The sequence below is a fragment of the Electrophorus electricus genome, chromosome 20 (genome assembly GCF_041902795.1).
Source record: "Electrophorus electricus isolate QZ-2024a chromosome 20, ASM4190279v1, whole genome shotgun sequence".
In the NCBI taxonomy this organism is placed as follows: Eukaryota; Metazoa; Chordata; class Actinopteri; order Gymnotiformes; family Gymnotidae; genus Electrophorus; species Electrophorus electricus.
This window is the reverse complement of record NC_137516.1, coordinates 12,945,782-13,490,174: the sequence shown is the minus strand read 5'-3', so window position 1 is coordinate 13,490,174 and position 544,393 is coordinate 12,945,782. Positions and strand designations below refer to the sequence as shown.

At 42.0% G+C, this 544,393-nt stretch overlaps 24 protein-coding genes, 2 long non-coding RNA genes and 2 other non-coding genes across 81 annotated transcripts; 18 read left to right on the top strand and 10 right to left on the bottom strand.

Moving 5' to 3' along the window:
* Positions 1 to 4,345: 4,345 nt before the first annotated feature.
* LOC118242950 (uncharacterized) lies at positions 4,346 to 8,217 on the bottom strand. 4 transcript variants are annotated; one of them, XM_081702960.1, is made up of 8 exons: positions 8,104 to 8,217; positions 7,307 to 7,570; positions 6,859 to 6,929; positions 6,608 to 6,784; positions 6,432 to 6,502; positions 6,283 to 6,339; positions 6,135 to 6,197; positions 4,346 to 6,022 (listed from the first exon to the last, which is right to left on the bottom strand). In XM_081702960.1, the coding sequence occupies exons 2-8, from the start codon at positions 7,465 to 7,467 to the stop codon at positions 5,897 to 5,899; spliced, it is 726 nt and encodes a 241-aa protein (XP_081559086.1). In that variant the 5' UTR covers positions 7,468 to 7,570; positions 8,104 to 8,217; the 3' UTR covers positions 4,346 to 5,896. The 4 variants fall into 4 exon arrangements, with proteins under 4 accessions (XP_081559086.1, XP_035392194.1, XP_035392196.1 ...); XM_035536301.2 differs by lacking the exon at positions 8,104 to 8,217 and adding an exon at positions 7,751 to 7,845; XM_035536303.2 differs by lacking the exon at positions 8,104 to 8,217 and adding an exon at positions 7,751 to 7,845 and having other exon boundaries at positions 6,862 to 6,929.
* A 113-nt stretch (positions 8,218 to 8,330) lies between these two features.
* Positions 8,331 to 20,967, top strand: sgip1b (SH3GL interacting endocytic adaptor 1b). 2 transcript variants are annotated; one of them, XM_026998343.3, is made up of 23 exons: positions 8,331 to 8,576; positions 9,343 to 9,406; positions 9,931 to 9,955; positions 10,084 to 10,140; positions 10,665 to 10,722; positions 11,516 to 11,688; positions 11,891 to 11,902; positions 12,689 to 12,700; positions 13,059 to 13,083; positions 13,257 to 13,332; positions 13,544 to 13,620; positions 13,985 to 14,065; positions 14,156 to 14,230; positions 15,288 to 15,995; positions 16,249 to 16,358; positions 16,698 to 16,851; positions 17,833 to 17,944; positions 18,100 to 18,255; positions 18,405 to 18,537; positions 18,773 to 18,975; positions 19,511 to 19,575; positions 20,133 to 20,297; positions 20,467 to 20,967. In XM_026998343.3, exons 1-23 carry the CDS (start codon positions 8,567 to 8,569, stop codon positions 20,487 to 20,489), a joined length of 2,574 nt encoding a protein of 857 aa, XP_026854144.2. In that variant the 5' UTR covers positions 8,331 to 8,566; the 3' UTR covers positions 20,490 to 20,967. The 2 variants fall into 2 exon arrangements, with proteins under 2 accessions (XP_026854144.2, XP_081559863.1); XM_081703737.1 differs by lacking the exons at positions 8,331 to 8,576; positions 9,343 to 9,406; positions 9,931 to 9,955; ... (5 more) ...; positions 13,985 to 14,065; positions 14,156 to 14,230 and having other exon boundaries at positions 12,708 to 13,083.
* A 2,040-nt stretch (positions 20,968 to 23,007) lies between these two features.
* On the top strand, positions 23,008 to 27,588 carry dynlt5 (dynein light chain Tctex-type family member 5). The gene is made up of 5 exons (XM_026998369.3): positions 23,008 to 23,085; positions 23,391 to 23,528; positions 23,993 to 24,084; positions 25,096 to 25,220; positions 25,446 to 27,588. Exons 2-5 carry the CDS (start codon positions 23,416 to 23,418, stop codon positions 25,647 to 25,649), a joined length of 534 nt encoding a protein of 177 aa, XP_026854170.1. The 5' UTR covers positions 23,008 to 23,085; positions 23,391 to 23,415; the 3' UTR covers positions 25,650 to 27,588.
* On the bottom strand, positions 26,896 to 27,763 carry insl5b (insulin-like 5b). The gene is made up of 2 exons (XM_081703842.1): positions 27,592 to 27,763; positions 26,896 to 27,029 (listed from the first exon to the last, which is right to left on the bottom strand). The coding sequence occupies exons 1-2, from the start codon at positions 27,761 to 27,763 to the stop codon at positions 26,896 to 26,898; spliced, it is 306 nt and encodes a 101-aa protein (XP_081559968.1).
* A 14,694-nt stretch (positions 27,764 to 42,457) lies between these two features.
* Positions 42,458 to 48,873, top strand: bcl6ab (BCL6A transcription repressor b). 2 transcript variants are annotated; one of them, XM_026998383.3, is made up of 9 exons: positions 42,458 to 42,770; positions 45,019 to 45,190; positions 45,497 to 45,718; positions 45,814 to 46,542; positions 46,660 to 46,766; positions 47,086 to 47,244; positions 47,336 to 47,466; positions 47,567 to 47,704; positions 47,793 to 48,873. In XM_026998383.3, the coding sequence occupies exons 2-9, from the start codon at positions 45,030 to 45,032 to the stop codon at positions 47,904 to 47,906; spliced, it is 1,761 nt and encodes a 586-aa protein (XP_026854184.3). In that variant the 5' UTR covers positions 42,458 to 42,770; positions 45,019 to 45,029; the 3' UTR covers positions 47,907 to 48,873. The 2 variants fall into 2 exon arrangements, with proteins under 2 accessions (XP_026854184.3, XP_081559310.1); XM_081703184.1 differs by lacking the exon at positions 42,458 to 42,770 and adding an exon at positions 42,810 to 44,363.
* Positions 48,874 to 50,486: 1,613 nt separating this feature from the next.
* Positions 50,487 to 57,251, bottom strand: cmpk (cytidylate kinase). Of its 2 annotated transcripts, XM_026998376.3 has the most exons (7): positions 56,978 to 57,118; positions 56,340 to 56,434; positions 55,372 to 55,518; positions 52,362 to 52,514; positions 52,178 to 52,254; positions 51,826 to 51,922; positions 50,487 to 51,408 (listed from the first exon to the last, which is right to left on the bottom strand). In XM_026998376.3, the coding sequence occupies exons 2-7, from the start codon at positions 56,391 to 56,393 to the stop codon at positions 51,367 to 51,369; spliced, it is 570 nt and encodes a 189-aa protein (XP_026854177.2). In that variant the 5' UTR covers positions 56,394 to 56,434; positions 56,978 to 57,118; the 3' UTR covers positions 50,487 to 51,366. The 2 variants fall into 2 exon arrangements, with proteins under 2 accessions (XP_026854177.2, XP_026854176.2); XM_026998375.3 differs by lacking the exon at positions 56,340 to 56,434 and having other exon boundaries at positions 56,978 to 57,251.
* A 72-nt stretch (positions 57,252 to 57,323) lies between these two features.
* On the top strand, positions 57,324 to 59,711 carry fam78ba (family with sequence similarity 78 member Ba). Its single transcript, XM_026998250.3, has 2 exons — positions 57,324 to 58,580; positions 59,179 to 59,711. The coding sequence occupies exons 1-2, from the start codon at positions 58,252 to 58,254 to the stop codon at positions 59,699 to 59,701; spliced, it is 852 nt and encodes a 283-aa protein (XP_026854051.2). The 5' UTR covers positions 57,324 to 58,251; the 3' UTR covers positions 59,702 to 59,711.
* A 1,718-nt stretch (positions 59,712 to 61,429) lies between these two features.
* Positions 61,430 to 66,847, bottom strand: slc35a3b (solute carrier family 35 member A3b). 7 transcript variants are annotated; one of them, XM_081703698.1, is made up of 11 exons: positions 65,694 to 66,844; positions 65,571 to 65,601; positions 64,967 to 65,080; positions 64,641 to 64,719; positions 64,064 to 64,320; positions 63,594 to 63,748; positions 63,279 to 63,401; positions 62,960 to 63,134; positions 62,581 to 62,699; positions 62,287 to 62,420; positions 61,430 to 62,200 (listed from the first exon to the last, which is right to left on the bottom strand). In XM_081703698.1, exons 5-11 carry the CDS (start codon positions 64,263 to 64,265, stop codon positions 62,110 to 62,112), a joined length of 999 nt encoding a protein of 332 aa, XP_081559824.1. In that variant the 5' UTR covers positions 64,266 to 64,320; positions 64,641 to 64,719; positions 64,967 to 65,080; positions 65,571 to 65,601; positions 65,694 to 66,844; the 3' UTR covers positions 61,430 to 62,109. The 7 variants fall into 7 exon arrangements, with proteins under 7 accessions (XP_081559824.1, XP_081559823.1, XP_081559825.1 ...); XM_081703697.1 differs by lacking the exon at positions 65,571 to 65,601; XM_081703699.1 differs by lacking the exon at positions 65,571 to 65,601 and having other exon boundaries at positions 64,641 to 64,697.
* Positions 66,848 to 74,978: 8,131 nt separating this feature from the next.
* On the top strand, positions 74,979 to 81,118 carry imp3 (IMP U3 small nucleolar ribonucleoprotein 3). Its single transcript, XM_026998370.3, has 7 exons — positions 74,979 to 75,192; positions 76,488 to 76,595; positions 76,760 to 76,834; positions 77,209 to 77,288; positions 77,905 to 77,956; positions 78,205 to 78,277; positions 78,735 to 81,118. The coding sequence occupies exons 1-7, from the start codon at positions 75,056 to 75,058 to the stop codon at positions 78,759 to 78,761; spliced, it is 552 nt and encodes a 183-aa protein (XP_026854171.1). The 5' UTR covers positions 74,979 to 75,055; the 3' UTR covers positions 78,762 to 81,118.
* A 511-nt stretch (positions 81,119 to 81,629) lies between these two features.
* zgc:55943 (uncharacterized protein C1orf21 homolog) lies at positions 81,630 to 86,747 on the top strand. 4 transcript variants are annotated; one of them, XM_026998337.3, is made up of 8 exons: positions 81,631 to 81,976; positions 83,284 to 83,336; positions 83,490 to 83,527; positions 83,804 to 83,933; positions 84,517 to 84,602; positions 84,706 to 84,770; positions 85,402 to 85,462; positions 85,563 to 86,747. In XM_026998337.3, coding segments are annotated over exons 2-8 (420 nt in total). In that variant the 5' UTR covers positions 81,631 to 81,976; positions 83,284 to 83,335; the 3' UTR covers positions 85,602 to 86,747. The 4 variants fall into 4 exon arrangements, with proteins under 4 accessions (XP_026854140.1, XP_026854138.1, XP_081559476.1 ...); XM_026998339.3 differs by lacking the exon at positions 83,490 to 83,527 and having other exon boundaries at positions 81,630 to 81,976; XM_081703350.1 differs by lacking the exon at positions 83,284 to 83,336.
* Positions 86,748 to 86,910: 163 nt separating this feature from the next.
* Positions 86,911 to 89,142, bottom strand: tsen15 (TSEN15 tRNA splicing endonuclease subunit). The gene is made up of 4 exons (XM_026998336.3): positions 88,999 to 89,142; positions 88,665 to 88,746; positions 88,448 to 88,583; positions 86,911 to 88,176 (listed from the first exon to the last, which is right to left on the bottom strand). Exons 1-4 carry the CDS (start codon positions 89,050 to 89,052, stop codon positions 88,008 to 88,010), a joined length of 441 nt encoding a protein of 146 aa, XP_026854137.1. The 5' UTR covers positions 89,053 to 89,142; the 3' UTR covers positions 86,911 to 88,007.
* Positions 89,143 to 96,188: 7,046 nt separating this feature from the next.
* On the top strand, positions 96,189 to 110,093 carry abi1b (abl-interactor 1b). 2 transcript variants are annotated; one of them, XM_026998373.3, is made up of 11 exons: positions 96,189 to 96,398; positions 100,238 to 100,405; positions 102,195 to 102,371; positions 103,632 to 103,646; positions 104,009 to 104,115; positions 105,164 to 105,304; positions 106,133 to 106,230; positions 106,619 to 106,831; positions 107,430 to 107,516; positions 108,112 to 108,297; positions 108,700 to 110,093. In XM_026998373.3, exons 1-11 carry the CDS (start codon positions 96,282 to 96,284, stop codon positions 108,873 to 108,875), a joined length of 1,485 nt encoding a protein of 494 aa, XP_026854174.1. In that variant the 5' UTR covers positions 96,189 to 96,281; the 3' UTR covers positions 108,876 to 110,093. The 2 variants fall into 2 exon arrangements, with proteins under 2 accessions (XP_026854174.1, XP_026854175.1); XM_026998374.3 differs by lacking the exon at positions 103,632 to 103,646.
* A 561-nt stretch (positions 110,094 to 110,654) lies between these two features.
* On the top strand, positions 110,655 to 117,748 carry si:ch211-252f13.5 (uncharacterized). 2 transcript variants are annotated; one of them, XM_081702958.1, is made up of 5 exons: positions 110,655 to 110,839; positions 113,300 to 113,660; positions 114,178 to 114,686; positions 114,920 to 114,986; positions 115,074 to 117,748. In XM_081702958.1, the coding sequence occupies exons 2-5, from the start codon at positions 113,468 to 113,470 to the stop codon at positions 116,609 to 116,611; spliced, it is 2,307 nt and encodes a 768-aa protein (XP_081559084.1). In that variant the 5' UTR covers positions 110,655 to 110,839; positions 113,300 to 113,467; the 3' UTR covers positions 116,612 to 117,748. The 2 variants fall into 2 exon arrangements, with proteins under 2 accessions (XP_081559084.1, XP_026854070.3); XM_026998269.3 differs by lacking the exon at positions 110,655 to 110,839 and having other exon boundaries at positions 112,434 to 113,660.
* Positions 117,749 to 119,409: 1,661 nt separating this feature from the next.
* Positions 119,410 to 125,004, bottom strand: anxa13l (annexin A13, like). The gene is made up of 11 exons (XM_026998393.3): positions 124,849 to 125,004; positions 124,081 to 124,156; positions 123,554 to 123,648; positions 122,838 to 123,008; positions 122,436 to 122,469; positions 122,214 to 122,293; positions 121,841 to 121,909; positions 121,664 to 121,765; positions 121,260 to 121,335; positions 120,727 to 120,839; positions 119,410 to 120,589 (listed from the first exon to the last, which is right to left on the bottom strand). Exons 1-11 carry the CDS (start codon positions 124,861 to 124,863, stop codon positions 120,470 to 120,472), a joined length of 951 nt encoding a protein of 316 aa, XP_026854194.1. The 5' UTR covers positions 124,864 to 125,004; the 3' UTR covers positions 119,410 to 120,469.
* Positions 125,005 to 127,158: 2,154 nt separating this feature from the next.
* Positions 127,159 to 133,403, top strand: ap2m1a (adaptor related protein complex 2 subunit mu 1a). The gene is made up of 13 exons (XM_026998281.3): positions 127,159 to 127,307; positions 128,173 to 128,291; positions 129,527 to 129,792; positions 130,144 to 130,226; positions 130,373 to 130,378; positions 130,519 to 130,654; positions 130,960 to 131,104; positions 131,275 to 131,289; positions 131,656 to 131,778; positions 131,855 to 131,990; positions 132,187 to 132,284; positions 132,420 to 132,531; positions 132,776 to 133,403. The coding sequence occupies exons 2-13, from the start codon at positions 128,218 to 128,220 to the stop codon at positions 132,908 to 132,910; spliced, it is 1,329 nt and encodes a 442-aa protein (XP_026854082.1). The 5' UTR covers positions 127,159 to 127,307; positions 128,173 to 128,217; the 3' UTR covers positions 132,911 to 133,403.
* A 108-nt stretch (positions 133,404 to 133,511) lies between these two features.
* On the bottom strand, positions 133,512 to 140,601 carry pcyt1aa (phosphate cytidylyltransferase 1A, choline a). Its single transcript, XM_026998283.3, has 9 exons — positions 140,392 to 140,601; positions 137,588 to 137,711; positions 137,389 to 137,488; positions 137,095 to 137,211; positions 136,529 to 136,680; positions 136,135 to 136,213; positions 135,717 to 135,859; positions 135,059 to 135,247; positions 133,512 to 134,964 (listed from the first exon to the last, which is right to left on the bottom strand). The coding sequence occupies exons 2-9, from the start codon at positions 137,693 to 137,695 to the stop codon at positions 134,740 to 134,742; spliced, it is 1,113 nt and encodes a 370-aa protein (XP_026854084.2). The 5' UTR covers positions 137,696 to 137,711; positions 140,392 to 140,601; the 3' UTR covers positions 133,512 to 134,739.
* Positions 140,602 to 140,631: 30 nt separating this feature from the next.
* On the top strand, positions 140,632 to 142,759 carry LOC118242937 (uncharacterized). Of its 3 annotated transcripts, none has more exons than XR_014118788.1 (3): positions 140,632 to 141,123; positions 141,520 to 141,666; positions 142,284 to 142,759. It is a non-coding gene; the product is annotated as an uncharacterized LOC118242937 (long non-coding RNA). The 3 variants fall into 3 exon arrangements; XR_004777108.2 differs by having other exon boundaries at positions 141,520 to 141,777; XR_014118789.1 differs by having other exon boundaries at positions 140,632 to 141,127.
* Positions 141,290 to 141,428, top strand: LOC113570160 (small nucleolar RNA SNORA13). Its single transcript, XR_003409865.1, has one exon. It is a non-coding gene; the product is annotated as a small nucleolar RNA SNORA13 (small nucleolar RNA).
* On the top strand, positions 142,058 to 142,191 carry LOC113570162 (small nucleolar RNA SNORA13). The gene has a single exon (XR_003409867.2). It is a non-coding gene; the product is annotated as a small nucleolar RNA SNORA13 (small nucleolar RNA).
* Positions 142,760 to 143,264: 505 nt separating the features above from the next.
* dvl3a (dishevelled segment polarity protein 3a) lies at positions 143,265 to 154,315 on the top strand. Of its 2 annotated transcripts, none has more exons than XM_081703616.1 (15): positions 143,265 to 143,774; positions 145,898 to 145,967; positions 147,555 to 147,673; positions 147,843 to 147,958; positions 148,458 to 148,602; positions 149,712 to 149,805; positions 149,898 to 149,967; positions 150,137 to 150,276; positions 150,390 to 150,466; positions 150,596 to 150,663; positions 150,897 to 151,046; positions 151,463 to 151,594; positions 151,722 to 151,889; positions 152,212 to 152,409; positions 152,942 to 154,315. In XM_081703616.1, exons 1-15 carry the CDS (start codon positions 143,614 to 143,616, stop codon positions 153,247 to 153,249), a joined length of 2,016 nt encoding a protein of 671 aa, XP_081559742.1. In that variant the 5' UTR covers positions 143,265 to 143,613; the 3' UTR covers positions 153,250 to 154,315. The 2 variants fall into 2 exon arrangements, with proteins under 2 accessions (XP_081559742.1, XP_026854181.3); XM_026998380.3 differs by having other exon boundaries at positions 152,212 to 152,415.
* Positions 154,316 to 156,985: 2,670 nt separating this feature from the next.
* On the bottom strand, positions 156,986 to 190,295 carry gpr158b (G protein-coupled receptor 158b). Its single transcript, XM_026998267.3, has 11 exons — positions 189,025 to 190,295; positions 180,473 to 180,578; positions 172,487 to 172,589; positions 170,318 to 170,529; positions 168,896 to 168,964; positions 166,089 to 166,198; positions 165,051 to 165,289; positions 162,657 to 162,795; positions 161,314 to 161,419; positions 161,018 to 161,164; positions 156,986 to 160,759 (listed from the first exon to the last, which is right to left on the bottom strand). Exons 1-11 carry the CDS (start codon positions 189,888 to 189,890, stop codon positions 158,996 to 158,998), a joined length of 3,861 nt encoding a protein of 1,286 aa, XP_026854068.2. The 5' UTR covers positions 189,891 to 190,295; the 3' UTR covers positions 156,986 to 158,995.
* A 3,065-nt stretch (positions 190,296 to 193,360) lies between these two features.
* Positions 193,361 to 203,825, top strand: prtfdc1b (phosphoribosyl transferase domain containing 1b). Its single transcript, XM_035536470.1, is given in 9 exon segments — positions 193,361 to 193,392; positions 196,218 to 196,401; positions 198,469 to 198,514; positions 198,517 to 198,530; positions 200,556 to 200,573; positions 201,765 to 201,847; positions 201,994 to 202,040; positions 202,210 to 202,292; positions 203,778 to 203,825. Coding segments are annotated over 9 exon segments (555 nt in total).
* Positions 203,826 to 208,431: 4,606 nt separating this feature from the next.
* Positions 208,432 to 253,860, top strand: arhgap21b (Rho GTPase activating protein 21b). Of its 11 annotated transcripts, none has more exons than XM_081703863.1 (25): positions 208,432 to 208,533; positions 209,637 to 209,834; positions 222,136 to 222,312; positions 222,787 to 222,808; positions 226,410 to 226,502; positions 226,608 to 226,686; positions 226,771 to 226,825; positions 232,348 to 233,923; positions 241,292 to 241,438; positions 241,656 to 241,755; positions 241,868 to 241,904; positions 242,257 to 242,382; positions 242,501 to 242,800; positions 244,532 to 244,593; positions 244,710 to 244,849; positions 245,107 to 245,246; positions 245,364 to 245,522; positions 245,816 to 245,894; positions 246,263 to 246,336; positions 246,442 to 246,531; positions 246,986 to 247,111; positions 247,202 to 247,243; positions 247,481 to 247,646; positions 250,461 to 250,492; positions 250,839 to 253,860. In XM_081703863.1, the coding sequence occupies exons 2-25, from the start codon at positions 209,760 to 209,762 to the stop codon at positions 252,369 to 252,371; spliced, it is 5,430 nt and encodes a 1,809-aa protein (XP_081559989.1). In that variant the 5' UTR covers positions 208,432 to 208,533; positions 209,637 to 209,759; the 3' UTR covers positions 252,372 to 253,860. The 11 variants fall into 11 exon arrangements, with proteins under 11 accessions (XP_081559989.1, XP_035391986.1, XP_035391984.1 ...); XM_035536093.2 differs by having other exon boundaries at positions 208,441 to 208,650; positions 247,481 to 247,586; positions 250,842 to 253,860; XM_035536091.2 differs by having other exon boundaries at positions 208,441 to 208,650; positions 247,481 to 247,586.
* Positions 253,861 to 254,203: 343 nt separating this feature from the next.
* Positions 254,204 to 354,698, bottom strand: dpp6b (dipeptidyl-peptidase 6b). Of its 10 annotated transcripts, none has more exons than XM_026998353.3 (26): positions 354,297 to 354,698; positions 281,707 to 281,821; positions 278,619 to 278,717; positions 275,944 to 276,038; positions 275,617 to 275,691; positions 275,313 to 275,365; positions 274,533 to 274,614; positions 271,407 to 271,527; positions 266,510 to 266,664; positions 265,502 to 265,599; positions 265,159 to 265,285; positions 264,393 to 264,431; positions 264,021 to 264,128; positions 263,805 to 263,896; positions 263,578 to 263,625; positions 263,379 to 263,491; positions 260,648 to 260,701; positions 259,576 to 259,674; positions 259,407 to 259,476; positions 258,418 to 258,612; positions 257,860 to 257,914; positions 256,366 to 256,483; positions 256,202 to 256,260; positions 256,042 to 256,114; positions 255,846 to 255,919; positions 254,204 to 255,634 (listed from the first exon to the last, which is right to left on the bottom strand). In XM_026998353.3, the coding sequence occupies exons 1-26, from the start codon at positions 354,351 to 354,353 to the stop codon at positions 255,485 to 255,487; spliced, it is 2,424 nt and encodes an 807-aa protein (XP_026854154.2). In that variant the 5' UTR covers positions 354,354 to 354,698; the 3' UTR covers positions 254,204 to 255,484. The 10 variants fall into 10 exon arrangements, with proteins under 10 accessions (XP_026854154.2, XP_081559999.1, XP_026854152.2 ...); XM_081703873.1 differs by lacking the exon at positions 354,297 to 354,698 and adding an exon at positions 339,932 to 340,127; XM_026998351.3 differs by lacking the exon at positions 354,297 to 354,698 and adding an exon at positions 330,733 to 332,088.
* A 39,381-nt stretch (positions 354,699 to 394,079) lies between these two features.
* kmt2cb (lysine (K)-specific methyltransferase 2Cb) lies at positions 394,080 to 475,202 on the top strand. 7 transcript variants are annotated; one of them, XM_081703750.1, is made up of 61 exons: positions 394,080 to 394,882; positions 397,892 to 398,074; positions 412,051 to 412,139; positions 413,642 to 413,789; positions 416,382 to 416,555; positions 419,427 to 419,524; positions 419,789 to 419,898; positions 421,943 to 422,105; positions 422,520 to 422,691; positions 423,004 to 423,118; positions 423,373 to 423,548; positions 423,878 to 424,161; positions 431,327 to 431,407; positions 431,596 to 432,647; positions 434,229 to 434,348; positions 436,750 to 436,842; positions 437,019 to 437,126; positions 437,283 to 437,387; positions 437,732 to 437,913; positions 438,763 to 438,927; positions 439,019 to 439,128; positions 439,421 to 439,504; positions 439,605 to 439,817; positions 440,068 to 440,193; positions 440,496 to 440,615; positions 443,552 to 443,694; positions 445,197 to 445,374; positions 445,667 to 445,771; positions 446,072 to 446,119; positions 447,707 to 447,844; positions 447,958 to 447,990; positions 448,094 to 448,243; positions 448,455 to 448,584; positions 448,758 to 448,996; positions 449,084 to 449,157; positions 449,518 to 449,724; positions 451,249 to 453,096; positions 453,736 to 454,049; positions 454,169 to 455,808; positions 455,919 to 456,030; positions 456,173 to 456,251; positions 456,360 to 456,423; positions 456,544 to 456,776; positions 459,228 to 460,778; positions 461,138 to 461,338; positions 463,311 to 463,475; positions 463,700 to 463,841; positions 464,125 to 464,272; positions 464,424 to 464,602; positions 465,637 to 465,773; positions 465,908 to 466,190; positions 467,166 to 467,305; positions 467,765 to 467,863; positions 468,074 to 469,232; positions 469,483 to 469,619; positions 469,771 to 469,901; positions 471,540 to 471,711; positions 472,231 to 472,347; positions 472,483 to 472,556; positions 472,812 to 472,920; positions 473,048 to 475,202. In XM_081703750.1, exons 2-61 carry the CDS (start codon positions 397,893 to 397,895, stop codon positions 473,138 to 473,140), a joined length of 15,042 nt encoding a protein of 5,013 aa, XP_081559876.1. In that variant the 5' UTR covers positions 394,080 to 394,882; position 397,892; the 3' UTR covers positions 473,141 to 475,202. The 7 variants fall into 7 exon arrangements, with proteins under 7 accessions (XP_081559876.1, XP_081559874.1, XP_081559875.1 ...); XM_081703748.1 differs by having other exon boundaries at positions 436,750 to 436,866; positions 463,314 to 463,475; XM_081703749.1 differs by having other exon boundaries at positions 436,750 to 436,866; positions 463,703 to 463,841.
* A 2,845-nt stretch (positions 475,203 to 478,047) lies between these two features.
* Positions 478,048 to 514,966, top strand: prkag2b (protein kinase, AMP-activated, gamma 2 non-catalytic subunit b). Of its 6 annotated transcripts, none has more exons than XM_026998252.3 (16): positions 478,049 to 478,566; positions 481,643 to 481,714; positions 485,518 to 485,773; positions 498,525 to 498,769; positions 506,895 to 506,946; positions 507,179 to 507,288; positions 507,984 to 508,065; positions 508,566 to 508,624; positions 508,715 to 508,760; positions 508,987 to 509,041; positions 509,162 to 509,288; positions 509,486 to 509,651; positions 511,881 to 511,918; positions 512,498 to 512,644; positions 512,802 to 512,895; positions 513,707 to 514,966. In XM_026998252.3, exons 1-16 carry the CDS (start codon positions 478,480 to 478,482, stop codon positions 513,733 to 513,735), a joined length of 1,665 nt encoding a protein of 554 aa, XP_026854053.2. In that variant the 5' UTR covers positions 478,049 to 478,479; the 3' UTR covers positions 513,736 to 514,966. The 6 variants fall into 6 exon arrangements, with proteins under 6 accessions (XP_081559415.1, XP_026854053.2, XP_081559416.1 ...); XM_081703290.1 differs by lacking the exon at positions 478,049 to 478,566 and adding an exon at positions 478,574 to 478,634; XM_081703289.1 differs by lacking the exon at positions 481,643 to 481,714 and having other exon boundaries at positions 478,048 to 478,566.
* Positions 514,967 to 518,555: 3,589 nt separating this feature from the next.
* bcl2b (BCL2 apoptosis regulator b) lies at positions 518,556 to 543,868 on the bottom strand. 4 transcript variants are annotated; one of them, XM_081703292.1, is made up of 4 exons: positions 542,583 to 543,868; positions 539,909 to 539,996; positions 539,498 to 539,555; positions 538,030 to 539,376 (listed from the first exon to the last, which is right to left on the bottom strand). In XM_081703292.1, exons 1-4 carry the CDS (start codon positions 543,114 to 543,116, stop codon positions 539,331 to 539,333), a joined length of 726 nt encoding a protein of 241 aa, XP_081559418.1. In that variant the 5' UTR covers positions 543,117 to 543,868; the 3' UTR covers positions 538,030 to 539,330. The 4 variants fall into 4 exon arrangements, with proteins under 4 accessions (XP_081559419.1, XP_026854062.1, XP_081559420.1 ...); XM_081703293.1 differs by lacking the exons at positions 538,030 to 539,376; positions 539,498 to 539,555 and adding an exon at positions 518,556 to 519,766 and having other exon boundaries at positions 542,583 to 543,849; XM_026998261.3 differs by lacking the exons at positions 538,030 to 539,376; positions 539,498 to 539,555; positions 539,909 to 539,996 and adding an exon at positions 518,556 to 519,766 and having other exon boundaries at positions 542,583 to 543,832.
* LOC145652587 (uncharacterized) lies at positions 521,653 to 523,287 on the top strand. Its single transcript, XR_014118816.1, has 4 exons — positions 521,653 to 521,741; positions 522,014 to 522,145; positions 522,550 to 522,619; positions 523,161 to 523,287. It is a non-coding gene; the product is annotated as an uncharacterized LOC145652587 (long non-coding RNA).
* Positions 543,869 to 544,393: the final 525 nt, after the last annotated feature.

Sequence of the window (544,393 nt, the reverse complement as noted above, 5' to 3'; positions counted from 1 at the left end):
GCGTTTGGCACAAATGAAGGGCATTTGAGCCAGTTGATTTGATCTGTTTCATTTATCTCTTAAAACAGTTCAGCCTTTTGCTAATCCAGTCTTAAAATGACATTGCCGTGACTCACTAAATATTAACGTTAGCAGAGCCATATCTAATAGCCTCAGACAACTGCAAATACACCTTTTGACGCAATTGTTTTTGCGAAATGAAAAGCTGCAGAAACTAACAAACAACATCACTGTCCTGGCTACGACAAGCTTTAACCGTGAACTGCACTCTAAGAAATTATGTCCATTTTCCCATACGATGGCAATTTATCCCTAACCCAAATTATTTCAAAACGACCGTACACAGCTGTTTTGGACCGCTGTAGGGCTAAAGTCTAACCGGGGCTGATACAAATATGTTCGGTCTACAGGTGTTATCGATTTCCACAAACGTCAGAGTTGTATTGCCCATTTTATGTGCATTTCCAAGAAACCGAGGAATAAAAACGGATTCAGAAATTTGTCTGTCTTTCCTTAGCTTTGTAGTTTGTGATTTATATGCTTTGGGATTTTCTAACCCTGTTCTCAGATGTTTCTCAGATGTCACCCATTGAGACACTGATGCAAAAACACAGGCTATTCCCTCTATGCGTGTATAATAAACATCCAACGCCAACCTCTAAGCATTACAATGACGTCTTTTCCTTTAGAAAAACGTTACCCAGAAGTGTTATTATTGATGTGCAATCACATTCTATCAAACCGCCATGTTTTGTTGTAGTTGTTATTGTAGTTGTTGTCACTTTAACACGTTCTGCAGGTTACCGTGCAGAAGGAGCAGTGAGGACAATTGTTTTCCATGCAGCCATCTCTGCACCTTTAACATGCTCATGACTGTAACCTTTTCAAGACTCAGTCAGAATGCATCACCATGAAACCAGCCTTGTGAAACTGAGCAGCCTGTGACTGGCTTGCATGCACAAGGGAAAAGTTAGTCAATTCCACCTTCTTGCGTTGTGTGACAATCCAGCTGGCTGATGTGTTGGGAGGGGGGGGGGGGGGAGTACAGACAGCAGAGTAACCAATAAATGTGTCCAGTGAATTTGTATATATTAGTCAAGAAATGAACAGAGAGAGAGTTATACAGTTATATGACGATAATTTGATTTGAATGGCTGTCCTATCCCAGCACACACCTGGACACCTGGTGCATAAAGGCAACAACTCAACTGCTAGGAGCCTGAATCTCTGCCATCGGAATCAGCCTTATACAGTAAAACCACAGTATCAGCCCACATACCTTCCATACACATACACAATACAGTACAGAGAAGTGTGTCAAATGTCTGTTGATTAACCTTGGCTTTGTTAACCCTCCAAAAGTGTTATTGAAATGTCTGACAGGTTAGGTTAAGCTTACTTACTTCCTTAGTAGAATTTATTGACCTCCACCCAGAATACACTGATGTAACCTATGCTTTAATTCTCAAAAACTATGCAATGAAGGCAGGTTTAAGTAATTTCTGAGAAATGACCAAGGCAGAGAACATACAGAGCTGTGTAACTCCAGAATGATGGGAAATGTAGTTTTTGCTTCACATGTGCCTTTTGACTGAGATCAGAGCTGTGGACAGTTGAGCGGGAGAGAGAAAACAAAAGATTTGAGTGGCAGGTGGTGGCCTACGTGTAGTGCAGAGGGTAGGCATACCTGACAGCCTACACATCCCCTTAATCAGTTAATCTCTTTGGCTATCTCTGATCTACATGTATACTATAAACAATAACCACATCCCCCATCAACTGCACACACACACACACACACACACACACACACACACACACACACTGTAAATGATAAATAAAACCAAAATAAATCAAACAATAAAGTAAATAATAGAGTAAGGAGTGATGTTTGGTGGCTAAAATTTAATTCAGGTAAAGTCAAATTATTTTTTAAAATTAATAATAAGATACACATACATTTTGTAGATGCACATTATTAAGATACACATCAATTTTGAAGCCAACATAATTGTGTATTGAAATTATTACTTAACAATATTTTTGACACAGTCAAACTGACCTCAAAGAAGTGTGTGCCTGAAAATAGACTATGACTGCAGACTCAGATGTTTCAGACACACCCATCGCTAGGTGTATAAAATGTAAACCGTTGAAGAATCTTGGAATCAAGAGAACAGTCCACACACAGTGGATATTTGGCGCCCTCATGTGGTTTCAAGGGAAATGTATCTTGACGGTTAAAACGGGTATACGCCTTGTCTGTGTGTAATTCCCGGTACTTACATACTGGTCAGCAGCACGGTCCACCTTTAACATTCCAAAGCTAACCATGTGAAACCACAGAGAACCTAAATGATTGGCCGAGTGGTAAATATTAGCTGTTTGCACATTTTGTCCAGAAGAAGAAAAGCCCAATGAACAATGGATACATTTGACTATCACTGTGTTGTGATAACATTCAGTGGTGATCAGTTTAGTTTCTTTATCTTGAATGCCCAAGACAAATGTAGTTAATTATTATCCTCTGAGTTGCAAAGAAAGAGGAAAGAGTAACAGGGTACAAAGAAAAAACACCTTTTTCCTTCAAGAGAAAAGCACTCAAAAACTCCTATGAGTTTGCTTTAACTGTGTAAGCCTTGTCTTTAAGCCCTTCTGTCAGCCATGGTGCTTATGTTTGATTATGAATGTGGTTTAAATATATTTAATAATGCACCTTTTTTCGTTGTCCATGTCTCTGCAACTCCTGAGAGTGCCCTCACCCTCCAATCCCAGTAACTGGAAGAATGACTTCGTCTAAACCCAGAGGCATTTTGAAAGAAATTAGGCTGAAATGACTACAGCTATTACCCATCACAACTACACATAGTTTACATGATAACTCAATTGCTTTGTATTTGGTCTTTAGTAGAAGAAACTTGGAATTGTAGTCCTGTAAGATTTTTTTTGGCTTTTCCTTTATATAACTGGAGGCTTGTCAAAGTTCTCTGCAACAAGAGCTGCTTGCTTTTCTACACCCGTGGTTCATTTCCCCAACCCTGAAACTTGATGCCCTGGTTAGTGTTTTCTGTGTTATGTCACATGCGAGCCAGCTTATCAACTAATTATCACAGCCATGAATGCTTGAAACAGGTGTTTGGAGCATGGATGTCATTTCCCCAGGCAAGTCAGTACTTCTTTCAGGACTGGTGCTAATAAGTCAGTACTGCTTAAGAAGTTGCGCTAAAAAGGCTAAATCAAGATGAAAGCTGCCATAATGTACATGTCTCTAAAGCCACTACTCAAGACAGCATTATTCAAAGTTCAGTTTAGGTGGAGTGGATATGCTAGATTTGGTTCTATGGGATAAAGAAAAAGACCATAGGTGCCTAAACTATATGGCGAAAAGTATGTGGACATCCCTCCTAATTATATAGTTCAGGTGTTTCAGACACACCCATTGCTAGGCTTTTAAATTTAGGTACAAAGTCATGCACTCAATAGAAAAACAGCAAAAGGGTTCTAACTAGAGTAGCTGCGCACAAACCTTATATCATTATTATAATAATAATAATTAGCATAACACCAAATGTTTGGTGGAGAACGGTCTGGGGCTGTTTTATAAGTTTTGGGTCAGACTCCTTAATTCTATTGAAGGGTAATGTTAACACCACAGCATATGACATTAGACAACTGTAGGCTTCCAACTTTGTGGCAACAATTTGGGAAAGGCCCTTGCCTGTTTCAAAGTGAGATCCACAAAGACATAGTTTGAAAAGTGTTGTGTGGAACAACTCCAGTAGCTTGCAGTCCTGACCTCAACCCTACTGAACACGTCTTCTTTTTTTAACTGAATGGGCACAAATTCCCACAGACACACTCGAAAAACGTTGTGGAAAGTCATCTCAAAAGAGTGGAGGCTGTTATAGCCACATAGGGTGGTGTTGGGGCAAATTCATATCAATGCCCATGCTTTTGGAATGGGTCATCAGACAAGCTCCTATTGGTGTGACACACAGATGCCCACATACTTTTGGCCACCTAGCGGATTTTGTCTTGGTCACAGTGTTACTTCTGTTCTTCTCTGCTCAACTGATGTGGTTTAATAGTTGCTTACTGCCATCATTATAACATGAAAAAAATGGTCAGTTAGCTTAGGTTTAATTAATATATAATAAGTTTGCTGCATAACTAATGAGCTTAGACTCAATAACTGACCCAAATATCTGCATGTTTTTTTGAGAAAGCAAGATTTTCATCATAAGAGGAGAACACATCTGCTTATCTATTGGAGAAACAGTGCTTCATGAAATACACTGAGAACCAATAAAATGATACACAACATCCACAGGTCTTTTAATAAAAACAGCAATCAAAATAGCTTTATTGGAAACTCATGGATGAGTCTGTAAACATGGACAAAAAGAGAGTTGAGGTACTAACCTGTTGCTTCGAAGCCTCCTTATGGTGTTTTACATATATGGAACATATAAGTATAGAACATATATGAGCACATGCATCAGCAATGATGTCAAAACACTGAGATGCGCGGCCCTGTAGCGTGGATCAGACACAAACGCACCTCGGCTCTCGCCCACATGCCCCTTGAAGGATGCAGCACAGCAGGCAGAAGTGCAGATCATAGCATACATGACCTGTGCATCATACAAATTCACTGGGTCTTTACTCTAAACCATTAATTCATTAGGTCATGAATCACCTATATTTTTTCATGTCACAGGAATCAACTTCATTATAGCATTTTTGTCCAATTATATTACCCAGGTCATAATTATAAACATATTTATTAGTTAAAGTACTCAGAAAAATGTAATAAGTCTATATACTCACTACCTACTTTATTAAAACTTCTCACCACCTTGCTCCTATAACTTACTTCCACTTTAGCTACATATATTGGATATTGTTCACTTGAAGAGTGTACATTTTCGGACTAAAGCAAAAATACATATATATATAGCTATGCACAATTTGTCAACATCTACATATCGTTTTGACCACAGCTGATTCGAACCGCATCAGCATTTTCAATACTGGCGCAAATATTTATTTCCTTTAGTTCAATTTTTTGTACTTTTATAGAATAGAATAAATTTAAATAATTTTTATTTGGGGATGCTGTTGCACTCTTTGGATTTGATCAAAGGTGGGGGTTATAGTGTACTCATTAACAGCAGCTACTGACTGCAGTGATACCAGTTACTTCCTCTGAACCAAGAGAAAAGTTGTACTACGTTAGGACATGCTGATCACATTTTAGCATGCAGATAAAAATAAGGTTTTAGATGAAAGCCAAAACTGTAACCACATCTACCGCTGTTTTACTTAGCTTTATATCTTTCATTTTAGGATACACTATAGTATCTTAGGGGAAATTCTGATATATTGACCTGAATGAGAAGCCCTTTAAAGACAGTCTGACGACTATTTCAGTTTTTAAGAGCTGATTAACAATGTGCACTGCTGATACTCAACGCTGCACCACAATCCCAAGTCATTAAATCCACTTAGAAAAGGGTTTCCCATTAGTCCTCCCTGTACACATTTCCTTGCCCAAACACACCTGATCCTGCTCATAACTTTATTAAGTTCCTCATGAGTTGAGTCAGGTCTGTTCAGGTAGGTGATAAACTTGAAATTGTGTAGGACAGTGGTTCATACCCATCTGCTCCAACACACCTGATTCCAGGCACCAATTAACCCTCAAGATAAGTCGCGTGTGCTGCAGAGGGCCGAAAACTAACGCAGGCAGTGTTGCTTGAAGCTCTCGAAGATTTGAGTTTGAGAAGCCCAGTTCACGGGGAGCTGCTCCGAGGACCATGGGACCATGGTCCATCAGGAGTGGACACGCTTGGTGCTAGGTTACATTTTTCCAGGGAACACAACCTCGTGGGGTCTAGCTTACGTCCAACTGTTTATCAAGCAGCTGTATCTCCTTTTCAAGCTTCTTCATCTTTAGCTGCCGGTACGCAATCTCCTGCTTGAGGTAGCGCTTGTACAGGGAGGTCACATCGTCCTCTCGCTGAAAAGACAGTACTCATGACTTACCGCAGCATGTTGTGGCGCCAAGGTGGGCATTAAAAAAAATGCTCTCACGGACAACTTGGCTGCCAATTGTTTTAATGAGAAGGTACCTCGCCATCAGCAGAGTGACATGGACCAGCCAGATCAGGTTCCTCTTGGCGTTCCTCACTTCCCTGAAGATGTGAATGAGTTTAGTCTATCATAATTCATAGGGAAACCACAGCAATAGCATAAAAACTTTAAAGAATTCAATTATACCTCTTGAGGATTCGAGCACACCACTATGTTCTTCTCGTCATGGTCTGAATCAGAGTGCTGGACCAAGAAGTAGCACATTATCTTGTTAAGTTCACAGTCTGCTTTTGTTTGACACTCAATATAAACAGAGAACAGCAGTGTTTCCTTACATCCGTGGGTTCTTCTGCGTTATCAAAAACCGTCACTTCTGGCAGTGGAAGAGTGCCTGAGCTTTCAGGCTCTGCAAAACATTTAAACATTGAAGATCTCTGATGGTTAGGATACATGCAACAGTGATTAACCTTTACTTTTGTGAAGGCCAAAAGCAATGAGATGAATCAGCTACCTGTGGAACTGGGGCTCCTAACGCTAATGCCAGCCTGCTCAGAAGAACTACCGTAAGTAATGCCATCTTTGCTGGGATGCCCTCTGATCTGCCACAGGCCCTGTTCTTCAGCACGGGTGAAACCGATCATGGCTAATCCCCCTCCAAGTCTCTGCTTTTGTGCCCTCTTCCTGTTTGCTAATAATCAGAGCACACGTTTCACATACACTGCTGTACATAGTACACCACAAAAAAGTAATGGAAACACCTACCACATTGAACAATGTTTTTGTATTTGACTTTGACCTGTTGCCATGTTCTTTTGACGTTACTGGGATTGGAGCTGAAAGTAAAAGGTAAATAAATATTAATGTAAACGTGACAAGTGTGAAATGTACATTCTCTTATCTGCTATAACAACCAATTCACGTCTGCCTTTTTAATGACTGCAACAAGAAGAATACATAAATAATTAAATGCATCCATTTTAACTTTTCAATATTCAAGGTCAGAAGGCTGGGGATATTTCATGGAACAAGTTTCTCCGATATCCAGGTCTTTGTGGTTTAATTTATCCAGCTAACAAATAAATTCCGTTTCTTGACATGGGTCACGAAACGTTTTAACCAATTGCTGCTAGACAAAACATTGACTAATTAAGCATTGACTAATTTAGTTAAACAGATACTTAAAATATATTAAAATCCCAAATGAACTTACGCATTTAATCTCTCTGCTATTTTTTGCCACGCCTCCACTCTCGATTTGGCGGCTGCTGCCGTGTTGCATTTAGCCGTTATGATAGCCTTGTATTCCTCAAAAGTCTTCAAAATAACCTCTTGTTCAAACTGGCTAAAGAAAGCTGCCCTTTCTCTGGCCATCGCTGGAGATGATCATCGCTGAATTTCACCTCCTTTTGACTTTGGAAGCAGAAATCAACCATCCGGATTACTTGAGTCTGAATCGAGTTATCGAGACCTCCTCCTAGAAACGGAGACAAGATATATCTTGTTAAGTGTATTTGACTGAGTGCGACTCTGAATGTCTACACAAATATGTGCTCCGCTTTTTTAGCGACGGTATATCAGGCAGTGCGTTTTTAGTATTTACCAAATCTGAGCAACGTTAAATAGCCACATTACTCCCAATTGTTTATGCACTTACCCGGGGCGAATTGGGCAAAGGTGTCAAAGGACTAAGACCACGTGACGCGGAGCACTATTTCTCCTATTGGTTTATCCACGGTATGACATCATCACACCAACTGGGATTACTAGATTGAAAAATCTGGAGACTAGACGGACTCTTTCACCCAGGGACCGTTTTTTTTCGGTGCACTGAGTTTGCGCACGCACGCGCAGAAAGCCATGTCTGAAACGCATCCCATACCTTACAACAACCTCGTTTAGGTAAATGGACAGTGGTATTATTTGTTTATTATATCTGATAATAATTACCAGAAAAATATAGTAAATTATATGCCATCAAAGTTGCAATATAAAGGTTCAGTTTATTACCTTAGACAGTTTGGTTTTTGTCGTTAAACGGATAAAGATATGCTTTATTTGTAGACTATAAGTAAGTATTCTTTTATAGCTAGTAACTAGGCTGCGTTAATATGTCTCACTTTTAGCCCGGCTGTGTTATTCGGCAATGAGTAAACACGTCCTGTCCTCTCTTCGCCCTGCCTCTCCTACACCCCCCCCCCCCCCCCCTACCCCCACTCCTCCCATCACCGCATCTGTCGCCAGCATCCCCTCTGTGATGGCGTGCGCGGACGCTGCTTCGTTAGTGACCGCGGCCTATCCTTCTCGCACAGTTAGCCAGCCAAACAACATGTTGGAAGTCCGCTGAAGGCAAAACGAAAGAAGAAAACCACATGATTTTGGATTATGAACTGTTCCTTTATCGGCCGGGTTTTACTATATCCCTCGTCGGTCTTCCTTCTCCCTTGATACAGTGGAATGAGAAACTGCAACCATGATGGAAGGTAAAAAGACTTGACTTCACCATCCCCATTCTTCTTTCCTAACCCTGAAAACCTTTGTTTTGGGAGGAGGTTTTTAAGTAACCACCTATTCACTCGTATAGAAATAACCTTTATTCCCTTGTATAAGGCACTGGTACCGGTATGCAGCTGGAGAGCGTTAGCTAGCATACTTTGCGGTGCACGCTTGATGTGCACCTATCCTTGGCGGAGATTATTGGTCTCACACGTTGTGTGGCAGATGACTAGTTTGTTTGCAATGTATTCTAATGTTTGTGCTGAAGACATCCCTTATACGTTCATTTTTCTCTTCAAGCGCCCAGAATAGAAAGCGCGACTTATCTACCCTGTAGGTTTTTGGCCCAGTCATTCCTTCAAGGACTGTTGTCTTCACAACAATTGTTTTCACTTTTTTTGAATATTATCCTTATTTACTAGATTTCAGTAAAACAGTAGGAATTTTCAAATCCTCGCACTTCAACTGCTCTTTTTGGGCTGGCGCACAATTCCTCCTGTCTGAAACCTTATACCAAACTGGTGCTCGTAGTGAGTATACAAGATATCTTAAGGTTCTGATAGTTTTATCACAATAGAGGAACAGAGCAAATTAGTTGGCAGTTTACCTGTTGTTGGTGTCAGTTTCAGACTTGTACTCATTATAAACTACTTTACAGTATTTAGAGTGAAAATTAACACACATTTGTTAATGAAGAAGGGAAAAAAACTTTGACGGCCACAATTCACAACTCTAACTCCATTTCTTTCTCAGGACTGAAAAAGCGTACCCGAAAGGCCTTCGGGTTACGCAAGAAAGAAAAGGACAGTGACTCCACGTGAGTGATATGGTCGCACCGCTAAATAAATAGGACTATTACTAATACTGAAACAACTGATTTTTGCAGATGAATGTACTCAGTATGTGAAAATCAGTACTGAGAAGACTGATTTTACTGGATGCGGTACATTTTTAGGGCACTTGAATTCATAGTACAAACCACACTTTGCGTGTTGTGGGTAGTCTGTTCACATCAACAATGCAACAATGTGCGGATACTCTAAAGTGTGTGGTTTTTAATGTAGACCTCAGGATACACCAGATTTTTTTTTTTTTTTTTTTTGCTCTATCCCAACTATTAGCACAACTGAGCACCTGAACCAGCCACTGAATACCTTGCACACGTGCACTGGGAGCTCAATTAATGCAAAACTATGAACCATGTAGTGGGTTCTGTGATCTGGGTTGCTCTAAAGAAACACTGCTCTAATTGATCAAGTAAAACTTATTTATACATCATATTATATAATAATGTGTTAAACAATGTACCATATACTGACAGTGCTTTTTATTATATTGTAGAGGATCACCAGACAAGGACAAATCCGTAAGTTTAGTATAGCACTCTCAAGATAACAAACTTCTCCATTAGACCTGTTTGAGACTGAACAATCCTGATTTATTTTGATCCAGTGTAAACACTAATGAACATGTTTTGCTTTCTGTAACTACCAGAAAAAAGCCAATGGAGCACCCAACGGTTTCTATGGTGATATAGACTGGGATCGATATGTAAGCACAACTCTTTGAACTTCAGTTTGACATAACTCAGTTGTTTGTGTGTGTGTGTGTGTGTGTGTTAGGCTCTATGGATTCTAACCTCTCAAGCATGTGGTCAGCTAGCTCTATTAGATTTCTGAAGGACAATCTGACAGATTTTGGATTTGCTGAAATCACATTGAGTAAGGCTTTCTAAATCAGCAAAATGACCCCAGAAGATGTACTTAGCCTTGAGCACATCCACATACTGTATAACCTTGCTGTGGTTTCACATCATCCTCAAACACACAGCAGCCAAAAGGAAAAGCAGTCGCACTCTGCTTTTCTTAGTCGACTGTGAAGCTGTCATTTTAAGATATATTTAATATTTAAGTATTTGAATCATTCCCCTTATCCAAATGCTAGTACCCTGATATGGGAGAACCATGGGGAAAATGTAATGAATGTTTGTAAATAAATAAATAAATAAATAATTTCCATATGGGATGGAATAGATTTATCCTGCCTAGCCCGGGACCTTCTCTCCTGTGTTCCAGAACTCACCGGATGTGGATGATGAGGGATACAGCATTAGGCCTGGAGACCAAGGAGGAAATATCCTTTTTAAGTGCAGAAGCTCAATACTCAGCCAGTTAATTAAAGCGGAATACACGGAACATTTTCATGTTCTCAGAACTGTCAAACCACCTGTTATGTGAAGTGGTGCTGTACAGGTTGTCAGGGTAGAGATAGTCATTCAATGGAAATCATGTCTTTATGGCTTCCTATGCTGTATGAATTTGAACAGCCTGTGCAGATGTCATTCTTGTATAATGAACCCTTTTTGTACTGTGTTAATTGGTTTGTCAATTATACAATACCTCCTCAAGCTCTCTGGGAGTTTTTCCTTGCCACTGTTGGCTTTGGTTTGCTCTTTGGGGGCCTGGACCCAGATTCTTTGTCAAGCAGTCTGCAATCTGTTAGAAAGGCATGATGTAAAAAGCATTATACGCAAAAACTGAATTGCGTGGAATTGATCAAGTTGAGATCACTTATGTAAATGTGACACTGCACTCAGACATATATGCCTCGGGTCAACAAGTCCTGGTGTTAATTGGTCTCCAAGGTCCAGTTACACTCTAAGGTGAGCGTTTCTCACTTCATGCCTGGAGGAACACAGCACACATTGACAGTAGTCTCCTGCTGTCCTTGTTTGACTATGAAGGAAATATGCAAGCACTGACATGACCCATTATTCAAGTTCTCTGCCATGTTACTGCTTTAAAATACTTTGCCTAACTGGTCAGTGTCCATGGCTTGAATCAAGCATGTGACAGCAGGCAAAAATCCAGAAACCTGCAGATTTCAGGAACACTCTCTGAGGCCTTCTTCCTTAACCACGGACCACCCACCCTGAAACCGAAGGCCTACTTCTCGTCCAGCGAGTCGGAAGGCGAGGACGAGCCAGGAAAGAAGTTTAAGATTAAGATTAAGCCGCTGGCGCCTGACAACGGCACTGTGTCCACCATGGATGAACTGAAAGCCTCCGTGGGCACCCTGGCCATCTCACCCTCACCCCTGGTAAGGCTGGCAGGAGTCTCTCTCTGTCTTTTATATTCTTGTAACAATTATTTTTTTCGAACCTATCAGTGAAGTCCATGCTGCTGGTAACGTACATGAACTGTACAAAGTGGGCGGGGATTAGGAGGGTTTTATGGGCCAGTGTTTTGGTACTCTTATGTGATAGTACTTTTTGCTTTCTCCTTTTTTTCACTTGCGACAGAGGAGAAGCCCGGTGAGTGGGTTGGTTTGCGACCAGAGCCATGTTGTTTGTGACTTTAAAGTTCCATTTTTCTGCCATGTTTGTTTTTATATGTGCAGTTGATTTCAGAGAAGCATGGTTGTGTGTGTGTTTTTGTGTGTGTGTGTGTGTGTGTGTGTGTGTGTGTGTGTGTGTGTGTTTTCACTGACAAACACATTTTGGAAGAGTTTGTGCCAGGCTGCGTGTATGTTGGAGGTGATGTTTGCTTTTGCCTTTAGCAACTCTGTTGGGCAACACCTGTTCCTGTGAACACCTGTAACCTGTCTATTATATTAAATGTAAGGTTTATTAAATTAGTTGGAAAATCAGAAGTATAAAATAAGAATTTTAAAAAAAAAATAATGAGTGTCCTTCTGCATTACATAAGAAATTCACAGGAAGATCAAGATTCCCTGTTATTTGCACTATAACAGTATAATAGATTGTATAATCAGTATAATAGCTTGGCTTACAAGGTGAGAGAGAGCAGAGCCAGCTGAAGTACATACTGATTTAGTAATAGATCCTTAATATTGCTTTTTTAACTACTGTTTAAGGATATGGACAATATGCCACAATTCTTTCCCATTGCTATATGCTTATACATGAATGAAATTAAGGGGGTTTATGGTGGGGCTTTGGTCCTTAAAGCAACTAGTTGCACATGTAAATGACTGTAGTCCTGATCATGATCACGGAGCAATCTCACTTGTTCATTTAACTCATTTGTCACCTGCTCTCTGACCAGGTCTCTTCTTTCTTCCCTTTTGCTGGTTACAGAGGCGCAGTCCGGTAAGTTGGTGTTTTGCAGTTAAGAGTTGAGGGGACAAACAGAGTATCTGCGTCTCTCATATGCTATAAGGTTTTATGTGAAGAAGCTTGCAGCTGGATGGCACTGTTTTAAAGAATCACTTAAAGGACATACTGCTTTATAATGTTTTGTATTAAAAAAGGATTTGGAAAGTCTATAGCATATAATTGGAGCATTAATTTTTTTTTACTTATCAAAGGTCAAAAATTTAATTGAATCTTGACTTGAAGAATTATCTTACCTGAAAATGAGTTTATTGTTCAGCTCTGCTACATGGTGCATAACTATCTTAATTATCTCACACTTGTCTTTTACCTACTCCTCTATTCTTCTTCACAGTGCCCACTGAAACGAAACCTGTCGAGTAAGTTTTTTGCTCAGAGATGTGTATGTGTGGAGCCTATAATTTAGTTGTAGTAAGCTGCCTGTTTGGTATAAGTACAGCAAAATTTTAAGGTTACTCCTCGACCTGTTACTCCTCGTTGTCATACTATCTATGTTCAGACTACATTTAACTTTGTCTCTCTTGATCTCTAGGCGATGAGATCGCCAGACCTAGACGTTCCACTCCGACGCCCATTGCAGCCCCAGGGCCTGGTCCCGACACGCCCAGGTTAGCCTGCCATTTGGTAGCATGCAATACAGCTGTAGACATATTATAGACTCTCAGGTTAGCCTGAATCTTGCTAGCATAACCCATAAGATTTGTGCACTTCTGAGACGGCAAGGAAATCTATTCACGAACAGGTTATGTTGGTAGGATTAGAGTTCAGCCCTTCATCTCACATCATCTCCTCTTTCTCACTTGATGTTCTTTTCCTTAGTAAAAGGTTACCAGACAATGCCACGGCTTTCTTTGGCTCACCATTTGAGACGGAGTTTGAAGTACGCAATTCAGAAGGTAAAATACAACAACCTAGATTAAGCCCTGCATAAAGATAATTACACAAAGATTACAAAATGATAACAACATGCATAAAATATTCAATAATTAACAAGTACGCTACTAAGTCAGCATGCTGCATATCCAAGACAAACCCAATATAGGACCATTTTCTATCTCTGCAATTAGATATAATTTGCAGACAAAACCAGAATTATTCATAGATAAGAAATGTACTGTGTAATTTACCCAGTGTAAATGGGTAAATTATACAGTAAATGTATCTGCTAGAACCTCTGACAGTGTATTAAGATATTGAATTGTCTTGGTAAATATTTAAAAGTCTCATAGTCCACCCACTATGTCCTCTCCCTACATTTAGTTTTCATAGTGGAGCCAGAGCTATGGCGTCAGTCGACTCTACGTGCCACTTCCCCTTTGAACAGAATGTTCCCCTCGGGAGGTAACACGCCACTGATCGAGCATTCTCATAGCACTCCTGTCTAGGTTATGAAGGTGGCCATGTTGTCTGATAACGAACCTGTTCCTACAGCTCCACCTCCTCTTCCTCCAAAGAACTTTGCTGCCACTCTACCCTGCTATAGTACGAGCTCACTGGAATCTTCTGGTCAGTTCTGCTGATTTTGTAATTCCATAGTAACAGTGTACTATGAAAAAAAAGAAATAAGGAATAAGTATATGGGTTTCTGGAAACTGTTTGGCTCCCACCAATCCCCAAGTCCCTTTATACCTCACTATCAGCCAATCATAGCTAAGGTGGGAAGCATGTTCAGATGTTCCTGATTCAGAGAGTGACCTTTCCAAACTTCACCCTCCCCAACATTCAGAAGTGCTTGTCCACCTTTTTGGCTGGTTTGGAAGCCTGTTTCCGAAGGAGCTGTCATATTCTCATTCAGTGAGCATGGTGGGTCTCTTCCCACATACACCAAGCTCTGGGTTTCATCAACCTTGGTTGTGCTGAATTTATAAAAGATGTGTTTTGTTGGTCATGAGTAATTTGCAGGGAGCCACAGTCTTTTGCCATCTTGAGATTCTCACAAGTTGCATTTTTTGTGGTTCCTTGTCAGGCCTTCTGGACAAACCTGATTTAATTCCCCAAGATATTGTTTTAATATCCAGGATATTGGGGAGTTTGTCATATACTGCATGTATTATTACATACATATTGTGTTATGAATGTTTTATGAGGTTCTTAAGGTTCTTATAGTGTCCTTAAAAGAGGGATCCTAAAAATAAGTGTTGCTGTCCTTGGTCATGAGGTTCTTGGTTCATTCTGAATGGGCAGAAAAAGTGTTTGCCCTATAATCGTGGGTTTGAGCTCCAGTAATGCCACTGCCATATATGGCTCAGAGTCCAAGAGAGCAAAACTGGTGCTGCTCTCTGGGTGGTAGGGAGGGATTTCCTCAGTCCCTTGTCAGTCACGGTGACCCCAGTCGTGGACATCTGTGTGCTTACGCTTTCCTCTGATGCGTTCAGCTGCCTTGTGTTGCAGCAGGGGGCAGCAAATAAGAGAGATGTGGTGCTTGGCTTCACATCTCGGAGGAAGCGTATGCTCGCTGTACACACCACAGTTGGTAGTGAGTAGTCAGTAGTGGGTTGGAATTGGTAGTTAACAAGTCTGACTGCCACTTATTTCATGTCTGTGCTTATACCCCTTTGGACAGGTTATTACAGTGTTGTTCCCAGTGTGAGAGGGGAGGGATCAGCCTCTGCCTGTCAGGACGTTCTGTTATCGGACACTGTAGGGGTGTCAGCTATGCATGACTTGGACAATGTCTTTGGCCCTGCCGATACCCCCAAGTCTGGAACAGAGATAATACAGTCCAGCTGGGTCAGTTTCAACGATGGGCCTGATTCCAGGCCACCACCACCTGATGAGCCTGCCCCCTCCCCACCTTTTTCATTGTCCCCTGTAGACTCGCCCTCCCCCTCACCCCTTAACCTCCCACCTCCGGACTCATCCCCTCCCCCGCTACACTCCATCCCCCCACCTGACTCTCCTCCACCCCCTCCTCCCTCCACTTCCCCACCCCCAGACTTGCCCAGCAAACAGTCAACTGAGGACCAAGGCCTGCCTCCACCTTCTACCTTTCAGCTTCTAGAGCCCATGCTTTCCCCCAGTACCCCTCAAACCCCCACAAGCCCTGGTCTGCCCCCACTTCCCATTGAGCGGTCTCCACATGGCCCCATTCCACCTCCTCTGACCCTACGAGATGAGGCGAACCCCAGGAGAACCCCAGACTCTGTTGGACTGAGAGAAGAACTCTTCACATACTCTTTTTCACCCAAAGAGGTAGGCCCAGGAGGCCTACGGGGCACCCCACCCCCACTGCCCTACAGGAGTATGATGGCCTCGCCCGGTCCTGGCAGTGGTGAGAGTGCTTCCTGATTCAAGTCAGTCATAAACATAGTCATCAATAAATCTTCTTTTAGGCCCACTTACCAGCAGGTGGAGCAGTTTCTTCAAACTTGTAACACACACCACCAATACTGATAAATAGTCCACATCTAAACAAATATGTATTGATTGTCATTTAGCACTATTAATACATTAATTTATGGAAACTGAATAAGGATATGATTTTTGACATCTTGGGGAAGGTAACTGGTTTGGGTTCTTCTCAGGGCCTTCATCACCTGCTCGCCCTGCCACGCCTCTGTCAGCAGGCAGTCCAATACCACCGCTGCCACCTCGCCCGTCCTCGCGACCTAAACTCCCACCCTGCAAACCCAACGTGAGTGACCTGGTACCTCACCCCTGGTTCTTCACACTATCTTAAAAGTTTTAAAAGAAGCATTATGAAAGGAACAAAGAGCTCCACATTCTATAATGTCGTGCCCAAATTTCATTCATTTCATTGTTATGCATCAACAAGGTCGCAAGTTTAATGTTTAAAAATGAATTTGGCTGGCTATATACACACACACACACACACACACACACACACACACAAACACATACCTCATACATACCTTAGAAACACTGAGTGGATCGATTATTTTTGGTTTTCTGAGACAGCATTGTTTGAGGGCATTGGGTTGAACTGTTACTCTAGTGTGGCGCTCGTTTGCAGGCTCGGCCCTTCAGCCCCCCCATCCACTCATGGAGTCCTCCGCCGTTTGCTCCTCTGGCCCGAGCAGAGAGCAGCTCTTCCATCTCCTCGGTGACCTCACTGAGTGCTGCCTCAACACCGACGCTGGGCCGGGACCTTAACCTGTCCATCACGGGTGAGCCGCTGGTCACCTGCTCCTGGGACAGCTGGCAATAATGCAGGGATGTCCATCCAGAGGACTGGAGTGCCACAGCATTGCAGAGTTTAGGGTTTATCCTCTAATACACTCAGATCAACTTACCAAGGACTTGGCAATCATATGACCTGATGAAATGGGTGTTGCAAATTGGGGTAGTGTAACACAGCAGCAGGTAGGGCTGGATGCAAGTGCGTAGTCAAAAGTCCTTTATTTTAGCAATAGGCAAAAACATAATCCTCAGACATGATACTGAAAAACTAAAGAAAGAAACAAAACCTAATGTAGAAAAAAAAACAGGAAGGGAAACAAGGAACACAGGCATGAAGCCAAACCATGGGTAAATAAACAGGCAAAGTGAGAAACACAAGCACAGTGTCAGGTAAGTCTACGACACAATGGCATACATTCAAATACAGACAAACGAGACACAGGAACAAGGGGTGTAAATACAAAGACCAATGAACACTAAGGAGACATGGGTGTGAACACCTATGAACACTAATTTTCACAGGAGCAAACCAAAAATGAAACTAAGACAAACTCAAAACACAAGGTACATGGAAAGCATCGCCATGGGAACCACAATGCCAGAGAAGGGGCAACCATGATGGGTAGAATGCTAAATAGTGAAGGGCTATGTCCCTCCTGGTCTTAAGGCTGACATCCTGCACTAAGGCCAATCTAAACAGAAGACCTTCACTTTTGACTGAAAGTTGATCTATGTGAAGTGCTGGGACTTTAGATGTGCAATAATAATTGACCCCATTGCCAATACACTGCATACAAGCAATCCAGGGTACTCAATACCTGGTACATTTTTCCTGGGAGCCGTGGTAATGTCGAGTGCACAGGAATCACTAGGCATTGGATTGGCAAACACCAGACTATTGTAGTCATAGGAGAATGGGATCTAGGCCTGTGTGCGTGACTGCGGATGTGCTGTTGTGCGTGTTTCAGCCTCCTCCCGAGGACCAAGTCCACTAACCATGGGACACCAGGACACACTGCCTGTGGCAGCCGCCTTCACCGAGACCATCAGCGCCTACTTCAAGGGAGCTGACCCCAGCAAGTAGGCACCACACAGCACAGACCCAGACCAGCATGCTAACTTTACTGACACATGAGATGTAATTGAGTGGTTTGACAATTACTTGTACTTGAGTGGTTTGACAATTTCCCGTGACTGTGTCTCTAAGGCTTTACCTGCACTCCTGTCTGTCACAGGTGTGTGGTGAAGATAACCGGCGAGATGGTGTTGTCCTTCCCAGCAGGCATCACCAGACACTTTTCCAACCAGGCCAGCCCACCTGTCCTTACCTTCTCCATCAGCCGCTATAGCCGTCTGGAGCAGGTGCTCCCCAACCCTCAACTTCTCTGCTGGTAAAATAAAAACTAACAAACAACAAAAAAAAAGCCCTTAGTGCTTTCATTTACTGTAGAAATGTACTGAAGTAAAATTCAGTGCCATGGGATGTCAGAGCACATGGCCAGAGGGAGTGTTCACAGTGAGACTTGTGTCTTGTGTGCAGTGACACCCTGGCAACCATCTCTGACTGTAAGGAGTTTTGGGTGAACATGCCCAACCTGATGTCACATCTGAAGAAGGTTGCAGACCAAAGGCCTCAGGCTACATACTACAATGTGGACATGCTGAAGTATCAGGTGAGTTGAGCCTTAAGTGCAGCCAGAAATTTCTAAATTTCTACCCAGCCTCTGCTGGGTAACTTTTGACTTTGTACTCAGACATCATTCATGTGTAACAAAGATCTAGGATTTACAGTTAATTGGTCACTGTATTAGCTGCCAGGTGGGCACTAGTCCTGGCCTGTTGTCTTTGTGTCAACCGTGTAATGCGGTCGTGTGGTGCTTGACACTTTGAGCGTGCTTCCCTGGCCAGGTGTCCACACAGGGCATCCAGTCCACTCCGCTGAACCTGGCTGTGAGCTGGCGTGGCGATGCCAACAGCACCGACCTCAGGATAGACTACAAGTATAACACGGAGGCTATGACCACCCCCACACCCCTCACCAACATCCATTTCATGGCACCCGTGGGCGGCGGCGTGACCAAAGTTCAGGCCATGTTACCTCCAGCCATCTGGTGAGGGCACATCATCAATAAATATGTTTGTTTATTAATAATTCTGTAGTGGAAAACTCTTTATTTACATTTAGATTAATTCACCAGCTCACTGTTATAAGAATTTCAAAGTTAAATGACTACTTTTAAATGACTACTTTTAAATGACTACTTTTAAATGACGTGGCATTGGCAGCTGGACTGCTGTGTGTGAATTTGGTATGACCAATCAGTGCTGATTTTTTCCCTTCACACACAAACAAATGTGTCCTTTCACTCATTTTTACTCACTACTCATTAAAGAATTCCAGAAATTCCAGCAGAAATGGATGTGTCTTTTGTACTTTTCAAAATTCTGTATCCCACTTCCTTTTAGCTGTTGCCTATTGGTTGTTTCAGCTGGATGATAATAGTTGTTTGTTCCTCAGCAAACAAAAATAAACTTTGAGGTTTTTCTCTACTGATGTGCGAAAAACTTAGAACAATAATAAACAATTTGTCATAAATTAAATGTGACTGTAGTTTTTTACATTTTATTGTTGCATTGTGTGTTAAGGAACCCGGAAACACACAAGATACTGTGGAAGATACCTGAGCTCTCACAAAAATCTGAAAATGGAGGTAACAAAAATAATTTCCTTGCTTATTTATAAATGTTTTATTTTTTATTTCTGTTTTCTGTGCACAATGAGTACTGAAATGAGTCCTTATTTGAATTACATAAGACCTACTTTTGATTGAAAACTGTTTAAAGTTGCTACCAATGTTCAAGCAAATGTCATTTTAAAACAGTTTATCAATCAATATAAACACTTTCAGATTTTATATTTGTAGTATTTTATAATTAACTATTTTGGGGATTTGGGGATTATTACAGAACACTTGAAGTAATCCTGATATTAACCTGATGCCAGCATTCACGCAATGTATTGCAAGAATACAACATTTCTCAGGAAGGAAATATTTCTCAGTTTTCATTCTGTATGGTTTCAAAATGGAGACATGTCACCTCCAGAGGACGAAAGCAGCAAGGGGTGCATTGATGTGTATGTGGTGTGTCAAGTATAAACTCCTTTTGAGTTCTCTCTCTCCTTGTCCCTCTCTCTCTTTCTCTATCTCTCTCTCTCTCCTTCTATCTCTTTTTCTCTCTCTCTCCCTCTCCCTCCCTATGTTCTCAGGAGTCGGGGCACTTCTGGGCCGCTTCCAGCTAGCAGAAGGCCCCACCAACCCAGCTCAGCTGACTGTGCAGTTCACCAGTGAAGGCACCACACTCTCTGGCTGCGACTTCCAGCTGGTGGGAGCAGGCTACAGACTTTCCCTTGTGAAGAAAAGGTTCTCTGCGGGTATGTTTGCTTAAGTCTATGTTTAAAGAATCACATTTTTTAAATCAAGGGAAAAAATACACTTTGTCTTGTCCAATATCCTCTGGCTTCCGGTTTTATTTTGTCTGCCTTATTCTCATGCAGATTTTCTCTTTTTTCTCTCCTTTTCTTCCCTTCCTCATTGTAACAGGTAAATATTTGGCAGACAACTGATGTTGCTGTTGTAACGACAGCCATAACAACTTTTGAACTGAACTGAGGTGGGGGAATGAGGGTGCTTTCAAGTTTGCCACTAAAAGTGACTTTTAAAAACATTTTTAATCTTTGAAGAATAACAACCGCAACAAACACCCCCGAGATTCCTTAATCTGGAATTTCTTTGGCATAGAATATCATCAGTGTGTGTGTTTGTATATGTGGGTAGTGCGTGCATGCACGCTGGTGTGCGAGTGTATGTGTGTGCGCCTGTGTGTGTGTTTGGGTAGTAGCAAAATATGTGTATACAGTAAATTTCAGGATAAATGCAATACAGCAAATTTTTGCTGGGTTTATGCAAGAAGGCAGAGTTTCCTCTTTAAATTCAATGCACCTCCTCTCTGCCCATGATTCTACGTGTGTGGTTGTACACACTCAGCAATGTTCTATACTATTAATCCCAGGGTTCACTTAGCAAATTAACAATAGCAGTGGTGAGGCCATATATGTATATATATATATATATATATATATATATATATATATATATATATATATATATATATATATATAATTTATGCATTTGGAATATATTTGGGTCCTACTCCCCATCCCCCCCAACCCACCCTACTATAAAACTGCATAAGACATAGTCTCATGGAAAGCTGCTCCTGAGTTTGAAGTAATTTATCCTGTGTGAGGGAAAGGCAAGGAACAGTGATGATTTGCCTTGCAGGGACATTGTTCATTGGCCAAAGACCTGAATGCCTCGGTGCCCAAGCAGTTGACAACACAGTGCTCAGATCTCATAGGCCAGCTGGACTTAAGGAACCTATACTTTTGAATAAATATAGCCACGACTTCTACAAATGAACAGGAAACATAAGAAAACAAAAACAATAAAATTGTTACAACTTTTTAAAGGACTGCTTGTACTCAAAAAGAAGAAGGAAAATCTAGGAATCTTTGACCCATTGTCTTTGTTTGGTAACAGTATCAGATTTGTTATGTATTCATTTTGACATTGTTGTAGGTTGTTCTCAGATATTGTTGAGTTCAGCTTGTATGTCGAAGGACAGAGTGTTCATTTGGTTAGACTGTATGGTTACTAAGGTAGATATGACAATACATAGCTAAATGTTGATATGCATAGTTACAACCCCAGAATTAATTTTTCATGCAAAAAACAATGCCTGTTCAATTTCTTATTGCATCTTAAAACAAATGCTAATAATTTGATTACCATATCTGGATAAGAAGACACTGAAATTGAGTCAATAATGAAACATCCCTGAAGCTTACACTCACTGTATAAACCCTTTTCCATTTGGTTTTCCACAATGTGGATTTTTTTTCTTGTAGCAATATTAAAAATTATGTATAAATGTAACATAAGAATTGTTATATGTATATCCGAAAGGATATAGACCTTATATGTATCATAAGACTTTTTTAATGTTAAATTTTCATTGTAAGTCTTCAAATTAATGACAGCACTTTATTTTTGTTTATTTGTTTCTTGTCAAAAACTGTATTTTATCATTTGACACATTATATATTTTAGCCATTTAAATGGAAAGTCCAAAGCACTTTCCAACCTCCACTGGCTAGTACTGTATAATACTATGGCTATATGCTATATTTTACGCATATTTTACTTGTTGTTTCTCAAGTATTTTGGAAATTAAGAAATTGGTTGTGTCTATTTACCGCGCTTTGTGACTGCAGTGTTCTGTAGACATTACAAACCCGTACCCTGTTTATATATGGATCATTGCTTTCTGAATACTAGATATTGTTCATTCATTGTATTACGTTCACTCTGGACTGAATTTTTTTCATTTTCGGCATGAGTCAGATTCAAAGGGACTAACTTGTACATAGAAGCCTCCAATAATCAGTGAAATAATGAATGCTAATTATGTTGGTATGGATAGTATGTTCCTACTTAACGATGAATCAGGGTTTTGCGTTTGCCTCGCTGAGAACTGTAGACCAATGCTGGGCTTCGATGAATTAAAGGGACTTGATTATTTTTGCGTTTTTGAAGGCCTTACGGGACCTGAAAAGGGGACATAACAAGTTTTCCTTGTGAATGATTCGTGCCGCTCAAACCATGATGTAAGGCGACCATTTCACAGAATGTCCGGTGTTCGTTGCATTTTTATCCTCATGAGTGGAATATTTGTATTTGTCAGTCGGTTAACTTGCATCTTGTTCATCACAGAAAAAACGCAATATGCAAACATTTCATGTGTAGGATATGGCCTTCCAATGTTTAAGAGAATATAAAGATTGAAAATGATAGGTATATACAAAGTGAAAAATGTATCACCAAAAAATAAAATAAAAAATACAACAATACGTACATAAAACTCTTGCTTTTCATTTCTTCATAATAGGGTTTGCAACTTTGCATCTAAGATGGAACTTCAATATATTGCGCTGTCCAGTCGACTCCACAGCCGTCCAGAGACGCACATGGGAAGCCCTTCACTCCACCCCCTCTTTCAAAATGAAAAGTAATCCCGGTGTTGTCATGACAACAGCGCAACAACATTAGGGATAACTGAATGCACTGAATATTTCCGGTTTGGCTACCCGAACCAAAACGGTAGGTTATTTTTGATATATTGTACGTTGCTGTAGTAGGAGGTAACGGGACTGTTTCCATCAGTTGTTTGATTTATATATAATTACAAATAAGAATTTTAACCTGAGCTGTACATCACTGACGACAGATAAAAACCCACATTGTCTGTCCAGTAGAACGCTGTCAGGTTTTTGGGACCGAACTGAGTGGATGATGCTCGCGCTACTGTGTAGTCTGAGTTCTAAACTAGCCTATTATGGAGCGTTCAATGAGATGTGGATACTAACGTTTAATAGTCACTGCTAAAGTTTATTTCTGAATTGCAGTGTGTGAAAGGAATATATTAGGAACATGTCAGACTTGGCTAAAGAGAAAGCCGCGCGGCTGCTTAAGAAAAGAGGGAGCTTGTCTTCGCTTGGCAGTCACGATGTGCGAACCAAAGAACCCGCTTGGAAAGCCAAGGAGTAAGTCCCTTCCTGTGGCTTTAAAATGTTATGATTGAACTACTTATTCAATAGTTCTGTCATTTTAGAGTAGGATCACATTCTCTTTTTTCCCTTCTTTTTTTTTATTTATTATATTTTTTTAAAAACTGTGTAATGGATTATTTGACAATACTCTTTTAAAACTTCTCACTGTTTATTTGTTTTATCCATCTACTAGTTTAATCTATAGCTAAAACAAACAGATGACTTTTACCCATCGTAGCCAACTGTAACCATTGGCATGCTTAGCTACATTTTCGTGATTCAAGCGTGTTTGTCAAGCGTTTCCTGGTTCAAGCGTGTCTGGATAAGAGCGTCTGCCAAATGCTGTAAATGTAAATCTAAAAGTCTGCAACCAATTTGTCAGACAGGTCAAGTGGCCAGTGTCAGCGCGAATGTAAACTAGCGCTATTTCTTACTGCTGCGAACCCACTGTCTTTTAGCTCTATCAGTACTGTGTCCTACATTGATGAACCCGGTCACCATGACGATATTCCACGACCTGCAATGCAGATGGAGAACACTTACCAGCTTGGTGAGTCCCATTATTTTTGCTATTTATCTCAAAATCTTGGCTGTGGCTTCATTAAGTGTTTTACTACCTACCTGATGGTAGGGCAGGTGAGTAAGTCAAAAAATATTAAAAAATTGTAAAGATAAAGAGATGTAAAGTTATTCAAAATTGTAGTGTACACTGAGTTTCCAGAGAAACAGGATGTTTCGGACAGAGGTCCTTCATCAGCGTTGCAAAAAAAGTGCCTCTGAATTAGTAGTAGGAGGAGTCCGTTTATATATGAAAAAGTAGATGTAATTTCATTGCTGCCATAGCAACAACTGGCGATGCAAACAGATATGTCAGTAAGGCAGTGTCCATTAGTTTTAAAGTGCCTTGGCCATCAGCAAACCTTCTCTTGGTTTCTCCAATATAAAAGCTGATTACATCTCTTACAAGTAATACAGTAAATTTTGATGGATGAGGAGGAATGGGTGATGACAATTCCTTTTCTGCCAGTTATTTTAATGGCTGTGTTAAAACATTTTCATAATCTATTGTTAAGACTACAATCTACTGTTAAGACTACAAGATTCTGACTTATTATCCTACAAATAAAACAGTAGCTGATAGTAAACTTAAGCACTTCTGAATCCTCCACGACAGAGCAGAGACAGCATCCTTTTTTAAGGATCCTCCACCAATCTCCTATATATATATATATATATATGGCAAAAACATCAAACATATGCTCATCTAGAGTGAGATAAATGATCATTCAAATAATGGATGTGGTACTGTAGCCTGCAACTGCTCTAAATGTGCTACATGTATATTTATTTTCAGTAATGAAATTAGGAAACTCAGAGAATAAGAACTCATCTACACTCTTGGAACTTTAGAACCCAATGGAAAGAACATTATTTATTTGTTACTCATTCAGAAGCACTTTACTTGCACAGCTGATGAAGGACCTCTGTACAAAACTACAATATACTGCAGTAAGTTTCAGAAACCTTTTTATGCCCTTCTGTCTCTCTGTGGCTTGGGAAGGACCCACAAAGCGTTTCCCCGTTTTGACGGTGCAGGACATCCTGAAGGACGTGCTGGCCAGCTACCTCCAGGAGGAGAAGTATGAGCCAGAGCTGTGCAGACAGATGACCAAAACCATATCGGAGGTCAGCCGGCTCCTGCTTGCTATCAACCAGCCTCTGAATTTGGCACATAAAAACGCAATAAGGTGGAAATGATAGTGATGCACAGGCCCAAGTCTGATAAAAAAAAAAGATCCAAGGAAGATTCAGATAAATGCCGTTTTGTTCATACTGGTTGTGGCCTTTGGAGATGTAGGAAATGCTGTTGACCTTTCAGCTGATGAGGCTCTGCTGACTCTGTGTGTGCAGGTGGTAAAGGCGCGAGTGAAGGACATGATGATCCCTCGGTACAAGGTTATAGTGGTCATCAGTATTGGTCAGCTGACGGACCAGAACATGCGTATGGGCAGCCGATGTCTGTGGGATGCAGCCAGCGACACCTTCTCATCACACACATTCAAAAACAGCTCGCTCTTTGCTGTCGCTAATGTCTACGGTGTCTATTTCGAATGACACCAAATGCTGACTCGCAGCAGAATTGAACTTACGAAGATTCTGTCCTCACTGCGAATATAGCATTCCACCACCAGGATTCCACCTTTACAGAGTGGGAGGTTTTTAAAGATAAGCAGCAGAGATGGAGAGCCTTTGCGAACAGGGAGATCTAGTTCTGGTGGGATGGAGCCTTCTTCCTGGACTCTCAGTGCACACTTCCTAGTAACTTGGGAAAAATATTTTTGGTCTATAATGGGTTCATTAGTGGCATTATCCTTTATAGACTACCTACAAGTTATAGAGAATGAAAGTAGAAAATAGTATGGGTGAGGTTTGGGGGTCTTTGTTGTTGGTATTATTTGTTTGCTTTTTGCTTTTATTTGCATGATGGAAGGCATCAGGGCCCAGGACTGCCCCAGTTGGAAAGTGGGAATTGCCCCAGTAGGCAGTGTGAAAATACAGACCGTCTTTCCCAAGTAGTTATTTGACCAATGTAGCATGTAGTAAATATTCCAAGAAAAAAGACAAAAGAGACTTTTTTTGTGGAATTGTCAAGTTGAACATTGGTGCAGTACAAGCTGTAGAGGGTTTGGTAAAGATGAGCAACTCTGAAGCATAAATAAGATTTAGAAAGTGGGAAATAAACCAGTTTTCACAGCTGTAATAATTCAGTAGCATGGCAAATCTTAAAAAGCTTGTAAAACTTTAAAAGTTACATTTCTTGTACAATGAGGCAGGTGTAGGTGTTCAGCTATTATGTACAGTTTGTTCACATTACTGAAGTTAATTGGTAAAGGGTAATAGTGTAAATGTTATCTATATATTAATTTCAATACATCTGGGAGTTCTTAGGTCATTATTGTTTAAATAGACATTCTTTAACAGAGGAACTATATGACAATCATAGACTATATCCATTTTCTTTTCTACTTCATTTGAACTAAGTGGCGCGAAGTTTACATGGGCGCCTTTTGTATGCCTTCCGTGATTATTCTATGCTTCAAGCCAAATATATTTTAGTAAACTTTGAAAATTGTGGGAAAAAATTACTTTAAACGTGTGTTAATAGTAATGTAGCCTACCTGAGAAAGTGAAAGTGAAAAGTACCTCACACCTTTGGAAATCGGTTTTGTTTCTACATTCAAATGAAATGGCGACAGCATGTGCTCTCTTTAGCCTAGCAAAGTTTAGCGTTCTCATTAAAACTTTGAACATCAAGTGCGCTCGGCAACGAGAGTTGCTTTACGTGGAGCGGGGAATCCTTTCAGCACAGAAGCGTCAGCTCGTGCTTGCCGCAGCCCACTTTGCAGCACTTGAGAGACACATCGGTGTCCAGACTTCTTATCTTCTTCACTTCCGTGCCGACCACGAAGGACCACGCCCCATCCATCTCGGCGTCTGTTCACAGCATAAGAGTAGACAGAAATATGCAGAAAGTAGAATTTCTTAGTAACCGGCAATCAGATATTGCAACAACTATATTAGTGGCTTTTTAATGCGTTAATGCATTAGTGACCTTTTAGCGTCAGCGGAAATTTGGGCTGTGCAATATACCATTTGATTACTACTGTCGCAGTTCTGATCTTTGCAATACTTGTATCGCAAAAGTTTAGAATAGACTATAATTTGTTAGACTGCAAAAGTGCATATCAAATTACATTCTTTATTGTGTGGTGTGAGTATCCTAATTCTAGATTAGTGTTCTTTGAATGTAATGTCTTTCATGGGCTCCTGCAGACAACAAATAACTTTGGGCCAAAAATAATTAAGACCTAATTATTTCTACACAGGCAAAAATGCTATGAAATTGTTCCATTTAGCCTTGTGATACAATTTAAAGTTGATTGATATGAATAAAAAATAGGACCTATCAATCAACTCCAAACTGTATCACAATGCAAATTGGAGCAATTTTGCCTGTGTAGAACAGCCTATGTCTGGCAGTATATCAATTACTGACCGTCCGTGGTTAACTCAGACAGGTTCCTCCTCCACCTCGACCCTCCACAGGTGTAGACAATGGCACGTACGAGCTCTCGCCCACACAGCCTAACGGCATGCTGGGATTGAGCTGCACTTGCCCATGACATGCATGCCAGCAGCAACAGTGACGCCATCAGCAGGGCCCTCATGCCTGGATGGATTCTCCACGTCCTTCACGCGCACCAGCAGAAGACCTTGAGCCACCTTGTTTCTTTGGCAATGTCTGACGTGTCTGGGTGTCTCTGGGTGGGTGATGACTGAAGTCCTCAGGTCCTTGGCGTGTCCATTTGTTCTTTTTATACTGGACACAGCATGCTTTGCACCACCCCTCTTGACGTGTTTTCCATGACTTCCGAAAAGATGTTTTGTTCATTTGTTGCTCGTGTAAGATCAATGAATTGGAAATTTAGTGAGTGGCCTCTCCTCCACAGTGTCATGATTGCTTTTACAAAAACATCGTCCACAGACGATCCATGTTGAAAGATAATTGAAGTGACATTTTTCTAATGAGGGTTTATTGCCATTGCATTGGGAGAGTGGGCCATAATGACTCTAAAGATTAACGCTGGCCTGAGTCCATAAAGCCGTATGTGGGGAAAGCGCATTTGCAAGCATGGTGTTGTTTGAGCATAATGGTGGCACTTACCTTGTCTTAACCATTGTCAACATCATCTAAAATGATGATCGCCTTACAGAATGACACAGGGTGGCACGGAAGACCTGCCTGTCATTTCATGACCTAACATCATTTCATAAATACTGAAAGGCCTGTTTGTGGTGTTGCATGATGAATTGAATAAGCAAATAATTGAAAAGATTCATTTGTTGGTGCAATGTGGACCATCATTCTTTGCCCTGATGGTGCCTTTGACTTAAAACCTTCAAATAAACTCTGTTGCTGTTTGCCGTAATTACTGATTTGAGCCAATTCATTAGAAAAACCTTCTTTCTGTCCTCAGCTACTTCCTCTGGCTCCTCCGAAGGGAAGCCCAGGCATTCACAGGCCAACCAGGAAACGTGATCCCTCTGGCCAGTCCTAGGTCTACCCCAAATCCTCTTCCCACTTAGTCGTGCCTGGTAAACCTCCAGGGGAAGCAACCAGGGAACATCTTTACCAGATGTCTGAACCACCTCAATCGGCTCCTCTTAACGCTGAGGAGCAGCAGTCCAACTCTGAGCTCCTCTATGACAGCCTTTTTCCACCTCAAAAAGATTGCAAAGATTAGGAACATATTATCTTTACAGGAAGCACAAACGCTAGTCCTTGCATTTATCATTAATTGGTCTACTGTATTGCCTTAGGAAGTTTGATCACATTACCCCATCATAGCTACATTACAGTGGCTCCCAGTAAAATTTTATATTGATTAAAAATACTTTTAATGAACTGCAAAGCACTGAATGGTCTTGCCCCACAGTACCTTAAGCAAACTCCCGGTGCATTATCATCCTCCATGTCTGTTTAGATCAAAAAGTGCAGGCTCTTTACTAGTACCAAGAATAAGAAAATCTACCACAGGGGACAGTGCCTTTTCCTATAAAGCTCCCACACTATGGAATAACACAGTCTCAATATTTAAGGCTAGGCTGAAAACCTATTGGTATAGCCAGGCATTTTATTCAATACCTCCCTTCTAAGGCAAAGGTGTAGATCTGGGGGTCCATGGGAATTGAGAGTTTTGGTAAACTGGGATGTTATGATACTGTCCCCTGCACCTCTTTTTGTCATTCAAGATTAACTGAGAGTGGCGGAGTGCTGATGTTCCAGGGTGCCCTCATGCTTGTGTTTCCTTCTGAGTCCATCCTTTTAGTTGAGCTGCCACAGCTAGATCTGCTGATGTCCATCCCTTCGCATTTTATAGTTCCACAATTTACATACCTTTGTACTTGAACATGCCTAATAACCTATTCTCTCTTTCTGCCGAGGTACACCTACTCCTGATGCCAGATTGCTGGTGAGTCTCAACCCATCTCAGCTGCTATGGCTCCTCCCACCACCCCCTGATGCCTCCCTGCTGTAGCCCACCACTCCTCCATCTCCGTAAACTACTCCATTGCCCTGGTGGATGTTCTCGTGCCAGATGGGTTTTGGACACACCTACACACATCGAACCCAGACTAGGATTTTTTTTAGAAAACTGGAATAGAAATTCATTGCTTATTTTCTCTCATTACGCATTTATTATTATTCTCATTACTTGTTTATATTATTGCTATTGTGGTGTCTGGTGTCAATCAAAGAAGGATGCCCCCCCCCCCCCCCCCCCGCCCTTTGAGTCTCGGTTCCTCTCAAGGTTTCTTCCTCATGCTCTAGGGGGTTTGTTCTTGCCACTGGTGCCTTTGGCTTGCTTACTGGGGGCTTGGACTCGGACATGTGTAAAGCTGGTTTGTGACAACAGCTGTTGTAAAAAGCACTATTTAAATACATTTGACTTTGACCTTTGACTTTATTCTATGTTTTGTTTAATACATTATAGGCTATTATTTATTAATCTCATGCATTAATTATGATTTTACTTCATGACTAGATTTTGGGCCAAATCTGTGTGGTTAATAATTTTCTATAAGTAATATCTATATGTCTTAAAGTCAGAATTAGAGCTAATTCCATTGCCAGGGCCATTTGATAGTTGCCTGGAAATCAAGGTGACGTTTATTCAAGATGATATTTCATTTGTGGGCACAGCATTTCTACTGCCATCTAGTGGCAAAAGCTTTATTTCATATTCTGTATTCACTTCAGCGATATCTCTGTTGCTTTTAGAACCTTGGTCATGTATCTGCTTATCTGAATACAGTTTTGCTTATATAATCCTTTAGTTTTATTTGAAGTAAATTGGCACAGCACATTTGCATAAGATATTTTACCCTTTAATCATATTTTGTCTTTTTTGATATTATAAATGTAAATGTAAAGACACAAACTAAGCTATTGTGTGGCCAGCTACAGATGTGCTGAAGTTATTGCAGCAAGATAGCTTAAACACAATTTCTAAAACAGAGTTTAACAATTCAGTTTTTAACATGAGCCTGCTGCCAATCTGAAGGCACTCCTTCATTAGCAAGGAACATAAAATGGCATGCTGTTTGAGTAAATGTTGAGATTTGTGAGTTTGTGGGTGTTTGAGGGGTTGTATTTTCATGTTTTTGAGTTCTTGCTATTGAGTTTTCCAACCTTTTCATCATGTACCCATGTGATTGCTTAATGATGGGAACAGCAAACATCCTTCAATCCCAGGTGTCTGAATGAAACCGATTTGATCTCTGTGTGTTGTCTGACAGATCTACTGACATTACATTTCTTCGTGTCAGTAAGGCTTCTGAAAACATAATTTAAGGAACTCCTGCTGATTCAGCATGCATTGCATAAATCGTTACATAAAAATGGAAAACTGATTATTATATTCCTATGTGACTTGGGTTTTGCTACTGTTCCTCTGACTCCACTTTAGTGCCTCCCTGCTAACTGTATACACTTATCAGACTAACCTGTGCCGAATGACAGCCCTGTGAGAACTCTGTGTGCACAGAGTTCCCAGTTTTTTTGGGTACTCCCCCACCATCACACTAATTTTACATTCATATGTCACATGACTGTGATGAACACCATAAATCAGGTGTACCAGTATCCCTTTCATGTCCATAGCCAGCTATGACATCAACGAGGTCCTGACCTCGGTAATATTTAGAGCTAAAAATAAACCTTGAAGCTAAATACAACTGGATTTTAAAAAATCAGTGGTTGATAGCTTCTCTTCTGAGCTGAGTGCATGCTTAATTCAGTTTAGACCTCTTATTTACTGTGAGCTGTGTGACAGTGCAGCCCCTTACATCATTTGCACTTTCACTGACAGCAACTGTAATTTACGCATGTTGGCAGCACTGCAATAGATCGCTTGTGTGTGAACTGGCAGGCAGTATACCATTCAGTAATATAAAGCAACGATGATTATGGCATTAAGGATTTTTCAGTGAGTTTACGGCTTATGCAGACCCAGTATCTCTTCTGAGTAGACGAGGGGGAATGAGGTATTTGCAGCAAGACGGGGACTGAATTAGCCATGACAATGTCTTGCAGAATTTTGGCATTTCTGGGCAGTTCCCTGTGCTTGAGTTATCAGTTCCTATCTCGCTGACTTTGGAGCTGTTCCATGTGTTTTGATTTAACATATACGAAATGCCAACAATCACCCTGTCTGACTGTATTTTTCACCAAGCGACTTGTTTTGATGATGCTGCCCAGAAGTGACAACTCCTCCCATGTCACCATCTCCATTATCCTGCTATGGCTGGCAGTCTCTTATGCCAGACAGACAAAGGGGGCACAGCCTATGCATTTCAGAAAAGTATGGAAAACACATTTTCCTACTTCCAAATAGACTCACTCAGAAATGACACCTGTGCTGTGGTCTTCGATCAGGTTTTGATTTTTGTTATAAATCAGTTGTTAAACCATTAGTTCTCAACCCAACTCTCAGACACCTCTTATCCATCCACCTAGGTTTTCAGCATTCCTAATAACTTGGATCAGGTGTAATGGAAACTGGGAGAGAGCAAAATGTGGACCAGCTGGTTTGCTGAAAGAACTGGGTTGAGAAACACTGGCAAAAACAATTTCTAGAATATTTGGTGTCTGCCTGTAAGTCTTCTGCAGTTCCTTTACTGCCCAGAAGGGGGCTTTTTAGAGGCAGATTTCCATGCTGAGATATGTCTTGAGATACGTCACCGCAGTATCACACTGTAGGCCTACTGCACATGTCTCTTCAGTCTTACACTCCTTACACTCCTTACACAGGTTCAATAAAGTTCATTCTACAACAAATTCCTCAAGAATTAAATGTCAATGCAATATGCAGTTATTACTAAGGACATTTTTCTTTTACATCAGCTTTATGAAATACTCAAACTTTAAACCTTTTTCCAGTTGTGTGTCTTTGTGATGTAAAAGGCTTGATATCTGAGATGTGCTGCTGCCATACAATCAAATGTACATGAACCGCACAGAGCTGTTAAATGTGTTTGTTGTTGTCAGTGATTTTGTTTTGTGCAGCATGCAACCACACCTTCAGAATTCTAGAGAACTCAGATCCACCCTTATAGCTCAGAAATTCCTGAATGTAAAATGAAGGGTGGAGGATTTGGTTAGGACTATTAACCTGCAAATCAGGAACGGGTGTTTTTCTGGAGGTTTTCTAAATGATTTCTAAAGGATTTCTAATGAGAGGTTATCTTCAGCTCCAGATTCCGATAGTGACTGGTACTCATCCACGTCGCAGCATGGAGAGGCATGTGGTGGCGCCTGTTCTAGTGAGGCAATTTTGTGGCCCACATAGAGCTGCCATGTTTTTACTGGGAATCTGGAAAAGAGAAGTTCAACAATCTCACAACTGCACTCGGGCCCATTACATTTAAGGCAATAATAATCAGAAGCAATTGTTTTGAAAGGGCACAACCCCCCTTGGATATTAGTCTCAGCTCACATGCAAGCAGCTCATGTCCTGATTCGCTAAAGCAACTGATCTGTTTATTGTGGGAAGATCTGGAGTTTGGTGGCAGGTTGGAGTGGAAAATCTGTGTCACTCTCCCTTCAGCTTAAATGGAGTAACCCACATTTTCAATAATATGTAAATAAATGGAAAACATTTAAAGAGTGGCAAGAAATAAAAAGGAGTTACAAGAAAAAGTGTAGTTTCAAGCAAACTGCAGAGAAAAAAACATTTTAATTTGCTGAAACAGGTTGAAACAGGTTTCATTCTGCTTAGAGACACAGATGTCTGTCAGTTTAGTTTTCAGTCATCAAATATTAATTATCCAGATGAGGAATTTGGGTTGCGGAATATGTGTATAACAAAAACATATCAGACATGGCTCAACATAAACAGGCATATCAGATCTGACTCTGGCCAAAACAAGACAAAATAAGGACAAATCAGCTTGACATCAAAAACATAACACATCAGTCAACAATAGTTAACTAAACAAAAAGTGAAATACAATGAAGCAGGGACTATGTCAAAGTGGTAAAAAAGAGTCACTACTCTTTTAAAAATGAGTATAAATGGTTAGCTTATCACGTCTTAAACAACAATGTTAGTTCAATAAAGTTAATCGACTATTTTCAGCGGCCTTGGTTAAAAGTTTAGTATGTGATATGCTGAAACTTTTTTACTGATACTTCTTGGATATTTTTAGCTTCAAACTGTAGTTGGCTTTAGTTTGCATCACTATTTCCTACCTGAAATGATTCCTAGTGTTCAGATGGGGGTACGTTAGCTTCTTTGTTGCCTGCAGGTGGGAGCAGAGGGGCGCAAAACATGACAAAACTGCTACCTACTGAAAGGCGCTTAAGAATAAGCTCTTCATGCTAAGATAGGATATCTCTGGGCTAAAGATAACTGAGGTTTAAATGTCCTAATGCACCAAGCACTGCTCTCAGCCCCATCAATGCTTACAGACTACCAGGTACAGAGTATCTTTAGAATGATATGATGTGAATATGATCACTATAGCACTGCATTTTATCCCTTGACTTTAATTTTTTCAGAATGAAAAATTGGCTTTTACAGTAAATGATATTTGTTTGTCAAAGTAAACAAATATGTGGATTTTATAGTAAATGATATTTTGTTACCAAAGTAACCAAACCTGTTGTTCCTGATCTCTGTGACATATCTTTCAAATATCTGTTTCTAAAAACTAACACAACAGCCAGAATTCCAAAGTTGTTGTTTCCTTAAAGAACAGCCTTGGTGTACTCTAAAGGGCAGAGTGAAGGATGGTGGTGGTGGGGGGGGAGGTTTGGAGCTTTGATGGGATCAACATTTTGGAGCTTTATGTTTAGAATTCTAAAAAGGTTTGCAGTTCAAGGAAATGCATTCAAGGAACTGAAAAAAAAATGAACAGTGCATGTGTGTGTGTGTTTGTGTGTGTGTGTCTGTGTGTGTGTGTGTGTGTGTGTGTGTGTGTGTGCATATTTGGCTTTGACTGCAGTATAAGGTGATCATTTTAGTCTCATGTCTTGAAGAAAGTTGCCTAAGGGCGGTTCACCTTTCCTCCACATTCTCAGTTGAGCATAATGTTGAACTTGTGCATGGAAATCTTCACTCGTGTGTTTCTGGTGTTTTTGGAAGTCACTCTGGTTATGAGCATTTCTGCTAAATGCCAAAAATGTAAATACAAATGTAAAAAGGTTTGAATCTGTAACATTGTGCAATGTTATTTGGCTGGTCCTGTAGAAACTCGCCCTCATGTGGAAAACCATAATGAAACAATAACAAAAACATCATAGCTTGGGACAGTGCTCCAAAACAGCAGGAAGGCATCTCCAAAAGTAGTGAGTATGGTCTGATTAATGTTAGGATCCAAACCTCTTATATTTTTTTTAGATGAAGTCAAACTTCAGAATGACCAATAAATATCACATCTGAGTAAGACCATTATAATTAAAGTTATATTATTATGTGGCCGTTTACTAAAAAACACCACGTTTACTAATGTTTATGAGGCTCATCTCAGTATTAATCTCATCAGGTAAATGAGTATCATTTACTTATGTTTTTATTTAGTGATTTTAATTAATTAAATTGCTTAATTTATGACCATTGGTGGGCAACTAAATACTGGCTGTGAGAAGACCACTCAGGCTGCAGTGAGAGGGTAAAACTGCCCTTATGTGGTGGTTAACCAACAGAGCTCTAAGAGTCAGTCAAGACTAGGACATAGACCTGATAGCTGGACTAAATCTGATAACTAGATAATCCAGTCATGTGAGCTTTAAATAGACAAGAGGAGACCTCAGGAAATAAAAAAGATCTCATTAAGGGAGTAGCTATTTTATGTCAATAAGATTCTTTCACATTCCCTCAGAGCACTGTCATCCAGTTGCTGACACCTCTTAAACCATTGAACAAGTCTGAAAATGAATTACCAACTGTGTGCTCCATAGTAAACATTTTTCAGACAGATGTGTTATGCTTCCTCAAAGACTGAGAACAAAGGCTGTCACTCAACATACAGAGTTTAGACCTATACCAAGATAAAAGAAGGATGCACCACCCATTCTGAAGAACACATACCAAAAAAGAGCAATATAATGCTTTGATTTAACTTTGTTTGTCAGATGAATGCATCTTTGTGACATTGTGATACCATAAAGTGTTTTTGTCAGTGATCTGAGCAGGCATCTATACAAGAATAAAAAATAAAAATCATTTGTGAATTACCTGGCTACATGAAACGTGATATTATCATCATATTAGTCATGAAAAACAAAGACGCAAACACACAAAACATTTACAGCATGTGATATCCTTACTGAGCAATTAGTTTCAACATTTACGATTTAGTGGTATTTTTGGCAATAACTTTAACAAACTTTCTATAACAAGTTGTCAGTCCCACACAGAAGTTAGGAGATATTCTGACAGATTCCTTCCTACAAAACTGCTTTAGTTTATGCACAATTATGGGCTGTCCTATTTGGACAGCCTGCTTCAAATCCCATGGCATTTAAATGGGACTGAGACTCTGACATGGCCATGCTAAAATGCATAATTTCTTTTGATTGAATCACTCTGTTGTTAATATTGCCCTTTGTCCTGGATTATCATCATGCTGTATGAACCTCTTTTGAGTTGTAGCCCACAGTCACATCCTGACTTGCTGCTATCAGATATCTTCATAAAGCTTGGAATTCATTGTTTTATTCTGCGATGGAAAGCCATACAGACATAGAGGCAGGCTAGTCTTTAATATACTTAAGATGTAGCAAGATTTCTTTAGGAGAGCAAAGTTTTCCTCAATGGTAACCTTCCACTGAACGCCATAGAACAGCATTCTTCTTCAGTGCTTTTAATAAGGCAGGCTCATGAACGCAGATGATATAAAGTACAAGGGATGCCTGAAGTTCATTATCTATCACTCTAAGGACCTTTACTGCTTGTTCGAGTGCTCTGGTGGCACTGAGTAGATCACCCACTTCAAGGAAGTGTGTAGACAGTCCCAAATTTCTTCCATTTATCTGTATGACTCTGAACACATGAGGCCCAAGTCTTTATAAATCTTTTTATTACATTTTACAATTGTAAAAGGTTTTTTAGAAAGCTCTCTCAGATGTGTTTTGATAAGGCCATATTGCAACATGATGCAGAGTGCAGGTAAGTAGAATGGTGTTGTTATAATATGGCAGGTCAGTTCAAGCCCACACCTGAAGTGAATGGAACACTAGACTCCACTTATTCACTCATACACAGGTACCCTTCCCAGAGGTCACAAGAGGTTGTTTAAACTAAGCTTATATCTCACATAAAATGTAAATAACATACTGTGTATGTTTATTACTATAATTATGAACTAGAAGAATATCAGAAGAATATCAGATCATATTTTAGGAACCAACTTTTCGTTTTTTTCAATTTGTGTGTATGCACGTTTCTGTGTGACTGTGTGTGTGTGTGTGTGTGTGTGTGTGTGTGTGTGTGTGTGTGTGTGTGTGTGTGTGTGTGTGTGTGTGTGTGTGTGTATTTGAACAGCCTGTCCTTACCTCTATTTCGCAATGTGGAAGGCTTCATTACCAAACAGCTGCATGTGAGAACACTGTCCTCCATCCTCGTGATGTCCCAAGCACAGTATGTCCTATGTTTCCCGAGTCTGAACCGATAAGGCCGCCTTCCTGCTTGCCAAAACTCGCGTTCACAGAGTGCAGACAAGACAGGGCTTCTGTGTTTCCCCAGAAGCATGGGAACAACAGGTAGGTATCAAAAGTTCAAAGTAGGAATGAACATTTTTATTAGGCCTGCAGATTTTTTTTACGCTCTAGCTGCTGTATCAGTTGATATGACTGCTCCAGAACAAAAAGAACAAGGCAAATTCAGTCGGTTCAGGCACTTTGAAATTATTCATATTTCAAAGGTTTCCCTTTGTTGTTCTAAAATAGTTTTGATTGATATCTGATTGCATATTTGAGTGTTCATTAGGTAATTGATCCCATTTATTGGATCTATCTCTGATACCTGGAATAAAGCAGTAAACAAGACATGTGCCCACCTTATAAAGGTGACTGTGACAAATTTCATGCTCAAGTTCACATAAGGGTATGAATATAAGATCAAACTTCAAAGACCAAATGTGCAATATTTATGAGTTTTTCCCATACAAGGTTTGGTCTCTGTATTGATCCTAACCTGAGATCACCAGGGCATGTGGTTCTCAAAGCATGGAAACACAGGTCCAAAATGAGTCAGCCCTTGTGTGTGTGTGTGTGTGTGTGTGTGTGTGTGTGTGTGTGTGTGTGTGTGTGTGTGCGTGTGTGTGCGTGTGTGTGTGTATGTGTGTGTGTGTATGTATGCACACACACTTAAGAGGAAGAACTCCAATTTATGTCTGTTAGAGATGTGCCTAACAGATCCTGTCCTAAGTGGTCAGACACATGGATCAAGAAAAGTCAACACACTGGCAAGTTCTGCCAAGGCCAGGTTACAGTTAGTTGGCCCTGTTTATTCTGACAAACCACAGAGTATATAGGAGCCCCAGTGCCTATTGGTTTAGTCAATAGGAAACCAGTTCATGGGTTTTGGACATGTTAAAACTTAAGATCCTTAGGTATACAGCCAGGGCCAAATGTACAAATTTACAGTTGAAAATTCTGAAGCACTTGTGGGCACCTTTCCTATTACCCATTTCTTCCATTGTCTCTGGGCTTCATGTAATTTCTCCATCATACATGAGTCAGTCTAGTCCGTTGTTTTTTGACCATTTGGGCAGTCTGCCCACATGTCCTGACTGACTGGAATAACCAGTCCTTCCCAAGGAGAGAGCCACTGTCCACTGTCCTTGAACCTAAACACTACTCCCACTTCCAGAAGCAACTGTCAGACTTTGGGGAAAATCTGCCACATTTCAAATATATTTCGATTTAACTAGTCAAACCTTTTTTTTAATTTATATTTTGACTGAGGTGAATAGCACACTAGAAAGCAGTTCCACTTCTTAGAACGAAATCCTGGGTAAAAACCTTGAATGCAGAGGCAGTAGGAAGAGCAAACTCAACAGTAAACAGTAAATTTGTAGGGGTAAGCAACTAAACCCTCACACAATAACTTAGGGACACTCTATATGATAGAGGTCAGATCACATGGGACACACACTTTGACTTGCATGAATCAAGCAAAAAGAGAACAAACGTATCATCTTGGACCAAAGGCATTGACACACAACTTCAGCTGCCATATCAGCGAATAAGAATATCAGCGATTCAGTGACGGATGAGAGAATACCCCAACATCCTTGTATTTGGTGAGTTCTTGAGCATCTGCTGGTAGTAATTATCCATTAGTGGTTAATAGAATTGATGGTCTTGCATATGTGCCTTAATGCTGAATTTTGCATTTCATGAAGTTACATAGTGTATTCAACAAGATATGAGTTGGGTCTATGCAGGACAAAGATGTAAACTGCACATGCAAGTTTTGCTTTGTCCCTTAAACGCTTACTTTGGACCACAATTGTTTGGGTAATCTCAGTTGCTCATTTCTGTTGTGCAGGGCCTTGCTTAACTCATCATACCTCATTTTTAGTGACAAGTAAAATATCAAAATATAACAATATTTAATTTAATATTTTGTTATTGTCAATAACATGCTTTGACAGTTTCACACTACCATAGCTCTTTGTAGGTCACTTTTCCTTGTTAGACATAAGTCCCAAGTTCTAATGTCTAAATGTACAGCCATGCATTTAAGGGTTAAAACCCTTGTCCACCTTAAGCCTAGTTATGACAATTAATCATAACACCAAGGATTGCAAAATATTGTAAATTTACTGACCATGTAATTTGAAAAAAAGTCACTGGTTTGCAATAAATTATAAGGAAGAACTGATTCACAGATCATATGTGCATCTAACCACCTTGGTGAAAGGATCAGTCTGTAAATCAGACAGTTGTGAGGAATCTTAGAGCTCTGATCTCCCCTTATACTGTGAATGGGCAGTCTTCATTAGCTTATTTGCGCTTGAACAGAAAGTATATAAATAAACATCTAAGCAGATTTGCAAGGATTGTGAATTTGTTCTGATCTCTATCCGCCTCATCATAAAGTATTGTCACGATGTGGAGTTAGAGCGGGATGCGGGGACGAGTTTCGTAAAAGATAGGCATACGTTTATTAACACACACAACGAAGACGTAGCACGCAGGCTATCAGGGTTAAACACCGACAACAATCACACATAAACAATACACTTTTATACACGCATACTAACGACACACAACGAGGAGCTAGTGTGAAATACAGGGAGGGCGTGGCCACACGGACGAACACACACAAACACACACACACGCACACACACACACACACAAACGGAGAAGTTTGGGAGGAGGGGCCGTATCGTGACAAGTGTGTTTGCAGATTAACATATATACACTCCATTAGCCTCAAGGTATGTTTTTTGAACACAGACCATGATGATGATATAGTCAGAGGCCACACATAAGCTAAGACAGATGCTGAAAGAAATGATCAGATAGACGGTTGCAGGCTAATCAGTGCTGCTTTTATCAAGCATAGGGAAAAACGGTTCAAGTTAAGTCCTTTTTTCACCAAAAGCCTCAGATTTCAGCACTGTCTGTATACGGTTGCGAGAAGAAACAGGTTCAGCACACATTTTCATGGAAAAATAAATTCTGTCGTTTCCTTCATTCTTCCTTCAAATGTGTAATGCACACTATTGTTGGTACAACATGCAAATTACAGTGTTTGGTACAAGGGAGCAAAGGTCCGGTATTCAGCAAAATTAAATTAGCCATGTAAACGGATACCTAATGAGAAAGTGCAACCAGGTGAATTAATGAGAAGCAGGGTTAATTTGCAATTAATTAATTAAACCAGCTATACCAAATCAATCCACACACAGAGAGAGACAGAAGAAATACTAATCAAAAAAGAATTTATCAGTTGTGACATTCTCTGATTTTCAGCGTATAAGGACGCTTCCATGTATTCATTATTTTTAGAAAGATCCCATATATATTTTGCACAGTACCTTTGACTGGTTTCCTTCTGAATTACATCTTTGCAGCTGTCACTGTAGAACAGTCCACAGGAAGTCTACTTATATCCCAGTTACCATTGCTGTTTTAAATAAGACTGGTGCTGGTATATCGCCATCCATCTCAGGAAACTAGCTGCAGCGGACTATACAGTCTACGGACTCATGCTGCTTGGGTGAGGTATCTTGTGCATTTTTAACATTTATGTATGTTGTGTACTATGACTGCTTGTTGTCACTAATTGCCCTTTGGGAATTGCCTGTTGGGGATTAAAGTTTTATTGAATTGAAGTCCCCATATTTATTATGAACAAAAATATTGAATTATGAACAAAAGCATTACCAACAAATATACAAAACCAAGCATAGCTACAAAAATATTTAGAAAGAGTTTACCATTGATGAGAGCTCATGTGTGGAGTGTTATAGGTACATGCCACCTATATACACATATGTACACATGTACTGAATGAGCACAACAACATAAAAAGGCAAAATAACAAATGGAGACAACAGGCCCTACAGTCTGCCATCCAAGAGCATAAGAGCGAAATAGCAAACTTTACTTGAGAAAGTGCTTCTCTCCATTTACAAGGAATGAGGAAGTGTGTGTCAGAACATGTGGGAGGGGACAGTTGCACAATGAAACAAAAGAGAAATTGACATTCTAACTTAGAAAGAAATTGCTTCGGAATGGTCCCCAGATGCTGAAGGTGTCTGTGTTTCAAGGTCATGAGGAAGCTTTAATGTGCATGGACCTTGCTGGTGATGGGCAGAGGTTCACACATAGGAACAGGGGAAAAAAATGACTGACAATAGGAAATCCCACCTCATCTTTTTTGATTTCCTACAAGACAAGGACCGACTTGCATTAGAATAGCAACATGTGCAGGCAACACTGCTATTAATTGCTTCAACTTATTAAAGTTGGGTATTTCTAGCTTACTTTGAGATGCTAAGCACCCAGAGTATCTCAGAAATATCAAATATTAAAATAGAAGATCAAAATATATGTAAATAATTCACAATATAAAAAGGTGCTATTGCACAGAAGGACAGGACATTATTGTCCTGAATGATTGCTTTGTTGACTAAGTTAGGCTCTTCAACAGTCATGTATCAGAGGGAGCGATGTCGGGGGAGGTTATGCTAAACTTGTTCTGAAGACTCTTCTGTGTCAAAGAATCTGTTCCAAATAAGTAGCACCCACAAGAACATAAATGAGGCTAAGCCTGAGACCAAAACTAGCCTTACATCAGCAACTGTCATTGTTTGAACTGTATCATATATACAGTTGGGGAATCAAAAATCAAAATAGCAGTGAAGTACACAAGGTTTCCAAAGAAACAGGACGTTTCAGAAAGAAATCTATCAACTGTGTAAGCAAAGTGCTTCCTCTCTCTCTCTCTCTCTCTCTCTCTCTCTCTCTCTCTCTCTCTCTCTCTCTCTCTCTCTCTCTCTCTGTGTGTGTTATGATGTGACATGACAGAGCAAGAACAAACTTGCCTGAATATGTAACTTTGCTATGCAATATCAAGTATCTGCGTGTATATCACACGGTTCAGTATAAATTACAAAAAAACATTTAAGTATGTACTTTATGCGCATTAGGCTACTGTGCTACCCTCCCATAATAAACTGTGAAACAAACCAGTCAAACCAGTGAAACAGGCTCGTTTTTAGACTTTCGCACTGTCAGTTACCTTTTCGCGGCAGCTAATGAAATCTCATCATGCGCGATGAGAGACTTTTTATGAATCTGTTGTTTGACAAAGGTGAATTTACGTAGTACTCGAGCCACGGTCTGGAGTAGACCATTACAGAGGGAAAACAAAGGATGGCATACTGCTACAAAACAGTTCAGTAATCACAACCGAAAGAATCGAAGTGACACCTTTAAAATATATTTAACTGATATGACTGTTTTTTATATAAAACCGGCGACCCGATACGGTTAAATAACATAAAGTCCGATATAGGAAGAACTCCCTCCCCTACGGTGTTGAAGTGGTGCAGCCAGATGGTGGAATTCCGAGAACTAAGTGCTGAACGTTCACAGAAGTCTGGTTCCAAGAACTGCTTTCAGACGGCACTTCCAAGAAAATATACCAGGTGATTATCTAGCTACTACCCGTCAATAATACCAAACTATATTGAGATGCTTTCTAGATATTCAGTAGGAGCTGCTTTTGTATGGTTGATTTAACTTGGCTATATTTACGCTTTTTTAAACCTACATTTGTTTTAGAGTGAAACTTGGTGTCAGTGGCCTAACGAAACATTCTTGTAGTAATTCATTCAAGGTGTTCATGTTAGTCACATTAAATTAGGTTACATAGCTAAATAAATCGATACGTGTTTTACGAAGGCCGTTGTCAACTTTTGTGAAATGGCGTTTACACATATTTGTGTCGGCTACCTATGCGCGGCTAATTGGCACAAACGTCGCTTCAAGTTTCTTACATGGATGGCTAAGACATATGCTTAAGTTTTTTAAAAACACTTAGCTAGACATGTATTATTAACTTGATTCGCCAAATGTGTTTTAATTACATAGCATCTAATACAATAAGACAATACATGCAGTATTTGCTTATTCTGAATCTTTGATAAAGTTGGCAGCGAGGTGTCATTATGTTATAAATAAAGTAGCCTTAGTCATACCTGGTTTGCGTTAGAGTCGATTTAACCCAGTTTAGTCGTGAGGGGTTGTTGATGTATTGTGGACGTCCACATGACGCGCAAAATTTATTTCATTGTTATATTCACATCATTATCATAGCTTATTGTTATATGCACAGTGTTATAGTATTGTTATGTGCGCTTAAAATACGAATCTATGAATTCTGATTATACTGTAGGCTATGTAGGCAATGTCTGATGGTTTCACTGTAACTACACTGTAACTACCTGGTCAGAATGAGCTTTAAAAGGTCAGAATGGCGAAAACGAAACCAGTGAGTGAAAGTGCGCTTGAAATGTTAATTCTATATTACACCGATCTTCTTAGCTAGCTGACTGGCATCCACGTTTGGTCTTTCTTCACAGTTTGTTCAGTTTGCAAATTCATCCAGGCAATTTTGTTAAGTAAATGACATATTACCATCAAAAAATATTATGTTTTTATTGAGCCGTGTGTTGTTTGAATGAAAGCCATTGTGTCTTTCAGGGCCGAAATGCAAATAGTCTAGTCTGAGGGATATGTAGGTTAGCTTGCCTACCTTATTTCTGCGTTAAATGTGTATGGTAAAAGTTGGAATAATATTTTATAGTAAGCTAATGTTTAATACACCGCATCGTTTAACTGGCGTTTTACACCATACATATAAATAAACAGCATAATTTTGGTTTGACGTATTAAATGACGTTGCTCTGTCATAAATACACATATACTAAAAATTGTTTTAAAGAAAGCTGCATTTTGAACATTGTACTGTCATCTATCGGTCATTCTGGGAACTTTTCGAGGTTTCTACAGCGGGTTAGTTTGCCCCTTAGAGGAGGACTGTTTGAATTACAGTAGAAGACTGCTTTGTGTTTCAGTAAAATTAGACACTTTATGAACGGTATTTATGATTGTTACTTCCCTGCTTCGTGTAAACATGGTAGGCGTCCCAGACTTCACTAGTGAATCTTGTGTGGCTTTAGCCTGGTGTAACCTTCAAATACAACTTTTTACTCTGAATTCAATCTCACATCCACCCGGTAAGGCGCCACTTGTGCTTAAGGACAATATTGTAAATCTAAGGAGCCTTTGCAATTGCTATGGCTTCTTCTCTGATTTCACCACAGTGTGTTTGCGCTTTCAACTGCTGTTACTCAACTGACCTGCCCATTTTGTTCATCAGACCACATATTTGATTGGTCTAAATAGAAAATAGGTGGAAAAAAAACAACTCCCAGCTGGGAGAAAGACAGAATAAATAAAAAATAAATGAAAGCCTGTGAAATTTAGGCTGGCAACACCACACAGCACTACTAATTCTCACAATGACTGAAGACTGAATTTTTAATCATATTGGGTTTGTCAGAACAAATGACAATATTTCAGTATGAATTAACTTTCAGCCCTGCCTTAAATATGTTTGCAAAGGAAATGGCCCGAGGGCTTAGAAATCTGGGCCACACTCTCCTTTCAGAACTCATATGATCTTTCAGACCCTGAATAACCTTTCAGAACTCGTATGACCTTTCAGAACTGGTTTGATCCAGCAAATCCCCACAGGCCTCTTACAATTTTAGAACATGGGACTACGTTAAATAAAAGTTGAAAGACAAATTTATCTTTGAATATCCAGTAAACCAACAAGTGCATGTTTTGAAGTGATTGATGTTGTTGTCACCTTTCCCTTTAATACAGAGTGCGTCACCATGAGCGGCGCAGATGATGGCTGCATCCAGTTCACCCGCCATGCGGGTGACGTGCTCTTCAACCTCAACCGCCTACGAAGCAGGCATATCCTCACCGATGTCAACATCCTGGTTGGGGGACAGGAGTTCCATGCGCACAAGACCGTGCTCATGGCATGCAGGTGAGTTAAGTCAAGGGAGCTGGAGCCTCCAATTAAGTTGTTAAAGGTTAGCAGCGATGACTGCTATGATTGTTGCTATGACTGATTTTTGGTTGTTGTTGTTGTTTTATTGTGATTTCAACTTAGTAATAGCAAGTGTAATACATCCTGCCATCACTCGCTGCTCAGATTGTACTTCCCTAACCATGAAAGCAAACAAAAATGGATTTCCTGGTTTGTTGCTAGGAAACCCACCTAGCAACCCCAAATAATGGTTTGTGTGTGATAACTTACCATTGTCATTCCCTCTTTTTTTTCTTTTCACAGCGGCTTCTTTTACACTATGTTTGTAAACAATCAAAAAAGCGATCAGACTGTGGTTAGCCTGGATCTGAAGGTAGACCCCAATGGCTTTGCCATACTCCTGGACTTCATGTACACTTCTCGCCTGACCCTCAACGAACACTTCATCCTGGCCACTCTGACTACAGCCATATATTTGCAAATGGAGCACATGGTGGAGACCTGCGAAAGGTTCATGGAGTCTAGGTAACCTAAGGGTCTAGTCTTAGTGTACAGACTTTTAGCTATTCACTCCACTGACATGTAACAACAGACAAATCGTTCTGATCTCCATCCCACAGGGGCTTGTGTGTAAAACAGCACAGAGCTGAAGCATCATCTAGCCCTGAGCCCTTACCTCAAGATATCATCTTCAACCTCAGAGAGGTTTCAAGGAACGCTTTGGCCGACATCATGAGCCTCGGCCCTCCAGTCTTGCACTATGCAGTCAGTACCTCCACCAGCAGCCCCATGCGCTACTATGGCCGCCTGCCTCTTTCTGTGGGCAGACCCTCTGACGCCAGCCCACTGTTCCAGCAGGGCCTGGACACTAGTGCCATAACCCAGGGACGGCCTTCTCCCCCAGAAAGACAGGACTACAAACGAATGAACAGCTCCGGCGTCTTCCCTGCCCACCAGCCCAGCCGTCCCTCGGTGGTCCTCCAGATCCCGCCCTCCATGTCCCGGCCGGATCAGGGACACCCGAGGGGCCTCGCTGGGACAAAGGTGGAGGAGGAGGAGACAGAGAGCTTTGGCCATTCGCAGGCAGTTGGGCCGCACAGCCCGCTGAAGTCAGACTGCCAGCCCAACTCGCCGGCGGAGTCCAGTGGCTGCAGCCGGGAGACGGTGGACCCTCAGAGACTCGTTGGTGGGTCCAAGGTCCACAACTGGAAGAAGTACAAGTTCATCACACTTAACTCATCTGAAGGAGAGGAGCACCATGGATCAGACAGCCCCTCCTACACTGTCCTAGAACCCACCACCAAGTGTAGGGAACACCTAGCCATGAGCCTCTCGAATGCTACCAGCAGGTACCCGAATCACTGTGCTGTACATATCTGTGCTGTGAATGTTAACAATTAGCATGTTCTACATTTTTAGTATTTTGACAGTGAATGCTTTATGGTGTCATTTGCTTTTGTCTGTAGCTCTGGGGAAGAATGCGTTCAAAATGCTCGGGTTGATAGCTCTCTCTGCATAGCCACGCACATTCAGGGAGAGGAAAGCAATATTGACATCTCTCAGGCAAACCACGGTGGGTGTTTCCTATGAATTTTCTATACCACATCCCTTTACGTCTGCTCTGGATGCTTTCATTCAAAGGTTTATAGTTCAGGTTCTGGATGCTCTCATTCAGAGATGTGTGGTTCAGGATTTTGTATCACCTATCTCAGTGTTGTTTTTTTTACCTCAAACAAGCAGATAGCGGATTTATGAAATCAACTAACTAATGCCTACCTACAACAAGAGTTTTAATTTTCTTCTGCAACTCTGCTCCCACTATATGCTAGATTCAAACTGATGGATAATTTAGGTTCCAGAGCAGAGTGGTAAACCTCTCCGTTTCTCCACAGAGAGCAGCAGCCTTGTCTGTAGCCAGTGTGGTTCCCGATTTGGGATGAGCTCTGAGAACCACCAGCGCCTCCAGCGGGGCAAACCGTACAGGTGTGACCATTGCCAGACTGCCGTCACCTATAAAGGCAATCTCAACAGCCCCAAGTCCACCAGCTCAGGTAGTCAGACACCCATCCACATGCCTGTATTTCCCTGCTGTAGACAGGGTGGTTTGAGTGACAGTGTGGTGTCATGTTGTGATTGTCCCAGGTGAGAAACCTTACCGCTGCGGTGTGTGCGGCGCGCAGTTCAACAGACCGGCGAACCTCAAGACGCACCTGCGCATCCACTCAGGGGAGAAGCCATACAAGTGTGAGACGTGTGGCGCGTGCTTCGTCCAGGTAGGCGCTTTGTGTCGGCAAAAGGCCAGAGCGTCACGCTGTGGTTTCCGTGCAATGACTCGGCTGTTTACGTTCGTGTTTGTTTATTTGTCTGGGGCAGGTTGCTCACCTGAGGGCTCATGTGCTGATCCACACGGGCGAAAAACCGTATGCTTGCAACGTTTGTGCCACCCGCTTCCGGCACCTGCAGACACTCAAGAGTCATCTGCGCATCCACACAGGCGAGAAACCATACCGCGTAAGCACCATCTCCCTCTACCACGTTCGGCCCCATATATGGCTATCTCCACTTTGCTTCAAGTGTTAACGGGCTTCTCTGTCCTCAGTGTGAGACGTGCGGGCTGCACTTCCGGCACAAGAGCCAGCTCCGCCTGCACCTGCGACAGAAGCACGGCGCTGTGACTAACAGCAAGGCCCTGCACTCGGGGCCCCAGCGCTAAGCTGCCCTGGGCCTCCACAGTCAAAACAAAACCAAAACAAGAGCACAGTGTACACAGACTGAAGCAAAATACACTTTGCATAGTGCAATGTTCACGGTAGATGTATGGAGTGTTAGGGATTTCAGTGTATTTCTCCTCCACACACCTGTGCTCATCCATCCTTCACTTCACCTGGTACATAAAGGTAGAGGGAATCAGGCTCTGGTTCAGTCAAACCTTTGTTCAATATTGTAGATGGGTTTTCTGCACATTTTATAACTGAGTGGCTCTAAATATACGTTACATTCACCCCCCGGGTAAACCAGACCACAGCTGTATGTATTATAAAGGTGATGTCCCATAGTTATTTTTCTGTACATGAAATCAAATTACATTTATTTTTGGAACTGTTGAATGTGGTACACATTAGGGGTACTCAAAATTTATATATATATATATATATATATATATATATATATATATATATATATATATATAAAATTCTATTTATAGGCACTTGACACTGTACAGTATTTTGGTATTAAGGGCCAATGAGTCTTGCAATAAAATGTTTGATATACATTTTTGCTCACCTTCATTTATGTCCCTGCAAGTACCTTAGAATGGTGCTAATAAGTAAGTTGAATATTATTAGTGTTCTGTCTGGATATACAGCATAGCTGTACCATAAACAGGAAGTTGCTATCACCTACAATGACAATGTTTTGAAACTGCTGCAACAAACCTTCAAACAACTAGCTTCAAGGATGCAGTCACTTAAGTAAGTACCATGTTCTCACTTACCATGTTCTCTGTTATTCAGCATAGTTCATCTTGGTTTCTCTATGTAGTTCTTGATTAAGCACATAATATTTTAGAAGAATAATAATGCTAGGTTTTATTTAAATAGAGGCTTTCTCTGACTCAAGTTCACTTAACAACAATCTTAACAGGCAGAGCAAAAAAGACAAGACACCTGAGGAACAGGTAGACACAGGTAACTTGGGACAGACCAAAAATACATAAGATGGTTGCGGTCCAGGTAAAACACTGCACACGCAACGAAACAATAAGCAGGGAGGTGATGGAGTTAGCACTGGAGGTGCGTTTTTAGTTTTTAATTGTGATTTCAATACTGAAATTAAATGTCAAAAAGGAAAAGTCTTTGCAGGAGTAAATTCCAGAGTATTCCAAGTTGTAATACTATTGTAATAAGAATAGAACATACAATACTATATGTACTATATATATATATATATATATATATATATATATATATATATATATATATATATATTTATTACATACAGATTACTATATATTCATTACAACAGCAAATGATAACTTCTGGGGGTTAAATTTACTTGCTTGTGAATATTTAAGAAATCAGCCAATTTACAAATGCAGTGGTAAGTTGCTGACCTCAAAAGTACATGTACAGTACAAGTACATGTAAACTGACTTGCAGCCTATTGTGTCATTTTAGCTAGTTGCCTCCTTTAAATGTCCCATTTTACAAGGTCACACAGGACGATGGAAACAACACTATTACATCAATTGAACCAATATTACTGATACCAGCGTAATACTGCAGTGACGCTCCCTGGGTCTTATCTATAACGGGATGCTGGTGATGGTACATCTCTAATGAAACATTTCATGTTAAATATTTGTCGTCCGCACTGGCGATATTGCACTGAGAAAGATAAACCAATGGACGCAGATGAAATCCAGTGTTAATTTTGGACTAACCACTCCCCAAATACATGCAGGTAAATGCACAGGTAAATCAGATAAAGACGGTGTTGGTGTTGTCTGTGAAGAGCCAGCTAAGACCAGTTATAGCCCATGATAAAACTGACATCAATTTCCCTGAAGGCTGGAAAGTGGTACACTTAGAATCACGACTGAAATGGCTTTGACAGAACTGTTGCTGAATACACGAAATAACAGGAAGTCACCACTATCAAGGGAGCAAACAGAATTCTGGCTGTGAACCCTAGCTTTTCATATACAATTTGGTAACATAAACAATAAAAATGTTGCAATGTAATAGATGATATAAAGGAACATAGTGTTTGGTAATACATTTTCAAACAAGTGACATGGACCAAAACTTCTAGTACAAAAAAAAAAAAAAAAAATGAATCCCACATGCAAGAATTCACGAGATATTTCAGTTTACTATTTGCATTTGTATCCTAGTCTGCCCTCTTTTGGTCTACATAAGACTGCCATTAAAACGTTTAAAATGTTATTAACAGATCTCACTGCTAATCCAGTAACACCCTTTGACATTTTTGAGGTTTTTCTTATGGTTAATTTAGGTTTTTCTTATGGTTAATTCCCGTTGCAGCAAGTTACACTGCTTGTTTGATTCCAAATTTAGTCAGACAGCAACAACAGTGACTGTTAATGAGGGAGAAAAGAGAACTCAGGTTGTGTATGTGGACTTTTCAGAAAATAAATCGGACATATAATACTTACGATAAATTACCTGCAATAAAACTCTTATTGCATACTAAGTGCTATGTAGAAAACTGCAACACATACATAATGTATTAATACATAATACATAATTTAGACTAAATTATAACATGATTAAAAAAAAAATTGTTTATTGTTTTTAGAGTAGGTGACAGCTTTTTACTGCAACATCTGTACATGCAATTAGACCACTGGATTTCTTCCCTAACAATGCAAGCACAGCTACATGTTAAAGCTTAGTTGTAGTATAAACAACCGATACTGACTACAATCTGGGTGGAGAAAGACATGGCTGAAAAACATTTTAGTCAAAATGAATCAAAAGCCATAATGATTCTAAACCTAGAAAGCCTAGTTTTAGTAGCTCCTAAGTTAAGAACGACAACAGGCCACCCAACATGTAGGTGTACTGCTTACATACATGTACTGTGTATACATCATCTGTGTACAGCAGCTTTCTGCAATCGGATTTTGGCCTCCCTCTTTTGGTGTGTATTTGGTGTATATGGTGTCTGTTTGATATGGTTTATAATGATAATGATAACAGGCCGAAATTTGCAGAAATGCCATACGCATGTCAAGCTCTTGCGCCTGGTTGAGCACACTTAAGGCTTCAAGTGCCAGCAACTGTGCAGTTACTACCATACACTCCTGTAAGGACCCTGCATTTAAAACAGGAACCTAATGCTCTAGTTCAGCTGGTATTTTACTAAAATAAAATGTTATTGTCAAGCTTTTTTTTTTAACTAAGCAAGAATGGATGTGGAGCAACAGAATGTCCCCGTTTCACAAATCAGCGCACCCCTACCAAGAAGACACCCACGCGTACACACACACACACACACACACACACGCACCTGCGCAGACACACACCAAAACAAAAATGCACATAGATAAGGTAAAAAGAAGCACTGAAGTAAATTAATAATGTTGCTGATATCAATAAAAATACAGGAGGATTCCAGCTGCTGGCAGTACAGGTTCAGGTCCACCACTAACCCTCTTTGTCAAGAATTTTCTTCACGTTGTTAAACACCTGTGCAAAGAGAGAAAATCAGATAAATAAGAAAAAAAAATATTAAAAACTATTCTGTCATATCTATTATTAAGCAATGCTGTATTTAATCCCTTCTCAAATGAACAGCCAAAGCCAGACTTTTGTTGATGCTCCCCACCCAACTAACAACTTTAAACAAAAGCATCAAAATTAAGAGAAAAAAGAAAAAGAAAAAGAAAAAAAAAAAAAAAGAGGCTGAACAGCGTTGAATCAAAATATAAACAACGAGTTAACATGCCCTAAAATATCCATTGCTCAACATGTCAGCTGCTCTCTCCCATCACTGTAAGGGGTGCGTTTTCTATAAGAGGCGTCAGGACCTTGCCCCCAGCGGCTCCAGGCTCAAACTGAGAGCCCGTGCCATCAGCCAGATGTTGCCCCGCGTGACAGCCTCACCTCGTCCACGGAGTGCGAGGCGTCGATGGTGCGCACTTTGCCTTGCCGCTCGTACTGTTCGATAATAGGCCGGGTGCACTGCAGGAATGTCTCGATCCTGCGCAAGAAACAGAGCAGAAGTCAGTGGTCATGCCAAACACAGTCAGCCGGGCTGCGGTCGGGGCTGGAGCGCAGCCCAGTTTGGCCATTTCCCACCAGGCACGAAGGCTGGACCCGGGGAGCGAACGGACGCAGCTCAATCAGATGCGCTCAGGCAGGGAGGTCGGCAAACTGGGCTGAATTCTGGCCGTGCCGAACCAGAGCCCGACATGTGCACTATTCCGGGTGCAGAATGCAGAGATGAAGGGACAACCTTTTATTCAAACTCTCTCTGTTGTCATCGGTCCGGCCGCTGCTTTTTCCACGTTCTAGACACCTGTCGATGCAAACCTGCAACAAGCAACATGAGACACTTTCAGCTCAGGCCAAAAACAAAAAGTGCCAAACACTGTTAAGTTCGGGATTTAATACAAAGAAAAGACCGGAAAATAACTCACTTCGTTACTGCAGTCAAAAAACAGGACAAATTTGACATCAGCTTTGCCATCCATGTCCCTCGTCCAACCTTCGAAGTTGTCCAGGTTCCGGGGAAAACCGTCAATGAGGAACCGAAACTTGTTTTCGTTTTCCGTCATGGTCTTCTCCATTGCCTGGACATGATAGAAAATGGGTCACTGGCAACAATGGTCCTCCTCTGGCTCACCCGGTAGAGCAGACAGAGCAAAGGTGCTAACACCAGGTTATGGGTTCAGCTCCAAAGAAGCACACATACTAACAAACTAATAAATATCTATGCTCTGGATTAGAGTAATGCTGAAAATGTAAACGCACATGTATTCGAACTAATTATGCATACAAGAGTGACGATGCGCCAACACACAACCTGAGGGACACGTCGCACAAACACTGCAGACTCCCAGTCCCCTGATTATTGACTGTATTCACCAATGTTGCCAACTGTTCCTTATTTATATTATTTTTATATCTTTATTTCTATGTATATTGCAGCCTATAAGACAATTAACATCTTATAATTTCAGAGATCTATTATATTATTTCAGAGATAAGCATCACGAACACGTTTCTATATGTGTATATTGCTAAAATATAGTACTATATATTTGCTAGCAGTTATCGAAAGGTACAATTAAGTAATAAATTTTATGGGGCAAGGCAGGGGAGATAGCAAAAGATAATAGCTCAAGGGGTGTAGCAAAACTGCACAACCGACAGGTCCAAACAGCATATATTCAGCGGCAGCTCCGCAATAAACATCTGGAACTGAAGAAAACCCCAAAAACAACAGCTCTTCAGGTGAGGGATTTTAAGTCTGATTTGCTCTAACGTAAAAAAAAAAAGAAAAAAAAAAAGCTTGAGATATTTAGTGTTGGTTTATGGCTGCCAACCACCGGAATCAGTTTTCAGAGTCAGAAAAGGAAGCCAAGTCCTGACCAGTAAGTAGCTAGGGTCAAAGTGCAGTTTATTATGTCCACCAGGCCTATGAGACTGCCCATAAACAAGACCTTGAACATAGTCATGAAGACAACTGTGCATTTGATTCCAGCAGCAGTAAACCGAAACAAGAAGGGACCCGCAGAAGAGCTCCCATCTTCCCACATGTTTGAGCTTCATATGGAGCATATGGGACTAGAGAACAGCTAAAACTCTGGCTGTTAGCAGGGCTTAGAACCCTGGCTCTAAGCCACTTTACAGAGAATTTCTGGTATAATTCCCATACCCTCCTTTTAATGAATAACTGCTGGATAAATAATTATGGTTTTCTGCTTTTAAATATTTTAATAGATTCTCTTCGAACTGAGTGAAATATACCTCCCACTACAGACTGGGTACAAATAGCAGGAGAACGGCCTTTGTTGTTAGTACTTGGTAGTAGAAGTCTGCTTCTGCTGATATTTACTGGGCATTTGGTGAGTGGACACTTTATTAATTACACTCCATGTTCAATGGCTGCATCTATAAGGTAGCAGTTCTTTTTTTATCCAGTTCTACATACTCAGAAGTTAAATAGTACTTGACCTGTTCTCTGCCCAATTGTGCCAGGTTTTCCAGTGGCTTCTTTCATGAATGACTTGTTTTTAAAAGAAAGCAATCTGTGTGTGTCTGTATATGTCCAAATATTTTGTGAATTTATATGTATCTCACACACACACACACACACACACACACACAGAGTCAGTTTCTGGCCTGACCACTGACACACATTACAAATGAAATGAAACACAGGCAATGGATGACTAAGAGGGTTAGCAGTATGGTGCTTATCTTTCTTTATGACTACCCTGCAAAGCTTTGTGTACACTCACCAACTGTACAGAAATTTCTCTACACATATATTTGTTCTCTGCCAACACACTGATTTTTACACTGATCATCTAAGCGTTGTTTTGGGATTTTAACCCATTTTCCCATTGTCTGCTATACCACTAAATCATGAATCAGTTTTGGCTGTGAGTTCCTGTCACATTCTGGACACAATGAGCATGACTAGTATCACTGATATAGAGCTGTCCGATCAAAGAATGGCATGGCTGAAGGTCTTTATTCCAGCCAAGCAGGAGTACATTTACTTATATTTCTTTAAATCAACCCTGAGTCTTTAAACAACTGATGAGTTCTATAAGGTGCCTGCTAGCTTGGCTGGATCAAAAAGCTGCTGCCACACTGGCTTATTGAGAATTGGCTTATTACAGTCAAACTAGTTACTGAGCACAGAAAGTATTGTTCCTGTGCAATTCTTGTGTAGATCCTAGCAACCATACTACTTTTTAGTTCCATACACTAAACAAATACCAGGAGTGGACAGATCCCTTCAAGCACATCAAAACCTCAGCTAAACATCCATGTGTGGCGCATATACATCTGAGCAATCATCTGGCTTGCCAGTGTACATATTAGTTCATGCAGTATTCACAAGAGCTTGCTTGTTTATAAGGGAATTTACAATACCAATGCATATTAAAAGCCCTTTGATCACAATCACGCCATTCATAAAAGAGATGTGTAAACAGAGGACAGGTGTCTGCTACAGTCAGTCAACTTATTGAGTCCAATAGTGGTACATGCAGTAACAGGTTACACCCTGATTCATAAATGTAATGAGGCCAATTAGGCACAACTACACAGTGCACCTAGTAAAGTGCTCACACAGTATAGATCAAGCACCAGCACTTATTCCTTGATGATCATTTCAACTGGTGATATGACCTTCATTCTCTACAGTGCTCCTTTCTTTCACAAAAGGCACCGAGTTACAGTTAGGACTCTTGGAAATTGTCCATGGTGCAGAACAAAGTGAAATTTACTTTGCTCTGACTTCAGACTCAGTTAGTGATGTAATTGGAGCTTCCACAGACTCCCTCACTCTGCACTCAGTTCGGTCCCAAACACTCCCAGATGAACCACACAATCAGGACTCCCGCAGGGGGGGGGGGGTGTCTTAGAGTCAGCGCTCTGTCACGGTGCACAGCTACACAGAACCAGAAGTACCTTCCTCAGTAAGTTGATGGTGATCTCCACAGGAACGATCCTGCCCTCTTTGATGTAGCTGTCGATGAGCTGGCCGAACTCGGAGTCTGGGCGCTTGCGCTCGTATCTCAGTAGGTCTCCGGCAGACAGGTGAGTGTAGCCATAGTGCTGAGACAGAGAGGCGAGGAAGAGTAAGCACGGCAGGCCTTGATAAGACCAGTTAGGACTTCTGGATCCTCTTCCCCATAATTAAAGACAATTTCAGAGATTAGAAAGTGTTGCAGCTCTCTGGTTGCAGCTAAACTTTGTAATTAATTCTAAAGTATTTTAAGTGCTGTTCCCCATGTGGGAGGCTACTGTTAAAAAATATTTATGAGAGAGACAGATAAAAGGGGTGAAGTTTAAGTGGGGCTTCACTAGTATGAATGAAATTCATTGGCTCACTGTTCGTCTTTAAATACACAAAACACACTGTGTAGTTCCTGCAGCTGGGTGCATGACCAGTTACAATTAGATGAGTTTTGATTTCCACGCCTAACTTGACAGCGGAAAATCCCACTGTATAAATAAAAAGTAGTGAATAAAGTAGGCCTATGCATGGAAAAAAACACAGTTGATTTAAACTCCATTCACACTATGGCCTGCTATATAATATTTATCACTGGGAGCAAGAATACCGAAATACAACATCTTATGTCATGACAATACAGTTAAGATGCAAAAAGCTAAAGGAGAAAGGCAGTTGCTCTGGTGAAAATGGAACTTTAGAGAAACTGTTTAAATAGGCATTACCAGAATGTACGAGTACGCTTTAAAACACCAGCATTCGGTTTTGGGGATTAACTAGATTACTTTGCTGCAACTTTCACTTTCCTTTCAGGATTTATCTGATTGCATCAGACTTCCAGACACTTGCACCCAATATAAAATGTGTGTGCGTGTGTGTGTGTGTGTGTGTGTGTGTGTCTGTAGTCTTCTGTATAACGTACATTCAAGAAAAAACTGCCGAAAAATATAAAAACAGGTGGTGGGGCCTCTCGCATCCCCCCAGCCTTCTACTGCTCTCGTGCGTTGCGACGCCTCACTAGTAACAAGAGAAATTTACACACTTAACGGGTCAAACGTACGTGAGATGTCGATCTCACCATTTTCACATGGGCATTATTTTAATAATAAATACCACTGTTGTAGAATAGACACCCTGACATCGTCAGGTAGGCTAAGCAGAACAGACGGTTTTGACGGACAAAGAGGGTAGAGGACATATGCAGCAAAGACATGTAAAGGAATTAAATTTTGAGCAACAGTAAGTTGGTCGAACAATAACCTACTCCGAATACACAGAAAGTCAAATGATTGGTAGGAGAGAACATTAATTAACGCTCCTGTTGAATAAGAAGAACACCTAAAGGCTCCTCTCATTAAGAAATTAAAATTATGCTTTAGAGGACACGCGGAAGTGCGTCAGATAGAATAAGAGTATAGCGGCAGGGCTTCTGCACAGAAAAGTAAGACAGGGTATGATGCGTAGCTAGCTGTCTTAGGACAATGCTGTCTAGATCCGTTTTATTTTGGTACCATCCCTTACTTATATTCACAGCAAATGTCTGATCTCCATCTTTTTTACCTCCACAATTTTAGTGCATTGGGTTCCTTTTCCTGCGCCAGGCCCGCCCAGAACGAAAATAACTTGCGGCTTCATAGTGAGAGCAATCCTAGGCACAGCGCTTGGAACTTTCGCAGACAAGCTCCGAAGTAGCCCAACAATCATAAATCAAAAAGACAGAAAGACTACTTCCGTGAACGAATAACGACCGAGCCCAGTCAGTCGGCTACAGATTGTTGAATGACCGATAGATGCGTGTCAAGGAAGTGCATTCCATTTCTTCTACACGTCACAACTAATGAGCGAGCAGAGGGAGTGTTCATGTGGCGTAAGACACGCACACGCACTTAGCCCCTCCCCTCTTGCGTCCCTAGAATCAGCACTGAACAGCGACCATTCTCGGGAAAACGGTAGCTTTTCCAAAACCCACGAATAATCGAGATATAATATTGGTTTTGTTTCGCCAGATTAATCAGTCTGTCTTTAGGAATTATTGCATTCTTTAAAATGCGTCTGGAAGATTCAGTAGATTTCAGTTCACCAACACGCTGTGCGTGTTTGTCTCACCTTTCACTTGTGCAGCATCTCTTCGCTATGGATATAGAGGATGGAAACACACAAAGGAAAAACAAAAATATATACCTTTGATTCACGAAGAAGGATGTCTTTTTAATTTGTTCTCTGCTTTGCAACCTGCCTTCTATATATTAAGAAGGAAAGTATAACTGCGTGAGCTAATGTCTTGCCTGTACTACCAAGCGCATATTTCCAAAAGGAGCTGCATCAACAAAATACTGGGTATGTCGCTCACTTCGAGGAAAGCTACCCGAACACCCTCCCTGCCGCTCCGTCTGCCTCTTCACCACTGACATGACAGCGCCCAGCAAAAAAACAAGGATCAAAGGGCTCAGACCTACAGTCGGACGTGGGAATTGGAACAGAAGACAATACGGGCTGCCACCGGGTGTCCGAACTGGGGGAGGCCGTATCACATCTGCTAGGGACGAACACCAAGGGCAGTGCGGCACTCCGGCTCATCAGGGAAGGGCGAAGAGAGGTGTCGGTACACCTTTACCCCCATTTCGAAAAATCGCCTCATCGCCACTGCAGTTCCGATTTTTTCCTCAAATATGTCTTAGTCCAGGCCACAAATATTTGACCATATATCACGATATATATTTCTACATGAACTATGGTGTTTATTTTGCACTCCGGTGATTTTATCGACCGCACTGTGAGTGGGGAACAGAAACAGGGGTCTGCGTTTCGACAATAATTGATTATACAAGGGTCCAATGAACGTTAGATATACTCAAATTCTTCCGTCGCTGGTCATACTGACACTCCTTTTAACCAGGGCAATGGGTTGCATTCAAAGTATCGCCTGTAAACCGCGCATCAGACGGGAAAACATCGTGGTATATGAGGTGTCGGCCTCCATTGACCAGTGTCCAACAGTGATTGAGGAGAACTCGCCGATCGTGTTGCGTTACAAGACGCCGTATTTCAGAGCGTCGGCCGGAATCGTCATGCCGCCGGTTCCGAGAAATGAGACGTGGACCGTGGGATGGATTCAAGCTTGCACCCAGATGGAATTCTACAATACGTACGGCGATATTGGCATGTAAGTAGTGAATGTTGACCCAAATACTTGAATCGTTAAGCAGTCTTTCTGTAAGTAAGGCATTCTAACTACCTGACATTTCATACTTCAGCAGCGTAAAATGACGAGGGGCAGAAGTTTAAAATGTTTGAAGAAAAAAAAAATCCTGTCCTGTATCTGCAAATGAATGTTCTTTTTTTAACTCTCTATCCTTCAGTACTACCTAGCTACTCCCTGCAAATTTAGGACATGGTGGTAGTTAACAACTCTGTGAAAGATTTAAGATAAGTGAAAAAATAAAAATCACATCCATTTGTTTAATAGACCAACTCCACATCCAGTCTTTTACAAGTGTTTGAATGAAACATTGATATTTTACATTTAGCTAACACTTTTATCCAAAGTGACTTACAGTTATGACTGAGTACAGCTTGAGCAATTGAGGGCCCAACTGTGGCAACTTAGCAGAGACTTGAACCAGCAACCTTCTGATTACAAGTCGAGTACCTTAACCACAGAACTATTTCACTCCCATGATACATCGCTGCAACTCTTCAACTGAAAAGTTGGGTTAATCTTTTGGCTTGTCCTACCCCCACCAACCCCCACCCTGCTGCAGGTCCAGCTGGGAACTGCCAGAGCTCCGCGAGGGCCGTGCGAAGGCCATCAGCGACTCAGACGGCGTCAGCTACCCTTGGTACGGCAACACCACGGAGACGGTGACCATCTCCGGCCCCACATCCAAGCCGTCACGGTTGACAGTGAGCATGAATGACAACTTTTACCCGAGTGTGACGTGGGCTGTGCCGGTGAGCAACAGCAATGCACCCATGCTCACACACATCACACGTGACCAGAGCTTCATCACATGGCTGGTGGCACTCAACAGTGCCACCAAGGAGCGAATCGTGCTGCAGACGGTGCGCTGGCGTATGCACGTGGATATCGCCGTGGACCCCTCCATGCCACTGGGTTCTCGTGCCTCCCTGGTGGGCCGACCGCATCAAGAGCAGCCCCACATCCTTGCCAACAACGAGCCCATCCCTCCCAATGCTCTGGGAAGGCCCAACGCCAACGATGCCCAGGTGCTGATGTGGAGGCCACGGCGGGGAGCACCCCTAGTGGTCATCCCCTCCAAGTAGGCGTGGTCCACAGTGCCTCCAAAGTAAAACACTGAAAGGTGGTGAAAATTCTTGCTGTACACAGCACCATTGGACCATGAGAAATGTTACCATGGAGGTATGGGTCTGCTCTTTCTGGCTGTCAAGATGTTTTTTGGGTGGGTCCTCCAAGCTGGACTGCTTTGGGCGAGGAATTCTCTTAGATCTGGACTTATCCAAACCACATGACTGCCTTTATCCGGTGCTTGATCAGAACTGCCTTGTGCTAGATCGTAACTGGATTTCACTAAAAAAAAGCCACATACTGCTTGAGAGACACTGTGCATTTGGTGTCATATGACATGAAATGGACTAAGTGGTACCAGCCCATGGTCATTATATCAACCTGGAAATTCGCTGTTTAGAAATTTCAGGAGCAGCACAAACCCTTCGAAGCTCCCACATGATTTGACCAAGACCATGCACGAGGCTTTAGCTGCTAGATGTTAGCTCACATGTTGGAAGCTGTTCGCTGAAGACAAGCAAAATGATACAGGAAGAGCTTGAGCAGTTAGCAAGGCCTGAATATTATGACGCCATGCGTCTGGTCTGCTGGCTTCATCCACTCGCACACATGTTGACATATGAGCACTGGTAGGAGTTTGTTTATCCTTGCCCGTGAGTCCAAACGAGTCCATGCGCTCGGTGGTCACCACACCATAGGCATGTTCAAGATTAGTCACATGCCGTACGCACTCCATCTGTGCTGGTCGGCCACATGGCCTGTCAAGCTGTCTCACCCTTTCCTCTCCTATCAAGACTCCATAGGTTCTCATTACATTTCTAAAAAATATTCCATCACTAACGTCTTCTTGATCCCAGCCTGGCACAGTTTGGCTAATTCTGAAATTGTTTATAAAGACTGAAATCTTGATGCAAATTCAATGTCATAAATATAGGAAATCTAGCAAGACAGGTTGGGGAAGAAAAAGGGTGTGGTTAGTTAGCTGCATGACATTTTGATTTATCTAGGCTAAAAGCTTAACATTTAATAAGGAATCAAAGTGTTCGCAAAAGTTCAAGGTGACACGAAGAGTAATTAAAGTTGTGTCTGAGACAAACATTATTCTCTCTCCCCTACCTCAAACAGGAAAAATATCTTTTTCGCTTACCTCAAGTAAAGGTACAGAAGAAGATACTGATGAAGCCATTAAGGAGTCTAATATAATTAATCACTCCTCTCAGCTACCCTCTAGCAAACATTTCTCAGCTGCAGCCAGTGTGAATCCAGAGCATTCTAAGCTAAGAGTCTCATCCTTTCAGGCTGTTGAGATGATCGTCTGTATGTTAAGCATATGCAGTATTGTACTAAGCATTTTCTGAAGAACCAGGGCCCAGAACACCAGCAGTGTGTGTGGTTTGGATATATACCTGAAAAGCATTTATTCCAGCATTTTGAGCTTGAATGATGACATTTCAACATATGACGAAAAAATGTTTAATTTAGAAAATGTTTAAAAGTTCAATTTTTGATAAAGAATATTATGAGGTAAGATTTACAAAGATCAACTCTAATTCCATAACTATTGATTCCTTTAAAAATAGCTTGTTCATATTTATATAGTTTCCCATTACAAAACAAGTCTATGCAATGACAGAGTACTAGATAACTGTGGAGGGCAGTCTTGGCCTGTGAGCATGGAACTTAGGTAACTGAAGAGAACTTTCACAGATTTCTTTTCCTGCATGCAAATGGGTTTTGCATAAAACAAACTGTGATGTGACATATATTTCCGTTGAATGCCCAAGCTAAGAGCAATGAGCTCAAACCGCCTTTCCCGCTTGAGCTTCTAATAAAAAAAACACTGAGCATCTCTGAGAAGTTTGATTTCTGAAGTGCCAACTTTAGCAGTTCCTACAACTGCCACTAGAGGGTCTACTTTGTCATTGGATGAGTGGTTTATTGTGACATATCTGCTTACTGAGGCACTTCTAATGTCCTTGAAAGAAATTCCATTTTTGACCTTATTTAGGCATATGATAAAGCTACAGATAACACTGATAGCATTCCTTGATTCTTCCTTCAAGAGCCTTCCTTGATCATTTAATGTAATCTAGATGTTCATATAAGATACTAGCAAGACACGTCACACACACACACACACACACACACACACACACACACACACACAAAAAACATCTGAAGTGTTTTCCTTGAAGTTCCTATGAAGGAGAACGATCATTCAGGTCATAAAATCAAACAGACTTCACCAACACGTTGCTGTCTGAGCCTGATGAGGTCCTCCTTAATGTCCTTTCCCACTGTCTCAGCCCACATACATCCTTGTATTCTCCTGCCCTCCTTCCTGTGCCGTCCTAGATTTTCCCGTCCCCTCAGAGAGGCATCTTGTAGTCCCTTGATGTAATACATCCATGTGGCCCTCCATTCCCTAAGCTACATTAGAGCTGACAACAGGCTTCTGGTCAAACCCATACAGAAAGGTAGCTGTAATCACCAGCACTGATCCCAGGAAGAACAGCCTACGAAAGATTTGGGAAAATATTTTAGGAAAGGTTTTGGTAATTTTGGTGCAGATTAACAAAATAGGGCTCAAAATACCAAATACCTGGTAGGATCAAAGTCCTCTAACCAGAAGTATGAGATCAAACTAGATAAAATGATAGAGATGGATGTGGCAAAGCCTTTCAGGATGTTGTCTGCATACTTGATGACAGCTGCAATGACCAACCCACCCAATGCCTGAAATCCAAAGGGGGAAAAAATACAAACATCTAGTTTAAACACACATTAGGTAAAGACATTGGCTCTATGTGCAACTTTGTCATTTATTTACTTGGTCTATTTTGCTTTATAAGATTCTGAACACAGAAGGTGAAATGAAAAAGGAAGGGCGATCCACCTGCAGAAGTACAACTATCCAGGTGATGCTGTTATAGCCCTGGAGAAATCCACCTGTCAACACCCTGTCTCCATCATACGCAAACACTCCCGTTAGTCCGAAAGCCAAGCCGAACAAACCTGTAGGTGGAGCCAGAGCCAAAGATGGAGAGAGAGAAGACTTGGCTAAATGTTATCCAAGGTAAATGTAAAGGTATTTCTAACACATTTTTGCTCACTTTTGCGCACATTACTAATGGTGTTTTTTGTTTTGTTGATCATATATAGATAAAGGCAAATACCCCACCATGAGTGAATATTAGTTCTAGCCTGGTTATCCTTCGTTAGCAGCAACAAAAACCAGGCAAACAAGCAGAAGAAGAGTAATACACCTTGCTGACCTAACTGAATGTTACGGATCCATACGCATTGTTTGGACTCTTTGAGGATCTTCTCAAAGTAAACACCTGCAAAACCACTGGAGAAACAGGCCACTAACACAGCGAGTAACCCCATGAACTGAGTTCCTGCAGAGAGATTCTCCAGCTCCGGGACCAAAGTTAAGTCCGAAGGCCACTGTTGGTGAGGGCAGACACATATGCACACACAGAGGAGACAGAGAAAAGAAGGAGTTTGAAAGCTATTGTGTTGTCTCCTATTGCAGCAGCTGGGCAAAAATAACACCAAAATATCGCTATTGTATCATTAGCAAGTCATTACCTGTACAAGCACTACACCTGTCATTAGAATGAGTAAGGATAGCCACTGGTAGTTTCCAAGTCTCTTGCCAAGCAGAGACACAGAAAAGAGAGCTGTGGTGAGGATCTTCAGCTGATATGTGACCTAGAAACCCAACAGATGAGAACAGGGTTCAAACACATACGCAACAGCAGCCAACATCTACTATATATGTCCACCAATGGTAGCCAGATCATGTTGCTATGGTGCTGGAACTGGCCTGACGCTCCTGACTACCCTTTTACAGCTTCACAGCCAGTGCAGGGCAATTCCTAAGCGCAATTCTGCTTCCTTCACCTGGTAGGTGGCAGCATCCAGGTGGGAGAGAGCCACGTAGAGAAGATTGTTCTGCAGGGTGTAGATGCCTGAAGGGATGGTCAGCTTCAGGGTCTCCAGGGGCTTGCTCACAATTTCATCCCAGAGAGTCTGATTCATCGCATGCACACTGAACCCTGAAGGTGAAAGTGCTGGAATCATCTCAAGTCTGAAGAGCTACGCTGAATTGTTTTCCCATGTTTTAGGGAGAAGGCAAAGAGACCTTATCAATCAATCAATAAATAAATAAATAAATAAATAAATAAATAAATAAACAAACAAACAAACAAACAGGGCAACCAAATGTATTTTGCCCTACAGTACTGGTTAAAATGGGAAGACGTACAAGGTAGCACAGAACTTCGTATGAGGTAGCACAGAATAGACTAAACAATAGTTCTCAAAAGACAACCTGAGCTACCTAGAGAGACTTGCAGAGGACAGAGACTTACTGTTGTCCCTGAAAATGAGTAAGGTGCAGGCAGCGATCTTCAGCAGCTCAGTACAGACCACAGCTGATGAAGCCAGGTAGCGAGGGCCCTCGGCCTGCTGCGTGCGTGAGTATCGCATGGTCAAAACCAAAGTGGTGGTCTGCAGCACCAGCAACCCAAGAGACCCATACTTCTGGTGGGTGGACACACTGGACCGCAACATGCTGGAACCCTCGGCAGGACCAGGTTTAAACTGGGGTTTAGAGAGCTGGGCGGGGCTGGGCGGGGCAGGGCGGGGGTGGAGAAATACAGCATACTTGAAAGGAGCAATCCCATACATTCTGCTGAATTAAGAGAAATTAAAAAAACCTCTTTTTTTTTTTTTGCCTTGAGTACACTAAAGTAGCCTAAACAGCATGCTAGAAACCTTTTTTAATTTTTTTATGACCAAACTTCAAATGACTAAAAGGATTTACTTTTAGTAAATCACTAGCTACTCGTGCATAATTTACAGAATGGAAACCACATAACAGAAACATTCAAAATTCACTTAATCCAACCACTGATTTTTTTAATGCAGACATATTCAGCTCCTCACCTGGATGGAGAAAGTGTTCAGGAAAGTTTCAGGTATGTGACACACCACAAAATAACACTGGAATCAGAGCGTCAAACCACTGAGTAAGGATTAGAAATTAGTTAATATAAGTAATCGCACTCAGCCCTGTGTAACATTATCTGCACATTGCCAATGCTTGTGGTAGTCATCGGTTGTAAACCAATTACAGCAAGTAACAGCACATACAAAGACACATACACAAATAACCCAGAATGCCAAAATGTAATAGATCTGTGAGAGAAAAATGATCTGATTAGCTGTTGTTTACTCCTTTTTCGGTTTTGAAAAAAAGCATGAAAACCTACCTGCACCCAACTATTCAGCATGACTGAGGGTCTAGTGTTCTTAGGAAGGTCCAATTTCCTTCTAGTTCAAAGTATATTTAGCAAGATTCCATGAAGATATACAGGCTTCTCCTTCTACAGGAACAAATATGGAATTCTCATAACTGAGACATTTACATTTTTCCAATCCAGCATTGCTCCTGAGTATCATTAACCTGAGTAACTAGATAAACGGACTGTCATCCACAGAACACAACGGGTACAGACAGATGACACACAAGGGAAACATTCAAACATATCTGAAAAAAACTATTTTTATTTCAACTGAAACCAGCATGTGGGTGGGATTAAATATCCTGAGGCTTTGTGTCCTGATTGCTGTTTAAATATTATGCCAAGTGCTTTCCCATTATAAGACATATTATCCCAAAGTAAAATGTATATAACGAGTATAACAAGTAGGTGCAGTATAACGAGTAGGTGTGCACCAGTCATATATATATATATATATATATATATATATATATATATATATATATATATATATATATATATATATATATATATATATATATATATATATATATATATATATATGGGAGAAAGGGCAATGATGAATTGAAACCTGGCCAAACAGAGTTTGTAGTATCTTTCATCTGAGAGAGAGAATAACATAAAAATCTAATGAGATTGGCAGCATTTCTTGAAAGTAAAAAAAACAAAACAAGAATGACCGGTCATCACTCACTATGGTAACTGGCATCATCATCACCATAATCATCCAAGAGGCACCATGGCCGAATCTTCAGAGGTCCAATATCTTCTACACACGTTGATTCACACCTCCTTTAGTCCTTCTGGAGCCCAGTTGATGTGCCAGACTTATTCATGTTAGGTGAGCAGACTCCTGTAGACTGAACCCAGATTTCTATCAAATTGGCAGTGCTCTGTGGAGCAGCTGGCAGTCACACCCACTGAAAGGCTTGCTTGGGAGGGTGGGGGGGTGGGGGAGGGATATGCTGTGGATCCCCCAGCCCGCTGTCACTGTGACACAACACCACCATAAGAGTGAAGACGCCACTTCTTCCAGCGGAACGTCAAAACTTCCAATGCAAAGAATCCATACATGTGGCTGGTCTGACTTCACGTCATTATAAGAATGGTTATGTGCTGGAGCTGATGTTCTGGGATGCCCAGGGAGTGAAGGAAAAAGTAGTCCAGCCTGGCCAATAGCCTGGAGAAGTCCAGTTAGAACACACAGGATGCCTTCTGTTGGCAGATCTCTTGGTGGGGGAGGAAGGAGTCTAGACAATCCCTCTCTGTGTACAGGATTCAGTAATATGAGCTGTAGCCAGTCAAGGAACTCACACTCTCCACCCACACACAAGTCTGCCACATAAGCATGAGGGAGAACTGCACTCTGGCAGCCTGCCTAAAGGACCTACCCTGAGCACACACTCAGGGGTGTGTACGCCCGTGTGAGCTTATGCAGCATGCTGGGCAATAAATGTGAAGGGGATGCATACTCTGCCCTCTCTGCTGAGAGTAGTGTTTCCCAAATGCATTCAGCTGTATTCAAGTGGGGAAGCTAATGTATGCTTGTTGGGGCTTTGGCACTTGAACCGGCAAGTAAAGAATGACAAGTGTACACAGTGCTTCTGGGTTTGTTACTGCTCATATATTTGCCAGATATTTTAGGTTCCACTTACATCCTGCCAAAATGACAATCCTTGTCCAAAAGTAAATTCAATACCAGATACCTCTTTTGTAGTTGGGTGTTTATTTTTAGTAAATTGGAAGAGCACCCTTGTCATATTATGCAATTTGTTACTTTAGAACAAATATACAAATATACATTGCATATTTATATTTACATACATATAAATGGGTCAACATGGTTATATACATAAGGTTGAGTTCCACTGTCAACCAGTTCTCTACTATCCTTGCCTTATATGCTCTTTATACCACAGTATATTGAGAAGTTACTTTTTATTCTTTTATAAATACTTTAAAGTTGTTTTAAAATCCTTATTTATTTTTATTCTCTTTATTTGTTATTAACACTACTGTTAATTGCATGCTTTTATTTTGACTACTTCTTATTAAACTTCTTTTGTCTTGGTTAAAAACGAAATTTTATATATTTATTTAAATCTCTCTTTCTGTAGTAGTAGCATTCCGTAAGTCCTCTATTCTCCTCCATGAGTGTCTTGTATTTGATCCAGTAGCCCACTTTTCATCAGATTTCCCCAACATCTGATGCAGACATCATTGGCCTAGGCGACGTCCGAGTTGGTATGATGTTAGCATTAAGGACCTTGCCTAATAGACCACACTGGAGACACCCTGGTCAGGATTTGAACCACCGACCTCACGTATGAAGTCAGTGGTGTAACTGTGCTTCATGAACACCTGGCAGCACAAATGAGATGGCACACGGCTCAATATATGAGTGGGGCTCAGAAAGGCATTGTCAACTACACCAGAGGAATTAAGCACCAGCTACTGGTGGATACAACACTTGAGACTGTAGGACCAGACAGACCAGCCTGTTCAGTGCCTAGATTGACTACAAGAAAGTCTAGGATTTAATGCCCCACACATGGATCCTGGAATTATTGAGGCTATATAACATCATCAGGACCCTAAGGGCCTTCATCAAGAACTCAATGGGGCTGTGGAAGACAACCCTATAGGCTGACTTTAGACCAATAGCATGAGTGGATGACAAAATGACTCCTCTAAATGGGTGACTATGTCAGAGTTGAATGACACATCAACTCACTAATCCAGCTCGCCGGGATATACAGTAGTGACATCAGAATGTCATTCGGACTGGATATGCTCTAAATTAAATGTACCACTTCACGGTGTGCCAGGCACTCATCCAGAAGGACATGACCACTGATTCTCACACATACCCACCTCAAACACAATTCCCAGTTTATTGATCACCACCTGTAACTTGTTTGCGTTTCTCCCTATTTAAAGCCCAGAGGCGCCTGCCTCCAGCGTTGTGCAATGGTCCATGACTAGCATTCCTGTCTCATCCGAGCCTGCGGCTCCCGAGTCTACTCTGAGAGATTACTGCCAACACTAATACTTCTGCTTTTTTTAAATTTGCTTTTGCACCCTCAGTGCTGAGCTACATTGTTTCTGTTATGGAGAATAAAGAAACACCATTGCTACACCCAACAGGGAGTGTCTTACTCCCTCCCTGCCTCCGGCATAACACTACAGATTTTGTTTTTAAACAGTACCTAACTAAATACATGTTGTGGTAAAAATTAATAAATAAATAAGTACACCCTTCATTTTGATAAAAGTAGCCCACAGCAGAATAACAGACATTTCTTAATCCTCAAAGACTTCTAGGTGTACTGGCATAATATTGTCTTAGTGCCATTTGGACAGAAAAAAAATCAAGAGTTGACTAGCAAAATCATATAAAGCTGAATTTTGTGGTATGGTCATACCAGTTTGTATCAGGGATACAATATAAATATAAATACATTTACATACATAAATACTTTTACATATATATTTAAATCCACACCCCTAGTCCACTTTACCTTTTCTTACCTGCTCAGTTTATGTTAGGTAAGGACTTCCTAAAAATATTTGCAGTGACAGATAGATGATTTTTTTTAAATATTCTAATCAGTTTAAATAGAATACATATTGTCTTCTGTAAATTTTAAATACACGTACATAAGTATCAGGTATAATGACAACACAGTATATGATACCATCTACTGGGAAAAGCTAAAAGAGAACAATGGGAGAAAACAGACTGAAAGATTGAACAGATAAGACTGAAGAGTTTAGGATTCAGTGTACACAGACAAAAACAAAATGATCTCAACCTTCTTTCTTTCCACCCATTCACTTGACAGCTTCAGTATAACAAGTTGTGCTGTACAAGGTCTCAGGACTGTATAGGGGTTTTTCCATTATAACCCACATGGATATAATGGATATGCTCATGTGAAAAGCTGAATCAGCTGTACTGGTGTCATATTGCGCAAAGCTAAGCTCCGTTTGACCCAACCCTCTTTTTAAACATTGCTTTAAACGTGTCACTTTGTCCCTGTCCCTGACATAGACACGCCAGTATTACCTATGTAAGCATTAAAAATACACATAGAAGCATTGCTTTTGACATGTTGACACAAATCGGAAAAATAGTTTGTTATACTAGGCCCAATCGCTTCATTATTCTAGCTACTATACTCCAACACTAACTTTATTTGCTTTAAAGGTATAGGGAGAATGTCACGGTACGCTCCGCTTCCTGCTGATCAGGTAGTACGGTCCACCGCATGACTGGAAGTTCGTTGTCTTGCGTGTAGCCACGCCCACGTTTGCACAGACCTGTACGTGGTTTATCGCGTAATGTCTTTGTGTATTTAAACTGTGTGGTTGTCGGTCGTTGCCTTTGTTCATGTTTCTATCATAAGCAATACTATTCGCGTTCGGTGTTTATATTGGCTGCGGGGCATTTTAATAAATGTGTCACCGTCGAGGGAGTCTGTGCGTCCTGCTCCTTGCCCTGCGACACCCGGGCTGTTTGCTTTTTAAAAGCTCACTAGCTGCCGCAAATGGCTTGCTCTGTCTGGTTATCCTCTTTCTCTGCTCTAAAGAGAAAAAAAAATGACATAGTTGCCTAGCAGATCCTTTTTGTGACAAGAAATTATACAGAGCATGGTCACAAGAACCTTTTTCAGTTTGGCTTGTAACAAGTACTTTATGTTGTGCAGGACTTGGTCAGACAAACACACAAGCAGATAGAATTCCTAGTAGGCAAGGCAGATACTACTTATTGGGGGGGGGGACTTGGATGAACTTCTAAAGTGTTGGCCATCAGTATGTACCAATAAGCTTTGGCATACATTGTGTCACAACTGTTGAGTTCCTAGTACGCCAAAGGCCATACAGACCCTCTGTTGAGAAGCAACACGTCATCAAGGAGGCCATTGATATGTTATAAAATGGGATCATTAGGCTTTCTACCACCCCTTGGGCTGCACCTATTTTCATTGTGTTTTCATTGTAGGCTATTTGCCTCCAAAGCTTTCATTTCAATGCCCAATACAGGAAAGGCAAATGTAACACCATTCCTGACACACTTTCTAGTGGGGTCCTCCTCACCCATTTTACCCTTCCACAACCTCCTGGTGACCTGACTGAGAAAAAACTGCCCTGGCACAAGTGTCTGATGCTTTTCTTCAGTCCTTGGAAAAAAAGGCAAAAAAAAACAGATCCACATTCAGACGGAATCCACTATCTATGGGTAATCCCTAATAAACAGCTGGGTCAAACATTGCTAGTTTTAGTGTCAGCAAAGTACAAAAAAGCTTTTTTACTTTTTGCCCATGCTAATCCAATGAGTGGACATCTGGAACAATTTAAAACTACTATGTCTTTTAAACTGGCCTCCATCTAGAAACACGTGATCCTACTGCAAAGAATATGAGACCTGCCAGCAATACAAGCCTTGTATATCAATATTGTCTGGCTTGAGCCTGGGTACATGCTAGGGCTTACCACATGGATCTCTTGCCCAAGAGTCCAAATCAGAATGAATAACATTTGGCTATTGTGGATTATTGTACCAAATGGGTTGTTTTATCTCCTCGATATACCTCTGCTTAAAGGTCTTTTCTAAGGATTCTTGATTCAACCACCTAATCCAGAGTTTCTGTGAAGATAAATGGACTTCAAGATACTGCCCATTCGACCTAACTAAGGATCCTTGTTGGGAGACCATGGACTCTATAGCTGTTTACTGTTTTTTGGCAGATGTTTATATGGTATAGTGTACAATTATGCAAGTGTATATTAGTTTTTTAACTGTTTATTGACAAATTCATCCAGTTTAAGCAAAGACTTAATATTTACAGTGCTGACCCTTCTTATTTAAGACTTCTGAAATTTGTCTTGGCATGCTGGATATCAGCTTCTGGGCAAACTCTTGACTGATGACAACCCACTGATCAGTTTCTGTGTTTTTGTTTGTCCACCCTCTTTTTGAGGACTGACCACAGGTTCTCAATGGGATTTAAATCTGGGGAGTTTCCTGGCCATGGACCCCAAATTTCAATGTTTTGTTCACCGAGCCACTTGGTTATCACTTTTGCCTTGTGACATGGTGCTCCGTCATGCTGGAAAAAGCATTGTTCATCACCTAATTGTTCCTGGATCATTTGGAGAAGTTGCTCTTGAGGATGTTTTGATATCATTCCTTATTCATGGCAGTGTTCTTAGGCAAAATTTTGAGCAAACCCACTTCCTTGGATGAGAGCTTGCTCAGGAATGGCAGAAGGCAAGTGTGAGTGCATCTGCAAGCACATAGAGGCAAGTGTTTTTGGAAGATGGCTTGGTATCAAGAAGGGCAGCAAAGAAGCCACTTCTCTCCAAGAAAAATATCAAGGACAGACTGACATTCTGCAGGAAGTGTACGGATTGGACTGCAGAGGACTGGAGCAAAGTTATTTTATCTGAAGACACCCCCTTCAGACTGCTTGGGACTTCTGGACAAATGATTGTCCGGAGAAGAGTGAGCGTTACCATGATTCCTGTGTTATGCAACAGTGAGGCATCTTGAGACCATTTATGCATGAGGTTGCTTCGCATCCAAGGCATTGGGATTAAAAAAAAACAAAAACCTGAGGCAGTAAACTTTGTGAAAACCAAAATTTGTGTCAGTCTCAAAACTTTTGGCCACGACTGTAGAGCACAGGAATTTCTACCTTGTGGGGTGATTAACTCTCGCACGCACGCGCGCACACACACACGAAAAGACGATCCCGTGAGCCCTTAATGGACTATTAATAATGAGTTTGAAGCTTTGATGTATGATATTAACAGGCTGTTTGCGTGTGGCTGTTTTGAGGGGTTTTGTGTGTGTGTGTTTCAAATGAGAACATTATAGCATTAACTACCTGGTCTCAAGCTCTTTTCGTACTAGTTCTACAGCTCATTCAGATTTCTGTGAATCTTAAACATTATATTCACAAATGCAAGCTGTAACCTTACCTTATAATTTTATGTAGGTGACAATATTAGAGTGTAGGTTACAGTGTAATAAATGCAGACAAACCTGTAGGGCATGCTGCGTAGCTAGCCACACACTCTTTTTTTATTTGACTTTTCATTTAGCATAGAATGTTTAGTGTAAGACTGAAAATGACTTCTTATGATGGCTGTAAAACTGCTTCTTAAACAGGCTACAGAGAGAAATTCAAAATCGCAGAGATGTTTGCTCCCAGTTTCTAAGAGGTAAGTTTCTGTGGTGATGCATGACACTCATTTTTGTTCATCAGAATATAGCTGAAGGCATTGGCTTTTACATTATGTAAACAGATTTTACATATTTGTTTTTGTATTGCTGTATTCCAAAACCTTTAGCAAGAAAACTAGTTTCCCTACATTTTTTTATAAGCCTATAATTTTGCGTCATGATCATAAAGCTTGTCTATGTTGCATTTCTAGTTCTAAAAAAAAAAAAAGCAATTAAAGGAGACACGGTATCAAGTTATGATAATGATATAGAGATAGATAGAGATATATATATATATATATAAAATGTAAAACACTATATAAAAAGACAGGATACTTCCATCTATCATCCTTCATCTTTTTCTATGCTTAATCCATTTCAGCATGGCAGTGGTTATAGGTTTAGCAAAAGAGCCTATAGTTTCTGTCCTCAGCTCCTCTTGGGGGATCCCCAGGAGTTCCCTGGCCAGCAGTGAGGTGTAACCCCTCCAGCAGGGAGATAGCACCCAAGCCAGCTCAATTGGTACCTCGCAACGTAGAGGAGCAGCAGCTCTACTCTGAGCTTTTCCCATATAGCTAAGCTGCTCACCACATCATGGAGAGTGAGCCCCAAAACCCAGCAGAGAAAGCTAATTTTGGTAGCTTATATCTGCACTCTCATTCTTTCTGTCATTACCCAGGGTTCATGACAATAGGTGAAAGTGGGGAGATAGATATGGGTAAAGAGGAGCTTTATTTTTTTTTTTCATTATATTTTAGCTTTTAGCTTTTTTAGCTCAGCTCCCTCTTCTCCATACAGTCCCATATACGGCTGAACCTAACCCATCTTTGAGCTCACGATCTTGCTTCCTGTTGCTTGTGAATAAAACAGATAAGGGAGGTTCTCACCCTCTACCTGGAGAACATATGCCATCCTTTTCCCACCATAACCTCAGATTTTGAGGTGCTGACAAAAAATGTTTTTCAATATAGGCAACATAAATGGAAACTGTAAAATTCTATAGATATCGACAATATGTTCTTCTCTTCAACTTCAGCAACTACATTTTTGTTGATGCCTGAGATTTTCCAAAACTCTGCACTGGAAACACATTTCATCAGGGGGGAAAAACAAATTTTAAGCATTAATGTCATGTCCTGTGACAGGATTTCCTTCACACAAGCTCTTACAATAAATGTAAATAATGTATACCTGGTCTTGGACCAGTGTTCATCGAAATAACTGTCACTTCTTGATGGGAAATGAATGCTGTCACTTTTCAGCACTTACAGATAGATGGCCAAGAAAGTCCATGGCACATTCTGCACAGTAAATGGCAAATGTTCAAATATCGCTATAATTCTGTAGAAGGAATTGCACAGTTGAATCAAAACCATTTGTTCCTTTATGTATAGTTCCCAAGTAATTACCTAATGATTTAAAGTTTAATCAACACAATCTGTTTATTTGGGGTTTTTTTAGATTAACATCCTGTTAGAAGTAGTAATTTAAGTTTACAGCCATTCATCTCAATAGATTCATTTAGCTTCCCTCATTTGGATATTAATAATTGTACTAATTGTTAAGTTGCAGAGCCTCTTGCTCCTCCCCAGTTGAGCGGCCTCCTCTCTCTGTCCTGTTCGTTCTCTATACCGACTCTGAGCGCAACCCTAAATCAGGAGACCATAGTCAATGGTAGTCAGAGAAGCTCTAGTCCATTAGTAGCAAAAGGAAGGCATTGATAGGCTTGAGGTGTATGTGTGAAGAGCAAGAAAGTGGTTCAAGGAGGAGAAAGCAGCGTGTGTGTGTGTGTGTGTGTGTGTGTGTGTGTGTGTGAAAGATGGCATATTCACTGGCCAATACTTAGCAGCTGTCTGAGTCTGTCCATTTAATCTTGAGACCCTTATCGGTTGTTATGAGAGAGTTATGTATACCCAACGTATACAATTTGCGACGTTCAATTTAGAGATAAAAACTTGGCAAACCAAAACTTGTGCTACAAGTTTGGGGTGGGTTTTTGCCTTCAGGAAATGATATCACACAACGCATTTTATCGTTAATAGTCAATTTGATGGAAAAAAGATTCTGAACAGCAAAATAAAATCCTAATCGTTGTATCGCTGGCAACGTGCGCAGAAGGTCGATAGAAACGTACCTTGTGTGTGGTATGGCCTACAAGGTGTCTGCAGTGGGCACACCACACATTCTAGCCTTGATCCTGGGTCTCGTCATACATTGGACTAGAAAAAGCAGGACAAAGTAAGGTGACATAAAGGAAAGCAGACCATGCCATCCTCAATCCAAAAGCGGTGAACAGTCTGGTTTATATTAACATGGAAGGCAACGGCATAATTTTCATCCAATCATCTGTGACTTTAAACCGGAATTTAAGATATTCCAAAGGTGACGTGTCGTTTGCAAATGCGTTGCATCCTGCAATGCTGCACAACAACCTATTATTTTGACAGAGGAGACCAGCAATTGAAATGAATAACTTATTAGTAAGATCAGCCGATTGATACAAATAACTCACAATGTCCATCACTGCTAAAAAGCAGATAAGATTCACAACTTACGCTGCCCTAGCATGTAATCTACACTCATTATTAACTCGGTTTTTGGAACGGAAAACACAAGTTTTTTTGCAAATTCAGTTAACATGGATTAAAGTGAGATGGGTCTGCGCCCATCCGAGGCTCTAGAGGGCAATGTTTCAGTATATGGGGCCTAAGAGGGCTGGCGTAGTTCCGCAGTGAGTCACGTGCTTCCGCTGTGTAAGGACCAAAAAAAACCTAAGCATGGTTTGAGGAAGTTGACCTTAAGCAGAGTGAAATTTCAATTGTAAAATGGTTCGTAAATTAAAGTTTCATGAGCAGAAGCTCTTGAGGAAAGTAGATTTCATTAATTGGGAAGTTGACAACAATCTACACGAGGTAAAAGTATTACGGAAGTACCACATTGAAAAGAGAGAAGACTACACTAAGTAAGTAGCGTTAGCTTGGCTATCTTATTGCCCGTGGTTAGCTGTGCAATTAGCTGAGCAGTTTCAGTGTTGAGTGTAAAAAAATCTTAACATTTTACTAACGTCAGTAAATGATTAATAAAAAGTACGACTTATATCATAAACCGAAGGACACTTTACGCTGGGAGAAAAACAACGAAAAGCTAAATAAAGGGGAAAGTTTTAAGATGAGATTTGAAAGAAGACGATGACTAGCAAGTCACGGAGAGTGGTAGAGAGTTCCAAAGTTTGGGAGCAACCGCACGGAAGGATCTCCCACCCATGGATGAGAATCGAGTTTGGGAACAATAAGAAGTCCAGGGTCATAACATCTAAATTTACGAGAGGGACGGTATGGGAAAATAAGTTCAGAAGGTTGGACAGGACTCAGAACATGCAGATCTTTGGAGGTTAGAAGTTGAAATTTTTTTTCTCCTAGAGATGAAGACAGTGCAGTTGCTGGAGGACAGGTGTTGTATGTGCAGTGTGCTTGGGAGATGTGAGAATTCTAGCATTTGGTCTTTTTTTTCTAGTTTTAACCAGCACAGAACAACTAGCCATTATACACTGTAACTCAAGTATGATTTTATTCGTTTAATTTCCCATCTTTGCTTCGTTTATAAGTTAATTTAAATGGGCAGCACATTTCACTAAGCTTATCAAAATGTATAAGACCAAATGTCAGCAACTTAAACCTTAACTTTAATAAATGCAAATATTTCTTAAAGAATACATGACCTAAGAAAATTGGTGTCTGTGAATTTTAAATATTTAAACTTGGATGTACATGTATTTATATTCCCATTGATCATCAAGATGCCAACAGTTGTGGCTATGCTACAGAACTTGGGGTTACCTGAATTTATTGCTCATCTCTTAATATATAAAAATTCCTACATAAATGGCCATAAAACTATATGGCAGAAGTGAAAAGACATCCAGGATTATTTAATTAAACTAAATGGATTTGAGGGAAACCTTACTCTCATTTGATCACTTCATTTTCACTGTGCCCATTTAAATAGCTTTTGAGGTGACATTTATGGAAACAAAGGCACCACCTGATTGTCCTTCATGCCTAACAGATGCTCCTAATTCCAGCCATCCTCTCACGAAATGCATAAGGGCCGGAACAGGGGGACTGCTGGGATTAGGAGCCTCAACATTGTTTTCAAGCCGACGGTTCAGTGTTTGGGGGTTTAATGATTTGCCTCCAAAAATGACACATTTTATACGCTTGTGCAAGATTGTCATTTCATACTCCATTGTTTCTTGAGGTACAACAAGCTAAGTCGCAACATTAGAGAAGTGGCACAAAAAATACGCGACTTGGATGAGAAGGATGGCTTCAGAGCTCAAAGCACCTCTCAGCTCCTGGAAAAACTGTAAGTTTGAGAACAAGGCTCATCTGTGCCTTCACACAAGTGCGGTATGCCAGAAGGTTGCTGAATCCCACTGGGTTTTATCATGCCATATATAAATTAACGTGACGTTCATTGCAACATTTTGGGACTAGAGGAAGGGAAAAAAAAATCTCTTATTTTAACAGCTACAGCGTTGGCTTGATCCCAACCAAACAGAGTCTCTCTCTTGCAAATGAAGTCAATGCATCTTCTTTCTGTAGGTAAGTGACTACACCTTTTGTACAGTTCTTTATGGAAATGGAGTAGCATCTATAAATGTGTTTACATGCCTGCAGTAATTTTATAATGGCAAGAAAGCAGATTTTTCATGAGCGCACTAATAATCAGACATCTGCAGAAATTCAAGGATGATCGGATTATTGAGTGCATGCAAGCTCACTTTGATGCAGAGTCATAGCTATAAAATCCATGCATTAATGTGGAAAATACATTTTTCAGTTTCATGCATCATCATGGGCTTGTCATTATAGAACTGCAGATTTGTTTTATTATGCATTGAATTCTCAAACTGTTGATTTTTATTTTGCTTGGAGCATTGACCTCTTTAACCTGGCCTGTTTAATCTGACCTCTAGGCGGCGTCTGCCTTCAGTTATGCTTAAGCTGCGGATGGCTCAGAACCTGAAGACTGCCATCACTTTCATCGAACAAGGACGTATCCTCCACAAGGATATCTTAGCTGTCTCATGTCTTAGGTGACCGAGCATAACCAAGCATGGGTTATAATGTTAACTAGGGTTACGAATAGAACTGTAGGCTTCAAAGGCAAGTCAAATATATGTAGTGCTTTTTACAACCCATATTGTCTCAAAGCAGCTTTTACAAATGTATGGGGCCAGATCCCTGATGAGTAAGATGATGGTGACAGGGGCAAGGTAAAAGCTCCTGGGCAGGAAAAACTCCCCAGGAAGGAAAAAGTCCCAATTAGAAAGGCTTGGGATATTGGAAGTTTAAACTAATTCAGCCTTTCATGTAAAAAGAGAAAAAAAAACTGTCTGGTCACCACAGGTACTTTTGACAGATTATTTTGTTTAGCTACCTAGAAGGCATCATACTGCCAACTAAGCTATATTTAACTGTTCCTGTCATGAAGGAAACCTGAATCCCTGGATCTACACACATGATGAAAATATATCAGATGGAGCCCAAAATTCTGTTATATTTGCAAAAGGAGCTCTCTTAATAACCAGTTATTGATGAGTGTGGGGTGAAAAGCCTGCCCCACACGCCTTTTTTGCTGCATTTGTTCCATGTCCTTCACTTTTCACCAGATATTCGTGTTGGGCCAGAGATCATCACTGATCCTGCCTTTATTGTTACAAGGTCAGCTATGAGTTTTAGTTCAACAACTGTGAAAAGTACAGTTTGCTAAATATTTAGCCTCAGGTGTAATAGCGATATAGCCTATACTGGAGTCCCACTCACTGACATGGGTCTTTTGTCTGAACTTTGCTTTTCTGTGAACAAATCCCAAATGTCTGCTTATGAATTTATAATATTGCTGTATTCTCAATTATTTCTGATTGAAATGTGTTATTTGGTCATATTATAACTCCATCATCTACAAACAGGAATATGGAGGACTTTGTGACCTGGGTGGATTCCTCAAAGATCAAACAACATGTCATGACTTACAATGAGGAGGTAGGACATAGTGCAGACAAGGGCCTTGCTAATGGGATTTCTCTGAGGATCTTTGTGCAGGTGTTTGGGCAGAATGCTTTGTGGTCTAGAACGGTTTCATTCAAACAGTGCTCCATAATCATGTTATGGAGATCAGGTCTAGTAGGCAATTGAAGGGCTATTTAAGGATCCCCATTTTGGAATTGCTAGTGTTGAAAAGTGAAACTAGCTATTTTAGAATCAACAGCCAAATACAGGCCTACCCTTCACTGCTTCCTCCAAAGCTCTGCATAAAGAATATGATTGATAGGGCCAGTAGACATTCCTCCTTGCCATTTGCTAGACATTTTGTCCCTTATTTGCATATTCTCACCTGATGCACAAATGTATGGGCAGATTTCAACATTGGTTATATTTATGATGGTAATATTTAAGCACATAACTCATGGTTTGTCTCCCCCACCCCCTTCCCTCCCAGCGCGATGACTTTGATCTTGTGGTTTAAAGTGGGTGGAATTAAGGGCAGCCCATCTTCAGAAGAGCCAAAGAAGAATTCAGGCAATACTTGGCAGCATATGGAAGACAGGCGAGAACACCATCATCTGTCAGAACATTTGTGCTGATAAAACATGTATCTGACCATGACATCAATCTCCATGCACATGAAGAAAACACAGCCTTGGTACATCTGTGAAATGAGTGGGTTTGTTTGTTTTTGTTTTTAAAGAACTGTACAATTTGTAAACAATCTTCCATTTCCCTACTGTAAATTTTCTTCCCTTTAATGCTCCTCTAACAGCTGCCTGCTACATAATATTAAAATAAACCTCTCTGTTATTAGTGCCACACAAAAACCTAAAGAATTGACTAGCATAAGCTAGTTCTTAGGAACTTTCTGTAAACATGACTAGTGCTTTTTATGCCATAATGTATGTGCCATAATACCTGTACATTTTTTGCATAGTCTAGTAAGGCCACTTTTTTTGTAATATCCTGCAACTTTGGGAAGAGAGGTCATCCGAATTTCTAAGGACGTTGTGACATTCTGAATTTCACAAGGGAAAACATTCACAGAACTCTGCTTGCATGTAACTCTATCCCCCTGCCCTTCCCTAACAGGACATTCACACAGCCCTAAAAATGACTGCACAGTCACAGAAATTACTGCCTTAATCATTAGTCACAGCTCGAGCAGTTTTTAGCCAAAGGGGTGGACTGAGTCTTTCAGAGCCACCAGATGCAGGCATATATGACAAGTGTGAGGAAAATGATTGCACTGGTGGCCACTTTAGCGTAGGTGGAGTGAATGTTGAGGTACTTGGTGTTACTGCCATACTTCTTTGAGGTTTGACAGAGTGGTAGCTTTGGAATCCAAAGCTGCAGGTAAATGACGGAAAGAAAAGTTTAGCCGTGCTCACTATTTGGCAGACCTCATCCTCAATAAGCATAATTCTCATACTAGGAAGTAAAGCCATTTGGAAAGCCAAAGGCTTTTAGATTACCCTAATCCAAGAGAACTGTATTAATGCTGAATGCACTTTTTTTTTTTTTAAGATGTTTACCTGTGTGAGTAATCACTCATTAAACTTATTTTTTAATTATATATTTAAAGGTAATAGAAGAACACCGATGTGAGTGTAACTAACTCCATCTCACTTCCTTTCTTCTACTAGAAGTATAGTAGCTCTGTTTGGCAGTAGCGCCCCCAGGTGGATTAAAATATGTAAGGCCTAATACAAAATACACCACAACATATTCATAGTCAACCGATTTCAAAGTGTGCATTCAGCATCACTATAATTCTATAGATTACATGTCCTGAAAGGCAAACTCTATATCTTCCATCCTTTTCATGGCCCAGCAAGGAAACTTACTAATATACTCGGCTGTAAACGTACACACCTATGTCTGCAAAAGGTTGCTCCAACTTGACATAACACCCTGTTTAATGTGCAAAATGTTTAGTTAAACAGCAAACGTTTCTGAAAACGAATGAAATTAAGCCTTTGGTTACCAAACAGAGTCTTTCCTCTTTGCAACACTTCCTCTATATTGGCAACCATGATCCTTTGCACATCCTGCAGCTCTGTGTTAATACTGCCCAGGTTCCTTGGAGCTCTGCCATCGATATAGGACTTTTTGGTTTTCTGTATATATGTGTCTAAGGAAAACAGCACACAGTTAGGAAAGGTGTGTAATGTCCATTAACAGTCTTCCATAATAGTCAATACGTAAAACACTCAAACAGATTTTCTTTGTGACTGACAGATATCTTAATCCAAATCAGACACTCACTGATAACGTCTTTGAAAACATCTGCTTTGAATCTATGTATGTTTATAAAGTGCATTTTAGTTACTGTGTAGTTACTGATTGTAGTCCATCTGTTAAAATGTACAATATGTCAGACACCCTCTACCACAGTAATCAAGGTTTAGTTACAGATACCTATACCAAATTACAGTATTACTCCCTAATTTATCTGTTGACACATTAAACTCTGATGTTTTTAGGTCTTTAGGTTTTTAAGTTCTTGACATCATGCACACCTTAACTCCTACTGTGTTCTGTCTGGTGGTTGCCATCTCAGGCACTTGATGTAATGTTTTGTAGGTGTCTTTGTAATAGGGGGACGTGTAACTAGGTCTGTCTATTAAGTGTGTTTGACATTTTACTGCTATACCAATGCATCTATCCATTTATAAGGTGTACTTACAAGCTAGACTTTTTTTTTCATTACAGTGGTCAGTGCATGTATATGTAAACACTTTTCACAACAAAAGATGACACACCAGGTGCATAATCAGTTTGTTCTGCACTTTAAATGGTCTTAACAAATTCAATAAAACGGTAAGGACGTGACACTGTAGGCATTTCCCCCATATTTTCTGTTCAATTCTATTTCAAGGTCCTCCCGAAAAGCAAATGCAAGCATTTTGAGAAATCCAGTTTCACACAAAGTCAAGTAACATACCCCTTTCTCAATCATATGCTAACATCCATGGTCAACAGCATTATTGTGTCGCTTCTAACTAACCACACTTGTTCCCCTTAAAGTGACATTTAAAAATGACAAGAAGGCGCCTAGCTGTCATGGAGAGGTTGGGTCACAATTCACACTCCCCGGCGCTCCTGCACGCCAAAAGTTCCTTTCTGCTTCGCCTAATAACTAGCAAACTAGTTTCCTTTTTATGTTGTATTTTGCATTCACGCTGTCAATCGTTCTTTACATAAGACGGATTCATATCTAAAGTAACTACGCCTGTAATACGCTTATATTACGAATCGATGGAGTTTTACGATAATTAGCGTTAGCTATATGTATGTCAAGGTACACTAGTAGTTTAAAGCTAGCTGAATGGCTAGCACGGTGGTAGCGGTTACGGGAACATCGACTTTGCTTACTGATCATCGTATAATTAGCTAGATTATTGCATTTCACAACCCTCGGTTTTAGTGAAGATATGGCGTGGGATAAACCAAGGCTGCCGTTCCCCAAAAATGTATACGGAAATATTGGCATTGGTTGTCTTTGTCCTATCGACTAGGCTTCCTTCCTCTCGATTACTCATGGCTCCTTTACTCACGTCTGCTGCTGGAATTCACATGCGAGACACGGACGACAGTTTTGTGCGAATACTAGAAGCTCCCGCTTGTCCGACTTAAGTGCTTGTTAGCAACTAATGTCCAAAATTACTCATTAACTTAGAGTGCATAAAGGTAAGACTTAATATATTTTGTATATATGTAACGCAGGGATTTCAGTGCTGTGTTGATTTCAGTGTGTTCGAGGCATTACACCCCAAAGGCTTTTTTTGTTGTAGTTTTCCGTTGTTGTTTTCCCGTGTTACGATCGTTCAACGCCTTTCTTACACAAGGGACGCAAGTTGGATTGCTACCTGGTATATTCATATCACACGTTCAAGCACTCTTCCTGTATATCGCGGGAATTTAGCAGATATTTGGTGGTCACAGATCACTTGTCTGCCAAGTGTTTTTGTTTCGTTTTCCGTTCATCTAGCTCGGAGCCAGCTAGGCCCGTGGGTTATTATTAGCTGACAAAAAGCAATTTGTAGTGGGTTTTTAAACACGTGAATGTTTAGTCGTTAAATTAACCAAGCATTACGGTCGCGGTTCGTGTGTGTTGATCGTCGCGAACATCTGGGTGCAGGCGTGTGTCTACCCCTGCAATCTGGGCTTCTTCGCTCTTTCCGATGGGCCACGATGACACGGATCATGGGCACCGCTGGCCGAGCTGTTCTCGAGTTGCCGTGGATTTTTCTGTAGTTGGCTAGCTTCGCACTTTTTACTTGTCTAACAAACTTGTGTGCGAGCTTGTCATACAAATAAGGATTCTTATTGTATGAAATATTATTTGTGTAGACCAGCGCTGGTTCAGCCTGTCTTTGTATAAGGACTGACGTCTTAAAGTAAATAAGTACTGGAGTACTGGGCAGCCCACTACATTTTGGGTTGTCCAAAAAAAAAAACCCACAAAATGTTTCGATACTCATTATAAGCGCAATTGAAAGAACTGCTTGGCATATTTTTACGCGCGAAGGCGTATATTCGTATATTTTTTCACGTTTATTCTCTTGCTATATGTACTATCATGCACGTCTCCCTGCAGTTAAAGGAAGATTCGCTATTTTTCAACCTAGTCCGTTTAAAATGGTTGTATTGTCGTTTACAGTTTAACAGTATGTCTTGTTTGATGACTTCAGTATTGATAACGTCACCTCTGCAAATTCTCGGTGGGCTTAAACACTGTCCATTGGGTGGACCCCCTTTCTAAATTAGAAACTCGGATGTATTTTGTGCATTATATGTTTATTCAGAACGTTTTGAATAATAGTGATGTCAGTTTTGAACAAAATTTCCTACTTTAGCCCGGAAAATCGATTTGCTGAAAAGCATATATAGTAAAACCTGATCTAGTTTGTATACATTTCCCATAAAGCATACAAGAATGTGTGACTATGGTATAGGTTACCCAATTTCAAACGACTCTTTCATCTTCACCCCAGTGGACTGTAGGACCGGTGAGGAACTGCAGAGGAGTGGCAAGTTTCTTAGTGAAGTGAGCTTGTGCATTATTCTAAATGATGGGAACGTACAATTTTAAAAAGATACAGTTTAAATTTTAGTGATGCATCAGCATGGCCCTTTATAATACTGCTTAGGGAAGTGATATAACATCTTGCATCATATTTTTGCCTGGGATGAAAAACAGTGAACCCATTGTTTAATGCTGGAGTGGACCATGGAGAGGTAAATTAGTAGTTAAACATATATCAGCAATGCTTTGGTTATTAGCAACATGTGTAAGTGTTAGCTTGGGCATTTCTGGACAGTGTTAAACCTGAGCCACCTTATTTCAAAAGTAACAAAGTTCAGCAACATCCTGTGCATTAGCTTTTGTAATAAAACATTTAAGCTTAATCTGCTCCTTTGAGGAGACAACAAGTGCCAATTCACTGTGCTTTTTTTTTTTTTTTTTTTTCCCCTGCTCTGACTTCCCTCTGTCTTTCTCCTCGGCTGTGGTAGAGAGTGCCATGCTGGAAAACAAGGTCAGGGAGTGAGGAGATGGGCTGCACCTCGGCCAAGCAGCTTTCGGCTGTCCCCGGCGATGAGGAGGGGCGGGGCAAGGCCTACGGCAACGGAGAAGCCTTGTCTGGTCAGTGTTGGTCGCCTTCTGCAGTGTTACACATTGATTGGACCAGGGGCGTCTGACACTCGCCCAATATGTTTACATGTGGATCGAATATTATTTGTGAGTATAAAAAATCAATTTTGTTAAGGATAGTTCTAGAAAAAGGCTAAAGAAAGGGGACTGCATTATAGAGTTTCTGAAAATTAACAAAATATTCACTTTGCTTAGATCATTGTTTTGGGCAAATGGTACTCAGCAGGAATGGGTATATCGTTTTTGTTCGGGAAAATGCCATATATACATCAGCTTCCCCAAACATCTGAGCTGATAATACATGGCCACAGGTCATACAAGTGCAATGAACCTGTAACAAAACTTTCACTTTTGTGGTATTACAGGCCAGTTAAAACTGTTTTCCTGTAGAACAGTAGCTTAACTATAATAAGCTTTTGCCTTTGATCTTTTTTTTTTTAGTTAGAAAGTAAACTAACTAGCCTTAATGGAACATCAAAGTAATGTTGAAAACCACTGAAATATTTATTTCAGGGACTGACTCCCAGGGTTGCCAGCTGATTAAAGTTATGGCATTCATACTTCTTTTGTGTAGATGAGTACAAAATGAAAGGACTTGAGAAGGTGAAATATGTGCATGGAGAGGAGGAGCGAACGAACACACGCAACCAGGAGAACCTGGTAACGCGCGCACAGGCACACGGCAGTTTTCATGTCACATTCTTAAAACTTACGGGAGTGTCAGCTTTTATGCTGAACTCTAGTTGTCCGTCATGTGTTTCAGGAAAAGAACACATTGTTCCATAAGGGCAAACACAAAGATGCCAGTGGTAACAGTAATAAGATAAGGTGAGTGGGGAGTAAGGTTTGAAGCTGCACTCAGCACTCATATACTCTAAAACTACATTAATATGTAGTGCCTCTCTTTTCTTTTGTCATCTTTACAAGGGATCCTATGGAAGCGGCTTCTCCGCAGTGTTTTTGGCAGAGTGGAGTACCTTGGAAGTTGAGAACCTAAATCAGAGACAGATAATGTGATCTCTGTAATCCACCCTTTCTGCCGAAACTTTTCAGAAAAGCGCAGACACACTTAAAAATCCTTGTTTAATCAGCGTACCAATGACAGAGAGAAACAGCTGCTTGGAGGGCTCAGAATTTCCATTTGAAAGATTAGTTTCATTAGTGAGCTATAATAGAACATCAGATTGGAGATATTAAGGAAACCAGTCTCTTCCTCACTATTGAGGATAAAATCTAATACTGGGTAGTTAGCTAGAGAGCCAGTATGAGCATATACAAAGGAGAACTAAGCAGTCTGTTATGATTACATTGCATGAGTTTCTTTTCTCACATCAGCAAAAAAAAAACAAAAAAAAAAAAAGCTCAGTGGGAATGTGTGTGAATGCACCCGTGGTGTTCCACTGTAGGTTTCATAATTTCAGCCTGTGCACACTAAAGGTTTTCTATTTGCTGTTGGTAGCATCCACTCCTCAGAGAGCCAACAGGAGTTCTTCAGGATGCTGGATGAAAAGATTGAAAAGGTGAGGTCACATGTGGTACAAAGGCAGGTCTCACATGCACCCCCCTCCTTAGGAAGTCACCAAGCTCATATGCTGTTTTCCCCCCCTTTAACTCTCCCAGGGACGGGACTACTGCTCGGAAGAGGAAGATGTGACATAGCGTGGCACAGTTGAGATCAGGCCAATGGAGAACCAGTCCTGCCCTAACGTTGCTGAGATGACTCCTTTCCTTTCCAGTTCCCTAAAAGAACTCCTCTGTTTAAACAAAAAGTTTTAACCCCCTATTCCCTTTGTTTACATTTACTGCAGCACAGCCAGTGGCCTTGCAGGTTAGTGCTCAAATGGGCCCCTAGAACTGGCCCCCTGGAAGACATTTTGGCAAGGAAAGATTGAAAGGGAACTGGGACGAGTGCCGGATTTCCACTGCGAGAACCGCTGTCGGACTGTACTTCAGTGCCCTGCCTTACACTACACAAGCCTGTAAGCCTTCTGCTTCCCACAGACGAGCAGGAATCAAGAGAACCAGAGGGAGGTCCTGGACTTCATTCACCTTTTGAAGAGGACATGGAATGAACAGTGTGTTGAAATAAGTGACTTTGTTCCCTGTTTAGTGTCTACAGAACCTTAGCACATCTTCTGTCTTTGCTGCACCGAGAGAGAAAGATGAATGGGAGTTGGCATGAATGACAAAGTAAGAGAGTGCGAATGAAATTGAGAAGGACTAGTTACTTCTGAGACCTAGATGTTGGCATTCTTTGCGGGAAGTCCTACACCATTTGGTTTGTTTAACATTTTGACCTTAAAAAGTAGGTGGACAGAATTCCCCACCCCCCACCCCCATGTATTTTTGAGTCTGTTATGTGTCACAAATTTCTATTTCAGCCCTTTCTTTTGGATTTAAGTGTAACACTGCTCAGGATGGTTGTGCTGTTATTTTTTTATTGTTAGAGGCAGTTCTCAGTGAATGTCCTTGTTTGAGAGAAGCATTGTTACTTTAGAACTTAAGGAGGTGCTGTCATGTTGACTTAAGTCGAATGACAACAATAGTGTCAAGCATAACCAAGTATAGAGGGACCAGTTATAAAGCATCATTATGGGACTGTGTAGTTTCATGACACAAAACATACTTTTACATTCTGTAAAATGATCAAACAATACAGGTTTGCTGGATTTCAAAAATAAGATTCTTAGTCTGATGACTTGGTTTGATTGTGTAAAAGGCTCATGTAGGTTCAACTGTATTTCTGTTCATCGGAAGAGAAAATGCAAATAAGAACCTGAACTTTTTTTTAATTATTTTTATGAATTATTGTTGTTGTTGTTGTTGTTCTTACATTACCATCAAGTACTAACACATGCATTTGTGGGGAAATAGTCACATCCTCTTTTCAGTGAGTCTTTTGAAATATGTGAGAATTGGGTCCCCCTGTTGGACAGTATCTTTGCTAAGTAAATTAAAAGACCAGTCATTGGTATTCCGATTTAATCGGAAAAACTTTTGATAGAAGATAGAAAATCAATATTTGGCTACTTATGAAAGCTGCAAGAAACAGTCAATCAATTCACTGTTGAACCTTGCTAAAACCACACCCTGACTAATTGCTGGAATCCATACATACAGATCCGTGTGGTAGAAATGGCTGATTATATATCTTGCCAAACAAGTCTTGTTGCTATAACGAATAGCACACCTAGCTGTGCATGGTGTCATCTAAAACAGCAAATCAAGCCACAGATAAACTGATTTCTTCAGTAGTATTCTCCAGTATTCCACTTATACAAAGGGATCAAATAAAATGTTAAATGGCAAATATTAGTTAATAAACATAAAAACACATGCAAGTTGCTTAGAAAATTGTAACTGGCCATATTATTTAGATATTAATATTATTGACATTTGGGTATAAGTGAGCTTTAGTTCATTTCTAAAGAAACTCTTGCAGTGAGCTGCTAGAGCTTTGGTCTTGAATAGGCTAAACAAATTCCAGCTGACAAAAAGCAATGTATGTTGACAGTGGTATAGTTTCTCTGCTCCACACTGACGTCTGGAATGAGTACCGCTCCACTGGGGAACTAAGTAGATGTGACACGGACACCCCAAAGAGGCAAATGTTTGACACTCATTTTCTAGAAGGCATTGTAGAGAACAATGGTTAAGTATCGCTTGTTGCTACTCAAGGTCTCATTTGCTTTCCGATTTATGGTTCATATCTTCCTCATTGTAAGCAATAACATCAGCCCAGTGTATGAGTAAGCTGACAATATCAATCAAAATGTAATCACTGGAAGAAGAAAAAAGCTGGTTCAACAGTTTTTGTTTGCTTTATCATATGTAAGTGCACATTAGTGTTTGGCCAAAATATTGCTAGAATTAAGTATTGATGGTCTTGAAGGAGCTCCACTTTTCCCCTAGGTGCACCAGGTCACTGTTAAAAGCTAATTTCACTCTAATTTCAGTGCTTCATAAAAGTTCTAAGGGGAGCTAGTTTATACCAAATTCAGGCCAGGCCATGCTATTCGCAGCAGACAGCATGTGTATTTTTCAAAATGCCCATTTCATTCGTCTTCACGTTTGGAGTCTTCGCTTGCGGTGCTGTCGGTGACCCTGGTCCTTTATGTCCACTGGAGGATCAGGGGTCAGCAGGCCATCACACAGTCTCTGGTACACCAGAGTGGAGTCGGATGCAACTGCACACAGAAGCATGGGGCTTCCTCTGTCTAATACACACCTGAAGCTGAAACAAAGAGGGGTTTACTTCAAAGAGCAAGTTGTGAATTTAAAGAGGCATTGCTGCATGTGGCTGTTATATTGCAGGGAATCCACCGAGTTAAAAAATAGTCCACCATTTCTCTTATAAGTGGTTTTTAGATGGAACTGACAATTTGTTGGTTTTTTTTTCTGTTACGTAACTGATTCAACAAACTAGAAACTGATATATTCCTCTATAACAGACTAATAATCAAAGAATACATGTTAGAATCAAAGCTTTCCGTGTATTTACTTACTCTTTATGGCTGACAGTTCTCTGCGCTGGCAACGGGAAGACCATGTGAACAGACTCATCTTCTTTCTCGCGACCTTTCAGCAGAACCGCCTGCAGTTCATGGCAAGGTATTCCGACCACATCTTTCCATTTACGAACTACAACACAAGGTAGTTGTGACATTCTTGTCGTTATGTAAATAAGATCACATTATTGCAGTAATTTGCGTTGTCTCTCACCTTCCGTCAAATCCAAGTAAACTAGGAATGCGGCGTAAACTTGAGCACTGTCACCTACATCCAGGCGCATCAGTTCTTGGTACTAAAAGGGATTACCACAGACTAAAGCCAGCAGGAAAACAGTAGCTAGCTATGTCGTATTGTGTCATTAACAAAGTTGTCGCTAGCTAAGCTACCTATTAACACCTAGGTTAGGCTGCTAGGTTTCCGTTTCAACTCGGGCACCTCCTTCACTGTTCAGTAGCGCAATATATGCTAATTGTTAACGCTATCTTAGGTTTAAGTGGGTACACGAGTAGGTTAATCAGACGTCTAAGTCGCCGTTAAATCTTACCATGGGATGCTGCGTTATCCATTCAGATAAAACCTCTCGATTGTCATCGCCCATCGTTATATTCACTTCCCATTAAACAGGAATAAATGTATCTTCGCTAGCAACAACAACCCACGCTATCCTACTCTAATAGTACTTCATTCAAATCCTACCGTGAGGAATTATGAGTAGAGTTCATGAGTTCCGTATTAAAACGTAAGCGCTAGTGAAAATAAGAACAACGCACGGAGTGAAGTGCTAAATGTATGCAATTGTTTATAACTGTGATTACGAAAGTGTTATCTCCAAGATGATTTTGTAAAAATATTATTAATTGTGAAAACAAGTGACATTTTGCGGTCTACTTTAAAACAGCATAAAATATACTACTTTACAAAAAAAATACCACAATATACTTTACAAACGGCTTTACTCGAAGTAAATACACCGCTGTTAACAGCGGTTATAAACAATGTTATCGAATGTCGACTACAAATTTGTGTTGTATTCTATTAAACAAATGAAACAAAGTCTACTGAAAAATTACAGCCCTTTACTCTCTTTTTCTAGCCTATACGTCTGTTAACATTAGGAATAGTCTTTAACTATAGAACTTTTAAAAAGCTTATTTAAGACTATAAACTATATAAAGTCCCAAGGAACCTGTGATTTCTTTCTAATTAAGTTAATCTAGTTTGTGTACACAATTTACATATCCAACGTGTGTCCTATAAATATTGTTCGGAAATCGAATAAATTATCGGATGTAAAACGGCTGGTCACATTGGTGAGGTAAGGCTTACATTTAGCTACAGTATTTGGCAGAAGTCCTTGTCCAGAGCGACTTACAGAAGGCTCACGTAAATTTTACCCAACGAAAGTTACACATGCATTAAGTACAGAAAAGCTCCAAGAGTCAATGCAAGATTGATATTTTACAGCCGTTTCTATCTAAACCTATAATTTTATCCTGATAGAAAACGGTTTTTTTAAACCCTACCTTTACGTCAGCATAATGGTATAGATTTTGCCAGAATTTACGAATTAAACTAAATCGTTAGGTTCGTATAGTTGCACCATTCTAATCGTGTAATATACAACGTAATATTCAGCTCTGCTCGAGGAACACAAAACAGCTACAAGTCTGTCAACACTTTAATAAAGTTCATTATGGATCAAGAGTTGTCAAACAAACATGCTCATTGGACTATTGAAATTGGAATATTAGTATTTCTCAGTCATTTATCAACATGCTCATTGAGATATTAAACTCATCAGACCCTGAGGCTGGTTAGCTTTTCATATTTCTGTTTTGTTTCTCTGATGGAACATTTGCTGAATGCTTAAAAAAACACTAGTGTCATACTAACATTTTCATTATTTTAAAAAGGGGTCCGTGGATCTTTAATTAAAGGGCTGACAAATGTAGTATGTAGTGCACACTCTTTTGCAGACTTCCAATAGTGCTTCCTTTCCTTGGAAGAAATCATTATGATAGTATATTAGACTATGATCTAAGGATACCATTCAGCTAGAACCTGCCAGAGGAAATACACACTATATATATATATATATATATATATATATATATATATATATATATATTAGTCATATGCTTTCTTGTAGTCGATCCAAAGGGAAGAATATGAGAAGTTGGAAAAATTAGGATTTTGAAAAAAAGAGGATTTAGAAGGTTAACATCATGGTTGTCCCAGTAGTGATAAGCTATGACCCCTAAGTTGGATGAGTGGCTCCAAAAGATCCCAAAAATGACATCAGTTTCAATGGAAAAAAACTGCAATTTATATATATATATATATATATATATATAAAATTATTATTATTTTTTTTTTATTTTGCTGTTCCCAGTATTGCATTTTTTTTCCCACTGAAATTGATGTCATTCTTGGGCTCATGGGATATATGTGTGTGTGTGTGTGTGTGTATGTGTGTGTGTGTGTGTGTGTGTGTGTGTGTGTGTGTGTGTGTGTGTGTGTGTGTGTGTGTGTGTGTGTGTGTGTGTGTGTATGAGGCTCACTTGAGTTCTGATCTGGGAAGAACATGACACGGTTTATTATGAAATGAAGATCCAATGTATGCTGTTGGGCATTAGCTGACAAAAGATGTGGTAACCTGATGAAAAACAACAAAATATGATCATGCCCTTGCTCCCACTACAGAACTGATACGCTTTGATTTTGTATAAGTTTCTTGATGGTGTATAAAGATCTCTTCCAGAAGTGAGGCACCACTGATCCTTATTCTAATTTCTTAGAGGCTAAGGCAAGAAGTAGTAGTAGGCTATTGATCTTAAGCCAGTAATTAAAGCTGATATGTGTGTACTTTGGCAGAGTGTGCCCATCCAGCTGGCAACATATATGTAAAATACTGCTACATGTTAGCAGCCCACGGTGCACTGATAAACATCAATACATCGTATAATGGAAATGGTCCATGTATGTTATAAATATATCAGTGTATGCCCCATGTATGTGATCAATTCTTTGTTCTTCTGACCTGCCACCTCAGTGGTCTTCTTGAACTCTGGATACTCTTTTCATGTTCAGTGCATGTGCTAAATTTACAGTGTACCAATCTGGATTTTGGTTAGTATTTTTTGAAAATGCCTGAGTCTTTGTGGTCACCATTTCCTTGAGAAATGCCATCGGAGTTTCAAAACTGCCTGTCAGGGAAGTGGCTTGGCCAAGCAGCTGGAGGCTCCGCCCCCTCTGAATAGTGAAACCTCTAGTGACAACACCTATTAATGCTTTCATTATCTGTGGCATACATATGTCCAGGTTGACATATTGTCACTGTGGGACCTGTTTTTCCAGTCATGCTTGCTAAGCCTTACAAGTTCTTCATTCTGTACTCCTGAAATGCATATTTACCCATGTATTTGTCTTTGTTAATTTATAAAAAAAGTATTTTGAAGCATTTGTATCCATTCATGTACTGAGTCCTGCTCTGACACTGGCTATATAATATGAGTTACAGATGAGTGCAGGGTCATGTGATTTGTGTCCTGATGAATACACATGGGCAGATGGCCTAATTCAGCATCTGCCCTGCCTTCTCGCTCACCTGTGATGTACCCCAAGCCTTCAGCGCATTCATTCTCCACAGCATGCTCTGCATGTTGTCCTGTAGCCCTGACAATTGTGTGGTCACCTGCAAGTTCCCCTTATGCTCGTTGCACACTGGCCCTATCTCCACATTTTGCCTGATGCCATGGCAACACATTGCTGTCACATCATCATCACAGGTTATAAGGTCATTCCAAATTAATGTATGTACTGAAACAAGGGCAAAGGTTATTACTTGGAATATTGTGAATTCTGGCACAGTAAATATGAGAAACACACAAATGCAATTTTGAGAGGAATATGTGATGGCTAGCCTATGCTATATGTTCACCTCTGAAAAAACTAACATCGTGAACCCAGATTAAATCCCAGTGAGCAGATTACTCTGTGTCTCAATTGTATACTAGAAATTAAGATCACAGTAATAACATCTACAGTTTACAGTGTACTGTTAATACCTACATTGCTCATTTAAATCCAACTGGATACAAATAAACACTGTATTTGACACTGGACATTTTGTTGTCTACATAAGACATTGAACCCTTGGTTTCTGGCTGAGGACATACCACATGGGAAGGCTGCCTGTTGCTCTCCTAATGTTCTTGACAGTGTCAACCCCCTCTTCTTCTTACTGAGACTCTGTCAGGCTGGACTATTCCAAATGCCAGTGGCCTGGGGAGGAGAGAGGGTGCTCCCTGTGGTTTTCCATCCTGACTCTCACACTGAGCCTCTCTGTTCCCCCCTTGTTCCTCCTGCCTCTTGGCTCCAACCATCTCTGGCCCTGCCAAACAGGCCCTGGGAACTCCTGAACCCTGGTGAGAAAGTCACAAGCTCTCATTTATATTGCTTTGACATCCTGCAAAGTTGCAAAACACATCACTCTCTCCCTCCCTCTTTCTATGCCTCGCAAAAAGTCAAAAGAGCTTCATCTCCCAAACCTCTTATTCTGCCAAGCATCACATTCAGACCTGTACTAATGTACAGGGTATTAACCCTGAGTGACCTTTATGTGAGAGATGAGCACTAAGGAATCAAGTAAATTCATAAATCTCAAGCCACTTGTTTTTAAATTGAGGCAGCTTGAGAGCATGTTATCAATCAACCTATGAGACTCTAACAAGGACTCAAAATTCATATGAGAGAAAATCCAAACAGCCTCTGATAATACTGAACAGTGGTGTGTTCCACACCACCCATACCTCTATGGATACTAGGTGCTCCAGTGAGTCACTGTATGCTTTACTGTTGGAGTCATCACCCATCTTCTGCTCACTGACCTCATAATAATTTCCCTTCATACTTGTTGCCCTTTACCATCAGTACGGCGTGGAAGGCAGCTGTCCTGGGCTACAGGGTCCAGATCAGCAGCACTTATGTGTCAGCGAAGGGATGGAGCTTCTGAGTGGGAGTTTTACTGTGGGGAGAACATCTACTGCAGTTCCGATATAATACAGGGCAGCAAGTCCAAATGTAATGAACAATATACTAACTGAATTTCTTGAGCATACTCCTTCATGGCTTGCTCGTTTGACATGTTGCCCAAAACACGCCATGCCTCCCTATGAGGAAATATGATTTTTCAGTATTACAGTACAAGCTACAGGGTTACAGTTACAGAGCAAACAAGGTCTATAGCCCCTTTTAATATCATCATCATTGTGCATCAGTTGAAAAGCTTCATGCTTTGGTGTTTTTCCATAAAAATGGGAATTATAACTGAAAGAAAGTATTTAAGGATTGTACAGCAAGTGGGGAGGCTGACCCTCCTATGCTGTGGATTTTCTCTGAATAAAAACACAACCAACCCTAAAGACAACTGAGAAAGGAAAGTCATTTCCAGTTGTTCTGCATAGATTTATCACATCTGGAAAACGTGCCCACTCTGAGTGTACTCTGAAGTGGAGCCGTTGTGTCATGGGAGATAAAAGTATTACTCTGTTTTTCCCTGTAATCCCGCTTTTCAGTGTAATTAGACATGATTGCAACATTTCTTTAGAGCTGTTATCCGCTCAGGGCATTTCAAAGGGAAGATTTAATTTTGCAGCCCCAAACAGAATTCTCTCAGCTCAGCTGATAAATTAACTGCAGTGCAATTGATGTGTGATGTGATTGTAAATGTGCCCTATGTGGGGAAGCAAACCACAACAGCACCTGAATAGATATGCACTATGTCTACACACATTAAAAAAAGAATGATTTGATGAGATGGGAATGATCACATTTGGCTTTGCTGACTGTGTCCCAGGCATTTTTTTGTAGTATTATATGGCCTTACTGTTGCTTGTTTGTAGTACCTGTAAAACATCAGCAGCATGTCACTGGAGAGCTCAAATCAACCTGTGGACTATGGAAAGGTTAATTGCACCAGTGACTTAACCAAGATCGGTAGCTGAGTCAACTTTGGCCATAAACAGTCACAGACACTTATCACTCACCAGCCACTTATAAAGAAACACTTATACTACAAGCCAAAACTGTAAAAATGAAAGTTTAATTTCTTCCCATCAAGAATTATAATGTAGATGTTCCAGTTAAAATATTCTTAATTTGTTTTAATCCTACATGGATCCAAATATTCTTTTAGCTTTAATTACAGCCCGACATGCTTGAGGGATTCTTGCGTGATATTTCAGCAGATAAGTTTTGGTATAGAATTTCAAGGCTTAGAAGTTCTTCTAAAAGTAATTTTTGATTTGTGGGATGTGCTTTTCTCATAGAGCAGTCAAGTTCATCTCATAGGAGCTAGACTAGTGAGATGTCCTTTGACTGTGGTGCAATACATTGAGCAGAATACTGATATTCTTTCCTGACTAAATAGTGCTGACCAACTGTTACCAAGTGACCACTGCGGTAGACGTCCCCTCTCGTCCCCTCATTAATACACTGACATGACAGAGGTGTGGTTGTGCTCTTGTTTACAAATGTCAGTGTCGCTGCTATCTTGAGAGATCTGCCAATTTTGAATATCCCGGGGTGTAACCATATGGGTTTGAAGACCCTGTAGTCATAGACGCCATCAGAAAACATCTTCTATTATTACCTACTTCATCATCTATTATTACCATCTTCAGGCAAACTCATCGTGTCACTTCAAGAGCTGCTTCAAACCTTCTGCCGGTAATGGATTTGTCATTTGCCATTGCAACCCCGTGTCACGCTGTAAAATATATTTGACGGATGCTCTCATCTAAAACATAAGGGATGCATCATTGATACGTTGCATATCTCGTAAACAAACTAAAGCGATGAGTTTACAGTAACTTAAAGACGGACGTACATTTCAGAAGCTATTTCTGATTCGATTCACACAACGTGCAAGACAAGTATAGCTATCATGCGTGAGAAACCTTTTTTTTACAGTAATTTATAAGATAGGATTTCAGTTAATTGAAACAACTCCAAAAAAATAACACCTGAACAAAAAAGAAATCTGAGATTTACATGCTAATGGTTTAATGGTTTAGTCTTCTTATAAACTTTAAAAGCCTTATAAAGAACTCAACGTTTGCATGTTAATTGTTTAATACAATCCCTGCAGGCTATGTCGTAAGTACTCCTTGCAATAAACATGGGTTCTTGGAAAATGTAGTTTTATATCGCATTAAAATTGCATTAAGTACAAGAAAATAACAAGTTTCTGTCCTACAAGATCCACAATGCCTTTCGAAAGGGTATTTAAAATATATGACACGATAAACGTGCCGGAGCTGTCCAACAAAAAACTCTCCTAAAACGTGCTTCATCCAAAGCCGCAGCATCGCCTCTGTAAAGATAATAACAAAACAACCGAATATATTATTCGGATAGGGAACATATTTAATATAAACGGTAAACGAAAGTGTGTGTTTCTTTTCAAAACGGTCTACTGTTTAGAGTTATAAAAACATTCTTAAAATGAAAGGCAGCAGATATGTTAGAAATACATCACTAAACTGTTGTACAAAAATCCGATCTGTAGAGAAATCCATCAAATTTGCGTCGAGTCTCTCATCACTCGGTAAATCGCATTCTTTTCCTATTGGGCCAAAACCACTGATTTCCGCTAAGCAGCGAATCACAGAGCAGCACGAAGAGTGCTAAGTTGCGAATTGTCGTAGTGGTCTAAGCGAGGCCAGGAATCCCACAATACCAGGCGAGGGACCTCCTGTGGCGGGGGTGAAGCTCGGTTGCTTTCAATGAAACAAGGGGGAGAATAGTAATGCGTAGGGATGTAAGATGGCAGAGCTACAAATGTTGTTAGAGGAAGAAATTCCAGCTGGGAAGAGAGCCTTAGTCGAGAGCTACCAGAATCTTTCAAGGGTTGCCGAATATTGTGAGAATAATTATGTGCAGGTAATTACAAAAATGCAATTTTTTGTGTTCGGTTATTGTCCATATGTCAGAGAATGTTGATGTTACTAGACTCTGAGAAGCCGGACATAGGAAACGTAGAAAATTGCTGTACGATGCTGCAGAGAATAATGAGGAGCGGACTTCCACCCAGCTGGAAACCAAATTCGGATCACTTGCGTTCATGTAATTATAATTCTGTCGAATTTACGCTCAGAGTTGTATAGCTTTAGGTGAAATTTCGCGTGTTGCGAGGGGTAACACGTTCGGTATGCACTCATTCACTTCACGCACACAGCTACAGAGCTACCCGGAGGGTGTGTCTGTTATCGCTATTTCATATTGCTTTCTGGAATTGATGGACGCTGAATCTCATGCGCAAAATTTGTGCATAAAACGTACTGCTGATATGTGTCCAAATTTGCTTGAATGTGTACGCGATCGGGGATTTGATAGCACGGTTGACAGCACGGTTCATTCCGATTAACATGTATGAATTTTCTGCAAGTGAGCCTTTGCGTCATGATAAAGCTATACAATGTGCTTGTCACTTTTCCGTGGAGTTAATGTTGCCGATTATCATTTCAAATAATTTCGAATATCACGGGAAAGTCTGGCTATTTCGTATCTAATACATTGGATCATATCCCATCATATGCCAGCATGGATTTAAACTAGAGTTGGGGAATATCACACGTATCAGACAAGCTACGTTGAGGGAGTGATTCCTCTTCTCCCTTATACACCTTCATTTCGTTATAACCTCTCTGATGACATCTTTAATAACATATAGCGTCAGAGCGCTAAGATGTAATTTTTATGGTAATGCGCGTGACTCCTTTGCACCCGTGTGATTAGTCTCGCGCCTTTCACTAAATAGTCTACCGTGCTTGGAGTCGCGGTGTATTTAGTCAAATGACGGACACGTCTGTGTTCGACGATCACATATGTCTTCCTGGACAGATCCGTGCAAACGCTTTTTATAAGATCAAAATCCACAAGATGCAAGGATGGGGAGTGTTGTTTGGCGTCACAGACGGAGTTCTGGTTCTCCTGTCCAGCAGACTTGACGCAAAGATACAGGCATGTGGTGCAATTTTGTATGTCTTCCATGCATACGCATGCAGTTCCATACGTAATATGGTATCGTTAAACTATGGCCTGTCTTAGGGCTTTGCTGTAAGGTACGCACAGCACGCTCGTGATCCGGGTTACACCTGTCTGGATTTGAAATGCTCCTGCAGCATTGAGAAGAGGTACTCGTGACATGGTGCTTTTACAAAATCGCTGGAATTACACGGATATACTGTCGTTCAGATAGGGGATCTGAACGAATAGATGTCGGCCAACGAGCAGTTAAAGCTCCTTATTCAAAAAGCATAATCTTTGCACATTTAAGTCGATGAGAGCAAGAAAATAAAATGAGTCAGATCCCAATCACTGTGAGCTTTCTTGACCCAGATTTTCATTTTGGAACTCTCTGAGACTCTGAAATTGCAGAAATTAAGAGATTAAAAATATCTTTAAAATAAATGGATAGATGCAGAGAACATGGACGGACTGTGTTCCTCTATATAGCTATTTACTGTCTGTGTTAAACATTTACATTTATTGACACGTATATGTATTTATGCATAAATACTTAAGCGATGGGTGGGCATTGCAGCCGGCCTTTATTGTGTTAACATTTGTGATCATGTTGCTGTATCTGGGAATGCAGTAGTAATATAGACACCTAAGTAGTATGGTGAACCTAGATATCAAGCCACTTCCATTTCAGCAAGGAGAAAGAAGTATCAAGATTGTCTGGTATTATGTACAGAGCTTTAATATAGCCCTACCAGTGCACCAATGGGAAATTTTACTGAAAAGGATGGGAACGGTGTTAAAACAGGAGGCCATTCTGATCGTTGTCCCAGAGTTCGCATTTTGCCTGCTTCCAGAACAGCTCAGTAAACAAAGGGAGAGTCAGACCAGAGCATGTTGCATGGAGTTATAAGATGAATTATTTCAACCTTGACATGGAGAGCAGTCTTTCTTTTGGACCATGTTCTCTACTCTGGAAAAGGCCACATTTACTATTCCTTATTCCTCATCTGCTTAGGTGGAAAAGGCAGTATTCAACATAAATCTCAGCTACTCTGACACATTTATCTTGATATTCCAGCAGAAATGTTGAGCGATGTGTGAGGAATCTTTGTCTGTAGACTTCTTTAGTTGAAGTTTTTTTTGTGTTTTTTTTCTAAATAAGGTAACCTGAAAGTGATCAGTACTGAAGTCTGGAAATAAATCTACTGAACTGCCTCACCCAGATGTCGATTGCAGTTCACTCAGAGTAATTCTATCATTGTTCTACAATAATCATCTGAGGTTGTATTCAGGGCCACTTCAACCACTAACATGATATGCATAGCTCATAATTTCCTGTCATGCTGAAACCTAAACTTCTCATGGCAGCCATTTTGGCATCTCAGTCATCTTTATATCCTTACTTGTTATAATTTTTGTTTTTAATCTTTTTAAAGTTCCTGTTCAGATCTATATTGCCTATACCAAAATAATGAATAGAATGAATGTCTGTTACTTTTAATTTACCTATTTTGTTTGTAAATAATTTATTTAAAACAACTTAAGTGTTGTCTGCACTTACATTTCTGCACAGTGTATCAACTTGGGTGATCTCATTCTTTACTATCCAAAATATCAATTTTCAAGATATTGATTGTACTATTTATTAGCTAATATCTGAACTGAGATGTGGTTTATATACTGTTTATATATACTTGCTGGTAGTTATATATGGATATAATAACCAAGATATTACTCACTAAGTCCTGCTCAATGAGGCTAAACATGACTTTTACTGCCATGGAACTGGTATCAGTGTAATTTCATGTCTCTTTATCTGGTGATTTTCAAAATGATATAAGAATTTTCATTTTGCCAAACATAACAATCCTGACCGACCGTTTAGATGATCTGTGAATGCACTGTACACAGTGCATTGCAAGACTTAATTTCCTGACTAAACCTGAAGTTTGGAAAGCAGAGCTTATTAAACAGCACAGCCCACTGAACGAATCACATCGTTTCCAAGACTCATTCGTCACGAACAAAAAAACAACTCTAAGTGATCCATTTACTCACTGTGCTTTCCTTTGAGCTCCAAAATCATGAGAGAAGAGTGGAATACAATGCTAGTATTATCAAAGGAAGAGAGGGCCAGGTTATTTTAAGGCATATGTTTTAGGTTACAAAATAGAATAGTTATTCTATTAGTTTGCAGGTTGGGGTTCCTGATCAGTGAATCTGTTAGCTTCTGCAAATACAATCTTCATTCATACAGTGTGTGTGTCAGCATAACCTAACTGGTTTACTGTCCAGGTCATATTTAATTACACTGTTAATTTTTGTTTGGTCAAATGTTAATTGTTTCGCTAAATATGTAACACATAAGTTCATGGAAGATATTTACTGACTATTAAAAGATTTAAGGCAATTAATCACACATATTAAAAAAAAAAAAATATTGTGCCACAGTACGATTGACTCAAATAATGATTATCATAAATTACAGTGTTTTTGAACATTAAGTATTCGTGTTAGTACTTGTAGCTACTGGATGTGAGAAAGGTGGCAGGGATTTTCACACAGAAAAGTTCAGTGTAGTTAAGACATTTTTGAATTTCAGAAAAGGGGAAGCGTTTCCCATTATGGACTGTGTGCCTGGTGTTAGCTGCCTTTAGGTTTACAATGATTTCTTACCGGCCACATCCTATGGATAGGAATTACAAAGATATCTCCTCAACCTTCCCACTCTCCCTCTCTCCTTCTGCCCTCAGGCGCCAGATAAGAAGAAAGCTTTGGAGGAGACCAAAGCTTACACCACCCAGTCTCTGGCCAGCGTGGCCTACCAGATCAACGCCTTGGCCAACAATGTCCTGCAGCTGCTGGACATCCAGGCATCCCAGCTGCGCAGGATGGAGTCCTCTATAAATCACATCTCCCAGGTCAGTCTGCCTCCATCAAGCACATCTTCCACCAGCCTGCTAATGCTGTCATATCATCCCAATAGTTCTTTCTTTCATGTTCTCTCATATTTTGGATTCACACTGTCAGGGGAACTGGCAGAGTAGGTGGCAATTATGGGGGGAGTTTTAATTTGTGAGATGTTTGGCTCCTAGTCTCCCCTAGGCTTTACAAAGCTCTGACACACTTGTTTTACAGTCTAAATGCAGATCATCCCAACCAACTTATCAGTGTGAATTAAACTTTGTCTAAATCAGACTGTAGTGGATCATTCAGCTATTTAATTACTAAGTAAATTGAAAGAAATGTTCATGTTTTTTAATTAGCTCTAAACCCTTTGACTTGGGGAAGTTTCAGGATTTCTTTCTTTCCCTAGTGTCTTAATTAATTTATTCATCTCAACTCCATCATAGCCTAATAACTAAACAAGTAACTCCTTATAGCTGACTGCAAAAAATAGTGAAAACTCTACATTGTTTAATGTCTTTTCCCAACCTCTTAGTTTAATAATATAATAATGTATGTCTATTATAGAATGAACAGACTGCTGAATTTTGCTACATTAGGGCATTATTACAGGTGATCTTAAAAAAGCAATACAAAATTAAGTATTATGTTTAAATGCCATTTTCCATTACTCGTGGGAAAACAACTTGCTAATGGATGGTATTTCAATGGTAGAATTAACAGCTTCCATCAAAAACAAAATGACTCATTTTGACTCAGTCTGGACACCTCTCATCAATCATCTACAACAATGGCCATCTCAGTAAAATCAACACCACAAGGAAAAGCAAGCACACCAAGATCAAGCCCGCAATATCATGCCTACACCCTGTTTACACCACAAACAAAAATCCTTTGGCACAATTACAAACAAACAAATAAATGTGTGACGTATCTGTGATTCATGACTGCGTTAAAACAGTTTGGCTTATTATCAGTTTTAGTAGTCCTAGTAATCCTAACATTTATCTTTTTAAAAAATCCATTAATGTTTGAGTGGAAAACAGTGGACCAAGATTAGTGATTTAATTTGACTGAATTCCAAACACTAGGGACCAGATAGTGGCAAAGAGCTTGCTGGGTTCCACCAAGAACTGATCCAAGAACAGAATTGGCTGTGACATTTCCCTAGAGGCCTCAGTTGACATTCCCCTGTGCCCTCCAAGCATGTCTAGACATGGCTAATCAAATTGTAGCAGACGCTCTCCAAATGTGTGGTGGAACCTCTAGGTTGTTCGGTGATACTTGCTTGACATTTTCGCCTGTGAATTCAGGAAATGGTGGACAAGTGGTTTGTGGGAACAAACCATGAAGTATTTAAGCATAAGGTAGCAGAGGTGCAGAAGTGATGGGTAAACCAAGGAGTGATGGGTAAGTGGAGGTAACAGCTAGTCATGTTCATCTTGGGCCACCCAGTTCTTCTGCAGCTGCACTACAGTGTGCTGTTTCAACACACAATTGTTCCTGTTTACAAAAACTAATTTCTCATAGCAAACTGTTAATTGCTAGAATATTTACAGCTGACTCAGGAGGCTGCCGGTTGAATTAGTATAAGATACTAATACAGCAGTGTTATATTATTTCAGAGAATGACACGTTTTTACAGGTGTGCTTGCCCATGACATGACACATCCTACAGTCTGATGCTAATTTTGTAATCATTATGTGCATATATCATACACACCCTTTAAAGCTTTATACTGAAATTTCACTCCTAAGTCTATATTAGAAAGTTTTCTATTACTCTTCCTTCATGTCTTATAGACTGTCGATATCCACAAAGAAAAAGTTGCCAGGCGAGAGATTGGCATTTTGACCACCAACAAGAACACGTCCCGGACCCACAAGATAATTGCCCCTGGCAACATGGAGCGGCCAGTGCGTTACATCAGAAAGCCCATAGATTACACGCTTCTGGACGACGTGGGTCACGGCGTTAAAGTGAGTATGATGTGTAGCCTTTTGTGAATTTGGGATCTGTAGCTGTTCAGAAATAGAAATACAGTCAGGTTCAGACCCATTCCTAAAATCTAATGTAGATTTCTCATAAACTTCACATGGCGTGCTTGTAAGTATTGCATAATATAGTGCATTTTATGTGCAAATAATGAATTCCAACATAATTGTGGTTTTCTTTGTCGCTTTAATCCGTGTTTGACTCAGGTAGACCTAGTTGAGATTATGCTATAGAGTTCTTTTCCAACTCCCCCTACTGTACATGTGGTGGTAGTGCACGCTGGACACACATGAACTCATTAGGCTTACATGGGTAGGCACTGGCCTGTTTCCCTTTCAGCCAGGTGAAGCACCTGAGGGCTGTTCTCAAACTGCAGGTGTGCCATTAGTGTGTTTGACCTGGTGGTCATTAAACATGGCTCTCCCTGCTCAGCATCCTCGTCTTCATACTGCCACTCCTGAGCATAACTAGTCTGGTCAAGCTGTGTGACTTTACTTTCCACACTGCAAATAATGACCAGATGTTATCATACATAATTGAGTTATTAGCTATGACTCCTACGAAAATGTTTTCAGTATACAATTACTGTTATTGGTTCTAGTGCATCTTCCAGAATAATGGGAACCTGGGGCTGGCCATGGTGCATCTCAGGGATTAGTTTTATGCCCATCATATTTAGATACCAGAGAACAATATTGTTTTGACATTGATTTGGTGTTCTGATATTGATTCTTAAATAGCTTTCAGGTACAGAAATGTTTTTACTCTGTACTATACTATGATTAATTGGTTGAAAATAAATTTTTTTGTAGAAGTATCATGCAGACACCCTCATACTATTTGTACAGTTAATCTTTTATTAAATAAAGCCTATTTATGTGCTATTAAATTAAGACTGCTCGGTGAATTTGTTGATCAGATGATGGAAGCACATTTTTCTCTTTGAGAAAATGCCAGAGTTTTAATTGACCAAAAATAATTACATAATTATAAACATGTCACAAACATGTTAGCCGTGCAGGTATTTAGAGACTATTACAAGTAAAATGTATGTGACTATCTATTCATTTTCTTTCCAGTGAGTTATGGCCTTCCAGCCCAGTTGGAGAAGGTCTTTGTACCTTCTCATGCTGTATTTTTAATTTAAAACCTTTTGTGTCACTATTCCTCACGTACTTTTCCTCATTTGGTAGAAGTTAATCAATTAACATTTGTCTCCTTTGTTTCTCACTGCACTCGCTCAGTGGCTAAAGGCAAAGGTAAGTGCATTCTTACATGAGCCGTAAGTTCTTTGAGGGTTCATCTGAGGTTCCACAGCAATCACCAGTTTTGAAGTCTTATCCTCCCAGTTTGCCTTGGTTTAAACAGTACAATGTATGACTTTATATGACACTGTGTGATCTTTTACACAAGACTGCAAAGGTATTTCCAACATTACTTCTCATAAGGCCCGCATGGCTTGTGATACCATACTGTATGCTTACTGTGCCCAAATATAGGCTACGTAAAATAAACTTCTATTGAATATATTGATTCTGATGACTTTGTAGCGTTATCTTCTGGGACAAACCTGAAGGCATTACATCTGTTTTTACATTTTGTTTTTTTTTTCTCTTTTCAGCAAGGGAACAGCCAGCCTGCCAGAGCAGGGGGAGGAACTTTATCGAGGACCAATCCACCAACACAGAAACCTCCTAGCCCGCCCATGGCAGGGCGGGGAACCTTGGGGTAAGTCTTCTGCAAGACTGGCTAACTGTGTGTTGTTGCATTTGTGTGTATTAAAGGTGCCCCAGAATATATTTATTAGTATTGTAAATTGTTCTCTGATGTCTATATAGTAAGTATTCATCTTTGGCAAGGTGTGGCAAATGTCTAGTTATGGGTTTACATGCCCGTTCATAACCCCATGAGTTGGCTCTAGAATGAAAGGAGCGGTTTTCTTTTTACAACCCTTTTTCTGGTGGGCTCATGAATAATTGATCAGCTCTGCTGTGATTGTGCTCTGGACTGATTACACATATAACTGTAAATGTATGAGCCTGCATCCTGGATATTTCAGTTGCCAGATAAAACAGATTTTAAAAGATTGACTAGATGTCTTGTCAAATGACAACCATTTCCACTTAAGTGGTGGAAAAACTAGTGTTAGCTGTGTTAGCTAGAAAGAGTGAGCTAGCTAGCTAGCTATAGAGTGGATATCTCTAAACAACATGCTACGTCTTGTTCATTTTAAGTTAAAGAATTGCCCGACAAGGGGCTTACCAAAGGTGAATCTTTTATTGTAGATTTATATAACAGCACAGACTTTTTGAATGGGGACAGAAGTAGGAAAGTTTTACCAGTAACCATACCTGTACTACTAGCTAACAATACCTCTACTAGCTTCTTTCTTTCGATTGTGACAACACCACAAATTGAATAAAATTTGTTAGCATACTATGAAACTTTCAATGTAAGATGATCTGACTTTAAAAAAAAAAGTGGATAGGTGGAAATGTTGCAGTTGGGTTTGTGATGCCAATTAACTAGGAACTGCCCCACTTCTCAGTGAGCGAAGCTTTCTCAGTATTGTCTAAGCTTGAGAAACTGTCCAGAGTGAAATCTGCAGAGCAAACTAACAACTTCACAATACCTGCAGAACATTTGAAGATTTAGCTGTGCAGTTCCATGTTAATACTGCGTGGGGTAGAATGTAGGCTGGTGTAAACTTCAGGAGTGGAAATCAGACAAGGCTGTTACATAACAGTCTAGGATTTTTGGAATTGGTACCTCATAGACGGAACACACCCTACAAGACTCTGGAGCCTGTCAAGCCTCCCGTGGTGCCTAACGATTACATGACCAGCCCAGCACGACCGGGCAGTCAGAACAGCCCCGGACGCACAGCATCGCTCAACCAACGGCCAAGAACACACAGGTACATCGTATGTACATATACATATGTACACCTGCACAGTTTGGCAGTATGGACATAGGCACCAGGATCTAGCAAGCGACAGTATTTGTATGATATTTCTGCTGGATCCAATGTTACAAAACAGTTCATCAATCAGTTTTTGTCTAGATTTTATTCTAGGTCATGTCTAGAGCTTTAGTGCAGGCAAATGACATTTTGTACCCCATGGAGTTTATTTACTGGTTTTATGCATCTCATATGCTGTAAGTTATGTGATGTATTTAACAATGTCAGCCTGAGAGGTCCAGGCAATGAGTATGTGCGGGTTATAACTGCTTGTCAGAGCTTGTGGCACTCTTCCAAAATCTCCTCTTTGTTACAGCTAAGTGCTGGCCCTCAATTTCATTCAGTACTGATATTCTATCTCTCTGTGGACACTTTCTGGACACAGAGAGAGCAAAGAAAGCAAATTTGACTACATTTACATTTATGGATTTTGCAGACACTCTTATCCAGAGCGACTTACAAAAGTGCTTTGTCATTTACTCATACAATACATCCTAGCTGGTAGAGTAGGTTAGAGTAGGTCTGGTAGAGTAGGTTAGAGTAGGTCTGGTAGAGTAGGTCTGGTAGAGTAGGTCTGGTAGAGTAGGTTAGAGTAGGTCTGGTAGAGTAGGTCTGGACTTCAGTCTTTGTCCTTCACACACCAGCTTGTTCAAAATGGTTTCCTGTTTGACTGGTAGAAAAAAATACAGCAACCATTTACCGTTTACATGTTTATGGTGTGTTTACTTTTAAGAGTTAACCTTTTTATACTCCTAGTATTCTGACTGCCTCGTTTCTCTGCAGTGGAAGCAGTGGAGGCAGTGGGGGTCGGGAGAACAGCGGTAACAGCATGGGAATCCCTCTGGCTGTTCCAACACCTTCCCCCCCCAGCATGGCACCAGGTGAGAGTGGTAACTATGGCTCATACTAACTGTGCTGAACATATTTATTTGGTTTTTTTAAATTTGTCACAAGGATTTGTATCAGTGGAATGGCAGAGGTTATGCAAGAAACTGAATTTTGAAAGAGAGATTAAAGTCCCGTTGATAATTACATGGCCACTAATTGACCAATTTAGTTAATTTGTAGCTAGTTAAATGTCTAAATGACATTACCTTCACAGTCATTTTAGAGTTTCATCTGTTACCCTCCTTCTTTTGCTCAAATGTGCAACGTAAGCTCAAATACCTTTTAGCTTCATTCAGTGTGATCAGTATTAGTAGTACGATGTCCGTATTTAACTTTTAGCATGTTTTTTTTTCTCTTCTCTCTCCCTTCCTGACTTGACAGTGGTTCCCCCAGGTCCAGGTCTGGGTCCTGTTCCAATGTCTCAGTTTGGTACCATCTCTCGGCAGATCTCCCGACACAACTCCTCCACCTCTTCCTCCTCTGCCTCCATGGTGTCAGCCACTGGCACCTACCGCCGCGCCCCCTCCAGCTCCTCCCATTTCTCCGTGCCCCAGCCCCACCTCAACGGAGGTCCCACTTATTCCCAAACCCCAGGTGGGCACGTACCACCTTACAAGGCCAGAGAATCAGACTACATTCCAGCTTCTTGCTTACTGTATCAGGGAACGTGTTATCTTAAGAAAAAAAAAACAACCTTTTGCTAGCTTCCCACAGAAGCCATTTTCAAAACATGACACTTTTCCCACAAATTTTGCAAACTGAAATTGCAGGTTTTTACCCCATTGCTTGTAACGTCAGCTTTGGTGTGTGCAGCATTTGAACATGGTATTAGGCATGTTTCACAAAATACTTAATAATGAAACTGAATTAAATATGCGATGGTGTGCTTTGAAGGGGAACTACACTAACGCCACAGTTAAATTAAAAGGCTAACACTTCATGTCATATGAAACAAGTAGTTGAATGAATGCTGGGAGCTTTGAGTAGACAGAATGTCAGTTTTTTCAAAGCACTGCAGTGGGTGTGTATGTCTTTTTTGTGTAACCTGCAGCATTGGAAACCAAAGCTTTGTGCTCTGCCTTTTGGTTGTACAGATTACTGTACATGTTAGTCTGTTTTATCTGTTATGTCTTTTGATATCTCACTCCGTGTGTGTGTGTGTGTGTGTGTGTGTGTGTGTGTGTGGCTCCAGTGCCTGCCGCTGCTCCACCCCCTCCTGTAGTACAGCTTACTCCCCAGATTCCTCTCACTGGATTTGTGGCCAGGGTTCAGGAGAATAGTGAGTATTCTACAGCAGCGCACACACACACACACACACACACACACACACACATACATACACACATACATATATACATACATACATACACACATACATACACACACTCAAACTCACTCACTCATACTGTCATATGCTATGGCATATGTTTGCTTTAATCTCATGCTACTAGTTTCCATTTGCATATATGAATCGCAGCTGTGAAAAATATCCTTCAACCTCTGGGAATTTCTTTAGTTATTGTGTTTAAATGGTAATGTTTTACTCACGGACACACATCTTTAGCTCATAACAAGGACTTTTTCAACCATTTCACTGATTAAGATGTACAAGGTGTCCTACAGAAACAATTACTGTATGAAATAAATGATCTGAAAAGCCTTTTTTATTGACTGTTTGGAGCTCTCGGTTTACAAGGCCTTAATGTGGATACGATGATGTACAATCTTGAAAATAATCCAATTAGGAGTGTATGAACTGAGCTCTAGGAATGAAGTGGAACTGATTTTGCTTACCTTTCTGAATTTTTGCCTCCCTCCTAAAATGCTGACGGCAGATCTCTCTCTCTCTCTCTCTCTCGCTCCTGTTTCCCTAGTATCAGACAGCCCCTCCCCTCCACCGCCCCCGCTCCCTGAAGACACGCCCATCTTTGAGGAGGCAGCTCCGCCTCCTCCCCCTCCGCCTGTCGATTATGAGGAAGAGGATGGCGCGCTGGTGCACTACAATGATCCTTATGCTGACGGAGACCCTCACTGGGCCCCAAAGTCCTACATAGAGAAGGGTGTGTGTCCCTGTTCTCTTTGGCAGAGCACTTAAAACTAATACTGTGGAGCAAGGTTTTAATTAAGATATGAACCTTATGTATACTATATATTCTTTTTCTACTACACATGACTTAGACAGAATCACTTTTCTGTTCTCAGTCTGTCATCTGTTCACACCTAGTGACTCTTCACCTGCATATGCCTGTCTAGGTCCGTTCAGCTCTGTAGCAGAACATGTCCTGATGTAAGAAACAAAGCAATTTGACTCTCACCTACCGTACTGGCTAGGTCAAATTCCACGAGTAGATGACAAAGCACGTTTTAAAGTCGCTCCGGATAAGAGGGCCTGCTAAATGCCGCAAAGGCGTTGCTTTGAGGCTTGACCGATTGTCAACCTGTTCACCTTTTTTGACTTCCAGTGGTGGCCATCTACGACTACACCAAGGACAAGGACGATGAGCTTTCCTTCATGGAGGGCGCCATCATCTACATCATCAAAAAGAACGATGATGGCTGGTTTGAGGGCGTGTGCAACGGCGTCACCGGCCTGTTTCCCGGCAACTACGTTGAGTCCATCATGCACTACGCCGACTGATGCCATCATAAGACAAATGTTACAAAAGTGCATTAGCATTATGACCGAATGTTCGTTTTTGTCCAAATACCAATGTATTTAAGTATTTACTATGCTCAGTGTATTGAGGGACTGGGTGTACATGAGCACAGGCAAATGTGGGAAGAATAGGAACAGGTTTTCACTTCTTTCTGGTTAGCTCTTTTTGTCAAATATTTTGTACATACAGTACTGTAAGAAGCCTGTAGGTTGTTACTAGTGTGCATTTTGTGGGTGTTTTGTCAGTGTAACAAGGCCAGTATGCCACTGTGCCAGCTAGGGCCTGTTTTTTATTCAAAAGTGCTCGTTGGCTTTTGTTTGTTTTGATTGATTTTGTTTTTAATCGGACTGCCAGACTCATCTCAGTCAAAATGCTCCTGAAATTGAAATGTGATTCATACCTGGCTAATGAATAGGCACCCTCACTCCTCAAAAAAACCCAGGAAAAATTATTCTTACCATTTCCCACTTCGATGTTTGCCTGCGTTGTTATTTTGCCTTTGTCAGGCCAAGGCAGAATAAGGAGGCAGGATTACTCTGAAACTCCTCTTCAAATGTCCTTGTTTGTGTAACATAACACCAAACTAGCAGTGGCCAATCAGCTACACCCCTGAGTGATGGAGCTTCATGGTAATCAGGCTCAGTGTTGGGAACCATTTTATTCACTCCCCAAGCTACTCAAATATTAAAAGGTCTAAAGAAACCATCGAAAGATATTAACATGCACAAATGTCAGTTTAGTTACACTTTGCATCCCAGTGATCTTTGTGGATCACTATTTGCATTGTTGAATTATTTTGTCCATTTTTGTCATTGGTTCCTATTATGATAGGTCTGAAACAAAAACAGAACATGGGCTTTAATCATGCCTGCATCAGTTTCAGCCAGCTCTGGACACAAACTTAATTCCTGCCTTCACTTGGTCGAAACAGAATCAGAAGCAATGTCTCAGATGCTGTTGAAGGCTGAAAAACAATGTGAGGTTTTTATTGTACTAATTAAATCAAATTAAATATTCATGAGAATGTTAGAACTGTGTGAATTATGACTAGTCATTGGCAGTAAGGCACTGCCAGAGGATGTGCAAACAATTGGTAAGGCCTCAGAGACGATCTTATCCCTCATCATCTTTTATATAATGTTTTCTCAATTTATGTACAGTCTTTTTTATAATAAAGCACTGTCCTGCGTACCATGGTGCTTATGTGTAGATGTCCCACTAAATTTAGTTTGTGAACGTTTACCACAGCATTCAACACAGAAGTGGAGGGTTGAAGTAACTGCGGTTTATTTTGTGTGTTCATTGAAGAGCCAAATATACAAACATAAAGAACACGTGTTTGTGTAAAATGTGCGTATAGTGTGCAAAAAGGGGGGAAAAAATTCTATAGCTCTAAAGATGCATACCTATGAAAAATCATTCAATTCGTTTAAACATTTTGCCAGAAGGTGGCGTTTCAGCCCTCATGTCACTAGAGGACTAGGGAGTCAGTGAGAGGACATAGTGGTTTTTAAAATTATTTACTTTTAAAAAGTTTCAATCTTCCGCCAATGATCATTATTTCGAGATAATTATCTCCACATATTTTTCGCCCGAAAATGTTAATACTGACTCCGCCCTGTAGATGGCAGCAATAAGCTATAAAGTAAATTGCGTATCCGTGATCTGACCTTTTGTAACGGGAATTGACCACTATATAACACTTTTATTTTGAACTCGGTCTCAGATACAAAGTCATTGTTTCAGTTCTCGCCAGCAGACATCGTTATACGGACCACTGGAGATTGCTCTGTTGCGAGAATGAAATTCGCTCTGTGTGTAAAGCAAGTTGGCTAATGAATAAAAAGGGATACTCGTGACTGGTGCGCCACTAGAACGAAATAACTCATTTCCAGTTGGGCCGAGGATTCAGTGCGACGGAATATCAAAAGGCTTGTAACAGTCCGTACGTGAGCAACAACTCGCAGGACATTCCTATCTGAACACAAACAGCAGAAAAAGGAAATGACGTGAGAAATGCGATCACAAGCGGTCACTCGGCAGGCGTTCAAAATGAACGGCACATGTTAACGCCAGGTGTGAACAGGGCCTTAGAGACCGTGAATTCTAACGGAATGGCTTGTTGCTACCATCTAGTGTGCGGAATAGTGGTAAAACATCTCAAGCTAATTATTTGGAGAAAAGGTCTCGAGAAAGGGCGACAGTATATATAAAAATATCGTTCGGCAGGCAAGAGGCTTTTTTTTACCTAATGGCCCATATGTATATTTGCTTTTGTTCAAGGAGTACCCCAGTGATCTGTCTTTGGACAAATCCCTTTCCCTTTATATATTTCTCCACTAGGTCAGTTCATTCGTAATCATCAGCATTAAAATCCACTCTTATACTGATGACATTCAGGTTGATATTAATACTGCTTCCTCCAGAGCTTCTGTCCAGGCACTGAGTTCATGTATCACAGATCTCAGATTTAAAACTCTGGTTGAACAATTACTACTTGATATCTAATGCTGGTAAAACGGCAATTTTTCTAATATGGCCTAAACTGCTACATTCCAACCTCACTGTTGATGTTGATAATATTACTATTAGGTTAGCTCAAGTTCTTAAAAACCATGGATGTCTGATTGACTCATCATCTTTTAGTCCCATAGCAACTCACCAAACTGCATTTTATCTGTACAATATTGCACACTTTTGCCCTATTCTTAGTGATAATTATGCAAGAATGTTGATAAATGCATTCATTTATTCCCCCTGTAACTGTAACTCAAATTTTTATGGTCTCAACCATGTTCAGTAAATCCAAAGCTCCTTTCATTTAACACTCGTACTGCAGATATCACACCTGCCTTTAGGCGGCTAAACTGGCTATCTGGTATCACCCAGGTTAAGTATAAAATCTAACTTTCAAACCTCGTCATGTTCTTGATTCTACATATTTCTTAGAGCTCATCCATTTATGTTATCCGTCTCGCACACTTAGATCCTCTAGCTCTGGTCTTGCTGTCCCACAAACGTGACTTGCAACCATGGGATGCAGACTCTTCTGTGCTGCTGCTCCTAACTATATTTGGAACTCTATGCCATAATCTCTTTGTAACTTTTCTGTTCTGTCTTCCTTTAGAATTCAGATCAAAACGTTCTTCTTTACTGTTCTTCCTAGACCCCCCCCCCCCCCCAGGGCTTGTGAACTTATATATCGGCACTATACAAATTGAATGTATTAGTAAGTTTTTATTATTTTGCAAGTGAGTAATTGTAGTAATGCGGCAATTGGTTCCAGCAGTAGTAGACATTGTGCAGTTTGACTTCCACTACCAAACAAACATGTATGCGCTATGGTACGGGACACTGTACAATGTTTTTTAGCTGGTAACATTAGGAAAGTGACAGATTATGACACAAACCTTTCATACTAGCAAAGGGTATACACATAATACATATTTCATTAAGATTTTCATGAATGTACTAGAGCACATGCACACACAGAGCATTTGGGATTAATACCCCCAGGAGAAAGAATGTTGCTGAGGGGTCTGACTAAAGAGGTACTATTTGGAAAGTTCAAGGGACCAAGCGAAACCATATCAGGGGTAGCCTTAATCTACATTAATTTTTGAATGAAATGCAGGGCATAAGAATCAATTATAAGACAAACTTTGAATAGAACACATTGTAGTTTCTGATTCTTCTTCTTCTTCTTCTTCTTCTTCTTCTTCTTCTTCTTCTTCTTCTTCTTCTTCTTCTTCTTCTTCTTCTTCTTCTTCTATGGTGTTACTGAAAATCTGCACCACAAAGATCTTAAAAGTCTTGGGGAATCCATGGGTTAACATGGGATCTTGAAGAAAACCTGTTGCCAATTATGCCAATGGCACACTGACATTACTTCAGGACAGATGCGTAAGAGCGCTCGGAGAAGAGACTCACTTTTTATTCTTTTATACACAGAGGCGATCTCGGGGAATTGGTTTTAAATTCCTCAATCAAGCAATTCTCAAATGCTAAAACATCACACGGGACGTGTAATGCAGTCCAGTGGTTAATTTGCATTATAGGGGGTCCGGGATGCTCAGATTTAGTGGCATTGAAAAGTTGCGAGAGCAGTATTTTCCTCTGAAGAGCGTGGATTAAGATGCCCAACGCTGTGCTTCTGTTTGTGATTTGGATGGCGTGGTTTGTGGGAAACACAGAAAACACCTCCGAAATTTGCAGGGGAAGGCGCTGCGTTGGCGCGGACAACAGACCGTGCGGCGGTGGGCATTGCCGGGGTGCCGAGGGGTTTGCTATCCGCCACTTTACGCGTTCGGCACAAGTCGGTGCCGCGCCACACACTGTTCGGAGTGATTACCGCGTTTCCCCCCAAAATCGTCACGCTGTTTCATACACAATTATCCCTCCACAGCATGGAAAAGCTGACAGCCCAAGAGAGAACCCAAGGACCATAACGGCGGAGGTTTACAACCCAGGATGCAAGACTACAGGCTGCCACAGTCGTGATCCACTAAAACCTAATAATGCCACAAAAGCGTGCAAAGGCATCGGATGTAAACTGCCCTTCATTGTTCGTCCAATGCCTAAACCAAATTCGTGCGCTGGCGGCGACTGCCAGAGCGGAGCAGGTTTTGTGGTACGCAATCCGACAGTCGTCCATATGCAGGACAGGGCAGAACAGGCACTGGATGAATTGCCAGAGTTCGGACACGTCGGTTCCGAGCGTGGAGAATCCCCGTTCGGCATCCAACTCAGATGCGACGTCAAGCCGGGTGAGTCCGAAGAAATTTTTTTTAATTAATTTTGATTACCCTTTTTGTCTGCTGTTGCAAGCTAAATATTGTATGAATATTCTATGCTGGTAATAATAATAACTAGCACTGTGCATCTGAATCGTTTAGATTTATTTAAGCCTTTATTTATAGTTTGTTGTTTGTTTTTTTTAATAATTCATTTCACACATTCTGAAGCCCAGTTGTGGACCTCCTTCCCTACACATTTTTGTTTGTTTTCTCTTCTCTAACAGAGTGATTAAAATCATTGGGTTATTAACTCATTCATAAGACGAATCAGGAGTGCTAGAGCAGATAAAACAACAACAACAAATTCAGTGCAGGTTATTAGGACTGAGTATAACTGAGTGCGCAATATTTGTTCAAATGATTGTTATATATAAACCGTTCGTCCGTCCGCCAACTTTGCTCTCTAATTAAAAATGGTGACACATTTATCAGGAGGTTTAAAGCACACGTGAGTTTTCATCCTTCTTGCTTTTGCCAAACCGTCCAGGGTCTAATGAGCTGCCATCTGAGGATGCGCTAGTGCTGCAGCTTCGACTGGGGCAGGGCCAGGAGAAGCTGGCGGAGGCGCTCAAGGAGCAGCAGTTGCAGATCGGGCAGCTGCAGGGCCAGCTGATGGAGCAGCAGAGGGAGATCATGGAGCAGCAGCGGCAAATGTTTGACCTGATGGAGCAGGTGAAGGCCCAGTACAGCTTGCTCCTGGACGGCGTCCGGCACATGCCCTTTCAGGGTGGCACGCGCGGAGATCCGGAGGCTCGCCCGGAGAGTCTCGGGCCGCAGGAGGAAAGCCGGTTCCAGGAGGCTTACACCATGCACAAGGTGGACATGGAAGCCAGTGTGATGGAAGAGGGCAGGCCCCTGCAGATCTGTGGCTCCTGTGGGGATGATGAGTACTGTGATTACCGCGGCAACTGGCCACGCTGCGAGAAATGCACTGTTTGTCCTCCTGGGTTCTTCCTAGTGTCCCAGTGTTCTTTCAGTGCAGACAGGATCTGTCAGGTGCTCACCTACAAGTATTTTAACCCATTTTAAATGATAACAGAATGTGAGCTATCTTGAAAGATTTATTTTACTGAGAATAAGCTAATCTGTTTATATTCACATGTTCAAAACCTTGACTACAAAATAGATGAATGCAGTTCTGAGTGTTATAAAATGCAATGTCTATACTTTTGATAACAGTTGGGAAACCTTTCAGATATATCTCTTTATGACATTAACATGTCTCATAGGACAGAGATGAATGCCTGGAGATACCAAACCTTTGCAGAGAGCATGATCAGTGTCTCAACATGCCAGGTGAGTTGAGAACATCTCCATCTAAGCACCTCTCCTCAACCAGATGTTTTCATTGGGAATCCACTGCTGTGTGTGTCCTTGAACCAGGTGGCTTCAGATGCTCAAGCATGTCAGTGAAGGACGCAGCGACTGGTCTGTGTGGCCCTGGTTACTTTTACAATTTGGAGCTACAGGAGTGCCAGGCCTGTTCCGAATGCGACTCCCAGCCGACAGCATCCCCCTGCTCGGCCCTGAGCGATACCCTGTGTGCTGGCCCATCTGGGGCCCAGATGTCCCTCTCCTGGTCTGGTGATGTGACTCCGCCTCGGGGCGTTGGGTTCTCCAACATGCAGCTTCCCCTCCAAGGTGCTGATGACAGCAGCTTGGCCTCTGCCACCACCGATGGCTGGCTGGTCCTCCACCAACACGGTCTGGTCTGGGTCGACAACAACCTGGCTCTGCGGCACGGGTGCCAGAGCTTTGTCCAGATGTGCCTGCAGCTAAACGCCAGTGAAGCGGCCGGCAGTGCTGCCTCTGTACGGGACCTGAGTGGAGTGCGTCTGGAGCAGCGAGAGGGTGGGCCCTTGCAGAGCGCCAGTATGAGCGGGGCATTTGTGGCAGACCCGGGTGACGCGCTCGCCCTGGTCCTCAGGAGCGCCAGCCATCGGTGCGACGCCGAGGGCGAGCCGGTGCGCCTGCAGGGTGGCCTCGTTTCCGCCTTCAGCTTGCTGTGGCTGTCTCACGACACAGGCGCTGTCGCCATGGCCGCCCAGGCTGTGGCCTCATCGCAGTTCTACACCAATTACCGGCCGGCGTTCCGCATGTCTTTTGTCTCCGATCCATACATAGTTGGGCTGACCCATGATGGCCGCAGCGTCCGTTTTGCAGAGAGGGGCACGGTGAAGTTTGTCCTACAGCAGGCTCTGTACTCCATGGGCCAGGCGTGCGTGTCTGAGGGCTTCCACCTGCTGGCGTACATCGACCGCAGCGGTAACAGCAGCGAGCTGGCGCGTGTCTTCAAACCTGGTGCGCACTACCGGGACATGTCCATATCACTGTCTGCCGTCACTACCGTGGACATCGGTGATTCGATCAGTTTCGAAATCCTGGCCCCGGTGCAGTGCACTGTGCGCTACTTTGGCGATGATTCTGGGATCAGTGTGCTGAGCCTGGTATGGGTCCCTTCCTCTGTGTCCTCTGCTGTGTCGGCTGCGGTCTCACGCACGGGCCTGCCAACCGGTGCTGTGCGCAATAAGGCGCTGCTCTTCCGCCAGACATCTACGCTGGTGCCACAGCTGGGGCTGGCTGGCACCAGGGGTCGGCACCCTTTCCGGAACTTCATCTTCCGGGCGGCGGGCGTGGCGAGCCTGGCCCTCGATCTCAGGCTCATCCACTCGTGCGGCACAATCAAGCTCGCCCTGCTAGAGCAGGTCGGGCCACAGGGGGCACGACCCACAACCATTGCCCGGCAGGTCGGAGGTCAGATGCCAGAAGGGAGTGAGTGGGCTAGCATGGGCCTGAGGGTGTCCTTCTCTGTGCGCAATGGCACTGAAGTGTTTGTCACAGTGGACTGCGTACATGGACGCCTCAACCAAATTTCCCACGAGGCCGGCAGTGGCATTTCCATCCTCTGGACAGCTGCATGATTTAAGTCACAATTTACAGCATGCCATAGCATGTCTTAGCAGTTATCAGGAGGCTAGAAAGCTAGCTCACATGGTGATACTATCTATATACCTTGGTTCAAATTATAGCAGTCACTCTCTTATAATGGTATACTGCAGTGCAATTACAGGAAACTATGACACTCTCCAAATTTACTCATTGATTTTTTTCCTGTAGTTTTTTTTATTATTGTACCACTAATATTTTAAGCTCCATTAAGAAAGTTTTATTGGTTTCAAGCTCTGTTAACAAATTTTTGTCATTAGTGCTTAAATGAACAGTACACATTTGGGTACATAGCCTTAATACTTGAGTATTGATGAGTGAAAAATATACTCCCACTTTGTTTTGCATTTTAGCTCATGCTTTACTTGTTTTACTTAAAGAAATGGTTTTTATTTTTGATATTAGCACTTATTTAGAAATGTGCCAATATTTTCTAAACTAACATTGCATCTTTATTACTTTATGCTATTCATAATATGTTTTAAGTGTTTGTAATTGTTTGTCTAGTTGTCCAACATATTTTAATTATATTTCCTTTTGGATTACTTTTGGAAATACTGAAATATTCATTTATGAAATATTCCTGGTGCCCAAAGTATGGCTGTATTTTAATTAATTAATTAATTGAATAATATTATGCAAACTTAAAAAGCCCAAGGCTTATGGGTCACAGCAGGTACAAGGGGAACGACAAAAGTAATTAAATAAATGATTTTTTTATCCTGCCAGAGTTTGTAGCTCATTGTTTGTGCTTGCTCCTATTTTTACAGCATGGTTTTGAACTTTGTTGTAATCTCAGACCTGGCTATGGTCTGATATCGCAATGTCTCTAGGTAAAGAGGAATAGTGAATGTCTCCGTTTGTGCTAGTGGGAATCTAATGCAGGTGCACCAGTCCCACGGGCGCACGTGGTTTTCATTGTGGATCTGAAGACTGCTCTGTAAGTGGAATTTACGGGAAACATCGGGGTTATGGCCATTCTGACTCCTTCATCATAAAGTTACACCGAAGCCCCACTGTTTTTGTCTGCAGCAGATATAATGTACAAAAAACATGAATTGGAGGTTTTAAGGTGTCCTTTTTAATAAACTCAACATGGCTGTCTGTATACAAAACTGGTTTGAAAATCACATTTGTGGTCTTTTTAATTATACTACAAAAAAAAAAAAAGGGATTCGCTATGCTGAAGCAGCCAATATATGAATAAATGTTATTTGCAATGAATTGAAAAAAATATGATTATTTTTGTTTTTAATTATGTGCACAGATTTAAACTTTAATAAAAACATCTGGCAAACATTAGTGCTTCTTGGAGCGGCGCGTGACATCAGGCTGGAGCTATTCTATAAGAAAATATGCCAGGGGAGACATTTGCAGACTTAATGTAAAACACAGTTATCTGTCTGGGGGTTAAGGCTGATCTCACCCCTTGCCATCAGCTTACAGCTTTCCATCACATTATTTCTCTTCCCTAACCAGGCCCTTGTGGAAATAACATCTTTGTTCCGAGGGAATTAAAAAAGTGAATTTAACCCAAAGGGTAATGGTAAGAGGAAGCACTTTTGAACTTACTACGCCTTTAATCATGTTGCATGAAGATGGAAGTAAGTCAGGATACTTTTGTCTTGAGCGTTGTTAATCTCTCTCCCGCCGACTTCTCAGGTTTCAACATCCACTCCCAAAGGCCTTTGTAAAACTCTTTGTTCTCAGCACATCATCTATTTTTGGACATTTTGACAGTTTCCATAAAACTTCTTGAGACCATTGACTGATGCCTCACACATGTTGGGAAAGAGACATACGGTTCAGCTGTTGAAGCAATGCATTCCTCTTATTCTTTCCATCTTGGTGACTTTTAAAACTGACCTGCACCCAGTTTGAACTTCAGTCACCATATGACATCCTTACACATGGTCTAGTATTACAATCTTTGTGGGGTACGTCCATACATACACTGGCTTGTGTATTACAGTATCTAACGTTATGCTGCGACCTAATTTCAGTTTCAGAAAGCTTTTGGTCCTTTAGTTTTGCATTTAAAAAAAAGTGGATTTTTCCTCATGGCGATCAGTTTTGTCCTATTTTGCCATTTGATCATTGCACAAACTAGACATGAAACATACACACGTACATACAGAATGCCACCATCAAGCCTTCACCAAGGAAACAAGCAAAAATGGCCCTAATATTGGCACAGTTGCTCCACTTTTGTGGGTGAACACACATGTCTAATCTTGGCAATGCATATATGTGTGCACATGTGTGAGTATGCACGTGTGTTTGTGTATGGGAACAGTACGGGCCCGACGTGTCTCCAGGAGCCTCAGAAAACAGCCTTAAACGTCTGTAGTTCGGCCCCCTTCTTACATGCTTGATGACTGTACCTTCCGATAACAGCTTGACTCTCATGATTAGAGTGTCGCACTGGCAGGGCATTCAAGGTAACGGTGACATAGGATGACTGTTCTCCCAAAAGGTCTGAGACGAAACCAAAGGGTAACATCTGGAAGCATTTCAGATGCGTGAGGAGAGTCGGTACTTAACTCTCTCATTGTAGAATCTAAGCATTTTTAGTTCAGTTTGTTCGCTTAAATAAACAGCAGATATGATTCACCTAAAACATTTAAAAAACTATCCTTTCAGTAAGTACATTGAATGTCAGTGTTATCAAGACCACCAGAATAAAAAACTAAGTAAATCAAAACAGTAAACCTTATATGTTTAAACATGATAAATATAACAATCATAAGATACAAAAGAGGCCGGACCCAAATTCAATTCAAATGTTTTGTTATTTATTAATACTCATTAATAATGTTTTGTTTGGGTGCTATCATATGGGACCCCAACATTCCTTTGGTTATTTTATTTTATTATTGTTGTTATCTATTTATTTATTTATTTTGCAGACTCATATTTCCACCAAATATTGAATGTAGAGCGAAGGTCACATGGGTTACACCAACACAACATACAATAAATCTTCAATATCTACAATATCTGTCTCCATAAGGCATACAGGTACTCCAGGTCCTACTCTGAAGAGAGCATGTGTAAGGATGACATGATTTTCCAATTACCAAATAAACATCTTAAATAATAACATGGTCTGTGGTTACTGAAAGGCAGTATCGAAAGAGTCAGTACTAAGAGTCCTAGAGAATTACAGGTTTGCTACATGTTTGCCAGGTACTAAAAAGTAGGTACTTTTGTATTAAGTATTCAAGACACTTTTTTCACAAAGAATAAAATGTTAAAAAGATATTAAGTTTTGTGCTCTAAAACACATTCTGTGATTGAGATGATTTTAAAATGCGAGGCAAGAATATTTGTATAACACTTTTCATATATGGTGGCAATTAAAAGTTCAAATATGAAGTTATGTTCAGGGATTATTTGGTGTTTAATGCCCTTATCTTTTTAAGAACAGAATTACAGCAGGAGAGGGAGATTTACTGACTGATGCTGTAAAATTGGCAGTTTTGTTGTCTTGATATGTAGACAGACCTTATGTGTGTCTTAAACACCACATTGCTCTGAGGCTGACAACATGCTGGTAAGATCTGATATCAGCCACACCTGGTTTGCTATTAAAGGTCACTAGAAAATGCTTTGTGAATTGAATACTAATAAATGTGTACCATTTGTTGTTTTAAAGTAACCCAGAAGTGGTATGGAAAGGAATGGCTGTATAGGCAGAAGGAGTGAATTGTGGAGTGTATTCAGAGTGGAATTTGGAGTGGAATCATAGTTAGTGGCATTTCACTAAGCAGTGTTGGTGAGAGGGTTCTGTTACATAAGGCTGCTGTTGGTATGCTTTGCCTTGTCTGCGCTCAGTGCAGTATCGCCACCAGGAGGCGCTTGAAGTCTCCCCCACATTCAGAGTTCAGGGCATCCTTCAGAGTCATGTCGTATTTCTCCAGATACATGTCCTTTATGGTCTCCAAATCAACCTGTAAACCGGGGGGGGGGGAATGGTATTAAGGTAGAATTATATTTATTTGTGCACATGAAAAAAAACAAGCTTTAAAATAATAAAATTAACCTAAATTTCTAAATTTGATTTGAGTATTTTTCCCTTTAAGATCACCTCAGAGCGGCCCACTATGATGCGTATGAGTGTGTCCTCATCTGTCCCTGCCCCCTTCATTGCTGCATTCAGGCGACGAGCAAAGTAGAGCTGAGGACTTTTAGCACACCGAACTGATCAACCAAGATAGAAAAACAACAAAACAGCCCAGTAAAAACAAGATGACAAAACAAGTGTAGTGATGACAAAACAAGTGAAGTGATGACAAAACAAGTGTAGTGATGACAAAATAAGTGAAGTGATGACAAAACAAGTGAAGTGATGACAAAATAAGTGAAGTGATGACAAAACAAGTGTAGTGATGACAAAATAAGTGAAGTGATGACAAAACAAGTGAAGTGATGACAAAATAAGTGAAGTGATGACAAAATAAGTGAAGTGATGACAAAACAAGTGTAGTGATGACAATACAAGTGAAGTGATGACAATACAAGTGAAGTGATGACAAAATAAGTGTAGTGATCTTTCTACAGTGATCATCGTAAGGATCCAAGAGATTCACTGAAGGCCGTACACAACAAGAGAGATGTTACCCAGAGTAATGTAACAATCCTTTAATGTCCCTGTTGCCTCACTGTCGATGGAATCGAGAATGTCTGTTCCAGAAAGCTGCATTGGCCGAGAAACACATTAAAATAACTGTAGGTTGTTTTTAATAGTCAAAACAATACACATGTTTTAAATTGCAGTGGAAAACATATTGAAAACTGTACTCAAGTCGCGTAGACAAACTACCCAGAAATAATCTACTTGAATGGAGACCAAAGTAACTCCTTTAAGAAACTACTGGCATTAGACTAAAACAGAGTGAGTTTTAATATACTCAAATGTTTATGGATAGATGTGGACCAGCATGATCAAACATATCTGTAATATTCCTCTTATGACTTATGACACAATTATGACTGTTTTTATCTCAGCAGGGACCAATTCTTACCGATTCGTAGGCCTTAAAGGTGGCCTGAAGTTGCAGGTAGTTCCTGTGGGTGAGGATGTGGGTGAAGGTGGACTCGTCTGTGCCAAACCGAGCCTCCCCAGCCTGGCAGAAACCAGCAGAACGCAATGCCATGAAGGAACCTGTTGCGTACTAAAGAAGGGGAAAGGTCAAACTCACCTCGATCAGCGCGGTGGCATCCTGTTCAGCCAGTCCTTCGTCCACTTCATAACTTTCATCCCTGCTGGCCTATGGATGGAGAAGAGCTGTTGCTTAACAACTCATACTTGGAGGAACCTCATTATGACCAGTAGTTATAATACAATTCTGCTATGCCAAATTACTCTGGACAGCTCTGAAGGTTTTTTTTCTGAAGGACCAATAACTTTATATTTGATAAGGCAGCTTGAATATAATCTGTCCAAAATATTTATATGTATTCTAATAATTTGTCCAAAACATACAAATTTGTTCCAAATGTGCTCTGTAGGCTGTAGGCCTACATATGCTAAAAGACTCTAGGAGCACTTAGTAAGGTATATTGCCATCTTACCTCCAAGAGGGAAACTAGCAGGTTTCTTACATCTCCACTTGTGTCATCCTCGATGTCGGCTTCCAACTCCTGTCCATGTACTATATGGATGACAGTACATGAATGGTGTTTAGCTTTGTTGTTGCAATGCATTTTCTTACAGTGGTAGCAGTAAAACATCAGAACAAATGATGGCGCTAATACTTTGTCATATTTCCATATTTACGCAAGTTCCAGACTTACCCTGGGCATAGGCCTCTTTAATGTTCACAATATCCTGTTGATTAAATAAATAGCAAATGTTATATTGTTCATTTCTATAGAATAGTGCCTTATGAAAAGTTGCTTAAACACACATTTTTTTGGATTCTTGTGAAAATTCTGTAAAAGTCACATAGAACAAAAATCAAATTGGTTGCCTTCAACAGAGAAAGCATTGAAGACACTGTAAACAAATGAGGCACAATGTTCAATACATAGGAAAAACCTTTAAGATAATGATTCTTAGATGTACAACTGCTTAAGAAATATACTTATATTTTACATCTTAAAGCATTTTAAGATTTTTAAGACATCTTATATGCCTGTGGTTTGAAGTTTGAATGATAATGGTCCTTATGCAAAATAATATAATCACAGAAAGACCTGATTGGTGCTGGTGCACAGAATCTCCACCAGTACGTCTTCGTCAGTCCCCGCCCCCTTCATGGCTTTCCTCAGCTCTTTGGCAGCGTACACAGGCGCAGGGTCCAGCATGGCTATGATGGCCTTCTCAAAGTTTCCTGTCAGCTCACTCTTTAACACCTCCTCCAGCTCCTATGGGAAAGCATTCTAGTCAGGTCATGTTTAGCATGGCAGCTAATCTCATTGAACTCGGCTGAGATGAATGCTCATGTTAGATAGTGATTGAATTCCCTTTTGAATTCCAAATGACCTGAGGAGCTTTTGTCAAGCCTGGAACATTGAATACCAGCACTGCTCATTATTTTTTATAAACGCTTTATTCTTCACTGTCATGAAGGAAAGATGGATGCAGGCAAGAAAGAAATCTGGCAACTATTCAATATCATTCACTGACCATGCAAAAGTGAAAGGAAAAAAAAATAGCTCATGACGTCTCACAGGAATGGAGTATTGTGTACAGACTATAACAAGCTCTTGTTATAAGCATTTAGCTCAGACTGTGCTCTGTATATTACCTGAACTTTTATAAAAATATAAGCAGATATCCAATGTGGAAATTGCTAAAATAACCACTATCCAAGCAAAATTACTTAACAGCAGAACTGTTGTGTTCAGACACTGGCTACTTGATGACTGTGTGGTTTTGTAAAGAAATAAATGAAGGACACCTTACTTACATCATCATATTTCTCAAAGTATGCCTGCTTGATCTCCACTCGCTGGGTGGTGGAGCGATTTGCTAAAATGGAGATTATGATCTCTTCATCTGTACCTGCAGTCAGGAAGAAACCCCATTTTAACTTGACATAATGCTCAGCATGTTATTACTGCATAAATCTTAGTTTTCCATTTTTCTAGGATGACAGTGCAATGCTACTTTCAAATCAAGGTTGCACAACTGGAGCCCTGGAAGATTAGAATCCAGCAGTTTGGTGATTTCACTGATTGACCTGGACTCCAGTCCTCCAGGACTAGAGGTTCTCAATCTAGTGCTTGCAGTCCCCAGGCCAGGCCAAGATTTTGCTCTATTCCTGGTCTTTATACACCTGAAGCAAGTAATCAGATCCTGAAGATCCGTTGAGTTTGGCTCTGGTGTGTTGGGATCTATAACACAACAAACGTGCGGCCTGGCAGAGAGTTTCCAAGGCTTGGATTGAGAACCTCTGCCTTAGACAGGTTGCTGTTGAGATTTGTCTAGACCTACCCATGCCCTTGCAGGCTTTACGTATTTCCTTAATATCTGCCACCACATCAAAATCCTCGTACGGAACAATTGTTGGCTAAAATGAGAGCAAAACACAGAATGAGATACACCACAATAAAGACAATATAATATTGTTCCATACAGATGTCATGGCGCCAGTGAATACTTGAGGATAAAATCACCAGGATTTGATGGTTTAAAAAAATTATGAAAATATATGGTTTGAGCTTGACAAACTGTAGCTAAACCCCACAAAGGGTGCAGTCATACACCCATTGCTGAGTCATTGGCTGACTGAGTGCGCTGTAGCGGCGACATATTTCCTCTGCCACGCCCACTGCCTGTAATGGCAATTATAAAGCGTATTGATGATAAAAAGGGAGTTTCGAATTGAGAATATTCCAGTAGAATATGCGGCGGATTTTAAACTAATATTATTATAGATATAAAAAGTTAATTTCTACGCAATCTTCTCGGATTTAGACTTTAATACGCATGTTTATAAAAGAGAGAAAACGGGAAAATTATAAAAAACAAAAATGAAAAATGAGAGAAAAGTTGTTGCAATGCTAAATCCTAAAATCACTGTCCAAATAGCAACCACGTAAAATTACGCAGGATATTAAACAATAATAAATTACACATACGGCAAAGCATACAGTAATATTGCAGTAATCTGTAATTGCACTTGTTAGTACAATAATCTGCAATACAATACAATAACGCAAGAAAAAGACCCAAAGAAATCCGGTATAGAACTTTACCCACTTGAACGTTGCCCATCTTTCGATGATGTTATTAACCGCACAGCCGCTCCGGTCCTACTCCCTTCTCGCGCTACCCAGCAAAATACTCCACTGCATGGCTGACGTCACCCGATTCAATGGCCCACACGTCGATAACCCATTGCTCATGAAAATCAGCAAAGCAATACTGGAAAAGTAGACGGAGCTCTATAAAAACAGTAGGCAGCTGGGCTACCTTTGGCGTTTACTTTTACGCAAAATGCCTTGAACATTATGCACTCATCAATCAGCAAATCTATCTATCTATCTATCTATCTATCTATCTATCTATCTATCTATCTATCTATCTATCTATCTATCTATCTATCTATCTATCTATCTATCTATCTATCTATCTATCTATCTATCTATCTATCACTGCCTGTCTATCTGTCAGTCTGTCTATTATCAAAAAGTGTAAAAAAAATAATTAAAAAAAAAATATATAAAAACTATATAAACTGACACTTGAGTATAGAGAAGCAGTGACAAATCTGACAACAAAGATTGTTAGAATTTGGACAAAACAGTCTTTGTTTGACCAAATAGCATCATCCCACATGCTCCTTCCACAATGTTGTGACCTTCTGATGACCAGAATGGCTCGCTATGTTTTGTCTTTCTGTCATTACATGAAGATCTGCATTACTTGCAGAACCTGCATTAGAACATTTGTATAAGCCAGGTCACTGCCACATAAAGATTACGTTTATTACATTAGTCTATTCTTTGGGAGGTTAAGCCTGTTGCCAACTTTGGACATCAGTTGTCGTTCGCAACTCAAGTTTCAAATGTGACCAGGGCACACAGATTTCTCCTTTGTAACAGAGGAAGGGTTCGGCCCTTTCTCTCCCAGGAAGCTTCTCAGGTACTTGTGCAGTCTCTTATCTCAAAGCTAGACTACTGCACTCGCTACTTGCTGAATTTCCTCTAAGAGCCACCAGAACTTGTCCAGAATGCAGCAAGACGACAGGTCTTCAATTTTCCGAAGTTCACACATGACACTCCACTGCTGAGCACCCTTCATTGGTTTCCAGTAGCTGCCCGCATATTTAAAACCTTGATGCTTGCTTCCAAAGCAAAATGGAGCAACCCCTACATGCATGATGTCAGTGGTCAAGCCCGATCCGTACCTCGAGTACTTCGAACCCCAAGTACAGCTCGGCTTGAAACACCATGCTTCAAGTCTCATGAAAGACAAGCATCGAGACTATTCTCTGTCCTGCCTCCTAGATGGTGGAACGAACTTCCGCTCGCTGTCCGGACAGCACAATCCCTTGCAGACTAAAGACCCATCTATTTGTAGAATATTTAAATGACTACCGATCCTGTTCCTATGTTGACTCACTGAAAATCTAGTACGTATTGTTGATTGCACCGATTGCACCTATCTGAGATAGAGCCTATGTATTTTGCACTTCTAGGCATCAGCATTGATTCCTGTATTTCAACAGCATTCTAGTTTATTGGTATCTTGGACTCTAACCTAAAGTACTGGCTAGGATGTATTGTATGAGTAAATGACAAAGCACTTGTGTATTTGTAAGTCGCTCTGGATAAGAGCGTCTGCCAAATGCCGTAAACGTACACACGTTTTTGAAAAACTTGAAAATTGAATACAAACCTTTCTATGTTTATTTCGTTGCAAATAAGACTTTATACTAATAGAACTATAAATTACATTCAATAATAGTTGTCCAAATTTGAATGTAGGCTACCAAACGCGACCGTTCTGAACAATGCGGAGCTGTCTAACCCTCAATATCCATTTATTTGTTTAAACATCTTTCTGGGCGGGATCATATCATTTCAAATTAATAGTTTGACTTCATTTTATAGAAAGGATCACCAACTCAGCAGTTCAGCGTTTTGCTTCTCTATAGTGACTGAATCAGTTTCAATAAGTTAGCTGTGTTGAAACGATGTACGGGGAACAATACTGTACTGTGGACATGGAGTTTGAAAGATCTGGGTGCTGGAATAATTGAACATTTCAGGGAAGTGAGTTATAGCGAAATAAACTTCACTGACCATCGGTAATTGAGATCGCATGTTGTTGATTCACATGCTGAATATGAATAAACAGTAATGACCTATATCTGAATATGTGAAAGGTAAAGCGTTGAGGCTACTACTTCGATCTATAGTGCAAATGCCTTTGATATTATACATTTAAATTTTGTAGTGTGCAGAATGGTTCGTATAAACTTCAGGATGCTTTTTAAAGGACACGCCTTGACCTGCCCTTTGGGACGATCACCATAAACACGACGCAGCTTGCATCTTGCACGACGCATGCGCGAAGAAGACTGTCATCTGACTTCCTGGCCGAGGGAGGGGCTAATTTTGGTGAGGCGAGTCTAATGTCCCGTTAATCCTTTTGATCCCGAAGAACACCAACGCTACAGTAGCTCCACGCTGGCTGGAGTGGACCATACCGAGGTATGGTCATTTTTATTGGCGATGCACGTTAACTAAGATCTGTTAGTTCTCGCACGTTATGATATGTCAGGACTATCCGCAATTAGAGTAAAAGCAGATTTCGGTCAATGCGTCTCTCGAATGAAGCAGGAATACATTGCAAACCGTTGGATACATCTAAGGATTTAGGACGGAAAATGTTGGGCGTAATAAGGGATCTTCTTGCGGTAGGCTAAATTTAGGGTGTTAGCAGTCATACATTAACATTTCATGAACTCGTCTTTTCTTTAAGGCAAACATCTTTTACAAATTATGCTGCGATTAAACCGGTGGATTGACACTTCCTGTCTGGCTCGTAGTCAAGTTTACAAAATTGTTTATTTTGTGATCAAGGATTGTGTTACGACGAAACGTTTAATATTCGTGAAATAAGTATATTTCTTTTTCGTCAGCAGCAGGCCAGGTCACTGTGTTAAGATGCACGACCGGGTTGCTGCTTTATTTTTAAGACGTATTTTTCAAAATGGGTTTTTGTAACAAATGCAGATACCCTCCTGGGGAACTTGGGTGTGTTTTGGCCGCGGCATGGCGCCGTCTTCTTTGCGAATTCCATTCCTGGGCCGGGAGTGACCTGGTGGATATTAAAACCACCACTAAAATGTTCGTTCTTTTAACGGAGTATAAACAAGGCCTGTCCTTCCTGAGGTGCCCGCAGACAAGACAACACACTCTAGATCAGCTTGAGCGTACTACGGGCTAACCTTCTCGGTTTCTCGTTATCACCAGACACCCCAAAGACACTGTTCCATACACGGGACGGCCGTGCGCGTAGGACTGTCACACACCTGAGTCTTAGGACAATGTGCGTTCTCCCGCCTCCTCGCAGGAGTCGGACACCATCATGGAACGTGAGGTCTGAGGAGCGGCCACCATGATTGGAGGACTGTTCATCTACAACCACAAGGGGGAGGTCCTGATCTCCCGCGTCTACCGTGATGACATAGGGTGAGTGCGTCCGGAATGGTAGTCGCTCGATTGCAAAGGTGTAGAGGCGCATTCATACGTTTTACGGGGTTAATCGGTTTCTCACAGAGCCGATTGCTTTTGCTTCTTGCCTTTTTACGTAAGCCACCGGGGCTGTTGTAGTCTGGTGAGGAGGAGTCATTTAGCTTGACGTGTTCAGGAAGGTGTGATTATGGTTTGCAAGAAAGAGACTGGTCTTTTCCCATTGTTCTTATTCAGAGAGGCCAGCCTAATGCAGCAGCCATGGAGGAAGAAGCACAGGATGTGCTGAGTGGAGAATCTATGCCTTAAATTTCTGCTGCTTTGGGCTTTTTCTTAACTGTGACATTCCACTTCTCTGGAAGGGTAATTGCCAAAGACAAGGGATTTGTTTTGCAAATACTATTTGGGATGGGTAGGGACAGTTTTTGTTTACTGTGTGCGGTGTGATGTGTTTGTGTACCTGTTCTGTGTGTTTCCACTGTTTTATCCTTTGCCTCCTTTTAAATCCTCTACTCATCCTCTTCTTAATGTCTATCATTTCTCCATCACCATTTTGCCTACTGTAGAAGTAGGTAAGAGCTGCTGTATCTAGAGAGTGCAAAGCGTACTTCTGGATGCCCAAGAACCAATCAGAAATGAATAGAATGCATGCCAGTGTCCATGGCGACCACCAGGTGTGGGTGCCCTGTGGTCAAGCAGTACTGTGCTCCTGTTCCTTAGTAGCATTTCCTGGGTTTTATTTCAAGCATGAGACTACACAATGCAAGATGTTTGAGAAATCTAAAGTTCATTGTAGAAGAAACTGAATAAAATGTAAATATTTGACCCTAAAATGAGTAGAATATTGCTTTCTTAGTCAAAAAGAGTAACATAACCTTTCTAAGGATCATTTCCCATAACTTCATGACTTTCTACTTTGTAATTAAGGTATTAGTTTTCAGTAAGCCGGTAGCCCGTTATTACATGTGATTAATGTTTGTGAAGATCTTAGCAGGAACCTTTTTAAAATTACAGCTTATTTATAAAAGTCAAGTCAGAACTGCTGTTCTACAAGCACTAATAACATGTTAGGGGTTCCTTAAGTCAGCCAATCGCCATAGCGCTCAGCATAAAGGACCACCTCAAAGACGTACAGCAAAGGGAGAGGTGGATGGTGGTTAAGCCCCTCCCCCTTTCCTGTGTTCTCTGCCTCCTGTTCTGATCTCCAACCCCCACCCCCCGGTTCACATTTGCAGGAGGAACGCGGTGGATGCGTTCCGTGTGAACGTGATCCACGCACGCCAGCAGGTGCGCTCACCCGTCACCAACATCGCCCGCACCAGCTTCTTTCACGTCAAGCGGTCCAACATCTGGCTCGCCGCCGTCACCAAGCAGAACGTCAATGCCGCCATGGTCTTCGAGTTCCTCTACAAGATGTGTGATGTCATGACTGCCTATTTTGGCAAGATCAGCGAGGAGAACATCAAGAACAACTTCGTGCTCATTTACGAGCTGCTGGACGGTGAGTCAGCCTTGTTCCCCCTCAACGGACACCTCCGTGCCTCTCAGAGCCTGATAAATTTTGGAGATCTTTGTCCTAGTTGGCTTTCTACGCCTGCCATATTGCGGCCTTCTGGTCTTGGGTTCTCAGATTGGGTTTTCCTGGCACACAGCCACCCCTGCCAAAACTGCCACCTGCAAATTGATGCACGTGCTGTCCAAGAATCCAGCCTGCCGCCTAAATAAATAACTGGAGCTCAATTAATGGTGCCCATGCTGTCTGTGATGCAGCCAGTGAACTGTTGAATTTTCTCTCTTGCGCTCTCACTCTCTCTCTGCCCCTCCCAATGTCCACACATGCATCCTCACGCAGAGATTCTGGATTTTGGATATCCTCAGAACTCTGAGACCGGCGCCCTCAAGACCTTCATCACCCAGCAGGGCATTAAGAGCCAGGTGGGGAACGAAGCAACAGAACAGAAACACTCTCATCCTGCACTGTCCTGGACAGCAATTGCTCCGTCTGCCTATATAAACCCCATTTGTAACTTTGGTCGTCCTTCTTTTTCATGTTTTTCCGTCTCCTTGGACCTGGTGTGCAGCATCAGGTAAACAAAACCCACCTACACCCTGCAGATCTTTGCATTCTGGCAGAATTGCGCGCCGTTTAGCTGCTGTCGGCCCGGCAGGGGGTGTGATGGCAACGGTGGATTTTATGGCAATGATGGGTCATCTTTTGGATCCGCAGACCAAGGAGGAGCAGTCCCAGATCACCAGCCAGGTGACTGGACAGATTGGCTGGCGGCGCGAAGGGATCAAATACCGTCGCAACGAGCTGTTCCTGGACGTGCTGGAGAGCGTCAACCTGCTCATGTCTCCACAGGGTGAGGTGGCGCCCCCTAGGAAACTTGAGGTGTAATATGTTATGAATGCTTAATGTGATGTAGCACAAGATTTGCATGCTGTGACGTTAGCACCGGCCCCTTTGCTGCAGTCACCTTCACTGCGGTTGTCTACGCCAAAGTGCACGTGCAGTCACCACATGCACTCACTGACCTCATGAAAGCATCCAGAAGTGTTTTATCTGGTTCCAGTGAAAGCATTTAGAGCGACTGTGTGTTTGCTTGGCATTGTGTTTGTGTATGTGATTGTTTTACACCTGTTTTGTTAAAGAGACTCTCCGTTCCAGGCCAGGTGCTGAGCGCGCACGTCTCGGGCCGCGTGGTCATGAAGAGCTACCTGAGCGGGATGCCCGAGTGCAAGTTCGGCATGAACGACAAGATCGTCATTGACAAGCAGGGCAAGGCTGGAGCCAGCGACGAAGCGGGTAAAAGGTGAACGGTGTCCCCTGTGGTATATTATAGGGGGCATATTTCAGACTTCTGGCCTTTTGTTAATCTTCAGAGATGTTGTTTTTTTTTAAAGGTGTTAAGGTTAAGCTTGCTTTGACTTTTAAGCTTTTGTTGCATCCGCTTTCTCTCTTTCTCTTTCTGCCGTGCCTCAGTGAGTTAGGCGGAAGGTACTGTGCTTGCGATATTTGACTTCATGTCCATTCCCGAACATGATTTTATTTTTCTCTTTATTGCCTAATTCCCGTAGAACTCGCCGTCTTGCTGTTATGCCCCTAGATTGCCTAGCAGTTAGTGTGTGTGTGTTTGTGTGTGTGTGATCCTCACATGAACCAAATCAGCCATTGTTGAGCAGTTACATGTCCATGTGTATGTAGGGGGAACGGTTTAGCATCAGCTGGGCCCAAACACCTTTGTTTTGGAGGGTACTGTCGTCATCATTTTTTTAAAATTAATTAATTTTTTTATTTAAATTGGACGTCAGGTCATAGCTTGCTTTGCCCTAACGCTGCCTGCGTATTTTGTGCGAGCTCCAGCAGCGGGAAGCAGTCCATCGCCATCGACGACTGCACCTTCCACCAGTGCGTGCGTCTCAGCAAGTTCGACTCGGAGCGAAGCATCAGCTTCATCCCGCCAGACGGAGAATACGAGCTCATGAGGTCGGTGCCCCGCCCTCCGCCACCGCCGGGCCACCCTTGGGCCGCGCGCTCGCTCACGGTGCGTGTCGCCACGCAGGTATCGCACCACCAAGGACATCATCCTGCCCTTCCGGGTCATCCCGCTGGTACGTGAGGTCGGCCGCACCAAACTGGAAGTGAAGGTTGTCATCAAGTCCAACTTCAAGCCCTCGCTCCTCGCACAGAAGATAGAGGCAAGTTTAAGCAACGCACCAACTTAAACTTCTACCATTTATACCTTTTGCTTTTCTCTTCGTGGGATTCTGAAAGCTGTGCTTTAGTGAACTTATCTGTTCCTTTAAAATGCGGCCTGACTTCTGTAAGGCGGGCAATGAGCTGTGGTATGTTCGGAGTAAGTTTTATAAGTGCTGCCGACTCTATGTTGATAAGGTGCGCATCCCGACCCCTCTGAACACGAGCGGTGTGCAGGTGATCTGCATGAAGGGCAAGGCAAAATACAAGGCCAGCGAGAACGCCATCGTGTGGAAGTCAGTCACATTCTCCCACCTGCTGGTTATCGTTCCTTATCAAGTTATTTCTAAAAACGAGTTCTGTGTTTTACAAGCAAGCTGTGTTTTGAAATGCCAGCCCATGGAGTTAGTTCCTCCCTCTCTTGCGCGTAGGATCAAACGCATGGCTGGGATGAAGGAATCTCAGATCAGCGCCGAGATTGAGCTGCTGCCCACTAACGACAAGAAGAAGTGGGCTCGGCCTCCCATCTCAATGAACTTCGAGGTGAGCACATCGTTTTTTTTTTGTTAGCCACACCTTCACTATAGTTTTGGCTCCAGGTACACCCATTTTGGTTGTGCTCAGCACGACAGCATGCATTAATGGTGTTGTCATTCGATATTTTTGATGCGTCCCAGCACTGACCGGATATTCTCGTTTACCCCTGTGGCACGTAATGGCAGAGAATACATTTTTTTGCCACGTATCGTATAGTGCTCCGCCTTGTCATTTAATCCTGGGCCCCCAGGTCCCGTTCGCGCCCTCCGGACTGAAGGTGCGCTACCTCAAGGTGTTCGAGTCGAAGCTGAACTACAGCGACCACGATGTCATTAAATGGGTGCGCTACATCGGCCGCAGCGGCATCTACGAGACACGCTGCTAGGCCCCCCCCCCCCCCTCCCAGCTGAATGGAGGGACCAATCGCATTTTGTCCTCAAACTCCATGTATATCTCACCTTCCTTCTCATAGGTGGATGAATTGAATTAAAAACAAAACAAAAATACAGATTTATGAAGAATGTGAAATGAGTCGCGTGGATCTGAAAGCGTGCTCTACTGAAAGGCAGAGGATTTTTCTGGAGCCTGCAGTGTTTGTGCGTGTGTGCATGCTGTTCTGTACAATACTGGCACCCAAGATTCTTGAGCTGTAGTAGTTGTCCATGCAGGAGTGCTGGTTTCAGGTCCTGGAGGGCACCGCATTGTGAAAGGCTTGGAAATCGTGGGTTTGATCAGGTTGTGAAAATCAGGAAACCCTGAACAGTAGAGGGCCGTGGCCTCATGCTTCCGAGGTGTAACTTTAATCTGTGGTTGCTCTCCAGTTACTTAGTAGGTAAGGGTTACGTTCAATAAAAATATAAAACCATAAAGCAAACAAACATCTCTTTCCTGTCTGACATGCTGGAATGGGAGAAAGGAAGTGAAATTGCTCATTGAGTTTTACCAAAACAAAACCTCAAGTATACACAATGACTATTCATTAACTCTTTACATTTAGAACAGTATTTTTTAATTGTACTCGTTTGTACTGGTTGACAGGTGAAGGAAGGTGAACCTTCTTGAACCATTCATCTTTAAGGTAGAGGCCCTTATTGCAGCTTTTATATATCACAGTGACCAGTGATTGCCAGCCTGCATGAATTGTAACAGTGCAATCTTAGCATGAGCACAGTAAAGTGTCAAACGTCTCTACTGCGGCTGTGCGTCATGCGTGTGTGGTGAAAGACTGGCTTCAACACTTTCGTGCTTTTAACGCGTTTCAGATGCTGACAAACCAAGAGTGTCCCACAAACATGGACAAATAATTTCTCAGGACGGTGTTAACCAATCCGTCATGGAAACGCAACAGCATAAAAAGACAACTCCCATTCACCAAGCCCCATCTGATTCAATTTATGATAACTACATCCAATAGGAGTTTAAAGTGGCATCTGAGAAACCTTGAATGGGTGTTAAAGAAAAAGTAACTTAAATTTAACTCGGGGATAAATAAATAAATTTTTTTTTTTTTTTTTTTAAAGTGTCCCCCTTCAATTCAAGAGAGCTGAATAGTTTAAACACTCCAGGAGAGCCAAGAGGCGGTGAACATTCGGATTCAGTCAAGCAGCTGTAACTTATAATGTGCAAAACTAGGAACTGTGCTTCAAGCTCATCTGACTGGCCAGGTCAACCTTGATTCAGTACAATCTCAATCCGATTACGCAGACAAACGGGTTTTGTAGGACAAGACATGATGCACTGACAACACACGGGTTAAAATATTTTTGTCCACCAAGCCTGGGACCCTTTCCATATGTAAAAGAAGCAATGATAACAGGTTTGTAGAGAGGTTTGTACTGAAGTAATACACCAGCAACAAACACCCCCACCCTGCTGTAGTGTAATAATAGCTGAAACAAGAAAAATGCGGACTGATTTGCTTAAAATGATTAAAAACAGCATTCCTTCCTCGACCGCGCTGACCCATCACAGCCCCTAAACGGACCATCACGCACTGCAGCCCAACACCTATGACCTGCCCGTCACCTGCACAGGAAGTGGTTGATTCTTTCACGTGTTTGTCATCATGCCTTTTCTCCCCGGTTTCCTTTTTTCTTTTCTTTTTTTTTAACTTTTTTGTTTTTGGTTTCATTCCCTCTTTGAGGGACAGAGCCGGCAGGGCGGAGTGGACGCGTGCGCTGGGTTACTGCCGTTTTCGTTGCGCCCCCGTCGCCTTTAATCTTCATCACCGTTCTCCTCCTCATCGTCCTCGTCCACCTCGTCCTCGCTGATGCGCCACTGACGGGCAGCCCCGAAGCCGGGCGATGTGGGCGGCGAGGCCTTGTTGAAGAAGGGCAGGCGGAAGGCGGGTGAGGGAGAGGGAGAACGCTCGTGTGCCGGGCTGCTGCTCGGGCTGATGGCCTGCAGCATGCGACCTTTGCCCTCCTTGAGCATGTGCTTCTGAGAGAAAGCGCGTGAAAGAGAGAGGCTGTTGAGGAGGGCTCGCATAGCATTAACACCAGGCACCAGTGTGCGATCACAGGCTGCCACTCACCAGCGCCCCCTCTGGGCCAAACATCTGCAGGAAGTTGCCGATGAACTCGCGCGACTTCTCTTCCCACTTCTGGATGAGGTCGATGCTCTTCTCCTCTACCCTCTGCACAAACTCCTTGCTCTTCTCTTCCACGTCGCGCACCTTCTGCTTCACCTTGTCCACACGCTCCTGCAGGTGGTACTTCTTCTCCTGTGCAACACCACCAAAAGGACAAGCACGGGTTGAACAGCTGCCGCCCTTTCATGTTTTGGATGCGGGGCATGACATTTGGACTTGCATAAAACACAAACACATATGCCCCAGACTGCAACACGTATGGAACACGCGGGGCCCAGACTGGAACACGAATAGAACCCCAGCCACATTTCACTACACAAATTCAGCTTTGCCTTCACGCATATCTAGCACAAATTCAAGGACTGCACACACTCAACTTAAACAACCAGCTCATTCAGAACTGTTTTTTGTCAGTAGTATTTTCTAACACTTTTTTTATGCAACAACTTTTAAATTGACTTAATTCTCTTTTTATTGCATGTTGCTTAACAGGACTAATGAAACGAGACCTTGGCCTTGCTGGGTTAGTCCATGTCTAGATAGATGCAGTGGAACAGTGTGCCTTCGCACGTTACAGCTGGAGGTGCTGAGCGAGACTGACGTTGATGAAGCTGACGTTGAGCTCCTTGGCCGTATAGCCACGCTGCAGGTTCCGTCTCACGTACACATCGTAGTCCCTGACGATGCGTGTAATGATGTCTGACGTGGAGATACCTTCCGTCCGCTGGGTAGGGGCGAACATTCCTGGAAAAGCGCAAACTAGATGAGGATTCACTTCTATTATGTTTCACCTGAAAAACGCCAGCCATTACAGACTGGCGCAGGAGAGGGAAAACAAGATGTATATGATTGGCTAATGAATTTAACAATCAGAGATGATTACTAGGTGAAGAATAGCAAATGGTTGCCTGGTATGCAACTTCGTAAAGCATAGTCACCTCCATAACCTTACAAATTGGGTCAGACAGCCTCTGCTGTTCCAAGTTTAAATGGGAGAATCCGGTTACCGTGGCACCCACCTGCCTCTTTTATGTGCTTGTAAACATCATCACTGTCTTCTGAAGAGTAGGGGATGTCATCATGGGCTACAAAGTCAATCTGAGGGGCTCAAAACACAGACCAATCATTTTTTCTGTAATAGCATCACATTTTTTTCATTGTTCTTGCAATATTGACCTGATCCCAAGGGGTCACGATATGTAAATCCAGCCTTTAACAAAACAAGATTGCAGTATTATGTTAGCGTACTGATTAATCTCAGTATGTTTCTGATGAGTCTTTTGTGAGAGTTTTGATGAAGGCATTCGTTTAAACTTGCTTAAAATAACGCAAGCCCCTTTTTAAACGTTCACGTTAAACGTTCACCAACGGGCACCTTTCATTCTACGGACTGCCCTCTCCGGCGCCACCTACCCGGTGTTTAGCCAGGAACTCGGGCGTGAGGGTCCATGGAGCGTCGCGCACCACCTCGTCCACGTAGCGGCAGTGCGTCACGGCGTCATAGCGCTCGTCCTCGCTCATGACGGTGAAGCCCTTGAGTTTGTGCGTGAGCTCATCGCTGCACACTTTGGAGAGAGAGAGAGACGGGGCCAGCGTGAGCCACGGCGCCCCCTGCTGCTGGAGGAGAGAAGGCGTGCAGCATGCAGCCTACAGCTCTGAGCTTCCGTGTGGGAATTAATGGAATGTAAGCAGCAATCAATGAGGGGGTATAGTACAAGGGAACCTCTAATATTTGTAAAATTGTATTCAAGATATTTGCATCTATACTTGACTTTTCTGAAACGATTTATGGCACAAATTTTGCAATGACCAGCCAAAGACATAATTTTGCCTTAATAAATGACATTAAATTAACAAAGCTATGCCGACTCACGAAACCAAGAGGGTATTTTCAAAGTGCACTGCTTTACATACTTTAAATACGACCCGACGTGACGTCTAACATCAGTTGGAGATCAGAGCGTTAAGCAAGAACATACCGCCCACAATGAGGTGGGTGTTGGGGAAGAGTCCTTTGGCCTGCATTAGAGCACGTGCGTGTCCTGAGTGGAAAATGTCGAAGATGCCGTCGGCATACACCCTCACTGGCCTGTCAGCTGAGTGATGTGAGGATGGCACAACAACAAAACCCCCAAGACAAAACACATATAAACAAGTGAGCAGCATGCAAATGACAGTAAGAAAACATTGGGTGCGTGAACAAAACTGCGCATGTGTATTGGCGTGTGTGCGTGCGCATGCGCAGATGTGCAAACAGTAGGGGAATAACTTACGAGGTGTGCCTTTCTGGGCTTCTTCCAAGCTGACGCGTTTATAGGGTCTCTTTTCCGGTGACACGAGCTGGTCGGCGTAGGGAGCAGGATCTCTCAGACCCTACGGGGCAAAAGGCGGCGTTCCTGTCAATCAGGAACGCTCACACGTTCGCTCGCGCACACACACTCACTCACTCACTCACACCCTCACCCTACTTACCGCTGTGTAGCACTGTTGCTTCAGGGGTCTCTCACCCTCCTCCGTCTCTCCGTTGGAGCCTCTCCTCCTCTTCCTGGAGAGGACCCGGCCCGACGCATGCGCCTCCATGCCGTCTGTACAGCTCCTGGAGTCGTGTGGAGGTAAAGGGGCACCACGTTAGTGGCATTGCAGTGCACCCAATGCATAATGGATTCTGGGCACACGCTTTCCCGTTGGAAATTGTTTCGTGATATGTATTATGTGTGGTATATTTCTATGGTGTCTTTAGAAATTAGATTTCTAAGATACTGTAGAAATATAGTATCTACATGAGAAGATATCATTATGCAGACTATGGTATAGATGATATTTATTGCCTTGTTCATCATCTGCTTGTAGCACATGCAAACATACACTGCTCTCAGCTGCCTCACTCGCTGACTCCTGAAATTTACACTATAGATCATCTGCTTTTTTTTTCTCATTACTGAATATGCCTAATTCCACATCAACTGAATATTGACCTATAGTTATTCTTGTGAATCTCAGCAGTAAATCGCAGTTCTACCTACTACATTCCTCCCACACAGCAGGCACTGTGAGCAGACAGCGAGGGACTACCTGTACTATGAGTCTCTCTTCACCTGACGTCTGCTTAAAACCAATAGAAATGTAATCCTATAACAATTGCCACATGGCTATTCTTGCTTAGCAAAAAATAAATCAATCCATGGACAGAGGCATCTTAAATTAGCTTATTCTCCAGCTTCTCATTCAAATTTTCCAGTTCTCTCAGCAAGGCAACAGCAAATGTTGCAGTTTTTCCCCTCATTCTCATGCGGTCTGAATGTACTAAAGCCATAGTAATCAACTTCATGAATTTAAAGGAGAATCCTTCACCTCTGCAGTGCCGTTTCAACTTATGCTTCCCTGAACTGCCTTTACTTCACGGCCAAACTAGAAACAACGTCCTTAGTTTTTTTTTAATGGATTATATATAAATCACTGTTGGTCAAGGATCCGTGGCAGCCTGCCACTGCATGGATATAAATTTGCATTTGAACATAACTGTTTTAATTGTTAATGTGAAGACAAACTCTACAGTTGCATATAAACTGTGCTCCAACTGTTATCACACGACCTGCTCAAACTAACCTGGCAGGTATCCAGACCTGCAGCTATTTTCAGACTGGATTTGTGACTGTATAGGATCGGCTTCATTAAAAAACATTTTCTCCTGATAGCCGGTTCGGGTTGTAATAGTCGAACTCGGGTAATCGGCAGCCTCCTCTGTCACATTTCAGCTTCATAGGTTCACCCTGCATTCTCACTTGGAAATAAAGAGGATGTATGAGTTGAGAGTTGAATTCAAACCAGGCAGGGCACAACTGTTTCACTATATGTTCCTGGTGTTGCAGCAAAGCAGACAGAAACCATACAAGAGTTTAAATAGCTTATACTCTATTAATCTGCCTACATATGGGTCTGAATGCTTGCTAACTTGCATCACAGTATTGGCCTCTGGAAAACACTGAGATCACAAATTGTAAATTGCAAAGAAGCCTTCCGACAAATCATATTTTTTATTTTTGTGCTGTAAGCATCCTGACAATTCTCAGGAGTGGTCTGTGGGTGCTTTGATGAACTATGGCATTCACTTGACCCAACAAATCTCAGAAAGTGCATAACAGATGTTAGTCATGACACATCAAGGATAAAATCTTTTTAAGCATCCTGCAATTTGTAACAATGTAATCACAATATAGTACTCTAGATACGAAAAAACGTCGTCTTTAAGGTTTTAGAGGCCTGAGACGTCACAGGAGACAGTACACAGCAGGTTTCATACACAACAGGAAGGGAAGGCTGACAAGAGGACTGTAATCCAGATATGCTAGAAAACAATAACGACCAGATTTGGAGAAAATAAAAAGTGAAAAAAGTGGAAACCTGTTTTTTTGTTTTGTTTTTTTTTTTTTTCTTGTAGCACTTTGAGTACGCGATTCAACTTGGCAGGCTTTAAGGTGCAGCACCTCTGCCAATGACTTCATAATGCACTGGCAGACCTGAACGCAACCTCGAGTTATACTTAGTTTTCAAACCTAGACCTCTCGCTGCACGAATAAGAAAACGGCAGATGGTTCACATTGAGCGTGACAGGATTGGATTTCCGAGAACACGGGGACCGTAAAACCGGCTCCAGAGGTTGGGAATGTTTGTCTCCTTACAGCTATTAAGATTAATGAGTCCCCGTACACATTTCTAACCATAATCATTTTCCAATGTGACCAATGTACTTATAAGAGCGCACATGGAGTTGCGAGTAGCTAGTCTTAATAGTCTTAGGACAAGGCTTTCTAAAAGTAGCCCCGGCAGCTGTCCAAACACGTAAGGCAACTGAATCCAAAATAGCAGTTAGCTTTGTTAGCTGGCATGGAGAAGTTGGCTGGCTTGACACCTAGATAGCTATTTAGTTAGCCATGTAACCTGTTACTCTGATGCCTGCTTGTCGCTTGTCCCGATAACCCAGCGGGCGACGACAGCTGACGATCGCTAGTTGCTTTATGTCCACGTAGCTATTTGGACAGACTGAGTAGGGGGCTGTAACTTTCAGCAATCAAATAATCAACGGCAACCAACATCAACTACAAATGCCAAAACATTAACTTGATCCTAGCTAACCGGTCGATTATAAATACGATGGTGAACTACCTTGTGTTAGCATAATTACGCGTTATCTAGCTAACATCTAACTAGCTGGCTGCGGTAAAAGCAGCTAGCTATATTAGCCAGATCGCTAGGTTAGCTAACGTAGCGTTACTTACCCTTGTTCTATTATTCACTCGTAAAACGTTGAAAATCTAGCTAGTTAGCTGCAACATTACTGAGTTACACAGATTCCAAACTGTAGTGCCACAGACTCGCCACGCTAGCTAGAGAGGATCGCAGTTTGAAATAGATCACAGAGGCAACTCGCTATGTTGGCTACCCAGCTAAAGCTACGTCCAGTCCTTATGAAAGTTGACAGAAGACCGCCTCACATTCCCTAAGAGCGGCAGCTAGGGAACTTCAACGAGGATGCGAACAGCTAATATTACCGGTGCCTGAATTTGAGACTACTAGTCATGTGTAAACACTACGGGAAAAAATAAAAAATATAGTTAGGGTTAAACAAAAAATAAGCGTGTTTAATCGTGGAGGATTTTCCCAAAAGAAAGCGGCAAGGGAAAGTGAAGGAGGATTTAATTCTGAATTCTGAAACTACAGACAATATATCTTCAAAATGAAAAAATACAGAATTATCTTTATTTGATGGCCGCTTTCTATTGTTCTCACGAAAACGTGTACATGGGGAAATAGAGTTTATATTATACACGCCACAAACACTACATCAGGACTCCTTTCATTCTGGCACGTCGATGGCCATCTATTGGTCCTTATAACGTTAGACCAAAAAAGTTCCTATCTTCGTTAAAAGCTACTCACATGGAGCGGCACTCGAGGAGGATGAAGTCATTTACAGCATTTTATATTCTGTATCTCGAAATGCGTTATAGGTAGGTAAGTTTGTGGCAAAAACATATTTACTACAATAAGTAAATTCGCTAAAACTGGCGCAGCTGAGAATATTTAGTCTTTCGGAAGCATTTCACAATTTACTACCGAATAGCAAGTCGGAAGTCTAACCAGAACGCGGTAATTCAAGCTCGTTAGCTAATTATTTGCCTTTATGTGTTGCCCGTTCATTTTCAACTAGATGAATGTGGTGTCAAATAAGGCGAACAGTAACTCTTGTAACAGCATAAACACGGAAAATACACTATCTAGTAATTTCTGTAATAGGGCTGTGCCAAGAACATGTTAAACACTAATTATATATAACCCTGTTTTGTGTCCACTGTGTTTCCTCAGGTTGTTGGCTAAATTAAACTGTCTTTATCTTTATTTTGCAGATAATGTAAATCTAGTGGAAAATGTGGCCTGTGGCCACATTGGCTGCGGCCATTTTAATCCTCATGGCTGGCGCACGGCCCGTTGCTGACACTGCTATCAAGAGGAAAGTCCACTGATCACAACTAGTGGACAGTTATCCCACCACGGCAAGTTGCCACTGTTGGGGCCCCTGAGCAAGACCCTTAATCTCCAATTGCTCAAGTTGTATTCAGTCATAACTATACGTTGCTTTGGATAAAAAGTGTCAGCTAAATGCCGTAAGTGTAACGTAAATGTAGTTTGACATTTATTTTTGATTGCCTTGTACTTTTAAAAACTTCACTGTATTCTGTTCTTGGGTATTCCAAAATTAGTGGTTATGTGCAAAAAGTAAATCCAGATAAATGTTCAGGGCCTTGCTTCCCAAAAGCATCTGATGTTATGGTCATCTTAAATGAGTGTGTTGGTGTGTTTGATGTGATACTCTACCATTTCACTAATCTTTGTGTTCCAATACGTTTTGGGGAAACTTGGCCCTGCATGGTAGCTGCCCAGACTTGCCTTTGTGTTGCCTGTTCATTTTTCACTGTGATGAACGAGGTGTCATCTAAGGCACACAGCAAATCTTTTCACGGCATGATGCAAGTCTGGATTTCTTAATTCCCATTGCTTTTGCTGTGACAAGAACATTTCCCTGTCGTATAAATGATGTGCATGAGATGCATTATATCCTGGCTTTTTGCACAAGAAATGTGGTATCACTTTGCTTTTTTTCTTATTGCAGGTAGCTGAGCAACAGATACATTGGATATAAACTTTGCTGCCTATTGTCTTGGACTACAGGATGGTTTTACTGACCAACACTGAACTCCTGACAGGATGCTAGTTCTTCCCAGTTCAGCGCCTGTAGTTTCCAGCGTACTAGGCCGAATGGATATTTCCTTTGGGCATTTTCTAATGTGAATTTGGAGGGGGGGGGGGTTTCTATGACTAGAAAGAAATTCACTGAAAGTTCCATTTGTATAACTATAAAAAAGTATCTTAAGTGATTTAAGATGAACTTGAGGGTTTTCTTAAGTGTCCACTAATGTCTTTCATATGTCTACATCAAAATTCTTTGTCCCTTTCTAAAGAAGTTTGTTCATTAGTCATCAAATTTAAATGAAAGATTTCAGGATGTCTTGAGTAATTACCTATGCATTGCCAAATGCTGTAATAGTCTGTTTTGATGTCTGAATAAAATAATCTTGCATTTAATTAGTTTGTGTAGTCACTGAGCATTGTTTTGTTCATATGTAGTTTGAAATCTTGCATGAACCACAGTATTATGAAATGTTTTAACCTGTACCTTAAACTAAGGTGCCTTTTTCAAGTAACACTTTAAATTGAACGATAATGTGATAGTCAACACTTTTGCAATCTATGTGCAGTCTCATATTTTCAATGTTGAATAATCTAATGTAATTTACAAAAAACTTACATGGGAAAAACAAACAATTTAAGTCGGGTGCACAGTTACATCACAGCTAACATGTAGGGCAACGGAAGTATGAAGGTATCTACTAATTAACGCTTTGGATAGCACACCTACCTAAATAGAAGACTGAGCTTTGTGTAATACTTGTAGCAAACCATAACGCAACTTGATGAAACGTAAATTAGGGGTCGCTGTGTTCAGCGGACACAATGACACTTTCTTTCTCCCACCCCTTTCCTCTAGAGGGAGCACGTTGCCCTTTCCAGTCGGTTTTAGATCAATTAAAGCAATACAAAACCTTCTGTGAGAATACCAGACAAGCTTCCTGGGAACCACGGGTTTCCAACACAAAGTTAATCGTTTATTTTCCGATTTTCGTCATTTTATTTTCTTTTTCAATAGGAAATTAGGAATAAGATACGATTATGGAAGACCAAAAGCATTTTGGGATATAACTGTGAGTGGGAATAGTTGTGCTTGCGTGTTTAAGATTCCTGGGAACTCCCGAACGCAACGGAAGAAAGGGATAAACAAAAGTCCTTTAGCGAAGTGAAGAGGCACGAAGCCCATTTCGGAGGGGCACAGTGGGAACCCCGGGGCTGGATGACCACCGTCCATTTCTCCCCAGCGGTCTGCAATGGGGGAGACCAAAGTTATCTACCATCTCGACGACCAGGAAACTCCATACCTGGTCAAATTGCCCATCCCTGCCGAAAGGGTCACACTTTTAGACCTCAAAAATGCTCTCAAGAAACCAAATTACAAATTCTTCTTCAAATCTATGGACGATGACTTTGGGTGAGCTTATTTATTGATCGTTGTTTTCCATCTACCGTGTTTTAGAGTCTTATTTCACGTATATTTGAGTAGTTTGTGGGGGGGGGGTTTCTTCTTTTTTGTAGCTAACGCTACGTGACTTACGGTCTTCAACTGCTTTCATAAAGATTGCGCGAGGGCGGCCGTTACTGCCGCGTTTGTAGCCTAAACTCGAATCCCAAAGACTAAAAGTGTTAGAGTGAGAAGTTCATTTGGGGTGAAATGGAGTGCAGATTTTGCCGACGGCATCCATTTTAAGATTGGACTACCTTCTAATATGGCTTTTGAACTGACGGCACAAGGTCGGGTGCAGGCTACACGGCAGTGCAAATGAGTGCTGTATAAGGCTGAGAGCAAAAGAACTTTCGGATGAAGTGGTCGTCGGAGGAGAGCTCCTTGTATGTTTGCTTTGCTGCTTGGCGTGTGCGTGTCAATTGCCATGACTACATAAAAAATCTGTCTTCCTGAGATTTTCCTTAAGTGTGGTGCTATAATCTCAGCACTAAACTTAGTCTTAACAGTTGTAATTGACAGAAGCATATACATCGACAGTCGTTTTTCAATTATAAGTGATCTTGTCCATTCATGGTTAAGCATCAAAGTAGGAGGCTACAGTGTATGGTCCATTGAATGTGCTCTTTGTAATTTGCGCCTGCGCAGAGCAAATGCCATATGTCTCCAAAATTACATGTAACAACCCCCCCCCCCCGGGGGGGGGGGGGGAACCTAGGCTTGGACAATTAATTGGAAAATTTCCGTTCAAGTTAATCATCATCATGGGTATCTCAGTAAAATATATTTTAAATATATTTTTTTATGACATCATTGGTTTAGACCTGATTAGGGTTAATTAACAAAAATATGACTGATTTTTTTTTAAATAATAATAAATACCAGGTTATGGATTTTTAAAATTTATTCTAAGGCATTCTTAACTAGCTAGTGATTGGAATTGTGTGTCCTTCAGATTTCACAGCAGGATCATAAGCATTACTGAACTGGATCTTCACCCCTCTTTCAACATTGCTGTTGTAACGCTTGTCTCATCTGTGTGTTGCGTTAACAGCATTATGGAAGGCTGCCTTGAGACAACTGCGGTCAGGAATGCCGTGGAATGCTGTGAAGCACACTGTCAGTTTTACAGCCAGAGCTTCACCATGAAATATGTCCCGAGTTTGATCCACCCTCTCCTGCTGCCTTAAGCTCCTCCTCGGAAAGCTCATTTAAGAACACGAACATGTTTTATCTCCTGCCATAGATGTAAATCAGAAAAAGAGTTGTTGGCAGTTCCTGTTGGCCTTTTTTGCCAGATAACAGGCCAACTCATAGGGACCATGTTGCAGAAGCATTAGAAAACAATAGTTTTATTTAATAAATCTGTGATTAATCACAGCATTTCTACAACATCTTAAAGTACAGTAAAACAACTGCTGTCATCTTAGATCTGTTCCACAAAATAAATAATTAATTTAAATGACTCATAATTACATAAATAGCCAAAACTCTACCTATAAATGGTAATTCAGTTTGAGAAGTTTGGGCCAGGTTCCTGAGGTCACTCTTTCATGTCTCGCTCCTGTAGTCATGTTTGAGAGATCCCACATGACAACTTTGAAATGGTGTGTCTTGTCAGTTCGCCAGAGCTAGCTGCTCATGCCAAGTGTGGACATTCTGTTTAGACTGCTAGTTTATAGAGTTCTAGCTTCCTCTCCTTGTTATTTGGACAGACCATTTCAGTGAAGTAGACTGGTAAGGGTGGAATTTTGGAGCACGCTCTCCCGCTCCCTGTGGTGTCCTGTATGCCTCTTGCCTAATCAATGACCCACATTTCTCTGTTCTATTTGAGCAAGTGCATTTTGCTTTACTTGCATGCTGAAACCTTTTTTTTTTTTGGGGGGGGGGGGTCTACAAAGCATGTCTGTGTGTCTTTCTATCAGTTACCCTCCTTTTTTTTCATCTTGATTACACTTTCTTATTCTAATGTATTCACATAGACTTCTCTCCTGGGGTTAAAGCCAAGCTGCTGTTTGATTGATGCCGTGATAGGCGGGGTTTGATGATCAGATATGCTTATCCAGCCAAATGTCTTCCACTTTCATCTGCAGGGTGGTCAAGGAAGAGATCACAGACGACAATGCCAAACTGCCCTGCTACAATGGACGTGTGATATGCTGGGTGAGTGCGCACACGCACATGCACCTACCTTCCTTATATGTCAAGTTAACTGTGAATGATATGGGGGCCAAACACAACATAATCTTTTGTTGATTGTATTTCCGTACACACACACTTACCTCATTCAGCATACTTCACAGGTCCTTTTAGCATAATGAGGTAAAGAAGCACTAAATGTCACACTCATCCTGAAGATATTGCCAGCTGGCCAGCTGGGTTTCCCTCTGGCTCTAGAGACCTCGGTGCATATCATGAATATGGAAGAGTTCAGAGAATTGGAAACTCTGCACAGCAATCTTTTTTTTTTGGAGTATGCATTCACTGGATATACAATCGATTCTGTCACAGGTTCAGTTCCCTGTTCTCATATGCACTCTCTTATACAGGTTTTGTCATCCTGCTATTTCCAAACCCTTCAGATGTGTAGATCCCCCTCTGGTTTGTATGTAGATTAGAGTTATTGGCAGGTGCACTGTAGTAAGAACAGCATTAAAAAAATAATTCTTGAGAGAATTAATTTGTGCATCTTTCCTTTCCTGCTATTGGTCGGAGTTGTGCCATTTTGCAGGCCTGGGTTATTTTTCTCAGTATTTGCACTGAAATTGCACACAGTTATTTCTGATTTTAGTAATCATCTGCTCCTAATCATTTTGTACATTCAGCAGATGAAACAAAACACATAAAGGATATTTGGATTGTTCAATATTACTTCTCAGGATTTTGTTCCACATGTACCACAGTGAAATACTGCATTGCTGAACTCATATTGCTGCCCTGCTATATTCCTGCATTGCCATAGTTCCAGTGTGGTGCTTACACTGCACACTTCCCAGAAATTTGCAAGGACCCCTACTGATTAATCAAATCTTTGCTATTCAGACCAATCAACCAGAAATAACGGGACTCCACACAGTGCCCTGAACTAGTTTGAGAAAAAGAAAACAAACAATTCTTCACCCTGGAGCTTCAGCTGTCCTTGAAAATATCAATTTTTAAGTGTTGCATATTCAGAACATAACTACATATGTTGCATAACTTTTTAAATGTTTTGTTTCTAAGTTCAAAGGACTATAATATTAAAAGGACTTTTCCCCCTCTTCAGATGGAGAGCCTTAAGTGAGCAGTGACTTCTGGCAGTGATCGTCCAGCCTATGAAAGTGCAATACAGTATTAGAAAAGCAGTTTTACTTGGCAATGATTTCATTTGTGCACCAGTTGAAGACATTAATCATTTAACTGGGACTTTTGAAAACTTGAAACCAGCACATTTTGAGGCTGGCTTTAAGGCGTTGTCTTCACATAAAAAAAAAAATCCTCTATAGACTTCTATTCCAGCTCCACCAGAAATCCAACCACACCTTTTTCTCAAAACATACATAAGATGTTGGGGATGTCCTTGTAGATTAGCAAAAGGCCTCAGTTTAGTGTAAGGGTGATGTTCACACACTTTAGGCCGGTGTTCTACGGCCTCGAACCCGGACACCGAGCTGATTTTATCACATTTAGCCCTGTTAATTTGGAGCTGTCCTGATAGTGGCACTGTATGACAAACCTCTACTCCATGTTCTGTGAATTCCTTCTTGGAAGCTGGTGTCGGCGGACGGATCCCACTCAGATGGGTGTTCGGTGGTGGAGAGTCAGTTGGAGCGGCCTCCATCCGGGGAGAGATCCCAGGGCATCGGAGATTCCAGGCCGCCATCGTTCCAGTGAGTATCCAGAAAGCTGGAATTCTGAAGCTCTATGGCTGTGGTGATTTTTTTTTTTTTTTGCCAGCTGTGAAATGGAAAAAGTAACCTTTTTGTGTGGTTTTTTTTTAATTATTATTATTTATTTATTTATTTTTTACATTTTTGTTCTCATTTCAAATACACACAGTCCAAAAGCTGCAGGCAGCCGGCATGGCATAGATGATGAAACGGAGACGGATTCTGTGGTGTCGCACAGGAGAGAGAGGGAGAGACCCAGAAAGAAACAGTCTCACGATCATTCCGGTATGTCTTCCTCTGCACACATCTGGAGATTTATTTATTTATTTAGCTGTTTTGGCCTATTAAGTCTTCCTGGGTGTCTTCCTGAGTCCTGTATATGCTGGCGTTGATCATTGTTACCTGATTAGGACATATAACACAGTGTGAAGTTTGTCCCAGTTCAGTCACCATAATTCAGGCATATTACTGTAACGATTGCATGTACTCCCGATGTACTCTCATAGTCAGTAATGTGTCAAGGTTTTTTTTTTTTTTTCTGAAGCAAACAAAAAGCAATGGGAGAAAGCTACTGACACAAAGAAGGATTTTCTTAAGGTATTAAGAATACCCATGAATGACTGTACGTATCAATTTAAGTATGTAAACTTGACAAGTAGTGAAGTAAAGAATGTACATTGGAAGTGTACAATTCCAGTGTTTTGTAATTGCTGGTGTATGTATTCAGTATGAATTTGATCATGACGTCTAAGCGCTGCCGTCCACGTTTTGCTGCCCCCTACAGGTAGCAGGCTGAATGGCTACTCACGGGTGGGCCGGGGGGCCGAGCTAGGGGGCTACAGCGTCTGCGACAGCCGCTCCTCCCTCATGAGCAGTGAGCTGGAGTCCAGCAGCTGCTTTGACTCAGATGATGATGGCTCCACCAGCCGGTGAGTCTCCACCCTCTAAATCCTCCGGAAGCTTCCTGCTGGACTAGTATTGTACATAACTCATATTTTCCAACTTACCTCAAATATTGTGAATCGTCCAGTATATTTTTGCTTCTTTATTAATTTGCAGCTCTGAGGGAATGTAGCTAACAACGGGGGGCATCTTAGGACCACCATGTAGGTTAGAGTGCCAGGTACGCCATATGGCATCTGTGGAGGTTTTTCTGCTATGACGAGGACGTTGGACTGGGATGAACCCATTCCTGGGCTCAGGAGCAAGGACTGGAAGTTCAGGAGTTATGCTCTTAAACATGTTGAGTTGGCGAAAGTGTGTGTAGTCTTGTGCCAAATAAGTAGTGCTTAAGAGAACAGAGTCCAACAGTAATTGGCAGTTAGTCTGTGAAAAATTGGCACAAAGTGCTAATTATGAATATAAATATTACACTCGCATTCATTTGTCCCTGAATATAAAAATAATATTATTTAGTACAGTAGAAATTCTTAAGAATGAATAGTTAAATATGATTCAACTGCCAGTGAGGGTCAGAGTCTTTGTGTAACAGCACTTTTGCCAGTGGACAGTGTGGCGAGTATATGGTAAATCCTGAACATTTTATTTTCAAGAGCCAAAGAACTATCGGATGTGTGGAAATAGCCTTAAGGTGAATGTCTATAAAAGTCTGGGTTTGGTCCTGTGAAATATTTCCTCCTAGAGACTCCTCTGTTTAGTAGTAAAAACTAAAAAAAATGTTGAGCAGGGCATTGTGATGAGGCCAGTGTAAAGTATATGATTCGGCGGGACCACACAAAGGCGTGAACGGGGAACCCATAGCTCCTCTCAAACAAGGATGGTATGCGTTGATAAGGTGACCTTACGCAAGTGCTCTGATTGGACTAGATGACCTCATGTAAGATGATTCCAATTGGTCTAATTGGTGGATTTCAGAAAGCATCCTGGCTCTCCGCTGTCCCTAAACAGACATGGACAAAGTAAATCTTGAAGGCCAGGTACTCAGGATGAGAATCTCTGTGATTGCAGTAATTAATTCAAATGAGACTAGGGCAAATTCTTTTGATGTCATGTCAGTAATGCAATTTGTGTCTGTCAGTTTCAGCAGTGTCACAGAGCAGAGTGGCTCGTCGCGTCTGATGAGACGACATCGGCGCCGGCGCCGGAAGCCCAAGGCTCATCACATGGAGAGGGTGAGACGACGGGCGAGGTTAAGCAGGCCTAGAGGTCAATTTCAAACTGACGCACTGATGGATTCTCTCTCTCTCTCTTTCTCTTTCTCTAGTCCTCCTCTTTCAGCAGCATCACAGACTCCACCATGTCCCTGAATATAATCACGGTCACTTTAAACATGGGTAAGTTTCTGCCGGTGGCTAGACACTTAAGCGACAGTCAGTGTGACCAGAAACAAACAGTTTAGTCTGTCTCCCACATACTTATGGTGTCTTGCCAGCTGCTTGGTCTCATTCTGTCTCTCCATTTCTTTTTATTGTATTTTGTTGTTACTATTTTATATTATTATAGAGAAGTATAACTTTTTGGGCATCAGTATCGTGGGCCAGAGTAACGAGAGGGGTGATGGGGGCATCTACATCGGCTCCATCATGAAGGGTGGAGCCGTGGCAGCCGATGGGCGGATCGAGCCAGGTGACATGCTTCTGCAGGTGAGGGTGGGGCTTGCATTTGATGTCAGGGCGGGGCATTTAGCTGGAGCAGAATATTCTTTCGGATGCGCTGTTCGATCACTTTTTTTCATTTATTGGTTCCTTATGTGCAGGTAAATGACATCAACTTTGAGAACATGTGCAACGATGATGCAGTCAGGGTTCTGAGGGACATCGTGCACAAGCCTGGGTGAGTCCCAGCAGGCCACAGCTTGCATCTAGACATTTTGTATATCCTGTTTTGTACTAATTTGTGATTTTAAGTGTGTGTGGGTTGTGTGTGTTTGTGGGTTGTATGTATATTTGTTTTTCTTTACAGACCTGTCTCCCTGACGGTTGCAAAGTGCTGGGATCCAAATCCCAACAGCTGCTTCACGCTTCCCAGAAGTAAGCACGCGCACACACGAATGCATGCATAATCATGCAGCCGTTAATACATTCCCACCGAACATTCTTTTTTATTATTCAATATAACTTGGATAGACTGGAAAAAAGACTTTTCAAGCATTATTTTTGAGCAGACCTGCTTGAATGTGAAGCCATTTGCTTGTGTGCATGTGTGGATGGCTGGAGGCTTTCTGTGGAGCTCTGAGCAGAGTCCCTCTCCCCCCACTCCCCAGGTGAGCCCATCCGGCCCATCGACCCCGCTGCCTGGGTGTCCCACACGGCAGCCATGACGGGAGTCTACCCCGCCTACGGCATGAGCCCCTCCATGAGCACAGTCACCTCCACCAGCTCCTCCATCTCCAGCTCCGCCCCGGATACCGAGCGTAAGGGCCCCGAGGCCTTCGTGGGAACAGCCGAGTTTTTGATCCTCGTGTTAAACTTCAGTGCTTAAAGCAGGCAGCTTGTTTGTGAAAATACTTTTTGCACCCATTTTTGATTCCAAGTTTTGAGTTGATTATGATTTTGGTCTTTAGTTGGTTTAGTCCTGGTGCTCAGAAATAAGTGAAGATTTAAAAGCTTACCCGTTTTGCAAAGTTTTCAATGTCATTTTCCCCTTGTAATGGTAACCAGTAGATGGTAACTGGCTATGTTCAGCACTAGATTTCCAAACGACATAGAAAAATCCCAGATTGAGCTCACTTTGCAAGCATTTCCTTTGTCAACTTTTGCTTTAGAGTGGTTGTCTAGATTTAGCTGGACTATCTTCATTCTGAACTTCCATTGTTTTTTCTCTCGCCAGGTTTCGATGACTACCACCTGTCTGTCCACAGTGACATGGCAACGGTTGCCAAGGCGATGGCCTGTCCTGACTCAGGATTGGAGGTTCGTGACAGGATGTGGCTGAAAATCACTATAGCCAACGCCTTCATAGGTAAAACCGGTCCTCTGGCACTCTGCGTGTGTGTGTGTTTTTTATTTCAAGGTGTAAATCACCGTGGGATATGACTTCTTCTGAATGGTGTCTACGCGTGCATGTGCACTTCTGTTTGGTCAATCAGGTTCTGATGTGGTTGACTGGCTCTTCCACCATGTGGAGGGCTTTGCAGATCGGCGGGAAGCTCGCAAGTACGCCAGCAACTTGCTGAAAGGCGGCTTCATTCGCCACACTGTCAACAAGATCACCTTCTCTGAGCAATGCTACTATGTGTTCGGAGACCTGTCAGGCAGTGAGTCACTGCATTCATGCAAATACATGTAACCTTTCTGTGTTTATCACTAACCTTTTTTTTTAACTAGTAGTTTTAATGTCCCATATGGACAGTTTATGCTCACCGAGTAGTTAATGTTACCTCATGGAAGTCCAAAGTAACATCCAGCACATCTTGTGTGTACACAGTAATTGGTACCTCCACTGTCAGTCTGTGTTTAGCACGAAGAGAAACGGTTTCTTCTTCCTCCATTTGCCAGTAAAACACACCTGCGTCTGTGTGCACACGCTCCCGCGTACCGATGTGTGTTTAATAAAATCCCTGCCATTCTGTCTTTAAGACATGGCCCACCTGACCCTACATGACCACGATGGCTCCAGTGGGGCATCCGACCAGGACACTCTGGCCCCTCTCATCCACCCGGGCGACGCCCCCTGGCCGGGCTTCCCTTACCAGTACCCCGCCCCTCTTCTGCTGCACGACGCCCCCCACGCCTGCTCAGAGGCCGGAGGGGGCGGGAGCGCTGGCAGCCAGCACAGTGAGGGTAACGCCCCGTCTCCTTCAGATATGTTGGTCTCACAGTGTTGGCTCAGCTTCCAAGCTGGCCCAGGGGTTTTGGGGTTGACTTGCTGGTCACCATTAGGGTAGCATTCTCAGAACAGGAAAGAGCCTGTTCATCAGACATCACTGTCCCGTTTGTGGTGACCAGGACAGGCCCAGCATGATGAAGCCATAAAAAGGAGTCCTGTTAGATCTGTGCATAGGCAAGGCAAGTTAATGCATAGAACATCTTACAGATGTCAAAAATGTGCTTTACACAAACAAGAATTAAAAGCTTACAGGACATAAAACAATAAATAAATGTAATATAAATGTAATAAGATGGCCTGTATTGTATGGGTTTGTCATGTCATTTATACACAAGTGTGCTTTGTTAATCTCTCACAGTTCTTGGTTTCAGGAAGAGTCTCAGGATGTTTCTTTGTGGCTGAACCTTCTGTTACAGTAATTTCATGTGGAAGCCCTTACTGTGTTAAAAAACTGAATCCACGTGTTCTCTGCTACTGCAGGGAGCAGCGGCTCGAACTGCAGCTGGAGCCGGGTGGAGGGGAAGGCGGGTCCAGCAGACTTCAGACCGGGTGGGTGCCCTGAGCCGCCCGATGCGCCAGACTTCGACGTCCGCCGAGACCGCTCTGCAGCGCCCCCTAGTGAGGGCAGCGTGCGCTCGCAAGCCCGCGGGACGGCACGGGGTGCGGCGGCGTGGCCGGCGCCCGGCTCGCCCTCAGGCCGCCCCCTCGCCCACGTGCCCGCCGAGATCACCGGCTCCCGCCGCTCCTGCAGCACAGCCAATGGGGAGTTCTTCGTGGACATCATGTGATGGTGGATGGTGGCCTGTGATTGGGTGTAGCAGAAGTGGCCAAACCTTGCGATGCTACAAAACATGGCCCAGTAGAAGAGCTAGGATCAGTTTAAGAGTAGGTTGTGAAAAATGACCTTTGTGTAGGTAGCATCTAAGTAACGTCAATATTCACACTTATCAGTGGATTGAAACGGGCCGTTGAGAACACGCCGTTCCCTCCCTCAACCCCTAACTCTGGTATTAATTTCTTGATTAGATTTAATGGTGAGATTTAATCTACTGATAGGACTGGGACTTGGAGAAGTAATCATCATTGAATGGGATTTGATCATAGATCATACAGGGCACTGCAGATGAGATGAACTCCTGATTCAAGTTGAATGTAGTCCAAACAAGGATGCAAGTGTCTGAATGTTTCTTGTCTTCTGCCCGACTGTAGTGTATTTTGGGAGGTCTTTGTTTTTTTTGTGTGTGTTTTTTTTAGCTTTGTTTATACCTGCATCAGTAAATTTCTCCTTCATATGTTTCTCACAATGCAATTTTTTAAAATCAAGAATATAATTTTTCAAAGTTTGTCAGCAATAATAATTTTACAAGGACAGAGGAGAATTTGTTCTTTTAATTTATAAATAGTTTTATTATGCTGGGAGAGTCCCCATGTTTGCGTGCATGCACGCATCTTTCTCTAGACAGATTCAAGCAAAACCTGAAGCAAGCCAGCATGTGGGTTTGAATCACAGTGGTGCCATGCACCCTCCGTTAGTGAGGGCAAAGTAAGGTGTAATGGGCTGTGTGCTCATTGGCTGGTACACCTTGTGCCCACCAATCTGGTTTTACACTAATCTTCCTGGACCTATCAGCCATTCAACAGTTGGGGTGCCCCTTCAAGCATGCTACCAGAAGATTCATGGTGCTGCTAGTGGATGCAGCATGGCTGACCATTGAAAAAGATATGAAAAGGGTTTGAAAGAAGCCTCTACATTCCGTGATTACCCCAATAACAAACATGGAGATTGGCTATAACTAGCATAGGGAGATAATTAGGCAAGAAATTAATAAAAAATGAAATAAAGTCTGGAATGAGTATGAGTGTCCATGCGTTTTGCTCCTACATTTATCCACACATCTGCCTTTATTTATTAGGCTATGTCATTGTTTTCAGCTTCGTTATCATGGCCCTTAGTTAAACCATAACTGCCAAATAGGCTAAATTGGTTTACTGCTAAATCGGTGCAATCTCAGTGTGCGACACTAGAGGGCGCGCCCCACAAACTTTTCTTATCCGTCCAGTCATGTTGGAAAAAAATTTAAATCTCCCCAGGGAATATAAAAATGATCAAAAGGGCTGTAGAAAATACAACAACAACAAATAACTTACTGATTCATCTGTACTATAGCATTAACATGAGGCCCATGATGGCAGACTGTCCTTTACAACCACAAGCAGAGGGCCCCATTGATACTTGCTCTACCATTTAAACCCCCCCCCCCACCCCCACTCTTCCCACCCAAAAAACCCCCCATCAGTAAGGATTTTTTTTCATCAGTTATTAATATCAATATTAATCATTTATTAATATTCAGTGATTACTTATCAGTTGTTATTATTGTTGTTACTTTTAGTTAGACTCAATGCAACCACTTCTAAGTATTTTGTACAGATTATAACTGGTGTTATCGGCACCTGAAATGTTCATACAGTAATGCGTTATCACACACAAACACCTCACTCAAAGAGAGTTATTCTATTAACCCATTATACAGCTGTATAATATGCTATTATGTTTTATATATGGAGTCAGGTTGCAAACAAGTTTTGAATAATTAGAATTGTTCAGTATATGAGTGGTGAATTCAGAACTATAAATATTACCGGTATAACTGGTGAAAGAAAAAAAATGGAGAGCACCCACTGACACCCTTTTTTGGCTGTTGGGTAGATTTGATCTGTATTTGTATTTCTCCCGGCCTTATTCAGTTTTATTGCACTTCTGCCAGTGTTTTATCTAACCACAAGTGGGCATTGCTGCACAATAAATAGGAAAGCTGTTTCTTTCATTGGGTTTGCACATTCAGTTTTATGAATTGTCAAGTGAAAGGTCCATGAAATGATTTTTAGATCGACCGTAGATCCACATGAACGTCGTTCAAATCATAAGCAGGAATTCTTCAACTTTAACCGCTTATAACCATTTCCCTGCTGTGTGTATCTTATGAGCAGACCACACAGGAATCTGGCCTAACAACCTTCAGCGGGTCATAAAATATCTTCTTATGGATATTCACTAGCTAAGCCATATGTAAGTCCCCCTTTGGAATAATTTAGTTATAAAGAAACCTAAAGTAGAGAAAAAAACATAGTAGTCTTTGACAAACAATTCTGGCCATAGTTTTGTGGGAGAGACTTCAACAGTGATTTCATTTCAGGGAAGAGTTCAAATATGGCTTGTTTCCAAGTTCAAGAATGATGTCTCCTCTGCTATATTTGGAGTTTGAATTGATCAAAGCAAACTGTTCCCTCAATTATTCCAACAAAATAGTAACATGCCAGCTGCTCATTAAATAGACTTAAGGCTCCAACTGTTTACAAAATTGGCTGGTAACACACCCCTGGCACCCCATAGCCATTCGGTTTTACACTAAACCTTTGTCTAGAAACTCACAGATCTCTTTAAGGTTATACTGCCTAGCTATTGAAACCAGACAATGTAAGCACTGAAACCTTGAAACCTTGCTTTCTTGGCCGGTGCTGTAAGCCCTCTCGCCGTAGATTAACCAGTGTAACCCAATGCAGTGCTGCAAAGTGAAATGCATTACAAAACATGTTTTAGGTAGACATTGGCCAGCCCCTGACTAAATGCATGAGTCTCCTCTGTTTGCCATCAGAGCAACTCCAGGCTGAGTCTTGGGATCAATCTACTAGCGAATAAAGCTGGCAGTGAACAGTCAGATAAATTCATTATTTTGTGGAGTCCATACCCGATACTCTAATCTTTGTCTGGTGTAAGATACATTCATAATCACATGCGCTAAAAGGGTTGATTAAACAGTGACAAATCAATGTTAGTCATTGATTTAAGATTCCAAAAGAATAGCCATCTGCATCTGATAGAATCACTAGATTACACCCAGACTTATTTGGAACAGATGTGGGCACCAGTCATTTTAAAAGTTGGCTGCGTTTTTGCAGACATTAAAATTTGGGATTGTAAAGCATTCTTTCAAGTGTATTCATACTGATTCCTCACTAGATACTTTATCTAAATCTGAGAGCCATACGGGTTTAAGGAACTATAACTTTTGTTCCCTACACTTATTCATCTCCCTTCCCTCTGTAAACTCACTGAACTCACTGCAAACCTTCAACACTACAATAAATTAATTATTATAATAGGCAAATTGCTGCAAGGTATTAATTTGCAAAGGATCAACATGCACAAAGTTGAATATAGAATATTCTAAATATAGATTTAGTGTATAATGTTAAAAAAAAAAAAAAAAGATTTTTAAAAGATTTACCAATAGGGAAACTTTCACTCATAGGATGGACCCGAAAGTCAAATATGAAACGCTGGTCCTTTTGCTTTCGGATCAAAGCAGCTCTGAGCCGATCTAAATCCAGTACACTCAGCATACTCCAGGAAAGTTCACAGTCACCAGAAAAAAAAGTCATTTCTGTGGAGAGATACAGTGATTTGAAGGCGGTGCTGACACGGCATGCTAGTAAAAGTCAGAACTTGAAACCAAAAAGTTTATTGCAGGTCAGATTATTTCATGTCCATACCATCACAGAAGAGTACAATATTAATTTGACAATAGGATGGGCTCAGGCTAGATGCAACAGCTTGCTATTTAGGATATGCCACAATAGGAAAGGATCTTTTCCACTGGACACTCAAGGGAGTCTCTTAATAGTCCAAAAGATCAGGGATTTTGTGTGCTATGCAGAGAGACAGACCTACAGATTCACTGTCATACAGAAGCCACTGTAACTAGCATACAGCAATCACTGGTTGGAGGACACATGTTATTACAGTAACTCATACTGATGCAAAAATCACCACATCACAGTATTCAAGTAGACGTTGCTGAGTAAGAGATAAAGCAATACTGTATCAACAACAGCACAACAAATCAGTGCATTCATGCAGTTCCTTAATCAACATTAACAAATATTCCACAAATATTTCTTTGTCCTTATTTGCCACTAAATACTCATTGAAGAATATTAAAAGTACTTGACACTATTTCACCTTTGAAGATTTTTTTCTGTTATGTGGAATAATTTTTGAGCATAAATAAAATGTTCAGTCTATTATGGGAAAAGCAAATGTGGACATTTTCCAGATATTCACCAGGTTGTTTTAAAGATGTAATAATTATTTGGTTACATAAAAGAAATGATCAAATGTTGAGGCTACTAGATTACTTTTGTTACCAAAAGTTATTTATAATGAAACAAAAATGTATATTGTGCACAGTGTATTACATTTTGTTTAATTTCAATAAAATAATAAGCACTTAATTTGTAACGGTAAGAACTTTTCATTATTCTGATATTTCAGATATTTTGCTCTTGTGTTTTGCAATGTAATTTTCAATCAAACAGCTTACAAGTAAAGTTGAGGCATACTGAACATAGCATCTCAGGATGTGTTTGGAATCGTTCCCTGCTGAAGAGATGCACTGTATAGACTGTAAGCCATTGTGTATTGGTGTTCAAATTGTTAGGCAGTAAAGTTCCCTGCAGATTGTAATGTACAGATAAACCATATTCAACATAGAGGTGTTGAATCAAAAAAAGAGGAGTCATAATTTGTAAACTCTGAAAATGGCACATTCAATTAAGTAGGCAATGAGGCTACTTAAAATATGACTAATTTTAGGGGCTTAACTCGTTCCATTTTTGCCAATTTAAACATGATATCTTGTGGGTATGTAGCTAATTTAATTTGCTCTATAGCCATGAAGTTTTTTCCTCAGTCACTTGATGTTAACTGCTAGCTGGTCAAAGCCTTCAGCTGTCAAATCCACTGCATTCATTAATCCTAAACTGCTGCTTTGTTTGACTGGCCAATTCTGACTTAGTGAACTACATAAATTCTTCTCTGAGCTATAGGGTATGCACATGAACTATTCCAAACATAGCATCAGTCTGCTATTAGTCCAAGCCTGAAGGACCAATGATGGGGTCTCATTTTGGAGACTTCCCAAAAACCATCATCTCAACACCATCTCGAGTTTGTTCATGTTTGCTTGGTTGGAATGGAAGCAGCTTTAGATTTAAATGGAAATTGTGACATAAGTGCAACAACACGGTGACCCTACCCAAGATTCAATATAAAGCTAAAGGCCCCTAAAATTGCTTTGCTGTTTAGAGAGTATAATTATAAACAACATGCTCAAACACTTCCATATTGGCTTGTAATGGTCTGAGCTTGAATCAATAACTTAATATATCTCAATTAATATCTCAAAAGGAATGTCAACAAAGTGACAATAATAGGAGTTTGTTTCAAGTGTTTATGATGCAACATGTTGATAAACACAACACAAAGATATTTAGCAACGTAATATTTCTGAATGAATCATGTTTTTCTTTAAAAAAAAAAAAGAATCAATCAAGAGTAAACAGAAGGCAGTTCCTCAGATACACAAACCATGACCTTCCATGACCTTCAGTTATCACAGGGACAGACTCAGTAGAGCTTTTCAAGAATAATGAAATATCCTTATAATGTGTGTAATATAATGTGCAAACGTGTCATGCGCTATTTTCTAATGACTCGTCAAAATCCCAAGGACACACCTCCGCCATGCTGACATTACTGGCTGCTGTTGTTTGAGAAGCTGTGTAGTTATCCCTTGCTGAGTAGCGTTGGTCCTTTGAGGTGACACTTGGCACGCACTCGCTCTCCCAGGGGCACACTTCAGCAGGCTTACTATCAGTTATCTCAGCCTCTCGTGTCGAGCTTCTCCTCCTGCCAGATGCTGTCATGGTAACTTGGCCACTATCTGATGTTTGGCTGATCCGCCGTTTCTCTGAAGGTCTGCCTGAAGAACTTCTTCTCTCCCTGCTTTTGCATATTTGCCCACTGTCCTCTTTAACCTTGCCTTTACCCTTAGATGAGCAGGAACCTTTCCTTTTTGAGCCAGAGTCCCTTCTCTTTGACTGCTGTGTGGGGCTAGAGGTTTTCTCCTGGCTAGGGGATGGTAATTGATCATATTCCCAAGGACAAATGTCCACCATTAATGCTGGGGGTTGCAGAAGGCTTCCAGTGGACTTCGAGATGTCTGAGAGGATAATTTTGGGATTTCCATCTGTGGGAGTGACACTTTTCTTGCGTCTGGTCCTCTCAGGGGACAGACCTGCAGACTCTATTGCTTTGGAAGGCGTGTCCTCGAATTCCCAAGGACACACATCTGCTTTGTGGGCCATCAGGTTAAGGGGTGATCTGGGTTTCCTTCCTTCATGCCTGTCGCACCCTTCCTCCCTACTGCCACCCTTGTCTCTGGAGCGGCGACGATTTGACAGTGACTGGACCACTGTCCTCTGTCTGTGTTGAGACCGTCCACGTTTGGAGACACTCCCATGGACTGTGGTGCTCTCATTTGGGGCGATGGAGACATGCTTTTGGCTTTTCCCCTCTGACAGAGTGGCCAGTTCCTCCATCTCCCATGGGCAAACCTCAGAAAGGTCATACAGGTCCTTGCTCCTGCTTGGTTCGGAGCAAATGGAAGGCTGACTTCCACTCACCTGCTGTTTCATGATCCCCATTTTGCCCGCAGTCTTGGTGTACTCAACCGACTGGCTAATGATCATCTTTGGGAAACCTTCAGGGGATTCATCCACTCCTGAGAGCATCCTGGTGTCTCTGGCCTTGAGCCCCTTTTTGCTAGCATCCTCGATGCTGTGGGTCTTCCCTGCAAGACCCAATGTCCTCTCCCTGGCACTGGCAATGACACTCAGAGACTTCTGCAGCATTGAAGTTCGGAGGTGCACAGGCTTCTTGTCTGCTGCCAGGTTGTGTGCGCTGACTGACTTGCATACCAGGGGGACGGACTCGGCAGATTCAGCAGGTTCAACTTTGGGCACCTCAGGGTTATTCTTTGTAGACCTTCTGCCCATCAGAGTGTCCAGCAGAGACATCTCGCTGGTCAGGCTCTCCGTTTTGCCAGCAGGAGCTCTGTTTGCGCCCTCCCCCTGGTCGCATGTGTGGTCGTAGCTATGGGATCTCTTCAGAGAGAATACCTTGCTCTTCAAGGATTCTTCCCTGGACTTGCCACCGTGGGGAGGTTCACACAGGTTTCCACGCAGGGTGCTGCGATTGCTGCCATGTTCACTGACGTCCCTGTCCTCGCGGCTGTACTGACGACTCACTGTCTCGGGGATTTCAGTAATGCGTTTCATGATCGAGCGTCCAATGCCCTTCTTGGAGCTACGCTTTTTCTGCAAATGAGGGTTGTTGGCCAGCATCTTCTTCCCCTTGTAGATCTCTAGTTGAGAATAGAGCTTCTTTAACTCCTCCTAAAAATAAACCAGGTAGATTGATAATTGTATACTCCACTGAAAGAATATTTCAGCTTGAGACCTTGCTTTTTACACCAAAATTCACTACCAAGTGACTGAAATTCTCTAACCATCACATGGAAATTCACTAACAGTCGTGTGAACTACAGCCACTTATACTGGAAAAAGTTCTCAAAAAGTGGTTTGTGTCATCCATGTAAATACACCTTGGTAAGACTTTTTGAATGAACAGGAAAGGGCAAAGAGCAAGCTCACTCGTATGTCCTCAGGGTTCAAACTGTGCTCGCTCCAGGCAGAGGTAATGCTGTTGTTCAGGTAGGAGCCAGATCGACCCATGTCCAGCTCCTCCTCATAGGGCTCGGTAGTGATATCCTCCTGCATGTGAGTCCCAGAGGATAGAAACTGCCACAAAGGAAGCAATCTTTACTTTAGCATGTTTGAAACATCTCAATCACTGACAAATGACATTTAAATTGCAGGCTATGTGAACCCTTTTCCTAGATATATCGAAAAATGGCTGTGGTAGGAAGTACAGTGCGTAAAGAAATCACCTTTGGGAGAAGTAGCAAGCCAAGTGTCACTGTCACAGTCAAATGAGTATGGACAAAAAATAACATAAGCATCCAATCTGGATGCAGTCCAGGAGCCAGTGAGAACCTGCAAAGTAGATCAAAAGAATTCTTAAGAACACATCTGATATGTTGCCTACAAACATCTTTCAGCGTTTGTTCTTTAATCTGTTGCAAGTAATACAATATAATGTTAATGACCAATTAATTAAAGAACACTATAATGAAATGTGATAGGTAGCATTAAAGAAGCTTAATTGAAGCACCATTATTCACTAGCAATGGTTTATGGGCCCTAAAAGATACAACTAGTTTCTTATAGACCAGAATAACAGGATTCTTCCCCACTAAGAACATTGGTGAACCAGATTCTGCTTTGGAATAGCTCAGAACTCCTCATCTTATCATCCAGTCCCAGCAGGAGCTGAAGCAACACTGCAAAGGCGGGGCGGTGGGGAACCCATGACTTTCGGAAAACAAAACACACAGTGGGAACAATGGCTCACTCTCCATGGCACCTTCAAAACAAATTGATGTGGTTTGCTTCTCCTAAGACAACGAAGGAAGCAGCATTTCCCCGGCTGCATCTATACGAGCACGCTTCCATCTACAAGCAGAAATGCGGCCGCCTTTCTGAATCTGCTTTCACGGCTTATCTCGTCTCTCACAAGTGGAATAAATTTGACGTGATTTGCTCTGTAGCTGGGAAAGAAATAGGGCAACAAGGAGCAAAAAGGGCAGCTGAAGTAGAGTATCAAAGTTGGACTATTCTGTGCGAGATGGAAAGAGGGAATGACGGGTTAATTTTAAGCCTTGGCATACTAATGCGCCAGATCTCTTGAGCAGGCATGTTTCATTCACCCACTTTCAACTGGCTTATCTGTGCTTAGTGACAGAAGTCATTTAGCTGACGCTGACTTCGGCCTCCCCCAAACTGTTCACGGCAAATTTCTGCTGATGTGTGACTGTGTGGAAATTTCATTAGTCTTAGCTATGATCCCCTTCACATATGCATCCACCAATAGATAGTGTGAGCTTTCCAGCACTGTCCTCATTCGGTTGTAGGTAACACTACCAACACTGTCTAAGCTAAGTAGGTTAACTACACTGCCTGTAGCGGACATTACTCATTTGGGAGCCGCTGCAAGACCGTAAACCAAAGATGATTTTAGAGTGATGTGCTACAGGCCTTTAAAGTATCACTGAATCACTGAAGAATGAATTGGAAACCAACTACAACTCTGAAAAGTATTCACAGTGGATTTTGGTCTCTTGATTGGATAATGCCAGCTGCAGCCTGCTAACACCGCATGTGTGTGACTCACCTAATGATGTGGAAGATTGCTGAGATGAGGAGCTCGTTGTAGATGGCGACTGCCAAGTAGCGTGGCTCGTGGAAGGCGGAGGGCACAGTTCGCACGGCGTAGCACAGGTAGGCGCCCCATAGCAGGAAGAGGAACTCCGCTAGACCAGTGAAGCAGATGGGGAGAGAGAGCATCAAACAGTCCTGGATTGTTCAGCCTAGTCGGCAGTTGGGGATTCCCATCTGCTCTGTCCCTGTCACAGGTCTTCTCCTTCCTGCCTCCTCTGGCAATTCAGCTGGCACGTTATGAATGCTTATTCGTTGGCCTTTGATCAGCCGACTCATCAAATCCAGCAGAATTTGTTCGCTTAATCTGCACCTTAATTCAGTACTCCAGGCTTTGTCAAGGCTCAAAAAGCCTTTTGTTTGAGTACTGGATCACAGGAGTAGGCCTTCAGATTAATATCTCAAAATATGACATAGAGACTGCACCAGCACTTTTTAAAGACAAGTTAGTGCTAACGGACCACATTTTAGATAGAGAAGACGTGAGGGTGTGAGAGGGACAGAGTGAGAAGGACATTGTGGATGAAGAAAATCTGAGGGGCAGAGTGAGAAGGACATTGTGGATGAAGAAAATCTGAGGGGCAGAGTGAGAAGGACATTGTGGATGAAGAAAATCTGAGGGACAGAGTGAGAAGGACATTGTGGATGGAGAAAATCTGAGGGACAGAGTGAGAAGGATATTGTGGATGAAGAAAATCTGAGGGACAGAGTGAGAAGGACATTGTGGATGGAGATCTATGGGACAGAGTGAGAAGGACATTGTGGATGAAGAAAATCTGAGGGACAGAGTGAGAAGGACATTGTGGATGGAGAAAATCTGAGGGACAGAGTGAGAAGGACATTGTGGATGGAGATCTGTGGGACAGAGTGAGAAGGACATTGTGGATGAAGAAAATCTGAGGGACAGAGTGAGAAGGACATTGTGGATGGAGAAAATCTGAGGGACAGAGTGAGAAGGACATTGTGGATGGAGATCTGTGGGACAGAGTGAGAAGGACATTGTGGATGAAGAAAATCTGAGGGACAGAGTGAGAAGGACATTGTGGATGGAGAAAATCTGAGGGACAGAGTGAGAAGGACATTGTGGATGGAGAAAATCTGAGGGACAGAGTGAGAAGCACATTGTGGATGGAGAAAATCTGAGGGACAGAGTGAGAAGGACATTGTGGATGGAGAAAATCTGAGGGACAGAGTGAGAAGGACATTGTGGATGGAGATCTGTGGGACAGTCGGAGTGCATACGAGATACACAGAGGCAAGGCCATGAAGGGCTATGAAGGTTAGGAGGAGCAGTTTGGACTGGAACCAATGGCTACCCAGTGAAGGTGTTGTAGTGATGGGGTAATGTGAGTGTTATGAGTGGTATGAGTGAAGACTCTAGCTGCTGAATTTTGGATAAACTGAAGCCGGTTAAGCAATTTATCAGGGAGACGAAGGAAGAATTATAGTAGCCAATGCGCAAGAAAACGAAGGTGTGATATTCTTGCATCACTAGCCCTGAGCAGAGGACAGACGTGTGCTATAAAGCAAAGATGAAAGAATGCAGTGTATATGAGTGACTACCGAGGTTTTTTATTAACTGGAGCTGAGCTAATAAGAACACTGTCAACATATCCCGTTCTCTGCCCGTGGTCTCTGCCAGCTCTCGCGTCACTCTACCAGCTGCTCATGCTCATTCATAGGCACGCTCACTGTCAGGATATACACCGCGCTTCCCCGGCACCTTATCTCCACAATGAGCCCCCTCTCACTCTCCGCTTCCTCAAGGCTGTCAGCAGGAAGAAGGGAAAGAGGGCGAGATGGCGAAAGAGAGACAGGGAGAGAGAGGGAGAGAGAGCGAGATAAGGGGGGAGTCAGAGAAAGAGAGAGATGAAGAGAGACAGCATGCTCTGTCTCACAGCTGTGTGCTGGTTCTCTACTGCTACCGGAGAATTAGGTTCCACATCCCAAAGCGGCGCCCTTGAGCCCTGAGAGTCTAATATATTTTTCTTGCTAGTTTGGAACTGCTGGCAATGCTGTGTGTGCAAAGAGAGAATTCATAACTGGGAGTTGGGCTGGTGAGGGGGGGCAGGGTGAAGGGTGGGATCAAACCAAATGGCACTCATGTGGAATCCTGCAAAGCCTCCGTCTTTGTTTGAAGTAGTTTCCAAAACCTTTTCCTCATTTATATCTCCAGTGCTGGCAAATCTTAATTTGATGCAGACCTCAAAACACAGGAATAACTGAAGAAGCCACACATGAATTCCCAGAAACTAGCGGACGTTCTCTAAATTTGTCTGCTCGTTTCACATAAACCATGTCAAAGAAATACTTATTTCAGGTTTGACCGCCAGTGCTAAAAAGTACTTACCCACAGCCATCATGTAGTCCCAGCAGTCGAGCAGGCACATGCTGAACTGAAGGCCATCTGGCGTCACCCCCACGGCAATGAGGGCAAGGTGGGCATCGCGGCTCTGGCACATGGCCGAAGTCCAGGCCACAAGGAACCAGAGAACCACCAGCAGGATGGCGCCCAGCAGCCGCAACACGCGCCAGCTTGTCATGTATGGGACCCTCTGAGCTGTACGCGACAGGAACACCTTCAACACCCTGGATGGAAAAGATCACCATTCTTCTGAACGGGTGAAAGGAAGGCATCGGATAAAACCTGAAAATGAAGCCATTTTTGCCAGGAAGGGTTATATCATACGGGATAGGATTGCAGGCACCGGTATAATATATCTGGGAGAGTTTCAGAGTGGGAAGAAACAGTTGTCTGGCTCACATGCCAAGGAGGAACTCTGTCTTTTTTGCTACACTCTTTCTTTGTTCTATTTGCTAGAACAAAAATGATTAAGAAGTGGTGGCAATTACTCCAAATTTAAGATTCAAAGGTGTGTGGCAGGTGTAGAGCACAAATAATATTAAAATATTCAGAGGGTCTTGAATTTGTAGAGTGGTGATCACATCTTGAGGCAGATACATTGATGAGAAATTACTCTAGATAATTAGATGCAGTTTATTATTTGTAATTAACAACTGCTGGTTGTTTTTTTTTACATTTCACAAATACTTGAAATACTGCATCTGTCATTCCATTTTGTTACTCAGCGGTCTTCTCCACCTCCGCTAATGCTTTTGTTTTCTGCCGAAATCTTGTTCTCTGTTGTGCATGGGAAAGAGCCAGACTAGCCAGCAAGTTTTCTCTAGACGAAAGCAGTGTGGGTGGCTCGAACAGCCTGTCCGATTGGATTTATACACGATTAGCATGCCTCGCAAAGAACAACTATGTGGGTCAGCCGTTCATTTGGAAAGTAACGCAACAGTATCTCTTCTTTCCTCGGTCCTTTAGGTGTGCAATTTGCATGCATGGAGCACATGTTTACCGCGCGGTTGTGTGGAAGCATACCGGTACAGTTTGAGAATCACTGTTCCATACACGGTTGCAAAGCCCAAGAGGCGCAGCCATCTCAGCAGAATGCATCGCAACACGCTTGGATGAAAGTAAAGTATCATCACCTACGAGAAAGGGATAGCAAATAAACGTCACCCCATAACGTAGAGGGTAGTAGGTGAGTTGGTTGTAATGTCTGCCCATGTGGGAAAAAAAAATCACACTCCATCCATGTGGGACACTTCCTGACTTGCTCACATTTCTGCTAAGATTCTGATTTATTCTTTTTTTTTTTCTCTTTTTATTCAGCTGAGTACTCCTATACACCAGCTGGGTGTCCAGCTCTCCTGCTGTTAGAATCCACCAATGCCGATTTGTTACAGGACCAATCCACCAGAGGCCAATCCGCCAGGGCAGATCAAAGTCAGTGTAAACACAGTTTCATGCATGGAGAGCTCTACATGGGGCTGTGGAATGAAACATCAGGGTGGATATGGGCAAAGCATATTCATACCTCTGATGATACTGGTATACTGGTATAACTGTATCCTTATCCTTAAAAGGAAAGCTTTGGTATAATTACAGTACGCTGTTATAGTCCCCCCACAAGAAAAGTATGTTACCAAACATAAAAAGCAAGCATGATATTACTTTTGCTTGGCTGATAGTTCGTGCCCTCAAATCGTGTAAGCCTTTGAAGGCACTGCAGATTTTTGAACCTCCCTCATCAAAATCCTCCCCGCTCCAAAGCTCCTCCGGCACAGTTTGTACGCTCTGGAATACATCGTCTGCTAGCCTGTAGCTGCCAAGAAAGCATGCAAGCCCCTAAAAATATGCCCTGTCTTCGTAGACTGGCCCCTACCCCTTTCTGTTCTCATGCTCCTTCTCCAAAGTAGCATCAATGGTTCATAAAAGTGGCAAAAACCAAATCTCCATAACAGAGGATGTTGACAGACGCATCTGGGCTTATCTCTCTGGAGAGCTCTGGGAACAGCTGCATGATCCGCTGCCAGCCTCCCAATCGCACTCCTCTCCGGGGTAATCAAACAGCACGGCTGCACGCGGTCGACTTCTAACCAAAATGAAAAGGCGTTTAGCTGAGGCTTTTGGGCTTGGAAGACAAAAGAGGCAGACGCACAGGGCTTCTCCGCCCTCATTAAGTTTGGAGACGTGCGTGATAAGCATTATGGAAAGGCATTTCCTCAATGGCGTGGTATTCGGGTGGCTGCATCACAATCATAAGCACCCAGAGTGGAGCTGTGATAACTGGCACGCATTTACTTCATCTCAGCAGGCCCCAAATGATGAGATGTAGTGACCATGTGCTGAATACAGTGTAAACTGTCACACTGCCAGTGAATGTTAGCTAAGTGAATGAAAGTCAAGAAACTGAGAGTAAAGCAAGTATAGTGGTTTAGGCTCAGCTCAGCATGTTGAAACAGTGGATGTTGTTTTTTTTTGTTTGCTTGTTTTTTGTTTTAATGACAGCATTTATTGGTGTGACCTTTGTTAAAAACCAGGCTCCTTTCACAATTAGAGGTTCACGACCTGGAGTCCTGGACAGCTAGTGTTTGGACGGCCAGATTGGAGACAAGAAAGTGGGCCACGCCCCCACGACACCTTGACATGAATTAATCAGTGTGTTTATTTTTAAACAAGTGGCAGTAGTCCTTGATGGACTCTTTAAAATTGCATGGAACTGCAGAAGAACTTGGCAGTACATGTCACATTAGTGAGTGGGGAAACACACACGTGCACACACACACACACACACACACACACACACACACACACACACACACACCCTTGACTGGGGATACCTTAGATCATGCTCATATCTGTCTGTTTCTTTCTGTCAGAGCATGACATCATTACAATACAATGCCCTAACAATGCTAACAATGCAAAGGAAGAGGAATGTCAGGATCCATGTCCAGTGATGAAACACCCTGCCTCTCCTTCTATCAGACAGCAGGTGGGCTAAAGCTTACCGCTGTGGATGGGAAAACGCATCAGGAACTGACCCCAGCTGCGTCTGGGAAACACCACTGTCATCACTGACTAACTCACAAGGAAAGGATAGTTTACAGATCATGCATTACCCTTCCAAAATGCACATACGTTTGGAAATGGCTGAAACAATATAGCATTTTATATGTCTTCCTTATGCAGCTTTTCATACAGTAAATCTACAAAAAGAACAACTTCTCACTTCTGATATTGAATAACATTCAAGCAAAGAAGTGGCAGGAGAGGGGAAACTATTTGCGCAAGAAAATTAGAGAACTGTGGTGTGTCACCCAAATGTCTGTTCATGACATAACTGTGAGTAATCCAGTTATTATGCGAAATTCATCTCCTGCAAGGCCACTAGAAACTTCAGAATTAAAGGACATTAGAATTTGAATCAAATCTTTCTGTAACTGGGAAGGACAAATTTATTCTAATACTAATACTAATTCTTGAGCAGAAATTCTAACTCATCATGTGGTGATAATACAGTCTCTGTATAACAGGCTTACACAATGCACTAGGCAATACATTATACATGCACTCTGGAACCAGCCAAGCCAAACACCAAGGGAAGGCCTTGGTGGAATGAAATACATGGTGTACATCAATAAGATTTTCATGCTAGGATGAAAGCATCTACATTTTTATGTTTTGAGGCAGTTGGGTCTTAAGAATAATCAACAACTAGTGTGGTCTAAAGTGTTGTATAGCATGATGTGTTTATATTGCATGATATGTTTGCATTAGTAATGGACTGAACAAAAAGAGTGAACATGTTTGTAATTGCGACTGTAAAGATTTTTACTTACAGGAAGATAGAGAAGCACAGCTCCAGACTGGATGGTTTCCATTAGAATAAGACCAGAGGCTTTAATTCTCTGATAGAGAGAGAGAAAGAGAGGGTTTGGGGAGAGAGAGACAGAGAGAGAGAGAGAGAGAGACAGAGAAAAAAAGAGATCACAAAGAAAGCAGGAGCGAGGAAGACTGAGAGAGAGAGAGAGAGAGAGAGAGAGAGAGAGAGAGAGAGAGAGAGAGAGAGAGAGAGAGAAAGAGAGAGAGATGAAAAAGTATGAATCCTTCAAAGACTGCATGGGACAGCTGTCCTGTGTGGGGAGCCAGTACTAATCCCCTGAGCTCAGAGAGCTCTCTGCTGTCACTCCACAGGGACGACTATCACTGCTGTGTCCTCCACGTCTAGGGCTTTTACGCCCGGCACATCAATCTGATGCAGATTTTAACAGCTGTACTCCTTATTCACACAATGAGCCTGTCACTACACCATGTCAAGACATTAAATTGCATTAATAAGATTACAAATGTTCCCTCTGTAGGCGCTTTAATGTATGGGGACCACCCTTTACGTGAATTAGAATGATTCCTTTGTGGTTGTCTTTATGAACGAGCACTGCAACAACAAATGAGCTAGAAGGAATCCCAAAATGGTTCCGGCTTAAGCTTCACCTGAAGCAATTTACAGCTGAGACATTCTATTAAGAGTGAAAGACACCAGTGGGGGTTCATTTCCTGGAACTGCAATAGCATTAAATATCATCATCTATCAGAATTTCACAAACAGCTGTTTTGAAGTTCTCCAGTGGCTTCCAGTACATTGGAGTTTCTTCACTCATATTATTTTTTTTTTATCTAGGAGTAGAACTACCTAAAAATACGGATGGTCTGTATTAGGGTCTGGGGATAGAAAAACAAGCTAATTTGAAGTCCCTCCAAAACCCAACAGTTCTGCTGTACTCTGAATTAAATTCCCCACCCTCCTTTACTAGAAACGTCTAGTAAAGTAGTAATAGATTACAGCCCATCTGACAGCCATTGTCCATCACGCACATAACATCTGGTCAGCTTCTGTCATGCGTTCAGAAACTGACCAATGATATGGTAGAGAAAGCTGGACTAGACGTTCCAGTAGATGCACTACAGTCTATAATTCTACATCTATAGTGTCTAGTGAGAATAGATGCAGAGCAGGTGCTTCTACTAAAGTTGTTGGTGATTGTAAATTAATAATGTATCTATAGATTTTTGATATGCTATCTTTTAAAAAGTGAGTGCTTCAATTAACATTTTTATATGACCTATATAAAAATAATATGTGTTAAAATACAATCTGGCAGCCATAAAGAAAACACACTTTATATAAAATAGCTTAACTATAAATAACATATAATGCAGTTATTATAGCTTATGTAATTAATTTTTTTTGCCCACGTTCTGACCTTATTCCGTCGGTAGTGGTAGACCGTTGCCATAGTGCCAAAGGTCATCAGCACGCAGAGGCCCTGCGAGGAGACGACGGCGAGACGGAGGATACCATCCTCCTGCGCCAAGCAGGGCGTGTCGTCCCGGCAGAATGCACAGCCCTCGCGGCAGGGCAGGCACCTCCCGGACACCTCCGGCTCTTCATCACTGTGGGGACCCTCGTGGGCCTCTGGTGAGCACGCACACACCACACAGAGGCCAGCAGCAAGGCTGATTTGTTGTATGAGCTGAAGGGGTTTGCTCCTTAACAACCCCATGAAATAAAGTTAGAACATATTCATAACTTGTTTATTAAGTCCTGCGTAGACGCAGGGGTCATGAATGAGGTTGCGGATATTTTGGATCTTGTTTTTAGCCTGACCTAACACAGAGGGTTATAAAAAGTGCAGAAAAAGAACAGATTTATAGAGTCTACATAGATGAATGGCGCTATAAAAATCTCATGTATTATTATTATTATCGTTATTAATATTTTAAATAATTCAAGATTGTCTCATTATCAGATGCAGCACTGTAGACAGATGATGCACGGGGCTAAGAAGCACTCCTGCTCCCAGCACAATAGCTCATATTGAAAGTGAATCTACACCTTAAAGCTAAATCCCACCGTATTACTACCCTGACCTGCAACGTCTCATCTCCCCCTAATGCAGTATTTGAGGGCTTTGCAGGAGCTACAGGCTGGGATAAAGTGGTGGATCTGGCTGACGGTTGTAGAACTGCCTTATTGTGTCAAAAGTCTTTCTTCTCTTGTATGTAAATCAGGCGATGCATCTGTGCACTGGTATCACTTCATTAAGAAACACAGTGGATTCACTGGTGACTCATGAGCTAATTTTAATTCTGTTAATCTGTGTGTGTGTATGTGTGTGTGTGTGTGTGTGTGTGTGTGTGTGTGTGTGTGTGTGTGTGTGTGTGTGTGTGTGTGTGTGTGTGTGTGTGTTTGTGGAGAAGATTCAGTAGATTGAAATATCACCCATAGCAACTAGGTTTCACCGTAAAATGTGTTTGGGGAATTTTTGTTGGGAGTACTCTGCGTGTGAGGCAAAGGTCTAATCTCCTGCTGTGTTTGTGTATGTCAGAAGGTGACAGGATGTGTAGTCCTGTTTAATGTTCCTGTGTCATTATCTCCAGCAAAGCTTTTAGATGCCCAACTGTCATGATCATTCTGCATTTGGAAACTCCAGCAAGCATCCAGGTATTTTCACACACATGCAAACAACACAAACACACATGCATGCACGCGTGCACATGCACACACACACACACACAAATACACACACCCTTTGCTGGATACACCTTAGATCATGCTGATATCTGAGTATCTTCCTGTCCTGACTTAAACGCTGCATAGGGAATGTTTCATACAATTCATCATTGTATGCATGTGTGTGCATACCGTATTTCTCATCCCCTTTAATTACTTCATGGTGTCATAGAAGTAAAGTTGAAACACAAATAAAACAAGGCGCACATCTGAAGTAGCCTGAGAACTGAAAAAATGTCAGGTAATAAAAATGTAAATAAGATTGAACAGAACCTGAAATGTATGTCTCGTTCTCTGTGCCCCCAGGGGATAGAGAACAGAACAAATTAGATTAGGACGATGCATGGGGAACAAATGGTTATTTGATGCTCTGCATCTGTAGTGCACCAAAGGGAAGATCAGACAATGCTGCTTGGTCCATCAAGGGTGTAATTACCGACCAATGGGGTGAGGCAAAGCACGAAGGTGCTCGTTCGGTGAGTTAACATCGCCGAGGGCTAATTATGACTACGCAGATAGATGCCAATGCTCAGAAAGGCAGTGATCTGGATACAGGTGCTGTCCATGGGAAAGTGATTGTTAGCCTTTCCCCATCTCCATGCAGCATAAATGTGCTCATTCCGTGCAAATGCCTTGTCATTAAAAAGCCATCTTAGATGATGCCCCAACACAAATACTTCCACCCTAACCCCGAAACTACAATACGGGCCAACCCACGCCAACTTCACCCATGTCTGACGTCCCTCCTGTGTTTTTGGGTTGGTCACATCTCATCTAGGAAGAAGACCTATGCAAAGAAGTGTGGCCACAAGGTTCTAAAAGTGACCCATCCGGAAGGCATAGAGGAACTTCCACTCACTAGAGAAGCTGTTGAGCACCACTCTGCTGGGGTGGTAGAAGCCTCTCCTACACTGGCATTTGTAGTTGTCCAGCACGAATCCGTGGCCAACGACGGGTTTGCACTGAGGAGAAAGGACATGGAAGAGGGACAGCATCAGTCCTTGTGGTCCTCCTGGGTTGGACCTGCGAAACCGCGTGTTTAGAAAGTTATATTTAAGCCAACCGTCTTGGTGAGATGACAGTGCTGATAAATGTGGATACAAGAAGACATGTTACTGTTTGTTTATTTGAAAGAAGCATCTGGTTGCTTTCATTTACATTTTTCAGCATTTGGCAGACACTATTATCCAGCGTGAGTTACATATTTATCACCATCACACAGTGTTTGCACTCTGGGAATCAAACCCATGACCTGGGTGTTGCCAACACTCACTCCACCTACACTATCAGGGAAGCTACCTGTTTAATCTATTTAGTTCTCAAAAAACTACCCGAGCAGCCAAACGCTCGGTTATATTACCAATACAAAAAGAAAAGAAGATTGTTAATCTGGAGAATTCAGTATGTCACATTTGTCCAAGATACCCCAATAAAACCAACATCACTCAAGGCATTTTTTTTGCTTTGTGGCTCATTCACATGTGTTGTTTACTCTCCTCTCTGTGAAGCAAGAGTGAATGACCCCATTATTATATTAGGCCTAGTTACTTGTGTTCCCTGAGCCTGCTAATAAGTCTAAGCTCTGCTTTCAAGGGACACTGGCTTACTTTGTTGTGGCATAAAATTCTAATTAACATCCAAATTAGGAATTAGGCTTCTCTGCTCAATTAAAATGTGCTAGAAAAATGGACGTCTCCCAGGTGTGGCTATTTAGCAAACATGTAGTTGGTCTAAATTGAGCCCAAACACAGAAGTATTTGTAAACAAATACTGGTACTACTAGCACTAGTAGACAATTTCAGTATTAAAAAGGCTTCAGTTATCGTGGTTCTGTAGCCGCAAAAGAGGGAATGGTGCACCTATCGGAGGTAATATTGAAATGTTTGCATATAATAAAACAGTTCTTCTAAGAAAGTACCAGGTTTTCTTACCTAAGGTATTTGCCCTTTGGGTAGTTTGAGCAACAAGAACAAAAAAAAACTAACAAAAAAAAACACAACCAAACAACAAAACACAAAATGGGACATGGGAGTTGTATTCTTTAGCTCACTTGAGGTTCTGTTTGTTGCAGGGATAACTTGGTTTTGATCTCATTATTTGATTGAGAAGATCTGGTGTGGTATGAATGAGAACTCAAACACCAAAGCCAGCACAGAAAGGTAACAAACACAACCCAGAAATGCACTTGGGAGAAATGGCTAAGCTTTGCAAGGGGTGTGTGACTGCTCATTGTCTCAGATAATGGGAGACAGGGGTTTGCCTTTGAGACAGAAGGTGCCAGGAGTTAATGAGCCAGAGAAGTCAAGCACTGATGGGTGTGCCCAGAGGGTCTGAGATCAAAAGGATCAAAAGGAAGTTGTGACATGAGAAAGAGAGATGAGAGACCAAATCCAGTATTAGTCCTCATTGCTTTACACGAGGACAAATTTCACTCGTGCATTCCAACCATGGAAATCATGGGTAATCGTCACTGACTGATTTTGTGTGAAATTCAGTCTCCCTCCACCCATCACCCCAATCCGCTGACAGATAATAGCAATTTAAAGTTCTAATCTAGATGTTGTCTTCCTTCTCTGTTTGATGAATGATCATGAAGTTTAGCTGTCTAAATGCCTTCTGTAGAGTTCAGGATGGACTCAAATTTGAGGTTTGTTTCATTCCTCAAATATGTTTCAGCCAGCAGTTACACAACTATGTCTCCTTGTTGAACTGAGCATGGTGTGTCTGTTAGATTGCACACACCACACACAAAGGACGAAGACGGTAAACATGACCTCAGTGTGTCTCTGCCATTATTTCATGAATGTGAAAATAAAACACAGATTTGTATTAGAAACCCACTTCACGTTCACTTTTATTTCAACCAGGTGGGTCTGACAGTGCAGACCATACAGAAAGGAAAGCCAATACCTCGTCATGTTTTATTGTTGTGCTTTCTGAGGACAACAACAGCTCAAAAAAGAACCCTCATGAGGAAACACAAGTCTGGACCGCCTCTCAGCAGCTTTGTAGCAGTATATGCTAAAGCGGTCATGTTGAGGCTGATGGCCACTCGGCATGCAGACACTAAATTGTGGGTTACTTTGTCTTTAAATAGCATGATTTGCCCCACCCACTGTACAACCAGCCCTCTGACTGGTCTGTCCAGCATTGCTGCCGCCCTACCCACCTGTCAATCTAGGCATTATGTGTCAGCGTCTCAGCAGGCAAGTCCAAGCGGCCTTGGCGTATGAAGTGCACTTGAGTGGATTTAATTAACAGAAGGCAAGGCTCTGATTAGGGCTTGATGTTAATTCATGCTCTGACACACCTCCCTGTCTCCCTGTGGGAACACACTATGTTTATGGGATCTTCTACATCCTAGGCCATGGGGGACCAATTTTACTTAGTCTACATTTATTATCACTGGCCATGCTTGTCATATACACTAAAAGATTAATTTATTAGATACAACTGTTGTATAGCTCTAGCTAACAGACCACCATTACCTTTTCAGTATATTCAGAAGATCATAACCTCTCTTTCTCTGCACTAATATTTGTCATCTTTACAGTGGCACTTTTCATTAATCACCTTCTTTTAAGGGCATGGGGTGTCTGGATATTTTGTGAACGCACATATAAATACAAACAACAAATCAGGCCTTTTTTCATAAGTGTTTGCATAAACAATGTTTTTACATCCTCTTACAGTGTACATATATATTAAAACCATCCAGCCAACACCTGCCCTTTGGGTACACTCTGGATAAAAGCTGTAATCTGTTAGCTGACTTCACAGCACAATGGTAGTGTCAGCAGTGACAATGTATGGCAGTCTATTTGGTACAGCTATAAAGTAGATCATGATGATGTTTGAGTCTACTGCCACCTGCGACCTGAGGTGTGAAAGTTTTAAAAGCAATTCATTATCAGGGAAATAAACACTTTCTCAATTTCCCAAATAACTGCAAACCAAGTGAATAAATCAGGTGAAGTCATCTGATTCAAGACACCCTTGCAAGACAGACTTATAGTTGATAGTGACTTCACTGAAAAAAGGGTCTGCTGAATGTACTATTGTTTTAAACTAGAATGCAATGAGTTAAGTATTGAGCCAAGCTGTTGAAGCAAAGCAAATGTATGTTGCACTGATAACACAAACCATTCATGTGGAACCAATGTCTACAATTCAAGTGAGTAAATCCAGTGGATTTTTTCTTTCACTGCGGTGCTAGGGCCTGTCTGCAGGGGAATATATTTGGACGTGTATGTGGATGCGTGTGTGCTCTTCTGAGTGTGTGTGTGTGTATGTGTGTGTGTGTGTGTGTGTGTGAGTATGTGTATGTGTGCATGCTTGACTGTGCCAGCACACCTTCAGGGACTTTGACCTGTGCTGACCTGGCCATCTCCACTGTACTAATAAATAAATCAAAGAACACTCCATTGTCTGCTCCCCTGAGTGCATGCTGTCAAATTGCAGCTGTGCTCATGTAGTGAATGCTAATTCTGTCTACCATGTTTTCCTTTATTTGCTAGACATCATACAATACGCGTTTAACTTGCCATGGGATATGTAATGAACATCATAAAGAAATGCTTGAGCCAGCACACATATATTAAACTGGGCCGCTTTTCTTTACACAAGGACAATGCAGAACATGGGGACATTCTGTCCTCATACATGGACATCGGATTTTTATTTATTTTTTAGTCCTGTTTGAAGACCCTAGTCTAACCTTGAAGTTCCTTAGATCCTGTAGGTACCTGTAGGTGCTAGTAGGTACGAACTGCAGGGAGAATGTACACAGTGACATAGCCTGCTTTTGTGGGAGGTGACTGCATCGCTGAAGCTGTTATCTGCCTGTGTGCTATGTTCTCTCCATATTCCCTCATGCTAGGCTCCACGTGGCTCTCCCGGAGGGTCACACGCGGGTCCCGGCACCAGAACTGGGCCCTGCTGATTCTTGAGGAAGGAACGGAGTGAAGGAAGTAGTCGGAGAGGTAGGGATATAAATATTTACAAGCCACTGCCAACAGGCAGGCGGTTCAGTGAGGCAAGAAAACATGTCATCTCCTCCTGCCTGAGGCGACTATTTTTAGTCATGTGGGACATACGTGTGCATGTAGGTGGGCTCTGCTTCCTGGGCGGTGTCTTAATCGGGCTTCTGTGAGTGAGACTGGCTGTTGGACCGCAGGTGTCTGGAGCCAGCCCTGAAGGGCAACAGCCTGGCACTGTCTGGTGCTCGAAGACACCAGATTCCTCAGGTGCATTAACGCAAGGAAACCACAACAACCAGAGCTGGACTCTGCTCCTATAGAGTACATGAAACTATGCAAGACTATCACAACAGCTATAGTAATAACTAAGCATACGATCTGAATATGCGTAAAAAAAAAATTGGACGGGGGTGTAAAGGGGTAGTTCATCATTGTGATAATAGAACCTTTTTTAGAAGTTTCTATTTTATACACATTCCCATATAGTGGGAGGGTACAAGGTTTTATGTTTGTCCTATTCAGATATGGCCACTTCAACCTATCGACTAACCTTTAAGTGCTTTATGAGGTCAGTCAGACATGTTAGAGAGCCTAGATCAGGGAAAATGAACTGTTATATACAGTTATAAACTGTTTGTGTAAGGCATCCAACTGATTTGGTTGGTGCTCACTGCTGAACGTCAGTGCTGAATACTTCCACTGATCCCACCTGAGTGCCCTCAAGTAAGAAGTCAAGCAATGAAATTATTACTGGCATCAGAATGCCATCTCACTTCATCGTGGTTTGAACATCCTGAACCTCCAACCTGAGAACAAATGTAGAAACCAAGTAAGCCAGGATACAGGAATAGTGTTTTGAGTTGTTGCTACACTTGAACTCTATGAAATGTCTGAAACTGAAGATGTGCTAAATTAAATCACCCCAGATTGCAAAAAAAAGTACACCACACTCCTGACTTCACTGCCATTGGTAATGATGGTATGATGTGTTTTAACTTAGCAACAATGTCTCTCAGTACAAAAATCAACAATCAGGAATGTCCTCTCAGACCTTTCATAATTGCACACACCCACACATAGCAATCACTTACATCTGTCCCTGGAATTCAGAAAACAGGCTTAATAAGCCTTATTATTGATTAAAAACAAAACATACCAACTCATACTACTTATAAGACCAGTGTGGTGTGAGTTAATCTGATCAGCGAGTATGAATAGACTTTGATTTCATTATCTTTGACTGTCAAAAAGTCCTAAATTTGGAAATGGCCTTGCACTACACTTATGAGCCAGTCTTCCATTTATTTTTGTTGGCTCACTAGTACACAGGCATCGGGTTTTAGAATGGTTGTGTAACATTGAGTTAGATGAGCAGGGTCATACGCAAGCGTGTAAGCGATGCTATTTATTTATGCATTAGGCAGACAATTGAACGAAACAATGGATGAACAAAACTTGCAAAGGGGAGGCAAGCTAAATGGAAACAGAAAATAAACTATAAGAAAACAAAATTTTGATGTAGAGAAAAACAAGCAGGTTAACAGTACAACAACAAACAAGGAGCTGAAGAAAACTAAACCAGGAACAAAAATAAGAGACATGTGGAGGCGTCAGAGGTCGGGGGTGTGGGGCATGACAGGATGAAGTCTGTATGGATCTAGACAGGGTACTGAGTGTTAGAAACCTACTATTATGAAACTATACCTCTTACTACACTCACAGTATTTTGCATTATGTAATTATTGGCATTTTTCATTACTTAAAAGATTACAAGTGCAGAGAGCCTCCTGCAGTTGATCTGAACAAACTGACTTTTAGCACATCCCAGAGTTTATGCTCCAAAGCTAATCATCTGGTTCATAGTTATGTCTCCTATACAAAGGTCTTTGGGTGATAGTGCTTTTGGACTATGCAGTGGGATCTGTGATTATTTTGCATCTGCAGTGTTTTTGGCAGACACTCAGCTGCCCCAAAGAAGGGAAATGTTCGTATCATCCATTCCAGGCAGCTTGTGGGTAAATGCACTGTCCGTGAAGTTCATGAAGGCCAGACTACCACATTCAAACTGGGCTGGGCGCTCCCTTCGAAGTGGCAGCCGACACCAAGTCTTTTTTTTTGCGCTTATCTTGAACAACAAGGCACAGACTGAGCACCATAGCTCTGTCATCTGATTTAGAGAAGTCGCTATATTTGGAAAAGTGCACATGGGCACACATGCGTGCACAAAGGCGCACATGTGCGTGCGTGCTCATGCGCACGCACACACACACACGCACGCACGCATGCACGCGCACACACGCACGCACGCAAGCACACACGCACACACACACACATACATACACACACAAACACAAATTCAGTTTCTTTCACACTTCAGCCAGATGGAGCCTTTTTCCAAACTGTGAATTTACTTAGTGGTCCGGAACAAACGTTTCCCAGTGCTTCCCTCTCTGCTTCTCGTCCAGCGTTCCCGAGAGACGGACCACACGTGCAAAGAGGCCAGTGAATAATTCAGGGAGCGCACTGCAATCCATTACCCTGTATTTATTAAGGATTATATCACACAGGCAAGCAGGTCCCCTCCCGCAACACACGCTCAGCCTTAACAAGCATTCCATACATAATCAAACCAGCTCTACCCACCTCACTGAGGCCCTGGCAACAGACATCTCTGTCAGTCCCCTTATAGATCGGAGGACCAAGTCATACAGAGGGCAAACACAACAGCTAGCAAATACATTACGAATATCAGGTTTTTATGCACAGCATTAAACAGTTATCCGAAACGATTATGAGTATGATATGAAGTTACACTTATATAGCGCCTTTCTCAATAGCCAATGACACTTTACGATCAACACAGTGCAAAATGTTTTCACATCCTCGGCCAGAGGAGGATAGGCCCCTCTCTGACTCTTGACTCCACTCAAGGTTTCTTCCTCATGCTCTTGGGAGTTTTTCTTTGCCACTGTCGCCCTTGGCTCACTGGGGGCTTGGAAGCAGACATGTGTAAAGCTGCTTTGTGGCAACAGCTGTTGTAAAAAGCGCTATAAAACTAAATTTGACTTGACTTGACTTGACATCCCGTCAACACGACAGTGGGAAGCGGCAGCCAATTGCAGTTCAATAAGTATCGATAAGCATCCATAAGAATTACAGATGGTCACCAGACTTCTTATGGTTTTCCTTTCTCCAGCAGCAGAGATAAACGTCAGTCTTTTGTCCACTGCTGCTACTTTTTTTTTACCCAAGCATGGCGGTGAGTCTGTGGTTGCCTGTGTCATCTCACGTTCCGCCTGAATGAACATTCGAGCAGGCTCTCCAAAAATAGCCGGTCTGATCTGAATTCTGACCGGTGCAAATGCAGAAGAGCGCGGCTAATTAGTGCCGTCAGAGCGATTTCCAACACAGCACGGTGGAGCGGGCGGTCACCAGCCATGCGGCGGTGCAACACCTATGCCCAATCTCCCCCTCCCAAAAATAATGAGCTCCTAAGCGATTTAGAGAAAGAATATATCAATTCAAGGTGAAAGGAAGCCCAGAACACCACCCTGGCAAATCAAACTGAGAGTTACATCTTAGACCCTTATAGCGTAGATGTATGGCAACTGAATATTCAGGGACGTGAAGAGTGCATGGGGACATTTCCAGTAAAAGACAGTTTTCCCCACAAGGCAGACACATACCTTGTACCGTACCGTATTTTACAAGTCACTGCTAAAATTGAGAGCCTGCCGGAGAGCATGTAGGCTTTTCAGCACCAACTGGTCGTGCTCTGAAATTTGTCCTAGCTTTAGGCTTTCGTTGTTTGTTGGGGTCGCTTTGTTTTCATTGTTGTGCTATGTTTTGTAGGTGGAGCCACTCACCTCCATGGTGGTCAGGTTGCAGCGATGGGTGCCTGAAAACCAGCCGTTGCTGGAGCACTGGTCAATGTCCACATCTTGCAGATTCACATCGACTCTCACTACTCCCCTATAGGCAGAGAGGGAAATAAAGAGAGAGAGAGAGAGAGAGATGGAGAGAGAGAGAGAGAGAGAGAGAGAGAGAGAGCGAGAGAAGCAGAAAAGGTGAGAAGGTGAGAGAGAGAATCAGAGAACAAAAAAACATTTTATCAAAAGGGAAGCTACGTCCTCTTGGAAGCTCCCTTAAAGTCGTGAACATTAAGCATTGCTGTAGAATGTGACAGCAATGTCATTTCAGGTCCATCCTGAGCATCTCAGTCATTTCTCCCCAGGGGCACGGAGACGTGCCTTCATTAGTCTGCAGGCCGGATCTAACATACCTCATTGCTAAGAAACACAGGGAGTGTTTTAACTTATCCTTAGCTTCTCCATACCCCATACTGACATATTCTTTCAGACTGACATCTACCGTCTGAAAGTATCATGGGAGTCGTTGGGAAGCCATCTCCACCCAGCATCGTCTGGTGGGGTTTTATCTGGCCGAGCTACACTAATGTCACCCCGTGCCTTGTTCACGTGGAACAGAAGATCAGCCCTCAGGTCAGAGAGCTGTCCATTAGAGCCTATTTCTCTTATTTCATCCACGGAGGGCTCATATGGGTCACAGAGAGCTTTGCAAAGAGGAGTGTACTGTGATCACTCATGCTTAGACAATGGTACATTTCAAGGCAGCTCTGTTTTGGCTTTGCAGTGGTAAATGATAAAGGATATCAGCCCAATGGTATTTTAATTATATTTGAATTGATCTACTGTGATAATCAGTGATTTTGTAATGTTTTGCGAAACAGTTATTTTATTTAGTATCATTACATTATTATTTAACACTGCATGGTGTGAGCTGGACTCAAAAGTCAATGTCACATCAAAATGTATTTAAATTCTTCTGGCTAGGCTACACAAAGTAAACAAAAGAAGGACAGAATAAAACTCATACAGAAAAATGCAGCTATATTGACCACTACACTAGATTATGAATAGATATAAAATATGCAAGAGTGTAGCGTATTCTATTAGTAGCACTGATATGTAAACAAATCCACATGGTAACTTGAGAATTGCTGCAGATGTGGTACGCAAGTCTGTGTTTTATATTCGGAAACCTCTGTTATTTTTATCCAAACATATAAGTCCTAACAAATGGCCTAAATGAACAACTGAATTCCAAAGGATCCAAGACATAACTCCATCATTGTAGGAAACCTGATCCCTTATTCTGGAATTGTCTGTTTGAATACACCACTGCCAAAAATCCCTGACCTGAAAGCTGAAAAGCTTCCCTCCTGATAATGTGCTGCATGCCTAAGTGTAAACATGCGTTGTCACTAGACTTCATACCCCATAAAATTGCCTACAGGCTACGAGGCATCACTCAAAACATCCGTTGCCCTCAAGCTAGCTCCATCTGTCTGATTTCAGCGTCCCTTTTCTAGCTTCTTTCTCCAGCCCAGGAATATATAAAGTTTTTCGACCTGTGACGTGCCTGAGGTATTAGATGTGTAGAGCACGTGGGTCGCTGGAGGCTTGGGAAGAGCGTACATGACGGCTGTTAGCCGAGGATTCACTCCTCTCATCGCCTTTGATGTGGCTCGCAGACAGTCTTGGCCTTCGGGAGCTCGCTCACCCATCCACTCTTTCATTCACGTCAGTGAAAGTATGGATTCGGAAAGTTCAGCGAGCGTGGGTCACCACCACTAAGTGAGTTTGCCATGTCTGGAGGTCGGGCGTGCTGCACATAAAAGTTTAAGGTTGTCTTTTGTGAGGAGACCTTAACTGCTGAATTGGCTACGCTACGTTCCTTCCTGTGATGTAGTCCAAAAAACTGTCAGCAATTTTGAAATGAAGATCATGGGACTTGACAGCAATTTCATTTCACGTTGGGTCCACAGCCTGACACTCTCGCCATTCCTTTTCTCTTGCTTTCCATTAGCAAAAAGTCGGAGAGTGTTTCAGAGGCAGGAGAAGCCCATCTGTCAGCTCGGAATGGGGACAAACACACGGGGCTGTCATTTTCCTTTCTGTCTCTCAGCACAACGGAGAGAGAGAGAGAGAGAGACCAAGGAGTGGTGGGGTGGCAATGCTGAAGGACATCTAACTACAAACACAATTATTAGGCAACTTGTATTTTTGAGGATTCATTTTATTATTGAACAACTACAGTGCTCTCATCAATCCTAAATATTAATAAACCAAAAACCTGAATATTTAAGAAAGGAAAAGTGAGGTTTTGGCTTTCTTAGGCAAATATCTATGTGTGCATGATTATTGGGCAACTGTTAGTGTGCAGAATTTGTCATGGTACGGCCCCTCGTCCCAAATGTCTCCCTGTGTGTGTGTATGTGTGCGCGCGCTTTCGTCTGTATGGCCACGCCCTCCCTGTGTTTCACACCTGCTCCTTATTGTGTATTGTTAGTGTGTGTGTATATAGGTCTTGTGTTTGAATGTGAATGTTGTCGATGTTTGAACCCGGTTAGCCTGCTAGCCACGTAGTCATCTTTGTTTTGTGTAACAATAAACATTTCGTTGTGTTTGATATGACCCGCCCCCGCATCCTGCTCTGCCTCCTCTTGTCACAGAAACATCAAGGATGTTGGGAAAGAAAAAGAACAAAAAGAAGGGGATGAAGGCGCATAATCGTTCCTCCCCAGCCCTTATGGGATAACCCTCCATACTCCTGGGCACTCTCTGTACCGAAACAACAGGGGAGAGTGCTCTTGGAAAATTCTGGGGGTGGGGGCTCTGGGTGTAGTTCAGGGGTGGACTCTGCGGAGTCCTACAGGCCCTTGACGGACTATGAAAGCTGGTACAAGGGAGACCAGTATCTAGGTCCGGACTCCGCAGGGTCCTAGTACCCCTACTGGGACTATCGGGAAAACTACTGGGAGTCTGAATAGGGTGAGGGTTATATGGACGTCAGCCTCTGATCAGAATATACCAACATCAGCTTCCGATCGGACTTGGAGGTCCATCAGATGAAGGAGGTCCTCCATAGGGATTCTCCCTCGGAGATGGTTACTGCGTCAGCAGATTCAGAGAGTGAAGGGCCTCCGGCACTCAAGGTACCACCCAAGGCTCCGCCCAGGAGGGGCCACTCCGGAACAAGTAAGCTGCCCAATGGGGCTTGCAGGGAGGTGTCATCAGATGAGGACACTCCCTCCGCTGAAAGCTCGCAGCCCCAGAGCTCAAGCGCCTACGCGGAAGCCTCGGAAAGGCAAGAAAGCTGCATCACCAGTGCCTGCCCCCGAGACGAACAAGTCAGCTGGTGCATCTCTGGATACACATGCGCAGAAGCCGGAGCAGCCGGAGCAGCCGTCGCCACACAAGCCGGCGAGATATTTTCCCATCTCACTTATTTATTTTCTGAGAATAATGAGAATAATAAGAAGCAACTCAAAATTTACAAATAAACATTGCTAACCTTTAAAAAAAAATCAGTGGCCAATATATAGCCACCCATCTTTTCAGTAACAGTCGTAAGCCTTCCATTCATTGAGTCTGTCAGTGTCTTAATCTGTTGACGATCAACTTTTTGTGCAGCAACAACCACAGCCTCCCAGACACGGTTCAGAGAGCTGTACTGTTGTCCTTCACCATAAATCTTCCATTTAAGAAAGGCCCACAAGTTCTCAATAGGGTTTAGGTCAGGTAAGGAAGGGGGTCATGTCATTATTCTTTCATCTTTTCTTTTCTTTCATTTTTCTTTTAAGGCCTTTACTGGCTAGCCACACAGTGGAGTACTGCGATGCATGCGGCAGAGCATTGTCCTGCATAAAAATCATGGTCTTCTTGAAAGATGCAGACTTTTTCCTGTACCACTGCTTGAAGAAAGTGTCTTCTAAAAACTGGCAGTAGGTTTGAGAGTTGACTTTGAGTCCATCTTCAACCCGAAAAGCTTGAAGCTCATCTTTAATAATACCGGCCTATAGCAGTACCCCACCTCCACTTTGCTGGTGTCTGAGTCGAAGTGGAGCTCTATGCCCGTTACTGATCCAGCTATGGGCCCGTCCATCTGGTCCGTCAAGAGACACTCTCATCTCATCAGTCCATAAAACCTTTGAAAAATCTGTCTTCAGATATTTCATGGCCCAGTCTTGACGTTTCACCTAATGAGTCTTCAGCGGTTCAGTGGTAGTCGGGTTTCAAGCCTTCCCTACCTTGGCCATGTCTCTGAGTAGTGAACACCTTGTACTTCCGGGCACTCCAGGTAGGTTGCAGTTCCGGAATATGACAGCACTTGGGGGTAATGGGTTCCTGGTCACTTCACATTGGATTCTTCTGAAATCTTTGGCAGTTCATTTTAATTTGCGTCTTTTTTTCTCAACACATTTCTTGTGACCCTGTTGACTATTTGCAACAAAACATTTGAGGGTTCTGTGATCATGCCCCGATGTCTTAGCAATTTTAAGAGTGCTGCACCCCTCTGAAAGACTTTTCACAATTTTTTCCTTTTCAGAGTCAGTTCAATCTCTTTTTTGCCCCATTTTGACTGAGGAAAAGAAGCTGCCTAATAATTCTGCACACCTTGATATAGGGTGTTGATCTCCTTAGGCCACACCCTCCCTCATTACACAAACACACCTCACCTGATATGCTTAAATCTGTTCACGTTTATAATTCAGAATTCCATATATTTAATGCTAATATAATGTTTGCCAAAATTACACTACCTCCTCATATCTCTGAACTTCAAGATTTGATTCAAATCAAATGTATTTTGATGGCTTATCTTGGAATCTAGGTCATACCATAGGAAGCTTTTTTCTGTAAATTTATCAGCAGGAAAATATTAGTTTAAGTAGAATTTTGACAGTGCTGTTTTGATGCCTGCCAAAACTGTACTCCCCCTATTATCTCAGGAACTGCAAGGTTTGATTCAAATCAAATGTACTGTGGTGACTTATCTTGAAGTCTAAGTTATACCATAGCATTTTTGTCTTAGTTCATCAGGAGGGATAATAATAAGGGGAGTAAAATTTTGGCAGTGCTACTGGTGTACTCCCCCTAATATTATCCATCATGATCCTGAATCCTGAATCCTGAAAGATGCTACCTAGTATATATCCTACACACCACGATAAGTAACCAAACTACATGTAATTTGAATCAAACCTTGCAGTTTCAGAGATAAGTATAATTTCAGCAAAGAAAATTAAGAGAACATTTAATCATCACAGTAGTCAGTTAAACTACATGGATATCAATCTGTCCAGTTAAGAAGCATAAGCAATTGTGAATCAGTTTCACCTGCTTTGGTGCAAATGAAAGTCACAACAGGTGCCCTAGAGAGGCAACAGCAAGACAACCCCAAGAAGTGAATGGTTTTACAGGCGGTGGCCACAGACAATTATTTTCTCCTTACCCTTCCTGACTGATTCTTCTCTACGGTTTTGTAGTTTTGTGTTTTGCTGGTCATTACTGGTAGCATGAGGTGGTATCTGTAGCCCATTCAGGTTGCACAGGTAGTTCAGCACCTCCAGGATGGCATATCTATACATACCATTGCAAGAAGGTTGGCTGTGTCTCAAGAGCATGGACATGGGCCATCACACAAGGAGAGCTGGACAGGGCCTTAGAAGGGCATCAACTAAACAGCAGGAAAGGTAGACACCTCTAATTCCCAGTATCTGCTCCTTTGTGTGAGGAGGAACAGGAGGAGCACTGCCAGAGCCCAACCTAATGATGTCCAGTGGGCTGCTGGTGTAAACGTGTCTGATCAAACTGTCAGAATCCGACTCCATGTAGCTGTCATGAAGGCCTGGCATCCGCTAGTGGGACCTGTGCTCATAACTCAGCACAGAGCAGCCTGGCTGTTATTTACCAGAGAACACCAAAAATGGCAGGTCCGCTACCAGTACCCCGTTCATTTCACAGATGAGAGCATGTTCACATTGGGCATGTGATAGACAGAATGTGACAGTCTGGAGACACTGCAGTGAGCATTATGCTGCCTGCAACATCATCCAGCATGACCGGTTTGGCCGTGGATCAGTGATGGTCTGGGCAGGCATATCCTTGGAGGGTTGCACAAGCCTCCATGTGCTGTTAGGTATGGGGATGAAGTCCTCAGAGCTACTGTCAGACCTTATGCTGGTGAGGTGGGCCTTGGGCTTCTCCTGGTGAAGGATAATGCCCAGCCTCATGTGGCCAGAGTGTGTAGGCAGATCCTGGATGAAGACACTGATGCTATTGACTGGCCCTGATTTTCCCCAGCTCTGAATCCATTTGAGGAACTCTGGGACATTATACACCACCAAGTAGTGCTCAGATGTTGTCGGAAGTGCATACAGCCACATGGGGCGCATACACACTACTGAGTCACATTATGACTTGCCATGATGAAATTCACACAAATAAGATCAGTCTGGGATTTAAATTTTTTATTTTGATTTTCCGTGTCATTTTGAATCCAGCCCTCAATGGGTTGATGACTTTGATTTCCACTGAACATTGTTTTGGCATTTTGTTCTCAACGCAGTACACAATGTATATCAGTAAAGATTTTTAAATGGAATCTTTTGTTCATAGAGATCTAATGTGTGATTTAAGTTTTCCCTTAATTTTTTAGGAGTGTATTATCCCTCCTGATGAACTTATAGAATAATGCTTCCTATGGTATAACCTAGACTCCAAAATAAGTAATTAAAATATATACAGTTCAGAGATATGAAGCAGGAGTACAATTTTGGCAAGCATAATGTTAGCAGTGCCAGATCTGAGAATTAAAGCTGAAAGATGTATTCCCTGTTCATAACGCTCTTAGAATACCCATCATCAGGTATACGCATTCGATTCACCGAGTACTAGTAATACTACTGTCTTATTTTTTGTTTGCCTTTACACCATGGTCTGGTGTTTATCGATAAGATCATTTAGGTGCACTTACATATACCTAAATACAGCAGAAAACGCGAATACAGTCTTAAGCGTCCACATGGCTGCGTGAAGCGCGTGCACGCGAAGGGGGGAGACGGAATTCAGCACAACAACGGTTTCTGCGCACGCGTCTGCCCCACAGGTTTTCCTGATGCAGTGGAGACGTTTTTCGACATTACTTCGACAGTCAGAGGCCGTCGCACAGACAGGCCAACGGCAAAGTCTTAATGCGATCAGGACTACTGGTCCCGAATGGACAACGTGAACTTTATGAACAGCGCTAGGGAAATAAAACAAGAACCGAAAAACCTGGCCCTCTCTGTTCCGTGTCGCCTGCCTGTTATTCTGTAATTTAGTATAAAGTTTAAGTGGAAGACAATCTAACACTCTTCATAAACGGCTCATTTGCTCCGTTCCACATCACACTATCCATGTGGCCGTGAATCAAAATACCGGTCCGAGAGCTCAAGAAGAAAAAAAGGCTACCCTGCTTTGTCTTCAGGATTGTAGAAACAGCCTCCCGTTTTCACTAAGGAGAAAAAGATTATGAATAATATAGAGTAATGTACCGACTGAAATGCTATTCACTGGACTGCCCAAATTCCACCTGACAGAATGCTGTATTTTATTACTATGTTTTAACTTGAGCTATTTTGAAATTACGCCACAAGAAGTTTCACAGTTTCCAGTCAAGAGCTAAGGGCCCCTAGACGAAGGAGGTCTCAAGTAACCACCTTATTAGTAGGCGGCATATTTTATTATTTATTAATTACTTTATTGATTTTATAACTTGGATAGGAGCCTTTAAGGGGATACCCAAGAAATGTTGAGACACAAATTCGTCTGTCTGTATTACTGTCAAAGGCAAAAGTTTTCATCTGAAGGCAAAAGGTATTACCTTTGGATTATATCTATCCTTTCGGTTGGCAAAAGCTGAGAAAGGAGGCTGTAGTATGTGAAGGCAAAGTGAAAACACGTATGGAGATTATTGACATACTCGTGTTAATAATCATCCTTAGTACCTGTCAGCATGACTCCCTGAGCCCCGAGTCAGCTTTGGGGTATCAAGTGTGCAAAAAGGTTTGAGTTGGAGAGAACCGACAGATCATTCTGCGATTGCCTGTGCTTATGCAGACCATGCGCAAGCTGTCTTATCCTTACGTTAATACGCGCATTTACAAATGCGAGCAGAGCATGAGATGAATATTTTAAAGTCATCCTCTTATTCGCAACTTTCAGACTTGATCCTATATGAAATCCAACGTGTCCTTGTCGCATTACCATTATGTTCCTTTAAATGAAATGAAAGAAATTAAAAATATTTACTGGGAAGGACATTGGGCAGGGAAACAGCCGCACGATTTATTTTTAGAGCGCAATAGCCAGTAAGTGATCCAGCGCACGGTTTACGGTGGCCTGAGGGGAACAACGCGTTTTTCATTAAAAATTAATATAACGACAACAAAATAACGACAAGAAAACCAACAATAACAGAATAATACATTGGTTGTGTATTATATCAGCTTGATGTACATACGTTTCTGTGGGATGGAACAGAATAAACAGGTACTGGAAGTTGCGATTACCTGAACTCTGGCGCTGCGTTCGTCCTTAAACCGTAAAAACCCGTGGACAGTGTTAATAGCCAGTGCGGAACGAAACTCCCATGGTGGCACTCAAGGTAAGGTGCCGACCACTTTATGTGACTTTTATCAATAAAGTATCTGTCTTGTGAGTTCTCAAAGCCGCGTACCGGTGCGCTTTTGATCAAGTTGTGTCTTTTGCGGTCCCTAAACTCATTGAACCACTCTGACTCTGGCGTCCTGTTTTTAAGGCGATGGGAAGCGATGGCAGAAAGGTCTTGGAGTACGATGTCCTTGTTGGTTCTGGCTGCTTGGAGGAATACCTGTGGGCCAGGCGTCGTAGACTCCGTATAAAATGTAACTACTGCGCGGTGGATTTTAGGGTCCCCCTCCAGCATGCTCCGTACTAGCGCGTAGTACCACGGGATATCTCGCTGCAGGCTTTGCTCCCGCGTCTTGTCCGTTTGCAGAAAGACGTTTAAAAAGTTCGCCGCGTGTGCCACTGTGTCGAGCACGGCGTGAAGGGAGTAATGCGAGGCGACGTGAACGCCACCGCGGAGGCTGCTTAGCTCATAACGCCGCGAACAGTTGACATGTTCGAGGGTCGAAGAATCTCCCGTGTGCAAGAAAGCCGTGACCACCCGTGGCAGGTCCTCTTCGATTTTATGCGCCACCACTGTGCGCTCGGTGGAGGGATTGCTAGGCAGTGTCGGGTGGAACAGCAGCTCGGTGTCATCGGGAGTGCTGTAAACATCATATTTCGCCCTGATTTCAGGGTCCTTATCGTTGTCCGACCATTCCACATAGCCGTAATTCGACCCGCTGGCAAGTCCCGTTTGTAGAAGGAGGCATAGCAGAAATACACCCATACCTCGACGGCCAAGCGTAACGGTGCACAGCCAACTCAATTTAAATCCATTTAACAATCGCAATCGTTCTTGAATCCAGCCACGCGCGTCTTCAAACAACTGCTAGTTATGTATTCGCAAAAGTTGCCTAACTCCATGTTTCATTTGCTCTTTTTTAATCCTCGCGTCAATCTTTCTGCCCACGTTCAGAGGTGTTAAGTGGCATCCTGTGGAACCGTGTTCGCAGCCCAGTCGTTACCTCGTGTGCCAATCCTGTCTGTTGCCAAACCGGGTATGCAATTTGCTTGACGTCTTCCCATAATGATCGAACACTTTACATACAGGTAGGTCGGAGCGCTCTGAATCGTCCTCGCACTCCGCTTGTTTTAACGACTGCTGCCTGCTCGCACCACTCTTCTGCGTTTAGCATCGATAAAGGCTCGGTGAAGATGGGAGGCAGCCGCTTTCAAATTCCCACTCCCCTCATTAAACTACATAGGACTCATAAATGGCCACGTCCTCTGTCAATCACATAACGGGGTGGGGTAAAGTGCAGGGGATGGGAGCTGTCCAGTGCTGAAGGCAGCACCGGAGGACTAGTCAACGGTTTTACCATGAATCCGTGGGATTTGAACAATGGCACGGCGGAACAGCCATAAACAAAACAATTGGGCTGCAGAAATAATAAACAAATTAAAAAAATATCCCCGCGACGATACTCTACTTTTCATAGAACGAGTCCTTTTAGAAAACTGTCCTAAAGTCTGTACTGACATTACAAATGCACGATATTTCTGGTTTTTATTTATTCAATAATTAGAAAGGAAAAGCTTTTGAGCATGAGATATGAATTTAGAAAAAGCAACGAACGCTCCAAGGAAAATGTGACCATCATAACATTTATGAATTATGTAATATATAAAAACTAAAATATGTAATTAAAAATCTTATTGCAAGTATCATCACTGTTGTGTTTTCACAGATATCAGACATGTTGCAGACAATTTGCTCTCCTACCTTCTGCTCCCCGTCATCAGACAAACAGCTGATCCTAAAGCAGTTCTGTTGACAGACCAACAGCTGGAACTGCATTCAGCAGGAAACACTCGCAGCTGATCCTAAAGCAGTTATTTGGACAGACCAACAGCTGGAACTGAACCACACAGGAACCACTCACTAATAAAATTAACAGAAATTACAATCAATTGTGCCTGTCTATTGTTGAATGTCACACAAGCTTTAGAGACTTTGATAATGTTCTTTATTCCAATCTCAGCTCCTTATTCTGATCTCAGGCCAGTTGCTTGGTGCGAGACTGACACTTTCCTCTGCAACCTGCCTTCTGACATGAAGGTTAGTGTGTTGTATAAGCAATAGTCCCATCATCATCTTTCATGGTCTTGTGAAACCTTCGGCCACATTGGGCAGTGCTCTGTCAACATGTTTCAGGTGGAGGCACGTTCACACTAGTCGTGAGTGCAGGTGTTTCTTATGCCACTATGGCTATAAGTCAATTTCTTTAATGGGTTTGTGTTTTATGGGCCAATGATTAAGGCATAAGAGGGCAAGCTAGTTCTTGTTCAGTTATAGGCATAATTTCTACCTCAGGCTGGTTTTTTTAATTTCTTTTTCTCAGCAGAGCCGAGGTGTCTGGCCTTCTCGATTCAGGAGAGCAGAAACTGAAGATTTTATCTTACCATTTGCTTTGGCAGGAGACAGGAAATTGATGGTATGAAAGCAGAGTGAGTCTGGGACACTTTGAAGCATGGCTTATTATTTGAAAGGGAGAGATTGAGCTTTAAGAGTGTAGCAAGGAAATGTTTTTTTTAAAATGCAAATATGGTGGAAATCTATGGAGAGAGAGAAGATAAAACTTACTTTAGGTCAACATGTCAAGAATCTGATAGATGCTGCTGTCCAACACTATAAATTACTCCGGTATGGAAAATTAGCTTTGAAGGCATGAATACAATTTCTCACCCTGAATTATAGTGAGTTGAAATATTAGAATAAGCTTTATTTTGACTTTCTAATTGCTAGTGATGAGTTCCATCCAGACTTGATCATTCATCTTACCAGTACAGTTTCGTAACATCATGAAGCAGAAGCAAGGAACTCAAAAAAAAACAAAAACCATGTCTTTAGAGTAGTAGGCTTGGCAAAGCATTTAACTGGTGGCAAGAGCACATCAATGCAAAGCACAAAATGTGGCCACCTGTGGGAATTAAATGGAGTGAAGCAAATGAAAGACAGGTGTGGGTGATTAATCAATAAGTGGGTGATTGGGACCAGGGGAAGTGAATGGTGGATGTGGCCTTTGAGGGCTGGCTAGCTACAGGATAGGTGTACTGAAATGTTACCCCTGAAATGTTAGAGGGTTGAATTTTGGTAAAGCTGTAAGAATTTTGATGTTTCAGTTGACTTAAGGTTTAGCAAGGCCTCTCATCTCTATATTAATTTTATGCAGCTGCATTTTAGTATAAGACTCATCGCTATGAAAATTTCAGAGGTTTTAGTTTTAACTTTGGCCATTAATTACTTTGACCATATTAGAGAGCTCAGAGTTTTATAATAGCTGCTCATCACAGTCATAATATGCATTTAGGATTGTGTTTTAGCATTAGCACTCAATGCTGTGATTCTTTACTAACTCCACCATTTGTGCAGATATCTGTCCATTTACACAGCAGGAAGGACAGATTTCCCACAGTGTTTATAAATGAAGCCCATAGCATCTGTGCTTTTGTCTGCTGCTGTAGGTGTGAACAGCTAGGTGCCGATCTCATGGCTTAGTGTGGGAACTAAGAAGCACCCTTTCCCCCCTAGAGTGCTAACACTCATGCCTTCAAAGTACCTGACCTACAGACACCCCCACACACACACTCCCCCCCCCACACACACTCGCTCTACCTTGTCTGAGCAGCCTGTCAGCTGAGCTGCAGCAGAACACTGTGCACAAAGATTGGTGTGGGGCATGTGATTCAGCTATGCCATAAAGATGTGAAAAGGGGAATACTGCTGTTTCCTTTAAGCCTTCAAAGCCCTCAGATATGCAGTAAGTTTTCCAAAAGTGATGATAAATATGAAAAAAAAATCAATCTTCCCAGTCAGACAATGTCTTATGTATTTACAAGGCAGTGTTATACAAAGTGTTATGCAAGACAAACTGGTATTTAACTGCTTAAACTGGATTTTCATTTGAAAGGGCTGTATAGGTGCTTTGTATGAGTAACAACATTAAAATGACAGAGGCCAATGCATGACAGTTTATGATAAAATCAGATACAAACAGACAGACATGCACACTACATCGGCTTCTCTCTCACACAAATACAAATGGACATGTCCTACAGACATTCTAGAACAATCTTGTTTGGCAAATCCCACTGTTTTGCTTTCTCTCGACAAGCCTTAAAACTCAACAGAATGCAATTGTTTTTAATGTCATGTCGAGGTAGTGTTTAAATTGCGGCTCCTGCTTTTGAGGGCACATGGCCACAGCAACACATCAGTCAGTGCCCAGGTGAGGCTGTCTCCGGCAGTGTGTGCTGCAACAATGGGATAACACTCAGAATGGCTAAAAATAGCTATGGAGTTCTCCTTGTCGCCCATGGAAACAAGATCCAAGCTGTATTGCCTTAGCAGTTTCCTTAAATTATTGGAGTGTATCAGAGGAAGCCAGTAATTGACATCCCTTTATTAGAGATATATTGAACTGTGAGTTCAGGTAAGGCCTGGAGCATTACCCACCAATGTATTGGCAATTCTTAAAGAGACATATTTTCTTGTAGCCATGGTGCGATGAATGTGCAGTGATGTACATATATAGTGAAGAAAGAATGACATTTTATATTCAAGCAGAGAAAGTCCAGAAATGTAGGCCTGTCTTCACGACTAAACCTAAGGCTGCCCACCTACTTCCCCGGGTTTGAAAAGTAAAATTAAGTCACACAGTTTGAATGGTATTGCCAGGAAAAACAGATGATTCTGGAACAAAAAGGTCCTAGTCTTATTCTAAATATCTTAGCAAAAGAAATGAAGTGCAACTGGTTTACCCATTTGTAAACTGCAATGTTTAAGTTAAACTTCGTACAATGGACTGGAATGACACATAAGCCACATAAGACAGTATAACTGTCAAATCCATCATATAATTTACCGGGGAAGTGGGAGAAAGAAACGATCGGTCCTGACCTAAAGTTCCTGACCTAAAAGTCGAGCTAAAGCATCACCTGCATCACATGACCGTGGATTGCGCATAACATTTTCGACATTGTTAACACTGGTAAAAAATAAGAGCTACAAGGAGTCACCTAGAACCTTGTGCCGACAGCGAATCCATTCATTGCGCAGTGTGTTGGCAGCTTTGCTGCCATCTTACTGACAGTTCTAGTACTATTCTAATAAAACAGTACTCCCACTATAAAGTTTCACATGAAATAATATACTCAGTGGGGTCAAGGTTTCAAGTAAATCATTTTAACAAACCCCTTTCACTTTTGGTCTGCTAAATTGCTGCGAGATCGAAACAATAAGCGTTCCTCAGACCGTTCCGCCTGTCTGTTACATGAAATTTACGAACAGAGACGAACGTTAACGAGGATGTCCAAGATGGCAGAGCCGACCGAAAACAATTAAACTCCTACTGGCGGAGACAGGGTAATTGTTGTAAATAAATACGCATCTTCCCCCAAACAGCGACCTTTTAATCGAAATTGTTGAAGGCTACCAACGACTTAGTAAGTGTACGTTATACGGAGCAATGCAAGTTTTAGAAGTTTACCGTGATCCTGAAACTTTTGTTGCCTAACGTGGAAATCAGGCAAGGAAAGGGGGAATTATATATGTAAATTATATAGAAGAAAACGAAATTGGTAGCCTTATTGATAAAAAAAAAAAGTAGAAAGTTAGTTATCTCTAGTGTAGTTTAGCATTTTCGTGTTTCAGTGGAAAAGGCCCAGGCTGTTACCTGAACATCGGGGCGTGCTAAGGGAATAAGCATTTTTACGCATAACTTGAAATAAAGAAGTAAAAACGAGTAAATTAGATTTTTTTTAAAAGAAAAAAAGCTCTGAATACAGATTATCCTGCCTGTTTCTGATCTTTTGTTTCCTCATACGTACACAGATATTTTCATGTCTTTAAGCAGCGCTATTTCCTTCTCCCAATAAGCCCCGAGACAAGCTTTCTGTTATGATTGGGCGATACAAAATTTGATTGGCAGGTAATATCTGGCCCTAAAAATATTAGTGGCATGATTTGGTACTATTTAGAAGCATACACATAACAGTGCATTTGTTAGGCTTCTGGTCACATCCAAAAGCTGTACAGTTTGTTCTGCTGAGAAACTACAGGTGAACAATAATCGGACATAGATCCGACTTTGATTCTTCATACGTTCATCCATTGCTAGATCCCAGATGACTGGCCAGGGTATCGCCTCGACCTGCTCGCTTGTCTGTTGCACTGCTCCAGGGATTTGGACTGTGTTGCGGGGACATTCATCAGTCGCTGTTCTATATTCTGCTCTATATACTCTATATCGCTGCCCTATGATGCTGCACTCCAGAGCCAACATATGCAAACCCCCTCTGTGTTCAGGGAGATGTGTTAGGAGTGTTAAAGCTCAGAAACAGACAAGTGAGTGGACTCGGCATGGGGTCTCCATGACTGGGAAATATGGTGTTAGCTGTTTGAATCATCAACAGATTTTGTAATAGTCTAATAATTTTGGTTGTTTATTGCTAGTGTTTGTTAATCTGTGTTTGGTATTTGAAAGTAAGCAGAATATTTGTAAATGATAAATAATTGAAATACTTAGGTTCAGTTACTTCTATTCAGGAGTTAATGTTGCATCAGAGAGTAAGTGGTAGGTAAAGAGATTTCTGTAACATTTGGCATTTTTCCTGTTTGTGTGGCTGAAATTCATCTTAGTTTGACAGAAAATACATTAGCTTGGATAATATTTGTAAGAATTTCAAGTGAAGTACATATTAGGTTGAACTAGTATGTGTTCTGAAGTTTCGTTCATTTCTGAAGCATAACCTATCAAATCTCAATGAAAAGAGACTCCTGTGGGATTGAAACTTGGCAGCATTTCTATGCTGTCTGAACTAAAGACTTGAAAAGTAATGTCAATTTCTTGGTGTTTTGTTGCTAAAGAAAGAGAAAGCAGCAGTTATTAGCTTTTTCTATGTAGGCCATGTTTCAGCCAGCCCTCCAAACAGAACCCCCTATCCCTTAGAATGAAATATGCTCATGCACACAGAACTGCGGTACCTTCTCAGTTAGGTTGCTGTGTGAATACCATCCCACGCCTTGAATTTGGACCGTGCTGTGGTATGTCAGGACTGAGAGGTTGGTGAGGGACATCGTGGTAGACTTGGATGACCATGACGTCGTGATGCTATGCGTGCTGAAGGGGGGACACCAGTTCTGCCCTGACCTGGTGGAGGCCATTCCGACTCTGACATGCAGCTCCACCAGGTTCCTGCTTGTCAGGGTGGTCTTTGTACAGCTGAAGAGCTTCCTGGTATTCTGAGATATCATCTAGCTATCAAATTCATTGTTAAAATCTAAAATGCATTTTTGATGGTCCTTCCGGTGTTCCTTTTTAAAAAAAGTAATTTATTTTGAAGTATGTTACACTGTATCTGCCTCCTTGTTCCCCACAGAATTTATATCAGGCCAATTTTACATTGAGTACCTAAATGGCATGTGTTTGAATTGAGGGTAGTCTTTCTCTTTATATCTGAGATTTGAAAGATCATTATAGTTTTTGCACTTCTAACTTACTTTATTATGGAAGTTGCTCTATATGTTAGACTAGATATGTCTGCTCACATACTCTAATTTTCTCTTGTCCTACAGTAACTGCACTTTATGCCAGGTTAAAATTAGACATAGTGCTATAGCGAGGATACAGTATGGTTCATGTCCCAGTACTACCCTCCTAATACAAATACAGCATTCCTGCTATACGTGATCTACTGAACATGAAAATCAAGAGATATTATGACATTTGCAAAGGAAGACATGTGACAGCTTCTACTCTGTGTTGCTCTTTATTCAGTAAAGATGTGATTACAAAGAGAACTAGTCAAGAACTGAGAGATTAGCTTTGCTACATACTAAGCTTGCAGGAAGGTAATGACAAACCTTACATAACATGAAGACAATGGATAAAATCATTTACACTAGAACATTACATAAGCACTAAGATCAATCAGACATTTTACACAACACAAGTACATTTAAAGGAGCAATTCAGGTGGAAGTCATTTTTACCACCAAAAAGTAGCAATCGGTATTTTAGAAGTGATTATTTATTTAGATTTTTACTTCTTTTTTTTTCTATAAAATGAATCACAATCTGATCAGTACAGAATCTTTGAACACCAGGTTGGTCAGTGTCTAGAGTGCACATCCTAGCATTAGCATTGCCAGTGTGAACTCCATCGAGTCCTGGTTGGCTAATCGCCAAGCCCACAGGACTGGGGCACTTGTGCTAGCGCCTGGAGGTGATAAGAGCCAGCTGTGTGGTGACCGCTCCACCAACCTATCGCTCTGCAGGTGGAGTACCATTGTCCTCGTTTTGCGCAAGCTCCGTCATTGGCAGAACTCTGCCATCAGCTACGTCTCGAAGTTTCGCCCCTGATCACTGTGCTGCTCTTCTAGGAACTCAGGCTAGGGGAACGGAATGCCTCCAAAACACGGTGGCGGCGGCGATGCTCTGGTCGAGGACATCGTATGGTTCGCTCCACTTTGTAAAACAGTCCATGGCCAGGATGACACAGTGGTTCCCCACCTCCATCTCATGGAATGGACCCACTGACGCCTACTCTTTCCATAAGCATCCCATGGTGACAGAGATTGGCATCACCGTTTTCTTTGCTGTTTGTGAGCGAGGGTCCTCAATGTTTACGGCTCTTCGACATCCATGGCCACATCCCGCTTCTGATACCAATGTGATGTTTGCAAGGGGACACTCGGTATACGTGACATAGCCCTTACTCTGCGTTGCTCTTTATTGAGGCAGGAAGTCTTTACAAAGACAACTAGCACTCAAGAAACTAGAGATTAGCTGAGCTACTTGCTAAGCTTGGGGGAAAACATTCCACCACAAGAATACGGTAAATAATACGGCTTGCGCTAGAACATTACACAATCACGACAAGATCAACCCAACTAACACGTAAGCACGGGACTGATAAGAACAGGTAATGTACACTACTACACAGTTTATCCACCACAATACACCCTGGGTGCATTGTTGCCTCGTCTATGACCCCCTTTCTGCCCCTCACTTGCTCACCTCATAGTACCTAAAACATATTATCTTACCAATAGGCTATGCACTATTTAAAAGCAGCTAACGTTTCCAGTGCAGTGCATAGTTTGAACAGCAGATGGCAGAATATCATAGATAATTATTCTTGAACTACCCCCATGTAAAGAGAACGACTGCCTTCAGCCACATGTGGATGTGACAAGTGAAACTTATGGTATTCTGGTTTTAGATGACTTGCGGAAATACAGTGTCAGAAATGAAGTCATCACCCAGACCCTCTCCTGAACCTATGTTGTTTGTGTAAATTAGAATGATCATTCGACACAAGACCTCCAGATTATAAGAGCTGAGAGTCTGTACTGAGCGGAAAGGTAAGGGCATAGTTAAAACTCCTTCTCTAATGTTGTAATAAGGTAATTGAATAATTCCTTATTAACAAGCAGGAGCTGTCTCATTAATTATCAAGGAGTCATTTCCGGGTAGTTAATTGCTGGTAGTGAATGCTGTTCAGTGACAAACTACTGTGTGGTGGAGTCTTTTTGTATCTGTTTGACCATGCCTACGTTGGGGAGGGGAGAAAGGGAGAGAGGGTGATGTTAGCTTTTAGGGAAGGCCTGTCTTATCTATAGACTGACAACGCAGTACCTATTGAGTCATTATACATCACATGGGTCAAAGGTCTTGTGGAGATATGTACGTGTTCTTCTGTGTTGGGTTGTGTGTGTGTGTGTGTGTTGGGCCTGGATCTTGGCTGGGCAGCTGGACCTTCAGCTGTAGGGTGAGAAGATCTGACTCGCTGCTCTGCCTGTAGGTGAGGAGTCTCTGGGCAGTGTGTCATCTCTTTCTCAAACATTACATCAGTGTCCTGTTGGAGTTCACTGTTCTGCTCACTGTACCTGGTGAGTTTGCCCTCAAATGACAAGCAAACTGAACTGGGTAAAAAAAAAAAAAAAAATTAATAATTGACCATAAACCACCATAAAGCACTCCTTAAACCACAAATTGGTATTTTGCTGACAGTTTTGTATTTTTGGGGTACTTAATGAGATGAGAGTTACAGTTTTCCACAGTAATATATACACCTTTACCTACTGCAGTAAAGACAGGCACCATCCTAATATCTTTTTTTTATTCATTGTAAAACAAATATCTTTTTATTGTTCAAGTGAGACTGAATGACAAAAGTTGTATGAAATCAAATCTAAAGTGTAAATGTCAATCTGCTAAATTTTCATAGTCAGGGACTGAAATTATGGTGTTTAATTGCAAGTCTCTTGTAATAGGATAGAGGGGCTTGTTTGCTCAGGTAATTGTGCCCATGGAGAGTATTGGCGTGTGTCTTATAGAGAGAGCGCTCTCTGGTTGGCACTAAACCTTGGGTATTCAGAATACTCTGAAGTAAGCAAAGCCATAATAAAAAGTATACATTATTAGGTTAATACGTTATATTTAATTGTTAATTATAGATATTGTAATTATTTTACAAGGCCAGTTTCCTATCATCAGAGAAAGCCCACATTTAAAATTTTAGCTATTTAGCAGATCACTTTACTGGAGGGCCACATATGTCCTCTGGGCTGTGTGTTTTGCACCACCAATGTAAGTGGCCACGTTTACCACGTTAACCAACAGCATGCATCTCCATTCTCTTCCCCTGCCTATATGGGTCTGCCTCCTGCTCCCATCAGCAAAGCATTCTGGGACATGCTCTAGCACATTAACTGTTCTGGTACAGTAAGAAGCAGTGAGTGTATGGATGGGATGAGCATTAATGCTAATGCTGGACTCTCATTCTCTCTGTCTCATGTTCACCTTGCACCATGCAAATTGAATTGTGTTATACGGCTGGGCAGAGGCCCATAGCCAAGCTTCCGCTGGCTGGCAGACGGAGTCCCAGCCTCCTGGCTTGTTTTGGCCATGCAGGGCGTGTCATCGTGGTGCTGGGAAAACAGACGAGAGTGCTTTTTAGATTGACCTCAGTGATGTAAGCAGGGCAGTGTCTAAACGAGATTACATATGTCCATTAGACGTGTGGATTACAATTTGATGTCCACATTGTATGTGTTTGTGAAGAAGATTTGCAGTTAAACCATGTGAAGCAGGCCCCAAATACATAATTTTATAAACCGAATCTTTTTTTCTTTCTGTCAGCTTCAAACAAATGTTTTTGTGCTGCACACTCACTTGGTTTCTATTGGAAACACCCATAAACATTTCCAAACATTATCTTCATAGAAACATTTTGAAGATGCAGATATAGACCATTGGCTGCCGTGCCCAGTTTGTGTTAGCCATTCTCTAGCCCTCTAGCTGTTGCTATCTGGAGCCCTCTTAACACAGTAATGATGTCGATTCATGAAAAGACCCCAGCAAGTCTGATGTGCCATCTAATGAAGAATGTCCTCATTGTGGAGGTAAGTTTTTATTGTGGCCCTTTCTCTTGGTTTGTGCATCAGCCTCGTCTCTCATAGTAGTCCTGCCTTTATGTCAGTGTCGTCAGAAGTGAACAGAATAGGCGAACCTTTATGTGCCCAGTTATGTAATGCTATATTCCGGCATGAATGAACACTGCCATTATTGCTCCTAACATTTCCCATTGATGGAGCTTTAGATGGCATTTCCAGACCAAGTCGTGGTTACACAGTGCTCTATTCTCACATAACTTTAAGGACAGGAAGTCGTTTTAGTTCAGAGATTCTCCTGTTTCCCTTTGAAGTTAACATGTAGGACAAAAATAATGTTATACCTCTGCTGGGGCCATGCTGTGCTCAGTTACGATTCTTGAAGTCTTTGGTGCCCCATGGAAATCCATGATAGACTCTTCTGACTTTAAAATTTGCATTAATTTTGATGCTGGTTATGTTAATTATGTTATGTTAGTTATTAGCAGGTTATTGGGTCAAATTAAGCTTCACCTCTTGCTTCACGGTATAGGAATTGAACAAATCTCCTTTTTAGAACAAAATCAGCTACAATCTAGTTATAGAAGACGCATCATGAAAATAGATTCATAACTAGTTTAAGAAACAGGAAACGCACTGTGTGTGGACGCCACACCTCCAATGGGCTTGCTGTCCACATTGCTGGCCTATGCACAGTGCTGGGTGGCCTTTTAGTTCGACTGCACATTGATAATTGCATCATGACACAATGCAACACTCCAGAACCTATGTGATAGTGAGGACTGCAAAAACAGTCTTAGGAGTATTAGGAGAGCGTGTGTGTGTGTGTGTGTGTGTGTGTGTGTGTGTGTGTGGAGGGGGGGGGGTGTTTTATATTAATTGTATGTCCTTCGCTGTCTGTAATTGTATAACATCATGCATACATATCTGTGTGAAAGAGGAAGGAGTAGAGTCTATACAAGTGTGTCACTTTATTTGCATATCTTTGTGTATTTGCATAGCATCAAGCACGTGTACATATGTGTGCATTCGTGCACGTATATATGCATGCAAATATATGCTCGCGCATGGGTATATGCATGCACATACATACTTGTGCACGTGTATATGAATGCACATATATGCTTGTGCACACGTTTAACGTTACACTCCTTAATGTTCCCCGCACTCCTGTGCCTGTCCCCCTCTGTCTCTGCCGTGCAGGCCATAGTGGATACAGGGAAAACCAGGAAGGCCCTACTGGCTCACGTCTGGGCTTTCGGCTCTGAGATGATCAGAGTGGCAGGGTGGGCGCCTGGCACGCGGCTCATCCATGTAACGCCGGACCACACCGCTGACCTTTCCTCACACAGATCAGCCGAGTGTGTCTCTGGATCAGCACGTTTCACACATACTGCCCAGGCCAGTTAGTGTTGCTTTTACACTGTTGCAGTTTGCTGGTGAAAAGGCGCTCGTATGACTCAGGGTGCCTCCTGGACTGTAAGTCACCGTCTTTATAGTTTTAATATTTCTGTTTAATATTTAGTAAAACAACAACTTATTATTATTATTATTATTATTATTATTATTATTATTATTATTATACAGTTCATTCAGGAAAACATTTCTATCATAATTATTTTTTTGTAACTAAGTCTTTCCACACCAGATGTTGGATTTGAGATCCCTAATCGGTTTGTGGTTGGCTATGCCTTCGACTACAATGAATACTTTAGGGATCTCGGTGGAAGTGTTCTTCCCCCAGGCTCCTCTGTGAACAATGACGTGAAGCCATTTTATCGTGTCAGCATGCTCTTTATTGCTACAAATTAATCGGCTTATAAGAATGCCACTGGTTTGAAGGCCTGTGTTCTGCATTAGTACATAGAGGGTTTAGAACATGAGTGGTTATCTGCATGGCTCTGGCTAACTCCATTGCCCCGGTGGTGATATAAGCTCACCATTTGCCCAGAGCTAGGTTTATCACTTCTGACGTCCAGGTCAGGAGCTGAGTGCTAAAGAGATCTAAAGAGTAGCATCTGCTCTGAAGGCTCTCGCTCCTCTGAGAAATTCCATAAAGGGAGATTCCAAGTGGGGAGATGTCGGTCCTGACCCCCATCAGGGAGTGCCGTTCGTTCTGAGGAATGTGTAGTTGGGTGGTGGTGGTGCTGGGGGGGGGGGGGGTGTCACCTGGTAAGATTTGGCAGAAGAAGCCCACTGTGACCTCAACGTTCCACCTCGATTTTGGAGTGCAGGTTGCTAGGCGACATGGGCTTAAATAGTGAATGGCACCCTCTACAGAGCACACCCCAGGTCTTCTGACTCAGTTCTCCAGGAAGCTGTAAGCTTACCCACACCCTTACATCTGGCAATGATCACAGGACTTGGTGTTCTAACAATTCATGATCTCCACATAGAGGCATCTCATACTTAAAGAGTGATGCTCTTTTATTGCTTGTTTTATGTTTTTAAAGACAAGTTGACATCAAAATTGGCCCTTTTTAAACCCTTCATATTCTTAGTATAATCACCTAAGACAAAATTATTTGTTTTTCCATTATGTTTTATCAAAATGCAATGACGTATGTCTGCCTCTTACATTTAAAATGTTTTGCTATAAATAAGGCCAAATTAGTGTGGAAAAATAATATTAGGAATTTAAGAAAATAAATGTCATGTTTTCATGGTCCATTCAAATCCGAATGAATAAACTCAAGTCCGGTCTGGTCGCACATTATTTCCTGCCTGAATATCCTGTTTCACTCACAAATATGTCCCATAGCAGGGAAATTATGATTTCCGTTTCACATTGTCTTTAAAGCACAACTTGGGTTTGGGCCCAGTTTCAAAGCCATGTCATTAAAGAATGCAGCAATTCATCTGTGCTGTCCAAAACATGAAGCGTCTGGTATTAAGACTTGGTGAGTCTTCGTTTGCAGTGCGTCTTTGTTCTACTCTTAGTGGGGCCCTCGGAACCAGCTGGCCTATCAGACTCGTTGGGCTCGGTGTGTTCAGTACAGGCCACACCGAAGACAGTTGTCTGCCTCCCTCTGTTGTATCATGATGATAAAGATGCTGAATTTGTTTTTTTATTTAAAAAAAAGAAACCTTTGAATCTAATGATATTTTAATTTTTGTCATTGTAATTAGTGCCTAAATTGTGGCAATAAAGATGTTTAATCTCAAATATTACCCATTTTGTCTCTCTGAACCCCCCCTCCCTTTCACCTCTCATAGCACATCTGTGTGATCAGTGAGAGTGGGAAACAGAAATATAAAGTCTGAAGTGGGCCACCTCGTCTTCCCCTCACGGTCATATGTGTTTATTCACAAGGTTCTGAAGTTCTCTGCAGGGCATACGTGTGATGCAAGCAGTGTTGGACAGCACAGTCAGCTCAGCACATTACCCCTCTGGGTTCCCGTTCCACATCAGAGAGTCGTTACTGTTGCTTCCCAGAAACTATTCCACAGGGTTGGATAAATATATACGACTCCATTACGAGGTACAATTGGTCCTAAACTTTTACATTGTTACAACATTCACCCATAAGACCTGTTTCACTTAAGCTCAGAATGAAAACATATGATGAATTCTGTATCATTCTTTTATATGTAAGCAACAAATGGTAAAAAGATGCTGATTTTTAAAAATTTTAAAATGTAAATTTTTTTTTTGGAAGTCCTGACATTTTTTGTCAAGTCTTGTTTAAACCTTAACAGTAAATAATTACATTTTCTTGCTACATTGTTTACATGCTTTTATATGTCCTTTTAGGTGTTTCGCTATGGTATTAAACATTAAAGTGTGCTTTGCAATGAAATTATTTGAGTTTGTTTATTTATTTATTTTAGTAGAGTATCTGACATACAACCATGTAAATTTGTGCTACCCGTTTGGAGCAGGTGGTCCCACTCTGTCTCACTCACACACACACACACACACACACACACACACACACACACACAGGCTCAGTGGGAGAAATCAAACATGCAACACACCTGTGTACACAAAGCACAAAGCTGCAGAGGAGCCCTGGGCTTGTTTGGGTGTGTGTTATGTAACACACACACACACACACACACACACACACACACACACACACACACACACACAACAGCCCTCTTGTAGTTTTGGTTCAGTGCAGGTGAAGTGTGTGTGTCCTGCAGGCTCTAATTTAATTTTGCCAGTCGCACATTAATTGTGTTAAAGTGTCACTTATGAGATGCCTTTCAGGGTCATTACTCAGTGAAAATATCGCCGCTGTTCAATCAATGATCTGTTTTAGATTCTCCCTGGGTATTAAAGAACAATCGTTTTCTCACTGGTCCATAAGTTCATGATTTCCCTTCTATATCGATAGGCTTTTAGCATAAAAATGAGATGGCTTGCTTCAGGTCGGTTATCAATGTTGCTTGACGGGCAATTGGGGCATGCTTGTGGGATTGCTGTCAGATGGATGTGTTCTAGAGGAACTTCGAGCCTAAACTAGCGCCCTCTCATACTGTTGCCACATGAGAGTAGGAACGGACCAAAATAAAAACCCAAGTCTGCAAACTGGGCAAACTGAAGTGCACAAAGCAAACTGCCCTATTTAGTGGACTTGATTTAGTGGACTAAGCGAAAGCAGCAGACTACCTCTGTTTGTGAGAGGGGATGTAGATATGTTTCAGTTGAACAATCAAGCTGCCTACAGCAAATTTACAAAGATACGTTTTATTTACAAACGTTCTTTGTTGTTCATCCAGGTTTTCAGTGTTATCTTACACGTTTGGATTCTGCGCCCCCGTAGTTTTTTAAAAAGCTAGTTTGGGGGAGCTGAGAAGCTCTCTAACGCAAGGTTTGATGTTTATAGTGGTGGTGCTTCCCTGCTGATCTGAGAGGTTATGAGGTTTTTCTCGCATTAAAAGAAAGGCTTTAAACAGGCGAGGCTGCTGCCTCCACCCAAAACCATGCTAACCACTTCCACTTGGTGGGAAGGCCTCACCAATAGACATTAACCCATGGCTCCTCTAAGTCCATGATTAAGGCAGACCATTTACTTGTTTAAGTAACACACAGGTGAACTGCGCTAGCAACATCTATGTGTTTGAGCAAATATAATTATAGCTAGAGTGTAGGGTGTGCACAAGAAGCTTGTTGGGAGTGCAAGGCTCCCTTTGGCAAACAGTCATCAACCACTGTTATTTTCTGTAGGGGGATTCCGTCCGGTTTCACTACCGACTGCTGAAATATAAGTGTAGCCTTCCATAATGTTTTCTGAGCATACAAGTTGTAGAAAAGTGAGAGGGGAATTCTTGTTGAAACGAATCAAATCTGGAAACTGAACTTTATTCTGGATATTGAAAATTCCCTGAAGGCAGCAATGGTTAAACGTATTCTTCAGATTTCAACAAAGACCAAAAAAAACAAAAAACAAAAAAAAAAAAAACCAACAACAACCCAAAAAACCTTGCTCAGATTCTGTAAGTTTCTGGTTCTAAATATGCTAAAGAACTTGGTAAATCCAGTGTAAACAAATGCCAGGCAGGGACAGAGCCATGCCCACGGTGGAGCCGGAGGGGAGGGGTAGTGTGTATTACACAGGCCCTTTTACACACAGCTGACACATGACTCCGACGTTTGAACAGAAGGACCAGGTTTCAGTGTACTAGGAAGACAAAGCGCCTTGCTCTGTGTTTGGCCACTTAATGGCCTCGACTTCACACCCGACTGTTGTGCCCTTTGCTAAGTAGTGCATGATCTGGCCTTTGTTTTTGTGTAGGAGGGCAGTTTAGGTGTGACACTATAACTTCACGTGCCAGGAATTCAGGGTGAAATTTAGATGCATATGTATATCCTGACTATTTAAAAAATTCAGCTGACATTACTTAACAATGCACTTCCTGAAATGTATCAAGTGCCAACACGTTATTTACCCACATTTTAGAATGAACGATTCTCCTCTATAGCTGAATTCTCTAGAGCAGTTCTAAATGAGGGACATCGTCCCTGGTTCTAATCACATTAAGGGTATTGCATTTCTCAGATGAATGACACCACTTGTTTACGAACTGGTCACAGGAAAGACATGCAGCTGACTTTTTTTTTTTTTTTTTTTTTCCAGAACGAGCCTGTGTCTGGTTTTCACAGTACAGCATTCCCGGCCGGACTGCTGGGAGAGGAGCTCCTGGGGCTGGGGACATTGTGAAAGTCTTTGGTTGCGGTGACTTCAGCACAAAAGCTAGCAAATCCCTTGAACAGGTGGCCCCTTCTGCTAGCTACCAATGAAAGGAACATTTGTCCAAGCCCATAGAAACTGACCACATTTTAGAAAGCTCCCTTTTCAGGGTTGCTCTGTGTGTGTGTGTGTGTGTGCTCAGTATATGTATTGCACCATACACAATGAAACCATCTCTTTCAAGGAGGTTTACTTTTTAGGGACGCATGTCCTGATACTATACATGATACAAACTACACATTACTGACAACTACAGATGCACCCAAAACAGATAAAATGTGGTAAAAAATATTGTACGTGTCATGGTACTGACAGTTATTACGTCATGAATGACTTATATAATACTGTCAGTTATTCAGGGAATAAATCACTTACATAGTAGCATATCATGAACCATGGTACTGTCAGTTATTAAGGCATGAAGTAGCTTCATCTCATGACCACCCCCCGCACATCACACAGACTTCACAATGAATACAAATATAGTAGCGGGGTGATTGATTGACAGGCTATGGATGGGTGAAGTTCCTTGTGCAGCCACATACTTGTGGCCTGCCAGACATGTGGAGCAGTCATTCCAGTGCACCTACCAATTGCACACTGGTCCCGCCTGCCCAGCCGGCTGACTCCGCTTTGAACTGGGATGGCATGTGACCCTGATAATCTGTCCCAACAGTTGCTAACAGCGAGAAGGGCTTGAAAGTGTGGGGCACACGCAGCTGATCAGGACAGCATGGAATTTGAGTGCTGGGAAAGGAGGATATTATGAATATATAACAAAAGCAGCTTTACTAATGGATTGGCTGACAGACTGTTAGAAGAGAGCTGGAAAATACTTTAGTGGGATGGTGCAACTTTGGTATAAGGTTTAGCATATCTCAAGAATCACTTTCACTTACCCCAGAAGATACACCTGGGAAAAAAAAGTGGAAATCAAGGCACACAGCTGGGATTGAGGTTTGAGCCCCAGCTGTGCTGTGTGCTACCCATCGATGTGGGTCCATAAAGATCTGTTTGGCATTGATTGAGTCAAGGATGGATTGTTCAGTGTGTTATTCAGCTGAAAGTCAGTACCAGTTACATAATACAGAATTTCACTTAATGATCCCCTCTGAAAGCACTGCAGCCCTGGTCAAAACTTTAATAGTTTAGGAGACGTTAGGATAAACTTCACAGACACCAGAGCAGGTTTTGCTTTGCATTTTTCCTCCTAAATTGAAATTAATGTTGTGGGATATTTTAGATAACTTAAAGAGAAAGAAAAAAAAATATGTAAAATCAAGTTATGCAGAATTAATGGTTTTGGTATACAGTATGATTTAATGTCATTTTTATTGCGCTTTAAGAAAGAAAAAGATTGTTATCGTTTTGTTGCTGAGGTTCAATTATTAGTATGTATGTATAGCATGCTGAACATTCATTCTAAAACATACATTTCTTACTATTTCAGCATTGTTATAAGAATGAATTAACAACGTGTTATACAATAACAAACAACATCTCGAACATATCTATAACATCTGAAAGTGGAAAAAAATACACCGAAGTTTGGGAAAATGGCTGGCTGTAACAACCTTGCCAATTGGCTAAAATTCAAACCGAAATATTAAGTAAAACCTGATTGGACGGTTGTGCCCCGAGCCAGCAAAGAGGGTGGTGTTTCCAAGGATTCCGAGAGCCCCCGAGCACAATTCCAACATTGTTCCGCGCGTGTGTTTCGCCTGGCACTGGGAACTAACTACTAAACTTTTCAACTTTTCCAGTTCTCCGCGAATGTAAGCAGGAGTATGACAGCGATATACTTTAAGGATACCCTTATCGTTGAACTGAGGGGTTTCAGTTAATTTTCAATGGGCGTTCACAACGTTACATCAGAGCTTTATTCCCAACAGGTAGGCACAGACTAGCCACCACAACTAACTCTAGCTAGCTAACAAGATCAGTTAGCCTTTGAGCTAGCTAGCTAGCCACATTGTTTTGCTAGCTGTATGTACTACAAACTCATTCAAATTAGATAAGGTACCAAATAAATCCCATTATTGCACAGTTGTCCTTAAATGCGAGAGAAAGACTTTTGACCGTTTTATTGTGTTTAAACACTCAAAAAAAAAAACCTCGACCCGTGTCAATCCAGCTATTCCTACGAAACTTTCCGAGACTGGCGGTCAGTGGGAAGCTAGCTGAGATAACCAGCTAACGCTATAACTTAAGTTGGAATATGGTTTACACTGTCGTATAGTGCACGCTTGGAGTTAAAATACTTACTACCACCAACTTTGTTAGCTCACAGCTAGCTAATTATTACGAGAGTCGCAGGACTCCTCTTTATTCTGTGGTTTGCCATTCGTGCAGTTATAACCAAAGCTGATGGGTACAAGTAATTTATATTTGAGAAAGAACACCGACGTAGACGTTTGCGAATCAGGTTATTTAAAGGGTTTGGGCCATTTGGACTAAAAGGCGGCGCGCAGTTGTTGATCAGGCTCCCCGAATCGACGGGCTTGCACGCAGCCATGTGGCACTCGCAACGCTAGATAGACTCAGGCGTTTGACGGACGATGCATTGAACAGGCATTGGTTGTTTTGTTTTTTTTTTCTTGAGGGTATCCACGTAGCTTAATTGTTTTAAAGAAAGTTACTGGCGCGTTTTTAAACTTGCTTAGTTTGGAGTAGAAGGGTGCTGTCCGAAGTCTGCTGATAGTCAATGTTTTGTGATTTTGTGTAAGCTATCTCCTGTATCTGTTTAAAAAAACCCTAAGTATTTATTTGAATGAAGAGTAAATATAACAGGAAAAAAACAGTTATTAATGGCTAATTACATGACATGTTTAATTTTGAATAAAATATCGAGTGTTTGTTTTATTTCTTTTTCTTACAGCGTTTTTCACCAAAAGAAATGGGGAGTGAAGACAGGGTGGATATTTACACAATCTGATTGGTTACTTTAACAATTACCTAGATGTGGGCTACAAGTGGGAGATCGCCTTTTACGTGAAGTGAAATGATGGCAACGATTTGGGGGAGTCCAAACGAAGAGGATGAGACAATCTATTCCATTAAGACCCAACTTTGCCAGGTAAAGCAATGTTATGTCTATATGCCTTGTGATGTTAGCCTATGATGTGCTGCTGCACAGCAGCTGATAATGATAGAGTAAGAGTTTCGACACAGCTTTCTCTGGAAAGTTGTACAGTGAAGGAATTGTTTGTCCGTTGACGGGAGCACTTTTGTGCTGCTGCTCCACTCCTTTACCTTGTATCCCTGCTACCTGTTCAGCCTTGACATGTTGCAGTGTTAATCACGTCATCAAACCTGAAATGTCCTACTGCACAGTCATACTGTACATTCCTGACTCAGGAGCTGTTTATTACTGCCACTTGTATAAAATTATATACAGAATTTGTGCTACTACAGTGTGTCCCAGGTTATCGAGTATGATATCTGAGATACCTGATAATATTGGCACTGTAACTGGTTCTTTGGATGTCTGCTTGCTCAAAGTCGACAGTCTCTTTTTACTATGCCGGCTGTTGTGACTGGAAAATCTATGTTGAATTGGCGTTCAGCTGGTGCTTTTAGCCTCCTGCCTGCCAGCAAGCCTGTTTGCTTCCACCACTTGTCAAAAACAATACCTGCGTCCCACCCACTAGAAAGAGGAAGCTAGATCAGTCTGCATCAACTTGCCCAATGGGACTGAAATGGTGTTCAGTTGTCTTACAAAGAGCACCATGTATTTTACCCTTTTTTGGGGTATTTAGCCAATCCATTTCATATACTGAATTATTTTGATGTGTAGACACTGAACAATGTGTTGTTTAAGATGCATCACATTTATTATTGGGCAGTGATGGAGAAATTGGAGGTTGCTGCTAGTAGCCTATGGGAGGTACATTTGTACTCCATATCTTATTCTCAGATTAAGCAGTCTATCTAAAAAAATTAACAGGCAGTCTCCTGACCTCTCCTCTACCTTATGTGTGGTCTACATGGGAGAAGATACCAAAACGTTTCAGAATGTCAGCTGGAACGAGCAGATGATGTTAACGATAATGCTTTCTCTTTATGAGCGCTGACACTGACTTTATTTTAATAGTGACTTATTTATGCTTTTAAAATAAGATTTTTGAAGGTCAAAGTGCTCCATTGTTCATTTTCAGAGAGGATTTTGCCTCACCTTTGAGAACACTGCCATGCTGTTTCACAGCACACGGTTTAAGGAAAGCAAATGCTTTTGTCTACAGCAAAAAGAAATAAAATTCTTTGGGGACTCTTGAAGGAAATTCCCTGGCATTCTTCCTCGCAGGGAGCTCCAGTAGCCTGCGTTCGCCCCACTGCTAACACAGCCACTGTACATGCAGGCAGCATAACCTCCAACCACTGGAGCACAGTAGAAGTGAGCTGAAGCCCTGAGGCACCCAGCCTGTTGTCTTTCATGCCTTCATGTAGGCAGCACTGAATGTTTGCTGACTTTGCAAGAACAGATATTTTAGGCTTTGTTGTTTAGCATAGTTAATTTTAATAGGCAGCTATGGCCTTAACTGAGACCCTTTGGGCAATTCAGTAATTTTTCTTGGTGTGTGTGTTTGTGTGTGTGTGTGTGTGTGTGTGTGTGTGTGTGTGTGTGTGTGTGTGTGTTTCATAAATGATTTATATCAACAGAGTGGTGATTCTGGTGATGAATAGTTGATTCTGCCTAGTTATGATATTAGTCCAGTCTACAAAATCAGAGGTTAAGTGCAGAGTGTCCCTGTGTTACATGCAGCTAATGACCCAGCCTCTAAACAGAGGCCTTTGTGAAACTGCTGCTTGTGTTCGTATTGGGTTGAAGGTCATCTATTTATAGGATCTGCGGATTTCTGAACACATCACTTCCTCACCTTTTAATCTAATATGCAGTGCTGCCTGTGTTCTCCTCACTGAAGGACCAAGGAAGAGTGATGATTGCCTCGCAGCAAGTGTATCTGTCTTGATTATCTTATGCCAACCACACTGCACAGCTTTTCAAAGTCTTGGAATCAAGACTACATGACACATGGCTTGTGACCTGTTGTTTTGTTGATACAGAGGTCCATAATTCACTAGAGATCACAGGCAAGGTACAAGGACTACACTTCCCTGGTAAAAATACTTGTGAGCTGTATAATGTGAAGGTGGAGCCTAAACAACTGGCTATAATGTTTCTGCGCTAGTTTGAACATAAACAAGATAAGAGAATTAAAAAGAAATTGTGGAGGAAAAATTGTTTATGGAGATTTGGTTGTGGTCAGCAAAAACAGTCTTCAAAGAGAGCTAGAGGTAAATAGTGCAATAAAATGCAATGAAACGTTTGAACCATTCAAGCAAAAATGAATCAGTTCCTCTGATCTAATTTGTAGTTTTGAAACCTGGGTTTCACATTTGTCCTGACTTGACATGGGCTAATGATATCAGGAATGTTTATGGGGTTCTTTTGTGAACTGGAAGCTCAGTTCAAAGCATAATATGTTCACTCTCAGTCATGGACAAATACTTGTCTGTACATAGAACAGAACCATTCATGAGTTTAAGATTTATGGTGGCACTTGCATTGTAAAACTAATCTTTTCTACAAAGATAAGTCTATTTTATTTACACCAATCAACTGTTAAGAATTAATCTTAAAAACAAAACCTAAGATAATGCCCCCAAAGTCAGATAATGAATCTCTGTCTTTCACAAACATTTTCCCTATCTGTATTGACAAAAATCGGTTTTGGGTTAATTTCAGTATTTTGTAAGTTACACACGTGTAGGATTTATGGTGCTAGTTGTTCTGCGATTGTTTTCTTGCATTCTTGTGGCACATTGCTGCTGCTATTGCTAGTCACAGAGGTACTTGTACTACAAGATTTAATACAATTCAGTGATATTCAGTCATGTTTGAAGATCTTCTAGGGTCTGCAGCACCTCTCAGATTGGGAAATTTGTGTTGTTGATCTGTTCACACTATATGAGTGTGGTGGCAGGCATGTGCAACCATTTGTCACCAGCAAAATCGGGCATAAAATCGCGTAGTGTTCACCTCACATTATGATTCAAACGGGAGCGAGGGAGAAAGGAAACCAGCGTCTGACGTGCTGATTTATTGAGTTGAGAGTTTAATGAAAGATCAGGAAGAGCATTAAAAAGCTTTGAGAGACCTCCAGCAGCTTGTCCTGAAATGTATGTGACCTAGGTGGTTTGGGTTCATTTTGCTTCTTTACCAAGGGATATGCTGAGTAATCCATGATGGACTGATGGAGGCTGAGTCACAACACTGTGTTTGGGTTGGTTTGAGATGATATCTAGATGGTTAATAAGGGTAAATCTTTCCTGGTCCAAAATTTAAGCTTTTGTTCTGGTAGAGTGGGAACATACCCTCTCACTTCAGGTGTGTGTGTGTGTGCGTGTGTGTGTGCGTGTGTGTGTGCGTGTGTGTGTGCGTGTGTGTGTGCGTGTGTGTGCGTGTGTGTGTGCGTGTGTGTGTGCGTGTGTGTGCGTGTGTGTGTGCGTGTGTGTGTGCGTGTGTGTGTGCGTGTGTGCGCGCGCGTGTGCGCGCGCGTGTGCGCGCGCGTGTGCGTGCGCGTGTGTGTGCGCGCGTGTGTGTGTGTAAAATCCTTGGACAGTCCTGCCAGTGCCTGTCTGTCTTCACTGGAAATGGGACCAGTCAGAATTGTGATGAATGCATGGCTTTTTCAATCAGTGTTTTTACAGAAAGCCTTTCTTACAGACGAGAAATCTCTTTCTATGCTTAGATCTGCTACTCATTAACTGACACAGACCTATTTATTTCTTAAAGAGCTTATAGCTGGTCTGTAGAAGGCTGGATGGGCAGGGGGTGTTGTTCATAGGCCCGGGGGTGCAGTTAGGGAGTAACAATGATAGACATCGCCTACTGAGACGACCCGGTCCACATCAACACAATAAAGCTATTGTCTGGAAATTCTAGGCAAAACTGGTACGACTGACACAGGTTGGAATGAGTCCTTCATGGTGTTGTTTTTTTCCCTTTATTGCTCCCAGCATTCTAAACAGCGCGATGTTGCTTAATTTCAGATGGGTTTCCTATAGCGTTGGGAATGTGATTAACTCTTGCATGCACAGTGCACTGACACAGAAGCCTCACAACTAATTTATGTCTGTCTTGTTTTGTTCAGGCATATATATTTTTAAATAGCAAATGTGCATGAATTTTTGTTTTTCAAAAGTAATTTATTGTTTAATGTTTTTACATCTTAAGCTGTGTTAGTAACAGGGATTGCCATAATTGGGAGAACTGAAAAAAAGCACACTGAATGTCATCAACTTGAAACTTAATTATATAAAGGCTACTAATTCAACCCGTTTCCCAAGCCCATCCTTGTTTGTATTTAGGGACAGGATGGTTGGAATTAGGAGAAATTTAGCTAAGTTGAACAACGACACACGCACCTCCTGGATTAGTCGCTCCAGTGGTGCCTCCATTTATGGGTCCAGAACTGAATACTTGCCGGTTAATGTGTGACAGGAGAAGACTTCACTCTGTGATTGTCCTCATTCGCCCACTGAAGACATTAGAAGATCTTAAGTGACTGTGTGGAATGCTTTACTGGCATGCTTTGTAAGACACTACCATTGACAGTTAATTCACTTGCATATTGACACTGTAGATATTTTTGTAACAATTCTTTATTAGCATATTATTGGTTACCAATATTTGTAATTTTTTTTGGGTTTAAGGTATAGTTAAAGAATCAAAAGAAGCAGCTTTTGGTTCCACTTTAAGTTTGATTTTCCTTTTTCTTGGATTATAAATAGTTTTATTTATATTTTTTTAAAGCAAGCTTCTATCACCCTCAAAGGGCTTATCACATATTCTGTGCACATGTTTTCTTCAGTTTCCCGTCTCTCAGTTACAGTGGGAGTTGGTTTATGGCTCCAGCATTCCTAACTCTCAGGTCCTGGTCCTCATTTAAGAAGCTTCCTTATGCCCCTTTCTGTGTCTCTTATTACCAGTCATCATATAATTAACTCCTTGTCTGGGAGGATAAATGCACCTTCAATTCAATAGAAGGGACCCAAATGGCTTTTAGTAAGGCCAGATGTCTATGAGAACAGCCCGGCAGGCTGAGGGAAATGAAATTTTGACTCATGCAATGTAGATTATTTTGGTTTCATAAGGGAGAATGTCTGATCCAGAACGATTGACTGCACAGGTGACCCTCTGGACGTGTTGGAGAGAAGTTTCCACTGACTTTTAGGGGCAAATCGCTGGTCTTTAGTAGCACACACACTTCCTCTCGCCTGTACCATTTTTGACTGTGAAAATAAAATGCATGTTTTCTGCAGGTGCTGCGAGTTTTGCTGTATGAGCTCCACTTTCCAGCTCTGGGATTCCACACGTACATGGTGTATTCAAAGTAGCTGAACGTTTTATGCTCCTCTTCGTTCATTTTCTGTGGAGACTGGAGCCAGGCCTGCATTGACGAGAGTGGGGGCGGAAGCAGAGAATTGAGAGAAAGCAGGAGAAAAAGCTCAATTTTGAACTTTATGCAAATGAGAAATTAATATTGCCGGGCTCCGAAGACTAGTAGACTAGTAGATTGGTGGATGTGGCATAGCAGGCAAGCGTTCTCATCATGTCACTTGCATGGTCGAGCTCAAATCCAGTAGTAACATACTAGTGCATTTTAGAATTTTTAAACAATTTTAACATTTAAATAATATTTAAAAAAACGATTTATGAGAGTTACAATATTGGGCCAGATTTTGCTAGTTGTGCATCAACTCTGATCATATTTTACTTTGGAGACGTCTGAAATTTGGTGCATTTCAGGGATGTGTGCTGGTTGGCTGAGAAACAATTTTTGTCACTTTAATAAAAATGCACTCTTTAGTGACCATCTAGGCGTACCTTCACACAACACAATAGATTCCTCAATTTTGCCAAGCAGAGAAGGAGCAGAGCGTATTTTTTATGGGCAGTGATTGGTTGTGAAGTTATTGATGTACTCTTACCGTTATTCATTATTTACTGTAATTTATAATTACTCGATATCTTTGATTATCGATTCTGAGTAGTTGCTCCTGTCATTAGTTACCTAGCTAGCATGTATGTCTTGAACATCAACAGCAAGCAAACTAATATATAACCTATATGTACATTGTAATGAAATATTCACCCAAAACGTTAAATATATTGTATGCAGCCTTTGAAACTTTTTTTTTTTTGTCATGATCTAGAAAAGAGCTCGCTTCATAAAGCGTTGGCTGCTCTCACATGGCTACCACTTCTCACCCACTTCTGATTTGCTGTCTCATGAGACAGTGGGGCTTTTCCGTCTGAAGTTTTCAACTTGATCTGCGAGGGTCCTCTGCAGATAAAATAAATGCATGCAGCAATGGAATGAGCAGAATCTGCATCCTTCCAGAAGATATAATGACGTTTTGAGCAGTATGCGTGCCGCTGTATGAGCGCACAGCAAACTAACCAAAGACCCTGGTGCTGAGACCGTATGTTGCATAGGATCTCTGGCAGTAGCTGTCAAGGACCCCTCTGACCTGCTTGATCCTCATCAAGGACCCTTTTACAGAAGCTCATGGCAAGACATGATGCTCTTCATCTGCTCTTAGCCATGTTATGGAAACTGTTCATGGCTCTGGGGCGAAAGCCTTGTATGAGCATGGAGCATCGTGCAGATGCATCTGCACTTTCGCAATGAATTATTTACGGGCTCGCAGTGTGGCTTGATTCTTTGGAGCTCTTTGCCATCCTTAAACATGAAGGGCTGCTATGGTGTGCTGAAGAGCTCGCAGATATGTGCCGCGTGCATGCAGAATTGTCTCAGGTGAGTGTAGAATGCATCTGTGTGCATGGTCCAGTTTTTATGACGTTCTTTTCGTCGAGTGTCAGAAGATGAAGCGTTAGCATGTCAAGAAGCCAAAACCCCCTGACAACAGACAAGCAAAAAACACATGCAGCTGTCTGAAAGTGAGACTGCAGCTTATAAGACAAATCTTTAGATCTCCATATCTGAGAGAGACACGGCAGACTATAAACTATAGTATTGTAAGTACCTGTATGGTAAACAAGCTTTTATTCTCAAGTGTTACGTAGGTGCAATAGTGCAGTGTTCCAATATTCTTCAGATTCAGGTTTAATTTTTAACAGATTGTCAGTAAGTGATATGGACTCAATTGTGATTTTATGTGCTTCAGTATCCGTATTTGATGTAAAATGCAATAATTCTGCACTGGTACTGCCCTGGTTAATACCCCTCATTTAAAGCCCATTTGCCAAACTGACCCAGACAGATAAGGATCTTTTGAATATAGGCCTGAGTACACCTGTAAACGTCATTATTGACAAATGCTGTGCAAGGTTACAAACATGGAACCTTTCCTGCCTTCTGCACAATATATGAAATATCCATGAGACATGTATACTGAGAGTTGCAGACCAGCTCTGCCAGATGAAGTGCTCCACTGGGACATCTTATGGACTACCAGCCAATGGATTATGACCATTTAGTAATGCTCTTTAAACACTGAAGTCGTATTTCACTGACTTTTCTGCTGAGTGCTGTGATTAACTGATAAACTAGCTCATTTTGGGAAGAGACAAGACGAAATGTCCATTTACAAGCGTTTTCTTCTCCTGCTGAATTTGGGGAAAGGAGATTGAGTGTAACATTACAGACTGTGCTCTTTGCTGGTGTGTAAGAAAGGGGGGGGGGGGGGACCTACATTTGGCTGGGTCAGCTATGACTCCAATGTAATCACAACAGCTGTATTTGGATGCGTGTGCCACTTCTTGCACAACCAACAAGCATTTATGTGAAAAACCTGTCTCCCACAAGCCCACCATCCTGAGAGCTCAGTGATTGTGCATGTTCAGGATATTCATATAGTGCAGGGTTTTACAGTGCAAGCATTTGCGCCTTCTATCTTAAATTCTAATGGAATTTTCAATTTAGGAGCGACAAGAGATTTTGAGATGAGTAAGTGTGCCGTTTTTGCCTTATGGTTGTACAAGTTTTGCCAAACGGATGTGCTAGGCTATCTGCTAACAGCACTGATGCACTGACGGTACAGAGTGCGCAGGCCTTTAAACATTAAAGGGATGACTAAATAAGTCAAGTGAGGGGTCTACATTTTTGTCTAAGCCTCCTCTATTTGATGAAAGCTGCCAATCACGCCGCTTGCCCTAGAAACACTTGGAAACACCTGGAAGTAAACACCTGCTAGTCACCCCTCACCCCACCCCCTTACCCCTTCACACACAGGTGAGAATTGCTGTCACTCCAAGACGATGGCACTGCAATGGCCAATAGAAAATAGAAAAGGGGGGGGTATATTGCTCTGTTCAGGAACACTTTTACGTCAGTAACGTGCATTTTGAGTTAACCAAAGGCTTGCGTAGTTTGGGTTTTCTTACGAAGAAACCGAACACGTGATTTACGCAAAGAAGTGCGCATGCAATTAAAGAACTTTACTAACACTCTGTATACCATTTAAACATGTCACGCAGTTGTTTTGATGGTAGTTGAATTTTCTATGACAAAATCTGAACGTATACCGGAAGAATGTTTTAAAAGGCCGCTCAAAAGTGCAGGCACGTTTTTGTGGAAATTTACCCGAAAAACACAGTATCTTCAGCATGCAATTTCTGGCGAACGGATGCATATAGACAGTGAAAATCGGTAAGCAGGTACTTGTATTAGTCTTAAAATATGTTATTTTGATGTCCTGTACTTTAAGAATATTTGATGTTGTCAATAATTTGATTATGCTAGTTTGGACCTGCCCATGGGCCCGCTAGGGGGCGTTGGGGCAATAGGGGGTTAACATGCATAAAGTCAAAGATGTGACGGTGATATTTATAGAATGGAATGACTAGCAATAATTGTACAATTTTGTCATCACATGTCTCCTAGGTGAAGGTGAAGAGTGTGGGGACATTTCCCCCCTTCAGCATTGCTGTAACCTCTGTTGATCTAGAATCTGGTTGCTGTAGCTAACAGCTACCCTGACGAGGATAAGGGAAGTGTTTTATAAAGGGTGTAACCATAATACAGAATCAATCAACTAATCACATTTCGAAGCTGTATAATGACATTTAAAACTGAACTGTGAACCATGCAGTATTAAACTTTTTTCATTTGACTTAGTTTTTTACAGGTGTAGTAGTTTTGTTTCCCTTTCAAGTTTTCTTAGCTTTTGGCTAATAGAGTCAGCTTTTCACTGTTATCATTAAATTGTTTTAACAATTAATTGTTTTTGTAATCAATATGAGCATAATGATGCATTTCTTTTTTTCTTTTTCAGAAGTTTGGTTCTTACTGTTTGTGTTCCTGTCCAAGGACATCACATATGAGAATTTTGAATGACAAATTTTGTTGTTGATGAAACTAAATCGGTAAAACTGAAATTTGCTGTCTGAAACCTGTGAATCATTTGTGCCTGCGTGCTTGTTTCCTTGCAATTTTGGTGATCTTATATTCAAAACACCTCGGACTACTTTGGTTTGCATCTGTTTGGTGGGGGGATGGGCTTATCTGTTTTTCATGTGTTGTTTGTTGTGTAAACAGTGACGTGGAGGGCCAGTCACAGAGAAAAGCAACTGCGCACAAGCACACCTACACAAACAGAGCAGACCCAAATTCCTGCCTTTAGCCAGTTGCTCATCTTGCATTTCCACTGTGCGTCTCTTTGCGTGTCACAGGGCACTTTTGGAAATGTTTGTTTGTGCTCCTAAATCAATACCTGTCTCTGTACAGGAGGCATGTGTATGCTGATCACTTGTATTGCTCCAGCAGGATGGGGGGGCGGGGGATACAGGGTGGGTCGAGTGGGTACTTGTCTACTGTGAAGCATTCTGCACAGGTGTCCATCGATGACTGACTTATTGCTCTCTCTCTGTTTTTGACGCTGTTCTTTGGGGGCCAAGTTACCAGGAGATTGCACATTTGTTTCCCCGGTTGTTTTCCAAGTCTGCTTTGAATTGCCCTACTATGTGTTCAGTCTGCAGACAAAAACAGCACCTTTAACCCCATTTCTTCTGCTTCGCTGTTCTGCCACTGCTGGAGGGGGAGTGGTTTAAACAAATGAATGAGTGGCATCTTAACTGGCATGTAGTCACTGCTTGTTGCTTCCCTCTCAGAGCTAAACTGGGAAATGCCTTAAAGCTGGCTGCCACCACCTGCTCTTCCTCATCCATTGGGTGAATAGGTGCATGTCGTCATAGGAAAGCTGCAGTCTTATTAGTAACTTTACCCCAAATAATGCCGTATCAGACAATCCCAGAGGCAGGCGTAAAATGTAATGGTTTTAAGGCCGAGCACTTGATGTTTTTTGTTGCAACAATCTGTATTCTGGGACAGTTGGCATACAACAGTGACTAAGTTGGCAATGGACGGATTTGTTCAGCACCTACTGAAAGTGCTCCAAAAAAACCACAGAAAAACCCTGTGGCTGTTTTCCTTTCCACAAAGCCCTTCCTGTTCGACCACTTGTGCACAGAGTGTAATATGAGACCACATAAACATTGATTTATAATATGGGATGATTTACATAACACAGCATGGTATTTCACCCGGGATACCTCCAATTCCTGTTCTTAAATGAGCTCTGCCGCTCATGTATCGAAAGGTAATATCAGTTCGTTAAAATGGGATCGTAACAGATGGCACGTCGTGAGGTGTGCGCTTAAGTGCGCTGCTTCGTCGATGAAAGCCTGTCAAACGGGCGCAGCCATCCAGCAGTCGTCTTCACGTGCCCTATTTGACACTTATTAACTTCTCAAGTGTTTGTGTACACACACTGGCTTTTAACTGCTCCTGCTTCGTGCTGTGATCGGGAGTCCCCGTGTGCTGGTTGTTACAGGCAAGAAGTGGCCCAACTGTATGCTTCTTAGCACAACCTCCACATAGTGTCTTGGGTGAAATTGTGTGGGGTGTTTTCCCCCCCCCCCCTCCACTTTTTCTGCCAGAGGTGAGCTCATCGTTGACTCATCAAAGGGTTTTGCAGCCATTGCCTTTGAATTCATGACGGATGGTTTGGCTCAATACAGTTAAGGAGTTTAACTTTGTGCGAATGTGTGTTTTGGAAGGTAGCGACCGACCCATCAGATGGCCCTTCTCCACAATTCATCAGTGATTTTCTGCTTCTGTTCTCATTCATTATCCTTACATGCTTCACTTTTTTTGGTCTGTTTTTTTTAAATGTATTTTTCAATGGGATTCACGGAGTGGCAAGTTGCTGACAAGATACTGGCCCTGCAGATTCTTCTCAGTTCATATGAACAACAAAGTTCATATGAGTTCACATGAGCAGATTAGAAGAGGATGTTTGAGAGCTGAGCGGTGTGCGTGGGATGGGCATTCTTCCACACAGAGAGCGATAGCCCCGCGGTTCTCAGAGTTTTTTCATAGTGGAGATTTTGACCCTGGAGAAATGGGTGTGAACATTGGTGAGGTGTGGGCCTATAAATACCCTGTAAACAGCTGTGTAGCTGGAGTGCCCATTCTTGAGTCATCTGGGAAATATGATTTAACAAAACCTGGGCGAGACCGAAGACTTGTTTACGAAAGAAACAGCCCAGGACATATGAACTGGTGGAGTGTCTACTGGTCACACCATGAGATGTCCTGCTTGTTACAGTCTTAATCATAAAATGTAATGTGTATGATTTAAATGTTGTGGAAGTAGACGGATATGACGGTGATATTTATAGAATGGAATGACTACCATCAATTAGGAGGACTAATTGCACATTTGTACAATTAGGAGGACTAATTGCACATTTTGTCATCACATGTCTCCTAGGTGAAGGTGAAGAGTGTGGGGACATTTCCCCCCTTCAGCATTGCTGTAACCTCTGTTGATCTAGAATCTGGTTGCTGTAGCTAACAGCTACCCTGACGAGGATAAGGGAAGTGTTTTATAAAGGGTGTAACCATAATACAGAATCAATCAACTAATCACATTTCGAAGCTGTATAATGACATTTAAAACTGAACTGCTGATCTCTTGTCTCTTTTGAGGGCCTCTCATTTACTTTAGGTTTTATGAGGCACTTCAGTTTTTTGTGTTGTGTATAGGTCAAATGTGCTGTGTAAAGCAATTTTTCTGCAACATGACCTGCTACTTTGCAAGCTCAAGCTTTTGGGTAACTACCTGCTAAAGGGGTTTTCAATCTTTTTTTTCCCCTGTGGCCTTTATGCATGATTAGATTAAAATTTGAAACAGGTGTTCCTGGTTTCTTTCAAAAGTTTAGAAATAGTTTTACATACCATTGCATTTCTTTAATTTTGGATATAGCTTCTGTGTTCTTTTCGATTAAGAGATTTCCACTGCGGTTTTTTTTTTTTTTTTAACCCATTGTTTTCCTGCTCCCCCAGGATGTGGCCAATCAGAGCGAGTCCCCAGTCGACACGCCCCTCCCACTGGAGGATGAGCCCTTCGGGTGGGCGGGGCCAAAGACGCTGCGTCTGCTCCGCACCTCGGCTGGCTTCGGCTTCACACTGCGTCATTTCATCGTCTACCCGCCCGAGTCAGCCGTGCACTCCACCTTCAAGGTATTCGCCTCCGGGGTATGCCACAGCTGTCGACGTCACGGTCCGAGCCTGAGCAGGGCACCTAGGACCGCCTTCCACTCTCCGGGCGTGGATCCTTGCAGCGATTGCTGCTCGTAGCTGACAGGATTGGGTGGCTTTGTCAGAAAATGGTGCAAGTGTCTGTCAGATATGTCTAGACTGTGAATTGGAATGACTAACTGTGCAATGCAGCCACCTTTTACAGTCTTCTGTGTGTGTTTGGTTGCCCGTCTGTGTGTCACCCATACCAAAGCTAAAAATGGTTCTTTACGTGGAATTTCAGTTTACGTGGAATTTCATGTATAAAGACGTAGCATTCTAGCTAAGCCGTAATTTTAGTTCCCCTTCTCAGCGCTGAAAGCACTATGTGTGGAGGCTAAGGCCTCTAGAAGACTCCTGTTGGTGGCTTTGAATGCTGCTTCTCTAATGTATATATTTATTTTCTTCTAATTCTAGGAGGAAGACAATGATCACAGAGGTGAGTTAATAAACTCTTTGTATAGAGACCTATTCAATTACAACTAAATCTATGTAAATGACTTTAGCCATAAGACTGATGTAGGTCAGAATTGATTAGATGGCCAGCCCTTGCATTACTCATTACTGTGCGACAGATGTTTTGTTGAGTTAAAAAAAATTATAATTTGGGGGCCATATAGTCATGTTGGATTTGGAACTGGAATTTTAAACCAGAAACGACACAGTAAACTTTGCGCCATGTATGCAGAGATTCACCAGAGGTAATGGAATAACTTGTTGGCTGTGTTGTTCTCAGGGAGTTTGTTTGTGTTTTGTTTAGTGTAGTATTATTATTATTATTATTATTATTATTAGGATACATGCATTATGAGCTGCCCTGCCATTTCAGCTGTCAGACAGCAAATTGGAACAGTGTTTCTAGAGGCAGGTTGTTGAGTCCTGTAGAGCCAGCTGTCTGAGTCATTTCTCTTGTCTGCTACTAACACAGGTTTGCTCAGCTTGTTGAGCTATGAGTAAGCTGTATTAAAGCAGGTTAACATCAAGCAGTGGACACAGGAAACTGCTGTATAGCTCTATGTTGCTTCGGCAAGGTGTTTCCTGTGGTGACGGCAGGCCAGCGTTACTTGTCTTACTGCCGTCTCTGTGGTAATGGCAAGCCAGCGTTACTTGTCTTACTGCCGTCACCACGGAGACGGCAGGCCAGAGTTACTTGTCTTACTGCCGTCTCCGTGGTGACGGCAGGCCAGTTACTTGTCTTACTGCCGTCTCCGTGGTGACGGCAGGCCAGTTACTTGTCTTACTGCCGTCTCCGTGGTGACGGCAGGCCAGTTACTTGTCTTACTGCCGTCTCCGTGGTGACGGCAGGCCAGTTACTTGTCTTACTGCCGTCTCCGTGGTGACGGCAGGCCAGTTACTTGTCTTACTGCCGTCTCCGTGGTGACGGCAGGCCAGCGTTACTTGTCTTACTGCCGTCTCCGTGGTGATGGCAGGCCAGTTACTTGTCTTACTGCCGTCTCCGTGGTGACGGCAGGCCAGCGTTACTTGTCTTACTGCCGTCTCCGTGGTGACGGCAGGCCAGCGTTACTTGTCTTACTGCCGTCTCCGTGGTGACGGCAGGCCAGCGTTACTTGTCTTACTGCCGTCTCCGTGGTGACGGCAGGCCAGCGTTACTCATGCTGCTGCCGTGTCTGCTGTTGCTGTGGACGCACAAGTGGCCTCGGGCAACGTTCACAACCATATTTCTCTTCCCCCCGTTTCTCTCTCTCTCTGTCCTGTGTGTGAACTTTTGAGCTGAAGTTTAATTCCTATTGAGCCAAACCCTTTTCAGTGTCTGTCTGTTTTCCTTTGAAGTTCTAGTCTTCCCTGCTTGTGTTCTGTTTTGTTAGTTTTTTTTTGGCAACTGTGTGTTTCTGTGGTCTAAAACAGTTGCACCAGTTGTTTGGTCTCTACCTGGGGCTTTGTTTGTTTGTTTTTGACTTTAATCACATGCACAATTGGAATCAACAACATATGTTGAACACGCAGAGCATTTTAGGAATTAAAATGTGGTGGGCTAGTGTAGTCATGTAACTGAAGCTGTTTCGAATTTGTGTATTATAGCACTTTACTGCTAAAAGCCTGGGAATTTTTACTTGAATTCAGGGACTTTAAAAGTCTGTGTCAACGTGCCACTGACCTTTTAGTGTTTCCACTTGTTCCTGGCTAAGTGTGTGGATCACGCAATTCCCCTGGCCTTGGGAGCTATGTGAGGCCATTTTGGAGTGTGCTGACTCTGCAGGAACTTTGTGGGGGGGGCAGGCAGGCAATGAGGATGAATCCCCTTGTATGGTGTCCCTCACTGCGACAGTAGTGGCGCAGAAATGTTCCAGAGTAGCTTCACACACGTTAGTGGCCTTAAAAGACGTCATTCCTGCTCATTATTTGCATTGAGTTGCAGATCATTGAATAATTTCTTTGGAACTGATTTGTCTGACATGCTTTGAATATGGCTTTTCATGGGCTTTACACAGGTGACAGCAGTGCCCTCTGTTGGATGCTCCAACTATAAGCTTAGCCGCTTTAACTAAGTCAGTCATATATTTACTGTTTATTATCTGATGATGTGCTGTAGATTTTGTTTTTATTTTTTTTTATGCGTACTGCAACTGAATGTTTAAAGTTATTTCAGGAAAAAAAGCTGCATACGTGCCTGAAGCTTGCATTAGTTAAATCTGAACACAAGAGGGCATGTGAACGCTTTCAAGGGCTTTTTTATGCAAGATGATTATCAAGCAGCTCTTACTGGGCAACTGAGTCCACTTCGATCAGTTGTTTTAATGTAAACAAGCTTTGGCTTTATACTGTGATTAGCTAAAGCCCTGTGTGTTGAGTGTCCCTGTGGCCTGTTTAAACACTGCTTTCAGTGTCTTGTTCTCATTCCTTTCCACTTCTATGAGATTAATGTTCCAGGGTCTGGATTAAATGTCCCACTTTGTCTTCCCCACTACGCGCACACACAGGGCCCCCCAGACACTATAAAGAAGCATGAAGGACTGTAATATTCGTACATCATCCTTGACAGTCAGCACCATAACCTTCACAAATTGTTGCACTGGGGTTTTTTGGCATTGTAGCTGCACACGTCATAGGTTTGAGTGTAGTAGTGTTGTAGTTTAGAGTTGAGTTCTTTTCCTCTCTCCTGACCCCCCTGGCATGTAACTCCGTGTGTTGTGTGCTGCTGCTAAGAGATGAGAGGCAGGAACAGAATAAGAAAGCAGCTTTCTGTCTTTGCCAGCACACACTCTCCTCTTTTCTCTCCAAACTCCCATCAGGCTTTGGTGTTTTCTGTTACCCCAGGGAGCATTGCCTCTCCGTGACTTCAGCAAGGTTTTTTTTTTTCACGCCACACACTCCGCTGCGCCCCGAAACAGCCAGCCCACTCTGTTGGTCTTTGGTTTATATGCTTTCCCGCATGTGATCGGACCCCACCCTCAGCTGGGGGCTGAAAAAAAAGTGTGCAAGCGGCTCAAGCGCTGGCCTGTCACGGCTAAATGGGCTCGCGTATTTCTGCTCTGCCTCAGATTCTGTGCATGCTTGGGAGTAGAAGACTTTCAAAGTGCTGCTGTTAGTAAGATTAAAGAACCAGCATTGGGTGACGGCGGGTGTTTTGTTCAGCAAAAGGATTCAGTTTTGGCGGGACATCTGATGGACGCGCAGTAAATTTGCGACTCCTTGTAACTCCAGAAGGATGTGTGCGCAGATCCAATCTTTGCGTAGCCGATGGCGTTGGCATCGAGGGGCTTTGTGACGGCAATTGACCTCTCTCTGAGCCAGATAATTGGGCTTGAGTGACACTCGAGTGTTTAATTCCCTTGTGAGGTGAGGAAAAACCAATGTTTGTTTTTTTTTTTTTTGGACTGCCTTAGACCTAAATGTAGCAGGTACTTGCAGCAGCAAATCAATGCTGTAATACTTTGAGGAGTTGGTAAGTTTAGCTTTCAGCAGGTCCTTTGGAAACATTTATCACTGGATTGGTCTTGTGACTGCCGCATTATTTACGGCCAGGTTTACCGTGGTCTGGGCTTTTGGCGATGCGCTTCCTTTTCTCCTCCCCTTGCCAGGGCGACCGCGGAATAGACTGGAACCAATGGACACGATCTTTGTGAAGCAGGTGAAGGAAGGAGGCCCCGCCCACGGAGCTGGCCTCTGCACAGGTGCGCACCACCTCAGCCTTCCTAACACTGCATTCAGCCGTGCCATTCCCCGACGTGCCTGAAACCCCCCCCCCCCCCCCACGCTTTTCTTTGGTCCATCTGCAGGAGACCGTATCGTGAAGGTGAATGGCGAGAGCGTCATTGGCAAGACCTACTCGCAGGTCATCTCGCTCATCCAGGACAGGTGAGCAAAGCGGCCCAGGCAGAGGGGAAGGGCAGCTATCCGCGCCGGCCTGTGGTTTTGACATCTTTCGCGTTCCCCTTGCAGCGACACCTTCCTGGAGCTGTGCGTCATGCCGAAGGATGAGGACATCCTGCAGCTGGTAAGCTTCCCGCATGCCGCCCCTGCTTAACCGAAACAGAAACCGTGGTGATCAGTGCAATATTTTTACACAGCCATGTTTTGGGGGGGGGAGGAGCTGCAAGAGAAAGTGCCGTCACGGGGTAGCAAAGCGCTGCGCCAGGAGCGCATGCTGATCCCGGGCCACTCCATTTGTTCACTCGTTCGGTGGAGGAGCTGACCTGCCTGAGCAGGAGTGCTCAAATTCTCCTTCTCTCACTCCTCCTGCGCACGTGTGCAGCAGCTCTATGTGGGTCTGCTAACCAGGCCGCGCTCCACCGGCCCAATCGCTTTCCCCTCCACTATCCCAGGCACGTGGGTGTGTGTCTCTGTCTCTGTCTTCAGCGAACCAAGCAGGTCAACACTTCTAATTATGAGGAGGCCGGCCTCAGCCTAAGAGTTCTTAGACTTATGGATGTTTGGACACGGCAGATGAGTATGTTCAAGGGAAAGGGATGTTTTTTCAGGCAGCTTGAGAGAGACGGGGGACGAAAGCTGGTCAAAGACGGCGAGCACAGTCAGCGCCGTCTCTCTGTACTCCAGCAAAACTGTCAGGCTGCCAGTCCTCCTCCTCCTAAGTGATATTAGTTCTTTTCTGCTTAAAAAAAACAAGTCAAAGTATAGCCTCACGTAGTCAGAGTGCATCAGAGCTGGGCAGGAAACCTGTATGTTGGCATCAAAGCCTGAACCGCGGCACCGGTGACCTTTCACCAAGCTGTGAGGCTGCGGCAGCGAAGCATGCACGGCGTGCGGCACAGCTGAAGCTCAGCAGCGTCCCTCTGAAACCCTTGTGAGCATGTATCCAGGGCAGTGGCAGCTTCAGCGGGACTACGCTATTCTCATTAACTCCGCCTACCTCCATCACTGACGGCTGAGTCGTGTTGCACTGGCCTGCTAGAACAACTTAAACCTTTCTAGCCGTTGTTCCTTAACAGCAGAGCGGGTAAGACCCTCGTTATAGACTCGCCAACCATTTTATTGGAAACAGCTGCCTGCATTCACTGGCTACTTTTATGAGGTGCACTTGTCCTTTAGATGCATTTTACGAATGCACAGTGACTGATAGTAGCCTGTCTTAACAGTCTGTGAGCAGGCTTTTATACTTGACAGTCACTGCTGGGTTTAGTGTGCTCTGCCTTCAAATGTGTTGTCCACACAAAATGTGCATGGAAAGACTTTCTGTAATTATAATCTTTCTAATAGCGTGAGTAGTCAGGGTATTTTTCTGAATTGCATTGACATGTGTTTCCTGGTGAACTATTCCGAGGGTCAGGTGTAAGGTTTGGTCATATGATTCCATTATGATAGCAGCCACCCCCGTTTAAAACAGGCTACCTCCTTCAGGAAAAAAGACCAACTTGATCCAGCAGTTGGTTTTTCATTCCTCCATTTCTCTCCTCATTTCGGCTTTATCTTACTCATGTTTTAGCCCTCAACCTTTACTTGCCACGCGTGCCTTTACTGCAATCTTTCAGTGTTCCGCGGAAATGCCAGTAACAATAGCTGAAGCTGTTTAGACAGACGTTGAAGTTGGTATGCCATTATCAGTTGAAAAATGAAATACAGCAGCTTTCTCTTTTGGCTCCATTAAGTGGAGAATATGGTTGTTGCTCTCCTGACTGCCTTTGGCCAGGGCCGATTTACCAGCATGCTCGTTGTTGACGTCCAGATGCAAAAAGGTTTGCTGTTCCATCAGTCTAGATTCAGAGTGGCTTATGTAATGAGGTCAATCCTGATAGCTTACAGTTCTGTCGAATGTTGGACGTAGTTTTTTAGAGAAAGGACCTTGAGTAAGCAGCGCTCGCTTGAAAGCATTCGTTAGTAAATTGCTCGTGCGTGTTTAGTTTACTGGTTCTTATAAGTGGGACTTCGGTCTTTAATGCCATGAAGTTGCTCTTTTAACTTTTGGAAGTGATTTTTATGAATACCCTTCTAAATCAACATAGCAGGGACACCTACCCTCGTGTGTCTATTTTGGTGGTGGAAGATGTGCTACGTCATTTTTTTTAGTCATTTTTGACGTTTTAGTTCCTGAAGCTGAGTGTGTTCATCATGATGTGGCAGAGTCTTATGGGACAACTTTACAAATACAGTATGAGTGAAATCTTGTATGAAGCCCATTGTCCATGCGCAGATGTAAATGTAAATACTCAAGGCTTGGGCTACAGGCAGGGTGCAAAATTTCTGTATATAGTGCATGGTTAGAGGGCTTTGCAGGTAACAGAAATTTCGTCCTAATAACCCTAGTAAACAGGAGAGAAAGCCTCCGTTGCTGTAAACCAGGGCATGCGCGGTCGAGGGTGGGCGGTTCCCTGCGCTTTGCTCTTTATTTGGGCTGTTTAAACTAAGAATTTGTAGATAAGCTACTAACAAGATAAATATGCAAATCGTGTGCTGTATAACAGGTGGTACATAAGTAAAGCAACTTTAATGCAGCTGGCCAGATTTGGTTTTCTCTCAGGCAGAGCTCTGCAAATGCTGCTTTAATGCTGACTTTTCCACCCATTATAATGATGCTAAATGTTTAGAAACTATTAGCTAAAATTTATTTGCTATTTTCAATTATGTGCATTTTTGCTGCGCAATTTCTAGGCTATTTCTGTATCCTAGCCTGCTTTTGCATAAGCACAATATCTGCCACAGAGCAGAGCAACTCCCCCCCCCCACACACACACACACACACACTCCAAGCACCGCATAAGAGCTGTATTTCTTCTGCAGTCGTTGGCATTAGTGTGCTTGTCTAATGTATGCAATAATAATAAACACTGAACACCATTGGTTTTACAATAATCAGTGCATGTTACTACATGGTTAACCAAGACCAGCATAAATGGTTGTATTAAGGCTTTGAACTTTGGATTTTTATCATCATCTTTGAATGTTTTAGGTTTTAGAATGTTAAATAATCTTTGAAAGCTATATTTTCTGTATTTCATTTGGACCAGTGATGTGTGTTAAATACTATTTGGCCTAACCCAACCCCTGAAAATCAGTCACAGTTAACCCGTTTCCACCTAACTGTTCAAATACACGATGATGATCATCATCATCATCATCTAAGGGCAAAATATTGGATGCAAATTAGGCAAAATGCAGGCATGCAGTGTATGTCCTCACTGTTATTTCATGTTAAATGACATGTAAGGCAGGTTTGCCTATAGAGCCCTTTTCACATTCAGGGACAGTCCAACTGCTGTAAACGTTGCCCCCTCCTTTGTCTTCTGTCTCTCCTGCTCACATCTGTTGCTGTGGTTTTGTTTTCTGATGTGCGCGCAGGCGCACACGCGCGCGCGACGGAGGGCGGGAGGATGACATTCCGGCCGTGTAATAAGGCAGTGATGTTGCCTGTCCAGACGGGGTTGTCAGCTGTGCGGGAGGATTCGACGTTAAAGAGACAGGGGCGGAGGCCCATCAGTGCACAAATACGGCAGACCATATGAAACGACACGATTGCTTTCACCGGGAGAAAGACGTGGGAGAGAGACGTGGAAGAACAGACTGGATCAGCTGATTGCTCTGCGTGTCGTCCTCCTCCTTCGTGTGTTGTACACACGCGCGTGTGACTAAGGCGAGAGAGAGAGAGAGAGAGAAGGCAAGGCGGGAGGGGAGGGGGAGATGTGCCATGCGAACAGAATGTATAATCAAGCTGCTGCCTCCGTCATGTGAATGGCTGCAGCTCTCTGAGGAGCGGGAGAGAGAGGGCGAAGCTGCGGGAGCGAGCGAGGGAGCGCGAAAGTGTCTGCACGCGCTGACTGTAATCTGGCCGCGGACGGGGAGCGAGAGAGAGCGAGAGAGAGAGAGAGAGAGAGAGAGATGGGAAGGCGATCGCTGCCGCTCCTGCCGCTGGAGGCTGCCCGTAGCCACCTCGACGCCGAGCGCGAGCAGGTGGCTTCGCCGACGCGCCGGTCTCCCCACGGTTCTCCCCCCTCATCATCCCTCTTCAGCCACGGCACTGCCGCCACGCCGCGTTCTTAGCGCCTCGCCCAGAATCATTCGGTGAAGGAGAGACACACAGAGAGGCTGGACTCGGACCGACTCCTTTTTGGTTTAGCCGTCTTTTAACCTGTGCGCCTCTGCTCTCCCGCCGTGACCCCCCCCCCCCACCCACCCACCTCTTCCCGTGCCACTCCGTGATGTAACGTTTGCAGTTTTCATGGGAGATTAGCGTGGTAAGCGGACGGACGGACCGACGACCGTGTGCTGTCATCACCTCATCCGCAGGCGTCATGCATGTCTGCACGCTCGGCTTGCCTGTCGACCGAGGCTTCGTGTCCCTGGCAGCTGCAGCAGCTGCTGCTGCTGTTACGCGTAGCTCCTGGCATGTCTTGGCTGCAGCTCTGTGGAACCCGTAGTACCTGTTTGATGTAGGGCTGGGTGGTATTGCTCGGCTGACGCCGACAGGTGTGTTCCCCGAGCCTCACCCTACTCGTTCACCGGTTGCTGCTTGCCGCCGCCGAACTTTGACCTCTGGAACTCCACACGCCGCCCGTGGTGCCTCGCCAAGGGAGGGGCCAGGGTCCGCCACCAATCAGGTCTGCTTCGGCTCGCTCAGGTGTGCGTAAGAAGTGGAACGTGACCCTACAGGTATGCTAGGTGAAAGTCCACCGCGCTTGCTTTGTAGCCAGCGCAGCAAGGTTGAACGGCGCCGCAATTCGGAGACTTGACGAGCTCGTCACGATACCAACAACAAATAAATGGAATCTCTAATTTGGTGGTTGTTTTTCATTTTTAGAGCTTTAGCAGGAGAGTTTGCAGTAGCCTTTTGCTCTTGATCATAGGTCTTTTAAGTTATGATAACTGAAGTCAGATTTAGCGCGGTGGCTAATGGAAGCAGCCGACCACCCCCGGCATCTGTGTGCCTGCGGACTCGGGCGGTGACCCGATCGGTGGGTACAAAACAAATGGACATACAAAGACATACAAGCTAAAATGTATACCAGTTAGAACTGTGGAGTCTTAGCTTTTGCGTTAATTTTGGGCTCTGTTGTGGGTTTGTGTGCTCGGCGGTTGTCGAATTAAGCATGTGAAATGGAGGCTAACGATCAAATCATCTGACCACCACCACAATGGAATTCATAGGGAAGTGGCTACCTGTTTGACTAACCCAGTGAGATTAGATAGCGGCACTGTTGTGCTGCATTGATGGCTGAGTGCTTTTGGTTTTTAGTCCTTTTTTTCCCCTCTTCTGTTCAGCTTGTATTGTTGTCTGGAAATATGTGCGTTCTCTGCTTGATTAGCACCCCAGCAAATTTTGGTAGCTGCTTAAAATGTGAGTAGTGTAAAATTTCTTAGCTTGGAAAAGCAGTGCTGCTCACACTTGTGACCTGTCAGACTCCCACACACAAGCTGCAGCACGAACCTCCCCCGCACAGTAGAGCGTTTGCAGTCTTCTGTTGGTTCTGGTTATCTTCAAAGATGAGTGCCCAGTATTCCAGCAGCGTGCCGCGTGTCTGCTGTGTGCCTTGACTCTCTCTGACACGAGCCCCCTTCTCTCTTTCGCAGGCGTACTCCCAGGATGCCTACCTTAAAGGGCACGACGCCTACAGCGGACACGCTCGTCACATCCCGGAGCCGCCGTCCATATGCTACCCGCGAGTAGACTGTAAACCCCTGGGCATGGCTGAGGCCGCGGAGACGCCACCCCCAGGGGGCCTTGCGCCTGACCTGGGTTACCGCGTGGAGATATCCGTGCCCCCGTCGCCCCCGCCTCGGCTGCCCCTGCCGCAGACGGCTGTGTACGTGTGCAACGACAGCGTGCGGACAGTGGTGGTGGCCCCCCCCGACATCCACCTGGGGCACGTGGGAGCCGGAAGCAGGGCAGACTACGCTCCTGTCGGCCCGGAGCCGCTCCTGGCGAAGTCCAGGCCCGGCGCAGTCTCCGGCGGCCGACCGCAATACCTTCACGCTCGCAACGCTGATGCCTACATGTCGGGTTACCACGGAGACCCTTACACCGCAGCGCCTATCCACTACTCTCCGGCCTCCTCCGTCGTCTCGCCTGCCACCCGCCAGAACATCGACTGGCGGACGTACCAGACCTACAGGGAGTACATCGACCACAAGGGCCTCCACTCGTACAGCCGGACGATCCAGGAGCGGCTAGACAGCCTGCGAGCCGCTGCCCAGAGCTCTCGAGGAGCTGGACTCTGCGCGCTGCCGCCCGCCTGGCCCGGCAACCTCCGCCGCAGGAGCACGTCCCATGAGCGCTCGTACGTGGGGCCGCCCGCACTCGCCCCCCGCAGCGCCTCGCAGGACCGGGCGGGCGGCACGGCACGGCCGCACGACTGGCCTCCTCGCAGCGTGTCTTCGGACGGCCTCCTTCGGAAGCCCCGTGTGCTGAGTCCAGACTACGCCGAGCACGGAGAGCTGGTGCCTCGGCCCGGGGAGCGGAGGGGCTGCGGCAGGGTGGACCAAGGTGGTCGGCCCAGCCGGCAGGCCCTTCCTCAGAGGTCCATGCTTTATCCACACGCCGTCACGTACGGGAGCAGCATCAGGGGAAGGGCTGCTCCGCACCAGCTGAGCTCCAGAACAGATGTCCCGCCCCCTCCTGTTCCCTCCGAGAGATTGTCACGTGTTGGCAAAAATCAGGCCAAAGAGCCCCAGCCAAAGGACCAAAGAGCTGCCATGAGCATTCGCGTTTCCGTGCCTGCGGCTGGACAGCAGTCCAGGGTCCGAGCAGAGACGATGCAGAGCCCGGAGGCGGGGAGGGAGGCGCCGGTGGGGCAGAGGTCTTCCTCCTGCTCTGCCCCTCCCCCTCAGACGCAGCAGGCAGAGGCGCCGTCACAGCGGCCGCACCCGCGGGACCTCAAGGGCTTACCGGTGAACGGGCGCGGCCCGGTGGCAGGTGTGGTCCTGCGGGACAAGTCGGCGGGGAAGAGCGCGTCCCAGCCGCTGCGCCACCCCTCTTACATCCTGGCCGTGAACGACACCGATGTGGCAGAGCCAGCAGGGGGCGGCGTGTGCTGGCTGCCCAACGATGCACGCCGTGAAGTGCACATGAGGCGGCTGGGTGAGCAGAGGGACTCCTCCGCTTGTTCCAGCAACCTGGACGAGTCGCTCGACTCCATCCCCTTTATTGGTAAGTGCAGCCCACGTCGCTATGGCAACAGTGCTGGGCAAGAAGCTTTGGCCAGCAGTGTATAGCTATGTGAGAGTAACGTGGTGTGTCCAGTTTGTGGATTAAGATTAACCGAGTGGACGATCCCCGTGATGGGGGGTGGGGGGAGTAGTAATCCGTGTGAGCAGCCTAGCTATCGTAATTAATACAAATTTGCAAATATCTAAATCCACACATCCACAAAGTCGCAGTCTCTGATCTGTGGTCTAAATAGTGTCTTTCTGTATCTGCTCCATTATGTGTAAGATTTTGGATGACTTGTGGGAAAGGGGAAATACAAGTGACACAAGCTCATGCCCATGTTTAATGTTGTTTTGGCTGAGGGATAGCTAAGTAAGCACGTGCCTGTCCGGTGTAGAATTTCTTTCCCTATACACCATGGGATAAGCGCAGCTGAGCACAGTGACCCCACACAGGGTATTTTCCAGTTCCACATCTGTATGCACGTGCTCTAAGATACTACATGTTGGCTAAGTAGTTAAGTCATTGGTAATTGATTGGTGTAGGGCTCCAGGAGTCTTTATTGTTTGCAAATCAATAACCACTTAGCTGCCTGATGGTCCCTGTGGGCTTTGTTGTAGTTTTTGTGTGATTGACTGTATTCTTATTTTTTAAATTAATTTATATATAGAAATATATTAAATACTTATAAATATATGTAGTAAAATTTTTGGTCGTGCAGTAGGTGTCACGTTCATTCTCATAATAATAAAACGTCCAGGCAGTAGGGTAAAAGTTTGCTGGGCCCTTTGATTTCCGCAATATGGAGAACATGGAATAATGGAATTGTAACATAAATACAGAATTCGGACATGGAAGGGAATTTGGAAATGTTTTAAATAATTTGTGCTTTATTCTTTTAATGACCTCTCTGTTATTATTCTCTCTTGGTGCGCATGCATCATGATGTGTGTGGGTTAGCTAGTTGCAGGGGGGTAATGTTGATGAGGATATCAGTCTTAACGACACAATTCATAGCACAGTACACAGATGACTTATGAATCAGGGTAACAGTTTTTCTAGTATTGTAGGCTGAACACGAAAAGACACCTGCCATGCTCATGTCAAATCCAAGACATGCCTCAAGAACATGGAGAGATCACCCAGTGCACCCCTCCAAGTAATGATCGGGAACAACCAAACCATCCGACGCAAGTCCTGTGAACTTGTGGAGGGTTGTATACCTGGGAGTGTGGAATCAGACATACCATTCATAAAAATCAATGACACATTCTTTCTTGATTACACACTATAATCAAGGAAGCACAAATCAGAAATTGAGGGCAGTGAGCGAAAAGATGTAGAAACATTGAATTTAGGGGAAATAATAAACCAGATTTGTTTGTCTCATAGTTTTGGGGTTTAGTTCTAGTTCTGGTATGTGTTAATTTTTGTGTTTCTCACTTCAAACACAGTGGAGTCAGGAAATGATGCGACACACAATGTGTTAAATCCTGGATTTTTTGCTTAAGTAGATAAAGGTGTAGGGAGACCCAACCTAACCTGATGACTAAAGAAAAAATCAATAGCTTGAAAATGTATTGTAGGACAGATTGGCGGTATTAAGATAGGCAGCTGTTTCCTCACTATGGTTAAATGTGGAGGTAAACAAAAATAATCCTCATAGCTAGCCAGGCGGCAAGTAAACTCTGTATAGTTGCGTGGTCCGTCATAGTTACAAGATGCACGTTACCTGAGATTTATTTTTTTTAATTGCCTGAGTATTTTTTTTATCGGCACAGACAGCACTTCATATGAACAAATCATTTTTTACCAAAAACGTAATGCCTAGTTTATTTTCTTACAACCAGATTTTGTTTCTGTATAGTATCATCACATCTAGAAGGTATTTGGTGCCATAGATCTTGCTAAATATAGCTTTGGAGCTGAAAACCCCACTTTTTAAGGCATTTTAATATACTTGACTGTATTTTCTCAATAAGGATTATTCCAATTTCCTTGAAACCTTTTTTAATGGAAAAGTGTTCATTATTATATAAAAGAATTGAAGATGGTATATTACTTTTTAATATCTTAGAAAATAGGTTTTCATTATTTTTATTGGCTGTAATATCACATTCAGTGTTTTCAAGATTTATTATACATAGTTCAAATAACTAATTAAAACAATGTTGACTTCAGGGTTTTCTATGTGTGATGCATGCTGAACCTGGTTTTCATTAGGGTCAAGAAATTAACAGTAACAGGTTACAGCTTGTACATAAATTGGTACAGCTCAACTAATTTCTAGATGTATTGGAAAACAATAACGCATGTCTGGGCTAATCCCACCTGAAACAGGTTTGGGCTGATTGCCGAATGGGTTGCTACATACCCAGAAATATATGAAAGAGTGCAATCCAAATAAATTTAATTTGATTTTACATTGAAATCATGGAGCCTCACTCTATTGGAAAAACCTACAAGAAGTGGGAAACTGTCTCAAGACAACCTACACTAATGGTTCAGCTTTCAAGTTTGACTGAGTTGGTGGCTGACAAGGAACTGTTGAGGTTGAGAAGAAGCTGTTGTGACTTAACAGATGATGCCACAGTTTGTTTGCATCACCAGAGGTACTTTTGGTGAAATGTAGCTTTCTTCAGACTCAATGTTATTTCTTTTCTTGACTTCAATAATGTTTAATATTTGGTTATCCTCTGGCTTTGTCCACCATCACAACTGTAAGAAATGTTCTTTTATAGATATTAAATGAAGGCGGCGCAATAGAACATGCATATTAACACTTTCCCATAAATGTTTTTTTTAACGAAATTGGAATAATCCTTTTTGGGAATATATACAGTCAAAATATCTTAAAGTGGGATTTTCAGCTCTGAAGCTATATTTATCAAGGTCTGTGACACTGATTTTTTTGATGCAGCACCAAATTACTAATAGATGTGACAAATATATTAATACTACAGAGGAACAAAATTTGGTTGCAAGAAAGTAAAAACTAGTGGCGATATTCAATTTTAGAAAATTAATGAGTCTTCATTTGAGTAAAAATTATATTTGATTATTGTAAAACATTCAGCAACAACTATTTACATGAATACATGCTGCGAAATGTCCTTTTCTTGGATATTGAGTACAAATTTAAAAACGTGTACAAAGTACGCATACAAAGAATAGCAAAGTTATAATTAAGCTCAGAAGGCCAAACTTAAAAAATTAATAACTAAAATGGCATTTAGAGTAGAGCTATAGGATTTTGCATTGTCTGAATTTAATAGACGTTTTCACATGATGTTTTACTTAATCAAGAAACTCCACAACACGAACTAGGTGAGTTGGCATGGAAAGGCCAATATGTAGCTGTTTCTAATTACAGTAGTTCAAAAAATGATTCCTGCAGGTCTTTTGTAATGGTCATATAAGCCACCAGACCCTACATGATATCTTTGGCCTTTTAAATGCATTGAGAAAACATCTAGATACTAGTTTGACCATAAATGTAAAACAACAGATATATTGCTGCTGATCTGATGTTCAGAGCTGTGGGGTCCATAGTAGTTGGTGCCCTGGTAACAGGTGTGCACAATGCCCCTCCTCACCCAGACCCAACTGCAGCACCATTCATCTCCCAGCAGCCTGAGAACACAACCCCTGACCAAGCCGCTTGTTTCTGCGGACTCTGAGAACCTGTCCCGTCATGTTGCTTCACACCGCGGCCAATCGGGTCTCCATTCATCATCCCTGCCGGAAGGCTGACGCACCGCGCTGTGACTGCTGCTCTCAAGTGCTTCTGGCTCTGTGGTCTCTGGTGCATTTAATCTTTAAAGGGTGCCTCATCCCTTTCCTGTGCATCTGACAGGTTTATTTGGACATTCTCATCAAGCAGTACTTGTTAGGAGAGACAGCAGAAGTGGATTTAGCAGTATAGTTTATACTCTGCAGATGACACAGTGGACCAGTTCATTGTGGAAAGGGCAAAACTGCAGTAGGTTCTCCGGTTCCCTGTCTGAACCTGAGAAACTGGTGGACCCCCTGTGGTCAGGCGAGGCAGGCCCATGTCAGTCCTGTAAAGAGTGCCAGAGGCTCTAGCTCCAGTTGACGCAGGATGGTCAGTTTGGTCTCCAGTGTGGATACGCTTACATTTTTGAATTACTACTGAATACAGCATTGCATCTTTTGTATGGTGTAAAATGTTTATTTGTTTATGTAAAAGGTAATTGCCCAGGAGGCTTATCAAACGATTGTCACAGTTCATGATTCTCGATGAAAAACAAAAGATTTGTAGTTGTGGACAATCCAAGAAAACGGACTAAAAAACATTTGCTGTAGGTATGTGAAGCAAATAGTAGAATGCCCACAAAAATAAAGCTTGTCACCCGCACACTACCAGAAAAGATAAACAGAAGTATTGATCAGTTTTATTCCATTAATATGATCTTATGCCAACCAGTGAAGAAAGAGCAAACGTTTCAGCTTGCATACTATTGTCAGTTGAGCATCCAAGCTAAAACGTTTGCTCTTTTTTGGTAGTGTGCGGTCTACATTCTTTATTTTTATGAAGAGTTCGTTGTTCAAGAATGGCCATGCTCGCCCCTTCTGATGGCTCAAGAATATGTGCATCAGTTGTCTTGGCAAAGTTTGTTGAATATAAGAATGAGGCTACAGTTTACTTTAATGGAAGCTCATTCGGTGTGGACTAACCAAACAGAAGCATGTAGAAGGTTCTCACTGAACTGAGGTCACAAATGCAGGCCTGTGTATGACGCACGACTCTAACTTTGATTCTGTGTTGGTTATAAGGCCTTAGGCAGTATAGAATGGCGCATGACGTGACGAACATGAGTTTATGGAACATATTTGGTATGCTGAGTTTCCTGAGCAGGCTTCTGTGGGTGTTTTGATGAATCACTGCATTCATATAATTCAAGAAATGTAAATAATTTTGCTCAAAATAATATAGGTCCATTTTTATCCAAATCTTAGGAGGTGTACCCCACTGTGTTTTAACATATTGGAAGATATTAATATCGATAGCAATATAATCAAAATCTATCATTTTTATTGTGTGCACAAAGTAGATAAGTGGAAGAGCTATAAATATTTGCGATTCTTCCCTTGTGTATAAGACTCAGGAAATGCTCTAGGCTGTACCCCTATAAAGAGGTGTTTGTTTTTTTTTAAAGATTTTAAATTACACTTGTGCCACCACATTAAAGCTGTTCTCTTCCACACATCTTCGAACATTCTGAGCTTACCGAGTCCTCTACAGCAAGCAATGGTGGGTTAGGCCTGTTCCACATGCCGCACTGTTCATCTACTGCTTTTGGACATTTTAATCCAGTTATGTCTCTCTGAGGAGATTTCAAAGGCTGATTATGTTGTGTGTGAATCGAGATGTTAGCTTCCAGCTAATCACTTACAGCAGTATACATGCATTTGTGTAGTGCAGGGATTGCTTGAATATAACTGAATGTGTGAGACTTTGTTTGTTTGTTTTTGTTTTGATTTATTTTATTTTAAATCAGATGACTACATTTGTCACTAGCCTGGATAAAGCCAAACAAGGAAAACTTTGCATTGCTCACCTTTGTCGCTCCATGGCTTCTGAAGGTGTGGGAAGTGATGTCAGTGAGGTTTGTGCATATAGACACCACCAGTGAGCAGGCTGCTAAAATGAGGTCTCACTCGGAGAACAGCAAACCTTCTGCAGCAGGGCAAGACTTCAGAGCAAGTTGGTATTTCTGTGCAGGAGAATTTGAAGTCCTCTTGCCATTGTTATGGTTCTTTATCTTTTCCCGCAACCTCTGTTTCTGTATGTTCCCAAGCTGAGCCACCCCAAAGCTCATCAAAGCATACGGATTCCTGATTGGCTAAGTCCATGGCTGAAGAACTGAACAGGCTGACTGCTAGAGAATATTATGTGAAACCCTGCAATATTTTGGAAGATTCCATAGTCCGCCATCTTTGGCAGACATCCTCTGCACAGTGGCTAGTCATACAGTTGCTTGCCTTCAGGACCTCAATACCAACTCTGTTCAGAATTAGGTCTCCGTTTGTGTTTTGCTGGCATAAAGATCTGTAAGTAACACTGGCGCTGAGTAGGCTTTGTTTGCTGATGTATCTGTCAGCTGTGAATACAAATTATTTGTAAGTTTTGAATTTTGCGATCAGGTGGCTCAGCAATGTTAGCTTATGGCTAGCCTGGTTTTAAAACAAACAAAACCAAAACATTAGTGTCCTACGATTAGTCCATAGACAGAGCTGTAGGACCTGGTGGTGTTCTGTGACACAGCTCTGCGGGGTGCTTAAACACCTTCCCCTTGGCCGTGTTCAGGAGCCATGCTGAGGCTGGAACTAGGGCACGCGCTTTAATTTTAGCAGCTCGAGCCCCTTGGCAGTACAGAGCAGCTCTGTACTCTGGGCTTTTTCAGAACTCAGGACTTCACAGGACCTCGAGAGTTTTTTAGCTCTCTCAAATGGGACAGATAAAACCGTCCTCATTCCTAAGAAAGTTTCAGCATGAGCTTTTGGCAGTGTTAGTCTTGTACACTTTGTAATTTAGGGCCGAATACATTTCTTAACTGGGAAATTGGGTCGTATTTGAGCATGGCTATCAAATGGCTGGTGGCCTGGTTCTGATGGATTGTAATCCCCAAAACTAGATTGTCAAACCTAAGAAGCAGTTAAGTAATTTCCTGAAGCAGTTAGCGCAGTTAATCAGCAGTGCATTTGGCATAGCACCGTTCCCACTACGTTACTTTAGCACTAATCATTGAATGCTTCCTGCACAAATCACAGGAATTTTGAGTGATTCACACTGGAAAGCTTGGACGTTCCCAGTGTGACTAGTGCTGAGTGTTCTGGGGGCGTGTGTTTAAATCATAGCTGTCAGTCCACTCAGCCTCACAAAGTGAATTTCGCAGTCCATTGTACCTGTTAAAACGTAGCTGTTAATAAGGCATCCACAACCACATAACTGTTTTCCAGTTCACATGAATATACAGATCTCATTCAATTGTATCATTTTAATATTTTTGTTCTGTGTTCAGAGAAAAGCAGCAATGCTATGTCCTTTGCCAACTTGTCATCAGTACGACTGCATGTAGGTTTCATGGAAGGCTCAGATTCAGTTTTTTTAAAACTGTATAACGATCTGCTGAACTACAGCAAACCCCATCAGACTCTGTCCTGAGTTTGACCGCACTGTACATGTGCCATGTGCATCAGTTACATGCAGTTTTTAGTTAGTTTCTTGGTTCCTGTATTTTAAGTTTAGTGTTCACAGAAATGTATACATACAATTGTTGGGACTGAGATTGTCATCTTGCTTATTAGCTGTTTTAGCTGCGTTTGTCGCTTTGGTATTCGCAGATGAGCCCGCCAGTCCAAGCGTGGACCGCGGTGGCACCCACATTCCAGCCTCGGCCGTCATTTCGTCAGCTTCAGCCGGAGCGACGGACACCCAGAGTCCAAAAACACCCAGCCCCCACATGCGCCGGCAGCTCTCCCATGACCAGGGTGACAGAAGATTTGTTGGTTTTGTTGGCGCGCGTGCGTGCGTGTGCGTGTGTGCACGCACGCGTTTATACTGTTGATTTCAAATGTCAAATGTAGTAGTCTTGACCATGAAGACATACAGGTGTATACAGCTGTTATTGTGACAGCTTATAACATGTCAGTGTGCATGTGTGTTGGTGCGTTTGACCTCTCCCTGAATTTGTGTATCTGTGCACAGAGTCCCTCAGGAATGCTATTCTGGAACAAAGTGGAACCAAAAAAGAACGCTCCAAATCTTACGACGAGGGTTTAGACAACTACAGGGAGGAGGAAGGAGGGTAAGTACATAATACCAACCTGTGAGAGACAGACACACACACACACCACAGATATTCAGGAAGGCAGTGAATTTGATGTCTGTTTACCTTGTTTTGTTTGTTTATGGTTTAGGCGTTCCAGTAAGTCAAGTCTTAAGGTTTTCAAGAAGGTGAGATGTCCTTATACAGCCATCACAGCACTATAGCAACCACACTCATTACTGTCACCACTCCACCCATCTTTAATATGCTAAAGAATGCATTTAGTTTTAACATGCTGTTTACTTTACATTTCAAATTATGATCCACACTACTGGCTAGGGTTTTCCAAAGATTCCCTGAAGCAAACAGCAAAGCAAGCAGAGCTTGGGCCTTTCTGGTTCCTGGTGACTTGAATGTTTGCATGATGAATGTTTGCATGATGAATTCTAAAATGAAAATGGCATATTGTGTTGATGTTGATACCATTGCCCGTGTAAGGCGTCAAACGTGTGTTATCTGACTCCTGGTGTGCGGCTGTAGGCTTTGGATGGACACAAGTCCTCCGATGACTCCTGTTCCAGAAGAGATTCTTCCTCAGACATCTTCACGGATTCCTCCAAAGAGGGCTGGCTGCACTTCAGACAGCTCATCATGGACAAGAGCAAAGTATGGAGGCCACTATTCCTCACAGCCCTGCTGTCTTCCTTGTCCCCAGAAAATCTTATGACTGAGGATGCCGTGTGCAATTTTTGTGTCGGCCTCTCTCTCCCCCCCCTCTCGGCAGCGTGTGGGCGGAGGCATGCGGCCATGGAAGCAGATGTATGCTGTGCTGCGTGGTCACTCCCTCTACCTGTATAAGGACAGGAGGGAGGCGCTGGCGCACGTCAACTCCCAGCTGGAGGACGAGCCCCAGCCGGTGAGCGTCAAGGCCTGCCTGATCGACATCTCCTACAGCGACACCAAGCGCAAGAACGTGCTGCGGCTGACCACGTCCGACTGCGAGTACCTGTTCCAGGCCGAGGGGCGTGACGACATGCTGTCCTGGATCCGTGTCATCCAGGAGAACAGCAACCTGGACGAGGAGGTAGGTGGCCACGCCTCTCTGCAGGCTTTTAGAGCCTGTCAGTTCTGGGATGTTGCATGATTAATCTTGGGAATAGACAGGAGCTGCTGCTGCTGTTGTTGTTGTTGTTGTTGTTGTTGTTGTAGGACACAGTACTGGTTATGAATGCCCAAGGAATACAAATGCTTTTCAATGTGTGAATCGCCAGACAGTTCTGAAAGATCTGCTTCTAGAAGTCCTATTTTACATGGTTCTTCTCCAGCTAAAATACGGGTAACCGACTCAGATACTGGAGAGGCACACGACAGCACAGATTACTGCCTACCCTGCTCTGACACACCCAGAACAGAATCAGTGTGTAGTGCTGAAGTGTATAGTGCTTTGGTCTCTCTGGAACTAGAGTGTTTTGTTTATTGAGTATTTAGATTTAATTCCATGATCTGTTGACAGATTGTCTGTGACAAGTCACAGTCAACTTTCATTCCTTCTTACAATCCATTTTCCTGAGTAAACTGTTAACATGATACAATAATCTATACAGATCACTTTACAATTGATTAAACAAACAAACAGGACCACAGGGAAATAGGCTAGGCAGTCGGCTCTGGAGTGAATGATAAAATTTTGCATGCATTATTCACGGTTAGGTAGTATGCACTGTGTAATGGCTATGGTTGGGTAATATGCACCATATGGCAAAACGTATGTGGACACCCCTTTTAATTACTGAGATCAAGTGTTTGAGCCACACACCCCTGCAATCTCCATAAACGAACACTGGCAGTAGCGAGGGTCTTACTGTAGCGTATAGAGTAAAGCCAAGCACTGGCTAGAGTGCTGTAACGCAGCGGCTCACAATGGAAACGTTCTCTGGAGTGATGACTCACGTGTCACTATCTGGCTGTGCAGTGAAGGAATGTGGCTTCGGCAGATGCCAGGAGAAAACGTCCTATGGGAATGCTTGGCGACAACAGTGAAATTCGGAGTAGAAGAGATGATGATGGTCTGGGCCTGGTTTCTGGGGTTTGGGTTAGGCCCCTTAATTCCAGTGAAGGGTAAGGGACCTCCTGGGGCCTGCACAGAACCCTGACCTCAAATAAACACCTTTTGGGATGAAGTGGACCGTCGTCTGTCAGCCAGGCCTTCTCATCCAACAGCCTGCCTGACCTCCCAAATGCTCTTTTGAATGAATGGATAAACACTCCCAAACACTCCAGAATCTTGTGGAAAGCCTTCTCTCAAAAAAATGTGGCCATTATAGATGCAGGGTGTATTCCATATTAATGTCCATTGCTTTGGAATGGGTTGCCTTGCAAGCTTGTATAGGTATTATCTGGGGTCCACATAATTATGGCCATATAGTGTGTCAGCAGCTTTGACATACCAGAGGATCTACAGATTACCTAGATATTGGTGTTACCCGTTACATGTATCTAAACAGATCCTTGTGAGAAACTCGGAGAACTCTGAAACTCCCAACTTGTAAGCATCAGGTTTCTCTCAATAGACCAGAGTAAATTCAGCTCACGCCCCATGCAGCGCGCAATGCTTTTGTCATCGATCAGCGCGGGAGTGAAGACCAGGCAGGGCACTGTTTGCTGAAGGTGTGAGTTTGAAGTGCAGGCCCTCGGGTTGTGGCTGGCTCTGCCTCCGTCTCCCTGTATGGTGAGCGGTAGCGCTCTGAGAGCAGGTCTTGGATGCCTCCTTACTTTCCCTTTTCTCTGCTTGTTTTGTCATTGTTCATCTGTGCAGAACGCGGCCGTGACGAGCACTGATCTGATCAACAGGAAGATCAAAGAGTACATTTCTATGAGGTGAGGCCATGCGGCAAAAGAATGTTCTGCTCTTTAGTTGTTGTTTTTTTGTTTGTTTGTTTTTTTTATCATCATGTTGCTCATTTTTGTGTGTGTGTGTGTGTGTGTGTGTGTAGTACTCCCCCCATTAAGACTGAGCCTTCCCCCAAAGCCTTGCGACAGTCTCTTAGCATTAAACAGACTCTGCTCGGGGTGACGGGCAACAAGGGCCAAAGCACACACTCCACGAGGACCGAGCAGGAGAGGAACAGCAGAGGTACACGCAGACACATGCACATTCAGAGTATTGACACCTTCTGTCAATTTCAGAAGTCAGTTCTTCAGCACAACATATGGTGCAGGCTATTAGGGGTATATAGACACCAGAGCCTCGGTACAGACATGCTCCCAGTTATTACCATCACAGCTTGATAACCACACTTGCACACCCCACACCACAAACACATGCATGCGCAGAGTCATCGCTTTCACGTTAGTAAAAGATATCAATGTACGAGGCATGCTGTATCCCAGATGACTGCAGTCCTCCGAGGGACAAAGCCGCGTGGAAGAGAGGGCTTCCAGGGCTGAAGAAGAAACCGGAGAAAAAGTGCCCTGCGGGGGTCACGTTCGGAGTGCGGCTGGACAGCTGCCCCCCAGCACACAACAACAGGGTAAGAGCTCAAAACGTGACACAATGACAAACCAGGGGTTCGGTACAACACAGAGCCTTTTCTGTCGGGCTGCTTTGTTTTTCACACGTGCGCGTCTGTGTGCGTGTGGGTGTGTAGTATGTGCCTCTGATAGTGGAGGTATGCTGTAAGCTGGTTGAAGAGAGAGGCCTGGAGTACACTGGCATCTACAGAGTCCCGGGAAACAACGCTGCCATCTCCAGCATGCAGGAGGAGCTGGACACCAAGGGAATTAGTGACATTGACGTACAGGATGACGTGAGTGGACGGCCAGTGGTTCCTCACAAAATCTGTCGCCGAGTTGCTGTTTTGAAACCTGGTGCCTCCCTTGGACTAAGTGGGAGGCTCTGTTCCCATGACACTCGCTCAGTATACTCGGTCAGAAATCACAGCCTAAATGTGCAGTGGTTACACACCTCTGCTATATACACGCAGCCTCTAAAGAGTTCCTGTGTGCGCATGCGCGCACACACACACACACACACACTCTCTCTCTCTTTCTACCTCTCTCCCCCTCACTCTCACTCACTCTCTTTGTCTTCCTCATGTAGAAATGGCGAGATCTTAACGTGATCAGCAGCTTGCTCAAATCCTTCTTCAGGAAACTCCCAGATCCTCTGTTTACTAATGGTATGAAACAGGCACATTAGTCTTTTACTGTGTATTGTTAGCATGCTTTGAGTTAAGAGTTTGGGAAATTAATGGGATTTTCCCTTTTGAAGCAGTTGAACTTCCTTATGGTTTAGTTTTACTGCAGAGTGAGGGCACCACCTAGAGGACACAGTTGGTAATGGGAGTTGTTGGGTTTTTTGGGGGAAGGGGGGGGGGGGTTCTCCCTCTTTTCTGCTTTTAAGTTTCAAGTTTGGTTTATTTGTCACATACATAGTCGTATACAGTATAACTCGCAGTGAAATGGTTTGAGAGTTGCTTGGTTGCTTGTTTGGCTTATGGCCTGTGCTTTGTTGTATAGCTACATCAGGTTTCATGTCTGTTTGCAGAAAAGTACTCTGACTTCATTGAGGCCAATCGAAAGGAAGATGGCGTGGAGCGGTTGAAGGCCCTCAAGTGTCTGGTGAGCAGCACACGTTTACCGCCCATTTAACAAACGATGACATTTCAGGCGGTCAGCCTCGGCGAGCAGAAAGAACCATACCCGTCATGTTCTCTTCCTCTGTAGATCCGCGAGCTGCCCGGCCATCACTACGAAACCCTCAAGTTCCTCTCTGGCCACCTGAAAACCGTCTCTGAGAACTGTGAGAAGAATAAGGTAGGACCAAGCCGGATGAGCGGGCGTGCCATCGCAATTAAGAGCTGTGCTCGGTTCAAATGCCGCAGGCGGCCGTTCACTTTCACCTGTGCCCCTGCATCATAATTGAGCGTTTCTAATTAGATAGTTCTGCTCGTTAGTGCGGACTCCAGGAAATGACCGCCACTTCAGCACGTTCTCACATTGCAGTGACCAATATCGGTGGTTCCTTTGAAATTATTTATTTAGAGTTCACAAAAATGTACTAGAGTACTGTAAAAGTTTGTACTGAATGCTTTTTAAAAAAAATGTTAATCATATCCAAAAATTCTAGAATGTATACCTTCAAATCAAACATATTTGGGTGTAAAAGAATTGTGTGACTTTCAACACATCTGAATCGTACATAGAACATATAATGTACTGGAGTGGACCGTGGGAATGGGTGAGTATTTATTCCTTACTGTTTTCTCAGATGGAGCCCCGTAACCTGGCGATCGTGTTTGGGCCAACGCTGGTCAGAACCTCTGAAGACAACATGACCCACATGGTCAAGCACATGCCGGACCAGTACAAGATAGTGGAAACCCTCATTCAGCATGTGAGAGCCTGTTTACTTGTATGCCAGACCATGTTTTATGTGCGACTTTGATCATTTGATCATTCCTGGATCCACCCGATTCTGTTACAGTATGACTGGTTCTTCACCGAAGACGGAGATGAGGACCCTGTAGTGAGTATCCATATAAAAGACTGTATGCCACGTCTCCTCAGAGGAGACCTCAGAAGTGCCTCGACAGCCCTTACTGCCTGTATCGGGAATGACGGCCACAACGCGCCTCTCCCCATCGTTAAGGGCAGTTAACTAAACACCCAATCGTAACCGCTGTAGCCGCTCTGGTAAAAAGTAGCGGAAATGGTTCGCTCTCCGCACCAAATGTGTCTTTGCAACTTTATCTCCCCCCCAAAGGCTGTTGTCGAGCAGGACAGCACGGTGCAGTCGCAGCCCGTCCCCAACATCGACCACTTGCTGAGCAACATCGGCCGCACGGCGGCGTCGCCGGGAGACGGCTCAGGTAGGACACGCTCTCGCAGCCCTGCCTGGCAAAAGCACTGCACTTCACAGCGGCAGGCAGGTGAGGTCAGGACAAGGCAAGCAGGCACAGCGAGGCTGGCACATGAGCTCGGTGAAATGTCTTCATGAATGTCAACGTGTTTGTATATACTTTTTTGGGGGGTTTTTTGTTGGGGTTTTTTAAGTAGCTCACAAGATTGGCAGCTACACATGCTTTTCATTAAATGTTTAGACTAAGTAAGCTTAGTGAGCTTATAAGGAATGTCTTGGTGCCTATGTAAAAGTGAACTATTTTAACAATTTTGCAATGGTTAAGTTAAACAAATTGGATAAAATAGTTCCAGTATATACGTGAAGCTTCTGAATTGTTTTTTTTTTGTTGGTTAGTTTTTTTTGTTTGTTTTTCCTCCTACTTTAATTTGTCCGTTTCATCATGGTTTTGCAGGGTCGTTTGTCTTTTGTTGAAACGCAGTTCTTTCGCCACATCTCTTGTGTTGCCTTAGTTTTTGGTTTTTCTTCTTTTCATCCCTCGCTCATGCCATTCCTCCTTTAGCCTCCGTTATGACTCCACTCCTTTTCCCTCGGTTCTTTTCCTCCCCCACCCGCACCCCCTTTCTCACACCAGCCCGGCATGTTCTTTCCCAAAAAGAAAACTATGGGGGGAGGGGGGGGAGGAAAAAAAAAAAAAAAGCAAACTGCGATTGAAATGCAAAGCGAATGTGGCTCACACGTCTGACTCGTCTTGTCTCCAGTGTTTTCTTTCTCCCTTGTGCCTGTCCAGCCCTGCTCACACATTACCCAATCTTGACACAGGCCAAGTGGGCGGCGTCTATCACTCGGTGATGTCACTGATGGACTCTGTTATGTCTGTGATGGACAGCTGGGACTGTAGGAAGAAGGAGTGTTGTCCCCAGTGTAGCTGCCTAGTCTGCAGAAACCCCCGGTTCTTGTAAATTGAAACCGAATCCGGGACGTGTCCCCAACAGAATGAACAAAGCTCAAAAAAAAAAAAAACACAACCCGGAAAAAAAGAGAAAACAAACCCCGAATGAATGTCAGAGAAGTCAATATTTGTCATCGTGGTGTTGCACGTTTCATATCTTATAAGACTATTATTAACAGAGAGGATACAGAGCGGTGATGGTGTCATGTGTCTGAAAAGCCTCTTTGCTGTCTCCCGTTGTCTCTGAAGCTGACCGTAAGGAGTTCTAGCATGGTATGGCCTCCAGGCTTTTCTTCCACTTATGTGGCATCGTTGTCATGGTGTCTGAAGGGGTGTGGTGGGGTTGGGGGGTTGCGAGCTAGCTCAAACTCAAAATTCCCAAACACACAATCAGCGGAGGAGTCACATGCCAGGCTGTAGCATTTACACTAGCACAGATTAACAGCGAGACTAGAGGCATTTTGGTGGTGGAGAAGCTCACACAAAGGACAGTTCCTCGCGCCACAGTCAGTCACCCTCTAGCATTTGCCCCATTAGCTCCTGTAATATTTGCCCCTTGTCGTTCACCCCCAAAATCTTCCAGAGCTTTGGCTATTCTCTGTGATCACATTTGGACGCTACACCAGATCCTTGATGCTGTTAAATACAGACATGGTCTACAGTGCAGTTTCTTTTTACAGGATATACTTTGTCATATGTACAGCTATCAGCTTAGATTCAGTCAATATACAGCTCTCATGCCTTAAAGGAATGGTACAACAAAGTCAAATGTGTTTACCACCTACCTCAAATCTAATCCATCAAAGAAGTCATCTTTGAGTCTGATATTTCCATGTGTTTTGCACTGAGTCTACTAACCTATTGTAGCCAGCAATTACTGAAAGCCATTTCATCTTACATTTTCAGAAATACAAGCCCAAATATTCATATGCTTGATAGATGCCACATTAAGATGTTTGTCCAGAATTGCTGCCTCCATAGTTACACTGCTTAGCTCTGGAGTAGTTTGTATCCATTTTTATAGATATAAGTAAGTCACACTAGATCCTAAACAACATTGGAAAGTCTGTTACATTACTTGAGATCAGTGAAGATGTGTAAAGATGTGGACATGTAAGATGATGATTTTGGGGTGAAATGGCTAGCTACATTAGCCTTGCAGGTCCAGGGCAAAATTAATAGCGCAAACACTGAAGGACCGCTATGTCATGGCAGATCTGCTGCATCTAGGTGAACATTAACATTTCTTTGCTGAACCATTCCATTAAGGCCCCACCACATTAAACTAGCATAAAGACATAAGTGTTTAGTGTAATAGGAATATGGTCAGAGCGTGCGACGCACTCCAGGATAGCAGAGGTGTACGCTCCCTCAGCACCCACGTACTACAGCATACACTCGGCTACACTACTAGATAGTAAAACACAAGTGCTTCTGATGAAACCTCCCACCCGCTTACTCTGTACCTGTGCAGATGTTTTATCTTTGCCTTAGTGGTGTCTCTGAGTTGGGAAAGAATGCCTTTGAAAAGGCTGTGTGCGCGCGCGTCTGTGTGTGATATCCGACTGAACCTTTGACATGCCGTCTGTGAGAACGTGTGCATGAGCTGCTTCCTGTCTTGGTGCAGCTGCCGGGTTCATCCTCCTGGCGGCTCTCTTGTTCCTCACCCGCCCTGCCCCCGAGCCCCCTCTTCATCTCGCTGTTCCTCCGTGTGTGATGGCTTTACTGCGTCGCCTATGTCTTTCCAATCTTCTCATCTGTTTGTGCTGTTCTTGTGCTGAAAGGTTCATGGTGTGGTTTTGTTTTTTGTTTTTGTTTGTTTTTGTTTTTTCCTGTTCCAGTTTTTGTGGGTTTTGTCCCACTTTCACCCTTTCGTTGGAAAATGCACTTATGTCGTTTTTGTTTTTGTTTGTTTACCCTTGCCATCATTAGATTCAACCGCCAGTGACTCTGCCAAATCAAAGGTGAGTAGGCTGTTCTAATATATTAACTCAAAGATCATAAGCAGTTCTGTAGTTCATCAAAACTCCTCAGTATATCTTCACATTTTTGCCCATTCCTATTGCCTTCAGAAAATCTATTTCTTTATGCAAATCATACTGCTACTCTAAGTTCATGCAAGGTTATGCTCATATTAAAGCATGTCTTAAATGGAAGGTATTTGTTGCTATGGCAAAGACAGCTGCAAAAATGCCACTAGACAACCTCAGATTATAGAAGAAAAGAAATCCCAGGGTATTTTTTAGGGAGTATTTTCTGGCCTTCCAATGTAACATGCTGTTTTTGGCTTCTGTGCTGTTGCCTCTGCAGCAGGGCTACTGGCCTTGTAAGGAGCAGAATAGCACAGATCTAGTGCGCGCCTCCATCTTTGTCAATCGCAAGCGCAAAAAAACCAACAAGCCTCAGCCTAGCAGCTCAGACGACGACCTGGACGCCGTCTTTTCCAAGAAGGAGCTTCAGGAGGAGAGCGACCCGAACTGGCCCGCCGACGACCAAACTGACGAAGCCGAGAGCGAGGTCGGTGTTGGCAGTCCCCACCAAAGGCCCGAGGAAGGGGAGCCGGGAAAGAGGCTCGTGACCGCTCCAAGGGATCAGGAGCGGCAAGAGCTCCTGCCCCAGCAGTCCGTGCAGAGCATCAAACGCAGTAAGTCCCCCAGGCTGAACTACAACACGCAGATGGCTCGGCAGAACTCTTTCTCGGACCCCATTTCCAACTTTGACGAAGGCTGTGTCTCAGACCTGGGCACACTGAACAGCACCAGCTCCCAGGCGTCAGTCCCTAGAGCTAGGCAGGGCAGGACCATGGGCCCCTGGTCAGAGGGCACCGGGGCAGGGGCAGGTCTGGGGGCCGAGGTCTGCTCCATCACCTCCGACTATTCCACCACCTCCTCCATGACGTTCTTGACTGGAGTCGAGTCGAGCGTCCTGAGCCCGGAGGTCCGTTCGGTGGCGGAGAGCCGGGGCGACGAGGCAGACGACGAGAGAAGCGAGCTAGTCAGCGAGGGCAGGCACGTAGAGACGGACAGCGAGAGCGACCTGTCCATGTTCACCGTGAGCCGAGAGGGCGGGCAGGTCGAGGAGAGCAGCCAACCGGATGGTAGCACCACGCCTCTGCCAGACGGCCCCGGCATCCTCCCCTGCCACCGCATCGTCGCGGGCGATACACTCGCCCGTAAGAGAGGGAGCCGCCACAAGACGGACAGCGAGTCCTCGGCTGACGGCGCCCTCGCAGACGAGCCTGGCAGGCCGTGCAGGGTGCTGGACATGGACAAGCCGACCAGTAGCCCACGGCTGGCCCGTAGCGAATCGGAGCGCACTGAGGCCACCTGGCGGCTCAAGATCACCGACCGGCTGAAGTGCCGCCTCCGCACCTCTGCCGACGACATGTTCGGCGTGGGCTCGCAGCGCACCAGGTCCCCAGAGTCGCGCAGCAAACGCAAGACCAACATCCGCCGTCGTCACACCATGGGCGGCCAGCGGGACTTTGCCGAACTGTCCGTCGTGTGCGGCTGGCCGGCCCGCGGCACGGAGCTCTCCGCCGTGGACCGCCTGAAGCCCAGGTGCGGCTCACAAGACTTTTCCATCACGGAGTGGATCGCCCGCGAGCGCCATCGCACCAGCAACCCTGAAGTGAGCCTGGCCACCGCAGAACCACCCACCGCCCAGGGCCTGGAGCTGGGCTCCACCCTCGCACCCTCCTGCTCCAATCCGACACACGTGCTCAACGGAGACGCGCCGCCAGCGGCCTCTCAGAGCAGGAGCCTCAGCTTGGCGTCCGACGCCCACCCACATAAACTCTCCGGCAGCCAAGTGGTGCGCTCCCGTTTCTATCAGTATCTGTGAGAGAGGGCCCGGTGATCTGCCTGGTTGAATGCCCGAGACAGTAGGCGTGTGTTTGTAGGGTACTCGCCGTGGGTTGTGAGCTGTGTGAGCGTTTGCGACTGGGTGCCTTTGCAATCACTATCTTGGAGGGTGATTTTTATACACGGGAAGCAAAGGAAAATGCCGGGGAGCACGCCAGTTTGACAGCTGTCAGGGTGAGTCGAGTGACATTTTTCTCGCTCACTCCCACTGACTTCCAGGGTCTTTTCCTCCCTCCAGTGAAATGACTCACTGACACAGGGTCTCTGTTTAGACCTGGTGAACCACCAGTATTGCTGAAAGACTTTCTGTTCCACTCGAATTAGGCTACGAGAGGGTCATGTTGGAAAGTCAACGTGAAATGGAGAGAGAGAGAGAGAGAGAGAGAGCGCCAAAATGGCAATGTTCTCAGAGGGATGACATGACGAGGCAGGTCATAGCAGGGCTGAACGTGATGTTGAAGAGAAAAGACTGTAGTGTCAAAGTATTGCTAAAGACTTTTTTTTGTTGTTGTTGAAAGCGTAAGGTGGTCTCAATCATGATTGGTCCTCCTATAACCAAAATGAAGAATGTATCTTATCTGCTTGCTGTAATACTTACAAAAAAAGCATAGTTGTACATGTTCTCATTTGTAAGTGTACATAGCCCCCTTTCCCCCTCTGTACTTGAAATGTTTTGCTTCCCCCCACTGGCTGTTTCTGGACCTGTTTTATGGACCGCTTTGTGCGCTGTGATGTGGGATAGTGTTTATTTTTACGATGAAAAGAACTCAATTGATTTCACACCGATCTGAAGGCGTGCCAAACACCTCTCTGATGCAACATCCTGCGAGTCCTATGTATTCTTACCATCAGTTCATGCAAAAAAAAAGAGGTTTTAAGAAAATATAAAAAAGTTGGGATAAGGCTGGGATACGTGACTGGACAAGGGGAGCTCTATGGTCCTGTGTCAATGAGTGTCCCATATCTTTCTTATTCACTAACGTACTGTGAAAGGTCAAGAGATTCCTAGTTCACCTCAGTGGCTTTCCAGGCCTAACAGATGGGGGAGGGGTGGGGGTCACACAAGCTTCCTTTCCATAGGCATTCCACTTTGGTCTTAACATGTTTTTTACCATTTTAATTTCATTTTCTCAATTGGTATTTTTAACCTGACTTGAATTTTAAATATTCCTGTAAAAATAACTTAAATGTACATATCTATTCCTTCTTTTAGCATCTTTCCTCACGTTCATTACTTTAGTTTCTTCTGCAAGTATTGTATGATACTAGCATGTAGATAGGGGACCGGCCAGGGCAAGAGGACTTGACCATGCTCATCTCTTGAGGGGGGACATGGATCTCCCTTCTCTGTGTGTTGGGGGGCGAAACATATGCTTCCTCGACTGTTTGTATCATGCTGTGTCCACTCCAGCAAGTGGAGGTATTTTCAAAACACTGGAAAAATAAAATGTTATATGTCTAACAAAGAACCGCCGCATGAGATTTCTGGCGTCCTGCTTTGCTCATCATCTGCCTATGATTACTTCATGGATAATCTTAACACAAATGAACCCTTCCTACGCACAGCCCCCAGTATGGGGATTCTGATGTCTAAAAAAATAACCGTGTCAGTTTTTACCTTTCTGAACATCAGCATTTATGCAATAAATCCTGTCTAGTAGACTTGATCATTTTTCGCCTTTAGATGGCACAATAGCGTCACTGTGAGAGTACACGGGTATGCCTGGGCATTTTCTCCCTCCGTACAAGAAAAAACTGCCTACGTGGTACTCCGTGAACATGAAACACACACAAAAAAAAAAGAAAATAAAAAAGTTTTGAAAATGCTTTATGTACAAGTCACAAACAGTAGGGACCGAAACAGTTTTGTAATTTATACATTTGTACATCTGCAGACGAGACGGCACATTACATGGAACCACATGGGCATATTTAAGCCGTCAGAGGTTACAACACTTAGATACTTAATAACAAAAAACAATCTGCATTTTACTTGCTAGCATGCCGAATTAAAACAACTTGGTCTGTACAAAATGTGCCTCAAGGACCTTTTTGGACATAAACACGACCATTATATGAAATATAATGGCTATTGTATGAGCTGTACCTGATGACGTAAGCTACACCATTAATACAGGTTTGAAATTCACTATTACTCTATAGCCAAAATGACCAGAATACTAGCAAGTTTGTACAAGATGCTGTTGACAGGGTTCTGTTATGGTTCCTAACTTTCTATCCTTTCTCAATGTAAAAATTATTTCTATGTTAAACATATTTGTTTCTTTTTGTGTGGACAGCCCATCTTATACAGCTTTACTTAGTAAGGCACAGTGACTAAAATAACCTAGGCTTCCATGTCCCCAGCTTTAGGAACTAATCAGAGCAATGTTTAAAATCACATTGATTTCTAAACTGACCCATTCACAAATGACCAGTATACAGTGTTATGGGCCATTTATTACTAAATATCAATTTAAAGCTACTGTACTGTAACAAATACTTGACTTAACAGGATGATTCACATTATTAAATGAGACGGACAAACGAAGAAACAGTTTGAGAATATCTTTTAGATCCAAATAAGGGCCCTTATTAAGCTCAGAAGTTGAATGCAACACGTTAAAAACTAACAAGGTGGTGTTAAGTAACCAGTATTCTTAAATAGCTATTTGCACTCTTTCCTCTGCCTTTTCCACTGACCTAAATCTTGTGCTATTGTCCTCTCTTAGAAGATTACATAATCGGTGCATGGTTTGAGAAGCCGTGCACGGAAGAGTTGCAGAGGGTAGCTGTGATGCTACTGGCTTGGTCCACACGAGGGCGCTCAACATCCAGGGGTGGGGGGTGGCGGGGCTTCATCCGAGGGGAGAGGAAGAAGAAATGTCCCATTTGCCTCTTCAGCTCACTTGTGCTGCTTTCTTGCTCTCACCTGTCCTGGTAGCCAGTCAGAGGCGAAGGGGTCTGATCCATGCACGTGTTCAGGAGAACCCAATCTTGTTGGAGATGACGATGCAGGTTGTGGAGGGGAGGGGGGACAGTTTGCATATCCAGGGGTAAGCTGGCCTGTGCTCAGCTCTGAGGGGTGGAGTCTTAACCGTCATCCTCGTTCTCCTGCTCCAGCTCCTCCTGTGTCACAATCTCGGGCGGTCTGAAGCACGCCTCGAAAAAATTGATGATCGACTGACTCAGGTGCAGCTGGGCCTTCTTGGAGTGCAGGAAGTGGCCTTCGTCTGGGTAGATCTGGGTAGAAGGCCAGAAAACAAACAAACAAAAAAAAAAACTGAACAGCTTCCTGTGCCCAGTACAACACCGAACAATGATGGCCTTCAGAACAATTACTCATGAAAACCATGCCACCTCAGTCAGAGGTTATAAATGTAAAGCAATTGTCAGCATGTACAAGTCATTCAGAAAGTGCAGACAACCCTGCTGGTAATTATACAGCATTTACCTGTAATGTGTAATTGGCCTTTTTATTTATTAAATGGCTTATAAATTTTGCAGTGTGCTGGAAATGGACTTTCTCTGGGGGAAGACAGAGATCAGCATTAATCTTAATGCTTCTGGGTTGCTTATAAATTTATATATATATTGTGTAAGTTACTAAATTTACACATAAAAAGAAACAAAAACTTTAAATATATTACCATCAGCTGTAGGATGAATAATTAAGAACTTCTTATCGTCTAGTAGGCTTGTCCGACGTACTAAGCTTGACATCTAGTGAACAAAATGATGTGAATCGGTGTAGCTTTTAGAAGCACTGAGCACTGATGTGTTTTTATGTAGAGGATGAATTGCAGTTACCTCATACACTCTCTGACTGGACTGAGGAATTCCTAAATATCGCTCGGAGAAAGATGAGGCTGTAAGAGTTTACGAGACATTGGGTTAGAAATACGGTCACTGCCATTGGGTTTATATCTGACTGTAAGGCACAGAGTAAGTTAATTTGTGTTCAGTGATGATACCGTATAGATTGAAATCGGTGATGGGAGAGACGGCGACTCCGCATTTGAATTTGAAGTTGTATTTGAACAGAGCTTCTTCAGAATTTAAAAGAAGGCTGGCAAGGTATCCCCCATACACCTGCATCAGAAAGTCACACAGTTTAATGTGAAACAACTAAAGTAGGTCAATTCCTTAAACATAGAATTAGACCCTTGGTCTGTATGTCAGCTCTTAACCCCTAAAAAAAATATTCTACAAAGCAGTATTAATTTGCAGAATTAACTTTGAATTAAATCGAATCCAAGCCTCTGGTAAATTGTTATTTTATATTCAGAGCTGACAGCATCTTGAAGTAAACATCATCAAGTCAGTCTGCCTGCCACTAATTAATTTCCATGGACAGCACCAAGATTCCTGCCGTTATCCTGGAGCACCTGCCAGGGCCGAGAGCCAAACGCGAGCAACCTGCTCTTCCGCTTTAGGTTTATTTTAAACTCTGCCCTTCTGCTGGCCTAGTTTGAGTTCATTTCTCCAATCTTAAGTTCAGCCTCCAGACTGAGCTCAATAATTCATGCGCAGGCATTTCTGGAACGTCGCAAGTGCTCCAGACTTCACAGACCGCTTCCTTTCTAGCCAGCCTTCTTGAACAGCTCACTCCATCTTTGCATGAAGACAGAGCGACGCCTCGTCTTTTGGCAGCGAAAGCTCGGGAGAGATGAGCTACGGCGATCCACACGTTCAAGCCGGACACTTTTTTTTGCTGTTTGGAAACAGCCTCGTTTTCCAGAACTCTGCAGTGGTATTACTGGATGTGGCTCTTGGAGGGGTTTGGTTTGTTCCTCATCTTTCCCTGCACTTGTTTTTCGTAGGTCCAAGCGTTTATAGTGGATCCAACTTCTGCACTGCTTCACTCCTATATATTTTTTTGGGGGGGGGGGTACTTATGTGTCGCCATATTGGGTTTGTTACTGATAAGCAGATACATTCAAATAAACATGCACCAACATGGAACAGATTTTAAATATTGTCTGTTTATGATGTAAGCAGGGTACATTTGTTTGGATTGAATCCAGCACTCTACTGTATATAGGAAAGCCTAATGTTGTGCTAATTAATTTTTCATTCTGTGAGCTGGACAGCTGACAAATAGAGAGCAGTATAGTAATATCTTTTGGTCAGTGCGATAGCAAGAGTTTAAAGTAAAACACGAAGCAGTGCTGACTCAGTGTATGTAAGAGCAAGCTAGAGATACCTAGTGCACATAGTGAGAGAGCCCATAGGGGGATAGAGAGCGTGAAGAGCTACTGCAGTGAGCTCCTATACCCCAGTACAGCCCTTTCTAAGGACACAGGCTTTTTCTGCAGCTTGGAACGATGCAAACGCACTCTCAGGGAGGGAGAGAGTGAGTGAGTGAGCGCATGCATAAGGGGCATTTGTGTTGCCACTGGTCCCTGAGGTTCATTCAGGACCAGAATATCAGTCTAATCAACTCTGGTTAAGGACATTCAACTTACCCTCCCATAGACGCCAATTCTTGTTTTGTCAATATATGTCTCCTTAGATATAATGCTGCAAGAAAAAAATAAAAAGACAAGATTTTCAATTTAAAAAGTAGATTTATCTGCAAATGTGTCACTATGTCCTGTATGTAATTATTTTGTATGTACTAAATGTTGATTCCAGTGCCATGTCGCAGTAGAGATCAGTTTTCCTCGTTTAATATACTTATACTTGATTAACCATCTTGTGTGTACATCTGGCCATTTTTAATGACTGGGCCACGAGTATCAGCATTATACCTAAATGAGAATAACACAAGAAGTGCCAATGTGGTATGAATGTGGTTAAAATATCAGCATACAATCTAAATACAAGTTACATGAAAGGGCCAGGTGTAAAATATCTCTCTGTACAACTTGACACGCATTGCATTACTTAAATAAAGGATAAATCTTATCAAAGAGCTTTTGAAATTCTTTTGAAATTCCAGTGTTCTTATTACTGTTAGTTTCAGCAACAAATAAGCGTGTGGCATGTGAGCTAATCTTGTCAGCACATCTGCGAGTTCCAACCTCAATGCCTCCAGCTGGTCTAACTCCTCCAGGATTCCAAGTTTCCTCTTGATGCGGTGGAGCAGGTTAGTGCCCTGAAATCCACTGCCCCGGCCGTCGAAACGCATGACGATCGTGCTGTAGGAGCTCACCAGAACCGTGGCCCAGTCCACTTGGAACTGCTCCGTCACTGTCTGACCACCAGGGGTGCCGTCCCTGCCATAGGCATGCCCGTACACACACACACACACACACACACACACACACACACACACACACACACACACACACACACACACACACACACACACAGAGACAGGATCAGTTTACAGAACAACTAGTCAAAAACAAAGTATTGTACCTGTATGTGCCACTATATAATGCTACACACTCACTGGTATAAATACACTCATCGCCACGTCCCAGCTCATGTGTTTGTCTCTGCTGAGACAAAGCACTATTTCTCCACTGCCGAAACTGATGATTAATGAGACCAAATGATGTGGCCAGGGTTTCGCACTAGTTCAGCTGCTGTTATGCAGTCGCACACGCTAGGGACAGTGGGCTGCTCTCATACCAGGCTGGCTGTGCGGTAGGAAGACTGTTCCTAAAACAGCAGCTGCTCTGGACAGGAGCCAGATAGCTCAGACCGCCCACTGCTCTGCCCTAATTAGAAGTAACATGGAGGGTGAGTGCCAGTTCAAGTTTCCTTTTTGGTTTTTGTTTGTTTGTTTTTTTATGTTTTATAACAGTGGTGTTTTCCTGCTTGGGTAGGCAGTGTGGCTGGTCGTAGCAAGTGACTGGCCTGCCCTAGCTGTTGCAAGTCTTGTGCATCCAACCTCCTGTTATTACATTTTAAATGCCACTATTTTAGCTGACACACACAGCTTCCTGTCTGCTTTGATTGAGAGCATACTTTCAAAGTGCCCAACAAATCAAATCTCCCAAATTTCCAATTCTATCCTATATTTCATCTTGATTCGGTGTCTAATTGTTGGACTGGAACTTACACAAGAAGGAGTAAAGGGTACTGGGCTGTGTCTATGAACCCCGCTGGCTTTAGGATCTGGATGTTCAGGGCTGCAGAGAGGGGGGGGTGCACGGTGAGCGTGTGGCTGGCGTATCACAGTCGCAACCTTTAACAAATGTCTACGGCCAGAGGAGGTGGTGACTACCCACGGTATTCGTCGATGGTGATGGTTCGGTACTCCACCCTGGGCATCTGCATGGAGCTCACTGTGATGTTCAGCAGAGCATTGGTCTCCACATCCAGCAGCTCTGAACACAGGGGGGTGATGGAGGCATTACAGAGGGCACTCGTTAAGCCTACGTCCTGTTACTTTCTGCATGACAATGCAAATGGAATGCAAACATGTTAATACATGCCCCTCAGCACAGCGTCTCTAAACAGTCTCTAATTGAAGGTCTTTTAGCTTGCACTTTGGTGGTGTATGTTGTCTTCTTAAAAACACTAAAGGCGTATTTTTCAGGTTCAGCTCCCAATCCAGTATAGTTTAGTCCAGTTTTAGTTATAGCTATATTTACTTATATAGAGCTTTTAGCATCAGACCTTGCAGGGGCCAGAAGTGATATAAGGAAGAAAACATGGGAGAACCACACTGAAAGGGAACTCGTCCTCAATTAGGCAACATTAGATACCAGCAAACAAGGATATGTGAATAGAATAATAGAATATCTTTTATATTATGTACAATTTGTTGATGAAAGCAGTGTTGACTGACTCAGTCACTCTCCTTTGTTTGTGTGTGTGTGTGTGTGTGTGTGTGTGTGTGTGTTCTGATGCAATCAGCTTTCAAATCCTGGCTCCTGTTTTCCTCAAGGGAAAATCTAGTTACCGTGACAACCATATCTTGGTATTCCAATGTTCCCTTTCGACTGATTAGTGGAGATGACGCCTAATGGCCCTTCTGCAGCCTGCTGTCATCCCCGTTACTCTGAAACACCATGGCGGCGCGACTGCTCGCCTCACAGGATGACATCCTCGTCTTAGCACAGAAAGGTATTTAATATTTGCTAGGCGCGAACACTCGCCGACTTCACGGCCAAAGGCTTATCTGGTGGCTTGTATGCTAAACTCCATCTGGCTCCACTGTCTTCTGCGCGTCACAGGACGCGGAACTCTTGGTTGGCGGCGCACGGCTTCGGAGAACAAGACTCCAGGCGGAGCACGTCAGTGTTGTAAACTGACGTTCTGGCACAAGCGTGTGGGCGGGCAGCATGGGAAACTCACTTTGATAGAGCCGGTCCTGAGTGCTGTAGACAGCTGTGTAGGGCACATCAGGACCTGGAAGTACAGGAGGATGTGATTAGGATCCAGACAGTGCACTTATCGTATGCTTCAAAATACTGTTAATGGTAGTAAACAAAAGCTCCCTACTTCCAAAGATTAAGCTAACATTCCTACTTCAGGCTGTCAGTCTTTGCACATCTTTACACATTCCGTGGAAGTACAATAAAAGTTCACATGGACAGGAAATGCAATTCAAATTTAAATTTGAAGGGCAGGAAATGCAATAAAAGTTCAGGGATGGCGCTCGAAACTGTTCTGTTCCATCTGTCACCGAGAACGCTGGGCTGTGTAGGAAAACCTGCCGCCCTTGCTTAGGTGGAAGGGGGCTGGTGTCTGGGTCCGTGCTAAGCATTGTTATGATTGTTACGACGCCTTCGGTTAACGACCTAAATGTCAGGTGGCCTGCGTGAGCCACCTAGCCTGCTAAGCAGATCGGCAACCATGGCAACCAGGCCTTGCCAGTCAAAGAACGTGGCGGCAATAAAGCAATGATTAATGCGCTCGGAGAAAGGCAGCAGCAACAGGGCTGGAAGGGTGTGGAGCTGTGGCGCCCGTGAAACGATACGTCTCCCTTCACTGCGTCTGTCCGGCTTCATTGAACATCTACTCACTCTCTACAGGGTTTTTCCACTAAAGGCAGATGAGGAGCGAGGTTATTTTTCGAGGCCGCCATGGGTAAACAACAGCTTACAAAGTGTTTTTAAGAGCCAAGAATAAAACGGGCAAAAAAAAAGACGCATTAACAGGAATAAGAGCCTCAGTGTCTGAGAGCAACACTGTGATAACCCGACAGTTGTTTTATCTTTTAGCATCGAGGAACAGAACCCTTCAGGAACATTCTTATTTTTCACAAGAAGGAGCCTCATAAATCATTTTCAGGTTCTGAAATGTCCCATTTATTGTTTATAAGCTATCAGACCCTCCTATTTTACTTGATGACAGGTGTCGGCAACTTAATTTGGCTTTCTAAAAATCTGATGTGTTTAAAATAGGCTTTCTAACACAAGTACCTTTTCAGAGCTCTTTTAGTTTGGCTCTATCACCACATGACTGGCTTAGTCAGGTTGGAGTACAGAGTAGTTTACATCTAAACATGACAAGTCAGAGGTTCTTAATCCAATCCTTGGTGTACCACCGATCCTTCTATATCCTGGTTCAGGTGCAGGATAACAAAACAAAAACATGGACTGATTGAGGGACTGCAGACTGGAATAAGGGCAGTAGGAGCTCAATACAACAAAAGTTAGTACACCTTTCATTCATTACTGAGATTCAGTACTTTAAGTCCATCTTTATTTTTGATGATGGACTCAGTCCTCCTCAGCATGGAGGATACTAAGGTTGGACACATTTCAGGAGAGATGTTCTCCCAGGCCTTTTTTTCCCCCAGCTACTCTTTGGTGGAGGGGTGGTGTTGCCCTACCTTTCATTTTCAAATTCCCCAAAGGGGTTTTGTTAGATTCGAGTCAGGCGGTATACTGGGGCAGGCGATAGTTTACTTTTTTCTTCTTTAGAACCTCTTGTGTGATTTTGGTAGAGAGCTTTGGATTACTATCATGCTGCCACATTCCTCTGCTACCAAGTTTCTGGTGACTGAGAGTCATCTGGTCAGCCAGTATTTTTGCTACATCCACAGTCATTCATGATACCATCTATAAATGTCATCTCCCCAACATCTTTTGCACTCCATATCCTGTCACGCCGCCCTCCGTGCCTCACTGTCAGGACTGTACATTCACAGTGGTAGTCCTGGCCACGTTTATGCCAAACATACTGGACACCATCTAAGCCGAACAAATTTATCTCGGTCTCAGTCTGAATGTGAATGTGTCCCTGGGATTCATCAGGCTTCTTACCATGTTTGTATTTCTCATAGTTTTGTGCAGAAGAGCAAAAACGAGGATTTTCTTTCTTGGATGCTGTCCAGAGGCCGTTTTTATGCAATGTCTTTCACGCTGTCTGAACTGTCACAGAAACTCTGATTTTCATTGATAGCCTCTGTGCTAAGCACTTGCTCCTCTGTTTTTCAGAGCTAGACTGCATGTAGCAGTAGCACCCTATCTGCGGCATCATTTCAATAGGGACGACCTCTACTAGTTTCAGTTAGTGGTATTATAGCTCACTTTTGTTTCTAATAATTTTTAATTGATGACAGATCTTCCTGTATCCTTTTCTTTGTGAAGTTTCACATTCAGATTTTTCGACACCTCTGGCAGTAATTTTCCATGTGAAGCCATGATGCAGACATGCATATAGATACAGACCACATGTCCAAAATTGAGAAAGCTTTGTTGTTCAAAGGTCATTTAATAACATGTTTCTGGAATTAGGCTAATTGTTAACAGGTTTCCTAACTTGTATGTCAGTGATGACAATCATAATCACGTTTGTGAAGAGTTTCTACATCGGGTCTAGCAACACTTTGCCATGAAACTGCTTCACAGAAATCCTGGTCTAGAGATCTAATGCACAAGTTGAGTGTAACTGTGGCAAGAACAAATTCTTTTGGAGAACCCGTCCTCTGTGTGACACCAGGTAGCATATTTTTTATTTAGCTCGTATAATAACTACAGCATAATGACTTTGAGGTCAATGGAGGTTAGGGCAAAGGTACCAACATAAACAGGACGTTAAGTGAGAGGGCCCTCGTGAGCGAGTATAGACTGCTGACCTTTGCACTCGAGAAGGAAGTTGTGTGTACTGGGGCTGAACGCGCCGCTGACGTAGCCACAGTCGGAGTCGCAGGACAGGCAGCGTCTGTTGAAGGAGCCTGTGGTCGAGGCACTGAAAGACAGCACGTCATGATCACTTTCTTCACACGGACGCCATCCGGCACAAGCCCCGGTAAAGCGTTCGGGCGGTACCTGTACCTGTACAGATGGCGCCGCTTTGGATCGTCTTCCGTGCTCAGGAAGTATCTGCAAAGCGATCATAGTGCGTCAGAAAAGGCTTTAAAGTGCACCAACATTTGCATTTCAGTTTCCCTAACAGTAATTGTCATTATAGAAAGACGTGAACATGTTCTGTTCGCTCTTCTGAGAAACTAGCCTTAAGCATTGTGACCGTGTGCTGGTATGTGTCTGCAGCAGATGCTTACACCAGCTGGGACATCTCGTCATAGGCCAAAACTTCTGTGACATCCCAGTTGCCTGAAGTCAAGGACTGCAGCGTGTCGGAACTGCTGTTGGGCTACCACAGACAGACGGGAGAACATGACACAGGGGACATGACTTTCACCAGGCTGCAAAGCTCCGCATACAGGTGGAGGATGGCTTCAGGTGGTGTGGGTGTGGGTGTGGGAGAGCCAGCTCACCTGAGAGGTGGACATGGAGATGTGGAAGAACTTGCCCAAGCCACCCTGCGGCACTGCTCGGGTGAAGAAGAACCTGAGGCCGTCCCGTGAGAAAAGCGGCGCTTCATTCTGTACGGAGAGGGTGTGCGCGCAGATGTGTGTGTGTGTGTGTGTGTGTGTGTGTGTGTGTGTGTGTGTGCATTACAGAGACAAGGTGAGAGAACAGGGTGAGTGTATAGCACCGCACTCACAGTCCATAACATTCTGAATGTCTGAATCAGAGAACACGCCTCCACTCCAAACCCACACGCGGCGAGGCTCTCCGAGTGGCATCTGTCTCCACGCAGAGATGAAAGCTCTTGACGTGTGACTAAGACGATGCGTCTGACTCACCTGTCTGTGGAGCCAGCTCTCGCTCTCGTCCTCGTGTTTCTGAAAGCACAGCGGAACGTTAACGGCTCACGCCTTTCCCCGTCTCTCTCTCTCGTGTTTGTGATTGTGTGTGTACTGTGCAGCTCAGCCTGGCCCTGCTTGTGTGGCTCATTTTAGGCCTTTTCACAGCAAACTGGGTCTGTTACAGCTGCGTCTCTCTGATCTGCTCACACTCCTTAGCAAAGGTTAGTAATAAGAGGCAAGCAAATTAAAATATTAGCAGGGATGCTATTCTCCCTGAATACACACCAGTGTTCTAATTAAGCTGAATGAATATGGTAATGTGGTATTGATTTAGTGGAGGCACAGATGGGTCCTGCCACTGGGACTATTAACACCACTGGGGAGAGAGCGAGAGAGAGGTAGAGCAGGAGCAGAGACAGTCTAGGTATATTGTGAGTAACATCCAGGCATTGCAAGCTTCCATTGTGCTAGTAAGCTAAATTTACTGGGCACTGTGAAGAATAGCGCACATAGACTTCACTACTACCATACTACCACTTTTCATATAAAAATTTTACCAAATGTGCGTGCGCATGCGCACATACACACACACACACACACACACACACACACACACACACACATATATATATATATATATGAGAGACAGACAGACAGACAGAGACAGAGAGAGAGACAGACAGACAGACAGAGAGAGAGAGAGAGAGAGAGAGAGAGAGAGAGAGAGAGAGAGAGAGAGAGAGAGAGAGACAGACTGACTCACTTTGGTGCAGATTCCTGTGGTGGCTTCACACAGGGTGAGGATGGAGTTATTCTGTGCCCGGTTTAGCCAGTTCACAGCCAGCTTGGTGCTAGTAGCCCATTTTACCATGGTTACGTAGTACTCTTTCCTAAAAGAGGGCCATGCTTTATATCTACATGTATCATTTCACATTAATTCAGTTGGGTAGGTTTAGAGAATTCCTATTTCCATGCATTAGCTCTTACATGTTTTGACAAAAAGCCATTGTCTGCTTTACTGAGCACTACACCTTAAATCAATGCTGTCGTTATCGGCTTAATTAGAAAGCCCAGTGAAACTGAGATCTAGTGTGATGACTACCCACCCGATCCTGGGGTCCTCAGGTTTTTTCATCCTGACTGTGTGCAAGGGGCCATTGAGACTCACCACTGACAGGGAGACATCGGGGTTCTCTGTGCCGGCCTGCAAAAACAAGCAAAGTGATGTGTAGTGTTTGTTTCTGTCCATGCTTCTGGTAATTCGTTAAACTTTTAAAAGTTTTGTGTGTTTTTGTATATTTGCATGGGTCTTCATGACTACTTAAAAGAATAGGAATTGTGTTTAAAAGAGCATCAGTTTAATTTTGTGACTGCCCTTTTAAGATTTTGAAAACATAGCCAAAATGTGCAGGAATAACATAACCTGAATCAGAATCCTCTGACCCTTTTGCTTAATAATGACTGCATTTGTGTTAATTGGATCAGCATGCTGTGGTGTGCCCCAAAGGAAAATTTTGAGGTCATGTTTTTGTTTTGTTTTACAAATCTGATATGGCTTTGTCAGTAGTGTTATGTGATTGAAAATGGTTTATGGGACAAAATATCAGCGATACCATCAGTGTGACATATATTTTTTTTGTCTTTTTTAGTTAGTGAGATACAAAATTGAAAAATTTAAGTTTGAAAAAATAATTGCAATTCACTACAACAGGTGTTAAGCTTATTCCTAAAACATCAAATAAAATAAGTCAGCACTCAGTGCATTTTAAAGTTGTGTTTAAAACTATTAATAATCCACATCTCATAAATGGGAAAACCGAGTCTTCAGGAATTCCAACAATGCTGCTCTAGAGAATCTGCTATTGCTCCTCCAAGCCTGCGCGCGTTAGACGTAAGCTGCAGGTGTGCAGAGCTGCCTTTGGTGTTTGCGGTTAGGGAACCTTGTTTGGTTAGACACATGTTTAAAAAAAAAAACAAAAGAAAAACACGCTATGTGCACCCTTCAGCTAGCATGAAGCCAGAAAGCTGTACAAGCCAATATGACTTTAACTCCTGTGGGGATTATTAGCACTAGCACAGGTTCTGGGAGCAGAGAGCAAGCACACAGGCCTTACTTTTGGGTAGCGGTACTCCTGACTGCGTGGGTACAGACTGCCAGTGAACATGGGCATCTCCATGCTGGGTACTAGGGTGTCATTGATGGTGGCATATGCCAGCCTGAGGCCATCTGGTGACCACCAGTGAGCAGTGTAACTCCGGAAAATCTCCTCTGCAACAAAGCCGGTCAGTAGAAACATTAGTTTACAAGGTGTTTAAGTCTGAGAGAAGCACTGGGAGAAATGACATTCATTATGCATTAATATGTATAATGGCATCCAATATACATTAATATGATTTTAAATAGAACTTGTGGAAGAGCTGTCAGACATTACTAGGCTTGAGCTGTAGTGTAAATTCCGGAAAACGATTATAATCTCCAGAATGATGGCAGTTAATGATATTATCATCTTGAAATTTAGTTACAAACTGTTACAAAGCCACAAATATTTTCTGTCACGTGACCATTTTCTTGTATCTGTTGCATCTTCGTGGAAATACAGCAGAGAACTAAAAGAGAGCGAATCTTAATTCCGGGCGAAAAATGCTGTGTTAAAGAAAAAAAGTTGATTCATATTGTTCTCCAGTAGACTGACTGCAGACTGCTTTAGACACACAAATATTGTCGTAATTATCATCCGTTAAACATTTAAGTTGTTGATGCCAGTGGGCATAGAACTTGTGTTGAGATTTATTCCGTGGATGTTTATACACAGGAAATTGTTAATCCACTAAAAAACTGGTTTGTGACAGCAAGCAGAATGAGAATTTGCTTAATATCATCATGAATTTAAATGATCAAAATATTCAATCCAAAGCTACAGAAGCCGTCTGGTATATGCAAATGGTAGGTTTCTAAAATAAATCCTTATAATAATCAGTCATATTAATTGTATTAATGTGCCTCTAAACAATGACATTTTTAAAGCCAATATAGAAGATCTCTGAAGATCATTTCTGAAGATTTCTGTAGATCTCTGACACAGATATGGATTCGAGGACAAAAGAGCCTTTAGACAAACGAAGTGGGCAGGACGTGCTGCGACCGCCGTGCCTGCAGCTCGAGCGAAAAGTGGCGAGCGTGATTTACACACTGGCTGTTTCCTGCTCCACCTTCCCACCTCGAGCCCCACCTGCACCTGCCAGCCCGTGCGTCCCGTTTATCACCGGGTGGAGCGCCGGAGCAGGGAGAGCGGTTTGGGGGTGGCCCGGCCAAATGGCGCGGCACATAAAACACCACCAGCTACGTCCGGGGCAACGTGATTATGGTTAGTTACGGACCAGTTAAAGCCTGCAGAAGGGGCTGGGGAAAAGCAGGGATGGAGCGCCCACCCTGGATGCCGGCTGCTGTCGGAGCTCTGGCTTCATTTGAGTCACTAGCTGTAGTCGCCCTGAAAAAGAGCCACGACACCCAAATGTGCAGCAGACGTTCTCAGAAGGACAGTTACTGAAGACGTAGCTTTAGCGGGCATAACAGTTTAGCAAAATATGAATCAGCTCTGCCTTCGCGAACAGGAAAATGTGTATATGAACGGGTGAGTTTGAATTAGGGGTAAATGTTGCATGCTCAGGGAGTTTGGAACAGCCTGCAGGGTGAGCTCTGATTGCTAAGCAAGAGCTGTTCTTCCCACTCACTTTGCAATGCTGTAGCAACAACGGAAACAGATTGGACTGTGTTGGATTGTTTTCTTTCTCTTACACTGTATAAAAACCCCTTGTATGAAACTTCAGAGCCAAGAACATTATTCAGCTGGATGCTTAAATTCGATCAATAGCCCCTGGGAGCCTCAGCTCAACATTAAAACAAATGGCACAACTCCTGACCTTGGTCTTTTAAGAATAGCCACACGTACCTGAGAAATGAAGCAGAGGAAATGGAATGCAGACTAAAACATTTCTACCCAATAGTTTGTCACACTCACAAATAATAAGAGGGCTAAATTCAAAAAGACAAATACCACATGAGCACAACTATGTCCACAGAAGGATTGGACTGGTTGGATTTCTTGCCTTTAAGTATATTTTGATACAAGGACGTCTGACCTGAAAGCAATTTAAGACCACAGGATGGCAGTAGAGAGCCGTTACAGCTTTAGCCTGTGGACGTGAGTGGCTGTAAACAGTTGCGGGTAGCTCAGCACCTTGCCTGCTTTTGGGTCCGAGTGTGTGTGTGTGTGTGTGTGTGTGTGTGTGTGTTCGTCACTGCACCCATAGCCTCATAAAGCCAGCTGCTCATCTCCGTCGCGGAGACAGAGATGGTTTGCATCTGCTGCCATGGCAGAAGCGACTGCATCACAGACAGTGGCGTAATGCAGTTTCCTCTCGAAAGACCAATACCGAGCCAGCGAGGAGCAGGCACAGCAGCAAATCAAACCCAGCGACTTCACACGTAGGAACCACCACAGGAATCCTGAGCCAAGAACGGAGAAACCACGAATTCGTATTACAACACAACTCAGGAAGTGAGGAGCAAGATCTCAGGAGGAGGTGTGCAATTCTCCCTTCTGCATCCACAGCAAACCCCTAAATCCAGGCACCGAGCAATACGCCATCAAAAATCCCATCACTTCCAAGACGAAAGAAATGAATCACATGCATGGAGGATGGCGAGAGGGAGTTAAAATGAAAAAACTGTGACCCGTATTGGTGTAAAACCATCAGAGTGAGAAATGGAACAACCAAGCGCAGAGGGCAAGCGAGCCAGGCTCCGTGAGACCAGGGTCGCGGTGTGGATACATCTTGGTGAGCACGCGGAGATCCAGAGGCGCACATCTTGGCTTGGCGCCGTCTGGGGTTGGTGTAGGGGAACTGAAGTGGGGCCGAGACTGAGGGAGAAGTAGAGGTGGAATGATTCTACGTCCCTACATAACTGCGTTAGATGAGGCTCGCAAGTAACTGTGCTCATCACCAAAGTACCTAGCCCAAACCCCACAGCGAACCATGACGGGCTAAAGTGAACGTGAAAGTCCCCACCAAAACTTTACAGTGACAGCAGGATTGTAACATTAAAGTAAAGGTTATGCATACCATGTATACAAGCAGCTATATACAAGGAAAATATATAAACAGTGACAAAAGGTTTGTTATTCCAGCACCCTGAGTTTGAAATAAAAATGATAAGATCAATGTGTGGAATCTTCATTTTAATTTGTGGGTATTTACATCTAAATTGTGTGACCCATATCACATAAAACTATATCACAAGCCTTTTTAAACTTGGGGGACAATCAGCAAATAACGAATCAGTAATTATGCTACTGTCGGATTGTCATCTAAAAAACGCTTCCTTCCGGCAAACGGCTAAGGTCTGTTCTGATCCAAAGCCTCTTGCCATAATCTGAGTTTTATCCCAACTGCAGCCTGCCTCGTCAGCAAGACCCAGCTGCCTCACTGACATAAACTCATTGCACTTTGACTACATTGCACCTTTCTGTATTTATTATGATTGACACACACCAATTTCACCAAGTCAACTTTTAGGTGGAAATGTACTTTGCAAACAAACAAATTCTGATTCTGATTGTGATTCTGTGCGGTTGCTTCTCTGAACACTCCCTAGGGAAGAGTAAGTGCCATAAAAGCAGGCATTTATTTAATATTATCTCTATAGTGTCTTGCTGACACTCAAGGTCAAAGTTCAGGAAAAAATCACAGGGGCAGATCAATCGAAGATTGCTATGTCAAAATCAACTGCGTGGTCCATGGTTAAGCAGGTTAACTGCACAGGTGAATTTAACAACCTGGCAGAACACACAGGGCTGAACAAAGAACACCATCAGTCATGGCACAAAAACTGGTGAATTGACCAGTGCCCCGACTGTAGGCATGTCAAACCCTACCATAATGAGGAAAGACCATCATAAATCCTACCAACATAAACATAACCGAAGGCCATAATCATAACCCAGAATAACGTAGGGGGAAATAATCCTTATTTTTGTTCGGTACCATTGACAATCCGACACAGGTACAGTGCTTCCAGCATGCCACTTACTGCCTTCACATCAACGTGGGATTTATTTGGCATTTAATAATCTGTACTTAAACACTAATTATAATTTGTTCAGCACATACTTTAAATCTTTTTTGAGAGGAGGTTGTAATTAAAAAGAGGGAATTGCTCTCTGTGTACTCACTTTTCTAATCCTTGAGACAGAGGCTCGTCATCAGGGTTCTAAAAAGATCTCACGGGTTACTTCTGCTCGAAGCATCTCAGAACAGTTTGTGAGGGACAGTGCTCATTTACACACACAGACAGTATCGTTTTTAAAGTCCTAATCACTTTAACCGAGCGTAAGAATGTGCACACGGATGTGGACCAGCTAGTTGGCCTACGGTGTCCCGTGTGGTTATATTCAGTAACAAGTATTAAATCACAAAAAACCCATTCGGGATAAACTCCACTTCCTCGTCCACCTCTTTCACAATAAACAAGTAAGCAAACTAACAAAAATACTGTAAATCAGATTAAAGAAATGTAAATTGTAAATGAATACCGTACCAGCTACATGGTGTTCAGAGTCAGCCCATCAACAAGCAACAATAAACTGAATGAAATGTATTACAAAATGCATGAATTGTTTAAAATAATAATGTTTAAAAAGAATTAATAAATATTTGGAGTACAAAGAATAGAATAAATCAACAGATGTGGAGTGACATGAGGTGAATCAAATGTTTATAAAAAAATAACTGTTTACAAATATGAACACCTTGAAAGCTCTTTCTACACTCTCTCATGCTAATCATCTAAAAAAAGAAAATCACAATACATTCATCATCAGAACACTAAATGAGCAACAAAGTACCAGAAGCTTTTAATCATGTAAGCAGTAAGCAGTAATCGATTACTAATAGCAGAAGAGCGCTGACCCTCTGCCACACTGTGATTTGAGACGTATGGTGCTTGCTTACCTTCATAAAGCCAGTCGGAGAGCCCATTAAATATCACACCCTCCTTTCCTGTAGTGACCAAGCGAATGGGATGGTCAGTCACAGTGGGCTTGTAATAGATGTTATTCTCAAATATGAAGATCTGTGGGGAGAGATCACAAAACAGGTCATTTAAAATTCAGAAACTCAGGGTATGCCTTGCAAGTTTATGTTTATTTGACACTTTTCTCAATAGCAACTTACAATTATGTAAGAACACAATTCAAGGAACTGAGGGTTAAGGGTCTTGCTCAGGGGCCCAACACACATGTCCATAGCATGTGTAAATCCAACACTGCTGATGAGTGTGAGTCTCAGTATGGTCCTGTGACTACACCAAGCAGCCAAACCTGACTGATGGACAGCCGACATGTGTGTCGAGTGTATACATCTTTCCACGACAGACCCAGGAAGGTGAAGGATTTGTACTGTGTCACCCTGATGGGTGGGGAGAAAACATGACAGTGTTCTAAATGAAAGAGCTGTCACAGTTGCCATGACCACAGCCCCGACTGCGCCGCCCTGCCTTGCCTCTAAGGCGAGTCAGCTATGCTTTGTCATCACTGCCGATGTGCTGCGCGGCCCCTGCGGTCGATCTTTGTGAAGATCAAGGTGTGTCCTGGCATTGTAGTATCCGCCGCCGCGTGTGGGACGATTTCTCACATCCACCCTAGTTCCCCTCCTGTGAAGTAAACCTCTCTAATGAGCGCCTGCCTTCACCTCCTTCCCTACATCGCCCTGCTCTCCCAGTCTCCCGCGGAGAGCATCCGACCCCACCACCCACACTCCCGAGTCCCCCGTGCTAGCTCTGATGTTACGCCAACGTTCCTCTTCGCTGGATCCTATGGTTACGTGTGATGACGTTGCCGTGACTTGTTCGTTACAGCGGCGGGAACACATCGGGGACCTGACGGGCTCATCCGCCTATTTGGATCAGATGCTCACAGTAAATCACGGCTCGCGGAAGTGAGCGTTAACGAGCGGCACCGTTCACTTTTACTAATGAGGTGATTAGCAGGTTGAAAGAGCAGGTGACAATCGCCATGTTGCTAATGCAGGGGTGCAGGGCACGGAAGAAGAGCCTGCGGCAATAACGAAGAGCGAGGTCACAAGCTTCTAAAAGAGGGCGAGATGAAAAGAGAACCATCAATGGCATCAAGAAAGAAAAAGCAGCCCGCTGACATCAGGGAAGTGCACGGGAGTGCGTGCGCAAGCATCCCAGCTTGTGACTGACGGTGACGTTTGCCAGCGGCTACTGGGCAGCCAGAGCTCTGCTCTGTTCTTCCCTCTGCTCATCAGTGCTGCTTTACATGCACACTCTCCTGGAAGGCATGTGCAGCATACAGCGCAGCCAGGCTGTGCCCTGCTGATGGCTCTGGTGCTGTGCTCTGATTGGCTAAGGCCTCTTGTGTTTGTGTGTATGTGTGTATATATATATATATATATATATATATATATGAAATATAAACAAGATTCCAGGCAGTAGTAAAAAATGTTGAGGTATATGCAGGGAGGGAGGTGTGGGTGTGTGTGCATGCATGCGTCTGCCCCAGCGTTCCGTCAGACCCTTTGTGATTATTGATTTCTGGACGCTAGGGCACTGAAAGAACAGAACCAAGATACAGTGCAGAGGTTGCTACATGCTACATCTCTGTTTGCTGTACCTGTGTATTGGGTTTAGGCCAATGCCCTTGTTCGTCGTCCATGGCTGACAGACCTCACAATGTCGAGCCAGTATTGTGATGCCACAGTATAATGTTTTATATTACTGTTTATATTTGGTAGAAAGTATATGTCCAGACATCAATTCATGGAAGGGGCGATAAATGTTTTTTCCACATGAGCAAACATTTAAATTGTTAAATATTGCCAATTAAGCAGCAGAAACGCTTTAGTGATGGCTTAATTTTAAATTGTGGACATCAAACAATGACAAATCGGGTTAGTGTGAATTTTGCAAAAGAAAACTCAATGTTACTCATTGCAAGGTTCAATCAACTGTAATTAACATTAAATTATTAAACTAATTAATTGAATAGAAAAAAAGTGTAAAAGAACATAAAATGTACAGTAGGCTACCTTTGTAATACCTCCCCACCCACCCCACTAGCGCATCGTCATCGTATGTTGTGATGTTTCCCTGCAGATATCGTGATGTACCAGTTAGGTAGACATTGCCCAACTCTACATCTTTTCAAACTTCTACTTCCAAATGCCCCATGTCGCAAACCAATGTCCTCTGATACCGGTTCGCTAGCTAACCCTAGGTTCAGGCAGGGGGTGGTATGGGTGGTACGGCTTTTAATGTTACTGCCCCTACCCTTTGGAACTTCTCACCCACATCTCTTCATTCTTGCTACATTAATGACAAAGCCCAGCTTTATATCTTCAGAAATCTTGTCTTAAAACACTTTCATTTCACCCTTTCTACTGCTTGTTAGAAGTTCTTTTTTCCCTTTCCCTGAAACTGTAAAAGGACCTCAGCAATGTGAAAGGTGCTATAAAAGTCTATTATTACAACTTTACTACTACATTAAAAAAATAACTTAACCATGATCAAATTTCTCATTTCAAATCAGCAAATATTCCCATGACTTAAAATAACTTCTCTCCATGTCCAATATAACTGGCAAGTATACTTACAGCTTTAATGTCCGTATATTAAACCCACAGACTCCACTAAAACAAATTTAAAGACATAGACGAATGTTTATTTTCTCAATTCTCCTAATGTCTTACTTAGATTTTTCTGTATTTTTATTTTAATTAGCAGTAGAAGTGCAGGGATACTAAGCACTGTTTGGAATAAGCACTGTTGAGTCATATGGCTGCTACACACACACACACACACACACACACACACATATACACTGAAGGTCAGCAGAATACAAGACTGCAGTTGTGTATTATCCCAAGGACTGGTGCCCGTGGAGATGTACCACATTGATGCCATCTGTTACTCTGTGTGTGTGCCTACATGTGTGTGCGTGTGTTCCTGTGTGTGTGTGTGCCTCTGTGTGTTTGTTTGTTTGTGTGTACATGCATGCATGTGTACGTGTATGCGCATGCGTGTGTGTGTGTGTGTGTGTGTGTGTGTGTGTGTCTCACCAGCTGCTGGCCTTTTGGGCCCCATCCAGCATACTGCAATGTGGTGCGCTTAACCTCATTGGGAGTCAAGACCACTGTGTCACTGTGGGGAGGGCAGAGAGCTATCACATATCACACAAGACAAGTCTCTACCACGTCTGTCTGCCCTGCAAGCTTTATGGACTATTCCAGTATCTTAAGAATATTACTCATTTACCATCTTCTCCCTCTCTCTCTTTCTGTGTATGTGAAAGTGAACAAGAAAGCCTGTCTGTCTGTCTCTGTCTCTGTGTGTGTGTGTGTGTGTGTGTGTGTGTGTGTGTGTGTGTGTGTGTGTGTGTGTGTGTGTGTGTGTGTGTGTGTGTGTGTGCAGGTGTGTTTGCAGGCACATGAGTGTGCTCATCCTGTAAGAGTCTAATTACCTCTGTAGTCTGGTGCTCTATCTTAGCTTCAAATCTGCTCTCAGGCCAGCAACTAAAACTCCGGTCATGCTAAAGGAATCAAAATGGCTAACTGCAATTCCACAGTTGGAGCACAGTGCGTGGTAATGTACCCCAGCAGGGCAACCACACCGGACCAGCCCCATTGAGGGACAGTCTCCAAACGACCTGCCCTGCACCTTGTGCAGCGGCCACCAGATGGCAGCATGAACTGAGCCCTAACTGCTGTGCTGTGTAGACACGGTAAAAACCCTGAGTGGGCCTGACTCATGCAGCCACTTGCTATCTGATTATCTGTTATAATTACAAGCTCATCACATTTATAGCCCAAGCCCAATTGGCCAGAGAAGGGAGGACTTACGGCGTGGTGAGGCTGCAAATGATGTAGGATGCCGTATAGGAATACTGATAGATCTGTGGAGAGAGCACAAACACACGAGCACCAACGTCATTACAAATACATAAAACAAATAGACACGGAGTGGAATTCTTAGGAATATGGAAATCAGGGCAACCCAGACAGAAAGAAACCAAAAAACATGTAGGTAACCCATTATAACTATGACATGTGGCAGAAAAAAAACCCAGCGCAGAGACACCTTTGCTTTTTTAAGTTACTAGTCTGAAAACACAGTAAATGAACAAAGCAGACAGGAAGGACTTACCGGTAAGATATTGTAGGCCAGTAGCACATGTGTCAAATCAGGGGAGACTTGGTATTTGCTGGCTTTATAAGTTTGCTGAACCCAGAAGAATACATCTCATTAAAATGCCGTTCACCTAGCATAATAAATAGCTCATACATACAATTCCACTCCACCCCCCAACTTTTCTTAAATTATGCAAGGCACGGATTTACCCCGCACTCGCCTCACACAAGCTTGTGCATTCGCTATTAGCTGTATTACTCATTTCCTCACATCCGAAACACCACTGACACACGAGCCCAAGTCTTATGTTTGCGTGGTGAGAAATTACAAAGGAGCACCCACAAACATCCGGTTCTCCACCAGGACCGTCGAGGTGTTGCTCTCCACGTCCAGCCTGATCACATCGCCATTCCGGTTGCGGTAGAGCAGCTCACGGCCTGTGGGCCGACAAAGAGGACGAAGCTCGGTTAGAAGTGGAGGGAGTGCCCTGACCAAGAACACACGTAACTCACGTGCCCCTAAAAGTAACACGTAACTGTCTGCTGCAGCTAACAGCAAAACTGGGAGCGCGAGGCTCTGCGCTTCCCACCGGGATCTGAAAGGGAGACACTCTTTATTTTAAGAGCTTTGATAAGTGACCTAGTGCAGGCCCAGACTGTTCTTCAAATTCCAGATTATGTTCATTTATTATATTTATTGGCATTTACTTTTGCTAATTATTCAAAAGGCTGAATAATTTATATCTTAAAGTTGCTGGTTTTATTTTGGTGGGGGGGGGGGGGGGGTGATATGTTTTTTAGTTGTCCTCACACACTCACTAAGTGTGCCAGAGGCCTGAATGCTGATTCTTTCCACTGCGATAAATAATACAGATGAGTAATCGCTTTTTAAAAGGAGCGTTACAAAGAGAAGCTGCAGACCATGACAGGCTGCAGATAATAGCGTTTTCCCTGGGTTCCACAGAGCTGTAACTCTCTCACGATCACACACACACACAAAATTACACACACACATTGTGCCAGGGGCTCAATAAAAGAAATGGATTCATAATGCAGCTGGACTTCTGCATTTGTCTGATACGTTCCTTCAGCACAGCAGAACGGAAATAATGAGTAAAATAACGAAAAATATCATGTAGTTCTGTTTCTAATCTTTAAAGCACAAAGAAACACATTGTGCTTTTTTTTTTTTTTTTTTTTTTTACTGAAAACAATAACACCAGAAGGAGCTTGTTCCCATGGTCAAATGTGTCAGATCATCAAAAGCTGTGTCAGTCAGATATATCCGCTTTGAATTTTGCAGAATTCTACAGCACCTAACTTGATTGGATATGCTCACCTTATGACCAAGGCATAAACATACATGAAGGCACACCTTAGGTGAGATTTCTTTGTGGACCTTCTCTCACTCAGAATCAGTGCTGGGAATTGTACTTGGCCATCAAATGGTAACAAGACCCCAATCAGAATCTAGAAAGTCTCATAGCGAACTCTGAGATGCTACGGCTAGCTGATATGCCCAGAGTGCTGCAGAGAAGCTAATGGGCTTTAGAAAGAGGAAATGCTAATTCCCGAGCAATCTGGGAACCAGGAGCCTCCCTATGGGGCATCAGTCTGGTCCTGGCAGCAGCGTGAACCTCTGCTCTCGTGGTTAATTATCTTGACCCATATGGTAGCGGATGTACTCTGGGGCCTTCACTCTGAGCTTCTGGCATCTGCCAACTTTCCAAAACATGGCAGTTCTGCAAACGTTTGGCTGTCCCAAGATGACTGACTGGTGCTGGTTGATTGGTGAAACTATTGAGACGTTCTGAATGATCACTCAAAGTTCAAAACGATGTGGGAGCAAGCAGATGGCTTCCTCATCCATCCTCAATTCTGATGAGGAAGATACTCATACTTGTGCACTGTGTGTCATCTGCAGTTTAAAATGGTTTTGGAGGGAGGATGAGGAGATGTGGTATGGGAGAACACTTGCTGGACCTGGTTGCAGTAAAATAAGCCAAGTGCAGAAACAAGGCCTGTGGCATATTGCGTTCAAACAAATGTATTGTCTCAGCATACGACAGTGCAGTGGTCCCGTGGTCAAATGCTAAGCAGTGGCGAATGGAATAAAAGCGTGGCTGACACACTCGGCCCGCAAACAACCCTTAATTCTACACAAAAAAAGCACAGAGAAACCTTTTTGACTGTCCTGAGCAAAACCTGCAGGGGACAGGATACCCAAGAGTCTGAAAGCCCAAAGGCTGCTGGCAGATATCACATGACCATCATTTGCTAAGTGAGGGGTGGATGTGTGGGGCCCAGCCCTGAAGACTCCAGTACCCACTGGCAATTTTAAGGCACCTACCAGGGCTTCCTGCCAGCAAACCCACGGGTCAAAGTGCAGTTGAGTCCTGATAAGTTTAACGTCTGACTAGTTGACCACAGGAAAGTCCGCGATAGAAAGGTGAGAGGAAGACCTCCGTCAAAGTTCATGTACAGAAAGGGATGAGGAGCAAGAAAATCCACTAAGAAAAGGCAAGGCTGACTTTGTAAGGAGGCATGGAGGGATTAATGATGGCTAGGCCAGCACAGTAAAAGGTATCGGTAACTCTACCATTTTTCATGTAACTATTCCGGTATTTCGAGTGTTTTTTTTTTTTTTTAATGCAAGAAAGAAGAAAGCTTTTTGTCTGCAAAAAAACTGAAGAAATCAGAAAAAAAACAGGAATGATGGGGAAAGTGCTATCTGTCTCAGTGAGGAAGCACTCTGCTCTTCCTGGGTTCATATTAGATCAGAATTTCCGCTTGAAGTAGCCCCGAGGCTCCCCACTATAAAGGGGGAGGCTTCGAAGGCACAACTTTGGGCCAGGCGATGCTATCACTAGCTCCACCAGTCATGAAATGTTACAATGAGCCATCACACACACAAACACAAACACACACATACACACACACACCCACACACACACACACAGAGAGATAGGTGTGCCTCCCTTGCCATTCTGATACGGTAAAAACCCCAGTCCGACTCACCACTGAGCCACTTGGCCTCGGGATCATGGACCTGGAGCTCCTGACTGAATAGGTCCTCTATGGTGACTCTCTTCTTTAAGGCCAGGCTGTCATCCTCATCTGTAGGCAATAGACATGTGTGTTAAAGAACAGATAAAACACATTACCTCTGTAAAACAGACAGCGCAAAAGAAGAAAGGCCATAAACTGCAATAACGTACTGTAAAAGAGCCTCAGCAAAATGCAAGTTCTCTTTATTATTGATTAGTCATATAATGGATCTAATCCTCTCTGAATTATTAATAGCTATGGGGCAATTCTCAGTAATTACTCATGCCCCTACATAATGAAAGAGCAAACAGAATTTGGCTGCTTCAGCCTGATCCCCTTTCTAGCTCTCGTTGTTACAATGTTTTTTTGTTTTTTGTAGAAATCATTTTACTTGTCAAAGTTCTTTAATTAGCAGCCATTCACCATTCTGACAGTTTAAACTACTGTATTCCGAAAAAAAAAAACATGGCACAGCTGTCATACGAACTAGTGCACGGCAAAACGAGTGCTACTTAATTAGTGCAATGCTCGTGACAACACTGTACATCAAGCCCATGAAGTGGTGTAGTATTGGAGCAGGGCTCATATTAGCCGGCCGAACATGGATCTGTGGGAGCGTTCGTAAAGCCCAGCTGGCAGAGTGGAGCTGGGATGATGTTTCTCTATCCCCTCATAAAAGGAATGTGTTTCTGCAATATTTTCTCATAAGGTGAGAATGGTTGAAATTCTTCCGTTATGATTGAAAATGCTTGTGGGTTTTTTTTGCACAATTTTCTGGCTCGCAGACGATGCCCGGGATCTTGTGACAGGAGATTTAGGAAGCAGTTGGGATGGCAGTCGAGGAATGCCTCTGGAAGGCCTGGCATCATTAGAGATTCCACATTTGATGAGATTCAGGAAGCGTGTTGACATCGGCACCCCATCCGCTGCTGATTATAAAGCCCATGCCCCTGGTGTTCCGCCGGCGGCAGCCGACGCTAGAGTCGGCCCCAAGAGCGTCTCGGGTCTCCAACAGGGACGCCAAGCAAAATGCACGTGTGTTCCACAGTATGCTAATCAACCAGTCAGTCATCAGGCTTACTGTTCGGCGCTTTCACGCCTGCTAAGACAGACAACAGCGGTGCCTCGTGCGCACACAGACACGCCGACACGTCGGATCTGCTTCCTTGTCACCTCATGTCTCTGGTTCCCTGCTGTCTACTGAGTAACACAGGCAGGTTTCAAAGCTGCAAATGTACTGAATGACTAGAATTCCATTTAGCAAGCCCATACTGAAGGGTGTCTGGGCTTGGAAGAGTTTCTGCCGAAAGTGATGGTTCCTTTTAGGGTTTCGACACAAATCATGTCAGTCTCATATAGCTGTCTGAGAGCACAGTCCTAGGGAAAATGAATGTGCTCGTGTCGAGGGCCTGTATAGACAGCCACATGTACTTTGGTTCCTTATTGCCTCTGTAGCTTCCTCTGCAGATAACAGAGCTTTTGTCTGTGTGTTGTATTGTTTTGCTCTGTTCCTGTCACTGTAATTTCCCTGTTCTTAGTGGAGCTGGCCCCTTTCAGACATTGTTTTCTCTTTGCTGTGATGGATTTTTCCACCCTGTAGCAAATTTTTCAAAATATTGAAAGGGTTTCATTGTGTTGCTTGAGGCCACCAACTCAGTAGTCCATGACAAGGCCATGACAATACAACAGCAGCAAACAGAGGCGGCCAGGGTCACGCTGATATTCACTGATGACTGTCTCGGATTCATTTCACAAGAGCAATTCCCTGCCAAGCATTGAGGCCACAAACAATCAGAAGAGGTGGACTGCAGCAGAGGTGACATTGCTGAGGTGACAGTGCAGTCATGGCGCTGCAGAGGTAACACTGCGTCAGGCCGGCTAGTTCCTTGTCTGGCAGAGCAATGCACACTGATCCAAAACTCACAATGTTTTTATTTATTTGTTTGCTTTAAATTAGGAGTCACAGTCAGGCTTCATTTCTCACATCACAACAACAGGTCACTTCAGCTGTTTATCAAGACCCATATTATGCTGTAGCCCTTTTACTGCCCTAAAAGAGAAGACCACTGCCCTAAAGGCAGCTGGTTAAAATGTAGCACACGTGTGCAGTTCATAGACCTCTCATCCCACAATCTGCCTGGACTCATGTCTGACCTCTCAGGAGACCAAGATTGGGAAATATTGTTTAAAATATCAGATTTTTTTTTTTTTTTTTGTGCAGTCAGGAGCTCTTAAATCACTGGTATAGTCCAGTATTTTGATCCTATCACTCAAAGGCCATTCTTATGAGCGCCATTCTTATTACCTCAAAACTGCAGACTTATTACAATAAATAATGTCAAACAAATTATGCAACTGCTGCAGATGACTAACAGCATCTTTGCCACATAAATATTATGCAAATGGGTAAAACAAATCACAAATGGAAAAAAAAACAAAAAAACACTATCCTTTAATGACTCTGATTTGGGACATGAGAGGATAATTGAAACGTTCTGCCATCTTTGGTCACTAACCATAAAACACAGAAGCAAAAAATTATACTCAACAAGATATAAATGGCACCTCTGATATCCTGCCAATTTTATAAATGACCGTGGCATTTAGACGGTGATAATCCGTGTTTGGCAGGACTGAATCATTACTGTGATACACATTAAAGAGCCATTACAGAGTGAAGGGGTGAAATGACTCTTACTGAACAAAAAGGGCTATACAGCTGCTGCATGTCATCACCGCACTCTTGTGATTCCCAGGACATGCAAATGTCATCACCGCACTCCTGTGATTCCCGGGACATGCACATGTCATCACCGCACTCCTGTGATTCCCGGGACATGCACATGTCATCACCGCACTCCTGTGATTCCCGGGACATGCAAATGTCATCACCGCACTCCTGTGATTCCCGGGACATGCACATGTCATCACCGCACTCCTGTGATTCCCGGGACATGCACGTCATCACTGCCCTCTCGTGCTCCCTGAGACATGCCCATGCAATTCAGCCCACACTACCCATGGAGATTGGGGTGTTTGTCCCATGACACCAACTTACGCGGGGTCAGCAGGATAACGGAGGTGATGATCAGAGAGCAGATAATCAGGATGACCAGCAGTGCGATGGCGATTCCCTTCCAGTTCCGCTGAGTTGGGGCACTACCCACCAGCTCCTGCCGGACACACAAAAACGCAAGCCCATTTTTAGCACTCACACTTATGGACACACCTACATTTTTACCACTACATTGGGGTAACAAATAGTTCCAAATTACCAAAACATAATTTGGTGCCCATCCTATTAGGCGTTCATCCTACAGATCTGTGCAGAAGCCCAGCAGTACCAACAAAGAGCAGGGAGCTGCTACACTAGGCTTCAGCTTTGAGGTGGATATGCACAGTCATGTCTGAATTCACATAATGTGACTTCAATTCCTCATTGGAAGAAATAAAGAAATCTTAGAGCACTTTAATCCAATCAAAGATTTAATCCTTGATTGAACTACATAGACTGAACTACAGAAAGTCACACAATGTACGGAAACACCTTTTAGTTAATTTGTGCGGTTATGTTGCATTAAGGTATCACTTTAGTTAAGGTGGGAATAGGTAACTAAACCTAATTCTATTCTTACATTGCACCTTTGGGATAATGAAATTAGATTTGATAGTGCCACACTCCCTAGACCAAACTCCCTGCATTCAACTGTTGACAGCTCCTATGTCACTCAGTCCTGCTCCTCCAATCATCACACCCTCATCAGATCTGCAACCCAGGAGTACTGATTGTTCCCACCTGTTCCTCAGTATTTCCCTGTCCCATCCATTTTCCCATATTCCATGCAAAGTTTTGCCATGAATTTCATGTGTTTTTTCTGTTATCCCTCTTTGGTTTACAGCCTATTCTGTTCTCAGATTATTGCCTCTGCCTTGGTCCTGTTTTCTGGTTTGTTCTAGTGTAAAAGTTCTGGCTGACTGCTTTGTGAACTCTGACCTCTGCCTGTTGCATTTCTCTGACTCCGGATTATCTTTTTGTGAATAAAACTAACCCAGTTGCTCACATGTGCTATTGTCTGTCTCCATTCTGGTTAGTGACAGATATGAACTCCTCATACAGACACTGAAGATGTGGAAATGGGTTTGTAAGTAATAAGTTGTAAGTTTATTTTAATAACACCATGTAATTGCTCTGTTAAAAAAATGACCTTGTACCATTTCACGGCCTCTCCAAGGTCAAAATATGAGGACGCACCAAAAAATAAAAATGAAAAAAAAAATTTATTCCATCAGTTCATCAGCATTTTCTAATTACCAGCTCCCTATAAATATCTTCTAAATCTATATTCATAAGTCAAACGGATTGAATTTTAGCTCTTTTTCAAGAGTTTTCACCATGTAATAGTTCTCTCACTGTCTCATTTTTGGTGATGGAAATAACATATAGCATATGATGAAGGTAAATGATGACGTTAAACTCCATTGAAAGTATGAAAAACTCTGCTTGGGGACCAAACACCTCCTTAGTGTGTACTGAATCTGTTAGTGCCTCATTAATCTACAGGCCAGGCGAGAAGCAAGAACGGGGATGAGGGACTCGGGGCTGGGGATGCCCAGGAGAGCTGTCTGTCTGGGTTAAGGCCGCCAGGGAATTCGCAACGGTGCTAGGCTATTTTCGGAAGAGAATGAGCGGAGAGACCAACCCGCCACCAACAAATCAGCCGTGAGAGAGGAGGAAAAATGACTCAAGCTTGAATACAGAGCCGATAATGTTTACTATGCCAACAGGGCAGGGGGAGAAACGCACCGGAATGAGCCTGCAGCCTCCGGATATGCTTTACACAAACCTATGCAGTACGGTGAAACGTGAATAATGTAGTCTTGGCTACTGAACAGTTCACCTGTGTGCACCCAAACACCCAGCAAACAGAAGCAGCCCAAACGCAACCACGTGGCGCTGCTGGAGGTTTGTCTAAGCCATGTCCGGAGGCTGCAGGCTCATTCCGGTGAGATTCGCTCCCTGCCCTGTGTCCTTGGGTGCGTGCGCCCGTCCAAATGCAGCCCGGCTTCCAACAAAGCACAGGCGCTCGGCTCCAACCAGCTCCACCCCCCCCCCCCCCAGCCAGGGAGCACGATGTCACTTCCTCGGTTCCAAATCCAGAATCTGGCTCTGACAGTTGGCTAAGCTGCAGCCTCTGTGTCACCCCGACCTCAGATGATGTGTGGCTGCAAATGCCTCTCGGGGGTTGCGGGAGAGACAGTGACAGGTGGCGAGACTGCAGCCACAGTGGGAAGCACAGGGAGCAAAGCAACGCTTCTGATTGGATGCCATGGGGAACTCTGGCCAAGCAGACCTCAAGCTACAAGGCTAGCAATGGGCTTCAATCTGCAAGATGTTATTTTCCAGACATCTTCCAAAGTATTATCTAAGTTTTTATCATTTGCCATAATTTTTGACCACAGTAAAACAAAGTAACATTTTTCATTTGAAAATACTTTTTTAAACTCTTCTCAGTATAACTTAAATCCTTGTGATACAGAATGTTTTCCTTAATGTGATGGTCTGATAAGTAATAAGTAAGAAATTTTATGGTAGTGCTCTAAAAAAAAAAAAAGTATCTTCATGGTATACTCAGTGTGTTAAACCCCAATATGAAACAGTAGAAAAGAGAAGGTTATGTGTATCACAGGCAGGATGGTGCTTGGTCAGTAACATCCTACATATTTAACCACCAATATCCAGCTGCTTGGAAATGCCAAGGACTCCTCAGAGAGAGAGAGAGCAGAAGAGACTGAAAGAAAAAGATGGTTTTAAGAACAACCTGTTGCAGAAACTACCTTCCAGAGGGGGAAAAAACAACTTTTCAGTTATTAGTTTTAAGGTTTTAAAGTGATGGGATGTATTCAGAGCTTTTAATACATACTTAATTCTAATGATTCAAACTTTAACTGCAAAAGAAAATCTGTGAAAATGCTTTCAGCAGCCCAATAGACAAACGGAGTGTTTGGCTCAGCAAGTCTTGTGTCTGGAAGTACCTGCCACCACTCATAGTATGCCTGATGCTCTAACAATGTATAACAATGTCCTTTCCCTCCAAATAAAAGCATGTTTGAAAAGATGCCAATTGAAGGCATGCTCAGATCCAAAGATTAATTTACAATAATTATCCCATTGAAGCTTTAGAGGCTTGTTAGCAGCCTAATTTTTTATCATCATTAATTTTCATTTTTATATTTAGGAAGGACCAACAGAAAATGGAGAAATGCTTTAGAGCTGTGTGATTGCTGAGTCCAGACCTAACGCTGATTAATGCAGCCTTTGGCAGTTAGCGAGAGATCACAATACTCTGTAGGAGCTGACTCCTGACACAATAAACATGACATCATCAGCCATGAGGAGACTTCACACACTAGCAATATGACTGGTTAGAGAAGGAACTGAGAGGAAAATCTCCGGCAAAGCTCCCAGCTCGATCAAGGATGCAGCCATCAATTAATCATGACGCAAAAACCAAACTCGCTGAGGCAATAGCGTTGCCGTGGCAACGCCACCCTTGTTGACCTGAGCTAGCACGCTTCATCCCACCTCCTGTAAATACACTCACATCTAAGAGGATAGCCCCGCGGGAGAAACACAGACATCCAGGCTTCAGGTTCGAGATCGGCTACATTTTTCGAACGGGCCGTGATTAAATCAGAAGCAATAATGGCTGAAGGTGATTAATTGAGAGGAAAAGGCATGCTATTCTATTTTAAGCACACATAAGATGGAAAATTGAAATCAAGACATTGTAGTGTTTTTCCTGCTAATCAATGTGCACAATCATACATTTATTACATACAATTATACATTACACGTAACGGTGAGCGGTAAGGAGGCGGACGCATGTGCGGAGAAGAGCGAGATTTATTTGGGGCAAATCCAGAGTCGCAGTCGTTATAGCAGTCCAGGCTCAGAACCAACACGGAGAATACGGGGATACATTACAAACAAAGTAAAACACTCGAAGGCAAACAGGGGAAGCGGGCTATAACAGAGGATAGGATAACAAAACAGGCTAACATAAACGAAGGTTTTGAAACAAAAACGGGCTTTCAGACTTCCACCAACCACACAAACGCAAGCATTCAAATAAACAATGAACAGCCAAGACACAGGCCACACGACAGGGTTTAAATACATGAACTTAACAAGACTAGAAACGACGGACAGGTGTGGAAAATCAGACGAGGGGCGGAGAAAACGAAACTACGCAATGGAACTAAAATACGGAAATATACGGGGAAAACATGGAACACGGAAGATGGGAAAACATGGAACACGGAAGATGGAAAAACAAGGAACACGGAAGCCTAGAAGGGCAAAACGCGTTAATGATATACACAAAAGGTTTGTATGGACATGATGATTCATTGTCTTAGGTGAAGCAAAGAACCAAAAAATTGATAAATAATGAGTATAAAAGATGCGGCTGTTGTCCGTATTCAGTAAATTGCACATATGTAGACATGCCTGTTAAAACTAGATAGAGGTGTAGACTCAACTCTCAGTAAAGGAAAGATCCTGCCATGATTTTTTATCACCCGATTAATTTCAGAGTTTAATACTACCTGCTAACTTGATCCAATTAGTGAGGCTATGCAGCTGGAGAAAACAGCTGGAGAGGGTGGTAACACTCTGAACTTGAACTACACATCTCTGAAACTAGGTCAGTGAAGTTAGTGAAAGAAACTTTCATGTCACTCTAAGAGTGACTGAAGTGGATTTTGTGAAACAATCAACATTTACCTATGGGTTATGGAATACATTTCCAATGCTCTACCAGAATGCATCAGGCTGTACTGTTTACAGTCCCTGTATCCTTTTCTCTGTATTACACAAAGACCTGATGCAAGCATCCAAACTTTGCTTAATTTTTCAATTACACCATATAAATACTATAACCTTTATTGTCTGAATAATAGATGAATGTCTGATCTAATGAGAAAACATATAAGCACCATTATTTTTAAAGGACTCTATTTGATCTAACACATCTAAACCTGCTTCTATTCAACTCAACATCACTTATGACAAAGAATAGGACCCTACAAACTAAGATAAATGATCTCTGGTCTTATTCTTTCCCACATTAACTTCAACCACAGTATAGTGTGAAGGCCAGCCATTGTGGATTAAGGACTCTGGGTGGACTTTCGAAAGAAAACAGCATGCAGTCTTACTGTAGAGCCAGTGTCAAATCTCGTGATTAGTTCATGTCAGTCTGGCCTCAGTGTTTTCGTTGCTCTGCACCTGTTCAAAGACTTTGGCTCAGAACCTGAACAGGTTTCAAGAATTTGCAAATATTTTAACTCCTGCTGTTTACTGCAATGATGGAGAGAGAGAGAGAGAGAGAGAGAGAGAGAGAGAGAGAGAGAGAGAGCGCGAGCGAGAAAGAGATGCAGCTATTTGCAGTGGTTTCGGTCTGAGACGGTCATGTAACACCTCGCCATCTGTAGCTTCTGCTTGTTTCTTTCTTTTGGAGGGCTTTGGTGCGGTTCCCCACCCAGTTACAGATCACTGCTCACCATGATGGATCATCTGCTAGGTTTCTCAGAGCAAGCAAGCAATACAGAGATGCACAGTTGCTGATATACAAGATTTATGACACCATGGGTAAGTTTTGGAAACCAACACAGGATTTATCTAACTCTTTGGAAGCTCAACACCTGAAAGAAAGAAAGGTACTTTTTTGAGAAGAATGACATTAATATTAGTCTATTATTTATTTATATGATGTGTATAAATAATTCACGCTTATGTTATATTTCAGTGAATTATCGCCTTTCATTTTTGGCACTCTGTGCCTCAAGCGAGTATGTCAGAACACACTGACTTCATCTCTCATGAATACTGCCTGCCATTTTCTTTTGGCTCGGTTCCCAACACTTAACCTCCATTTTTACAAAACACCAAAAGCTCCCAGTTTCACTTATATAAAGCTCAAGTGAAGGTTTACTGTGCTAGCACAGAGCTGGAAGGCTGCAGGTGCATTGAGTGAAAATGAAAGATAAGATCTTGTTTCGATGCCCGTTTGTCAATGGGACCAACGCGGTCAAAGCCAAAAGATAATGCGATGTTAGCCACGTTCACGGGCATACGTGACAAAAACAAGCAAAAGCAACTACTGGAAAATGGGAACACAGTTCCAGATGTATTTTCTTTAAGAAACAGATGCTTTTGAAGCCGTAAGTTGAAAACCTATGACGAACACGGAAAACAACAATGACAACGACGACGTAAAACAAACAATTTCAAAATAAAGCTACGCGAATAGTCCTTTGCTGTGGTGGTCTTGGCGTGCGGTTATTGTTGGGATCCTTCCCCATACAATGCTGGTACTTGTCTAAATGAAGTGTGGATTTGATATAGCGACTCGACTTATCTCAGTGCTGCTGTTGATTTGCTAGATGTTTCAATCTGATTGGACCACTTGCTCTCATCTAAACAGAAGGAACCAGTGGGGTGTAACTGAACACAAGGGAAGGGAATTATGCGATATATATATATATATATATATATGGCTAGATAGATAGAGAGAGAGAGAGAGAGAGACAGAAAGAGAGAGACAGAGAGTGGTTGGTAAAATCTCTTTTCCTCACACTTGGGCCTTCTACCAGAGGGTGCAGTGCAGTATTTTTGCTGTTCCTAGGATTGTGTTCACCAACCCAAGTGGCCCTATCACCACTGGGACAACCTTGGTGTTAACATTTCACATTCTCTCGGTCTTCCTTCAGTCCCTGGTCGGACATAAAGGAAAGTGTGAGTGCGGTGTAAGCATGGACTTGTGTGATTGAAAGGAGAAAAGCCATTAAGATATAATACAGCATTAATATAGCATCGTCCTTGTGTAGTGGTGTCTAACGTTCATAACACAACATGGTATCAGAAGTGTCCGCTTAAGCTGCACCAGTATCATCTGCGGGATGTTCCACGGGACACTGGAGACTGAAATGTAGTTTTGCCCTCGAGTGTGGCACTCGATTTCAAGTTCAGGAATAGAACGCTCCGGCAGAGGTCAAAATGAATCGGTTTCCCCTTCTGGCGAAATTTAACTTTAGAGCAGACGAGCGGCCGAACTGGATAAAGTGGTTTGGGAGGTTAGGCTGGCACTTCACGCGGAGGAGAGTCAAGTTATCTGACATCACTATGGCTCACGGCGGAAAAGTCTAATGAGTACAGCATTGTGAAAGCTGGACAGTGTTGGCAGCTCCACCACAGCTCGCTACCGTCTTTCAGAGAATGGTAGATACGGCGTGCTACATAGCGCAATAATTGCCAACCGACTCGTTGTAGGTTTACGGGATCAAAGGTTATCAGAGCAGTTACAGTTGGACCCCAGAACTGACACTAGAGAGAGCAGTCAGAAGAATTCGGCAGTGGAAACGTTAAAAAAACACAGGATATGCTGAAAGATAATTTTACAGGCGACTATATTTGGGGGACGGCAAGATCATGTTAGGGGGAGTTCGTGTAGGATGTTAATGAAGAAGATGGAGTGTAAAGCTAAAAATTCAAAAAAAATAATTTTACTTCTAAAAAAGAGAAATGAAGAGATGTCACCTCAGCTTGCAGAAAAAAACAACAACAATTCAGCCATGGAGCATGCGAAAATGAAGCTCACGCCTGCAACCACTGCAAGAGAAAAGGATACTACACTAAAGTGTGCAAGAATAGGTCTGTAGCAGAGGTGAATACTGACGGGAGACATTTCTTAGGCTCTCTTTGCAGCGATGACTCACAGCGCACCTTGGCTGTGGAAACTAAAATTAGAAAACACACAAGTAGAATTTGAAATTGACACAGGAGCAGACATAACAGCATTGTCATCCAACTTGCGCAAATGAGGTCAATTAAGCAAACTTGAGATGACCTCAAGAAGTCCCTCAAGGCCTTGTAAAGGATCTGTTACATATCACAATCAAGTTCGAGCTACCTTAAGTAAGGGAAGCACTCTGTGCTCTGAAAAATACTACTACCAGCTGTAGAACACACTGGGCCAACTTGAGGGGCTGCAAGTGTTTTCTAAACTAGACACAAATTCTGGAGTCTGGCAAATTTCTCTTACTAAGAAGTCTACCCTTCTCATTACATGTGTGACGCCTTTCAGGAGATTTTGCTTCAACCGACTGTGCTTTGGCTCTTCATCAGCACCATAACAGATTCAAACAAGAATGTCACAGATTCTGAAGGGCCTCGATGGAGTGCTGTTGTGAAATAATCAGAATATGATTTTTTTCTACTTTTATATTACATACATACTATGCATGTATGTGAGCACGACCAGCCTTGGGCACAGAGAATGTGGGTAGTGTGTGTGTGTGTGTGTGAGTACAAGCAGAGTGTGCTGAGCTGTGCGCTTTGCTATAAGAGAGAAATGTGGTAATGTTAACAAGAGAGGAAAGTGTAGACATTACTGAGGTCAGTATGACTCTATACATGAATCCTATCTACTGTAGGCAGCTGACCAACTGGCAGCCAATGGGGAGAAACTGCGCAATATAGAATTTGATCAACCCAAACAGACGAAGTTGGAAGGTGCCCCCTCTGCAGAACGTTTTGGATATTTGAAGATTAACACAAACAATTAAATGCCAGCTTTGCTCTCAAGACTGAACTGCTCCTTGTTGCAGAGAATGAGTTCTTTGAAATAAAGTTTAATTATTTATTTTTTAAATCACAAAAATACTTATGTTGTGTTGTTCACTTGTCCTGAACCTAAATTGGCAAAGAGAAAAATCTTTCCATGACACTGTGCCAGATGTATGAAGTTTCTGGAGTCAGTGTTGATACAGCTAAAATAAGAGCAGTGTCAGCAATGTAGGCACCTAGAGATAACAGTAAGGTTAGGTGCTCTCTAGCTATGGCGAATCATTTAGGGAAATTCCTGGCTCACATAGCAGAGCACGAGTCCTCTCCGAGATCTCCTTGGGATGTTCTCAGCATTAAGCATCTGATACCGTGAAGAAACAGCTGATCATGCTTCCTGGACTGGCACTGTATAACCGCAGAGCAGAAACAGTTTGAGCAGAAACACTCAGCTGATACAGTTTCATATGCGCTTGGTGCGGTCCTTCTTCAAGGGCAGGAACACCAGCAGCTCAAACCAGTGGTATATGCTCCTAGAATAATATTCTGTTCTGGGAAATTTCCAGCTTTCCCATATTCCTTCTTTTGGGTGTTTTCATCACTTGGGACTGCCACATCTATTGCCCTTCCTATTATCTGTATCTTGTCTACTATCACACTGATTTGCCACTATTTATTTATTTATTTATATGCATGTATGTATGTGTAATTTTGTAGAATGAATATATATATATATATATATATATATATATATATATATATATATATATATATATATATATATATATATATATATATAATATATATGTGTGTGTGTGTGTGTGTGTGTGTGTGTGTGTGTACGTATATTATACATTTGAAGATGATTACAATAAGTAACTGCAATGTATTGGGTTTAAAAGAGTTGTAAAAATTGCAGTGTAACAGGCGCTATACAAGGTTTCCAGAGAACCAGAACAGGTTGGACAGAGCTCCTTCATCATCTGTGCAAGCAAAGTGCTTCTGAAGCTCTCTGAGATGAAACCAATTTGAACTGGATAAACCAGACTCCCATCTCTATGTATAAAGTATCGTTAGTTCCCCAAGGCTCTTTCACCCATACCTGTCCATGCACTGCACTCCATGGAGTGTCTGAGTGTGGAATGCAAATGAATGTAATCCCAAAAGGCAAGGCACCGGTGCACGTGGCATGCGCACTGGGCATGCCAGCCAAAAAACAAGCCTGTGCTCCAGAAGCATTTCAAATGTGTGCTGTGCTAAAGGTGGCCCCTAAACTGATTATATTATGCATTGTGAAACATATTCAGCAAAAGCCACTAAGGAGCCATGCCGGGGAAGCAAATTCTACAGTTTTATTGAAATCAGCCTCGGTTTCCCTGGGACTCCAGGATGCCCTTCAATGCCTTGGAAGTAAAAGTGTTTTCTGGAATGCTATTATACCATAATATCATCACTCCAACTGTGACCGGCTATTAGGCCTTCATAGCTACTATTTTTTTTCCACATTTTCATGCAAATTTCATACAATTTAGAATATGTTCAAAGATGATCATATGTTGTATGTAGTCAGCTAGAATGCATGCTATTTAGACTTGGAGTCAACCATTTAGTCTTGTAGCAATTTGCCTGTTTTGGGCAGTGTTGAACTGCAGTTTAATTAGAACAGAATAAGCAGCAGTGATCAGCTCAAACATGTCTGCAGTTAAGACCAATTTAGGAACATCTACATGTGTCTCTGCATCGTTATGCAGAATGTGGCATTACGGGTATGCGTAGTGCACAGAGGCTCGCTGAGGGGTTGACGCATACATCACCAACATCCCAACTACATGTCATGTGTATTTGTGGAGCTGTATGTCAACAAAACTCTGATTGGCTATCCGATAGCACTGGTGGCAGGTTATGAGAGCCAAAGATTCACACTAGAGATCGTGCAAAAACAAAATGAAGCAGTTTGAAGAGTTATGGGGTTACAAACAAGTTTCTATTTATATCCAATGTAAAAATCTAAACTTTTCTTTACTGTAGAGAGTTTCTTCTTTGTTATTCATTTTTCTTACTTGGATGCTGCTTCAAATACATATGTTGACATTATGTTCAAGTATGTTGGCTAACACCCATGTGAACGCCTGTGTTTGGAACCCACATATGTTCACAGATACTCAGGTATAGATGTACAATTCAACCTTTAACAGCATAAAGAAGCAGCTTCTTGAAGTTAAAGTGAGGGCTTTGTAGTGTACTAATTCACTAACTGGATTTACTTAACATTCTACAACCCACAACCACTCCACCCACATAGACACTTTGCCTCATATCACCAACAGAAAAAAAAGCTTTCAGTCCTCTCAGAGTTTTGAGCTTTGAAAAGGTATCATCCATCTAGTTTCTTCATCTTTTTTTTTGACAGAAATAAAACTCTGAACACGAGGGCTTTTTATTTGCCTGTTTTGTTCTAGGATTCCAGGGCAACAGGACAAGGTAATGCACGTTGGAATTCACAATTTACCACTAGGCATGAAGGACAAAAACCATGCACATGCACCAGTGAATACTGTTCCATGACAAAGGTTGCTTGTGTATGCACCACCTTGATAATAAAAGCTGTACATCCATGCACCAGCGCATACCGCTCCATAACAAAAGCTGCACATCCACGCACCAGCGCATACCGCTCCATAACAAAAGCTGCACATCCACGCACCAGCGCATACCGCTCCATAACAAAAGCTGCACATCCATGCACCAGCGCATACCGCTCCATAACAAAAGCTGCACATCCACGCACCAGCGCATACCGCTCCATAACAAAAGCTGCACATCCATGCACCAGCGCATACCGCTCCATAACAAAAGCTGCACATCCATGCACCAGCAAATACCGCTCCATAACAAAAACTGCATGGCACACCTCACACACATGCAGCTTTTGTGTTAGAACAAGATGTGGTGGTGCACATGCATGCAGCTTGTTACCGAGCAATATGTGCATGCATGTGCGCTAGCACAAGTTGCTCAAAAGCTGCATTACAACGTGAATACCTCAACACTGCCACTTTTCTCTCATTCAGCAACACAGGGATCAGCAGTAAAGTAAACAGTGAAGTTCCCAAAAAGAAATAGCGAGCTCGAATGTCTCCCAGATAACCCAGATTTCTCAAGTCTAAGGCAAGAGCTAACATTCGTCTCAGCAAACTCATTTCTGCCTCTGCGCGAGATTACCTGTGGGGTTTAACAAGTTCAGAGGAAAAGCAAAAGGAAGCCTTTAAGCTTAGGTTTTCTATATGGAAGGACCATAAGAATCATATATCTCATTTTCCTTTGCAAAGGGCTAAGATCTTTTTACTGTCTCTTGAAGAATGTGGATTACCATAAGCATATAAAGACCCCAGCACACTGACTCAGCACTGCACAATAGACAGGAGCATACTAGTACAGGTAGCTGATGAACAGGATTCAGTTCCCCCTGTTGGTTAAATCTTATTCCTAAGACTCTGGAAAAACAGGTCATCACTCGGAGATGCACGATAGGTACTACTCTTCCTCATCAAGAGGCTTTGGATTTTCTTGAATAGTTTTATCAGGGTAAGGGAAGTATCTCCTCATGCTACTGTGAAGAGGTCTCTTTTTGATTTGCTTGCCACCGTTTCTATGGGAACCAGAAGTCATGGCAATAGGCAGGAAACAAAAAGAGGGTAGATGTGGGAGGTGAGCTTTATTATCACTTTGGGGTCGATGATGGCCTGCAATCAGTGATTTTGGCCGACTCTGGAATTGTGTAAATTCCAGTTATTTCCAGTGCACTGCTGGCTGTACAAGTGCACAGCTTGAGACTGGAAGCATGCTACTTTTTCCCCTTTGTGTTGCTAGAGCACAGTCTCACTGACTCCAAGTTGTGCCCTTTTTGTAGCAGGTAGATGGCATTGCTTGATATTCTATCTGGTCCTGAAAAGGGTCACCCATCCTACCAGGCAAGCTGAAAAGCATTGCAATGGTTCTATTATGAATTTGGTTTTAAAAGCACAATATAATCGTTGATATTTTGATATTTTTCCCATGCCTTCCCTTAATAACTAATCAATGTTTCCTGCTAGATTAAGAATGCATGCCAGTGGGGTATCAGGTTCAGGGATGTGGAACCAGGCATCTGCTGAATCCTATCTGAATGTGCCAGCATCCTTTCAAAAGCCATGCTGTGCAGGCACTACAGACCACAAAAGAGGCAATTAGCTCACTTAAAAAAGTATTCAAAAGATTATGGGTCTGGATGTCCTCTGAATCAGATAACCCAGCAGTGCATGCTACATAGTGAGAGGTCAGGCTGAACACTTCAAATCTAAACCTCCCTGAAAGGAGAAGCCACGCAGTGTGAAGCTGGATCCAGTCAAGTGGGTGCAGAGAGCTCTGATGGTCTCTTATTATGACATAAAACAAGACGGTTCAGATGGTCTGAGATTAGGAGAAACATTTTCTAGTGGTGAAGCTCACAGTAGGATGCCACTGAAGGCACAAGCCATATAATGCTCTGGGAAACAACTTGGTATTACATACTGAGAGGTGTATTATACACTCTTACGTAGCGTGAGTGACACTAAAAGAATCTGCACTGAAAGTCCATTTGCAATAGAAGTGCTTAAGCCCTAACTCCCAATAACCAAAAGTATCTTTTCCTGAATTATAGAATATGGGTCGCACTCTTACAGGCTTGTTAGCAATCCCAGTTAGTGTGTGAACTTCTCGCTCTGCCTCTCTAGTTTCTCGTTTGACTGATCTTGGGTTACAGGCCCATATTACTAACAGTAAATTGATATTTGACTTTGTGTCACCAGGGTCATTGTTTTGATATCGTTCTTAGCCAGTGCAGGAGGTGCTTGGTCTTAGGTTACAAGAAAAGTGAACCCCTACAGAAGCAAGCCATCCTCTGCTGTGTGCCAAAGTAGCCGTGACCATTACAATGCTCAGAAGAAAAAAATGCCAGACAAGCTAATGAAAAAAGCCGTTTCCTTTACCTTGCTTTTCTTAATAAATTCTCAGTCTAACATCTGATGAAAATGAAATGAGATCTGTCAATTCAACAGGTCAAAAATGTATATTAATATGCTGAAAGCTTTTGGGCCATAATTGAAAGTTTATTGATTTTTATCAGCAACCTTTGCTGCAGCTAATTGCTTTGTTTGACAGAGTGCATAAATTGATATGCTTGCAGTAGCAAATGCTTTTTTCATGGGTTTTTCTCTGTCTTTTCAGACTGTGACAAATTTGATTGCACTGCTATGAAGATTCCTAGCCTTGAAAGCACAGTATTTGAATGCATTACCTCTTTTTGAAAAACTGATCTTCTGCTAAGGAGATTTTTTTTTTTTTTTTTTTTTTTTTTGAGGTTTTATAATGGTATTATAAGTATTAAATGAGAACACTTATTTTAAATGACACATTATAAAGGCCACACAGCTCATCATCATTTTCTGACCCTGGCTGCTACCATTCTTTTGCACTTGCACTGAAACTCTTCCTCCTTGGATACAGTTTCTATCTCGAGATGTATCCATCATGGAAACCTTGGAAAATAGAAATGACTGAAACAAGCTTTTAAAATCAAGACAAAGATAAAGCCACATGTTGGTTCTCCTAGATCTGACTTATGACTCACCTCACCATCTTCCACCAGCTTTCTGGACTTCACCAAACTATAGAAGAGAATTCTCACACCATATTCCTTAAGGGATGAAGAGCAGGATCTGGACTCGCAACTGATTCCACCTGCTCAGATAACCATTGCAAATGTAGCATTCACAAACAAGACTCAGAATTACTTAAAGATGACTTTAATCACCTGATGCATGTTCTCCACTTCTTACACGCCCATCTTGAAGCCTACCTACACTGGCACTGGGAACTGATTACTTTAGCTGACTGTTGTCATTGAACAATTGGCTCACCTTGATTTCAAGATCTTCTAGGAATGTGGTGAACTGTTTAAAACCTTCATACCAACTTCACTGGTGCCTGACTGTTGATAGGAAATCTGCTTTATGATATCGCATTTTCACTTATAACCCACACAAACAACATTGTTTACTGAAAGAGGCCGCAGTCATCAATCAGATTGATGGTTGCACTCTGACAACAAAAAAACTGATGAGATTAACGAACTTCTCAATTTCTGTTCATAAAAGAGAAACACAAAACAAAAAAACTACCAGTATCTCTTCTTTCCATTCTCATAGATTCTTCAGCATACTGCCGATAAACAGTTATCTCCGTTCCTCATCTAGAACCAGCTGCAGGACCTTAATCAGTCTGGCTGAAAACTGGTGCACTCTGTTTCACGGTTGGTGTTTTGGTAAGCACACAAGATACCCAAATATATTTGCACAAGCATGAAAAACGTGAATTTTTCATGTCACCTTTAAATAACAAATATCTGCATGCATGAATGAATGAAAAAGAATGAATGGATAGCAGTTATTAAATCTTTATGAATTATCCTACTTTTGTTCCAAAAGTGGCCTGCAAATATTAAAATAACAATAAAAAAATTTCAGCAATTTAGCCTTAAATAAAACAATTACAGTGTATTTTTGCATTATAGGCTATTACTCTGCAATTCTACTTTTGCTAGCATTATCTTTTTGTGAAAATGTTTTCCTCTTACATTGCTAAGTGTGTTCTTGCATACAGTAGTCTTAGAAAATAATGTGTTTTGACATAAATGTAGTTTACCACAGTGAACATATACCTCTCCTCCACTGCATTTATAGAGAAATACCCTGATAGCGAAATCATTCTGGCCCACAACTATTCCACATTCCCCATTTTCATCTGGTCTACTTGCCACATGGATGGATGGTCCACTCCCGGTTGCCAGATGAGGGTCACATACACAACAGATTAGGTGTGTATCTGTCAGAAAAAACGTGTCAGCTAAAAGTGAAATGCTTTGTAATGTGTAATCTATATTAGTACTTAAGTATTTGGGGCACATTTGACTTGTATGCAGTTTGCCTTCCTGAGCAATATCTCTGTCAGAAGTGGCTCAGATATATTTTGGGACATGAAGGCCATGAATTTTTAATATGTGGGCCACTTGTGGCTCAGGTACAGTTTGCTAGTGTCTAAAGCAAGAGACTGGCCAAGGTCTGACCCACATCCTCCATTTCCATCCAGCCCATTTGCTGCATGGGGTGCACTTGGGTATGATATGTATAAGACACAGATATGACAAGCTGGAAACCTTCCTACATGGCAGTCTAATGTCTTGGATATGTGCAGCAACAGATGGCATAGCCACAAAAGATGGTTCTAATAAGTTTAACTTAGTAATGTTTAAGCACAACAGTGACTCCAAATCTCAGAAGAAAAAAAAACAAAACAGCACCCACTGCATTAAACGCTGCTGTACTCAATCTAAGGTCATTAACTAATATGTCGTTTATAGCTGGATAGATAATTGAAAACCATGAACAAGACTTTATTTTCTTAAGTAAAACCTCAATGGAGACTTGAATATTGATCTTTATAAAACTTCAGGTCCTGTTACTAATGATATTACAATTAGACTGAATTCCTTTGCCTTGACACAGCAAGCTCCAGGCTCTATACATAAACATGACCATACCTTAGACCTGATTATATCCTATATTTTACATATCAAGGTGACTAATATTTTGGATGGTGGAACTTCCAGTCACTACTGTGTCTTCTTGGGTTGTCTGTGGTTTTCTGTAGCAATACTGATAAGTAGTCATAAGCATCCACTATTTTACTGACAATTCTAGGCCAACTTTCACAAACGTCTTTACTTGTCTTCATCCTCTCACCAAATCCCCCTATGACTGCCTACTTGGAGACTTAATGAATGCATTAATACTATATCCCCTCTGAAATCCAAGTCTGTGTCTAGACATTTTAAAGCCCCATGGATATACATATGCATCACTTTAAAATTTGAAAGAGATTGCAGGAAAGCAAAATGAAAATGAAGGCACACTAAGCTCATAATCCACTTTGATATTTACAAAAATCAACAGAAACTGCTCAACAACCAAACTAAACTAGCTAGTAAGTCTACTTTTCAAGCCATAAAGACAACTATAAATCCTTCTTGATTAACCACTCACCTCATGTCCCATCAGCACACTTAAATGAAAGCTTATGTAATTTATTCCAGTTTGGCTTCCAGGCTCATCAAAGGACAGAAAAGGCTATTTAAAGTTAATGTTAATGTTAATGATCCTACAGTAACTCAAGATGCAGGTAACTTACCTATACAGGTTCTTTAAGATCTTAATGCCACTAAATACTTTTCACCATAGAATACTTCATTGTCTACAAAATGGGGTTGGCCAATTAAATTATTTTCAAACCAGTATGAGTGGCTGTGAATATAATATTGTAGTTGGAACTTTCATCCAAGTGTCATGTAGAGTGCCTCAAGGTTCAATCTATTTAAAATACATGCTCCCATGTCATGACAATTAAATGATTTGCTCAGTGTTTAAGGTACTTGACCTGTAATCAGAAGGTTGCTGGTTCAAGCCCCACCACTGCCAAGTTGGGCCCCTGAGCAAGACCCTTAACCCTCAAATGTTCAAGTTTTATTCAGTCATAATTGTAAGTCGCTTTGGATAAAACTGTCAGCTAAATGCCAAAAATGTAAATGTAATCATGTTTCTGCAGGTAAGACAAAGCCAAATTCCTTGTTATTGGGAACAACAAACTAAGAAATGTTGCACATAGAGCGCCTATCTGTGAAGTCTAAAACTTGTGCCATAAACCTGAGTGTGACTTTCAACAGCAACTGTCAAGTGCCAACTGGCACCCAGCCTAGCATGAGGCAGTGTGTGCTCACACACTGGCACGAGCAGTCCCCCCAGCAGCTCTGTCATGACTCTGACTCGCAACGCATCCTCTCTGTCATGTCACACACGTCATCGCTGCCCTTCTCCTGAATACTGACTACATACACCTGCTGCCAATCTAATCAACGCCATATAAACCCACAGGTTCCCACCACCATGTGCGTTAGCTGGTTCTTCAGACTAATGCAACGCCTGCTTCCTACCTGCCATTGTCTCCCGTTTGTTAGTCTCTGTGATTTACGTTCTTTTCTTGTTAAAGCGCTTTTGTTGTTCTAGTTTGATGTTTTAGCTCTTCAATAAATATGTGTCACAACATGTCACAGTGACCTTAACTTTAAGAAGTAATGTTTGTAAACAGCATTCTATCGCTTTAGAAATATAGCTAAGGTCTGTGACATTTCCTCAACAGCTGATAGTGGAACATAAAAAACTCATCTGGACTTCAGTAAGGCTCTTCTTTTTGGCCTGCTAAAGAACTCCATCTCTAGCTTGCAGAGAGTGCAAAATAAGGCATTGAGAATTTTCCTACGCATGAGTGTGCCGGAGCATATTTGGGTTGTCCTCAGACAGCTGCACTGGCTACCTGTGTCTTTCAGAAATGATTTTAAGATACTCTTTATAACCTTTAAATGCCTTCTTGAAGGAATCAGTGAATCACTGATTATTAGATTATTAGGTGTCGTCCCAGAAGAGCTCTTTACCTAACAGGCTAGCACACCTGCTACCTGTCTAAAGAGAATGGCTATTCTATGCATAGCTGAGGGATATATATCCATCTAAGGAAGGTTATGACTTGTCTATGAAGATTAAGACTGCTGTACTTTATTTTCTAATATTTATCTTCTTTTGTTTTTGCTTCATCTATCTTAATTTATTGAATTTCATTTTATCGTATCCTTTTGTAAAAAACTCTGTAGACCTTGTTTGAAAAAAAGTGCTTTTTATTACATTATGATAGTACAGTATCATCAAGCATGAGTGACTAACTTCTACACCGTGGTGTTTAAATTGGCTGTCTATGAATGTCACATTGTACCTTAACCGTACCTGACCTAGCCATAGGCATTATATGGTCAAACTGAAGTTTCACCAACAATTATGGCAAAACACACGAAACTCTGAAGTAAAGCCTTCCTGAAAACTTTGCTCAGTGAGCCATAAAGGAAACTGCAGGGGGTGTGAGAGATCACAGGAGCTCAACTACAAAGCCCAGAATGAGCAAACCTTGGAACAATATGATGAGAGGTAAGCCTGAATGAGAATCCACTCACTCATCAGTTCTACCCCACAGCAAACAACAGCTTCTTAAGAGCATCCCAGAGGGTGGAGATTAAAGCTTTTGCAGTGGTCAGGGCTGCTGCCACTTCAAACACCTTCAGCAAAAAACGTAGGGAGATGGAAGGACAAAGATGGAGAGTGAAAGATTGAGGGACAGCAGAGGAGTCGGTGGTACTACACATAAACAGGCACAGGCCTGTGTGTGCTGGATTAGGGTTGGGACCAAATGCTGTAGGGTGGTAGATCTCCAGGACCAGAACTAAGCATCCTTGTTCTAGGACCTAATTCAAAATATGGCTCTGCTCAGGGTTATTTCTTCTGCACCATGTGGGATTTTGTAGCTGTTAGCCATTGGTTTGGGGTGTAAGGCAATTTACCACTCTGTCTTAGCATATCGAATTAAGTAAATATTCTAAAATTTAAAATATTATAATCGACTGTGTTGTGTGTCGCTCTATTGGAACAGTAATAGTAAACCATTCAGTAGAAAATAACATTTTTGTGCTTTCATAAATAGCATCCTTACCCCTCAACGAATAGACAAAAAATGTGGTCATGTTGCTAATCTTTAAATTGATTAAATAACAGATTAAATGGCATGAGTCAGCTTTGTGTGAAGTATCTATGTGTTGTCAGCGCTGTGTGTGGTAGGCAAATCACTTTTCAGCATGCTCCGGGCAAACATGTGGATAAATGTTCCTCAGTTAACACAAGCGGCATCTCCGAAAAAAGAAAATCAATACGCTGAACTGACAGTCTTCTGACTGCGCCTTATACCGACAAGTGCTTACATTAAGGTGAACGCGTTGTATCTCACTCACAACACACTAAGCCCAACTGAAATGCTTCGGAAAAACATTTTATTCAAACAAAGCACTTAGTGCCGATTGTGTGGTGTGGGACACTTCAGCCGACTGAAATGGACTAGCTGATTGATGGACACCATGGGGGAGACCAGTAACTGAAGGGAACATTAAAGTAGACATTAAGAGAGCAATTAGTGTCTTTCACAGCATGAGGTGTAGCAAAAAAAAACAGTGAAGGCACGTCATGGTGTAATGTGACGTGGAAGCAACTTCTCATTTCCTGTTATCGAGTTCTGACGATAACAAAATAAATTTCTACAGTGAACGGCATAGAAAACCGGTGCATCAGTGATGTACTCATTACATATTAAAGGCCAGTTAACCCATGATGAGGTTAATGAAGCTCTGAAAGAAAAACAAAAAAAATAGTAGTCTATCCTTCCAGTGAATTGGGGAAAGCAGTATTGCCATAGAAACACAGCGAAAAGCAGCAGAGTTCATGTTAGAACTAAGAATTAATATTGTACTTTTGGGAGGGATGGCAATATCTGACACATTTCACACAACTATGGGCTACAGTCTTTCTGTAAAAATGAGGTTTATATCCTGTGGTGGCGGAATCCATATCCTGTCAGGATGTGATGTGCCTCTAAGGTGACTGAGTGGGAGGTGGACAAACACAACACATCCTCAGAAACTGGAGAAATGCTATGAATACAAAGAAGAACAATGCTATCTAAGAGATAAATGACATTAATTAAATAATAGTGAGGTGACAGTGTAGTAGGCAAAACTGGCTGAATAACTGGCATAAAAAATGGCAATATCACTCAACAGAACAAAAGAAGAAAAATGTGAATATCATATTAGAACAATGTAAACCTCTCAGCAGACAGGTTAGACAGGTTAGACAGACAGACAGACAGACAGACAGACAGACAGATAGACAGATAGATAGATAGATAGATAGAGGTAGGCCTGCTTGCTGTCATTTAGATAATTCTGTTATGTGTAATGCACAATATACTTTGGTTTAGTGTGAATCTCAGAAACATAATTACAGTTTTGTTATTGCACCATATAACCACATGACAAATTGAATCAAGAAAATCTAAATGTAATCACCTTCATCTCTCTCTCTCTCTCTCTTTCATAAAATTAACCTCGACAGAGAAATCTAACTTAGTGTCATAACATATGACTAAAATCAGAGTTGTTAACTAAAAGGATGTTCCCAAGTACACATGGAAACACTTTTTTTAAGCAGAAATGACCACACCATGTCAGAGAGGGTTATATATATTACCCTAAGAAGGAAGACAATACTAGATTGTTTTGAAATTATATCAATTTCATTACAGTCAATGGGTATAATTTTCTGTTTGGGACAATAAAAAAAATGTTTGATGACAGTGAACTGCCACTTGAGTCCACTTACCTGAATGGTGTTAATGTACATGGTGGACTAGACATTTATTTGATGTTTTCTATATTATATTGGAACCACATTCATGGGGGAATAATATGAGCAAAAACAAGGTTGGGAGCATGCCTAACCCCTGCCCCCAAAAAAGCCTCAACAAACAAAAATAAGTAAATAAATTATATATATATATATATATATATATATATATATATATATATATATATATATATATATATATATATATATATATATATATAAACCTGCTGTTGAAATATATCTTGCTGCAGAAAATGCATAATAAATAATCATTTGTGACACCGCATATCCTGGGCTGCTAAAAACACCAACAATGACTCACCAGCCACCTAATTAGAATGAACACTTTGGTGGGGACCACCTTGTAGCTATACAACTGGACTCAAGAATTCAAATAATGCCATGTTTCTGCAGGTAACCCCAAATCCTGTGGTTGACTGCTGAGCTCAGGGCAGCTGTAGGCAGCATTTCTTTGTCAGGGATGAACCAATCTCAAACCAGCGCACACACAGGCGCACGTAAACGCCCCAGCAACACTGCTGTGCGTGATGAAGTTGTAGCACCTCCACGGCCCCTACCAACTAACATCAAGTGAACAGTAAGCCTGTAGTCCGAATCTGACCAGTGAAGAATGCGACAGAGGGAGGCAGAGAAATGACGACTGTCAACAGATGGGCTGCAGTCTGTTTCTGCACACTTAAATGCTATGTATAAGATAGGTGTTTCCAGGTGTCCTGTGGGTAGCAGTTCTTTCACAAATAGTGGCAACACAAGGCGCAGAGAACCGAGGAGTGTTCAGCAAGGAACTCTTGCCTCTGCACTGCGGACCTGCAACATGGTTTTTGATTTCGTGGAAGAAACCTGAACACCTCTCCCACTTGCGATAACAATATCTGCCGCTCAAGAGGTGGATGAAAGCGAGGAAAGCGGATGTCGGAGAAGGCTAGCTGTGTTCTCTAAGTGGCTGTGTGCCTCTGGAACACAGGAGGGAAAAACACAGGGAAGCGTCAAAGCTGGAGTCACAATATTGCAAGGCTCCTGAGGGCTCCTCCAAACGCCTGCTGCCGACATTTGCTGCCCTTTTCAGGACCATAAGTCGGATGTTATTATGGGAAGGTCCAGGGGCAGAAGTCTATCTATAGACAAAAAGTGCAGGCTTAAAACTCATAGACGCCATAGTGCCCTACTTAACCTATAGTGGCAGCAGCCACAAACACTCCAGAGCAGGAAAATGACAAGCACTAATAGGATCTCATCTCATAAAAGATAAGTTGGCGATATTGCTGACTGTGGTCATTGTCTTACCCGAGGAAAGAAATACACTGCAACAACTTTCTTTCGTTCGTATTCTCTACAAGCCACATATGCAGTGCAGTTCTCGCAACGCTGAGGCCTCTTGGCCACTTTTCCAGCCTTGCTGTTACTTTCAGGTGTAACTGGGGTCCAACACAGCGATGCGCATGGCAGTTTTGAGTTGGCACAGCCTTAATTGTTCACGAGAACTGTTCTATTTCATCTTGGCTTTGAACCATAAATGCACTTCCCAATTAATCCCGCCTATTAGACCGACTTTATCAGCAATAACACACCAAATATAGCCGCTTTGCTTAACCGAATCTCAAAGCTATTCCCAGACTTCTATGCTGTCCGTGCCTGTACCCTAATCACTGTCATCAAAGAGACCTACTTTGGGGCTCAAGCGTGCGACGCAGCCTCCAGAGGACGTGATAAGCAACCCCCCACCCCCCACCCCACCATAAATGTTGAGTGCTTTTCGCCATAGTTCATTAATCCCATTCAATACAACTTGCAGTTTCTGGAAGACATTCTAACATTTTAACGCTTTCGATCACTTTCAAGGGACAACTTGAGTATTTAGTAAGCTGAGGAAGGATTAAGTGTGGAGAACAGCAAAAGCGTGGCCAAGCAGAGACACGATTAATGCGTGGTACGAAATTAATCAGAAAACAACAGATGTAAGAGTTTGGGGTAATTGCTTTCAAGGACGAGATGCGAGTTGTCTTGTCTTATAAACAGGTGAAATAAAAGTAACCGTTATGTTTGCCATCTGTCCAGGTTAACACGAGGAAAATCTGGAAATATTTCAGGTGTCAACAATTGGAATGTTGGCAGGATATTCAAGATATTTGGACATAAGACTATACTCGTGTCTCCTCTCTATAATTATTCTTAACAACAGCAAGGTTTCCGCAATTCATTTAAATATGCCACAAGTTAGTGATATCTTAACGCTCTACGGATCGGTTGCAGCCTATGGTAAAATGGAAGTTGTTTTACACAGGCCATGTGTTACTAGCTTTTATTGCCAGAGGCCCTTTCATATGTCATGAAATTGCAAAGAAAAAAAATACCGAATTATATATCCAGCCATTATATAAAATGGAAGTAAATAATTGAAACATGACAGCAGTCTGCTGATAACGGAGACCACCATGCAGTGTGCTGCACTAAACTCGTGTATGTCCTCTGGTTTGCTTGCACAATATGTCCTTGCCACTGAGAATATGAATGAACTTTAGAGCTTTAACTATACATAAAATGACCAAAAAGGAATGATTTCACTATTGTTATTTTTTGCATGCAGCACACTTTTAAATGGACTGAACATGTTTCTGCGGATACCAGTTGGTTAGAACGTGATTGAGTGAAAAGTAATTGCGTCGCAAAGTTTGAACATACGGCTACTTCGTTATCCTGCGCGTCCCTAATTAATCACACTGGTAACCGACCAACGTAATTGACTATGACCGTACAGTTACTGCAGTCAAAATCACTGGAGCCTGAGCTAGCGATTAATAATACATCCGTTCTGGCAGCAGAGAAAGTCACAACGTTATTCTGAAGACAAAACATTGTTGGCAAAAGATAAAAAGGGAGAAAAAAAAAGAATTTGACCAAAATAATTTTTTTTTTTCCATTTCTTTAACATGCTGTAAAAACATGACCGTGGTATAAGATATTGCAAATCTTTACTACCTGGTCCTGCGTCTGTGCTGCTTTGGCAGGCGCGGTGGGCTCTTTAGCCGAGGTCATCGTTAAGCGGAGAGAGCCAAAATTGTAGAGACTGAGGACACGAACGAGGTGCTGCGGGACTAGCGGAAGGCTACTGCAAGTACAGAGCGTCCAGTCGCGCGTGTGTTTGTGCATGTGTGTACACGCGCGCCCGCGTGAGAGAGCGCGAGCTAGACTTTTATGGCGAGTGCTGTGACAGGCACTGCTGTTACCTCTCCGTCTCGAGCTGAAACAAACCAAAAAAGGCGCTCGGATCGCGCACGAACAGATGCTCCATAGTGCTGGGCGAGCAGCAACAAAGGTTTTAGGTGGGCGGGCAATGGTTTCCGTTCTATGGCTCAGTACACTAAAAAGGAACCTATAATTACAAGACTCGTTGGCTTTGTCTCTCAGTAGAGGTCCTTACTGCATTTTATATCAATTTCGCCTCGAAAGCATCATTTAAGGCGCAAAACTGGTGTTTCAATCTCCGAACCCCTTCGTAAATCAAGCTGATTTATTTTTAGATGTTTTCAAATTAAAAAGTTTTAGATTTTTAGTGTCTCGACTTATTAAGAAACCACTACATAATCAACTGTTAATTCTGTATTGGGAAACGGTGAAACATATTTATAGCTAAAAAAAAAAGGGGGGGGGGGGGTTAGGGGGGAAGATTTTTATGAATATAAATAAATCTATTTTTATAAATAAACATTTTGCATCTTAGCTGTCCTTTGTATACTTTGATGGATGACAGTCTAAATGTCTATAACAAATAAAAATAAAACACACAAATGGACTGATTGTGGAATTAAAGCTAGTGAATATGCATGTTGGAGATGGTGAACAGGTATAGTACATAAATAGTTCAGGACAGTCCATATAACCCCTAACATTAAACAGTCACACCCTGCATAGAAAGAAATAGAGCATATAGCATATAGCAGGCTGAGTCATTTGAAACTGAGCTTGATTTGTTTTCTGCTGTTATCAAAGCATTAAAAACTCTGAGGTATACAGAAATTCAACAGACTTTAAATAACGCTACTTTCAATATTGTATATGTATGGCTGTGTGCATTTGAAATTGTCAGATTTCCATTGCAAAGGAGATTTAATGATCAGCCTGCTACTGCTTCAATAAGCCAAGCATATCATTCAAATCAAATCAAATGCAAAAATACATGGCACCATGTTTGGGACATTTTTCAACCTGATACCTGATAACAACACTGAGGTCTAAAAAAAAACAGGGCGTAACTTCACCTCTAAACTTCTGTTTTTCTTCTACCATTAATCAATAATTAAAGTCAGCACATGTTGATTCCTACACTCAAACTGTTCTTACCCAGGTGTGTCCGGATCTCTCAGACTGCCAGCTCTAAATTTAGCATGTGTTCTGCCGATTCCACCCCCCCGCCCCCAGCAAGTTCCTTTTTCTGAGATGTGTCACACTGCACCTTCCTCTACTTCTTGTATGGAAGCTCATGTCTCCAGAATGGTCATATGGACATCTAAATACCTAAATCACATCTAAATACCTGGAGAGAAAGATATAACATAACAACATGAATAGCCCTTTCTATAATAAAACGATTTTTGCAACTTTTGCAAGGCTGTCAAATGACAATATAAATTCTTGAGCATAACTCTCACAGTATGCTAATATGAGGCAGGTGTGCATGTGTAATTGGACAGGCAATTTGCGATTTGTTAAAAAGATTTAGAGTTGGCCATAAAGTAACAATTACAAGGCTCGATGGTCTGTTAAATAGTACTCTATGGAGACTGTATTGATAAGCCACTGAACAGTCCAGGTCTACTGAAGACATATGGTACCCTTCATTGGAACTGGGAAATGACACCATATTAAGGTGTAATGGTTGCTGAAATGGATGGACCCCCCCCCCCACACACACACACACACACACCCCACAACACACACACACACCTTCCCCCATAGTCTAGGCAACTTTTGGATATATAAGATATAGGCTCATATTTATTTGTGCATATGATGTAATATGGAACTAATACTGATGCTGAGTGGTACGTGCAGAAAATCATCTGCATGTGTAATTTCCATGGTGATTTGAAATGGAGAACTGGCTGATAATGGACTGATGACCCAGTTTTAGGTCGAGCCTATATAATTCATTAAAACAAGTTAAGAAGTATCAAAAGTAGGACAGTTGACATCTTTAATCTTGTGAAGATCACATCATACTTAATGAGAATAGCTTGACGTTTGGAGGCCCCTAGAACTTTCTAATTGTGTTTAATCATGAACATGCCCTAGGTTAGGGCAATGTCAGGTATACATCAGTATCCCATTTCATAGGCCTTTGAGTAAAATGATACAATCCAGAACTAGGGCAGTATGCTTGCAATCATATGTGGAAAAAGGTATTTAGACTTTTGACAGTAAAACATGAATATACACAGAACTGCACCCAAGTGATACCAGTCGAACAAACAATGTTCATAATTTGTCAAACTAGTAAGTGGCATGATGCATTCAAGCATAATAACAAAATCACACTTTTCCAGAGTGTAAGCTATCCATTTTGTTTGCTAATTGAGTCTTAATTTCTTTTAATAGAAACATATTTCATTTTTCTTTCCCAGACCACACTTTGCAGTGGGGGTTGTCATAGCAACTAAGTGCCAAAGCCTTGCCTGTTTCTGTGACTTAGCTAACAGTGTGTGGTGCATTGAGCTTGTGAATAATCATTTCCAAGTGTTCTGTGGCTATGCCATGTTCATTTTATACACTCCACAGCAAAAGTCACTCTAATGGTCTATTTTACAAAAACACTGCTGGTAGCAGTACACTGTGTTGGCATACTAAAAACAAAATCAAATCATAAAAGACCTGCAAAATTAAAAATCATTCAATAATGCAACTAAATAATGCAAACAAACTGTTTGCATCAGTTAGAACTGGAAATGGAAATGTTATGACAAATATGTTCTTATACTATTAGCAAAGCTGAACATCTCAGATAATAGTTCTCAGACAGGTGCACACAACTTTTTAGAGCCTCTAAGAACAGCTTGGACAGCTCCTATGCTGATTTCAGCACTATAACAATGGACAGCTCCTATGCTGATTTCAGCATTATCACAATGGGCAGCTCCAGAAATACCATCTTAAGGCCATTATTGACCAACTATTGGCCAGCTGAAATTGTGTTGACTAAGGTAAATATCAGCATGTTAGCAGATGGTTCACCTCAGAAAATCAAGATAAACAAATCTTTGTACAGAGGTAGAAAAAATGTGCAGCCAATGACAAACGAAAATGATCTAATTGCATGGAACAATCCAAATTTATGCTCAAATTCCAGCTCAACTGAGTAAAGTGCTGCTGTCCATCTTACCAGGTGTTCAGTACTACAGTCTGGTGTTCAGTACTCAGTATATCACTAAGATAAGGCATCTCATATTTGTTACCACCCTTGAAATACATAACTACTTGAGGTTATATTGTTTGCATCTCATGACATTTGGTCTTTAAAGGTAAAATTAAAAGTTTTAGCTAAAAGTGTTAGAAGACTGAGAAAGCTGTCAGATTTCAGCACAGAGAGAAAGGTTACCATAGCCTTGAAACATACTACTCAGTAAGTGGGAAGTGCTCAGAGAGAGCTGTAATTCGGTAAAAATGGCGTTCAGTAAAAAAAAAAAAAAGCAAAAACAACAACAAAAATACTGATTTTTATTAACGAATAGTTCCCCAGTAGTTAGCTACTGATTTAAATACTGTTTGTGACACAGACATACTGCTATAATTACCCAGGTTTTCAGCCCCTCGCACCAATAGTCTCATTTCATAGTCATTTGAATATTAATAAGCTAATTGCACTAATAAGCTGGCACATAGGCTATTACGCACTGGCCAATATTTAACACATGTCCGAGTCTGTCCATCTTGTCTTATGGCTATTTGTAGTTGTTATGGGCAAGTTAAAGCCAAATGTAGTTTTTGAGAAGCGTGTTTTTATTTAGTATTGTGTGAAACAGGTACAGATGAATTAAGTAAACAGTTCAACATTTTTAGCTTTACCGTCATATGCACTGTCATTTCTGACAGGATGATTATCGTTAACATATCTATGTAGTTGGTTGGTATAGTGTAGTGGATAATGTTATCTCTGCCTCTCTTGTGGGGGCTCAGTCCCATTTTAACACTGCATTCGCCTACCTCTGTAACATGACTGATATTGGGCGTCTGCCATATGCATACTTATTAACTTATAACTTAAGTTGGGTGAATATTATTTTAACTTTAGCCTATTGTGAGCTAATGTTTGCCTAGGAAAGAAAGAAACCAGGGAGACAGATGGGGATGGTACAGCTAAGACTCCCAGGATGGTGTGCACCTCCCAGCTCAATGTAAATTAAATTAGTTACATTTCTTTGTCTGTTTGTGTGTGCTTGGTTATTTAGTTTAGTCTGTCTCCCTTAGTAGTATTTTAGATGTTTACCTGTCCTTTAATGATCTAGTAGTATTTTAGATGCTTACCCGTCCTTTAATGATCTAGTAGTATTTTAGATGCTTACCCGTCCTTTAATGATCTAGTAGTATTTGTCTCGCGTTAGTCTAGTTTATGTTCTGTTTGGGATCTGATGTGGTGGTACGTAAAGCAAGTTTTCCTCCTCGAAACCACTGCATTTTTTTTCCTTTGCATTGCATTAGTGCAACAGAGTTACAATAGTGTTACCCATCACTAAATATTTCTACAGAAAGTGTAAAAACAACCCAATGCTTGGTCAAAGTAACCGTTTAAAATGGTGGTTCTTTTGTCCCAGCCTGCGGAGTCATTCAAATAACAGTGTTTTGTGACCCATCACTGGGTTATGGAAATGATAAAAATTGGGTTGTTTTTAATCCAGCACTTTGTACTTGAGTTTGAGCGTATTAGCTTTTATAAATTATGTTCAAAGGATGGTTTGTTTGGCTACATAAATTATTTCCAGTATCTTATTTGGCTCAGTGAGGATAAAAAGGTCCTGCTCATTATGATAAACAAGCCTGAATCACAATCTTATTAGTGCTGGACTGATCACATGTCTAGTCCACTGTATGTCCTTATTGCACAGTGCTGCCCTCTAGGGACTAAAATGTCAACAGAAATATTGAGCATGATGGCATTGCAGCGTTGTAACATATGTGTGGAAGTGCATGAAGTAACAGAAATTTACATATTTTATATCTTCAAACTGAATCTTAAGGTGGCAATGGTTGACCAAGGAATGTGCCAGTATGACCTGGGCTTTGGGAAGCCTGCTGTTTCCTTGATCAATTTTGATTTCAAGGCACCTGATTCCATGCCAGCACCTGTTTAATAGAGCCCAGAGGACTTCACTGAAGATCACGATTAGGTAAATCAGAAGCTTCATGACCAGAGGACACCTGCTCTGTTGCCAACCTTCTGTATCACCAACAGAGTTAATGGGGATGTTTACCACTCAAACTCTATTAAACTATCAAAATGAAGAATCCCTTGAGGGAATGTGTCTGGAGAGTCAATAAGAAGATTACTCATTAGACCTCTTTGACTCAAGCAGCAAAGTGAATGAGCAGACCCTTGTTCCCTGGAGGAACACCAGGTCAGTTTGATTTAAAACACAATCATCTGGCTGGCTGGCTAAATGAATCCCGAGGCAAATAGAGTAGCTATTGATTGCAAGATGACCAGAGTTTTTAATATAAAAGCTGATGTATAGGAAGAGGAAAAGCATGGAAGAAAGATGATCATCTCTGAAGAGCAAGTGAATGAGGAAAAGAACAGTAGATAATAAGAGAATCTAAGGCAGCTAGACGGTCAGCATATAATGGATTTAACGGAACATTATCTGGTCTTCCTCTGTTTACTAACAGTGGCGTTCATGTGATGCAAATTCCAACAAAGAGAGACAGACAGAGTGATGAAGGACACAAAGGCATTAGCCCCAGGGGAAGAAACCGAGCTTTCCGACAGTCTGACTCGCGGATCCACTAGACTACAATCACATGAAATAGCTGTTCTATCCAATGCTGCTAAGAAATACTTCAAAATGGTGCTTCATACTCCTAGCTCATTATGCATGCAGTCAGTTATTGTAGAATATTAATTTGAGTTGGTAACGGCCCCGAGTCTTAGGATGCCATGATCATTTGTGGCCAGGAGTCCAAGACGGCATACCTCATCCTGCTTTCTGATTGGTAAAGACAGCTTTGTGTTTTGCCCCTCTACTGATCAGCGACATTCTTCAGCTGTCCTCTGACGCTGCATGAGCGGCAGCACAAAAAAGGTGCATTAGGGTCACGTGCATAGGTTAGCCATCGGTTTCACACGTTTGATAGCCATCACATCACAGGGAGAGATGCAGCTAGTGAGCAATAATTGGCTACAACTTAGTGGCAAAAAAATTGGGGGACAAAAAGAATTTTGCACGGACAAGATGCTCTTGTGCCCTGACAAAATCCTCTTGGCTTGATCAAACAGTCATCTGTATAGTGCATTTATACATATTGCTTGTTTTCATTTCATGTAAACCCCTGTTTCATCCGGAGCCAGGATAGCCACCCATTCTACTCTCTGGCCTATCGCCATCTGGCTGGTGCCATCCTCGGATGTCCCAGTGTTCCACAGTGAGGGTTAATGTGGGAGAGCTTCTGAATGGCAAAACTCTTGCTGTGTTAATAGACTTAGAGAGGTTCGGTTAGGTTCTAGGTTCTCATGCTGTCATTTTAATCTGACAGAAGTGTGATGGTTTATCGTGTTAAGAGAAAGGCTAATCATAGCAGTGTCCATGTAGAAGCTGAGCCAGAGGTAGGTGCAGAGGTAGGCATTGAACAGACCAGCAATGGATTCTGGGTTGATCTATTCTCTGAATGCTAGATTGACAGGGAATGGTAACATGCTTCAACAATATGAAAAGAAATGAAGGCAATCTTATGGCTCTGTGTTATTCAATAGTATTTTTGGTACCAATTCTCAAGTATTGGGCTTGTTCAAATTGCAAAAGGGACCAGAAAATCGAGCACTGAATTGGTGAAGGAGACCAGAGTAGTGCCTGATAATATCCCAGAGAGAGCATGTTTGTGCTTTCCTTCAGGAGAACTACTGCATACTACTGTATTCACAGCTAATACCGAGAATTATAATTTGTAGTAATTAATCATAAATTCAATTTCAAAAACCTGTGTGCTTCTTAGCCTCATTCTCTAAAATGACTTGGTCCCTACTAATACATAGCTCCCTATCTACTTAACATCTATGTAAACAATGACCAGCTATCTAAATTAATTATCTGATGATTGACAAAACATTTTTAATGCTTCAATAGGACATGGATTTAGAATGACATATATAAGGACTTGGTCCTTATCCATCTAACCACATTTTCAGTTATGATAAAGGACATTTCTTTGTGCATTTTTTATTCCAAATTTTAATTCTAAATTTTACACATCCTGCATACACGTGACTTATATTCATAAGTCCAGTGCGTAAAAATGGTCCTCATCCTGAGACACTCTGTCCACTGAAAGAAAGAAAAAAAAAAGATGGAACAAAAACAAAATAATATTTTTCGCAATTTATACTGCAGTTTCCGGCAAAGCAGGAGCTGACCAAGGCTTCTCAGCTGAGAGAATGATGAACTGTGAACTGTGAGCTGAATTTTAAAACACTGGAACCCCCCCTGCCGCCCTTTGGATGATTCAGCACTCATTAAAGGATCATTATCTTAAATGCTGCAATTTCAATTTCAACGATTTATAGGTCTTCTGGACTTCAGCCTTCCTAATCAATTTTCTTCTTGATGGCAATAAAACTGAGGGAGAGGCACTTAAAAAAAAAGTTATTAATAAGCCCTTCTGTAACCATGGCAATCTACCACCAAGAATGCCCAAAAAAACAATAAAAGAGGAATTATTGACAGCAGGAACTCCACTGCCAAAGGTGATCAGTGCAGAAAGTCGAGATCCGATTAATAAGAGACCAAATGGAATGTCGGAAGAGGATTTCAGCCATCGAGGGGAAGGAGGAGAGTAAGTTTAATTCGAAGTGGCAGAAAAGGAATGTCAAAGGACAAAATTGGTGAGAGATCAAAGACAAAACAATATCAGAAAAAAGCAGGAAAATGTGATTTTTGGGGTGGATCTATAAGTATGGATAGAAAGAGGTGCTATGTTGGAATAAACCAGGATTTGTGTTCCACCATACACTGTAAAATGGTGCACAGGCAGTGGCCAGAGAAAGTGCAAGCATGTCTGCTTGCTTGGAAAAGCTTAACAACAACAAAAATAAACGATGGTAATGAGTCCAAAGGCTCACATCACTAGATATGAACAAGGTCATGCAAGATATGAACAAGGTCATGCAAGATATGAACAAGGTCATACTGTGTGAAGTACGTTTGAGAATGTTTGATTCTGTGCCCCTGCAGACAGCAATTCAATACTAAAAAGAGTGCACTCAGAATTTCTCTAGCCACTGTACTTCACTGTACTATTTCCAGCCAGATTTAGAAGGAATTCTCCTCAGTACTGACACAAGCATTCTGCAGTTCAATCATTAAAACCCCTCAACAACACCACAACATCTAATGACAGGCTCCTACACAGCAGCCATGAAGGTGGGGTTGGGGGGTGGGGGTGGGGGTGTGGGTGGGAGTGGGGAAGGACCTGAAAACAGTTTCGCATTTTAAACTGTTCTGTTCGTATTTAGTCTGTTCATATTTAGTCCACATTAACCTTGTGCATCAGCCAGTCCTTAGCAATAACAATTCTCATAAAGTATATGGGGGTGTACTAGGTTCTCACAACTAGAAGACAGTTGAAGAAATATATCCTTAATTTGTTATTTTTCACTTTGCTTGAGAGATCTAACATTTCAAAGCTTGGCCACAGTGCAATCAACCAGAATGCAATTCATCAGCCCGTGTACAAAACGCTCAAAGGAAATGTCTGTGTCTCATGTTTTGATTCTTCTAGACCTTTCAGCAGCCTTTGACACAGTGAACCACAATATTCTTCTCTGTTTTCTCCAGGCTTGGTGTGACTGGCTCTGCTTGGAGATGGTTTCAGTCCTATCTGGAGGGATGGCTCAGTATTAGGCCCCTTCTCTTCTCTTTGTATATTCATTCTCTTGGTGATGTAATATCTTCTCATGGTTTCTCCTACCACTGCTATGCTGATGACAATCAATTATTTCTTTCTTTTCCACCCTCTGACATGCAGGTCTCCAGACGTATCTCAGCATGCTTGACTGACATCGCGTCATGGATGACAGCCCACCACTTGAAGCTCAACCCCAGTAAAACCAAGCTTCTCTTCATCCCAGGTACTCCCAACCCTTACCATGACCTCAGTTTCCTTTGAGAACTCCCTGGTATCACCATCTGAAGCTGTCCGTAGCCTGGGCATAACATTGGACAACCAGTTGTCACTCTCAAATCATGTTTCTAATCTAACCCAGTCTTGCAGATTCCTCCTTTGTAACATACGAAGGATTCGGACCTTTCTCTCGCACTAAGCTACCAAGGTGCTTGTGCAGTCTCTTGTGATCTCAAAACTAGACTACTGCAACTCGCTACTTGCTGGTCTTCCTCTAAGAGCCATCAAACCTCTACAACTTGTTCAGAATACAGCAGCACGACTGGTCTTCAATCTTCCAAAGTTCACATGTTACTCCACTGCTGCGCTCCCTTCACTGGCTCCCTGTAGCTGCACGCATCAGATTTAAAATCTTGATGCTTGCCTACAAAGCCAAAAATGGACTAGCCCCTTCATACATTAGGTCAGTAGTCATTGCTCGAGCCATACCTTGAGTACTTCGAACCTCAAGTATGGTTTGGCTTGAAATTCCTTGCTTCAGGCCTAATAGAAGACAAGCATTGAGACTATTTCCTGTCCTGGCTCCAAGATGGTGGAATGAACTCCCACTTGCTGTCCAGACAGCAGAGTCCCTTGCAGTCTTCAAATGCAGACTGAAGACCCATCTATTTGCAGAATATTAAAGGACAACTGACACTGCTCCCATACTGACTGACTAAATTAGTACTTATTGTAAGGTATTGTTTATGTTGTTTATGTTGTTTAACAAATGCTAGCGCTTATTGTTTATAGCACTTATCATTGTTTAAGATAGACCTTATGTATTTTGTACTTCTAGGTATCAGCATTCATCCCTGTATTCTACAGTATTCCAGTTCATTGGTATGTTTGAGTCTAACCTAGTGTACCGTACTAGGATATATTCTATGAGTAAATGACAAAGCGCTTTTGTAAGTCGCTCTGGATAAGGCCGTCTACTAAATGCCATAAATGTAAATAGTGGCAATTTGCCAGACGGTGCCGTTTAGAGACTGGAACACAGGATTTTAAAGCAGCACTGCTATTACCAAAAGGAACAAACTAAAGCTACTTCAGCATACAGCTATTTTCACTTGGAAAACATAAATAACTGTGCAGAGTCAGCGGTTCCCTAGCCTTGTGTGTTTGGCACAAGGCAAGCCTGCCTTCATGTTGGAGTGTGGCTCTGGAATCTTCTGACAAGCGTAAAGGAGTTTATTGTATGTGGTGTCACGTACAATGTGTTGGAAAAACAGCAGCTTTACCTCTGTGTTCTTAAGACATGCAAGTAATTCCGCAAACTATGTCTTGTCTCAAAATACACGTATTTCCTCTCCATATCAGACTTATCCACATCAAACTTGTCAAAACATCTTTTTATGGACCTTGTTTATTGCACATGGGCAGAGTCATGCCAGCACAGAAGGACCTTCCCCAAACTGTTACCAAAGCTGGAAGCATATAATTGTCAAAAATGAATTTTCATGCTGTAGAATTAACAGAATTAATATAGCATTAAAATGGTTGAGTCTACCATTTGGAACAAAACTTTTCTTGCTTCTAGATGCTTTCATTTCACAATATTAGCACTTACAGTTGACTAGCGTAGATGTAGCAGAGCAAAAATCTCACAAATTGACTTGTGTTAAAGGAGCCCTCCGTTACATTTAAAGTCACCGATCTCTTCAGTATGGCCCATTCTACTGCCAGCATTTGCCTATAGAGAGCGCATTGCTATATGCTTGACTTTATACATTTGTTACCAGGATGGTAACTAGGATGGATGTCCACATACCTTTGGCCATATAGAATATTTTAGAACAGTGAAAAGGGCACAAAAAATATTTGAACTTTTGGTCAGTAATACCAGCTCAAGAATGCCTAGGCTACACAGAATGCTTGCACACAAATTTAAGAACATTTTAGCCGTTGCAATGAAAAACCATACATCAGCCATTTCTCCTTCTTGTGTAATCAGTTATTTTAGTTTCTGATTTGGTACAACCTTTACATTACATTAAAATGCTAAATATGCTTTGTTAAGACTTAACGTACTTCATTCATGTGGGCATTTAAAAATAAAACTTACAAAAATGCTTTATATAATTTTTATCTTGTAGAATGTGAAAGGATTTTTATTGCAAGGAACATAAGAACATAAGGAGATGTACAGGGGAAAAATAGCTCATACCTTTCAGCCACTCAATTAAATAAAGCGTATAAAAACCGCACATCACACCTTTAATCACAGTTTTGCCTGGTAATTGCAAATGCTGAGCATCACACTTCTGAACAACTGAACAAGCCACGGTGTTCCAACCCGTGACTCACAGGAAGTGTAATGGCTGTCATGTCCCACACTTATAAAAACACAGCAAAGGGTTGCTTTGTTTGGTCCTCTAGGACTGGAATCCAGGCCATGTCATGATTTGCTGTGCTGTTGGAAAATGGGAGGACAGACGCCAGTACCACTTGAGCCTGACACAGTACCGTGTGATGGAAAGCTTTGGTAAGTAGCTTCCTGTGGACATGATGAAAGAGGGGCGGGGCTAGGTTTCCGGGGGCCACATTTGGAGCGGAAAAGCTGAAAGTTGTCCCTGTCCGGCCGGTGTCCATGTCCAGGGGCCACAGGCTGCCACGAGTGCAGGTAAGAGGGTGTGAAGAGTGCAACAATGCTGTGTGACCAGTGAGTGTCAGGACTCACACACCTCTAAAGAGAAGTGCGGTTGCCTCTGCTTTCTCAAACACAACATCTAAACCTTAAAGCTTTGTGGTTTAGGATAAAATACCAAACCCAAAGAAATGAAGGCCCTGTACCGGGTAGTCACATGCACACGAGCAATGAGGGGTCGATAAAGTCTTTTACCCCATCGATTATGGGTCTTTTGGTGGCTTATGGATGTGGGTCAGTTTATGCACACAAAGTATTCTCCTTTAACGGAAGAGCTTTGAAGGTGCAGTGGGCTGAGCTGCAGTGGAGGTGCGGAGTTATAAAGGAGATTATGCAGACTTTTTCACACATAACGAAATCCAGCCAAGTAACCACAATAATCTGTTTTCTCTCATTCTTTTGGCCTGATCTAAATTGACTCCAAAAATGTCCATCTCTGCCTTTGAGGTTACTGGGTTGAAGAGTTTGCCAGACTTTGTGTTATGTCCTGCATTTGGCCACCAGGGGCTCTAGGACCTGCAGACAACACCATCTGGTCCTTCCTGACTGACGACTGTCCTCCATCACCACCATCACTAGCATGCAGAGACACCTCAGAAGAGCCACATTAAAACCATGCAATGGGTCAAACTGGCCAGTTTAACTCAAAAGTCTTATACAAGGCCATGAAAGATACAAGGCAACGTTTTGTTCCATTCAAAGCCAAATTCCATTCTGCTTTTTAAACTGAAACTCAAGGTCTTATAATGTGGATTTTAGGTTCTTAAAAGGTCTATATATGATTGGTCTATGGGCCCCATTGAGAAGTGTTCATTTGTATGAGGAATAGAATGCTATCATTGCTATCACCTGCTATGAATTTGATTATACAAAGCAAAGAATTTTAATACGTGTACATAAGGATGATGTTCACGAAAAGTAAAGTTACAGCAATGACATCTCAAAAAGAAAGCAGGACAAAATACTCACAGTACGTAAAACTCATTAAGAAGTCGCACAAGGGAAGCTACTCCAAATTGTGGCATTTATGGTCCCTCCTGTTATGGTGTATTGACCAACATGCATTTACCAAGGGCACAGACCCAGAGGAAAGTGGCTGACCATGCACGTCAAAATTTCTTTTAAATACTTTGTGCATTAAGGGCTAGAGTGGGTGGGTGGGGGGGTGGGGGCACCTCCACCCCCTGGAGCTCCAGCATAAGTGTGTTGATGCAGGCCGTTATTGAATATTCCTGAGAGCTAATGGATGCCGACCTCTGCAAAATGAAGCAGGGATGCTCACACTCTCGCTGACAGGGACATCTGAAGAAGATGAAACGGGCGAGCCGGCTTGAGTGCACGCGAGCGGTTTCGTGACATAGCTGCAAACACGGTGAGACCGAAGCGCTGCACCGCGCGAGAGCACCCGACCGCCCCCAGGGGTCTCCCTCTCAGAGGTTCAGCCAAGCCAGCCTCAGACTGGCCGATAACACGAGATTTAAATGCGAGGAGTAAAAGCTGGGCAAGTCAGCGTAAACATGCATACAGACTTGGTCTATGGAAGGTGCAGGTTCGGGGAGATTTTGGAGACCATTTGCAAGGCTGATGCAATGTTCCATGCGAGAAAGAGTGCTCAGGGCCATGAGAAACACTGGTTATCCATAGCCACCCCTCCTTCTATGGGACATGACAGGTTGGTAGGCATCTTAAATACCCCTTAGGCATTCAGCAGTACACAAACTATGTTGACTATGCAAACTAACTTTCTATGACAATTCAAAGTCAACGCAAAGTCCAGTTTACACAGAGCAAGTCTGACCCTTGGCATCTGAACAGTTCTGCACCGTTCAAATGCAGAAACAGATTAAAGACATTAAACATGCACACCTGCTGCTTACCAAACATGTACGCAATCAAGTTAGCGCTGAAAGCTATATTAATTCCATCAATGGTCAGCAAGTGCCATTAGGTATAGGTATTCACAGAAAGAGGCTTACGATCCACAGGCGTTCCACTCGGGACAGCTTGCGGGTCTTCATGCTGCACCGTGACTGGAGGGCTGGTGAGTGTGTGAGGCAGGGATGTGCACCGGGTCAACAGCTGACGATGGGGGGGGGGGTTATGGAGCCAGCTGTAAGTGGACCTGATTGTGATCCTAACCACACACCGAGACTCAGCATTCTCCCTGCCAATGGTTTCCATTAAGGGCTTCCCCCCACTGTGTCCGTCTGGGTGCGTGCGTGTGCGTGTGTGTGTGTGTGTGTGTGTGTGTGTGTGTGTGTGTGTGTGTGTGTGTGGAGAATATAGATTGTATGAGAGAATGTATATTTAAAAATAATATTGTTTTGCTGGTAAGATGAGTATGCATTTTTGAATTGTGTTTGTGTGTACAATCTTGTATAGTTTGTGGGCTCACGCTGCATGATGTGTGTGAGAGTCTGTCCTTATCTGTGGCTGTGTGTAGTATGTTAACCGTGGCATACACACACTGCACACTAAATTCTTAGCAGGTAATAATATTTTGCCAGAGAAAATTGCTCTAATTTTGGCTGATATGCTGAAAATGCATTTTATCAACTCAATAAATCATCATGGAAAGTACAGAGGTTGATTTTCTGCATTTACCATTCCTTCAACACTGTGTAATCAATATCCAAATAGTTGCACAAAGTGCAGCATGTGTGTGTGTGTGTGAGACAGAGAGAGAGAAAGAGAGAGAGAGAGAGAGAGAGAGAGAGAGAGAGAGAGACTGAGTCAGAGTATAATAGTGTGCATCTTCCACTGTAAAAGAAGTCCTGAAACTGAACCAGAGACGTCCTGTAGAGCACTCCTGCAGAGCGTTCTGGGAAACTTGACCCTGTGTTACGGTATCAACCACTGTCTGGGTGAGGGGCTCACAACCCATCAGCTTCGGATTAGCATTCAACACCCTGATATTATAAACAGACACTGACAAGCACACACAAATACAGACACACTCATTCACCGAATGTACGCATACACACATACATTTTCTTTCCACCACTATAAGTCCTAAATTGCTTGTCAATCCACTGGTCACAGTTCAAACCTCACTTGGTATGGACATTACAAACTGCAGGCAGAACCACACTCAAGCCAGAGGGAGCTGCACATTATTTTTTGCAGATGTATTTTATTCTTTTATATATTTTTACATATTTTATGATGTTATTTTATATATGTTTTATATATCGTCTTTCATGTGTTTAATTTTGTGTATTTATTCATTGCTCTTGTATTTTGTCTTTCTTTCCTGTTTTCTTAGTCCTTATCCTTATATATTCCATTTCAACTTATTTCGCTTCTCTTAACTTTCTGTAAAGCACTTTTATAAACTTTGTTTAAAGAATTCTATATAAAGGTGATTCTCCCTCTTCTTCATCATCATCATCATCATCATCATTGCCCACTCAGTTAGAGCAGGGACCTCGTGCCCTCTGGAAGGGCAGGATGAGGAACACTGCAAAGTGCTGCTTTAACTGGCAGTGTTAACTTTAAATGCTGATTGCACAGGAAGATTGCTGTGTAGTTAGCCAAGCAATAAGCAGGCGCAGAACGGTGATGACTCAGTTTCCCAGTTTGCCACGAATAGGAAAACAGAGTTCGAAAAGAGTTAAAAATAAACATTGGTTTAGTCACATTTGATCCTAACATGTTCACACCACATCATATGTTGGTATTCTATCCTCCGTAGGGCAAAATCACATGAATGACTGAATGAATGACTCTGTTGTAATGGTGCTATAGATGATTGTGTTATAATATACTAATTTTAATATGCTCTTAGGCCTTTAGAATGTGCTAGTGATGGTCTTATAGCCACGTCTTACACTTTGAATTCAGGCTCATAATAGTAGGCGGTTATATTCCTTTTTGCAAAAGCCTTACTGGTCCATAATTCACAGGCTCATTTGAAGTAATCTTGGGCGAGGGACTGCACCAGCGATGGGAAATAGCCATTTCTTAGTTCCACACGTTTGTATAAATGCAGTCGCTCTGCACGTTCTCAGGGTGGCACTTGTCATGCTGCGTCTGGCTCCAAAACAGAGAACGGGGCAGTGAAAAGAGAGAAATGGCGTTCTCACTTGGCTAACACGCTCGCACACGGTTGAAGTCACGCCTCCTTGAGGTTTCTTACAGATGGGAGTGTGAAAGGAGCGTTAGTTGTGCACGACACGCTTCAAGCATGGCCCGCTGTAAGTGGAAGATAAATTAAGAACCGATGCAAGAAACAGGCTGGGCATGCAGACGATATGACACACAGGAAGCTCTGCTTTTTGCATTTGCATTGCATATTTTTTGAATGGAGACCACTGAGCTAATGACCTGGACACACTCAGTGAAGTGAAGTGAAGTGACTCTTGCTACTGGAGAGTAATGGCTTGAAAAGATGCTAGCATGTTGATAACACAGTTAAAATTAAAGAAACAAATAAACAAAGAAGAAAAAAAAGTAAAATATTAAAGGTCTTTTACATTATAGTCCGTGTTCTAACAGCCCAACAGGGGGCGCCAGAGATAGCCTTTTTGTGGTCCCAGTGGCATCTGGTTATCATTTAAATATCGAGTCAATAACACACAACCTCAGTAACAAGACACTTTACTGCCACATGGATTCTCTTTAAGGGAAAAACAGTCACACTCGTCCTGAACGGACAGCCTTGCTTTCCTTTGAGAATACAGAAGAATGGGGTCCAGAAATGCAGTAAAAGGTTAATCGAATTTTAATTTGGTTTTAATGTACACAACTTTGCATGCTTGATGCCGGGAGTAAGAAGAGAGAGGGTACATGCACTCTGATCAGTTTCTCTAATGTGCCTTCAGTGCCTTAAAATTAACATTCTATCAGCGGATAGCACATAAAAATTTAATCCCTCTAAACCGAACCTTGGTAATAGCTCAGTGGTTAAGGCTGGGGCCCAGATATGTCACTAAAGAAAGTCATATCAGCAAAATGATATGACAAGACTGAAATCACGTTTCAGACTTTAGAGGAGACTTAGTCTGCCCTCTGCTGCCGAAGTCGGGATTTTTTCAACACAACTACAGCCTACATCTCATTTTGAGATGAGGGAAAGTCTGCGTTAATGTTCCTCTGGCAAAGGGCTGACTCGGTGAGCACCCGATGCGCCTCGCATGTCATCTTGACAATCCCTCACCTTTTTGGCATGCTGTGTATGAAAGTACACACTTCCTGGCACACTGTCTGCATATACTGCATCAGATTAAGATATCCTGTCTGCGTGCCATGTGTGAGTGTTGGTTTGTTGATTGAACAACCTTTGCTGTTAAAGGCATCTGTGGTTACAGGGTGACAAAGAAACATTGAAGCCCTAGAGCAAGATTCATAGTGTGTTTCCGCTTTAGATCAACTACTCTTTATTGTAGCTGATGCCTTGTTTTTTGGGGGGTTTTTTTTTAAAGTGGATGACATTCTCTGGACATCTGGTTGGTATCTGCTTGCTGACCTGCTCTAATTTCTGTCTGTTATCCCTTGCCTGGTCCAGCTCAGGGTGACTCTGCTGGACTGACTTTGACACCCTCTGCCTACTCCATCTGGAAGCCTGGCTGGCCATAGCCATATGTAATTATACAAGCTTACTAGGGCAAATGTTGTCTGTTAAACCTCAACACTGGCGACCCTGCATTTCCGACATTCCGCTGGGTGTTCTGACTGATCGTAGCTAACTCTGAATGCCTCTGTGGCTCTGTAGTGGGTGCAGTGTGAGTCTGAAGGGAAGATTGTATTAGACTGTGCTCCTGGTTGCAGGCAAAAATGGTAGCAGAAGCACAGCAACCTTCTGGCTAGCGCATGAGCACCCCTGCTGCCCAAGTGTGGCACAACATCCAGGGGAAGCTCAGCGGAAGGGTTCCGTGCACTTATGCCACTTTAAAAACAAAACAAAACCGGTATATACACAAAAACACATACCACATGATATTTACCATTACCAAGACGAGAATGTCATTTGAATTATGCATTGAGAAGCATTAAGAAAAACTAAGAAGGCCACAGAAGCAGCAGAATATTGAAGTAACTGAGAATGCAGTTTTTATCATAAGGAATTTAAAATAGATCATGTTTAAAAAGTGGTATAAAAGATTAAATTTTAATGAAATTTATTCTCAAAATGCACCACATCTTAAGACCATAGCCCTTTAATGAGACACTTGTATAGTCTTTGCATGCATATATGTCAGGGATGCACAAATGTAACAGAAAACTGTTAATAAATGTTTTTTTGAATCATTAGCATATTTACAGGACACAGTACACAGGACACAAAGTGTGGGCTTGGGTACATTATAATCCATCCATTTTGCTTGTTGCCTTTTCCAGTTCACTGGTTGCAGAGGCCAAAATCCCCCCATTTAAGGTCATTCATAATTAATACTGACCAAATCCACTCTTGTATGACAAAATATGTAAATGAAAAATGTGTTTAGAGCTAGTATTGGCAGATCTTGAAATTTTCAAGGTGGTGTTCACTTAAGGCTAATGTACCCAAACTAGAGGACTCATGCTAAACATGAATAAAAAAAGACTGCTGTTCTTTTTCCAGTTAGCCCAAGTAGCATGAAACTGCAGAACCCTCCACCACACCCACACGCGCACACACACACACACACACACACACACACACACACACACACTTACGCTGGCCCAGTATACTTCAGTAAGAGTTTACAGAGAGGGGAGGTGGATCAGAGAGTTCACATCTGGCTATTCTTAGCTCGGAGAGCAAAAAAAAAAACACTATACATAGAGTCATCCAATGACAGAGAGGTTTGGGGATGAGTCTGGAAAGGGCTTTGAAAACAGATGGAGAGCAGAGGAGCATAGAGAGGAAGAGAGAGAGAGAATGAACGAGGATTAGAAGAGCAGCTGTTGGAAGGGTTCTCTCTCCACACCAAAGACCCACTAAATAGCCACTGAGGCCCAGGGAGCAAAGTAACACGTTTCAGTGAAAACGAAGGCTGGGATCCAGTAAAAGGGGCCGTGGTTTCAGGTATACCTTAGCTGGCTTGTACATCTCACATGTCATTTTTGCTACATGCCAATACAGTCCATATAGCAGTTCCTGAATATACTGATGGTGGGGTTTGTACAGTGTCAATGCTCATGTGGTAAGATAAGTAACTGTACATAGTGCCTACTTCTCATTCTATGATTCACATCTGGGATGCACTGAACATCTGGTAGTATAAAAAACAACAACAACAAAAAAAAAACATTCCATTAAACATTGCTCTGGAGTATCAGACACACAACATCCCCCGACTGTCTGACTCATCGATAACCTCATCTCTGAACAGCAAGCATAGAGGCAGAGCTATCTAAGCCAACACTTATTTAGCAGTGAAACATCAGCGCATTTCATTTGCTGGGCGAAAATTGACCTTCCCTCTGTACCCTCTCTGCACTGGTAGCCTGTCAGCAACTCCTGGGGGCGTGGCATATAGTGACTGATGGGTTGCCCATTATTCTGTGGGTGGGGCTTAGGAGTGATTGATGGCCATGTAAAACAGCTCCATGAGGGGGGGGGGGGGTCAAGGAAAGCAAATCGATTCTCGGTGACATTGAACCCACATAAGCAAATCTACAATGTGTGAATTTAACGGACAAAAAGAGAAGAAAAACACATGAACACTCACCCAAAAACACACATGGTGGCACCCATCTAAAAACACATTTGGATACTCCCCTGTCCCCACAGACTATTCACCTATGATAGAAAGGAGCTTTGCTTTCTCCCACATACTAAATGTCTCTGTTAATTTTACAAACCACTAAAGTGGTTTCTCAAAAATAAATAAATAAATAAATGTATTGCCCTTGATATTAAGTATAAAACTTTAACAGGAAGAACTGCACTAAACATTACACTACAAAAACACTTAAATCATTTATCCCTGTCTCTTCCTTCCCTCCTTTACTCTCTTCCTCTCTCTCTCTCTCTCTCCTCTCCACTCATTTGCACTCTTTTCCTCTTCACTCCTTGATCCACTCTTCCTCTCCTCCTCACTCTCCAATTTTGACAAATTTAGAGCCGAGCATTATGTATACTCGTGTGTGCACGCGTGTGTGTACGTGTGCGTACTCTGCGTCATCCTCAGGCAGCAGTCTGTGCTAAAGGGTGTTTGGGGGGGCAAAGGCTTGCAAAGGATCCTGCACCACCCTTTCAACCTCTGAAACCATAGCAACGGTGAGCCAGACGCCCGGAGCAGCGACAGCGGAGGATCCGGGGTGTCGGCCATGCAAGCATGTTCCCACCTGCCTGGGCAGGGACAGGAAGTAGAACAGAGCCTTGGACAATGCACATGGTGGTTCATCACTGGCTAAAAGATTACTAGACACACTCCTCAAAGACAAAGGAGGGGACAGCCGTCACAGGGATGTGGCCAGACATCACGAAGGGGGTGAGAGCTGCCAGCCTCGTGGCTCATTATCCTGTGACCCATGTGGAGGTGGGATTGCATCCGCTCTAAACCGATCTTGCTTCTCATCAGTGGGAAACTGGTCTTTGTCCATGGATTGCTGCCCACACCACAGGCAAATTCAGATACTGGATTCTGTGTCATTTAAATTGGTTCTGCACCACCTAGTCCCATAATTTACATGCTCAGCATTCAGCTCTTATCCAGATACGTATTTATCAGTATGACAACACATGCAGTTCATGGGAATTGAACCCATGACCTTAGCATTACTAACTCAACATGCTCTGCCACATGAGCTAGAAGACAGGAGAAAGCTATGCAAACAGTCGTATAGAGTGGTATAAGAGCAGGTGTGTTTATAATCAGCCCAGCCAAACACAGGTTCAGCAAAAGCAGACAATAAAATCAGTCCACCAGAGTACAATCCAAAATGCCACCTGTCTCTTTGTGCACGCATGTGTATACTTTCATGCAGGAGTGAGTTTGCGGATGCAGTCCAAGGTCTTGCCTGGCTAGACTGACGCATATCGTACTGCATGACAGATGTTGATATGCCAGGCTAGAACTCCTGTTTCCTGGCATCATTCCGGATGGCACATTTCATAGCATCTCTGCCAACCTCCATTCCAGTTCACTCTCTCTCTCCAGATCTTACCAACAATGAGGTCAATTTAAACTTTGATGAGATTTTTTTTTTACTATTTTTTTCTACTCCTTTCTTTTCCAAGGTGCATGTTTAATTTTTCACTAAAATATTCAAATCATTCATCTATTTTTTTTTGCAAACATTTTCTCAAATCTATCTGATCTGAGAATTATGACATTTCCTTGAAGTATGAGAACAACTGAAAAATGAATGGAATAAATAAGATGCTTTGATTGAGGATACAAAATATTATGCACTTATTATATATAGTATGCCAGTTCACAGTTTCAAACTCTTGATTTAAATAAAAGATTCCAAAGCCATGCTATACACAATAGAAAGAAAGCATGGCTAAAAATAGTGTAATAACATTTCCTTGCATTGTCACTTGGGACACTGTTTCACTTTCGTCATCACAGTACCGGCTGATTTTCTCACACTCCTCTGCTGGGATCCAGAATATCTGCCAATCATATCACACTTTGGCTGAATATGAATACAGGTGTTATCACACATAGGGAAGGACAGACCAAATTCTTTCGCATTTGATAATTGCTACCAGAACTGACACAGCAACTGTAAGCTAGTTGAAACCCCACCCAACTCTCTAAACCCCATAACAAATGTCACAAATTTCAATTTGGTCAACAGCTAATCATTTCAGTTGAAAACAGGAAAGTTTATTTCAAAGAAAGCCAGTCTTTTATGATACTGTAATGGAACAGAATTATTTTTAAAGCATGCCACTATCTAAGTCAGTGTATGCTTCTGTACACAAAGGGATACTTTTGGAAATGACATAAGACTGACCATATCTCTGGGGGAATATCCTGTAAGGAACAGATGGTGATGAGAGGGTGACACAGGATTTTGCACCACTGGCTCCATGAGAGAGCTGAGCAGACCAGCCTGTGCTGGGTCAGTGAAGCATAGCAATGAAATTCTGGCTATGAGCCTTTATTGTAAAGAACTTTCTGTGGCAACTAAGCAGGGATTTGTAGTCATTACCAGCACAATTGCCCGGCATGTGAGGGCAAGCATACGTGCTTCTGAGCAGTGGGAATTGGCCGCTGAATGCATTGGGATAGCTATATTCAGCAATAACAAAGCTAGTCTACTGTAAGTTTGCATGCAACATGCCAGGTGAACTTCATTATTCAACATCAGGGAAAATGAGAAGCAGGTAATTCATAATAAACTAGACCTTATCACTAACAGGAAGGTGGAGGGAAATGGGATGCAGTGCTATGCCATTTTTCATGACTAGGTCAAGCTGCTTGGCCAAACCCACGAGGCTTCCATTTGGTAACTTGTTCTAACACAGCCCAAATTAATCTGATATATTAAGTTCCAGTGTATGATTCTATCGTGTTTTGGCCAGTATCTACCACATGGGGTGGACTGTGGTTCTGAACAAATGACGGGTTGCTTGCTTGGAACCCCCCCACCCCACCGCACACCAACCCCCACACCCCACCCCACCCCAATGCCCCTTCAGCCCAGCCCTCATTGGGCTGAGCATGCAGTAAAAGTCAATACACTTCCCTTCAGAGATGCAGGCCTAACAACAGGCCCCTTTGGAAGTCGCTCTGTTCTCGGGCTGCCACCTTTGTACGATTAATTAAGGTCACTGTACTGGCCCTCAACCTTGACTACCGAGGTGCAGAATTATGACTAGTGGAACCCTAGATGACTTCCTGTCAAAAGCTACTTATAATGTGGAGTCACAGCACAGTCATAATGTTGTGAAAGGCACATTGGCAATATGTATTACATTTAATGAATTGATCAATTGTATGTACAAATAAACATTAAAACATATTGTAGATACATAGTACCCCACAATTGACAAAGAATTAGCTAAATGAATTTTCAAATGTGTGTATATCCAGTGTTTGTATTTTCTTGTTAAATTCAGAAGCTGGCCATTGGGCTGTTAACTATCAGCAAAAAAGTTGCTGGACAGGAAATCATGGCATAATTAGCTTTGAAGGTGACCTACAGGTTTGTGCTCATCTAATAAACCCATGCCTGGAAACAGCAAGCTTGGCAATTGGTTCCCCTGAGCTTTCCAATGACAGCCCAATTGCAATTATCCAAGATAAAACACTCAAATGGCATTCCAGGCTTAAACCAGAAGACTTCTGTTATTCATCCAGCAGAGATAAAGGTTACTTCATACTGCAATCAGACCACCCTTTAAGGTAAAATGAAGTTAAAATATAACATTTAAATTTATTTTTATTTATTGTTTTGTAAAAACGTATATACAGCGTGGCTGAAAAGTAATCAAATTATCCATATCAGGAGCTGGCGTCAACTGATTGTCGGTTCATCAATAATTCAGTGCGACACCATCGCGCTGCCAAAATGTCACTTGTGGCAACTGGGACAAGGCTTCAGAATACTGAGCCTTCCTGCTGGCCATGCCACAGTTACGGGTTCTCAGAAACACAGATACAGTAATGTTGACAAATAATGCACTACACCTCACAGATCACCATTTGTGTGATCGTTATAGAAAAAGAGTTAAATGTCCTGTCAATGACAAAAAGCTACGTCACTGAATAAAGGAATCAGGAAACAGCTGAAATTATGTAGGTACAAAAATGCAACAAGTGGTCTTCAGTACACATGATCATGTAAGATAGGTAAGTATAGACGTGCGTTTAGCCTTACTGCTCTGTATAGATCAGAAATCATGCAAAAAAAAAAATATCACACAGTATATAGGCCATGGCACATAAAAACAAGCATAACAAAAGTATTTCAGCATCGTCCTGCGGAGAGCTATGTCGTTTTGCCATACGTTGCACAATATATTAACGGATAGCAAGCAAATATCATTTGTCTTGACATTCGTAACATCTTATCTAAGCAGAAATAAACTTAATCCTAGGAGAAGAGGCATTTGTAGTTAACCAGACAGGGTATCACACACGTCGACATTTTCAGCACCATGGTCAGCTCCACATTCAATTAAGGAAAAAGGAGCGTTCGGAGAAAATACATCGCCCTCACCAAATAATTCATAAATGCAATAATTGCTAGCTAGTCATATGCCACAACACAGACAGTGATTGTAGGTAAAGGTTATGAGCAAAAACAAGTGAAAAAGAATGTCTATATAAGCAAATTAACAGGCTATCTTGTGCATAGTCCTAGACTAACACTTTCCTGTTTTCATAAACAAGCGCATATACCTTTTAAGCAATACGTTTGCAAAGCAACGGCCCCTAACGACTCAAAAGAGCGTAGTATTTCGCGCGGGCATTTGTGACGCTTTACGGTCACAAGAATTACGTCATTTTTTATTTCGAAGGTCAGAGAGAATTATGCGCGTGCTAAACCACAATTAATAAAGAATCTCAGAGGTTACAAGTTAACTGATCAAATTTGATCCACGGCTAGAATGTATGTCAATCATCTGTTAACTCAATTTATCATTTGTTAGCGGTTAAATTGTTTCTTTTCAGTGTCAAAATAAAATATAGACTTGTTCTTTAATGACTTTTTGTTTTGCTAAAACGTGGCTTTAAAAATGCATTTATAGGGTGTTTTTACCCCATCGGAGCTAGATTGCAGTAAGCACTTCACAACATTTTTTGCTCCTTTTGTTTTGAAACGTGGCCACAAACATCTAATGTCCGACAACAGCCTTACAAAGCCTAGAGACGAGTAACCATTCAACCGACTCTAGACTAGCTGAAACTATAGCACTCACAACTCAACAACTCTAGTACAAATGACGGCCAATTCTAACCTTCATCCAGGATACAGCGGGGAATAACTTTGCAGTTTTGTTCTGAAAAGCCAAACGTCTGCTGAGTTGATTCCCGCAGCACCATAAACTCACGTATAGTATACTACGAGGTATTACTTCAACATACTATCAAGTACAGCATAGAGTAGTTGAATTAAAGAGTAAAGTCTTACGTCCTCATCCTCACACGTATTTCTCTTTCGATACTGCACCCGCGGTGGGCCGTCAGTCGCGGGCTGAGGGATCTTTCCAGTCTTCTCTTCATCGGGAACCTGTCCTCCGAGAAGGTGGCTAGCTTCAGGTGGGTGCGGGAAAGATTTGTTCGTATTAATCTTTCCCGTGAATCTCTGATACAGCGAAGCCATAAGTCCGGTTAAAAATCACTAATGCATCTCCTCCGCTGCACTGCTTCTCTTTTGGACGTTTCCCGTTTCGATCAAAGGAAAAGATTTCCCTTCTTGAACGGGAGGTAAAGCGACTCGTAGAATTAGCCCAATTAAGCGTGTCGTTTAATTAGAACGAAGGCGTTCACAAATAATAGCTAAAATACTCTTGGTAGTATTATCGAGTTCAGCAGCTATTTCATTTGTTGGCGGTTTTGACTGAAGGGTCGGGCGGTCAAACCGTAGTCAGTTTTAGTCAAAGTCTGCTCTATATTCAAAGCACGTTGTCCCCTTCTTCAGTACACCGAAGAACTAAAAAAGCTCCAACCGAATATATTCAGCAATCAAAATGATCTTGATGAATCGATTGCGACCCAAAACAATCAAAAATGATTCCCGTATCTTATTTTACAATGGGATATCTTTAAAAACTGGACTTGAACACTAGCTGATATACGCAGAGCAGTCCTGTCTCTGGCTACGCGTTCTGCATGAGAAGTGACCACTGAGAGAGAATAGGTTGAGACTGTTATCTGAACAACACACCACCTTTATATAAACACAGTCCCTCAATCTTACATCTTAAATTTCATATGAAATCGTTACACTGACCCCAGTACCAGTTTTCGTGTTAACTAATCAATATCTGCTCGAATTATGTTCATTGCCATTGTATTTATCCTTCACGTAAGATTCTAGCGTTTTACTTCTGAACGAAGATTGAATTGCTGGTGCATAGTATCGGGGCGCCACGCCGTGGTAAAGCATGAAACAGCAGTCCAGGCAGGAGACTATGACAAAAAACAAACAAACAAACAAACAAAAAAACAAAGCACCACAAGCCCTGGTTTGTTTAAAAAAAAAAAAAATTACTACTGTAGCGTGTGCTTAGTGTATGGCTATACTGTAGTCATACACAGTGGAAATGCCTCTTTAATTCTCTATGCATATATTGCATAAAATCCTCTCTGGCAGACGGTCGCCCGGGCTTTAATGTTTCCGCTTGGTTTCAGCACCTGAACAGCTCCTTTACCGCTGCAACAAGCGACTTCCTATGACTGGGCATGGTCTTAATTGTAGTGTAAAATTAATCTGAACACATTTATCCACAGATGGGTAAGAAACATGCTTACTCACGACAATTTGGCCATCTACATACATGCTAACAACATGCTAAAAAGACATGCTAACGAGTAACGACGCTGCGCATGTTCTGACGTTCCGTTATAGGACGGGAAGCTTTACAGGTTTTGCTGTGTCAGGAGATGTTTCTGTTGTACGTTTTTAGCAACTAAAAGTTCAGCGGAGCCGATTATTCATGCAAATAAATGCCACAGTGCAAACCAACAAAATGACAAGGAAAATGGAAACTTATGGAGAGTAAAGACAAAGTAATGCAAGTATATTAAATAAAAAACTCTAGAAATGAATGAATGCATCAGTTTAATTTACATATCACTAAAAGACGAGGCTATAAGATGTTGTACAGTCAGAAAGTTAAAAGAAATAAAACGTACATAATCAAAATGTAAAAAAACAAACAAACAAACAAAAAACAACAACAGAAAATACCCGCTACAAATTGACTACCTATAATTACATAATAATATAATAATATTGTCTTCAAAACGCAGACTGAAGACTCGATTATTTGTGGAATATGTAAATTTTGGAAATTTTATACTATTGTTGATTAACTGAACACCTCTACCACTTATTGTTTGGTGTTGCACTTATCATGATTTAATAGTGCTCATTTTGCATTTCTTCTAGGTATCAGCATTGATTCCTGCATTTAATAGTATTCTAGTGCAATGGTATCTTTGACATACTGTACTGGCTAAGTCCCTCTTGATAAGAGAGGCTGCTAAAAGCCAAAAATGTGTAAATAATACCTATAAAAACCCTTGAACGGTTAAGGCATACAAGTGGTTTTTGAGCAGCTTTTCAAAAAAGACCAAAGAATCAGAAAGTCTGATGCGAGGAGGGAGGCTATTCCAGACTATCCCAGAGGTTAGTGTCCTGAGCAGTAAAGTCACAATCACCTTTCTGCTTCAATTTTGTGCTTGGTACCATCAAAAAGCCACAGATTTGAGGTCTTCAGTAGTCTCCCACTAATATAAGGCACTATTATTTCACAAATATTTCCCAGTGCTTTCCCTTGCAGTGCCTGATAAGTGAAACCCAGTCATTTAAAATGGATCCTATACCTCTATGGTAGCCAGTGAAGCAAGGCCAACATTGGACTAACATGCTTGCTGTGTCTGGTCCAGTGAGAAGATGGGCAGCTGAGTTTTGAACCTGCTGGAGCTTACCCAATGCCCCTTGACTAAAGCAGGTAAAAAAGTGCATTACAATAATCCAAACGTGATGACACAAATGTATAAATAACTTTCTCCATACCCCGCATCGACAATATATTCCAAATTTTTGCTATATTTATCAGTTGAAAAAAAAAAAATGAGTGAATGAGTTTCTTTATGAGAAACTTAAGGTGAAAAATGCCCATATTTTTTCAGAGGATTAACTTAGGTGTCTTGTCCTCATTTATCTTTATAAAGTTACTAGATAACCAGCCCTTTACAGCTGTAATGCATTCCAGTACTGAATCTACTGAAATCATTATGCTACAGAGATATAGCTGGATGTCATCTGCATAAAAGTGAAACCAAATAGGAGTTAATTCCCCTAGCTGTAGCATATGTAAAGAAAGTAAAACAGGGCTAATAGAAGCCCGAGGGGCTCGACAAGCACCATCAGCTATGGTGGACCTCTTATCTTCCACTAATATTAAACATTTTCTATTTGATAAATAAACTCAGACCATCTTAACGCAGTGACTGTTATGAAGACCCATTTCTTAAGCCTGCGTGCAATTGTCTAGGTCAAACTGGAGCCAACTGAGTCAACTGTGTCAAAGGCCACGAAGATCCAATATCTCTCATTAAAATTTCATTCTTTCTGTATTATGTTTCTTATAAATGCCAGATTGAAGCTTTTTTTTTTTTTTAAATGCCTCCAAATTGGTTAGACACCACTTTCTCCAGGATTTTGGAAATTAAATACATTTTGCAGTAGGTATAAAATGACTAAGTGTTTTGGGTTCACATCAGATTTCTTGAGAATAGGCTGAACTGCCATTTTAATGCAGTCTGTGTCACGCTTTGGCCCACACCCAGCCAATCACCCCCACATAGCCAACCTCCATCAGCCAGCCAATCAGACACCTACAATCCATCAATCACCAGCTTGTACCAATCATGTCACTCATTCACTTCCACATTCCCAATCAATCACCCACTTATTGATCATTACATACACCTGCAACTTTTTACCTCCCTTGTTGCCCGCAGCTGTCTTAATCTATGCTATGCGTGGGCCTTCTCACTCAGACTATGCCAGCCAAGCCTAAGAACTCTAAGACTTCAGTCATCCATTTGCTTATCTGATTTCATTACATTTTGACCTCAGTCTGTTCCTCTTTCTTTTTCGTGCTATTCTTCATTAAAACCATTTCTGTTATATCTCACTTGCGCTTTGCTCCTTAATCAAAATGTCGAGAGTCTGGAGCATGGTCTGAGAGAAGAGATAAGTAAACAAGGCGTTACCAATTTCAGTAAGTTTTTCAAGAAATTAGCTGGTATCAGAGGAATCTGAGGAGGGGTACTGATGGCAGACATCCTCCATTAGTTCCTCGACAGAAATGTTACTAAACTGATCCAGGATCAGTGCTAGGAAGAGAAACAAGAGGAGCAATATTGACACATGCTGGAAAAAATTCAAAGACAAAACATTATTTAAAAGCACGGCCGCATACACATCAGACCCCTCATCTACATGAATATTAAAATCATTGACTAATAACAGTTTATCATACTTAACCACAATGGAATCAATGTCCAATTATTTACCCCCTAAATTTTTTTTTCCCCTTCATGGCTCCTGTGAATTACTCAGTAATAACACTGAAATTAATATGAAAGGTATGCTGTTATTCTATAACTTTTCTTTTTAAAGTAATTTGGGGATTGTATGTGGTATATCCTCAGATGTATATTTCCATATTATTTATGTATGTATTATCCATGTATGCAGCTTATTTGAGTTACCAGGTACTTTCCTATTAAAAACATTTACGTTTTCAAACATTATTGTGCTTTAATTTGCCTATGTTGCAGCTCAAAGCCCATAAAGCTGTTACATTAAATTAGACCTGTATGTATATGTATGTATGTGTGTGTGTGTGTGTGTGTGTGTGTGTGTGCGCGCGCGCATGTGTGCATCTTTCTGTGGTTATGATACTTTTTGTCCCTGAAACACATAGAACAGGTCTAAGGAACAGAATCACCAATCAAGGAACTCAACAGTCAGTCCATACTATTAGTTAGTTTAGTAGTATCCGGTCTATAATCTGCACCACCATCCCAAAAAAAAAAGAAAAAGAAAACCTTGTGCCCCTTAAATTGGCACAGTTCTGGTAGGAATGGGCAAATCACTGCTCCGTCCTAATTGCCTCGCAAGTGGCAATGACACGCATGTCAAACTAAACAGTATCTGAGGTTCATTTGGTTTCATTGGTTTCATCTCCCAGCTGAAGTGTGTTTTCTCAAACCTGGACTGCTGGAAGCACGACTTTTGGCCAGCGCTTGCAAATTCAGCCCATGCAAAACATGCATTTTGGAACTGAGTTTAGTCAGGGGAAGGGTCATTATATATGATGTGCATGCTTATACCTGTGTGTGTGTGTGTGTGTGTGTGTGTGTTTACTGACTAAATAACCATTTGAATTTCTCTTATTATCTTTCCTTCTCCTCTGTTGGCAGACTCTGAGAATGGTAAGAGGACAGAAAAAGACCTTTTCCACCATACTGACTAAGAAGGGCTGAAGAGTATAAGGTACAGCACAAAAGAGCTATAATAAAGCCTTCAGTCATGCATTAGACATATTTTTTCAAAAGCTGAGACATACGCATTCTTTTCTATTGTCCACATTTCAGAACACTAGTGAAGATGTTTATGGACTGAACAAAAAGTACTAAGAGAAATCAAAACCATTATATTTTATGTATTTCAAATGAGTCATCCTTTGATTCAGTGACAACTTTGTGCTCCCTTGGTGCAAAGTCACAAAGTCACCCAGAATGTTACTTTGAAGATTATAAGCCCATAAGCCAAACACTTGCCTGAGAGACTAAAAGAATGCTACCTATTCTGGGTGGAGAAAAAGGTTTTAGGTACAACATTCGTACACAGGAATGAGCTTTCATTTCATTCTTTGTCTTCTAAACAATTTAAGCATATGTCTTTAGATCAAGTTTTTTAGACATCTGAACAGCCCGCATTCAAAGTACTCTAAATGCAGGAACGTGCACGCAAGTCATTTATAATGTAAAAAGCTTCATCAGAATTGGAACAGATTACAGAACATTGCACCATGTAGTGCAACAGGCAACCCAGAAGACACCATGTCGAATCCGTCTATTTGTAATCAGCAATCAAAGATGAGTCACTGATTCACCAAAACATCACAGACTTTAATCATAGAGATATAAAGGATTCTTTTTAAATGTACCACCATTGGTTAACAATAGGAGCTAAATACAATTCCTCTGGGAAGAATCATCAGTTCATGCAGAGACTTGGGTCTACTTCAGTGTCTGTATCAAAATTCAATTAAACACAGCACAGGATGACCCTAATGGGATTCAAGTTCTGTGGTGAAACACACTCCTTATCACTCAATTATGTTCCGGCATTCGATTATACCCTGGGCTCAACGGAGCCAGCCGTGACAAATGGTGAACGCAATTAAAAAGCTTTGAAACAAGAGTACTTTTTTTTTTTGGACACATAGCTCATATACAATAAGCGAGTAAAAACTACCGCTGTGCATATGTTACCCTTATTCTGGCACAGAACCACTGGAGCTTGCACTATAAACATTCCTCTGACGATTGATGGGGTTGCATAGGAATCAACCTAAAAGTATATAAATGTCACTGTGCCTTGGGGCCCACCCCCAGGTGACTCTGCCACACTGGATTGGCCCAAGCAAGCTCTGGCTCCACCTCCTACCTATTATCACCTGAACCAGCTGAACCAGTCTGTATTTAACTCATTATAACTCTATATATATATATATATATATATATATATATATGCTATGGTGTTTGTCACTAATATTTGTGAAATCCTTTTTTTTTGCCTCAGCATTCTGTTACCGGTGCTTAACTACAATTTCTTGCTTATTGGCCAAATGATATACAGTAAGGAATGAAATATAATGGGATATAATGAGGCTCTTACATAGTCCTTGAGAGGGAGTATCTGTTTGCATGCTTACAGGTAGAGCTGACTTTCACTCTAATGCATTGTCATGGGGCTCACAGTTATACCCATTTGTATTTTCAATTCAGTTTCTGCAAGTCTAAAACCAACCATGTTTTTAAGGCAAAGGAATACTATTCATTTAAATTAATAAGAAATTTGATCAAATGAGGACACTACATTAAAAACATCCAATAATTATAACCTTGGTCTGTGGCAATGGAGTGAAACACCACCTCTACAAAATTATAAGATAAGCTTAATGTGGTAAAAGCCCAGTGAAAAATTCCATCCACCTGAGAGTATCTATCTTGTCTGAGAGATTGAAGCTGGTGCATGATTTAGTCACTTGCAAGGAGGGCCGGCAACTCCACTACCTTACACATCTGCACTGCATGCACCGCTAGCTGTTGGGTGTTCAGAGCAGCATCTTGGAAAAAACCAAACAAAATGACAATGAGTTTTTGTCTGTGCGGATCATCATGTCTCTGAAAGACGCAGGCGAATATGTTTTCCTGGGTTCCACAGGTTCTATCCAATTTGATTTCTATTGAATATGATTCCACCTGAAAGGTTATATCTGAGTATAAAATCTATTTGATCTATCACTGTCATGGTGACAATGCAGTTACCGCACTGACCAAGCAGTGTGTATGATATTAACTGTAACATGACAAAAACAAAACAAACAAACAAAAAACCTTGCAGTTATTGCAGTGACTGTTGACGGGCCCTTTGTTGTAGGAGAAATCTTGTTGAAAGAGGCTACACTGGCATGAATACAGAAACATGTGTAATTACACGTGGGAATCAGTCGTCTTCGCCCCCCAGATCAGCCCTGAATATTTCACATGTTGCTTTTGGCCTACGGTTTGGACTACAAGTCACGCAATGTGCCTGCCTACTTTCTTCTTCTGTTACAGGACCACGGCAGAATGCTTCAAAACGCTGGGTGCTAGAAATCACACTTCTGCTTCTGCCTGCTTAGCCTACTGCAACACCCCTTCAGCTGAAATGCAGCAGCCAAAGCATCCAAGCCTACAAGAACTAGAAAGCGGGAGAAAGTGGGAGCTCTGTTCTGTCTAGGATTTATTCTTTTTGATGCTTTTGTAAATTATCTAGTACATTTGCTTATTTCTAAGTAAGCCACTGCACTATTTCTGTCCTACGTTTATTTATTTAGTATTTAATTGTTTACCTGGGAGTGTTTGGTTGCAGGGCCCCATGGCAAATAGTCTCCACTGAGTTTCCCCACATAAGAAGCAGTTTGAATTGAATTGCGCTCATATTGACCTTACATCTCACCTGTTATCTTTCCCTCTCTTACTTTGCAAGTTATTATAGACTGAAAATAAGAACATGCGCTTTCTGAAAATTCCCTGTTTACTGAATCAGGCAGGTGTTTGAGAGAGGGCACGTCATATAACGTTTGAATTCAATTTCGAAAAGTCCAAGATAAGGTGCCAGGGAAATTGGGTTTTAAACAAGACAGACACAGGGTGGACTTAACATATTCCTGCGGTCCCAAGAGTGTGTGCAAGGTAGTACGCAAGGCAAGGGATGGTGAGAAAGGGAGAGAGAGAGAAACAGAGAGAGGGGGGAGCGTTGGGACAGGTATTGGATTTTTTGTGTAAAAAAAATCTGGATTGAACCTCACTGTGGAATTTTTATACCTTTTACCTCACACTGCTCTGTGACAAAGGACAAAGATATATAGCTTCGGGGAAGCATAGAAAATGAAAGAGATGAAGAAAGAGAGGCATTATTGGACAACAAGTGCCTCACCACATATTCTAGGAACATTACACATATTCTTTATGCAGCAGGTAAAACTTACCTTGGTTTCTGGCTGGCCGAAATTTGCAATGGATGTCAAAGTGGCAATAAAATACACTGGCCACCACAGTGCAGTACAATATATCCATGTCCACAATACAAAGTACAACTAGCTCCAGCTCACTACAAATGGAATACAGCCTGCTCTGCACTGTACATAAATAATACAGTCTGCTCTGCACTGTATGTACATAATACAGCCTTTATTGTGTACATTGGGTTCTGAATTTGTGTGTGTGTATGTGATGAATATCTTGAGAATGCATGACGCATATACTGAGAATGAATGCACCACGGCCTAAAAGTCAGGTTTACATTGGGAAAAAAGCTCTCAGTGAACTTGCCCCAGGCACTGAAAAGAGTAAAACTTCTGTGCCGCTTGGGAGGGGCTCCCACTCCAGAGATCACCTCTCATTTTTCAAGCCCACATCAGCAGTTCATTTACAGAGGACACACTGCGTTCAAGCATGAAACACGTCTTTTTTGTTGTCTTAGCCTGAGCTCCTGAATATTTCTACTCGGCAAAACCTTTCAGAAGTCATCCCTCTTAGAAACGTCAGCGTAAGTTACAGTAAAACTCTCCAAACATCAAAAAAATCAATCAGAAAGAGGGATCAAACATCAAAAAGTGCTTTTTAGCATCTTTAATCCCAGAAAAGCCTTGAATTTTGGTTTAAGCTGAAAACTGTGATGGAGATTCCCTATAATGTTCTTACTTTGAAAATATCATTAAATGGCAACAAGCCTTGCGTGCACGGAAAGTTTCCACTAAGCATGAAGTACGACGTGTCTGATGCACTGGTGGCTCAGAAGCCAAGGCCCTTACCTGTCCGGAAGAGGAGCTGGTGTCTATCCTCAGCTGGGTGGCGATGAGAACTGACATCACGCTTGATGTGTCTGATTCCGCTGACAGACTCAGAGGCGAGGGAGGGCCAGTTGGTGCCGGTGGGGTCGAGGACGTCCACTTGTGGAACGCAGGGTTTGTTTAATGGCCGTTTAATGGACGTGTGGCTCTTGTCTGCTCCCACCTCCACTCACCTCCACTCCCTTGGTCTGAATCCCAGACGCCTGCGCCACTATCACTGTGGCTCGGGCGATGTCGCCACGCATGCGGTTATGAGCTCGATCGTCGTCCTCTTCCTCAGACTCGCTCTCTGTTCCAAGTCTCTTTCTCTCTCTCTCTCTCTCTCTCTCACTGTCCCTCTTTTTCTCTCCCCTCCCTGTCTCTCGTATTGCCCCACTGAAATGTGAGGTAAACCACTTGAAAATTCTAGGCAGACTTTGAAAAAACACACACTCATATGCCCACAAACAAGAACCCTTTGTCTGCAGCCCTTGCCAAGTGGATCTGGGTCCGGAGAAATAGAAATGTTTTTCTGTATGTGTGTGCGCAACCATAAATACGTATGCAGTGTGTGCATAAGAGGACAGGTGTATATGCTTATGTTCAACTGGGTCCACTACTAAGAACTGTGTTTATTTCATTGCTGAACAAACCATTTAAAAAAACTTATTTATATAATTTAAAACTATGACAAACCTTTTTTTTCTATTTTCTCTTTTAGGAGAGGTGAATCCTTATATGAAATATATCAGAATAGTGCACACCAAACACAAGAAATGTTATTGCCTCTGAACAACTGTAGCCTAACTAACATTGACTCTGGTTGTTTATTGCTTTATCTAAAACTTTGAAGGTGGTCTTTCAATTCCAGTTTTATTCTTATTTGTCCCACTATCAAAGCAGTCTAAATATCCTCAGAAAACATCACAGGGCCCGATTTTTCAGTTCTTGGTAGTGGACGACTTCAGTTTTTCCTCATGTCGGTTTAATCGAGCATGTCGTTAGATAATGACGCGCGGGTGATATTTATGGCGCGCAAGGCAGCTGTCTCTTGTGCTGTGCAATGGGACGCTGGTGAGGTCCATGGCAAGAAGTTCATTAGGAGATGTACGAGTTGTAATGAAAGTCTTGTTGGCGTTGTCTCTATTGACTGAGGAAAGTGGGCATTGTTTAGCATTATTAAGTCCTAAACACAGAGCACATGTAGAGTATCGCTTTAATAACTAATTAAGGTGTGTGCATGCATGTGCGTGCGCGTGTGTTTTTGTAAATCAGAAAACGTGTCTCTCTCACTGTGAACATACCGTCTAGTGGAATGTTACAAAAAGCACACAAACAAATAAAAACGCAGTGAGGGGAAAAGTTAAAAGCATTTTACAGTGTTATTTTATTTTCCCCATTCGCTTGTGTAGTAAACAGGCTTGCTCTCTCTCGGGTCTCTGGCAAAATCTAATGTGTGAAATTTGCGAGAGCTGTGTATAGCGCCCTCCATTTAGGCCTGGTTAAAGGGGAGACGCTCCGTGGCACTGGAGAGGAGGTTATCAGCACATGCACGCATGCACACACACATACACACATACACACACACACACACACACACACACACACACACACACACACACACACACACACACACACACACACACACACACACACACACACACACACTACTGAGAAAATGGTGCACTGAGCTGATGGGACGGGGGCCTCTTATCGTGGCCACAGGCCATGCTGAGATGGAAACATGCTACTCAGAAATGAATCAGCCTAAACCCCAGAACAGCAGAACATCTGATAAGTAATTTCTTGCTCAGATACTGTTTAAAGACAAAAAAATACAGGCACAGTATTCGATATATTTGTTTATTTCTTGTGGGTAAACAGACTGGTTAAGTGGTTCCAAGTCGTATTCTTGTCTGCATTAGAGACATCATTTTAATTTCCATGCAGCTCCCCCAACGTTTTCCTCCATTTTCGTTACGCAATATGACACAAATTATTTCAAGGTCAAAGAAGCCCTCAACATGTGGCGAATCTCGCTGCAAAGCTCAGCACAGTGACAGACCCTTTCCGCTCTATTCATGCATCAACCCCCAGCCTGGTAGCCACCATGTTCCACTAGATTATTAATGTCTCCCATATTAATCACGCCTCACACAGCATGATGAGACAGCAGCTGAACATTAACATTCCAAAAACGACGACAATGAGCAGCGAAGCAGGACACTGCAGGATATTCTCAGTGAGCATGGTCTTCGGCGTCGCTCTGTGCACCCGCATTCAGCTGTTCAGTTAAGTCCATCCTTAAAGTCAGGCTACAGAGCATTTAGATTTAAGCAGACTTAAGCAGCTTACTTTGTTACATATTAGTGAGCCTTCGTTTGGATATTGTCCTTGGCCACGCTAGGTCTATGGGCACACGCGATAAAACGGAAAGGGGATAAATCAAATTGCCCGTCACCTGACTGCCCGATGGCAGGTCTTGCAGGGATGTTCAGTCATGCAGCTATCGGAGGTTAAACACTGACCATGGGGTTTGTATGATGGAGGTCTTTACAAAAACACTGAACGGGTGGAGTCTGTCATATTTCCCCTGGGGGTGTCTGAATGCTACCTGTGTTTGCTCTGATTGAGTCCTGCACGATCACTGGAAAAGCTGATGTCAGAACAGACCTAAGCTTTTCCCTCTGGGGTGAGGTCCATTGGAAGAGACAGCATCTCCTGCTCTATGCTCCCAGACTGACTAGAGACAGGCAGGATGCCGAAATGCCAGATGAGATTTACAGTTTTGTTTTTTTATCCAGAGACAGCTCACTGAGACACCAGAGGACGGGAGACCCAAAATGCAGCAGAAGTGCATGTGGCGCTGAAGGACGGCGTTTGATTGCCAGTGCACATTCCTTGTGCTGCATTACAATAACAGGCCACATCTCTGCATAGATCCATGTGCAGCCTGACTCCATTATTATGGAGCAAGGACTAAAAGAAAGTCAGTCTAAAGCCCTGCAGCATCACTGCCTTTAACTGTCTACAGATGGTCTTCAGCTACTCTGCTCCAGCAGTTTCTGGATTGGGGCAGAGCCTAATCAAAATGGTATTTGTCAAAACACAAAATAGGAGATATTTTTTTCATTATTTGATTTTTGGGGAAAAGACATGTCAAATAGCTGGTGTTCCTCAAAACTGTGAGGCAGTTTATTATAAGTTTACTTGTCTTTTGTTTTCTTATTGGACCTATAATATATGAAGCAGAGTTTATTTGACTGGGAGGAGATAAGCCTACATTAGCTCTGGCAGTGTAGTTGCTAGCTGGCTAGTTTATCTACATGCTGTGCTAAATGCACAGTGCGAGTGTGTTTAAGAGAAATCACACTGGATGAATATAGGGCTATTTATAGTTATTCTAGCAAAGTTGCTGTGCCATTTCGAAGATGTAGAAGCAGACGGAGATGCTGACAGTGAAGAGATTAGGCTAGCATTCACCTGGAACTTAGCATATGGTATTGTCAGTTTCGGTGGAGTCCCCTAACCACTACCCCATTTTCCAACTTGCCCTTTTATTTGAATACAAATCCAAATAAATTTACCTAACTAAACAGAGATACAAATACTGGACTCCCTGCACAATCCTATTCTGGATATCATTCCCATATTGTGATTTTTGTTGTTGTTTTTGCCTTCTGTAGTGCTATACTGCCTCCATGTTGCATTTCCTTTGGGGGAGGAAGGAAAGGTGATTCACCTTGTCTCCATCGTCTCCTGAATCATGGACTATGAAATCAGCAGACCACAGTTCACGAGGCTTCTGGACTGTGTATCAGAGACAAAGGGAAGCAACAGTAGGACACCTCTGGGATCTATCTCTGTCCATCTTCTCACGCAACTTCTCACACAACACTAGCTCATGCCAACCACAGAACGTCTCCCTAGCGTAGGGTCTACTGACAGTACAGACAGGTCAGCCCGAGTCCCCGCACCTCTCGCAATGCATTCTGGAAGAGAATCTGTGTACAGATATCATCCACATATCTATACCAAATTATAGCACACTTCCTACTGTATTCGTCTGCTTTACACATTATACACTTAGTCTACTGTTTTTTGCCTCATTTCTTACTTAAATAGACAAAACTTACCACCTGATCCTGAGCCTGGCAAAAAGCTTAACAAGTTTACCAAAAAGACTTTCTAGGATTCCCTCTTTGAAAAATAGGTTGGAGAAATATTAGGACCTGCCACTTACCAACTAAATAAATGAAATACAGAAACAAGTATAAAGGTTTAGGCCTTCTCAGCTTTTGTTACAATCAGTCCTAACTCCAAAGCGTTAAAGCAGTGGGAGAAGCTCTGTACTGAAACAGTACATTAGCATTTTAAGCATAAAGTGCTAAATACATTAAACACACTAAAGACAGCTAATCACACTCCCACAACTTCAAACAAACCTGCACTCTTTCTTAGCTACACTCAGCACTGGGATAAAGGCAAGTACATCTACCATATAATAAACAACGCAATGCACAGCGTGAAGAAACGGGACCATTCCGGCACTGGGATGTCATAATAGCGACATATATGGAACATTCACGACCGCAACCATTTGAAAAAATAAACAAATCAATCATTCATACTGCTACTGTGCTCAAACACTGGCACCAAACACCCTGCGGTAAGTAAACAGACCAATTTTCTTTAATAAACGTCATTACAGGTGTCAAGAATACTTCAGTCATTGCAAGTGTCAGGAATGCATTGGCTTTTAACCCGCTCACACACAAAGCAAAGCCTCTTTTGAGCTGCACCCATAAGCCTTTAATGGAACATTCTAGATCAGGAACCAACCTTCCACATCACGGTGGAAATACAAAATGTTCCCTGGACAATAAGGATGCCGGGTAAAACACCTGCTACTGTGTTGAGCCCTCTGGCCGTGGGCGGCTCTGTGTTAATCTCAGACAGAGAAAGAAAATAGGCCATTTTGGAAGACAGTTTGTTAATCACCAGTCACGTCATCTCATCAGTCACCCACACATAGCACCTGGGGGTGGGGCTTTAAGGAGCCAGGGTGGTGTATTCTGGGTGTTCTATTGAAAATGCAAACTGTATCATCTTCAAGGAATATCTTCTGGTCTTAAATCGTATTTCACTGGTTTCAAAAATCGCAAGCAGAACAAAAATTACAAACTAAAAGGTAAAAAGAGAGATGCAATTAGATACGCAGGGATGCAGGAAATGGAGGGGGAGAAAACTGAAGCTGATCTTTTATGTATGGGCTAATGCGTAGGCCGTATTTTCACAGATAGAAAACCTAGGGTTCGTGAATGTCACAGTAAAGAGCAGTCACTGCTTCCATGCTTCAAAGAATCTTTATAGCCTTTCAATGTACAGCACTGCTTAGGTGAAGGCACTGGAGACTTTGAGACCCATCAGGAGGGGCTCCAGTCTTCCTGAAGGCAAACATGTGAACAATTGAAATTCAATGGAAGGTCCACTGAGGAAGCTGCTAGTAACATTGGTAAAATCAGTACATGCTTGCAGGGAGAAGAATGGATCGAAGAGTGGAGCAAGGCGAACAGCAGAATGAAGAGCAAGCCTTTTTGCTTGACTTCGGGCATCATTCTATCATTTTACATTGAGCTGTTATTTAAACGAAGATGAAATACAGGTTTTACGATCTTTTCCTGGGATGCTTACACGTCAGTGAAATATTACATATTCACTTCGTCATAAGTGTCTGTCATCAGTGTTGCACTAGGCTGCAGGATGTGCAAAGCAAAATGAGTGGACTTGAATTTGTTTGTTCCTACTGCCAAATCTTGGTATGTGGAGGCACTGAGACACTAGCACTGAAAACTATTCAGATCCGTGAACAAAATATGGTGAACGTGCCATTCTTTGCTCTAAATCTGAAAAAAAAAAAGGTATGTTTACCCACTGCCAGTGGCTGTAAAAAATCTGTAAATAATCTGTTTATACTATCAGGTTCAAAGCTGGGAGTGATTGCTGTCCTCTGCTACATGTACTATGGCTCATAAAGCTCCTCTTTTTAAAAGACAAAAAACAGATTCAGAAAACTTTGTCTCACAAAAATGAGATAAAGTTGTTCATAACATGGCTACATGCTACTTAAAGACACAAATATTAAACCCAGCATGTACAAAGAAGTTGCTTTTAAATATAGATGTAAGATACATGCAGCTATCTTTAGGTACACGCAAACAGTCGGAGCAAGTGACCGACAGGCCCTCCTAGAAGAACTTTCTCACAGGGTGGAAGCCTGAACTGCAATAAGCTCCATCCACAAAGTGAACCATCAATCTCAGTGACACAACAAAAATTGTTCCAGCACATACATAAATAATTGTAGGCAACCTTTCCAGCTGGTGTAAATCGCACGCAATAGCAACAAACCTGCAGGCTTAGAACGAGTTGCATCCACTTAGCGGACAGGCAGCACATTCAGAGAAACTGCCTGATACAAGAGGGCAAGAGGCGTGTCTGGGGTGTGTCTGGGATGCATCTGGAGTTCGTCTGGGGTGTGACAGGTGTGCGTCTGGGTGTGTCGGGGACGTGTCTGGGGAATGTCAGAAGCGGGCCAAGGGAGGGCGGCCTTTCAGGCCACAACAAAGCTGGTCATAAACTGCAGTTCAGGTAGGACTGAGGAGCAAGAGTTTCAGAGGTTATTGTTCATTATGGCTGTCGTTGGATTCGATGGAATCAAGTAAGATTCGCACTGATCACCCGAGCCCAATAGAGCAGGAAAATTAAAAGAAATTGAATTATTCTAATGTCTAGCAATGTTATACAAGGAGATGCTCATGTAAATATGAATTGCAGGTGGGTCCAAAAAGCCTTCCAGCCAATGTCTTTTTTTTTTTACCTTCACCAATATTTGCCTTGTAGTACGATAGTACAGAAAACGTCAAATATTCCCCATAACATGATTTTGCAAGGAGGTTATTATTAGCATTTCCTTTCGTAATATTATTCTCTTTTGTACATCTTACAAAAGAGAATAATATTACGAAAGGAAATGCTAATAATATTACCGACACAGGAGGAGTTATACATGGGCAAACTTATTTTGTAACGTGAGCACACATGACATCACCCATCAAGGAAGCTTCACATGTATGTAATATTAAAATATGCAGAAATATTCAAAACCTGACTGCTAAACTGAACTCATCTGCAAGTGGAAGGGTTTAAAGCACTGTATAAGTCAATTTGTCATGTTAGGCAGCAAGCTAATCGGTTCAAGAATGCTTCTAAATGTTGATCCCACAAAAAAATAAAAAATAAAAAATTTAAAACCCTAGGTGTTTTGCAGAATCTCTTCTGACACCTGCCAGAGACTGCTAAACTCTGAAAGGACGGCTTCTGGCCAGTTTGGGCTGTTTCAAGCAGATTTTAGCTGTTTTTGAGAAACAGCACATCAGTGTCAACTCAGCAACTCCCACAGACAACTCAGCGAGTAGACGATTCATTCGTAGGCCTCAACATGTGCAAATGTTTCTTTTCTACTGAAACACCCACACACCCACACACACACACACACACACACACACACACACACTGCATCAAGACCATGAGAAATGCACCTCTGCTCACATGCACACACATCAAAAATAATTCACCCATAAGTGCTGGCACTGCATCAATACGCTGGGGTTACTTTCAATCCACTCAAGTAGCGCAAATATACAAATATTTCACACATTCAGACAGGTATCCTTATCTAACTCCAATTCCCAAGTTTCCAAGCTCCAGTGTGAGAGACAGTAAATCAGTATTAATGCAAAGCCTGCTATCTGAGGATGTGAGATATTCCTCTATTGCTCTTCCTTTTCGCTCATCACATGATATCACAGAAGAAAAGAAACTAATTTTCTCTCTGGCTTTAGAACAGATTCATCCATCCATCCATCCATCCATCCATCCATCCACTAGGGTGACCAGATGTCCCATCTTATTTTCCTCAGATCCCTGCCTTTCATCCAGAACACCACTTGGACACATACATTTGACATTCTGAAGTAAACTGGTAGTTGCTGTCCACTGACCATTATTATTTTAGTGTGTCACTGGGTCACATGACAAAACAAACACCTTGTATATCATTGGCTTAATAGATCACATATACTGGTAAATTATAGAAAGTTTGCACTCTAAATCCTGGTCAATTAGGATGTTTGAAGTGGTGTGAAAATACCAATAAGAAAAATTATTTCAGTTCTCAGTGGTCAGAACCTCCTTTACTTTCAAAGAGTAAAAAAAGATAAGTTTGATGCCTATGAATTTCATGGTACACTACACAACTCTAATTCATTAATTTCTATTAGCTTTCTGGATCCAATTGGTCAGCTCTGTTCGCTCTGTTATGATTTTAATGTTATGTGTAGTGTCATATCCACGTTCCCCATATGTCCTCCTTTTCTGGGTTATTAAAGAGGCCATCCCACCATCCACCATCCCTGATTCTATCATTCCATCAGTCCATCTATCACATGGTACATAGTCACATGTAGTGTCAATTCCTTCATGGAAGTTTTTATTATGTATGGAATAAATCTGATTTTGGTTGCACACTCATTCTCATTCATTCATTTAGTTGTAAGAATAAAAGTTGATATATATATATATATATATATATATATATATATATATATATATAAATAATCTATCTACACACACACATACTATATATATATATATATATATATATATATATATATATATATATATATATATATATATATATATATATATATATATATATAAAATCAGCAATAAATTATAATAAGTCATTTAAAACTCAAACAGCTTTAGCCACTTCCACTGTTTAAAGAATGTTTTTAAAATGATTCATCCACAAGTTCTTTATGTTTAGGTTTTTCTCTAACAAATTCCAGACATTCAAATCTGCAGCATAATTACTGGTTTTCCTAATTTAGCATTCAGTACAGTGGGGGATCTTAAGAAGCACAGACCATAATTCCTAGTTTTTGATAAAAAGTACATAAAAAAGAAGGTAATAAATCATATATAGATTTATAAATTAAAGTATGCCCATAAATGAGGAAAAGGTGCTCTTTTGAAAAGAATGTGGTGGGTAATCAACCAACAATAATAAATCATAAAGAACCGTGTTAAACAGTATCTAACATGTACAAGTGGTACAAAAGTGCATGCATATAAATTACTTGCTGATTCACTGTTCAAAACTCCTTTAGCTGTTCACTCACACAAGATTCTAAAGTCTTTGCTTTAATCTTAGAATAGTCCAGTGAACCTGAGAATCTGTCAGATTATTCATGGGAGGAAAATATATTTGCAGCATCCTTAATGTTAACACTTTAACACATGTTCCTTTCACAAATGTACAAACAATTTTGTGTAAAACTACATCAGGAAGTGGGATCGCCACCTCTGTAATTGCAAAGATCACCTCATTACATCCTGTCCATTTACAAGGCTGGCGTTCATTAAAAAAAACCAAAAAAACAAACAAAAAAAAACTCAGATGGCGTATGACATCACTCCTCCTAGGCAGAAGTCCTAAGCACAGAGATGACACCGCCAAATATGCTCTTTGGGTGGTAGCTTACTTTGGAAACACTCTCTGTTGCCTCTGACCTATACTTTTTGAGATTCTCCATATGTTTTAAGATAGACGGTCTCTCATAATATGATCCAAAACAAATGAATGGATGTTCTTTTTCTTTCTTCTTCTTTTATTCTGTGCATTTTCTCTTTAATTATTGAGACTTTTGAAAAGTGGAGAATTTGCACTTGCGTTAAATTTAAATAAGCAGGAGTCCTTGACCTCAATACCTCTGCCTTGTCAAAATAAATACATCCACATAAAAGATCTCCCCATAGTGCCAAGGGTAATGCTCTCAGTTAATCAAGGATCGAACCATTCTTCATATAAATGCATTACAGATTGAGTCATTCTTCATTTCATTGCAATAAGATTCAAATCATTGCATCACAGCCAATGTAATGATTGTGGTGGTATGTTTGGTCAGACTGCTCACCAGTAGAGGGAACTAGGGAGTGCCAAGGGTGAAGGATAAGACGATTCAGTCAGGAATTCTCAGGGAACAGGGAATAGGAAAACAGGAGTCCAGGGGACCCATCATAAACAACACAGCACATACTGAAACTACTGAACTACTAAACTCGCAGTTGTGGACTTTTCATTGCAGGCCATGAATCTCAGTCTTGCTACTGGGTCCAGCTCAGCAGTGCTGAATCACCTTTGCTTCCATCATGATAAACGTTCATTTGTAGGAGTCATAAAGCCCTGCAGCAGAATCAGTGAAGCTGAAAGCCAACATAACTCTCTGTCTGGACACTAGAGTAATTGCGTACACACCTACAAAGACCTCTAGCCTGCTCAGAGACGTCTAAGGTGTCTCTAAGGCACTTCTGTTTGGTCAAACAGACCAGCTGATCAGACTGTTCTGCGCCTGGGTTCCTGAACGAACCGTTCTGTTAAAGTTCCTTTTAGTTGTCTGAGTGAATAATCAAAGCTATCCTTGTACTGAGGTCTCACAAGGATCTTTGTGCTCCAAGCCTTCCGGCAATACAGGCCCTGGCTGAAAATCCATTTACTGCCGTTTTTATTTGTTCGCGCTGACCTGCATGCAGGTCCACTTCTTGCCAGCAGAGGGCATGCTTCGTGTGCTGCAAAGGATTGGGCTGCTCCATACTGTATTTGTAAGAATCACTCCGGTTGCTCTAACCATAACAAAAAGGACGAACGCTTCATTTAGCGCAAACATGCAATTGTGTCAGTGTATTTTTAGACTGAATCTGTCTTAACTGTCTTATAGACAGCGCTCGATGTCCATGATAGATAGCACCGAGCTAAACAAGGCGCACGTCAATATTTGGCTTTTGCGTTGCCTTTTTCCAACTAAGAGGCCGCACTGAAGAGACTTGCAGCACGGCGAAACTGCCCATTCAACGGAAAAAGAGGACACACCATCGGCTGATAGTGAACACTGAACGTCGCATCGACAGACATCCAGAACTGGTGAATGTAACAGCTTATTCCAAAACAGTTTTGTGTGGAAAATATTACAGGCAAAAAAAAAAAAAAGAAAAAAGAAATGCAAGTCTCTTCGCTGTATGAAGACCAGGGCCGGGTTTCCCAAAATCATTGTAACACAAAGGATAGTCATTAAATGATAAAGCGCATATTACACACACTCTCACTCTCTCTCTCTCTCTCTCTCTCTCTCTCTCTCTCTCTCTCTCTCTCTCTCTCGTTTAAAACGAAGCCAAGATTATAATGCCTTCAGCAAACAGGGACAAGATTAACACAGCATCTAGACATGGCAATCCATGTATTATAAGTGTGGCGCACCTGTGCAAGCTCTGTCTGAATCAAGAAGGTTCTGCTAGTTGGCGCTACTCCTCACCCCTTTTCGAGTGAAGCATGGGAACACCTCCACGTCACCGCGAACGATCGGCGAGCGTACCCTGGGCGGTGTTAAAGCACTCACGTCATTTGTCCTCGCGGTCAGTGAAGGCACAGGAAGTGGTCACACACGTTTGCATTAACAGGCTCAAATGGCATGATAACAGGGCAACCATATGTGCTATCTTTGAAGTGGTCTCATAATAGATTAAGTATAGGGCGTTTAGTCAAACCTTTCATATAGTATGTGTATTGCTGATATTTGTGATGTGAAGATTGACATTACATTAGTTTTTAAGGTTCAGTGTTCAATTATGTGGAGTAGCACTAGGCAATGTACAAGTTAAAAATTCATGTATAGTTATAGAATTTTATGAATGAAACATAAGCATTTAATGTATGTTATATATAATTTACAAATGCAGCAGTTAAACCTTTACATATACCCTTCTATAATTTTCTAAATATAACATCCATTTATTCTTTTAGCAGTGAACAGATATTTGGGGTAGGCCTGATTTAAGAAAGAGCAGGACCAGAGAAACTGAGCAAAATAAATATTGTTACCCACAAAATCATTTAATAACTACTGGCAAAATTCACATTCTGTGCTTCCAGAATTCTGTGGACTGAATTGTACTTAGTTGGTGGGGCTTGAGTCCCAGGGGCCCTGCAGGGAGTCAGTCTCTCCATTGCCTGCAACACAATTGCTGCCTCCATAAGATCGTGTTAACCTGCACTTTTTTTTCTGGCTGAGATCCCAGCCACCCAAACTCAGTCACTGAAATGAGTCCACGATGAATTCCAGACTCCTCCAACGTGATAACACTTTTATTGTTTTGTTTATTTATTTATTTTTGGACAGGAAATATTGAATGTATCCATTCTGTTTTTTACACAGGCCCCCAAGAAATCTGCTAATGCAATTTATGTCTTGGACAAGTAGTGAATTGTCTTAATCTACAAGCTGTTATCATCTTAACTGGTAATCACTGAGTGGGTGTTATTAGCCGTAACAATATAAAGGTAATACATTTTTCCCACTAAAGTAGGGAAGCCCTATAGACAATGAAATTGTGAACTTAATTCGGAACCGCACTCAAACCCACAGGCTTTGCTAATGTCGTTATGTTTGACACAGATGAGCAACATCTAAACTGCCATTTTCACCAGGAGCTAAAGGAAAGTATCTAGCGCCTGGCTGAAATGATTATACACCTAGCACTATGTTACCATATTTCATTCTGTTTCCTATTTTAAGAGAAAAACCAGAAGCTTGTCACAATTATTTCCCACTCTGTCAACACATTCGTAAAAGAATTCCCACTGATTTTAATAGAATAGAATAAAATAGAATAGAATACAAGTAATATTACACCATATTCCTTGTTAATAATTAGCCTGATATTTGTTTCATGACAAACACAACAGGGATTTTCTATTCAACTACAAGGGAACATGTAATTATTTCTCATGATCTGATTCCCATGAATTTGGCACACACCTTGAAAAATTGTTCTGTGGGTACATCACAGAGGAATCACCTACTGACTGCTCTCACCACAACTGTTTGGTGATAATACGGGTATGTCAACAGAGTCGTTATGCCTACTGGAAAGCATCATGGGATCTTTCAGTTCCCCCAATATATCTAGCTGGATCATACAGAGAAAGTGCTCTGCACACAGAGCTGTATAACAACAGTCTGGTAACATCAGATCTCTCACAAAGCTTGGGTCAAACTTATACACAATTGTTTGCCTGGCAGATGGAAGGCACTGAGTAATAAATTCATGCTTTGGTGCCGTAACCTTAGTAGTGCACTCAGAAGTTGAACCGATACTTTTATGAGGCTGTACATGTGTACCACAATGAACCAAGTACTTATTTGTTTGGTTTGGAGTCACATGCTACTTGGCTTGCCACAATTACCCAGCACTGAGCCAGCAGTCACAGAGTGAGGGCAGAGGTTTGGCCTGTGTACAGATTGATTTCTGCGTGCATTCAGCACAGACCACCCTGAAAGTTTATCAGCCGCCGAGTGAGTGATACACAGTACACAGTAAACATCAGCAGTGCGTTCCAGTGCATTCATGTCAGGTTTGAGTGGAGGCACCATAAAGGTCAGGTTTCCTCAGAGGGAGAGACCGGCCAGTCGCATACGAGTTTTTGTTTGTGATTGATTCAGGGCAGACTCTAGAGATGAGACTACAGAGTGCAGATTACAGCTGTTGGACCCTTTCCTTACTGGTTCAACTTGCTCTTCTCATTGAACACTGGCTGTTTTGCACTACTAGCTCGGAATGCAATGCAGCAAAAGATGAACTTTATGGTATAGTAGAGTAGATATCTTTTCTCTACATACCAGGCTAGCCTGCTTATTTCCCTGTCTGTGATTCACCACATTAGTGAAATACAATAAAGGTACTGGATTCATCACACTTATTACCTCTAGTGGATAATAAACCGGTCTTCGTTCATTATACCGTATGGTAACAAAATAATATCCGTTAATTTATCCCTGTTCAAATAGACCGACCATAATCTTAGGCCAGCGACATCTAGTGGTTGAAAACGTTCGACGTCGATGTTCTACTGAATTGATTCGTCCCACTCACAGGAATTGGAGCAAAAACCGATTCGTTGGCGAGCTGCACAACACTTACTAATATTAGGGTAAGTAATGCGGATGTAGCAGACACATATTACTATAAATAAAAAAATAGGACGTTATTATGCATTATAAGTGCATTAAACTATATATTTCTAATATATGCATTTCTTAGATTTTACTTTTGACATTACTTAAAAATATCTGGAGATTTGGGTATCTGAAAAATGTTTATTTAACTTAAGTTACATTTTGTGAAGCTGCAACCATTTCTGACTTATAAAAAGTTATGGGCAACAGCTTACCTTGTCATCTTTGGAGAAACTCTTCCGGATACTTCCTGATCCCGCGGAGGTGTTCATACCGAAGTCTAAGAAAGAAACGGTCTCGGTCTCAGCTGGATCCAGTCTTGTCCTCTTCCTGTAGACACTGTAAAGTCTGTTTCCAGTACGAAACGAAAATGACGGTAAAGTGACTTGCCGAGAGACTTTCAGCGTGCTTGATGGAGGATAACTGGCTGACGGAGACTGTAACGAAGCGTGATAACTCAGCCTTTGCAGACCTTCCCTCGTTGTGACACTGACGAGAAGAATTCAGTTAGCCAGCTGCAAACCTACATATTACTACGCATTGCACCCGCTGCTTAGTGACCCTCCCTTACAAGCGCTCACGCGTTGATGGGGTATGCGGGGGTAAACCTGATAACAGCACGTTGAGACTTTTTGGATATTAAATCAATGTAATACCCATCGCGACGTTGTCATCTTAGTTCTAAACAAGTTCTGAATAAGGTTAAGTTCCAAATAAATTGCACAGACACAAACGGTTCGATTTGAGGGGGCGATCCAGCAACAGTAAAAATTTAAATACCCCATGTCAAATTGCCATCCCTCCTTTATATTCCCTTCTCATCACGTGATTCAAGAAGTCTATTAGCGATATTTAATCTATAAATGAATTCTTCAAACCAAATGCAGAACTGGGCAAAATGATATGTATGTATATGTGTGTGTGTGTGTGTGTGTGTGTGTGTGTGATGTATGTATGTGTGTATATACATCACACATACATATATATGTGTGCATATACATCACACATACATAAATATATATATATATATATATATATATATATATATATATATATATATATACACACACACACACACACACACACACACACACACACACACACACACATTTTAGACAGAGGTCCTTCATCAGCTATGCAAGCAAGCAAAGTGCTTTTGTCTATTGAAGTACAGGGTTTCTCCTCCTACAAATTTAGAAGCACTTTGCTTGATGATGAAGTCCTGCTTCCCTGAAAACTTTGTATACTTCACTACAATTTTGAATTGGACTGAGAAATGGTGAAAGTAGGGATGAGTAACTAGTGCACACAATTACTATGACATCACAAACCTTTTCCTCACATTGTTTTGTTCTCCATATTTGTCCTTTTCCCTGATGTTTTTTTTCCATTAACTATGCATGATTCAGTAATTAAGATATAACTGGGGTGGCTGCAAAGGATCTAAAACAAAACTTTCTACTAAATACACACAATAGGGTTGCCAGACATGCTTAATATAAATCTCTTCTATTCACCTTCTCATCTGCAGTTTTCATCTGAGGAGCGCACACTCAAGGATGCACCATGCAGCTTTAGTTTTTAACTGACAGAAATAAAATGAACACATTAAACCCTTTTAAACCAATGGACTCTCAAATATATTGAAGTAACATGTGCATGTGACCATGCCAAAGTGTCTGCATGCATGCTCTCTGGAGAAGTCTTCTGTATGTAAGTCTGCATGTAAGAACTGCATCTGTTGTAATGACTAAAATTGTTAAAGGTTTACTATAAACTACATTTCACATATCATTATTTCACTACTTAAGAATATAACAACATAAGAATTAATATATATAATATGCTACCAAGTTATCTAGTGATGCTAGTTTCACAGGGATCCCAGGAGGTGCGGGTTGCCTTGCAAACTATTTTGGTTTGGGGATATTACTGATTCTAACACTCCTTTGCCAACTAATTTTGAAATTTCAGTGCTCTGAGGCCATACGTCTTTATTCACAGCAGTGATAAATTCTCATGTGGCAATCTGCAAAAATGCTGAAATATTTTATACACCACAATGAATGAGTCATTTGGCACTTTGGCCAAAGGGCTTAAGAACTTACTTCTTTCACTTAATGGTTTCTTAATTAGGATGGCAGAAAGCAATTTTCCATGGAAAATGGAGGAGGGGTATGTGCAGTGGGACTAGTTGAGGGTTGTTGCTGTATGTAGGCCAATCTGTTCTGGACATGTTTATTTCATACTGATAAAGGAGAACTTCTAATCCAACTACAGTCAGCATGAATATCTTATTAGGCTCTTACAGGGATTTTCCAGCTATTGTCCATAAACACTTTGTATAAATACTTATTTTCCAACTGTTTTGTATTCTTTCAAGTTGATCATAAGTGCTTTTAAAGTAAATTGTGTAGTCGTACAGAGCAGTACACTGTAGAAATGTGTTCCTCATAGGCTTCAAGCAGGCACAGAATGAGAGCAAGTTTACATCTAAAATGGATTTGTAAAACCTTAGAACTATTACCTGCGGTGACTTCATGTATGTTTTATGAAGGGATATTTTTCTAAAGATAAACATAAATCATAATTTTATTCTTTGCCTGCATACTTTGCAAGCTCATGTCAAACAGCTGCAGTTACGTTATGCAATTTCATATAAATACCATTTTTTGTCTTAATGTGTTAATAAAATCCATTGTGCAGGTGGGTGATCATATGTTTGCCTGGAGGCCTTTTATAGTTATTTATTAACACACAACCTCTAATTACAGTTTTTCTCAGGCACTTAACCACATTGGTCAACACAGTAACCACATTCTCAAACTAGCCAACAGCCCCAATCACTAGGCAAAGGAGCCAGCTCTCTGGCACCACAGAGCACCTTCCCGAGTGACCGTCTCTGTTACACCACCCTCTCCTTCAGTTTCCATCACACCACCCTCTCCTTTGGTCTCCGTCGCACAGCACCTTTCCACTTCTGACACCATTTGTAATGCAAATGGGGCAACCACACCCGGTCTTTAACCCATGTCCAACAGGCAACAATCACATGTCCTGACGACCAGACCAAAGCTCTCTGACACAGCATTCATGAAACATTCACAGTCAAATCTGACTCAGAGTCAGTTGACTTACTGACTGACTCATGACTCAAAGATGCTCGTCACAACCTGTGGTTGGTTTTAAAGTGTTGGATGTTTCTTACTACTGTACAATGCTGAAGGACACCTACTGTAATCCACCATGACTCACTACAGTTATAGTAAAATCATCAGTACACAAACACAGTCCAACAAAGTGAAATGCAGGACACATCTTCACTGTAAGTACAATAATTTTATTGAGCTTCATACAATAATAGTAAATTAGTATTTTGCGTGGCAATGCAGTGTCGGAAGGTTCTCAAGGTGTACGTGATCCAGCCCTGGTAGTCTGATGCTGTGTCCTACATCTCTCAGTTATGGCATATAAAAGTGTTATTTAGTCATAGGGACAGTGGTCATATACTTTCCATCTCCAGGCAGAAAACAATTCTTCAATAGGATTTAGAAATGTTATTACAGAGGAAGAAATTCAACACATGTGTGGATGAGCCCCAAACCAGTCGCTCACTGCAGATATGTGATGGCGTGGAATATTGTCCCATCTGACTTCATGACATTGGCTATTGAATGGTAGTAGTTTGTTGATTGGTTTAGAGTTAGATTTGCAGGCAGTGGAAATCGGGCCCAATTTGAGGAGGTGTTTTGAATGAACACTGCTGTACAATGACTTATAGGTTTATTCTAACCTAGAGTGAGTACATCAGCATTTTTTCATCATGACTGGATTGTACTGGAAGAGCATTCAGAAGATTCTGCACCTAACTAAGCACTAACGTGAAACGTGAAAGACCTTTGAGACTTCTTACAATCTGGCTGGAGATTTTCACCCAAGCCTAAAAGGCTCTGCGAATGAGGTTTGCTAACAAATATGTACAAATGTTTAGATTGGTCCTCTTTTGCTTTTGTTGTGTGATTAACACTTTACAACTGTACTCATTAAACAGGTACAATAGTGCTACAAAGGCAAATATAGAGAAATGTTCATCAGACCCAAGAAAATGGCAAAACCTGAGTGAAGAGCAAAGTTTTGGACTCTCAAAATGAGATTTGGGAGACCAATTACTTCAGAGCCATTTTCAGCAAAAAGGAATTTGAAGGAATTTTTGTATGTTGACTGACAACTATGCTGAAGGTGATGGTAAAGACACTGACCGCCTGTCTCAGGGCAAGATCTCTTTTCACCAACTCTTTCATCAGACACACAGCGACAATTATAGCAAAATGCTCAAAGAGGACAGACGTCATGCAATCTGTGTGTACAAGCATCAAACATCAAGGACAGCCTATGGATGTGTGTTTGTGTGCGTGTGCATGTGTGCGTGTGTGTGTTTCACTTTTGACAACCAGAATACAGTGAAAAATAATGACGATTCTTAGGTCAGAAAATATTCCCCATACTATAGCACTGGCATATGTTGGTACTGTATCTGGCAATTTTACATATTACCTTTGGATCAGTTTCAAATAATCATCTTCTCTTTTGGAATATCCTTCACCCTGACCTCTATATTAAGGTCTCCATCTCCACCGCTGCAAATACATGCATTCAATATTACGAATCCGGCATTCTGCACTCTAGCTACCAAACAGTGAATCAATTTGCCTCACAGTCAGTAGCAAAGACGATAGGCTCCCCCAAAGGTTACATCACACTGCACCATCCAGTCAAAGGGTACAAACCTTTCATATTTAAATTTCATCTGTTGTAGGTAATTGTATCTTAATTGCGTTTAATAGCATTTGCTGAGTGTTTAAATGGAGGTGCCTAGCAGCAAGGTGTGGAGTGGAAGATAATTATTGAATTCCCACACCTGCCTTAATTTGACATGTAAAAACTACTTCAAAATGGTTTCTGACTCCAGGAGTGATTTTCACTAGCATTTAGAATTTAAAGCATAGCTGCCTTTCATTGTGACAAATTATACTGTAGGGATACTGTAAAAGCAAAACTTGTTATTTTGATTGCAGCATTTTCTATATCAGCATGTGTCAGGAAAATTGACAGCTTTTGATGCTTTTTGAAACCAAATACTAATATTTTCAAGCATGTTAAGCAAACAAGTCATTCAAAGCACTACTTTTTGTTTATTATATGTACATTGGTATAGCATATCAAACCCCATGTTTAGTACTCCAGTCCAAGGTTTAGTACTCCAGTCCAAGCTGGTATCAGTGATTTGGTAATACAGTCCTGTTCACCTGAAGCTACACTAATAGTAAATGTAAACCCTTATACATGCTCCAGAGCTCAGCTAAAGCTGACTTAACACGTTCTGCTTTTTATTCATATCAGACTCACACCGGTGGATTAATTCAGCCCATGTCTTGTCTGCTACATGACACAAACTTTACTGTGTGGTTTTTTCTTAAAATCTTGTATATAAATCAAATAAATCTATCTAAAGCTATAATGTCTTGGACAGGAGTATGTAAATGAAGTGTATAGAAAACACTACAACTACAGACCTCATTAGGTTATTGGCTTAACCATAAATGCTGGGATTATAATGGTGCAACTGTAATATTGGAACTGTAATGTTGACGCTTTATTGGTGTTCTTGGGATGTGGCTAAAATGGTTTCAGGGTGACCTCATGACTGCATCAGTCTCCACTTGCACGATTCCGCGCTCCCAATGGCATCAGCAGTAAACGCGAGCAGGATGAATGTCTCACTGGTGCCCCACACATTGATCATGTGACATGTGGTCAGTGAGACGGTATGGCATTACATGGGCAGGTATAAGGGTAGAGCTGGCAGTGTTTCACAACCTCCTTCCTCTGACACGTTTCCGTGCGATCCGGTTTCTTTCTCCACCGATAACACAGCTGATCCACTCTCCCTGTACACATCTTGCTGTAATTAACGCTCCTCCTCACTTTAGAAAGAAAGCTTTGATTCTACACAGGAGGGAACATGAGGTCTCACTGTACTATGCTGAACCTTTGCCCACAGACCGTGTCTTAAACATAAGTGGTTTACTATGCCTTATTCCTCTTTGCTAGGTAACTAACTAATGTCGCTGGAGCTTGATTGGAAAAACCCAGTAAAGACCTAAAAGCTAAAAATAAAGTACATTTTAGATTAGCAATGCATAAAGATCACTGGTGTGTTGGAAACTGTATAACAGTAAAGCACGACCATGAAACAATTATTTGGCAACCATAAGTAGCAGAAGCCTGATTTACTTATTTTCTATCATGTTTACACAGTATTTAGAGTCTAGAAAGGTATTTTATGAAGCAAGAATTCTCAGTTAGCTGGATAACCTATACAAAATAACTCTACAAAAAGACTGTCAAAATAAGGGAAGACACGAAGAGAAAGGCACACTCCAATTGAACAATCTCTAATGCTGTGTTAAGTTAACAGAGATAACAGAGCTACAGAGATATTCAAAATTGTAGTGAAGTGCGCAGAGCTTTCAGAGAAATAGGACAGAGGTCCTTCATTAGCTGTGCAAACAAAATGCTGTTTATTCATACCAGACCCACACCGGTGACTTAACATAGCCCACGTCTTGTCTTTGCTTGCACTTTGCAAAGGTTTCAAGCACTTTACTTGTGTACTTCATCATAATTTTGAATATCTCTACATATCGTTCAATGTTTTTTCTTTATTTTTTATTTTCATTGTAGATTAATACTGAAAACATTATAACTATGAGGGAACACATATGGAATTATGTAGTAAACAAAACAATCTGTTAAACAAACCAAAATATGTTTTATACTTTAGATTCTACAAAATAACCACCTTTTGCTTTGATGACAGCTTGAGCTCTGCTACTTGAATTCTCTGGGCAAAAATGCCTTGCTGATGCGAGAGGTCAGAGGAGAATGGCCAAACAATTACGAACTGATAGAAAGGCAACAATAACTCAAATAACCATTTGTTACAACAGAAGAATATGCAGATAGGCAGAAGAGCAACGCGTTGCCTCTTGAAGCTAGCTTGAAAGCCCAACACATTGAACCTTGATGCTAGAAGATCATATGGGCTGCAGAAGCAGAAGACCACACAGGGCACCTCTCCTGTCAGCTAAGAACAGGCAGCTACAGCAACAGTCAGCTACAGTTTGCTCAGGCTCACCAAAATTTGACGAGAAGACTGGAAAAACGTTGCCTCATCTGATAAATCTCGAATTCTGCTGCAGCATTAGGAGAGTAGGATCAGAATTTGTCATGAAGAACATGAAAACATGGATCCATTCTGCCTTGTATCAACAGTTCAGGCTGCTGGTGGTGGTATAATGTTGTGGGGGATATTTTCTTGACACACTTTGGGCACATTTATACCAGCTGATCGCCGTTTATGTGTAAATGTTTAAATGACACAGCCTACCTGTGCTGACCATATCTATCCTATCATGACCACAGTGTATCCATTTTATGATTCCAGCAGGATAACGCACCATGTCACAAAACTCAATTCATCTCAAACCGGTTTCTTGAAAATAACAATAGGTTCACTGTACTCAAATGGCCTTCACGGTCACCAGCTCTCAATCCAGCAGAGCACCACTGGAATGTGGTGGAACAGGAGATTTGCATCATGAATTGTGCAACCAACAAATTTGCAGCAACCGCGTGATACTGTCATATCGATATGGACCAAAATCTCTCAGGAATGATTCCAGCACCTTGCTGAATCTATGCCAAGAAGAATTAAGGCACTTCTGAAGGTAAAAGGAGTTCCAACCCAGTACTAACAATGTGTCCCTAATAAAGCTGGTGAGTGTATATTGGTTAACATAGATATCCTGCATTATGAAATACCCCAAAGGTGTCTGAATGATCCAGGTAGTTTCCTTCAGACTGTTTTTTTTTTTTCTTCAATATATTGATGTTAGATTACAATGTACACAAAGGGATTAATGACTGTGAGAAATGCTCTGTAGCTCTTAACTGCAATCCTTTGATGTTCTTTGCAGAGTTGTGCTTTTAGGGAGAGTCAGCCAGGCATGCTTTACTGGGTTATGTACAGTAAGCTACTTCAAAAGCAACTTATGAAGTCATATTAGATAGCAATATGAAGACATCCTACTCCTATTTGCATTTAAATTAGGAATAAGGGATATCATGTATGATAAACAAAATATCAGTTTGCCGTATTACTTTCCTGCTGGTAAAATACAAGATATTAAAATTCCAGATGACAAAAATATCTTCCCTACAGCCTCACACTGCAGCCATGAAGTTATATGCATAGGAACCCTGAGAAAATTCAGAGCTAAATGCTTAGGTAAGAAACTTTCTGTTTACTTCCCCAAGTCAATTAAATGCAACTGCTGAGTCAGATATTGGAATAATATGCCCCCTACCTACTCTGTAATTAGAGCACCACAGTTAGGACTAGTACAGCTCACAAGAGCCAAACCCCATTACACATCTAGTAATTGCACAGTGAGGAGGCAATTGACTGTGTAAAATATGGTGCACTGTGGACTGGTTTCCTGAAAATGCACACAAGAGCAATGGGTTTCATCCGACAGCCTCTATGCATGAACATAGCACACACAAAAGGTTTCTGTCTCCTGTCTGATTAGCTGCTGCATTGCAACTGTTTCCATGGTGCATGTTATCAGATCTTACATATTGTACCCTTGACTCTCAGATGTTACTACATGCCTTACAGTGGTTGTTTGTTTCCTGCTTGTCATTGTTGTCTGGTTGAAACACACAGGCAGTCTTGACCTAGATGTTTTTATTATTATTATTTTTATTAATGCGTCTTGGTTATTTCCAAAACTAACACACTACAAAATGCTGACCAAACGGAGCAAGAAAGCTTCATTCGCTTGTTGAGTGTGATAGCCTCATAAGGGTAATGGCCAAAAACAATAAAACAATGTGGCAATGTTTCAGTACTGTTCAGTTTGGAATCACAAGTATAGCATTAAATCACTCGATATTGCACCCGTAAGGTAAAATTCCTCTACAGCCAAAACAGCTTTTGTGGTTGTTAATGTCATCAAAACAGCCAGAATGGTCCCTCTTCCTCAGAGCAGCAAGGAAGAGAAAAACACACCAGTCTCTGCTGTTTCCAAAAGGTTAAAATGTTCCCAAGTGAAGTGGGCTTAGGACTTCAAAGAAGGAAATGTCCTATCCTCTCTTGGGTGAGTTCAAACAAATGTTGCAGAATCCCTCTCCACAACTTTTTTTTTCTCTTCCACTCTCTGCTCCACCAAGGTGTCCTCAAAGCCCAAAATAAGTTTTATTAGTCATGTTTTATACATACTACCTTGTGACCCACACGACCCATTTCCAGCCATGTTTCTGAATGAGGGCTCCTTGGTAAGCCCATTTCTTCTGAGCCTCAGAATTCGGAGATTTCTCATAATGTTTCATCATTTCATCAAAAGGCCCTTTGTTCATTTTGTGTTATTAGTTGACCAGAGGAGTACGGGTTCCCCTTCTGAGTCTTGTTTCCTCTCAAGGTTTCTTTCTGTAGCACTTAGGTAGTTTAAATTTGAATACATTTGAAGTGGAATCATTGCTGTCATATGCTGATCTACAAGCAACAACAGTCCAGTGACTGCAGTGGCTCTCAGGTCCAGTCCTGAGGATTTTTATTTGTTGTATCTAACGTGACTCAGGAAGCTCACAAAGAGCTGTAATTACTGATAAGATGAATCAGATTTGTTAGATCAGGAAACTCCCAAAAATATTTTGACCTTCAAAACTGGGATTGTAAACCAGTGCTGTAAATTTTGGGGTTTTTTTGTTCCAATGTTTTAATATTTTCATGGGGTTGTACACCAGATGTTCAAAAAACAGCATAACACCACAACTTCTCATCATCAAGATGGTTAGCAAACCACGTGCACTTAGAAAATAAACCTGAAGGAATAAACTCTTCCAGTCATCTGTTGTCCTCAGCAAATACATTGTCTTCCCATATTCTACTTATGTCTACATTTTGTGCTGGTAATTTTAGGATAAAAAGGTGAATTGTCTCATTAAAATACAAAAGATTTACACTGGGAATACCTGACTATGTTAACTGGTTAAATGCATTTGACACTATCATGCCCTAACTGCTCCACAATAAACTTATTCAACTCAGTGTGCCTGTATCACACAGTAAGACAGGTCAGACACTCGCAGATGACAAAAGGCGAACAGTTTATTAACTTCACAATCATTTCAGGTTAAAATCCAGAGAGAGAGTCAGAGAGCCAAACAATTCCAAAGGGCAAATCCAGAATCAGAGAAGAAAGCAAGGCAGTAAGACAGGGAGTAACAAGGGCAAGGCAAAACTCATAAATGGACTAGAAACGTAAATAGGTCAATACACAAATAAACAGTAGGTCAGGTAACTAGAGGCAATACTTTGCAATGAGGAAGCGTGTGAGCAGCATATATAAAGGTGATTGTAATGATGCACAGATAAGATGGATTACTACTCTGGGAATGATGATCTCCCAAGAGGATTCTGGGGACTGTAGTTAGTGGCAGTTCCGGAGGACTGCATGCCAGCCTGCTTCCAGCTGCCAGTAGATCACCAGCTTTCTTAAGAAGAGAGCAGCAGCCTAGGCCAAGAATGGGAAAATTCTCTTCAGATACTCAGACAATTAGTATTGGCAAAGATGTGTGTTATCCCCAGTGCTCTGTTCACTGTACATTAACCACTGCTCCTCCATGGACATCCTGTTAAAATCTTGAAGTTTGCAGATCACGCTACTGTCACTGGTCTCATCCAGGATGCTGACTGGTACTCTGGAGTAGTCACAACAACTCGGAATTGAACACGCTCAAAACAGTAGAGATGATGGTGGACTTCAGGAGAAGCCCTCCACCACTGCTGGCCTTCACAATCCTCGATGCAATCACTCCAGTCTTTAAGTAGGACAACAACATCATCACCATCAGAACGAAAGCCCAGCAGGGGATGTGCTTCCCATATCAGCTGTAGAAGTTCAACCTGCTGCAAGAGCTACTGGTTCAGATCAGACACAGTGATCACAGAGTTCGTCATCATTGCCTCAATCACAGTCAGATGCAGCTCTGCCACCAAACATGTCATGCACGAATTTTGGCACATCATCAGGTCTGCAGGAAAGACTGTTGTCGTAAACCTTTCTTCCTTGCTTGATCTGTACACCCCCACAATCAGGAAGGGTGCTGAGAAAATTATTACTGACCCATCATGCCATGACCATCAACTGTTCCAGCGCCTCCCTTGAGGCCTGTACAGACAAAACAAATTCATTGTATCAGCCAATGCACTTGGCTAATGAATCCTGATTCTGAATCTGATTCTGGAGTCATGGGAGGATGCAACTGTACAGTATGTTTAACATTACTTGAGCCTTATCCAAAACCTTACAAAATCAATTGTGCTGTTGCTGATATTCCAGTCACATTTGATATTTTTCTTGACCTATGCTTACCTGCTCCTTGTCAAAATGCATACTGAGCAAGGTGGACAAGGAGAAAATGATCTTACCACATGGCCAGCCCCAACCAGAAGAATGCACACTCACTAAAGCTACTAAAATCTATTAACCTCACAACTATGAGGTCATCTCAAATTAACAGTCATGTTTACTTCACTTACTCTCCTGGACCGATCATATCTAGTCATAACAGTCATTGCAACCTGGTTTGGATCTATGCTGTTCCATGTTATGAACTGACAAGTCTATTTATATTCCCAGACTGTTGGTGAACAGGATCCAAAGACTATAACCACAAGCCACTCCATAAAACATGCACTTTATTGATGCTCCATTGACCCCCCCCCCCCCCCCCCCACACACACACACAATAGTTAATGTATTAAGGACACACTATAATATATAATTTACCTGCTGTGAACTGTTAAAAACCTTTTTACATTCTCACACAGTGGCTTAGCTTTTCTGTTTGTATTCTGTCTGTAACTTTATACAATTCTCCACATATCTGTGGTTCACTTGTACTATGTGTTACATAAATTGATAAATATGTCAAATAAAAAGGAATGTAAAGTTTTCATGGGCACCTTCTGTCAGTGGCCCTCCAAAGTATACAGTAAAAACAGACAAAATTAAATATAGAAACTTTCAAGCTAGATGTTGTGAAATATCACTGCCAGTAAAATCCCAAAGTGGTATATCCCCAGGAAATTCACAACCTCATTTTAAAAGGTAGGAACTCATTTTGTGTGGTTTGTAAAACACTAAAAATTACTTTATTCCTTTTTAAGAAAAATATACCCATTTGTTCATTTTGAGTACAAAGTTCAGTTTGAGTTCAGTTTGTACAAAGTTATTGGAACAAAAATACTGTATGTAGGAACAGAATAAGGTAGCTTTCTTCTCCTTCTAGAACTGATAGGTGTCTAGAAAATTAATCCCAGATTATCTAATTTATAATCCACTGTCTGGCCTTATAAAATAGACCTGCTCTATACAGTATAGCTTCGGTTATAATGCTGATACAGCAACCTTCGATTTATTATATATATTATATGCTGAAATTCGTCACTGTTAAAAAGGTGTCTGTGAAAATGTGTTTAGCATTCTTTCTGGGCCAGGCTTTCTGGTCTAGCCCAGGGAGGGAGCTCTCCATTTCCACTGTGTGCTACTGCTTACCATTTCAAACATGACATGTTTGCAACCTCTCTCCTTAAAGTGTGTCCTTAAATATCAATGGCATCTCTCAGCAAACAGCTTTATCATCATTTGCCTCCATCTACATATTATTTTCTTTTATTTTTTTCTAGTGATGTGAAAGGTAAAGCCGTATTCTTAATAAAAGAATTCATTCAATTATTTCACATCACTCTTTTTCTGTCTATCTGTCTGTCTGTCTGTCTGTCTGTCTGTCTCTCTCTCTCGCTCTCTCTCTCTCTCTCTCTCTCTCTCTCTCTCTCTCTGTGACACACTCGCAAACACACACCGATGTCAAAGCTTTCTTGCCTCTGTGGCAGATACCTGCTGACTAAAACAATGAACCAAGAGACGTAGAAGGTGAGAGCCACAGAAAGTGACACAGCTTCACATCCGAGGCCAGTCGTGCTTACTATTCTAAATTTTGTTAGTCAAATAATAATAATGTGCCAAGTTGTTGTAATTAATGCCTGTGGGGGGGAAGTAAAGTCCATACATGCAGATGTTTAGGCTGGTTCTTTGGAATGAGTCTGATGCCTTGGAATTAGTAGGATATTTCAGCAGTTCACCAACTGAACAAAGATTGCTGCAGCTTGTCTATATGAAGAAAAAAAAAGTCTCCAAGGGCTAAATTTAACCTACATTGATGAGAAATGAGAGATGACCTCGTAAATAAATGAAGAAACCCACTATTAACATAACTAGGCTTCTGCTCATCAAAGTGTTTTGTAGGTATTATAATGGTAAATGCACCAGGCGCATTTGTTACTGATATGACTGATGTGTCTAGTGTAACACTGATGCCAGCATATAAGGGAACTTACTAAATACTACCTATGTTTGCCATAATCCATGCTAGATGGTAATTTTCTTTAACATAAAATATGTGTTGTTAGCTCACCAGTAGGCCAATTTATTTTTTAATATGCAAAGTCTTCAAATATTGCATGTATTTTTGAATTAAATGAAAAAAATAATATGATAGATACACTATATGGACAGAAGTATTAAGACATGCCTCTTAATCATTGAATTCACGTGATTCATTCAACACCTTTGCCACAGGTATGTAAAATCAAGCTCCTAGCCACGCAGTCTGCCTTTACGAACATTTGTAAAAGAATCAGTCCTTTTAAAGAGCTCACTGAATTTGAGCATGGTATTGTAATAGGATGCTAATGTTGCAACAAGTCAGTTCCTGAAATTTCTTCCCTTCAAGATATTCCACCATCAACTATGAATGTTATTGAAAAATGGCAGCATTTAGGAACCACATTACCACATAATGTTGAGGTGCATAGTGCGTAAAAGTCACCAAGGCTCTGTTGATTGCATAGTTCCTCTGGCATTAACACCAGCACCAAAAATGTGCCTGGAGTTTCATGGCATGGGTTTCAGTGGCCGAGCAGCTGCATGCAAGCCTAACCAAGCCTTAGTCTCCGAGCGCAATATCAAGTGTCAGATGGGGTGAGGTAAAGCATGCCAACATGGGTCTCTGTAGCACATGTTCTGTGGAGTAACGACAGGAGAATATCACCTACCTGACTACACTGTGGCAACTGTAACGTTTGGTGGACGAGGGATAATTCTGTGAGGTTGTTTTCCTGGGGTTGGCCTAGGCCCCTTAGTTTCAGTGAAGAAAATTTTAATGCTTCAGCACGTCAAGACATTTTGGACAATTGTATGCTTCCAACTTTGTGGAAACAGTTTATTCCCCTTTTCTGTAGTGTAAAAGTATTCTACAGTGGCCTCATACCACTGTCCTGAAACTGACAAGATCTTTTTGTCAGACTATTTGGACAAAAGAACAGAGGAAAAAAAAGACATGTCGCTTAATGGACCAGGGCATCTTTGTGTTCGCTTCTTTTCGTAACCCTGGAGCTACTTCTTGCTCTTTCATACTGCCTGGTAATGAGGATTATGTAAAACATGTAGTAGAGACATTTGTGCATTGATGGGGGGAAACTGCACATTTGTGTATTGTTGATGGGGACATAGTGTCTCACATTTTGGGCCTTATTTGACAGACACGTTTATTTATGCAGTAATGTGTTACGCAGACAGTGGTCCGAGACACATCCTTCCTAAACGTAAAGGAAAGCAATCCTGCTTGCTCGTACTGTCCGGTATGTCAGATACAGGACATTATGACACGTAGTGTATCAGTGCTGCACATTTATAAGGTTGGACAATGGAGTCCCTCTGTCCTGAAATGCTTGCTTAGTAGTAGCCAATAAATGTTCCTGGATTTCTAATTCTAAAGTTTGGGTAATTAAAATGTTTGCAGTACACACACTTTTGACGGAAAAAGAAGGCTTACAAAGATGTGATTGGTTTTTAAAGATGAGGGGGAAATGTCCTAATCATCTATCAATGTACTTTTAAGTACACATTCTAAAAGGCAAACAAGTTCAGGCATTTTCTTTTTAGGTTTTTTAAATGATCACCCTTTGAGCCTGTTGTTAGCTTGACTTTGCAGATTGCCAGTGCAGAACTACCTAGCTCTTCAATCACTTCAGTAACAAATTAAACTGCCCGTCTCTTAAAGTGTATCTTGTCAACCTGCTCACCCCCTCAAAGTGTGCTTCATCAGTATCTCCCCCACTATCAAACTGTTCATTATGCTCTGGAAAGAAACTCCAACTCATCTTTTTTGGGGGGGTGGGGGCGGGGGGGGTTGTGGAGGAACAACGCAAATAAAAAAAAAATGTCTGCAAACAGATGGATCACCACTGCAAGTCTCGATCGAAACGCCCACGGGTGTCTTTCCTTTTTGTGAAGGGATTTATGTCTGATAGAATGTAAGGAGGACATGGTTCGCCAAGTAAGCATTGCTCCTTCACTTCCAGATAGGTTCCAACTCAGAACATGCATTTATTATTGTTCAAATGTAAGAGAAAAGAAAAACTGATCAAAGAAAAATATTTCAGGTCATAAGGATTGTAAATGACTTGTTGTAGTTCCCAAACATCTGTACAATAAAAGAAGTTTTCCTGACTCCACTCCAATACAGTATAAAATCTAAAGCCACTAGGCCAATTAAACATAACAGTACCTGCTAGAATAGTCCTGCTCCGCAAACAGGATTCTTACCTTCCTTCTTCCTTCCTTAAACTGAATCTCCCCTCTTTTAAGCTCATAGCCCCATCCATAATCAGACTGGGCTAAATAATTGTTATAGCATTCTGGGTTTACAGAGAAGAGCACAACAGTCTTTCACACAAACGTACTTTCACACAAATATCACTATTAAGAGAATTCTTAATGGCATGTAATCGAACCATTCATGCATATTACCAGTAAGTACATCCTCAATGCCTCATATTTAACATTGTTTTCTCTCCCCCACAAATACCTCAATGTCAGACTTCCCACTTCCCTTAGTTAACCCAAGCACCCTTCAGCTATCATAAAACAGGATGCTGGATGTGGTATTCCTAAAGGAACGGGACCAGTTGAAGATCAACAGGTAAATAAATACACAGACATGGTCTGATGTCTTATGATGTCTTCAGATGTCTAAAATCAAACTTTCTCAGTCCAAAATCAAGCAAAATCCAAATAAAGTTAATTGAATCACATCAAAAGACTACATCTAAGCATGGATGTGCATGTACATGGCAGTGTGTTGTTGGGTGGTCTGCTTTACAGTTGTGACAGATTCGACCCAGCCCACTAGTCTTACCACACCCAGGCGTAGGTCGCCTTCTCCTGAGTACTGATAGGCAACACCTGTTTATCTCCAGCTGCTTCCTTTAAAGCCTCCCATTCTCCCAGTCCACTTTGCGAAGTATTGCTTTCCTCATATGCATACCGAGCATTCTATTCCCCTGTTGATACTCCTGGCAACCGACCTCTGTTTCCTTCCCAGACAATGCCTCATTCCTTGTCCTTCAGATCACTCTGGACTCTGCTTACTGGTTCTGACCTTGAATTGGACTGATGATTCTCCGCATTGCGATCTCCCGGTTTTCGACCCCACCAACTCCCCACACAACCCCTACCTGTTGGTATATTCACATAAACAATCTTGCATTTGAATCCACATCTACTTGTGTCCTAGTGTTCATGACAACAGTATGGCATAAGACTGTAGAACAGTAGAACTACAGTAGAACTCAAGACTGTTCAACACTGCTGCAAGCCTGATTAGCATGTTGGCCACACTTCTGGCTAGAATAATCACGGTTAGTGATCTGTTGCCCTTGGCAGCAATAAATGTAAGGTTTATTCATTCTGCAAGCACAGTTTATTTAGAAAAGAAACACTCATGCTCTGGTGGCCACCTTCTGAGAGCTTATATTCAACTCCGCTTTATTCATCTTACTTACAGAGTACAGAGACAGAGACAGAGGGTAATTGGGCACATGTTGCCAGAGTCCAGGCTAAATTCAGGGAAGAGTCAGTGATCCCAGTGGAGTGACTCTCCCCATGCTACTGAGAATTCTTCATAATTCAACTCCTGGCACCTCTGCTTGGTCCAGCAGCTTATCTGAGATGGCTGTTGTGTTACTTCTGACCTACATTCTGACCTATCTTCTCACAAGAATCACACAAAGGTCAATGAACTGAAATAAGCTTTTGAACACAACAGTCCTCTCCAAACTGACTACTAATACAAATTCCTTATGCTCCACCAATGTAGTGATTCTCAGAGAAATAACTTGAGAAGGTTTATCAAAGGATTGTTTTTGAGATCTGAGGAACACAACACAATCGAAATAAGTCTTCGGGGGGGGGGGGGGGGGTGTTAATCTTAAGTGTGGTTAAAAACTTTTTGTGCTGTCTCAATGCACTCTCTAAATGTGTCAAATAAGTTTGTGTCAAAATTAATTTAAAAAAAAAAAAAATAATTAAAAAGTGCAAGAATAACACATAGATGTGCCAGTACAGCTTGTGTTAAATTTTTAAAATTCTGTCTTGTATTACATTTGCCTTAGAATAGGGTGATACAGTAGCCTAACATGTTTGCCATAAAGACAATATTAATTGTTGCATTTATATACTGAATGATTTTCTGAGACTTCCTGTAATTGAATTGTTTTGGTTTTTGATGATTATTAAGCATTTGAGGACATGCTTAACCAAAACAATTAGCTTTCAGGGAAATTTCAAGTTGTAGTGCATTTAGCATCTCAAGTAGACCAAACAGAGGAAATCCAAAATTAATGGACGCTTGCTTTCACTGGGACCGTGGGAACCTTTATATTTCTTCAAAAAAATTCAACTAGGTCAAAATCAGCCCCTCAGAATATTGTGTCTCTGTCTTGAGTTTATTTTATCTTTTAATTTGTCTTTGCACTGGTTTATTTGGTTCATGATACCCCCTTAGGTTATCTCTTCATATGCAGCATCTTAACATCAACCCAGTTTGGTTTCAGATCCTGACAATATCAAATAATTTTCAGTAAAGACCTGAAAGAATGAAAATCCATTGGATTTATTTAGGTGAACTGTGGACATCGGTGCCACATGTTTTCTTTGACAGTGCTTTATATATTTTCATTCTTTGTTGATTGAAAAATTCAAAATCATTAATTTATTCACTTGAATACATTTCATCAGGTATAGTAAATACTTTGTTTTTCCATGAGAGAGGTATACCAACTGTTTTTATGTTTTAAGCGCAGTTGTAGTTCATGAGTTAATCATAGTAGTCACTTCTGAATTGCTATTGCACATTTCCAAATATACACCAATAAAATAATGGCAATAAAAATGGGTGGTTAAGTAGAGATTGTTAAAAAAACAATCAAGTGATGACAAATACATTGTTCTTCTGCACCCCCGTTCAGAAACGCACAAGTTATAAAATCCATGACCTAATTACAGTTACTATAAATACAACTTACCCTGGAAAAGAAGCATGTGGGGGTGTATTCATTACGTTTTCCACAATATTGCTAAGGCAAGACAATAAATGTGAAGCAAAGAATGGATGTTCAAAGTGGTTTCTATATTACTATATTCTATATTATTATATCTTTATCGCAGCCCAATCGAATGAACGATGTAGCACACATTGGCTTGAGTTAGTCACATAACATACCAGTAAGCAATGCAAATAAACACATAGGACTAGCCTGAATCTAGTGGGTGTATTTCATTAGCATGTGTCTACCAGGAAGCACATAAGTCATATAATGAAGAATCATTCTGTTATAAATGCAGTGTGGTCAGTTCAGTCGTCCGGTATGCAGGGCCCATAACCTCTACTGCATGAAATAATAATATAGTAATGGCCATGATACAGTGATCAATAACTATTTGAGATTGAATTGCATGTTAATGGATTCCCATTTAACCAGTAGGTGGATGTTTTATGCAGGACAGACCAGTCTTTAGGCATAACTTTCCTTCTGTCATGCTAGCCCAACAGAATGCTGCGAAACTTTCGTACAGTGTTTCGGGCCCGGGTATACATGACTATGTAACTTATATAACTGCCTATATAACTTTTTTTTAATAAGCCAGTATTATGTGCCAATATACATCAGTCATTTTGTACTATGTGTAAGGGCAGGTTATCAGCCTGTGATTAGCTTTCACGCGAGTTCCTTCTGTGACGAGCGACTGGGTCAGAGTGGGCCAATTCTTCGGTCTTGTCTATTTTTATGATTTTTGTATACAGTATTGACACTTAATTCGTCTGTTTAGTATTGCAATTTGGGGGGGGGGGGGGGGGGGGGTTATTGAATGTGTCCTTTGTGCATTTTGGGCTTAAGAGCTTCATGGAAATTTGAGGCATTGGCTCATCATTGCATTGAGAGTCACAGTTAATTGGCAGTCTGCTGGGGCAATGTTAATTTCTGGTGAATGCAGAGAGGTGACCTGGTGTGGTTTCATTTTTTAGAAACTAGTTGGATTGCTTGGGCTCATGGTAAAAACATCTGGAGTTGTATTTTGATTTGACTTTGATTGAAGGACCTGAGACCTGCTGGACTGTCATCTCCCTCGTCTACTCACTAACCGTTTTCTTGTCATGAAAAAAGAACTGCAATGACTGCAGGAATTGGTTCTGCAATTTAGGTCTGATAAGGAGGGTTATTGAAGGAACAAGCCGAGACACATGCTGAGCAGAGTACAGCCCCAGTTAGGGGTGCTAGTATTTTTGAGAGGTTTGAGGAGTATGTGGGCCTGTCATCTGTACTCTATTGATAAAGCCCACTTTCTGTATGATCACTTGGAGGGCAAGGCTCCAAATGAAATTAAATATTGGCCTCAGGCAGAGCTGAATGATCCTGACAAAATAATTGAATCTTGCAGGAGTTGTATGGCGTTTCCGAGTCATTTATAATGTTACAAAATCATATTTCCTCTAGGAGACAGCAAGAGGAGAAGACCAAGCAGGAGTTTTCTTATACTTTACATAGTTTAATGGCCAAAGTGACTGCTGGTGCCCCCATTGCCAAGCCAAATGCTGAGGTTTTGGTTCGTGATTAGTTTGTAGAACGTGTGTATGATCCTAAGTTGTGTAGAGAACTAAAACAATATGTTCGGCACCATCCAACAGCTACGTTGCTAGGCAGCCTTTTGTATGTCCTTTGGTCTGTTTGAGGGGAACCATATGCCATTTGGCCTCTGTATTGCTCCAACTTCTTTCCATTGGTTTATGAAGCATATGTTTAGAGCTCAGCATTGTCACTCATGTACCTGAATGATGTATTTTCTTTTTGTTTTTTTTGGTGGTTGGAGCAACAGGAGGTGGTGATTGGGGGAGTTTGCTACAAAAGGGCCTGAAAGTCAAACTTGAAAAATGTCCTTTCTTTCAACAGCTGGTGGCATACCAGAGTAATGTCATTTCCAAAGAAGGGGTAGCCACTGACCCCATTAGAATTGAACAGTAGTCAACTGGAAGTGTCTTACTCATGATTCTGAATTATGTCTTTCCTAGGTTTGCTTAGTTCTCACCAGCTCTTTGCGGTTATTACCGGCTTTACAAAATTGGCTGTTCCACTCCATCAGGTGGTGGTTGAATTGGTGAGCACGAAGAGTAAAAGAGCCACAAGAAAGCCTTTGGGTGAAGTTTGGGTGTTGGAGTGCCAGAATAGTTTTGAAGAGTTGAAACAAAGATTGGTGAGTGCTCCTGTAGTAGCATATGCTATCTTTACATTGCCATTCATTTTGGAGATGCCAGCGATAGTGGCTTGGCTGTTCTGACGCAGGAACTAGAAGGGACAGTGAGACCAATATCTTATGCCAATATGGGACTGATACCATATGAACATTATATGACCCATAATAGCTCAATGAAGCTGGAATTCTTGGCCCTGAAATGGGTACTTTTTGGGGTATAAGTGTATAGTATATACTGATACTAACCTTTTTAGCTATCTCCAAACAGGTCAATCAGGGGCCATTGAACAGCATTGGGTGGGCACAGCTGGCTGCTTTCCACAAGTAAAAGGCTAGGCCAGAAAAGTATGAGAGTCTATATTACAAGAGGCTCAATGCGTGAGACCAAGGACTGAAAGCTCATATGTAGATTGAAGATCCTTTAAGCACTGTGGTATATGTGGTTTTGAGAGCCCTATTAGATGGGAGTTCAGTTTATATCATTGCCCCATTGGGAAAGTTGGATAAGGTGAAATGTGCCCATTCTGAAACCAAAGTCGTATAGTTTGCTTTATGATTGTCCTAAAGCCCCACAAGCAAAGCAAAACCCCTTAAATATCCACAGGCATCTGACTGGTTCGAAAACGTCACACTTGCTCAGTAGACAGATATATATATATATATATATATATATATATATATATATATATATATATATATATATATGGTAGATTTATGTGTGGACCTTTATGTAATTCACAGGCCAATTATTAATTCACTTTCATGGTATTTGCTGTATCAAGACTGAATTATATTGTTGTGTGCACTACGGGTAGAGCTGTTCTTCCTGATTTCAGGTGCTGGCCTGTTGGAGTGTATAACTGCAGGTTACATACTCCCTGTGTTGAGTGTGGAAAAAGTGGAAAGTGATCCAGCTTGTCTATTTGTATGACTTGTGTACAATATTAGATTACTGCCATTTTTCCCATATGATTGTGTAATCTGCATCTTTTTTTAATTTTAATAGAATAATAAATGTATTACATTTCATTGGCAGTTTTTAATCTTTTTCTGGATCTCATGACTCTACCTTCCTCTTCTTATTAATGGAGTCTGAGGAAGGAACTTTAAAGAATGTGTCCTTTGTGCATTTTGGCCTTAGGATCTTCATGTAAATTTGAGCCATTAATGTTTCAACGGTGTACAGAGAGTCATATTTCTCTTATTCACTGTGAGAAATGTGTGACCTTTGGCTGCACACATAAGCAAAGGGAAAGAAAATAGCATATTTCTGCAGAGTGCCTCAGATAAAAGTTGATTGTGGGTGTAAGACAAGGGTGGCCAACTTTGGTGCTGGTTGGCTGGAGTCCAGCATCTTCTGGTGAAGCACACCTGGTAATTAAAGAGAAGGAGATATCTAGATCCACCTCATGGTGATAACAAGCTACAAATCAACCAGGCACTTTTAAGCCTGTTTTAGTGGAATTCTGGTGTTGAAGACTACAATTTCGAGTGGTTCGGGCATTAAATCAGTATCCCCTTGGTGCTGATGCACATAAAACAATCTAGCTGTCACCAGTGCCCCTTGCTACTGGTCACAAGGTACGGCCCACCGCGTACAGTGGAAGTCACTTTGTATTGTTTGTAACCACGCCCCCATAATAGCACACACCTGCACCTGGTTTAATGTTGTGTGTATTTAAACCCCTGTTAGTGTGGGCCTCAGTGTTGGTTATTGTTTGTGTTGTTAGTCACAGGTGTATTCATGTTAACCATGTACATGCTGTTGCAGTATACATTATGTGTGGAGGGTGTCTGTACGTCCTGCTTCACGCCCTGCAGTTCTTGGGCCGTCACACTATCTATTAGCTTTTCGTGAACTCCAAATGAGATCTAGTCTAGTCTGCCAAGTTGTCATTTACACTAAATAAAACTGGAGAAAAGAAGTTAGCAATAATATTCACTGATAGGGTGAACACTGTGTGACCACTTTATCAACCCATAAAAGGAGGGCATATCAGGAACAGGGATATGGCACTACAACTGAATTAAAATCATAACCTAATTGGAGAGCTAACAGAGCAGACCAATTTGATCTAGAAACATTAAGTAATATAAGTTAATGTTTTACTCAAAAGCATGGTACCTACTTGCAGTATTTAAGTCTGGCATGGTGTACAGAAGGAATAAAATTCATCTTCCCCACTGTTTGAAAGGATTGCTGACCACTGAGTACTGAATCGTTTTTCTTTTTGGCATTTTAACACCATTGCAAACATCCTAACTGACTTAGCATTTAGAATGCTTACATTCTGCTTATCTACTTAACCAGTAGCTAGGGTATACAAGACAATCTGTTAAACCAGTGAAAGGTATTGGCTTTGACGTGTGTGTGTGACCCAGTGGCACTGTAAAATAATGTTGATCAATGGAAGCAGGTACCAGTTCACTCCAAAAGGATGATAAATAGGTGTCTGGCCAGGCAAAGGACAGGGCTCTCAAAAACTGGACTGTCTAGCTCAAAACAGGGACATCTGTCTACCCTATTCACTGGTTGAATGTGTCATACAAGCTGACTGGATACAGGCACAGGAAATTTTGTCTCTCTCTAAATTGGAAATCCAAAACAAGGTCAAAACCATCAAAGTGTCAGAGAACACAGCCAAACAGGCTATGAAAGTGCTGACAAAATCAGAGAAAAAGTACTGGTAAATGGCAAAGCAAAATGAACATATGAGAAAGATTTGGAGACTCATTAACTGAACAGGAGACTTTACAACAGATATCAGCAAACAGGGGAGCCATGCAGTAACAGTGCTCATTAGTCTGTAATGAGCAACAGGTCTGGGTCATTAAGACAAGGCAAAGCTTGGGGGTAAAGAGGTTGTTGCAGAGAAGATAGTGGTTACAACGAACACTTGATCAATACACAGAGAAATCTGAAAGAATCAAAAAGTAGTGGTTATTACAGTGTAGACAGGTAAGGTGAATGATAAGCATGTGCATGTATTATGACTCCTATGAAGTTTCTGCTACAGCCCTTTACATTCTGTAGTTGTGTGCAACTTAGCAGCTAACATGTAGGGAAAATGTCAAGAAAAAAATGTTATTCGGGCAGTTAAAGTCGAGCAAGTAAACTTGAAGTAAAACTGTCATTTTGGAACTGTGGAGGTCACTCAACAACCTTATGACAGTGTTTTCTAAAAGCTGCATTTTCCCTTATCTGCACAACACTAAAGTTGCGTTTTCAGAATGTCCCCCTTTGGAGAGCAAATTTGAAAAGGTGCCATTTTCAGAGTTGGAAAGCTTCATTTTATTGTGGATGAATGGGCAAAATTTATGAAAACAGACATTTTCAAATTTCTATAGTAGTATAGACTAGTTCTTAATTGCCAAGGCTGCAGTCGTCATCTCAAGAGAATACAGATAAAACGAGAGAATGAAAGCCTTTTTGGCAGAAGAGCAGATCTTGCGGTGACTGTCCTCTACATGCTGTTAAGCTACAGTCTCTGTACAAAGGTAACATGTATCTCCATTTCCCCAGGTATCACAGGACTTTTAACTGCCTTATCTAGTCCAAACAGTCCACAAAAAACAGAATGCTTTATGAGCATGCTGAGCTGAAAGATAATGTGGGATGCTTTTCTCTCTTTATTCCAGTTCTTGACACTGCACTAGGGAATAACCTGTTTCTCTTTCACTCTGAAGTAAGTGACCTCCATGTTAAGGTGAAATAAAGTTCAGCTAAACCTTTAAGTTGAAAGATGGTAGGGGGGACAGATATGACATGGCATGTTTGAGATCTAATATGGCAGAACAGAAAATGATTACACAGAACTTTGCTAAACTTGTAGGAGGAGCAGAAAAACAGTGTTTCAATCTAGGATGTTTTTTTGCATGTAGGCTACAAGTGCATGGAGTGTTCACTCACTGGCACTTTTTATGTAGTTATGTAGGTACTAAAAAAAATGTGCTTCAAACAAGCCACCAGTTCTTTTGAGAAACGTTTTCAGCCCTAAAAAAAATACTCTGGCAACTTGAGTAAAACTTTAAATGTAATAAAACAAAATTCATGGTAAATGTATTCATTTATTAAGTCAAAAACACAAGCAGAGTTCTTAATGGACAATGTAAATGAGTAATCATGGTCATTTTTAGTTCACTAAACTTATTCCAGTAATTGCTGACTTCAGTTGATATCAGCCTGATAAGACAGGATGGGTGACAGGATTCAATAAAGTGGTGTTTAAAAACAGCAAACATGGATATGACCCTATTTCCTGACAAGGTAAGACAAACATTTTTGTTTCTGCATGTGAGGTGTATGTGTCGGCAGTTTTGTACACCAGAACATGTGAGATGGAACATATAGATGTGTGAGTGTTCCATGCTAGTATGTGTCATGTGTGGTACATTGCACATGAGTTACATGGCATATGTGCCCAATAATAATAGCTAGAAACTTGGGGTATTAATTTAAAGTAGCATCATGGGTTAGGATCTCGCAGTTAATTGGGATTGGAAGATCACATTGCAAGTGGCAGTCCTGTCCTGCTGTAGGCTCTGACAACGATAGGAAGGACAGCCAGCCTATGTGTCCTGTGGAGAATGAGCCAGAAGCACAAGGTCATCTGTATACTGCAATTCGAGAATGGCAGTTGCGTAGAACCTTGTGATGTTGAAGAGGCTGCCATCCAATCAGAAGAGCCAACACACTCACGGAACTTGCAAAGGACGTTGACAAATATAGCTGGACAGCCACACTTAAGGACCACACACCATCAAAGCTCTATTTCCACAGGGCCATTGGCCTTGTGGAGGTCAACAAAGATCTATTCATAGAGCTTGATGTTATTCTTGGCACTTTTGCTCTGTGTTCAGCCTCACCTTGGTGAGGATTTTACCAGCAAGAGATATCCCTCTACTGATGGACTCCCCTCCCTTGCAGACCTCCGCTGTGGAGTCTCTCCAGACTTTGGTGATATTAGTGGAAGGCTTCTTCACAAAGCTATCTTCACTGCTTCAACAATTGAGCAGGGACACTGTCAATAACTAGGGCCTGGTTGTCTTTAAGAATGTGGGCACCCACTAGAAACTTCATGAATGTTGGTAATTTTCGAGGTCATGAACAAGTGGACATTTCAGTTAGTTTGCCCATAATGTTCTGCAGGGTATGAAGTACTCTGCTCACCTCAACATGATGCTGTTTTGGTCTATGATGTTTTTGAGTGTTTTAAAAGCGTGTTTTGCTGCTTCTCTCTCTCTCTCTCTCTCTCTCTCTCTCTCTCTCTCTCTCTCTCCTCAAACCTTTCAGCCTCACTGGACTCAAGATGGGTCCCAGGTCATGTACAGGTATGCAAACTGGCAAAAGGTTTCACAAAGTGAACAGCAATCAAATAAGTAGATGAAAAGGAGTAGCCTTTGTTCACACCCTCTTTTTAATTGCTGATATTTCAAAAAATGTCTCAATCAGCTGTTTTCCCTGTTTGCAGAAATAACATGTTTTGATAAATGCATCAACATAGCAGCTAGTTGGAGAACTCTTTCAGTGTTTTCAAATAGGTTTACATGGTCTGTTTCACATTGCACTGTAGCAGTGTGCAAGAGTGATTCAGTTCAGTCATGAGAGGTGCACCTGAGGATGTACGGTACTGACAGTGACATGAATGAGGTCAGTATAGCCAAAAGCAAAATACCTTGAACAAAATACTCTCTCCATAGAGAGGGAGTGTGCCAAAAGCTGTACCATCATGTCAGGAATTGCTATGACATTGCTGTTTTTTCTGTCTAGGTGTTTGTGTATGCATGGGCTTTAAATATGCATGTTCTGATAGTGAGTGACTACCTGACTCAGTTAACTGATCCATAATGGATGAATGTTTGTTCTTGCATTGTGCTGGCCAGCAGTGGTATATATCTACTGCACTCTGATCAGATGGACAATGTTGTGGACTGCACTGAGGTAACTCTCTTCCCCCTTTTATACTTCGGGAAAGAAACCTGGGTATCGTAAGTTTCACAATGCAAGCACCACTTGTAAACTGCTGCTATTGTTTGGCTCTTAATTTATTTTTAATAATTGATCAAATGGAGTGTGACCTAACTGCTTTCATTAATACAGAGGGATAGGTCAGGTTAGGTTGTGGGCTCTTGATTCAACCTCCAATAGCCTTTATCAAAGGCCTGGCTCAGAATGAATGAACATTCTTTGATCGTTGTGTTTATCCCTCTTCAAGGCCACAGTACAGATTCAATGACTAAGCAATTAAAATTTGATGAGATGTCAAGGCTGCGATGGGAATACGGATCACGGCGCTTCCATTGTCTAGGTGTGGATTTAGGCCTTAATACAGGTAAGAGGAGTGATGTCAAAACTTCTTGTGTGTGTGTTAAAACAATGTGTTGTCTATTGGAAATGTCTGTTTTTGACCATGTGCCCTTATCCTAACAGTTCTGATTTGGTGTTGAGCTACAGTTCAGAAGTCCAATAAACACCAAGTCCAGGGTGGCTGTTTTTAGGCCAAATTTTTGCCCATCTAATGAGTCTTAAAAAAACTTCTAAAGCAAAATTCCAATATATATATATATATATATATATATATATATATATATATATATATATATATATATTCCAACACTCTTTTTATTTATTGGTGTAATTTAATTCCTGCTCACACCACTCATAATGTTAGGCTGGGAGGTGTGAACAATGAAACCCCCCCCCCCCCCAAGTTGAAATGACTCCTACCCCAATGATTGTCAGAAGAATATATATGGACTGAACATACATTACTATTGCATTGCTTTGATTAATTTTTGTTCCATTGAGAAATGTTCCCTACACTGTCAGCCATGTGCCTGTTTTCACACAGTACGTCGTGCTGCTCCTTTGGCTGAGCAGATGGAGTCACGTACACTCCTCGTCAAGCGCGTGGCGATAGGACCACGATAGCACGGCACGCTCCCATGTGGCACCACTCTGCACCGGTCACACCACAGCCATCCATCATCTCAGCTGCGGCCTGTTGCGGCTCACTGTCGGGGTCCTTTACTATACGATAGCCAAAGCTCCCACACTGAGATTTGGCCGGAGCTACCAGGTGACTGATAGTGCTGCAAAAGCCATGAACGACTAAAGCATTCGATTTGACCACACAATCTTAAAAACATGTCACAGAGCACAGTACTCCAGTTTCTTTTGTCTTAACTAACCTCCTACTGCTAGACAAACATTTAAAAAATAAACTTCAACAAAAAAGCCATCAATAAAGCAATGTCTTATAATATGTTATATCTCAGTGAACATTAAACAGAAAAGTGTATTTTGTTAGACATATTTGAATAAGGATAGTTCAGTACATGCAGTAGCATAGATTTCAACACTGCTCACACCACCCTACCTAAAACAGCATAGGTGTAGATATGAGTAGTGTGAGCAGGAATTATCCCATCCAACTACACCTATGAATACATGAAAGTGACATTCCATGAACCTTAAACTGTTGTCACCGCCTTCAAATCTAAATCCCACATAAACTAAACTCATTGTAAAATTGACCAATTCCAAGCCTCACTCTCACTGTTGTGCATCAGCTCATTAGGGCTCTAATTGTGGACCTCAGGAGTGGCCAGCTCTGGTCCTGGAGAGCTACTGCACTACAGAGTTTAAGTTCCAAATCTAATCTCAAACGCACGTTTAAGTAGATTGAGACCTTCAGTAGCATCTGAATGTGAGAAACAGATGTGTTGGACATTAACCCTGCAGTGCTCTGGTCTCCAGAACCAGACTTGGTTATCTATGGTCTACCTGAATCATCTGGACAGAGTCTTAAGAACTGCAACCTGCATTCCACTCTAGTTTTATGGGCAAGGATTCGTATCCGTGCTTCCCTTTGTTAGTAGAGCCTGATGCCTCCAAAAAGACATTTCCTTATCTTCAAAGACACATATGCTTGTCATACTTCTATGAAGTACTGATTATGAGCACAACAAAGTGCCAACTCTCTAACATAAACCTATCATTTCTCATGAATTCATTTTTTTAAAATATATATATTTCAGTAATTTAAAAGCCTTTTGTTTAATTCCAAGATGTAAAATTTCACAGCATTCTTCCCTTCATGTTTTTCCCTCTTTTGATGATTTCCTTTGAGGCTCGATACACAACACATTTGATCCACATGTCTAAAAAATATTTTTAAATGCATGGGGATCTCATTGTTTCATAACTTATCTAAAGAAAAGATAGGAAGACGATTTTTTTTTTAAATTGCATGATTGAGTTCTCATATTTTGGAATTTAGAAACATGGACTGGACAGTGAACTACTTTGATTTTTATAAACAATCAAGATGCTCTGGTATACATGTGAATCCAGATAGACAATAAGTGAACCTGTTTACTTAAAATTAATTAATATTTGTATATTCCAAGGGATTGTTCATGCAGCTGAAGGGTTGATTTTTAGGCAAGATGCAAATTCAAAAATTGGTTTATGATAAATGTCGCCTTTGGTAAACTCTGAAGAGACTGAAAGGAAAACCCTGGGGCAGAGAACGTTGGTGTTCTGTACTTTTTGAAAAACCTCGTAAGTTGCGGTTAAGGATCTTACAAAACAATAATAATCTTGTTCTTTGGAACTGAATTACACTATTAGAGTAGCAGCATACTGAATGCATTATGGTGAACTGAACACAAGGGAGCATTGTTCATATTTGTGTTATGAAGCTCAATGGAGAAAAAAATGAAAGGACCACTGTCGGGTAGTTTGTCTCATGTCGCTATGCTTAAGATGATCCCAGAAGTTCTCATGTAACCATTTAGTACACAATCCTCTAAACTTTGGGGGTTGCCAAAGTTCCCAGCATAAGTGTGAGCAAATGGGGATAAGAGAACAGGTGCTCGTGCAGGAACATCTCTCTGTACTCGTTCTGGTCTGGAACAAAATCAATGGTAGCTCTTTAACATTTGTGGTTGGTCCAAAAAAAAAAAAAGCGTGCCTGAGTATTAAACTAGGATGATGAAACCACAGTTGAGTGGAAGCCTTAATCCTACTTGGATTTATTTATGTTTTCATTCACAAAGTTTCCTGGACCGTGCAAGGGATGTGACAATTTCAGGAAATAAAATGTCACCTTTTTAGTGTTAATTTAAACTTTGTACTTAGCATATACATAACTAGATATTACATACTGTTGTTAACACCATGAAGGCCTATAGATTATTTTATCAAAGCTATTACTAAATCAAAGTTAGAGACTTGTTGCAAAAACAAGGGCTGGAGAAGGTCATCCATGAAATTATTTTCAGCGGAGTTGATTACTGTAATAGTGTCCTTGTGGGATTTTAAAAAAAAACAAGTTCAACGTTCAGCTGGTTCAGAATGCAGCTACTAAACCAAAAAAAATGGAACACATCACTGATTTTACTGACTACAAATATGTTATAGACTTGAATTTAAGGTACTATTACTCATTAAACATTTTTTAATATATAGTCATGACTACATTGTCACAATGAAAAGGAGTCATGTATTAGGATGTTTCCATTTCAATTTGTATTGTCAAGGCTTTTTGAAGGTGAACTCTTTCACTGTGAGTATGCCTTATCATTTGCACATACATTTTAACCTGTTTTAGGTTAGATTTTTGAAGTCGTCACTTTGACATATACATCATTTCACAGTCATCTCGGTAACTGGTGACTCTTTGAACAGAAAAAGTCACGAAATACATTACCATACTTCAACAAAGCAACTGAAGCCTAATAATTTTTGCCTAACTCTAGTTAATGATGATAAAACTAATAACATGGAAGCGGACTCTTTTTATTTATTTATTTTTTTTGCAAAATGTTCTTAATGGAGGTCTTGGATGTCGTTGCCTCATCTGAAAGGTAGAAAAACCTTAATTGTAATATCATTCATAGTTTTTGCAAATCACCAGGTCTCTCCAGGCTTGTCAAGCTGTGGAAGCATCCCATCTGCAATTTAACAGTCAGTATCCATTTCAAAGAGAAAAAGGCTAGCACTTACCCTGGACTGCGTGGCTGGCATAAAACATGGAAAGCAGCCTTCATTAATTCCCAGATAGAATACAAATATACATTTAGCATACTGTGTACTGTTCAGCCATGGTACCTCAAGATTTGCAGTCAGGCACCATACTGTCTGTAGCTAAAAGATTGGCAGTTGGTCATTAAAAAGTTTTGAAAGTACATGTGGGAATAGAAACCAGATGGCATACTCGATAAATAAAAAAGCCAAGTTCTTACTTGACACCCCCCCCCCCCCCCAGCCATGTCCCGTAAACCAAAATCAGTGATGGAATAGATACATCGCATGAGCCTATCGTCTCCATTCTTAACAAGATTTAGTGACAAAGACTCACAAAAGTGTTGTTTTCACTGTTCATACTTTCATAAACTCTCACTTATGTTCAGAGGCCTTTGCCATAATCATGACCAATAACAATTAATTCTGTAGTTGAACAGTTAGTCGATAATAACTAAAGGACCTTTTGGCACACAGGAAACGTATTTTCAGGAAGAATTTAATTGATGCATTCCCTTGTCATCTCCTGGTTAATTATCATGTCCTGCTTTTCCTTTGTGCAGCTGAGTAAGTTGTTAACCAGACCAATGAGCTCATCCCCGGCACTACCCCTTATCAGGTCTGAGCCACTGCAGAATAGCTGGTGGAGCTTAGAACCGGTTTAGCACTTCCTATATTCGCCTTTGTGATCCTCAGATATTTCCTTATGAAATTATTAATAGTATCTAATTAGTTCTTGCCACAGGCCAAAGTATTTTCCTTTTTCTTTTAAAAAAAAAAAAAAAAGGAACCACATTCAGTAGTTTTTGTTAGAATAAAAAATGTTTTCAAATGATATTTTGAAGTGATTAACTTGAATATATTGCTTTTTAGGAAGAAAGGGCAGTTAGCACCTTGTAGGTGCTCAGTTCAAGACTGAAATCTGTTGATATTTGAGCTAGCCATCCTTGTCAATGGTCTTCTTCTGACCGCAGATATTGGCTGGATACTTTGGGGCAGCAGATCACACTCCACCCACCAATATCATTAATGCGGGCAAAAACTCCACCGATGTTAGTGATGCATTTCAGTGTTGCTACTGTATTGAAAACTGCCGGTTCACCACAGTTATAAATGCAATTCTGACAAATTGTGCAGTGGGCTACAGTCTGCACCTGTATACATATAAAATGCAGCTATAAGATAAATGGATCTAATAAAGTAGTCAGTAATTGTATGTGCAAGATAGATTCTAGTAAAGTGGATGTGGCCCCCTGATTTTGTGTTCAGCTAAGAGAACACAGCACCAGATATGGTGGTTGCATTTGTCACTTCTCACTGTTGTCTCTAATCATAACTTTAACCCTAACCCTAGAATTAGTGCCAGTAAAGCATGTCATCATGAAAAGTCTGAAAAATCAGAATTCTTAAGTTAATTAAAGACACAACCCATGTCAAGAAGTGAGGAGACACAGACACCAGACTGGTGAATACACAGTACTTTATACACTTATACGCTGAGAAACTACACCATGAATTTTTCTGGCTCATTATGCAGGACATGGCAAAACACTACAACCAGGGAACAAAGCAGAGAATCCAAACAGAGCCAAGGTACTTGAATAGTGACAGTCACCATCAGCTGTTCGGTGCATGGTTAAGACACCAGCGCACTGGCGCATGCGCAGTCAGGAACAAACTGGTATACAGAATTAGTGGATGGTCGTATAGACACTTCCATGGCATCCTCTTTCCAACTGTCATAGATCTAGAATGCTCTCCAGGATACAGGCAAAGTCTACTATAAAGAAAGTAAAGAACACATCAGCGTGGCTACAAGTCTTTCTAACAAAGTGCAAAGTCACCAGTAAACCTCACAAACAGAAAGGCAGTTTTGAAAAGTACACAAAAAACACTTGTAGACATTATAGGCTGAGAATTTGACATTTGAGATGATCAGGCTGTATTGTAGTGATAAAATCAGGAAAGCCTGGAGAGGGAAAAAAAAAAGAAAAAAAGCAGAAGCGCGACATGCTTTGAAACGTGAAACCCTATAAAAGGTATCTGTACAGCTGCTGGCAGGACTGGCATGCATGGTTGTGTTGATGGTGGTACTGCTAACAGCATTAGGATGATTTGTCTATTGTAGAAAATGATGTCATCTCTTCAGACTCAACCAAATGCACTTATTGGATGGCACTCTGTAGCTGGGCAACAATCACACCGTTAAAGCAACTCCAGACTTTTTCAGGGGCAAAAAGTGAAATGTTTCTAAGGTACCTGACCTAAACTGCACTGAGCATGCATTTCACTGACTAGGGACAAGTATAAAGGCAAAAATATACAATACAAACAGGGACAGAAAACAGATCAATTTTAAAATTTTCCTCATTTTTGGCCTTTCTGATTGAAGTGACTAGAGGCTGTGATTTGAAATTGGTCCATCCAACACACATGTGACTGCCTCAATTTAAAGTTAACTAACTCCATAGTCATTGTTTTAGATCCACTGCTGAAGCAGAGTGTAAAAAAAATAAACATAATTGTCATTGTTCAATTACTTATGCCCTGCTTTGCAAGTAATTAGACAGCTCCAACTTTTCTATGTGGCCCACGTTTTCACTCTTCTCAGGACAGCAGAAAGAACTCAGAACACTGGCATGGTTTAAAAATCAGACATTTTGGCATCCTGACATTTCTGGTTCTAGAAAAGCAGACAGAACAAGAGATGTATGAATAGTCATTAATGTAAAGAATCTTTTTTGGGGTTAAATCATGAGACTATATTTAAGGCTGGCCAAGGTGAACTCTTCAATAGAGAACAGTGCCCATAGCAGATCAGTCATATGATGAGGCTTTAATTCCCATACAAACACACACACACACACACACTCAAATCTCTTGTATTTATATGAGGTTTAGTCCTCAATGACCTGTAACACTAGCCAAATAATTCTTAGTCTTAACCTCCATAGCCAAAAAGAACATTTTTGAATTATTTTTGGTTTTACAAATAAAACCTCTCTTTTGCATAAAATATTTGTCTTTACAAAGATTCATTGTGCTTTGTTTACTTGCTCCTGTTTTTGCTTTTTTTCCTGTGTCTGTTTATGCCTTTCTGTCTATACTTTTCACCATTTCTGTCTCCCTGTGCATCAATATGGGGCTTGGGAGATGAGGTGAGGTCCTGTGAGCAGCCTTAACAAGGTTGCAGGGGCAGAACATTGCTCGAGCGCAAACTTATTCCTTCAAGCCAAACATTTGTTCATCGACCGAGGAGCCCTGTGAGATCTCTGTGTCCTTCCCTTCAAATGGACAGGGCCATCTGCTTTAAACTTCCGGGATTTTCAGCCTGCCGGCTCACCAGCATCACTCTGATGTAGAGTTCGTTGATAGATGGGGTCCCAGAAGCCCGTTTGGCTTTTTCTGAGTCCCTGTCTGACTGCATTCAAAAGTAAGGCCTGCAGATTTCATCCTAAGTTATTGATTCTCTCTCTCTCGCTCTCTCTCTCTCTCTCCCCTTCTCTTGTGCTCTGTGTATTCTGGTAACCCTCTGTGGAGCTGCAGTAATCACTTTCTTCAACGAAAAGCGTATACTCCCAGGGACGTGTCGGCACTTGGGATGTATAGAGGTTTTGATGTCACTAGCTGATGTTGTTTTCAGATAAGGAATGCTATTATGTGGCAACATAATGTATTCTTGTCTGTGTTTCAGGAACACAATTATACAGGAGAACAATTGCAGGAAGATTTCAAAGATAGACATTCTGACATAGCAAAATGTTGGAGAAACATTGAACCATATATAGAAGGTTCTAATTACATGATTTTACATACATATTATGTTTGTGAGAATTTGAATTTCTTCTTGTTATGAAAATAGAAAGGAGCTTATTTCGGCCTTGCTTCTGCTGGTTTTATTTCTTCATTTATTTTCCGTATCGGAATAAGTTAAATGTCACGTTACACTGACATTTAATACTACAGGGGCAACACACAACAGCAGATGACAATGTCTGCACATGAACATGGAGGTGAACAGAAAACCTGATGCATCCATGTTCCTCAGTGTAGGAGGAGCAGGTGACTGGCTGCCCCTTTGCGTCCTCCCCTGTCTCAATGGCCAGGAGTGCTGCCTTTTGCCTTATTAAGGAAATTAGATACAGTTATTAACCTTTAAACATGAACTGACAGCTCTGAGGGATTGGATTGTTTTGCAAGACATTAAGTGTGCGTTCAAAATCAGCGTTTACACTCATCATCTGAGATGCCTGCTGCCGCTGGACGATAAGGCTTATGCGGTCTTATGCGACCAGACTGGGCCCACCGGGTGATATAGCCCTGTTTCCATCTGATCTAGCCTACACAAATAAAAGTCATGCCATGCTGCCAAGGAAAACATTGCCGGTATATTGACCAATCATGTACTGGTATTAATGGGGAAATCTAGAGGTCTGTTTGGAGAGAACAGCTTTATGTCTAGAGGAGATGGGATAAATTAAGTCTTCAAAGGCTGTGAATTATGTTTGTTTTTTGTTTTCATGGAAAATACTCAATAGTGTAATATGATGTAATAAAAGAGACACCTTAAAAGAAGAAGGAAGGCTGTTTGTGTATTGTGAATTTGAAAGGTCAGTAACTGTAGTATAGTATGAAGTCACATGTTAACACTGGGGACCCTATGTTTTTTGATCACCCAAGTTCATGTAACATCTGATCAATGGACAAAAAATTTGAGTTGTAGAACTGAATGTTTGTTATTTTTGCTGCTTCAAAAACTTCAAAAACTGCAGGTTTAGTAAATTAAAAGCAAATTTTGTTTGCCAGGATTCTTGTCTATATAAGGGATGTTGTAAAAATGCAACAAACACATATTTCGTTTGTTTTGTTTTTTTATGTTTGATACATATATAAACTCAACATTTTTAAGTAAGAGCTTATTGGTGTAAGCTGTGTTCTATATATTTCTTCAACTGCAATTCAGATTTATGATCTTGAACTAATAGTGTCCTTCATCTTGATTCCGAGTTAGACACCTAGCTCCTTATAACATTTTTGGTCTTGGTCTTGATTTGTGCTTGATTGCTTAAGGTCGTAGACATAGGTTGGTCTCACTCTGTCTCAAAAACAACACTACCAACAAGTAAAAAGTGGCAAAGCAATGCTGGTCCTTGTTTTTCTCTTTATCACATGTTTTACTCTGTATCACATTTCCAGTTTGGCTTTAACATGAGCTCAGCATCTGCATAAGGATTCTTCCTGTCATGTACTGGGTATGTGACACTGGAGCCTGAATAACACCAATAAAGCAACGTTTGATATGTGAGAGTGGATTACAGACAAGCGTTTATAGTCGACAGTTTCATTTTGATAAATGGACACGGCGCTCTGGAACTGAAAGCTAATCACTTACTGCAATGACAGAAAATACATGCTGAAAACCCCAAGAACCTGGCAAAGAAAGCCAGAGAACAACAACAATGTCAATATGGGATTAGTCTTTGAATTCACTCTAGCCTCAAAGGGAGCCATAAAGAGCTATTTGAGCTATTTCTTTAACAAGACTGGGGTTGATTGAATTTCAACACCCCCATTTCGAGAATACCAATTTATTGCTTTATTTTGTGGGCAGAATCTTATTTCCTGGAACAATAAAAGAAAAAAAAGCATTGAAATGGAAAATGAGAATTATGGGATTCTAATGTGCCAGCAACATTTATTTGCTAGTGGATGAAAGAACTATAATAAAAACAACAACAATAATAATAGTATTACACAAAAAAGATCAATCAAGACCAAGATTTTATAAATTAGGTGGTTTGGTAAGCACTACGATGTGAATTATCAGCAGTAATAACAACTTTAAGGGGCACTTCGTTTGCTGTACGATTACTATACCATGAACATCAGGCTTAAAACACCTCTGCAGCATTAAAAGTATCTTCTGATTGTTTGGTGGGCTGTTCAAGTGATGGGCTGCACTGACCTTTATTGGTGTTTTTCAGAGAGGTTGTGATATCAGATCGTTCAGTAACTTCCAGTTTCTTTTCTTCAGTGTTACACTGCCCCCTGGCCAGATATATTGGTAGTTACATTTAAGGGACTAATTTATGGCCCTCCACCCTTTACTCCACCCTACCTCTGGCAGTGGGGCCCCAGAATTTTGTGCTCCGCCAATGAGTATGTGTTAACAAGAGATGTAACTATATATTTCTATCGTTTTTATACAATAATATGTTTTATCCAGTGTTCATCCAAGCTATCCAAGCTAATATTCAATAATCTACTTTACATAGCAACAATTCAGACCTTGTAAGTTGAGCTTATTATTTTTGGGAATGCATAAAGGAGCCATCAAAAATCATTTGTGTTTATTACCTGACAAGTATGTATCTTATATTGCAATGTGTGGTTCCTATATAGCTGGGAAAAGAATGGATTTATTTCATAGCATAAGATGGAGCCTGTCCAGAGGAAGAGGAGCAATGAAAGGGAAAACAATCTGCAGGCCGTGCATGGCGTTCTGCTCATGAAGCACCTTTGCTGAAGTCTTTAGTTCTGCTATGGCATGCACTGCTATGGCATCCACTTTAATCCTTACAAATGTGAGATGTCACTTGCTATAGGTATAATTATGGCAATGGATGGAGAGAGGTACCTCTTCCAGGCCTTGCCAAAAAATACGGATACTCATGGTGCTGTAGTGGTACTTATTTAGTTGGACTCCCACGTTTAAGTAAGTCAGAATTATACTAAGATGCTGCTCTCTCTGAATGCATTAGGGGGCATCATTTGATTTCAAATCGATTTCTTTTCATTGTGAAGGAGCATAGTTAACTTACACACTGAGCAATGGCTGACAACATAATTGCTTTTGGTAGTGTTAACACCTGATTTGTAAATCTAACATTTTCACAGTGATATTTTCTTAACTTCTGTAGTGAATTTACCTGTGTTGGATATTTCAATTGGTGTCTTTCATACTTGTTTAATAAATCACAAAGCATTTATGAATTGAGTTATTATTGAGTTTCCCCAAGATGTTGGTCACATAGGGCTGTTTTTCTTTGACCCAGTGCTTTCGTGCTCATCATCTTGAAGAAGAATAAAGGACTGCCCAACCAGCTCTAACACTGATGCAAGGGTGTATGTGGTCTGGTCTGGTAGCTATACTGGCTGATATTGCCCTGGACCTGCTAAACTCCTACATTGCCTCCACAGACTTCCTGTACTTGCATACATAAAGATGAAAAGTCTAATGATTGTATAGATAGCCAAAAGGTCCATCCAACTGTTGCCACACTGATCAAACCTTCACTATACTACTGTACTACAATGACAACTCAGTTTGACCTATTACATTTAATAAATTGAATGAATTCCCTTTGGCTGTCTGAATCCACTGGTAAAGTCCAACTGATGACACACCTATTTAATGAATGCCTCATTCAACATTTAAATGAAAACTACTGTTGATTTAAAAGCACTTAAATATAACTTCAAATATAAAAGTGTGCTTGAACTGTACTACTTCCTGACTCCAGCAGTGACTTGGTCGATATGTAGCAGCACTATGGATAAATAATTTCCTAGTAGACATCAAAGAAATTCTGTAAATAATTTTGGATAAGACGGTCTGCCAAATGCCATAAATGTACATGTAAACATTACCAACTATGTCACCAGTCAAGCTACACAAGGTGTCCTCAGCTCTTCACAGCAGGAACCACTCAAGAACAACCCAAGTGCCCATTGTCTTTTGTGCCTACAATTACATCTCAACTGGATCCAAATATTTCAAATATATTTGGGCTTAGAGTCCAGAAACTCAAAATTAATACAAGACTGACATCTTGATTTGTGTTTCTGGACCCAGATGTGTCTCTTCCTCTTATTCAGCATAACAGTTGTATTTTTCCAGTGTCATGCAGTCTCCCCTGATCATTGTGAAAAGTTGAATCATCTTCACTAGTGTTTATCTATTTTGGGAGCAGTTACTTGACAGTTTTGTAAACTTGTGTCTCTAATCAGGGGTGCTGCCAGGGATTTTGGGCTCCCAGAAAATATATGAAAATATATAGCATTTGGTTCCTTCCACCTAATCTATTAATTTTTAGGTCCCTTTCAGTCATAGGCCTTTTTGGATTTGTTTCGGATCTTGGAGTCACCCCGGCCTCATTTTGTTTGGCCTTCGTGACTGCTTTTGTATTGGTGCGCTCAATAAATAAAATGCAATAATTTAAGAGTCAAAAGTATATAAAGGGAAAGGAAGTAAAGGAAGATTGCACCAGAGAAAATGGTTTGTAAAATCTCTGGAGAATCAGAACATTTCTTAGTAATAATTCATGGACAGTTTTGGACTATATTCTAATATTATGTTTAACAATATTATGGACCCTTGTTTTATGAGATGACCTCTGTTTTGTTGAGGAAACATGTGTCAAGCTAGTTTGTCTCTCTTTTTCATTGTCAGTTGTCTTTAGAGTTGTTTGTCTGTATACTCTTGACTGTGTAATAAGGAGTAGTTATTTATTAGTGGGAAGCTCCCTTACTAGAGATCTGATGGAGGAAGCAATAAAACAGGAGCTCAGTAAGTTCAATATCAGCACCATGAGGTGCCATGGAGCAGCAGTCCTTAAGCTCTTTATTGTAGCATACCTGAAGTTTTTTAGAAGAAATGTGCTGATTTCAGCATATTGACGAGCTTGACAAGCTATAGGGCTGGGTCCTACAGCTCCAGAGTACCAATTCCAACAATATAATGACCAATAATTGTACTTATTGGTCACTATAATATGTCAAAACAGATGTCAATGGATAGTTTGATTTGCTTAGTTTTCTTTATGTCTGTTCAGACTTTTTATATCTTACAAAAACCATGTCCAAATCCTATCCTTAGCATTCCCAAAAGCTTCATGTTAATGCATTTGAGACCATGGCAAATGACAGGGCCGAATGAAAGTGACCGTACTGTGTAAAGAGCTCTAGATAGAGAGCGCGAAACAAGTTCGTTCCAGTGCGCCGTACCAGATTTTGCAGACTTCCTCGAAAAAAAAAAAGTCGCCTCACCTGCTGAGCTTTCCAACATATCACTCCGCAGGGTCAGTTTATTTTCTTGCGAAAATATTTATCGATAGCTGTATATACGAAGGAATATAGTGAATATGTAATAAGTCGTTATCTATTCAAATATTCATAAAACGACATATTTATTCAAAAAAGTAACGTTCTATACGGCGGACTTTAGCTAAACTGTGGTACTACTTACGGTGGTCTTGCTTAGATTACAGGGCGTAATTTGGTCAGACTCAAATATGGCTACCATGGAGTGCAAGCTACAACTTTAATATTTGTGACTAAATAGCTATTTAGTGTTCAGTTTCTTTTCTTCAAACATAGTAGTTATGATATATTTCTTTTAGTTATTTTGTGTGCTGAACCAAATTCACGGAAATGTAACTATTTGGATGTGTTTTCTATAACAGTGTGGGTTTTTTTTTTTGTTCAAAATTACAGCTTGCTCCGCGAGCTGAACGGAATAATTTTTGATTAAAGGCAAGGCTCAATATCAGGTTGTTTCGAGGTTTTTTTATGGCAAGAGGTTTTTTTTTTACTGTCACCGGCTAACTGGATTCCAAAAAGCGTTTGGTACGACTTGTTTACGCACGAGCATCGTTGGAAGAATAGCCCACAGCACAGGGATGTAACCCTCAAGGATTTCGCGATGTGGGATGAAACGGAATAAAAATAAACTGATTGCCAAACTAAGGCGAAAGGAATAAATAGTTTAACCTTTTGGATGTTACATTGCCGATTTTACAAACATTTGGAGATAAACTGGATTTTTTTAACCGGAATATCTGAACTGCGGAGCCTATGTCGTTTGCTGTCTCTGAGGGATAGTGGTCTATTACCAACCCCCAAACCTCAGAAACACCAAACAAAGTACTGTATGTCAAAAACACGATTATTGACATGAAGGAAATATCTAAACATTGCTAGGGTTGAAGAGGTAAGTAGAAATACCTCATTTCGATTGTTCATGAATTGCAAGTCGTTTTGCTGTCGATATCACGTTTCCCTACAAATCTAACACGTCACCGAACAGTTTATTTTACTCGTGTCTATTCGGGCTTTCCTCTTTCTTCCACAGAGCGTTTCATAGTAGTCCTGGCGGTCCTAAAGGTAACCTGGTCAGAGCATTTGAACGGTGTGCTATGTCTCAAACAATGTCTGGTTGGAGTGTGTGCCCGTTATTGTATTCCCGCTTGGACACTAACGTTTCCAAGTTGGGCTACTCAGCCGAGGAGCGAGGCCTGTCGAACTGGTGTGGCTAGTCAGTGCTAAGCTACACATCTGAATATATTCTTCTGTTATTCGTACAGTCATATCACGTAGTTAATCTTTACAGTGTCTGTTTGCCTTTCTCAAACTCTTAGGATAAATCTTTGTAGGTTAGCTATCTTGCTATCTTCGGCAACAATCCTCGAAAGCTCAGCCATTGAGTTTCTCGGACCGTTTGAATCAGCCTCCTGAAGCACTACTTTGATGAATCAACCGGCTTTTGTGTATTATTTCCCTTAACCTTAACTGTTAGACTCAGAGCAATGTGTGGAAATATTATTTTATTGATAACAACTGAACATCCGTGTTGGGGGAAAAAATAAACAGTAATCTCCTGAGTCAAATGAACAAAGGCAAAAAGCTGGACATGCCCCCCTCATGTGAACCACTTGCTTTGTGTTCAGTTGTTAAACAAAGGCTATCAGTTTTTCCTTGTTCTCAAATGTTGCATGCCCTCTAAAATAAAACAACGGTATCATTTAAAATAGAAGCAAATATACATTTATCAGATGTAAAGTACATTAAGAGTTTTTGACTGTCCAAGTACTCAGAGTCTAGCTGTACCTAAAATAACTACTACTCTTGGTCCGGCTACTCTTGATGTTGCCAACATTTCTTCTTCCCATGTCTGTTCCCCCGTTTCTTGCTAACTGAGAATTGTGCCAATTATTTTTCCTTGTTCACTTGTAAATAAACTGCATATTCCAGACTGCTATAAGAACATATAGCATAGATTTGTAACTGATATGGAAGACCATCCCTTAATTCTGAAGACAAACAATAGTGTCAGAAGCTTCTATCAGTGCAAAACATCCACAAACAGTTTTAACAAGAGGCAAATGTACAATATTGTCCCCCAACAGCCCAGAAGACACAACTAATTGATCTTGCACTAACCCTTCCCTATGAAGAGTCACAGCTCCGGAGCTTCTTCTGTTTGTCAATCTTTCTTGTCAGTCACTGAATGCTGAGTCATCACAGAACTAATGAGTGTTGTGGCTTTATCAGTGACCCAACACCTTTTGTTTTCTAAACACATCTATAGGAAGTCTTTATTTTTGCAAGGCCCCCAGTATACTATGATGGTGGACCTAATATTAGCCTCACATAAAAAGTAGTATCCCTTTTTGTTCAATTCTAAGGATGCATGGCTTGGATGCTTGTTAAAAGAAGACTGTCTTGCATTTCAGGATGTATGCGAGCCACTGACGTAGCTCACTTGGCATTGTCGGCAGCGTGCGTGCGTGCACTCTATTGTTAGCGTGCGTGGCCTGTTCGGGGTGGGGGAAGGTGAGGGGCAGGGATCCTGAGCTGGAGCAGTGTAATTGTTTACTCACACAAAGCCCAGCTGAGGGAGGGATCCCGCGTAGTTCCCGGAAATGCAGCGTCCCACTGGCAGTGTGCCCTGTCAGCTGAACGGACAGGTGGGCACAGGCATCACGTTGAGCGAGAATAACAAGCCGAGTGATCAGCAGCAGTCAAGTGACAACGTGCACGCCACACTGGCCCCGGTGCAGCCGCTGCCGGCGCTGTGACAGAATGGAGTCCCTCTCCTAAAGAAGCATGCCTCGCTGAAACAGCACAAGCTGTACGGATGCTTGTAGAACTGTCTTGGTGTACCTACTAGAGAACAAACTGGAGCAAACTATTAAGAGACCAAAAGTTGAATTAAAAAATACATGTGAACAGTGTGTAAATAAGTGAGCGTTAAAGAGCTGGGCTGGAATTTGTTCCAAGACTGAAGTGAGAAATCTGTTTACAGAATTTTGGTACAGAATGTGAACAGCAGTATGATTTTACCATTTGTCCTTCATTAAAGTTATTAATTATAGATTCTGGACTATTTTGTACTCCCATAGTAATTTTTTCATTTCTAAAACCAACTATATCAACTATACATGCTTTTACAGTTTTTAAGTAATACCCTGTGCTGCTTTATAAATATGCTCTATGTAAAATGCATGGTTGGGCTTTGATGCCATTTTGAAATAAGGTTGTGAGCTCAGAGGGAACTGTTGTGGCTTGCATTAGCGTTACAAATATTACAGTGCTAGTGGAATTGGCGTCACTTAGATTGATGCACTAAATCACATGCACAGGCAGACAAACGAGTGCCAACCTTAGACACCTTTCACCTCTCACTTGCTCTAGCAGTTAACGATGATCTCTACTTTTGAAAAAACCTGGCCCTGTTTGATTGTGCACATCTTTGTCCATGATTCTGGGGCTAAGATCTATGCCACTATATTCTCACATACACTGGAAAAAAGTGTAACAGTCTTTGCATTAGTGGTACATGCTGGCCTATGCATTATGTATAACAGGTGTATGACTAGGGTTGTTACATTTAATATTGGTTTCATGAGGCCTGGTTGCTACATTTGACCATTTGAAGGAAGCCTCTTATTAATATCTTAATTTGTAAAATCATCCATGGCAGTTATTTGGCAAATAGCATTTTTTTTTAGCAATTCTATACCCATTTATGGTCCTTAATAAAATCAGCCTAGGTCAACCAGGTCAGCTATTTTAATACTGTTATAAAAGCAAAGTTCTTAACATGATCCCTCATAATGTGATGGATTGCATGTTTGAAAAGTGCTGGTAATGTTAATCCTGACCCACTGATATCATGTGTAATAAAGTGTCTGTGTGTAACCTTTTTTCTTTCTATCAGAATGTCATCAGAGGAGAAGATTCTGGACCCCTCTGACAAAGGACCCTCGCCTCCTCTCAGCAGCTCTGTGGCCACGCCCACTGGAAGCCCCGCCCCCATTGATAAACGGCCTCGAGGCAGGCCTCGGAAGGATGCTCTGTCTGCAGCCGCCCAACCTCCCCTTCTGCCCAGACAGAGAAAGAAGTAAGCTCAACTCTTTCTGAACTGCTTCTGTGTGTGTTTGCTTTGTTTACATTTAAGTACCTTATTGTGCTGTGATCTAAATCAACAGGTTGTCTATTACCAGTTGCTTCATGGTGGTTTGAATTCTAGAGTCTGTTTGACTGCTAAAACTTGGGACTGGCACAATAGAGAATACAGTAAAAGTAAAAGTTAGTGAGTTTAAAAAGATAACCAAATAAACCTTTTTTTCAACTCTTGGTTGGAAAGTCACTTTTACTTGAGAATTGAGTCAAGATGTTTTTCCATCTCTTCATACACACACAAACATTCCATTTTATGCATCATCCCCAAGAAAAGTTTTTCCACATCAGGTATGCGTTATGCTAGAATAGAAATCGTATTGTAATTGCCTTTAACCAATGGGGTTTGAGCTTCCCATCAGGTTGCCATAAGTTCTGTTTTAATACTTATATATGTGGAACAATTTAATAAATGTCGTTCATACTAAAAGCGGTTTTACTACAAGTTTTACTAACATTTAAAACTTAAAACTGTCTCCAGTAGAATGCAAAGGTGTATCTTGGCTGTCAGATGGGACAGCCTAACCCTACTAATATGAGATAATTATCAAAAAAAAAAAAATTTAATCCATATGGAGTTGTGGTCTTTGTAGTGTGGCAGTCTTGACCCCCCACAAGTCTGTTTCAATCATTCTCACCCTACTAATTCCTGGTCATTTGTGCGAGTTCACTATGCTGTATGGGCCTGTCATAAGTGACCAGTACCAGGACCTCTTGTGTAAGATGAAATTCAAGTAAAATAGCAAACCCCACATATACCTATATACTTCCAGTATCCACATGGCTGTCACACATTTGTTTCTTACGTATAAGGCAAAAAAGGACTATAATAACTAAAAAATAAAGTTCAATAGTCCATAATCAATTTAACAGATTATACCAGTACATTGCATGTACTACTCTTTCTCTGGACTTTTTCCAATCCCATATAGGTGAATTAGTGCAATGTGAGTTTGCATATGGCCGAGCCTTACTGGCTTTGGAGCCATATAATAGATTTAGCAGGTTAAATAATATAACTGCTTCTTTATTTTATCTTGGCATTCAGTGTCCAGGCTGCCTGAAGGGGACTTTATCAATTAATAATTTTTTCTTTATATTTGCCATTATGCAGAGAAATCTACATGTCTGTAGTTTGTAACTACTGTCAGCTAAGATCTGCTTACTATCTTGGATATTTCTATGTTTAAGGGCTGCTGAGTGGATTTCCTGTGTGAAGAAGATCTCTAGAGATCATTTGGCCTTTTAGAGCCCATTTGCAGAGCCACCTGTTAAAAGTGCCACAGACAGCGTGTGAGATTTGAGCCGAACGAACCTATTCACCATGCAAGATGATAATGTGTTCTGACTTCCTCTTGGCCTTTCTCTGCATTCAGAGGAGGGTTTCCAATGTTTGTCTGAGGTGACTGTCTAATTGGAGGGGAGTTTCCGTCATCGTCTTTGTGTGCTTACTCTGCACATGCTAAATATTTATATTGGTGAACGTACCTGTTAATTGGTGTTACTATTGTTAGAAATGAGTGTGATTGTACAAAGAACTAATTTTTTGTTTGTTTTTTAAGTTTGTAATTTATTTACTTCCTGCTGTTGGCTTTATTAGTACTCAAGTTTGTTTATGACAAAATAAAGCCCATTCATTGGTTGGTTTTAAGGAAGGTCATGAAGACTTATGTTTGCGTAACTGTAGTCAGACAGTTCCAGTTCATGCAAAAATCCATTCCAGATTTTCACTTAAACCCGTGAGCTGGCACTACTTCCAACAACAGATCCCCCCCCCCTCCATAGTGGGATCATGGGGATAAGTTATAGGGCTCTGTGCTTGGGGGTTGGGTGCCCAGTCAATCTAAAGGGGCTATCATAGCTACATTCTATGCTTTTTCATTTGCAAATAACAAATAATCATGTTTAAAGTAAGGTGTTGTCAAATTGACTGACTAGTAGCACATAAACCTATGGCTTTCTGATGTTTACAGTGATTAAGACAGGACTGTAATGAAGCAGCTGATTTTCAGATTGTTGTACTTGAACTTAAAAATAGCCATAGCCTGTTATAGTAGTATTCCAATGTTCCGACGTTTTCTAGAACATCCTGCAGCCTTCATATCAGGATGTGAGGTATTGGTTGGGAGTGAATGGATGTTTTCAGATGACCATTGCCAATTCAGCTCAAGATGAAATGGATATCTTTCTTTTATTTTCTGTTCAGCAGGCTGTCTGTGAGATTTTCTTTTCTTTTGCCTCTTTGTTGTGCGGTATCACAGACAGCTGTCTGGGACCATGAAGCACTTTGTAATTTTGCGACTGGTACTCGCTCTGTTCCAGAGTTCGGGCTTTCTGCGTCCTGTGCTCCTGCATTGCCGTTGTCCGGTCAGTCTTTGTGTTTCAACAGTTAGTCACTGTTAGAACATGTGGCAAATTGACGAATAAGTACTATGGGTAATAACATGATGGATGGGACCTGACAAAATGGGATTACATCTGTTGTGCCATGTCACAACTGTGGCAGTGAACTAACACTCCGAGTTTGTTTTGTGTATCATGTTATGTGAGAAATTATTTCCCCTCTAATTATAAAGGGAAATCTGTCATAGCATACCTGAAGGCTCAGATTTCAAACGTCATAGTAAGCCAAGTTTTCTGTCCTTTGCACTGACATGGTTGTATTCAGTTCAGAATGGGCAAATGGCAAACATGATCTCTTTGGCCATTAAGTCAAATGCCATCATGTACCTTTTCAAACCTATTAAAGGTGTGGCATGTGGATATTTTATGATACAATTTTGTAATAAGGCATCAAAAATTATATTTAAATGCTTAACAAGGCACAAAAGAAACAAATGGATGGTTTAATTATTTCTTTGGGAGGTGAAAACATTTTACTGGAAGAGATGTAGAGCATAACTAGTTATTGACATTCACGGATTGGCTCACATTCTTTTTGATGCATGGATTGTTTTGATCCCAGAATATCCCTCCAAATTATTTTCACTGTATACATCACTCTAAACTGAAAGTGTTTTTTTTTTCACAGAGTATAACAATTTTTACTAACACTTCTAAAGGATTGCTACATATCTCATTCTCAGTGATGCTGTTGTTACAAATATGAAATCAGAATGAATGATGCTGATAGAGGCATATTACAGACAATGTGTATACAATGTGTAAGCAAAGATTGATGTGCTCTGCCTTTCACTGAACATCATCTGGAAGAAATAATTTGCTTTTATGGAATAGCAGCAAGTTTGATTCAGAAAATACACTGACAGAGTATCTTAAGAATTATCTTTAAAAACCATGCAATATGACATTAGGTGTGAATACTGATGACCGTTTTTAAAGTAAGAGTAAAATTATGCTGAGGAGCTGTGTGTACGTTGTAGGCTGTCCATGATGTGATCCTTAAAAACAGATCCATATTGTTAACTGGTTAATGTGCACCAACTTGGCCTTAGACATGGCCTAAATCAAACCTAAAGAGTCTTTTGTTTGGTTTGGAGGTACCAAAGCACCTTCTCCCTGCTCCTTTGTGCTTCCCTCTGAGCTCCGTCTCTTGGTCTCTCCTCTCTTTCCTCGGTCCTCCCCCCCTCATAGCTCAGAGAAACATGCTTCCCTTCTTTTGACTCTTGTTACTTTCCTTTGCTACAATGGAGCTGATATCGAGGACTACTGTTTGTGAGTTTGGCAGTTGTCACCCATATGAAGCTGTGCTCAGGTTTAGCCGGGATGAACATTGTCCGGTTGTGGCTGTTTTTAGGGGATAAACTCAGAATACCAGTTTTGGGGGCATAATTCAAAAAGTATTTGATGACATAGCTGGCATGCATAAGACTGTGTGCAAGCACTGCTCCTTTTTGAGTAGACAAAAGATGCCTATAGCACTTTTGGTCACATGCCCATCATACATTGAAATGGTCACTTGTGTTATGAGTGTGAAGAGCTTGTCAGTCATTAATGTCCTATTCTTTTCTTCATTTTTAACCATAGCTTGGAGGAGGTACTGCTTAACTTTAATGTCTATCATAGAGCTTGGGTTGGGACAGTACTATCATGTCAGGGACTTAAACCTTCACAGATTTTTCTGGACTATGACAGTGTTGTAAAAACAGTTCATGCTTCTTAGGAATTTTCAGTAACATCCCTTTAACACTTAAAAAATAATTATTAAAATGAATAATAAAAAAAACCCACACATGCACAAACAAACCACACCCACACACTCTCACTCTGGGGTGTTATTGTCTCCCTCTGACATGGTTTTCTCAAATTAGTAAGTGTCCCAACACCGACTGCGTTTGTATTGTCCTTGGGTGTCCTTTGCAGGACAACTCTTGCAGTAGACTGTTTACTGTCACCACAACTTTAACAGATGGCAGGCGTACACAGACGTGATAGAATTGTCATCAAGTTTTATCCCATGGTGTATCATTTAAAAGGGTAGCCTTTCCAACCCTGATTGTAGCTATTCAGTATATACATACATACATACATACATACATACATACATACTTTGATAAGGATGTTCAGCGCTGTCCTCAACCCCCTCAGCCGTTCCTTGTCCCACTGCTCTTTGGGACCATTGGTTCGACCTTGTCATGTGACTGCCTCCTCACACCATATGACTGGGTAGTCTGAGAACTGGCACCATAGGCCGCAGTAGGCCATCACCGGACCATGTCCGGACTGGCCTATCGCAGCAGAAGGAACTCGCTAGGCTCAGGGTCCTGTAGGCTGACTCACTGCCCATGTTCACTCAATCTCTATCCTTAAATAGCCTACTCATCCATTATTCATTCCAAACGTTTCCTTCAGTCCTTTGGCATCCACTGATTTGTCTGTTTATAGCCTGAAGGTACAAATTAAGCTTGCATTTAGTTCCAAGAATAAAGGCTTATCTGATGCTCACCTGGCATGAGTGATCAGGTGATGCTGTCCTCCACAAGTTTACGGAACTGGGGCAGGAATCTCAGTGCAACCTGCTCCCTGACAAGCAGCTGCTAGCAAGGCAGATCAAATCTGCACTCTTGGTCATCATGGTTTACAACATGGGACTGTTTGGTTTGGTAATCAGCTTTGGTAAACAGGCTGTTTCTTGGCAAGGCAGTGATCAGCTGGTGCATTTAGTCTCATGGCTGAAGGCCGTTGCTGGACTTCCCTTGTTTCATTGATGCCAACCTCCTGCCAAGAACTGATGCATTTGTTTCTCATGCTTACTGACCAACATAAGCTGAAGGCCTGACTGTCACAGCTCATTTACAATAAGCACATTTCCACTCAGTGCAGGAAGCTTAGTCGGTTGCTTGTTGCCCTGTTAATTGGGAATTCCCTTACATAAGTTTACAGGAAGTAAACCTTTTTTAACTCAGACAAAGTTACATCTATCTTTATCTCACTGATGACTGTGGAGATGCAAAGGGCTTTAAACAAATGGCATTCCTGAAGTAGCCTGGTCCAGGCCCAGTTGAAACCCAGCAGTGGAAATGTGGAAACTGGACAAAGAGGTACAAAGTGGTGCAACGTGTGCTACAAACAAAGAGTGACTCTTGTCCTCCTTCAGAAAACTACATTTTCTTAGCATAGCAAAGGATGCTTAAACCAGTGTAAATCACATCCTTATAACCTGTGTGTAATATGAGCTAAATATTTTTTTTTTTTTAAGTAAAAAGAAAAACTACTTGAGGATTTGCTAACTTGTGGCTCTGTGATTTCGTTGTTGAAGTGGAAGGCATTGTGGTAGACTGGTCACTCGCTACCTGTCTATCAAGTGTGAGGGATCTGACTATTCACCTTCTAATGAGAGCAAAATAGATTCACGACCAACAGCGATTTGTTTATTACTCCACTGTTAAAGAAAACAAGCAATGACGTTTTCAGTTTGGCTGTGAAGTAAAGAAAGTTCAGGGTCAGGGAAAGGAGAAAGAAAAGCAGAAACCTGAGAAAGTGAGCTGGACCTGATAAAGAACTGCACTCTCCGTCTCTAAATTCATGGTTAATTACTCTGGCTTTAGTATAAATTTTAGAGAAAACTGATGTTTGCTTCTTAGCCTGCTGAGTTTTAAGGTGAACTGCAAATTTTTAATATGAAATTGGAGAATAAGCTATTTAACTCTGTCCATAGATATGTTTTGCTAGAAAGAAAACAAATCTTGTAAATATCAAATAAAATGTAGGATATTGGTTTTAAGCAGAGGTTGCGTGAACAGAGACTTATAACACAAGTAGCCTTTCTCTGTCTGCTCACTTAGTGCCTGTTGTACATTTGGTGTATAGCGGGTAGAACGGTGTTTTACATTTGAAATTCACAAGAACAACAATTATAAGGTTGATATTAAGTTGACATGGAATTACAGTTGCATTCAATAATGAGAAAAATATGCAGGCTATTCAAGTATAGTGTAAATTTCAGTAGTGAGAGCGTGAGGCTGCCATAATGGACAGACAGAGAGAGAGCGAGAGAGGGTGAGGGGTGTGTGTGGGTGTGTGTGTGTTTGAATGTGAGTACACTAAAGCTAAGAACCAAAAAGACCAAGACAATAAATGTCTCACTGTGAGACATTTTCTTAATGAAAAAATATCAGATTGGTATCAATATCAGATGGCATTCAAATGCCAGATATCAGATCAATACAGAAAAAAAGTTATCATGCCATATCTAGTAAAGATGCAGCACATGCTCATGCAGATAGAGCACTTGTTTTATAAACTCCAACCTGGCAACAGGTCAGATGACCACAAAGCAGATAAATCTATACATTTCCTTTGTGTTTTTATGTTGGTATACTTTTTTTAAGGTACAGGATTAGGTTAGTAGACTTTAAAAGTCTAGTACATTTTTATATATTTTATACATGTTTAGTATATGTTTTACATTTTATATTACTCTAAAACCGACCCAAAGAAAGAGGATTTAAGTGGTTAAAGTAATGGAGGAATGGTAAAACTGGATTAGTGGCAATGAAATCCTCATATTCTCAGTCTGTCTAAGCAGAGTGCCTGTGAAAAAGTGCCAGCTCGCACAAACAGACATGGATTAAGAAACACACACTGCTGAGGGGAAGCTGTTGCATCTGTGTGCAACAGAAACCACTCCAGAGGGGTTGAGTTGTGAAGATTAGTCTAAATAGTCCTGCACTGTGTTATATTTAGTAATGAGTGGTTAATTTTTACATTAGTTCAGTTGGTTACTGGAGAAAACACTGCAGTTTTATTGACAGTATTACCAGTTCCTGTAAACAGACTCTAATTTTTAATGAGCTAATTTAATGTTTGACAGAATTTTTGCTTTAATTTAGTAAGCATGCTAAATAGATATAATAAACTGTGTTCCTGCATTCACATTTTAACGTGATACAGGCGAGAGTGAAAGAATATTGCAGTGGGAAAGGACCTCAGCACAGTGACATTTGTGGTCGGATGTTTTAGATGTTGGATGTAGAATGTGCTAAAAAATGCAAAATTTCTCTTGCACCTTAAGCAATCTACTGGAAAATGGAAAAATACTTGATTTAACATGTTTAATGTAGCCCTGCCTGAAGCATAAGTTGGTGTTTATGACCACAGCGTCATAAAATACTAAAAATTTAAAACTCTGTGCTTTGTCTTTTAAATCGTGGAATCATATGTACTTCTTCATGGTATGTAGAGACACTAAGCATTTTTCATGTTAAGTATTTCAGATGTGCCACAGTGATTTGCCTCTGCTGTAAGAGTTAGAAGGGAGTATGTATTCAAAGATCAGGCTAATATATTTGCCCAGGATGATGTCTGGCTTTTGAGCCAATTTGGTTTTGCAGGAGCTATCTTTTTGGAACACTGTGCTGATCTGGGACCGATTTGGAAAGAGACACCACAAGGAATCGAGCTTTACCTGCCCCTGTCCTGACTAGACCTGGCAACATAACTATAAGTCTGGGATTGATTAAAACTGTTAGCTTCATTGTACTTCTCTGTTATTTCACATTAAAAAATAAAATTTGTGACCATTCCCTAATCCACCGTATGCTGTCTTGGTTGAAATGCTAAATATGAAAGCTTGTCATGCAGCTGGTGGACAGAAACTTTTAACAGCGACTTTGACGTCTGACCTTTTCTGTGGGTCTCGTACAGCTCTCCTGAGCTGACTGCATGTACTGCCCCCTCAACCCACAACGGCTGTCACCTTGCACAAAGCACTAAAACCAATTGGCAAACCACCAAATAAATGTGTTGGTTTTTTTCCAGCCTCCCCTCACATCAACCATTTCAAAGATACTAAAATTCCACTTAACTGTCTTGCACATCACTTTGATACATTTTTTAAGCTAGAAAGTAAGGGAAGGGAAGTATATTTATGGTCATTTGCATGTTCCAGAAAGGTGTATTTCTGGATGAGGTTTAAGGTGGGGTGAGAATGTTGTTCATATATGTTGATCATTGATATAGCTCAGCAGTTAAGGTACTTAACTAGTAATCAGAAGGTTGCTAGTTCAAGTCCCACCACTGCCAAGTTGCCTCTCTTGGGTTCCTGAGCAAGGCCTCAAGTTGTATTCACTCATAATTGTAAGTTGCTTTGGATAAAAGCATCAAGTAAATGCAAATGATTTGAAGCACCACTGTGACATAGTATCCATATTGTATTTTTTCCAGTAATGCCACCTAGTGTAGACATTACTGTTTGCTTACCATGAGTAAGTGCCTTAGTTTAAATCTAGTTCCTAGAGGTGCTTCCCATCTAAAAACCCTATATAAGCCTCTCTTTAAGATATGACTAATTACAGGTGTTCTTGAAGAGAGAACTGTCAACTTGGGTCTAAAATATGCAAAACTCTTTAATTGTCCTTACATTCATTCATTCCAATCATAATTATTGCCTATAATAATTGGTGAGCATTTTTTTTGTCATTAACAGAAAATGCATAGTTCAAAGAAGAATGGTTGAGGCTTTTTCCTATTGTCCATTACTCATTTTGCATGGCTATATGCACTTATGATAGGAAGTTTTACTAATGAAAACCTAAAAAAAAAAAACGCATATGTCACAGCACTGCCATGGCAACAAGCATCAGGCCCCAGTCTTGCTGTAGGCAACCCCATGCATCTTGGCAGCCTGTCAGTGAAACAGGAGAGAGCGAGGCAGAAAGAGACAGGCAGAGACAGACAGACAGACAGACAGACAGAGAAGGAAAGAGAAAAAGAGAGCATGAGAGAGAAGGAGAGGAGAAAATGTAACAGAGAGAGAGAAATGGGGGGTGGGCACTCAGGGAAGTGTGGTTGACATGAGGTTCTCTCAGGAGCGAGGGGCAGCATGGCTGTGGCCAGGAAGGGCAACTCCTGCTTGAACTGACCTTCAGCTAGATACCACCATTGTGCAGCCAAGCCAGTCAACTCGTACCACCACTCTCACCACTAGCACTCACACCACCACCACCACTCCTTTCAAAGTGACTAATGACCATGCTGAGCATCAAAGACATTACAGACAACCTGGCAGTATTTGTGCAGAGTCTATACAGTCTGCAAGTGTGGTACTTACAGAACGCACCTATACGATAGGACAATGAGTGTAGGTCCAAAGTAGATATTTGTGGCTGATGAGTAAACAAGTAAATGGACCAAAAGGTGTTTGGACAAAAAACATTCTATATACAGAAGGAACCATAAAAGATACCACATATAAGAACTGGGCCAATATCAGGGGGGGAAAAATGCTGTGTTGGATATTGGTAGAAATTTTTTTTTTTCTGATGCATCACTGTCCTTCCTCAAAATAGCAGCAGTGTTTTGCAGCAGTGTACCACAAATCATGTGATAACAGCCAGGATAATTTGGGCAGGTCACATTATAACAGCCAGGTTAGCTTGACCAGAGTTTATACACAACTGTAGAGTTTTATTCACATTTAACATTTAAAATTGTGTTCCAATGCAAATATCCATGCACCCACACACGTCATGACTGCTATTGTGTAGTTTCGATAACCTAGTGGAGATGACCTGTTTCCCCTTCTAGTAAGAGCATTTAAATTGGATAAAATAGCATCTTAACACTGTTCAGCACCATGGATCCATAACCAAGAATGATTTATTTATGAATAATTTCTTTAAAAAAAAACCCAACAACAACACAAAAGACATTGTTTCCAGTTTGGCTCTAAACTAAAGGACGGGAAATGGTTGAGGAATGGAGAAAGTGCAGCAGAAACATAGCTGGAAAGGAGTAAGTATAACTGAACAAGTAAAGCACTCTCCTTCACTAAATTCATGAAGTTAATTACCCCATGGCGTTTGTATACTCAAACCACATGAAAAAGTGGAAAAACTGCCGAGTGTGCTGTTAGTCTGCTGAATTTTAAGGTGGACTGGAAAATTTGAATAAGAAGCTATAGAATAAGCTAACTTCAGCTAAATCTGTGCATAGACTTTTTTTTCAGCTATAGAAATAACCATCTTGTAATTATCGGGTTATATTTCTATTGGTTTTGAACAGATGTCAGGTAGAGTTACTTACTTAGTAACTGGGGTATATAGTAACTAGGACAGCGATTTACCCCAGAAATTCATAAAAAGAATAATTAAAAAGTCAATATTACTATGGAATTGCAGTTGCATTCAGAAAAGAGGAAAAAAAATGTTTATTATATTTAGCTAATATATCCATGCAGGATGTTTGTATAAAAAAAATATAAAGCATGAACAATGCCTACAAAAAATATTCATGCCCCTTTGAAATAGTCAATAGTTTTTTTCATCCTGAAATAAAAAAAACTCAAAAAAAAAAATCTTTCTCCAGCATTTATACATTTTGCCTTTTAACAACATTCAAGTAAAAGGAAAACTAGAATAACCTCCTACTGCACCTGCGCCCTCTAGCAGGCCTGATCTGGCATAATCAAATAAATCACTTCATACCATCGAATATTCTTAAAATGCAGTACATCTATCAATACTAAATTCCTTATGAGTAATATAAGTACCTGCTCACTGATTTTCAGCCATCTACATACAACCATTCACCAGAAATCCCACGCTGAATGCATCCTTTTTTTTTGTTTTTGTTTTTTGGTTTTTTTGCTAAATTTCTACTACAATCATACCTGTCCTTTTAAATGGCTTTTTAAAACATGCTCCTGGTATAAGATAACTTCAGCTTTTGTTACAGAAAATTCAGTCACCATCAAAGCAACTGCGTGACATGTTCCTGAATAGACCCCGAACACCCTCCTTTCTTAGTTTCTGTCTTTGCTGTTTGGCCATAAAGAGCTATTTTCTTCAAGTGACATTCTTTCACACCTATTGAGTACCAAGGTGTTTTGGGTGAAGGGGAGAGGGTTGGTCTATCGAATTACTTCACAAGTGTTTTCCAGGCGCAATCTGCATAATTGGCAGCTGTTTTCACAAATGGAAGACACTTGGACAAAAACGTAGACACCTCACTTGCTATATTTGGGCAGCTATTGTGCGAGTTAGAGACATGCACACAGCAAAATATTGTCTTTTAGTAAGTTGTTGAACATTGTTGTGATGTTTTAGCAAAAAAAAAATCTTGCATACTCGACATATGACTGATGACTTTGTGTTTTTGGAGAGGTTCTTGGGCACTTTGCGGATATCTAGGACACCTAGTGGAAAATACTGTTTAGCTCCTGAATAATTTCATGTATATGCCCAAAATATTTACTTTATTTGACAAGACCATGGTGAATCAGTAAATGTAGAGCATGACTGAAAATGAATATCCAACATCCAAATACGCATTATAAACCCCAAAAATAATTTTTTTTAAAAGTATTTATTTATTTTTACATTTCTTCTGTATTAGATGAGCTTAAATAGAACCTAAATGATGGAAAAATAAGCCTGGATGTGAATGGATGTCTTGGCCCAAGTGTCTACTTCAATTTAAATCCTGAATGATCATTGTGCTATGTGTACAATTTCAGATGACTACTGTTAAAGTGAACAAGTACAAATCATTCAAAAATGAGCTTAAAACTGGACGTGCACTTAGGAGATAACAGCGTTTGGAAAAGTGATCTGTCCCCTGATTTAATTACAGCCATCACTCTGTTTGAATAGGTCTCTACCAGCTTTTCACACCTAGACTGGGGAATATTTGCCCATTCTTCTTTGCAGAATAGTTCAAGTTCAGTCAAATTTTTTGGTGACCACCAATGCACTGCCCTCTTCAAGTCCATCCACTTATTTTAGGTCAGGCCTCTGACTTGGCCACTGAAGGACCTTCACCTTTCTATCCTTAAGCCACCACTTTGTTTATTTGGTGGTGTGTTTAGGGTTATTGTCATGGTGGAAGGTGGACAACCTGCCAATCTTGAGCTTTCTAGCAGAGGGCCGCATGTTTTGCATGATTTGGATGTACTTGGCAGCATCTATTTGCCCATCTGAAGAGAAACATCCCCATCACATAACTTTTGTGAAGCACAGCGGTGGCAACGTTATGGTGTTTCTTTGGTGGCATGCTGTGTTTAGTTTTCGTCAAACATACTGCTTGGAGTTCAGTGCAGTAAGATCAATCTTGGTCTCATCTGACCATAAAACCTTTAGCGCATGACATTAGAATCTTCAAAGTGTTTTTTGGCAAAACAAAATGACATTCATCGTGCCACTTTTTCCCGGGCATCTTCTTTCCTTCCACCCTGCCATACGGGCCAGCTTTGTGTAAAGGTTGTGACATTGTCCTTCAAAGTTACCATTGGCCTCTTGGTAACTTCACTGATCAATGTCCTCCTAGCTTGTCCATCTAGTTTGGAGGGATGGTCCAATCTTGGCAAGAAGTTAGTGGTGCCACACGCGTTCCACTTCTTCAGAATGCTCTGAAAGGTACTTGGAGGGATAGGTAAAGCCGCTGAAATTTTTATATCTGTAAATGTTCTATTACCCTGCACTACTAGAAGTGGAATCCCCAAATCTGTTTTTATTCTGAATTAATCAAAACCATGACAATTGATGTCAGGTGTGGGTCAGTTGGCCTGTTGTGTGATCCGGAAGGTGATTAGTTGTATCTGATCAAGTTTATAATGATTAATCTAAGGGGCTATTTACTTATACAAATCAGCTATTTTACTAATTAATTTATAATAATTTAACAGATTTTTAAAAAAATTTGTAATTTTCACTTTGATGATGAGGGTTATACTGTGTTTGTTACACCCAAACAACTGAACCACAGCTCCACAGTGGATGAAAAATTAGTGGATGAAAAATTATCAGATTGGTATCAGGTGACATTCAAATGCAGTGTATCGGTATTAGATCAATACAGAAAAATTGGTATTGTGCCATCTCTAATTCTCATTCTTCAGACAATGGTAGTCCAAAGTGGTGCACTAGTGTCCTTCCCAGGATCCTTTGCAGTCCTGACTGGTGGGGGCAGGGCAGGCTGGTGTTTTCCTCATACAGGCTTGAGACCACCTCTCGCCCCAATATGTTTAGCTTCTAGTGTCCACAGAAATAAAATATACTGTCATTTCACGCTTCTTAGCAACAGGGAAATGCTGCAGGCCACTGGTGACAACTTGGGGTAAATAGGGTTTGTTTATGTTGATGATTCATGCACTGGAGATCTCTGACTCATTTCCAGGTGTGCCACAGGTTGGTGCCATGCTCTACAGCAGCATTACTGTAGAGCGTGTGTGCGTGTGTGAGAGAGAGACCATTTTCCTTCCTGTTTATTCTACAGTATTTGATTTTGAACTGCCTAGTGATTTTTACTCTTTTGACTTTTTTTTTCCTCTCTTTCCCTCCTGCACTGTTTGGATACATTGTTTACCAGTTTGACGTCGTGCGGATTTACTTTCTGGCCAACACTGGCTTTCTCCACATGATAACTCCATGTGTCTCTCATTCTCTTGCTCTGTCTTTCATGCACGCTCTCTCTCTCTCGCTCTCTCTCTCTCTCTCTCTCTCTCTCTCTCTCTCTCAGGAGCCGTTGCCGGGGGAAGGCTGTGCTGGAAGATGAAGACAGTACAGACGGAATGGAATTGGCTGAGGCTGGCAGCACTCAGGAGCCAGGTGAGGCTGGATCATTTGTTCCTCCTTCTCCTCTCTCTCTGTGTCCTCCTTCATCCCCTCCTCGCCTCTCGTCTCAGGCCTTCCACGTCCCCGTCATCAGCCTCTCGTCTCCTGCTCTCCTGCTTCATGGTGTCTTCTCCCACACCTCCTCCGCACCAGCTTAAAACCCCACCCACAGCTCTCCTGTTCTCTCCCCCCAATCGGTTTACCATCCCTGCTCCCCACCACCATGGCTGATGGTGCTATTCTGGGCTACCGAGGCCTTTTCCACGAAAACAAAATCAGAACTTGGAAGCCTGAATTGATTTTATTTATTTTGTTGATTCCCGCCCTCCCCCCAGCACAGCCGCACGGTCTCTCTGACCCAACGCTCTGGCTGCACTGGAGGCGCGTTTAGCAGGCTTGCCAGTGCACAGTCCTTGAACAGGATTGAGTTTTTTCGTCGGGCTCCACATGGCTCTGCTCTTAGACACTAATTGAAAGGATTTGATTCTAGCCACAGAGCTGTAGTCAGGCCTCTTCCTCCACCACCCCCCGCCCCCGGCTCGATCTCCCATCCCGGGTTGGAGATATAGAGGAAGCTAGAGTAGGTCTAATGTTTTAAATCTCCTCTCATGATTTTCTCCCTCTTCTTGTTGTCCCATGGCCAGGTTTGACGACAGTTTGATAAGATGTCGGGTGGCTTTTAGTAGCCATGAACCCCTGTGTCTCCTCCAACAGCACCATATTTGTTTAGCTTCGAGTCAGGATTTTTTTGCATTTCATACATAAATCTTGTGTGTTTACATAGTTTAATTCAGAATTTGGAAATTGGATCATTTGCCAAATAAAATGAGTCAATAGAATAGGCGTTCCTACATTTAAAATCAGGTTTTGACCAGTTTCTGCATTGTTATAGAGGGAAATGCCAGGCCACACAAACACACACCTCAATGTGCAGCAGACAGGAGACACTGGATTGCTTTTGAATCACTACACTGAGAATGTGCACTTGAATATAGCAGTCAGTAGTCATGAGGACTTCTCGAAGCAATCCTGGGAAGAACGTTGAAGAGCAACGGATTGGGAAGCAGGATGGATCTGTACCCAATGATGAAACACATGCTGCCCGTTAAAGCCCATGTTCCCCCCTCTCTCATGCTCTCCCCCTCACAATCACTTGAACTACTTCTCTCTCCCTTGCTCCCCATCCCTTTCCTTCTCAACTCTTTGCTCCTTCATTCTTTCTCCTCTCTCTCCATCCCTCCTCTCACTCCTCCCTCTCTCCCTCTCTCCCTCCTTCTGACTCTCTCTGCCTACTTCTGTCCCTCCCTCCCTCCCTCTCCTGCTCTCCTTCTGTCTCTCTTTCCCTCCCTCCCTCCCTCCCTCCCTCCTTCTGTCTGTCCCTCTTTCCTTCCCTCCCTCCCTCCTTCTGTCTGTCCCTCTCTCCCTACTTGTCTCTTTCTTTCCCTCCCTCCTTCTCTCTCTTTCTCTCTCTCTCTCTCTCTCTCTCTCTCTCTCAGGCACTAAAGCTCAGCAGGAGGACAGCGATGGGACCACTGCAGTGGTACTATCCGGAGAGGAAGAGGAGCGGCCTTCGTCCCTTGTTTCTCCAACTCCTGCAATGGGGGTGGCAGAAACATCAGCAGCCTCTGGAGAAGCTAAAAGCAGGTCAGTGCAACAGCCTGTCACTGACTCACTTCCAACCGTGGGAGGTGTGTGTGTGTTTGTGTGTGCATGTGTGTGTGTTAGGCTTGGGAGAGGATTCAGATGTGTGTTTATCTGTCAATTGGAGAAGTTTGATCTGCACTGTATACTCGGTGTCGTTCTAAAGGCCTGTCCAGAACAAGTTCAGATGAAATGATTGGATATAGACCTCTTAAAGAAACGCGCACAAATGTACACAGTCTGTTCATGTACACAACCTATTCATTCATCTGTTTTCTTTCCTGAGACTTTTAGGATAAATACTTGCCCTCATCTTTCCATACTAATATATGCATAGACATATTTTACAAAGTTGCTTAAATGTTTACCGTGTAGATTTGCTATTGTCCTACATTTATTGAAGGCCGTTTTACTGCTGACAGTAAAAGGTTGTTTTGATTTGGCTTTTCTTCACTAGCTACATGGTTTCAATTGAACACTACAGAATGCATTATTCATTATTTAATTATTGAAACTGAGTCATTTCTGTGTGTTACCAGTCTCAAAATCACCACCCTCAAGTATCAGACTTTAGCAAGAACATTGTGGAGGTTTTAAATGCCAGTGTGGGTCAGTATGCAAAACTAGATGGTGCTGGGAGGTGTGTGTTTTATTTTATCTAGATTGTGTGAGTTTGTTGCAGTAGCCTTGGGTTCAACCGCAGTACACGTGTTAGGACTGGATCAGCGGCCTATAGGCTCCAGATGGGCCTGTGACCTTTAGAGCTGCTAGGTTCCTAAGGCATAATGTCTCCAGCCTTTCCTATGATTAAAATGTCCATGTGTCTCTGTGCATCTGTGTGTGCATGCCTGTGTATCTGAAAGAATGAAAGACTGACAGTCATGGAGAGATGGGGCTAGAGAGAGAAAAGGGGAGAGACAGAAACTGTTCCCACTGTTGTCCCTGATGAGCTTGCCCTTGTGCTTATGTTCTCAGCTGTGTGCATCTAAGTACACTCCAAACTGTGTTGCACATCTGAGTACACTCTAGACTGTGTTGCACATCTAAGTACTCTCTAGACTGTGTTGCACATCTGAGTACACTCCAGACTGTGTTGCACATCTAAGTACACTTCAGCCTGTGTTGCACATCTAAGTACTCTCCAGACTGTGTTGCGCATCTAAGTACACTCCAGACTGTGTTGCACATCTATGTACTCTCTAGACTGTGTTGCACATCTAAGTACACTCTAGACTGTGTTGCACATCTAAGTACTCTCTAGACTGTGTTGCACATCTAAGTACTCTCCAGACTGTGTTGCGCATCTACGTACTCTCCAGACTGTGTTGCGCATCTACGTACTCTCCAGACTGTGTTGCGCATCTACGTACTCTCCAGACTGTGTTGCGCATCTACGTACTCTCCAGACTGTGTTGCGCATCTACGTACTCTCCAGACTGTGTTGCGCATCTACGTACTCTCCAGACTGTGTTGCGCATCTACGTACTCTCCAGACTGTGTTGCGCATCTACGTACTCTCCAGACTGTGTTGCGCATCTACGTACTCTCCAGACTGTGTTGCGCATCTACGTACTCTCCAGACTGTGTTGCGCGTTTGTTTGTTTTCCTGCCCCTCTCTACTAGTACTCCCCCACATATACACACAAACACAAACACTTCTGCACTCGTGTGCGAGCGCACACACAAGCACACACCTTCAAACCAGTGCCAGAACATCTAGGCTCACTGGCCTGGGTCCTTGGTCTCTTGATGACCGCGGATCGATCCATCAGATGGACTGCAGCGTCAGTGCAAGTTGATGATGTGGGGACAGGCGATACATCTGGGGACCCTATTACAGGTTCCATGTCTGTCCGCTCTCCAGAGCTAATAAATATTTACCAGCGCCTTCTCTGAGCCATGCCTCATCTAGCTCACTCTGCACTGCTTCTCCTGCCTGTAATGCCTATAGTTATTACCATATGAGATGCACCAGGTCTTTGGATAGCCCGCTAGCTTAGGCATCGCAATAGAAAACCTAGATTAACATTTCGGCAATGCAGACAGATTCATCTTCCAACACTGGAACACTGCCTGGTCCAGCGTGCTTGTATATGACGGGAAAATTCTGGAAACCATAGCAGAATGTAATGGAATTCATTTTGGCTTTGACTCAAACAGTAAATAAACACATAAGAATTAATTTTTGTTTAATTTTTAATTTTTTAAACTGCAGCTGTTGCATCCAGTCCAAAATGCAATCCTCTAATCCAGTAACATTCTGACTTTTACTCGCAAGTGTCCCCGAAATGTTTTCAGGAATCATGCTAGGTCTGGTCCCGGTAAACAGCCGGATCAGATTTCCTAGTATTTCAAATCTGGCATTCACTCCCACGTAACACCCATCCCAGTAAACCATTGGAACATTTATGTGTAAAGCTGCATATGTCAAAAGGGGTTTTAAAAAGTTGTGTTTCTGACCTTTCTTTGTTTGTGTGAGGAAAGGCCAATGCCTTCCCATTCTGAACTGTGTGCATGTGTGTGTGTGTGTGTGTGTGTGTGTGTGTGTGTGTCTGTGCATGTGTATGCATGCATGCGTGTGGTCTCGGCCTACAGTGAGCGGCTCTGTGCCTTCTGTTACTGCGGCGCCCGGAGTCTGCTCGGCCAGGGTGAGCTCAGACTCTTCAAGGCCACACCCGGCTGTGAAGCCCCGCCCTGCCGCCAGGGCAGAACTGAGGAGGATGGGAGCACAGCTGCCGTCCAATTGGGAAGGCCCAGAGGCCCAGAGAGGTAAACTGATTGGAGGAGAGCGGACAGAGCTGCCAGGTTTGCTTTGGCTGTGAGAGGTGGGCTGTAATGGCCTGGGTACTCGCCCAGTGAGATGAGGGTGGTGGGAATTTGCTCGGAGCAGCACAGCGATTATGGAAGTCACGGTGGTTTGGGCTTCTGCACAGATCCTGTAACTTAGGCCATACAGATAGAGGGGATTAGATACTATTATAGCAGAAATGGCATCGTTAGCCATGTGTGTGTGTACAAGTATGTGTATGTGCTGATGTGCACATAGTGGATCTGAAAGAGAAAGATGGTCTGTCTGCATTCATAAATTGTTAGGCCTACCTCTCTCATGTTCTATACCCTTGATTAGGAAGAGACATATATTACACAGCTTAATAGCTTTATACAAATGTATTTAAAGTGACACTTAAAATCTTTTTTGCAAACTCCTGCAAAGCATTGTAACTCTTTCGAGCCTTATTGTTTGATTCACAGGGGGAACAAAAAGGACTGATTTGGCATTTTACATATGCGCTTACCATTTGCGAAACGGGGGAGGGCCTGATCCGGTGGGAGGAGTAGCATGTCGTAATTAAGACCTGCCTCCTCATCCCGTTTAGGGATGCCTGTGCTGCTTTGTCAGGGACTGCAGTTTATAAAAATGGCATCTTCTCTGTTTCAGAAGGCTTAGCCTTACTGCAGGCTGCCATGCCATCTGCTTTGCATGAATGTGTGTGGCATTTGTGTATGACATCCCTTTTTAGGCAGGCCGGAGTCCTTTGGGCCAGAAATGGACTGAAAGTTTTACACGTAGCAGTGCTTTGGGTCTATTCATCGCACTGGTGAAGTGGGCTAAATGGAGTCCAGTCCTTTACAGAAAAAGGACTGCACAAAAGGAACAATAGCTGACTTCCAGCTCCCTCTCTCTCCCTCTCTCTCCCCTGTCTTCTCTCTCTCTCTCTCTCTCTCTCTCTCTCCTTCTCTCTCGCGCTTTCGTCTCATATGTTTTTCTTTGCTGGCATGCGCTGCGTTGGCCTGCGATTATCCCGTAGGTTCCGGGCAGTCCTGTGGGGCGGGACGCGAGGGACCAGCCTCAGCGTGCGCTTGGGCCCACAAAGGGCCTTCCCTCCTGGCCTCTCTTGAACGCTTCTCTGCCTAATTTGTCTCGGCTCCATGGAGCCAATCAGGCGTCTCCCCGGGGGGCGGCCAGCTGACGTAATGCTGCTGGGGACCACGGAGCTGGCGGCTGGCCAGCGCTGCCTGGCTTCGCCATCTCAAATGAAGCGCCGTGATTGGTTGTCAGAGCTGCAGGCGCTCATGGACTTGCAGCCATGGACAGGCAGAGTACCAGAGAAGACAAAAGATCAAAGCGCCATTCACAGCTGGAGTAGGCAACCAGGAGCAGTAGCCTCAAGCGGGCAGGCAGGTGTACATGTGTGCGGGCGGGCATGCGGTACAAAAAGTGTCGTAGGGCTTTGTTCCTGACGTTCTTGGGGCTAAGATCACATCTGCGACCACAATAACAGGCGGTGGTTTCACAGGAGTGGATGACATTTTTGCAGCACTTTTGTCACCTGAGTGGCATTAATTATGCATAAATATTTTAATTTCTAGATTATTTGAGACCTGTTCAAATTGTTCACAGTGATCACGCTCTGAACATTCATGACTAGCAGTAGAGAAGGGTTGATAAGCAATAAAGGATTATATTCATATTTGTTATTTACATATAAACTGTGTTTTCATTAGATAGATGTAAATGCATCTTTCTTTAAATCCAGTCCAAGCAGATGGATATGAATGGGCAGAAAAGGTATAATGAGACGCAGAGGGTGGCTTCCGATGCCTTTATCTGTTGACTGTGAGTCATTTCTGAATAACTGGCACATCAGTCGGCGACATCACGGCCCAAGATCACTCGCCACAGCTAAATTAAAATGGCTGCGAGTCAAGGCCTGCTGTGCTGAACGTCAGGCGTGAACTCGGCGCTCAGTTCTGCTCCCGTGATGACGCACCGGCCGACAGCAGACTTTTATATATCTTTTTTTTTCCCCCTTCCTTCCCTCCACGCGCATGCGGATGCGAAGCCCGTCAGCTCTGTCCGCTTCGTGCTAAAGGCCACGTCTGAGCCTGCTGCACAGCACTGACATTTATCAGGCTGTTTGCTTTCCAAGGCTTGAGGGAAGGGCTCCCAGCCTCCTCTGTTTTATTATGCAGGGGCCTGATTGCCCCTGATGTCGTTGCTAATGTCCTGGATACTTCATTTTCCGTTTAACGTTCATAATGCATTGACAGATTTCACTGTTTTTTATTTTCACTGTCTTTTGACCTGATCTGGTGTCCACATCTGGCTCACTGGGGTCACAACACTAAATGAGCCTTTGCAATTAAAAAAAAAAAACATGTCCATATGCTGCTGTTCTGTATTCTACAAAATAAAAGCAGTAATATAAAGCATTATTAAGTTCCATATGATTGAAGTAAGGTAAGTCTAAATAAAGCACATTTAGCAGTTTAATTTACTTTTAATGTAAAGGTTGTACAAAATCAAAAACTAAAATAACCGATTACATAAAAAGGGGGAAATCTCTCATGTATGTTTTTTGATGTATGTTTTGATGTATCAGTTTTTTGTTGCAAGAGCTCAAAAAGTGGAGCCTTTGAATCTATGATGCATCAAAACTTACCAGTTAAATGTTGATATAGTTCATTAGGCAAATCAGGGGTACAGGAGAAAGGATGAACACTAAACCATGCTGGGGCTTTGTAGGCTTGGGGTGGAGCAAGAGAGACCTTCACTGTCTATTTGCCCTGTTGCTTGGCCATCACAGGCCAAGCTGTGTTGTTGTAGTTCTTCTCTGATTCCCATCTTCTGTTTTGTAGTTCTGGAGCTGAAGAGTCTTGCAGCAGGTCCTGGGATGAGCTCCACCATGTCGGCATTCCGGATGACGTAGATGTCCGGTGTCTCTTCGATGAGTCGGGTAAGGTACTTCGATGATACAGCCAGCTTTGGGCCTTGTCCGTTCACATTCTCGCTCTGAGAAAGGATGCATTTCCCGCTATGAGTTTCCCGGTATGCACAGTGCCGTTTGAATGGGTGAACACCAGCCACTGATATTTAGGTTGTTTATTCCACAATGCAGTTAAAGAGGCCCTACAAAAACCCTTTGCTCTTGGTTTGGAAGGAGAGAGAAGCCCATATCTGTGTTGACCTGATGGCAAGACTGAATCTTCTGTGCCTGCAGGTCAGTGCTGGGCACATCAGCGGTGTGCTCTGTGGTCAGAAGGTGTATACCAGGCAGAGGACCAATCACTGCTCAACGTGGACAGAGCCATCCACTCAGGGAGCACAGTGGTGAGTCAGACTTGGACTGTTGATTTCTTTAGGTTCTCTGAATGACACTTTATTTGATTATACCGATGTAAACATGTTACCAAACACACACATTACAGATTACTCATCAGCCTTATTAGAAATTGGTCACAACATAATTTATGATGATGCTAATAACTTAAGCATTTATAAATATCTGTATATACTTTAGCCTGTTAAGGATGTCCTATAAATAATTTAGGCAGTTCTTAATTAAGCTAAAGAATTACCTTGGAAGGTTTTATATAATGGGAGTGAGGAATCTCTGTTGCTTTGCTCAAATTTCGACCCATGAAATATCTATAATTTTGCTCAGACTTGTTATATTATTTTCATATTTGGTTCATTATTCTTTATGGCAGGGTATGTTGAGCAAAGCATCTTGAATGCTCTAATTTTTCCCCGTCTGCCCTGTTGATCCCACCAGAACGTCTCTTGCTGCTACCCTTCTTGCCAGCAAACTCACATTCCCACCGCTGTAACGCCTGAGAAATGTGCCTCTTTGGTGTGTGTGTGTGTGTGTGTGTGTGTGTGTGTGTGTGTGTATGTATGTGTGTGTGAGAGAGAGAGGCAGTATGCGAGGCAGGTGGGGGAGGGGTGCTAAAGGTCGCTGCTGATCAGCATGGCCTGCTCTGCTGTGAAACAGAAAAGGTCACGGCACTCGCCAGGGCTCCTCCTCGTCAGCTCAGGCTGTACCTTAATACACACACACACACACACACACACACACACACGCTGGCCAGCATGCCCACTCCCACTGCTTCATGTAAATCTCTTTTAACTAAGGCTTTTTTCTGAGGTGTTGAACCAGTGGCAAATCGCAGTTTAACTAGAGCTAAATAACAGAGCAGCTGCAAATGAAGGTACGTGCGCACGTGAGGGTGGGGAGGGAGGAGCTGTGTATATGCGCGTGCGGGGCTGTGGGGGCTGAGGTGCTGCAGAGTCGTCCGTATGTGTGGCATGCTAGCTCCAGGTCTCCATGCCTCTATATCCAGCCTGTGTGTCTGGCCCACCGTGTCTCCATACACACCTTATTGAAATTCACCGACCATGGGCCCAGGCAGATGCAAAAACAAACATGGTGATCACGAGACATGCCACGAGACGTCGGTGAGACCTGGCTGTGAAACCCGGCCTGAGCACCTCTCCTCTCTTCTGAACCTCTGGCTTTGTGTCAGAAGGCCTCGTTAAGCCTGTCTGCAAACGCGGGCCCTGATGCAGGTATCTGCAAGCCTAGAGCAGAGGGAGGTGCTTTGAGTCGCACCGTTAGCGGTGAGGAAATGTGGAAGCTGCTGCCTTTTTTTTTTTTTTTTTTTTTTTTTTTTTTTTTTTTTTTTTTTTTTTTTTTTTTTTGATGCTGCGAGTCTTTTTGCAGCATCTCCTGCTGCAGGAGAAAACCGGTAATGCCGAGCACTCGCTCATGGAAGTGAGCTGAGGAAGCAGAGAACTCCTGACCCCATTTGACTCAGCTTATGCCATCATTACTGCATATCCTCTTTCATTAGAGGCTCCTTTCGCCTAGTTTCTAAACAAATGTGTTGCCACGGAAGTGCTTTTCTCACCACTTCTCCTTTGGTTAATTAGACTTCCTAATAAATAACCATCTTCTTTTTAAATATTACTATTATTATAAAATCAGTCTTTACTTTATACAACAGACCTGAGACAGAAAGTACAGCGCCCCATGTCCAGACAAAATCAGATGCAGCCTTTCCAGTTGTGGAGAGAGTAATTAAGATTAGTGCGACCACTGTCATGGTGGAACAATTACAGAGCAAGTTGGGCAGTCTTTGTTGTGGTCATAGGCACTGCGTTCATTGGATAGTGCTGTGACCATACAGGGCTTTGGTATTTAAATAGCTGGTTGTCTCTAAGGCTTGGATACATGTTATAAATGCACCACAAAGTCGGTTTGCTAAACAATAAATTGCGCGTCTTGGGCCCAGTAAAATCAGTGTAAAAACCAGTAAACTTATCTCTCTCTCTCTGCCATCCTTCTTCTCTCTTTCTTCCTCTCCCTCCATAGCATTGTGCATATTGTAAGCGCCTTGGAGCATCCATCAAGTGCTGTGAGGAGGGGTGTGACCGGTCGTACCACTACCCTTGCGCGGGGGGCGCCGGAACCTTCCAGGACTTCAGGAAGCTGTCTGTCCTGTGCACAGAGCACATTGGACTGGCCCTCAGCAAATGTGAGACAGCCCTTCAACCTTGTCAACCTCCCTCTTCTCATTCAGGCTTGCTGAAGTTGTATACGCATGTTTTGTTGGTTTCTTTGTTGTTTATTTGATTTGTTACTGCTGCAGGATAAAACTTTTTCCAATTGAGTTGAGGTGGCACGATGCAACAAGAGCAGAGCAAAGACACATGCAGACAGATTAGAGATATCAGTCATTTCTGTCAAGCAGTTTAACGCTGTATGCTGCCAGATGGCCTCTGCTGAGCATGCCATATGGGACTCCCTTTTCTGTATTTATTGTAATTTATACCTTTAATGAATCACGCAGCCATGAAACCTTTCTTTCCCGCCGTCTCACACACTCTCCCATCCGTCACCTTTGCCTCTTTGTGTCCCCGTCTCCAAACCCCACCCCCACGCCCAACAGTTACGGAGGAGGCAGACTGTGTGCTGTGTGACAGCTCGGGGGACCTGCTGGACCAGCTCTTCTGCACCAGCTGTGGGCTGCACTACCATGGCATGTGTCTGGACATCAGCGTCACCCCTCTGAAGAGGGCCGGCTGGCAGTGCCCTGAGTGTAAAGTCTGCCAGACGTGCAAGTGAGTGTCGTGGGAAAGCTGAGCCGAGTCCGGCACAAGAACACCATTGAGCTTCTCCGGTTGCATGTATTTGTTTGAATCCGTAGTCTGATTTTATGGCCATATGGCTTTATCTTTTAGAACATTTTGAATCTTGCTCCGTTACTTGGTTATCTTATTTTCACATTCACATCATGAACCATTTGTGCATTCAGTTTCTCTGTTTTAGTTTCGAATTTTTTTTTAGTGTTTAGATTCTAAAAAGTAAGAGATTGGGGGGAGTGGATTATCATTGAAAAGTGCTTTTCTGGCTCACATGCTGCCCTGTCTCAGGAATCCTGGAGAGGACTCCAAGATGCTGGTGTGTGACATGTGTGATAAAGGCTATCACACCTTCTGCCTACAGCCAGTGATGGACTCCATCCCCACTAACGGCTGGAGATGTCAGGTACAGCCCAAAAACTGAGCATTTCCTCTACTGCTGTGTGTCCATCTGTAGGCTAGGAGGCACACCGAATGCACATGAAATCCTTTGCAGTTCTCACACACCTGTCTCAGCTCGCCATTTACTTACCAGGTTCAATAGGCGTATCTGAGCAGGGAGATCAACGCCCCTTCCTGAAGGGTTTCAGTACCCACAGGCATGGTAGCGGTGGTGTGCAAGGGGCAAACATCCGGCTAACCGCAAGCGATCTGTTGCAGAACTGCCGGGCATGCGTGCAGTGCGGAGTACGGAGCAGCACCCAGTGGCACCACAACGGGCTGCTGTGCGAGGTGTGTGGTGGGCATCCGGACACCCCTCTGCCCTGCCCCCTGTGCTCGAGCAACTTGGACCCCGAGCTTCACAAAGACCTGCTGTCCTGCCTACACTGCAAAAGGTATGCGCAAATCCCTTCTTACACCGGCCTTACATTTCACTGCTTGCCATTTTCCAAAGGCAATACATTCTTTGGATGCATCCAAATTAGGATAATTTTAGGATAATTAAGGTAATTATTATAGGATAATGATTAGGTCTAATTATGTCTGCTGGTACTCATCATTGTCACGTTAGTGTCTTGGAGGGCTTGTTGCAGTACTCACACATATATGTATTTGTCAGTTTAATTTTGTTTTCGGTGCCAGACCGATGTGTCGGCATTGGGACACTGTAAATAAAACATGGTTAATGGTATTAATATTCCCTCCTCCTCTTTGGGTGCTCCAGGTGGTTCCATCTGGAGTGTGAGCGGCAGGTGGAAGGGCATGCGGAGGTGCAGGCCGGAGAGGATTACGTCTGCTCTGCATGTAAACACCTTGGCTTCGAGCCAGGAGGGCCCGTGCGTACAGACGCCGAGGAGCTTCTCCCAGCCAAGGTGGGCTCGCACATCGACGCCGAAGGAGAGGCGCACCCGGATGCTGAGCCCCAACCGGCCCGGATCCTCGACGACGAGGAAGACACCAACAAGACCGTGTCTGTGCTGGGGGACTTTGCAGAGCGACGCGGGTCCGGTAAGATGGAAAGCCTGCTGTGCTGAAATGCCTGACGCTAGCGGGTGCCTTGAAGACCACACCTTCGCCTTCTTTAGTGGTTTGTCCTCATGGATTGGCCTATAGTGTTTCGTGCATGTATGTCTGTATACGTGCTTGTGTGTGTGGGTGTTGAATTGCATGTAGTATTAAAAAGGTCCTTAAGATGCTCTGTACAAGTGAGGAAATAAACAGCTAAATATTGTATAGCTCTTCTGGCATCTGGAATCCGCAACTCCTCGTGTCCCAGCTGTTTACTGCACACACTTTCTGTGCTGTTGTACAAGTTAAGGAGATGACATGACCACAGCGCTTGTGGTGCTTGGCAGCGAACAGTGTTTAGGTTTATGGCTTTGAGAATCCTTTGGAAAGAAAAGTTCATTTAATCCTGTGTCACAATGGCTTCAGGCAAGCTGAAATATGTCTGCCTGGAACCAAAAGCATATCTTGCCGCTTTCCCTTGTCCCACTTTTTCTTTATCCACAATTTATTGAGTTTTAACATATTATTTAAATCCGCAAGCTGAATCTCTTTCTGCGGTCAATATGTCCTTGGAGCATCGCCTCAGATCTGCTCGGTTTTCCTGCATTGAAGTCAACTTGTTGTACTCTCGCCTGCTTATCCTTCCATTATCATGTCATGAATATGCAAACTGTTCTTGAGGCTCCTCTGGGGGCCAGTCCTCTGGACACGCCCTCAAGCCAGAGGCAGCTCAGGGGAGGAGTCAGCCAAGGTCCCCCATTAAACCAGACTCTTCAGCCCTCCCGGGTTCAGTGAGGGGAGTCTCTAATCATTGTCAAAAGTACAATGCCACCGACTGAAAGGAAAGCTGACGGAACAGCTTTACAAGACAGCATGGTGGCATTAGACTTTTACGGTGATTTCAGTAGTGCAGAAGGCATGGACTACTGATCAGCATTTCTTTGTGACTGTGCAGGTTCTCCCACTTGGATACCTCACATGAAATGTGCACTCACCCTTACATCCACACCTGCCCAGGTGTGGGTTAGTACTTATTCTCACATTTAAAATGGTCTTTTCATTACTAACCAAACTCAATAACATGTTAAAATATATGTAACACTATATTCATAATTTATACACAAGGAACATCCCATTTTACATGTAGTTAGTAGATCAGGCTGGACATAATTAGGCTCCATCTGTGCTGTCTTAGTCACTGCTCAGTATGCAATGCACACATACAGCTGTCCAGTGGGCATTCCTTTTTTCGAGGGCTTATGCATTTTATTAATACCCCCCCCCTCACCACCACCACCACCACCACCACAACCACACACACATATATGTGTAATACTTGTTTCATCGTGCATCGGATTTCATGCAACTACTTGTTTTATCACCTAATAATGATAGCTAGCTAGATGCCTTGCATGGACTAACCTGATCTGGCACAACTCAACAGATCAGGCGTCTACTTTTCTCTTTGAAAGTGAACTTTTTGCCTGTAATACTACTTTGCCACATTTGAAAGGCTTTTGTTTTTACTTCTTCAAGTGCTGTGTTTATATCAACTCAAGGCTGCAGCAGTTAATGGGTTACAGTTTTGGGGCAGGGCTTAGACAGGTGCGGCCAGTGGCATTTAGAGCAAGTGTGCGGAAGTGTCTTAATTTGCTGTTTCGCTAACATTCATTTCGATTAGAAGCTCCTGGTATGGTCATAGTGGTTGATTTCTGAAAATGCTTTCATTTCTCTTTTTTCCCGCTCTCCAGTTTTTATTGCCTCACAGCTTTTGGGGAAAGTGTTTGGCCTCACTTTTGGGCAGGTGGATGGAGCTGGGTGTTCAATGACCTGTCACACCTGTTATCAGCCGAGGGCCACTGCTTCGAATGAATCTGTGTTGAGATTCGTCCGGGAGAATTTCAAATCTCCTGCCAGCCTTTGTGAGTCATAATAAGCTTTGTGTGACTGCCAGAGTCCTAAGGGTGCAGAACGTGGAAGCCCTCCTTTAATGAACTGCCGCTCCCTCTTGCTTTAACGCAGGGCTACGATAGCGGCTCGCCGTGTGAAGTTTCTGGTCCTTTTGTAGAGTGAGATGAAGCCATGGTCCCTGGTGTTCTGCAGGGAGACCAAAGAGGAGATGACGCTGTCTCATCCTCTGCCATCCCTCGCTTCCCACTGATCACACGGTCACTGTGGACGTCTTGAGCACCGGGAGCCAGATGGTGCCCCATTACGAGCAGACTAAAGCAAGGGTGTTCTCTTTGTGTCGTCGGCGTGATGCAAACGACATGGAAGCACTATGAAGTCTGGCTTTCCTCAAGGGTAAATGACTGGTTTTGTGAAGGATGCCCCTCTTCTCATCCCCACTACCCCTGCTGCCTTTTGAATCTGTTTTCTGGTCCATTGTTCTCGCCCAACCAAAGGAAGCCAGACGGCGCATCTCCAACTTTGCACTTTACGCGGCTATCTCTGGCACCGCCAGCATTCCGTGCTCTGTCCTGTGAGTTTCCACTGCACCGCATCACGGTACTCGTCCGCTGTGTTCGCTGTTGCATTAACGTGCCGCGCTGGCCACTAAGGTCCTGTGCTGTGTCCATGGCTGCGGTCTCCAGCCTCGTCGTTTTCATGCGAGAGCAGCTGTCCAGGCACAGATGTGAGCACCCAGGCCTCCACTCTCACCATACCTGGTGCTGCTGGGAAGGCCCACCGGCCTTGGCAGACTTGCAGACAACACTGTATGTGACTCAGTCACTGTATGTGAGAGCAGTTATGACACTAAATTTAAACACTGGTGAGCAGGTTGTGAAGTTGTGTGAATAATGAAGGTGATGTGTGAGGAGCTGCTTTTTTACACACAGCTTGAAGGGCCTTATGTTTAGATATTGTTTGTTTATGGACCACAGGTGGCTAGGTTAGTGGGGAAAAAAACTATCACTGTGTACTTCAGGGCATAGGCCTGTCAGTCTTTGATCTTCACTGGTAGGTATTTACTGGCAAATATGACTACTTCCACTGGCAAAAAAATAAGGGTGCCTGATATCTGTCAGTTATCTCAATACTGGCCTGTGCAATACTGAGGCTGCCTTGCTACATGCAAATGAGCCCTCTAACATATCTTAAATACACTGCCTGGCCAAACAATAGGTCACCACCTGGATTTAACTAAGCAAATAAGTTACAGCCTCCCATTGGATAATTACTGCAAGGGTGATTGTTTCAGCTGGCAACAAGTTATTTAACCCTAACTGATGCAGTGAGTAGCTGCTCATTTGTTAAACAACCATGTCGAAAGACACATCCTGTGGTCATGGAAAAGATGTATCATCTGTTTCAGAAGGGTCAAATTACTGGCATGCATCAAGCAGAGAACACATCTAAAGAGATTGCTGAAACTACTAAAATCGGGTTAAGAACTGTCCAACACATTGTTAAAAAGTGGAAGGACAGTAGGGAAACATCATCTTCAAGGAAGGAATGTTGGAAAAAAATCTTGAATGATCATGATCGGCAATCATTTAAATGTGTAGTGAAATCAAATCGTAGAAAAACAACAGTAGAGCTCAGGGAAATGTTTAATAGTGAAAGTAAATTTCCACACACACAATGCGAAGGGAACTCAAGGGATTGGGACTAAACAGCGGTGTAGCCTTAAGAAAACCACTTGTTAGTGAGGCTAACCGGCAAAAACGGCTTCAGTTTGCTAGGGAGCATAAAGATTGGACTCCAGAGCAATGGAAGAAGGTCACGTGGTCTGATGAGTCCAGATTTACCCTGTTCCAGAGTGATGGGCGCGTCAGGGTAAGAAGAGAGGCGGCTGAAGTGATGCACCCATCATGCCTAGTGCCTACTGTACAACCCTGTGGGGGCAGTGCTATGATCTGGGGTTGCTGCAGTTGGTCAGGTGTAGGTTCAGCAACATTATATGCCCAAAGAATGAGGCCAGCTGACTACCTGAATATACTGAATGACCAGGTTATTCCATCAATGGATTTTTTTTCTTCCCTGATGGCACATGCATATTCCAAGATGACAATTCCAGGATTCATCGGGCTCAAATTGTGAGAATAGTTCAGGGAGAATGAGACATCATTTTTACACATGAATTGGCCACCACAGAGTCCTGAACCCCATTGAGAATCTTTGGGATGTGCTGGAGAAGACTTTGCACAGTGGCCCAAATCTCCCATCATCAATAGAAGATCTTGTAAAAAAAATTAATGCAACTCTGGACAGAAATAAATCTTGTGATATTGCAGAAGCTTGTGGAAACGATGCCACAGCAAATGCATGCCATAATCAAAGCTAAAGGCAGTCCGATGAAATATTAGTGTGTGACCTTTTTTTTTTGGCCAGGCAGTGTATTTTATTGTATGCTGTCTCCATCCTAACCAATTCTCAGTTGTTCCCATGTGAGGCCTCTGTGGGTGTTGTGATGAATCAGAGTATTCACGTAATCCAACAAATCAAAACAATTTTGCACAGAACAATGCATTTTGTTTACATCGCACATCCTTACAGACAAGTCCGTGCTGACTGTTGATCCATACTACTCCAGACCACTATGCATGCAGATGGATGTGGGCGTATCATCTACTGTCCCTGCACACACTGCAGGCAAAGGCAGCTTGGCTTCTTAAAAGAAGGTAGCTCACAGGTCAAACTGTTAAAGGATGCTACTGGCTCTCTGCTGGATTGGACTGTAGAGCACAATTGTAGTTGTGCTCCTTTAAGTTACCATGGGAACTCCTACTTGTAGCTGGTCCTGAGACTTGGCAGGTGGCCAGTGGTGGATTGGGGGTGCCGAAATAATAGTATGTCATCCTACATATATTTTTTCATAGTATGTTGAATGAGAATTTGAGGCATTCGGCCTCCATGTCCTCTTGTAATGAAACGCCTAATATAATGGATGTAGTTTTCAGCAGAGCAGCTCAAGCCAACCCTTAATACATTTTTTTCCCATTATAGATAGATTGATTTACCCCACCCTTAGCATCTCTGGTGAATTCTGTGCCAACAAATGCAGAGAGTTCACTGCATTCTTTAGCAACATAATTACTACTATAAGATAAAACATTGCAAATAGCTCTCCAAAAGTGTTTGGTCACTAATCCATCATGCAGGAGTATAAAAAACACTATATCTGGGGTAGATTTTGGTTATAGAACAATGAACAAACTGTACAAACCAACTAAACTTTTTCTTTGCAAAGTTATTGAGAAGGCGGTTTCCAAACAGTTGATTGTCTCTGCTCAAATAAAGTTGATGCAATTTTCCAGTCTGTTTTTTGGGCCTTTTGGGTATAGCACAGAATCAACACGCCTCATTGTTTTATGTAAATGAGTTAATGTTGATATGTCTTGATTTATCTGGACCTCAGTATTGCATTTGATTTGCTGAATATGTGAATAGATGAGCTAAAGAACTGATTTGACCTCTCTGTATAGTACAGTATTAGACTGGTTTAGGTCCTACTTGAATGATTGTGAGACGTTTCACCCAGGTACTCGCATATCTCAGCACTGCTATACTAGTAGAGCAGGGTGTTGGCAACACCAAGGTAGAGACTTTGATTCCCAGGGCGCACACATGCTGTCATACTCAGCAGTATGCAATTTGCTCTGGATCAGCACTACACAGGATCCTTCGCTGTCCCACAAAGGTTATGTCTGGCCCTTTCCTTATATTATCTATACATGCTGGCCTGATATAATATAACCAATAGATACAATATCTGTTCTTATCACCTGAGGCTTACATTTCTTAAGGATCCTTACTGAACTACATAAATGACATCAACCTGTGGATGTACCTGAATTTCCTACAACTGAACAAAGATTAGAAAGAGGTTCTGTTAAGTGAATATCTGAGTAGACGTATAGTCTGTGAAGACCAAAACTTGTTTCAATAACTGTATTAGTGAGGTCTGTAAAAGAGCATGTTACCACTGATGTCACTAAAATCTCAAAGTCTGAGACATTCTCTCCTTTGCTGATGTTGAGAAACTCATTTGTCCCTTTGTTTCACATTGCCTGGATTATTGCAATGCTTTCTTATCTGTCCTTCCCAGGAAGTCCATTAATAATCTGCAACAAGTTATGAATGCAGCAGCTAGAATTCTCACGCGTACTAGAATGACAGATCACATTACACCGACCCTCAAAGTGACTTCATATATTTTATAGTTGGTTTGAAGAACCCTTCAGTCTTTAGCTGCCTCCATGGTGCTCTACCTGTACAACCTGTTAGGTCTTCTAATAGTAATCTAGTCATCCCAAAAACCTGGCTAAAAAGGGGGAGTCTGCCTTTAGTTATTATGGCTTTAAGCTCCAGAATTCTCTATCTGAAAGTATGAGATCAATTTACTTTAATATTGTGTTGATGTTGTTGTTGTTGTTAGTGGTGGTGGTGGTGGTGGTGTTGGTGGTAGTAGTAGTAGTAATAATATTACTATTATTATTATTATTTAGTAATTAAGGATACCTAGTATGCCAGTCACTTAGAAAGACTATCACAGGCGTGTCCTTTCTCTGTTTTTATTTTTGCTGATGCAAACCCTCTCCCAGACAGACAAAGAAACCTGCGGTCTAATTACTTTATATAGCACTAAGATAATCTCAGCTGCAATGGGCTAATATTTAGTTATGAAATCCTTTGTGGGTATTTGAAACTTCCTGATTGTGTACCTGGAGGAGACATGGACCACATTTGATTAGGACCAATAACTGACCCCAATAATGGATCACAGTGTTTGTAGGGTACTTGTCTGGGAAATTGTGGCTCACGGCTTCGAAGTGAGCAAGGGACAGATATTATAGGCAACTGGAGCATCTTAAAGCAAAGTGTAATTGGAGCCGCAAAGCAAAAGGGTGTGTGTGACAGTGAGACTGGAGACATTTTTAAATATGCACAGATAAAGAGAGTATATTTCATCAGCAGTGTGCCCGCAGGACCGAATATGATTACATTGTTATAAGAACTAATCTAGTTTTCTCCCTCTTTCTGTTTTATCTGTGACTAATGCAGACATATACACTTCTCCTCTTTACCTCCTTAAAAAAACCTAATTTGCTCATTACCTAGTGATGTAATCATTTACACCTGTTCTTGGCTCGTGCTGCTGTGTGTTATGTAAGGAGGACACCTGTCCTTCCCCTGACTTCCAGTGTGTTTCCTTTTCTAGTGGCCTTTGCTGACACGAGCGGTGCAGAAGCCCAGTGTGCAGAAGCTTCCCACAAAGGACCCATGGGTGAAAAAGTTCCAGGTACCTTGTTCATGTTCTTCTCTCTTGCTGCACAACCTACAGTCCTATCATGGGTTGTTATTGGCTGTCTAGACAACCTCTTCCACTGAGGACGGTTGTTGAGGAATTACTTTGGCAAGACATCTGGTTTAAAGTTTCATTTCTGCTGTCTGAGAAAGTGCAACTTGCTTTTTTGTTGTCTTACCTAGCCACACAACCTCCTCAGGATCTTAAACCAGCTAGTAGTCCAGAACCTTCTCAGCAGGAACAAGTTCCAGCTGCAGAGACTCCAGTCGTCTCATTTTTCATGCCATCCGCCAAGGCAGAGCCGACTCAGGAGACCCCGATGCTGACTAGTCCTGCAAAAACAGCTTTTCACCCAGAGGATGTTGAACCGAGGCTGGAGGAGCAGAACGCCATCACACCATCCACCAAAGAACTCACATCAGTGTCTGAACCTTCTGAGGAGGAACCCATGGAAGTGTCGTTGCCAGGACTTCCGGAACTTTCCCTGGAAAGTGAAGCAAGTCCTGCTAAGTCTGTGCCAAAGGTGGAAACGGAGGAAGAAGAGAGGGTGGGCCCCGTGGTGGTGCAGCCTCAGGGAGTCCCTGATGGCCTCTCAATAGAGCAGCATGAAGGTGCCTCTGAAAGTCTAATAGGGGAACACCAGGGGAGAGCCACTGAAGGCCTCACAGTGGAGCAGCACAAAAGAACTGCTGAGGGCCTCACTGTAGAGCAGCACACGGGGACTGCTGAAGGCCTCACTGTAGAGCAGCACAAGGGGACTGCTGAAGACCTCACTGTAGAGCAGCACAAGAGAACTGCTGAGAGCCTCACTGTAGAGCAGCGTAATAGAACCACTGAGACCAGCATGGCAGAGCAGCATGACAGAGCCACCGAGGATGTCACGGTGGACCAGCACGAGAGAGCCACTGACGACCTCGCGATGGAGGAACACGAACGCTCTTCTGAAGGCCTTACTGATTACATGGACGTCAGCCTGGATGGTGAGCGGAGCCTGGCAAAGCTGAGCTCACTGGTGGAAGAGAGAACATCACTAAAGCCATCTCCAGTCAGGCAGCCAGAGAGCTTGCCCTCCTCTGGCCATCCTTCTGTCAGCCCCCAAAGCCACTCTGGAATGGGAGAGGCTAGTAGCAACGTGCCTTCAGCCACCTTCATACCGTTCATGCCCAAAATTGGCATGGGCAAACCCGCCATCTCCAAAAGGAAGTTCTCACCAGGAAGGCCAAGGGTGAAACAGGTAGGACCAGGGTTTTTGGTGAATGACAGAATTCTATGTATTTGTCATGCTGGTAAAGGTTTGCAAAAGGGATCATGTTGTGGACTGCGTGCTCTATGGATTTTTTAAAAAAAAATTTATATACAATCTTGCCCATCTCTTGGTGAGAGAAGCGTTCATTTCAGATTTACAGGTGTTCTTCATTTTGAGATATTAAGCAGTTAGCACATCTTTTCCACTGTCTGTTTGTAGATGGATTTTTTTTTTTTTTTTAATTCCTCAGTCAGAACATGTTATCTATATCAATCTTCGTCAGCTATAAGGCCAACACCAGAGACAACTTGCTCACAACAGTTCTTCAGTGCATCACTCAGTGTGTCATGTTAGTTCATGTGCTATTTCTATGGACATCTGGTTGTCATGGCCTTGGTCAGATTGTACACAGTTCATAGAATTTTTTTTTTCACTTCTTTTGTTCAGCAGGTCTCTCTACTTTACACCTTCACACCTTCTTGTCACATGTATTATTGCTTAGCATAAGACTTTCTTTCAACATGTAGGTTAGAAATGCTCAATACAAACCCCAGTTAAAATAAAGCAGTATGCAGACCCCACAGTAAGAACACTTTGCTACACAATATACACTTTAAATGGAATTAGAATTATGCACAGATACCAGTGTGTCTGTTAAATAAACCCTGTAAGATCTGCTCTCATTAAAGTGCACTATAATTTATTAGTTCTGCATTTACTGCATACCCCAAATCTTGAGTTGTAAGCATATATATTTGCCAGCCACTCACAGATGAGCTGAAAAAACGAGGTTACTGGTGATGTCTGTAGTAAAGGCGGAGTTAAGATCAAGTGCTCCTCCCATTTGACTGCTTTGCACATCGAACCCTCCAGGGGCCTCATGCCCTTGTACTCTAGACATTATCACCTCTCTCTCATTTGTAAACAAACCAGTGGCTCGGTTTTCATGGCAACCAAGGCAAGCTGAGGTTTGCACGTTCATGTGAAGTGTGTTTTTTACCGCAGCGCAGGAGGCGTGAGGTGGGAAGCCTCCATGAGTTAACTCTGGCCCGCTTCTTCAATAACAAATCTCGCTAGTTTGTCGCTTATTGAGGGGGTGTGGTAGGTGGCTGCCAGAAGGGTTGTGCTTTTCAACTGTTTTGTAATCAGACCGCACTGCGCACACCGCGTGCTTCAGACGCACACCTGTCATTTTTGCCTGACCTCATCCATGTTCCTGTGCTGGTCTGTACAACTTCAGCTTTGTCCACCATGACTGGCCATGTATGCATGTGTTTCTGCCCATTTCTTTGTTGGCCTTTTCTTTTAAGTTTTGGCATGTTGTCGCCCACATCCTACCCTATCTTCCTCCATCCCTCTCTCTCTCTCTCTCTCTCTCTCTCTCTCTCTCTCTCTCTCTCTCACTTGTTTCCTCCCTGTCTCTCGCTCCTTCTTCCAATGTCTATCTCTTCACCCTTTCTCTCTCTCTCTCTCTCTCTCTCTCTCTCTCTCTCTCTCTCTCTCTAACTCTCTCTCTCTCTCTCTCTCTCTCTCTCTAACTCTCTCTCTCTAACCCACCCCCACCCTCAGGGAGTATGGAGTGCCTCTCCCAGGCTGAGCTCACCCCCATGGTGCCCTGGCCAGGCGGAGGGCTGGGACGGCCCACAGAGCAGGCAGCTCCCCAATCCACTCGCATGGAGCATCCGCGTGGTAACTACAACTCCTCACTAAGACTCAGACTGAGTCGACCTGCTTAGCTTTTAGCTTTTTTACACTAGGTTTTGATATATGAGCCATGAACAGACGTCAGAGGTGACGCCACAGCTTCTGACTTGGCCACCTTGTTAGTGACTTAATGGTTCCGGAACAAATAGGAGCAGAAAACCTCTGGGGGAGAGAAGATTTAGCATGGGTTACTAACAAGCACGCTGCCGTTTGCCTACATTGTTTGCTGACTGCCACTAACTCAGCCTTAAGCTTATGTAAAAAAACAAAAACAGCCTAATTTAATCTCTTAACACGCATGATGTTTCCTAGGTTTCAGGCTGCAGCAGGAGCAATAAATGACCGGGTTCTGAATGTCTTTGCATAGCGCGTCATAGGGCAGATGTGTTGCATGTCAGGGAGGTCAGGGGTCGCATGGCAGCCATGTCCGCTCTAGTAGAGGGCTCTCAGCGGGTTCACAGTACCATCTGTTACTGTGCCAGCGGAGTCGACATGATGACCCACCAGGCCCAGGCACTAAGCCAAGGCAGGTCTAACCGCATTATCACCTTTGACTCTGCCAGAACATGGGATACCATCCCCTCTGTGATTACAGAGAGAGAAATGGAGAGGGATGCAGAGAGGGGTGGGAGGCGGGGGGACAGGGTGAAATGAGGCAAAGAGAAGGAGAAAGTCAGAGAGAGAGAGAGAAAGTGAGGCTGAGAGGGAGGAGTGAAGGAAATGGAGAGAGAATTTGCCAAAAAGGATGAGTGGAGAAGAGAGAGGAGACAGCACAGATAGAATAGAGAAGCAGAAGGAGGTTAGCAAAGGAAGGATTTGACAAGCGGATGGAAAGAAGGAGGAAGTAGGAGCGGAGAGGAAGGGAGAATGCACTGACACCTAATGACAAGGTGAGGGGAAGAGGTAATGCAGGAGTGACGAGAGAAGGAGGAAAGGGATTGTAATTCTGCCAAACGGTTTTCAGCGTGACAGCCGGGGTGGCCGTCCCTGCGGAAAGGAAACTCACTGACAGCATGTAGAACTCCAGCCTCAGAAGCCGCAGCCATTGCTTCTGCCATCAGCCCCGTGACCCTGATGGCAGCCTTGTAGGGGGGACTGTCTCCCACCGCCCCGTTGCACTGTCCACAATCATCCGTGCCACTGAACAAGTCAGGCCCGCCCCCGCAGCAGGTCGACTGGAGCCTCATGTTTGTTTACTGGGTCGGCTTACGGGATCGCGGACGCGTCGCGTGCGACCAGACAGTCCCCGGTGTTGAAAGAAAAGTCTTCAAAGGAATGCAGACCCCATTCCCACACGCCACTGCCCATTTCCTTTTTCAGAATCACACACTGCTGCCAGAAGGCATAGAGCTGTTAGGGTGAGTAGGAGTCACGTAGAAATGCAGGAGTCACACACACGTGGCCACAGATGCTCTGCCAGCTCCTGCAGCACTTCAGCACAGCGAGGCTACAACTGGAGGGAGAGACTTCTCCATCATCCCTCATCATCCTGTTGTTTAAGTTACTTATGCAAATTTGTCATGCCATCTCACTACATACAGGCACTTTGCATTCCGGTGTGGATCAAAATTCAAAAGAATTGTTTTTCCATTTTAATTTGTTTGGCAGTTTAATTTTTTTGGATCCAACCTCGCCCACCTGAAGTGTCTATAAGAACACATGGGGCTTTTGGGGGGATTGTTAAAGTGTTGACTGAATGTTTTCTCCCAGCCTTACAGCTCTTCACCCTCTCTGTGTGGAATGGCCCCAGATCAGCCTCTCAGACACCTCACACACAAGGATGATGGTTGTTTTTTCAAACCTGCGTGATTCTTTTATGCTTCTGTTACCCTTTGAGTAATACATAATGATGTCAACTGAGGCTGGGGGCTGACACTCATGTAGATAGCTATCCCAGGCTCTGTACTCCAAACCCAATCATATTGATGAAACATAAAAAATAAAAATAATCACTGTTTGGATTTGAGAGGCGACCTGTTAACCTTTTTTATTAAACATTCTTTTTTTTTTTTTTTTTTCCTCAGGGACCTAGCTTAATAATGCTGTTGTATATGACTACACAGGTCTTGTTAACTTCATACAGTCTTGGCCACTGAAGGAGCTGCACCCTTTTAGAGAAGTTATCTGATGGTTAATACACCAGACAATGTTGGTGTGGGTTGTTTTGTGGGGTTTTTTTGTCATGGAGCTCAGGTCACAGTGACATTTAATTTCTTTTAGAGCAGCTATTTTAGTGACAGTTTATCAGGATCTAAAGACAATTTAGCCAAAAGTAATCTTTGGCTTACAGCAGTTTGAATTGTGTGTATTCCGTTGCTGAAATTGTTTGAGTCCTCAGCATATCTATTGTACAGCAGATGATGTGGTTCTGTTTCTCCGCCTACAGGGCCGAGGGTCGGGCTTCCCAGGGAGACGGAGGCCCAGGGGGGCGGGGCTTACAGGCAGAGGAGGACGTGGCCGCTCCAGGATGAAGAATGGAGTGAGTCCGATGCCCAACCCAGGAGTATGTATCTTGGTGTCAGTTGTTGAATTCGTATCGTATGTAATATAAAACCATACACAAACAAAGGTAATTTCTGAAATAATTATGCTTGGTGCAAGGCTCTCCCTTCCTCCCTTATTTCTCATTCATGCTTCTGTGCTTGTTTTTTGCAGATAAATGCCATAGAAACAACAGTGTATCCGTTCAGAGAGGAAGAAGAGAACGCTATGCACAATACAGTGGTGATATTCTCCAGCACAGACACTTTCACTCTGAAACAGGTGACAGTGAACATGTGTGAAATTTCTATTTTCACCATAGCCCCAGTCCACAGCTGTCTAACTAATGGGGTCTCTCGCTCTCTCTCTCTCTCTCTCTCTCTCTCTCTCTCTCTCTCTCTCTCTGCCCCCTTTTCTTCTTCTCTCTCGTTCTCTCAGGACATGTGTGTGGTGTGCGGAAGTTTTGGGCAGGGCGTGGAGGGTCGACTGCTCGCCTGTGCTCAGTGCGGACAGTGTTACCACCCCTACTGTGTTAATATTAAGGTAACGGTCCAGTCCAAACCCCACAACCCGGAAGCAGCTAGCCACACACAAACACGCGCATCCACAAATGTGCGCCTTCAACATTTCAGTGTCTTTTTCAAAGTAACACATTAGTAACTGGAAAATCCCTATTTAAATGTTCAGATCCCCATTTAAATGTACAGATTCGATTAACATTAAATTTTTGCACTACAGGTTTGTGTGTTGACATTAAGACAGCAGTATCAATTAGTTCTTTATTAGGTGTTTTGTAAGTTGCAGAAAAGATAAGTGAGCACTTAACGTTAAATGTAAATCTTGCATAAAAATGCGTGTGTGTGTGTGTGTGTGTGTGTGTGTTGTAGATCACCAAAGTGGTGCTAAGCAAAGGTTGGCGCTGTTTGGAGTGTACAGTATGTGAGGCGTGCGGGCAGGCCAGTGACCCTGGCCGTCTCCTGCTGTGTGATGACTGTGACATTAGTTACCACACCTACTGCCTGGACCCGCCCCTACAGAATGTCCCCAATGGCAGCTGGAAGTGCAAATGGTAACGCCCACTTTAGAGGGCACATTTTAGAGTACAGAACTATTTAACTATAAAGCACAAAATCTCAAAGAATTAAAAACCAAAACAGTATTTATTCTATAAATATAATTACAAAATATGGGTTTCTCAGTTGTAGGCAAATTGCTTCTGTATAAGAAAAAGTAGAATTGGCAAAAGTTAAAGGTGTGATTATGTTCCCACAATGTGTGGGCTTGTTTATCAGAGTAAATGGGCTTTAGTCAGGAAGCTGAAGGCACTTCATAAGCTCTGCTAGCTTGCATGGTGTTGGGACGTTACGCCTGGTTTACTGAGGAAGTCTCCATACCTCTACCACCATGCCAGCTTCTCATGTACATAGGGTTCTATGAGAACTTAAATTGCCTTTGAAAAACGTTTGGCATTCATTCAGATTTGTTTGACTGAGTAATGCATAATCATATCTGTTCTTTTATCTGGGTCTGAGATTGAACTAAAGCACTATTTCATTTAACTGGTAGTAGGCTGATCATATGATGGACTGTTAGAACAAGGTGTACTGACAGAAACAGAACCATCATGTAAGGTTTTAATAAATATTTGACCTTGAAGTAACCTTTAGCAATAAGTACGTATTGAATATTATGCAAATACAATAATTCATTGTGGATCAGTATCATATGGATCATAGTGGACTAAAGTAGTTTTATTTTTGTTTGTTTATTTGTTTTCACAAGGTTTTTCTCCAACAAAATATTTACAAAATTTTGAGAAGGATTAACATTGTGTGTGTGTGTGTGTGTGTGTGTGTGTGTGTGTGTGTGTGTGTGTGTGTGTGTGTGTGTGTGTCACTGTCTTATCTCCCATACATAGGTGTGTATCCTGCACGCAATGTGGTGCTACCTCTCCAGGTGTGAGATGTGAGTGGCAGAATAATTACACACAGTGCGCCCCCTGTGCCAGTCTGGCTTGCTGCCCTGTCTGTCTGCTGGACTACAGTGAGGAAGAGATCATCCTCCAGTGTCATCAGTGTGACAGGTGAGCTGTGTGTGCGTGTGTGCATGTGTAGATGTGTTTGAACAGTTGCCTTGGGGCATGGATGATAAATCCACTTTTCTGCCTCCTCCAGGTGGATGCATGCCTTGTGTCAAGGCTTCCACTCAGAGGAGGAGGTTGAGAAGATGGCAGACAGCAGCTTCGACTGCAGCCTGTGCCAGGGCAGCAGCTCCCTCTCCCCAGGTAGGCACAACCTGGTGTTTTAGACTGCACTGTCCACAAATCATTTGGCAGCAGAATGTTTTTAATCGTTGCACTATTAGGCAGGGGTGTGTGTATGTGTGTGTGGCTGTATGTCTTTGGACTCCACTTGTTTTCACTTATGCCTCATTATTTTATCCTAACTAGCTGTTTATTTACTATGCAAAACTTGTTGCAGAGATACTGTAAGAATTTATGACATCAAAACTAACATTCATTTGCACATTCCAGTTCAGTCCTCATATTTTTTTTTTGGAATCATGTATCAACACAGCATTGGGATCAGGGCCTAAACCAGATGCAGATATGAGTGAGCTTCCTGTCATGCCACAAATTCCTCCAAAATCAAGAGATCTAGGTAAAGACCATCACTGTTAACCTCTTATCTGTAAAATAGTAATTGCCGGTGAGGTTCCTCAAGGCACTATTCATGGACCACTGCCGTTTCCCCTGCACAGACTTGATGCGCACCTACACGCAGGATGGGGTATGTCTCACAGAGTCAGGTCTGTCTCAGCTCCAGAGCCTGGCCAGCACTGCGTCTCGGCGCCGTCGGCCCAAGCCTAAATTGAAGCTGAGGATCATCAACCAGAACAGCGTGGCTGTGCTGCAGACACCCCCAGACCCTCATATAGAGCTCTCCAGAGATGGAGACCTAGACGACACCAGGGGTACCATTAGCATCTCAGCCCTGAGTCCTGCATCATGTTTTTTCATCACAGGGGTTTATGTTTGGAAAGTTGGTCGCATTTTTCTACATGCAGGAAAGGATAACTATACAGGAGCCAAAACAAGCGAAAGCTCTCACACTGCTCTCCTTTGCCCCTCAATGATGGTAGACAGAGATGTGTGTGTGTGTGTGTGTGTGTGTGTGTGTGTGTGTGTGTGTGTGTGACAACTCTGTGTGTTGGTTTTTAACAGCAGAAGGAGAGATAGTTGATGGGGAGGGAAAGTCCGACTCCAGCCCTGAGCGAGAGCCTCCCGTGGATGACGAATCTAAAGGAAGTGAAGCCTGCAAAAAGAGGAAAAGGAAGCCTTACCGGCCTGGTGAGAGAGCACCTGTTTGAAGGAGAGCTCCACTGATGTGTGAAAGTGTATGGTAGCCCACTGCATACTGCTCAGCAGGATGTCACCTGGACTGGCCATTTGGTTGATGGATGGAACCAGCAGCCTCATACATTTTTGTTGTTCATGTGACTTAAGACTTGACTCTGACTCTTATCAAAACACTCAAGACTCGACTTGGACTAGTGCAGTGATTCATGAACATCTCTGATACATCCTGGATATGGAGTGACTGCTTTTCTTGGTGTACTCCTGCATGCTGAGTGGATCTTCCTGCTCCACAGGTATCGGGGGTTTCATGGTCAGGCAGCGGAACCGGACCGGTCCAGGCAAAGCCAAACCAACTTTGGGTAGGAAGGACTCCACCGGCTCTGTTTCTGAGACGCCACAGGGCAAGGACGAAGGTAGGAATGACCTCCTCATTTTTAGACTTTCTGAATTTGAACCAGCTGAAGTCATGGTACACATTCATGTGTATGCACATGATCAGAATGGTACCATGTCTGGTGCCTTTTATGCCAGGAAAATAAATTTGGCAAATCCATGGCAAATGCTTTGATTGGTAGTTTGGTATATGTCTTTGTAGTTCAATATTTGCTGTAGCAACAATTGTAGCCTGTGGGCAAGCTGGTCTTGCACCAATACTAATGCAGAAACCTGGCCATAGCAAATTCATCACTACATGCAGTTTTTGACTTATTCACCTCACAGTGGTTTGAGGCACAGGTTTCGAACAGCTTGCACAGCTCTGAAGCACCACCTGTGGTAAGAAACCCAGACTAAGCAGATCAGACACTTATTCCTCCAGTGTTAAACATGCTGCAAATGTTCATTTGATTTTGGGTGGTTTGAGTATCCCCTTTAATGGTGAATTCCATTCAGTTCTGTTAATTTTGTTTTGTATGTGCTTTTGAGGTTTTGAGGTAACAGCCTCTCATCTCATTGATCACTGATCACTGTGAGATTGATCAAACTATAAGTACATACTGTTACATTAAATAACTTTACAGTTTTGTGCTCCTTATATACAAAACTGTTTCTCTAGTTCAGTATTTGCTGTGGATCAAAACGTTGGGGTAGGGGAATGGTCTACTGTAACTACACAAGTAGCAGAGCATTTCTATAAAATGATGGATAGGTTCATTTAAGAATATTTTAGTTTATATAATTTAATTTATTTATTTTACACACAGGGTTTTTCTTGGCTTAAAAGGCAGCAGAGGTGGTACCATTCTGATCATGTGCATGTGTACCATGACTTCAGCTGGTTCAAGTAAACACTTTACCAGAAGCACAAACTTATTTTAGGAATTCTAATGATTGTTACTGAAGAAAATGACAATTATCACATTAAAACATTTTATTTAAAAATCTATGCTGCCCTGTTCAACATTAAATTCATTACAACATAAAAGCAGTGCGCTAATTTACGCAGCTAACAAACAGCAAAGTTTAAAATCAAATGAAATATAACATAAGCTATTGTTTTCTTTTATAGTTCACAGTGGCATGGCCCTCTTGCAGTGTAACTGAACATAAATAAAGCCTAACAGATTTGCCATATATTGTCCTTAACGTATTATTGCTTTTCATGGGCGTAGGTTTGGTTTGAAAAGAATGTGAACCAGGTGTTGCCTTCAATTCAGCCAGCCCTGAAATTCACCTTCCCTTTAATAAATAAGTCCTCAGGCATATGTATTCACTGAAAATAAGTTGGTGCTCAACTGAGAGAAAAGGGTTCACGAAAGGTTTTATGGCCATGTTTGTCAACTATTGGTTTAAAATATTTTTGTAGTACACTTGTTTTCTATTTATTTTGATGAAAAAATAAATAGTATCATTTCACAAAATGTCATTTATGCCACATTTATTGTTTCGGCATCATATGACAAAATATAAGAATGAACATTTTCAGATTTTTTCATTAGAAACATGATACATTTTGTTTTTCTGACTAAAACAAGCATATTATGCAAATTATTATTGAATAAATGAAGCAAATACAGCTTCTAGAGGAAATACTTTATGGAATGAAGTATAGCTTATATCTCCATCAGCCTACCAAAGTTCACAGGCCTTATTTATCTTCAAAGGTGTTTGAGGCCACAAGAACCAGTGCAATGCTTGTTGGATTAGAAAATTCACTGAGTGCAGAGATCTTTAGAAAATGGTGTTTTCCACGAATATACCCAACAAAATTTTGTCTACACCCACAGGCAGCACAAAGTTGACAGCGGCAGCTGCCGTGTAATTCTCTATGCAAGAAAAACCCTGATGCAGTAATTTTGTATTTGAACCTTACCATAAGAACTATTTTACAACCAGGGGTTAAATCTTAGATGGATGGGACCCACACTGACCTAATATTCTATGTTTGGACGTCTGGAGAGTCTCTCTTTCCTCTGCTCGCTCCTCTCCTGCTCGTCTTGCCTGAACACTTCTCTCTTTGCCTCCTCTGTCTCCTCATCTGTCTCTCCCTGAGCTCCATCTTCCCTCCCTAATCCATGTTCCCTCTCTTTCTGTGGAGAGAGACAAACATTTAATAATTATATGAATTAATGTAGGCTAGTTGTTTTTTTTTTTTCAGTGATGGCTATAGCTACCTCTTTATTTCTTTTTTTTTCTTTTTTTGCAGTTTTTAAAGCAAGTCTTCAATAGTTCTCCAATGCTGCACTCAACAATCTAATAGCCTAACTGCAGCTGTGTATGTGACTCAGTCTATCTTAGGGGGTTTGTTGTAGGAAGTGAGTCCCTCCCAGCGTATGAGAGAAGTACCAGCACACTGCTGCAGAGTATATGTATGTCATTAGCGATAGTCACATTAATTTAGCCAGCCATGAAGTGTGTAGATGAGCTCCAGTTGCAGAATAGAAGTTACTGAAGGAAAGAGAGTTGGGATAAGAGCTAAGATAACCCAGCTTGGAACTGAAAGAGCAAAAAGAGAGATGCAGTCAGGGCCTCCACCTAACTAAAGGCCTTCTCTGTTTTTCTCATGTTTTCCTTTTCCTTGTAGAAAAGTAGAAAATACTTATGTAAGTTCATTTTATTAGAGCTTTATAAAGGTGTCTGCCAAATAACAACGTAATATAGCCTGTTGGTGCCATTAACTGAATTTAGTAATGTGGGCATGTGTCGGCAGGAAACGGTCTTCACGGGCGAGTCATGAAGGCAATGGATTAGATTACCTCAATTTGTTGGATTGATATTTTAAAAAAATAAATAAATAAAATTCTGTGGCATAAAAGATTTTAGTGTGGCAGGCTATAATGAATAAATGTTAGCAGCAGAAACACTGTACTTGTTAAGATTCGCATGGTAAAAATTTGTTTGGTTCTGGTAGGATGGGGAGACCTGATGCCAGATACACCAGTGGATGAGAAACCTCCAATGTCTGATTTCCCTGAGAACTCTGAGGTAAAGGTCCGCAAGCGCTACAGGAAAAAGAAGACCAAACTAGAAGAGGCCTTTCCCACGTACCTACAGGTATGGTTCCCATATTGTGCAATTCATTTAGTCTCCTAAAATAGTATCTTATGAAGAGCAGGCTGCTTAATACAGTGTAAACTGAAATAATGGGCATAAAGTAGAAGAGACTGTCAGATCTGTTTGGTAAATGGTAACATAGTATGAAAACAAATGTTGCTATGCACCACTTGCATTGTTCCTCATATTATAGAGCAGTGATGTGGGTTTTTTTGTTTGTTTGTTTTTGTTTATTTATTTATTCTTGCCCCAAGAACAAAAAAACACATTCATCTCTGAGTTCTGGAACACGATATCTCACGCAACTTTCACACTCACTTCCATCACCTTGTGCAAGGGTTCCGAAGGCCAAGGGTATTGCTAGGCAACAGCTAAAGATAACCTGAGAGAAGGCTAGTGTGCACGTCTAATAGAGCCTGACGTGGGCTCCGCAGGGAACCAGCGATGACGTGATTCCTCCCGCATCTCCATCGCTGCTGTTTGCCTTGTAAATGGGCGTCTGAAAGCCAGACCGAGCCCCACTCTGTCTCGGCGAGACTGTCTCAGGCGCTCGCCCGCTGACTCGCACGAACTGCGATTTTAAAGGCAGGCTCACGGGGAACCTGGGGGAAAGCAGCCACTAAGAGGACAGCAAGGAATGTGAGGCGCATTAAGCTAACGCTGCCTGTCAGCGCTAACTTGCCGGCGCCACTGACGCGGGTAGCTGCGGCTAAAGGCCCACCGCGTGGCAGAACCTGCTTCCCATCAATTATTGAGAGTGAAGGCTTTTAATGTGTCAGCCATCACCATGCATAAGAGCGAAAGGTAAACGCGCCGGGCTGGCAGGCGAGCAGAGCCAAGATGGCGGAGCGGTGGGGCGGACATATGCCAGCAGCTGTGGCGGGCGTTCTCGTCTCCGTTGCGCGCTCCCATTGGCACACCGCGTCCATGGACCCCACGTGCGTCTTAATAACGAGGGTGTCCTGGGGAAGGCAGCTAGGAGCACTGGGAGACTGGATGAAAAGGTAGTTTGTCTGAGAGGCTTCAGCATTTTGACAGCTTCATGCGGGGCCTTGGCAACCTACTACACGGTGGAGCCGCTTTGTTCGGAGTCTGGGAAGGGTTCTGTGAGCGTTCAACCAGCCTGGGGTGCATTTAGCCATGTAAAGCTCATGTGTAAACAAATAGATGGGTTTATAAATTAAATGCTTGCATTCCAGCAGTTTTGAGTGGGTTGAGGACCTACCTGATAAATAAAAGTACAAGGTAGTTGTGTTGATGTTACAGAAGACAAGAAATATACTGACTACATACCTCCCATATAACACACACACACACACGCACACACACACACACACACACACACACACACACACACACACACACACACACACCCCCCTTCATAGTTTTTGGTTGGTTGTTTGACAGTTTCTTGTCTGCTTGTTGGTGTATGTAGATCTGGAAATATTAACACTTATCCAAACAGGAGTGACTCAAAATATAATGGGTACCTTTGCCTGTAGGAAGCATTCTTTGGAAAAGACCTTCTGGATAAGAGCAAGCAGAGCAGACAGGAGACGACAGGGCTGTTGGAGGAAGAAAGAGACAGGAAACCGTCTGGTTGCAGCCTCCTGAAGCCACCTGGTAACCCCACGCTTGGTACAACATCAACATCGCTGCCTAGTAAAGCTGCAGGACCACGTAAGACACGCACACACAAACACACGCACCTGCAAATGCTTCTTTTGTTATTGTTTACAAGCAAATGCTTCTTTTGTTTTGTTTACAAGGCCCTAATTCTTAGTGTAACTAAATATGTTTAATCCATGACCTTAAAATGTCCTTGCTTAATGGCGCTATAAGGATTTTGCATATGTTCCATATTAGTATGGGATAGATAGACACACAATTGCACACACTTCATATGACTAAGTTCTGATTGATTTGTGCAGACATCTCAAATCACTCATAGATCCCCTGCCTTTATTCAAAGGGAGTTCTGAGGAGCCTCTTGTGGACCTGTCCGAGGTGCTGAAATCAGACACTGAGCTGTTGGGAATGCTGTCTGATGACATGGTCAAGCAGACAGAGGAGTCTGGTATGCCATTAATGTTACCCAAACATGTTCCCTACTCATTGCAACCTTTTTTGTGTCAAAATGAGCTCTTCTGCTGAACTCATTTTCGATCTGCGCTCACTCAGTCTAAAATGCATCTGTTGTGGGTTCTATACTGGCATGCATGTGTTTATTGCGTTTGGACATCATTATATTTCATTTTAAGTTATTCCGTCTAGAAAGTTCTTTTGGTTTAGTTGATCTATCTCTCTCGCTCTCTCTCATGATTCTTATTTGTTTCTGGGTCTGTTCACTCATTGTGTTTGATTTGGGTCCTTGTAGGTCTTGATTTTTGCACTTTCCAGGTTGACTGCTCTCCCTCTCCATTTGGTAAGAGCCCCAGAACCCAAAATCATGTTTTCCAGCTTGAAATTTGCATGCCTGCATTTTTGCTTTTCCTTCAGACCATTTCACAAGTTTTAAAAATTCTCTTTTCTTGGTGTTTGTCAGAGTGACTATACCTGCTATATATATGGTACTGTGTTGCTTTACTAATAATATGTAGATGGATTAATCTTTGTTGCATTTCTGTTAAAATTGTGAAAACTGCCTAAATCCAGATAAGTTCGAGTTAGAGGAGTAGTTGTAGAAGGTATTATCGAGATTAGATTATTAGGATATTTATCCTTGATACATTTGGTTTTAGACACGACATGCATAGTCCTTAAAAACAAGCTCAGTACACATCCAAGCATTACTTGCGGATTTGTAATAATTCGACTTTACCCTCGAAAGCATGGCCAAGGCCACTTATTTTAATGCAGAGAAATGAAAGTTCTGCAGTGTACAGATCCCTTTAAAACCCTATATTGCTGAGAAGTGTCCTTCAACATTCAGAATTTCTATCTGCATGGCCAGGTGAAAATTAGCCCAGATGAAAGCACTACCAGAGTCTTTGGCTTCCAGAAAGAATCCAGCATATGCGGCACTGTGCAACCTGTGTCGTAGAAAGGCCTTTACCTTCTAGTGAAAACCTCTGAAGATTAGGATAGGTCTAACACTTTGTCATTGTATTTAGGGTTTCTCAAATACTGAAGATATAACACAACACCTACTCTAGTAAAAAAAAACACACATTCACTCATTGGCAATTTTTTGGCAAAAGTTTCTCTGATTGTATAGGCCAACCTGTTGCCAAGCACACCATCTCTGTCAACCATCTATCCCCTTCTGTTCAGCTTCTGTACCACAGCTGACTGCATATTATTTGGGATGTGAACCAATGTTAACACAGTGATGACACTGACATGATAGTGTTAAGATGTGTGCTTGAGTGGCATGATTGTGTCATGTACAACTGGAGTTTCTACATGCATCAGTGATGAGAAGGGAAGGAAATGAGAGAAAGGTGTGCCAAAACATTATCAGGGCTTTATCCTATTCACATATTGAGCATTTTGAACATTATTACAGTAAATAAAGACTATCAAAGCTTTTGATTGCATTAATGTCTTTCATCATTGTATTGGGTCTGTGATGGGATTAGCTGTGTCTTTGTTAGTATTAGATGGGTTATTTGTCAGTTAGCAAGTTAGTAGCATAAATGACATAGTAGCATAGATCTATAAAGGTTGAAATCGGTACAGTTTATCAATTAATGCATTTTTATTAAGATAAGCAGTCATTTTAAAAAAGAAGCTCCACTGAGACAATTTTTTGAAAATGTATAGAAATTACATAAATCCTCCTCCCCCCCAGGGTGATTACCTTTCACCTAAGTATTAACACATTTGGCTGAACTCTGATGTTAATTTCTTTGATAATTAATTTTCCCAGTCACACATTTGTTGTGATTGAAATGTTCTAATACTCTTTTGATCTATTAATTAAGCTATACCACACTCCCTTTATACTGCGGTTTGCAGTTTAATAATATGCATTAGTAATGTGTGTATGTTTTGTTTTATTCTACCTCAGCTGGACTGGAGGTTGCTCCTCTTGCAGAAGAGGCAGCACTCTCCTCCCAGTCTCTCCCAGTACGTGCTCCTCCTCAGGTAGCAGAGGAGCCTTTGGATGGCATTCTAAGCCCTGAACTGGACAAGATGGTCACTGATGGTCAGTATAGTATACATTTTACTCAAGGGTTTAAGGGTTTTGCCAAAAAACACCTTGACATGTTTAGGTGATTTAAAACTAAATACTTAAAACACTCTCTACTTTCTTTACAGAGTCCATTCTAAGTAAGCTGTATAAAATTCCAGGTATGCCGCTGTTCAGTTGCTCAATAACAGAAATGTAATGGTGAAGAGAAGGTTACACTTGCTGTGTATCTGAGTATCTGAGCTTAAATGTCTTCTCACACAGAATTGGAGGGCAAGGATGTTGAAGATCTGTTCACAGCTGTCCTAAGCCCCAGCACCATCCAGGCATCTCAGGTGCCTCATCAATCCCAGGGATCACACCCTTTACATGGGCCTCCAGGCCATGCATTGCCCCCCTCCCAGCTCAACTCAGGTATGTCGTCTGTTCACCGGAATTACATTACATGATTAAATCTCGAGACTGTGAAACATTTAATTTGCATTCTACTAAGTTCATGGTTCTCTTTTTATTCAGATGATACTTTGTACTTTTCTGCTGTTTTCATTGGATTAAGTTTGTTTTAAAGCTTGAAGGATACTAGTTTAATTGGCTGCAAATGTCTTTCCCACCCACGGCCTTACAGGAATGTTTCCCCGGATGCCAGTGATGAATGGTCTGATGGCACCCAATCAACAGTTTCCACCATCTCAGATGCCTAATGTGGCCCGAAACTTCGCTACCATGCAGCGCGCCCCTTTCTCCGACAATCTGAGGTGAGCGTGAAGTGTACCCATCCCAGCCTGATAACACTGTCAAAACAGTCAGTAAGAATCATATTTTTATGGCTCGAGATCAGAATTTCTGAGTCCATTTTAGACAGATTGTAACATTCATTCATCTCATTGTGTTGTGGATCTTAACTCAGAGTATGTTCTGTGTCGATCAGGGACAGGAAGTTTAGTCAGATGTCACAGGATGCAGCCGGCCCATGGGCAGCCACTGGTCCAGGCCCTGCTCCGACTCCTGCCCCTCCCTCTGCAGCCGAGGGAGAGGGGGATTCCTTGTCCACAGCTCAGAAGAGCACCCTGAAATGGGAGAAAGAAGAGACTCTGGGAGAGCTTGCAACTGTGGCTCCTGTCCTCTACACTAATGTAAACTTCCCCAACCTTAAAGAGGAGTACCCAGGTAGGTAATAATGATCCAACTGTGTATTTGGTTGCTTGAGATGAATATGATTTTATTTAGCTCTTTCGTCAAAATTTCGTTTTACAGACTGGCAGACACGAGTGAAACAAATTGCTAAGTTGTGGAGAAAAGCAAGTTCGCAAGACAGGGCCCCATATGTGGTAAGATGTATGCCATGAACAAACTTGCCAGTCTTCTAGAAGGGTACAGAGTGATACCCAACTTAGTTGTTGTCATTGTCTCCACTGTGCAATCAAATTACAATTACTGTGATATTTAGTTTTGAACATGACCATTAGATCCTCACTCTAATGCATCTGTTGCAGCTAAGTCCTAAAAAGTAAAACCTTATATTGATAAACAGAAAGCCTGATATGAGCTTTTGTGATTCACAGAATTTACAACACAATGCTTCTACCACTGTAATGTTATGGAACTAAGGTCCACTGACTTAACTACAAGTTTAAGGCCAACATAATTAATGACTACTAAGTTAAGCTGTTTATCTGTGTCACTCACAGCAAAAGGCTCGGGATAACAGGGCAGCCCTTCGCATCAACAAAGTACAAATGTCTAATGAAACAATCAAAAGGCAGCAGCAGCCTCAGTCCTCGCAGCCTCTGGAAGTGTTTGACTCTGCCATCCCCCCTCTCGACCCGGAGCTTCTGTTTAAGGACCCCCTGAAGCACAAGGAATCAGAACAGGAGCAGGAATGGAAGTTGAGACAGGTCAGTCCTGCAGAGAATTCCCTTTATGTCTCTGAAGGAAACTTAGAATGAAAGACATTGTTAATGAGTCATTAAAACTGTATGAACCCTAAGCAATTTTACATAGATGTGAACAGTAGGTAAATAGTTATCAAGTCCCCAGAAATGGGCGGCTTTTCTAAGATGATTCAGTTTCTGAATGTCTGTGACTTTAAATAGTTACCTATTGCATTAACCCTAATACTCTTAACCCGCAATAAAGTCCTTTTAACTGTATTAAGCAAATTGATATACCTTCGTTTAGAGTAAATCGTAGCTTCTTTTGTTCCATCCTTGCAGGGTGCACTATCATGCGCTAATACTCTTTGTCGTTGTATCGTTGTGGCCATACTGGGCTCCAGTCAGTATGTCTAACTCTGTTCTGTAGCTGTCATGAACGCCTGGAGAGTGTATTTCACATAGAAGCTGTGCTTTTATCACCTCATTACCATTATGTCTTTATTATCATCTCATTAGCCCTCTTCATGCTGAACAGCAGCCATTGAAAGAGCACACTGAATGGCTGATTGCTATCTGCAGCTGTGACAGGTTACCAGTCCGGGAAATAATCATTTTGTTAAAACCTTTAAGTTTAAGTAGTTTTTTGTAGGTCTTTTGCATGTACATTTATATAGTATCTAATTTATAAAAATGTTTACCTCCCCAATTTCATTTAGAGAGAGAACCATGCAGGTATTGCATAACATGCATTATGTGCACTTTTGCTTTAAGAAATAACTTTTATCATTTCTTTGTGACATGTAATGGAAGGCATATAGAGCTCTGTGGCAAAAGAACCATGGCGCAAATTGTGTTTGTTTTGTGACACCTCAACCTTATAGATACTTTGCAGATATTCAAAGCTTAAAGGTTGAAATGAGACAAAGACCCTGATTACATGTGGTCATTTCATGCCTCTTGTGTCTGTGTTGTATCCTGATGAGATATAACCACATGCATTTTCTTTGTAGTCAAACGCATCTCTGGTTAGCCAGATTGATGTCCAATAGTTATGTAGCGTGAAAAATGCAAATCTAAACTACCAACAGCCAGCTTCATGTTGTTCCTTGTTCTTGTTGTTGTAATGATGCTACATGAAAATGATGGTAGCCATAAAATCTGGCTAAAATTAGGCTAGGTTAGGCTTCTTAAGTGGTCGGGCCAGTCAAATTTAAATCTTATTTTAAATGCACCTTGAATGCATTTTTGCCTGCACTTTTATTTGGATAATCACAGTGCTCAGAGAAAGTAGGTGAACTAGGTGCATTGCATATAGGGTTGTTATTTGCTAAGAACTAATTAAACCTGAAAAAAAAAAAAGTAATTAAAATGTCACTCCTTGTCCATAGTTAAAATAATTTGTAACAGTCTTTCAATTTATGGTGATTTTATGCAATTTAGGTAAGATGGGTGCAATTATTTTTTATAAAGTCATCTGTGATACTCTGTTATATTTTGTATGCAGTCAATAATTTTTGTCTGCAAACATTCTTTGTTTTGTTGCAGCAAATGAGACAGAAAAGTAAGCAGCAGGCCAAAATTGAAGCTACTCAAAAACTTGAGCAGGTGAAGAATGAGCAACTGCAACAGCAACAGCAGCAGCAGCACAACCTCAAAGGAGGTCAGTCTGAGCATGACAACTCCAGCAGCCTCCTGAGTCCAGGCTCCTCGCAGTCCACCAATGGGAACATGTCTCCTATGCAGCCAAACTCCAAGAATGGGCTTTCTAAGACTCAGTTGCCAGGAACTCCCACCTCAGGTTCCCCAGATGATGTCTTTTTACGTCCTCATCCTCCAGCGCCCTCTTCAGGATCCCAGCCACAGTCACCCCAGATGTTCTCTCCAGGCTCTTCTGGCTCTAGACCATCGTCACCCTGGGATCCTTATGCCAAAATGGTGGGAACACCCAGGCCACCAACAAGTGGCCCAGGCGCCACCCGTCGAAACTCTGAGTCTGGAAAATCACCTAGGAGTCTCTCAGAAGAGCGTGGGAAACCTCCCTCAGTTCATGAGCCCATCGGTTCACCAACAAGTGTAAACGCTGACCCATATGCCAAGCCTCCAGACACCCCAAGGCCAGCAGGACCAACAGACCCATTTCTCAAGCCTATGTGTCCTCCGAGGGCTAGTCAGTCCATGGAAGGGAGGCACCTGATTGGCTCCCCAGGACATGATCCATTCTCCCGGCCAGGCCTGAGAAAGGAGACGTACTCACGTATGCCTCAAGGCAGAATGATACTTTCAGATCCTTACACCCGTCCCCTGCTTACCCCTATTCCAGGAAGTAATGAGTCAGGGTCTGTCCAGCTCTTTAAAACACCGATGCCCCCACCTCAGCCTCAGGAATCAAACGCAGGCATACATTCGAGAAGACCAGGTGGGGATCCCTTTGAAAGACCAATGATCCCCCCTCGTTCAGCAGAGACCTTCTCACAGAGTCAGCCAAATGACCCATATGTGCATCCTCCACTCACTCCACATCCTGGAATGAGTGACGGCTATGAGAATCAAACCAGAATCACACGGCAACCTCAAGCCCATCCATTTTCACAGCCGGGGCCAATGGCACATCAACCTGCTGGGAATCCATATGCACGCTCCCAATCCAACTCTAGGGCAGATTACTCTCCATGTGACCCATTTTCCCAGTCTCCTTACTCCAACCCATATGCTCGAATGCCTGGAACACCCAGACCACATGACCCTGAACCCTACTCTCACCAGTCCACCACTTCTCATCCTGTCATCATAAACCAAACCTCCCCACAAACTCAGACTCAGAATCGCATTCTGTCCCCAATGTCAATGGATCCTTATGCTCAGCCTCCTGGGGCATCACATCCAAATGTACCAGAAAGGTTCATAAAGTCACAGAGTTACCAAAGGAGTCAAGATCCATTTAATCACCCTTCTGGATTGTCTCGACCAATAGGTCCTGACCCTCATGCACAGCCCGTGGGATCCTCCCAGTCAATACTCAGTGATCCATATGCGCAACCACCAAGAACACCTCGTCCTGGTGGTGCAAACCAGAGTATAAGACCAGGGCATATGTCCAATCAGGATTCGTTTTCACCACCTCAAGTCTTGATGCAGGACACCTTCACTGGTTCAGCAATGCCAGGTTCTCAGACCCCAAGACATCCTGGTATGGTGGATGAAAACAACATGACTCAGTCTCCATCTAGTCAGCCAAGCCAAACTCCAGTTCATGATGCATTCGAACAGGCACCATTGAATCCTCACCCCCAGTGTGGAGAAAGTAGAGAGCAACACAGTGCTGTAGCAATGGGACAACCCAACACTGATGTTCAGAGTGTTCCACTCGCAGAGGCTGAGGAAAGGCTGAGACAGGTATAGTTGCCGTAGTACTACCAGATTTGAGAAAGTGTAAAATAGTTAACTGTAATATTAGATTCATTTTGTCATTGATTTAAGTGATTTTGCAGCAACAATCCTCAAAAAATGCCAATGTAGGCAATATTCTGTGATAATTGGATCACAAACAAATATTCCCAATGCAGAATTTTCTCTGAATTTTCCTAAGGAACAATTTTGCTTTCATTTGATTTGGTTCATCTCTCTATTATTACTGTACCACCCACAACAACAATGCACAGCACTTTCTATTCAGGAGATTTTTATATAGTGCTAAGGTATTGTTGTTTAATCTCCACAAAAACAGCCAGTGTACTTCTCAGTGGACAGATGGGTGCTTCAGGTCTGACTGAGTTCACAGTTTGCTGCAGACCTGTAAAAATAAGCTTTATGAGATGCAAAATATGATATTAGTGTTTTGTCAAGGGAGGTTATTGTGTAATATAGTTGTATTGAATTAATATTGGCTCATTAAGTATTTATATATATCAGGTAGTATAAAGTTGGCCATGTGTCTAGACAGATGATGAATCAAATTCACTAACCTTTACATAATGTTCATAATAAATCTTAAGTTGACAGCTCTTGTTAATTTTTGCATTGTTTTCATCACAGCGTCAGCGTATTCGAGAACTGATCCTCAGACAGCAACAGCAGAAAAGTGCAATTCGCCAAGAGAAAACCACTCTAGACCAGCCTGTTACCATGACTCCGGGAACCGGACAGCACTGGAGTCAGGAGACCCAAGGCCAGCAAAGTGACGTATTTAATCGACCACCTCCACCATATCCTGGTCCAGGTACTGTCAGGAGCCCTCAGAGATTTCATGGACCATTCCCAGCAGATCAGCGAGGGTGTTTCCCCGATGGTCAGTTTCCCAGGCCACAGTTTCCTATGGACAATAATAATATTAGGCAACCAGGACCCAGGTGAGTACATTAGAACTTGACGGGTTCTTGTGGTCAGAGAGATTTAATTGTTGTATTTGAATAATTTTAGAATGGAGCACTTTATGACGTTGACTATTATTTATTTTCAATTCCCATAGGCTAGGTTTCCCACCTGGTGTCCAAGGGCCTGGCTTAAGACCCCATCAAATGCAAGAGTCAATGATGGAAGCTCATCCACAGATGAGAAGGTCCCTGTCTATAGATCTGGGGAAAACATTAGGTGGCAACCCCATGGGACTCCAGCCTATGCCACCTCGAAGCATGCATGTGCAGCAACACAATATCATGGGGCAACCTTTTATAGAACTTAGGCACAGGCCTGCAGATAGCAGGCTTCGGCTTTCCTTTGGGCCACCTGTAATGCAGGGAAACCGAATGGAGTCACCGTCACAAGCTCAGCGACCTCCAGGTTTTATAAGTGGGCAAGAAATGGGATTTCCTAGCAATCAGGCTCCTAAACCAGGAGATCCGACTATGAATCAGACTCAGGGAGTAGCTCCAGAAATGCATGGCTCAGTGAGTATGGAGAACTTGAATCAGCCAAATCTTGCAGTAAAACCAGGGCATCCACAGATTCCGCTTATGAGGTCAATGAGCCAGCCTGCTTCAAATGAGAGTTTCAGTGGTCCTAGTCCATCAAATTTCCCTGTAGCATCTGCTACACAGAACAGTGAAGTTGCTTTACCCTCAAATGAAGGTGATGCAGATGAATCAGCTGTGAAGGATCTTGAAGATGTGGAGGTCAAAGACCTCGTTGATACAGATTTAGAGAACCTAAATCTTGACCCAGATGATGGAAAAGATCTAGATCTAGAAACCAATGACTTGCACCTGGAGGAAATTTTCTTGACATCTGGAAAATTTGATATTATTGCCTACACGGATGCTGACCTGGACCTTAGTGAGGACCTGGATCTCAATGATCCTATTGATGACCACACTGAAACCTCTGACATCCCAAAGGCACAAACAGAGAAAAAGACTGATGCTTCCCATTCCACATCTGGAGAAACAAAAACTGATCGCAAACCAGAGCATTCTCCAACCCATTTAAAAAATGAGGTTTCTCAGATTCAGGGTTCCTTGAAAGCAGAAGAAGATATCAAAATCGAGGCCAAAAATGGTATGTCACAAGAGCCCTCTTGCAAAAAGCAAACAAAGGAAATCACAGCCATTGATCGAGAAGCCTATGGGAGTAGCATTGATGCCATTTCCCAGGTTCCAAAGGCTGGTATTCACCCTGATGCCACTCCGGTGCTTTCTAGTTTACTGGTCAGTGTACCAACTGACAGTGAAACACAAAAGCAAGAAAGCTGTGGGCAAACCACATCTCAAAGCAAACTTCGCGAACCTGGGCTACAGCCAACCCTCAGTTCCACTCTGCTAGGACCCGGAGCCATATCTGTACAGGGAATGAATCCTACCCTGGTTGTAGAACCATCATTGGTTTCCTCTCACAGTGAGGGTCCTTTAGACATTCCAGGCTCCATCCAGGATCAGCCTTCAGATCCAATGTTAGGAGTAGATCAGAAGGAGGTTCTGCTTTCAGTAGAGCAGACTGGTATTCTTCCTCAAACCCAGCAGGAAATGTCCCAGCAAAACCGACCTCTGTTACTAGAAGAACAGCCTCTCCTCTTGCAAGATCTTTTGGATCAAGAGAGGCAGGAACAACAGCAGCAGAAACAGATGCAAGCCATGATTAGACAGCGGTCCAGTGATTCATTCTTCCCTAATATAGGTAAAATGTGGGAATACAGCAAGATTTTTTCTGTCATAAAGAATACTCAGTCCTATGTGAATCAAGTTTTATAGGTGCACTCTTGACATTTCTGCACATGCTCTTTTCAGATTTTGATGCAATTACTGATCCGATCATGAAGGCAAAGATGGTGGCCTTGAAAGGAATCAATAAAGTAATGGTTCAGAACAACATGGGAATGTCTCAGATGGTCATAAACAAGTAAGTGTATCACTTAGGATTACGTATTATAAATGCTTTTAAGTAGTTCAGTAGTTTGTAAATCCATCTGAAAGAAGCCTGTTTTGTAGTGATTTTTTTTCTTTCCATCTTTTTTTCTTTATCTTCTTTATTTTTCTTTCAGGTTTCCAGTAGGAGCTCCAGCAGGACATGGACCACAGGTTCCAGATGCATTAGTCCCTTCCCAGCAGCCAGTTGGCCAGGTGCAGCAATAATCTGATTCTCGTTTTTATATTACATCATTCAGTAACTCACCTAATTAATTGTAATCCATTGTCTATAAATAAATTTGGTGTCTCCTTTCCATTCAGGAAGGAAAATTGGCCCCATACATGACGAGACCCAGTCCTCCAAATTTTAATCCAGGATTTGCCAGTAAGTGTTTGCTAAATATAGATTAAAATAGTCAGTATATGCCAAAGTATTACGAATTGCAAAAATATATATGGCTTTTTAGTTATTCAGTGGTGGGGTTTTTTCTACTTTACTTTTCAGATGATGCCCAGAAAGTACAGTATGAAGACTGGCTTCGAGAAACCCAAAAACTTTTACAGATGCAGCAGAAGTTTCTTGAAGAGCAGATTGGGGCCCACAGGAAATCCAAAAAGGCCCTGTCAGCTAAGCAGAGAACTGCTAAAAAAGCAGGGCGGGAGTTCCCTGAGGAGGATGCTGAACAGCTGAAACATGTGACAGAACAGCAGGGTGTGGTGCAGAAACAGCTGGAGCAGGTGATGCAGCCAGACACACATCAATCACACACACTTAGCTTTTAATTCAATGATCACAATTGCTTGAATTTACTGTGTCACTGCAGCTTTTGTTTCATGTAAATCGATGGTTGTAATTGTAATTTCTCGGATTCTGGTGGAATTATTTAAAATGGTCCATAACCATGATATGAAACTAATTATTTTACGATGTAGAACATTTATATTATCTAGGTTATACTGTTGTAAATTTCTTTTTAAAAGAAAACTGAATTCGATCTTAAAGTGGACAAGAACCACCCTAATAAATTTGACAAGTTTTATACAGAATTGGAATTTTGGGGGGAACAATTTGCATACAAAGTAATGACATATAATAGATTTATGTTTTGGTACTGTTTTCACTCCTGGCTGCTGCCATATTGCCATTTATTGCAAGTAGGTTAGTGACTACATCATGCAGTTTCACGACGTTAATTAGCTGCAAAGTCAACCGGTTGTGGTAACTTGCATGGAATAGACCAATTTGGAGAGTACACGAACAAGCGGAGCAAAAAGGGCAAAATCCACAGAATAATCACAAAAATGTCCTGTGCTGTTGAATGCCAGAATAGGAATGGAAAAATAAATTACCATATTTACAGACAACGGTGTTTATGGTGGCAAGCTATTAAATGGACAGGTTGTTTCACTGTATTAGCCTGACATTAGCCTTACTGCATGAAATAATAAGTAGAAATAACTAGAAATAACATTTTTACATACACCGAGATAGTAGCAGCAGTAGTTCTAGTTATGTATATTGTTCTAACATACATTAAATAAAATGAAAAAGTTTATACTAGCCCAGCCACGCAAGCGGCACAAAGTCGGTGTTTAGCTTGATTTGTTTATAATAGCACTTGTATAACTGTGTTTTAGATCCTTGTTGCTTGCTGGCCAGGATATCAGTGCATAATATGCAAAAATATGTCTGATAAATCTTGCTATTCTAGGCCCTGGACATAACAGGAAAGTCACAATTAAATGCATGAAGTTTAGTTTGCCTGTAGTTTCTCTTTTGTACAATAGATATTGATTAAGGTATATGAAGGTATCTGACACAACAAAGAGTACAGGTCAGGAAACTCACCTGGGGATAGCTTATTTGTGTATGACAGTGGTCACCTCCTATATGCTGATCGTATCAGCCATATGAGGTTGATCTGGGAGCTTGACCTGTCCATACTGATCGACTGGTTGGCAACCACTCATGTACACCAACCGGCCTTCTACTGGCAAACCATTAAGATATCAGAAGGCTTCCAGATAATTCATATTTTTTATAGTTGTACACCTGACACCGTTGTGCTGTCACTGCCACTAGTTAAACAAAACACATCAGTAATTGTTGTCTAACCTAAAAATGGCCTATAGGTGCTGTGCACCCATGGCCAACTGTGCAAGCCTCCAGAAAGTAAATTCTTTGTAAAATCATAATTTATCATTTTATGTTTAGTAATAAAGTTCTACATAGTTTCTGATCATTTTTTGCATTTATATTTTTACTCGTTAAAAGTACAGACTGCTGCAAACAGACACTGCTCTGCAAATGTTTGATTATATTCAGCATGTTAAACTACTGCTTGTTATTGTCTGAAATGTATTTTTGGTTGAACAACAAAATATAAAACATGTTGTAATGTTCATATACCCTATGAACCATTTTTACTGCATGATTTCTCAGATGTTTACAGAATTTTTTTCTGCGGTTACATTTACAGTTCGATGTATTTGGTGTAGTGTAAACTTTATACATTTTTGTAACCTGCATTTAGGCTGTCACTTATACCCATATACTGAAAAAGCAAGCTCAGTCTATGAACAGCAGGTATTGCAACCTTATCTAACGGCAGCCATTTAGTATGTAAAAGGGGACAAAGTAATATTTGAAAGATATTTGAAGAACAAATTAGTGACTTAGCAAAAGTAGACTAAGTTGATGTAAATATCCACAGTCTCTATGTGGCTGATGAAAGCAGTTAATCAGTTTGGAAGGTAGTAGACCTGCTATTTAGTTAACTAGCTAGCAAGCACATGATATTGTTTGCTTACTATGGTTCCATGTACCAGGACCTGAAAACAATATAACATCAGTGAAATTTGTCATTTTAACTACATGTCTTTGAAGTTAGATTACAAAGTATGAGACTGGAAAGCTTTAGTTAGCTAATGTTAGGTAATGTAAAGTATCCAGGTTTTCTAAAACAGACAACCTCATGACATTCGATGCTACGAAAAGGTGGCTATACACTTGTTTAAAAAACCTGATTTAAAAAACCTGATTTGGAGTGCATATTATTTAAATCCAGATTCACTGACAATGTTAAACTTATAAGGTTTTTTTTAAAGAATGGGAATCCATCTTGCTACATTGACTACTTTAAATCTTCTATCAATAATTAACAAAGTCTCTTTTCTTATTTACCATAGATACGGAAGCAGCAAAAAGAGCATGCAGAGCTGATAGAGGAGTACAGAGTGAAACAGCAACAGGGTGGAATGCAACCTCCCATGATGCCTGGCAGGCTGCCAATACAGGGTCATCCAGGCTTGATGCCAACCAGCCCTATGAACCAACCTCAGATGGGTCCCACAGTGCCCATGCAGCTCCATCCTGGCCAGACAAATCCCCTCAACATGCCTGGCTGGCGTCCTGGTGCTCCAGGCCCTGTCGGACCTCAAATAGCAGGTGTCATGTCGCCTCAAATAATGCAAGGCCCACCTCCTCAGGTGACCTTAGCGAGGCCCGGTCCGGGTCAGGCCAGCGGTGAGTCTCCTCATGTGAGTTTTGATGACACCAACCCCTTCAGTGAAGGCTTCCAGGAGCGAGAGAGAAAGGAGAGGTTGCGGGAACAGCAGGAAAGGCAGAGGGTGCAGTTGATGAAGGAAGTGGAGAGACAACGTATGAAACAACGGATGGAGATGGAGCAGCAGCAACAGCAGGGCCTCCTCAACCAAGATGGGAACATGAGGGCTCTCTCACAGATGCCTTTCTATAACCAGAACCTGCCTCAGGACTTCATGCAGCCACACAGGTCTCAGCAGCAGATGCAAGGCCCTGCATTCTCCCAGCAGCCTGGTATGCAAGGCATGCAGCCTGGAGCAGCCCCTTCTGGACCCATGATGGGAAATGGGCCCTTTCTTCAGGATGCAAGGTCAGGTTTTATGTCAGATGATCAACTTCCTCATGGTCCTAACTTTGTTCAGGGGCAGCCCAGACCTCCAGGGTTCCCTGGAACAAGCATGGTACCTCAGAACCCTGGACAGAGCCATCCTTTTGGGGTGGAGTCATCTATGCCCCTCCCCCCAAACTTTCCAGGCTCTGGTCCATCCCTGATTCAGCTCTACTCCAATATTATCCCAGACGAGAAAGGCAAGAAGAAGCGAAGCCGCAAGAAAAAGAAGGACGATGACGCCGAGTCTTTAAGGGCGCCATCCACACCGCACTCTGACCTAACTGCTCCGCTCACACCCTGTGTATCTGACACATCATCCACACCCACAAGAAACCAGCTGCTCTTTGGAGACCAGGAGATGGGCGAGACCTCCCAGCAGGGTTCCTCTACGCCAGGCTCCCAGACCAGCCAACCCCACTCTGAGTTAGAGCGACAGCTTTCCGAGAGCAGCTGTGGTGGTGGAGCCGAAGCGACCGCAGGTCAGCAGGACATGCAGGCTAGGATCCTTACCAACATCAAATTGGAGAGGATGGATGCTAGTGACTACCATGGGCCCGAAGTGGAGATGGGCCTGGTGAAGGAAGAAGGGGAGAAAGAAGGCTTGTCCCCCCGTCCTGCACGCCAGAGTCCAGCTAGCATCGCAAAGGCCGAGGGTAGTAATGAGCTCCTCAAACAACTGCTGAAGAACAAGGAGACTCCTCCACCAGCACTGCCACACCAGAAGTCTGAGGACAGCCTGAGGTCTGAGGACGAGACCTGCATGGACAGCAAGGCCCTCCAGAGACAGAACTCCATGGACAGTGGGGTGAGTGACAGCATATTTCAACATGAAAGACTGGGGGTGGCTTTGTTCCACATGCCTTAATTCAGATAACATCTAATGTAAACCAGACTATTAATGAAATGAACTGATTACTAATTACATCAAATTGTTAAATAATTTTACCAACATGATACAAACTATACACAGGGCAAGAATGTTGCCAGGTTTTGCCTTAGGATGGGGTTTATACTTGCCATGGAAATGATTACATATGAATGTTCTATGTTAATAGCTAAACAATTTGTTTTTCTTTCTTCTAATCCCACTTACCTAAATTAAAATCTGACTCATCTGAAAAATAATCATATAATTCATAAGTTTGTCTTTGTTTCTGCACTCAGACATTCTCACACAAACAGTTCTCAGGCCATCCTGATTTCACGGGGCCTTTGCTGTCCGAGGACAAGAAAAAGCAGAGGACCAAGAGGACCCCTAAGAGCGGAGAACGGCCAGCACCTCGCTCCAAGAAGAGGAAGAAGGAGGAAGATGAGAAACAAGCTGCATTTTCCTCCACAGAGCCATTAATGACTAGCCTGAAACAGGTAAGCTCCCACAGACCCACTCTGAGGCCAAGACAGCTTTGTTAAGGATTTGTCATCAGTGTGGTGATGAATCATGGAGGCAGGTTTCTATGACAAGTTTATACTGCCTGTGTCATGTCATCTCTCAGCCTGCATCAAGTCAAATCAAATTTATTTATATACTGCTTTTTACAACAGTTGTTGTCACAAAGCAACTTTACAAATGTTCGACTCCATGCCCCCCACTGAGCAAGCCAAGGGCGACAGTGGCAAGAAAAAAACCTTGAGAGGAGCGAAGACTCAAGGGGGGGGGGGGGGGGGGGGTCCATCCACCTCTGGCCAACAGCAGACACTACAGTAGTAATAATATGAACAATAAGGAGCAGAATACGTAGTGAAAAAGGGAGAAAAATAAATAATAAAAAATGAAAAAATAAGCAATCCGTGTCTAGTCTGGTTTTCTAGAAGTTCTAGTCTGGTCCCAACGGTGTGCACCTGTCTGAATGCCATCCCGCACAAGAACGTCTGTTGAGGGAAACGGAGTAGTTGGCTGGGGTGGCGGGTGGTGGGATACAGCAGGGGCCATCTGGGGGTGGTGGGAGGAGCCATGGCAGCTGAGATGGGTTGAGGCTCAGTGACAACATGACATCAGGGGTAGGTGTACCTCAACAGAAAGAGAGAATAAATTATTAGGCATGTCCAGGTACAAGGGTGTGTAAATTGGGGAACTATAACCTGCAAAGATGGACTCTGGCAGATCTAGCTATGGCAGCACAGCTAACAGGATAGAGCCAGAAGGAAACACAAGCATGAGAGCACCCTGGAACATCAGCACTCTGCCACTCTCAGTCATGAAACTTCAGTGACAAAAGAGAGGTGAAGTGACAGCATCATAACATCCCAGTTAACCATAACTCTCAATGCCCATGGACCCCCAGATCTACACCTTTAACTAAGATGGGAAGTAGTTAATAAAATGCCTGACTGTACAGATAGGTTTTCAGCCTAGCCTTAAATATTGAGACTGTGTCTGAGTCTTGAATATTTATAGGAAGGTTATTCCATAGTGTGGGAGCTTTATAGGAAAAGGCTCTGCCTCCTGCAGTAGATTTTCTTATTCTGGGTACTAGTAAAGAGCCTGCACCTTTTGATCTAAGCAGACATGGTGGTTAGTAATGCACCAGCAGTTCTCTCAGGCACTGTGGTGCAAGACCATTCAGTGCTTTGTAGGTCATTAGAAGTATTTTATAATCAATACAAAATTTTACTGGGAGCCAATGTAATGTAGCTAAAATGGGAGTGATATGATCAAATTTTCTAGTTCTAGTAAGAACTCTGGCTGCTGCATTTTGAACTAGCTGGAGCCTGTTTATTCACTTAGTGGTACAAGCCAGATAGTAAGGCATTACAGTAGTCCCATCTTGAAGTGACAAGTGCTTTACTTTTAACTGAACAATATGTGATAAAATAATCACTATGACTGCTGATGTTTACAAAATTCAACTTGAAAGAACACTTTTTTAAAAACTTTACATTACTGATGCCTTTCTACTTAAAGTTTGAAATAACTTGTGCTAACTTGCTATGCAGAGATGCTAAGTGGTGATGTTTGCATATGATTAAGCTCCAGGTAGAATCAAATTAAACAGCACAAATGTATAACATTGCTAGTGGTTCTGCAGTCATTTCTTGAGGTTCCATGCTAACATATGTTTGATAATGGTGTGACTGAAATGCTCGTCTTGAGTAAATGAAGACATTGAGGTCTCCATATTAATTAAACTGGTCATACCTCAAGAGCCTATCTCTCCAGGCTCCTAATCTTTTTCTAATTTCTCTCACTGCTTTTCATCTCACCCTCACATTTACATCTCTCCCCCTCCCTCGTCCCCTCCCTCCCTCTCTCTCCCCCTCCCTCGCTCCCTCTCCTCCCTCTCACCCTCTCTTACCCCCACCCACTCCTGTCTCCTTTCTTCTCATCTCCCTGCAACAGCAGCCCTCTCTCTTGCCACTAATGGAGCCTCTGGTTGGGGTCAATTTTGCCCACTTTGTGCCCTACGGCAGCGGACAGCTGGACGGAGAGAGCCGTCTATCGGGAACATTCGGGAGCGCCTCTCTAGACGGCATGTCGGACTATTACTCGCAGCTCATTTACAAAGTAAGTGAGAGCCGCGGGTGTTAATCTATTCAGCACATTGCGGTAAGAAGAATGTCTAAATCCAGTGCCTTTATTATATGTTAGGGTTATTATGTAATATTACGCACACCAAGGATGGTATCCCCGGGAGCAAAGGGCTTTTACAGGTGCAAATTACTTAAGTGGAGAGTCAGTCTAATCTGAGAAATGCGTGACACACATTTTCCTGTTCCGCCTCTCCACAGCAGAGCAATCTCAGTAACCCGCCCACTCCTCCAGCCTCCTTGCCCCCTACACCGCCCCCCGTGGCGCGGCAGAAACTGCTCAACGGCTTTGCCACCACAGATGAGCTGGCAAGCAAAGTGGCTGTCTTGGGTGGCCATGATGGTGAGGGCCTGCATCCACTCACGCTAATGAGTCATTCATTTGTAGGTTTAAGATCAGTTTAGAAATGGCTATGTTTTGCCATTTGTGTTCACAATCAGCCGAAATTGTACAGTGTTTTCACGCCTTCCGTTATGTTGGCATTAATCTATGTTGTTTTGTTTTTTTCCTTTTCACCATATATGAAATCTGGCTGTCTGTGAGATGGCTCACCCTTAGCTAAGCTTCATTTAAAGAGAAAAGATACAAGAGGTTAACATGCTGGTTTGCTCCTTCCTAAACGCAGTAACCAAGGGCATTGCACCAAGGCCACTGCATGTGCCCTTTAAGGCAGAGGAAGAGCTCCTTGCTCGGGCCTTGGCACATGGCCCCAAAACAGTAGATGTGCCCGCCTCCCTCCCCACGCCCCCCCACAACAATCAGGAGGAGCTCAGGTCAGTCCGGAGCATGCTCTAATGCAAGCTCCTGAGCACAGAATTTTCCTCCCTGGATGCCTTTTTTTCAACTGTATGTCTTTTCCATCTCCTGTGCTCCCTGTCTCCCTTTCTCTGTCCTTTTCCTTCCTGCCTCACGCTGGCCACACAGGGGGCAGGAGCACTGTGAGGACCGGGACACACCCGACAGCTTCATCCCCTCTTCCTCCCCGGAGAGCGTGGTTGGCATGGAGATCAGCCGCTATCCAGACCTGTCGCTGGTCAAAAAGGAGCCTCCATCTCCGTCTCTCTCCCCAGTCATGCCTATTTTCCCCCACTCCAGGGGGAAAGGTAGGGCCCTCTCACTGCTTATTCTCCAGGGACCTACTTAAGGCCTTAATAAAACATTTATAACACATACATAACTTGCTTATGTCATTTATCAAGGCTGCATAGCCTACCACACAGGTTTCTTACACTTCATGTATCTTGTGATCTTCATGAATGGTTGTATGTGTGTTATGAATGCAAAAATGCTTTAAAGTCAACCTAAAATCAGAATTTCCTTTTTTAAAAATCTTTTTTTTAACCTTGCCCTTGATAACTTGTCACACTGAGCATGAGTCATAGTGACAAATAATTTAATAAATAAAATTCTTGTCTCTCCAAAATCTTGACTCAAAGTGGACTTTTAAATTGATTGTGAAATTTCACTATGTCATCATGGATGGAAGGCAGGGAATAAAATATTAACCAGTCAAATATCATGGCATGTTTCCCACCTGGTCTGCTCTAATACAAGCTAGCAACATCACTGAGCAGGAGGTTCAGATTTGGTTGTTCACCAGCAATATCCTTGTTCCCTTTACCTAAAATACCATGGTTATGGGCCCAGTGGCTTGATTATTTACATCTTGAAAATGGTGTACCAGATAATGTTTGAGGCATTTTATCATGTTTCAAGAATACAACTTTCCTACACTGAGATTCTTTCAGCTAAAAGCATTTGGTATACAGATACCCTTTAGCCTTATTCACTGTTATAAAATCAAACCACCTCTTTGCCTAGCTAATGACCATTTAATTCTGTGAAAAGAGTGGAAATATTGTATAATTATTTTTCCTAATAGAGGAAGTGGCCATTTTTGTATCCAAGTTAGTTTTGAAACACCTGCTTTTCCTGACGCAATCAAATGCAGATGGATAAAATCATGTCAGTCCCATAATTGTTCCATATAACTTGGAAATACATGTTAAGGAAGGAAAATATGTTCAGGTTTATGATTCATGTTGACTTTAAATGTCTCTGAACTTTTTAAAAATTATTGTTGTTGATAATAAACAGACCCTGCTCGGTGTTTAATCCTGCTTCATTGCTATTGCAGGTTCCGCAGCGAAGCTTTGCGATATCAAGACCGAGCCGTCATCCATTTTCTTTGGCTCTCCATTCGGGATACCACACAATGGCTCCAGCACAGGTCTCGTTTCCATAGCTATAACCCTGAAGCCTGCTGCTGCCGAGGTGAGTCTCCATTATGTTTCCAACAGGAAGGGTGAAGGGGGAGTGGAGGACCAGGTGTGGGCTGTATCAGTGGCAGCACCACCTAGACACCACTGTTAATCCCTAAATTCTCTCATGGCCTCTCACCACTTTAGAACATCACTGACGTTGTGGCAGCCATTACCAACCTCATTGGGGTGAAGATCCCCAGCAGTTATGAAGTCAGCAGTGGGCCATGGCCCCACGGCCCTCCAGGGGCCCACAAGGCTTCTGTGCACGGCCTGGAGCCCCGCCCCCAGGCCTCTGGCCTGCTCCATGGGTGCCCTGGGGCAGCGGCAACGCCACTCAGAGGGACCGAACGCAATGGCAGAGGAACAGGAACCCAGGGCCCTCTGCAACCACAGCACCATCTCATCAGTCACCATTCCCATGACAAGAGTGAGTCAGAGCAGCATCCTCTAACTACAGAGCTGCGCTTAAAATTCAAATGCATATATATAAAATCTTTAGGCATGACCCAGATTAGACTCAGACTCAGAAGAGTTTATATATGTGAACTAACCTTGAACTAATTCATTTAAGTATGTACAGTACATTATTCTTACATTATTACATTATTTTTATTTTATTCTTTTTTAGTTAATCCTTATTCTAACAGTTTCTAAATTAGATTAAAATTTTTGCACACGTAAGGATGCCCTGGGGATTTTCAAATATGGAGAGCCAACACAAAGGTTGGTGTTGAACCAGCAAGTCGTTTGGTGCTTCCTGCCTGAAACCATCTATACTGTCTGCTCTCAAAGCTTCATCACTACCCTTCGCTAGGAAGACAAACAGTGGGGTGGGCTGTGATTGTTTTCCTATCATCATTCACACTGATGATTATCCCCTCTAATGATGTTTACTAATGATGCAAATCCGTATTCCTTTCTTGGGGTCTTCCACATGGCTCAGGTGCAGACAGGGCTGCTTTATTGATTTGGCAAATGATTGTGAAAGCTAATGAAACGAACTAACGATCCTGACCATGTCCTGGCCTGTTTATCCACGTCAGAGTGTCAGATACTCACTTAATGACCATGCCCTGTCGGATTAAAAGCATTAGAAAATGGAGTGTGTCAGTAAGTTTCCAAGCATGTGCCATTATTGCCCCTGGTCTTTGTGTAGCTAGTGTTTCTGTGCTAATTGTTAAGAAATTGCAACAGCATGGCAGGAGAAACATTTCATTAAAGCACATTTAGAATTCTACAGAAAGATTTAGATTGATTGGCAGAACCTTAATCTGAGTTCGGCAGGTGGCAATAGATTTGATGCTTCTGTAACGTAAGAGCATTGTCTGCAACTTGCACAGTGTTTATTGTGTGATGCTCACAGTGTGTGATGTTTACAGTAGTGCGTGTGTCTCGCACTCAGGTCCTGTCAGGGGTAGGGAGCAGTGTCAGCAGCGGCCATCCAGCCCAGGCCCCAAGCCGCAGTGGTGCCGCCATTGTAAAGTGGTCGTCCTGGGCAACGGAGTGAGGAAACCCGCTAAAGATCAACAAAGCAGATCACAGGTATGAGAATACTTGTGTATATCATCTCAGATGTTGTCATTTTCAAAATGCAGCAAGTCCTTATTTACTTCCTTTAGCAGACACGTTGTGAATCTTTTGGCTGCTTTGACAGAAATCTCACTCTTATCAGATATATGCAGTCTTTGACTTGCTTTGAGACCCCACATATTCTGGAAATGTTATTACCTTATGGACTAAAACAAATCTATAGAGAAATAATCTCATTCCTCCTCTTATCAGTGAAATATGACTGTATACAATAGAAGAGAAAATCAGAATGAAAATCTAGAATATCCTTTTGGCTTTTCAGTGAGTTTTGGCCTTTTTTTCCCCTTTGCCTTTTGTCATGAAATCCCTGGCAGTGGATTGACTTCCGTGATGTATCGCGTGTAACCAGTGTCTTTGTAGAGCACCACACCAGGTCATACTGTGCTATTCTCGCTCCGGTTTCTCCTGCAGGAGATGCACCTGAGCTCTGATGGAGAGCTGGTGTTCTGCAGCCATAGCTGTCTCATACTGCACTCTTCTCCCCAGTCCAAAGGCAATGTGGACACAAAGGTTTGTCTCCCTCCACACTATGCCCCCAGTGCGAGAGGAAGTGTGAGGAGCTCCAGAGCACTCTTTCTCTGTTTGCATATCACTAAGGCTCCCATTCCAGGCAAAGTCTGTTCCACTGGCACAACTGTGTTTCTTTTATACCTTACAAAACACCTGTTGGACTGAAGTACCCTGGTTATCTTGCCCCATGATGTCGGTGTGTGTTTGCAGGCATCTGTGGCCCTTCTCGCAGACAGTACTGTCAAGGTGAGTCCGTCCAAAGCCCAGCACAAGTACAACAACAACATGTCCTCTCTGGACGTGCACTGTCTGGCTCAGCTCCAGCCCAAGCTGGCGCCTCCTTCCCCGCCTCCACCCAACGTGATCTCTCCGGGCCCCACTCAGCCCGCTGAGGCGCCACCCAAAGTGGAGCCTGAAGCTGAGGCGCATCTCCGAGTGACGGTGAAGCTGAAGCCCCGCTCGCAGAGCCTCATGGCCGACGACCGGCCCTGGCCCCATGGGAAGCGCTGGAAGGGCCTCCGCTGGCGCAGGTGGACCGTCCAAGTGGTGGTGCCCAAGAGCGGCTCAGCAGCACCCGAAGAAGCCGTAGAGGAGCTCCTGCAGCAGCTGTGCTCGTCGCTGCGGCCATGTCCGGGCGCACGCGACCGTCGCCGCTGCTGCTTCTGCCAGCAGGAGGGCGACGGGCTGACGGACGGACCTGCCCGTCTCCTCAACCTGGACCTGGACACATGGGTGCACCTGAACTGCGCACTGTGGTCATCGGAGGTGTACGAGACGCAAGCGGGCGCCCTCATCAACGTGGAACTGGCGCGGCAGAGGGGCCAGACCGTGGCCTGTGCCTTCTGCCAGCGCCTGGGTGCCACCAGTGGCTGCCACCGCCTCCGCTGCCTGAACGTCTACCATTTCACCTGCGCGCTGCAGGCCGGCTGCACTTTCTTCAAGGATAAGACCATGCTGTGCCACCAGCACCGGCCACGGGGGGCTGGCGCCGCCTCCGCCGGCCCGCACCTGGACCAGCAGCTGCGCTGCTTCTCTGTCTTCCGCCGCGTCTACGTGCAGCGGGACGAGCTGCGGCTGCTCGCTGCCGCCGTGCAGAGGCCTGAACTGGGCCACACCTTCCGGGTGGGTAGCCTGCTCTTCCACGCCATGGGCCAGCTGCCAGCTGCCTTGCTGCCTGCTTTCCACTCAGCCAGCGCCATTTTCCCACCGGGCTATGAGGCCAGCCGCCTCTACTGGAGCATGCGGCACAGCCAACGACGCTGCCGCTACATCTGCTCTGTGGAAGAGCAACAGGGCCGGCCCGAGTTCACCATCCGCGTAGTAGAGAGTGGCTACGAAGACCTCCTGCTCACCGACACCACGGCTAAAGGTATGGTATAGGGCCGGGGGCCTGTAGGCCTCTGATGGATACACTGTTCTCTTGTAAAGAGGAGTTATCTTTTTTTGATTTCCTGTGCTCCTTCTCAAGGATAGCTAATAAATAGCTAAGTAAAAACATCTTACCAAGTATAACTCGCCCAAACATTTGTGCGAATCATTTGATATTCATTTGAAAAGCAGCCTGGCTGTGTGGCTGGGGTCTTGTTCTCACATGGTGTGTCCGGTTGTGTGCTGTACAGGGGTGTGGGACAAGGTGCTGATCTCAGTGGCGGAGAGGAGAGCTAAGACAGGCATGCTGCGTCTCTTTCCCATCTACCTGAAAGGCGAGGATCTGTTCGGCCTCACCGTACCCGCCGTTGCCCGCATCGCCGAATCGGTAATTACAGTACAATGTCGCTATCGTTCACTATCATATCATGCATCATGCACACACTATAATTTTCTCGCTTTGTAATCTAATACTAATTGATTGATTTTACTTGCCATGTCGTAAAATCTTGCGTTGTCGTCTCATGATTGTTCCGTAGCTGCCAGGCATAGAGGCCTGTTCTAGGTACCGGTTCCGTTATGGGCGGAACCTGATGTTGGAACTCCCTCTGTCCATCAACCCCTCGGGGAGCGCTCGGTCTGAGCTAAGGAGCTACCCACAGAGTGAGAGGTCAGTTTTTCAGTGACCTCTGACCTCAGAGTTAACACTGTCTTCCAGAAAAGGTCTGTTAATAATGGGAAAGAATTAGGCATTTAAAGATGACCTATTATGCTTATTTTCATTGTTCAAAAATGTTTTTGTAAAGGACAATAGATTAACATGCTTCGGTTTTCCAAAAACACTCTCGATTCACCTTCTGTGTCAAATGCTCTGTTTGCGCTCCTGTGGCTTTAAGGAGCCCAGTCTACTCTGATTGGTCAGCTTGCCCACTCTGTTCCGACTGGTCAACTGTCAAAGCAGATATGCCCCTACATATTCTGCCCTTCTTGGAGTCTGCAGACTGCTCGACAAATGATTATTTGTTAGGTTTAGTGGTGATGATAAAATGTCAAATGTATGAGTGAAGAAGGTTTAGACTGACTTGGCATGCTTTTCTGTAGGGTAACACATATATATGTCTATATCTATATGTTTCTTTTTGGGCACAATATGTTTTCATTTCACTTCAGCATTTCAGTGTCTGGTGGTTTCCAAGCTGTTCAAGGTCACGCAACAGTGGATTGTGACCGTAATGTTAACATCTTGTAATCATAAATCCACCTCCACACTTGTACTCTGTTCTGACATCTAGTGATCTAGTGATGCACACTTTTCACAACTCAGGTTCTGAACCTGAATCTTCCATTGGGCCACACAATGTTTTAACTGCCCTCTGCTTTAGGAGTAAGAAATGCGAAAATCCAGCATTTGAGCTATGCACGGTTTTTGAAGCAGTCCTCCATGAAGTGCCAGGCACACAGTAAATTAATTGGAAAGGTGGTAAAAATAAATTTCGACTACTGACTTCTTAGTGGTTGTACCTTTGGCAGAGCCTAAAAAGGAGGTTTCCTGTCACAACACAGAGCACAGCATTTTCTCCACTTGGCTACAAACTCTTCCCAGCCTCCAGTACTTGCTATTCCTTGTGTGAGGACATACCAAGCTTGCCAGTAGGTGGGCAATATGCAAAGTTTTACAAGATTGCATCATCTTGAAGAAAATAAATTTAGGAGTTTCACATATCTGACGTGTAGTTTGTCGGGAAGAGAGTTACTCACTGTACATTGGCCTTTGTTACATGCACAAAAAGGCTATATAACACCCTAAAAGAAAGGGGAAACCCAGAAAACCATAGTAGGTCCCCTTTAAAAGTTTGGAGAAGGGGAAGGAAATCTTGCAGAACAGGTTCATCTGTGTCAAACCGAAACTAATTTGAAACTGAACCTAACTACTGGAACAGAAGACTGTTTCGCAAAATGGAATAATGTTATTTATTCAGTAAAAGGATAGTGTTATTTATTTAGTTTGCTTTCAGCAACATTCAGGCTTTCTAGCAAGAGCATTGTCGATATATGCAGTAGATTCAGCTAATGTTGCAGGCAAAAATAATTTGTATTTATCCATTTATCAGTTTTCGCCATTCCTCATCAGGCAGTATTGTTCAGCATAGATTCATTTCAAATCTTTCAAGTCAGACATGAGCATTGTGTTTTCTGTCCTTTTATGTATCCTATCTTCGCAATCTCTCCTCTCTCTCTCTCTCTCTCTCTCTATCTTTCATATGTGCGCACCCTCAAACACAAACACACACACCTGCATCATACGCAGGCCAAAGATCCTCTCTGTGTGGAACAAGCCCTCCTGCGTCATCCAAAACTCGGCTGTGGCTGAGGGCGGCCCAACTCACAGTAAACACTTCGTGCACTCCAAGTCGTCTCAGTATCGCCGGCTGACCAGCGAATGGAAGAGCAATGTCTACCTGGCTCACTCCCGTATCCAGGTGCGCCCAACCACAAAGAATTGTGATAGCCTCGCCACAGTGCCTAAAGTGTCCATCTTTCTCAGCTTTTTATTTCGGTGTTCAGTATAGGTGCAATTGCATTAAAAAAAGGTTTATTTTCATAGAATTCTTATACTTCAGTCAGGCAGATGCAGGTAATCTGTACATCAGTCAGGTAAAGAAGACTACAAAAACAGTGGAGCCTTTTTATGATTGTTCCATCAGCTACCACACAGTTCACAGAAACACATCTAAAAAATATATATATATAATTATTATTATATGTTGTATTTATTGGTGCCTTTCATGGCACTCAAGGTCACCTTACATCACATCAATCAATTCAAACACATATAGTATTGAAAGTATTAATAATTTTAAAAAACAGTAATAAAAAGTCCCAAAACAGGAAAAAAGATCAATAACATAAGCACAAACTCTGCAGAATTGCTCACTGGGCTGAACCCCTAAGCTGGAGAAATGCATTCTCTGGGCATTGAGTGAGTCATGTGTCTGCAGGGCCTTGGACTGTTTGCTGCACGAGACATCGAGAAGCAAACTATGGTTATTGAGTACCTTGGGCATGTCCTCCGCAACGAAGTGGCCTTGCGGAAGGAGCTGCAGTACAAGGCCAAGGTACTGTCTGCCTTTCCCAGGGCCAAGCCATCATCACCACACAGTGTCCAACAGACTGCACCCAGACTGATTTTCTCTCTCTCTCACACACACACAAACACAATTTCTCTCTCTCTCTCTCACACACTCTCTCAGAACCGGACAGCATTCATGTTCCGGATCGACAGCGATTCGGTCATTGACGCTACTTGTTCTGGAAGCCCAGCGAGGTAAATACCAATTGCAATGTTTATTGATCTGAGCCTGTAGAGGCTCTGTGACAACACACAGTAGTTTATGGAAATGGTACTGATGTAGATGTATGCTGTTTTCTTCACCATTCACATAAATGCAGCAACAGTATTGTTAAGTAGTATGCAGTAGGTATAAACAGGTGTTGAATGCGTATTCAAGCTGGTAGATAACCTAAACTGATCATTCGTTTGACTTGATTACATATAAATATGTGTGTTGTATGTGTGTAGGTACATCAATCATTCTTGCTCACCAAATTGTGTGGCAGAAGTAGTGACCTTTGAACGTGGCTATAAAATCATCATCAGCTCCAGTCGTAGGATTGAAAAAGGAGAAGAGGTAAGTGTTTGTATTCAATGGGTGCATCTGCTAATCCATTATAACAGCATCCTTTTTATTTTCTTTTTTTTTATGTTCATAACTTATCCTGGCTTGCGTGCCTGTGTGTGTGTGTGTGTTATTTAAGCTGTGCTACAATTACAAACTGGGGCCGGTGGACAGCCAGAACAAGATTCCGTGCCTTTGTGGCACAGCCAACTGCCGCAAGTGGCTGAACTGAAGAGGAGCGACGCACATGTTCTCTAACTCACAGGTGCCAAGAGTCCTGAGCAGACCAAGGTGCTGAAGACTAACTGCAAAATTTAAAGTTTGTCAGTGGCAAGAAGAAAGCCTGTAGCTTTCATGGCCTATTAATGACACTGCTGAACGATCTATGTTTTAAGGTGTTTTGTGGGGGGTGGGGTGGGGGGTTTTGTTGTTTTTTTATTTTGGTTTTTTTTTTTATTTTCTTTTATTTTTTTTAAATTAATTTATTTTTTTTGTAATGTGCAAAATCAAGAGGAAAACACAAACGCAATTGCGCCATTGTGTTACAGCCATTTGCATCGTTCTCTGGACTTGAAAGGAGAAGGTTCAGTTACCTGCATGTGCCATGTGAGTGTGTGTGTGCTGAGGTGTGTGTGTGTGTGTGTGTGTATATGTGTGTGCCGAGGCGGTGTGTGTGTGAGTGAGAGAGAGAGAAAGGGGTAGAACGTCTGAGGCAGATTTCACCAGCGAATGAGGAGGGAGAGCGAGCACTGTGCCGGATATGCCTTATTGGTTGAAAGAGAGGGCGGGCCCATTCGTTTGACGTTATTGGTGGAGACTGTACAGTACTAATCAATGTAGAACATCACTGAAAGAAGAATGTACGGAATTGACTTCCGCAAAGGGAAAAGTAACTTGCACTAAAAAAAAGAAAACAGACAAAACTCACAAAAAGAAATTTTAAATACTTGATTCCATGAGTCAGTTTTATCCTAGGTTTCTCTTGTTGTTTTGTGTAAGAAAAGAAAAGTTGTTTTGTATTTATTACTGTATGACTGAGTGAGTGGGCCTATTTTTAAAATGTAAAAAAGGTGCAAATTTAAAAAAAAAAAAAGAAAAAAAGAAAAACGCAAACAGACAAAAACGATACAAGACTGCGAATATTGCCCGCAGTTTGAAGAGATTCTGTTACATTTGTAAATAAATTGTAAATAAGGAAAAATATTGGAATGATTGACCAAATACTACCTTATTCAGTTTGATGTTTGGGTGTTTACATGTGCTTGTTTTCATTTTCTCTTCTTCTTTTAAAAAATATTTAATAACGATGCGCCATTATAACTGTTTCAGAGGTTATTTTAAATTACTATTCTGTACAGAATTGCAAAGTAATTTCAATAATTCACAAGAAAGTATTTTCTCTTTACTTAGAGTATGGTATTGTAGTGACTCTTTGTGATTGACACATTCATTCTGACCACTTGAAAAACTGATTTTTTAAAAATGTGATTTGCATTTAGCTTTTTGGTAAGAGGCTGTTAATGATAAACTGATCTGCAAGTTGAAAAATATCATGCAACCGTATAAAGGCATTTAAAAGAAATCTGGTTATAGTTGAGGACAACAGCTCAATTAATTTTAAACCACCCACATAAAAATAATCATGACTTTAACCAGAATAGGCACAAGTAGATTTTTTTTTTTTTGGTCTGGGTTTTTTGTATAAATCTTCTGTGTCCAGTTTAATTATTGGGTTATAACAGTTAAAAATGTTAGTTTCAGTCGGATAAGCTCTAGCCAGTTCATGTACTTGTTAAAAAATCATGAGAAAGTTGGGGTGACTTTTAGAAAAGAAATGTATATATTCAATATGAATAATTTTATTGATTAAAAGGTAAATGTTTGTCAAAAGCGCGCAGTTCATTTTGTAGCCTAAATAATACCTGATATTTGCATTTCACATGCTTTGTTTCAAGCCTAGTATTTTCTTCTTTTTTTCTGTACACAACTTCCCAATAAATAAATTTACAGGTTAGAATACCAGTTGTACAGGGCATGGATTTTTCAAACAGAGTCAGTTGTATATATTTTTCCCTCAATGAACATCTGTAACAAAATTGTTTTGTTTCATGAATATTTTACTTGTCTTGTAAATTACATCAACATTTCTCCTGGTGGTGCGCCCCCTTGTATAGTAGTCTCAAATGTTTTGGAAAATGAATCCTTTTGAAGTACACAGAGCGATTATAGGGTTTGGTATTCAAGGAACTGAATTTAGGAACATTTACAGAAAAATAAAATATTTTACATCATTATTGGTTGTAGGACTTTATTGTCTGAATTAGCCATTTGTTACAGGGTACAGAAAGTAATTTAATTTTTTTACCACCCAAAATCTGTTTATTTCTATTGTATGCCATGACAATAGTATGATAACCATTAAATGTAATCTTGAATATACAGAATATAGTAAAATTACAGGACATACATTAGTTTATTTTAAAATGTAGAGTCAGAATTAGTTGTAGTTCAGAAGTCGTCTCTACCTGCATGCAGAACTAATCCCACCCAAATAACGCATAGTGCGTAAGCAGTCTAGCGGCGGGTGAGTGGGTGTTTATCGGTACGGAGTACGCGAACCAGACATGCTGAGTCCTGGCCGAAGCTTCGAGTCACGGATAGGGCGTGGAGAACCTTTTCCGTCGCCATAGTAACGCAAAGTTTAAAACCTGGGTGGTGGTGTACGCGCGCGTTCTTGGCTTTGAGACGCCCACGCAAAGCATCCAAATCTCCGGGATCTCTCAATGTCGAGGCTCTGGGCCTCGGTACGTCTACACAAAAGGATCTGTGACGTTTAAGAGCGATCAGTTGGACTTTCACTGGTTTATTATAGCATGCATTACTTTGGATTTGATACATCATCAGGGTTGTGGAATATATGTAACTGCGTTTTCATAATTATTCATTTGCAATGACAGAATGCAGTAATTCGATTACTGGTACATTTTTAAAATATGGTCATTACTAGCAGGATTACAACTGAATAAGGATGACTTGTTCGTTTTTTATCTTTTTTCTTCTTTTATAATGGTGCTAATCAAGTGAACGGTTCCCATGACTTGACCCAATGCAACAGCATCAGCATAGAACTTAGCATGCGATCATTCAAAGGTCCGAGATGTGCGCGACCTGTTGTATTCTTACCAGGATACATTTTGGGTCGTTTTGTATGCCCTTGCCGTTTGTGGCTGGAAACATTTGTGAGATCTTTCGGCTGCGAGTTATTCCTTTCTTTGCTTTCATTGACGCTCAATAGACAATTTAAGTGCTAACAGGTTTGTTGATCGTGAACACGGGATTTGTTTTCGTCATTATGGTGTTTGTTTGATACTTTGTACATGTTAAGTGAAGTTTATCTTGATTAATTTTCATTTAATTCATTTAATGACGAGAAATCGCAGATTTCAAACAGACATCGATATCAAATTATTTCTAATGTCGATTTACTATGAAGAACTTTATTCTCGCCGATCCCAATGTATTCTGTACCTGAGATGTTTACACCGATGAAGCCTGTTTGAAATGGGTCAGCCAGTTTTAAATGGGTCTTCTCAGCGTTGTTGTATTGCTGGATAAGGGAGATGTTATGGACAGCTGTAGGGAACCAATGTTCTGAAACTCTTCGGCAGTTAATGGGCTAACAAATACTCCGCATGTATTTGAAAATATTGGATTAAATGGCTTTATAGTAATAGTACAGTAATCCTTTGGATTAGGTTATATATTTTAACAGGTTATCTGTAATGGAGCATATTTTATAATAAATCAGAACATGCTCATAAATGCCTTTAACTTCACCATTGTTTACAATATAGCTTAATGTCAAATCACAGATATAGCTGGTATAAAAGAGATGATGCATGTTAGTCGGAGGAATTCAGGGTCCTCGTATGGAATCAACGCCACATGTGCCCCACCTGCTGGTGAGAAAGTGTAACTGTCGGTGTAGCGGTTTAAGTAATTTAAGGTGTGACTCCCCCTTTCACTATCAAGGACATCTTCATACACTGTTGGACATTAAAAAGTCATGTTTAAACGTTTAAAACGTTTGGAACGTTTAAAAATGGTTTTATTTGAATCAGGTGGATGATTTTAAAGTCAATAACTTGTATTAAGTGTCATGGCTACGTGAATCAATATGGCCTTCTTTTAGAGTGGTGTCACCATGTGGGCAGAAGGCAAGAGAAACCAGCTGTGATTGAAGAAATGTCCTGTTTCAGTCCCAGCTTTGAGTGGGGTGTTTGGAACATGTTCTCATAAATGGTTCATGTGTGTTACTCCTGTTAGTAATCTCAGTGTTTCTGCTTAACAGAGAACATTGAAATCTGCAGCTTCATTCAATGGCGAAATATAAACATAATTTATTGAAGATCTAGAAGCTTAAGGCAACCCGCAGAGAGGATAATTTAGGTTACTGCAGATTTGTTTCTTACATCTATCCTGCACTTTCAAACATAGAGCTTGGGTGTTCCGGGGGGGGGGGGGGGGGGGGGTGGATAGATGCCATAATAGCAGCGAGAGAACAACAAAAAGCTGCGGGCTAAAGGGAAGGAGATGAGTCATGCTGCCCCGCGTCATCCGTATGCGCCAAATGGCATACGAGCGTGTTGTGTGTGCGCGCGCATGCATGCACACGTGTGATTGTATCTGTATGAATTTGGACAGCACTAGTTATTTTTATGACGCTTTATTATCGTTTTGTGTAACATGAAGTGAGAAAGAGAGAGAGCGAGAGAGAGAGAGAGCTTGATTTCTGTCCATTCGCTCAATTGCAGTAGAGTATATAAACATATTATATACATGAACAAAATAAAGGAGCAGGAGCGGCTTATCAGGCTGCTATCGCTCGAGACTTTAAGCGTAATGGAAAATGGGTCAGTTCAGTTTAGTAATGAGCTTTTCTGCCAGGAGCTGTCATACAAAATTCTACCAGATGCGGTAATGCAAAATTAAATGCCACCAGTAATTCTCAGAAATGATGGAAAATCGAAAATAATTAGGCCGCCATAGCGAATTATTGAATAATTTAATATTTTGACGTCCCGCTTCCAAACGCGCCTACGCACACGGGCCTGCAGCACCACTATGGCGCGTGTGAGCCCTCCCATTAGAAACATGCATGCGCAGATTCTCGGTGTATCTAAACTGCGCGTACCTGGCGAAGCAGCAACAGTCGTTGATAAGCAGCTTTGCTTTTCGATAAGCGACATACCGCCCAGTGCGTCACTTAGTTATTTTTATAGCAAGAATTCGCTTTGGTGCATTTTTGATAGGTTGCACGCGTCACGATGTAACAAGGGTGTGCAACATTCTCGATGGATAAACGGTTAATGCTTCAGACGGAGAGAATGCGGATATTCCCCATGGCAAAGCGAATTTGACAAGGAACTGAAGGTTTGGAGTGTAGCAATATTTTGTAATGCTTCCGTAAATTCAGCATCACAAAGCTGTTTGTCAGACGCTTACTTGCGAAGACTCAAATGATCGCGGAGCACTTATAGAAAAAAAGGACCAAAAGTAGTTTAAGAGGCAATGGGAAGCACTGTGATGGACACCAAGAAAAAGGACTCTTCGAAGAAGAATCCGAAGAAAAAAAGAGCACTTCGACTTAACATGCCAGTGAGTTGAGTTTCTTTCTAACTTGGTGTTCCAGCCGCGGCTTATGCGCACGAGGAGTCCGTTTTAAGGTTAGTGTAGCGTGTTGCTGGAAGTTCTGTGTTATCGGGGTTCATGCAATCGATACCGTCTGCGGGTCCTTTAACATCTTTGCAAAAGGGTTCCTATCTCCACTGCTAATTTCCTTTTTTTAACGACACTTATATGAAAACAGTACTCGTGTTTTCTTCAAGTTAAGTCACCTGCACGGGAGTTATCTTATTCCGAAGGTGGAATCGTGCAGGATGCAGGATTAAATTACTTTTGACTTAGTGGATGACCTAGCCCGCTAAATAGCAAATCAAGATTTCGGTTACACATTACATCAGGGCGGCACCATATTGTGCGGTGATTGTAAATTACCATTTTAAACTACACCAGGTGCGTTAGATGTGTTGAAGTTCCACGCTAACATGAGCAAAACATAACTGCGAAAGTGCAATCTTTGCTACAGCGAGGTGAAAGTAGCTATATTGTTTAGCTACAGCCGTGTTCATGCTGAGTTGCGTTCAGTCGGTCGTTGTGTACAGAAAGAAAAACGGAGAAGCTGAGCAAACAGCTGTTAGGACTGGAATGGATCTTAGTTCGCACTACACTGAGAATATCAAACGGCGCATCCAAGTGCGCAAGTTTTATAACTAGCTATAGCTTTCTAAAATACTCACTCAGTTAGCCAGTCCAGTTATGGCTAAGAACAGCACTGGCACGAGGTTTAATAGTCACTATTAAAAACATCTAGGCTTGTGTAATCTTCCGCAGACACACCGACCTTTTAATAACTAAGGTCACGTTTTGTTATGCTTGAGACTGTTGAGATTTAAGCAGTCCATACGTTTCTGGATACCGTAAAGCCTATACGCGTTTGCATATTCATAGTGAGAGGTAATAACAATACTATCAGCAAAAAGAAAGTTTTGACAGAGTTCGCGGATGTTTGTAATACGTTATGAAATAGTCCGCACATGTCTGCACATTTCACTTGATTTTGAACCGTACAGCGGCTTCACATTGGATATAAGGAGCTGATGACTCATTCTAATTTAAAATGCTTATGTCGCTACTTCCTACCAATCTTATATCTCTATTTTTGTTCACTTTTGAAAAGCTTCCGCATCAAAGTATCGCTATCTTGCCCATATTACTATTGAGGCCCTACAGTGCTTCTGAAATACATCTTGTTTTTGCAAATGGTCGAAACTGAAGCCACAGCTACCTCATTACTGGAAACCCTGAACGGATTTAAGACCTTTTTTCTCTGTTGAATCAAATCGCCCCTGCCTCCTTTTCTTCTGCTTTCCATACTGGAGGAGGAAACATTTTAAAGTAAAGAGGCCTAGACACTGGACCTTTGCGGAATAATTTAGCCGCAGCGCTCTGCTAGAATTTCATATTCCCAAATAAACACTTATTACTGACCCTGCGTACTTGAATAATTAAACATGCACAAAATCACCAGTCATTACTAAATTGCATCCTGTGTTAATTTTTGATTGGTAAAATCATAGTTTATAGGGGGAAAGACAGAGAACAATTAAGTGTGAACAGGAAAATATGTCATGAATATCATAAGTAGAGTCTGTAAAAATGTAAGTGGCTTACACTATCATTTGCAAAATCGTTTCTGATCAATTTATGATGCTCATTGTTTCCCATCACCCTTCAACCCATCTTCCACATGCTTCCCCAGAATATATTAAACAGCGTTCACCTTTGTCCCATATTCTGTTTGATGACCATGCTGTGTTTGCTTTGTGTCCTTTCTTATGTAAGACCGCTATAATGGCAGAGATGGCTATAATCGGATGCTTACACGATAACAAAGGCAACCTAATTTCAGCTATAATAATAACATTAAGTGCATTAATCATAGTCCTCCTGTGTAAGTGCATGATGTTAAATGTATGACTTCAGATGTTTGAACGTGTGTCGGCCCTCGTGTGAGTTTATGCTCAGCTGCTCTGTGCTCCGTTTGTGTTCTTTACTGCCATCTCCAAATGCTTTTGACCTGCATGGGTGTTCTGGACACAAGCATGTCTAGCTCGTGCATCATGGTGGGGTTGCGCCATCCACCTCAAAATGCTCTCTAAATAGAGCAGCTTGGCAGTACACCGTTCCAAACCAAGCCAGCCACACCGATCTCCCATCCAACAGGCAAGTTGCAAATGCACTGAGTAATGCATGCAGTGGCTACTGCAGACGCTACCTCATGTTTGGTACCAGACATTTAAGAGCTGCATTAGCACATTGACCGTTAGAGTTTAGCTGCAAAACGTGGAGGGCTGAATGTGTAGTCTGTGAAAAGATGCTTGTCAAGTGCAGTAGCTGGGGAAACATCTGAATGAAAAAATCTTGAGTATTTCCTGATGGGCACTCCAATATGCTCATCTCTGTAATGTGTGCCAAGGGTAATGATAGTTCGCTACACTTTGCCTCCCTTTGCACAGGTGCGTAGGAGGAGAAATTATTTGAAACTCTGGGGAAAAAAAAGTCTTGCGTACTGTGTTGCACTGGGGGGTAAAAGGTTGAATACATGTGAGATTTTGAAAATGCATGCCAAAATGAGCTGGCAGATACACATAAGGTAGGTGAGCACAGCAGAGAAGATTATAACATTAGGAAACAAGGCAGCTAATATTTCTGAATAGTAGCTGGCAAGTAACAAGGAAAGCATTTGTTAAACTGCACCTTATTGATGTTTAAGAAATGCTTGTTTTCTCCAGTGCTGATTCAGATTGTATATCTCAGTTTATGAATGTAATCAAAATTTGAGAGTTAGACTACATTTGAAAGGACCTAGCAGAGTAGAAAACATAGTGACACCATACAAAGGGACATTTATATTAACTTTTACGGTATTAGGCAGATGCTCTTATCCACTTTACAAAAGTCGCTCTGGATAAGATGTGTCATTTAGGAACAAGTATAAACTCTGGTTGTTAAATTGCTGTCAGTCATCAACTGAGAATAACATATTGGTTAAAGGTTGGTCTGTGTGGAATCCCCCTCGTGGTGACATAATAGCTTATTTTCTCTGACACAGGAGCTGAGTCCATTTGCCTCTCCTTGTGTGGATGGAGAAACATTCAAACCTGACACAGCTGGAACACCAAAGGTAATGACGTAATTTCCTAACACTGCACGTTTGGCTGATCCAAAGGGAGACACTGGCACAGCAGTTGTTCTGCTAGCCCACCAGACACCAAGTGAGAAAAGCCATTAGCTGTGTTATTGCCCCTGAATGACTTCATGGATAAACAGCTACATTAAAAGCAGAGGTGGTCCAAGGGCAACTCATTATCAACTAATGATAGCAATAAATAACGGTGTAGTTTGTCTTCAATAAAACAATACAAGACTTTCATGTGTGTGAGTTGGAGACAATCTATCTTAGTTTCCATGGTGCCAAAGTCTCTCTTATCTAGAACCTCAGTTCTAAATCAAACTGCTTTACCAAATATTGATTGCTCATCACACATCACTGTTGGGGCCAGATTAGTCTGTAAAATGTTGGCAGACATCATTCTTAGGCATAAACGTACGTTCAAGTGGAGAGCCCAGAAATGTAATTTTAGTAGTTGATTTGGGGGAAAAAACATGGCGGACATTTTAGGCCTCATAATCCTGATAAAATGTTTAAATGCCTGCAAACAAAGGGTTCATAAGTTAGTTAGTACTTAGTGTGAACAGTGTGTTCCTTTGAGTGTTTTGGATTTGTCTATTTCTCGGTTTCATAGACCACATGGTTGTCAAGACAGTAATCTTGCACCCTGGTTCTGCTATAGCAGTGCGTTAACGATGAATCAGTGCCTGCTGTACAATGTGCTGCTTTTGTGATCATGTCACTGCCAGTGAACTGTAGAGTGGCTTCTAATAAACTTGGTGCCAGTATACCTTTTAGAAATGCTCATCAGAGATCAGGCTTCACAGATATATGCTTAGCTTGTCAAAATCCACATTTATGCAGAATACTATAGACATGGTGTGTGCTTTGTGAAAGGGGTGGGAGTGTTTGCTCTTGTTTTGTAATAGGATTGGCTCAGAGGGAAGGTGTGGATTCAGGCCAGCCTTAAGCAAGTTTTCTCATCACAGCATTAATGCATAAGAATGGAAAAGCAAGAGGCTCTCTTTAACCACCATCATTAATCATTTTGTCATATTAGCAGCTATATTAAATAGTCATAAGGTGTGCATAACTCACTCATGACTCCTGGGCTGATATTTATGAACATTTCTTTCATTCACCACTGTTTCATTGCCACCTTTACTTAAATTAATAATATTGGATTACTAACTGTCTTTTGGAATAACTAAAACACTGTGAGTAATAATTGTAAGGGCTGGCACCAGGCCGAGGTCCCCTCCGGCCACCAGGGGGAGGCCTCGAGTCAGGCACACTACCAATCAACAGCTGGGCTAGATCTATATAAGCCCAGTGACCCAGTCACTCAGTGCTAAAGTGTTGAGCCAAGCTCCTAGCTGGTAACTCTGGGTATTGAGGTCTGTGAGCCCTTGTGCTACACCTCTCTTCTGCTCTGCGAGGGTGTCTGTGTTTGTACACATCCTCTCCCTTCTCCAGTTTTCCCTCTCAAGTCTGTCTCCCTCCCGAGGCTCCCCTTAGCCATTAAAGTTCCTCCCTATTTTCTGGTTTTGTTTGGGAAGTTTTAGAGTTTGGTTTTCCCCAGTGCATCGGGGCTGCCGTTCTTCCCGTGGCGTCCTTTAAAGATTAAAAATTAAAGATTTCAATACAATAGAAACACCAATAGAAACACCAGCAAAACAAGACCCGATGCACATGTTGTCACTTTTATTTGGTGCCAACACCATGTGGCCTAAAACAAAGCCGCAGCCATAGTTCTGAATTTGTGTGGTTACCTTTCATGATGACTCGTCAAAGGTGGGTGAGCCGTCATTTCTCAGGACTCCACCCCCCCCCCCCCTTTTTTTACCCACACTCACGCACAGGTGCTGAGAGACTCCAGATGTTTACACAATCATAATGATAAGACAGCGACAGTCTTATAATCAAAGGACAAACAAAATCCAAGCCAGTAAAACAGCACGAGGGGGGGAGAAAATATCAAAAGCCCCTAAAAAAACCTTTGGTGCATGACCATATACAGTGCCTGGGTGTGCGTCAAACATTTGAAGGTCACAGCTTTGAGGTTTTAGCCTTCACAGAGGAGCCAGACAGGGCCTCGCTGCTCAGCCCATGGCCGTGGATCTGGAGCCAATGAGAAATCATGCATCAGTTTCACATGGTCCGAAGAAGAGCGGTGTGGGATCCAACAAGCACTGAACTAAACTGCTAGCTGCCACTGACCAAATACTGATCTTACGTATTACTATAAAATATTGAGCTGACACTCTTGTTAAAAAAATCTTTTGGCGTTATGATTTATAAAGTATTTTTCCTTCTAATATTTTAACAAATACTTTTGTGATCTCAACAAAAATATGATGTTGCGGGTATAGTAATATATTAAAAGACTTTGTTAACTTACTCTTTCGGCATGCTCAAAAACCGACCTGCATTATTTTGACTCAAAATATTTATGTGAATGCTGTGCTTCCTCAGAACACCAGCAGAGCCCTCATCTGAAATGTCTGCTATAGGTCATGTGCTCATAGTGCGCAATAAAATCATTTGCATATTGTGGCCATCAGTGTTACAAAGGCCTACATTGCAGTAATGATTAGCACAAATATATAGCTACTAGGCTATATATAGTTATTATGCAGTATATAGTTACTATGCCATATATAGTTACAAAGCTATATTACTATATAGTTACTATGCAGCCCTCCAGTGGTCTTTTTTTCTTTTTGTGGACATGTGAGTGGATATGCCTGTGTGTGTTTTTATTCTGTATTTTTGTACTTCCTGTGGAATGTAAACTATCCTAAGAATCTAAGCTAGTGATGATATTCTCTTACAGTACTGAGGGTTTTTTGCTTGATTTGTTTCAGCCTGAGAAAAGAAATTCTGGCGAGAAATACTTTTGAAATATGATTATATGAATTCATATGCAGATCCACTAATTCTGACACACACAGCAGTTTTTTATTTATTATGCCTGTGGTGGGGGATTTAATTATGCTGTTCACCGATTACAATAGTAATATAGTTCTTGTGCCTCCTGTCTTTCCTCTTCTACTCAAAATCTGTCTGCATTGTGCAATGACTTGTCCTTGTTGCTGTGTTGTAATGGGATTTAACTACGGTGTTACTTTTTTGTTTTGTTGGATTTAGCAATAGTGATTTCTTGTTCAAACCCGATTTTTTTTTCAATATGAAAATACTGTCAGAGCGTCTCAGAGCTGCCTATATATATATAGTGACTAACAGATTTTTTTACAGTAACTATATCATATCAGCTGTCATATACTGAGCTCTGAGTTCTAACTGTATCAGAAATGCAAGTTAATAAAATGATCAGAGAATCCTTACAATGTTTGCATTTTGTGTGCATTGAGCCTCTTAGTAATTTCGGTACTAACTATTAATTTTAATGAAATGTTAAAGGATCGATAAAGTGGGTCTCTCATATGCTGTAGAAAGTTTGTGTATTGTTTTAGCTCAGTTGTTCAACTGCATTATAAGATCACTCTTTGCAAAGGGACGTAATATAATTTGTATTCTTTTCCAAACTAGTCTATGTAATAAATAACCCAATATCTGTATAAAACACATTTTTTAACATATCAAAAAATGTTATATCTTGAATTCAGAATCTGAAAGTCAAACCGTAAAATTGTATTGTTATACCCCTAGTACTTCTAGATTAGTATTTTTGCACGCAACTTTGTTTGCATTTCAATTTAAACAGCTTCATCATCAACTTTGATTAATTAAATTTCCTGTATTTAAATGGTAAACTCTTACAGTTCCTCCGTGATTTCTGTTCTTTCCTTTAGGTGAAGAGCTCCTCTGCCAGCCCCACTAAAGGCTTCTGCATAAGGGGCCCTTTCATGCAGCCGTCGAGCCCTATGTCAGCCCCTGTACACCCCAGGGACAGTCCAAGCTCAACAAAGACCACCTTCCCCTACCCCCCAGCCACCCACCAGGACTCACCCCCCAAATCCCCCCACCGCCTCAGTTTCAGTGGTATCTTCCGCTCCTCATCTAACTCTGCCCCTGCCAGCATCAGGCTCTTCTCCAGAGCCCGAAAAGGTAAGAAACCAGCAAAGAGCTGAGCATTTTCAGTAGGGAGTCCTAGTTTTCTGTGATATCCCCTACTTTATAGCCCTACATCTTCAGTTCGACTGCAGGGCATAACAAACAAGGGAAAGGGACATTCATTTTAGAGACATTCATTTCTCAGTGCCAAGGGCATAAATAAGTCATGTGATACATTAACCCCACGACAGGCAATAAATGTTTGGGTCACTTGCTATTCAGGATATGCTGGCTAGTGCTCTTCACATCTCAGCTAAAACATAACGTTACAGAAACTGTTGTCAAATCAAAGTGAAATAACTACGAGAGAATTATTGTAAATCCTTATTAGCAATAATTCAGTGCGCCAATATCTCTGAGCAGTCAGTGTGCCATATGTGTAAGATCACCTTTCTTTAACCCTTTCAACTTACCAATTATCTCTAACCCTGTCAGCTTGCCGATCTAATTGAACAGGTTAATTCCAGATCGTCCCTGTTTGCTGTTTATAAGTGAGGCCAAGCTTTAATGCCTTTACAGCAGCATGTGGTTGGCTGCTGATGTGAATGGACAGTTTGTGAATGGGCAGTTGATCACATCTGCACAAAACACTGAATCTCAATATTCACAGGACTATGTGTGTATAGTAATATAATCATCATAAAATCACATGTAAAAACTTGGAAATTGATCATTTGAATTTGGCATCGCATGCACCCCATTTTGAGGGCATATAGCTAGTGCTACATTTTCTACACATTGTCCTCTGAGCCCTGAAATGTGAGTCAGTTGGGAGTAGTTTTATATTTTCTGGGTCCACTTTATATTATCCATGCATCTCTTTACCCGGAGGAGGTCGGTTCATCAATTGGGAGCAAGTCATTGTTGAGAGCTGTCTCTGCAGTCATCACCAACCTGCACAAGAGACGGTCATCCCAGTAACACAAAACTGAGGCTCAAAGTGCCATCACTGCTAAGCGCTGCCTGTTTACTCATCCTGTTGCAGTCGTCTTTGTTGGCAGGTTGGGGCCTTTATGCTTATCGGATATCTGTTTTGCAGTACCAATCATTGCGGGATGAGGTTGGGTTTGAAGTGCAAGAGACCGACTCTGCGTCAACTCATAAAGAGTGCGGCTTCCTGTCGTTTCAAGAGTTGAAATCCCTGAGCAGGAAGTGCTGTGATCACAATTGTGGTTAGCGAGCCTTTGATTGTTTAATGGCTTGAAAGGTGTATAGTAAGAGACTGATTGCAGTTTTCTTAATTTTAATAGCTTCAGAGCTGTGCATGTGAGGAAGAGTTTAACTGGGGGTTCAAAGTGCATCAGCACTGGCAGAGGTGCTATGAAGCCCAGCACAAGGGGCAGTGTGTTTGAGACAACAACCCACAGCTGTTAACAAGGAAGTGTTTTTATTAACCTCTGCAATGTACCATGTTCCAAAACCTTTTCTGCTTAGACTAACCTTTATCTGAATACTGGACATATTTTGTAAGATTCGGCTTCTGCAGATCTTTCTCTCCCCACCCCACCCCTCTTTCACACACTCACTGTTTTTATTGTGTGTATGCTAGAGTGCTATCTGCACCACTATGTTATGACTGGTTTCAGTTCTGCATCAGAAAAGGCTGTTGAGAGGTTGATGGTACCCATGCCGACATGCGAGGACACTTCCTGCCTGAAAACCTCAGACACTTTAGACGATCAGCAGAGGTCGTTCGTGCTACTACATGTACTACAACACTCTTATGTAATGCGTGAGGTAAACTTCTTACTTAGTAAATCTGAAAAGAGGTGATGTTATGGAAGTGACAGACCACAGCGACCAAAGGTTTAGCTTTGGGATTATATTTTGTCTAATGAAGGTATGAACGGTGATGCACCTTCATGAAGCAAAGCAAAAGATTTAATTGAGAGAAAGATGGGCTTGGATGGGGATATTTATATATATATATATATATAGTGCATTATGAGCCAGGTTTCAGTTCCCCAAATATATCTTGGTGAGAACATGATTCTTGCTCAACCATTATGGTGTTGTTGCTTTGTTACTTCCAACACAAATGTAATTGTCAACACAAGAATTACAGTATGAACAGCACAAACAATACAAACCAACATCATTCTGCTGAGTTGTTTTAAATCAAGGCAGAGTGTTTCTAGAGCCCTTAATACACTTAAGGGCTTAAGAACGCAGTGTTAATCATTTGCTACTCTGATAAGGATGTAGATTAAAATTTTCATTCCGTATCATGAATTCTTATTTCATAAATGCCGATACACAGTGTGTTTTGAACTAAGCCGCTGTAAACAGCCCGACATCTTACAACCAAGTTACAGGCTCCTTGTGGTTTTATTCTAGTTAAGAGCCTGGCATTAGCAAACCAGCTTCGTCACATTTCTCCCAGATTTAGTTTTCTGTAGCTTCCCCCTGGAATTGACTAATGAGGATGCTGCAGGACAGAACTGCTTTTGACTCTGTTTGAGCAACATCATTGTGATGGTATTCTTTTTTTTTCTGGCCAAAAAAATAGTTTTAAATCTTAATATTGTAGCATTACAGATGATATTGTTAAAGTTAGAGTACAGTGCAGTCATTCTTTGTTGTTACTACTTTGTATTAAAGTGTAATAGTAGTGTACAATGGTGTCCCAGTACACGAGCACCAGGGGGCTAAACTATTTCCTTTTTCGTTTCACAGTTATTTCACTTTCCTAAAACTACTGCATCACCCTTCGCTGGTCTCTTTTCAGGTTTACTAATTAGTGTTAGTGACTGAATGTTTGAGAGAGAAGCTTCCATTTGGTTGTAGCAGTTTAAAGTGTTGTGCTTGGAAGGTCACCTGTGTAAAAGGGTTGGTCTTTGGGTGCTTTCGAATGGCATCATGTCTGAAGTGGCCTGCTCTCCAAGACCTACTGCTGGGAGTCATACCCTTTGAATTTTAACAACAGCAATATTCAGGAGTTTGGGCCAGCCATAGAGACTGCAGGTTTGACATGAGTTGGCCTCCTACAGTGGAGCTGCCTTCAGCCAGCTAAGAAGCCTTCAAAATAACTGTAGAACTTTTTCTATGAGGAAAAATTAGACGGTTGTGCTGTCCAGTTATCTTCAATGGCAACTGTTAACTTTTTAAAATAATATTTTCATTAATTCATCACTTTTGTGTGATTTTTGACAGCATGCTGATATTTTGTAAACGGCTGCACAATGCAGTTCACTTGGATGTGCTAGCACAGTCAGAGAACACAAAGCCTGCATTTGAGATGCATCAAATGTAATTCTGGCAGTACTTTTAGGATCTAACAGCATCTCATGTTCGATCTGGTCACTCTCAGAAGACGTATGTTGCTTTCTAAGCCATTATTTCAGGCCTTGTTTCTGCATATCCCCTTTGTTAAATAGTTCTGATTTTTCGTACATGGCATATACAGTGTAAAACAGGGACCAGACTTCCCACTAGGAGGCACTCGGAGTCAAACCAGTAGTCTCACTGAGTGAAGCAACTCTGCTCCCTTCCAGTCCAGTCTAGACTAAAGTTATTTCAGTGCCGCATATTTCCATGCCATGTCTGTTGCCTTCGTCATATCACCTATGCGCAGCGAGGTGATACCATGACCCATCAGCCAGAGTGACCCATCACCCATCACTATGAGGCACGTGATGAGCAGTCAAAAGTGTGACCTCAACTCTTTCCACTCATCACCACCTCCTGATGGGGGTCAAAGTTTTCTCTAGCATATTTTTATTTCTGTGGAGGTATATGAGGCCTTATTTCTGCATTCTTGACTTGCAGTATCAACCATCCATCCATCCAATAAATAATTAAATTCCATCCTATTCATACATTTTACAATTAATTCACATGTAATTTGCGTATGATGTAATACTTTTGCCTGTGTAGAATTATTTTTTCTTTTACATAAAACACTTGCACTCTAGACTTTCACCCCCTTTTTGTGTTGCACATAACAGTGCCATGACCTTGTCAGGAGATAAGCACCCATACCATGTTCGTGTCTGTCTGTCTGTCTGTCTGTCTGTCTGTCTGTCTGTCTGTCTGTCTGTCTGTCTGTCTGTCTGTCTGTCTGTCTGTCTGTCTGTCTGTCTGTCTGTCTGTCTGTCTGTCTGTCTGTCTGTCTGTCTGTCTGTCTGTCTGTCTGTCTGTCTGTCTGTCTCACTCACGTGCAGGGGTAGCTCAGTGGTTAAGGTACTTGACTAGTAATCAGAAGATTGTCAGTTCAAGTCTGACCACTTCCAAGTTGCTACTGTTGGGCCCCTGAGCAAGGCCCTTAACCCTCAATTGCTCAAGTTGTATTCAGTCATAATTGTAAGTTGCTTTGAATACAAGTGTCAGCTAAATGCTCTCTGTCTCAAACATGGTGCTCCCTGCAAGGCGTTCTGGGGAGACCTCAGACAGGAACAGCAGGGATCTCTGAGAGGGAGGCAGGAGTAGTGAAGAGCACTCGGACCGTGAGATGTAGAAGAAAAGGGACAGAACAGAGTGGACACTGTACTAGGGAGGCACGAACCATTATTTCAACTCTTGAAGTTGAGACTAAATGCAGGAGGTGCTTTTGGAAGAACCTCATCATACACATCCTCAGCCTTTAATGTTAAGAAGAAAGTAGTGCTCATAATTTGAGAAACGACTGTACATCTGTGTAAAATGTCAAGCAGCAGAAGAAGTGTCCAGTGGGAAGAGCGATCAGGGGTCAAGTGGTGGGCAGGTAAGGTTAAGTGACGGCTGGTCTAACCGAAGGGGAGTGGCTGGGCCTGATGGTGGGCAGAACTGCCTGTCATTGGAGGCTCTGCATTTACAGCTATCTGCCATGTGGACTATTTTAAAAAGACATGCAACTGCACCTGGCAATTCAATGCAGAGAGAGAGAGAGAGAGAGCAGGCGGGGGTGGGGGATTGGGATCACTGCCCAACAGCCTCAGCTGAAGGAGGGAGGGAGAGGGCTATTAATTGGATGAGTGTGGGACAGACAAGGTATCAGTTCTGAGAAAGCTGAACGTGCAGAGTTTGTCGCCCCGGCAGTGTGATGGTCGGCGTGTGACCTGACACTCTGTAGCCTTGCTTGCATTTCACCAACTCAAGGAGTTTGGGAGTAGAACCCTGGAACAGCAAGTGGTACAACAACAGCCCATACAGCAGTGAACATTCCCTGAAACCTGGTGGGATGAGGCCGACATCGTCGAGAATTTATAGGACAGGTGAAACACTCTCACTTTAGGAGACTGCTACAAAAAGGGCAAAACAATCACATTCCTCAGTGAAGACTCTTCATCTAAAAACAGGACGGACTCTCCAGCTGCTGCTTGTTTTTCACGCATCTTTGAATGAACTTCAAGATCAGGCAACACTCCTTGGGCTCCTTGGATCTGAACAGCTACCCTTCACTGAGTTTCACCCCTCCGCCCCTCGACTAGGGAGTAGTGCTTCAGTCCCTTCTTGGCTCTGCAGGCATTCTATCTGAAGGGCTCTTGAACAGTTAACCGCACTGAGGTCCGCAGGGCATGGTTTATGGTCCATCTAGCGTCAAGACCCTTCGTTTCCTATGAAGAGGTTCAGCAGTTTCCCGAGGAACAGGAAGCGCAAGGAAGAGAAGCAGATGAGCCGGAGACGCATGTCCGAGACCCCGTGTGTCTCTGCTGGTACTGTACCATTCAAATGGAAAACGGGCAATAGTAGATCAAGAAGAAAAAAGAGCATTGAAAAAAGTCTCTGGCCTTAACGTTAGGCACTTTCAGAATAATCACATTGCTGTTAGTGAGGGATTCATCTTCTCCAAGTAGATTAAAAGTCTGGCAAGTTATAAGATGAGACCTTTTACAACACAGACTGTTCTCTGTGTGTACTCCAGTTAAACTGAACGGTGTGTTCTTTACTTCCTCCTGACTGGAGCTTTACATGCTGTGTAGTTGGTATTAGAGCAAGTCCTGTGGGTATCAGGCAGCACGTGGGTATGTTTGTGTCCATTGATATGTTGCTTTTAGCTCTTGCCAGTGGGCATTGAGAGAGAGCTATGGATTGAAGACTTTTGCAAGATTTATTCAGTTTGCAGTAGCATGATACTGACAGAGAGATCTGCTTGAAACAGACTCCATTAAAACACTGTTCATGTCCTGTAACAGCATGATTAAAACAGGACCATCATCTGGGCATGTGTCTTAGAAACAAATTTTGAAAATGCTTGGGAAGGTATTTTGTAGTATGAGGTGTTCTGTTAAGCACTGCTTGTGATGGGAATGAAGGCCTTTTTGATGGCCCACTGTATGTTCTTGCAATCCATAGAGGTCAATGACTTGGCTGAAAACCTCCATTTATTTTTAGCCAAATCTCATGTGTTGATGTCTTGGGAGAGCACAGTGCTGAATGTGGACAAAAACAAACAAACATGTGACTCTCTTTTTTTGAAAAAAGATCAAATAAATCTTGGGGATTAATGTTGTAGGAGAGAGTTAACACACTTTTTGACCTAGCAAATGTACTCGAGTATTAAGTTACCTCTTTTAAAGCATCTCTGGAAGTACAGTTTGTTCGAATGTAACAGTGTAAAAGTAACGCGTTGCTACCCACCTCTGCAAGTCACATACAGCTTCTTTTTTTTTTTAGAGCACTACATGGACACTACAAGACATTCCATTTATCTGTTTGTCTGGTTATATTCATATGTGTGTGTTTGGTAATCCTAATTCTGTTCCATAGTACATTACATCTGTGTTTGACTGCTGCCTTTGTCCAGTGTTAGCACACTTACCTAACTGTCATAACAAAGCCTTGGTCCTCATGTCTGTGTTCACTCTCGGGCAGCCTATTTTTGTATGTCAAGTTTCATTAAAATAGATCGCCTAGTCAATGCTCTCTGGAGGACCTGGCACCTGCATTACACCTGGTTGGTAGGGTCAGGGCTCTGCTGTAAGGGATGCCATGGTGCTGATTTAGAACACCGACAAAGACAGAATTCTCCACAGGAGTGTGTGAGCTGTTTGCGTAGCAGTTCGATGTTCATATTTGTTGTGTTCATATTTGAGAAGTTTTCCTTTAAAATACTCTTTTATGCCATGTATATATGTCATGAGTAATGCTTCAGGTTTTCTATTGTAGGTCAATTCTGCATTGTACTGCTTGCATAGATGTGTAATTCAAATAGTGTACCTTTTGTGTGAACAGTTTGGACTCTAGCCCATATGGTTCCGAAGGACCTGTTCTCTTCGGGTCAGTTATTTCAGGTCAGAGTTGGTGGTGTTTGTATGAATCTGTAATGTATGTATTTCTATGTATATGTAGTTTGGCACAGATGGGCCCTGAGGTCTGACTGTGAACTGACCTGCAGTGGTAGTGCCTGTTTAGTACACTAAACGCTCCTATCTGTCGACAGCAATACAGATACACTATGGCATGTGCTTTCGGACACTATCAACATACTCTCTATTAGCATCACCATCTCTCGTGCGCAGACACACACGGGAACCTTGTGATTCATCATATTACCTCAGCTTGACAGGAGTGATGTGTAATGGGGCAGAGTCGCCCCACAGGGATTCCTGTGTGTCACATGAGATTGCAGGCTGCTGACGTAAATTAGACTTAAAGCCTTGTGTTCCCTTCTGTATTAGTGAATTGTGTTCTCTCACATTCACCATGCACCCAACGAGAGACTCGATCATTGTTTGGCTCAATTGGAGCATACAGAGTCTGAAAGGGTTTGTGCAACATTCTGGAAATAGTTTATCTTTTACAGAAAATAACATCCATTTTCCTAGAAAATTGCATTGTGTTTCCTAGAAAGCATCCCAGCATGGTGATCACTGTTGCCCATCCACTTTAGGACAGTCAGTCTTTTAATGATGACTGTATGCGAAACATAAGAGAAACTCTTAAACTGACTATTTTTACCCTGACTCGCTCAACAGGAGTGTTGGAGAGATGGACAGGTGATTGCGACTGCAGGTGTTGTTTTTGGCTCAGGCAGAACCAGGCTCGCAACCAGAATCTCGTGGGCTCGATCGCTAAGAATAGCAGTCATTGTTAATGAGGCCGAGATATTCAGTTGTGCCATTTGATGCGTAGGTACACTGCCTGTCTATCATTTCCTACAGGATGATTCATAAAGTTACACCATGTATCTTCCCAATCTCCTAATAGCACAGCTGTTGTATCTTTTGAGTCAAGTTTTCCATTCTTTTCTAAGTACTGGGAAATGTGTCTACGTTTTTGCCTATGGTTAACAATCATATGTTACAGTGCAGTAGATAAAACCTAGGTTGAAAAAAAGCTGTAATATTTCTTCAATGAATATTCCATTAATGTGATACTCTGGGAAGGTGTGGCCTGGTACAGGACCTCCTCCACAGTTTGCATTTTTGACTTCTACCCGATACATCACCAGACAGCGCATAGCTTTGTGGCCCAAACGGAGAGAAATCTGAATCACTGACATGTTGCTTAGCAATCTGGAGGATAGGAACCTGATTGTGTTTTCCCTCGGGTGAGGGGACCTTCTCAAACCACGCAAGCCAAACAAATAAGAGGAAGAGGGAAATAAACTGGGAATTCCTCCAGTTAAAGTGGCCAGCATCCTGCTAATGGACTGCAAGGTCTGAAGGAGGTGATTATTTCAATCCAAACCCACATATGAACCTGCAGGTCAGAGATTAGTAATACGGTAAACAACCTGCTCTGAGAGGAGAAATGACCATGACAGGGATGCACTTAACCTATTAGCCTAACTCACTAGAGGCTACTAGGATCCTGGCTACCTGGGTGACGGAGGCCAATGGAGGTGACACAGGAAATCAGACAGGGGCTTCTAGGCCTCTTCAGGAAATTCGCTGTGGGTCACAGATGTCTGGAAAAGAATAACCCCCCACCCCCATGCCCCCAGAACCCTGTTGCACAGTAGGATGGTTAGACGGTCTCAGCAAGCCAACAGCCCACGGTATAGCGTGAATGTAGAGCACTTCCGGATTCTGAGCAACTTGGCTCTGCCGTCAGAGGGCCGTAAGGCTGAATCACTTTTAACAATGACATGATCTAATCACGTTCATTAATGACAGACTATACATAAACATTACTGCTGTCAACGAATTTTATAAATTTGATTTTGTAATCGAATTATTTAAAACCCAGACATTCGATGGTGGGGGGTGGACAGCACTACCTTCGCTGTCTGCCTCGTGTGGCCTCGGCTGCTGCACTGAATGTACAGTATAACGAACAGGAGTCATACCACATCACTTTCATAAATGCAATGTATGTCAAGCCAAAACAAGCGAATAATTCAACAACTGTATTTTAGCAATTGGAGAGAGTTCACAACTCTGCTGCAGAGAGAGTAATTTGCCCTCCATTTAAGTTTTGGTCAGTAGGTGGCAAAACTGTGGAACCTCATGATAAAGTTGCATGCAAGAATTGTAAGCTACAGTTAGCCTACCATTCCAGTATAAGCAACCTAAGGACACATCTTGAAAATATGCACCCAAATGAGTAAGGCCTGATGTTCGATAGCATTTTTATATTAGTGTTTTGGGGGTTCTAGCATCAAGGATGCAGCCAAGTAGTCTATTTTTCCATTTTAATAGCACCCTATTGAAAATTATCCCTCAGGGTAAAAAAATCTTTGTTGCATTTCTCAGTACTGTGTGCCTTAAATTTATTTGAACAAAAATTAAGTGTAGGATACTATACTGACTAAATAGATATTGAAGACTACACCCCGACGCTTCATGGCCTGCATTTCCTGTTTCATGTGTAGAAAAATTAAAAGACATGTTTATAAACATGTTGAAATGGATACACCTATACAAGTAGTTATTATATTTCTTGCTGAAAAAAATCGAAATACATATTTGGCAAATTAGTGCTAATCAGATTCATTTTCCAAGATGCATAATCTTCCTTTGGTCAACTTTTTTTTTTTTTTTTTTTTTGCTAATATCTTACTAATTTTATTGGGGAATATCAGTTAATGAATCTTAACAGACTGCAGAATTTTAGGCTGCACTGTTCCAAGCAAATCCAGCATCACTCCAGTGTTATACCAAATCCTGACACCATTGTGCATCTATGAGACTATTATTCACAAAAACGGATAAAAGACATGAACGTAGAGTTCTGACCCCATCCAACTGTAGGAATAGGGTTCCAGTAAGCAATAACTGGAAGCACAGGAATAAACAGGAATATATATAAATATGAGTATGGCTTTCACAATATGATCAAGGAAAAAGGTATAAGCCAGGTTGTTGATGAATGAACACAGTCATGTAGAACCAGGCAGTATTGCACTTGGAGCAGTTTAGGAGATTGTGGAGACTTAGCACTGTGCCAGCAACATAGCTTAGCAGAATCTGTGGAATGTGTTGCAGTGGCAAAGGCTAAAATAAGAAGCCAACATGGTGACACACCAGGCAGGCCACAGGCAGCCAGCAGCATGCGGCTAAATGTCAGGAGATAGTGAACCTGGAATCCACGCTTTCAGAACCAGTGCTGATCACTGGTGGGGAACTGTTGTAAATAGTTTCCATGAAAACACGGACTTGCGTACGACTGACAGACGGAAACTGGAAAATAAACCGGTTTCAGCGATGTCACTGTAGCTTCACATTTTCAGAGTACCTACAGTCATGGGGGCCTATTGTTTCCAGCGTCTGCAGCAGTTTACGTCCTCGCTGGGCATGGTGACACAACAGCCAACCAGTTACACGAAACATTTACTAAGCAAGCCCTGGAAACGGAGGCAATGGTAGCTTTCACCATTTGCTAGCTTTAGGATGGAGAGCTTACAGCAGAACCCAGTTCATACTTGCGTGAAAATGTCATTGACGGTGAAAAAAATCCACTAATTTGGTGGAACACAGAAGAGGTGGGGAAGAGACGCGCTTCCCTATTTTGAAGAAACTTGGGTACCATTGCATTCATGTATTCATATTCTCCTCAAACCAGAAATCAAGGAAATGTTATTTTTCCTATTAACTAGCACACTTCGACTAAAATGAATGTAATTTTAGGCAATGTAAGTGCATTTCAAAAGAACATTATTTGTGTATTTTATTTTATTTTTGTAAAGTAGATTTAGGTTTTTTCTGTATTTTGCTGAAATATATATATATGTGTGTGTGTGTGTGTGTTAAGCTTTTGCTATTGCTATTATTAGATGGGTTTTTGTTTTTTTGTTTTTTGCTATTTAGGGTATAGGTGCCTAATTAACAGTCTATACTTTTTCAAGAGTATGTGAGGGGCCTCAAACCCAAGATTTAAGATTACACTGATTAATAATTTAGTTTCTCTACATAATCTTGCTGCTGCTGTAATGTCATTTACATGTAAACAAATAGAACTCAACAGTGCCACAACATGGTTTTAAGATTTATTTTTTGTGTCTCACTTTTTTGTTTTTGTTCTTGACACATATATCATTAATCAAGGTTTTTAAAATGGTAAATCGTGTTCAGGTAAAAAAACAAAACAAACAAAAAGACAACACCTCATAAGCCTAGCAAAAACCTACCATTATGTATTCGATCTCACGCTTTGACATACTCTGTTCTGTATATACCCATGTGTCGATGCCATGGTCAGGGTTGTGTAACTGTGTTATGGCTTGGTACAATATGTCAGTAGGTCAGCAGGTGTGCGAGTGTCATGTGTTACCATGTGCTGAGGGAGGACAGCATGTGTTTATGGGTGTGTGTGGGGTTGGGGAGTGTCTGTGGGACACTTGTCGTGGGACCTTTGTTATGTGACACAACAGCTGTTTTCTGTAACATCCCCAGTGCATGCAAGTGAAAGCAAGAGTTGCATCTGTTTACACAGCTAGCTGTCTTGTCAGTTGTGTACACTAAGATGACACTAGTAAGGTCACAGGTACTCTCTCCAGTGGAGATTACTGATCACCCTTTATGTGCATGCAAAGCAATGAGTGCATTTACATGGACTCAATAATCCAGTAATGGCAAGAAAGCAGATTTTATCAATAATAAGCAGATTTTGTCAATAATTCGATTAACCCACTTGTGTGTGCTTCAGTAGTCAGATAATGGAAAAATGGAGAGTCTTCACAAATCTGGTAGCAATCTGATTTCTGCTTTGCAGCCCAGCAGTATACACATAGAAGACGTAGCATGTGACATAAACTTAAAACTCCTTATCCCAGCTTTTTTTTTTTAATGGAAAATATGGACCTTCATTTTTTATGGTTTTATTGCAAAATGCTGCCCTTCTTAGAGGTTTCTTTTTGGTTTTGTTTGTTTTGTCTATCCATGTACATTTCTGCACACGAGGAGTCTAAGAAATCAATACCCAGATACGTGCATTGAGAAATGCGATTCCTGTGCTTAAATCCACCTCTCTTTATCGGGTTTCAAGAAATCCGACCTACGAAATCTGAGTATGCTCTTTACATGTGTACTTGAATAATCAGATAACTGGAGAAATCCGATAATGATCAGATCACTGAGTGCAAATAAACACACTGAGTGTCACACATAGGTAGCCTGTATTGTAAACTTTATCATCCTCCTGCCTACAGTGAATAATTGAATATTACATAAGCAATTGTCCAGTCACAGTTTGCCAGTGACATTAAAAGTCTTCTTTATTGTGGATTGCATATGATTAGGTCAAGCAATTAACAGATGCAGCCATGGATTTGAAGATTACAATAGTATAAAAGTTTTCAGTGAATTCCTGTGCAAAATGTTTGTTTTTGTATACAACTGTTGAATAGGTTTCATCATGTCCTGTCTGTCTCTGTTTGTTTTAGCCTCTGGGCTGTCTTCTCCACCTAGCACCCCGACACAGACCCCCAGTCCGCCCGTCTTCTCCCTGGAAGCCCCCAGCAGTGCTCCAGAGTGCCCGGAGAAGAGGCGGACACGTTCGCTCTCATCCCCGCCTGACACTGGCCAGCGCTTCAGCCTGGCCCCCGCTGGCAGATCGCCCATGTCCACCTCTATGCCCACCCCCACCCTCACCTCCAACTTGGCCTCCTTCAGCTTTGCTTACCGCCCGGTGAGTGATCATCGTGTTCTCCCCGCCTGGGTTAAGTTGCAGTGCCGGTAAGGACTCGGCATTGGTCGTTTGCTTTTTGATGGAGGCCAGTGTTTCCCTGCCCTGCTCCTGGAGGAGCCCCACCCCTCATTTTAGGGGGATCCCCCTGCTATAACACTCCACTTTTAACCTCACAAAGTGCTTGTTAATTACCTGGTGAGTTGAGTTAGGTGTGCACCGAGAGCAGGGAAGCACATTTGTTTCCGGAGTGCAGGGTTAATCCAGAAGCAGGAGTGGGAAACCCAGGTCATGACTTAAGGCAAGGTTATTTATATAGCACCTTTCATACACAACAGCAATTCAAAGTGCTTCACATAAGTATAGAAAAAGCTTAGTTTAGCTCTGGGTTTCTGGTCCTGTGCTTCTCCAGTCTGTCGTGTCCTGTACCCATGCATAACACATTTCAGTGTTCTCCCTTCATATATTACATAAACAGAACAATAATGGAACTCATTATTTTAAGTGAGCCTGAACGCGTATGTTTTTAAATTAAAACAATAAACAATTTGTTCAGTGTAAAATGCCTCAACACAGGCAGGGCTTGTACAGCTAGCTGAATCAGGCATAGGGCAGGACACCCTGAAGTGTGAGCTGCAAGGAGCTTGAGACCCAAAATGGAAAGTGCTTATGTATAGCTGATGTATAGTACATTCTTGTCTTGCTTCATTGAAAAGTAAAATGTTTTGTGCTCCCATAATACACAATGTTCATATACACAATAATCCATAAAATCTATTCCAGTATATAATTTTAATCGTAAATGTGAATTGAGAACTATGTGTCAGGTGGTGATAGTGGATTTTTGTTTATTACTAGTGGGTGGTCATGGTCATTAATAATGCAGATTTTGTGCTGTTGTAGGTTTCTTAGGTAATAAGTACAAACTAAAATAAAAAAAAAAGAAGCAGAGACCCACCTAAAATGAGAATGGCTTTAACTGTATGACTTGCTTGACAGCTGGATTTTATTTTTGTTGTTACATTGTTTTTGCACATGCCTGCATGACACAGTTGGATTCTGCTTGCTTCATCGGCATTAGCTGTCAGCGTAATATACATAGATACTGATATTGTCTGGCTGAAAGTTGGCTCAAAGGTTAAAGTAATTGCTCCTAAGCATATAATGTCCAGTCCAGTAAAATACTTTTGTCAAGAGCTGTTCCATGACCATCAAGAACTTTTGGTTGTACTTTAGGACATTGGGTTTGGTTGTGTTGTAGGATGTTGGCTTTGGTTACTCTGTGGCATGTTATCTGGAGAAGTCTGGTGAGAGGAGTTACATCACACTTGCACCATGAGCCAGAACCAGTGAAAACCACTGCAGTGCTACAGCATTCTGCCTAGTAAATTTTGTTTTGTGAAATTATTTTTCCTGTATGGTGCATTGTGTATTGCATCCTGTCTTCTGGAGCATTGAGGTTTTTTTCTCCATTAGCTCCTCTGAATTTTCTTCTTTCTCCACTTCTGTGGTCTGCTTCTCATCTATAGCTCCTAATGTTCTACAGCAGAACCTGTAAGAGCGCTAAATTAGATTCAGTTAGTTTAATATTTTAAATGTTGTTTGAAGCATGTAAAATATTCATGTTAGACGAGACTTGTATTGAAATTTTTCCTGCTGGTTTTGTGGACTGCTTAAAGTGATCTGAGCCTGATTTTATCCTGATTGTTACTGCATTTTGGAATGCAGTTCAAATCACGTGAGGTAATAAAAATAATGTTTATGAGTTTCAGTGTGTGTGTGTGTGTGTGTGTGTGTGTGTGTGTGTGTGTGTAGTCTAACAGAACTGTGCACTTTGTTTGGGTAATATCGGACTCCTCAATCTTTTTTTTTTAAATGGACAATATGATAGTCAGTACGTATTGTCCAGAACACTCATCAAAGTACACAAACATTATGAGAGCTAGATAGCTCATAAGGATAAATCTGGTAGTGGTGCACTTGCAGTAAATACAGTGCATCCAGTAAGTATTCACAATGCTTCACTTTTTCCACATTTTGTTGTTACAGCCTTATCCAAAATAGATTAAATTATTTTTTTCCCCTCAAAATTCTACACACAATACCCCATAATTACAAAGTGAAAAATTTGTTTGGAATTTTTGCAAATGTATTTAAAAAAATAAATAAATAAAATAATAATAAAAATAATAAAAATATATATATATATATATAAATAAAAAAGTATTCACAGCCTTTGCTCAATACTTTCCTGAGGCACCTTTGGCAACAATTACAGCCTCAAGTCTTTTTCAGTATGATGCTACAAGCTTGGCACACCTATTTTTGGGCAGTTTCTCCCATTCTTCTTTGCAGAACCTCTCAAGCTCCATCACGTTGGATGGGGAGCGTTGGGGCACAGCCATTTTCAGAGCTCTCCAGAGATGTTCAATCAGGTTCAAGTCTGGACTCTGGCTGGGCCACTCAAGAACATTCACAGAGTTGTCCCGAAGCGACTCCTTTGTTATCCTAGCTGTGTGCTTAGGGTCGTTGTTCTGTTGGAAGATGAACCTTCGCCCCAGTCTGAGGTCCAGAGTGCTCTGGAGCAGGTTTTCTTCAAGGATGTCTCTGTACATTGCTGCATTCATCTTTCCTTTGATCTTGACTAGTCTCCCAGTTCCTGCTGCCAAAAAACAACCCCACAACATGATGCTGCCACTACCATGCTTCACTGTAGGGATGGTATTGGCCAGGTGAGGAGCGGTGCCTGGTTTCCCCCAGACGTGACGCTTGGCATTCAAGCCAAAAAGAGTTCAATCTTTGTTTCATCAGACCAGAGAATTTTGTTTCTCATGGTCTGAGAGTCCTTCAAGTGCCTTTTGGTAAACTCCAAGCGAGCTGTCTTGTGCCTTTTACAGAGGAGTGGCTTCCATCTGGCCACTCTACCATACAGGCCTAATTGGTGAAGTGCTGCAGAAATGGTTGTCCTTCTGGAAGGTTCTCCTCTCTCCAAAGAACACTGGCGCTCTGTCAGTGACCCTTGGGTTCTTCATCACCTCCATGACTAAGGCCCTTCTACCCCAATCACTCAGATTGGCTGGGCGGCCAGCTCTAGGAAGAGTCCTGGTGGTTCCAAACTTCTTCCATTTATGGATGTTGGACGCCACTGTGATCATTGGGACCTTCAATGCTGCAGAAAGTTTTCTGTACACTTCCCCCAATCTGTGCCTCGATACAATCCTGTCTTGAAGGTCTACAGACAGTTCCTTGGACTTCATGGCTTAGTTTGTGCTCTGACATGTACTGCCAACTATGGGAACTTATATAGACAGGTGTGTGCCTTTCCAAATCATGTCCAATCAACTGGATTTACCACAGGTGGACTCCAATCAAGTTGTCGAAACAACTGAAGGATGATAAGTGGAAACAGGATGCACCTGAGCTCAATTTTGAATGTCATGGCAAAGGCTGTGAATACTTTGTATGTGTACATGTGGTTTTTTGGGTTTTTTATTTGTAATAAATTTGCAAAAAATTCCAAATAAACTTTTTTCACTTTCTCATTATGGGGTACTGTGTAGAATTCTGAGGGGGAAAATGGATTTAATCAATTTTGGAATAAGGCTGAAACATAACTAAATGTGGAAAAAGTGAAGCGCTGTGAATACTTTCCGGATGCACTGTAGATTGTCAAAATTGATTACTATGCTGTGTTCTTACAAGTCCCTAGATCACTTAAAAGACCAGCATTGTCATGTTTAATCCATTAAACATGGATTAAAATATTAAATACAATTAATCACTCATTAAATATTTTTCTAATGGCCAACAGTGTATTTGTTCTTAGTGATTTCAGATCTCAGATTTCAGTGTCTCAAAATGAGGCTAAAATGAGGTTAACATCCATGCTGTTTGTAACTATGGAGCTTAACCTCATATACGGTTATGTGCAAAATAATAGCAGTCTAACATCACTAATGTATTTAATTACTGATTTTGGCAGAAAAGATGATACAACATGGAGGAAAAATTCATGACCAGGTGTAGCTGAGTAATGGGCAACCAACAGAATCAACAGTCATGACATGCACGCTGCTAATTGGGTGTAATTGACTCATTTAATGAAAGGGGAGTGTTCAAATTAATAGCAGTGTGGAGTTCAAATAGTGAGGTCATTCATTCTATGAAGAAACAGGTGTCAATTATGGCCCTTATTTAAAGAAGAAGGGCAGCAAATGTTGTACCTGCTGGTTTTAGCCCTTGCTCAGTGAGTAAAATGGGTCGTTCCAGATATTGTACTGAAGGAGAAAGAATTTTTGATCAAGAAATTGAATGGAGAGGGGAAAACATATAAAGAAGTGCAGAAAATAATTGGCTGCTCAGCTAAAATGATCTCAAATGCTTTAAAATGGCAAACAAAACCCGAAACACGTGGTAGGAAAAGAAATACTACCATCCGCATAGATCATAGAATATCAAGAATGGCAAAGAAGCGTCCAATGATCAGCTCCTGAGAAATCAAAGAAGATCTTCAGTTACCTGTGAGTACTGCAACAATCAGAAGGCGCCTATGTGAAGCCAAACTATTTGCAAAAAAACCTCGTAAAGTACCATTGCTGTAAAAAAGACATGTTGAAAAGGTTACAGTTTGCCAAAGAACACATTGAGAAGTGGCACAACATTCTATGGACAGATGAGAGCAAGATTGCTCTTACTGGGTCTAAAGGCCACAGACAGTTTGTGAGACGACCCATAAACACTGAATTCAAGCCACAGTAACCTGTGAAGACTATAAAACATGGCGGTGCAAGGATAATGGTTTGGGGACATTTCTCATACTTTGGAGTCAGACCCACCATGGACCAGTCTGAATATATCAAACTACTGGAAGAAGTCATGTTGCCTTATGCTGAAGAAGAAATGCTCTTGAAATGGGTGTTTCAGCAGGACAACGACCCCAAACACACCAGCAAGTGGGCAACAACCTGATTCCAGTCTAACAAGGTTGATGTTATGAAGTAGCCAGCCCAAGCCCCAGACCTCAATCCGACTGAGAATTTGTGGAGTGAACTCAAAAATGCTGTTTTTTGATGCAAAACCCAAGAATGCAGAAGAACTGTGGATTTAGTCCAGTCAGCTTGGGCTGGAATATCTGTTCGCAGGTGTCAGATGTTGTTGACTCCATGCCACACAGATGTAAAGCAGTTATCAGAAATAAAGCTTATACAACTAAATATTAGTTCAGTGATCAACAGAAAAGCTAAATCTGTAAACAACTTTGTTTATACTGTAAATTATTTGAGTTTGTAAATGAAAATGAAGACACTATTTTTTTTTGAACAGCCCATTATTCTTTTTTCTTCATTTTCAGTTTAAAATTAATTTATATTTCATTCATGTTTTCATTTGGAATTGAATGTGCAGTGCTCCCAGTGCCTTTGTGTATATGGAAATAGATGCTATTATGAGGCTTGATCTTTTTCTCAGTTGTTTTAAACACATTGCTGTTTTTTGCACATAACTGTATCTTACAGTATGCTGTGAGAATTTAAATGATTCTGAGAGTTTCAATGAGGTGCTGAACATTACTGCCACCTACTTCCAACCCAAAGGAAAGGATGTCCCTTTTCCTAGAAGCTGTCCCCATGCTCCTCACAGAACTGTGTTTGTACACTATCTGGTTGCCGGCATGTTTGTCATGTTTAACATCTCAGCAGCCCTGCATTGATCTGCATTTGTTTGCAGTGGATGAGATCAAAGCCTTAAAAAGTCATTTCAGTTGTAGAATTAAAGGTAAATGGACACTTTTCTAAAACAGCAAGAACATAAAACACATTAGACTCATAAACTTAGACTTTTAACTTTCATTAATATTTGTGCAGTCTACATACTTAAATGACACTTACACACTTGGTGTGCACATGTTCCATTTCCCAAATAGGACCACGCACAGTGTGTTTCTTATGCATGTGTTGTGCGCTTAGGCTAAGACCACTTTCGATCTGTATCAAAGAACTGTGTAACCCACAGTTTGCAAGCATTTATTGTTGGTTTTACAGAGGGAAACATACTGCTAAAGAAATTTTAGTGAAAGATGCTTGGATAGACACACATGCTGTAAATCCTTATTTCATTTACATCATAGCATCGTGATGGTACTGTTAATTGTAATATAGCAAGTAGTTTTATTGTAGCATTAGTTCATGTATGAAGGCAAGCCCACATCTTTGCACAGGCAATACTGTGTCTGAAATTGCTATAGCATGCAATTATGATAATTATAGTACATATAAACGGATACTTTTTATATTATAGTACATTTAACAGACACTTTTGTCAATAGTGCTTAGTTGTCTCCATGGAGAGAATCCTTATTCTAGTGAACTAGGCCTGAATCTAAAGATCTCATTAATCTAGGACATTGTCAAAGGGAAATCACACAGGGGAACACAGTATTTGTTAAAATACTGTGTTCTCCAATCAGCCATAACACTAAAACCATTCCCCTTCTGCCTCCAGAACAGTGTGTGTGTGTGTGTGTGTGTGTGTGTGTGTGAATTAAAAGAAAAGGAACCCTGGAACTTTAAATCATAACATTCATTCAGTGAGGTTCTAAACAGACTACTGACTACTTTTTCATATATAAACTGGCCCCTTGACTGATTTAGAAGCACACCCAAGCTTGTACATCTGATGACGGACCGCTGTCTAAAATGTTATTTCTCTGTAAACTGTATACTTTCCTACAATTACTGTGTGTGTGTGTGTGTGTGTGTGTGTGTGTGTGTGTGTGTGTGTGTGTGTGTGTGTGTGTGTGTGAATTAAAAGAAAAGGAACCCTGGAACTTTAAATCATAACATTCATTCAGTGAGGTTCTAAACAGACTACTGACTACTTTTTCATATATAAACTGGCCCCTTTTACTGATTTAGAAGCACACCCAAGCTTGTACATCTGATGATGGACCGCTGTCTAAAATGTTATTTCTCTGTAAACTGTATACTTTCCTACAATTACTGTGTGTGTGTGTGTGTGTGTGTGTGTGTGTGTGTACACACACACACAGACACACACATACAGAAATATATGTATGTACAAAAGTAAGTGAAGTATTGGTGATTACATTTGAAGACAGCAAGAGACTAAGAGCTGTATGGACTGTTGGAGGGAGTTCATTCTACCATATTGGTGCTAGTGTAGAAAAGAGTCTTGGCATGTCCCTGCTATCTCTTGAGAGACCGTGATTCAAGAAATGCTACATTTGAGGCATGACGGGTGAGAGACATGGTACAGGATGAGACAAGTGTTTTCAGGTAGGAGGAAACATGTCCATTTTAGGCTTTGTAGGCGAGTGTCAAGATTTTAAGACTGATGTGGGCGACAACAGGAAGCCAGTGATGGGAATGAAGGAGTAGGATGATATTTGGGAACTTGAGAAGATTAAATATGAGTTGTGCAGCGGCACGGGCCTGGTGGTGTGGGCAGGGAGGCTTGCCAAGAGTGAATTGCAGTCGTCCAGTCTTGAGATAACAAGGGACTGGCCAAGCTACTGAGTGGCGTCTCTGGACACAAATGGCTGAATTCTTCAGAGAAACCTACATGTCTAGGTCATGTAAGTATTAATGGCAGAAAATGATAGCTGGTTGTACAAGATTATTATTTATTTGCGTTGTGGTTATTGCAATAAATCTCATATTTTCTTATTATTTTAATAGAATTGGGTATCAAAAGTTCCTTTTGTTATTTAATCTTTGCCATTTACACAAGTCAAACAGGGACCACTTCCACGTTGGTGATTAGTGGTTCCGGATCATAGGACTGAAGCCGATATTACACCGCTGCCAGGGGCTGTGCCATTGGTTAATGTTTACCTGTGTGGGCAATGTAAGTTTCACATTTGGAGTGGGAAGGGCAAATGAATGAGTGAGAAAGCTTTACAATATATCGTGTCCTTGAGCTTAGCTGGGCTATTGTCTGGACCTCAAAGCATTCTTAGGTGCCACCAGGGAAAAGGGAAGCCATGGCAAGTTCTTAGTAGATGTTGGGTTGATTTGAACTACACAGGTTCCTCCCCCCCTCCCCCCCCACCCATCTATGTTCTCTATCTTCTATGGCTAAGTTCTATGTTCTATGTTTTTCTGTCTCACAGGTATATGGATTAGCTGAAGGCATGTTGGAGAAACTTGAAATCAGCAATGAATGTAAGTGACTAAAATAGAAAATCTTTTATGTCCCTGATCTAATCTTCTGGAATTTTGACTTTTTTCCAGATTGCCAGAAACAGCATGTAGAAGATATGTGAGAAAGATAAGTTAATGGTTGCAGAATAGCTCAGGGCTGACCACACACTTGTGGGCTCATGTGCATGGTATCTTAATTTCTATCCTGCTATCAAAAGTAGTTGGGAAAGCCTGTTTCTTTTTGTCCTTTCAGCTTCTAAGGAGCCAGACTGTGATATTTACATGCGCTTTATGAAGTCCCACAAGTGCTATGACCTCATTCCCACCAGTTCAAAGCTGGTGGTCTTCGATACTACACTACAGGTAGGAAATTGTGTCATTTCCTGATACCAATTCTGCACGTAGGACATAACCCTAACAGTATAAAGTATTTAATTTAAATCAGTCTTCCCAGTTTTAACAAATTCAGGAGTGGTTATTATGTTATTCATGCAGTTCCGTTGCTTTGCTATTTTTCCCCATAACTGAAACCTGTTTCACATAGCAGGAAATGAAGATGAGATTCTGTGTTTCTCTGAAGAAACTGTTTAGCAATAGTAAACAATAGTTAAGCAACAGTTCAACTGTAATCACGTGCAATATGTGCAGGGTTTGAGGCTGTTGCCACTCTCCTCTTCAGCCTCCTGGCCTGACACTCTCAGTATGGACCATCCAGAAGTGCACGTGTCATGCTGCTGTTTTGAGTTACGCCTTCGTCTCTCCTCGTTTATACTGAATGACAGTGTTTGGGAGCCTCTGGACATTTTGGGTTTGAGATAGCCAAGGAAAGCTGTATGGCCTTCGTGGATTTGATACTCAGCATGTTGTAGCCACACTGTGACATTTTGCTAAAAGCATATACACTGATTTACCAAAGACAAAATAGCAGGAATAGAGAATATAACTGTTAGGAATCCATGAGTATCCATTGGTGAGAGACCTCACTGTGGGCGTGAACTGGGAGACAAAGTGCCATTCTGAGGTAATGTGTGAGGTAACTCTCCTTCTCTATACTGCAGGTAAAGAAAGCTTTCTTTGCGCTGGTTGCTAATGGAGTAAGAGCTGCCCCACTGTGGGAGACCAATACGCAGAGCTTTGTGGGTAAGAACATTTAGCACACGCTCACATCTTTGTTTTTAATACTTTGTCAAGACATATGGTCACATATGTATTGTTTACATATGTAACTTAGGCCTACCTAATAACAATTAGCATAATTCTTTTCACACTCAGTCATAAATAAATGTTCTTGCCATTTTTTGTATAATCCATCCATCTTTTTTCTTTGTCTTTCCTGTATAGTCATGATCTTTTTCTGAAAGTGTAACATACACTTTGTATTTCCTCTGGCCATTGCCATTGCCAGTGTAGTTAGCCTTTGATATTGCAGAATAAAGTATATAATCCTTGTTTAGCCATGCAATTTCAATTTTTACCCAGTGCTCACTGTAGACTTTCTTTCAAACTCTATAACACCACGTTATTCACAACACTGCCAGTAAGCCAGTTAATTTCAAGCTGCTCACTGAAGGCTTTAGTCCTAATCAGCAACTGATCTAATTAAATGTAAACTGATACTGATTTGAAATGTTTGGTTTTAGGAATGCTGACCATAACAGACTTCATCATAATATTACACAGATACTACAAGTCACCTTTAGTAGGTGTTTTAAATCATTTTTCCCAAACATGAATTCATACATAATTCATAGTATTTTGTTTTATTTGATTATAACTTCTGTTTTGGCAGGTACAAATATATGAGCTGGAAGAACATAAAATTGAGACATGGAGAGGTAACTGTTAACTTTTGAAAAGTAATATTCAAATATAATTCAATTTTAATGAGCCAGTTTCACAGACCCAGACTAAGCTTAAGACTAAACTAAAAAGAGTTCCCAATAGTAATTCTCCACTGGCACTGCAGCGTAGTCTAGAAGTAGTCTTAATTTGCAAAAATGGACCAATTATTAGTTTGCTTGTAAACTAGACATTAATTTTTTTTCTTTATTTTTCCAAAAGAACTCTGTTTACAGGAAACATGCAGGCCCTTGGTTAACATATCTCCTGATGCAAGGTGAGACTTTTACATTTGTTGTGGTCACTCACTGCAGGGGGCAGGCATTAACAAGGCTTGAACTGTAACAGTTCTATAATTCTGAGAATTGTGTGCGTATATGTTTGTTTGCATTTCCAGCATATTTGATGCTGTGTACTCCCTCATCAAAAATAAGATTCACCGGTTACCAGTGATTGATCCAGTCACAGGCAACGCTCTCTACATCCTCACACATAAAAGGATCCTCAAATTTCTTCAGCTCTTTGTGGGTATAGGCAAACATATGCCACTAATCTGCAGCTCATTGTATAAATCCATATTCGCATAGTGTATGTGGAGGATAAATGTAATATTCATGACTAATGCTACAGATCGGTTCATATTAGCAGAATGCTGATTGGAATGAATGTTGTCTGAGAGTGATTCTCAGAGAGAGCGTTTGTCGTGTGTGCTGGCTGTCAGGTGTGCGAGATGCCCAAGCCAGCCTTCATGAGGCAGACCCTGGAGGAGTTAGGGATTGGCACCTACTGCAACATCGCCTTCATCCGGCCCCACACGGCCATCATCAAGGCCCTGAACATGTTCGTGGAGAGGAGGGTGTCTGCGCTTCCCGTGGTGGACGGCATGGGTAGAAACAGGCTTAACCTCCACCTTTGTCCACTCTTTATCAGTTGAGCCCATGTCATGTTGTTAAGGGCGATTCATGAGAGAAGATCTATGACCTTATTTGTGAACCTTAATCTTGAATGGGAATGTGAGAGAGAGGATGTTTAGTTATGTGCAAAATAATAGCAGTCTAACTTCACTAATGTATTTAATTACTGATTTTGGCAGAAAAGATAATACAACATGGGGAAAAAATTCATGACCAGGTGTAGCCGAGTAATGGGCAACCAACAGAATCAACAGTCATGACATGCACGCTGCTAATTGGGTGTAATTGACTCATTTAATGAAAGGGGAGTGTTCAAATTAATAGCAGTGTGGAGTTCAAATAGTGAGGTCATTCATTCTATGAAGAAACAGGTGTCAATTATGGCCCTTATTTAAAGAAGAAGGGCAGCAAATGTTGTACCTGCTGGTTTTAGCTCTTTCTCAGTGAGTAACATAGGTTGTTCCAGAGAAAGAATTTTGATCAAGAAATTGAATGGAGAGGGGAAAACATATAAAGAAGTGCAGAAAATAATTGGCTGCTCAGCTAAAATGATCTCAAATGCTTTAAAATGGCAAACAAAACCCGAAACACGTGGTAGGAAAAGAAATACTACCATCCGCGTAGATCATAGAATAACAAGAATGGCAAAGAAGCGTCCAGTGATCAGCTCCTGGGAAATCAAAGAAGATCTTCAGTTACCTGTGAGTACTGCAACAATCAGAAGACGCCTATGTGAAGCCAAACTATTTGCAAAAAAACCTCGTAAAGTACCATTGCTGTAAAAAAGACATGTTGAAAAGGTTACAGTTTGCCAAAGAACACATTGAGAAGTGGCACAACATTCTATGGACAGATGAGAGCAAGATTGCTCTTACTGGGTCTAAAGGCCACAGACAGTTTGTGAGACGACCCATAAACACTGAATTCAAGCCACAGTAACCTGTGAAGACTATAAAACATGGCGGTGCAAGGATAATGGTTTGGGGACATTTCTCATACTTTGGAGTCAGACCCACCACGGACCAGTCTGAATATATCAAAAATACTGGAAGAGGTCATGTTGCCTTATGCTGAAGAAGAAATGCTCTTGAAATGGGTGTTTCAGCAGGACAACGACCCCAAACACACCAGCAAGCGAAAAACATCCAGATTCCAGACTAACAAGGTTGATGTTATGAAGTGGCCAGTCCAATCCCCAGACCTCAAGCCAATTGAGAATTTGTGGAGTGACATCAAAAATGCTGTTTTTGATGCAAAACCCAAGAATACAGAAGAATTGTGGATTTAGTCCAGTCAGCTTGGGCTGGAATATCTGTTCGCAGGTGTCAGATGTTGTTGACTCCATGCCACACAGATGTAAAGCAGTTATCAGAAATAAAGGTTATACAACTAAATATTAGTTCAGTAATCAACAGAAAAGCTAAATCTGTAAACAACTTTGTTTATACTGTAAATTATTTGAGTTTGTAAATGAAAATGAAGACACTATTTTTTTTTGAACAGCCCATTATTCTTTTTTCTTCATTTTCAGTTTAAAATTAATTTATATTTCATTCATGTTTTCATTTGGAATTGAATGTGCAGTGCTCCCAGTGCCTTTGTGTATATGGAAATAGCTATTATGAGGATTGATCTTTTTCTCAGTTGTTTTAAACACTGCTATTATTTTGCATATAACTGTAATTTTAGGTTGGTTTTCATAGTTCTGATGGGGCAAAATGGAGAAATACAGAAAAAGTTTTCATTGAGTTTATTTGTGCATAAACACACGTTTGTCAGCTGAAGTTGTTGAGATGAGATTCATTGCCATTATGCAGCCAGTGACATCCTCAGTGTTCTTGTCTAAGCCTCAGCTGAAGGCAGACACTGTAAGAGCAGAACACCTGCTACTTATGGTCAATAAAATCAAACCAACAAGCCAGTAATGCCTCCCAGCAATCTTTCATCTCGAGGAAATGTTTTACAGAGAATAGAATATGATCCATATGTAAACATCTCATAGCTAATTTTAGCCTCGAGCACTACTGGACATAGGAGAGTTGACTTATCCACTCTTAAAGTTAGTTGGTTGGAGTTCTTCAACAGAATGAGGCTTTTATGGGTCAGAATTTGTTGTTTTAAAGATGCTCTTCCACCATGGGGATGAACAATTTTAGAAAGTTCTCATACTGCCACTGATTTGACTGTTTTTATTTCACACAGGAAAGGTTGTGGACATTTACTCCAAATTTGATGTCATAGTAAGTCTTTTTTTTTCTTTTATGTTTTTATTATAGTAAAATTCTTTATAGTGTAGAAGCCGCTATTATTTTTTTCCTTAGAGGGGTTTAGAGAAAAAACATTAGATGCAATGAAAACTATTTAAACATTTAAAACTAAAAATATGCATTGAAATCACAACTTTTTACAAAAGCGATTTCCAGAGAGCATGTTGCACCCATTTACACCATTTAAAAGAAATTAAAAAAAAGAAAGGTTGGGCAACTGAACCAGGGAGTTATTACTGAGTACCAGTTCAGAATTACACTTTTTAGGAGTTTGGTTTGTCTTGGCTTTTTGTTTTCCATAACAGGAGAAAAGGCACTATTAAACAGAATGGGCCAATTTAAATTATATATCTATATGTTTTGGTCCCTTGCCTTTGAAAAGCATTATCAGTTATTCATGTTACTAGCAATCATCAAGGTAGATAGTATGTCTAAATTATTACAGTAAGAATTTTTGCCACAATTGCTCAGCTCTGCAGTGTTGTATGTGTGTATGGAGTGGCACAGCCTATAGTGTTACTCTGTGTTCATTACTGTTGTGGGTGTGTGTAGAACCTGGCTGCCGAGAAGACCTACAACAACCTGGACGTGACAGTGACCCAGGCACTGAAGCACCGTTCAGAGTACTTTGAGGGTGTGATGAAATGCAAGCGGCACGAGACCCTGGAGACTATCGTAGACCGAATCGTTAAAGCTGAGGTGAGCCTGAGTGGACTGATGTGAGACTGATCTCTCTTTACACTCACACACCATGCAAACCCCCACATTGTCTGTTATGGTTCTGTTCATTTGTACATTTGGGAGTATCTGCTGAAAGCCATTTCAGAAGCTTCACTCAAAGCTGCTGGTTCTCCAGGTGCACAGGCTGGTGGTAGTGGACGATAATTCCCGCATTGAGGGCATCGTCTCGCTCTCAGACATCCTCCAGGCCTTGGTCCTCACCCCCTCAGGTACAGAAGCTCAGCATCCTTAAGTGTTTCTCCACTCTCCTTCTTCTACTGCCCAGATGCTTTAGGCAGGCTTTCCATCACAGGTACAGCTGTGGTTGCATTATACCCAGACACTGAGGGCTCAAATCGACAAAAGCGTCCTCCAGGAACCCAGCCAGTCCACACTTTTGTTCTGTTCAGCCCCAAAACAAAGCTATGAGTCAGTGCAAATAGGAACTGATTGTAAATATCCGTGCAAACAGCAGTTACAAAAAGCAATGTCATCACATTATTGACTCTTCCTAGATTTTCATGTACCATATAGACTGTAAGCATAGCCATCCATTATAATTAATCATTGCAGCCAGGTACCTGCCTGTTTCTGATAACAAGTTAGTATACTGACTGCATTGCCAAGGATATCCAAATATCCAGTTGTTTGTATGGTTATGTCAGTGTGTATTGGACAAGGTTGCACTGATTTTGTCTTGCTCATTGTTTGTAGCGTGCATTGATGTCTTTGTACTATGCGTAGTGGTTCATGTGTTAGTTACGTTCGCAACTTGCCACAGTAAAGAGAAATACTCAGTTGAATATTATAGAAGCCTATTTATTGACTCACTGTTCAAAGTTATGTGTGACAGTTAGCAAATGATTTTGGTATAAATAGAAAACCAAGCACTTCCTTGCAAATGAAAAATGAACCACAAAATGTAAACAATTTAAAAGCTATGAGTTTTGTTCCTTAAATATATGTGGACTCCTAATGGCATCAGACTTTATATTAAACAAACCAGTACAACTTTTAAACTCAGTGCAATTTATTTCATAGGGAGCAGGAAAGAAGTTAAGATGGAATGACGCATCGATGACCACTTCTGTCATGTTACAGAAATGACAAATTATCCATCTGAAGTCCTAATCAGTCCAGCTGGAGTCTTGACTTTCTCAGAAAGATAACTGGAAGCACTAAGATACTTTGGGCCTCTTTTTTAGGTGCCTTTTACAATGGCTTCATGCAACGGTCATAACGCACATTATTTTTATATAATTTATATAGTTTCTGGTGGCCCAGTGTCTGCTGCTGTACTTTATACATGCTCTGATTTATGGGCTTGTTTGCCTCGCCATGCTGCTCTTTTGATGCTGCATCTGTGACAGACATGACAGTTGCGCACTGTCGTCTTTTGTTTTTGGATGTTAATATTGTCACATAATAATGTTGTATGTATTATGCTAAATGGCACAATGATCATACTTAGCTGCTATGCTAAAATCTACAAAAGGGAAATTTGCATCTACATCACAGATTTAAACGGTCGGACTTTGCCGAATGACAGATTGACACTTAGCCCTCATTGGCCAGTTCCCTGTTTTGTTTTTTTTCCCTGTTGAAGAGGCTGGCAGAGCATGGTAGTCATTCTTGTGAACGCACCAATCATCCAATGAGCAACCAATGAATGTGCTTTTGAAAATGCAAAAAACAACAGCAACAAAAAAGCCAACTTGCTGAACACTGTAGTCCTTGCAATGTCATTGTGCACTGTTGTCAGGTGTGCCTTGTATATGTCCCAAGTTTTGGGTAAAGAATGAATGTACCAAATCTTGGAGAACACAAGACATTTTTATGTTTTTATTATTATTATTATTTTTGTTTATTCATTCAGAAGTGTGGAGCAGGACGGTAATTTGTGGGCGACAGTGTTGACTGATTTTTATGTACTTTGGCTTTGTCATTCTGTAGGTGTTTTTCTGGTTCGCTTTGGGGCATGTGATCCCCATCCTATGCAAAAAGGGGGGGATGTGCGGTAAGGGGTTAGTGGCCATCAGTACGATGAGTACCTTTTTATATATACCATTAATGTTCAGGTTAAAAGTTGCAAGCCTGGAGGTCTACTACAGGAAGGTTTAATTATGTATCCTAAAATGTTAAATCATGTTCATTTAAAAAAATTTTAAATTTCTTTTTTAAATGTCATTATATTTCTTTACTGAAAGGGAAGTCTTCAATCTGGAACAAACTGTGCACCTTTATTAGCTGAACAATGATGCTAAAGTTTTCATTAAAAAAGTTGTATATGTTCTGACTTAATATACGCACAATGCATTCATAATTGTGACTTTTTTAATACATCACGTAGTTTGGAGTGTAGTAAAAATTTCTGTTAAATGTGTTTTTTTTTTTTTCATTAATGGAGACTTATTCAGAATCAGATCTAAGAGTTATAATATGTTCATTGTATTATAATTAGTGTTCTTATTATGATTATTGTTCTTATAAATGTATTTATTTAATACAGATCTGAGGCCAGGCCAGTGTGCTTAAACCACTAAGACTATGTTTTTGATGCTATAGGAATATCCACTATGCGGCGCCATAGCATTTGACATTTCTTGATTTTCATAGCTGCACGACTGTGCATAGGACCTGTGTAAATGTGATTTGAAATGCAGCTGGCCTGAACTGAGAGGTCAGGTCTGAGGCTCAGGAATACAAAACATGGGAAAACCAAACCACAACCACAACATCAAAGCCAGCTCTCATTTTACACATGTCAAAGTGTCTCAAAAAGCAGAGGTGGGGGGAGCCTGGTTTCCTTGAGCATGTTGTGTTTTATGTATGGAGAGCAAGAAAGGCCCTGGACTGCTGAAGCAGGAGTCGGGATGGCTGATTCACTCTCCTCCACGCGCCCTCTCTCACAGTTTTGTTTACAGCATCCTGCTTTTCACAGATTACACGGAGCTCCCATCAGGCCTGTCTGAAGATGTGTGCAAACAGAATATGAAAGGGAGATAGGGAGGGAGGGAGAGAGATGTGAAATTACCTTTACATTTAGCAGAACAAGGAGTTTGCTGGTGAGTTTTGGATTCGGAGAACAGGAGGAGCAAATGGAACCCTCACTGATTTCCTACTGAGTCAGTGGGCTGTGAGAGAGTACTCTACCCTATTTACATGACTATCCTCCCTGTGAAGGTGACATTTGCTGACGTTTTTGCTAATTACCAAAGAACAACATCTAACACTGACAAAACAGGCCACAACAATGTGCGACATTATGATTCTTTAATCATGTCATTGTTACAGAAGGATACTGTGGTAGCTTATTTAAGGAGTGTCATGTGCGGACTATGTACAAACAGCACTGCTGCTAAATTAAATGCACTGAACACCTTGGAAGGCTTCAGGACAGGGTATAGCAGTAAGTAGGAGATGCATTTCTACACCTTTGCTCCTGGTAATAACACTGCAATTAAAACTACACAATTAAGTGGATTTTATTTTGTCTTTTTTTTTACAAAATGAGAAACTGTTCTTTCTTGTGTGTATGCATGATTTATGCCATGCTTTGACTTGTGTGCGAAATGGCAATATTGAATAATGATAACATAATGGTAATTAAAGAAACTAAAGAGAAATGATGGTTCCTCTTCCTTTTGAGGAATATGCAGGCATGGCATTGTGAGGGAAATATATGTATACAGCATGATGAGGAAAATCTTGATCATGTTTTCATTCCCATTCAGAAATAAATAGTGGTACATGGTGTAGTTACAGTAGAGTGTGAGACACTGCTTCAATCCCTTTACATGCTTCTTCCCAACGTTTTACTTCCTTTACTTATTAAAGTAAAGGAAGTAAAATTATTTACTAATTTACTTCCTTTTAACAGGGTTCAATGTAAAAATGGACACCATATCACATCACAAGCATTTTTGCTACAGTAATATGTGAAGTCATATGTCCAACAATATAAATGTTCAATAAATACCCACATAGCTATCTGGTGTCATTTTTTGATTTATGTATACATCATTAATTATTGTAAGCATTTAGGCAGTAAATTAGGATCCTAATAAATTCTATATATTTAAAGTGTGGAATTATAAACAAGAAAACTAGAAATGGAATTAAAATGAAAGTAATTTTACAATGATCTCCCGTGTTCAACTATTGGCTTTAAGGTACCTAACAATAAATAATAAAAAAATAAGGAATGATTAAATAGTTAACTATGGTATCCTAAATCTGTTGAATTTTAGTGTGGCATTATTAAAGTAGCTGTAAACAGTGGAAAGAACATACATGTATAATTTCATTATAACAACAGACACTGTACATTCTCAAAGGAAACTCAACAATGTTCTCACTGTTGTAGTTTATGGTGATAACACCAAGTTTTTTTTAAACTATAATAGATCAGAACACACGTTATGTCTGTTCATATAAAGTACTAAACAAGCTTGTGTAAAATGTCAGAAATAACATATACCAAGGAAGTTGGACAGGCTTTTATAAGACAATTAAGATTTGCACATGACTGACCTCACAATTGACCTTATTTTAGGATTTTATATTTTTTCTACTGTAAAAGCATGTCAAACATGTCCTTGCTACACTTTCCATGCAATATTTTCCATGATTGTGTGCTTTTTAAAATCTATTTTCTGCTATGGTGAAATTAATGCTTCAAGTCTGTATATTTTAGGATTTAGGGGTTGTACTGTGTCAAACTCCCACAGGCCTATGTCCACCAAACACTGTACAGGACAAATCCAGGAGAACTTTGACACACCCTGCAGAGCACAGTGGGAAAAGAGTGAAAAATGGGCAAGTTCAGAAATGAACACCTGCACATTTGTGATTAAAAACAGAACAGAAACCAGATTAATTTTGATTCAAGTTGAGATTTGATGAAATGCACCAGAAGGGGGCATCTATCACTAGTGTAGTAGGCCCTGATCTAATTCCGTTGTTAGTGTGAAGGTTGGTGGACAACACATCCTACCTTTGTCAACAGAAGGAGCAATCTCAGTCATTTTGTTTCTCTCCTAAATGTCCCACCTTTTAGCTTGGTTGGACCAGTGGTGATATTTAGGTCAGGTAAGGACCTGAATTCTTCTGAGGGTAACATTAGAAATACTGTATGTTCGACTGCATTCACATGTGATTCACGATAGGATTCTTCTGCTCTCTGCTTTTGGCACTGATACGCCACAGCGATCTAGAAACAGTAAGCCCCCCCGCCCCCCCCCCAAATACATTATTAATGAATATCAAGGCATAGTTGGGATCATCTAGTAGCCCTGCATATTGGGACACGCGGAACCGGGTAGCTCGCTGCACAGTGCTCAGCGATCGACAGACAGGCCTGTATACGTCTGTGCACAAGAAGAGCAACTTAATATTAAATGCACGTGACTTCACTTGGTGACGCAGCAGCGTCCACACTTAAAAAGAACAGCGGCTATACACATAGCATGCACACTGTGTTACTCTCTGGAACCTTTAAAATGGTGCAACAAGAATGCTTACACAGTCACCAGGTACATGCATTTAGGGCTTGCCACCTTTTCTCTGGCAGTAGAAAGTCCTTGTCTGGTGTCAGTCTCACAGCTGTGTTTCACAGCATGTCTAATTCTCTCTCATTCCGACACTCTCAAAGCCTCATACAAACTTAGCCACAGCAGCTTTCTTTCTTTATTTACCAAGCCCCTTGTGTTCTTTGTATTTCTTTAGTCAGGAACAGATATCCCACCCCCCACCCCCCACCTTTCACACTTACTTTCTTCTTCTAAAAGTCTTTTCTCTTTGGCTTTCACCTTCCTTATTCTTCTCTGTCCTTCGACGTCAAACAAAATAACTCATTTACCCCAAACACACATTTACCCCAGACCTTAACCACAGGCAATCATTTTATATCTGACATACACAAGAGTGATGTGGATTGGAAATAATAACCTTTCCTCATGCTTACAAGTTGTAGTCTGAAGGGAGGATGTTTGATCCGTCACATAGACGACTCTAAGGGTGTCCAAAGTTCACTAAACACAGGTGTTTCAAAAGCACCTAAAACCCTATACCTTTTTCAAGCCAAATTCATCTGAAGGTATAACTCTGACCATTTATCAATGCAATGATCAAACAGTACTTGAATTGACTCAACTCAATATGGCACCATGTTTCTTCAGTTCTTTAAATCGGATAAACAATGTGTCCTTTTTCTTGACTGATGCGCTTGAGCGGCGGTTTAGCCTGCTGCTTCAGCTCCTGCCATTCAAGGTTTGCGATGAGTCATCCTGTTTCATCAGACACAGGCATTTAGCATGGAGACTGGGTGGGTGATGGGGATCTCAGACAGAGCCTTGCATCTGCGCCCACCTCCTGAGTTCACGATGGTTTTCTGTCTTAATCACGCTTGGCCGTCCACGTTCTGAGGTGCTTTATTCTCCATCCTTGTGTAGCAGTCCATGAATGTTGATTGTACAGGAGAGGTTCTGCAGTTTATTTATAACTTTACTATGGTTTGACCCAGGATGTACATTATTGAAGAGGACTGAGCACACAACAAGACTTTAAGCATGCCAACTGCTATTACAAATGCTATTTGCTACTATAACTTATTGTGTACGTGTGTTCTGTGTTTATCTGTTATAGGAGTGAACTGATTAAATGTCTCGGGGCCAAAAATTCAGAGCACACTGCTAATTGCTAGTAATAACCATTCTGTTGATACTTGACATAGGACAAGTTAATGTGTGAAATGTTGAAAGACTAGTGACTCTGTCTTTCAGTCTTTCTAGTGAATCTGGTGAATCTGCAAAAACAACATTGTGCCCCTCATATGGAACTATATTATATAAGAACTACTATACTGTACTATACTATACAAATCCAAATCCTGCTGACGTTAATTAACATTAAGAGATGGGGATGGCTGTAGAAAAAGGGAGGGGGTTGGGTGCAGGGGGCTCTTCATTTCTGAGCTAAGTAGGCTCCTATGGTGAAGCCGACTGCTCCCAGTGCTGCCAAGCTGAAGACTGTCACTATGGAAGGCCAAGAACTACTGAAAACGGAGTCCTTTTGCCTGCCATACAGCTCCATGAAGGCATCCTGAGAGAGAAAGAGAGAGAGAGAGAGTTAGTTTAAAAATAAAAAATATCAGTGCTTTGGGTGCCAACCGCCACACAATGGAGTTACCCTAAGAACTGAAATTGGGGAAATTCTTAACATGTAAATTGAATTTGAGTTTGCCATTTTAGTTTCAGAAGTGTTGGACAAGCTATGTGTACGTGTGCTTGCCTTTACTCATCCCATACGCTATTGAGTCTACTGCCCCTGGTGGTAGGTATGTGCAGTTCTCAGGGGCTTGAGAATTCAGAAGAGCACTTTCTCTTCCAAGGCCTCTTCTGAGTTTAAGAGTGTGAGCAAAGCCATCTGGGGGGGGGGGGTTCTCTTAGAGGTGTCTTGAGCGTTAACCCTCCTCTTCTGGAAGCTCGCCATTGCATGCTAGCACATGCCAGAGACCAAAAGCACCTGATTAAAAAAGGAGTTTATCTACATATCTGGGTCCCACTACAACAAAACAGACACCCATAAACACATACATATATACACACACACGCATGCATGCTCACAACCACATGCACATTCCATCATATATACCACACACATATAGCCACAACAGCCCTTAGTCAACTCCAACCCGCAGACCTGTGTAAATCTCTCTCCGTTTCTAACCCTGTTTCAGTTCTGACCTCAAAATGGGAAGTTCTTTAAAGTACAGGAAAGAGGATGTCCGCTAATGTATCTGCCCAGGGCATACAGCTGGATTGGTGAAGGCTCATTCTGAAACAGGAAGCAATGCACTTGGCTGAATGTCCAAAAAACACAGCCATGGAAGCAAGCAGTTCCTCTAGTGGGAGTCCCTCACGATGTAGCCAGTCTTGGTTTTGTCAGAGACGATTGCAACATGATTAACTCACATCTTACATAACTGCATCAATGTAGGCCTCTTCACTCTATATCGCCTCCTCAGGTCATAGCAGTAAAAGTCAGAGTAATGGCCTCTATTTATAGAAACGTATCATAATTCCACACCCCTGCCTTCAAATGTTACACGAAATGGAAACTACAGCTTTTTTGCTTTATGGGACACACTGCTCATAGGACTAGCTCACCAAACACCGCAGGTTCATAGTATCGAGAAGTCAGAGAGCCACATTTCTGCAGTATAAACGCAAACTAAAGCAAAAGTCCCCTTGTCGAGGCCAAACTTCATGGCATGTGCTTACATTCCAGAGTGGCAAAAAGACGAGACCATTTCCTATCTCCCTCATTCACTTCCTCCCGTCTAGGATAGACAGCAGAGTCTGCAGCACAGCTGCTATAGATCCCTGGGGCTGACACAAAATCAAAAATAAAATCCACATTTTACAATTTATGAGTCTACCAACAGAGAGTTCCAACAGGACGGAGCATGTTCGCTTATTTCTCATTTTTGTCTCATTCTTTTCTCTGCATTCTTTTCTCTGAGTGAATCATCCTGACAGTCCTTGGTTAAGAGACATGTAGGTCAGCACACTCACTGAGGTGAATAAATGCCACACCACACAGCCTGCCCCCCAACACCCCCTCAAAACATGTACCTTCTCTACACCAATAGTTTGAACTTTTCAGGTTGTAATTAACTGACGGTAGATGTTTCCGTGTGATCACCAACTGCGAGACAATGTTCCTAGCAGTAGGCTTTCCTCTGGGAGCCTCCCTGGCTGCTTTTGGCTCCTCAGGAAAAACAAAGGCCAGACAAATCAGGGTGGCAGCAACTTCTTCCATTTTGGCTGTGCACAAAGCCTTTTCATGCGTTTACCCGCACACTAAATGGAAAAAAGATCCTGCCCAAACCTACTGTAAGACACGCCTGCAGGAAAGTCCCATGAAAAGAATGGGAGGAAATGTTCCAGTGCAAGACATAAGAGGGTGAACATTTTCCTGCAGCTCGCAAGCAGTCCAGGCAGTTTGGCTCACACCACTACACATGGTTATGACTCCACGGTATGGAGCTGCTCAAATACTGTCACACAGCTGGGTCAGTATGCAGAGACTATGACTAGACTTATTAATGCAATAAAATACTTTGCCATACATGCGTAAGCCTTTGAGAATTGAGCCTCTAGGTGTGGTTAGCTTTACAACGCTCACTGTGGCTCGAGAATGCAATAGATAACTATTATTAGAAATGACTCAAAGCCATTTTGACATCAGATGTGGAACTCTGGAGTATGTGGTGTCCTAAACCCAGTGGTGTGACAGTGATTATCAAAGGGCTAAAGGGAGACGCATGACTCATGCCTTTCACAGTGTGCTGCCCATCTGGGAGTGAGCGGCGTGCGGTCAGTGCCTCGCCTCATTTCTCAGCTGTCCACCAACCAAGCGCAAGGAGCCGAAAGAAGCAAAAGAGGAGTCATGCGAGCTGTTGGAGGAGCCAGTCAGGTGAGAATCATGGGACAACAGGGGAAGATGACCATCATGCTCTGCTTCATCATTCACCCCCTCCACACACGCACACTCAAGCACACATGCACGCACTTGTACACGCACACACTCACACACACATACCCAGGCATCAGCTGCATGTGACCTCTTTGCTGCTTGGTTGAAGTCAAGCCTGCTTTTTCCATTACGTTGACCTAATGTTGTTGGGTAAATACAGTTTCAAAGCAATGCTGGTCACAAGACCAAGTATTCCAAAAACACTTGATTTTACAACATCTTCCAGTGCTATGCTTTAAAGTGGCAAGCATTAATCTTATAATTCTGCTCCCTTTTTTGACCTATTTTGCTGTTGTTTTTTTTGTTTGTTTGTTTGGTTGTTTTTTTTTGGGGGGGCATTGAAGTTTACCTAGTGGGGTCGATGTCTCGTTCTACTCGAGGGCAGCATGGCCGCACATCCTGATATGTCTGCAGGTCAGTGCTAATTCTCGGATTTCACCTTGTGAGATACATTGCCCCCTTGGCCTCCTCCACTCCAATCAGTACACAGCACCTTTCATTCATGGACTCCCAGGCACAAATAGCACATGGTGCAGCTGGAAGGATCCAACGTCTGCCCTTACAGTTAGACAGGGCTCCTTTTGAGCACTCTGTTTCATTTGGGGGGAAATTTCATGAGGGGTGTCAGCTCAATCAGAATGCAAAGTCATGACAGATCAGGGCTGATTTAACAAACTCCTGTTCATGAGTTAGCAGACAAGAGGTCAAATTGAAGAGGGCTAAATTAGGAGTCAGATTAATATAGATTAATATATAACAGCAAATCTGGCTATGTTATCACCAGGAACTACTATTTATTTAATGGCATTTAACACTGAAATCCTAAAAAGGTTATGCACTCAAATTATAGCAGCATTTCCACTTATTTAGCACTTGTCTTAAACGTCAGTAAATGGTGCAAGTTACTATTCGTGGTTCCACTATCTTCATTATGTCTTTCTCCGGTGGCATTTAGATGTGGGAGCAAACCAGAAACAGTTTTTTCAGCATGAGAGGTCATGTAAGGTCACATAAGGTCACCAGTGACCTACCATCTGCCGCCACACCACACCACACCTGCCCTGCACTGCCCAGAAGTGGCACTGTCTTTATTGCTTCGTTCCTCCATGCGGTCCTGATCCTCAAGAGGGAACCTTCCCTTGCTCTCAGCTGCCTCCCAACCGCAAGTGAGAAGCAGACTAATGAAAATGAATGACAGGGTGGCTTTCGTTGTGTTAGGGTTGGGAAGGCCAATTTTGCCAGCATTCCATGGTAACGTGGTAACACAGTGTCATTGCTAGTCTCACCCGTGATTTAGTTTTGCCACCAGCAGCTTGTCCAGGGCTTCATTTTGGGGGGTTTCAAATTGGTTGAAAGTATTTCTCCTGTCCAACAACAATTTGGTTTTTGTTTTTTTTTTGCATGATTTTCATATCACCCAGATCTTGTTGTAAATAAATTTGCATTGCCATTCTTGGTGTTTTAAAGGTTTTAGTAGCCTTCTAGAATAACTGTAAGCTCAGGGCAACGTACTGTAACTGCATATTTTATATTGTATACTGTATATTGTTACTTTTGTGGTGAACGTTGTAAGCCAGAAGAGGTTGGGCCCCCTTTTGAGTCTTGGTTCCTCTCAAGGTTTCTTCCTCATGCTCTATGGAATTTTTCGTTGACACTGTTGTCTTTGGCTTGCTCACTGGGGGCTTGGACTTGGACATTTGTAAAGCTGTTTTGTGACATCTGTTGTAAAAAGCGCTATATAAATATATTTGATTTGATTTGATTTGATTATCCAAAAGCTCTCGATGGGTATTCTGCAGTACTATATCATTCATGATGTAATGAAATTACATTAAGGAAAATTACAATAACTAATAAAGTAATACTAAAAAGAATCCAAAAATACTTTTGGAAAGTGGTGCAAGTCATTAAAGTGGTTTCTCTGTTGCCCATAACCATAATCTGATTACACTATATACAAAAATGTATATATGACAATACACAGTGTTGTGTATAGTTGCTCTGACCCTAAAGGCAAAGAACTAAATTTGATCCCATAGGAAGACTGTCGTAGGGGATTTTGGAACTGGGAGAGAGAAGAAGGCTGCACAGTTTGAATGATCTAATTGAAATGGTGCCTGAGTAACTGCAATGTTAAAATGATCATCAAAGGCAAGAACCACTCCAGCGTAGCCTCATCAAGCAGTTTATAAACAGGTGATTGGGGCAGACATAACAACGTACACCTGAAGCCATAACACAGGTAGCCAAGGCAGACGGCTGGTGGGTGGCCTCTCATGCTGATTACACACTAGTTCTACCTCCCATATCAAAGTTAGGGATGGGGTAAGCAGTTCCTAAACCGGACTCGGGACACCTGGCCTCCATGCCCGGCGGTCTCCAGAGTGTTGTAGGAAAATGATGAGCGAGGAGTTTGAGGCCTGCACTCATTAGGGATAGGAGCAGGAGTGTCAGCAGTGTGCAGGGGATGAAAGGGTATGGAGTCCTTGAGGAAAAGAGCAGCACAGATCCGAGGGAAGAACCATGCCAAGACAGTGACCTGCCACAGCCAAATAAGCCACAGGGGGGGACCCAAGAATCCACAGGGAGCTCAGGAAAATCCTGCCATGGCAAAACACTCGGTCCAAAGTCAAGCAGCCAAAAGGAAGTTAGAATTACTAACGCTTTCATTTGAATTCAAATCTGTGTCCCAGCCACTGTAGGACTGACAGAAGGTTAGTGTGGTTACTCTGAGATGGTGGAAGTATCACCTCATGATACTTAATATCTTAATATTGTGGGGTTCTAGGGTAAACCAGCCTCTGAGTTTACATATAGTAAATACTCTGGGGTCTGACACAGCACCAGCAATAAGGAAAACCATATTGTAATACTATAGTGATTAAAATAGAACATATGCTACTATATAAAGAGAACATTATATCATTTACAATAACGCATAATAACTGAGGATTTCAGAGGGTTAAATTGCTTCACTGCATTTCATTTTCCAAGAGAACACAAAATTATATTTAACATGTTAAAAACCTATAGTTTATTTTAATAGAAGGAACAGGGCAGTAGGCATATGCAGTACCTTCTCTGTCTTTTCTTGGCACTGATTACAAACCTGTTATACAGATGAAATGTTGGCATGTCATGCATGACAGCTATCAGAGAGGATCTCCTCTTGAATGCAGTATGGTGTTAGAGTGTTGTATTACATCAGTAAGCAGTATGCTCCACGCAACCCAGCTAGACTCTTGTTTTATTCCATTTCGCTTGCCGTTGGCAGTCGGCCCAGAGTGGGTATTAATGGAGCACTACCTGAGGCCCCAGGGGGGTCGAGCTGAGTTAGCGAAAGGAATCCGATTTTCCAGTCTCCAAAGCAACCTGCAAATACTCCAGTTTCCCCTTATACATATTCAAATGTGTGTCTGGTTGGTGTGCCTACATATGCAGCAGAGATCTCCCATGATGCAGTCCCACTTCTCCCAAAGCTGGAAATATGAGGCCATATAACTCAAGGCTAAGGTTTTTGACAGTGTATCTTTTCATGATAACTATTCTTTGCCCTTTACTTGCCACACATTTGTCACTTTGGTATAACATATGTTAATTCCCAGCGTGATTTTAGGAGGGTAGAGTTTAACATAAGTCTTCCTCTGTCTGTTTACTTGCCAACTATCTGAGGATAGTGAGGTAAACCACAGCAAACAGACTGAAATTTACTCTCTGCTTCCATTGTACATATCTGTGTGATGCCCTTTCCTTGAACAATGAGATGCTTCTTCAGCTGGTAACTAATTCTATTATATCAAACACCTTAATAGACAATAGATTCTGTTGCCTTAGAGAATCATGTGTTGAGATATTGGGTTTTTTTGGGGGGGGCGGGGGGTTATTGCCCTGGGATTAGTTCTTCATCTTTTTGAAGCATAAAGGATACAAGGACATGTTTCACACAATGCACCTGAACCAGATATCTCCAAATGGATGGTATTCAATAATTGCAGGGCCTGTTGACAGATACCACCAGCAGGGCCACCAACAATGAAAATATGCAGCATCAAAACATGCCTGCATGCTGTGATCCATCTGACTAGAATTTGCACAACAGCATATAAGTACATTGTCAAGATAATTCATGAAGAATCTTGCATACCTATGTGTTTTGATGGAGGCATTGCTACGCAATCATTTAGAAGGTTTAAACTAGAAACTGAAAAGATGCTGGAAAGAAAAGCTGCTACTGTCTGAGGGAGATTTAGTGTCAGTAATGGTCTGGGTATGAGTGCCCTGTTCCTGAATGTGTGTGTGTGTGTGTGTGTGTGTGTGTGTGTGTGTGTGTGTGTGTGTGTGTGTGTGTGACTGAGTGGTTGAAGCTCTACTATAAATACACCCGGCCAGGCCTGCCAAACAATCTAATAAAGCTGCGCTTATTGTATCTACACAGTGGATGCAGTTTGAAAGGGCCAAGATGACGCACATGTGGGTGGTCAATAATCATAAAGGTCGCTGAGTCATCACCTACAGGGGTCAGACACTCATCAGAGCTGCAGCCCAAAGGCAGAGCAGAGCAGGATGTCTATGCACAACCTCTTTCATGCCCCACCTCCCCTCCACCTCCTGAATAAGGTCACCTGCCTCAACCCATTAGAATGTTTCTACTGATAGGATCCCTTTGTCAAAAATCGTATTTTGAGCAAACACAAGCATAAATTAAACGGAAAATCTTGCTAGCCAGCATCAAGTGGAATGGTTGCCTTGCCTTGAATATATACCATATCCATACAAAACATAATGTTATACAGGCCTATACATATGTGGGGAAGTAACGCACCTGTACAAAAGCGCTGGAGGTGATGAAAAGCAGCTAACGCAATGAAAATGCAAGTGCCTCTGTAACAACCAGCCTACCTCTGCACCACCTCCATCCACCTCACTACCTCTACATGAGACGTTGTTGAGGGGAAACATGGGAGCATCTTTTCTGCTAAAGCCGCGTCGTGTGGTGCAATGTGAGGAGGAAAAAGCAGAGCTTCAAACGCTTCCTGCTTCCCAGGCAAGCGGCAGAGAAGCCGGGGGAGCGTGAGAATTCCCTGCAGACACTGCCTCACGCTCTTGGCTTTGGAGATTAGATGAGAGGCAGCCACAGACACCGTGGGAACCAGAACATTCCTTGGTGGCTTGTCGCGCCTTAAGAGACTAATATGTCTTCTGGGGCAAGTTTATATCCTGAAACCAAATGTCTATGCAGTCCAATGACCAGAGGTAGGAAAACCGCATCCAGCTCAGTGACCCACAAATCACCTTCTGATCTGTGGTTGAGTCATGGAAATGTTTATCCTCAAGGTGAGAGCACTTTTTTTGTGAATGCAGTGTAATGGCTATCAAGGGTTTAGTAATAGTTTCCACGCAACAGCAACAAAGATCAATACAACTAACTTTGTAAAAGGACAAAAGGAGAAGGCTTTTGGCCAAGACAAGCCATTTTTGGTGAAAATGTGGAACGGTTTCATTATACTGGTGGGAATGACATTGTATGAGAAACAGCACAAGCCTACAAGACTGACATTGAACACTTTTTAATCCACATTCACAAGCCAAAATGGGGCTGTTTGAGTTTTAAAGCTCAAAACACTGATGGTCATCTTACTTGCAAGGAAAGCATGCATGTGGGATAACCTCTCTGCCTGGAGAACAGCTAACATTTCCATGGTGTAGCCAACAGTGCCAGAAACGCAAAGGATAAGGCTCTTATGCAGGAGGCAATGCAGCATGGAGCCAATGTGTGCTTACTAAGACAATATCAGTAAGATGACTGGTTGAGAAAGGTTCTTGAAGGTCAAAGTGTTGGGTGGAATGTGATTTAAAGGAAATTGGAAATCCAGTAACTAAGTCATCCCTAAATGGAAGTGTTGAGCTAGCGCAAAAAAAGCAACAGTTATTGGACAAAAATAAACAACAACAAAACAATGTAACCTTAAACTTACCTCATCAAAAGAAACACTATGTACTTGAGTGAACTCTTGCTTAATGATGATGTCAATGGATGGGCATGTGATGCTTTCAAGAAGTCACACCTCTAGGTGGGAACACATTAGGAACCAAATGACATTACTAATAGAGACATTTACATAAATCAGTCCGTGCAGACTGAACAAACTACCAGTTTAAATATTAAAAGTACTAGAATCTGAGAAGTGCAACTAAACTTGAAGTCCAACTACAAGCCAATACTGCTAGAGTTGTTTTAAGCAAGGTGACAACCAACCAAAGAGCCAAGATTATGCATCTCCAAAAAGCATGTTATATTTTACAACACCTTACTGATGATTCACGGGCATTATTGGATTTGGAAAACAAGTTACTTAATAGCATAATGGAAAGTCACTCTACAGTTCAGGTTACTCTTTAACCGCGAAAGCCGATGGCTACCTGCCTTTCGTTTCAGGGTTTCAAGTACTCAAAGTGAGCGATGCGAAACAATGCAAATGGCTGAAAGATAATGAAACCATCAAAGTTAAAATAATAACACTCTGCCAAGCTTCACTGAACACCCCCCTGTAGTCAGGTCTCTCCTTTCATGATGAAAGCTTGTGGAGAAAACCTGTAATGAAACCCTGATGGTTTTGGCAACAGAGTCCCTCTGACTAGGTTGCTGGCTCACAATGAAGCATGGCTTCAGGTATTTGAACTTTTCACTGTGTAAAGGGAACAAACCACGGATTGTGGCTAAGGGAGAGAGAGGCTCAGGCTCTCAGATGACCATTTAAATAAATGAGAACAAAGATCTACTTGAGACATCCTTCGGAGCGTCTTTGTAGTTCAAGAGCCCCGCAGTGTGGGTGTACTGTACATGCAATTGTCACACGAGATTCATTGTCATGAGTTAATTAATCTGCAGGTCATGTAGACAGCCTTTAAGACGCACCCACGCATGCTTTCTCAGTTCCGCTCCGACATCAGTTTTTGGAAAGTTGCCATCAGTCAGACAAGTGAAACTGGAGAAGGTTCTCTCCTTAAACCTGTAGAATTATGTCCCTCTTGGGTTATGTTTCATAAATGTCACCATTATCCACACAAATTCTTGCGATGAGTCAAAACTAGAGCGACATTAAATTGATAGTGTTTTTTTGCACAGAGAAGTTCCACATAAATAAATTAACTTACCCATAGCATCTGACTTAAAGACTAATCAATGCTCAGGAAAATGACATTTGGAATATTTGACATTAATAAATTAATCCAAACAGCTCCTATTGATGGCACATGACATTTGTTTAATGTGTTCAGTTCAGTTCCTCTCCAGTGTTATGGAGCTTTTCCTGTGGCATTTGTCACATGCAGTAACATCCAATCAACTGCTGTGTTAAAAGCAAGGGAGACATTTAACATGGAACACAACATATTTCTCCACTGTCCCTGCATGAAGCAGGACCAGGACACACACACACAAACATATGTGTGTGTGTGTGTGTATATATATAATTAATATTTTAAAATATTTAAATAAATCACCACTCCTTACATAAACACTGGTTGATCCTCTTTATTTTTTTGGACAATGGACAGAACAATTTCATTGCTCTTTCCTTTATGAAAGTTAAGTTCCTTCCCTTTCCTGCCATAAGGATCTCTCCTCCCTCCTCCCTCCGTCCCCGTCTGCTGGCAACGAAGAAAGCAGGGAAAAGTTCAGGCTAAGCAGCACCCGCCTGACTCCCATCCAGAAGGCGGGGGTGGGGGTGGGGGAATGAGTGGAATGTGCTGGTGCGCAGAGACAAACAATCCCACTTTGTTTCATACCGACACAGATACATGGGCCAGGCCTGCACTCTGGAAGAGGCTTCCCACATCAAGCCTACAAGAGAGCATTCTGTGGAGCATCAATGCCCCAAGGCTGCACCCTGTCAGTAAGCAGTAAAAATAATACATACTTGTTTACGATCAGTAACGTGTCTCCACGGCTAAGCGCTTTTTTTCAGTGCCATGTGAGCCTCAGTGAGAATCCGAGGTGATCGTAATCTTCCTAAGTCTTGCACTTTCTCTGTGCAGAGGCAAGGCTCAGCAGTAAGACCCAGGTTTGAGCCCAAGTTGTGTGGCCCATCGCTGGGAGTGCTACTGACCAGGTTCAAATAGCATATAAGAGGTGGTTGTCTGACTGGATTTCTTGCTTTGTTACATTGTGGAGTGGCTCTCAAAGACAATCCTGTGAATCTCATGCAAGCTGATGCAAGCTGATACAAGTCATGAAGTGCTTGACAATTAGTTTGAGAACGAGATAATTATAATCAAGTAAAAAAAGAGTCAAGGAAGGGCTGGTGTCTCTGGAACTAGGATTTGAAAAGCACTTCCAAATCAACTCGGTCAGATTCCACTTCAAGCTTGTTGTGCTCCTCCTGGATGGTAAATGGTCTGCAGTGAAAAAAATGCATTACAATCTTTATATATCCAAGGAAACCAAATCTGAATGTTTGCCTCCATGAGCGTTGGTGCTGTCATGCAGAAAGTTAAAGACCCCCTAGGATTAAGCTATGAATAAAACTTGCAAACAACAGTGGTTCGATAAGAGAGCTGCCTTTTGTAACTGTTCTGTTCTGCCTTCAAATCCTGTGCCTCTGTCTTTAGGACTGTTTTATGCTCCCTGTTCAGAAATGGCCAGCCAGTCCATTGGGAATACATATAAAACAAGGACCAAAGTTTTTCATTTCCTACCCTATATAAATAGAGACCAGTTGGTGATGAGAAACCAAGACATCCTGTGTGGTAATATTATTTTTATATGCACTTCCAAATTCACAAACAAAACCCAAAGAAAGCCCCTAAGGATGTTGCCATTTGTGTCAAGGTTGTATGTGACAACAATTGGTAAAAAGCCTCAAGGGGTTGAGCTGTTTCAAATTAGATGTATAACTATTATACAACTCTGCATCAAATTGCTAATAGTGGAGGTCATTAGTGAAGGCCACACACTCAATAATTTAGTCAATTGTTCTTTTTCTAAATGAGTGAAACAAGTAATTCCATTTTTAGATTAAATAAAGAAGTCAAATGTATTGTGGTGTTTTGCTGTGGGTTGCTGCAGTGGTGTAATTTTGGGACTATATGGGACTTGCGATGTCTCAAATTTTATTAGAAATGTGAGCAGGTGTACAAGTACTAAGCTTGGGGTGACAGAAAATAGATAATTCAGAATTCAGTACTCAGTATTCAAATATATATATAAAAGAACAGCTAATCATGGTAAAGCACTTTGGAATATTCGAATCAGTGTTTTAAGGGTCTGTAGGGGGAATGTAGTTTATAAAAGATAGCTTATATTTAAAAAGGATAGATGGAAACGATGGAGGAGTCACGCTGTACTATCAAAAAACGAAGCTCTGAATCTGAAGCTGGTGAAGAATGAAAAAGTCTGTTCCCAAGTGTCATGATCATGGACCGGAGCTTCTCCTGTTTCCCTGGCTTCATGATCTCTTCCGCGTTCCAGTCCTTAGTTTCGTTTTCTCCACCCCCTCATTTGTTTTCAACGCCCATCATTGCTTTCACCTGCTCCTTGTTTATAGTCTTGTTAGCTTTGTATATTTAAACCGTGTCACCGCATCTTAGGTTTGGTTGGTCATTTCTAGTTCCATTTTTATGTCTATGTATCTTCGATGGTCTGATTTTGCCTCACTTATGGTTATGCTGTACTCGTTCTTTGTGTTTCAAGTTAAGTTACTCTCTCCATTTACTATTGTTATTCTCCTGTTAGCATTATTTCTTGTTTGGTTCCTACATGCGTTCTCTTGCGTTTCTCGTTCTCTAGTCTCTTTCCTCGTAGCTTTGCCCCCCTTAGGTTTCTTTCCCCTTAGTTAACTCATACAAGTGTTTGGTTCTCCTTGTATATCTGTTACCTGTAATTTAGTCTTGGTCATTGTTTACCTAGTTGAGTAACCAAGTTCTTTGTACTCCCCTTCCTTGTTTTTTAACCCTGTTTGTCTGAGTGTTATGCTTCCTTGTTATCCCGTAGGTTCCCACTTTAATATTTAGTCCTCTTATTTATCCAGTGCTCACCCTCACCCTGAATTGACCTCTCATCCTTTTTGTTTGTTCCTGGTGTTTGTTATTAAACTAGTCATTTATTTACATTGTCCTGTTTATCATTTTCACTGTCTTCCCCTATTTTGGATTCTGCTCATTATCAGGTCCAAGTCGCTGGTACTTTGCACGTGTGTTCGACCCCCCATCTCACTCCCATTACACCAAGAAAGCTGTAACAAAATGGCAGTATATTCTAATTGGACTAAATAGTTTGTGAGATATACAAACATGACGTAGAGTGCCTGCAGACAACATGACCATGGTATTGTACAGTCGGTGGGAGCTGGCCTGTTTGGGAGATGGTGAGGTAGTAGTCCACACTGGAGAAGCTTACAGAGTAGATGAGCATTTACAAGTGCAGAGATAAAATAGCTAGTGGGAATGATTGGAAGGATGACAAATACAGATGGGTGATTTTACAAAGGAGAAAGATTTGCTTCTATTTGACTGACAGAATCTGTGGCATGGCTGCAAATAGTAGTTTTCAGAGCTTGTAAGCTTAAACTGGAAGGCCTGTTGATGTCTAAAATTGAAGGAACAGGAGACTGTGTGGGACAGGCAATGCTGAATTTTCTGAAATTGGAAATGAGAGTGACAGTCTGCTGTTTCACTAGAGTGTCCAAAGCCGTGTGCAGATCTGAGGATAAACTGATTGGGAACTGAACAGTTGGGGCATGATTCCTTAGAGAACCAGAGCAGCTCTTGTTGAGTGGGCAGATTAAGAAAAGCTTGTTAAAGTGGATGAGGACAAGTTCTCATTTGTCCTGTTGTAAAGGGTATCTATTTATGCTCCTCCCATACAACAAACAAGTTATGCTGTGGATTTTGAGCCTGTCCAGTAGATGGCAGTTCAACAAGGACTTATGATGCAGGCAGAGAGCAGAGGTCATGGCCACTGTCAACAGGTATAAACTTCTGTTTGAATGGGCAACTGTCCTGTAGGGGCCAATGTGGAATCCAGGAGCAAGAAAGATAAAGTATGGCCAGAGAAGAAGTTTGAAGGAGGAAGAGAAGCAGCCATCATGGTTAAACTTGCTGTTCCATCCAGGTACCCACAAACAGAAAAGTGTTGCAGGCAGGCCAGGGCAGTTGGGGTCAGGGGAGAAGCGGTCTGAAAACTTTCAGCAGCCTGAACAGAAAAGACAACAGATGGCAAGTCTGAACAGCCAGGAGGCTAGAGCAAACATGACTGTGGATGAGTCTCACTATGCTTGACTACAGCAAAGAAAACAAGGAAGCAACTTTCACGAATATGAAAAACAAAGATGGCAAATCCACAAGTTGTGAGTAGACCGGCAAGTCACACCTATGTGGAAATGATACAGAATCAGGCACTGATAAATATCCAGGCCTAATATTAAAAAAAAATTTAAAATTAAAATAAATAATTACCTGCATTACTAGGAATCAACATAACGTTGTATAAGATAATTGTGAAGCAATGAAAGCTAGAGAACTTTTTAAAAGTCTAATAAGTTGCTCACCTAGAAAATTACACGTTTTTGCAAGCTTAGTATGTCCAGGAAGTTCCAATAATCTTGCTGAATTGCCAGACTGACTGCCAATTTACTTGATAGTGCATACAATGCAGATTTCTGGTGTGGCTGATGGAACTTAGCCCCTGATGTTCACTTCACTAGCACTGAAGTTAATGCGTGATGTCAGCATGGGCAGTCATTCTCTGGGCCCCTGCCTGTCTGATGTGGTCTGGCCCATGTTGCGGCTATACTCTGTTGTCTGACGGTCATTAAATAGGGTGTCTGTAGTTTGACGAATGTCCCCTTTCCAAAAGCTACCCCTCCCTGTCTTGGTTAACATATCTTCCAGATCAAAGGGTGCTAATTGCTGCCACAGCTATGGCACGCCTTATTATCAGACACTTTTTCCTGCACACAATCTGCACCTTTGTAATGGGAGAATGTGTGCAATACTGTAGTTGGTCACCAGTTTAAGGTTTAGGTGGATTAAGGGAGAAAAATAGGATGGGACATGCAAACTGGAAAGGTTTTTCTAGCAGGTTCAGCACAACAGACAACGAAATCATAGTTGCATTTAATCATACTGGGTATCTTTACACCTAACAACATCAAATACAAGCATGCCTCTACTATGGGTGTGTGTGTGTGTGTGTGTGGGTGGGTGTGTGTGGGTGGGTGTCTTTGTGTTCTAATCATCATTACATGTTGCCTGAGTAATATGGTATAACCTAGTTTATTGACACTTAAAAATTACATTTATGTAATATGTACTCATAAAGAAACATGTCTAGACATAAAAAAACAAAACTCCCTTGTCTTGCCCATTAAGCTTTGCCAGTAAAAACCATAATTGAACCACCCAACTGACAGTGCTTAAAACGGGTTGTGTACACTTTGTTTACTGCACATAGATGTGCACCAGATGAACTCCACATTTTTTTAATTAGCACCTCTTTAGCAAACCAGATTTGATTGAACAGATCGAACAGGTTACCAAGCCCATTGCTGAAGCCCATGGAAGTGGCCACAATCTCATAATTTCTCTACATTCTGAACGTTTTACTAACTCACTTTCCTCTCACTGAAGAAAAAAGACTCAGTGAAAGACCAGTAAAAGGATCTTGATGCTGGTCAATAGTGCCGGTCTTCTTTCCACCTTTCACAACAGACTAGATACCAGGGTAAGCTAGGCTTCGATAACAGAACGCTGACTTGAACACAAGACGGCAGCATGTTCGCAAGCTTTTACTTCACAGACATTGCACAGACAGCCCCTGCCATCATTTCAAGACTGAGCATGTGCTTTCAGAGGTGATGGCTGAGAGAATATCTGGTAGCACTGAGAGCCAGGGAAGACAAGATGTCAGGAGCTGAGATCACCAGATTAAAAAAAACAACAACATTTTAACCCTCATTATGTAATTTTCAGTTCTTGTCACTAGTTTGGAGTAGGACTTATGCATTGCACCACAATGTAACAAAACAAAAGTGTTGGTGCACTGTCATATATCGTGAAAACTGCACATATACAGAAACATATCAGATGCCATTTCATTAAAACTGACTGAAGACAGACATCTTGGAGGATTGGCTGTAGAACCTTGGTTTCATGCTGCAGAGCAAATATAAATTGGTGAACATGTCTGAGCATTGTGGGCTCCTCCATGCTAACGAACAGGCTTCACCCAGGCCATGTCACGTTCACGTGACATTAAGAGAAGATGGACGGCAGAATGTTAAATTGGTAGTGAAAAGTTTCTCTCTCATTATGAGAGTTTCCGAATGGGAGTGTTATACAGGCAGTCAGACATAACTGTGATGTTATTGTTTGACCGAGCACACTGGATAGGTCTTTTTGGCAATCCTTGGCACGTGTCTGCTTTCCAGGCAACCAGACATCTGTCAGAAAGCTAATGCTGCCACCCCTCTCCACCCCCAGCCATTTGCTTTCCCCCATGGCTCACGTGTCACCCAGTGACAACAGTGCATTATTGATTTTTCACAGGCTGCCTGTGCTTGTAGCCATAGCAGACTCCTCTGCCTGGAGTCTTTCTGCCTCTCACTTTGTCAGTATTAATGGCAGAATTTTACATCACTGCAAAAATGACCCGTTTATAATTATGCCTTCTACAAAGAGCATGCAAATTATAATATTTCATGAAAACGATGAAATACAAAGCATACAAGGGCTGAATTTTGTTGCCAGGGTGCTTTGCATATTCTGCAGTAACAGCAGCAGAGTTAACTGTACTAAGTCTGCTATAAATGTGGCTCTCACCTAGCCCTTTTTGTGGCTTTTCCATACAAAGTGACCTCATGGACAGCAAACTAACCTAATGTGATTCACACAGACCCTGTTCCAAATACAGAAGCAGTAACTTCTGGCAGCGGAGCATGACCTTTGCCTTGGTTGAAGGCCAGCCAGGGTGGGCTGGCTGCTGAGCAGTTGGGGCTGGGAGGCTCATCTCATCATTTTGCCCATGCCACCTGCACCTTTCAGAGACAACAACCGTGCGTGCTCATTCCCAGTGAGCTGCCCTCTGAGGTCGGCTTCCATGAGGCAACATCCCTGGTGAGTTCGTATGGAGGAGCATGTCCAGCCACCATGTCCCAAGACCACAGTCACGTTTAGAGGGCATCTCACATGGCACCGAATATTTCAGGCCCTTGCATGCTGTGAAGAGGTGTCGTCAGGTGCCGTGTGTGGAGAACTTGTGGAAAGAGTGATGGTTGGTCCTTGTTTGAGGGACAACCATTTAGTATGGAAGAACAATCGACTCATCTTTTACCAACGTGTCCTGGCCTCGTTGTGGCTGCAGGAATTGGAGGTCATTCATGTTGGGATGAAGTTACCTGGAAAAAGACTGTATAGGTGTTAATAGGATACATGCAAGAAAACACATGATGCAAAAGTGCAGGTTCATGAGCAAACCAGGAAAGACAACAGCGATGCCATCATAATGGCACAATTACACCTATGACAAACCAAAAAACACTGGGCACACTGACATAGAAAAACTCACATTTATGGATGCAGTTATGTTACAGAATTTCTAAAAGTGGCCATGGTTGACCCTGCTATCCAGACTCAATCCATTGTCCAGAGGTTAAAAAAAACCCTGCTGTCCACACCCATGACTGGCCTCTCCGGAAAGAGACGCCCAGGTCATCTGCTCTATTTATTTACATTCCTAATTGCAACAGTGGCCTCCGGAGACAGGCCCCAGAAATAAGCACTGGAAGGATGTGGAGGGTTTGAGGGAGAACACAGTACAGAGGGTGTGCTAATCCCATATGCTAACAGTACAGTGTGTTGAACAATGACACAGCACTCCATCAGAACAGTAGATTTTACAATTGCCTAGAATCACCGGATCACCAGCACTGCTGAACAATGCTACTGTTAATAGTTTCTGGAACAACTACATGGCAATATTGACACTTCACCTTTGAACAGACCGGTCACAAATCAGCTGGAAAACATCCATATCTGAAGCTCTAAGATGTACATTACTGGCTACAGCTCACCTGCAGCTGTAAAGGCAAAGCATACTGTCCTAACACCACTAGCCTTCCAGACCCAACAACACAAGCATTCCAGATCAAGCAATAACATTCCAGACACAGCAACACTATCATTCCAGATCCAGCAATGACATCCAGATGCAACAACACCAGCATTCCACATGCAACAACACCAGGAACGCAGATGCAAGAACACCAAAATTCAAACATTGATACTTGGCTCTAGAAGTCTCAGATTTAAAAAATGGAGAAGTCAAATACACTGGTGCAAATGATAAGGACATTATGAAAAGGATCCGTCAGACACTTAACTAGGAAGGTCTGTGTGATCTATGCTCACTGTGCCAGTAGGAAGGGTTTATGAGATTACTGGCATGGCAATGATTACTGGAAAGACAGGCAGATGGAGTGTGGTTGAAAAAGGTTCCAGCCAGAGGGCCCTGGGACAGGCAAACATGGCCTTGATCTGCACTAGGCTCATTCAGCTGAATCATGCTCAATTATAGACAAATTCATCTTTTAAATGGTCGGAAAGTAATATTTAACTTATCACATGATGTTCATGATAAGATTATTTCCATTCAAAATCTTACTTTGAGAAAGAGCTCCTCTATTCTGACTCTGCCAGGTGTGAATGTGCACCAACCCCACAAAGGCTCTGATTTGTTCATTATTATAGTCTGCACAGAAAAGTTACAAAGGGCCAAGTGTGTGAAGTATCTAACCATCTCACTTTTACTCGGACCCACCTCTCTCTCTCTCTCTCTCTCTCTCTCTCTCTCTCTCTCTCTCTCTCTCTCTCTCTCTCTCTCTCTCTCTCTCTCTCTCTCGCTCTCTCTCTCGCGCGCTCTCTCTCTCTCTCTCTCTCTCTCTCTGCAGGTGTACTCAGTTCAAAACTTATCAAACCAAAGGGCACCACCATATAATTATATGCAAGAGTAATGTAATGTGTAAAAAGCGATTTATGAGAGCCTCCCATGTTAACACACACACACACCCACACACACACTCAGGAACATACTCAAGCACAAACACACGACTGAAATGAAACTTGCTTTTCTCCAAAATGCCAAGGCCCTTCCAAACAGTGCACGATACACTCAGGCTTTAAAACTGGTTGTTTAAGAAGCTGAAACAGCCCAGATCTGCAGTGTCGTACTGGACGGAGACCGCTGCTGTTTAACATGTCATTTAAGAGCTTGCCAGCTACCAGCATGGCCAGTCACAAATGTCGGTAATGTCACTCAAATAAACACAGGTGGGGCCCGTCGCTGCTGAATACTCAACTAGGAGTAGCTTCTGGCCCTGGTTAACTTGAGCGCACAAGGTATGGGCTTTCCATATGAAATGAAAAAACAGATGCACGGCCATTTGGTTTCAGATCCTAGACTCAACAAGCATTTGTAGTCAGGTCGTGTTCTAAAGCATAACCTGGGCCCTGTTCCAATTATCCAACAGGACTGCTTCACCTCATCTTCTTATCTTGGTCTGTAAAGTTTGAGGTGGACCAGGACAAACTAAATAAACATTCTGCATATCCAATAGGAGAGCATGTTGCCACCTATTTCAGTCATACGGAGATGACACAGAATCAACAGCGGTCTAGCTGCTGTACAAGAGCATGGGAAGAAAAAAAGCCAAAAGGAACATGCACCAAGATGTAGAGAGAATGTGAGTCAGTCAGTGTGTCTGTGTGTTGTCACCTCCAAAGCAGGTGTGTGTGTGTGGGGGGGGGGGGGGGGTTGGGCAGTGTAGGTCATAGACTTAACACTAATAGAATGTTGCAACTCAAAAGCATACAGGAAAACAAACAAACAGCCCTTGTTATTATTGCAGTTAGAATGGTTCAGCTCTGGATCAAGTTTCAGCATACCAGGAGCATACCAGGAGCATACCAGGAGCATACCAGGAGTGTACCAGGAGTGTACCAGGAGCGTACCAGGAGTGTACCCGCAGACATGGCACCTACATTTAAGAGGTGTCTGGACTTCAACAGGAAATGGTAGGGTGGGGGTGGGAAGCGGGCAGTCATCGGTTCACCCTGCCGCCACTCTCACGTGTCATCTAAATGTCATCGCAAAGGTTAATGAGCTCCCACCTCTGTCTCTGGTTTCAGAACAAGGAGGAAAGCAAACATGCATTTGGGTGCTCAGACCGCCCCTGGCTTGGCTGTGGCACAAGCTCACACAGTTTGTAGTCTGTTCACTGGCGATGTCATGGCGCTCACCTCAGATTAGCTGTCAAACCGTACACCTCCACCACCATACTGAAGATTTTGAGGTGTCCTGCCCACACACCAGTAAGGGATGACCAGCATTGTAATGATTGTATAATAATAGTATAATAATTAACATCATGTACATTTGGTGACAAAGCATACTATGAACAACAATTTTAGTGCAAACTATGTGCTTCTCCCAGCCATCACTTTGAAAGACACCAGACCATAGCTTCACAAACCAAGCAGTATTTTTGGCAGAAACTGTATTTGGTCTGCTCAGGCCAGCCAGTAATCACTAGTGCATTGTATCATCACAAGCAGTTCCTCAATCAAATACAGCACATTCAAAGATAAGCTTGTCAAATTGACTTCTAAGTCTTTAATCCACTGTTAAATTCAAATAGAGCTTAGGTTCACCAAAAGCAGAATTGGATATTGAAGTCATCAGCTCCATCAGCTCCACGTTGCACCACAGGCACTCACATGAACTCCTAGTTCTCAAAGACTGCAAATGAGAGAAGAGCAATGTAAATTAAACTGAACTGTCCTGAAATAGTACCTGGGCTATGTAAAGAAGGCCTTATTACACCTGGTCAACTGCCAGATCCTGAAGAACTGACTTAAAGTACATGTCAATGAATAAAAGTAGAACTACAGTACTTCTCCAAAGATACTCCAGACCTGTGCTTTCAGTCAGTAGCAATGGGATCTGAAACTTTACGCTACATCAGGTTTCCCCTTACTGATACTTTTGTGAATGGTGATGCACTGAATTAGAGTAAGGGGAGCATTTCACATTGTAAACTGAAGCTTCTGCAGACACACAAACAGGCAGAAGGGATACTGTTTGTGTGTGGGCCACATTCTTCTCTTTACTAAACCAGTTGTATGCCAACATTCTTCAAATATTTTCTACTGACATTTATGCAACAGGGAGCAAAGAGCAACTAACCGAGACAAGGTCTTCTTTAGATACTGGGGCTAATATATTGGATATTTATATTTCTTTCCAACTTAGTTGTTATGCCAGTTCCCACCCACCAATTAGCTAACTCCCCCGTCATTACAACAACTACCAACAGCAAAGGCACCAGCAAGCATGTGCTTCCTCTGAGAGGAGCGATGCCAAGCACCACATCTTTTCAAACTGCTGTCTGTGACAGAGTGCAGCACTACACACTCAGAAAATAGTGCTAACCCTTGTCAGCAAAGCACAAACACACAGACATGGAGAAATGGCTAGAGTCATAGTGAATGACAGGGGGCAGAGTAATGCCATCCCTCCGACCCAGAGAGCAGCGTCAATTTGCTCCCTGAGATCTCTTGGCCACAAATGGCTGTAGTATTATCAGGGCTTGAACCAGCAAACTACAGATGATAGGACGAATGCTCTTCTGTGGCAATAACTGGGGGCCCCTGGGGCTAATATGTTGGTAACCAGAAAGCTACACATTGAGTATCAGACATTGGTGAGTAATGTCACTGTGCACTCAGACACAACAACACTCAGACACAACATCCAGACCCAAGCTGCTCCAAGCGTAGGACAACAGTATTTTCATTTCCCCTGCATACTGTTCTATGCTATGACCCTTCAGAACATGGACAAAGAACAGACACAGATTAATCCATAGTCCATGTAATCATACAAATACCTTATATGGACACATTACTTGAACATCATATCCTTATTCTCAATGCACCCTCCTTGATTCATCAAAGGTCACGGAATTTCATAAAAGCATCTGAAAATTATCCACATATAAAATCCCTTCACAAGCATGGTGGTCCCTCTAATTGTCAGCTAACAGTCTGGGCAGGAGGAGAAAAGGCTAATTTCAAAGAAAGAATGCATAAATTCCTGGCTATTCTCCCTTTCACTTTCAGGCCAGTGCCTCAGAATGGTGCTTTGATATGTGGCATAAGCTTCCATCTTTAAAAGGCCAGGACTCTAGGGGAATGTTTAAGGATCCATTTTTAAAGATAAAATGCTGCCCATACAATATTGATGACAAACACTGCATGGACACAGAGCGCTGAATAACGCGCTTATTATGCCCAATATCATTTATGTACAGCTGCAGTGAGAGAGAGAGAGAGAGAGAGAGAGAGAGAGAGAGAGAGAGAGAGAGAGAGAGAGAGAGAGAGAGAGAAACTCCACAGGAAATATGTTCAAGGCCTCTCATTACCAACACTGTGATAAAACGTTAACAAAAAGTGTCTTCCTGGTCGTGTTTGGCTATTGCACCCTATAAGGCGCAATAGGGTGGAGCTGGATGCTTAGCTGTGTTTGTTTCAAGGTTAAGCACGTTTGCAGGCTCTTTTCCACAAATTAACTGTAAGCCCTCCACCCTCTTCCTAAAAGCAGGCTTGTCATCTCAGCCCTCAGTGCAATGTTTTGTGTGGTAATGCCCTAAAGGACCATTCAAATTAAAGTGACACGTGTCTTGATGCGTGTCCCCTCTGCTTCCGGTGCACTCCAGCCATCGATTTCAGGGCATAACCAGGATAATGATCCCATCAGATGCTCACACATCACCTGTCATCACCTCTACTACCTAACGCAATGACACACAAATCGTAACTACAGTTAATAATTTAGGGAAAATTAGCTAAAATGTTTGGCCGCTACCTGTGTTGGAAAAATACCGTTTTGACATAGAAAGTCTACGTTATCGAGTATCTCTGAATTGGCTGTACGTATTATCTTTCTGGTCGCTGTGATTCAAATTAAATTGGATTTAGTGGTGGCCCCTTTTTAAAACCCGTCTAACCTGGCGGTTGAGAAACTGATCGCGTCCTTTTTTTTGCATGAATTAATAATGTATCTTTACTTTATCTCGAGAGGGTCACACCTCCTTGCTAATAAGCAGCTGTCATAAATGGCCTTGCATATGGAGGCGTGGTAGAGGTGTGACAGAAAACGCAGTGTATTATTGGTCGGCAAAACTCGACAAACATCCCCAAAACCCAATCATTAGACGGTCTGGAAATGATGTCATTGACAAGAGGCGTTGCAGAAATCGTTGGGCGTGCGAGCCCGCAGCCTACGCCATCCGATGTAGGATTAGTGCTGAATGCAATGACTTACCCATCCACCGTTCTCCTGGATCCAGCTGTGCAGTGGTCCATTCAAATACTCCGTCATCCAGCCCGCAATGTTATCCACCTGCGCACTCATCTCTTTATTCACACATTCTACACACACCGACGCTCCGAACTCGAAAAACGCAATAATCCGACCCCAATTGACCCCGTCCCTAAACAGTTCGTCTATGACAGCTGTGAACCTTCTCTGCGCCGTGATAGATGTTAGGTGTAACTGCTTTGACATCTCGGCAAAGTCCGGCTGATATAATCTTTCCAGCTCGTCGCCGGCCTCGCGCAAAACCCTGTGGAGAGCAGCATACGGGTCGGGAAGGGGCGCGCGTGGGGCTCGGTGAACGGTCTCTTCCTCGTCTGTGCTTGCTTGACATCGCCGCTCCGGAGCGTCAAAGCCATTAGAGGCAGGGTCAGGGTCCGTCTCACGCGAATGGAATTCCCACATGTACCCATTTTTCGACAGTTTGTGGTTGAGATACTTTTCTACTATGTTACGATTATGATCGAGATTTTCGTTTGCCATGTCGCTCTATCGATAGCTCAAAAATACTGGGACTAATGTCCTTAATCCATGCGCATCTTCATTGAATTGACGACTAACGGAATTGTGCCCTTATTTACGAGGTTCAAAAACAGCGATTGGCAAGGCTAGGCAAATTTTAAAACGATAATCTAGAGAAGATCGCAACTAATTGTCTGAAAAACAAATAATTGAAAACACCTTTAGGAACTTACTGTATGCTGCTTCAGTAGAAACTGGGAGTTGCAACACTGGCTCGGATTGCCTGGTTAGAAAAACGCCCACTTTCTCCAACTAGAAAAATCCTTGGAATTGTATCAGGAAATATATACGTGTTGATGTCATTCTGTAACAACCGTAAACCACGCAAGCGGGATCCATCAAGTTTCCGACGATTATCGACAATGTCTACCTGTTTTCAAACCATTTGTCCACAGAACAGTCCAGGGCAACCGATCAGGAAAGACGGAAGAGAAGGCAAGCGCTTCGAACCGCATATATTCGAGTTCCTCCTTCCCGAGCAGTCGCCGACCGGTTTAAATAGAACCTTGAATATTGTCTTGAATTAGTCTTTTGCAGAGCCTTTGCTTAAATGGTGGAGAAGGCCTAAGACTTAAGTCTGCATAACTTGAGTGTTAAGCTCAGTGTCTGCAGCACTGGCTACATATGCGCCGCAAACAGCAGGCTGCGCTGAAGTCTGCGCTGTAGAACGTGCCCTCTTTGCACATTAGTGAGGCATTTCCTATCTAGGCCTACTACGTCACCCATTCAAGTGATTCCTGGACGTACTGCGACTACGGCAGATGCATTCATTATGATTTTATGTTTCACGTTGATCCGGATCTGAAAGTAGGCTATACTGTACAGTATACAGCCCATACAGACTTGCAGTTTTCCTATTTATTTAGAATACAAAACCGTCGTTCCATACGATTTTTTGTAGTGTGAACAGAGTAAAATATGCCGGTAGAATCTACCTAGTAGATTGGTCACCACTTTTGAACACTGAGTTAGATTTATGTCTATCATTAAAATTGGTTGAGTTCTTGATCGTAACTAATCTACCGAGATGTAGTATTGTAACATAAATTTGATATATTTTTGTATCTCCGTCTACAGATGTAAATTATCCCGTATTATCTCGAAGGAAAATCAACATTAAGTAGAATAGAGGCAGAAGCAGAACCGAATTTGTAGAGGATTTGTGCAAGACAGTAGCATTGTTTCTTTGAACAGGACAAGGCCTTTGATCTTTTTCGCTCCTTGCAGTCGCTGCTGCT

Excerpts from the sequence above, each read along its gene's own strand:
- LOC118242950 (XM_081702960.1), bottom strand. The coding sequence starts at position 7,467 with ATGGCCAGAGAAAGGGCAGCTTTCTTTAGCCAGTTTGAACAAGAGGTT. Across the intron at positions 6,930-7,306 it reads ATAGCAGAGAGATTAAATGC|CTCCAATCCCAGTAACGTCA; the intron begins GTAAGTTCATTT and ends TTTTACTTTCAG. Across the intron at positions 6,503-6,607 it reads TAGGAGCCCCAGTTCCACAG|AGCCTGAAAGCTCAGGCACT; the intron begins GTAGCTGATTCA and ends AATGTTTTGCAG.
- sgip1b (XM_026998343.3), top strand. Across the intron at positions 10,141-10,664 it reads ATATAGACTGGGATCGATAT|AACTCACCGGATGTGGATGA; the intron begins GTAAGCACAACT and ends CCTGTGTTCCAG. Across the intron at positions 10,723-11,515 it reads GCCTGGAGACCAAGGAGGAA|CCACCCTGAAACCGAAGGCC; the intron begins ATATCCTTTTTA and ends ACCACGGACCAC.
- dynlt5 (XM_026998369.3), top strand. The coding sequence starts at position 23,416 with ATGTCAGACTTGGCTAAAGAGAAAGCCGCGCGGCTGCTTAAGAAAAGA. Across the intron at positions 24,085-25,095 it reads GGAGAACACTTACCAGCTTG|GACCCACAAAGCGTTTCCCC; the intron begins GTGAGTCCCATT and ends TGGCTTGGGAAG. Across the intron at positions 25,221-25,445 it reads TGACCAAAACCATATCGGAG|GTGGTAAAGGCGCGAGTGAA; the intron begins GTCAGCCGGCTC and ends CTGTGTGTGCAG.
- insl5b (XM_081703842.1), bottom strand. The coding sequence starts at position 27,763 with ATGAGGGCCCTGCTGATGGCGTCACTGTTGCTGCTGGCATGCATGTCA. Across the intron at positions 27,030-27,591 it reads GTCTGAGTTAACCACGGACG|ACGCCGAGATGGATGGGGCG; the intron begins GTCAGTAATTGA and ends TGCTGTGAACAG.
- bcl6ab (XM_081703184.1), top strand. The coding sequence starts at position 44,231 with ATGATTGTTACTTCCCTGCTTCGTGTAAACATGGTAGGCGTCCCAGAC. Across the intron at positions 44,364-45,018 it reads TTCAATCTCACATCCACCCG|AGTGCGTCACCATGAGCGGC; the intron begins GTAAGGCGCCAC and ends CCTTTAATACAG. Across the intron at positions 46,767-47,085 it reads CATCTCTCAGGCAAACCACG|AGAGCAGCAGCCTTGTCTGT; the intron begins GTGGGTGTTTCC and ends GTTTCTCCACAG.
- cmpk (XM_026998375.3), bottom strand. The coding sequence starts at position 57,121 with ATGATTGTTGGGCTACTTCGGAGCTTGTCTGCGAAAGTTCCAAGCGCT. Across the intron at positions 52,515-55,371 it reads CCATCAACTTACTGAGGAAG|GCAATGGAGAAGACCATGAC; the intron begins GTACTTCTGGTT and ends TATCATGTCCAG. Across the intron at positions 51,923-52,177 it reads AGAGAGAGTTTGAATAAAAG|GATCGAGACATTCCTGCAGT; the intron begins GTTGTCCCTTCA and ends TTTCTTGCGCAG.
- fam78ba (XM_026998250.3), top strand. The coding sequence starts at position 58,252 with ATGAACGTTAGATATACTCAAATTCTTCCGTCGCTGGTCATACTGACA. Across the intron at positions 58,581-59,178 it reads ACGTACGGCGATATTGGCAT|GTCCAGCTGGGAACTGCCAG; the intron begins GTAAGTAGTGAA and ends ACCCTGCTGCAG.
- slc35a3b (XM_081703696.1), bottom strand. The coding sequence starts at position 65,726 with ATGATTATGGTGATGATGATGCCAGTTACCATA. Across the intron at positions 63,749-64,063 it reads ACTCATTTTCAGGGACAACA|GGTTCAGTGTGCATGCGATG; the intron begins GTAAGTCTCTGT and ends TTTCACCTTCAG. Across the intron at positions 62,700-62,959 it reads GATCCGTAACATTCAGTTAG|GTTTGTTCGGCTTGGCTTTC; the intron begins GTCAGCAAGGTG and ends CTCCACCTACAG.
- imp3 (XM_026998370.3), top strand. The coding sequence starts at position 75,056 with ATGGTTCGTAAATTAAAGTTTCATGAGCAGAAGCTCTTGAGGAAAGTA. Across the intron at positions 75,193-76,487 it reads AAGAGAGAAGACTACACTAA|GTACAACAAGCTAAGTCGCA; the intron begins GTAAGTAGCGTT and ends TTGTTTCTTGAG. Across the intron at positions 76,835-77,208 it reads AATGCATCTTCTTTCTGTAG|GCGGCGTCTGCCTTCAGTTA; the intron begins GTAAGTGACTAC and ends TCTGACCTCTAG.
- zgc:55943 (XM_026998337.3), top strand. Across the intron at positions 83,934-84,516 it reads CAACGGAGAAGCCTTGTCTG|ATGAGTACAAAATGAAAGGA; the intron begins GTCAGTGTTGGT and ends TCTTTTGTGTAG. Across the intron at positions 85,463-85,562 it reads TGGATGAAAAGATTGAAAAG|GGACGGGACTACTGCTCGGA; the intron begins GTGAGGTCACAT and ends TAACTCTCCCAG.
- tsen15 (XM_026998336.3), bottom strand. The coding sequence starts at position 89,052 with ATGGGCGATGACAATCGAGAGGTTTTATCTGAATGGATAACGCAGCAT. Across the intron at positions 88,747-88,998 it reads GGATAACGCAGCATCCCATG|TACCAAGAACTGATGCGCCT; the intron begins GTAAGATTTAAC and ends AATCCCTTTTAG. Across the intron at positions 88,177-88,447 it reads AGAACTGTCAGCCATAAAGA|CTTCAGGTGTGTATTAGACA; the intron begins GTAAGTAAATAC and ends TCTTTGTTTCAG.
- abi1b (XM_026998373.3), top strand. The coding sequence starts at position 96,282 with ATGGCAGAGCTACAAATGTTGTTAGAGGAAGAAATTCCAGCTGGGAAG. Across the intron at positions 106,231-106,618 it reads CCCCCCCAGCATGGCACCAG|TGGTTCCCCCAGGTCCAGGT; the intron begins GTGAGAGTGGTA and ends CTGACTTGACAG. Across the intron at positions 107,517-108,111 it reads GGCCAGGGTTCAGGAGAATA|TATCAGACAGCCCCTCCCCT; the intron begins GTGAGTATTCTA and ends CTGTTTCCCTAG.
- si:ch211-252f13.5 (XM_026998269.3), top strand. The coding sequence starts at position 113,030 with ATGCCCAACGCTGTGCTTCTGTTTGTGATTTGGATGGCGTGGTTTGTG. Across the intron at positions 114,687-114,919 it reads GTGCAGACAGGATCTGTCAG|GACAGAGATGAATGCCTGGA; the intron begins GTGCTCACCTAC and ends CATGTCTCATAG. Across the intron at positions 114,987-115,073 it reads TCAGTGTCTCAACATGCCAG|GTGGCTTCAGATGCTCAAGC; the intron begins GTGAGTTGAGAA and ends TCCTTGAACCAG.
- anxa13l (XM_026998393.3), bottom strand. Across the intron at positions 123,009-123,553 it reads ACTTTGAGAAATATGATGAT|GAGCTGGAGGAGGTGTTAAA; the intron begins GTAAGTAAGGTG and ends GCTTTCCCATAG. Across the intron at positions 121,336-121,663 it reads CCTTTAAGGCCTACGAATCG|CTTTCTGGAACAGACATTCT; the intron begins GTAAGAATTGGT and ends CGGCCAATGCAG.
- ap2m1a (XM_026998281.3), top strand. The coding sequence starts at position 128,218 with ATGATTGGAGGACTGTTCATCTACAACCACAAGGGGGAGGTCCTGATC. Across the intron at positions 130,655-130,959 it reads CCTGCTCATGTCTCCACAGG|GCCAGGTGCTGAGCGCGCAC; the intron begins GTGAGGTGGCGC and ends TCTCCGTTCCAG. Across the intron at positions 132,532-132,775 it reads CCATCTCAATGAACTTCGAG|GTCCCGTTCGCGCCCTCCGG; the intron begins GTGAGCACATCG and ends CTGGGCCCCCAG.
- pcyt1aa (XM_026998283.3), bottom strand. The coding sequence starts at position 137,695 with ATGGAGGCGCATGCGTCGGGCCGGGTCCTCTCCAGGAAGAGGAGGAGA. Across the intron at positions 135,860-136,134 it reads CAAGCACATAAAAGAGGCAG|GAATGTTCGCCCCTACCCAG; the intron begins GTGGGTGCCACG and ends GCGCTTTTCCAG. Across the intron at positions 135,248-135,716 it reads TCAACGTCAGCTTCATCAAC|GAGAAGAAGTACCACCTGCA; the intron begins GTCAGTCTCGCT and ends GGTGTTGCACAG.
- dvl3a (XM_026998380.3), top strand. The coding sequence starts at position 143,614 with ATGGGGGAGACCAAAGTTATCTACCATCTCGACGACCAGGAAACTCCA. Across the intron at positions 150,664-150,896 it reads CTGCTTCACGCTTCCCAGAA|GTGAGCCCATCCGGCCCATC; the intron begins GTAAGCACGCGC and ends CCCACTCCCCAG. Across the intron at positions 151,047-151,462 it reads CTCCGCCCCGGATACCGAGC|GTTTCGATGACTACCACCTG; the intron begins GTAAGGGCCCCG and ends TTCTCTCGCCAG.
- gpr158b (XM_026998267.3), bottom strand. The coding sequence starts at position 189,890 with ATGGGTGTATTTCTGCTATGCCTCCTTCTACAAACGGGACTTGCCAGC. Across the intron at positions 180,579-189,024 it reads AACGCAGCGCCAGAGTTCAG|GGGAGTAGTGAGAGTCGATG; the intron begins GTAATCGCAACT and ends CTCTGCCTATAG. Across the intron at positions 168,965-170,317 it reads ACCACTACCGACGGAATAAG|AGAATTAAAGCCTCTGGTCT; the intron begins GTCAGAACGTGG and ends TCTCTCTATCAG.
- arhgap21b (XM_081703863.1), top strand. The coding sequence starts at position 209,760 with ATGATGGCAACGATTTGGGGGAGTCCAAACGAAGAGGATGAGACAATC. Across the intron at positions 241,756-241,867 it reads TACAGGGAGGAGGAAGGAGG|GCGTTCCAGTAAGTCAAGTC; the intron begins GTAAGTACATAA and ends TTTATGGTTTAG. Across the intron at positions 247,112-247,201 it reads TGGAAACCCTCATTCAGCAT|TATGACTGGTTCTTCACCGA; the intron begins GTGAGAGCCTGT and ends ATTCTGTTACAG.
- dpp6b (XM_026998351.3), bottom strand. The coding sequence starts at position 330,924 with ATGGCTTCGCTGTATCAGAGATTCACGGGAAAGATTAATACGAACAAA. Across the intron at positions 281,822-330,732 it reads ATACGTGTGAGGATGAGGAC|GAGCTGGTGGGTAGTGCCCC; the intron begins GTAAGACTTTAC and ends TGTGTCCGGCAG. Across the intron at positions 259,675-260,647 it reads TCAGGACCGGCTCTATCAAA|AGCTGCTGGATGTGGAGACC; the intron begins GTGAGTTTCCCA and ends CCCTGTGTTCAG.
- kmt2cb (XM_026998326.3), top strand. The coding sequence starts at position 397,893 with ATGTCATCAGAGGAGAAGATTCTGGACCCCTCTGACAAAGGACCCTCG. Across the intron at positions 434,349-436,749 it reads TCGCATGGAGCATCCGCGTG|GGCCGAGGGTCGGGCTTCCC; the intron begins GTAACTACAACT and ends CTCCGCCTACAG. Across the intron at positions 453,097-453,735 it reads CTGAGGAAAGGCTGAGACAG|CGTCAGCGTATTCGAGAACT; the intron begins GTATAGTTGCCG and ends TTTTCATCACAG.
- prkag2b (XM_026998252.3), top strand. The coding sequence starts at position 478,480 with ATGGGAAGCACTGTGATGGACACCAAGAAAAAGGACTCTTCGAAGAAG. Across the intron at positions 478,567-481,642 it reads CACTTCGACTTAACATGCCA|GAGCTGAGTCCATTTGCCTC; the intron begins GTGAGTTGAGTT and ends TCTCTGACACAG. Across the intron at positions 509,652-511,880 it reads TCCCGTGGTGGACGGCATGG|GAAAGGTTGTGGACATTTAC; the intron begins GTAGAAACAGGC and ends TATTTCACACAG.
- bcl2b (XM_081703292.1), bottom strand. The coding sequence starts at position 543,116 with ATGGCAAACGAAAATCTCGATCATAATCGTAACATAGTAGAAAAGTAT. Across the intron at positions 539,556-539,908 it reads AATATCCAATTCTGCTTTTG|GACACCTCAAAATCTTCAGT; the intron begins GTGAACCTAAGC and ends GTGTGTGGGCAG. Across the intron at positions 539,377-539,497 it reads GGTTTGACAGCTAATCTGAG|AGACAGAGGTGGGAGCTCAT; the intron begins GTGAGCGCCATG and ends TTCTGAAACCAG.